Source organism: Pseudonaja textilis, chromosome 3 (genome assembly GCF_049901715.1).
Source record: "Pseudonaja textilis isolate UNSWEBS1 chromosome 3, rPseTex1.2, whole genome shotgun sequence".
Taxonomy (NCBI): domain Eukaryota; kingdom Metazoa; phylum Chordata; class Lepidosauria; order Squamata; family Elapidae; genus Pseudonaja; species Pseudonaja textilis.
Window position 1 is genome coordinate 92484707 of NC_141992.1, and position 576716 is coordinate 93061422.

Below are 576716 nucleotides of genomic sequence, written 5' to 3' on the forward strand. Positions count from 1 at the left end.
GATATAGATGTATAGATATATATAAAGGAGTTCTTCAAAATGAAGCACTCGTAGTGAAAAACTGGATAACAAAAATGTCTGGAGTTGCTTAAAGCCATTTCTTCACAAGTCACTTGTAACATCTTCTGGAGTCAACAAACCATCACTGTGGCAAAATAGGAGTAATAGATTTAGGTTTTATATAATTCCAGTAAGGCTGCAGGCAAAAGTCTGAAGATGCTGAAGTTATTAGTGCAGAAATAAATGTCTTCCTAGTAAGGATTTAAAAGAAATCCATCACAGGTTTATGATAGTGAATTTGTGATAGATAGATAGATAGATAGATAGATAGATAGATAGATAGATAGATAGATAGATAGATAGATATAGAGAGATAGAGATAGAGATAGAGATAGATAGATATAGATGATATAGAGATAGATAGATATAGATATAGATATATAGATATAGATATAGATGTTTGTATTTGTTTTCTTAAGTTTTTGTGGGTATTTATATGTATGGTATTCAGCTTTGTTCGGGTATTTTCCCACGTCATTATAGTTGTGCTTTTAAAGTTGTAGCAACGTTGTATAAAGTTGTAGAAACCTAGCTTCTTAATAAATGATAGCCGTCTGTTTACTCAGAGCCAAGCTGCACTAAAAGCCTCCAGTACAGGAACACAATATCTGGGTGCCTGGTTGGGGTGTGTTTGAGCTGGAGGTGTCAGGGGGAGTCTGTTTGTGCCTAAGTGTTTGCCTGGCTTGTGGTATGGATATTTTTTTGTTTGAGAGTGCAGGTTTTGAGATAATTGACAGTCTGGTGGAGTCATTTCTTCTATTCATGCTTTCAGGTCTTTTTTCAATCTCTATGGCTTCTCTGATAATTCTGTGGCTGGCGTTTTTTATAGTGGCTAGGGTTTTGGTGCCATTGAAGTTCATGCTATGACCTGCGGCTTTCATGTGTTGGACTAGTGAGGAAGTGTGTTCCAGCTTTTTTACTGCATTTTTGTGTTCATCCAGGCGGGTACTTATTCTTCTATTGGTCTGTCCAATGTATGTGGCAGGGCATGATGCACAGAGGACTTTGTATATGCCTTGGTTTTCCAGGTCAATTTTATCTTTGGGGTTTCTAAGGATAGCTGCTATTTTTCTGTCTGTTTTGAAGGCAGTCTTGATGTGATGCCTGTGTAGTATCTTACTGATTTTGTCTGTAGTACCTCTTATGTAGGGCAGGACAGCTGTTCCATAGGTCTGTTCATCTTCTAGGTCTCCATTATGTCTCAGTGTGTTTTTGTGGATCAAGTCAGTGATTTTGCTTTAGTGGAAGCTGTTGGCTGTCAGTACTTTAGGGTGCATAGTTCAGTCTTTATGTGTGTCTTGTCTGCCAGATGTTTGATTCTGGGGATTAGTGTTTTGGCCATGGAGTTTATCTGTGCTGGGTAGTGGTGGGATTGGGCATTGAGGTAGCGGTTGGTGTGTGTTTTCTTCTGGTATATGGTGTGTCCTAGTGTGCCATCTGTTTTTTTGTAGATTAGTACATCTAGGAATGGTAGCTGTTTGTTTGTTTCCGTTTCTATGGTGAATTTGATTTTGGGGTGTGTGCTGTTTAGGTGTGTTAGGAAATTGTTTAGGTTTTTTTTTCCATTGGGCCAAATAACAAATGGGTCATCGATGTATCTTAACCATAGTTTGGGTTTGTGGGTGGCATTGGCTAGGGCTTTGGATTCGAATTCTTCCATGAACAGGTTTGCAATGATGGGTGACAGTGGTGATCCCATAGGGGCTCCTTCAATTTGCTTTATCTTTGTCCTTTGTATATGAAATATGTGATGGTTAAGCAGTGTTCTGTTAGTTCCATGAGGTGTTTGGGTGGGTGGTATTTATTTTTGATGATTTCAGGAGTTTCTTTTATCAGGACTTGAGTGAATAGTGAAACCACGTCTAAAATTACAAACAGATCTTCTTGTGCCATGTGTAGATTTTTGATCATTTCCAAGAGGTGCTATGAGTTTTGTACATGTGAAGCTGCTGCTTCAGCATGGGACTATAGTTGCTTTGCTAGGTATTTGGCTAGGTTTTGTAATGGTGCTCCTCTGGAGCTGACGATGGGTCTGAACGGTGTGCCTTCTTTGTGTATTTTTGGGAGGCTGTATAGTTTGGGGCATCTGGAAGATTCTACTCTTGGGATGATCATCTGTTGGATCTCTTTGCTCATGTGGCTGGTTTTAATTTTCTTCTTGGTTATATGAATTTAAAACAGAAACGGCTGTGAAAGTCTGACTCACAGACGAACACTATACAGAAGCCTGATGATGGCAGATGAGATTCTGCTGAAACGTCGCTACAACTCTAAAAGCACAACTACTATGACGTGGGAAAATACTCGAGCAAAGCGGAATGCCATACATGTAAGTACCCACGAAAACTTAAGAAAACATATATGTATGTATGTATATCTATATATATATCTATATATATATATATATCTATATCTATCTATCTATCTATCTATCTATCTATCTATCTATCTATCTATCTCTGTATCTGTATCTGTATCTGTATCTGTATCTGTATCTATATCTAATCTATCTATCTATCTATCTATCTATATATATATATATATATATATATATATAGAGAGAGAGAGAGAGAGAGAGAGAGAGAGAGAGAGAGAGTAACTTCATAAAAAGCTTTCATCCGAGAACATTACAGTTAACAAAAGAACTACATTGACTTTTTTTTTGGCTAAAAAGTAAGGCCATGTTTTGTTTTGTTTTTAAATATGTTGGGAAGATTTAAAAGAGAAAGAAAAGACACACCAGAGTAAGTGCACATATGACTTTAAACATATTATGGGAAGCTGTTAACAGTAAATGGATATTTCTTTTTTACTCCAGACCTCTTTTTAAAAAGAATGATAGTAACAACAGGTTACTGTTAGGTGTAATACTATCTTATTACTCAGACCATAAACTAGTATTTGATACTTATCTCAACATCTGTACTTACAAATATTTCACTTTATATTCTCAATTTTTAGGTCTAGACAAAAGAAGTGTCTTTATTCATGTATCTTTGCTTGTATATCATTTATTCCTCTGTACTCTGGGTGATTTTTATATCTCACTGTAAACATCCCCTCCTCCAACTTTCCATGTATAAATTTTAAAAAAAGCAAAATAAAAAAGAATAAAAATTATTAACATACATAAATACATGGATATATACATACATACTGTGTATATATTATCTGTGTTCGTTAAATTTATTTGTTGTAGAATTACTTTAGGCACCTTACAATAATAAAAAGGAAGGAAAATGAAAGGAGTGTAAAACAGAAATAAAACAATAGAACAATAAAATAAACAATGACAAAGGAGCACTATGAGAATAATACATCAAAAGATGGATGATTGTGTATGTGAAGCTCACTTTCAATCTGGGCTGAGATAAAATGACTAGGTTTTCATGGCTAAGGTAGGAATAGAATTCACGGTCTTCCACTTTCTAGCCTGTTGTCTTAACTCCGAGATTAAACTGACTCTTGTATGACATAATAAGGCAGTGAACATTTCATAAGGTCATTACTATCTCTGTCAGGGAAAAAAACTCCTACTCTTCAAATTCAAAGCAATATTAATACAATTACTATCCACAATAATAATGAACAATATTGCACATTATAAACTATCTAATAAATAGAAATAATTAAAATAAAGAATATAAGGACTGATCAAACTCTTTAAGTCTATAGAATTCTCAGCAGATTAATGACAATGGAGACAAAATAAACACAATTTGGACTTAATTTAGTATCTGATATTTAGTAGCAGCAGCAGCAGTAATTATGATTTCACCAGCGTATATAGATATATATAGTAACATTGTACAAAATCAATAAAAATAGCAATTAATATAAATTTTAAAAAGAAAAAGAAAAAAGAATGGGAAAAGACAAAATTATGAATGTACTTTTATTAGAGAATATTTGCTATATGGCAAGTGGGGCAAAATGTGGTTATATTAATATAAAATGTGGATAACAATAATTATAGGAGGTATAAATTGTACAATACATCTTCTATCTTTTCCAAGGAAGTACATATCATCCAGGCATCATCAGGCCTGGAAGTTTCTTTATGAAGGCTCAAATTAATATATTACTCAAACAAAACATTTTCATGTACTTCTTTCCTGCCTAAAAACAATGTTCTATTCATCATTATCTCAAAAATATCCTTGGAAATATTTGGCAGCACCTGTTCAAATTTCAAAAGGATTTCAGAAGCTTCCATGGGATGGGAGGGTAGATAAGTTACTGCCTTTTCCCATAATTCTTCTCATAATCTACCCCCACAAAAATGTAGAAAATATGCTAAACAGAAAAAATAATGCAATAATGCAATCATAATATTTTATTATTATGTTTTATTATATTTTTTATTTTGCCAATAAGCTTAATATGCCTAATTATCACTTTCACTATTAAGCTAGTTATTATAAAGAATATATTATGACTTCTATTTTTTTAAGCTTAGAATGTACCAATTCCTGAAAAATACAAATAAAAATTGCCTTCTATTGTCAATCCTATATTCTCCTACCTTTCTCTGCATTGCTGCATATTACGAAATAATTTAATATTTGATACTAAATAGTCCTTTTTAGCAGGCACATAGAACTATCAAAACAAGCTCAGATCAAGTTGCCTATTGATATGATGTAATAAAGTATAATAACTCTGCAACTGTTGATAAAATCTATCCACAGAGATAATGTCAGCCTTCAAGATTTTCTCCCTTTGCTTTGCATCTTTCGGCTGTCATAAGTAATGGGGGGGATTTGGTTATGGGAAGTGAACTGGAGGTGTTACAAAACAGAACTGTATAAGCTGCGTGGGGGTAGATTCTTGCTTAGCCTTCTATGCTATGCTATGCGTAGCTGCAACTCTTTTTCAAAATATGTCAAGGTCAACGGACAGAGGCCTCATCACCATCTGGAGATGCCCACATGATGATATACACAACTTTTAATTGGATGAGCCAATTAAACTATTGGGGGTGGGAACGTTGCCATTAGTTTGTATATGTGATTTACGCGCCCATTTTCTCAGATTCAGAATTCTTTTGTTGCTACCACTTGATTTCCAGTAAAAGATACCCTTTCTCTGATTAATGGAGTCTAAGTATTTCTTTCTTGGATTTTGAATGGAGCCCCAGCTGACAGATAGGTTTCCATATATACCAGAAATTCTATTATAATGCTATTTTTTTTCTTTGACAGGAGAATATGCACTTTAACTGATCTAGCACTAGCCAATTTGTCTCCCTCATGTATTAATAATATATTGTGTTATTAAAAATGACAGTAATATTTTCTGCTGAAGTTATATTTCTTGTATAGTTTCTCAAAAGTTTTGTGTTAAAATGTAAGGCTCATTTATGGCAATGACTGTGCTGGAAAAGAATATGGATATATAGCCAAGAATCTTTATCTACAATAGAGCTCCAAGTTCATTCTGAAATATAACTCAGGGACTTTATATAATCCTAAACTGCCCTACTCTTATGTCATTTCCATTTGCTATGGAAATGATGCTACTATTTGATGCTACTAATCAGGCAAAGAAATATTTTCTCAAGGACATTTTAGAATGGAGAATACACAACACAGTGATTACAAGACATTGTGGCTAAAATGAAATATGCCACTTTTGTGGGGGGGGTACAGCTTAAATTAGGCTAGAAATAAAGATTCTCAAATTTAAGTCCACTTTCAGTTATGGAATCTCATTGGATATTTGAGCAATAGTTACTATTGTCAATCTAACCAATAGCCTTGTGGAGAAAATTTGGAGGAGGGAATGATATGAACCCCACCTGAATCTCTTGAATAAAAGTTGAAGCTTATACACATGCATACATATACAACATGTACCAAAAGTCAAGAACCCAAGACACAGCCAGGGCCCATAGAGGATTTATTATATAAATCACATTAAATGTTCTGATTGGTTGCTAGTTTCTTCTAAACACTTCCTTATTTGTTTGACATATAATCTTTGAACATTCCTAAGTACAGTAATATTTTCATGTGAATATATACACCCCAAAATAGAAAGAGATTGTGATTTGATACAGGGCCTGACTTTAATATACACTGTGTGTGAAATTAGAAAATGAATAGATTAGTTTTATTACATTTGTTCTAGTTGCCCTACCCCAAAACACTATCAGCAGCTTACAATATTCAATATACAATTTAATTTAAAAATAAGTATGTAGCAGGACAACCAGGAGCGAGATTCAAACTTTTAACAACCGGTTCTGTGTGCATGGCTTAGATGGTGGGCGTGGCTTGGTGGTCCTGTGACTGGGTGGACATGGATTGGTGGCTATGTTATTGGCTGAGTGTGGCCAACTCAATATCACTCACATCAAGGCACTCATCTCCTCCCCTGGCCTCTCATGACTATGGGGATGCTGCAACAGTCGTAAGTGTGAAAAATGGTCATAAGTCACTTTTTCAGTGCCATTGTAACTTTGAATGGTCACTCCACATAAGCAAAGTATCAGCAAAGGAGTGGGGTGGGGACTCCACAGGAAGTCTAGTCCTGTCGAGAATGTAATAAGGGTTAACGGAGAGGCAGTTTCTGTAAGCAACACCAGAATGTTTCCTTCCTGCCTTCCTTACAGGATTAGGCCAGTAATTTCTTCTAACAACCAGTTCTCCAAACTGCTTAGAATGTTAACAACTGGTTCTAGTGAATAGGTGCGAACTGGTAGAATCCCACCCCTGAAGACAACCCAGACAAAAACAGCTATAATCTCTCTTTCCTTCCCTCCCTCCCTCCCTCCCTCTCTCTCTCTCCTTCTCCATGCAGAGACAGAAAGAGAAGGACAGAGAGAGTGCCTGAAGCATCATAAGGAAAACCAAAAATATTGTGGTATTTCTGATGAAATTCTTAAATATGCATTGACTGCCACAAATTACTGTTACTAGAAGATTTTGCCTTATGCAAAACATCAAGAGAATTAAAGAATTCTTTACCAGAAGGATACCTCAACTATTTATTATTAAATCTGCCTTTCAAGTAATCTTATTTATTTTTATTTATTTTATTTATTTATTTGTCAAAAGCTTACAATACAACAGAAACAAGAATAAACATAAGTTTAAATCAGGGTTTGCCAATCTTTTAGAACTCAGGGACCACCAAACTCATAATTTTATATCCCAGGGACCACTAACCAGTTCTGTGGGTGTGTCCTAATTTGTGGGTGTGGCTTGGTGGGCATGGCTTGTATGTAAATATTTTAAATATTTATATAAATATTGAATTTTTTATTTTAAAAAGAGCAACTTTTACTTAAAATCAGGCAAAGCATGCAGGCAGATTGAGTTGCTCACAGAATGATTCAGTGATCTATCTATCTGCCATTGGCTAGCTCAATCTGTCATATAAAATTTGCTAACAAGCAAACTCGCAAAATTAACTCATAACACACCATGTATGTAAATATGGAACTTTTTATTTAAAAAAAGAGCAACTTTTACCCAAAATCAGGCAAAGCAGGCAGGCAGACTGAGTTGCTCACAGAATCATTCAGTGATCTATCTATCTGCCATCGGCTACCTGAGTCTGTCACATAAAATTTGCTAACAAGCAAACTCACAAAATTAACTCATAACACACCATGTATGTAAATATGAAACTTTTTATTTTAAAAAAGAGCAACTTTTACCCAAAATCAGGCACAGCAGGCAGGCAGATTGAGTTGCTCACAGAATCATTCAGTGATCTATCTATCTGCCATCGGCTACCTGAGTCTGTCACATAAAATTTGCTTGCTGTGAGTCTGCACTGAATAATAGAACCTTCAGTCCTAAGGGAGGTTCGGCTGTGCTTAAAAGCAGAGCTGAAGATCTAAAGACTATAGCTAGAAAGCAATAAATCCAACCATTTCCTGATTTCTAGCTAATCTAAATCTCCTGGCACAGCAGAACAGCTGATGGTCAGAAAAAGGAAAAATAGCAATTTAGAGGCAAGTTTGCCAGGTAAGGAGTGGGTGGGAGGGTTCCCGCAGGCCATGTCGGTGGCGCAGCCTTGTGTTTCTGCGCCACCTGGATTAATTGCTTTGAGGGGGTGCTCTGGGGGTGAGATTCCTCTGCGGCCCACCAGTTGGCAACTGCTGGTTTAAATACAAGAAATAGGAACTAATAATTGGGGACAATAGGGCAGGGACAATAGGCACAATTGTGGGCCTATGCATGCCCCTTACGGACCTCTTAGGAGTGGGGTGAGGTCAATAGAGGTTAGTTTGAGGGTAAAGGAGTGGGGATTTGAGCAGGTGACAACAGAATTAGATAGTGAATTCCAGACATTAACCACACTGTTGCTGAAATTGTACTTCCTGAAATTGAGTTTGGAGTAGTTTACATTTAGTTTATATCTGTTGTGTGCTCTTGTGTTGTTGTGGTTAAAGCTGAAATATTCATTAACTGGTAAGAACTTAACACAGACAGGTCTCTTAAACTCCAAAAACCCAAATGAAAACAAATGAAAAATTAAAACAATACAATGAAACATTGGGAAAGATGAATTTACTTTAACATAATAACTAAAAGGTTCTTCATGCTTTCCCTGGACTCTACCACCCAGTGGGGGAATTCAACCACTGGTTTTGAGGGTGCACTTTGTGCACACATAGAGAGTTTGATACTGACCTTCTCCTGCAATCCTGCACTCCCCTTGTGTCTTCAACAGCTGATATGCAATCTGCAATCTACTGTGCCATGTGAAGCAGCTGAGCTTTAAAACCAGGAAATAAAGGTCAGTATAGAGCCAGGGTGGGTAGGACGGCCCAATAGCTGATCATCAGAGTGAACAGGTTTACTCATAGATGATCCTCAGAGCTACCAGTTCATCTGAACCAGTAGAATACCACCACTGGTACCACCCCAAGTAAGGGACACCTCATACTTTGGGAAATGATTAAAGTGGCAGGATTGTTCTCTTTAAACAAAGACTGACAGATGTTTTAAAAAAAGCCAACCCTGACTTCCTGAACTGATAGTCATCAACTTGCAACCAATCATTTAAAGTTATAACAGCAAAAAAGTGATTTATGATTGGTCATTGCACTTACCGCTGTCACAGCATCCTCATGGTCACGTGATCAAAATTTGGGCCCTTGATAGCCAGCATGTGTTTATGATAATTGCAGAATCCCAGGGTTATGTGATTGCCATTTGTGAACTTTCAAGCAGTGATAGGATTCAAATTTTGCTACTACCAGTTCTGTGGGCGTGGCTTGGTGGGCGTGGCAGGGGAAGGATACTGTAAAATCTCCAGTCAGAGTGGTATTTGCTGGTTGTCCGAACTACCCAAAATTTCCGCTACCGGTTCTCTAGAACTGGTCAGAACCTCTTGAATACCACCCCTGCTTTCAAGCCAGATTCCAACAAGCAATATCAATGAGCAAAGCTAGATTCTCTTAACAACTGTATGGTTCACATAAAAACTCCAATTATTTCCTTAACAACCATGGCAAAAAAGCTCATGAAACTGGGCATGACTTGCTGAACATCCCCCTTGCTTAGCAACTGAAATTCTGCTACCAATTGTGATTGTAAATTGGGGACTGCTTGCACATCGAGCTTTTTTATAAAATCCACCAACTATCTTAGCATTCTCCCTCTTACCCTTGGTGTGTTAGAGAGATAGGAACCTTGCAGCCTATAAAATTACTGGCAAATACAACAGAAAAAAATTGATAAAATGATAAAATATCACCTTATGATCTGCACCAAGAGCCATATGATTAAAGAAGTGTTTCTCAACCTTGATAATTTTAAGCTAGATGGGCTTCAGCTCCCAGAATTCCCCAGCCAGCATGCTGAAGTCCACCTGTCTTAAGGTTGCCAACGTTGAAAAATATTGGATTAAAGAAATCAGTCCCTTGCCAGCCCATACCATGTTGAGAAATATAACAATGTGACAAGTGATCAATCAAATTACTTCTTTAAAAGGCGGAGGAGGAATGGATTTCTTGTTATAACAATCACAGATACACAAAAAAATAAATGAAAGCACCAAGCTGTACAAAATACACAAAAGCCATTTAAAAGGAATCTTCTATAGAAAACTACAGTATAAAGGACCATAAGGTTTTAGATTGAAACAAGATGGGATAGATCTGCTGCTAGTACTTGTAGTCCTTGACATACAATGAGTAATTTTACAACCATTCACATTTATGACAGCCTCAGAACAAGTACTTAATGGCTCATAAAGAACCACCAGAAATCATTTGATCATTATTGTAGTCTCTACTAGTTTCTCCAAAAGGTCACTGGGGAAGCTGGCAAGGAGGTTTTCAAGTGGAGGGAACGGAGGATTTGAAATCTGTTGACCCAATGTGCTGAAGGATTTCTCCTCCTCTCCATGGAGGGGTAATCCTTCTACGGTCTGGAAGAACAGACTTCAAAATTGGTAAAGAAGGCTGGCTTTGTTAGCTTTTGGGGAGGGGAAATCCCTCAGCCTTTCAGAATGATGGCATTCACACAGGTGTTTTCCAGATTTGTGAACTGGAAAGAAAATCTCTTGCCATGATGGAGGAATGGATCTCAAATCTGGAGAAAACATTAGTGAGCACCATTAAATGGCATTGTTCTGATGGACATTTCCTTCTTCAAATTGCACCATTAGGAGCAGGAGCCTCCTAAATGGCCATGAAAATGGGGCCCATTTGCAGGATGGAGCAGGCAGCATTGGTAGGCAACAGCTGAACAACACAAAGGAAAATGGATCTGGACATAATGGGGCAGGGAAAGAGCCTGGGACTCTTGGGTATGGTGGGAGGCAGTGGTGGTATGCTACTGGTTTGGACCAGTTCAGCCGGTAGTAAAAAAAAAAGCTGAAGATCAGCTGAGAGGAAGAAAAAAAAATCCTCTGACAATCAGCTGAGAGGAAAAAGAAGAGAAAAGTGCAGGATCGGCCCTCCCACCTGTCCCTGTGCTTTTCTCTTCTTTATCCTCTCAACTGATTGGTGCTGCTGGTCTCAGCTGGTAGGGGGGAAGCTGTGTTAGGCAAAGCACACCCACCAAGCCACGCCCACCAAGCCACATCCACCAAACCGGTGGGTAAAACATTTTGAATCCCGTCACTGGTGGGAGGCATGGGCTTTCTCTCCATCCCACCATGCTAGAAGGTCAGACTCTCTTCCTGATGCTCCACTTAACAACATTCACAGTCATTTATTGACTATATCTAGGTGACCTGGAATTGCAGTCATTGAGAGTAGTAATCATGTGGCATCTCACTTAAGGACAGCTTTACTCAAGGTTGGACTTTCTGGGCCTAATTGTAAGTGGAGCATTACCTATGGTATATAGGGGACTTTGCTGTTCTAAGAGTCCAAGCTGTTTCAAAAGGATGAAAACCCAATTGCATAGAGTAAATAAATATCAGACAATAGAAGCTCCTAACTCGCTCTCACACAAAAGGAATAACCATAGCACAATGTTAAGTAGACATGTATCTGTGTCTAACTAGGTAAAAAAAAAATATTGAATTGGAAGTTTTCTTCTTATACGGTTTTACCTAGCCTTGCTTTTTGTTTTTCTGGAAATTGTCTTCATCTCTCTCTCTCTTTTAAGAAAAAGACAAGCTGTGACAGAAAGCAGAGAGTAGAATGCTATCTGCCATTCAGACACATGAATTCCAAACATGCACATGTTCCTGTACTCTAATAAGAGCAAGCTGGGAAACTAGCCCAGAAAAAGTATTGAGCTAAGAAGATAAGCAATTACATTTACAGAAAACTCTCAGGGAGAGGGAAAGGAAAAGAGAGCTGATGAGCTGTCACGGAGAGGAGAATTGTTCAAGTTTAGAGAAAGAAAGGAAGAAAACCAAGGTAGATTTAGGCCGCTGTTGCTACTAAAACTATGTAGATTCCAGTGATGCAAATCCAGAATGACATAAGAGAAGCCTCTGGAAAAACAAAGAAGCTAAATGGCAAGAGATTTTAGTGAAGAAGAGACAGACTTTGCACAGAGAGATTAAGTGGCAAAGTTTCAGCATAATATTATGGTACTAGCCAGAAAGATTGTCCACCAAGTATAATTAATGTTCCTGTTTAATCCTCAGAAGGGAGAAGGAATTAAAACTAGGCTTGCATATCCATGTATTCAAATAGGCAGTCTGATTTTATGTCAAACTTTTATTTTGTAAGGGTGCTATTGGTTAGGCATGCCTGACCAAATTGGCAATAAATCGAGTTCATGTTTCTTTCTGCATACTTACAGGAGATTGGGTGAAAATATTCTAAGAGATGCTTAAACAGCAATAGCAGGAAGGAAACTTAGTAAGCATTAACTGGAAAAAAGGAAATAAAACAGAGAAAGTTGAAACACAGGAGTTAATTTGAAAGGAGTGTGTGTGTGTGTGTGTGTGTGTGTGTGTGTGTGAGAGAGAGAGAGAGAGAGAGAGAGAGAGATCTGGGGATCAATTAGAAATAGTTAAGACGAAAGTAACTGAAAATTGTAAAGAAGGAAGTTGGAAGATCTTCCTTAGATATCGACCCTTCTTTTAAAGAAATCTCCTGCCAAATTAAAATTCCCACTTTGGAAGAGAGAAACAATTCTGAGTCATCCAAACTTTGAGAGAGCAACAATGCCCTGCAAATGACCCTAGAGAAAATTAGGAATACATTTGATTCCTATCCTCAATGGAAATAGTTTTACACTAGTCTTGTACTCTTGAGAGCATATGCATCAAGACAAATTCCTTGGGTATATAATCACACTTGGCCAATAAAGAATTAATTAATTCATTCATTCATTCATTCATTCATTCATTCATTCATTCACTAGAGATCTGAGGGAATATGACACAAGTCTCTTGAAATTGGGCACAAGAATTAACTTCTGTGGCCTAGTGAGGAATGCAAAACTAAGCTAATAAATGAGGCTCATTTCTCATGGTACAGCAAATAGGACCTAGACTTGGGACCTGGGATCATTTAATTCCAAATGTATCAAGGAAATTGGTTAAGACAAAAGAGATAATAGTAGCATGCAAGGAAGAAGAGCAAGTATATCATTGTCTTTTAGCAACACAGGAGATGCTTGGATAATTTTCCAGTGTTTGGATAAGCATCCTCCCTCTGGGGAATATGTACTGGAGAGGGTACAACATGCAGCTTATTTTCAGGTGCCAGATTCTATATTTTCCCACCTTCAGTTTATATTGTTGATTGTTGCTAGCATGGTCAGGTAAACTGATGCATGATGAGAGTGATCTCATGTTGGCTGGTTAATCTATTTCTACTGTCACTAGCAACAAAACAGCCACAAATCTTCAGTGATGTATTCAGAATAATACACTAGATAGGTTGCAAGTTATCCACTGCTAAAAATTTTCATGCAGCTGCAAAAAATAAAAATAAAAAAGGTACAAAGAAATCAGGGAAGAGTCAATCACCCTGACTATTGAATTGACTTGGGAATCTCACCAGGATCCAAGAAATACGTGTAGCCTTGCTGTGATTGTAAACATTATGTAGTTATAGCTGACATAGAAGTCAAGCTAAATTTGTCAAAAGGAAGGAAAAGAACATTCAGCAAACTAGAAGATGAAGAATTAAAAATGAATTGAAACTAGCAATATGAAGGAGATTTGAGGGATAAAATTGGGGGAGCAAATATGTCACAGGAGGCTCAAATAAATGAGAGAAATGTAAGGAAAGTAATAAAGGTTGCTACAAATAGCCTGCACTATTTCTCCTTTTCAAGGAGAAAATAGAAAAATCTCTACTTTTTTTTAATTAAGAGTGAGCAGAAGGTTTACAATAAAACAATATGTTCCAGCCCCTCAATTCTAAACAAATAGATATATAATAACAGTTGAACAGGAAAGTGAAGACGTAAGTTATGCAAAGAAGTTTTTAAATGCTCAAATTATGTTCTTTTGAATAATCTCTTTCTCAACCCCCACAAATTTCCTGTCCAAGAACTGATCCTTTCACATTCTTTTAAATAACCAAACTGATTCTATTTTAATTATAGTTCTAATTTTAGAATGAAAAGTAATTCTGCATTCAAATGACCAGATCGTTGTACTTGAACATAAACTTTTTAATACTTTAATTAAACAGTTTGATTTAATTCTGACTTCAAAAATGGAAGAGGGTAGCTTATAAAAGTAAAGGTTTCCTTGCCAGTCATGTCCAACTTTATGGCACAATATTCTTCTCCATTTCTTGGCTGAAGGAGCCAGAGTGGTCCAAAGACAATTTCCCTAATCATGGTCAGCATGAGTATATGCTGAAAGTACACAGAACACTGTTACTTTTCCACCAAAGTGGTTCCTGTTAATCTATTTACATTTGCCTGTTTTTGAGCTGCTGGATGGGTAGGAGCTGGGGCAAGTAATAGGAGCTCATCCTATTGCATGGAGCTCAATACTCAAACCCAAACTGTCAGCTCTCCAGCTGACAAGCCCAGCATCTTTAACTGCTGAGCCATATCTAAGCATTAATTTAGCATTTGTAAACCAAAACATAAATCAAAATATAGTTATCATTTGAAAATTCTCTAAATTTTACAATGCAATTTTAAAATATTAAAATTTAAAATATTAAAGTCTGTAACATATGACTATGCTTATGAAAATAATACATACACACACACACGCACACACACACACACACACACACAAATACATTAAATATATTCTAATGGTTAGTAGAAATTGCAAGCAAAACTGATACATTCTGGTAATAATCCACCAACATATTTATAAATATTAGTTTTAAGTTTAAAAATTACGTCCAGCTTGTTCATAAAAGGTTATAAGTTGCAAATAAATAAATAAATAAATAAATAAATAGCTTCTGTAACAAATATACATATGAGAAAGTACATATGAGAATGTATAACATTAACTTCCCCTGGTGAGCCCTCCTCAGCAATAACAGTGTGGCCTTCTTACATTCTATACACTAAAAAGATGAATCTTGGATATATTTTTCCAAGGTTCATCTAGCCTGCAGAAACTTCTATCAAAAAAGGATCCTTCCAGAATAGAAAAATATTCTGTAGGCTATCACAAATGATTCCTCTAGAAAGGTAAGAATAACCTTAGGACAAGTTAGGGAAGCTGACATAGGACTTCAATTCTAAACTGAGGCAGATTGTTAGTAGAAACCACAGGGATCTTCATAGGGTATGAAATGCTGGCTAGAGAGAAATATTTGCTCATGACTCTACCACAAGTAATTTGATTCATCAATTTGATTAGTTCCCTAGGCCTCTGTAAAAGAAGATAGTTATAGAAAAAACAAATATAAGGTACATATGTTCATCACTGTAAATTCTGAGGCTAACTATTAGAGAAGAACATATTTACATTTCCTTTTATAAGAACTTCCATAAAAACATATATATTTTCATAACAAATCAACAAATAAGTGAAGGTGAAGATATGGTATTATACTAAGAAACCATTCTTTAGATCAAAAAAGATAGGACAAAATGTCATTAACTTGTATTGTTATGGTACCTTATGCTGGCAAAGAGTTGGGAAGAAAGCCAACAGAAGACATAATTACCTTTTCATCCACCACAGATGATGCAGTCACTGGCAATGGGCCACTTTCATCTTTCTCTGTCTGTATCCCACTGTCATTGTAGAAGAAAATAATATATTCCAATATGATTGAATATGATATTCAAACCAGCCTGCCTTCCATTGAGGACCTGTATATTGCAGAAGGAAGATTAAGAAAATACCACACCTATAACACTGCATACAGTTTTGGTCACCACACTATAAAAAAGATGTTGAGATTTTAGAAAAAGTGCAGAGAAGAGCAACCAGGATGAGTAAGGGATCGGAGAATAAAACATATGAAGACCTGTTATAGGAACTGGGCATGGCTAGTCTACTGAAGAAAAAGACCAGGGGAGACATGGTAGCAGTCTTCCAATATTTGAGGGGCTGACACAGAGAGGAAGGGGTCAAGCTATTTTCCAAGGCACCCGAAGGCCACACGAGGAATAAGGGATGGAAACTGATTAAGGAGAGATTCAACCTGGAAATAAGGAGACATTTTCTGACAGTGAGAACAATCAACCAGTGGAACAGCTTGCCTTTGGAAGTTGTGGGAGCTTCATCACTGGAGGCTTTCAAGAAGGACTGGACTGCCATTTGTCAGAAATTGTATAGGGTCTCCTGCTTGGGCAGAGGGTTGGACCAGATGATCTACAAGATCCCTTCCAACTTTGTTAATCTGTAATATGTAACTTACAGATTCCTCAATGCAGGACATAACTTGTTTCAGCTCCTCCCTTCAGGATGCATTGCATGTCAAAGCAACCAGGTACAGATACAGTTTTTCCCTCATGTCATCACTCTGCTGAACACCTAATTCCCACAGTACTTCATATATATATATAATTTACCCATGTAGTATTGTTGCATTGTTATTATCATTCTCATCTTTTTTACTACCTTCTCTTATTGGTATTATGGTGGTTAATCTTTGGTGAGATTCACAGCCTTTGGAGCTGGTTGGTAGCTCAACAGCTCAACTCCTCACCAAAGACTTAGGAACTGTTAAGGTAGCATCAGAGGATATAATCTGTTCCAAGTAGGCTGTTTTTTTTTTGTAGAATCAGGGTATCCAGGTCTGATTAATTCAGAATTTCCAAATAGAGAGGTAGCCCTTTAGGTATTGCTCCAAGGGCTCCAATTACAATTGGGATAACACATGATTTCTTTTTCCAAAGTTGCTCAACTTCAATTTGTAAGTCCCAGTATTTTGTGATTTTTTCTTGCTGCTTGTCTTCAATTCATGCATCACCATTTGGTTCATGCAATGTCAATGAACCAACCCTTTTTCTTTTCAACTATTGTTATGTCAGGTGTGTTGTGGACAAAGTGCCTGTCAGTCTGAATTCTGAAGTCCCACAAGATCTTGACTTTTTCATTCTCCAGAACCTTCTCAACCTGATGTTCCCAGTAGTTACTATACTCAAATCCAAACTTTTGGCACAGATTCCAGTGAATGATTTTAGCAACTTGGTTATGGAGTTCTAGATAGTCAGTTTGTGAAATTTTGCTGCACCCACTAATTAAATGGTCAACTGTTTCATCTTTCTCATTACAGAGGCGGCATTTGCTGTTGGTGGTGACATACTGAATCTTTGCCTTCATGCAATTTGTGGCTAAGGCTTGTTCTTGAGCAGCCAAAATAAAGCCTTCGGTTTCTTTTTTCAGTATTCCCGATTCTGGCCAGTCCCAAGTAAGCTTTTAGTCAGCTTTGCCTTCAATACTTTTCAGATATTGGCCATGCGGAGCTTTGCTTTTCCAATTTTCAGTTTGCTTCTCAATTACTTCATTTTTGTATTCAGCTTTTGACTTGGTTGTCTTCAAAAGACCTTCTTTATGTACTTCCTTAATCATTGGCTCTTCACTTTTCTGGAAGTAGTCATTCAAGCTGTGTCTTTCTTCTTCTACAGTCTGCTTTACTTATAGGAGACCTCGACCACCCTCTGCTCTTGGTAAATATTGGTATCATCATTATCATCATCATTATCATTATCATCACCATCATCACCATCATCATCATTCTGTTGCTCCTGAGATAAATTTCTTGTGTGTCTAATCACATTTGGCCAAATAAATCTATTCTATTCTATTCTATTCTATTCTATTCTATTCTATTCTATTCTATTCTATTCTATTCTATTCTATTCTATTCTATTCTACCCTACCCTACCCTACCCTACCCTACCCTACCCTACCCTACTCTATCCTGTCCTATTTTATTCTATTCTTACATTATTTATTCATTCAGAACAGGATACTGAAAAAGTACTGGGATGGATGGATGGATGGCTCCAGCAGTATATTACGATTTACTCTATATCCTTATACGCTATAAGATTTTATTATATAACTAAATTCAGTTCTGTGCAATCTGCGTATGTGTTTTTATGCATACATTGGTGGTTAGTATACTTAATCTCTCACACATTATGTGTGCATTATGTATTGAGAAGAAAAACTCATGACCTTGACAAATGTCTGAAAAAGAAAAGTGTATTTAAAGGATTTCTTTTTATGAGTTTATGTGAAATGATCTAAAAATATAGATGTTTTCTTTTGGAGCTTGCCTTTGGCAATCATAGACTGCAAAAGGTTTTCAAAACATTTTATCATCAGTCCTTTATGAGAAACTTCTAGGGTTGGAGGGGGGCACACACCAAGTAGCAAGTGAAAATAAAATGCTCTGAGGCTTATTAGTATAATGTCAATATTTTAAGAACCTATTTTTATAATGTAAATGAGTTTTTTAAAAAGGCAAATCTTATATAACTAGGTGCTTTGAAATTCTTGGAAAGGATTGTATAATTCATATTTGTACCACTTGAATCACATGTGGGAACAGCCTGGTTGTTTCCTAGGAGAAAGGAAGCAAAGAATCGTTTTTTTTTAAAGTCCCATTTTTCCATGCTGTGGGTTAGATCACAAAGAATACGTAAAATGTAAATGAATATATAAATATTGTATATTAGATAGTATGCATATTATCCTCTGGAAGACTGGGGTCTGACCATGTTGGAAATAGTTTAAGAATTAACTCACAATCAAATGTGTTGGGTGAATTTCTTAATACAAAAAAATTGGGGGCTCCAGATCATAGTCTAGCAGCTTCTTCAGTACATCAGGAGACTGGTAGTATTTTTTGCACAGTATACTTCCTTGGTTGTAAATTAATCTATTTTCTGAATTTATATGATACATATGATTACTAAACATATGTAACTAACACAAATTCAGCTGCCCTAACATTCTAAGCCACAGAAAAACTAACAAGGTTAAAACTAAGCAAGCTTAGCATTTTGTGTTACAGCTGCCTCTAGGTTTTTTTAGGGTCCTAGTTAATGGTTAAACTTTTCTACAGAGGGTGGGGGAAAAGGCTGATTTAAAAAAGCATGGATAAGAAGAAAACATAAAACATAAATTTAAGGAAAAATGTCCAGATGTTTATACAAATATCTTAGAAAAGAAACCATAAAGACATTTCAATGTATTTATTTTATTGCCTCTCCTACAGTTTTAAATATCTACAGTTATATGCTTTATCTACAATTTTCCAAGGGGCACAATAGCTTAGCGATTAAAGATGTGGACCTTGTCAGCTGGAGAGTTGACAGCCTGGGTTTGAGACCCTGCACTGCACAATAGGGTGAGCTCCCATTCCTGCCCCAGCTGCTGCCACCTAGCAGTTTGAAAGCATGCAAATGTGAGTAGATTAATAGGTGGCACTCCAGTGGAGAGGTAACAGCATTATATACACCTTAGGCACATAGCCATGCTGGCCACATGACCATAGAAAATGTCTTCAGACAATGCTGGTTTGTCAGCCAAGAAACAGACATAAGCACTGCACCTTAGAATCAAGCATGACTGGACAGGGAAACCTTAAGCTTTTTACAATTTTCTACATTTCTAAAGAAAAATCTTTAATCCAGTGGAATATATGTTTTAGGTTTACACTGTTTTGCATTTAAAAACAAACCAACCAAAACCTTAACCTCTAACAACATTATGTGAACCAATATCATATATTGTTATTTTTTATTCTTCTTTCAATCATGTCTGATCATTAAAAGACACAACATAACTGACATAATTTAATCAAGTCCAAGCACTGTTTTTAATGCAGTTCCTCAAAGTTTCTTGTTTTGTTATGTTTCCAATATTTATTTATTTATTTTATTTTATTTTTAATTAATTAATTGATTTGATTTGATTTGACTTGATTTGTCAATCGCTTATAAGATAATAGGTATAAGTATATACATAGTTATGAATAGCTATGAAATGGGTACATATAAGAAAAATAAAAGAAACAATAGGACAGGGACGGTAGGCACGTTGGTGCACTTATGCAGCCCCCTTCATATCAGATACAATGATATTTGATATATCAAATATCCAATACAGTGTTTCCCCCCTTTCCATAAACACGTATTTATTCTTTAATTTCAAAGCCCTAATATTCAAAATCCAATATTCCAACGTTTCCTGAGTCCTCATCTGTTTAAAATGCTATAGAGCCAAATCCTTATCCTTTTTTTTGTTTTTGCTTTTAATTTCTTAAAGGTTATAAAGATATGTCTCTGTTTTCTATTTTTCTCATTATGATATTTTCATTTTGAAGGTGTCTAACTTCTTTGATGCCATTTCTGAAACTGGTTAGCAAGTAAAGTGTGAACTTAGTGTCATTTAAAAATGTTCCATTTGTAACTGGAGCAATTATGGCAAATTCCTTGTTACCCATTTTCTCACCTTTTCTGGACACCACTGTCTTGCAATCTCCTCATGAAAAGTAACTATAAAGAGAACAATTTAGGCAATCTCATATCCTTTTTTTGTCCAGAAAAGGTTGAAGGAGCTGATCTACTTGTATTCATGGTTGTAAACATAAGCTCTGCTTTTTGTACTCATCTTCAATTCACCAAATTTCCAGGAAATCCTCCCTTGTGCTGCTCCAAAAAGAAGTCCATTAAGCTCATATAGATGGATGTGAAATCAAGTCCACAAACATCTGGTCCATAGTAATTAAATGCAAATAGAACAGAATGTAAAATTGCCATAAAAATCATTTGGGAACTCCAGCTAAGCCAAAAACTTCTTATTCTTTCTTCAGCGCCTGTTTATGAGTTCTTTAAGCTAAAATAACAACTTTCACAATAAAACTTAAATGCCCAAACACAAGCTGAAAAGCAATTAAGAAACAGAGGGAAAAACTTCCCCTGTAATTGCAGGAGTTTTTGGCAATAGTCTTTACATTCATAGAATCATAGAACCATCTTCAAAGCACCATTCCCCAATCATAAAGTTTACAATATTCCATTGCTGATTGCAGCTAGACCATTATAGTTACATATTATTAGAAATTAAGGTAATGTGATATGTAAACTATGCACAAAAGTAAAGACAAAAGGAAAACTGAATACGTGTGAATGGTTCTTTCATATACCATCATTGGAATCTATGAAGAATTTTAGCTCATTTGAAACCAAGCTGCAAACAGATAAGATGACCAAGGAATATAGGAGAAGAAAAGATGCTTTAGGATACAAAAAATAATGTATTAATATGGAATTGAAATAACTTGTGAAGCTGCAATTATCCTTATTTTATTTTCATTATTATGTTATATTTGTTGTTATGGCAATAATGTTAATGCAATTTTAACTACATTAATAAGAGTAAAATTTTGGTGTTTTAATGGATTGCTTTGGACTATGCTTTATGTAATAAATAAATGAAATAGATATTATTTTTTAATGTCAGAAAAATTGGTAATGTTCCCAACCTAAAGATGAAAAATGCTAATTCAGTTTTTACCCAATAAACATCAATATTTATCCATGTACTTGCAACAATGGGACCATTTCAAAGTACAACTTTAAGTCTACATTCTATCAGTGAAAGTCATTCTGCATTGAATTAATCATCAAGTTGACAATATTTCTATCATGCTCTTGTGCTGGATTTCTTTGCATTCTCATAGCTCAGATGTCATGAAGCTGCACTGCAGCAATTGAAACCATTGATTGTCTCACTCATTGATGTCAATTCTGACTTGCAGTCAAGAGGTCAGGATTTATTTTTCTTGCATACAAAGTGTGCTACAGTTACTTATTCAGTTACTAAGGAGATAAACTTTAAATTTAAAAGATAGGTCCAGAAATCATAAGTACACTGTCATGGCTTTCAAGAATTCAGAGTAGTGTATATCTTTATTCCATTTTGACAGTATTCTCAGTATTTTCAGAATAATTATGAAGGTAAGGTTGATAAAAATTGAGCAGGTCAAATTCTCACAATGAACTTATAACATATTTGGATGGAACATTTTGAATTATTTCATCCTGATATTTCCACTTGATCAATAATTACCCATCAAACCATAAATGGGTGTTGATAAACAGATATATAGCAGCCAATTTTATTAAAATTCCATTTTTATGTGGCAAAATTCCAGATGTATCCATGGTTCCATGGCTACTTCTAGTTGAAAAGCTTGTAATGCTAACAGAACAGAGGTGGTATTCAACAGGTTCTGAACAGTTCTGGAGATCCAGTAGTGGAAATTTTGAGTACTTCAGAGAACTGACAAATACCACCTCAGACGGGAATTGCCCAATCTATTTTCTGCTTTCCGAGTTCCCAGTGATGAGCTGGGTTTTCTTTTGTTGCCCTGCATAGGTGAATGGAGCTGGAAAGCAGGCTGAGGCGGGGAGAGTGGGATTTTGCACTATCCTTCTCCTGGAGTGGGGTGGGAATGGAGATTTTACAGTATCCTTCCCCTGCCATGCCTACCAAGCCACACCCAGAGAACCGGTAGTAAAAAAAAAAATTGAATCCCACCTCTGTAACAGAAGTAGAACCAACCATCACAAAGCATGCATTTAGATGAAGAACATGATGTTCCTGAAAGTAGGTGTTAAAAACACATGCATTGGAAATGAAATTTCACTGTCCCTTTGAAGCAATTGTTCTTGCTTATTTTGCTATTTCCAATGACCTTAATAGCCTTAGTAATAAGCAGAGAAGGTAAAAATAGAAATGTTGAAATACTGTCCTATGCAATATAATATATGAATCCCTGTATTTAATTAAGCAGAGCATGATTGTTGAGACCAATTTTTCAATGACACCTTTAAACAGGATGCAGGATTCTCTCAACTCTTGCATTTTATAAGTCAATGTTGTCTGATTATTGATTGTTAACATCAGTAATGGAAAATAAGAGTGATGTGCATTAGTAATTAGGAAAGATATTGTTTTTCATGCAACATGGGTGAGAAGTACATGACAAGGTCATATAGAAAATGTAAAGTAGCTATGGAGATAACATCCAATCGTCTATCAATAAACATACTTTGTTATAACAAATCTAAGGCATTAGATGTCAGATGCAAGGACTAAAGAAAAATAATAATATGTGGAAAAAACTTTCATTCTCTTCTCCATTTCAGGATGTAGTAACATTTTATAGTTTACTCAATGGTCAAAAAAAACCCCCCAATATGTCAATAGATGCTTTACCATAATAAAAAAGAAATAAATGGAAAAGAGTATTGAATTTAAAGTATTTACAGCTTTTCATGAATAGGAATATAAGAGCTGTACAAGATAAATTTTGGGATTTATTTAAACTGGCATTTTCTTATCACAAGAGCAAAAGAGATGCCTCGAAAAAGACAATAAACATGACATGAGAATGATGTCATTTTCTTGCTCATCTCCCTAACATTCTGTCTCTGATACTGAGAATAACATGTAGCCATCAATCCTAGTAGTTAATTTATGTCAACAATGCTATGAGCCTGAAATTCTCATTATTTGATTTCTAACAATTCCAATTTCAATGCTTTATGTACCATGTTGAGTATCCTGTTTTCTTTGTCCTGAATTTCTCATTATTTCTAATTGAATTTCAATTTTTAATTGGACAAATCCAATTAAAACCTTCTTTCATGCGGATCATGTCAAGAGGAAAAGAGATGTACTTTTTCTTGCTACATGAGACACTATTAAAAATCTTCACAACTGTGATGGTTAAACATGTTTAAATGTATGTTATTAATTAAACAGAACATATCTAACATTCTTGGTTATGATCTGACCCATGGATAGTCCATGAAGAGGAGAATAAAATGGAGAAATTCAAACTATGATGTCATCATATCACATATTTAGTAGAAGAAAAATAGCTTCCTAAACATTACAGCAAAATTCATTTCTGAGATAAACTGAATCCATTTGCTTTCACATATTTGTTTTCCATGTATCTTGGTTAGCTGTGAATTTTGAGGGCTACCCTCTTCCATTTGTCACTGTTCCAGGTAATGCACCCATAGAAAGCAGAACTCTGAGGCAAAAAAAGATTCCTTAAAGAACAATTTATTGGATACATCATATTGGCACAACTGGTGAAAGCTGACTCTAAAGTTCCCGCGGCTTTCACCTTTCCCCCAGGTCACTGGTCATGCTGTTCTTTCAAGGTGCTGGCTGATTGCTTGGCTACTGGCTGGTTGCTGGCTACTTCACTCCTCCTCTGGCCCTCCTCCTGTGAGAATGTCCTTGATTCCTACAAGAAAATTTTATTGTTTTGGATGCAAAACCGCATCTAGCTATTTCCCCCCTCACTCTGTTGTGTGGCAACCCTGAAGCCTCCAAAATGGCCTCAGCCAGGTTCATTTCAGAGTTGACAACATGTTTCCAATGAGATGTGAATCAGCTACTACTGCAAACAATGAAATTAAATATTGCTTCTTCCTTCTTTTAGCTGCAAAAATATAGGCCACATTTAATTTATATTTCACTCACCCTTGCAGTATCTGTGAGCAGGAAGATGGAAAATGGGGGTGTGTGTGTGTGTCTGACTGACATCAGCAGCAGGGATGGGATTCAAATTTTTTAACAACCGGTTCTGTGGGTGTGGCTTAGTTGGTGGGCATGGTTTGGTGGTCATGTTACTGGCCAACTCAATATCACTCACATCCAGGCACGCATCTCTTCACCTGGCCTCTCATGACTGTGGGGATGCTGCAACAGTCGTATGTGTGAAAAATGGTCATAAGTCACTTTTTTCAGTGCCATTGTAACTTTGAATGGTCACTTCACACAAGCAAAGTACCAGCAAAGGAGGGGAAAAAAACTCCAGAGAAGATCCCGAGACAGGAAGTCTAATCCTGCCAAGAATGTAATAAGGGTTAACCGAGAGGCAGTTTTTGTAAGCAACACCAGAATGTTTCCTTCCTGCCTTCCTTACAGGATTAGGCCAATAATTTTTCTAACAACCAGTTCTCTGAACTGCTTAGAATGTTAACAACTGTTTCTAGCGAATAGGTGCGAACTGGTAGAAACCCACCCCCGATCAGCAGTATGAAATGCAACTACTTCTATTTTTCTAGATGCCTCACATACCTCAACTGTGTGGAATGTGTAGCCCAATAGTTTTGTCATTCTGACAAACATGACAAATTCCTGGGAACATGCACAGGCACACACACACACACATACACACACCCCTTTATAATTCATTCTCTCTGAAGTCAATTACATTGATTAGATATGTAGATATGTATGCTCTTTTTGATCTTTTTGTAAGTATCTTGTTGAGGAAATATGGTTGACCAGGATTACTTGGGGCTATTCAGATGGACTCCTTGAACTCATGTTATATAAACCAGATTATTTGCAGTGTTTTTATGGGCTCTTATAGGCAGATACACAACCCACATTCTATTTGCAAGAAAAATGTTAAAATATCCTGGCATGTAACTAGAATGTTATACTAGCAGAACTGGTATAAAGCCAGATATTCTTGACAGTGGTTTTACAGATTCATGTACTGTATTTCTTTCCTAAACATTTTAATTATAATGAAAAGCTGTGATACATAGCATTTTCTAAATAAAGAAAAATGAAAATGCAGCAAGGCCACAAATGAGTTTAGTGCCACCATTGGAGCATAGTTGGGAAGTACAAATCAGTTAAATTTGCTTTGAGTCTCTGTTCCAATTTTTAAATTTATATTTGTTCTCATCTGTAATGTCCCCTAATATATGTAGAATGTAGGCAATTTTCTCTGATGTGTGATGTTGCTTTTAATACAGCTTCTTCTTTTTAAAAGTGCCTCATGGAGCTAGGTTGGTGATAGGATTTGGTAGAGTAGTAATACTCCAACACCACCCTCTTCTTTACTGGCAGAAATACTAAGTAAGGGGGAAAAGGAGAACGCGCCAGGCTTTTTCCCAGCACCACTTTCCTAATTTGATGCTAATAAGAGAGGGGGCCAGTATGAGGCATGCAATACATTTAGGATATTACTTGGAACTTCATCCAGCACGTGGATAGAAGAGACGGTGGCAACTTTGTGAATGATGAAATTGTCCAGCAAATCCTCAGAGGGAAGTTCAAGATGTGAAGAAAGACTATGAGAAGTGGCCTCTTAGTGATGATTGCTGCTGTGGGAAATCTGTGAGGGAGCAGGAAGTTTATATGTTTAAATATGTACTACACTTTTGTAGAAAGCTAGCATGGAGTAGTAGCAGTAGTAGCCAGACTAGAAACTGGGAGACTGGGAGTTGTAGCCCCACCTTAAGCATGAAAGTTGTCTGGGTGACCTTGGGCTCATTACCCCCTCTCAGTCCTAGGAAGAACGTAAGGGCAAACCAGTTCCAAAATATTGCCAAGAAACCTGGAGGAACTACTTCAACAATCACCAGGAATCAAGACTGACTGGAAGGCATAGGGAAAAATGTGCTTTTTTTCCATTGCATCATTAGGGAGACATTTTGTTGATGTGAGTGAAGATGGATGCCAACTGTAAGGAGACATATCTGCCGGACACCTAAATATTCATAATAATATGTTCAAGACTGTGGTGTTGTCTAAATTTATTATTTTACCCATGTAATACTGTTCATGTACTCGTATGCTGTTTCTTAGTGATAAGTAAATTCCATAAAACTTTCACAGCTGGAGCTGGGGCATTGTATGCCCTAGGAAAATAACACTTTAGAGGTGGCGGCTGCTGCTACTGGAAGATTTGGCAGCAGTCTTGAATATAATAAATGCTATAGGAGATTATAGGGAGTTTGCTAGGAAGGTTCTGTGAGGAATCTCAAATCTCTTAAATTCAGGACCAGATTGTTTTTGAGCTTTGTATATATTTCAGAGCAATGAACAATGGGTAATAACACTTCTTTTCTTAAGTTTTTGTGCTGAGCTGTCTATAGGGGCATATAATGAAATGTGTGCTATGATGTGAATTTCCATTCAACCAGTGAGCATCATTTCAACCCATAAATAAAAGGGTGGTACTTGCACTGTGATATCATGAGGCATATTTTGTCATTTTGAAATCAAATTGTTTTAGAACAAATGCCTACATGCCTGTTTTATTCTCCCTGAAAATCCATAGTAGACCAAATTATAAAACTTGATTTTGCCCAGTTTTCCATTCTTCCATCCTGCTTGGGCATCAATGTGTTTGGTTGTTTAAATGTCTGCATGATCATTTGTAGATAGGATAATCTTTTATTCCAGTTTATGTCGGTAGCAGATGTTTCATTTTTCTTCATCTATTGCTTTTAATTTTGAGTCTTTGCTTATTATTTTAGAGAAGTTTCCTTCTACTATTAGTTTGTTGTTGATTAGTCAGGGGCAACTGGATGAGAGAGATTATGTACAATGATGAAAGCAGTACTGCATCATGATGCAAACTGCATCCCTTTTGGTATGACATTTCATGTTCATACAAAAGGGAAATAGCTTGTGTTACAATGGTATGACAATTCTGTTTAACAAATCTGTATCCAATTAGTAGAGAGGACAACAGGTAAAGAAAAAAAAAACAGCAATAAACTGGTATAGGGATAGTTACACTGTAAAATGCATTATGTCCATTTTTCATTAGTTTAATATATATATATATTGCTGTGTGAGGTTATATTTTACTTGTGTTGCACATATAAAGACACTGTGTACCCTATGTAGTTTATAAAATGCTGACTGGTCACTTCTCCATCCTAGAACATCCTGGCATGCACACTAATTTATTACCATGCTTTTCTGTCCATTTAGAGATAATGGATAAGGGCCTATATTGCTTTTGTAATTTTGCAAAAGCATCAGATCTTGTGGACACCTTTGAATTAACCCACTAATTCAATGAAGTTATGTCTCCTGTTTGTCTGTCAAATTCATCTCCAAGAGATAGGCTGTTAATGGCAAAATCTGGAGGACATTCCATTCCATTACCAACAGTATGGATTTTACAAACATTGGTTAAAATCCATTGGTTTGCTTCTATCACTAAAAGCAAGCATTAGTCAGTGCTCCAACATGCAGGAAAGAACCCTTTTAGATTGATATTACACACAAACATGCATGATGTATACTTGAGATTCTGATTTTAAAGTATCATTATCAACTCAAGGTTGGTTCTGGATAAGCATGTATAAAAATGCAAGGGGTCATGTGTGTCCAAGAATTGTAGAAATATAGTAGACCCTCTGGTCACAACCATAATTCATCCCATAACTTTGGTCGCAACCTAATTTGGTCATGACTCAAACCTAATTTTGGAAATTTGGCGCTTACTCCAAAAAATGGCACAGAAGGGGAAATCAGCTGCAAAAAAAAAAAAAAAAATCTTGAAATTTTTGGTTGGAACCTGATATAGTCATGGTCAGAAGTTTGTGACCAGAGGTTCTACTGTATCTAAAGTTTTTTTTTTTTTTTTTTAAGGAAAAAATATTAGGAATTAAACTTATCATATACAATTAAGCATTTCCAAACACCCTTATGAGTGCATCTCTGCCCTTTTTGCCTACAATGAGGGACTTTTTTTCTTTTTCTTTTCCTAATAAAAATAAAACTGCAAACAATTCAAGCCCTTCTGATTACTGTTTGGCAGGAACCAAGCTAAATTCTGCAGTTTTTTCCTACCTTATGAAAAAAAAATGCCATTGAGAGGAGACACTCTTATCTCTCTCTGTGTGTGTGTATGTGTGTGTGTGTGTGTGAGGGAGGGAAAGAGGGGGAGAGGGAAGGAGGGAGAGAGGGAGATGGAGAGGGAGAGAGAAAGAGAGAGAGAACACACAAAAAAGAACCCATCATCCAGAGAAGGTTGCAAACATGTAGCTGTTCTTGAGCTTCATAGTTCTTTAGGTGTCTAAATATAAATAAATATAAACATACCATTTTAGAACAGTATGAAGTATGAAGTATGAATAGTATGAAGACTGATACAGATTATTTTGAGCTTGCGGGTGAACAGAAAAAATAATCCCCATTGGGTTAGCAGATGCATACCAGACATTACATGGCATTCCAGTGATCTTTGGCAAAAAAAAAAAAAAAGAGCTATACAAGTTTTCCTTGTATTTTATCTCTAAAAATCAATGCATGGGCATGTACTGCATTTCAGTTCTTGATTAGCTGTTGTTTTTTGCTGCTTCTACTCTTGATTTAATTTGATTACTCCACTTCTAGTCATTTTAGGACTAGTTTGTTCATGAGAAGAAATCCAACTTAATAACATTAAACAGAAAGGCTATTGGTTTTTCAATTAAAAAAATAAACTATTATTGTTAAAGATATGTGAGAATTTAATAGATTTTACGATTTGGAGATGTACAATGTAGAAATCCTGCTAGCCAACTTATCCAGTTGATTCTCAGGCTTTCTGCAAACAACTTAAGCTGACATCCTCTTGTTCTTACCATAACCAAAGGTGTGGAAGGGAGATAAATTGTAAACATAAAGAATAAGTTTAAGTAATAAGTCAGCTTAAGTTGCTGTGTCACTACATGGTCAAGATCAAGGAGACATTGTGAAGCCGACCAGCCAAAATTTTAACATAGTATCATTGGAAGAGTCCTCTTTTATTTTTAACCAGCAGCTGGAGATAAAAATGTTATTGTTTTAATACTGAGGGAAGTCATCCCTCCTAGAAAAATGAAATATTTTGAGAAATATTTAAAAAAGCAAAATATTACATTTTCCTAAAGGGGAAACATGCTCCTCACCTTTCTTAATAGCCCTGGTGGGACTGGGCCAGCCCATCTACAAGACAAAAGACCGCCAGCTCCAGAGTGATGGGATTAAAACATGACCCTCTAGGACATAACAGGATTATCTAGCAGTAGGGCTCACTGCATTGCAAAAATCACCTGGGGACATTGCATCGCCCTCCAGGCTTCAACCAAACTTCCCAGACAACCTACAGGCAGCTATGACCCCTGCAACAGCCTATAGAATGCATGTTCTTGCACAAGAAAAGGAAGCTCAAGCACAAGGCCCCAGAGAAGGTATAAATAACTCTCATTCCCAACGCCATGTGGTCAACTGCACCAGGACCATGTGTTTAATGGTCCTGTTCACTGTTAAACCTCTTTCCAATCACTCTCCATGTTTCCAGTGTCTTTCTCCCTGCCTGGAATTGAACCAGATGGATATTTCTTCCAACAATACTTTCCTCTGTACAAGTGTGAGTTTGTTTGTTTGTTTTTTAATCCCTCCCAAGTTGCTTTTTATCCCCAGCTTTACTATATTCTTAACTTACATGATAGGTGAATTGAGTGTTGAACTCACATCAATTTTGGGGAAAAAAGACAGTTTTAAAACAAGTCAGTGGCAGGACTGAAACAATTAGCAAAAGCAATGTGGGAATCTCTGTGGATTTTCTTTTTAATTGCTTATTTTTAAATTTTGATTTTTTTTTTCCTGATGTAGTTTATAGTGCCCTGCCAAAGTATATTGTTCTCTCCCCGAGGATATCATTGTCTAACATTTCCTAAATAGATGTTCTTTCTGCCCTAGCCACTTAACATTATAAAAAAGCAGAATTCATCAAAATGGTTTAGCCCTAAACCTGTCAATCAATTAAAATTATATCCATTGATATAGGAGGATCCATTTATATATTTGGAAGGCTGCCCACTGGTAAATAATAAAAAGTCTGCCTTTGAATCAGATGAGACCTGAAGCAGAACACAATAGAAAAAGAAAAGAAGGCCAAGAGTTTATTAAGTCTATCTCCTAATCTCTCTATCAGATTCATAAAAAAAAGTATTTTCTAGAATAATAGGCCAAAATAGCATGGCAAAACAGCCAGAAGCAATAGTGTTTGGAGACATAGTTATCACAGCCCACATAATAAAGGCATTTTATAAGTCAGTTTTTAAAGATGTTAAATGAGATCTGTGGAGGAAGGTCAAAACTGAAGGTCAGAGTATGGCCAGCAAATATTCAACTTCAGGATCAACTTAATATTTAGTTTTTTTGGAAGTTTATGATTAATGACCATCCATGGAATTGCTTTTCAAAGTTTTTCTGCTCAGCCATTCCTTCTACACGTATATTTTTCCCTGCAGCATTATCATTTTTTGGAGATTTCCTATTTACTATGAGACAGGAATAAGGGCCTACCAACTTTGTATCATTGGTAAGAGTAGGAGAGTGGAAGGATCCAAGAAAGAACAAGCCAGATGATGTGATAGCAGAAATATACTGTATTTTCTATTCCATTCTAATAATCAAATATAATTCTGGGCTTTTTAGTTACAGCTGAGAAACATAAAATCCAGGACTTCTGTCTATGGGATTCTAAATTAAAGTAAATCAAATTCACTGTGACCCAATTACATGTGACTATTGAATCCACTGTCAGACAGGCAGACTAATTGTAGAACGGGGAGTTGTAGATTGAAGTAGCCATCTGTTGACTTTGCTAGGGTTGCATCACCTTTGTGTCTGATGAGACATTATAAATACCAGGCAGAAGTTCACCTCTAGCTATCAATACATTTTCTTACTAGAAAAAGTTGCAATTATTAAGCTATTCTGTAATTTTTGGGAGGCCACATTTATATATCTATGTATCTTTCTCTGTACTCACACTTTCTACATTGTTGTTTCTAGGGAGTTACTTGCAATATAGTTTCACTTCTAATGTTGTGTTATATAGGACACGAACAATAAAATGTGTGACCTGTTGAGACATCTTTTCAGATATATTTCTTGATTACAGAGAAACAGAATAACCATGGGTGGGAGCGGAAGTAACTTCTGACTTCCTGTTGCTTTACTATTGAGTTCCCTTGTGAAAAGCTGGCAGTGAGCATTGGGAATCTTCCTTCCTTCCTCCCTCCTTTCCTCTCTTCCTGCCTCCCTCCTTCCCCGCTCCCCTCCCCTTCTCTTTTTTCTTTTCTTGTCAGGCCTAAGCCCAAAGATGACAAAGTGAGATCCAATTTAGTCCAGTACTAATTTCTAGACAAAATAAACTAAAGTTATAACCTTCTAACCTTACATGTATACTCTTGGCTATAGTAGGTTGTTGCTAAACTGCAACTTTTCTTCCCTCCACCATCTAGTCCAGAACTGTGCGCACTTCCCTTGGTTCTGTTTTAAAATGTGCTTCCTCATCCCTGGGAAGCCATAGAGGTTACTGCTGACATTCTCCATTTTCCTTCTTTGGCTACACATTCCATCACATTCTTCTTATTCCCCCTTCTTTGCTTTCTCCCTTCCCTCTCCCCTCTTTCCTTTCTTACCTATATAAACAAGAAATTTCTTCCCTTCTCTTCCCTTCAAGTAGGTAACAACTTGATATGTGAAGGAGCAGGGATTGTGCAAGTGACTGGAAACTGTCACAGAATGTTAAAACATTAAAAATGAAGAACATGTGACTGCAGCAGCAGCAGCTGGGCAGCGGGGAGGCAAATTTCTCAATTTTCATTGCCTCAAGAATAATGGACCCTAGGATTCTGTAAGTTAGCCTATTTGAGCTATTATTGTTGGGGAAGTTTTGTTTTACGATACACCATTTTGTCCAGTTAAACGTTGTAGACAGAAGAATTTTAGCAATATATAGACTTCCAAAATTGTCATAAATTATTCAGTCAGAATTTGGGGGGGGACAGCCTTTCCAATTTTTAACAGGTCCCTAGTAGGAAATGGCAATATTAGCAAAGGGTACATCTTATTTTTCAATGGGAGTTTCCCTGTGTAAGGTATTTATACATTCAAAATAATATTCACTTATTACCATCTTAATATTTGAAGTCTCCATGTTTGTTTATTTTTATAGGATGTACCTATATTATAGACCTGAAAGGTGAATTACTTAAACATCAGTATATGAATCTATCTTGAATTAACATGGCAGTTTTACATTTAAAATAATTTCCCATAATTTTTTGATTGTAGTGAATTCCCACATATTCTGATGAAATAGATTTCATGAAACTCAATGATAGCTTATCCTCCGATTGCCACAAATAGACATGACAATAAATATAAATGAAATGCATTTTATAAGGAAGACTGCCTCAACCTTTTCCCTACAATATTCTCGAGAATAATACTGCATCACGATCAATTTGTTGTCGAAATTAGAACCTAAGATCTGATGGCTCTTGAAAACTATTCTTTTTTACTTTCCAAAGTTAAAAAAGTAAGAATGCTAGTGAAGAAGGACCAGAAAAGGAATATATTTTATATAAGTTAGCTAGCTCCTGAGCATATTATAACTCTCTGATCTATAGGTCATAGGGACAGAGGGCAACTCTGTCTGTGTTACGCTAAAGAATTAGGAAATCTATTTAGAGGAAGTAACAATGTATTTAAAGTTGAAGAACAAGGAAGCTGCAATCAAGGGAAGGTCATGGAAGCATTTTTCGTAAGTGTAAGATAATGGCAAAAGATAAAATATACTTACAAATATCCTGTCTTCTTTACCACATCCTCTTTCTTATGTTTTGTTCCCAGGACAAAATATGTTTTAGGTATTTTGTAAGCATAAAATCTATATTTGGTAAATAGGTTATAGGTGAATGCCCAGGCTTGGGCTGAAATCATCATAAAGTATAAAAGAACTAACCCCAGCATGTAATGGGGGTTCAGAATTTGTCATGTTAATGCTCTGAACGCTTTGCGCAAATAAACCTGAATTCTTCCACCTCTCGTGGTCTCTTGTTCTGTGTTGAAAACGAGATTGCTGCAACATTTTCTGGCGACTCCGCCGGGACTGGAGGGGCCCTGAGGCCCTCTGGGTGGTCCATCCCGACAGTCAGTGGATCGGTGAGTTGGAGGGAATATCCCAGGCGCCATCGGACCCTTTGAATCCGAGGGACTTCCCCAGACGGCTGACTGCTGCTGTCGGCGATTGACAAACCCACGAACCACTGGTGAGAGGTGAGAAGAACAGGACTGGGGCTGGCCAGCAGTGAAAGAGGAATAAAAAAGGAGAAGATGCCTGCAGGCAAGTATTGGATGGGAAATATAATCCCTCCCTGTAAGCAGGGACGGAGGAGAGGACTGATCACCCTCTCTTAACAGATAAAGTGGGTGGACTTGTCAAGTCTGATTGGAAAAGAGAGAGAGCCTATTGCAGTTCCCATTGGTGACTGTGAGTCTCCAGCACCGTGGGTCAGTAGAAAGCGAGTGGCGTCCGCAGTTCCCATCGGAGACCGTGAATATCCGGCTCCCTGGGTCGGGCGTGTGTGAGTGGGTGTCTATGTGAAAAATCCCTGCTGTGTTTGAAGAAAGTGGGACCCCTTACCCTCTTCTTCAACTCCCTCTCTCTCTCTTGTCTGTTTATGTGGGAGGATTATGGGTGGTAGACAAAGTAAAGAGGTAACCCCTCTGGAGATTATGATGAGACATTTTAGGGAGGCTTACCAATCTCAGGATTATGGGCATAAATGGGATAGACAGAAATTGCGAAAATTTTGTGAAAGTGAATGGCCCAACCTGGGGATTGGGTGGCCCCCGGTGGGTACACTTGACATTCCTACTACTGTGCAGGTACATCGTAGGGTCTTCCACCCAATGTTAGGCTACCCAGATCAGGGTCCATATATAGATGTGTGGCTGGATTTATTGAATCATCCACCCCCCTTGGCTACGACGACTTAAAATGCAGCGGTGTAAAGCCTTGCTATCACGACATGTTACTCTTAAAAAAATACAGAGATCTGTACAAGTGCTGCCTAGTTGTCCCGAGGAAGTTCCAAACCCCCCCCCTTATGTACCACCGGGAGGTTTTGAAGAAGGGTCAGAGGGGGAGGAATCGGGAGGGGTGGCAGACTTTATGGCACGATTAGATCTATCTCCATATCTAAAAAAGTCCCCTAAGGTCAGAGGCAATGGATCGATCAGTCCAGGTGGATAGATCACAGCTTTCAACATCCACCCCAAAGGAAAGGTCCGTGGACCCTACCCCATCCACTTCAGCGCCGGGAACATCTGCTATGACCGAACCGGTCGCAGCTAGAACTCGGGCAAAAACAGAACAGGCTTCCCTGACAGCCCCCCTGAGACAAGTGGATCAGTTGGCAATTAATCCAATTAATGGAGGTAGCTCGAAAAGTCTTTGCAAATAGGGATAAAGAGGAGGATAGGAAAAAAGATCAGAAGATGCAACGCAAGGCTGAATTAATGGCAGCAGCCATGATGTAGGCACCACGAGGACGGTCAAATCCACGTGGTGCGGGGTCCGGCTCACAGAGGGGCCGGGGCAATAGTCGGGAGAAAGGGGGAAGATGGGAACTCGGCCATAACCAATGTGCTTTATGTAAGAAATATGGGCATTGGAAAGGTGAGTGTCCCGAACGTGAACTACCCAGAAATAGGGAAGGACCCCCACGAAGCCTCAGTTTCATGGTGGAAGATGGTCAGAGAAGGCTGACCCAGAGGGGTAGAGGACAGACAGAAACCAGACGGGGGTTGGGCGGACCCCCTCTGGTGGGCTTGGCTCAAGCAGAGGAATGGGACTGAGGCCGACCGGGTTCAGTAAGCCTCCCTGAACCTATGGTCAGATTGAATGTGGGAGGCAAGCCAGTTACATTCTTAGTGGATACCGGAGCTACCTGATCAGTTTTAACCCAACCCTTAGCGCAGGCATCCCGTGAAACTATTAATATTCAGGGAGCAACAGGGACAACTTTACAACGTCCCTTTCTGGAGCCCCTTGAATGCACCTTAAAAGGGCAGGCTATAACACACCAGTTCGTTTACATGCCTGACTGCCCTGTCCCATTATTAGGAAGGGACCTGCTCTGTAAAATGAGGGCACAATTATCCTTTAATGAGGATGGTTCCATGAACCTGGGGTACGGAAAAGTAACCTTGTCGGTACCTTTGGAAGAATCCTGGAGGCTTATGGTAGCAAGGGAATTTGGGTGCGCTGATAAGGAAGTCTGGAGGCAGTTTAAGGTTCCCTATTTGTGGGCGGAAGATAACCCCCCTGGTTTTGCAGCACACCATCCACCCATTCTAATTGAGGAAGTGCCTCTGAAAGTTCCTGTGAGAATTCGACAAAGGGCATACCCTCGCCACATTATGCAAGCTATCCAGGATATTATTGACTTATATTTAGAACATCATATCCTGGTACCTACTGAATCGCCCTGGAATACCCCCATATTGCCAATTCCAAAAGGGGATGGTCGGTTTCGCCCTGTTCAGGATTTGAGGCCTGTAAATCTAGCTACTATAACTATCCATCCGGTAGTTCCCAATCCCTATGTCATATTGGGACTTATCCCTCGGGAGGCTCAGTGGTTTTCTGTTATAGACTTGAAAGACGCCTTCTTCACCATCCCCATACACAAGAAAAGTCAGCATTTATTTGCCTTTGAGTGGGAAAACCCTAATACTGGTAGGAAGCAGCAATATACCTGGACCAGGCTGCCTCAAGGATTTAAGAATTCACCTACACTTTTCGGTGCAGCTCTGGCCAGGGATCTGGAGGCTTTACATATACCAGCCCCAGATGTGGTCTTACAATATGTGGATGATTTATTAGTAACAGGATATGCAGAGGACGCGTGTTGGCAAAATACAGCTGATTTACTCTCACTACTGCAAGATTTAGGCTATAACGGCTATAAAATGGGGACATGGCACGGCCGGTAGCATATCTCTCCAAGCAACTAGATAATGTAGCCAAGGGGTGGCCAGCCTGCCTTAAAGCAGTGGCTGGCACAGCAATCTTGACTCAGGAAGCAAATAAGCTAACCTTTGGTCAACAATCGCATATATACACACCACATTATTACCTGAGCCTGAAACAAGCAGTAGAACACAATTGGGTCCAGACTATTGAAGAAACTTATGCTAGTCATCCTGACATGAAGGATGTTCCCCTTCCTTCCCCAGATTATACTCTGTTTACTGATGGCACCAGCTACTTACAAGAGGGAGTGAGAAAAGCGGGATATGCGGTGGTCACGCTGGATGAGGTCTGGGAAGCAAAGCCACTCCCTCCCGGAACTAGTGCCCAATTAGCTGAACTACATGCCCTCACCCGGGCTCTAGAGCTGGCACAGGGGCTGGCAGTGAATATATACACGGATTCCAAATATGCTTTCCTAACAGTCCAGGTCCATGGGGCTCTGTATAAAGAGAGGGGACTAATAACTGCAGCGGGAAAAGAAATAAAATACGGCCCCCAGATATTGCGTTTATTGGACAGTGTGTGGGCTCCAAGCAAAGTAGCAGGCATGCACTGCCGGGGCCACCAGAAGGTGGTGACAGATATACAGAGGGGGAATGAGAGAGCTGACAAATTTGCGTGTGAAGCAGCCCTACTAGACTTTGCCCCCTTGAAAAGCACCTTGCCATGTGGGTGCCCGATGCTCATCCCCAACCCCATTACTCAGAGGAGGATAGGGACCGCTAAAGGCACTCAAGGCGCACCAAGAAGGTCAGTGGTGGGTCTTACCAGATAAGAGGGTGTATATTCCCGCTCATTTGGCCTGGGATGTTGTACGTCAGCTACATAAGCAATTGCACCTAGGTAAGACTGCCCTCACAAAGGCGCTTAGGAGGGAGGTGTATATAGATAGAGTTAACAGCATAGCAGCCAATGTATGTGCCCGTTGTGAAATATGTGCAGCCAATAACCCCAGGCAAGGCCCGCAGCCACCAATGGGCCACCAACCCCGAGGCTGTTACCCCTTCGACTCTTTGATGGTTGCCTTTACCGACATGCCTCGTTGTGGCCCTTACAATGCACTGCTGGTTATTGTCTGCACATACACGGGCTGGCCAGAATGTGTACCTACCCGCACAAAGAAGGCCACTGAGGTCGCTCGAGCATTACTTCATATTGTAATACCAAGGTATGGGTTACCCTCCCGGATCTCTTCGGACAATGGTCCGGAGTTTATTCACAAGGCAACACAGCAGCTAGCAAAAGTTCTAGGTATTACATGGAAATTACATTGTAGTTTCCACCCCCTTTGGGGGTCGGGTGGAAAGAATCAATCGAACAATTAAGGACAAGCTGGCAAAGATATGCCAGGAGACACATCTCAAATGAACTGATGCCTTGACCCTAGCTCTGGTGGCGATACGTTGTGCACCACGCAGGTCTCCCCTTTTGAATTATTGTATGGCAGGGTTCCTAACTTGGTTAGGTTTGATATGCATGACACCACAAATGTATCTGATGTTATTAGGTTAAGACAACTCAAGGCCCTAAATGAAATTATCCATAAATTACAGGAATATGTGTTAACGTGTAAACCTCAGGTTTTGGTAACCTCCCCCCACAACATACGTCCAGGGCAGGAGGTTTGGGTTAAGGATTGGAAACGGGAAACATTGTCTCCCAAATGGAAGGGCCCCTATATTGTGGTTATGTGTTCTCCCCTTGCTGTTAAGGTAGCAGAGATTAAATCGTGGATTCATTGGTCTCGGGTTAAATTAGCTGCGCCTGCCTGCTGGAAAGTCGAATCTCAGCCTGACCTTCCACTCAGGTTGACCTTTAAAAAGGTGAAGAGGACTCTCTCCCCTAGTGGTGACACTCCGGAAGCTGTCCCTCTACCTACGGGAGATGAAGAGGAATTGCCCTCCCCTAGTGGTGACACTCCGGAAGCTGTCCCTCCACCTACGGGAGGCGAAGACCACCAAATCCCCACTACTTCTAGTTCGGAGGGTCTTCCCTGGCGGCTCAGGTCTCGCGCCAGGTTTCCCTAATAAGTTGGGAAAAGGGAGAGGGAGGAAACAGTAGGATATGGAGCCTAGTCAAAGGCTAAGGGAAACTGCTTGCATCTGAAGGGGTCTTATGCCATCTGTCTGGGTTGTAACCATGTTACTGGTGTTAAGTGTGGTGATTAATTCATTGTATCTTTATTCAACACTGATAAAAGGAAGACCAACCCAGGATGATCCTTTACCCCTAGAGATAGAGCAGTTGGAGGAATGGTATTCCCCTGACCCTTTTTATGATGACCCTCCCCCAGTTATAGACCCCAGGAAAACGGAACAATGCGTTGATTGCTTCCTGGTTCGTAATACTGGGAGACAATTTACATATACCAACACTAGGCCTCCAGGTTGCCATATCACAAGTCTCCCACAATGTGAATACCAAGGGACGAAATATTGGCAATGTGTACAAAATGAAACATTAAGATGTTACTTTCTCCGTTCCCCATGGGTCCCTGTCCGCCGCAATCGGGTACCCCGTACCCTGAACTCCCTTCATAGAGACCAGAAGTGTAACATCCATGTGGAATGTAAGGATGGAAAGGGGGGTCTTAACTACAGGGTAGGAAAGCCCACAATGTGCACAGACTTCACCCTGCCACGATGTAAACATACCACATGGTCTCCTCCGACCTCTTGTAATGGCACTAAGCGTACAGGGGTAATGAGGGTTGAGATATTTGTCAATCGTTATCAGGGGAAGCAGGGCCTGGTTTGTTATGTAAATGACAAAGCAGTGCCTACCCCATTTTGGAAGAATCCTAAGGAATATCAAGCCCAGCCATCATTGTATTTGTAGGAATCCTGGTTGGGGCTTGTGTCATCTTGCCATGTGTGATACCTCTTTTGATACGTACTATTTCAAGTTCTGTCTCGTTGTTAATTGAAAAAAAAAAAAAACAACTACCGAAAAGGTAATGGCTCTCTTTGGTACGGGAACCTGTGGGTGTCTATGAGAACTCCTTCCCCTATGTCCTCCTTCCGGGAATATGAAACTACACATTAATCTTTCGATTTAGGTGAAGTTTCAAAGGGAGAATGAAGAAGGACCAGAAAAGGAATATATTTTATATAAGTTAGCTAGCTCCTGAGCATATTATAACTCTCTGATCTATAGGTCATAGGGACAGAGGGCAACTCTGTCTGTGTTACGCTAAAGAATTAGGAAATCTATTTAGAGGAAGTAACAATGTATTTAAAGTTGAAGAACAAGGAAGCTGCAATCAAGGGAAGGTCATGGAAGCATTTTTCGTAAGTGTAAGATAATGGCAAAAGATAAAATATACTTACAAATATCCTGTCTTCTTTACCACATCCTCTTTCTTATGTTTTGTTCCCAGGACAAAATATGTTTTAGGTATTTTGTAAGCATAAAATCTATATTTGGTAAATAGGTTATAGGTGAACGCCCAGGCTTGGGCTGAAATCATCATAAAGTATAAAAGAACTAACCCCAGCATGTAATGGGGGTTCAGAATTTGTCATGTTAATGCTCTGAACGCTTTGCGCAAATAAACCTGAATTCTTCCACCTCTCGTGGTCTCTTGTTCTGTGTTGAAAACGAGATTGCTGCAACACTAGAAGAGTGGAGGAAATGCTGTCATCATCACTGTTATTGTGATCATGGCCTATTATAAAGGTTAAAAGAAGAAAATGAACAGTAAGGTACAATTTATCTTTTTTTTTTCATTCTATTTTAGGGCAGAATTTGCTTTTAAGCTTTCATCGTGTTTAAAGTTTTTTTTTTTAAAAAAAAAAACTCTTTAGAGAAATTATTGTTCAATTCAGCTTACTCAGTTTTATACGACTGAAAAAAGAACAAAGAAAGACATATACATATAGACAGCATTTTCTAAATATCATTTCAATTTTTGTTTAACCTTTTAAGATTCTTGGAGGTGTGTCCCTGATGCACAGGGATATTGTTATGAAATCTGAGGACTTGTAGATGGTGGGATTGACTGAATGAGTCTATAACTACCCTCAGCATAACATGGATACAATCTCAATGTAATTCAATTCTCTTAATGCATTTACAGATCAAGAGCACTCACCTTGCAAGCTCTTTCAGGAAGTCCTGCCCAAACCAACATGACCTAAATAACAGCAATCTCTTCAGAATACCCACATGTGTAGATGTTAATGGCATTATATCTTTCACATTGTTATTGTTCTTGCTTGTGTGGCAGCCCATTCATTCAAGTTGCCTGTGCAAAAGCTTTTGTTTCCCACCTGTGATGTATACATGTATGCACTTTCGATGCTGATGTCATCCAAGTGGCATTGGTGGAACTTATTTCAAGTAATTTTTATTTTTGAATCCGCAAACAAAATTTTGATAGCCCTGTGAAAACTCAGATTTACTGAAGACAAGTTGATCAGGAGAGAAGTAAGGTCAGAGAATGTATTCATTTCTTCATTTTTAATTAAACTTACCCAATGTCACCAAATGCATTGAAGTTTCTTCTCAAGTTCATTTACCACAATAATGTATACATGAATCTAATTTGCTTTCTAACCAAATTTCTAAAAATAAGTTCATTCCATCTTGTTCCCATAGGTAGTCAATGGCCATCTCTTGATTTGTGTGAAAGACAGATTTGAAGAAATGGTGATCCAAGCAATACTGGAGGATTTCAACCAGTAATGAAATAGTTGGTCTTCATAAACACAAACCTCGAATCAATTGTGGATGAATTGACTGAGAAAGATGCCCAGTTGAGCTTGACTTTGCTTTTGAAAGTGTTAGTACCCTTTTGTGAAATAAAAGTTTGTCCAAGAGGTAACAAAACATTATAATTATCCAAGAGGGATAATTGCTTTAATATTCCAGGGCAGCATTATGTTTGAGGTGATGATACAGTAATTATCATTTGAAGCACACATTAAGGAATGGCAAAATTCAGCATGGCTTCTTTGTTCAAAGGGCTGATGTGAGCAGTGAAAACACTCCCCAATCTATTGTAAAGAGCAGAGGCTTTGGTAAACTTCTCTAGCAAAATCCATCGTTTCCGTATGCCATATCCCTGCTTTGCTTCTACTTAGAATTTTTTTTATATTAAGGAAGCAAATGCCCCATTCTTCCTTGACTATTATCATCATTACATTCATTAAGAATAAGATCTTTCATACTGTTGCTGTATATTTATAACCTCTAGTGATGCTTTTGAAGTGAGATTTGCCATCTCTGGAATTCTAACACCAACAAAAGGCCCATGAAATCATCCACATTTTGTTTAAATACCAAATAAAAGTGGGCAGACAATCTTTTATGATAAGACTTTTATTTTTTTTAAAGAATATTATTTTTCAAGGGCAACATTTCCTGAAGACCAGTGCAATCTTGAGGAAGGATTTGGCCATCATTATTCTTATTCTCCGCTTTGTTCCTTTTTAAATTCCACATTGTAGGTGAAAGAGATGATTTTTTGGGGAAGTACCATGTTTCTCCAACAATACGGCCTCCACCAATAGGAAGGCCCAGCATGATTTCTAGGCATGAGGTGAAATTAAGCCCCACCCCCAAAATTTAGGCCTATTTAAACCATGCGTTTCCCCGCCATTTCTCACATCGTTCGTTAGAACTACACGAAGTGAAGAGAAATGGGGGAAGGGTCGGGTGGGTGGGGAGATAACTTGCCTTTAGGAGTGCCCTGCAGGTAGCCTAGGCTAGAATACCCCGATCTACCGATAGAGCATTAGCTGGTAGAAGTTCCCTGAAGGCAGAGTCCCCAGCTGCTTCAGGGTGTGGCGTGGCATGACTGCCCGTGTCCTCTTGCCTTTAGGCAGTCTCTTTCGGGAGTGGGAAGCTCCCAAGTGCAGTCACCAGCCACTTCATTCGGCTGGTAGAAGAGGCCTGGAGGCGAGCGCACACACACACTCCCCTTGCTGCGAGGCCACTTCTATCGGCCGATCAAAGTGGCTGGTGACTGCACTTGGGGAGCTTCTATCACCCGAGACTGCCTAAAGGTGAGGGGACACGGGCAGCCACACCTCACCCTGAAGCAGCTGGGGACTCTGCCTTCGGGGAGCTTTCGTGGCCGATAGAAGTGGCCTCGCAACGAGGGGAGTGTGTGTGTGCATTCGCCCCAAGACCGCTTCTACTGGCCGATCGAAGTGGTTGGTGACTGCACTTGGGGAGCTTCCATCACCCAAAAGACACTGCCTAATGGCAAGGGACACAGGCAGCCACACCTCACCCCGAAGCAGCTGGGGACTCTGCCTTAGAGGAGCTTTCGTCGGCCGATAGAAGCGGCCTCGCAACGAGGGGAGTGTGTGTGTGTGCGCTCACCCTGAGGCTACTTCTACTTGTTGATCAAAGTGGCTGGTAACTGTACTTGGGGAGCTTCCATCGCCTGAAAGAGACTGCCTAAAGGCCCTCGCCTTTAGGGCAGCCACGCCACATCATGAAGCGTCTAGGGACTCTGCCTTCAGGGAGCTTTCGTTGGCTGATAGAAGTGGCCTCGCAGTGAGGTATGTGCGTATAGGCCGCTCTAGGTATGGGAGGAAATTAAGTCACCCCCTAAAAGATGGCCTAGCTGTTTTTTCAGGGGTCAAAAAAAAAAAAAAAAATAAGGCCCGGCCTTATTTTGTGAGGAACACGGTAGAATTTGCTTGCCTGGAAGACTCTTGAAATCAGGATGATACATCTATCATATCAGGTTGAAAGTGGCCTATGATACTAAATTGGAGTAGAGACATTGAGTATAGATTGGCAGTGTAACAAACTATTGGATAATAGGTGGTCCAGAATTATTGCTATAAAATTAGTACTTCTTAACTTTTATAATATAATTGTCACATGATGCACGCTTAGGAATGTATCATTAAAGCAAGATAGCTTTCATGGAAGTATTTCAGCAACTCAGGGATAGAATATATTCTAAAAAACAATAACTCAATTCCCAGTTCGATCTCTAGTCTCTTCAATGAAAAGATTCCTAAGAAATGTTGAGATCTCCCAACATTGCCTCTGGTCAAAACAGATTAACCTGAAACTGAAATAAAGCCCATGCTCTACAGCAATCTCCTCCCACCCCGCTATATATATATATATATATATATATATATATATATATATATATATATATATATATAGAGAGAGAGAGAGAGAGAGAGAGAGAGAGAGAGAGAGAGAGAGAGAGAGATAGATAGATCTTTGGTTGTTCGGGTTTTCTCCTCGCGTAAGATTCGAAGTATCTAGGCAACGCTGATGAAGTCTCATTCATCATCTTCAGGCTTCTGTCTTCGGCTCTTGCTTCTCAGAAGCCTGAAGATGATGAATGAGACTTCATCGAAACATTGCCTAGATATTCGAATCTTACGCGGGAGAAAACCTGACAACAAAGATCACATACAAATACCTGAGAACCTCAGAAAATATATATATATATATATATATATATATATATATATATATATATATATATAATTTGTTTTCTGAGGTTCTCGCAGGTTTTGTATGTGATCTTTGGTTGTTCAGGTTTTCTCCGCGTAAGATTCAAGTATCTAGGCAATGTTTTCGATGAAGTCTCATTCATCATCTTCAGGCTCTGAGAAGAAAGAGCCAAGACACAAGCCTGAAGATGATGAATGAGACTTCATCAAACGCTGCCTAGATACTCGAATCTTACGCGGAGAAAACCTGAACAACAAAGATCACATATAATATCGCAGAACCTCAGAAATATATATATATATATATATATATATATATATATATATATATATATATATAATTTGTTTTCTGAGGTTCTCGCAGGTATTTGTATGTGATCTTTGGTTGTTCAGGTTTTCTCCGCGTAAGATTCGAAGTATCTAGGCAATGTTTTGATGAAGTCTCATTCATCATCTTCAGGCTTCTGAGAAGCAAGAGCCAAGACACAAGCCTGAAGATGATGAATGAGACTTCATCAAAACGTTGTCTAGATACTTCGAATCTTATGTGGGAGAAAACCTGAACAACCAAAGATCGATCTATCTATCTATCTATCTATCTATCTATCTATCTATCTATCTATCTATCTATCATCTATCATCTATCTATCTATCTATATTATTAAATTTTAAGTTGGGCTTTGAAATTTTGGAATCTACAAAGAAATGTCTTTTTACTTTATCTTGGTTTAAAAATATTTTGCTGATCATCAATAAATATATGGAGAGACTTTCCTGACTTGTACTTTAGTAGCAGCAGTTAGTTTGTGGACTACTCAAAAATAATTTTACTTTTACAAGCATGTATGTCAATTTGTGGCAAGAAAAGACATAAATGGGGCAAACTCACTTAACTAATGTTCCACTTAGCAATAAAAATGTTGGGCTCAATTGTGGTCATAACTCGAGGACTACCTGTATTAAGATGACCCTGAGGGCACAGATAAACCTCCAAGTGGCCTCCATGACTTCCAAAAAAAGTGCTAATGACCAAATGAGTGCAAAGAATATCAATCCTTCCATCCTCCCCCAGTCAGAACTGAAGAAGCTTTTTGTATGAGAAGCTAAACATCTTCAAGAAAAAACAAAGTCCAATTGCCTTTTGAAAAAGCACCTTTGGGAGAATAGCTACCCTAATGTACAAGTCTGAGAAACTTTAGTATCTATAGCCTCCTGAAGCTACTGGCAAAATTTCAGGAAGCATAAGTGCTACAGTTAACATCAGTAGCTGAAATTATGTTGAGATATAAGCTCTAAGCAACACACATTAACTGCCTAATTAGGAGCCTATTATGCTTCATATATTACTCCAACGTGTTCACAACCCTTGTTTTTGTATGCCATTGTCCTCAATGGACCTGACAAATGATGAATGCTTGAATAACAACTTACAGTAATTGTGCACTTGACAATGGTATATGTCAAGCAGCTTGTTCCATGGATTATGCTATATTAGTGGAGTTTCATTTGTAGCTTGTGTCTCTTTGTTTATTCGTGTTCTAGTAGCAAAGCTATCTTAAAACTCCACAGTAGATTTCTGGTATTGCTATTTTTGGAAGGAGGAAGGAAGGAAGGAAGGAAGGAAGGAAGGAAGGATTCAAAGACAAAATTACTTCCATCCTGAATGATTAAGAACAGTCTCAAGTTGTGTAGAAGTAATTAACTGCTTTCTCTTTTCTGTTTATTATTCTTACATATTAATTTCCACTATCCTCTAAACATAAAAAACACCTAAAACAAAAATCCACTACAAAAAGATTAAGTCATAAATGTGGTTCATTTGCTTGAGTTTAAGTAAGATGCCTGGTTCCCAACAGGCTGTGGACTGGTAGAGGTCCACAAACCAGGATTGGGGACCCCTGCTTTGGTGAATTAGAAAAAAATAATTTATTTAGTGGTAATACAATGTAATAAATCTGCAAGCATGTCTGAGAAGCCAAAACATTGGTCATATTTTCCCTCTCATCATTTTGCAGCCCAGTCCGAGTAGCCCTAATTTCACAAATCTCTTGCTGGATTCTTTGAAAACCTGATTAATATCATGATTAATATAGTAGCAATAGCACTTAGACTTATATACCATTCCACAGCCCTTTACAGCCCTCTCTAAACAATTTACAGTGTCAGCATATTGCTCCCCAGCAATCTGGGTCGTCATGTTATCCACCTCGAAAGGATGGAAGACTGAGTCAATCTTAAACAGTTGAGATTAAAACTGCCAAAATGCTGGTAGCCAGCAGTCAGCAGAAGTAGCCTGCAGCACTACATTCTGTGCCACCATGGTTAATGTTGGTGATGACAACTTACCAACAAGTACTGAAGAACAGGTATGAATTAGGTATGGAGTAGGAGCTGGATGGTCAGTGTCCTTATCTTGGTGAAGCCTGGTAACTTAGTACGTGTGATAAAAGTTAAACTATGGGAAGGCAACATTTAACAACCAGGGCTGCATTTAACATTTTTAGGAAAACTGAGGACCTTATCAGCAGAGCAATGGTGCACAGAGTGTAAGTATTTTTCTCCCCTCATTTTGAGATGATTCAATGTGGTGAGATCAAGTTCCACCCGTTTTCAGGGAAAGCTACAGAGGTACAAAGACAGGGCTTGGGATCACATAATTTAACTGTTAAAATAGTCATTTAAAAAGATAAAAGGTCATTTAAAACATAGCACTGCTTTAAAAAAAAAAGCACTAAGGTCGACCTTGAAAAGAAGGCATCAGAAGAATAATCCCAGTGCTTACATTCCACTCTTTGACAGCAAAGATTAATGCTCGAATTTTCCCAAATATTTTCTTTAAAAAAACCTGATCAGCAAAACCTTCATCTTTAGGGTGGTCAAAATGCTGTCATATAGTAAAATGCCTAGGTTATATAGTACTTTACCTCCTGCAGTGAAAATATTCTTTTCAGCTGCATATGCCAATTTAATAAATGTGAGCAATAAATCCTAAAAGAAACAAAAGCAAATGCAGAGATGCTTTTAAAACCACAGAGATATGCAACTTATAAATAAATAAATAATAAATAAATAAATACAGTCCCAAGATAAGAACCAGCAATTAATATGGAATCTTTCAAAAATTAAATATTGCATAGCTTATGACATAAACTCTGGGAATGCAAAACTAAAACATTATCCTCCCCATCTCTCAAATAGAAGTAAATAACAGATGCAGGATTCAACCATTTTATTCCTCTTATTGTAAGATATTGGTCAGTTTAAGATTCATGTAGGACTTTTTGTGTGGTTCTGCTCTTCTCAAGGGTCCCTAAAAGAGAAGCACATTTTTGCTGATTAAACATGAGGTAGATGGGATTTTTTTCAATGAAGAATGATAGCACAACATTATGCTGAGGAAGAACTCATTAAAGCGTGATGTAGTCAGTCACTCTGAATAGGTGAAAAGTATTTGTTGGCACAAAATGTTAACAATCTGTGTGAGTCCTCTGTAAGGCTGTGAAGGTTAAAAGTACCTGCATGGTTACAATGAACATTAACTACAAGATTTTTTATGGATTTGGAAATCTGGAAAAAAAAACTTGAGTCACATTGAATCTCATAATTTGGACTAACAGCTGAATCCAAAATATTTGTAAACCTGTGATATTGACTGTAGCTGACAAACCCAAGTGGTTGTTGATTTTCTAACAACTTCCAGCATTTCAGGAGGGCTGAATGTTTTTGTTGGGGTGAATGGTGAAAAGGTGTTGAGGAGGGATAAAAATCCTCAAAGTTGAATGCTGAAATCTATATACACATTTTATCTATGGGAATGATAAAGAATCCAATTAAAACTCTAAAAGAGAGGAACTCTTGGTTTGCAAAGGATTCTGCCCCCTTTCAAAACAGAGTCAGTCAGTCCGTATGTCTGTCTGTGTCTGTCTGTCTATCTCTATCTCTCTCTCTCTCTCTCTCTGAAATATTCATACATGTCAACTATTATTTTTCTTTGTTATAGAATCCCTAGTAATCTAACCCTTTATTGTAAATATAGCTGCATTGTATGCCTTCAGCATTTGGGATATCATTATTCATTATTCTCAAAACCTTAAAAGTAGTCCTGAACTTATGACCACAATTTGGACCAGGACTGCCATCATTATAAATCAGTGCAGTCATAAGTGAGATGTCACATGACCACACCAACTTGTAACTGCAATCCCAGCATTTCCCATTGTGCTTGTTAACTCACCCTAATCTAAGCCATTCTGGACTTGGTCTATTCGAGCTTCCTGCTTCAGTAAGGCAAGGGATTGCCTTCACCTCCCTACCTCTCCCTCCATCTACATTATTTTGATTGTCCTGCACTCTGCTTTGCAGCCTCAGAATGATGGCTCTGGGATTGCTTGGTAAGCCCCGGGAAGCCTCACCCACCCAAGCCTGCTTAGAAAGCACCAGAAAGCACTTTATTGCTTAGCTGCCTTCTCTTCCCAGCCACCATGTGACTCCCAAGCAGGCCAATCTGCAAACATTCGTTGTTCCCATCCCTCTTAGCAAGCATTTGTACCCATCCATCCCAGCAAGCATTCATTCATTCACCTTCCTTCTCCCCTAGTTTCTCCACACCAACTTTTTGCATATGCTTTTCAGACCCAACGTCTCTGACAAACATTTCTTATAGGTTTCCTGAGCCTTCAGAAAACTTTCCTGTGTTTGTAAAGCTGAAGGTATTCCTGACTACTTCTACCACATTCTTACTTGGAGGAGTCTTAAGAGTTAAAAGAATCAGGAATTGTGACTGGTCCCAAACCATCAGTGAGCCTGTATAGGATAGCATCCCAATTTTGCATCAGCCAATTTGGCATGATCCTTTGATGACATTAGAAAGGGCACATGAGCACCATTGGAATCTTGTTAAATCTTCCCTTGAACAGTACTCTCTCCTAATCCTGCATTCGCTTACATTCCTATGTAACAGAGCATTCTTGAGTATAAGATTTATGTTTCTCTGAGTTTAGTTTTATTCAAATATTATATATGGCAGAATGAAGATGAGTTTTTAAAGTGGATACTTTCTTGTTCTCATCCAGATAACTTTTTTATTATTCCTCACTTGGATTCAACTGCTAAGTAGCTTGGTTTTTCTGCAGTGAGCTAATAGGTTTATTGAGCTAAAATAATTTAAATAATGTGTGGAAAATTATGGGTGATCCAAACCACCCATAATAATGAATTCCCTCCCCATTGATTTGGATACATTTTTAACTGTTAGCTTCAAGAAAGTGTTTTCATGCAATGTGAAATCCATCATTAAGAACAACGTTACATTATTTAAAAAGCTATTCCTGCTGGTCATCATTTCATCAATTATTTAACATTAATTTATCAATTAGCAGTTTGCAAAGAGATCACTTTGAGAGTTTATTATATACAGGGAAAAATTAAGTGCAAAGGTAAATAGAAGGAAAGCTGAAGTATCTAAAAAAAGAACACACAAACGTATCTATACAGATAGCCAAGGCATGCAAAAACCATAACAAATTGCCAAGATAAACATTCCTAGACTTTATATTACCCTATTTAAGTTTCGACTTTCCCATCTTAACTGTTTAATTTTTGTTTTTTGCAAAAATTATTTCCTTTTTGTTGGTAGGTATGGATGTTATATGTTTAGGAAGCCTATGGTCCAAAGCGAAGCTAACAGCTTGTGCAAACCTAAAGCAGAACACTCATAATACTCAAATCAGAAATTGCTTCCCATAGGCATACAATTAAAATTGATGTTGACTATGAATTTAACTCTAGTTCACCCTACTTTTTAAAATTTTTGTTATTAGATTAATTATAACACTGGCTAATGAACAATTGGAGTAAAAATATAACTTTGGAAAATTGAAGAATTCTTTTCCTTTTCACTCCTTTACTGAGTTCATGTTATAATGCCACAGTATTCTATAACTCCCACCTATCCATCCCATCTATATTGAACAATGACATAAAATAACTTAGGATAAACAGTGCGGAATACACTTATAGTTGCCTTTTTTGTAAACAGCTGCTTATTTGCATACTACTTACAGTGACCTTGAAGAAGAAACTAATATCTGAGAAAACAACCATTTAATGTTCTCTTATTTAATAATTTGCCTAACATCTTACTTTAATTCCATTTCTCTTCATTTTCATTAAAAAGAAAGAAAAGTCTTCAAAATTACAAATATTCTGAACAATAATAAAAATAACAATTGACCATAAAAATCCAAACACTTCATTTAAGTCCACAAAAATAGATGCACAACATCATTTTTGTGTCAGTAAATACAATCTCATTTTTTTCTATTCAAATCAATTCTTTTTTTCAGTTACATTTTTCATTACATCATTGAAATTTATATTTCAGGAAAGTTTTTTCTGTAAAAATATCTGTGCATAAAAGTGTAACCTAGGATCTGCAATTTTATGTATTTTTTTGGTTGCTTCAATTGTGATTCATTAGAGGCATTACCAATTCAGTTCCCCTATTTTGGGATTGCTAAAATCAATTAAAATATGTGAATTTAAATACAAGGCTACAAATGTTGCTTTCTCTATAGTACAGAATCCTGGAATACTTCCAACTTCTTCAGAATCATCAAGAATTACTCAAATGATTATCCTAGTTAGCAAGAAAAGACAGCTATTTCCTTTTGAAATGACAGAAGTAAGAACCACATTTATGCTTACTATTGGAAATATAAAACAAGGCAGACACTGGAATTAGGTCACTAGAATTATTTGGAATACCCAATCACTGAGCCTCAAATCTCATCCTTACTTGGATCTGAACCTTGCTTGCATCATGACTATACTTTTTATGTCACCTGTTTGCTCCACTACTTTAGCACTTGACCTATGCCAAGGTGTCTTCAGAAGAATTAATGGGTATATTTTTGAACTTAACCAGTTCTACTTTTCTTTTTATCTCTTCCTGGAAAACTGAAAAAAAGAATGGGACATGTTTATATATGTTTTATAAAAGGTTTTGTCCTAGAACCTTGTCCCTTTCAAAAATTAATTGTAATTCAGATCCCCAAGTGGAAGTTGATTTTTTGCATAATGAAACAATCATGACATACTTTTCAATAAAGAAGTATCTATGTATTTCTCAGTGTGTTTCAAAGTAAGAAATACACTGAGTTATTTAGAAATACATTGAGTTCATTGGTTCTTTCTCTCTAAATTGGACAATGTACGATTAGAGCCTGAATTTAATCTAGCAAAGATATTTGATGTTTTACATGCTGATTAATTTCCCAAGGGTTTTTTTTTCTAAAAGCAAGTTTAAAAAATTTGATTTTTTTTTCCAAAATCCATGTTGAATGATAAAATACCAATATATTTCCCTAATGGTTCATACATCAGAGGTGATACATGTACAAAAAAGGCAGTTTACACTATGATTGTACAAAATTTCTTTAGTCATTTGGCACCCATCTCCAGCTCCTGATAATGTCTATAGCTGTGGGGGGTGGGGAGGGAGGGAGAGGGAGAATAAAACTTGTAATAACATATAATTTCAGAAACAAGATTTGAAGGATGAGATTAGTTTATAAATATGTGTTTGTATGTGTGTGTGTGTGTGTGTGTGTGTGTGTGTGTGTGTGTGTGTGTGTGTGTATAAAAATTCAGCTTTGTTTGGGTATTTTCCATTTTGGCAGTATAGATATTAATACATGATAGACACATAATGAGATATTGGTTTTTTTGCTATATTTATCTAGTGGCATTTGATATTTGACATATAGATCTCTACTGGTAGAAAGAATAATGAAATTGTATTCAGTATGGGTGATCCTTGTTTAAGAATCATTTGTGCAGCTCTGTTTGAATTTACAATGAGGTTAAACAGGTAACACTTATGACTGATCCTTTTACTTATATTGGTCACAGCATCTTTGTAGTCACATTACCCCCATTTGTGACCTTCTTTTCTGGCTTCCTACAAACAAAGTCATTGGGGAACCCGGCCAGAAGTTTGCAAATGGCAATCACATGATATCACACTTTACCATGTGCCACTTAGCTACAGAAATTTTGGTTCCAATTACCATTATTGAGGGTTGCTAACATCAAAAAAGCAAGGTCAGGATACAAAAACATTTTGATATAACTGAACATTGGGCATTTTCCAACAAAATGAAGTTCAGTAATGAAAAATGTAAGGTTCTACACCAAGGAAGAAAACATGTACCGGTATAAGTTAGGTGTATCTCAGTCAGTAGTACTACTTGTAAAAGGGATTTAAGTATCATGGTAGATCCCAGATTAAGCATGTGATAGCAGTGTTAAAGGAGCAGATGCAAACTTAGACTGCATCAACAGAGATGTAATATTAACATCATGGGAAGTGATAACTACTAGTCAGACTGCACCTGGAACACTCTGCCCAGTTTTGCTCACCACAATACAAGAAGGATAAGAAATTGGAAAAAGTGTAGATAAGAGGAACAGGGATGATGAGGAACTTGGGGGATGAAATATACAAAGAACAGTTTAAAGAGCCAGTATAGAAAATAACAAAGATAACTTTGACAGAAATATGCAGGAACAATTACCTAAACAAGGGGGATGAAACATTCTTTAAGTATGAAACAGTGAGAAGAAGCAGTTTAGGCAGACATCTCCCTAATTCTCTGGATTATAAGAGGAGGAATTGCATACTTGCAAGATTGTTATCAGAGACAGTCTCAATAAAAAATAGTTTGAACCTTCTGTGTAGCTGATTTCCTGCTCTGGTCTACTGGGTATGTTTACTCTAAAGAAGAAAGGGTTAAGGCTAATGAAAGCGATCTTCCAATACTCAAACAGGTGGCACATTAAAAAAAAATGTGGGTACATCAAGAACAAATGGTTGGAAGAGAAATCCATACTTGAAGGAAGGAGGAATTTCCTGTCTTCGTTAGTTACTAACTGGTGGATCTGTCTGCTTCTTGGGGTAGCGTTCCATTATTGGAGGTTTTCAATAATGGTGGGCGGCTATTTCTTGGCATGGTCTGCACTAGCTGGACCACAAGACCTCCACCCCCCCCATTCCAGCCCTATGATACCTCTTATATTACCAGAATAATGGCTGCAAGGCTTTAATATTTTATTGATCATTCGTTTTTTAAAGCCACGGTTCCAATTCATGCGGGCATTGCACAGAACTTGCAGACTTCTGAGTAGCTCTCAAGGGCTCACACTGTTGTGAAGGAATATTGTGTGCTGAAAAGTGGAAAGCTCTTGTCTTGGAAGCTAAATCAGAAGCAGGCTCTATATGCAAATCCCCTGGTGATTTCTAAGAAGCAGGCAGACTTGGATGAAAAGAATAAGAATCTGCAGAGTCATTTCTTCCTTTCTTCTTGAGCTGAAAATTATACATTCTCAGACTGCAGCAAGCAGAAAGCCAAGTGAATAGGCAAGAGAGATGGATTAGGGTACAAGGCAAAATTGAAATAGTGTGAAGTGTGCAATGGGCCCCTGCAGGAGGTGTGGAAATAAACTCCCCTGCTGGGGGAGCGAGCGGAGGAACACAAATCAATGAAGAAAGATAACTGAAGAGATAAAATAAAATAGGTCCATGATTAAGGCCTCTCTATACTACCAAGGCTCTTTCTCAATACTGTTAACTCCATGCTGCAATTTCTCCCATAACAGTCCTTTAAGAATCTGGACATATCCCAACTTAAAAAAAAAAAAAAAGCAAAGCAAAGCATACATAAAACTGGGCAGGCGTGGGGAGATCGCAGCGTCTAAAGCTTTGTGATGCCCATCTAATTGAAATAAGATCTGTATCTTCTTAGCGTCTGAAGCCAAATATATATAAGACCATCCTGTCTTCTGTACCCTCAATCGCTCTATAAGAAAGGCCCCCGCAATTATACTTCTACATCCTGGGGGGCGGGGGGGGGGGAATAAGCGGGAGCTTCATTTCCGACACAACCTTAATACAAGCGGGAGAAAGGGGGAATCGAAGCCAAGGCAGCCCGCTTCGTTCTTTGACACGAGACAAGGCGGGGCGGCAGAGACGGGCGCCGTGATACGGGGAGCGAGAAGGGCCGGCTGCTTGCTGCCCGTCCGCCTTCTCAGATCTTCACCACCTTCCCCACGCTTACAGCTAGATGCCTTTATAATCAAGTGGGACGCGCGTTCAGACGGCCAGGCGCGCACACGCGGTTAGTAAGCCGGGGAGGGGGTGTGGGGGCGCGCGGAATCGTACCGGAGAAGCGGGCGAGAAAAGGTCCGAGGAGATTCGCTTCGTAAAGATGCGCGTTGGTGGGAATAGCGCGTTCTTCGAAGCCGAGACGTCACGCGAGCACTGGGACACAACCGGGAGAGGGAGAGAGAGCGAGGGGAGACAGATGAGGCCCACCAACTCTCTGTGGTTCCCGCCGATTCAGGAGCCGCCTTTCCTTTCCTTTCCGCTCCGCTTGCCTTCAAGCTTTGCTGAACCGGAGGCTCCCCGCCGGCGACGGGAGCAGCCTCTCCCTCTCTCCTCCGCTCTCCCGGCAGCAAATTCCTTCACAACGCCTCTGTCTTTGTAAACTTCCTAGTAAAATAAAACCAGTCAGAAAAAGTGAGGCTCAATTTGTGTCTCTCGTGTGTGTGTGTGTGTGTGTGTGTGAGAGAGAGAGAGAGAGAGAGAGAGAGTGACACACTCTCTCTCCCCCCCCTCTCTCTCTCTCTGTGTGGGTGTGTGTGTTTGTGGGTGTGTGGGTGTGTTTGTGTGTGTCATGTCTAAGAGGAACAAGGTTCCGTTCAGTCCCCGGAGACCCGAATTTCAAACGCACGCTGCGATCCTTGAGGCTCATTCAGCTGCGCGCAAAGCAAACGGGGTGCGGTTTGGAAAGCATGTAGCCTTTCTTTTGCAACCTGTAAAGGAGGCTGGCTGGGGAAATGAAAGGAGTTGTGCAAAGGCATGTGTGTGAGAGGTTTACTCTCTGTCTACGCATCCCCCCCCCTCCGTTTCTCCCGAATCTTATTGGATCCTCCCCCGTTCCCAGCTTCCTTAAGCACCTCCGCCTCTATATCTATCAGGATGAGTCCAGCCTCCTCGCCTAGTTCTCTCCGTGTGTCATCTTATCTCCGGGACCAAAGCCCGCCCCACCGGCTCTTTTGGGTGTTAAGTTTTCTTTCTTTCTCTCTTTTCCCCTGCCCGTTTTTTTTTTTCAGGAGTGTCCAAGCTTTCCACTTCGCCAGTTTCCTCAAGTGAATCTTTAGATCGTCCACCTGCTTTGCCTTAAGAGGGATAGTCCAAGCAAACCTGCGAGATCGGGTTCCCTGCCTTTTTTGTTCGTTTGTTTGTTTGTTTGCGGCGCCTTGATCCCCTTGCTGTTGTTGTTATTAGCATTCCTACTACTATTGTTATTACTCGTACGATTTTTTCCCCCGCTTTTGGGAGGCTCGCGAGCTCTTCTCTCTCGGTCGCTGTAGCGCGCGCGCGCGCTCGAGCGCGCACACGGGCAAAGACACATATGTAAAGCGCGCTTTGTCAAAGCCGGGGCTCTCGGCCGTCGAGGAATCGCTGGAGGGTGGCGGCTACCGTCCCGCCGGGAGGCCTAGCGTGTTAGCCTAAGGCTTGCAGACCTCACCCTTCGGAAAGCTCCTACAAAAGCTTTGGAACTATCATGGGATATTCGCTGGCTTCGTGGAACCTTTTTATTCCGGGACACCTCGCCTCGTGAAATTCCGCCCGGTGAGTACCTACCTATCTAGTCCTGACATAGCGGCTTCCAGTTCTTTTGGGTGTTAGGACACCTTTTCCCATCCCAACCTGAGTCCCTGAGCACGTTAGACTACCGTTCCCATAATCCCCAGTCAAATTTGGAGACCAGTGAAGAAGTCGAGCACCGAGCAAACGTTTGACGCTTGCTCGCCCGTCTGGTCAGTACTTCCCACTCCCCCTTTCAGAGAAAGTGTGTGTGTGTGGGGGTGTCTAGCAAAAAAATCCCTATTCGGGGGGTACTTAGGGGAATATTTGCAAACCCCGATTTAACCCCCCTAGTAGAATACCTGTGTTTGCACTGAAGAACATTTCCATCCCTTAACCTTTCCCCCGCCCGTCCAAATTCAATTGGCAGCCTTTGGTTTAAAATGTGAGCGCGCGGGGGTGCCGTGAGGAGAGAATTAACTTTGTTCCGTAACTTAGATTACTCAAAGCTTCGAGCCTCTTTCTTCCACACACGGACACGGGTTATAAACCACCGCACGGGAGTTTTAAGCTCGGGCTGTTGAATGCTTCTTGATATCCGAGGAGCTCTCGCAATATGCTTTTCGGTTCGGCGCGCTGGTGGAGCTCCTGTTGGGCGGCGGACGAAATTTCAGGGCTGAAAGGCCTGGCAAAGGGGTTTTTTGGGGGGGTGATGTCACAAAGGTGTGGTACCTCTGTCTTTGCGGGGACGTCGCCCTAAGTCAGTCCTTTGATATGAAATGGGCAGAAGATGTTCTGTCTGGTGGAGACTTTCTGGGAGACCCTTAAAGTCCTTGAAGGAAACCTAAAGAGGGAGCAGAGAAGGGACCAGTCCTCTTTTTGGTTGTCCCAAAGCTTTACAGGGGTTAGAACAGCCTTCCCACCCCAACCTGGTCCTCTGCATACCTTAGTTTACCATTCCCATAATCCCCAGTCAGGTTTTGAGACCAAACAATGCTGGATATGAGTATTTGTTCCTAAGAGAGTCTTGAAAGTGTCTGGAGAAGACAGCAGAGAGTTTATAGAAGTATAAACATTTCAGGGGTGTGCAGGTGTGTATATACAGACACATGTAGAGTTGTAGAGTTGTAGTTGCCAACCAAAAGATCTTTTTAAGACCAGTAACAGATTTGGAAAACCCCTAGAGATACTTTCTGACAAAGAGCTGCTTAAATGGTCAGTCTTCTTCCCAATGCATGGCTCTTCTGGGTACACATTTTGCTCTAGGTGACCTCCTGAAAGTTGGCACATGGTAAGCTGGTGGCCTGAAGGGACATTTCATTTCTGCCAGTAGACCATCCCCGGGGTCTTAGTAAATCTCCAACCTTCTTCCAGATCATAACTAACCTAATGGTAAAGCTGTTGCTAAAAAGTATTGATGCCAAGCAAAGCATCCTCAAGAGCATTTGGAAACACCAGAGAGTTAAGAGTTACTGTGAGTTCTAGACATGAAGGGGGAATTGCCGGGGTCATTGCCAATGGCAGGTGACATGAGTTCCCTTTTCTGGGGTCTTGCCCTTAAATCTCAAATTCATGATTATACAGCAAGGGGCAGAGCCTGGTGAGAATGAGTGTCTCCTTTCATCTTATGGGTTTGTGACCCATTATGGTAAGGAGGGACAGATAGATTTTCTTTCCTGGCACATGCATGCCCTCTCTGGCTTTTCAAAACCCGATTTACTTGATAGAAAGCCCTTTTGCTCCTTGTGGAGTGCCCACCTCACCATACTCATGATCATTCTGAGGTAGATTCCTTTGCAGATGAAATGCAATGCTCAGCCCAGCATACTCTTCTAAAATATGTGTGTGTGATTAGGATTAAAAGCCTACATCTGATCACCAGATAGGTGGGTCCTGCTTGACCATTGCTAGAAGCAATGCTGAATCTGAAGGAGCTTTGCCTTGACTTAACTAAGACGTCCTTGTTTCATTCATCCCCAATGGGTTGAGCTGGGATTTACCCCACCGCCATCACTGAATTTTGCAAAGCCCCTTTTCAGTTGGATATTACCCTCATCTAGCATTCAAGGGTGGGGCATGTTTGATTTTTCTAATGCCCCCACTAGTATTTTTGAGAAACCAACCTGGTAGGAATTGTTCTGGATTAACTAAACCCGGTGTAAAACCGTCTACCTTCCTTCTCCTATGCTGCAACTAGCTGGAAGCTGGGGGAAGGCAAGTCACCTTGCTCCGCAGCGTCCCCATCAACCAAGCGCCTCTCTTCGTCTCCTTGTCATCCCTGTTAGCGTTGGCCTTCTCTCTCCACCCCCTCAAACAGAACTTGTGTAATTAACCAAATCCCAGTCGGAGCTAGTCAATTACACTTCCGAGGAGGCGGCTTGCAGCTACCGCAAGCAGCTGCAGCCCCCCCTCCCCCCCCTCTTTTTCAACTCTTCTGGATCCGGGAGAAAGAGAAACTTTGAGGACGAGCAGATGCACGCCAGAGGAATGACGGAAGGCGGGCGAGCCAGCTAGGTAAGCGAGTCTGCACGATCTGGGCGTCTTGTGAAAACTACGAGAAAGGAGAGCGCCGATCTTAGGCTTGGCGGTGGGCAAGGTGGGCTCTGATCGACGGACAGAACCGGAGGGATAGCGAGCGAGAAACGAACGGGCGAAAGGGATGGTGGGGGGTGGGCGGCAGGCGTCGCACTGGCATGTTCGGGCGGAAGGAGGAAGCCCTACAGCGCTTAATCGGCTGACCGAGTGGCGTTAGAAAAAAAATTCTTCTGCGCCTCGCTTGCGAAGAAATTAATGCGATTTAATGGTGCATTAGTAGGCATTTGCAGGCAGCGGGCGACCAAGCGCCTGGCAAGTAAGCAATAGACTCCTCCGGCAAAAATAATAATAAAAAAAACTCGATCAGCGTTAAAGTCTTATTCTTAGCTTGATATTATTCACTGGGAGTTTGTTGCGGGGAAGTTGGGGGTGGGGGTGGGGAGAACAGGACTGATGGGATACATGCCAATCGGAAAAAAAGGTGGCTGGGTGAAAAAGACCAGGGTGGAATAAAATTTCCAAAGATTATTCAGCAGTTTGTTAGTTTCGATTTGGATGGTTAAGTATGAAAGAGAGCAAAGGAGCATGAAATGAAATCAACCCCTCCAGCAAGTCAGTTCAGCACAGTGCCTTTAAAAGTTTGTATCTTATCTCACCAAGATATTCATTATTACCTGGTGTGTCTGAATGTTCTATGTCTTCATGGTGTGGTGTTTTTTTTTTCTCCCTCTTAGAAAGGAGTAACAGAAAGACAGGCAGAGATAGTAGCTGCAATGGCCCATTCCAATTTATGTACTGTAGGTTTCTTGCTTCTGTAAATCCAGGCTCATTTAAATATACAACTAAGAAGATTTTTCTTGATCACAGGGTAAGGAACTAGTAGAGATTTTTCTGAGGTTTTAAGGAGAAGGACTGGCAGCCTGGCCAACAAGTAAAAAGGAAATAAGTGAGGCTTAGATGGGTTAGTGGAGGGAGATTTATGAATGCTTGGTTCTTATCAGTAACAAATGGTTCCTGAGAATTGTTCAGTCAAAAGTGCTGCACATGGCACTACTTAGCATTACAGATACATACATCCACACACATATTTAATCCCCATTCAGTTCATAACATCTCTTGCAGGATGAGGTGACCCTTCTATCCAAAATTCTGGTGAACTGTTGGCAGTCAGTCTCAAAACTGATGAAGTAATGGGCCAACAGAGGCAATTATTTATGATTTTCCTGAAGTTTTTATTTGCAACATATGATGGCATGGGAATGACCAATATGTAGAGAAGAAAAATAAAAGATCTGGGTTTTGGATTAATGAAAGGCAGGGTAGAAAATTCAGCACATTTTCTTTAATTTGTTTTAGGGGCAATATTTTTGTCTTTCTAAGTCCTGATCACGCCTTCATATGATTAAGCCATTTCACTACATTTGTGCTTGATTGACACATGGACATACAGTTCCCTAAAAAGCTAAATGTGTGAACTCAACCCCATTGTAAACATGGATAAAATATTAGTTGAATATCCCATTTTGATATGTCTTTCGTAGTCTGTTCATATGATAAATAGGTGGGGATAAACCAACTTTAGATGTGGAGAAGTGCTCTTCGGTTTTACTTCAGTGTTCGGCCTAGAGTCAATCCCTCTCTGTCAGTCTCTAAGTAAATAGCCATCTCTTTACAGGGCTGCTGTGAGAGCAAAACCTAAATAAATTTGAAATGTCACTGCACAGTAAAGGATCGTAAGAGGAGACAAGAAATGAGCTTCCAAGATTGGTAGGATGATAAGATAGGTAGATAAATTCTCTGGCTCTTTGTATCCCTCCCTCCCTCCCTTTCTTCCTTCCTTCTTTCCTTCCTTCCTTGTATTTCTTCTATCTAGAAGAACAGGACTTTTCAGAGAGGAACATCTTGCTTTTGCAGCCAGATGGTAGCAGACTCCAAATCTCAGATGATTTGAATCCTCTATTGGTTTCATCACCAAGCTGTAGACCAGGATTGGGTACTTGTTCTTTGCTGGGATAATGATCATGATTTCTCTTTCTCCTTCTTCTTGAGAATCAGTCACCCAGAAGATTTTCATCTTATCCTGAAACGAGAAACAGTTTATTTGGCATGTAAGCTTGTGTGCCTAAATTGCTACTCTGTGGGTAGCAGTATTGGTCTAATTAATCCATATTACTTAATCAGATAGTTCCTGAACTGTCTGTAGGGTAGGTATAATCTCTATGATCACAAATAGAGCAGGGAGGAAATTGAACTCCAGATGGATAAAACAAGGAATAATTGAAAAATAAGGGGTGAAATGTCTCAAGGTGAGTTGATGCGACTTGGCACTAGTTACAAATTGATAGGCACTAAGCAGGTAATGAGCCACAGTCCTCGGCTGTGACTTTCTATTGCTTTCTTCTGCCTTTTCTGTGAAAATGTCATTAAGTATTAAAGTGCATCCTTTGGTGAATGACTCTATCACACAGCTGTCACAAGCCCTTTCTTACTCAGTTGATTGCACCATGAAATAATATTCTCTTTATCACAAGGAAGTTGGGAAAGGACTCTTTTTAACTGACAAGATTTAAGCATAAAACCATTATTGCTCTTTATTTTTCTACATAGGAAGGAGAGTCAGTGAACCTTTTGGAAATGTGGGAGTGTGTAAAAGGAATAAAAAATAAGGTTAATGACTCTGGCTAATCAGTTAAGAAACTGCAATATCCTGAGTGAAGAATATAAACCCTAGTGAAGCTACAGGGAATTAGCACATATGAGTTCATCTTATTGTTAGATATTCCACACCATGCATGTTCCACACCATGCATAGAGCAAGTAGGGAAAATGAACCAAATGCTCAGAGAATCTTGAATCTCATTTTCTTGAATCTCATTTTTACTACCATGCTGACATATGCTTAGTAAAACAATACTTCTTGCCTTGGGTGTTCACTGATGAAATGCAGAAAAATAATCTAAACTAGAAAATTTACAAACACAGAGATGAACTCATTTTGTCTCGGCATAAGGCAGAATTTATACAACAAAAGCATATCTATCCATATGTCTGTCAGTGAAACACTATTACTTCTCCCTATTTTGCCTTGAGCTTTGATATAAGTAATACTTCAAATGAATCTTGGTTGTACTGACTTTCCACCACTATCTAATCCAAGGTAGACATCCTGATTGATGGCACTGTAAGATCTGATTCCATTTGAATCAGCCTTCTCTTGGGTTAGAGCTGATTAGAGTAGAAAGGATCTAGTTACATGACTTTAAAGGAAAATGTTTGTTAGGTGAGAAAAAATGTTTTCAGTTCTAAATTGGCATCAAGAACAACATTCTTAGGGTGTCACTTATTCTATCATAGCAACGTTCTTTTGTTTTAGTTGAAATAAGGGGACATAGACACTGATTTTTCTGGGGAGGTATATCAGTAGTTTTTACTCAAGACCATTTGCCAAGTAGCTGAAATTTTTTTATAACCATATATGGCTTTGCCTGTCCAGGCTGAACATCAAGGGATGTTCTGCTTCAAGATAAATCAGAGAGTCCTGGACTTGAGAACTGCTCTTCTTGGTAATAGCCCAAGAAGTCTAGAACATACTTTTTACCTGCATGTTCAATCATCATTCCATCTTTATATTCAGGAAAGTCCTTAACAATGGTTTTGTTTCATGAGGTCTTTGGATCCTAGGATGATTACAAGGTCATTTTTATTATTGCAATTACTATTCTAATTATAATTGCAATTTTCAAAACATATTTTTTCCCTGCTTTAATTGCAGGGATGTCTGGTATTGCTTTATTGAGGTTCATCGGTCAGAGCTGGCCACATTGGGACAGTCTGTAGTTGTTCTTAAATAAAAAGGCACAGATTAATGTGTATTGGGACCCACAAGAATACAGTGTATGGGATAAGTACTATGCAATGAGGTGGGAAAATGAAACTAAAAAGTTCTATGTACCAATAGAACTTTACTGTATCTATTTCTCTGCAGTGAATGGTCCAGTTATAATTTTAGATACAGTGACTACTTTTTATAGTTAAATATATAAGGAGTAGTGGATGGAATCATGTATTATGGTAAGTGAGGGATCAGCAACTCAAAATCCACATGTCAGCCTAACTCTAGAACAACCCTGTTTGGGATACACATTTGATTTCAAAACTTTCTGTTTCCAGCTGTACCATCTCTTACTCTGGTGGAGTGGAAAACAGATTCATCAAAACTTTACCAAAAGACACAAGACCAAAAACAACCCTGCATCTCTGACACACAAGTCCACACTCTCTTCATGTCAAAACTAGTCATAATTTAAAAATATAATGCAGGCCTTGGCTTAAAAAAAGTTCCTTGCTTCTTTTCTAAGACATGACATAATTTGTTTATTTGTTTGCTTGAATTATTTACATGGCTGCCCATCTCACAACAGTGATTTGAGTGGCATGCTAGTGTTAAAGCCTCAGCCAAAAGAAGCACACAAAGATTAAAACAATGCTACCACAATGACCTATGGTGCCCAAAATAAACAATGCATCACAATCATAAATCAGACCCGAACCACCTGGCTCAAATGCTTGGAGAAACAGCCAGATCTTCCATGTTTTACAAAAGAATAACAGGGCCAGCCAGATCTCCAGTGGGATACTGTTCCATGGGGCAAGCACTGCCCCAAAGTTGACATATCTCATGGATCCAAGATAACACTGCTTGATAGAGAGGATTCAGATCATGCCTTCTACATCTGGCAGGATGAGCATAAATAAAGGGAGAAGTTGACACATGGACAGCTTTATAGATGATAACTAGCCCATTGAAATGCACCCAGTGGGAGACAGTGAAACTCATGGAGCTGTGGTATATGGGTGTAATGAGAATTGCCAAATGCCTTCTGTGTTGCTGCATTCTGGACCAGCTGTAGCTTCCAAATACTATTGAAGAGCAGCTGCATGTACAGTGCATTACAGGAATCCAAGTGGGAGGTGATTGAAATATGAGTCACCAGGAGCATTTTTTATTTGGGCATTGGTCAGAACCCTGACACCTCCATGTTGAACAATGGGTACAATTGGTATACAAGGCAAATGTGCAGAGGTGGTTGGCATTTGTTCCCTGAGCAGGAACCATGAGTCTAGCAGAACCATAACCCACCCACCCCTGCCATTCCAGGGAAATGTAACCCCAGCCAAAGTTATTTTTCCAGATACAGGACTTTAAAACTCACAGCTACTCAGTCTTGCCAGAATCAACAGGAGCTGCTGATTGCCAACCACCTCTGACAGGTGACAGAGGACACTTATATCAATCAGGGTAAAGGGTAAATTTGGCTGCATATTTCAATTTATTCATCTCTTTGCCTTCCTAATCTTTTCTGCCACATAGTCTTGGATAAGAAGAGAAAATCTTTTTAGAAAGTACTTTAGAGCAGGGGTCTTCAAACTTGACAGCTTTAAGACTTCTGGACTTCAACTTCCAGAATTCCTCCTCATGTCATGTTAGCTCGGGAATTCTTGGAGTTGAAGTCCACAAGTCTTAAACTTGCCAAGTTTGAAGACCCTTACTTTAGAGGCTTCAACCTAATCCAAAATTTCAGATTTTCTGAGGGGAACCAGCCTCATCATCTGAATAGCTTGAAAATACCAAACAAGCAATCATTGGTAATTACAGAGATCTTGAAGAAACAAAATACAGTAGAAACAAGCAAAGACTCCTATGTGCAAGAGGACTTGCCCTCTATATAAGCAGGTTGTATCTTGAAAATGTCAACAGACAAGTTGCCTGTGTATCAACATGACAAATGGCTGGATAAAAACTTGGCCAGTCTGGTCTTTACAAAAACATGTCTCTTTTTTTCTCCCCCTCCCAAATAAATGATAGACAGGTTTAGCTATACCACAAGAACTGAATTATTTCTTTGCTTGTTTTCATATTATTCTGGCATGCCCTGGAATAATCCAAAACACTTTTCAATTAAAATAGCAGGGAGGAAAGTAACAACAAATTAAAATGTAAATAATAATAAAAAAATTAATTATTATCCAGCAAAAGATATTGTGTGTGTGTGTGTGTGTGTGTGTGTGTGTGTGTTCATATTCTTTTATGATGGAGAGAATAATATGCAAATTCAGCCAGGAAGATCCAGGGAACAAGAATGGTTATGAAAGCAGAGTGTCTTCCAAAGGGTCTGTCTTACAGAATTTAACATTTAGAAATAGCAATCACATTTAGACTTGCATATTGCTTCATAATGCTTCAGAGCCCTCTCTCAGTGATTTACAGAGTCAGCATATTTCCCCCAACAATCTGGGTCCTCATTTTATTGACCTCAGAAGGCTGAAATGTTGAGTCAACTTACAGCCGGTCAGGATCGAACTCCTGGCAGTGAGCAAAGTCAGCCTCCAATATAACTCTTAGTAATTTAAAAAAAAAATACTAACAAGAACTAACAATTTTAATTACTGCATGTTACATCTCTAGGCATGTAACAGTGCATGGCCAAATCCTTGATAATGTCTTGTCTAGAATTTGGTCCTTCAAATTTGGCCCTTATCAGAAGTCGGTTAGAAGTAAGAATTTTCTTCTGGTAGAGTGAAATACATTTCCAATTTTGATTTAGAAAGGCACCTCTAATTTTAATTCAGGTAGAAATTTTTATGTTAACAAGAACCGTGGTGGCAACAGTGATTAGAATGCAATATTGCAGGCAAACTCTGTCCATAGCCTGGAGTTTGATCCTGATGGGGTTCAAGGTTGACTTGGGTTTCCATCCTTCTGAGATCAGTAAAATGAGGACTTAGATTGTTGGGGGCAAAATGCAATAATTCTGACATTGTAAACAACCCAGCAACTACTGAAAGCACGATGAGGTGGTATATAAGTCTAAGTGCTATTGCTATTGCTGGTTTTATGTAGAAGTCTAGAAAACATTGCCTTGTATACTTGTATACTTCATCTCAACCATTTAGGCTATTAATTCAGTTACTAGTCTGGGAATACAGGTAAGGGTTTTTTGTTTTTTTTACTTATGACCATTTGTTTAACTATTTGTTCAAAGTTACAGTGGCCTTGCAAAATGTTCTTTCAAAGTTATGATGGTTGCACTAACTCCACTGTCACACAATTGCAGTTCAGATGTTGGCAAAATGGCTTGAATTTATGATCAGTGCAATATCCTGCTGTTGCAGAATTGTGATGTGTGCCCAGTGGTGGGATTCAAATAATTTTACAACTAGTTCACCCAGGGTCAGGTTGGCTGTTGTGAGAGGTATGGCCCATCCCCATCCTCCAGCTCTGCTGCACATGTGGGACAAGCCTCTCGTGATGGCCAATCTGACCCTGGGTGAACCAGTTGTGGAATTACACCCCACACCACTATCAAAGTGGATCCTGAGTGCTGCACTGCAATGGAGAAATGGGCAACAGAGCTTCTGGAGAGAGGGAGGAGGAGCAGGGAGAGGGAAAACAGTCTTCTCCTTCCCTTGCACTGGCCACTCCGTTTCTCCATTGCAGTGCAGCACAGCTCCCAGGATGCACTTTGATAGTGTGTGTGTGGGGGTGGGTGGGTGGGTATGAGTGGGTGGGTGTAATTTCACTTGAACCAGGGTGAACTGGCTGAATCCCACTGTTATGTGTGCCCTTTCCAATTAATTTTCAAAAAGCAATTCATATAAGACAGTGTGATTCAGTTATCATTGCATTGGGCCCAACTGCTATAAAGATTTTTTCTAAAATCGGGTCTGGTCATTTGATAACTCACTGAATGACTATATCATTGCATTGGTTCCAACTGGAGTCATAATTGGAAGACCACCTATATATAGTATGATGTTTATATGCATACGCATTGTTTCCAACTTTACAGTTGATTTTAACCTGTATTTTGCACAGTTTTTAAAAATCTTTTTATTTTTTAAAAAATCTTTCCTCGAGTGAGAAACATACATTTCTCACAAAACTGAAACAGTATCTTACATTGTGGGAAATTTATTAACTTTTTGAGGAGTATTTTGGCCTCATGTTTTGAGTCGGTGGCTCATATTGTTCCATTACTGTACTTATTCAGTTTAATCTCACCAAAGCAACATTTTCAACCCATTTAGGCACAACTGAAAAAGAGCTGTAAAATCAAACAATAGTTGAGCTTTATTTGATAGGAAAATAATTATTAAAAGGAAAGCATGACATTAGTTAAATCCAGATTTCCTTAATAATTCTTCTATCTCGCATTAGAATTAGCACTTAGAACATTCTTACAGTGCCTAATAGAACAGGGGGTGATTTGTGATAATTCTAAGAGTCTGTACTTCTATGCCTTGTAGTTATATCGTTGAGTTACTCATTATTCATCAGTCACTGTTGTCCAGGATGTGAAGTCACAGAGGTTTAATGCTTATTTTTTCCTCAAATCATTAAATAAATCTGATTTATAGGCTAATCATCCAAAGTCAATTATTTCATTAGAACTAAAGCACAGATGGAAGCATTTTCTAATACATAAAATGCATCTCAGAATATTTTTTATTAAAAAAAATGCTTATAACTCCAGATTATTGCTTGGAAACTTTTCATTTCAAATTGTTATTTTAGTGTCTCAAGGATATCTGAAGGTCAGTCTGTTCGAGCGCAGCGATGTGCAAATTTTAAGAGGGTAGTATTGTAAGCACTATAAGCACTATTTGAAAAAAAAAGTGAAGATGCAGGATAAAGAAATGACAAACTTAAATTGGATTTCAATAAAATCCAATTGAAAGTGCATTATAAAGAGTTAATCACTCATTATTATTTACTATTATTTTTAAATGACATTTACATTATTATTATTATGAACGTTTATTCATTAAACATGAAGCTCAGTCATCAGGACATTTAAAAATATATCACAAATATCATTCATTGCTCTGATGGTTGATATGGGTTGCTGCCAGCATCCTAGGTATCAACCAAGTATCTTCTTAAAATGTATGTTGTTCTGAGTAGTGCAATCTTTTGAAGCTCTGCTGGTGCTTCAGCAAGAAGCTGCAACTTCTTGATGTATTTTGCAAAATTCTTGGACATGGTACCAAGTGCCCCGATGACAATGGGTATCACTGTTACATGTTTCATTAATAATCACATAGTTTTGATGGACAGGTCATGATATTTCATGATTTTTCCAGTTCTTTTTCTTTGACTCTGGCATCTCCTGGTACAACAATGTTGTTGTTGTTGTTGTTGTTGTTGTTGTATTATTTTCTTATTCACATTTAAAATGACAATCTGGTAGAAATATTGGAACAGCACCAAAGGCTTTGGAAATCATATATAAGGGACTTCTAAAATATCTGTATATGTTAGAATATTTAGATAATCTGGATACAAACATGGACAGAAGGTGGCTTGATTCAAATTGATATTGCCTATGAGATATTAGAAGAAATAAATATGTGCTTGCTTAAAATAGTAGTCTGATGACAATGGAAAAAAGATTCTGCTTCCTGAATACTTCTGGGTATATCTTATAGATATTTGGCTGTTAATCGTGAAAATGACCTGTATTTTAATCTCTCGTGTACCATTTTATACAAATCTTGTTTTTATACAATAGCAGATGTGTATACCCTTCAGTACCTGTTGACCATGCTGCATACACAAAAGAAACATATGAAAACATGTAACTGTTGTTGAAGCACATCCAGTACACCAAGCACAATTGGAATATCTTTGGAGATCTAAAAGTAGAGGCTCTGCTGCTTTAATGCACCTCGGATATACTAAGTACTGTTGTTACCTAGGCGAATGGAACAGCCATGGAAGAGACTCACATTATACTAAAAAGAAATGGCCACTCTGAAAGGATTTGGTTGCAGTACAGAAAAACAGGGCACGTGCGCTTGTTAACCTGATGAATTTATTTTTGTCTCCACTTCATATAAAACTCAAACTGATGAAACATTTTGTGAAAGCAGTGAACAAGGAAGGTGAATGGTTTTGTTATTTGAGACAGATGTTTCCAAGAATAATTGATTAAGGAAGGCATTTTTATTGGTCCACAGATCAGATATGTCATCAATGGCAAGGAGTTGCCAGATCTGCTAGTGGTGCCAGAGAAAATCACCTGGAAAGCAATCATTGAAAATTTTCTTGACAACTACAGAGACCCAAATTACATCCTGCTGTTGTATACTATTCTTAAAGCATACATAACATTTCACTGAAGATTCATTTTTTACATTCACATTTGGACTTTCCTGAAAATCTAGGTGCAATCAATGATGGACATGGTGAAAGATTTCAGCAGGACATTTCCACAATGGAAAAATGGTATCAGGGCAACTGGAATTCACCAATGCTGGTTGACTCTTGTTGGACACTGCAACAACAAGCATTGGACACTGAGTGTGAACAAAAATCAACAGAAAAAACATTTTCAGCCCTGTTACACTCACACAGCACGTCAGAAATACGAGATTAAATACATTATATTGGTTAAAAAGTTATTTTCATATTTCACAAGATTCCTATGTGATACAATTATTCTGAAATTAAAGTTGTGTTTGGTTTGAAGGGATCTATGATAATCATTAAACATTTTTCAGGAAGCAGAATTTTTTAAAACAAAATTGTTCAGTGGCATCCAAAGTTGTCTTCTTAATACTCTTTGTAATACTAAATATGAGATAGAATATTGTCCTGCTCAAAGAAATGGAGCAGGAATGTTCTCAAGAATTTTCCCAATGATGTCACACCATAATTTATTTATTTATTTATTTATTTATTTATTTATTTATTTGCTTATTTGCTTATTTACTTATTTATTTATTTAACAAATGTTATATATCTGCCTAACTCACACAAAAGTGACTCCAGGCAACAATTTTAAAAATCTACCATATAAGAAACATATAAGCACATAAAATACCTCCCCCCATGACAACACAGTGAAGTTAGCCACTTGATTGGCTCCATTCCTGTATGTGATCCCCAGGTCGACTGACAAAAACATGTTTTTAGGGCACTTGGAAAAACAACAGGGTAGAGGGGAGGAATGATGTTGCATAACGAAGGGACCATCCGAGATGTTATATTGTAATATGTAGATGGGTGACATCCAACTGTTACATACTAAAGATTATATCCTTAATTCTTACTATTGACCATATTTGAGGGGGTCAGTGAAAAGATTAAAGTATCTGATGTCTAGCATTTTTCTAAGACATGAAAATCTGAAAATGGCCAAGAACAAATTGCCAGGACTTTGAGGAGGATCCATTTGTGATAAAAATCAATAATTTTTTTTGAAAATTTGATGGGGCAATAACCTAGTTGATGAAACAGGAATACATTTTCAAATGTAGGATGGAAGGAATGGTGTCACCACTGCTCTTCAAATACTTATTTTGAAGATTCTCCTTAGGTGAGCTGTCAAGGGAAGCCTCAAAATTGTACTTTTTATCCTTTCCTTCTATTTCTTCAAGTTTAGTTTGTATTAGATTTTACTATTATAATCAACATTCCAGAATCTCAAATGCAGTGTATTTCCCAATTTCTGGGTTAAAGTCTCAGCAAAACATTTGTTTTCTTTACTGCCAGTCCCACCTGCTTCTGTTACTTCTGCTCCAAATCACTGCTGAACGGTGCCAATTTCTAAGTGTGCTGTTTATTACAGGTGATTTTCTTTCTCTGTCTTTCTGTCTCTGTCTCTCTTTCTCTCCCCTCCCTTCTCATTTCCCTCTGTCTTTGCTTCTCACACCTCTTTCAGCCTATCATCAGCCAAGACACTCCAGAAGAAATAGAGCAAGTCTGATGGGGCTTCTCATGGCTCATTTTTCTGCTGTCACTCTCCATTTCAGCATCTTCTTAATTTAAAATTATATGAAATAACAAAACCGGGGCAGAATTATCCCTACCAAGGAGGGAGACACATAGTTTTGTATAACTAAGTAGTCCTCTACAGCAGTGGTCTCCAACTTTTTGGGCACCAGGGACAGGTTCCGTGGAGAAAGGCCATGAACCAGAGGGCATATGGTTTTGCATGCTGCCTGCATCCCGCAGATGGGGCTTTGCTTATGTGCATAGCCCAGCTGCTGGCATACTGTGGACTGGTGCTAGACTGGTACCCTTCCACGGACCAGGAATTGGGGACCCCTATTCTAGAGGGAGACAACAAAACTAACCTGCTGATGGGAAACCATTCTTAGATTTAGGGAGAAAGGGAAGGATACAATTGAAACTTACAATTACAGGGAAAGGGGCCAATAAGCAAAATATTAGTACAGTTTCTCTCATTATTTTCTGTGGTGAGAAATTCTGGACAGTTACAATCTGTAAAATCTATTTCTGAATATTGTTAAAGTAGATCAGCATGAACATTATTCCATTTCCCCACCTCCCAAATGAAATATGGAGAATATTTTTCTTTTCTCCTTTGCTTTCTTGTCCAAAAAGAGGCTTGGAGTGGTGGTTGGAAAAAGTTAATGGGTGTAAATTTGCAGTCAAGCACTTCTTCAGTGAGCCAGATTGAGGAAGGCTGTGTTATGGAGATACATAATAATATGTTCCTTTGTATCAGATCAGATTATCTATCTACTTAAGTCCTTGTGGATTGCAGTCTCTTCAGTGCACATTTTAAATATGATTTTACCTAGCTCATAATTTGGAATTCATGCTTAAACCACACCATAGTTGCATTTTTTTAAAAATGCATTTCCCTCTATCTCTGTTATGTAGTTTTCCGGGAATAAAAAACATTCAGAAAAGCGTTTGTTTGAAGAAGAAAAAAAGCATACCCATGACAATGTACAAAAATATTTTTAGGCAAATCGCTGGGGAATATGCATAAAAAATTGTTGTATTTTATCTTATGATACCAGAACTGAAACTGTAACCTTTAAGATGAAAAGCATCTGCTTTATTTGCTGAAACATGGCCCTTTCTTAATGGCCATGTAGTTAATATATAAATATTTTAGGAAAAAGATTAGAATACCCAAGATAGCTCAAAATTTACAGATGCCTTTTGCAACCACGCTATTAGTCTCCAGTACTCTTATGGGATAGAAAGTGGTTATAAAAGAATAACAGAGTTAAAAGGAACCTTGGAGGTCTTTTAGTCCAACCCATTGCTCAGGTAGGAGACCCTGGCCTATACCATTTAGAATAGAATAGAATAGAATAGAATAGAATAGAATAGAGTAACAGAGTTGGAAGGGACCTTGGAGGTCTTCTAGTCCAACCCTGTGCCTAGGCAGGAAACCCTACACGACTTCAGACAAATGGTTATCCAACATCTTTTTAAAAACTTCCAGTTTTGGAGCATTCTGATTAATTGTTCTAACTGTCAGGAAATTTCTCCTTAGTTTCTTAGTTTAATTAGACAAATGGTTGTCTAATTAAATTCAGTATGGTGCTATTCCTCCTTATATTCCAAACTTTGTCAAATTCATCCATTTTTTTAAAAATCTGCATATTATAAAAGGGTGACTTATCTTTGAAAGAGCAGTGCTTTCCTATAAATAAACTAATGTTGGCAATTAAAATAAATGATTTATTATTTTAGATTGCTGTAAGATCATTTGCATTTTTAAGTTAAAGATCAGCATTGTTGGATGTACTATAAATATATTTAGAAATATTCTGGCTATTAAGACACCAAAAGTAAATGCTGTGTTCAAATATATTATGACATCCTTACAAGAAATGAATCTAGCTGACATGTATTAACATAGATTATGCCAGTTAATCTCTTTCAACCCTAGGAAGGCAATGGCAAACTACTCTTGAAATCACAGCAACATCTACTTATTTTTTTAAAAAGGAATAAGGACTGTAGATCACCTGATTAACATTATTTAATTATCTTGAGCTGCCTGATCAAATCTGTATTATGTGAGCTATATACACATTCATTAAAATAATGTGAATTTTACTAGAATCCATCTGAATTAGTGAGCCAATTTGTTAGAGTGTTTAAAGCACAAGACTAGAAGCCAGGATATTGTGCATTCTAATCCCGTCTTAAGAAAAACCACCTAGTAATCTTGGGCCAGTCACTCTCTATCAGCCCTTGGAAGCAAGCAAGAGCAAACTATTTCTGAGAAACCTTGTTAGGAAAACTGCAGGGATAATCCAGGCAGTTTCCAGCGGACAAACGCTGACTTGATGGCACACACACACACACACACAAAACAAAACACACAACACACACACACACAAGCCACAGCTCTGTACTACCAGTGGCCAATCCAATGTTTCTGAGCACAATGATCAGTAATATCAGCTAGAAGTTCAAATATGAGGAAGATTAGATGCTATTTATATGCTCCTTATCTAGACATAATTCATTTGTCAGCTGGTGGATTTTTAAAATAGCTATTACTACTAAGCAAAATAAGTAAGAGTAATACTCTTGCAAAAATGCATCCCTGGATGTATTAATCATGTCCAATATTAGATTTTGGACAGCCGGTCTTTGACTAGAAATGGTATGTGCTTTGTCAGAGAAAAATCTTGAGAGATGGAGAGGCAATTGATCAGACAGCTTCCCCCATACATTATTGGTCTGAAAGAATAATGATGTGATGAAAAAACTACATAAGTCTGACCCAGATGCAAATCACTTGGTTGGTCATGAACCAAGGGAGTTAGGTAATTGTGTGGAAAGAGGTCTCAGAAGGGAGAATACAGATATTCTAGGAGAAAAGGGGAAGGAGAGACAACCTATCTGCCTGATTAATGTGAAATTAAGCATGAAATAACTATGACAGAACAGAAAGAGCCAAATTATGCAGGAAGTAACTCAAATTTAATGGAACTGGTAGGAGTCATATAAAACAGTCTTGGAAATAGGACTTGGCTTTGTATCTCAAATTTGCAGTGTCTTTCCTCTATAAGTTTGTAGAGCATTAAAAGAAATAGTAAAATGCCCTTTATAAATAGGGGAAGCAGTTGAGCAAAGATGCTCAGCAGGTATTAGCCACTGGTTGATTGAATAAATACTAGCTGTATATTTTATCATCATTTCTCTTCCCATGAAGTGAGTAGAAGACATGTCAGACAGTTGGGTGCATTTTTAATAAGCAAAGGTAGACATAGGGAATATTCCTTGTTCTATGCTTGCACATCAACAGCATTAACTGCTCTTCTAACTTCAGAATATCACTGGAACAGGAATTTGTTTCTTTGGTAGTAGATATATATTATCTACACAGACACACACAGGCACAGAGACACATGCATCCGCACTCTCACCACATTATTTTCCTACATGCCAAAAGTTTTTTTTTTAAATTCCATCATGAAAACATGTTTTGACCTGTAGAATCTCTGGTTTATCTCAGTTGATGTCTTTCATAATATACTTTTGGTTTTCCCCTATTGTAATCAGATATGTGTAGGAGAATGGTTGAAACTTAAACATCTTCCTAATGCATATTCTGTAGAAATACTAAAAAGGATGATACCTGTATGTGTCTCCCTGAGGTATGATTGTTACACCTAGCTACTCAGCAACATTGAGATTTAATTAAGATAGTTTACCCTTTCCTTTTAAATCTTTAAAAATTAAGCTCTCTTCAGAAATGAGTCTTTTTTTTATGAAACTCCTGGAATTCAATCAAAGTAAGCTGACTGTCCTTTTCCAGAGGCAGAATAAATACATATTTTCTACTTTTTTAAAAAAAAAAATCCAAACTGTATACACATTTAAATCCATTTTGTAGATACATACATCTTCACAAAGAGGATATTCTGCAATTTGTGAATCACAAAATCAGCCTCTCACAACAAGGTGGCTTAGATAAACAATTCCAATATTGATTAGCTCTCTTTCCACCACCTGAGAAATTCCAGGGTTTGAAGCTACATAGGAAAATTTAAAAAAAACACTTTGAAGGAGAAAATAAATAAATAAAACCATTTTCATAACGTTATTAAGAAAAGTATGTAGTTCACAGAAGTCAAGTTTGACTTAAGAGGATCCTTTATTTTTTTCTATTGATGTAATTTCTAGAAATTTTTCCTTTTCCTTCTTTAAAAATAATGTAGAAAAAGTATTTTTATTGGTTACCAACATTATTCAAGCCGGTGTCTTTAATCACTCGTACATTACAGCTGCATAATTTACAAATGTCTTTTTCTGCTTTGAGTCAAAGTGTTGGTAGAGAAACAAAAAAAATGTTATTAATGTGGAAATGTAAATCTTCTGAATCTCCCATGCTTATTTATTTGGAAGTCAAACTCATTCTAATCAACTGGACTCCTTCCAGCATAATTGGCGCATAGGATTACAGTCTGTGAATAAACATTACTTAGAATTTTAACTTGGAGATCTGTGCTTTTTGAATGCATCCCAATAAATATCTATGTCTAGAATTTTTAAATGTGATAGGTCTCTATTGAATACCATGAATGGCCAAGAAACACAGGGATTATCGAGCAAATCAACCCAGACTCAAGGTTTCTCCTCATTCAAGGCACAACTACCGAAGCTCCATTATCCTAATTTGAAGAACCGGCTTTCTGGAGAAGGCTCTAATGCTGGGAAAAGTGGAAGAAGAAGAGGATGACCAGCAGTAAGGTGGATAAACTCAATTAATTGTAGCGGTGGTGTACTGTTTTTTTTTTTTTAAATAAAGTTTTATTGGGGTTTTCACACACACAAAATACAAGTAAAACATCTTTTTTTGAAAATAGCATAGTCCTGGGTTGAACTTCTTTATACAGACACAAAACTCAATTTCATGCTCCTTTTTGTATTCAATTCCATATCTTATACTATTTTACATATTCTATATAGTTTTTCCCTTCTTTTAATTTTCTCAATTTTATTTTGATTATCTCATCCCAATTCAAATCATTATATTCATACTTTTGTCTGTTCTGTTTCAATTTCATATTATCCTTTCTCATTCAACAAATTTTCTCCTGTAGTTACTAGTTGGAGTATGACACCTTTATATGTTTTAATTATATCCATTCAATTCTTATTTAAACTTCAATATATACCTTAAGGTTATGACCTTCAATATAATACATAATACATAACTTCCAATCGAATTCTGCTTGGTAGATTCTTATAATACACACTATATTCTTTTAAAAAAAGGATTATAAATATATGTAATTATAAACCCTTATTCCATTCCAATTCAGTTCTAACATTAATAATCATTAAAGTCTTAACTTCTTTAACATTTCTTTTCAATTAAATATCATACTTCCTTAAAGACACATATAATCTCCATAATTAATTTTTCCCTTATTTCTCTTCACATGTTTTGTAAATCATTAAATATTCATTTTGTTACATTTATTTATTGACAAGCATTTACAAACCTAGTTACAATAACTATTTTATCAAACATTTTAATCATACATTGTTCCATATTTGCTGAAATTATTTTTATTTCTAATATAACAATACTATCTTATGTACCTTTGCAGAATCCTCTTTTCCATTAGATTTTCACCCATTATCTCTAAATAGGCCCTGTTTCTCTGTATTTTGTTTCTGTCCTTTATAACTTCTTTTCCTTTCTTTCTTCTCTCTCTTGTTCTCCCTCCCCCTTTTACCCCCTTGTCTCTCTAGTTCTAATTCTCTCTTCTGCATTTCCCTCTTCTGTTGCTTTCTGATTTTATACTTATTTTTCACTCTATTCTTTTTTGAGGGGGTTGTTTTTCCCAATTTAAACTTTCCATTCTCTTTCCCCCCTTTCCCTTTTTTCCCCACCTAAGATTACTTGTTCATTAAAGATGGCTTCTTCTTTGTCCCAATTTTCTTGTTCTGCAGGCATTTCTTGTTGTTTCTCATAGTTCCAAATCTCCATTTCTAAGAACTGAAATACGAAGCCAAAAGAACCTCTCCCTTCTTGTGCATTTTCTTTGTACTTTTTAAGTTCCATTTTCAGTTCTTCTAAAAGTGGAGCCATTTTAAACAGTTTTAAACAACCACCCGATTGATTTTAGTCATTCAAATGCAATAACGAAGAGTCCAGAGATCACCAAGTAATCAAAGTAGTCCCAAGCTGTTTCTTCTTATTTCATTTTTCACTTTCTCTTCCTGGAGTTTTATGATTTTGTTGTGATGTTTCAGTTAAGATGTATCTTTTGGAAGTCTTGTTGAGATTTTGCTGTAAGTTCTTTTTAATTCCAGGCAGTCTCCTCCCTTCCAGATCCTGCCCTTTTATTCTTTTTCTCTCCTTTCCTGTTTTCAAAAGCTTTTAATTATCCAGAAATCTTTATTATCCCTTTGCCTTTTTATTTTCAGCATTAAATGCCTATTAATGTCAAAGTGGTTTTTTTTCCAATTTCTTGCTTAAGTCTCTTAGCTGTCAGTATAGGAAGAGGAGGAAAAAAAACCAAATCCTTTCCCTTTTCTCTCTCCTTTGCAGCTTAGAAATCTTCTTAGGGAACTTATTCTTATTGTTTTTTTTTTTAATAGTTTCAATTCCAGGGTACCTTATTTATTGCTTTTGCTGTTTGACCCGGTCAACCAAAACTTTCTCTTCTTATCTTCCTTCTGCATATTCTTTTCCGGTCGAGTTCTTCTTTATGATGGCCATTTCTGACCACCGCTACAACCGCCTTCAGGAAAGGGAGTAATGGCCAGCTGGGGAGGAGAGATGCAGCTCTCCTCAACCCTGCAGGCAGTCTCCCCCTTCTTTACCACCTCTACGGGGTGGCTTAGCCCTAAAACCAGAGATGCGGTTTCAGTCTGTTGCTGAAGAAGCTCAAACTGGAAGCTGTGGTGGTATACTGTTGAAGGACCTGGAGGACCAGGCTAGGGACACTGTGATGGAGAAAATCTGTGTGGTTGCTAAGAGTTGACACTGACTTGATGATAACCACTCACTCAACCAAGACACATATAAATTACAGGAAGCTGCCAATCATGATATTTATATTTTTCTGCAAGAGGAAAAGAAAGGCAATAGTCTGGCTGAAAGTTATCACTGTGTTCTTCTAGAAATTTCAACAGCTGTATTGTTCAAACTAATCTTATTGCACTAGATAAGTATGTAGAGCTGATTTGCCTTTCATTGTGATGCAAAAGAAGGCCTTTTGTGCCATTATTTTTTATTACTTTGGGGAACAATGCTCATACTTCAGTTAACTGTCTGTTATGTAAAGCTCAGAAGATCCTTCCTTCTGGATTGACCTTAACAGGCAGGTTTTTGAGTATTTTGTTTGTTTTGAAGGAATGCTGTATTTTGTGAAGAGGAGTAAAAAAAACAACCATAAACATTGTTAACTCCATATAAAAACAAATAAAAGCTGAACTACCCTAAAGCCTATTGTTGTCATGAACAAATCTTTATTATAAGGCTTTCATGACTTATCCTTCCTTTTGCTGAATCTCAGAAGGATTCTACCAGTCCTTTTTTTAACTAACATTTTTTTATTAGAAGGCATAAGATGCAGCTCACTGGATACTATTAAAGAAAACAAACATGTCTTTAGGGTACCAGAATAAGTGGGTCATACCAGAGTTATTTTTTCCTAGTTGTCATGCCCTTAACTTTTTCAATATACAACTGTAGTTTTTTACATACATGGAATAGTTCCTTGGTACTTCTCTTGGCAAGATTTTGGAAGTAGTTTGCCATTGCCTGCTTTCTAGGAAAGAGAGAGAGAGTGACATGCCTAAACTGAGACTATAACTCCCGGTCTCCCAGTTTGTAGATGCCTGGAGATATAAAACTGGTGATGCAAAAGAGTACACTTGTTTTTTTTTCTTCTTCTAAAGGCAGTGGTAAACTTTTCCAAAACAGACACTTTTAGATATGTTGTAGAACAACCTGGATAGCAGAAATGCTTTTATGGGATTTTCAGTTTTGATTCAAATTTGTGTTTATTAATTCTTCTGTTCTGCTCTGTCCCATTTGTCCTGGGTTGAATCCAGAAGAGCATTGCTAATACATGATGGACACATAGCACATTAGAGAAAGAGCATGTGAAAGCAACTCTGATCTTGTTTTTTGAAGTTGTTAAGACAAGTAATGGTGCTGTTGGTGTAGATGTGGACATTGCCTTTGTTGGTGGGTCTGATTCCCACGTTACCATTATTGTTCTGTTGTTTCTTTTGCTTGTGAGAAATTGCTTGTCTGTAATACTTTAACCCCACATCTACACCTAAACAGCAAAGATAACTTGAATAATTATTTGCATTACTGAAATTACTGAAATTATGAATTATATAATTCAAGCAGGTAACAAGCATATGGAACTTTACACTAGATCAATACTTCTATAAAATTATATTTTAAATTATATTTTTATAACATCATTTTATGTAGCGTACATAACATATATCTGTAATTATTTTCATTGCATTACTATTTTTATTTTAGTTTCTAATATTATATATTAGATGGTGCAAATGTCTATCAGATTTTAGCCACAATGTTTTTTGAGGGACAAGAAAAAAAAGTTTTAAGACTATCCTTCATATTTCCATAGTACTTAAATTTCTTTGCACTAACTGTAGAGATGTAAACTTAAATAAGGGAGACTCATTAGTCATCATTATAATTTAATGGCCTGGAACATTTTTGAGTCAGTAAGTACACAGAAGAATAAACTTTGCTATTATTGTTCTCTTGTAATTTAGAAAGCGGCATGATCTTTTCAAAAAAGTTAATTTAAAAAGTTCAATGTTTCATGTTTAAAGCAACTATCCAGCGGTGGTATTCAGCAGGTTCTGACCAGTTCTGGAGAACTGCTAGCAGAAATTTTGAGTAGTTCGGGGAATCAGCAAATACTACCTCTGACTGGAGATTTTACAGTATCCGTCCCCTGCCACGCCCTTCAAGCCACACCCACAGAACCAGTAGTAACAAATTTTGAATCCCATCCATTAAACTTCACATTTTAATTTGATATAGAGATAGAGATGATAATATATAGATGATAATATAGATGATAGATGTAGGTATATATGTATGTACATCCACACTCACACACCGGGGGGGGGGGGCGTGGGGGGAAATTGAACACTTTTTGTCCTATCTATCTCTATTCATATATGCAGCATCTATATAATTACAATTAAGCTGAAAGACTCCAACAACAATAATAACCACAGAAAAACCACTTTAAAAGGCTTGAATAAACTAAAGTATTTCATGCCTTTTATGAACTGTAACAAAAAGGGAAATGCCGATACTAGCACAGAAAAGAAGATCTAAATAATCCAAACTGTTTAATAATTTCTTCCAGGACCTTGAACTCATCCTGGAAAGCAGTGATAAGCAGTTTGTTTTGACAGAAGAATAATCTGGGGACTTCACATCTATGCTGAAGCATTCTGAGCTAGTTACTGAGTCAGAGTCATCTTCAAGGAATGCCAAGAGGACATTGCAATCATTCAGCCTTAGTTGCCACTACATCTGCTGCTGATGCAAGTTTTATCTTCAGGAGACAATGTCTTGTGCCTCAAATTATGAGGTTTCCAGCATTAGTGCTATGTCCAAGAAGAACCCCCAAGTTCCAGGCCTTATATTTAAGAAAAAATATAACAATTCAAACAATTCTCCTAAATCCTGAAATTTCTTGCCCAGATTCAGATTTAGTTTCTTCCACAGCATTCTGTTTTTTAAAGCCAGAGACAGGCAGTGACTTGTAGCCCTTTGTTTATAGAAAAGGATGAGTATACCTGGATATCAACAGCACCTGTGCAAGGGGGTATTCAGCAGGTTCTGACCAGTTCTGGAGAACCGGTAGCAGAATTTTTGAGTAGTTCAGAGAACCTGAAAATATCACCTCTGACCAGCCACGCCCCATCTATTCTCTGCCTCCTGAGTCCCAGCTGATTGTCTGGGTCTTTTGTTGCCCTGCACAGGAAAACAGAACTGGAAAGCAGGTTAGTGGGTTGGAGAGGGAATGGGGATTTTGCAGTAACCTTCCCATACCATGCCCACCAAGTCACACCCACCAAGCCATGCCATGCCCACCAAATGATGCCCACAGAACTGGTAGTAAAAAAAATTGAATCCCACCACTGCACATATGGATAGTTCTTCCAAGAGATGTCATGTATATGTTAAATAACAATGGAGATTAAAAATGGATCATCCCCAAAACAATTCCAAGAAAGCAAACAGAGTTCCCACAATGCTACTTTCTCAGAGACATTGTAAACCTTAGAATCCAATTGCCAGATCCCTCCAGAACTTTAAAATAATACAGTAGCCAATGGTGTAGAGGCAATTGAGGCATTCTGGTTATTAATGAAATTGCTCTTCCTTTCTTTCTCTTCCAGTTTAGATAATTCAATAAGGTAACGAGATCTACTTCTTTCAAACCTATTGAGCAAAATATTGAATAACTAAACAATTTTCTCTGAAAGTTACTGAATTTGCTATTGGAAGGTTTTCTCTATTTGGCTAAGCATGGAATATTGGCTGGTGACCTATAATTGATATCAGATAGGTGAGCTCAAATAGGTCAGAAACCAGAGATGGTTTCTTAAGCCAGGGCCACAGATGTCCTTAACATCAAGAATGAAGAATAGAATAGAATAGAATAGAATAGAATAGAATAGAATAGAATAGAATAGCAGAGTTGAAAGGGACCTTGGGGGTCTTCTAGTCCAGCAGTCGCCAACCGGTGGACTGTGGCCCACTGGTGGGCCATGGAAAATTTTTGGTGGGCCTCAGAAGAAATGGCCCCCAAAAGCAATTATACTGGGCCGCTCAGTTCTTGCGCCTCCCGGCTCTCTGATGGACCTCAGAGTCAGGCCCCTGAGATGCACATGCCAACCAGATCCTACACCTGGCGGCAGCAGCACCAGCAGTCCCCTCCCCCAGCACCCACTGTCAGCTCTTCCCCATTAGTTCTCTAGCTTTGAATTGCTCCCAGCTCTCTCTCTTCCCTCCCCCCGTGCAGGCAGGAAAGGAAGATGGAGCCATGCACAGCTGTCCCCTTTTCCAGCCCTTACGGCCTCTCCCCACATCGAAGCCTTGGAAACACAGGCAAAGCCACCGCAGTGGTAGTGTCCTGAGTTGCCTTAGCATGCTTGGTTAGTTAGGAATCACCCTACCCAGAGAAGGAAGTGGTGCTGGAGGAGGAGGAGGAGGCAGTAGTGAAGAAGCAAGCAACTCAGGCTGCTACCACTGTGGTGGCTTTGCCTGTGTTTCTGAGGCTTCGATGTTGGCAGCAAGGGCTAGAAAAGGGGAGAGCGGTGCACGGCTCCATCTCCTTTTCCTTTCATGCCTGCACATGGGCGGGAAGGAGAAAAGAGAGAAAGCCGGGAGCAATTTAAAGCTAGAAAACTAATGGGGAGAGCTGACAGCAGGTGCTGGGGGAGGGAACTGTTGTTGCCGCTGCCACTGTGTGTGGGAGCGTGCATCTCAGAACCTGAGCTGGGAGGCATGGGAACTATAAGTGGGAGTGTTTGATGATTTTGAAGAACTCCTGGAACATGGTAGATTGACGTTTTGTAGGTCTCAGTGAAAGAGTAAGTTTTGTTTCATCTCCTTTCCTCCCTTGGTAATGCAAGAGATACTTTCTCTCTCCCCCCACTCCCAAATAATCACTGGCTGTGGCCGGGTTTGGCAGTGAAGTGCTAAAGTGAGCGAAGTGCCCCCAAGGACACCTTTCCTTGCCTGTCTCCAGGTGAGGCTGGGAGAGCCCCCCCCCCCCCAGCTTTTCCTCAGCTGCAGATCTGAGCCTCTCAATCCTCCACCCGGGATCTGAAAGGAGCTCCCACTTTCTCCCCCTCCCCTCCCCCAATTAATCACCAAGAGTGGCAGTCCTCTGCAGGCAGATGCCTGCCGAGAAGCCCCTGTAGTGGCAGCCAAGGGGTGCTGCCCCCCATGGAGAGCAAAGCCCCCTTTCTGCCTCTGCTTCTCTCAGCGGCAGTTGCCATGAGGCCCCTCAGCTCAGACACACACACACACACACACACACACACACACACACACACACACACACCCTGCCCTCTCTTCTATCTCTTTGGAAGGTGTCAGGTGGGGAGAGGCTTCCAGCCCAGAACATTTCATTTTGTTATCATTAAGCATTTACATTTTTGTTATAATTAAATAAGTAAGTGTGTGTGTGTGTGTGTGTGTGTGTGTGTGTGTATGTAAGTATGTGTGTATATATGTGTATGTATATATATATATATATATATATATATGTGTGTGTGTGTGTGTGTGTGTGTGTGTGTGTGTGTGTGTGTATGTGTGTGTACGTATGTATGTATATATATGTATATACATACTGGATAGATAGATAGATAGATAGATAGATAGATAGATAGATAGATAGATAGATAGATACCCTGTTTCTCCAACAATACAGCCTCCCCCAATAGGAAGTCCCAGCATGTTTTATAGGCATGGAATGAAATTAAGCCCCTACCCCCCAAATTAAGGCCTATATTAAAACATGCGAAATGGGGGGAAATAGGGGGGGGGGGCTTGCCATTAGGAAGTACTTTTGTTGCACACCCGGATATGGTGCTGCCTGCGTTGACCCTGATACAAAGTGCCCCACCAACGCCGAGGGCAACATCCAAACCATTGCTGCCCAGCCGCCCAAAGATGCAAGGGGGGGAAATTAAGTCACCCCAAAAAAGATGGCCTAGCCATTTTGGGGGGGCTCAAAAAGAATAAGAACCGGCCTTATTATATGAGAAACATGGTAGATAGATAGATATAATTTATATTTTACATAAAAATTATATTAAATATATTAGCTTTTTTAAAAAAATGTATTAGTGGTCCTCAGGATTTAAAAGTATGAGTTTGGTGGTCTCTGAGATCCAAAAGGTTGGCGACCCCTGTTCTAGTCCAACCCCCTGCTCAGACAGGAAACCCTATTTCAGATAAATAGTTGTCCAATCTCTTCTTTAAATTTTCCATGTTGGAGAATTTACAACTTCTGGAGGCAAGTTTTTCCACTGGTTATTTTTTCTATCAAGAAATTTCTCCTCAATTCTAGGTTGCTTCTCTCCTTGATTAGTTAGTGGTCCCTGAGGTCCAAAAGGTTGGCGACCCCTGATATAGAGAGTGAAGAACAGAGATGATATTCAGCAGGTTCTGACCAGTTCTGGAGAATGTTAGCGGATTTTTTTTTAAAGAGTTTTTTTTTAAAGACAAACATACACATACAAAACATAAAAAACATAAAACCATCTTCAATTTTATATACATACAATGTGTCAGTTGGTTGCAAATCTTTTGTGCTATTCTTTTGTAGTCATTTACTCACAGTTTATATAAATTTTCACATTGTCAAACTAAGATATGCTTATATATTTATCAGTTATTAATCATCCACGACTAAACTATTTATTCCATCATTTTATATGAGATATTCCAAATTTTATCTTAAAATTTATGTTATACTTTCAACCAATGGTTATATATGTCTATATTATGTCTTAGATCAATCTATTAAATTTCTATCACAAAATTATCTAGTTTATTACATTACCATGTCTTTTTGTCCAACCATTGATAAAACAAATCCCATATCATGTAAAATTGTTTATCTTCTTTTTCTCTAATTTCAAATGTCAATTTACCCATTTCAGCACAGTCCATAATTTTCTTAATAACTTCCTCCTTAGCAAATACAATCCTAGCCACTGTTAATACATTTACAATCAAATATTTCAACTCTTTGTTGTATATTTCTGGTATAATTCCCAATAAAAAGATCCCTGGCTTAAAGTCTATATGTTGTTTTATTATTTTTTCCAACCATGTGTGGATTTTAGTCCAATATTTCTTTGCGTCTGAGAATGTCCACCACATATGGTAATATGAACCAGGTATCTGATGACATTTCCAACATTTATCCGATTTATTCTTAAACATTCTCGCAAGTCTTGTCAGAGGTAGATGCCACCTGTAAAACATCTTGTACAAATTTTCTTTATATGCAGTTGACATTGTCATTTTATAATTTTGAGACCACATTTTTTGCCATTTTTCTAAATCAATCCCATATCCAAAAAATTTTCCCCAAGCAATCATCATTTATTTAACTTGTTCCTCCTCCAATTTAAATTCTAATAAGTGTCCATAAGGTTTTTTAATTACCTTTTCATCAGTACCCATCAAAATCTTACCTAAATCAGTCAACTTATAATAAATACCTTCTGCTTTTACATCTTTGTCAAATCTAGATTGTATTTGCAAATATGAAAACCAGTTCAGTTTTACACCTTGTTCTTCCAACGCTTGCATAGATTTAAGTTCACCCTTTTCATTCAATATCTCACCATATCTAACAGTTTGTTCCTTTTTATATATTATTGGATAAGAAAAAGCTTCAATAGTAGATATCCATAATGACATTTTTAAGTAATATTGTCTTTTTATCTTCTCCCAGTTCAAAAACAATGCCTCTCTTAAGTAATGTCTTTTAAAATACCCCTGTGTTTTTGTTCCCTTATACCAAAGAAAGGCATGCCATCCCAACAGCAAGTCATGCCCTTCTAAGTTCAATAGTCTATTGTTCCTTAATGTTATCCATTCCTTTGCCCACATCAAATTTGTCACCTGGTACTACAACTTACAATTAGGCAAGGCAAACCCTCCTCTTATTCTTGCATTTTGTAACAGTTTTAATTTTATTCTTGCTTTTTTGCCCTGCCAAATATATTTCAACACAATTCTATTTAAGTCTTCAAAAAACTCTCCGTAGTCGGATTGGAATTGTCTGGAATAAATATAGAATTCTAGGCAATACATTCATCTTAATTGTAGATATTCTCCTAATCAATGAAAATTGTAAGTTTCCCCATTTTGTCAAATCTGTCGCAATCTGCTGCTTGAGTTTAAGATAATTATTTTGCTTCAGTGTGCTACATATTGGTGTGATATATATCCCCAATTACTTAACCTTGTTTGTGACCCGTATTTCTAAAACTTCATCCAACTCTTTCTTTCATCTTACTAACATATTCTTTGTTAATATCTTTGCTTTATCTTTGTTTATTTTCAAACCTGCTACTTTTCCATATTCTTCTATTTTTTTCTATTAATTTAGGTGCTGTTTCCAATGGGTCTTCTAATATAAATACCAGGTCATCTGCAAAAGCATGCAATTTATACTGTTCCTTTTTAATTTTCATTCCTTTTATTTCTTTGTCTTCTCTAATATTTCTATTCAACACTTCCAATGTTAACACAAACAGCAGGGGCGACAGTGGACAACCTTGCCTTGTCCTTTTTCTTATATCTATAGATTCTGTTAGTTCTCCATTTACCATAACCTTTGCAGTTTGTTCATAGTATATTGTTTCAATGGCTTGAATGAATTTTTTACCAAAGCCCATTTGTTCCAATTGCAATAACATAAATCGCCAACTCTCATTGTCAAAGTCTTTTTGTGCGTCTAAAAACATCAAAGCCATTTGCTTCTCAGGATGTGCCTTATAGTATTCCAGAGTATCCAAAATAATTCTCACATTGTCTTTGATTTGTCTCTCTGGCAGGAATCCATTTTGGTCAATATGGATAAAATTATTTAAATATCTTTTTAGTATTTCTGCCAAAATTGAAGCAAAAATTTTATAGTCTGAATTCAATAGGGATATAGGTCTGTAGTTTTAACTTGCTGCAGGTCTGCATCCTCCTTCGGTATAAGTGTAATATATGCCTCGGTCCATGTTTTGGGTATTCTTTTCTTTAACATTACTTCATTCATAACTTCTAATAGGTGAAGATTCAATATTTCCTGGAAAGTTTTATAAAAATCTGCTGGTAAAACCTGATGCTTTCCCAACATTCTGTTTTTTTAAGGCTTCTGTTAATTCCATCATTGTTATATTCCCTTCTAGCATTGTTTCAGTATCTTTAGGTATCTGAGGTAAATTCACTTTCTGTAAATATTGTTTAACGTTTTCTTCTTGAATATTCTCTTGAAAGTACAATTTTCCATAGTAATCTTGTAATCTTTTCCTCATTTTCATAGCAAACATGTCCTTCATTTATTAGTTAGCTAATCCTTCTTGACTCTCTCTCCTTTCTCAATTTATAAGCTAGCCATCTGCCTGGTTTATTTGCATCTTCAAAGAAATTCTGTTTAGCATTTTTAATTTTTTGTGCTAGTTCCTCTTTTTCCATTACTCCCAATTTATGTTTAATTATATCCATTTTGTTTTTAATTTTTTTTTTTTGCAGGGACTTCTGTAAATCTTTTTCCAATTTTTTATAATCATCCTCCAATATTTTAAAAGTCTTTTTCTGTTTTATATTTCTTTTCTTTGTATAGTCTATTATCAAGACTCTTGAGTAGGCCTTCATCGTGTGCCAGAGGTTCGATAGAGATGTATCCTCTTTTCTATTTTCTTTAAAAAAGAAAGCAAGTTCTTTCTCTATTTTCTGTTTGAAGTCTTTTTCTTTTAATGTCGTATTACTTAAGGTCCATCTAGATCTCCTCTTATATCCTTTCCAAGTAACTGTCACTGGATTATGGTATGCGCAGGTGCTTATTTCTATTTCAGTCTCTCATATGTTTGCCAATAATTCTGCTGACATCCATATCATGTCTATTCTGGACCATGACACATGTCTGTTTGAATAAAAAGTGTATTGCTTACTCTCCACATTTCTCTCTCTCCGAGTATCTTTTAAGTGGAATTCTTCTGTTATTCGAAAGAAAGATTTTGGTAGTATCTTTCTGACTTTCTTTGTTGATTTCTGCGTTTTGTAATCCAACCGATCATTAACTATTCCATTAAGATCTCCCATCATACAAATATTAACATAGTCCAGTTCAATTATTTTCATATGTAATTTCCTGTAAAAGTCTTCTTGATTATCATTCGGAGCATAAATTGCAATTAAAAGTGTTGTAACATTATTGTCCATTATTTCCACCATCAAAATCCTTCCATTGTCTTCTGTGTAAATTAATTCTGCCAAAATTGTATCTTTAATATATAAAACCACACCTCTTTTTTTATTGTGTCAGCGATGTAAATAATTTCCCTAATTTTCCTTGTTTTAGTATATATTCTTGTTGCTTTGTAATATGTACCTCTTGTAAACAGATTATTTCAAATTTTAATTTATTTAATTTGTGAGATACTTTCCTTCTTTTAGTAGCCAAAATGAGTCCATTTATGTTAATCATAATCAATTTTCTTTCATCCATGTTAAGCTTTGTGAGGGGGTTTTATTGCTCTAGTGGGTCTTAATTCTCTGTTGTTCTCTGGGTGCACTACCTACTGCACCTTCTTCTTTCTCTTTTTCAATTACTGCTATACACTCCTCTTGGAATTCAATTAATGACTCTTCGTTTCTAGCTTCTTTATCCTTTCCTCTGAAATATTCTAACTAGAATAGCTCAGCTTTTTCAACTGTGTCAATTCTGTGTCTTTGCTCCTGCCAGGTGAACAAGAGGCCTTCTGGCATCAACCACCTGTAATTTACTCCTCTTTGGTCAAAAATAAGTATTCTCTTCTCATCTTTCTTACTCTTCTTGGTACCTGTTTCAACACCACAATTTCTTTATCTTTTTTTAAAATAAAGTTTTATTGAATTTTAACAAAGCAAATAAAACATCTTATTTGAGTACAGCATTGTTCCGGGTTATCACATTTCCATACAGACATATTTTCATATGCATATTCATCTTATATATTCAACTTCATATCTTATTACTCTTTTTCCAACTTCTCACTATTTCTCCCTTTACTTCTCTTAATTTTCTTTTATGGTTATCTCATTTTCTTCTTATTCAATTGTATTTCTTTTACCTAAATTTCTATATCTTTTTATTCATTGTACTTATACTTTCATCTGTCTTGTTTACAATTTCATATGTTCTCTTCCAACATTCTTAAGAAGCAAAATTTCCCCTATGATTACCAATCGAAATGCAACACCTTTAAATCTTACTGTTATTATCTTTCTTTTTTTTCAATTTATAAGATAGCCATCTTCCTGGCTTGTTGGCATGTTCAAAATAGATTTGTCTAGTTAAGTTCAAATTCATAGTCATTTTCTCTTGATCAATTAAATTCAGTTTATGTTTGATTATACTTATCTGATTTTGCAGTTTGGATTCTTTTGGGTTATTTTGTAGAAGGGTTTCTAGCTCCTTAATTCTCTGTTGTAATTTGTTTTGTTGGGAGTATTTTTCCTTGTTTCTCTTAGCATTATAAGAGATTGTTGTGCCTCTTATAACCGCCTTCATCGTATCCCAAACGTTTTGTTTCGTGGTTTCTCCGTTATCATTTTCTTTAATAAAAAAAATCAATTCCTCCTTTAATTTATTAATATATTCTTTCTCTCTTATTAATTGAGTATTTAAGGTCCATCTTTTCTTTGGTTTTGCCCTGCCCTTCCATATTACCTGTATTGGATTATGATCTGCCCATTCATTAGGCAAAATTTCCACTTCTTTTGTCTCATTTGCTATCTCTCCACTCATCCATGCCATATCAATCCGTGTCCATGTTTTGTGGGGATTTGAATAAAATGTAAATTGTCTTTTTCAGGATGTAATCTTCTCCATATATCTGTCAGATTTAGCTCTTTCATCATTTCCCTACAAATCTTGGGAGCTCTCTCTTCCCCTTTTATTCTTCCCGGCATTACTGTGATCCTTTTGGAAATCAGCAATGGAGTTGAAGTCCCCTACCATACAAATATTTCTTTTTTGCAATTCAACCAATTTTCCATATAGGTGTTTAAAAACTCTTTTTGGTCTCCATTTGGGGCATATATTACTACTAAAAGAATTGGAATATCATTAATCCAGATCTGCAAACCCAGAGTCCTTCCTTCTAAGTCCGACCATATTAGCTCAGATTTCAAATCCTCTTTCACATATACTGCGATTCCCTTCTTTTTCTCCTCATCTGCTGGTGTGGTAAATAATTTTCCTAATTTCGGGCATTCTAAATATTTTTCATCCTTCTTCTTTATATGGGTTTCTTGCAGGCACGTTATATCTGCATTATGTTTAATTAATTTAGATAATATCCTTTTTCTCTTAATTGTTGAATTTAAACCATTTATGTTTATTGATAGTAATTTTTTTTCTTCTCCCATCTATTTAGTTTTGTTTTGCTCTTTGTCGTGTAACAATTCCTCTCTCTCTTGCGCTTGTATTGATGTAGTTCCTTCTGTCTTTTGTTGTGAATAGGTATTTTCTTGGTTTCCTACCGTTCCAGTTCTATTTTTATGTCCACTGTATTCTTCTTGAAACTTTGTGTCCAATTTCTCCCTACTATTTTGCTCCTGTGGGCCCACCATCCGTTCGTAAAAATCCTGGGCTTTTTCCATAGTATCTATTTTGATTTTCCTCTCTTTCCACGACACTAACATTCCTTCTGGAATAAGCCATTTAAATGTGATTCTTTCTTTATTTAAATATGCTGCCAGGAATTTATAGTCACGCCTTTGTTCCCTTATTCTCCTCGGTATCTGTTTAAGAATCACAATTTCTTTCTCTTTGTAGGTTATAGTTTTATCTCTTGAGGTTCTGTATATCATGTCTCGAACACATCTTCTAGTGAATCGTATATGTACTTCCCTAGAACAATTGTGGCGTCTTGCATAATTTGTATTGAAAAAAAAGAAAGAGAAGAGACTGATATACCAGTTAATAGATAGCAAAGGAGATACATACCAGGAAATAGAACAGAAAAAAGAAATCATTCATAAATACTTTGAAGATTTATACAAAAGAGAGGATGTCAGTGAAGATAGAATAAGGAATTATCTAGATGAAGTAAAGGATAAGGCAATTGGGGAAGAAATGGCTGAACTATTAAATAAAGACATTACTGAATCGGAATTGAAATCAGCAATAGAGAGCCAGAAAAATAATAAAACCCCGGGCCCAGATGGGATCCCAGGGGAGCTGTACAAGGCAATAGCAGATCAAATCGGATCACTTATGGTGGAAGTTTTTAATGACGTTTTACTAGCAGCTAGGATGCCGGACTCATGGAGGGCACTGATCTCGCTGATCCCGAAGGAGGATACAGATCCCAGATATATAAACAATTACAGGCCGATTTCACTCTTAAATACTGATTATAAAATATTCACTTCTATTATAGCAAACAGATTAAAAGATTGCTAAACTTGTATATACATGAAGATCAAAATGGATTCCTTCCAACTAGGCAAATAAAGAATAATCTAAGAATAGTATTAGATGTACTAGAATTTTATGAAGCCCACCCAGAGAGACAAGTAGCACTCATGTTTCTAGATGCAGAAAAAGCTTTCGATAATTTGAATTGGCAATTTTTAATTCAAAAAAATTTATAATTTGAATCTGGGTACCAAATTTGAAAATATTATAACAACTATATATGACACACAACAAGCTAATATAATAGTGAATGGGAATGCACCCGCCCAATAAAGATAGAAAAGGAGTGAGACAGGGTTGCCCATCTCTCCCCTGCTCTTCATATTAGCATTAGAGACATTATTAACACGAATTAGGCGGAATTCAGATATAAAGGGATTAACAGTTAAGAAAGAGGAATATAAATTGCAAGCGTTATGGACGATATGATTTTCTTCCTTGAAGAACCAAAAGACAGGGGACCAAAATTGATGAGTGAATTAGAGAAATTTGGAGCAGTAGCGGGACTTAAAATAAACAAAAAAAAAACCAAATTAATGACCAAAAACCTAACAGAAAAACAGAAAATAGAACTAGAAGAAATAATGCAGATACAAGTGACAAAGAAAGTGAAATATTTAGGAATTTGGCTAACCCCACACTGTAAGACACTTAAAGAAAACAATTATGATAAGCTGATACATCAGGTAAAGAAAGATTTAGAATCGTGGGGAAACTTCAAATTTCACTACTAGGCGAATTGCTACTATCAAAATGAACATTCTCCCTAAATTTTTGTATTTATTCCAAACGATCCCAATTAAATTACATAAAAAGTTTTTGAAGAACTCAATAGAACAACTCTGAAATTTATTTGGCAAGGAAAAACCCAGAATAAATGTAAAAGCAATGCAGGATATGAAGAGCAGGGGAGGGTTAGCATTTCCAAACTGGGAGTTATACCATATGGCCACCTCATTAGTTTGGTTGAAGGATTGGGTGAGTTTAACCAATAAAAGAATACTATTTCTAGAAGGCCATGATTTACAAAGGGGTGGCACGCCTTTCTATGGGACGTAGGGAAAACCAGTCAAAAATATTTCCATAGACATTTAATTAGAGACGCACTATTAACAATTTGGAGGAAAATAAGGAAAAACATTATACAAAAGTACCAGTATGGATTTCAACAATGGAGGCAATGATTCACCCAAACAATTTGGAGCTTACTAAAATGATTAAATACAAAGACTTATTAGACCCACAAGGAAATTTGAAACCGAGGCTGGATCTTCAAGAGCAAGGACATAAAATTGATCAATGGGTTTATCTTCAGATTCAAAGCAGATATAAACAAGACAAAAAGAATTCGGAATTAATAACAAACTACAACAGTTAGATAAAATTTTATTAGGATCAAATAAAAAAAACATAACAAAATTTTATAACTACTTATTAGAAACAGAACTAGAAGAAGAAATCGTAAAAGGAAATATGATTGCTTGGAGTAAGAATGTAGGGCGCAGCATCACATTAGCGGAATGGGAGAAAGTTTGGGGCAGAAACAATAAGATTACCAAATCGGCAGCATACAAGGAAAATCTTTATAAAATGTTCTATAGATGGCATCTCCCCCTTCGAGGTTAGCGAAGATGCACCCCAACATGAGTCCGCATTGCTGGAAGTGTAGGAAAAAGAAGGAACCTTTTTCCATATGTGGTGGTCCTGTGCAGAAACCCAAAAGTATTGGAAGAAAATCAAAACTTGGTTGGAAGAAATCACCAAAGAGCAGATCGAATACAAACCAGAGTCCTTCCTACTAGGGATTTTTGATAAGCAAATTTCCAAAAAAACTAAATACATAACAATACACATTTTAACAGCGGCCAGATTAGCCTTCGCTCAACATTGGAAACAACACCAAATTCCATCAGAAGAAATGATTATTGAAAAAATCTCAAGATGCGCAGAAATGGATAAATTGACTTTGGCGCTAAAAAACAAAGACACTTCACTATACTATGACAGCTGGAATTGTTGGTATAATTGGATTGACCAAAGATAAATAATATATTATAAGGCATAAAAGGAAAGTACCAATACATAACAACGAGGTAGCGATATAAGTTAAAAACAGGTGTGGTTTATGACACAAGTTAAGGTGATGAAAACAAAGAAGATCTTGCAAACTGTTAAATAAGAATAATTTTAATCCTGTAACCTCTTTCTTTCTTTTCTTAAAATTCTTTCCCTCTCTTCCTCTTCTCTTTTCTTTCTTTTCTTTCTTTCTTTCTTTTGCTTATTTGTGTATGTATTGTGACTGGTTTTAATTGTAAAAATTAATAAACTATATTTAAAAAAAAAAAAAAATCTTACTGTTATTATCATACGAAATCTCATTAAATATTGAATTTGTGCATTCTAAAATTATAACATTCAAATTTCTAATATCTATTTTATATCATGTAGATCTTACCATTCAGACTCTGCTTCGTACTTCCCCTTGAAAATGTAAAAATAAAAATTCTAAAAACATAGCAAAAACAATATATATATATATTGAACATTATATATATATATATATATATATTGAACATTATATATATATATATATATTGAACATTATATATATATATATATATATATATATATATATATATATATATATATATATATATATATAAACATTAGTAAACAAAATAGTTATTCAAATTCATTCTAGTGCTGGCATGAACCTTGTAAATCTTCCATGTTTCTTTTCAATATCTATCAATCTTTGAGAACAATTGAAATGGTTCCCTCCCTTCTTCATTATTACTTAACTGTTAATAAGCATATTTTATAAATTATTTACTATTAATAAGCAAAATAATTATTCAAATTCATCCTAATAACTGGTATAAATTTCCTTATAAATCTTTCACATTTCTTTTCAATATTTTATCAATGTTTAGAAACAATTGCAATGTTTCCCTCTCTTTTTATTATTGCATTAATTATAAATAAACATACCATTACATAACAATACAGTTTTATCTCATAGATTATTTACTTATTTCATATCTAGTTCATTACAGTATTCTATTGTCACAACATTATGTTTTGTATCTTTGCCGAATCCTCACTTTTAACTTAATTTAACCATTGTCTCTGTGTTTTCTAGCTGAGCAAATACCTTTAATCCTAGTATGTTTCCCCTTTTTCTTTATTTCCTGTTTTAGTCCCTCATAAGTTCTTTCCCTTTCTATCTTTCCCCCCTTTTTCTCATCCCTTTTTTTTATACCCTTCTCTCTCTCATTTTCCCTTCTGTAGTTTTCTTTTCTGCTTCTCCTTGCTGTTATACTTCTTTTTCAGACTATTTTCCTTTTTGGCTGTTTCCTTTGATCTCAAACTTTTAACTCCTTTCCCCCTTATTACCACACTTTGCATTATTTGATCATTGAAAATGGCTTCTTCTTTGTCCTGCCCTTCTTCTTGCTCTTGAAGCTTTTCCTTTTGCTTTTCATAGTTCAGGATCTCCATTTCAAAAAATTCAAATATGAAGCCAAAGGATCTTCCTCCCCTTTCTGCATCTTCTTTCTGTTTTTTAAGACTCATCTTCAGTTCCTCCAGGAGTGATGCCATTTTAAACACTTTTGAACAACCACCCAATTGACTTTAAGTAAAAACAGAAAAAGAAAGAAAAAACCAATGCCAATCTTTTTTTAAATCACCAAATGATCCCAGACTGTTCCTTCTTGTTTCTTTCCTTTACTTTTCCTTTCCGTGAGTTACTGTATCTTTTATTAAGATTTCAGTTACAATGTATCCTCGGGAGTCTTTTCAACGTTTCACTGTAAATCATCTTTATTTTTCCAGGTGGCACTCCATTTTTCCATTATTCCAAGTCCCACCCTTTTGCCTCCACCCTTCTCCTTTTTAGGGCTTTAAAATGACCAAGAAAAAATCTCTATTCTCCTTTTGACACTTAGATTTCAGCTTAAAGTTTCCTATTAGTGTCAAAATAGATTAATATAAATTTCTTTCCATACCATTTGTAATTGTCAATATAAAGGTAAAAAAGGGGGGGTTTAACCTCCTTTTCTCTCTCCTTTGCCGGTTAAATATCTTCTTTCAGAAGTATCCCTCTGGGTACTTATAGATTCAGGGTACCTTGCTTAGATGTTCTCTGTTGTGTAGCCCGGTCTGTCCTGCTTTCCTCTTTGTCTTCCTCCTACACAATCTTATCCAGTTGGGTTCTTCTTTGAGGGGGCCATTTCTGACCACTGCTGCAACCGCCTTCGGGGAAGGGAGTTTAGACCAGCCAAGGAGGAGAGATGTGGCTCCCCTCCACTCAGCTAGCAATATCCCCCCTCTTCACCACCTCTACAGGGTGGCTTCAACCCTGAATCCAAAAGATTGGGGTGGTCCAGTGGTGAGCACAGATCGAAACTGCGAACGATCGTGGATTTTGGTCTGCTGCTGAAGAGACCCAAACTGGAAGTCCATAATTTCTTTATCTTTGTACTTGAAAGTTTTCCCTCTTGCCACCTGCAGTATCTGTGTCTTGGTAATCTTTTTAGTGAATCTGATATGAACTTCTCTTGGTAGTCTATTTCTCATTGCATATCTTGTATAGACATGGAACACATCATCCATCCCATCCATTATCTTCTCTTTAGTTATCTCTAATGCTCTAATTTCAGCAAGATTTTCTCCTTTTCCTTCTTCTACATTTTGAAATCTTAAGTAAAATTCTGATCTGTCAATTTCCCATCCTAATGGTTTGCATCTGCCCTTTTTGACATCACTCAATCGAGTATCAATATCTCCAATTTTTTTGTCCCTTTCTTTATCTTCTTCTTCAATTTTTTAAAATCTATCCTCATATTTCATCATCATCTGTTGAATATTTTTTACTTTCTCATCTGTCTTTTCAGTTCTTTGCTCAATATTTTCCATTCTCTTTTCAATCTTCTGAATTCCTTGCATAATCATCTGTAATGTCACTTCATTCTCTTCCTCCTGTTGTAAAATTGTCTGTATTGACTGTTGTCCTCCAGATGGTGAAGAGGCTATTGGTATTGAGGAAGCTGGTGCTGTTATCTTTCTGCTCATCTTGTAGTGCTTAGCAGTAGAGAGGGAGAAAGAAAAACGAGAAAAGAAAAGAAAAAAGGAGTACAGGCAGGCAATTACCACTCCAAAAAAGAAAAAGGGAAAAAGAAAAATCTTCAAGCCCTTACAGATACAGATAATCAGAGTTGGAAGGGACCTTGTAGGTCATCTAGTCCAACCCCCCACCCAAGCAGGAGACCCTACACCATTTCTGACAAATGACAGTCCAATCTCTTCTTGAAAGTCTCATCTGATGGCACTCCCACAACTTCCGAGGGCAAGCTGTTCCATTGGTTGATTGTTCTCACTGTCAGAAAATTTCTCCTTGTTTCCAGGTTAAATCTCTCCTTGTTCAGTTTCCATCCGTTATTCCTTGTCTGGCCTCCAGGAGCTTTAGAAAATAGTTTGACCCCTTCCTCCCTGTGGCAGCCCCTCAAATATCGGAAGACCGCTATCATGTCTCCCCTGGTCCTTTTCTTTACTAGACTAGCCAAGCACAGTTCCTGCAACCATTCATTGTATGTTTTAGCCTCCAGTCCCCTAATCACCCTGGTTGCTCTTCTCTGTACTTTTTCTAGAGTCTCAACATCTTTTTTATAATGTGGTGACCGAAACTGGATGCAGTACTCTAGGTGTGGTCTTACTAAGGCTTTATAGAGTGGTATTAGTACTTCCCTTGATCTTGATTGTATCCTTCTGTTAATGCAATTTAGGATTGCATTAGCTTTTTTGGATGCTGCTGCACACTGCTGGCTCATATTTAGCTGGTTGTCCACTAAGACTCCAAGATCCCTCTCACAGTTACTGCTATTGAGCCTGGTTTCACCCAGTCTATATGTGTACTTTTGGTTTTTCTTGCCTAAGTGTAGGACTTTACTTTTCTCTGTATTGAATTTCATTTTATTAGATATGGCCCAGTGTTCTAGTCTGTCAAGATCCATCTGGATCTTGAGCCTATTTTCTTGGGTGTTAGCTATTCCTACCAGCTTAGTATCATCTGCAAATTTGGTAAGTTCCCCTTCTATTCCCTCATCTAAGTCATTAATGAAGATATTGAAGAGTATTGGGCCTAAGATGGAACCTTGTGGCACCCCACTGCTTACTTCCCTCCATGCAGACTTAGACCCATTAAGGACTACTTGTTGAATACAGTTTGCCAGCCAGTTGCGAGTCCATCTAGTGGTGATGCTATCTATTCCACTTTTTTCTAGCTTACTAAGAAGTAGGCCCTTATGTGCCTTAATCCAATTGTTTCTCTTAATAAAAGAAAGAAAAGGAAGAAAGTAAAAAAAGGTTTAAAAAAAGAAGTAAAAGATTTACGTTCTGGTTTCTGGAATAGAAGGCTAAAATCCAAATAAAAAGGGAGTAAAAAGGGAGATGAGAAATAACCTCAGGTTAAGCCAGCCACTGCCACTGAGTATCCAAGGCTCTTTAATAAATCAACTCAATGTTTCTAGCTCCAGTATTTTCAAGGTCACTTCAATCTTCTTTCTTTCAACTTCTGCTCAAAGCTCTAATTATTTAGTTTCACAGATGGGCACCCTTATAAACAATCTGCCATGCCTATCCCACTGTCTTTTCCAGTGCAGAGTTCAGAGTCCTTGAGTATAGCACAAGTACATAAACAAACTGAGGAAAGAAAGAAACAATATGTCCAAGCCTCTAGATGGCAGCGCTACTTTTTTTCCCTTCACTTTCACTCCCCCCTCAAGTATCTAATACCAAAAGCAAAGAAAGAAAATGGAATCCTTCCTTTTTTTGAAACAAAAAATAAAAATAAAACCAAAAGAAGAGTCCTAATCAAAACAGACTTTTAAAAAATTGTTAAAAAAATAAAAATAAAAACAAAAATGGAAAATTTAAAAGAAACCAGTCCAGTTTAAAATTCAGTAACTTTACCAAATTCAAACTTCCAATAAAAAGGGAAAAGGAAAAAACTTTCACTTTAACTAGCTTAATTCCATTTTCACTTTAACTAGCTTAATTTTGCCGCTTGACACACTTTCCTTCAATCTCTTCCGTTCCAGAGCTGTCCCAGCTTCAGCAGCTTGAATGGCTGCCTCTCTGCCACCGGCAAAGGGGCTTTTCCTGGATAAACCAGGGTCTTTGTGGTGTCCCTGGGATCGACAGGATGTGCCCTAGTCAATCACCGTCTCTACGGGACGGTTTAGGTCCTTCAGGATCGTCCAGCAGTGAAGATATTAATGGTGATCTTGGAGAATCAAGATCGCGCGTCATACCACCACGATGCCAGATTGGAGACTGGAGATTTTGCAGTATCCTTTTCCTGCCATGCCTACCAAGTCACACCCACAGAACCGGTAGTAAAAACAATTTGAATCCCACCACTGGTGAAGAACGTTTTGAATAAATGAATTTCATTATACATATCATCATCCTCAGTACTTCTATTCTTGACTAGACAAAATAGAATCCTACAAAGAATACTGAATAACCATAATTTTTTCAGTAAAAAACATATTGCTAAATATATATATATATATATATATATATATATATATATATATATATATGTTTTCTGAGGTTCTCATGGGTATTTATATGTAGATCTTTGGTTGTTCGGGTTTTCTCCCGCGTAAGATTTGAAGTATCTAGGCAACGTTTCGATGAAGTCTCATTCATCATCTTCAGGCTTCTGTCTCCAGCTCTGTGCTTCTCAGAGTAATGGAGATTGCAGCTGCTTCCTCCTTTTAACTGCCAGTGGGGTGGAACTTGATTGGGTGGGGGCTTGGCTGTGTTCTGATTGGGTGGGGGTGTGTTCTCATTGGTAGGGGTTTGGCTGTGTTCTGATTGGTTGGGGGTTAGCAGTGTTCTGATTGGTTGGAGGCGTGTTCTGTTCAGGAGGGGCTTGGTTGTGCTCAGGTTAGTTTTAGTTGCTGGGGGATTTGAGCTGGAGAGTTGTGATCTTGCTGTTTGGCTTCTAGTTCGTGGTCCTGCTGCATCTTCATAGTGGGTGTTGGTTTGCTTCATGTATGGCTCAGAGGGGTTTGAAGTGGGTAGTGATGCAGCTGCAGTGCAGCTTCTGGTCCATGGTCGTTTCTCATTTTCTGAATGGGTGGGAGTCCGTTTTCTACATGGAAGTGTGGTGGTGGCATCTTGTGTGGCTCTCATGGGTGTGGGTCCAGTGTCCTTCTTCATGTTAGGTACTCGTCTGTTCATGAGGGCGGGTTTCCAAATGGCTGGAAGGCGGGAGGTGTCATCTCGTTTGTTCATGCTGTGTGGGCGTTTTTTCTATCTCTATGGCTTCTCTGATTATTCTGCTGTTGAAGTGTTCGGTTTTGGCGATAGTTCTGGTATTTTAAAATCAATTTCATGTCCTGTGGCTTTGAGGTGTTGGACCAGGGAAGAGGTCGTTTCTTCTTTTTGATTGAGTTCTTATGTTCTTCAATGCGTGCGCTTATTCTTCTGTTAGTTTGTCCAATGTATGTGTTAGGGCAGGCTGTGCAGGGGATTTCGTATACTCCTTGGTTTTCTAATTCGATTTTGTCTTTGGGGTTTCTTAGGATGGTGGATATTTTTTTTGTTTGTGCAGAATGCTGTTTTGATGTTGTGTTTTTGGAGGATCTTGCTAATTTTGTCTGTAGTGCCTTTTATATATGGGAGAGAGGGCTTTTCCGTTTTCTTGTTCTCTGTCTTGGATTTTGGTTGGGGCTTCTTTTTGGATTAGGTGGGTAATCTTCTTTCTTTGGAATCCATTGGCTGTGAGTACGTTGGTGAGAGTGTGTAGTTCGGTTTTTTGGCGTTGTTCATCGGCTAAGCATTTTGTTCTGGAGATGAGTGTCTTGGCTACTGGAATTGATCTGTGCTGGGTGGTGGTGTGAGAGTGCATGTAGATAGCGGTTAGTATGTGTTTTCTTCTGGTAGATGGTGTGTCCTAGGGAGCCATCGGATCTTTTGTATACCAAGACATCTAGGAAGGAAGTTGATTGTTGGCTTCTGTTTCCATGGTGAATTGTATTTTGGGGTGTAGACTGTGTGAGCCTGGTTTCACCCAGTCTATATGTGTACTTTTGGTTTTTCTTGCCTGAAATGTAGCGGGACTTTACTTTTCTCTGTATGGTGAATTTCATTTTGTTAGATATGGCTGAGTGTTCTAGTCTGTCCAAGATCCATCTGGATCTTGAGCCTACTGTTACACCTAACCAGGTGTTAGCTATTCCTACCAAGCTTAGTATCATCTGGAATTTGGTAAGTTCCCTTCTGATTCCCTCATCACAAATTATTAATGAAGATATTGAAGTATTACAGACTACAGATGGAACCTTGGCGGCACCCCACTGCTTACTTCCCTCCATGCCAGACTTAGACCCGTTAAGGACTACTTGTTTGAATACAGTTTGCCAACCAGTTGCGAGTCCATCTAGTGGTGATGCTATTCTATTCCACTTTTTTCTAGCTTACTAAGAAGTAGGCCCTTATGTGCCTTAATCCAATTGTTTCTCTTAATAAAAGAAAGAAAAGGAAGAAAGTAAAAAAGGTTTAAAAAGAAGTAAAAGATTTACGTTCTGGTTTCTGGAATAGAGAAGGCTAAAATCCAAATAAAAAAGGGAGTAAAAAGGGAGATGAGAAATAACCTCAGGTTAAGCCAGCCACTGCCACTGAGTATCCAAGGCTCTTTAATAAATCAACTCAATGTTTCTAGCTCCAGTATTTTCAAGTCACTTCAATCTTCTTTCTTTCAACTTCTGCTCCAAAGCTCTAATTATTTAGTTTCACAGATGGGCACCCTTATAAACAATCTGCCATGCCTATCACTGTCTTTTCCAGTGCAGAGTTCAGAGTCCTTGAGTATAGCACAAGTACATAAACAAACTGAGGAAAGAAAGAAACAATATGTCCAAGCCTCTAGATGGCAGCGCTACTTTTTTCCCTTCACTTTCACTCTCCCTCAAGTATCTAATACCAAAAGCAAAGAAAGAAAATGGAATCCTTCCTTTTTTGAAACAAAAATAAAAATAAAACCAAAAAGAAGAGTCCTAATCAAAACAGACTTTTAAAAATTGTTAAAAAAATAAAAATAAAAACAAAAATGGAAAATTTAAAAAGAAACCAGTCCAGTTTAAAATTCAGTAACTTTACCAAATTCAAACTTCCAATAAAAGGGAAAAGGAAAAAACTTTCACTTTAACTAGCTTAATTCCATTTTCACTTTAACTTAGCTTAATTTGCCGCTTGACACACTTTCCTTCAATCTCTTCCGTTCCAGAGCTGTCCCAGCTTCAGCAGCTTGAATGGCTGCCTCTCTGCCACCGGCAAAGGGGCTTTTCCTGGATAAACCAGGGTCTTTGTGGTGTCCCTGGGATCGACAGGATGTGCCCTGATGCTATATATATGCCAGATTGGAGACTGGAGATTTTGCAGTATCCTTTTCCTGCCATGCCTAACAAGTCACACCACAGAACACGGTAGTAAAAACAATTTGAATATATATATATATATATATATATATATATATATATATATATATATAATATATATAGATATATATATGAAGAAGAGATGATTCCACCAGACTGTCAGTTATTTGGAAGCCTGCACTCACACACACACAAATAAATCCAGCCAGGCAAACATCTGGGCCCAAACAGACCCCCCCTAATACCTCCAGCTCAAACACACCCCAACCAGGCACCCAGATGAAACCTAGCTTCCTAACAAATGATAGCCATCCATTTACTCAGAGCCAAGCTGCACTAAAAGCCTCCAATACAGGAAACACAATGTTGCCAGCCAATCAAGACAAAAAAAGCTACAAAACAGACAGAAGATATTAGAAACACCAATCAAGCAGAACACAGCAAACTCCAAATCCAATAAACACAGACCAAGACTCCCAACCAATCAGGATGAAGAAAAAACCATTCTGGCACAGCAGTAGGCTAGCCCCAAATTTAAAACTGAAATGGCTGTGAAAGTCTGACTCACAGACAAACACAATACAGAAGCCTGATGATGGCAGATGAGATTCCCGAACAAAACTGAATACCATACATGTAAGTACTCACAACAACTTAAGAGTGTGTTTGTGTGAATATATATATATATATATATATATATATATATATATATATATATATATATATATATATATATATATATAAAATGAATGAACACTATACATGAACACTATACAGAAGCCTGATGATGGCAGATGAGATTCTGCTGAAACGTTGCTACAACTTTAAAAGCACAACAACAATGACATGGGAAAATACCCGAACAAAGCTGAATGCCATACATGTAAGTACCCACGAAAACTTAAGAATGAATATATATATATATATATATATATATATATTCCTTCAATAATTCAAGATTCAAGATTCTGTTCGTCATTCTATAAAGGAAAAATTTTCCTTGAATTACAGAACAGCCAGTACATATTTGGGTGTACAAAAACAGATTGGATGAATGAAAAAAAAGATATTGTTTCCAATGGTGAAACAATATCCTGCATCTGAACAGAAATGTCAACATGCGACAAAAACACCTTAGCATGGAACAGATGGAGGGCTACAGGTATAAATCACATCTTCTTTTATTACACACTTTTAGTAGTGTGTTGCTGCTTTCACACTGTTAGGTGAAATCTGTATTTGATAAGCCCAGGAAAGAGAAGTAGAAGATGCATTTAAACTGTCACATTCGCTCAAAAACATAGTGTGCCAGTCAGCCACTTACCCTGGCATGAAGTCTTTGGAAGAACACAGTCTTAGACTTTACAAAGGTGATGGTTCAGAGCAGTAAGCCATAAATGAGATTACAAAATGGGTTAAAGGAAATACTCCATAAATGAGATTACAAGATGCTTCAACTCTCCCTTGGATAGAAACATAGCTTAAGCAACAGCATACCACATATTACATTCAGATAGGTTAAGTGAATGAAGAGCAGAAGATACCCAAGACAACTGAGCTAAAGATTCAGCAAACAGAAATGGAGCCAGGACAAAGCATTGTGAGAACACTCTAGAATTGGTGAAATTCAATCCAGTACCTGTCACTCCTACAAGATTGACCAGCTCAAGAAACATGTACCATGTAGGTTGAAAACTCTTATTTAGAAATGCTTTATTAACAGAATCTTGAAATCAGAATGGGCTTCCTTTCATCCCTTTTTATCTTCTTCATAATTAGGGCATGCATCAGACATTTTTGCAAATTACTCTCTTCATAAGTCCTTATGAATTTATATTTTCATTGATTTGGTGGAGGATCTTCTTTTTCTCCATATAGATCACCCTCTATATTCTCTACAGTGCCTACCTTGCACAGTATTAACATACTGGACTAGGAGCAGGGAAACCTGGATTCTAGTTCTGTGTTAGGTACAAAAGACAGATTGGTGATATTGGGTCAGTGATTCCTTCTCAGCCCATGTCAATATCAGACTGAGACATAAGCTGGCTGAAAAACAAAACTTCTTGCCACATCATGAGTTGATAGTTGCAAGAACTGGATGGGCTTGATTAAAACCAAGAAGATTCTGCAATCAGCAGAACAGATGCTAAGAAGATCAACCTCTAATACTATATGTTGAATATAAAGCAACGGGTAAGAAACTGGGCTGGGTGAGGTCCTGTTTTTGCCAGCCTAGCAGTTTGAAAGTATACAAATGTAAGTAAATAAATAGGTAGCTTTGAATAGGAAGATAATGGCTTTCTATTTTCTCAGCATATAGTCATGCTGGCCACATTACCATGAACATATATTCAGACAATACTGACTCCCTTGACTAAGAAACAGAGTTGGATTTTTATTAGATGATGACATATAGTATCTTTTAACTAGCAGTAACCTTTCTTGAACTACCTCTTCATATATCCAAGCCACTTTAAAATATTTTGTGATTACCATTAATCTCTCTATGCAAACATTCATTTGGCACCTCCATTAATTCTTGATCCTGTCTCTTTTTCTATGCGCACCTCTTAAGGATTTATTCCCACTGCATTCAATTTACTTTTATGTTTCTGGTGACATTTTATTTTTCCACATTGTGTTTAATCTCTTTTCATTTTCACACACCATTTTCACTTCTTTTAACAAACATCTTTTCTTCACAGTGTATATCATTACTTTTCTACCAGTATCTGCACATCTTAAGATTTCTTTATTGATTTTGCTATTTTCACAAATTCTCTCAATACTTCATAAGGATATGAGTAATATCCTTTTAGATATTCATTCCTTTGCTATGTATGCCAAAGAATAGAATTAAATTTAAATCCGTATTGTTGAAGCAAATAAACTTTTTTCTAAGCAGAAATTGAGAGAATCACCATTCTCATTTACTCTTGGGTATTTGAATCAGTTTTTGTGTAATCTCTCTTTGCATTCCATATCTTCTTGTGTCATCTGAGAGAATCACCATTCTGATTTATTCTTGGATAGATCTTGAACAGCCTAATCAGCCTTTTTGTACTCTCATTTTGCATTTCTGCATATCTATGTCACTTAACAAAATGATAGTTCCCTTAGGATTATCATTATCATACCAGGAATGTGGCATGCAACTATCATCAAGCTAAGAATCCCTTTTATATGGACCCACAATTGCCTATATGATACCAATTATTCATCTTGGCATATATTTTAGATTTTCTTATTTCATTATTTTGTAATGAAAATCTGTAATCTTCCCACACATATTTATCAATTCATCTCCAACACATCTGCTACCATTATTTTGCTCTCTTGTGGTTTCACAAATACCCATTTATTTGTATTTTGTGTATTTCATTTGTTAATTCATGCTATTTGCTTCTTTTGTCTTAATCTTCCATATGTTATGTTCACTGCCAGATGATGTCTTGGTATTTGTCCTCAGTGCTCATCATGACTTTGGACAGCTCAGGCTTTCACCCAATGTTTTCCAGTAAAAGAACATGTAGATTAAGAATTCGATCCAGCTGCTAAAGGGAGCCTTAATTATGCTTATGCACTTCTAGCATTCCCTAATAACAGCAAACCCAATATTGGCCAGTTCTAAACTATCATATCATTAATATCGGTTGCTACTCAGTGTTATCTAGAACTAGACACCATTATTTCCCATTCCAACAAGGCAAATCATTTTAAATGCAATTTAAAAAAACACAGAAAACAAACAATTCTCAAGTGGATTTGATTCCCAATCTCAAATCCCACAACTCAATCTTTAAAATGTGCAACTAAAAGCAGCTAAGCAGGGTAAATACTTTACATTCACAGTGTTTGTACAATTCTATAATCTTCTCACCATAGGATGAGAATCTTTGGGTATCCCATTATGCATATACTTCTAAAAAGTTGCTGAGGTTTTACAATTCTTTTTTCCTTCTAGAAAAAGAAAACAAGTGAGTAGTCTCAGAATCAGTTTGACCCAAATGAATGCAATTTATATTAGGATGGGGGCATAGTGGAGAATAGAAGAAAAAAGATGGAGAGAATGCATAAATTGAATGTAGAATAACATAAGTATTTTAAAGTTCTAAGTTACTTAAAATAACTTTATTTTTTTTCTCCAACTTTGCCTACATTGTGCATTATCATATTTTGAAATACTTGAAAAGTATTAAGGAATGGTTTCAGCAACTGAGTAATTCATCAATTTTAAAGTACTGTATTTTTTTACTAATGATAAAATGATGAAAAATGCTGTCTTTGGAAGAGAGTTCATGATGTTTTATAATAATTGAATGTTGCTTTTTTAATTTAAAATAGTTTAATTGAATTTATGGATTGTTCTGTTTTCTTTTTTTGGTTTGTTAATTATTTATCTTTACACACACAAACACACACACACACACAATGTGTAGATTGGTTTTTTGTATTTTGTATAGTGAGTTTATTTTTGCATTTTCCCATATTTTTAAATACTTGTAATAAACTAAAGTTATTTTTTGAAAAAAAAAACTTCATGCATCAATTGATTTAGAGAACATATAAGCAGCCATCCTCTTTTGTATATTACTACACAAATTACTGAAAGAAAAATATATCTGATAAATTGGCATCAAACCTGAACCAAACTTGAATCAAAGTTGTTATGCAAATATCAAACAATACTTGAAAGTAAAATTATAGTATAATCTTTTTTGAGCTGAACTTAAAATGAAAAAAGGGAAACTGAAGTCGTTTGAAAAGAACAATAAAGAAGGGGAAAAATAAAAACTCTTCACTGAGAAAGAATGACATGAAAACTATTGGAAAAGATGAGGAAATGGGAGAATTGTTATTTGACTAGAAGTCAGATGACAGATATAAAGGTTTCTGAGAGAACAAATGAGAAAAGAGAGGCTCATATTTATAGCACAATTCAAGGTCTATGCTATAGAAGGACTCTAGTAGTAATAACTGTGGCAACAAAAAATTAAGAAGTGGAAGCTATTGTAATATTGCTCTGTGGTAATGAAGACAATATCCACTTAACAATTTTCATTATATCTGTTTGTATTCTGTGTAGGACAATTCTACAAATTACATAGCAGAATGCTCAGCTTTGTTATCAGGTCAACAAACAGACATAAGATTCCCAGCTGAACTTATACAACATTATATGTTCTTGACATAGACCTATGTGCCATATTTATACTTTGACATGCATAATTGTACAGTTATGGGCAGGAATAAGCAATATTTTTGGAAAAAAAATATTATATGTGTGAGACACTACATAATTGGGATTTGTATTCTTATTACTTTGTGAATAGCCAAGCTAGTGTCCTCCAGATGTTTTGGACAATTCTTTATAGGTTATGAGGTCCAATGGTAACTGAAGGCCAAAACATCTCAGGAGGATCAAATTATGTATCCTTAATATAGCAGTAGCAGCAGCACTTAGACTTATATACCACTTCACAATGCTTTACAGCCCTCTCTAAGTAGTTTACAGAGTCAACATATTGCTCCCAAGAATCTGGGTCCTCATTTTACTGACCTCAGAAGGATGGAAGGCTGAGGCAACCTTGAATCTGGTGAGATTCAAACTGCCAAATTGCAGGCAGCCGGCAGCTGGCAGTCAGCAGTCGGCATTCTAACCACTGCACCACCAAGGCTCTTATATAATTGTAACCTCTGCTAACACAGTTCTTGATTTGTGGCAGTGAAACTCAATATTGAAGGTGAAATATTATCCATTTATATTTATACTGAAATAATATTCAGTAAGGATTTTTTTAATGCTGCCCTTTGAAAATCTTTAAGTTAATTAATGTTCCATATCTCAGTAAGAGCTAAAAGCTAAAGCAGTGGGCTGAACTGGAAAAAAAGGATGACAACTAAATGGCAACAGAAATAGAAACTTTGCTGCCACACAGTACTAGTTCTAGGAGTCTTCAAGATTATTAGTATTCTAAGCAATAAATACTACTAATCTTCTAGATTACCTCAATGGGCAACCCAGATTTGCATAATCACCTTTATTATTACAAATTACTAGCTAATAGTAAGAGTAAATATCCATTCATTCAATTGGATTTTTACCTCTTCTAAAAATTGAACAAACTTACTCCAGAAAATCTGCTAGTCCCTTCTGAGAAGCTCCAATTTGGTGGAGTGTAGGAAGTTAAAGGAAGGAAAGGGAATCCATTCACTGATGAAGGGTTTTCCCAGTGCTATCAACATAATATTTTGGAGTGGGGTGGGAGGGAGGAGTGGGCACTGAAAATCTGATCTGAATATTGTACCCATGCTGGGATAGAATTGTTGAAAATCTGATATCAGTACTGAATCTGGATGGAATATTTGGGATCTGTACTCTCCACTATTTGAAATGGGACTTTATGCTCTATGAATGTCTGCTGGAGACAGAGAGAGAAGGAGTAAAGTAAATTGCTCTTTCCATCTGGCACTTCATTTCTGCCCATCTCTGCTTGCATACAAATGGAAATGTGCACACACAATTTCACAGGTTCAAGACATTTACTTGCACTGTTATGCACATGGTTCCTTATGCCTATACAAGCATAATGCACTGATGCAGATGCAGTCACAGGTCCAAGACAGAAGAAAGGTTCTCCCCCTTGACATGCCACCCTGTTTCTAGCTATTTGACAACTGTTTAGGAAGGGTGCTTGCCAGGTATGATAAGAGTGAGCTGATCTGTTTTCCTTTGTGTTTTGTGTAGGTGTGAAGAGACAGCTAAGAGAATGAAGACTCTAAGTCCCCAGTGGAAGCATGATATGGCGATGCAGTGTTGGTGCTGAATTGTTCTCTCTGATGGCTCTATGGGAGTGGATAGCCCTGAGTCTTCATTGCTGGGTTTTAGCGGTTGCTGCTGGTTCAGATCAGCATGCCACAAGCCCCTTCGACTGGCTTCTCTCTGATAAGGGACCTTTCCATCGCTCCCCAGAATATACAGATTTTGTGGACAGAAGCCAACAGGGATTTAGCACAAGATACAAGATTTACAGGTATGAAGCATTTGGGATCACAAGAGCAGTGTGAAGCTTTGGGGAAGCTTTATCTAAATAGGAAAAGGGAAAAATATGAATATAAGAAGCCAAGTTTCTATTCAGAACTGGGGCTTCTTGAGAACTAGAGGGATGGTTGATCAAGTGGTTGAGTGAAGACATTGTTGAAATTGATCAAAAATGTTGACTGACTTTCATGTATTGCTGAAAAAAGTTAATTTTAATTCCTAATCTACTTTTGATTTATATTTCTTATTTCTTTGCATGCACTTTTTTTTCAGAAAATACAGGATGCTAGAGAAAAATCATACTTCAAAAGTAGAGGACATGCCCACACTTGTTCCCTGATGTTTCTGAGATAGCTACATTCCTGTTGGTATCAGTGGAGGCTTTCCCTGGATTGCAAATAGTTTTTTTTTTTTAAAAAAAAATATTTTTAAACATTAAAAATAGTTTCTTTAGAGAAACATCCTCTGATTGGAACATCAAGGTGGGGATGTAAACTTCCCTACCCCCTTTCCACAATATTTTTTCTAAATAATAATTAGAAATAAAAAGCAATAAAATATTGATGCATTTATTTCAGAAATACTATAGCTAGTTTCTTTGCTTTCAGAATGACCACAGCTTGTTGAGAACCTTCAGAATTGTCTGTCAGAACAAACTAGCTTTTCTCAGTGTGATTTCTTTGAAACATGTAAGATTACTACTCCTATCATCTTCTATCATCTTCACCCAAAACACATGGAGTATGATGCATCGATTATCCTATGATATTCAAATCTATTGTATAGCAATTTCTTAATAGCATGAAGAAAATGTTTCAGCATTTAAATATCTTCCTGTTTAACTTCACTAATTGAGGCAATAATAATAAAGAGTTTCTAATTTAAACAGGTCAGTCCCAGGTTTGAAGGTTTGTACCATATAGCTTAATTGGTTGACTGCAAATTGGCTTCTTGTTTTAGAATGCATTATGGGTAAAGATCACTTGTTATATACTAGTTTTTTACACATCACCTGTTAAAGCATGGATTTGGGGGGTGTAAAAGAATAAGGAAATTTTAGGCATAACAATACCGACTCATAAAATGTGAACATTATTAATGCCATTCCTCCAGGTTGGGAGGATGAGAGTTTGCACATTGAAATGTTAGTATATATTAGAAATAAGTGTTGTGGATTTCCTACTTGTTTCTGAAATGTTGTTTATATTGAAAAGAGGAAAGTAAGAAAACAGCACCAATGGGATAAAATAGACAATATAGTTAACAAGTTTTAATTATGGATGAAAACCAGTACTGTAACTCTTTAGAATCTTTTTTTAAAAAAAACAGATTGATTATGAAAGAAACTGATTGATTGATATTTCTTGGCTTATTTGTGGTCTTGAAGTCATTTGAACAGGTGGTCATTCATTTGCTGTGAATTGTTTTGTTGTTGAATGTTTCCAGCATTTTGTTCTTAAGAACTGGGAGAAAACTCGGTGCGCCTGTACTATTTATGTTTGCATGCAAATCATAGCTGCTTTTTAAATATACACTTGGGAAGAGGATTGTTGATTATTTTATGTTCTAAAGATTTATATTCCTTTGCTTTTGCTTTTATTAATGCACCAGAGGGCACTGTGTTGCAGGTCAATTCTGTTTTAGATTCTTTTGTGATAGGCAGAAATATTAAGTAGTCTACACTGAACATGGTTCTAAAATATACATTGGGACATAAGGGGAACAATCAGTATATTGTATTTTATTTTATATTTTATTTATGGTATTTCAAAATCAAGTTGTCAATGATATTAGAGAGGAAAGAGAACCATCAGAACAACATATATACAGATTAATTGAGCATATTGGTTTTTCTTTTATAATGGTCAACAAAAGGCAACAAAATATAATACATGAGTACTGATTTTATCACTTCTGCTTTCAGTACATAACAGGTATTGGTGTAGTGACATGGGTATGTAAATACAAAAAATATCCTTCATGTACAATGTGCCTTTTCAAGTCTCACTTTACTATAACCTCTTGTAATGTACTCAGCAGAATAAGTAGGGATTGACCTTTTAAGTTAAATGAAATGTTTGCCACAAAGAATGGCTTCCATAAATCTAAAATTAATTAACTGCTTCTGTTTTTTGTAAATTTTGCTGAAGCACCATTCGTAGGATTAAATGTAAGAAAATAGCAAAGTCATCATGTCTATCATGTTTGATGTGGCTATCAAAAATGACCAAGAATTTCATTCAGTTTGCATTTTGATATTAACTTATTAAAAATGTTCTTCCCAAGTTCTTAAATGCAAGTAATTGTGTGGAATTCTCCAAATAAAAGTAACAAAGAGGAAAAATATATGTAATTGTTGCTTTCTAAAAAAACGTTGTATCTGAAACAAAATGGTATTAGATTATTAAATTGGTGTAATTAGATTAGACTGATAAGTAATCCTACTTATTAGGGAAAAAAAGGCACTTTTCATTTTTTTAAAAAGGTGAAACTTGTAGCAGATTTATTAGCCCACCCAGGTTCAAAATCAGGGTTATGATGTACATGAATTAAGGCATATGGAGTAGGAGTTAATGAGTAGTTGTCACGAAGAGCCTGTGCTTGCTCCATTTTAATATAAGCAGCCCCAGTGTAGCTCATTTAGTGGTGCAAATATTCTTCTCTGTGAGCAGTCTTGCAGAACACTTTTACTCGCATTGAAACCGGATGAGTTACTTCAGTAGTTCCATACCCTCATCTTCAGAGAGCAATTGCTATTGTGACTCCTGGTTTCTGTTTTGCTTCCCCTCCTCTGTCTGCTCAGACAATAGTCTATCTAATGGTGCTGGAGTTGGCTGCTCATTGTTTTTCAGTACTGCTGAAGATGATTCTTGAACTGACTGCTCATCATCAGTCCCCTCCTCTAACTCTGAATCTTAGCCCACCATGATAATAAGTTTCTATGAAACGTACACATGTCTCAGAAAAGGAAGAAAACAAATGGCATATAAATGATATATAAGCTGCAAATATCACAAATGAGATGGTTTTGAAAAAACAAAAACTCTTGGATGGTATAGGAAAATCAGGAAATGAAAAAAATGTACATAATTGCATTGTATTATATTTAAGAAAATATCATTTTTAAACTAAAACTATTTTGTATTTGTTACAACATAGAAGTTGTATCTGGAATGGATGGTGCCTATAAATGGGGAGGTGATGTAATGGACTACACTGAAGCAGTAGTTTCCCAGGAAGAAGGAGCATGTTCCATGGTGGGGAGGGAGTTGAAACAAGAGGCAACACAATCAGAGCTTCTTTGAAGACAGAAAATTAGGATAGCCACTCCCTAGAATCTCTGTGGCTATATACTTTAGGGTGATAGTGGTATTGGTTTATTCAGGCAACATTCTGTCATTTTGTTGGGCATGTGTTCTTTTATTTCTCATGGCATTATAAGAGATTGTTGTTCCTCTTATAATTGCCTTCATTGTGTCCCATATGTTTTGTTTCGTGGTTACTTCGTTATTGTTTTCTTTTAGAAAATAATTTAATTCCTCTTTCAGCTTATTGATATACCCATCATCATTTATTAACTGAGTATTTAATGTCCATCTTTTCTTTGTTTTTCTCCTATCTCTCCAAATTAATTGTATTGGGTTGTGGTCGGCCCATTCATTTGGTAAGATTTTAATTTCTTTTATCTCATTAGCCAATTCCGGGTCCATCCAAGCCATGTCTATTCTGGTCCAAATTTTGTGCGGATTGGAATAGTATGTAAACTGTTTCTCTTCTGGATTTAGTTTTCTCCATAGGTCTATTAAGTTTAGTTCCTTCATCATATGCTTACAGAACATAGAAAATTCTCTTTTCCCTTTCTTGTTCTTATTCACATTACTATGGTCTTTTTGAAGGTCAGCAATGGAGTTAAAGTCACCTATCAAGCAGATATTCCTATTTTCGAAGCCTATTATTTTTTGGTGGAGGTCTTTAAAAAATTTCCCTTGTTCTTCATTTGGCGCATAGAATGCTACCAATAAAAATGTGAGTTCTAGTCCCATCTCATCTGCAGGAAGAAGGCAATGGCAAATCACTTTGAAACATTCTGTCAATCGGTTGTGTCAATTGGTTGTGAGCAAATAAATACCTGAACTTTGGCTGGATTGTTCAATGCCATTCATGGACTGAGTCTGAAAATATAAGCTTTAAGAGATATGGTAGTGCAGTGGCTAGAGTGCAGTACTACAGGCTACTTCTGCTGACTGACTGCAATTTGGCAGATCGAATCTCACCAGGTTGACTCAGCCTTCTATCCTTCTGAGGTGGGTAAAATGAAGACCCAGATTGTAGGGGTAATATGGTGACTCTGTAAACTGCTTAGAGAAGGCTGTAAAAGCACTGTGAAGTGGTGTATAAGACTACATGCTATTGCTATTTACGTGATTTAAATAAACCGAAGTTTTTAAAGACATACCAACATAAAATGTATTATAGTTATTCAAGTGGATCTATTTGACATATGTGCTACCAGAGTCATATTAAACACCTAAAAAATGCTTGTAGCTATTTCACCAATCTCAGTTGAGCAGATGTATTCCTATCACAGCTAGTAATATAATCCACAACAGGTTTGGGAGTTGTAGTGCATAGAAGAGAAAGAAACTCAGTGAAGCATGATTAAATCATTTATGATATTTTTGTCCTCCTAGTGTCATGAAATCCTTAATATTTTTATTAGATTCAGTGCAGATGTTGCACAGTAATGAGAAGGGTTTTTTTTTAAAAGCTAGGTGAATTTTTCAAAACATATAGAAGAAAAAATCCTCTATAAACAACAACCCCCTCCAAAAAAATAAACACAGAAAAAAAGATATATAGTGTTCCAGTGTATTGTAGATTGGAATGGTTTAAAAAAGAATCATAAGCATAATTAAAGCATAAACTTTAAAATGATTTGCAAGACTATTATGCAAATTAAATTAGGCTACATTTAGTACAAGTTCTAGGTTACATTAAGGTCAGGTGGAAAGTATTGACATTTTAATTGATTCCAATAAAACTTACTGCATTCTAATTCTTTTAGTATTGTTTTCCAATGAACTATGATACCTCTCTGAAAGCTTTACAATGTTTGATAAAATTAAGACTGTCTTCCTTAATAACAGCAAGCCTGTGATGCTATCTAATGCATAATAAATTACACAGCACAGTAAAGATTTTAAAAATGTATATTTAGTATGGGAACCTGAGGAGACCCTTGGTTCATCAACAAATACTTGGTATTAATATAGAGTGATTCTTTTATTTTGAGGATAAAACAAACACCAATCCATTGTAGAGGAACTGCCCAACTAAAAAATTAAGCTGTAATTGTGACACGATGCTTCTAAAATGAACAACCAGTTTAAAACCACAGTAACAAGAATCTGTCACTCTGATAACTGTTCAGACTATAATAGTGACTAAAATGAAGCCTCGGGACCATAAAGCAAAGGTAAAGTGCTTACACAAGATTACACAAGAAAAGAGGAATGCACGATGACAAGGTAAAGCCTCCAGGATATGAACAGCATAATAAAGCCATTCATGCAAACATTCATATACACAGTAAGGCCATGCAGATCTTTAAAGGGTAGCAGAAAATAATGTATTTTTTTTTAAGTTGCAGTAAGGTATTTTCTGCCTTAGTTAATCAGATCTTCTTTCTAGGCTCTTTGATGGACAAGCTGGAAATTGATATGCTGTCTTTTCCCCATCCTTTTTATCTCTATTTTAATACTCTGGTTTCTCTTCAGATCATATGAATCTATATTAAAAGCAATTTTAAAGGAAATAATACAGAGGAAATAATACAAACATCAATTTAATAAATACTTTGAAACAATCTGACTCAAATTCCTCAGGGCTAATGTCCTTTAATGGCTAGTTCATAAATTATACTATATAACTAGTGAGGAGAAAGAAAGTATACAACTCCCGTTGGCATATCTTGGCCGAAATCATACTAATCTCATATATTAAAATTAGAAACCTGAAAACTTCCCTAGGAACAGGACAGCCAAATTACTACCAAATATTATGATATTTGTCAAAAATAAACATGCCTGTCTGTGTCTCTATCTATCTATCTATCTATCTATCTATCTATCTATCTATCTATCTATCTATCGCTATCTATCTATCATCATCTGTAGACTCTTTCTTTCTATTTCTCATAATTTTTATAGGTTCCCATTTCATGACAAGTGACTCTAGTGGTGTACAACAGTCAGTAAAAAAGAAAACATATATAAAAATAGACATTTAAAATGTATAAATGGAACTGATAAAAATTAAAAATATATACAGATTCCAAGGACTGAAAGAGAGCACATCCAGCTCAATGCAGAAACATCTGGACAAGTTTCTAGTTCCCTGGGACCTCCAGGTCTGATGGTATATGTCTTCTAGAGCATTAAAAGAAATGGAGCTCTAACCTCACTTCAAATGAGAAGAATGTTCCATAAGGTGGGTATCACAACAGAGAAGGCACACTGTGAGCATCTAAATATAGCTCTGTGAAGATGGTATCCATATATATCCTTTCTGACAGATCTAATGGACTAGGGTGATAAAATTGGGGAGTTGTTATCTCTCAGATAAGCCATCCCATGATATGAAGGGCTTTAAAGGTTAAGACCAGCATTTTGAATTAGACTTGGGAGCAATCTGATAACCAATGCAGCTCATGGAGCAGAAATGTAATATGAACTGTCCTAGAAGCACACATAACTGCTTGTGTTGTTGCATTTTGTACCAGCTGAAGTGCCTGGATATTCTTCAAAGCAGCCCTACGTACAGTGCATTACAATAGTCCAATCTGAAAGTGACTAAGGCATTAGTGACTGTGAACAGAACTTCCCAATCCAGAAACAGGCACAATTGGTGTACAACCCAAAGCTGTGCAAACTGCCACTTACTCCTTGAGCAGGAGTTGTGTTTCCAGGAGGAGATGCACATAGCGTCTGTCTAGAACAGTGCAATTCCATTCATCACTATCTTAGACCCAGTATGCTCTCAAACCCAGAGCTACTCAGTCTTCCTAAGGTTCATTTGAAACCTATGAATTCCCATCCAGAATCTCATAGCCTCCAGATGCTGAGGTGAGATGTTAACAACATTGCCTAATTTACCAGAGACTGAGATGTTATACTGATGATACCTCACCTCATGGTGATGGATAAGCTCACTCAATAGCCTTATTTAGATATTAAAAAGGAGCACTGAACCCTGTTGTACCTTGAATAGTATGATACAAGGGCAGACTTTCCCTCCTCAATCATCACCACCTAAAATCAACTTTAATGAAAGGAGATGAATCAGCACTGTGAGGCCTACCTCTAACTCTCTAACTAATCCAGAAGATACCACATTTGATGGTATTGAGAGCACTACTGCCATCCTGCCCGGACCAGTAGTCATAAACAAAGCATAATCAGAAATGTTTCTTTCCCATACCCAGGTCTGAATCCTATTGAAAAGGATCCAGAAAATATCTCAAATTCAGATTATTCCTTAAATTCTGTTGACATTCCATGAGTTTATAAAGACATTAAAAAAAAGGAATAACAATGAAATTGAGAAGAACAGAAGAAAATAATGATTTCTAACACTGAAGTTGGATATGGGAGCACATGAAACGCAACAGAAGGGAGAAGAAATAAAATCACTTCATGAGCTTGATGGAGACTCACAGGAACCTAAACTTTGTGGAGATTCAGGTTTAGTACACATTAGTGTTGTTAATGTTCATGAGCCTGTGCTGAGAAACCACTAACCTCTGTAGCTGACTGCATTGTATTTTGTTTATGGGGCCACTGTGAGAATGAAGATTGTAAATATGTTGTAAAGAAAATTGTTTAGCTTTCACTAGAACATCTTTGGTGACAGAATAAAAGGCTAAAACAATCTACTCTGCTTTGTTTTCTTTTTAATTAATTTTTCACCAATCTGTAAATTGCTTTTGGCTACTGTCAAGAAGGATGGCTTTCTGATATAAATTTCAACTTTAGTAATAAGTCAAGTTCATTTTTTCCCTCCTCTTTTGCTATATAATACCTCAAGCCTAAATGTTGTCATTCCTTATGGAGCACTAGATATGGGTAGCTTATACTAAGGATTGGGAGTTATAGTCAGCATTTCATATTAATTATGTTTTAATCTTAAATCAGACTGAGGCAAAATAGCTTGCCACTGGAATACACATGCTTATGCACATGTATTTTTTAAAAAGTATTTTTGTATCAAGAATAATTTTAAGATTTTAAAAGTGCATAATGTGATTTCCCCCTAGATGGAGGGACATGTGATCCTCTGTTGTATCTACATTTATTTAAAATAATTACAATTTTGCCTATTCTCAACAGACAGACTGAAGAGAGGCAAAATGTCTGACGATTTTAGATGTGAAACTTCACCCTTGTTTAGTTTCCTTTAATTTGCTTTTAAATACTCTGTTCTATCATTTAAGATTCTAGAGGAGTTAATAAGGGCAGACACTTTCGGCAGAGGAAACAGTTATTCAGAACATTTATTTTGTTGGTTCCACAGAGGAGTTCTTTTTTTCTCTTTTTTCAGACTCAGAAGGGTCAGTTTTGGCTTAAATGTAACTGAGGCTGTAAGATCTTTATTGCAGTTATGTGTCGCGTTGAGCGACCGGTCTGTTGTTTCGGCTTTCTGGTTGATTGCTGAATTCCTCTCAGAGAATAACCCTTGCAAGGGTGAGTTAGTCCTCGCAAGGACGAAGTTTAAAGTAACCCTCACAAGGGTGAGAAAATAGCCCTCGCAAGGGCGAGATAGAGTGGGACCCTCGCAAGGGTGAGGCTAGGCAAGACTCTCACAAGAGTGATTGCCAAGCAAGCACAAGAAATAAAACACACAAAACACAAGAGATCTTAAAATGAGGCAACACTTTGAGCCTGGGGGAGATGGGATTCCCTGGCTGCCCTGGAACAGATGGAAAAATGTCCCGGCTTCTCTGCTTCTTCTGCTCCTTTTTCTCTTCCCCCAGGCTTTTTGCTGTCCTCTTTTATTGTGCTAATTCAAGGGAGGAGGTGAGAGAGGAAATTTACAGGAAGGTAAAGAGATACAATGTTAATCTTTTTAGACCAGTCTACGTGACATGAGCCACATACTCTGTAGCTGCTATTTTGTAACAACTATAGATAAGCAAATCTTCTTTGAATTGTCTGAGGTTAATCTTTTATTAACTCCCTTCCTGTCAGTGCTTTCCTGCTGTATACGTGCTCTTAGCAAGATTTCTTTTTGTGGAAAAATACAAGACAGAACCAAGATAAAATAGTCACAATTCCTCCTTTTCTTTATTTTTTGTGCTCATGACTCTAGGTAGAGTTCTTTCTCTTCCAGAGTAGTCTCACAAGGTGGCAACAAGCCCTTCGGTTTGTTGATGCCTTGCTGAACCAGCTCATACGAGGAGAAGTCCTCATCCCCCGAGTCGTGGCTGGACCGAGTTAAGAAATTTTCTTTGGGAGAAAAGAAGTTATTAATGTCTATTTCCTCCTCTGACTCTTGGTCAGAGTACCATTCCAACAGCGGTTTTTTACCAGATCTTTTGATTCAATGCTGGATGTAAGAAAGCTAACTGTTTTTTGAGTATTGTTAATTTCATTGTCAAGTGTTTTCAAACGATCCTTCAATAATTTTAGTAAACGTCCTATTACACATGGACCAATAGTACATGCAAGAAGCAATAACACAAGAGGACCTATTAAGGCTGATAAGAGTGTTGTTAACCAGGGAGAAAAATTAAACATGCTTTGATACCATGACTGTCCTTGAGATATCATAATTAGACATAGATATAGAAAGACGAATTGTAAAAATATTCCCTTCATCTCCTAGACCATCCCACTGACGTCCTCCCCAAGTAAACCCAACCATCCATTGTTTTTTTGTAAGTGTCTTTCCTTTTGCAGTAAATGTGATTCTGAGTGGATTTAGTCTCTGTCCACAACAAGGCCTTGAAGAGCAGGGAAGATGTTCTTGAGCACGGGTAATATGAATATAGTCATTTTTGGTAGGCGCTTCCCACCAGATATGACCTGTGGATACACAACTCCATTTTTTACAATATCTGTCAACTACCCCACCGCAGGCAGCACGAGAAGCACCAGTACTGTGAGCAGGACAAAAATATAGTCTAAAGTTGTGAATAGGTGCTGGAGAACAGGAGCCTTGCTTGTCCCATATATCAGCTTGTAGTTCTTTATCTGCAAATTTTTCTACTCCTGTCCCCATTTCAGCAAAATCCATGAAAAGCTGAGGAAACCATGGCCATCTAGTATAATTAGTGGTGGTGTTTAAAATATTTCCTTGAAAATCAAGGATAGTCCAGGTATAATTTTGAGGTTGATGTTCATTTGTAGAAGGTTGTAAGCTTCGAGGAATGCGATGATAGCCAAATCTTGGAACAGCACGAGATGCAGACCGCTTAGAGATGGAGTTGTCAGCGATGAAGACAGGATGCCCAAGATGGCGAGCTCGAATGGGAGCTGTAGTCTTACGATGAGTGTCATCAGGGATGAGGTGGCGTCTTCGCATGACAGGTGTTTTGTAGTGAACAGGAACCCAGGAAGATGAATGATGCAATATGCATTTGGTGACATCACAGGGTGGAAAGCAGCAACGAAGATGCCATTGCAGTTTGTCTCCAGGAAAAGTTGTCTCAGAATTAGCTTGAGATGGCAATGTAGGAAAAGCAGAGGATAGTGGAGGAGATGCCACTGAAGGAGTGGAAAGTAATAGAACAGTGTGATTAAAGTATGTGTGATTGTGAGAAAATCCTAAGCAAGAATAAGATCCTATAGTAGATAGAGTAACATGTATAGTTAAAAATATTAAACAAGGAGAATAGTAATAGTGAACAGTAATGTCAGAAGTAGGCGAAAGAAAGCTACCATTGTGTTGGAAAACATAATTACATGCAGAAAGGTGATTATCTTTAAAAATAAAGGTAACAGTGTCAGCAAGAAAAGTAAAAATAGCATCAGGAGATGCCCTGAATTGAGAAAAGACAGGAAATATTGATATCAGAAGAAAATTAGAGTTAGAGTTAGGTTTGCCATGGTAAGGTCTGACACAGCGAGCAGGAACCCAAAGCACTCGATCAGGAAGTTGGACAGCAGCGTAACCTTTTCCCCAAGTGATGAGCTGTGCAGGACCTTTCCACGTAGGATCTGGAAGCTGTCTGAAATAGACAAGAGGACGGGAAGAGGGAACTACTGGCTTGGTGAAGTGGCGAGAAGCCGCTGTGGAAGAAGGAGAGCCAGTAAGATTAAGAAAGTTAAGAGAATAGAGAGTAATGTTCAAGATGTTTTGTAACGCTGGGAGTTTCGGGGGGCCTAAGCCTTTTTTCCCTATTTGCCGATCAAGGGCATTTTTCAGAGTTTGGTTTGCCCTTTCCACAATAGCCTGACCTTGGCTATTGAAAGGTATGCCAAATTTATGTGTGATGGCCCACTTATGGCAAAACTCAGCAAAGGGAGAACTGACATAAGCAGGACCATTATCTGTTTTGAGAATTTTTGGACATCCCAACGTTACGAATGACCGAATACAGTGATTAATAACATTTTTAGTAGCCTCTCCTCTTTTGTAATGTTGCCATAATAAACCCTGAATATGTATCAACTGATACATGAATGTATTTCCAGGGAGCAAAGGGAGGATAATGAGTTACATCCATTTGCCATGTATCACAGGCTTGAGTACCCCTAGGATTAACACCTTCAGGGATACCTTTGGCCTGCAAGCTACATGTTGGACATTGTTGAATTATTGCTATGGCTTCTTGATACGTAATCCCAAATTGCTGTACCAAGGCCTTCTTATTTTGATGGAAATAGTCATGACTCTCCCCAGCTGAAAGCTGTTGTGGAAGAGGAGAGGAGGCCATAATTTTACAAGCCTCATCTGCCATATGATTGCCTTCTGCCAGAAATCCAGGCAATTGCTGATGACTTCTGATATGAGCTACAAATAAAGGTTTCCCTCGCTTTTTCAGCAGTGTCTGAAGCTGTAAAAAAAGTGTCATGAGAGAAGGAGGGGTAACAGGAGAAATATATGCATCGAAAATATGAGCAACCATCTGAGTAACATACATGCTATCAGATATTACATTTAAAGATTCCTGTGGAAAAAGAGACAAGGCCAAAGAAAAAGCAGCTAACTCAGCTTGTTGTGCTGAGTTCTGTGGGGCAGTTAAGCGTTTGTTCTATTGAGCATTTTCACACCATGCACATGCTCCAATATTTTTTGAACCATCAGTAAAGACAGTTAAGCCTTCCTTCAATGGCTGTTGGACAAAAGGTGATTGTAAAACAAAAGGAACTGTCTTCAACACCTGCAGTCGTGAATCAGATGGAAGGTGGCATGACACTTGGCCACACCAATCTTCCAATGCATCCTGCAGTGTTGTGGAAGTCTGAAAAAGAGGTTCCCATTGACTAATCTTAAAACGAATATACAATGTAAAAATATCCATTCCCATCAGGGCTTTGGTTCTCTTGCGCCCTTTTTGTATAAGAAAAGCCATTTGTGCTGCTTTAGTAAAAATAGAGGTTTTTGGAGTATGTGGTAGGTGTAACCATTCCAAGAAATGAAGATTTTTTGCATTAGACACTTGAACAATTATTGCAGTCAGTAATTGATGAGTGGAAATAATAGCAAGAGAAGGTGGTGTGTCTGCAAGTGCACGGTTTACCCATTGAGTTGCTAGGGCTGTGTTTACTTGCTTTAAAGCTTCTAGATGCTGAGTTGAAAGATAGACCTTATCTGCAGGATTTTTTAATCCTACTAGTGCTTGAAAAAGCGGTGATAGCATCTGTGTGGTTAGAGCAAGATATGGTCTAGCCCAGTTAATAACTCCCAAGTACTGTTGTAATTGAACCAATGTGGTTGGCTGTGGAAGTGTGAGTGAAGGAATATGTGGAGATGCTGAGGAAGCTAAAACCTTGTGACCTAAATATTGCATTGGGTAGTGAGACTGGATTTTTTCAGGTGCTATATGTAACCCTGCTTTTGCTAATGTGGTCAAGAGGATCGGAAAAGTTTTTTGTACCGTCCCCTTTGGCCCATCAGCCGCAATTAAGATATCATCCATGTAATGATATACAAGAAAATTAGGAAATTGAGATCTATAAGGATGCAGAGCCTCATTGACAAAATATTGACACATAGTTGGTGAATTAAGCATACCTTGTGGAAGAACTTTCCATTGATACCTAGATGTGGGTTTAGAGTTATTGAGTTCTGGCACTGTAAATGCAAAGATGATTCTATCCTTTTGTGCCAGAGGTATAGAAAAGAAACAGTCCTTTAAATCTATTATTATGAGATCAAATCCAGCTGGGATCAAATTAGGATTAGGCAGACCATTGAGTGTAACAGAAAGAGTTGGTTTTGAAGCTTGAACAGGTTGCTGCAATGCAAACAAAGAAAGAGGTTCAAAAAGAGGCAAAATTATAAGTGTAGCAACTACTGTCCCCTTTTTTAAAGAAAAGCAATGATCTCCTATTGCAGCCAATGCAAGATTATTAAGAGCAGAAGAGTCATATAAGTAAGGAGCTGCAACCACACCCTCTATTGTAAGAGAAGAATTGGGAATAAGCAAGACAGGTGTGGAAGGAGGAAGAGGTTTGAAAAGTGTTGCAGTTAAAGGAAGAGTAAAAAACAGCACCAGGATCATCATACACAAGATCCTCTAACAATACCACAGGAAACGTTGTGGCAGTTAGTTCAGCCTTTGTGGCGGGGCTAGCTGAAGACCCCTCAATTAGTATTCAGATTGCCACACAACATATTGTGCTGGAGTCATAAGCATAGAAAAAAGCATTTTCCAATCATACAATAACATAACTGTATTAGCTGTAACCAAAGAATCAAGTATTCCCCTAGTAAAAGGAGAATGCAATCCATAAGTTGTAACTGCATCTTTTATATTTTTCAAAACTTTAAACTCAATGTTACTATGAACATTGCCTCCTCCCCCCGGGATGATAGTCATAGGATAAGCAGAAGGTTCTTCTGTTTCTAAAGATAGGGGTGATGACAAAAGATTAGTTATGATTCCTCCCATAGGATTCATAATAGGAGAATCAGAAAGAGAAGGAAGAGCAGGAGGAGGAGGGGAAGAAATATCTGAATAAGGAGGTGGTAGGGAAGACTTTGATTCCAAATGAGCTGCAAGAGGCTTAGAAGTTTTTGAATTAGAAGAGTGGGAGTCAGAAGAAACAGGAGAAAAGGAATTTTCAGGAAGACTAGTAGGAGGATATATAGTTGTTATAGCAGCCATTATTGCTCTCCAAGAAATAAGAATATCCATGGGAGCCCTGGGAACTTTATGTAAATATTTTCCTAATTTTTCCCAGTGAGAATGGCTAAGAGTTCCAGCAGATGGATAGGCTGGACAGTGTGCCTCAATATAAATTATAAATTTATTTAAAGATTTTTTAGAAATAGGGTACACAGTGGTACCATTGGTTTTTTGAAAGGAATTAGCTTTCTTCACTAGATTATAAAGTTCGTCCCTATGCCCTGACGAAACTTGAGAAATTGAGGAGCCCATACTTACTTTTTTTGTCGACGTAGCCTATACCAGGCGAAGAAGAATGAGGTGAAGAAGATGCACTTCTAGACAAAAGTCACACCTTGGAACCAGAAAGGCGAAGGGATCCCAGACGATTAGAGATCCCGGACGAGCCCCCAGCTGTCGCGTTGAGCGACCGGTCTGTTGTTTCGGCTTTCTGGTTGATTGCTGAATTCCTCTCAGAGAATAACCCTCGCAAGGGTGAGTTAGTCCTCGCAAGGACGAAGTTTAAAGTAACCCTCGCAAGGGTGAGAAAATAGCCCTCGCAAGGGCGAGATAGAGTGGGACCCTCGCAAGGGTGAGGCTAGGCAAGACTCTCACAAGAGTGATTGCCAAGCAAGCACAAGAAATAAAACACACAAAACACAAGAGATCTTAAAATGAGGCAACACTTTGAGCCTGGGGGAGATGGGATTCCCTGGCTGCCCTGGAACAGATGGAAAAATGTCCCGGCTTCTCTGCTTCTTCTGCTCCTTTTTCTCTTCCCCCAGGCTTTTTGCTGTCCTCTTTTATTGTGCTAATTCAAGGGAGGAGGTGAGAGAGGAAATTTACAGGAAGGTAAAGAGATACAATGTTAATCTTTTTAGACCAGTCTACGTGACATGAGCCACATACTCTGTAGCTGCTATTTTGTAACAACTATAGATAAGCAAATCTTCTTTGAATTGTCTGAGGTTAATCTTTTATTAACTCCCTTCCTGTCAGTGCTTTCCTGCTGTATACGTGCTCTTAGCAAGATTTCTTTTTGTGGAAAAATACAAGACAGAACCAAGATAAAATAGTCACAGTTATGCTACCTGTCATTTTACAAATAACAGTGCTACAATTCTGCAGAATAGTCTTGGTTTTGTGTAGAAGCTTTGTGTAGAACAGGTTTTATGTAGAAGCTTTGTGTAGAACAGACATTGTTCCTACACATTTGTTGGAAATAAACTTTTTAATGTTTATTTTTTATTTATTTTGATTGGTCAATCGCTTACAAGATAATAGGTATAAATATATACATAGTTATGAATACATGAAATGGGTACACATAAGAAAAATAAAAGAAACAATAGGACAGGGACGGTAGGCACGTTGGTACACTTATGCAGGCCCCCTACAGACCTCTCGGGAAAGGGGTGAGGTCAATAGTAGACAATCTAAGGTTAAAGCTTTTGGGGTTTGGGAAAGAAACCACAGAGTGTGGTAGAGTATTCCAGACATTGACCACTCTGTTGCTGAAGTCGTATTTTCCTCAGTCAAGTTTAGTGCAGTTAACCTTGAGTTTGTATCTATTGTGTGCTCTTGTGTTGTTATGGTTGAAGCTGAAGTATTCATTGACAGGTGTAAGTCATTGCAATGTATGATTTTATATACCATACTTAGATTAGACCGAAGACAGCATAATTCAAGGTTTTCTGGGTCTAGAATTTTGAGTCTGGTGGCATAAGGTATTCTACAATGAGTAGAGGAGTGGAGAATTCTTCTTGTGAAATATTTCTGGACTTTCTCAACTGTGCTAATATCAGATACATAATGTGGGTTCCAGACTGATGAGCTGTATTCGAGTATTGGTCTAGCAAATGTTTTGTATGCTCTAGTTAGTAGTGTGATATTACCAAAGAAAAAGCTACGCAGGATTAGGTTAACAACTGTTAATGCCTTTTTGGCTATGTAGTTACAGTGGGCTCTAGCACTTAGATCATTACAGATGAGTATTCCAAGGTCCTTTATAGAGTTTGGATCATCAACAAGGTCTTGACTATTCAGCTTGTATTTTATTTTCTGTTTTGTTTTTTTTTGCCAATATGTAGGACACAGCATTTATTTGTTGAGATTTGAAGTTGCCATTTGTTTGACCATTCTGATACATAGTCAAGATCTTTTTGAAGGGTAGCAGTATTGTCTGTAGTATTGAACACCTTTAAATCATCAGCGAAGAGAATGCAGTTGCTCTTAATATGATCACAGAGGTCATTTATGTAGAGTATGAAGAGAGTTGGTCCTAGAACACTGACTTGGGGGATACCACTATTGACAGGTACAGAATTTGATAGGACACTCCCAATTTTGACCATTTGTTGTCTGTTTGACAGAAATGCTTCTATCCATTTATGCAGGTGTCCAGAGATACCATAAGATTTTAGTTTTAGGAGTAGTTTGTCATGTACCACTGAATCTAAGGCTTTACAGAAGTCTATGTAAGTTGCGTCTATTACTTTGCCCTGATCGAGTTGTGTAGTCCATATGATTTTGCAGTGTAAGAGTTGCAGATTACAGGATAGTTTTTTTTCTGAAACCAAATTGTTTATTAAAGAGTAGGTTGTTTGTCTCTAAGTGGGGGATAGGGATTGGTTAATAATTGATTCCATTACTTTACAGGTGATGCAGCATAAAGAGATTGGTCTGTAATTTTCAACTAGGCTGGGGTCTCCCTTTTGAAGATGGGGATAACCATGGCTTGTAACCATAGGTTAGGCAGGGAGCTGGTCCTGAAAGATTTTTCAAAGGTTATGCTTAGAGGTTCTGCTATGGCAGTGGATAGCTTTTTTAAGAAGTAGGCACATATTCTGTCCGGTCCAATAGATAGAGATGGTTTTAGATTGTGTAGTGCTTTTTCAACCTCATTCAAATCAATGAGGGGTTTACTTCTGAGTAAACAACCTGTTGCCTTCAACCAATCCCCCTCCTCCAAAAGTCTAGCCTGCAGACCAAAAATATATCTACAAGTATTGTCTGCTGGTCTATATTACCTATGGAAAACAACTTTAATATTCATGGTTCTTTCTCTTTTTCCACAGCTTTCTTAAGATCATGGGAAGAAGGCAAAATATGTGATTAGGCTCTGAGCCTCAGAATGCACATGTATATACAGTTCCCAACTTATTTATTTAGTGCAGCTTTCATAAGTGAACATTCAGGGAATAGCAACAGCACTAAGACTTATATACTGCTTCACAGTGCTTTACAGCCCTCTCTAAGTGGTTTACAGGAATGCTGGAAAAGGGATTTATTATAAGTTGAGCAGAAAGTTATTATCAATAGCTGTTTACTTTTGTGATTTACATCTTTTCAAATGAATACTTTTTCACATTATCCAATATTATAAAGCTGTTACGTACACATGATTGCAAAATGTAAAATTTTTATTTGAAAGGGATAGCTAGTTTTCTCAGGACAATAAGATGCAACCTGTATTACTGCAGATCTCAGTTCAATTCACAGTCTTAGCAGAAGCTTTAAGATGTTTGTACTGCAGTAACTATCAAGTCTGCACACTGTCCAGCTGTCCAGAGGGGCTCTAATTATCCTTTCTTAGTACTCCCTGAACATGCCTCCTCACATTATCTGAGCATTCCTTGTAGCAGAAAAGCACAAGAACAGCTATGAAAATAATAAATGTTGGGTTTAGTCACCAATACACTACAGAGAAGAGTGCACATTTCTGTAACAGGCTCCTATTACAAGTAGTCCAAGTTCATTTGTTTACAACTGTTTGAACTTACAACAGTGATTTACAACTGGTCTTTATTCATAAAATCATTGCAGTCCTCTCATGGTCATAATTATCAAAATTTAGATGCTTGATAATGCCATGTATTTGATGGGTGCAACAACCCATGCTCATGTGATGGTCACATGGTGATGCAGTGGTTAGAATGCAGTATGACTCTGCCCACTGCCAGGAGTTCGATCCTGACCAGCTGACTCAGCTTTCCATTGTTCCAAGATTGGTATAATGAGGACCCAGATTGTTGAGGGTAATATGCTGACTCTGTAAATTGCTTAAAGAGTGCTGTAAAGCAGTATGAAGTGGTATATGAGGTCTAAGTCAGTAGTGGGATTCAAATTGTTTTACCACTGGCTTGGTGGGCGTGGCTTGGTGGGTATGCTTTATCTAATGCTGGCACATAGCTTTCCCAATACCAGCTGAGACCTGCAGCACCAATCAGCTGAGAGGATAAAGAAGAGAAAAGCACAGGGGCAGGTGGGAGGACTGATCCTGCGCTTTTCTCTTCTTTTTCCTCTCAGCTGATTGTCATTTTTTTCCTCCTCTCAGCTGATCATCAGCTTTTTTTACTACTGGTTCGACTGAACCAGTCCGAACTGATAGCATACCACCACTGGTCTAAGTGATATTGCTATCACCATTTGTGATCTTTACAGCCAGCTTCTGAAAAGCAAAGTCAATCTGGGAGACCAGATTTGCTTAGTGAGCATGTGATTCACTTAACAACTGCAGTGATTCATTTAATAACTGTGACAAAAAGCTCATAAAATTGGGCAAGACTCACTTAACTTGCATAGCAATGGAAATTCTGGTCCCAATTGGGCTCACAAATTGGACTTTTGAAACTAGTCTACTGAACCCATTCCATGGGTAGGAAGGTGAACCTCGGCACCAACAGATGGATTCAAAGATATTTCATATGACTGTGATATAAATTCTTGTTTGTTTGTTTTTTCCTAATGGCAACAGAGAGAATAAAGAAGAATAAAAAATGGTATTGAAGATTCATTAAAAGTTGAGAGGCGTAGGGAAAACAAGCAATAGAGCACACAAAGAATATAATGAAGCATCCCATCAAACTCAAATTAGGAAATAGACAGGGAACAGGACTGTGATAGAGGGATGGAGTTGTGTGAAAGGCTCATGATAAAAAGCTCATTATCACAAGGGCCCTCACTCCTGATTTAGGGAACAGCTGCTAAATGGAGAAAGAATGAAATGGCTTCAGCTGCCTTTCAGAGAGCTCTTATCCAGTAAGAACAGGACCAATTCTGCTTCCTTCTTTCAAATTGTACATGTTTATACCCTTTCTGCATCATGAAAAGTTCAGCCACTGAATGAATGCTTTAGCATTTCCTTTATCCTTTTGGTTTTTGTCATTTCCATTTGATATAATTGATTTTAAGGCAGTGGGCAATGCCTCAGAATACAAACTTTTGTTATCTTCTTTGGCTTTGATTGATTTCTTCTGGAGGTACTGATATTGTATGCTGTTCATGGATGGTTAGTATCTAGCTTCTAATGCATTAGTAACGCTATTAACAAACCAGCCAAATTCCTTCCAGGGAAATCTCTTGTAAAGCAAACATACACTCTCTCTCCTGGGTTATACAAAAATATACAGAAATAAAAATGTTGAGCCTCCCATTCACAACACACAGCAGTTAGTAAAAATCAACAGAAACTCTGTCAACCTTATAATACCATCTATAAATATTTTATAATGATTTTATATATCTTTCAAAGTTGTGGATATCAGCAGATTAAAAAAAAGCAAAAGATCTATATCTTTTGGATTCTGAATAAAGATTACCAAATAAATTCCTTATAAATAAATGAAACTAGTATGTTTTTTTAAAAAACTCTTTGTGTGTAATATCATAACATTACATTTGATTTTTTATTTTACTTTCAGGAATGGATGCCTGAGCATCCTTGGAAAAACAGCATCAATCCACAAAAGGAAGTTTTGAGTAGACTTGTGGGAATTCAGAGGCTTTAGAATGCAAGTAGTCTCTGACTTACAACCACAATTGAGCCCAAAATTTCTGTTACTAAGTGAGATATTTGTTAAGTGAGTTTTGCCATATGTTATGACCTTTCTTGCCACAATGGTGAAGTGAATCACTGCAGTTTTTAAATTAGTAACAAGGTTGTTAAGTGAATCTTGCTTGTCAGAAGGTTACAAAAGTTTATCACAAAACCCAAGGACATTATACTTGTCATAAATATGAGTCATCTGAATTTTCATCAGGTGGCCATGGGCATGTTTCAGTGGTTGTAAGTGTGAAAAATGGTCGTAATTTTTTTCAGTGCTGTTGTAACTTCGAATGGTCACACACACCCCAAAAAAATCCTGCTGTAAGTTGAAAACTACCTGTATGAAATAATTTTAGAAGAAAATTGCTCTTCACAGGAAATATTTGTATATGTTGTGGCCTGTCAGCTGCCAGTAGAGATAGCTGTAGAGTCAGATGAGGAAAAGGGAAAGGGAGAGCCTGGGCCAGCTTCAAAGCCTTTGGAAGGCTCTGATAAGGAAACAGTTTCAGAGACAGAGGCAGGCCAGGGCTTTGTATCCTCCTCCAGTCTTCGGGGCCTGAGCTGAGTGAGGGGGAGGAACAGATGAGGCCCATCCCAGATATGTGTATGTGCAGATAGGAAAAGAGAGGAGAGCAAAGGAAAGCAGTAATCCGACTCTCAGTATACAGCAAGCAATTCGGATTTCTTGGATAAACCCAGATTTGTTGGGACTAATTATATTTGATTTTTTGTTTATTCCTGTGAATAACAGACTGTTACTGTTATAAAAAGAGGTTATTTTACTCATGTTTTACTTATCTCTATTTGCAAAGGCTGGGTCAGAACAGTATATGTATGTATGCATGTATGTATGATACATGTTTGGAATATCCCAATGCAATTTCATATGATGCACTGGCAATACTCCTAGAATTAAACATAACTGCCTCAGTCTGAAAGGGTTGATTGGCTAAACACACATCAAGTCTGGGGTACTGACAATGCATGCAACATTATTAAGGGTGTAGAAGTAGAATAGCATCTAGAATTATACTGTTTCTTTTATGTAACACTCAACCACACCGGGGCATAGCTATATCAATTGCTCAGTTTATGAGTCCAGTATTGAAGCAAGGGTTGTCAAAGAATATTTCACCTCTCATTGCATAGACAGTAATTATGCAACAATTGTTACCTAAGGTCACAGCAATCCCATCTCCAGCACTTTTCTCTTTAGAGAGATATCCAAGTAGAGAAGGTGCAGTTTGAGCAGGCTGCATGTAGAAGAAAATCTGACTCCAGGCTAAACTTCAACTTGAGTAAATCAGTACACCAGCTAATAGATATAAGTATAAACATGAGACAAAGAAAAATTGATTTGGCTTCCTCTGCTGCCTTAAGTAATAGCTAAGTTAGAGAAAAAAATCATTATAGCATGGAAATAATAGAATCTTGAACCAAGGTAAGTCAACTTATCTTAACTGAAGAATCAGTTTCAATATTTTAACCTAGTCTCAAGACCTTATACTGCAACCCAAATGATACAATATTCCTCATCCCAGTCAGTTAACTCAACTTAGGTTTCTGGCATTGATTTATGTTGTTGTTGTTGTTGTTGATGATGATGATGATGATGTTTAGGAAAAGGATTTTTTAACTTTTCCCTGCATGATGATATCTTAAAATATGTTATTAAGTTTGGAGTCTGTAGGGATAGATATGCAGAGCCTATGTTCATTCCCAGAAGTGTCTGGTCCTCTCACAGATAGCCACTCTGCTATAGATAAGACTGAAAACCAAAACAATGATGTGATAGTGAGATGGAGGATCCAGGGAAGCTCTATCATTCTGAGATCTCTCTAGGACTTTTGTCTTTATAGTGGAGGTCAAAAGGGATCATTAGTGTTTGGTTGGGCATCACATTTTTACTAAAAGTAAGGCTGCGTCTGCACAGATTAAGTATTCTAAATTTAATTGTGAGAATTAATTCAGTTTTGAAGTTTGTCAAGCATGCTTTACTTTTTTCCTTCCAAAGTATATTGTAGGAAAAAAATTCAGGATAAAGCACAGGATACAAATAATTCAGATAAATATATGATTTCATAAATATATTTATTTCATGAATAAATATATGATTTCAGCAATTGTTAAAGGCGGCACTACAACAGAATGTTAAAGCCAACAAATCTAGCTATGGATTATTCTTTTGTTTAGAAATATACACATATACTGGCTTTTTTGGTAAACGAGGATAAAATTAAGCTTATTTTACAGTTCAATCCCTTTTTTTAGTTTGGCATAAATAAAAGTGGCAGAAAGGTCTTTTGCCAGCATTCCCTACCCTTGACAGGCTTATCAGGGAGCATAATAGATCAGTTCACAAAGAAAACATAACCTTTTAGTGAGAAGTTTCATTTGTGTGATCTTATTTTCCGGGTTCTCAAATAAAGATATACCCCACAGATGAATGGATTTATCTGAAGCTGCTTTTAATTTCACAATGCTAGGCCTGTAGCTAGTTTAAATTCATGTTTTCCTTTGGTATGTAGATGTAGCAGAAATGGCCTTAAACCTGATAATAAAAAAGTCCATTTCAAAGGATATGATTATGAGGTTGCATCCCTTAAAGTCAAGCAGCAGTCACAACACACCGACAGTAACTCAGGCTTGGGGGGGGGGAATCCCTTTCCCTATTTTCTTTGAATTAAAGAATGCCCCAAGCAAATGTTTTCCCTTATGTTTATTGTGTGAAGAATAAAAAGAAGATTGTATATACTCTGGGATTCAGTTTGTTATACTTGTCAAAGCAAGAGACTAGACACTAGGAGACTGAATTCTAGCTGTATCTATCTGCCAGCTGTATCACCCTGGGCAGTCACCTTCTCTCTGCCCTAGGAAGGATGCAGTGACAAGATACTTTGAAATCTTGCCAAGAAAATTTCAAGGACTTGTCCAGGACATCACCAGGAGTCAATGTTGCAGGAACAATCTAGGAGTCAACACTGAATCGAAAGCACAAACAAACAAACAAACATGACAGATGAATATTGGGGCAATAGATTCATAATTTAAGATTGGACCTGTTTTTCATCTTTCATTCACAGATTGTCCCAATGTGGGTCTTTTATGGAAAACAATATAAAGATACTTATTTTATTTCTCATCTTATATGCTATTTCGGGCTAAGCAGCGGCTTACATATTAGGGTTTTTAAATGGCAAAATAATAATAGTAATAAAACAAGAACCAAAAATACAATAATTCATAGAGCACGTTGGGATATGGAGAAATGAATCAATCACAGTCATAAAATCAAATATACTAATAGGGAATGGATTGATTGCCTCACTGAAAGAACCTTTTATTTATTTATTTTTACAGTTTTTTTAAAAAGTATCACATAATTATATTGGGGTGAAACAGACCTTGGGGGGGACAATGTTTCATAGAACAGGAACAGCTATAGAGAAGGAGTATTGCTTAGGTACTACAAAATGTCTGCTTTACAGCTGGGTTCTGGAACAAGTCCTAATTCCTGAAGCAACCAAGGTCTTGAATTGTATTGGAAAACCCGCTGCTCTGTAAGCCACTGCATTTCACAAAATACAGATGTTAATGTGGGCAAAGGTGCAGCTTCTCAGTATTGCCCAGGAATATCCCCCTGTAACACTCATTGGAGTAGTCCGAATCAGAGGTGACTAAGGCACAAATGACTGGAAAGAGACTTCTAGTCTAGAAAAGTTTGTATTAGCACAGATGATACATTTTTGCAAAGATCTTCTTTGTTTGTGGTTGTTGCTTACTCACTAATCAAGAGACAAGAGTTTAAGAGGAACACTTAGTTATACAGTATACAAGTTCCACCTGAAGAAGGCTACTCCACTAAAAACTGAAGAAGATAAATCCTGGAACTGGAAAGTCTTTGATACTAAAGCTAAATAGTGTTGTTGTTTCTAAAGGGGGCAGGATTTTTTTGGTGCATCAGAGCCTGTTTCTAGTTATTTGAGAATTATTCCTGATTAAAATACTGATTTTTCTTTCTTCTTTCCTTTTTTGTTAATTTGTTGCCTTTTCGATTGTAATAATCTGATATTCTTGAATTCAACTTTAGTTTTTTTTTATATCAACCTAGTTGGTAGGTTGTTATAAAAACTTTCTCACTTTTAATTTTGTTGAGCTCAAAGCTAAGGTGTACTCTGGAGCAAACACTTGATTTTTTTTCTTTTAATTTTGTTCCACTGGACCACAGTCCATAGAATTTTGAACATTTTTTTTTTGGGGGGGGGAGGGTTCAAGTTGGAAACAAAACCCATTTTTTCTGTACAGTCTTTACACTTTTCATGTCCAGTTATACAAATATATGCTAAATCACAGACAAGACTTGCTTGTTGAAAAAGACCTATAGTTATTATATGTGTAGGAGGGGGGTATTCTTTCCCAGGAGTATGAACAATATTACAGAATTGCAGATGGAAAAAAATAAACAAGTGGCTGCACTCAATCTACTCTCTAATTCATTTTGTTTTTTTACAGTGCTCATAGCAGGCATAAATTTATATGTGAAAACCTAGCATCAGATTTTCCTTTATAATCTGAGACTTGTTCTTGAAGCCTGGCACATTGAGATTAGAGCTGTGAACCTAACCTTATCATATTGTAATTAATCATTCTGAGCAGGTAGGCATGTGGTAGTGCCAAGGAAAGCCGATGAGAATGTCCAAATGTAATTAAGAGATACAGTTTAGTACTGACCTCAGTATTCTAACCAAACAATAAGCAATTGGCAAGTACAACAGATTTGTTTCTGCTGACAGTCATAGGGTGTACAAGCAAATTTTCATAAGGATTATGCACACCTGGATGAAGAGTTAAATGCTGGCAAGCTATACTGGCTTTTCTTTTTTGTCTTGTGGGCTTCTGCAACATGCTCTGAAGGCTCAGATGGGAAACATCCGTATTCATGCTGAATGAATCATTTAAACCACAAGTACCTCTAGTTGTCTGCCTCTGTGTGCATCCATCTTGTTCTTTGATTTCAGTTCAGTCTGCTGGAAAAGAAAAGACAATAGTCCCTGCAAGGAAAGAATATAATTTGTGAGAATACTATTTAAAATGTACAACTTGCATGCCTATTTCATGTATGGAGTCTGAATATCACACTTAGCACTAGCACATAGACTTATATACTGCTTTATAGTGCTTTACAACCATCTCTAGATGATTTACAGAATCAGCATATTGCTCCCAACAATCTGGGTCCTAGTTTTACCAACATTGGAAGAATGGAAGGCTAAGTTAACCTTGACCTGGTAAGAATCAAACTGCAGGCAGTTGGCAGAATTAGCCTGCAATAATGGAATTTAATCATTGCACAACCACCATAATCCATAATTTTCTGATTCTAGGGGAAAGAAACCTTGCTGCTCTGGACAAATCTATTGCATTGTTTTGAATTGAATTCTTCATTGGCCAAGTGTGATTGGACACACAAGGAATTTGTCTTGGTGCAAATGCTTTCAGTGTACATAAAAGAAAAGATACATTCATCTAGAGTCAAGAATCATCAGGTACAACACTTAATAATAGTCATAGAGTGAGCTTAATTCAGTGCATATAGTCCCAGGTTGGGACTCACAAAACTCCATTCAACAAAATGAGATTTACCCAATTGTGGATGCTACAACTAACAATTACTGCCACTCTTTGGGGCTGTGAAGAATTTTCAGCATTAGACATGGTGTTTCAAGTGGAAGGAGAGGGATATCTCCAAAATGGGTGGAGACGAGAGAAGAAATAAGCATTTCTGATGCATTCATTAGAATTGAAGAATAACACTGATGGAGCCATAATAGAATGTTTCTTATTACTGTTGTTCTTGTTCAATTGCTAAGTCTTGACTGGATCTTCATGACCCAATGGAGCATAACACCCCAGGCTCCCTTGTCCTCCATGTCTCCCAGAGTCCATCAAAACATATGTTCACCGCATCAGTGACACTATCTAACTATCTCATCTTCTGCAGTCCCCATCTCCTTTTGCCTTCTCAATATAAGGATTTTTTCAAATGAGTTCTCTCTTCTCATTTGGTGGCCAAAGTATTTGAGCTTCAGCTTCAGTATCTGTCCTTCCAAAGAACGGTCATAGTAGAATACGTACATTTTTCCACTTTCAATTGAGATAGCAGTGGAGCTCCTTTTGATGGTTGACAGCTCCTAGTTAGGACCTCCAGGCTATCTTCTGAGAATGTTTAACAGTGTTCTTTCCTGAACCTAGACCCTCCCCAGAGGGCTAACTGCCAGAATTTTCAGGAGTGGCCATGCTAGCTGAGAAATCACAGTTAAAGTACATTTGAATTATGTTCTAATTAGAAAGGATATTTTGGGACAGTGTAAAAATGCAAAACATGAATACCAGGAATAGAAACTGGCATGAAGGAGAGAAAAAACCCTGCTACTTAATTGTAATCTCTACTCCACATAATCTTTTTGAGATGTTTTGCTTTGACTATTCTGAAATAACTACTGTCCTTTAGTTTTGCTGCTTGGTTTATAGGAGAAGCATTTTATATTAGTCTTAAATTATGTTGTCTAGACCTATTTGACTTACACAATATAAGATAGAGAATATGCTTTGAATGGTGAACATATTATGTACTTGTGCATATGTCCAACATAATTCAACACATTATGTGTTTTACTTTTATTACTATGGGGAAAAAATGTTTCTGTTTTTCAGTGGGCTTTTTCTTAGCCCTAGAATTATAAATAGTTTTCTGTTCAAAGCTTGAATACTAGAAATTATAAAAAACCATGAAGGATTATTTTAAGGGTCTATTAAACTAAGCACTTCCAGAGCTAGCATATATACTTGATCTAAACCTATATAATCAATTCCAACAGAATTAACTGTATAAGCTTTTTCTGGAGCTCACATTTAATTATTTTGCTCACTCCTAAGTGGTACTGTTCTACTTTTGCCTTGAATATAAAAACATAAAATATGTGTTTTAAAAAATCTCAAGCTTTGTTAGGATTCAGAATGCCTGCATTAATTACACCAAACCCAAAGGTGTCTTGTGACACACTTATTATGGAAATATAACTTTTAGGGTCAAAGTCAAACAATCATACATTGATATCAAACCACGGTTGTTATGCTTTACAAACACTGAGACTGCCATGAATGATGCTGTACCACCAAGCACTTTAGTGACAGTAAATGAGGAGGAGGAAGAGGATGAGAAGGAGGAGGAAGAGTGGGAATAGGAGGAGGAGTGGATTGACATGAAATTATTTCTTGGTTGTGGATAAGAGCAAGAGTGGGCAACGTTTCTTTTTCTGTGTAGGTCTGTAGCTCCTTGGGGATAATTTTAGGAGAAAGATACTGATAGGTATGAGGACATCAGTTTGGTTAGATCCAGAAACCCAAATATTTTTTTGTGTACTAGAAGTCTTTTCTTTCAGTAATCTTTCTTTTACTCTTTCTGATATTCCCTTTATCTGACTGTTTTCCTCATCCTTTTGGGGAAAGATGCCTCAGCATCCCAAGAAGCAAGTTATAAGGATATACAATGCATACTGTATTCATCACTTTCTGTAGCCTTTAAAATTAAGCTACCACTCACAACATTGAAGCGGTGATGAATCCCATCCCCTACAGTCAGCAATGACTAGTGTAGTAAAATTTGCAGATACCCTTTTCCCCCTTTCTCCTTTCCTTTCTCCTTTCCTTTCTCCTTTCCCTTCCCTTCCCTTCCCTCCCTTCCCTTCCCTTCCCTTCCCTGCCCTGCTGTGCCCTGCCCTGTAAAATTAAGCCAGGGATGGCAATCTGCTTTCCGCCAGATATATTGGTGTCCAATACTCATCACATCAGCCAACATGGCCAGTAGTAAGGGCTATCCCTGCCTGCCAACTCCTGCATTGAGCCATGGTAACACACTTTTTACTGGTGGTAGATTGTAAGCAGAATCCATGTGTTTGTATGGTAAGAAAGGCTAAAAAACAAACCAACAAACTCCATCATTCATGTGATAGCTCTTGCTCTTGAAAAAGTATCAGCAATATATCTTCAAGGGATGGAATTATCAAAGGGAAACAGAACATGAAGATATATCCTTAATCTTCTCACCCAAGTAAGTGGGAAGACAGGAGGAAATATGCAACCTAGGCAATAGGCCTTCCTCCTGTCTCCTAGGATCATTACTACACACTACCACAAAGCAGGATATTGGATGAAATCCAGCTGAGCAAGTATAAGCTAGAATCTTTCCTTTCAATGCTTCCTTTGGCTTTTTTACTTGCAGGAAGATTATGCATTTTTTTTTAAGTGTGAGAAAAACTACTCTTGACTTCTCCCTAAAATAACATAATCTAATATATTTTCTTATTCTCAGTGCTTCTCTGCAGTTATATTGTACTAGTCCTGAAACTTACCATTTGTCCAATATTTTTTTGTATTCAAAGAAGATTTCACCTCACGTAACCACTTTAACCTTTCTTATGTTTGTCACTTAAAAAGCACTGCAGCTTGACTTCGAAACTCTACCTCAATGAAATTTCTTAGCATCTTATCTACCTCCGATGGGAAGAGAAGATAATGAAAATAATTGTTAAGTAAATTGTGCACTCTGAAAATATCGAAGATGTCCTGAGATATGCCAATGAATTTAGAAAAAAAAAGATTATTATTTTTTGCTATTGCTATTTAAGTTAGAATATAGCTAGCAAACTAAGAGAAAAATAGAACATGCACAATAAATTCAATTTTGTTGGGTGAAAACAATAAAAAAAATATGAAGCTTTGGTATGTGGTGGATGAGCTGGAATGCTGATTTAGCAAAAAAAGAAAAAAAATCAACAAACCTCAAACTGAGGAGCTGCTTAGCATATTTGCAGTGTAAGCTAATAATGTTTTTTTCTTTACTGCTTTAAAGTGTCTTTCACATCAGTTTCTATCAAGAGCATTTTATCTGTCCACGGATTGCTTGCTACAAACATCAGATGTTATAAAATGAGCCCTGACAATTTAAAATAGTTTACAGAGAATGAAAGATTGTAAAAGTTGGTAATTGGTAATCTTTGTAACAACTTTATAAAGTTATCAAGAATGATTATCCTTTTTTTGGAGATAGGGTAGGAAAGTGGCACAAAATAACTTTCTGATGGTCTTCTTTTAGGATAGTGCTTTAGGGTCAAGTAAGATACTGATACTGATACTACTACTGCTACTGCTACTAATAGTAGTAGTAATAGTAGTAGTAGTAATACAATCTTCTCTCTCTGTACGTGTCTGTGGCTGCAGTGTTATGTATAATAAAACAGCTTTTGAAAGCTGTGAATTTATTTCATATTGACTCCAAATACTTATAATCTAAATTTTAGAATGCAATTCAGTTTAGTTCAATTCAGTTCATTCAGTTCCTTTCTTATAGATAATAAAGTAATTGAATGTATCACATAAAACATCAAGGACAATTAGATTAAATACAATAAAAATAAGATACAGAGAGAAAAGAGGAAATAAGAGGAAATGGGTAAGCATTATATCATGTTCTAATGCTTTGTATGGTACTGTACACTGTAAAATATTGCCCCAAATCAGCCATTCATTAATTTGCCATTAATAACATAAACATTCTACAGATTACAGAAGCAAGTTTTGCAATAATTGTGTTGTCTTAGGGATCTTATTTCCCAGAAGGAATTTTAGCAATTCATCAGCCATTCCAGTCCCAGGAATGGCTAATGAGAGGTGTTTATTTATCTATATGGAAATAATATGACCTAATGATTCTGATATTCCAAGTTATCATGGAAAAGTCCTTATTGTATAGGAGATTTTCTGAAGCTCGCCCTTCAATAAAACTGATGGCAAGGTTTCAAAATGCAACAGTGCCCTGTGGAAGGTATCAGCAAAGTTGAAAATTTTACCATGGGACAATTTTATACCAGTTGATATTACACTGTATCAATTTTGCAGTTCCTTGCCAACATCTTTTATTTAAAAATAGCCATGGCTCACTCTGGTCCCAGTGACAGCAGTTTCCTTGTTGTTGTTTTTCCTCCAGTTGATGCTTCCAAGTTGATTGACATTTGTCAAAAAAATAAGAGAAGTCAAATTGTACTGAAAATTAATCTTTAGCTAGTGTTTTAATATATTTAGCAATGCTATTGTTTCAACCTTCAACAGCCCAGCCTCCAGTCATGGAGGTGGGTGAAAAATTCTTTTTTTTTTTTGTACCTGAAATATCATCCATAAGAAATTACTTTACTGCCTTTCCAATGGTTTCAAATCCTATCAAGGCATTTACAAGTAACATAAACACTCATTTATACATTTAATATAATATTTTAAAAGCAAAAACTATACCCTCTCATTTTTGAGAGACTACCTGAAAGGTAATGGCAATGATTTTGTGTCTGTTAAGGAAATAGAGCAGTTCAATAGGTGTAGATTATGAGTAGTCTTCACTGTTCTATCTTATAGAAATATTCTTATAGGCCCATTGATAACATACAAATTATTTCAAGCAGGAGTACATATTTTCTCATTTTTCCAATCCAAAATCTCCCATTATCATGTTATATTAATAGTATATGTGAATAACTTTAATGTTTCAATGAAAATATAGGTAGAAATTCCTTATATATTTTTTGCTGAAAAAATAAAGAGAAAATGATCTTGTGATTTATGAGTTTGACAATTAGAAAGGGAAAAAAAGGAAAAAGTGAGACAACTTTAGAGACAGAGATTAAAAGAGAAACACAATTATAACTACTGTTGAGAAGATCATCAGCCACTTCTTTATAAGCTTTTCCTTTCTCCTTCCCTTTTCCCCTTTCCACTTCTCCCTCCCTTCCTTCCCTTTTTTTCCTATTTTTTTCTGTACTTTCTGTCCATGTACTATTTTTCTTTATTTGTTTTCAATATTTGAATGCTTTTTATTACACACACACACACACACACACACACACACACACACACACACATATGTGTTTGTTTTCTTAAGTTTTCGTGGGTACTTACATGTATGGTATTCAGCTTTGTTCAGGTATTTTCCCATGTCATTGTAGTTGTGCTTTTAAAGTTGTAGCAATGTTTCGGCAGAATCTCATCTGCCATCATCAGGCTTCTGTATTGGGCTGTATCAGGCTTCATGTAATTGAAATATAGTGACCCCCCTGTTAGGCATGTAAGTCATCTAACACTTGGGTTGGAAATATACACTGCTCAAAAAAATAAAGGGAACACAAAAAAAAGATCTGAATGAATGAAATATTCTTATTAAATACTTTGTTCATTACATAGTTGAATGGAGTTACACTCAAAATTAAAGTGGAAAAAAATACACTACAGGCTGATCCAACTTTTATGTAATGTCCTTAAAACAAGTCAAAATGAGGCTCAATAGTGGCTTGTATGACCTCCCTACAATGCCTAGACATGCTCCTGATGAGGTGGCAGATGGTCTCCTGAGGGATCTCCTCCCACACCTGGACTAAAGCATCCCCCAACTCCTGGACAGTCTGTGGTGCAATGAGGCGTTGGTGGATGGAGTGAGACATGATGTCCTAGATGTGCTCAATTGGATTCAGGTCTGGGGAAAGGGCGGGCCAGTCAATAGCATCAATGCCTTCGTCTTGCAGTTACTGCTGACACACTCCATCTACAAGAAGGCTAGCATTGTCTTGCAATAGGAGGAACCAAGGGCCAACCGCACCAGCATATGGTCTCACAAGGGATCTGAGGATCTCATTTTGGTATCTAATGGCAGTCTGGCTACCTCTGGTGAGCACATGGAGGGCTGTGCAGCCCCCTAAAGAAATGCCACCCCACACCATTACTGACCAAACCAGTCATGCTGGAGGATGTTGCAGGCAGCAGAACGTTCTCCACGGCATCTCCAGACCCTGTCACGTCTATCACATATGCTCAATGTGAACCTGCTTTCATCTGTGAAGAGCACAGGGCACCAGTGGTGAATTTGCCAATCTTGGTATTCTTTGGCAAATGCCAAACGTCCTGCACAGTGTTGGGCTGTAAGCACAACCCCCACCTGTGGATGTCAGGCCCTCATACCACTCTCATGGAGTCTGTTTCTGACTGTTTGAGCCTCCACATGCACATTTGTAGCCCGTTGGAGGTCATTTTGCAGGGCTCTGGCAGTGCTCCTCCTGTCCCTCCTTGCAGAAAGGCAGAGGTAGTGGTCCTGATGCTGGGTTGTTGCCCTCCTATGGCCTCCTCTATGTCTCCTGATGTATTGGCCTGTCTCCTGGTAGCGCCTCCATTCTCTGGACACTATGCTGACGGATACAGCAAACCTTCTTGCCACAGCTCGCATTGATGTGCCATCCTGGATGAGCTGCACTACCTGAGCCACTTGTGTGGGTTGTAGACTCCGTCTCATGCTACCACTAGAGTGAAAGCACCACCAGCATTCAAAAGTGACCAAACCATCAGCCAAAAAGCATAGGAACTATGAAGGGTCTGTGGTCACCACCTGCAGACCACTCCTTTATTGGGGATGTCTTGCTAACTGCCTATGCTTTCCACCTGTTGTCTATTCAATTTGCACAACAGCATGTGAAATTGATTGTTAATCAGTGTTGCTACCTAAGTGGACAATTTGATTTCACAGAAGTGTGATTGACTTGGAGTTACATTGTGTTGTTTAAGTGTTCCCTTTATTTTTTTTTGAGCAGTATATAAACCAGGATAGACATTTTAATACTGTCTCTTTAAGGGAATGATAAAATTGTAATTGGGTGTGGTTCCTCAAACAGCCATAAGACGGAGTCGGAAACCTGGGTTGTTTAGTCCTGTTGTTGAGTGTTGCTAGTTGGTTGATGTTCACTGTTTTTGGTTCCTGCATTTCCCTATTGACTGTTGCTGATTGTCATTATTCTTGGTTTGATGTAAGTCTGTTACTAAACTGTATATGATCCTGGACTTTGTTATTTGGATTATCCCTGGACTGAAAACTGACTGCTTTAACCGTGTATGACTTGGAGTACTTTTTGGACTTTGCTTCACCATTTACTGGAAGTAAAAACCTACATTTTGCTATACAGTGTATCTGTGTGCTGGTTGTGTGTTATTCCTCACCACTCTCACTACGTCTCCCTGTGTGCACTCATTCTCCTAACAGGGAATTACCTCAACAGCCTCCTTTTTCTTTCTTCACCGTCCAATCCTTACAGTAACTTCACTGAATTGTAAAGGCTGCTAGAATTGTATTTGACTTGACCAAAAATGAAGGAAATTTCTATTAAAATGCACATCAGCATTTGTTGGAATGACGAACATCTTTTAATCCCAGAAGAAGAATCTCCACACAAAAGAAGATCATTGGTGCAGAAAGTAATGTTAACTTGTCCCATAACATCTGAGTAGTGTATTTATGTGTGCTGTAGAAATAATTCTATTCTAATATAGCTTGTTGGGCCAAATACCTGTTTATTTCTTTATAATGTAAATTCATGTTGATCTAACACTCACCCGACATGGTATATTGTCCACAGAAGATATATAGAACAAGATTTCTTATCTGATATCGCTCCCTAAATACTAGATAAACTTTTGTAGTTTGTATCAAAACCAGGCCCTTGGTGTCTTGTTTGAGGCAGATGCGTGACAGAGGGAGAGTGTGAGCTCTGAAATTGAGGTCTTGACCACTAGTCCCCAAGAGATACTCTGACATTGTTTGTAATTCCTGTGGTGTACTACTCTACCTTCCCTTCTGCTGTTTTCCAGTGAAGCTATTAGATTTTCCTCCTTGTCTTCTCACTAAATAAAACACAATTGTTTCCTTTTCCCCCCTAGTTGGAAATCTTGTAGTGAGTGAAACCTGTCACTTCAATAGGTCTTGCGGCTGAGTTATTGATTCTGTTGAGACTCAGTCAGCATATATACAGGACTATAGAATCCTGGAGATTTGTTTTTACCAATGCTGTGGCATATCATTTCACACTGTTACTCAAAGGATCAAGCGATTATCACCAACTGTACTTCTTTAAAGCTTAAAACTTCTTTAAAGTTCTCAGTATGTCAATGAGGCATGCAGAATACCAATAAGACTATATATTAAATAATCTCCAAATATCTAATTTGGAATTAATAAGGTAACACTATAAACTGTCAGGGATTTGCATCCTTCCCAGAAATACAATTACAAATACAAATACAATAAAATTTCAATAGTTTATATTAAAATATACAATTTTCTAAACAATACAAAACCAGAATTTTGAGGGCAATGCAGATAATCCTCCACTTATGACCATAATAGTGTGAAAATTTTGGTTATGAATCAGTTCTGTTTAGTTTATCATTATATCACTTGACTCAATTTTATAACTTTGTCAGCATTGTTCCAACTTCATTGCACTAATGGAACTGGACTACAAAAGGGACTGTCTCTTTCCAGTTACACCAGCCTATCCTATTAGATATTGCAGAGAAGGCAGCTGGAAATACCATTGGTGATGGGTCCCAGGTGAGGTGCCTTCTCTCCTGTGGCAACCACCTTATGGAACATTGTTCCCCAGGAAATTAGATTGGCTCCATGCCAGTTTGGTCTAGTAGTTAAGGCACCAGGCTAGAAAGCAGGAATCTCTAGTCATGACTTAACCATGAAGGCTAGCTGTCTAACCTTGGGCCAGTCACTCTCTCTAAGCCAAATTTCACCTCACAAGGTGGTAGTTGTGGGGAAAATAGGAGGAGGAAGATGTTTTGGTTACGTTCACCATTTTGGATTGTGTGCAAAAATAAAAGGTGGAATACAACCTGCTGCCAGGTTCTGGGTTACCAGGGCAGTGGAGATTTGTCCCAATGATTCCATTGTTGAGGGGACCATTTTTATCCTTTCTTCACTCACGTTTAGTATTTTGTTTTGATGTTAGTTATTATTGTGGCTTTTAGATTTTACCTGTTTTTATTAGCTGTTTTATTTATTGTTGTGTGCCATCCAGAAGAGAGAGGTGGGTGGTTATATAAATTTGATTAATAAATGAATAAACTTTGAATGGTTGCTAAACAAGGCAGTCATTAAGTGAGGAATTACCTGTAGTCTTGACAGACAGTAAATGCATAACTTAATGTAAAGCATACATACATTTTTCACACATGTATATCAAGAAGTGCCTTACAATGATAAAGGTATGGATCAGTGGTGGGATTCATTTTTTTTTTACTACTGGTTCTGTGGGCATGGCTTGGTGATCATGGCAGGGGAAGGATACTGCAAAATCTCCATTCCCTCCCCACCCTACTAACCTGCTTTCCAGCTCTGTTCTCTTGTGCAGGGCAATAAAAGAAGACCCAGTTGATCAGCTGGGACACAGGAGGCAGAGAATTGAGGAGGGTGGGGCCAGTCAGAAGTGGTATTTGCCGCTACTGGTTCTCCATAACTGTTCAGAACCTGCTGAATACCCCCTCTGGTATGGACCAAATACACTTTGCCTAATCACTCAAATACAGGTGGAGCTTTGCCAGTGAATAAAATGATTGGTATATTGTAATGTATTCTGATCTCTTTTCCTGGAAAGCAATTTAGTAGCTCCTCACTTAAGAATATGTTTGAGGGGGAAGTTTTATTGACTCCATTTCGATTTTGGCCATTCACTTCAGATAAAATAGCAGATCACCACTATTTGTATCTAGGAAGTATTGATTAAGAGATAATTCCACACTAACACAATTTTAAGGTCATGTAAAGGTTTATGCAATTTGACTGGCAAAGAGGGTTGTTAAGGATTTAGTTCTTTTCCTGACTTACTAAATAATACAGGAAAGTTGGGATAATGGTGAATTAAAAGATTTGGACCATATTTATCTATTTTATTTTTATCCTTAATTCTCATTGATATAGTAATATAATATTATGCACATATCATTTTCATAAAAGAGGCATTCCTAATGTTAAACTAAGATGTCATTTTAATATTGCACCAAACTTTCAATGTGATAACAGTTGGTTATAAATATTGCATTTTCCACAGTGTTTTTGTCAATATTTCCTTCCATTGTTATGCACAGAGTCATGAGGATTAATATTTCTTCCAATATGGAATATTTATTCCAGTAGAAGTGAGCGGTGTGTCAGGAGAAATCTCTTAATCCGCTTCATATCAAGATAACTTTGAGAAGTACGTCCTTGTTTACAGCTCATTTTTTCATAGGGAACTATGTTTAAAATGGAAAATATGCTGAAAAATCTAGGAATATCACCCACTGTTGTGAATAAAGCACAAATAAAAAGATCATTAAATCATAAATGCACAATTTAAGGAAAAGATATGGCTGCATTGAGCATGTGATTTGGGCAAAGAGAAAGTAATGTTGTAAAAGCAGAAGGTGAACCCCTGTAGTATTAAAACCTCTTTCTCTTTTTGTGTTACTACTGTTCCTGGTTTCCCTTTCCTACCATTCCCTATTATGTCTCATTTAGCACTAAAGCCATTAATTGATTAATTTTATTTATTTTCTATAAGAAGCTGAGGAGGGTTATGTGCGCTGTAGAAAGCTACAAAATGGGCAGTACAGTAAGTAATGTGTCTATATTTGGAGCCTTTCTTCATTATACAAAATACATGGGTCAAACTATCCTCTTCAGGTAGATGGTAAACTTACAAAGAAAATACAGAAATGCTATCTAAGCTTTGGGCCAGTCTCATTAGAAATTGCTCTCATAAACTCCGGGATTGCACAAAGTAAGAGTCAGGGTTATATAATCCAAGAACAGGTGATACATTCCTCCATGCTGCTGTGGTTTAAGAAGATTGCAAATTAAAATGTAGCTTTTGTGTAGGCCTGAACTGTTATTATGTTCTGAATTTTATTGACAAATAAGGTTGATAAATAAGGTTAATTTTGAAGTCCTTCAAAAGATATCCTTTAATGAGGAAGGAAGGAAGGAATGAAGGGGAAGGAAGGAGGGAGGGAGGGTGGGATGGAAGGAAGGAAGGAACGAGGGAAGGAAGGAAGGAAGGAAGGATAGGACAGGAAAACATAAAAGATTTGAGTAGACTGTTTCATTTATGCCCTGGCAATAACTTTTGTTATATTGGAAAACGATGCATTCATAATACATAGCTTTTAAAGTTGCTGCTTACTGCAAATACCACAAGAAGGGAATGCATTAGGCTAGGTTAGGGTAATCATATATTTTATTATTTGTTTAATGTCTCTAAATGTTAGAAATGGTCGAAGGGGGAAGAATTATTATGAATTATTGTGAAAAGGTAACAATGCTATAGAATTGTATGCAGAAAATGTAACTTGAGAAAATAAGCTGTTTAAAAGCAGTCTTTGTCTTTACAATCACTGTTTATTGGATGAATTTACAACTCTCTCCCTTGATGGGCATAAGCAAAAGTATGTGTGACACCATCCTTAAACTGGCTATATTTGTCTCTCATAGTATCCATGGGGCAGATTCAGATTATTGTTAGTAGCTCCAAAAAAACAAATCTAGTGCCTCCAGTCTAGTCACTGAGGGGTGAGGAGGACAGAAAGATACATGCATATAGAATAGTACTAAGGGTAGTAGTATATAATGAACTTATTATCTCCGTAGATGAGACAATACTGCTATCTGTATCTTTCCTCAACAGGTAGAAACTGCAATTTCCTACTGCTCAATTTGCTTTAGATTTCTTATTACCAAAGGAAATCAGGCCACCCTTTTTAAAAAATAGGTAATACTGTAGAGGTTCCCAAGATGTTTCATTTGTAAAAGACCACCCAGTTACCCAAAGCTGAGTAGTGTTTCCAAACAGAACAGCAGAGGTTCTTCTTTCTCTCTACTAGAGGTTGCTTGACATTCTGCAAACAGGAGAGGCACGAATAATTTCTTTGGAAGGCTTGCTTGAATGTTTAAGGGACAGCAGGAAATGGTGCAACCGTAACTGTTCTATTTGAATAGCCTGATTCAGAGACTATTGAATGGCAGCCAGCCATTCATGAATTTGGTAGAAAAGAACTATAAGGGTATGGAAGCTCTAGAAGATGAAGAACAAAACTCACGAAGGGGACTTTCTTCTTACAGCTCTTGGCTGCCATCCACAAGTAATACACATGTAAATTTAAGCCTCCCTCTATGCAAAAATGATCATCTGACTGAGTCAATAAAATTATCCCATGCAATTACATTTCAATGGGGTCTTCATATCTTGCTCCAGTCAGGACACAATTCACAGCATATAATAATTGCCCATGGAAATAAGTGTTTCTAATTTCTTGTTTTTAATTTCTTGCATCTCTTTGTCCTTTCTACCCCTTCATTTCCTATGTGTGCAAAACAGCTTTTGTATCTGGAGAAGGGAAAAAAAGGGGAAAGAAAAAAGAAGCTGCCATTGGGTAATTGGCAGGGATTTGCCACATAAATAGAAATAAATAAAATGATAAACAAGGACATTTGAAGTGTTGTCTGAGCATTTCATCTTCATGTGTTTCCACTTACCCACAAAGTACTGCTTTCAGTCTAGGGTTGATTGTCTAGATATCAGATCATAATTATTTTTTGTTGCTAGTTTCTTTTATAAAACCCTGGCAAATGTTCAAGCAAACCAACAAAGAAACAAAACCCAAGCAGAGATAAACAGCATCCTTCATCATAAATGCCTTTATTAGAAAACAGGTTCTACTGAAATTGAAGTTGGAGAGCCAAGTATCAATCAGTAATTGTATTTTGATTGTTCTTTTTTAAAAATAAGATAAAACAAGTACCAACGTGACCAAACATTAATAAGATAATTAAAATGTACAAAAATCAATAGTCACATCATTTAGCAGTTAACAATCCTTCTTTTGAGATGTCCTTTCCACTTGTAGAGAAGCAATGGGGAGATGTCTATATAAATGTATGTGTTCTTTTCACCTTCCCATAGATTATTCTTATGGGGAACATTCTGGTCTGCTATAGAAAAACAAAATGTAAAACAGTAAGGAATCAGAAGGATCCATTTTGGAGCATGAGATCTCATTCACTGACAGCAGCAAATGGTGAATAGTGAACAGAACTTTTAACACTGTTATGAAAAAAAACCTGACTGTGGTTTAAAAAAAAATACAGCACAGATAAGTGAGTACCTATCACCTCAAAATCAAATCCCACAACAACCACAACCTCAACTACAATCACAACTACAACAAAAAATAACCACCAAACCATAACCACAAACAATTACTATCCCATCAAATAATTCCACAAATAATATCCCCTTGCTCATCAAAGGCATCATGGAACGTGAACAGAAACGTCCAAATGACATCTTATCTGGTCTCGAAGACACCAATGAATCAGACGACATCACCAAAGTTCATGATATCATAAGCAACTCAAATACAACAAACATCTGTCCTGAAGATATCTTTGAAATAACCAGAGATGGTCCTGAGTTCAAATACAATGACGGCTCTGTGGCCCCAAGATTTTGTAGAGTTGTATGCAAAAACGAGTCCAGCAAACACATATTCATTCATACAATAAATGCCATTGCAAAAACTAATCCCTACCATAAAAAACTTCGCTCAAGACCAGACTTATCCATACTGCAAAGAATCCGCTCCCGTGAACTGTGTGAAGAACTCAAAAACCATCTAGACAATGGAGAAAAGGACCTATACATTGACTACAGAGCTGATTGCATCAAAAGAAAGTCACACAACCCACAACTCCGCATCCAACTCCACCCCATCCAATCCAATATCATTCATAACTAGGCCCGCACGTCCCTAACTACCTCTATTCCAACTACAACTGACCTTAAATGCAAGCTTAAATGCAAGAAGCCTTGTAAATAAAATACCTGAATTTCTCCTCTTACTAAATATGGCTAAATTCAACATTATATTTGTCTGTGAAACATGGCTCAATGCATCTCTCCCTGACTCCATTACCACAGTAATAGACTATCATGTTTACCGATCAGATCATGAAATTCGTAGAGGAGGTGGTGTTGCTATCTTCTATAAAAAGTTCCTACATCTAAAAAACATCCAAGTTACCCAGGAGCTTGCTATTCTTGAGACTATTGTCTGTGAACTGTCCTTAAATATCACATTTTGGTTCTTACTATGTTACAGAGACTCTGATTATGACATCAAATATGCAAACAAGCTAAATACACCACTAACATGGGCAGCATCCTGGCCACACACTTTTATCTTTCTTGGTGACTTCAATCTACCTCATATTAACTGGACCCTTAATGAATGTACAACTGAACCCACACATGCAATCTTCTACAATGCAGTAACAAATCTGGGACTAGAACAACTAGAAACCAACAACACTAGACTTAACAACTGCCTCAACCTCATCTTCTGCAATAGTTTGAATTCAATTTATGGAATACAAATTAAAGAACTCTTTTCCAACAGTGACCACAACATGATTGACTTTTGTCTCAAAATACGTCTACACAAAATTCATCACAACGACGGAATCCCCAATTATAACTTCAAAAAAGGCAACTATGATCTTATAAACAACAATCACTCATCCCTTGATTGTCAATTTCTACTCACTGGATGCAACACTGTAGAAGACCATTACAACTTATTTTTACTTGAAGTCAAAAGAGTCATCAAACTATATGTACCAATAACAACTCCGAAAACCAGAAAAAACAAATTACCCATAACAATAAGGAAGCATCAATCAAAAAAGAAATCATTTTGGCGGAAAAACAAATCTGGTCACGTTGCCAACTTCAAAAGCCGATACAAAAATTTATGCCACCAAATAAAGACTGAATGCACCAATTATCACATTAAACAAGAAGAAAACCTTCTATGCACCAATTCCACCTGCGCTTTCTACAATTTTGTAAACAACAAACTAAAAGACACAAGGTCCATCCCACCCCTGAAAGGACCTAATGGTAAGGACTGCAGTGGTGACACTATTAAAGCCAACTTCTTTAACATATTCTTTGGCTCAGTATTTGTAAACAGCAATGGATCATGCCCAGTATTTCCACACACAACTACAATGATCTAATTCATATCCATTTTACAGAAGACAATGTTGAAAAAGCACTACACAATCTAAAACCATCTCTATCTATTGGACCGGATGGAACATGTGCCTGCTTCTTAAAAAAGCTATCCACTGCCATAGCCGAACCTCTAAGCATAATCTTTGAAAAATCTTTCAGGACCAGCTCCTTGCCAAAACGATGGTCACTAGCCACAGTCATCCCCATCTTCAAAAAGGGAGACCCCAGCCTAGTTGAAAATTACAGACCAATCTCTTTATGATGTGTCACCTGTAAAATCATGGAATCAATTATTAACCAAACCATTATCCTCCACTTAGAGACAAACAACCTACTCTCTAATAAACAATTTGGTTTCAGGAAAAAACTATCCTGTAATCTGCAACTCTTACACTGCAAAAACATATGGATTACACAACTCGATCAGGGCAAAGTAATAGATACAATTTACATAGACTTCTGTAAAGCCTTTGATTCAGTGGTACACAACAAACTACTCCTAAAACTAAAATCTTATGGTATCTCTGGACACCTGCATAACTGGATGGAAGCATTCCTGTCAAACAGACAACAAACTGTCAAAATTGGGAGTGTCCTTTCAAATTCTGTACCTGTCAACAGTGGTGTCCCCCAAGGCAGTGTTCTAGGACCAACTCTTTTCATACTCTACATAAATGACCTCTGTCATCATATCAAGAGCAACTGCATTCTCTTCACTGATGATGTAAAGCTATTCAACACCACAGACAATACTACTACCCTTCAAAAAGACCTTGACCATGTATCAGAATGGCCAAACAAATGGCAACTTCAAATCTCAACAAATAAATGCTCTGTCCTACAAAACTTAGAAAATAAAATACAAGCTGAATAGTCAAGATCTTGTTGATGATCCAAGCTCTGTCAAGGACCTTGGAATACTCATCTCTAATGATCTAAGTGCTAGAACCCACTGTAACTACATAGCCAAAAAGGCATTAACAGTTGTTAACCTAATCCTGCGTAGCTTTTTCTTTGGTAATATCACACTACTAACTGGAGCATACAAAACATTTGCTAGACCAATACTCGAATACAGCTCATCAGTCTGGAACCCACATTATGTATCTGATATAACACAGTGGAGAAAGTCCAAAAATATTTCACAAGAAGAGTTCTCCACTCCTCTACTCATTGCAGAATTCCTCATGCCACCAGACTTGAAATTCTAGACCTAGAAAACCTAGAACTATGCCGCCTTCGGTCCGATCTAAGTATAGTATATAAAATCATACATTGCAATGTCCTACCTGTCAATGAATACTTCAGCTTCAACCATAACAACACAAGAGCAAACAATAGATACAAACTCAAGGTTAATCACACCAAAATTGATTGTAGGAAATACAACTTCAGTAACAGAGTGGTCAATGTCTGGAATACTCTACCTGAGTCTGTTGTTTCTTCCCCAAACCCCAAAAACTTTAACCTTAGACTGTCTACTATTGTCCTCACCCCTTTCCTAAGAGGTCTGAAGGGGGCGTGCATAAGTGCACCAAACGTGCCTACTGTCCCTGTCCTATTGTTTCTTTTCTTTTTTTTTCTTATATGTATCCATGTATTCATAACTATGTTTTTACTTATACCTATTATCTTGTAAGCAATTGACAAAAATAAATAAATAAATAAAAATAAAACTATATCTGGGATCTTCCAATTGTTTTGGACTGAGGCATTTATATTACTTCAGCACCAATTGCCAAACATGATCATCACAGAAAATTCCTTAATCTTTCTTGCCTTGGCTTTACCTGACTTCCTCCTAAGTGGATTGAAGGAGCCATAAGGGGAACTTTTCTTTAGTTTCATAAAGACAAAATGCAGATTCAAGAATTAACAATCCATCAAACTTTAAGTCCCTGGGACGTGATAACTGGGAACATTTTAAGACAGAACATGAAGTCATATATCCATTTTAAAAAGAATGCATTTGTTAAAACAAGTGTTCTTATGCTAATTTTTTGTTTACTCTCCCAAATTGTGTGTTTATAATGGGAGATGACTTTTTGATGGTGGGAATGCTGTAGAGATAGTATTTCAAGTCAGTATTTGATGAAATATATCATGGCATTCTGATTAGCAAGCTGAGCAGCATGACATTTAAATAATATACTGTATATCTGGCTTCATGATTGTAGTAAAAGAGGAATCATCAATGATTCCTCATCAGTCTGGAAGGAGATATTAAAGAGATGCCAATAGGCTCAGTTCTAAGCCCCATATCCTTCAATATTGTATCAACAGTTTGGATATAATGCTTGTAAAATTAGCAGATGTCACAAAATTGGAAAGGCTAACTAATAGCCTAGAGAATAAAAACAACATCCAAAATCATCTTGATTGCTTAGAAACATGGGCTAAGAATAACAGAGTGAAATTTAACAGAGATAATTGTAAAATCCTTTTTCATTTAACAGTTTTGTCATCGGACATGGGAAAATAAGCTTGAGAAATGAGGATGCAAGGAGAATATGATAGTGCTCTTTAAGTATCTGAAAGGATGCCACAAAGAAGAAGGTCAAGATTTGTTCCCTTTTATTTCAGAAAGCAGGACATGAATAATAGATCTAAGTTACAGGAAGACAGATGTTAACTAAATGTTTGAAAAACAAAACAAAACAGAATGATAAGTTTGCCTGAAGAATCAGTTATCCCGAGAAATGATAAATGAGTATACTGTTTACTGGAGACTTCAGTTGGATCCTAGACAAGCATCTATTGTAAATGGTGTAATTTCCTCTCCGTGGTTTAGCATGCAATGAGACAAGAACTGCTTTTACATGTAACATGGGATTTTTGATATTTTTTGGAGCAACCATTATAGTTATAATAAACTAACAAATATATATTTAAATAGTTTCAAGTTTATTAAGCCTTCCAACTCTGTGATTGTACAATATGGGGATTTTCACAAAATGGTGTCCTTGGAAAATATGGAAAAGACAAACCAAGCTCCATAGGGAACCCAGAAGCTAAAAACAACAGTTACATTTAACCCTGCGATTTTGCTCTGCAACATCTTGCAATCTTCCCATTCATTTAAAAGAATGAAAGTCAAGGGGAAAAAAAATGAAAGGCAAAGTAGCTTGACAGGTTGGTTGGCAAGTTATAGCCCAAGAACACACTGAGAATTCAGAGTTTACATAGTCTTGCAGGCAGTGGTGCAGTTAAGTAACACAAGGTTCTCTGTTTAATAGTTTTACCCTAACCCTCTTTGGAGAGCAATACACATTATTAATTTCCTTCAAAAAGCATCCATATTCTTCCTGTTCTTCTTACTGATGGTAGCCCTGGAGAGCTTGGATGGTACTCTTACTTCTCAGAAAACTTTCACAGAAGTTGTGAAAATGCAAAGGGATGTATTTTATTGTGCAGATGCTCTGATTAAAGCCCATTTTAATAGAGTAAAAGATGGAGGTTATCATCAAAATTAATCTTAGTGCTTGTAGCTTTGGAATTTGGAGAGTTGAAGTTGGTAGATCTTAAAGTTCCTAAGATTGAGAAATACTGTCTTAATGTAACACCTGTGTTATAGCTGCTTCTATTTGGTATCTTGTCCTACAATTTCTGCCTTGCGATAGTTCTCTAGCTGAATGGGAGAAAGGGCCATGGGTTGCTTATCAACTAGAAATAAGTTGATGTGAAATAAGTTGATGTGGCTCCCTCAAACACTAAAGTCCACATTTTTATACTATTTTCATGTTAAATATGAAAGCCACCAGAAGCAATACTTTTAAATAGAAGATACAGATAAAAATGTGAAATAACCCCATCAATTTTAACTCAGGACACATTTCTGTGATCATTTGTTTAGTTTATTCTTCATAACTTGTAGTGACTAGGGATAAGCGATATCTGAATTCAGTGATATATATCAAAACTGATTATTTTTTTTTGCTATCTGCAATAGCCAAGTTTTTATATTCTTAGGTATAGTTAAGCATAAGATTGATAGTTGTTTAAGGATTTGTGCTACCTTATTAATAGTTACTGAAAATAAGCCTCATGACTTAAGAATGCTATTAAACAATTGTATAGGTTTTTGGCACTCTCAGCTAATCTCACAGAAGACAGATCCAGCATTTGCAGTGAAGTGTCAGGACACAATGATAAAGCAATACAGCCTCTCTTATAACGCTTAGAAAACAAGGGAAAAATGATAACCCAATCACAATTTGTGTTGCTGTTCTAGGTGTAGAGGAATCTTAAAGTTCCACGCAGAAAGTTCTGCTTTTGCAAGGACTCATTGTTGACCAATCAAAAGTTTGAATTCTTTGTTCAAGCATCCAATCCATTTCCTTCTTCTGTACTACAAGTTTAACATTTCATTTATGATAATAGTGGAGAAGTAGGAGCAATGTAGGAGACTCCGCTTCCTAAAGGAGTATCTAATACAGCCAAGAAAGGATCTGGAACAGTACAACACACAACAAAGTATACTATCCATGTCAAATTGTTGCTAAAGTTGGTGGATAGTTTTCTTCTTTTAAAAGTTGCTGAGCTCTTTAAAATTAACTATTCTTCTGAATTGAACTGATTCTATGTACAACTTGATAGGTCAAAAAGCAGGCAGTATTCACTTCAGTTAGTTTCTCACACTTGCATTAACTGTTGCCTTTTGCTTGCAAGCAACAAATATTAGTACAATTTCAGACTTCAGAATGAGTCTTTCCCGTATTGACATAAAATAGAAAAAATCAGAGTGGTGCAAGTCTAGCAGTCTTTCTGGAAGGCAAAGTAGGAATTTCCTTTAAAAATAATGGAAGCTTTCTTAAAGGCTGGAGCTTAAATAACAGGTAGCTAAGGTAGTGTACTTTGCCCAAAAGATAGTGCATTTTTCCAGTCACTTCCTCTTCATCTAAAATGCTGGTGCTTGACTACTAATAGTAGCCATATTTCACATGGCAGGTAGTTCCACTTCAGTGGAGGGTGAAGTGATTTATATTTGCAGCTTGTACATAAATTAAACTTTGGAAAAGCGCTTTGTGAGTCTGTAAATGTAAAGAGGGTAGAAAGCTGTATAAATGTGCCATATTATATATTATTAATCAAAGCTTAGCTGTTTACTTACTTAGCATAGACTTTTTATTCATGCAAAGTCAAGCATCTAAGTCTATTAAGCAGAGTCTTTGTTGAGCTAAAGTATCTCTCTGTGGTTCTAAAGGATTTTCCATCCTCCTTGTAGATCACCTTGGTAGAATAAGAATGACATTCACTGCTTTGCAAAATGTGTCCTCCAGCATTGCTGTTTGCAAATTGTGGTGGGTGAGGCTTTTGAAAATGTCAGATTGAATGTTTGCTTGAAATGGCAGAACACTGTTTTCTGTAAATGAAGTTCTACTTATTACTTCATTATTTTAAGCTATTATAAATATATTGCTTATTAACAATTATATATTTTCTTTTGTTTGTCAGTGCTTTTAGAAATAGCCTTTTGTTTTAAGGAAGTTTTCCATTTTATTGCTTAGATGCCCAGTCGTGTGTATGAGTGAAAACAATGTACATGATGTTTCAGCCTTATATGAAAATCCTAAGATTATTAATTCATTAAAAACTAGGGAAGCAAATGCTCAGGAACTTTGAATGAACAAGGCCTTAAACTCAAACTCTGACATCTCAAGTAAAAACAAAAATAAAAAAGGAAGAAAAAGAGAAAAGAAAATAATAGATAAACAGAGATTTAGTAAATGTATCCTTGAGGAACAGGAATTGTTTTGTTGTAGCCATGGTGAATCATGGTCTGTTAGAAAAGAAAAGACACGGCTCTGTGAGCTAATGAATCACCACTTCGTATAAACCACTGTTTTAAGCTGTTTGTATTTTATTGCTTGCTCTGTAATTTTGTTCAATACTTGAGAACTTGTAGGGGAAAAAAAAGAAACTATTTTATTTTAACACAGAAACATTTCAGTGTTTAAGTAGCTGTTTATGAGACAATTTAACATATGAAAAATATTACTGGATTTATATGCACATGTGCTCTAAGTAATAGCCATAAGAAGTTCTAATCAGGATTGAGATCATGGCAAATATGAACAGAGTTAACCATTTATCTTCAGATGTGCTTCTGAAAAAAGTTATTTTTTGAAGATCAAATTATTACTATCATCTGCTATAGGTATGGTAGATATTTCTATATTGCTGCACTAATTAGTGCTTATATGTCAAAGCCTATATGTAAAGTAGAATGGAATTATGTACAAAATTTACACTGGCTTTTTCAATGTAGTTTTAAAGCAATAAACTATAAATAGCTTTTTTAAGTGGAAAATGATATTTAAATATTTATTTGAGGAATAAGAAACAGTAAGTCAAAGTAACTAAAGCTGTGATATAAGGAGAAAAAAAGGAAACATAACTAAAATCAATTTATCCAGCCTCATTCACTGTTTATCTCATTATTATTCTATTTTTGCAAATTCTCCTTCTGGCACATACACCCCCCCCCCTTTATGTGGTGCCCTTTATACTTTAAATTTCTCAGCTTTTTCTTTTTCAGGATCTCATCTATTCAAGATCCCCCCCTTCTTTCCTTGCTCCATTCACTTTTCTTTCATATATTGTATCTATCTTGCACTTCCGTTCTCATTTATTGTTTGTTGTAGAAGAATGTAATTCTGGCTTTGAGAAGGGAGTGAGGGGGAGGAAGGCAAAGAGGTTGCTCAATCCTGAGAAAGTAGAAATCATGAGAATATTCTCACCTTGATGTCTATGGAGATTCTCAGTCATCCAGGTCATAAGATCATCACCTTAATTTTCTTGTCCTTGGGGTAGGAAAGACTTTCAAGGTGTTTCTAATATACCCTACAGCAGTGAAATAGCAATTCTTTAAAAACACATGGGCACACATCAAATGGGCTTTTGCTAATAGTAAAATATGTGTATTTGAAGTTTTGTTATCCAAAGCTTAATTACCTGTGGATCTTGTTAGCCCTTCAAGGTAAATTTGATTAGGAAACTAAAATTATACTGCTTTTATATAGGGTTACAATAACATAATTTTTCAAGTCTGAATGTGCTTCTTCCCTCCATTTTTCTGCAAGAGAGCTAGAGAGAATCATGTCTGATACATTTTCTCAAATTACATTTCTGCTTTGGGCTCAAAATTCTTTTATCCATTGCTGTCATCTTGTTGTCATCTTCCTGTTCCTCAAGGTTATTCTTATAGCCAATTCTTATAGCCATTAGAGACTTTCAGTTGAAACACAATCCTGCAAATAATAAGGGCTATCTGTACATCCAGCATATTATTTATTATCATATGATTCCACCATTTCTAACTTTCCCATCAAATCAATAAAACTTTTTTTTTGTATTTTTAACTGAAAATAACACTTTAGCTGAAAAGGACTGTAATTTATGAATGTTTATGCCATAACAAAGCCATTAAGCCTTAAGGTTCAAAAGCACTTTCTGTATTTCTATTTATTTATTTGAAAAAGCCAAGATCACCAAACTAAAACTAAAACTAAAACTAAAACTAAAACTAAAACTAAAACTAAAACTAAACTAATAAAATAAAATAAAATAAAATAAAATAAAATAAAAGGCAGTGTATGAAGCAGTGAATGGATATAGCGGAAGCCAGAAAGTTCCGGAGAGTATCAGGGAATTATATTGGTGAATATTACATTTATTCTTATTTCCTTTTTTCCTCCTTACCTTATTTCTTTGACTGGTTGTTTCTCACTCCTTGCTGCATGTTACATAATTAGCATGATAGTTATGTGTATGTATGTGCATTTGTATGTGTGGAGGAAAGGAGGGAAAGAGAGAGACAGACAGATACACATGTAGGTTGTGCCAGAAATGCTACTGGTAATAGGTTGAAGAAGATTTAATGTTGTTCCTGACAATTTCTTCATTTGCTTTCTTTCTGCTTGACTTTTATTAGCGTAGAGGCAGAACCCTGGCCTCCTTAACTGACAAGGGATAAAAAAGATGATGGTTGTATTCAAGCAAGCATAAAGCATAATACTAAAAACCCAGTGTTGCCCCAGATGCTGCTCAACTCTTCAATCCCTATAATTTCAGAAACTACTATGTGTTGTTCATTCCCTACAATTGGCTGGATGGACCTCAATTTATGCACAGAGCAGTAGGAAATGCAGTTGGACTATTGAGTATTAGCTACTCTTGGAACTGAGTCACTTATCCTGGAAATAAAGAGAAGTCAGTGTAGTTTGATCATAAAACAAATTTGCTAATTTTATAATTTTCAAGTTATCAATTCAGGCAGATATCTTGGCCTGAAGAAGGGTAATAAATTAATACAGGACCAAAATAAAATGAACCTTTATGTAATGATGACATGAATTGAGAAGTATCATTTGCATAGAAAGAAAAAAAAATCTATGAAAATATTTCTGTAAAGCAAATAGCAATGTTGTGTAAATGGGCCAGTTACTAAAATTGATTGAGAGTCTTGCTTAGCAGTTTGTTGACATTTGTAAGTATCTTGGTTTACAACAGCAACTTCTGCTTGACAAAATGATGATTGAATCATTGCCTATGTTATGGACATATGTGAAACAATATCATAAATATAACTTTCATTTAAAGTAGTTTGAGCTGGAATCAGAATACCTATAGTAAATTTGATTTAACAAGTTCCATTTATTGAAATGGATATCCTCCAAAAATGATGAACTTCAGACCAGATTATTTTTTTCCAGGGGTGGGTTTCTACCAGTTCTGTCCCCCTCTAGAGCCGGTAGCTCTGAAGAGCAGCAGACATAGAACCGGTTCTATGTCTGCTGATGTTTTTGCCCACACACCCACTTGGGCTTTCACCTGATCTTTATTTCCTGATTTTTTTCAACTTCAGCTGTGAACAAGGCACAACTGCAGTTACAAAAAAAAGAAAAGAGGGCTGCTTTCAAAGGCTGCTTCTCAGCAGGCAGTGTGTTAATGACCTGCTAAGGGCAGGGAAGCTCAGCTCGTAAATCCCGAACCGGTAGTTAACCCTTTCATATCCCACCCCTGATATAAACCCAGATTGTGCTTGAAAAGTCTTTTATGGCTCTCAGTACAAGAAGGATTTTATAAAAAACAGCAGGCAAAGAGAGATGTTTAAGATACAGAAAGGTGTTACAACAAGAGCACGGAAAATATAAGATGAAGTCAAAGGATCAATTGATTACAAAGGGATTTATTTTTTAATGGTTTTCATACTCACAGTTAAGATAAAGGTTTAAGGTAGATAACAAGACATTTGAGAAAGAATTTAAAACTGAACTATGAACACATGATGAGCCTGTCCCTGTGACAGGAAGTGGTAGCAGGTTTAGTGTTGATTAGAAAAAAATGTAGAAATTTTCACCTACAGTATGTGTTTGAATATGCCATATACATAGTTTGCCTTCTCCCTAGAAAAGTATCTGAAAAATCCTCCAGTGTAGTGTAATTGCTTTTTATAAAATCAAGTGTGAACCAAACCATAGTCCTTTATTGTCAGATTCCATTTTTTTCATATTTCTTTATGGCACAGCAAAAATGTGACAAAATATAAAGAGCATTGAATTAAGGTTTGTCCTTGAGGACATTCTTATCAGGAAAAGAATGCTCACTTGCTTACAACACAGATAAAAGAGATTGTTGGATTCTGGCATGTGTGCTCATTTTTTTAGTGGGAGGAGAATTAGTGGTTTAAAAAATGGTCTGAGGGACTCATTACCAGCCTGAAAAGAGTGTTATTGAAATTAATGGTGTTTTAATTGGACTTTGCTTCATCAGCCCATTTTTAACCACAACAAAAGAAATTATATTCTGTGTGAAGAGGGCTCATTAAGGACTCTGGAAAAGTGGTACTAAATTAGCACAAGTTTTTTTAACTGAAGAACACTGGCAAAATGTCTTGAGAAATCCAGAGGTCTTGAAAAGTAGAAATTGAGGTTATTTAATAAAGAGGATAGACTTCTGGACTATATTAACTTCTGCTACTATTCTGCTGCTACTATGTCTTTGTGTTATGCTTTTGAGTCCTTAGCCTACATCTAATTGTGAACATTTTTTGATGATATCCTTCACTCAAACAAGTTTTTTTTTAATCATCTGCATAAAATAGTCATCCGCTTGAATTCAAATGTGTTTCTGAAAGCATTCTGAGATCACATATATGTGAACTTGCAAAAAACTAACTATATGGCTTGGGACTGGTTCAAAAAAAATATTAAGAGGTTTGGCTTATACTCAGCTGATATATGATTCTTGATTGTGATATTTTAAGTATTCCTTCCTTCCTTCCTTCCTTCCTTCCTTCCTTCCTTCCTTCCTTCCTTCCTTCCTTCCTTCCTTCCTTCCTCTTTATAGAGAAAAAAACTTTTTATGTAACAATATCTAAAAATCCAGACATACACAAAATTGAGATTCTATGAACTTTTCAGTGAACATCCAAATTCTGGAAGTCATTCAAAGCTAAGACAGCTAACTCTATTATCACATAGTCCACCAAATGTTTAGACTGAATTTGACATTTTGCCCATCTAGTAACATTTGGGCACTGCCCTCAGAAGTTAGAAGTGTAACACTCATGAGTCTGTTTGGGCCTCATGCAATTGTTGAGGGGAATAATGGAGTTTCCTATTTCTTTATTCCTTTCTTTATTTATTCCTATTTCTTTCATATTTCTTTATGTGCTCTCTAGAGGAGTCACAGGTAGGAATGCATGAGACATCCTTAATAGTTTCCATACCTGCTAAATTTGAGCACATAAAGAAAACTCTCCTCTTGTATAGTAATCAGTATATTAGCTCTTTGCTCCATGTCAGAGTCATTCATGGAATCTACACTGCTCAAAAAAATAAAGGGAACACAAAAATAAGACATCCTAGATCTGAATGAATGAAATATTCTTATTAAATACTTTGTTCATTACATAGTTGAATGTCCTAACAACAAAATCACACAAAAATTATCAATAGAAATCAAATTTAACAATCCATGGAGGTCTGGATTTGGAGTTACGCTCAAAATTAAAGTAGAAAAAAACACTATAGGCTGATCCAGCTTTGATGTAATGTCCTTAAAACAAGTCAAAATGAGCTCAGTAGTGTGTGTGGCCACACACGTGCCTGTATGACCTCCCTACAATGCCTGGGCATGCTCCTGATGAGGTAGCAGATGGTCTCCTGAGGGATCTCTCCCACAGACTCCTGGACAGTCTGTGGTGCAACGTGACGTTGGTGGATGGAGTGAGACATGATGTCCCAGATGTGCTCAATTAGATTCAGATCTGGGGAATGGGCGGGGCAGTCCATAGCATCAATGCCTTCATCTTGCAGGTACTGCTGACACACTCCAGCCACATGAGGGCTAGCATTGTCTTGCATTAGGAGGAATCCAGGGCCAACCGCACCAGCATATGGTCTCACAGGGCATCTGAGGATCTGATCTCGGTACCTAATGGCAGTCAGGCCACCTCTGGTGAGCACATGGAGAGCTGTGTGGCCCCCTAAAGAAATCCCAATCCACACCATTACTGACCCACTGCCAAACCAGTCATGCTGGAGGATGTTGCAGGCAGCAGAACGTTCTCCACAGTGTCTCAAGACCCTGTCACGTCTGTCACATGTGCTCAGTGTGAACCTGCTTTCATCTGTGAAGAGCACAGGGTTCCAGTGGTGAATTTGCCAATCTTGGTGTTCTCTGGCAAATGCCAACATCCTGCACAGTGTTGGGCTGTAAGCACAACCCCCACCTGTGGACATCAGGCCCTCATACCATCCTCATGGAGTCTGTTTCTGACCATTTGAGCAGCCACATGCACATTTGTGGCCCGCTGGAGGTCATTTTGCAGGGCTCTAGCAGTGCTCCTCCTGTCCCTCCTTGCAGAAAGACAGAGGTAGCGGTCCTGATGCTGGGTTGTTGCCCTCCTACGGCCTCCTCCACGTCTCCTGATGTACTGGCCTGTCTCCTGGTAGTGCCTCCATGCTCTGGACACTATGCTGACAGACACAGCAAACCTTCTTGCCACAGTTCACATTGATGTGCCATCCTGGATGAGCTGCACTACCTGAGCCACTTGCGTGAGTTGTAGACTCTGTTTTATGCTACCATTAGAGTGAAAACACCACCAGCATTCAAAACTTGACCCAACCATCAGCCAAAAAGTATAGGAACTGAGAAGTGGTCTGTGGTCACCACCTGCAGAACCACTCCTTTATTGGGGATGTCTTGCTTTCTACCTGTTGTCTATTCCATTTGTACAATAGCATGTGAAATTGATTGCCGATCAGTGTTGCTACCTAAGTGGACAGTTTGATTTCACAGAAGTGTGATTGACTTGGAGTTACATTGTGTTGTTTAAGTGTTCCCTTTATTTGTTTGAGCCGTGTATTTTCCTTCTGGATGTGTCCAATATATTGTTCACTTATGTAGAGGATTAAAGCATGGATCTGAATAAACCCAATAGGATTCTTATTAATTGGCACTTCTGCATGCATTCTGAGCCTTCTGTTTTCCATTAATGAAATTATGACTTCTACATCAGAGGGCTGATAAGACAACATTTTTATAAGGTTCATCATCACCATTTGTGTTTGCTACATTTTTCTTCATGTGTCAATAGTGGCCTTCAGCACTTCTGCATTGTTCGGTCTCATGTCTCTCATCTTTCTCTTGGCAATGCCACATAGATTCTCTATGGGGTTCAGGTCAAGCAAGTTTGCTGGCCAGTCTAGCACAGTAATCCCATGGTCATTGAACCAGGTTTTGGTGCTTTTGGCAGTGTGGGCAGGTGCCAAGTCCTGCTGGAAAATGAAGTCAGCATCCCCATAAAGCTCGTCTGCGGAAGGAAGCATGAAGTGCTTCAAAATCTCCTGGTAGACGGCTGCATTGACCCTGGATTTAATGAAGCACAGTGGACCAACACCAGCAGATGACATGACTCCCCAAATCAACACAGACTGTGGACACTTCACACTGGACTTCAAACATCTTGCAGTGTGTGCCTTTCCATTCTTCCCCAAGACTCTGGGTCCTTGGTTTCCAAATGAGATGCAAAAGTTGCTCTCATCAGAAAAGAGGACTTTGGACCAGTGAGCAACAGTTCTGTTTTTCTTTAGCCCAGGTAAGATGCTTCTGACATTTGTTGTTCAGGAGCAGCTTGACAAGAGGAATACTACATTTGAAGCCCATGTCCAGGATCCGTCTGTGTGTGGTGACTCTTGATGCACTGACTCCAGCTTCAGTCCACTCCTTGTGAAAGTCCCCAATACTTTTGAATGGCCTTTTCCTGACAATCCTCTCCAGGCTGCGGTCATCCCTGCTGCTTGTGCACCTTTTTCTTCCACACTTTTCCCTTCCACATAACTTTCTATTAATGTGCTTTGATACAGCACTTTGGGAACATCCAACTTCTTTTGCATTTACCTTTTGAGGCTTTCCCTCCTCATGGAGGGTGTCAATGATGGTTTTCTGCACAACTGTCAGGTCAGCAGTCTTTCCCATGATTGTGATTCCTACTGAACCTGACTGAGAGACCATTTAAAGACTCAGGAACCCTTTGCAGGTGTTATTAGAGCTAACTCTAGCTGATTAGAGTTTTGAGCCTAGAATATTGAACCTTTTCACAATATTCTAATTTTCTGAGATTGTGGATTTGGGGTTTTCATGAGCTGTAAGCCACAATCATCTCAATTATGACACATCACGGCTTGAACTACCTTGTTTTGCATGTAATAAGTCTATCTCATATATTAGTTTCACCTTTTAAGTTGCATTACTGAAATAAATGAACTTTTGCACGATAATCCAATTTTTCGAGTTTCACCTGTATAAAGTTGAGGGAAAGGGCACTCTGAAATCTACTGTCAGAGAACCAGTCTGGTCTAGTAATTAAAGCATCAGGCTAGAAACTAGGAAACTGAGAGTTCTAGTCCCACCTTAGCCATGAAAGCCAGCTGGGTGACTTTGAGCCAGTCAGTCACTGTTAGTCCAACTTGCTTCATAGGGCTGTTGTGGAAGAGCAAGGAGTAGTAGATACGTTTGCTTCCTTGAGTTGTTTATAAAAATAATAAAGGGATATAAAAGTAAATTAAAATAAAATTTAAAATAAATTTAAAAAGCTAAGGTGGGGTATTTCATGAGGTTTTACTGGCTTGGGGAAGGAATGAAACTACAAGGCACTATGAAAAAAATAAAATAAGTGGAATAGTTCCTTGCAGATACCTTTTTTTTTTAAAAAAAATAGTCTCTTGTGAATTTTCCAAAAAACTAAGGAGAAAAAGAAAGAAAAAAAGAAAATATTTCATTAGGCAAGGCTGTCAATCTTGTGGCCCATGGGCCAGATGCATCATGTGCTGACCACACCCATGCCTGGTTTAACAAAGGCGAAAAAAGTCATGATATATCACGTGTTGATGCAGTGACAACACAAGTGTAACAATCCTGCCATAATGGACTGGGAAAAATTCCCACAAGAGGTCCTTTCAAATCTGTTCTTTTTCCTTAGTCACTAAGGCACAGTGGAAAGGGTGGGAGGTTGCCATCAAAGTTCTCTCATGGTCAAGGAACAAGGATGATGATTACTTGTTAATTTAAATTTATTGGCTACCCAACTTCAGTGGACTCTGGTGATAAGGATGATGATAGTGTTGATGATGACCATGATGATTTTAATGAACAGCTTTTGCAGACTGAAGATATTTCAAAACTCTTGATCTAGATGACCGAGGGCCATTGGAAGTCTGGATAAACTCACTGGATTAACATTATGGCTTCCTATATAAGTAAGAAAGTCATAATAAGGGAGTTTGACTCTGTCCTCCTAGCTCTAGTTGCCAGCTGGCCTGGAGAAAGAAAAGGAAACACATTCTTGACCCAAAAATGATAGATTGTACACCTTTGAGACATATACGTCTTTTATGAAATGGGAAATCCTCTTGCCCTTAATAATAAAGTGAACATCATTATTCTTCATATTCTGTCACAGTGATGAAACTGAAAGAAATCCCCAGTGGACAGCTGAAATTACCTGTCAATGAAAAGCAGAACCCTAGAGCCAGAGAATGTTAAAAAATGCTGAAGGAGCCCAAAATTAGGATATAAAATGGAGAAATTGCTGATATCAATGTAGCAGTTCCTAATGAACAAGCTTCGAAGGGGAAAAAAAGAATAAAACCCAATTACATTAAAAATACATTTGATAGGAGCCTGTATCATAAAGACACACAAAAAAAGCAAATTTTAATAAATAATAAATATGATGAAAGCAAACATTTTCATTAAAAAAACTATCTACACATACACTGCTAGTAGAGGAAGAAACAATATCATATAAAGCATCTCATCTGACAACAAAACAAAGAAGGAAACAGCTGAATGGCTGTTTATACAATTATATCAAACTAGCTAAATACCCATGCTTCACTACAAAACTATGTGGTTGAGTTTAGTTTTGGGGAAGAAAATAAGGGGGAAAATTATGCATCTGCCTACCACCATCCATCAGTATTCATCTGGCTATCATCCTGTCACTGTGTGAGAGAGTTGTTCAGTTTAGAAACTGAAACTGTATTTGCTATGTGAGCAAGAAGGAGACAACAAGGAGAGCCTGGATGTGGCTTAGGTAAACTGTTCTGTCTAAAGATGCTTGGTGCTGTGAAACTGAAACTGAAACTCCTCTGCTTGTGTTTTGCATTTGGAACAGATTTCTTTTCAGGTGGGGAGTGGGAGTAGCATCAGAGCATGTTAATAATAATATATGAAATAGTAATGCTTTGGTGGTCATTTTGAAAAATGCTTTCTTAGTGAGCACCTAGAAGCGAAAAGGAACATATATGCCAAATTTCAAGTTTGTAGGCTTTACGGTTCTGGAGATTTTGTGATGATGTGTGAGTGGTGTATATATATATATATCTTCAGACTGGTGCTTTCAGCTTCGTGCTTGTGTGAACAAAGCGTGATCGGAGCGGCCATCCCCTACATATACTGGTGAGGAGATTGGCTGTGTTGTCATTTCTTGATTGGTTGATGGAGTTGATGTTTGCAGATTGGCTGGCTTTTTCATAAGAACATGTGTGGCTGAGGTATTGGCTGTGTGTCTATCAGCCTCCTATGTTGTAATGACCTGGGAAATGGGCTGTGTGATGACCTTCTGAGTTCTATTGTTGTGACATCCTGGGTCTAGTGCTGTAATCTCCTGGTTCGTTGGCTGTGCTGCAACATCCTGAGGTTTTGTGGTGTGACCTCTGAGTTCTATGATGTGATATCCTGAGTGGGTGGCTGTGATGTGATGTTCTGGGTTTTGGTTTGGCTCCGAGATTGAGGCCTAGATATGTGTTCATGGTGTGTGTCCATTTGCTTGGTTTGGGGGTCAGGTTGTGTGGCAGCTGGTGATGCCGCCATTGTCTGGTTTCTGGATGGTGGTTGTCTTTTGTCTATGGGGTGGGTTTGAGTTTGGGTTTGGGTTTGAATCTGGGGAGGGAACACCACTCAGACCCATAGTCAGTCCCATAGGCTCACCTCTACAGAATCTTGCCAAATTTCTCACCAAACAACTTCAGCCCTACACAGGATCCATCACCTCACATGTACAAAACTCTTTCCACTTCATAGAAACAATAAAGAAACAAAACCTACAACCCGGTGACCTACTCGTGAGCTTCAATGTCATATCCCTCTTCACGCAAGTACCTATTAAAGAAGCCTTGACAGCCATCCAAAACAAATACAACCCCCCTAAGCACATCCTAGGTCTGACCAACCACTGCCTAACCAATACATACTTTATCTACAATGGACAAAGATACAAACAGATAGAAGGAGCACCTATGGGATCACCCCTCTCACTCGTCATCACTAACCTATACATGGAACACTTTGAAACCAATGCTCTAGACAAATCTGAACACAAACACAAACTCTGGCTCAGACACTTTCGTAATTTGGCTACACAGGAAAGAAAAACTGGACAACTTCGTCACACACCTCAACAGCCTACACCCCAAAATACAATTCACCATGGAAACAGAAGCCAACAACCAACTTCCCTTCCCATATGTCCTAATTTACAAAAAACCCAATGGCTCCCTAGGACACACCATCCACCAGAAGAAAACACACACCAACCTCTGCTTAAATGCACAATCCCATCACCACCCTGAACAGATCAACTCTGTAGCCAAGATCCTCATCTCCAGAACCAAACATCTAGCTGACAAAGACCACCTGAGAACAGAATTACACACCTCACTAACATATTAATTTCCAACGGATTCCAAAGAAGCACAATTACCAACCTAATTCTAAGGGAGACACCCCCCAGAAACTGAGACATGGAACAGGACAATGGTATTGCCCTCCTCCCCTACATCAAAGGCACCACAGATAAAATCAGCAAAATTCTCCACAAACACAATGTCAGGACAGCCTTCAGTACTGACGAAAAAATAGCCAACTTCCTAAGAAACCCCAAAGACAAGATCCAGCTAGAAAACCAATGAGTTTATGAAATACCATGCAACAATTGCCCAGCCACATCCATTGGACAAACCAACACAAGAATAAATGCACACATTGCAGAACACAAGAATGCAGTCAGAAAAGAAGAAAATACTTCCTCCCTTTTCCAGCACCTTACAGCCACAGGACATGAAATTAATTTTAAGGGAACTAAATTAATCTCTAATACTGAACACTTCAACAAGAGAATAATCAGGGAAGCCATCGAAATAGAGAAACACTCTATAACTTGAATAAATGGGATGGTGTCTCCCGCCTACCAGACATCTAGAAACTAGCCCTTATCAACAAACGAGTCCCAGCCACAAAAACCAACAACAGACCCAAAACAACACATGACACCACCACCATTCTCCCTCACCAGACTCAAACCCAAACCCATCCCATAGACAAAAGACAACCACCATCTAGAAACCAGACCATGTCTGCATCACCAGCTGCCACACACCCCGACCCCCAAACCAAGCAAACGGACACACGCCATGAACACATATCTAGGCCTCAAACTCAGAGCCAAACCAAACCTGGAACGTCACATCACAGCCACCCGCTCAGGAAATCACATCACGGAACTCAGGATGTTGCAGCACAGCCAATGACCCAGGAGATTACAGCACAAGACCCAGGATGTCACAACAGTAAAACTCAGAAGGTCATCACACAGCCCATTATGCAGGTCGTTACAACACAGGAGGCTGATAGACACATAGCCAATATCTCAGCCACACATGTTCTTATGAAAAAGCCAGCCAATCTGCAAACATCAACTCCATCAAGCAATCAAGAAATGACAACACAGCCAACCTCCCCACCAGTATATATAGGGGACGGCAGCTCCAATCACTCTTTGCTCACACAAGCACAACGCTGAAAGCACCAGCTTGAAGATGGCGAGTGGGACCTCATTGAAACATTGCCAAGATACTCTCAATTTTACATGGGAAAAGACCCAAACCTGCATACCTGTACCCGTGAAAATCTATATATATATGAGACACAGTTGGAACTTTCATTTGGATCATAAAGTTGTTCCAATCATAAACCAAGGCACCACATGACCAGACTCAATTTTATTACCATTTTTACAGTGGTTGCAATTGGTAAGCAAATCACATGACTATTAATTGAATCACATGGTAGTAAGTGTGAACATATTTTCTGCAATGGGCGTTTCTCCTGGAAAACAGCAACATATTTTTTAAAAATGTAGTCACGTAACCACAGGATGCTGCAACATGTTATAAATGCTAGTTATTTGCCAAATGTCTAAAACTGGCAACATGGTAATGAAGTGACTGTGAGAATGTTGTAATTTCAACAGTAGGATGTAGGTAATTGTTTTTGAGTCTGTTGTGACTTTGAACATTGTTAAATAACTGGTCATAAGCTGAAGACTTACCTATAGGTATACCAACTTCCCTAGATTTTAGAAATGTGTATTTGTCCCTCTCTACCCACCATATAACATCTCCTGTATATGACTTATTGAGCATGTACATCTATTTGTCATTTTAAGTTATGTTGAATTCATTGATAACTCTTTCACCACTGGCATTTGGGCACATCCCAAGGTTGTTTGGATTGGATTCCTGCAGATACTCACACAAGGTTTCTTGTCACTATTCTGTAATGCTTGGGGACAAGTTGCTTAGTTATGTTGCCAGAAACTTTTTTCTTTCACTGATTTCTCAAGAAGGAAGGGAATGACCATCCCTTTCCTTCATTCAGTAGACTGTATGTTAAAAGCTGCATTGGTTCATTATGAACTTAAAGCTTTGTTGTACAGAACAACGTCAGACATTGGGGGAAAGGAGAGAAAAAGAACAAATACCTTCTTTATGGACTTTATCACACATTATGGGAATCTGAGCACTAGATGCTTTTTTCAGGTGCAGAATTATTCCTGTTTGTATATACAACAAAACAACCTTATTAGCAGTGACCTCAATCCACAAAAGAAAACACTCTATATTGCAAGCCAAGTCCTACCACTCTAACTTGTTGTCCACATAAATTACCTAAAATCTTTGATTAAGATTTCCCCTTTTCCTTGCTTTTAGCTAGTCGGGATGGGGGGTACAATTCTTAAAACAAACAAAGTCCACATTGTCCCCCCCACCTTTATGAAAACCTACTTGAGAGAAACACTAACTTTCTTTTTGGATTTTTGATATTTGATTGGGGTGGGGGGGTATAGTGTTTGCTTGTTATCTGGATGAACAAGTCAGCTATCTTTCCTTTAATCTTTTCAGTGCTTGAACTTCCTGAAATTTAATTTTTCCATATTCACTACATCTATTCTGTTCCTATTCAAATCCAACATATGCCTATTGAGAAAAAATGGGACCTATGTTTTGTTGTTTTTTTCACAAAAATGATCTGAATACAGCAATAGGTTTTAAGTCTTGTTGTGTGTGAGAGGCATGGTTCCTATATTATTGTTTTCTGTCATGGAGTAGCAAATGGCACATGATTGTATTTTCAAGTGTACAGATGCTACAAAGCATCTCATTCCCTCTCCCCATTCCTGTGTAAGAGCAAGCTCCCTTCATTATTTCTCAAACCATTTGAATAATTTCTTTAGTAGCTATAGGATACTCCAATTAGGAAAAAAAAGATAATGGAGGAAATATAAGTAAATTGGCAATAGAGCTGACTAGGTTTCCACATAACAAGAGGTGCCAGAGAAAGCTGATGTATTTAACTTGTGGATGCTGAAACAGCAACCATTAGAAAACTTGGCTTGTTTTCTTTAGCTGACTTATGCTTCTTAATCACCTTTAAGCTGTCATAGCAGATGCTTCCTCCATCAGTTGCAGCTTTGTTGCAAATAGACAAAAAATGAAGTTTGTAAGTCTTGACATTCAAATATCCAGCACTACTGTATCCATTATCTACAGATCAGGTATCTTATTAAATATTTAGCATTGCTTGTTAAGTCTGTTTTTTTAGTACAACTCATCGTATCTCTGGATTTAATGTTACAGCCTAGATCCATCTACATGGAGGCATAGATACAGTAGCACCAATTATTTCAAACTATTGCAAGCAATGAGCTATTCTAAAAAGAAATAATTGGGCGGGCACAGTGAAATCCTGGACCTGCTACTCACCATGAATACCTAATTAGTGTTATTACAAAACTTGGGCACATTTAAAAATGAATAGAAGCACCATTGCGTGTGAGCTGGTGTCCGTATCAGCACTAGATGGTATCTGTGATTCCTTGGTCAGCTAGAGTTATACACAGATGGTTCAGCAATATTATGGCATATGGAACTAAGTAATATTCAGCAAAATATAGGCAAAATACAGTTGTGCTAATTTTGTATATGTGTTTGGCAAAAAAATACAGAACATAAAAATCAGGACAGGACCATTATGTATTATTTTGTAATGGATCTGTCCCTGGACTCTTTCCTGATGCGAGTTCGGGGTTGGAAGGTCAGTTTTAGTTGGCAGAGGAAAGCAGGGAGTTTAGTGTTGGTCAGGATCAGGGATTAGAAAGTGCCAGCCTGGTGGAGCAGCTTCAGCTGGGTCAATTGGACTAGCAAACTAAGGGAGTCAAGCCACAGGTGACAAATTGGCCAGGAGACTCAAAGCTAGGACTGGGAGCAGCTGCTGCTCATTAGCAATGGGCAGGAGATGGAGTCCAACCACTTCCTGGTCCAAGCACAAGCAGAGAGGAAACAGGCACAATGTCGGTCGCCTTGACTACTTGTGAGGAGGCAACCTCGTCTCCTAAGAAGGTTTGCCTACTTAATCCCTCTCTATGGATTGGAGTGTTGTTGGAGCAATGTGCCCGGTTCTGTCCTTTATGTGCTCTTGCTGTGTATCCTGACCCATTGGATTCATGGACAGCTTTCTTGGACTTCGTGTGTGCCCATTACATTTGATCACCCAATGCCACGAAGAGCTTGGATTCTGGACCAGGGTGCTTTCTGAGGACCTGTTTGCGGAATATGAATAAACACCTGTAGACTCTTGCTGTACTTGGGTGAGGACTAGGGTAGCACATATTTTTGCATTTGTTTTACACTTTATCCATATAGACTCTGGATAATTTGACATTCTTTTAAATAAGCATTTAAATGATCCATGACCCACTGGTTATCTTTTCAAAGACATTTCTTTACCTAAACAGAGAAATAGAATAACCAAGGGCAAAAAAGTAGAGCAAGCTGCTCCATCCTCCAGGAACTGGTAGTGGGAACTGATAGTGAGAGCTAGAGAAGGACCAGTCTACTGAACCTCCGTCACCTCAGATATTTATTTTTTAAAAACCCTTGTTTTACATATTATTCTTCCTATTCCAAAACCAAGTTTTCCTTGGAAGGAATATCTGCATAGGAAAAAAAAAATGTTTTGGATGTGCTTTATCTCTGCTGCATACAGCATCTCTCTACTATGTACCCATGGATATGTAGCTACTGTACAGCAATATGTAGAGAGGTAGCAATTTGCAGGAAACAATCAATATATTGCTTTCAGAATTTTATTTATGGTGCAGAACTGGGATATATCAGGCGACACCTTGCCAAGTTTGAATCTCTCTGGTCTGGTCATGTGGAAAGAGTCTGCTAAGAGTCCATTCTTCCTAAAGTTCATAAGCATAAGCCAGGTAATAGCCCCATTTATAAAGCACTCTCCCTGTGGAAGTTTGGATGACCCCTACTCTATAATTATGCTAAAAATAAGAAAACCCACTCTGTTCAAATAGATATTTGACTTTTAAACTAATTGCTAATTGAAAAGTATTGTTGATGCATTTTTCTGTTGTTCATTTGTGTTACCCATCGTCCCCGCTCCATCTTTCACTCTCATTTTCTTTGTATTTTGTAGTATGCCTACTCAACTTTGGAGTAGGATGGCAAATCAATCAATCAATCATACTGTAGCCTGGATTTTAAGAAAACACTATTTTCTCACATATTTACAGGTTAGTTTATGTAGATGTAAATAAATGTAAATATGCATCAGAGAGCACATTAATAGTCAATTTTAAAATTCAGGATAGCCAGATGTTCCTATTTGTATTTACCATACCTATCCAGGTAGATAATTTTGGGGGAAGAAAAAGCTATGTGGCACTAATCCGTTCTGATCTGGTTTCTCAAATTGGTCAACTCACATAGAAATTGCAGTGATTGATGGAATTAAATTGCACAGTAGTTGATTAATTTGAAAGATATGTCCATTCCCCTGAGCATGGATAAATGCCTAGAAATATCATTTAACTGTTATTCTTTATATGTAGCTTACCTGAGTATTAGAAAAAGAAATATAACAGATTGCCAGCCAGGTGATGATTATTTTTACACAGAAAAATTGTATGAGTTGCACTGACAGGGATGCTGAAAATATTTTTGAATGAACTTAATGTGGAAATTGCTGTATATATTCACCATCATAGAAAAACTTGGCTAAACATACCAAGCTTGGTATGTGGAACACTATATAAATTACTGAGCACTCTAATATGATGAACTAAGTATTAATTAAGTCTAGCTTAAGGCACTTTTCATTGTGTTATGAGTTTTGAGCATTGTTGCACACAACCAGAAAAGATTGTATTTCTAGTAGGATTGGTATTTGAAAGCACCATCGACATGCAGAATTCTCCAGTGAGTCCAGGGTTTTGTGCAATAGTAGTGAAATGAGGGTAATATAAATATTTGTGTAGTAGAGGCATTGAAGAAGAACATTCTGTGTGGTTTCTGTGTATCCAGAGTTACTTTGCCTCTTTAGGTAAGGAATCTTCCTGTGTTGGCCTTCAACAGCTGACTGGCAGATATGACATCATGCCCCTCAGCTTGCTAGAGTAAAAGCTCACGGCCAGCAGGTCAGATGTGTTACATGCTGGCCATACCCATGCCCGGTTTAGCAAAGGGATAAAAAGTCCCAATATGTCACGTGATGCCACCATGACGCCGTGAGTTTGACATCTCTGTTTTAGGCACTTTGAGTTTGGTTAAGTATACCATAGGGGAGGGAGTTTGCTTACTGGATGCTCTAGCAATGAAGGTTGGGATCCTCGTTAAATCCAATTGGTGCTCTGTGGTTGCTACAAACTGTTTAAAGATTGCTTTGGCCTGATCATATCCCACATTGACTGAAACACTGGACAGGAAGCCAGGGATGTGATTTTGCTGGTGCCCTGTGGATTGAAAAACATTACTTATAGTTAAGCTTCATTTAGAGTTGCCTGCAACTGTGCATACACATTGTTTCATCCCAATGCTGCAAAAGGGTTGATGAGTAACCATAAGTTGCAGATGATCAGAGATGGGCTGATGCACATACCTCCCAAATCCCAACTGCATGTTATATAGAGGTGCACATCTACTATACTGACTGGTTGATCCAACTACTTGTTCTGTGTTTTGCCATTTGAGCCCCCTAATCAGAATGAATATTTGCAGATACAGTATATAAGTGCAACAGCTAGCAACTGCCTCTGAATGACAGACACATATGTTCCCTGATGTGCAGTGATGGAAAAGTCTAACCTAGGCTTTAATGGGGAAGGCAAAGTGGAGAAAAATGGATAGTTCAAACAAATAGTTGGATATGGTCATCTTCAATTTCATGAAACCTGTCTCTAATTGAAGGGTGGTATTAGAAATACATTTTGGGACTTACGGGACTGATCTTAGAAATCTGGATTGTAGAAATTCTAATGGTGCAAAATTGAAGATTGGCTCAGCTAGGCACTATCAAGATGTTTTGCTGTTGATTTGGCTTGAAATAATTTGAGTGCTATGGGTATATGGCTACCTCTTCTTTTAAGGAATTTAAGGATGGCAGATGAGCTCCTCTGTGCATTTTCAGCAAGATAATCAAATGGAGGATATTTGAAACAGGAGATCCAGACAGGGGGTAGATACCAATACCTGAAATCTGTATTTTGTTGCATGCGTATTCTTGGAGTATTTCAGTCTTTGCAAATTCCCAATCTAAATAGACTTGATTAGCACGTTCTGCATCAGTTTGTAGATCAGAATACCTAAGCCTTCATGCTTCCTAAGCATATTTACATTTGTAATTAAATATTACATTTTCTGCAATTAAAAAAGCAGTCACAGCTCAATGCAGAAATGAGATGGAACACATGGCAGAACATGTGCAAGAGTGATTTTCCCATCCATACTTAAGATGATTTTGAATATTTTACTTTGGAATTGCATAGTATGTTTAGACAATTATAGTATGGTGTATATAGATATGTGTGTACTATACAACGTTGATTGGGGTGCCTAACCAAATTCCCAAGAGCCATATGAACCTTTAATCTTTTTCTTTATAGACCACGCAGTCATGAAGACTGCTTACATAGCGTTTTTCCATTTTGAGGTGACACAGTGCTAGCCTTAAAATAAGTGTAATATAATTTAAAAGAAGACTCTAATTCAAGGGTGTCAAACTCACATCATCACAGCAGCATCACGAGACATATGAAGACTTTTTCCTCCTTCGCTAAACTGGCATGGGTATGTCCAGTGACTGATGCATGCGGCCCGTGGGCCGGGAGTTTGACAGTCCTGCTCTAATTCAACTGCTCCCTCTCCAAATTTCAAGATATTGTCTCTCTGGAAATTCTGGCACTAGCTGTTTGCATCATTATCCTGCATCATCCAGCAACTCCAAAAATGTAATGCAGTCTACTTCATCAAAATTTAAACTTAAATTGGAACTATCAGTGGAATTTTTTAGGGGGAAAATGTCCTATGTATCTTAATTCTTTATGGATAACTAGAACATCCACTAACACATACAGTAATGGAAAAGTACCATATATTTTATCATTTCCATTGTTTTGTCATATTTATTTATTGTTTTAGCAAATTAGAACTCCAGTTCTTAGACAGATGAAATAGATCAGAAATAGACAGACCCATGTGAATGCATACAAATAAGGCTGTAATGATTCCTGAAAGGAAAAAAAAAGAGTGAAGAAAAAGTGAAGCAGTTTTGTAAGAAGGGTGTCAATTAGGTATATGGGTAGAAATTAGTTGGAATCAATAATGACAATCAGTTGTTCCTTGTGTTGAGGCTATAATGTTTCCTTAGCATGGCCAGGCTGCAATACTGCAGTGATTAGAAGCCTCAGTTGGCAGACATCCTTATTTTATTTTAGATTCTTGAATTGATGACCCTGAACTTCCTCTTTCTAAATCTTTTTTTCTCTTGCCAAGAATATGTGTTCATCCTGCTTCTATTTTCATATCGTTTTGCTTTTCAGCCTTATTTGTCTCTCAGAAAGAGAGCCTGATTCAATGTTATCTTGTTATTTAGAGCCTACCTCGCTATTTCTATCTGTGACAGATGTATGAGCTCATCTCCCAAAATTTTCTCCAAGCATTCTCCTTCTCAACCTGTTTTCATAAGCCATTATCTATTTTGCACCTTTTGTTTAATTGCTTTACTTCTGTTTTTTATCTTCACATCCTTTCATTTTTCCTTAATCCTCAGCATGATCAGCAAAATTACTGTTGTCCTTGAACTTTTAGTATTACCAAAAAAGGAAAATGCTTCTTCTTCTTTCACAGAAGTTGATTTTCAATTCTAACACTTTTGTTGGCCTGTTGGAATCTTCCTTCCTTCCTTCCTTCCTTCCTTCCTTCCTTCCTTCCTTCCTTCCTCCCTCCCTCCCTCCCTTCCTTCCCTCCCTCCCTCCCTCCTTCCTTCCTTCCTTCCTTCCTTCCTTCCTTCCTTCCTTCCTTCCTTAGCTCAAACAACAAGCACCAAACAATGATAAGGACAATTTCAAAATAAGTATAAGAGCCGTGGTGGCACAGTAGTTTGAATGCAGTACTGCAGGCTACTTCTGTTGACTACTGTCTGCCTACAATTTGGCAGTTCAAATCTCACCAGGCTCAAGATTGACTCAGCCTTCTATCATTCCAAGGTCACGAAAATGAGGACCCAGATTGTTGGGGGCAATATGCTGATTCTGTAAAATCACATAGAGTGAGTGGTAAAACATTGTGAAGAAGTACATAAGTTTAAATGCTATTGCTATCTGAGAATCAAAATTTTATGGTGCTGTGACCTATTCTACATCTGTAAATGAAATATATTATCTATTCCAGAGGTGTATAAAAACTGAAATGTATTAGCACTTGCTAGCCTCCACAATGAATTAGAATTTGGCAAAGTCAAAAAAAAAGCAAACTCAAATTGCTTATTTTGTGGAATTCAGTAGATTTTTTTAGGGGAAAATATATCCCATGTATTCTAATTGTTTAGGGATAACTAGAATACACACTAACACATACAGTCATGGAAAAATATAAGTGCATCTCACTGGAATTCTGAATAAATTATTGCAAAGTCAAATTTCCATAAGTTATTTTTTTTCAGTTTTCCAAACAGTTTTCCCTGTTTTCCCTGTTTTAACTTTGTTCCTTATTCCTGAAAATGCAATTTTCTCTTTGTTCTTTCCAGTTCTGTCTCAAAACAAAAGAGAGCAAAATGAACAAAACCCATACTGCTTGAAGAGATATGATATATATTTTTCATATGAGACAATCTTCCCAATTTCCTTCCTTATGTTTGTTATTATTGTACTATTATTACAGTATGATAATATTTTTATAACTAGGGCAACAGGAAAAAAGCAAATTTTCAGCACTTTTTAAATGTACTTTTAATAAGGTTTTATAAGAGAAATCCAAACATTTATTGAAAACTGTTTTAATCACATTCCCAAAGATTATAAGGCAAAATAAGATACTCTATTATCTCTACTGAGATTAAGTGACCTATTTTAAAATTTTGAAAATCCTTCAGAACAAACTTTTTAAACTTTGGACACTCAGCATGCCAAAGTAAACTAAAGTCAAACAGCAAATAAGGATAACTACTAAAGTTGAATGTAGCATGAGAGTTAGGGGAAAAATCTCTCTGTGGTGTCCCATTCCCTTGATTACCTAGGCAATGCTTATTTTGCTTAATGATTAATCTAAAGATAGTTAATATGTTTATTGGAAACAACTCTCTTAAAACTGAAATGAGTAAGAGCTGCTGCTATCCTTAGAATAGGACCAAATGTGGAATGGGAGAGAAACCAACAAAAACAACATTCACATTTAGAACATTTCATAATAGAGTTGGAAAGGACCTTGGAAATCTTTTAGTCTAATTCCCCCTGCTCAAGAAGGAGACCTTATACCCAGTGGTGGGATTCAATTTTTTTTGCTACCGGTTCTGTGGGCATGGCTTATTTGGTGGACGTGGCTTGGTGGTCATGTGATTGGATGGGTGTGGCCAACTCAACATCACTCATGTCAAGGGGCGTTTTGCCCAGTCCCTCCCCTCCCAGCCACTCCTTGTTACCCCCACCCTCAATGTATCTAGTTCTGTAAAAAATTTCACCTTTTTTTACTTTATTATCTGCATCCACATACTATAGATGTACTTTTATGGACCACTAAAAGGAGGAAATGGCTCATATGCTTTGCCCAAGGGTGTGATAGGCAGGTCACAAAACAGGGTTTTGAGGGGTTGCCACAAAGAAGGAGGGGGCAATGTATTTTCCAAAGCAGCAGAAAGCAAAACAAGAAGCAATGGATCGAAACTGAACAAAGAAGAAGCAACCTAAAACTAAGGAGAAGTTTCCTGACAGTGAGAACAATTAACCAGTGGAACTGCTTGTCTCCAGAAGTTCTGGATTCTCCAACACTGGAGGTTTTCAAGAAGAGATTGGACAGCTATTTATCTTGGCAACTTTAAGACTTGTAGACTTCAACTCCCCAAATTCTGGGAGGAATTCTGGGAGTTGAAGTCCAGAAGTCTTAAAGTTGCTAAGGTTGGAGACCCCTGGTATAGCGTCCCCTCCAAAGATTATTCTGACACCTTTGCCTGGCCCTCCATTCAGACTTGGCATCCTCAGTTTTCCTGCCTGAGCAGAGGGTTGGACTAGAAGACCTCCAAAGTCCCTTTCAACTCTTATTCCATTATTCCTAAGTTAAATAGCTAAGACCCTCATTGGGACCCTCTCTCTTTTGCTCCCTCTGGTCTAATGGGTTAATAAGATTTTTAGAAACCTGCAGTTGAAAGTTCTTTATGTCTCCTTACCCTGAAGACCCAATTTCATTTGGAATTTAATACCAAACTGATTGCCCTTTTAGCATTTTCCTTGACACTTCTCCAAAATGCACCCCCAAGAAACTACATCTCCCCACCCCACCCCACCCACACACACCAGAGGTTGGATTGGATATCTCTCCCTCCCTCTCTGCTTTAGGCTTAGAAAGTTTGCCAGTGCTTCTCTTCATTTGGCAATGCTTAAGGAGAATTAGAATCTCTGCTACAGGTGAGGCTGTCAGAAAGACTTTTTGGCAGGCACGCAATGCCTTCTCCTCAGCCTCTCAGCACTAATGAGAGATGTGGCTCTCCTGGCCAGGGTAAGCAAAGTCTCTCATTTTGTACAAACCATCTGTTGCCAGCAGATACACACTTATGGGTGGTGTGGGCGGGTCTATTCAGGGCACAGAAGTTCTGCTGCTTAGCCCGGCAGTCTGGCTCGAGCCACAGGGTTTTTTTTTCAAAAAAATTATTTTCCCTACGGGAAGCTACCAAAATGGGAAACGTGCCTCTGTCTGCATAACTAAAGGGAGAATCTCCACCCCGCAAAAGCCAATGGCTTGAAAACAGCTCCTTTGCTCCCCCCACCAATTCCACCACTGCCTTCCTCACTGGGGAGTGGGGGAGGGATTGCAAATGCAGCATGCCATTCGGGTGGGAAATGCCTGGAACACAATAAAGCCCACCCACTCAACTCCTGCTGGAAGGCTGGTTAATGGAGAGAGAAGGAGAGGCGGAGAAGGGGAGCCGATCTGAGCCCTCCAAAAGAAAGGGGTGAAAGTACAATTTGCTGTGGATACCCACTCTCACCCCTTTGCCTGGATTCCCTCCTGCGGTCTCTTCAGTGCTCCCCCTCCCCAGTCTATCTTGATTGCAGGTAGAGCCACATTGCCTTTTGCAAGCCTGCTGTCAGCGAACCTGGGTGCCGGTGAGGGCTGGCTTTTTGCATAGCTTTGTCCAGCTATTGGGGGTGGGGTGGGGAGAGAATGGCTTCCTCCCCAGGCCCCGGTCCATTTCCCTCCCGACTGGGGAGGGAGAGAGTGTGAGCAAGCCAAGGCCTTTCCCTCCAGCCTTTGCCCAAAGCCCCTTGCCACACCAGGAGGTTGAAATTTGAATTTCTTCACCGCCTCTGACCCGCGTGTACCTTGGCAATGGGAGTTTTTCTCCACCCCCTTTTCCAGCTACTAGATCAGGGGATGAACCTAACTTTGCTGACCATTGCATTGCAAATAGGAATCTAAAAGCTGAGAAAGAAAGGGAAGTTCCTGCACAGTAAGGCCGTCGCTACTGCCCGCTGGCTCTGGGGGCCTCATGTAAGCGGCTGCAGCAGCACTTTGCACAAACGCTCCCCAGACCTCTTTTTTCTTTCTTTCTCTTTTCTCTTTCTTTTCTTTCTTATCCTTCTCCCTTCCTCTCTCATTCCATCTTTTTCTCTCTTTCCCTCTCTCTCTCTCTCTTTCTCCCTCCCCCCCCCTCTCTCTCAAAGCCACGGCTAGCCAAGCGCTCTTTGCTACTTTCATTTCTTCTTTTTGGAATCCAGACTGGCTGAACAAGGATCGCCAGCCACACTGGAAGCATCCTTTCAGGTGACCCTTCTCCTCCTCCTTCTCCTTGGGTGTGTACGCCATCCTCCCAGCTCCACCACAGTTGTGGGTTGTGAGAGGAGGGGGAGGGGGGTCACCCAAAGAGATGCTTCCAGCATGGCTGGTTATCCTTGTTCAGTCAGTCTGGATTCCAAAAAGAAGAAATGAAAGTAGCAAAGAGCACCAAGGAAAGCCCAGCCGCGACTTTGAGGGAGACACACACACACACACACACACACACACACACACACACACACACAGGGTGGGGGAGAGAAGGGAAGATAGGGACCTGGCTACTTTGCTATCCCCTGCTGTCACCCTTACCTTCTCAGGCAAGCAAGGGAGGGGAGGGTGAGGGGCAGGAGGACCAGCCACTTCAGGCAAGGTGAAGACGTGTCGACCAAGCACGGGAGAGTAGAAGCCTGGGAACGGCAGCTCCTGGCTCAGCCGGCCCAAGGGGCTGCTGCAGGCATATCGGGACAAAGGCGGCGAGAAGCCCTGGGACATCCGCCCACCCACCTGCTGGCTGGCTGGGCCGGGCTGGAAGAGACGCATCAGCCAGGAGAAGGAAGAAAACATGCTCCGGGAGGGCGGGCAGGCAGGCGGATGTCCCTAGGCTATTGCACATGCATACTGCATATGTAGCAGCTGCACATGCAGTGTGCATGTGCAGCAGCCCTGGGACATCCGTCCGAGCTGCGCCATGGCCACCACATGGTAGGGAAAGCTAGGAGAGTGACTGGGACAAGCAGGCAACCTGGCGACCAGGTGACCCGGTTCAGGGGCATGGCCACCCAGGGGTCACCACCAGTTCTGCAACCCACGCCAAATCACTGCTACCAGTTCTCCCGAATAGCTGCGAACTGGTTGAATACTTATGTTTATACCATTTCAGACAAATAGTTGTCCAGTTTCTTTTTGAAAGCCTCCAGTGATGGAGAACCCACAACTTCTGAAGGCAAACTATTCTATTAGTTGATTGCTCTAGGCGTTAGTAATTTTTTCCTCAATTCTATTTGTCTGTTTGTTTGTTTGTTTGTTTAATTTATATTGCTGCCTATTGCTGTAACTGTTGTTTTTAAATTTTATCCTTTAATCATTTTTGTTGCTGTTCTCTGCACTCTTTCCAGAATCTCAGCATATTTTTTTATATTGTGGTGACCAGATCTGGATGCAATATTCCAAGTGGGTTTTACTAAGGCTTTGTAAAACAGTATTAGAACTTCACGTGATCTTGATTCTATCCCTCTGTTAATAGCAATAGCACTTAGACTAGGTATTATTTAAATGCTTTAAGCTATTACATGCATATACCTGAGGTCATATAAAACCTAGGAGATGGATTGACTTATTTATTTCTAGCAGGACAATAACATCAGGGTAACATTCCTTCTCCGCAGGGGCTACTCCATAATATATAGAAATGCATACACACAGGTTCCTCATTATCCCTTTGTGGATGAATGGCCCCTGATCATTTTCAACCAAGCGAATATGGTTTTTGTCTACTTTTAGACATGCATCAGAAAGTTGCCCTCATCTGAATGAATGGCATCTTTTGCCTTAATTCTGTAGGGACCTTATCAGAATGCCATGGAAAGAATGCATAAAAGCTTAAGGTTGCTTCTTCTCCTTCTCCTTTCCTTCACCTTCTGTCTATTCTATAAGGATGGATATATTAAAATTGAAATAAAGCACAAACAAAATATTTCTAAGGTTTTGTACAGGAAAAACTGACTGCTGCAAGAAGTACAAATAATGCCTTTTGAACACACGCACACACACACACACACATATATATATATACATTTTTTTAAAAAAATACTTTTATTGAAGCATAAAGTGTAAAGACAAACACTTCTCTCTTTTTCTGCATTTTATTTCATAATATTTGGTGCTTATTTAGTTTTTGCAAAAGAGAAGAATGGTGAAGTCCCGACCTCAGTAATAGACCTTTTTTTTTTCTACCTCCTACTGTAACTTCAATGAAGTGTTGCTCCTATATCTTCAAGAATTCACTTTGCATTAAGTGGGATTAGAAATGTTTTGAAAAAGATTAAATATACTGAAAATCAGGCACTGTGGCTTGGGGCATTTTTCTTTAGTGTTTTCATCAGAATGACTATTTATCATGGTAGTATTAGGATGGAAAGTACAAATATTTATGCAAATTATGCAAAATTATATATATTTTTAAAAAATCACATACCCTATAGGCATGTGTATGATAATTATTCTTGTGTATGATAATCACTCTTATTTTCAAAATATTATTCATTCATATATTTTACATTTATACACATATATGGTTTATTTCTCAAGTGTAGGCTATACAAAGCCTATTTTGAAATACAAATAAGAGCCACGATGGTGCAGTGGTTAGAATGCAGTATTGTAGACTAATTCTGCTGATTGCCAGCAATTCAGCAATTAGAATCTCATCAGCTCAAAGTTGACTCAGCCTCCCATCCTCCCTAGGTCGGTAAAATGAGGACCCAGATTGTTGGGGGCAATATCCTGATCCTATAGACCACTTAGAGTGGACAGTAAAGAACTGTCAAGTGGTATATATGTCTAAGGGCTAAGTCTAAGTGCTATTGCTATAAATTGTCTATATATGTGTCTGTGCGTGTGTTTGTTGCTGCCTGAGAGTGAACGTTGACACTTGAACTAAGCCAGGACAATCCCTGCAATTTTCTTAGTATGATATCAGAAGTTGCCTCCTTCTTAGGGCTGATAAAAAAAAAATGACTGGCTCAAGGTCATCCAGCTGGCTTAATGCCTAAGGTAGAACTAGAATTCACAATCTCCTAATTTCTGGTTTGAAATCTTAAACACTATACCAAATTGGCTCTCCATATGTGAAAATGACACATATAATATGTATATTATGTTTAAAACAGGCACATATGAATGAATATATACAGTATATATGTATGTATGTATGTATATGAATGAAAACTAGCCAGTTCGGTATAGTACTTATGGACCTAGGCTAGAAACTAATAAACTGTGAGTTCTAGTCCCATCTCATCTGTTGGAAGAAGGCAATGGCAAATCACTTTGAAAAACCCTATCAAAAAAACTGCAAGAATTAACCAAGGCAGTCACTAGAAATCAACACACAGGAACAAGGTTGGTTCACATATTGGATTGGTAAATCACTTTAAAAATGCCTTTTCTCTATCCTTGTCTGAAAAACAGTTTTTACTATTACCCACCAAGTATTGTGTTATAACCACCCAATAACCCTTTATTTTAGAAGCATATTGGAAAGGTGAAGAAGGATGGTATGCACAGGAGAGAAGTGCAGAAAATATAGCTTTATATTTGGGATTCAGTACATGATCATAAAGTGGGCAATAACTGGCCAACGTGTTTGGCTTTGAGATCATCTCTTGAAATGACTCACTTGACGAGCTGCATGTAAACAGCCTATGTATATTTATGAAATTATCAGCCCTTCTGCAAGTGGCATAAGGAACTTTGCTTGAAAGCGAACTTTGCATTTCTATTTGCTGGGAATACTTCTGCCCTGAATAGTTGGTCATTTGTATGTTTTGACAGATATTTGCAAAAGGAAAAAAACATATATGGTAATTTGGAAGAAGAGATGACAGCAAATACTTGAAAGCTGCCATATGCAGGGAATGCTGACTATATCTGAACAAACTTTGATGCCAAGTGGGTCTGGAAGGTGGGGGCTGGAGAAGAAAGAAATCCCTAGGGAAAATGTTACACACAAATGCACCACCAACCACAGAGAGAACTAAATAAAATATTTACTGATCACAACGTTATTATGGTGCTAGAAATAGATATGAAAATATGTTTGCAGAGTCTGCAGTTGCAGTAAACTATATTATGAGCTTTGAGACCGATTCTAAATAAAATGCTTTTGCTTAGTACAAACTACCGATTAAAATAACATATGAAAGTGGTCTGTATCTGAATGTCACTTTTGATGTACACACTGGTCCAGTTTCTTGAGGATAATGTGATATATATCAGTGGCTGCTTCTTCACTATGATTGTTATGATTCACACTGATGTTCTAGAGCTCACTCCATTATGCATTATGCAGTATAAAAGGACATGTTTATCATCAGTCACCTCTGTTCTCTAGGGATCATCACAATGATAGCATTTTATTCCTCTTCATCAAACATTTGCTGAATTTCTCATTGGGAGTTTATGGCAGCAAAGCCTCTATTATAGCAGAAATATAGCAATACATTTTCTTATTTTGATTGCTTCACATTTGCCTGGAGAAGGCCATGTAAATATCTTCATGCATCTTCACCTAATGAAAGTTGAGCCAATGGCAGGTGGGGAGGGGGGATTTTAAAGCTATTCACACTCCTTTTTTTCAAAAAAAAAAAAAAGTTTTTTACTTGTGGAAGTCTTGATTTGTCTTCCTGTATTAACAAGTTAATTTTGTTGCAAAATTTTGATAACAATTTTTTAAAAAATTCAACAACTCTTTGCAAACCTGACTGTTGTTACATCCTCTAATCCCCACTCCTTTAACTTCAAACTAACCACTATTGACCTCACCCCATTCCTAAGAGGTCTGTAAGAGGCGTGCTACCGTCCCTGTCCCCATTTATTCATACCTATTTCCTGTATTCTTACTCATGTTTATACTTATATCTATTATCTTGTAAGCGATTGACAAATCAAATAAATAAATAAAATAAAAAAATAAAGTAGTTGACTTAGAACATTTCAACTCATACATGAGTACCTTCTCTTCCCATCAAAGTTTTAAAAGTTGCTGAGCCCAACTTTCAGGGGTAAAGAAAAGGAATAAATTAACCTTGGATTTATTGACATTTCTTTTGCCTCACCTAAGGATTCAGTTGCTTCACTGATTCTTATATATTTGCCTCCCTTTTTCACCAAAATGACTTGACCAGAGATAACAAATTGTCCATCCAGAAATTCTAGCTGATCAGATTGGTTTTGAAAGAGTGGATATGGATCAGGTGAATCTGTGATTCACTGATGCATATGGTAAAGTTCTTCAAAGAGATTAGAGTGATCCTTGTAAGCACCATGTTTTGTTGTGGATTTCCTTTGGGTTCAATATTGCTATAATCTGTCAGCTGATTATTTCGATGGAATTTCCAGAAGCATCTCAATATTGCTGTTGCTTCTGTCCTTACTAAACTCAGTATAGTTGGTTGTTCTTTCCAGCATTATTAGGAGAATTCTCTAATACATTTTATGTTGAAGAGCCTTTCAGCTGTGTGATGAATCCTTGGTTTTATCATGCAATGCAGTGATGTCTTGAAGCATCCCCAGAATGCTTTCTCTTGTTCATTCATTTTGGACTCTTTGTGACTTGATGGACAACATTTCAGTAATTGCTTTAGTTTTTATAGGTTTGCATTTCTCCTTATAAGCTCTCATTATGCAACTCTTTCTTAACCTCTGAATACTAGTGTTACTAGCTGAAAGAAAATTTGCCAATACATTATGTAGTTACTATGGCAGGTCTGTATGGTATCAGGACAGGTCCAGTACAAACTAAAATATGGAATTAATTCCCAATAAATATGCGGAATATCTGCAGAAAATCATGATTCATATTCTTCATTAATCTCCCATTTATAGTGCACTCCTCCAATGGTGAGAGGGGAGGTCAAATTTTTCTTTCCTTTCAAAAGTCTTTCACTCCTATACCAAAGAGATCTGCATAAATGTATAATGAGATCTCATCATTTTATCTATATTGTGGCTCCTCTCTGGGGTCTTTATTCTTTTTGCCATTTGAAGGCAATTAATTATTCAGTGTTAAAACAGAGGATACTCCAGGTTGTGTACAGAAACTTCTGCTCTACAAAAGGCCTCAGGCTTCCCAGGGTAACAAGAAACTACTCAGTATGGAAGATGGAATCAGAGGATGACAAATGATACTATTACCAACATATTTGCAATGGTATTATGATGTACAGATGCATGCAATCCATTTTGTTTTTGTGGTACTATCTGGATTTTTTCACTATTCCCTCAAGCCAAACATTATCATTGGGACCAGACCACTTGCCCTTCATTGTGAGATAAGCATGTTCTTCTTTGCCAAATAATTACTGAATGCATTCCCAGATCCACAGCTAGGTTTGGTTTGTATTCCAGGTAGTTCATTTTACTTTATTTGTAGCTAAGAATGGCAGTCATTTTAGCTTGTGCGATATTTATATATAACATTTATTTTATTTATTTATTTTAGTTCCAAATTATTTCTCTGATATCTATTTTTTTCTGATACAATATTAAAGACTGCACTAAATATGATTTAATGGACACTGACTTTCCTATTTCCATGCTGTTTGAACACTGGTGATATTTATGACTTAAGATGGGAGAGAACTTCTATCAGTTTAGTGTTGTTGTTTTTTTCCCCATGTGGTTCTGCCAGCTCATGTGTCATAGCCAGCTCTGACTTGGGAACTTCTGGCTCCAAGCAACTTGCTCTGGGAGTGTCAGCTGGACTGTAGCTAATAATGTTGGGGGCTTTCAAGCATCTGAGACTGATCCAACCAACAATCATCAGGAACATCTGTATCCTCAGCCAAAAGATGAAGAAAGGAAGCTGAGATGTTCTGGCCAGTCTATCAGCACACAAAGTAATGTAGCAAACAGAATGGAGGTTTCTTCTCCTCACCTGGAAAAGGTGATCCTAGTCTTAATTGGCTTCACTGACATAAGCTGTACTTAATAGCTATCAGTGGCCAAGCTTCCCTTATTGGAAATAATGAACCCACCTGCCTGTCACTGTCTGTATTTGCTCAATTCCAAGTAAAGACTTTTTAAAACACACGTTCATGATTGGCCTAGGGCTGGACAATGCAGCCTGTTCAGTTTTTATTGAGTGTATGTGTCAAGACTGACTCACTTTCTTTATTTCCTGCATTAACTTATAGCTTGCAGTTTTTCAAACAGAAACAGGAGGGGGATTGGTAAATTCCTAGGTGGGGGGAGGCTAAGGAATACAGGACAGCTTTTTGACACCGAAGAGGAGATAACCACCAAGCCAACTTCTTGGATCTATCATTTGGCACAGAATGTTTTCCCCAAATAAAAGTACTGAGTATAATTGGTGGACAATGGACTGTACGTGGCCCAGGGGTGAAAAGAGGTTTTTATCTATGTGGATTTTCACAAGAAAACCTTAGAACTGACTTTTCTTCTGCTGCACCTAAATGTATATTTCAATAAAATTTTACTCTCAGTAGTTTCTATATGCCAGGAGTTTCTTTTTTAGATATGCCAGATGGGATGGTTGATAGCATGGCAATAATTGCAAGTTACCTTCATATATAAAAGGTTGCCATTTATCCCCACCTCTTTGTAGACTATCATGAGCTTACAAAGAAATTCATGATATATTTTGTTAGTAAATTTACTCTAATAAGTCACATTTTTTTCCTCAGTTTATCCAATTTTTTGTAGTTCAATCAACTTAGGGATTTTTTTTTTTTTGATTCAAGAATGCCTTTTTCCCATTGGGCATCTAATTTTAAACCCTTTCTTTGCCCAGTTTGAGCTTTCCTGATTCTTTGTCTCCTCAGACACCACGACTGTAACTTTTTGCAAGGTTGTGCTTGAAGACATGCCGGACTTGGTTTCTTTCCACCATCTACCTTGTCTTCCTGGTATCCTCCCATTAGACATCTTCATCTCCCATTAGACATCACGAATTCTCTAGTTTGGTGAACTGACTTTGCAGATCTACTATAGGCCAGTTTGGGTCAAGCTACATACTTGCATATCAGTCAACTGTCCTCCATTTTTAAGGTTGTCCTTGATTTCAGTTCCTTCAGCTCTGTTCAGGTAGCACAATTCCTTAACAACAATTCTATTATGGTGGCACCAAAACAAATGTATGCGGGAAAAGTCACTTCCTTTTTTCCGCTGAGCTTTGAAAGTAGAATATCTTTTGATAGATTTGTCTTGTAGCTGTCTGTGTAAAATACCACATCAATGTTCTAGTGAATTTAATTCCACATCTTCCATAGTATTTATGGGAGATTCATCATTTGATCCTTCTTTATAGTTTTCATCCCCGGGAAACTCTTTCAACAAATGTAATTGCAATGCATACCATATATAGTTCAGTGCAATTAGATAGTTTTGTGGTAATGAAAATCTTAGTTTAACATCCCTGTGAAAAACCTTCAATTCAATTCAGGCCCCACTGGTCCTCCATATCTGTTAACATGGAACACATCATGTTGACATCATCTTTCTCTCAGATTAACCATACTTAACATCTCAGTGTCTTAAAGTTGTCGTGTGGTCCGACACTTGAATGCTCTTCAAGATTCACATTCACTCACATGGAGTTTCATTTTTGCCAAGATATTGTACTGTCTACATTTCTAGCCGCTAGAATCAGAATAATAATAGAAATAGACTTATATACAGCTCCATAGTGCTTTACATCCCCCTCTAAGCAATTTACAAAGTCAGCATATTGCCCTCAACAATCTGGGTCCTCATTTTATCAACTTCAGAAGGTTGGAAGGCTAAGTCAACCTTGAGCCAGTCAGGATTGAACTTCTGACAGTTGGCAGAGTTAGCATGTAATAGTGCATTATTACCACTGTGCCACCATGGCTTTTAATAAATATTCAGAACCATGCAACAATACAGTAGCTATAGGAATAGTTTCTGTAAAGGGAATTTCTACTGTCTTTTACTATGTGACTTGGTTGTAGCCATTTATTTTAATAATGCTGACTTACTTGCTATTCAGTCCTAGAAAGACCCAGCATTTGACCTGGTAACATTCCAGTACTTTTCACCACATTGTAAGGTTTCCTATTGTTCACCTGCATTTTAAAAACTCTATGCTGTTTGATTTGTAGAATCATATAGTATGAGCTCAAATGCCATAATCACTATCCATGGTGGTTGGCAAATTAATAAAAATGCTGCTGAAGATATCAAATGTTGTAAGATGTTCACAGGTAGTTTCCATTTAAAGAATGTTGGTGGAAATCTCTTCAAATTCCCACCTGATCTTGTGTTGCTATGTCTGCATGTCTGCCATCTAGTTTCAAAGGTTACTAGTCAGTACATCTGTAGATGAGTAAAGGCCATACATCCTATCTTTCACATATTTTTTTGGGATGTGCCAATTTAATAAGTGCAGAAGGAGATAAATAGGGCCCTGAAAATGTTTTGATGTGGGAGATTTTCAAGAAAAGGACAATGTATCAGTTTAGGATATTTCAAAAATATACTGGACTATATTAAAGTAACCTTTTCTATTGATAACTGTTAGTAAGTAAGTATTTACTTACAGTTGCAGAAAAATAAGTAAGAAGTTACTTGTTTTTCTGCAACAAAGCTTTGATGGAGTTCATGAAAGTTCCTTACCAGTGCAGCTGTCCCAGATTTTGAAGATTTTTGCATACTTCAGACAGAAAATCTTACAGTTCCAGCAAGATTATTTTTGTAGTCGTCTGAAGAAAGCTCTGCCTGAAATCATCTTCTCTCCAGTACTGTGCTTTGTTGTAAAAGCAGAGAAATAGTAGTGATTAATTAAGGCTGCTTATTTTTAACTCAAACTAATCTGCAGAAACTTGGCATGAAAAAATGACATCCCAGACAACTTTAACAGAAGTTAAAATAAGCAAAAAAAAAAAAAATCTGTTATATGGTTATATTGCAGAGTTTTTCAATTTGCAGCTCCCTGAAATGATAACAGGGATTTATGTGACCTTCCTCAAATAAATCTAATGAATTTCATTGCAGTTAGGAATGGGCAAAAAATATTTATTTTTTTAATAATTAGCTAATATAAACTTTTAAGATACATTTGTCAGAATCAAGAATCATAAGGTACAACACTTAATGATAGTCATATGGTACAATAAGCAATCAAATCATACTAGGAAACAGTCAATATAAATCACAAGGATACCAGCAAAAAAGTTACAGTCATACAGTCACAAGTGGGAGAGGATGGGTGATAAGAAGTTATGAGAAGTTTAATAGTAATAGTAATGCAGACTTAGTAAATAGTTGGACAGTGTTGACGGAATTATTTGTTTAGCAGAGTGATGGCATTTGGAAATAAAAACTGTCCTTGAGTCTAGTTGTTCTGGTGTGCAGCACTCTATAGCGTCATTTTGAGGGTAAGAGTTGGAACAGTTTATGTCCAGGATGTGAGGGGTCTGTAAATATTTTCACAGCCCTCTTTTTGACCAGTGAAGTACACAGGTCCTTGATTGAAGGCAGGTTGGTGCAGCAGCGAATCCACATCTAACAGCCTGGGCATATGCCAAAGCCTCACGTAGGCAAAGGAGTTTTGATATATGCCAAGCCTCACGTAAGCAAAGGAGTTTTCGATACCTGCAAGACCTCACGTAGGCTGAAAGCAGGTATCAGGAACAAAAGGATGCTGCCCACCTTGGGCTACTGGCTGGACTGCAGGCGCGGATTGGTTACTTTGTATCCCTTAAGCACTGTGATTGGGTGCTACAGTGTATCCACTGAGACCCCCCACTCTTTTAACATGTAAAGTAGACTGAACTCTCTCTTTTGTGACGTTTAACAATGTGTGTTCAATAAAAGAGCTTCCCTGAGCGCGTGCTCGGGGCTGCTCATCCAAGACTGAACCGGCTTGGTCTCTTTCTTGATGCATTGGACTCAATGAGAAGCCCTCCAAATGCTGAGCAAAGCCGCAGGTTGGTAGTAATTGTTTTTTTCTGCATGTTAATAAATGTTAATAAAATTAAAGGCATAATTTTAACAAGAAAGGGTTTGCAAAGTTCTTTAAATTTCTGAGTTTCATTTTGAAGACAACAAGTACTCTTGTTCTTTAAGTCAGGAAAAAAAGAAGAAAAAGAATATTTCCCTGACTTAAATCAATATCTTTAAATTCCTTTTGAAAATGCACCTTGCAGAACACTGGTAGGTTGTAAGTTGCTTTTGGTGTTCTCTCTTTTAACACAAATACACTCAAACAATAATCATAGTCCCCACTTTCTTTCCCATTGTCACAAGGAAGATGCACTTTGCAATCTTCTGTATAAGCCAATTTCAATGGAAATAAATTAGCAAGGAGGGAAGAGGAAACATTCTATATGGTTGTTGTCTCTTCTCTGTATAATCTTGATTTTTTTTTCTTATTTAAGGATAGAAAAGTCTTCCATTCTCAATTCCTTTCTCATTTTTACCTTAAATAAAATTAATCTCAATTTCATATCAGTTGTACATTTTATACTCTTAAAAGTTTGCTCAGTAAATTCTATTTGTTTGTTCTAATATACAAATGTTTGTATAACACTTGTTGAACATACTTTGCAAACCAATTTTTCCCAACCTTTTTAAAAATTATATTATCACTAGCATATGTACTTTTTTTTTAAGCCACAGCAATTTGGGCTGGTTTCAGAAGTTACATTGGATCAGACTTGGATGACAGACAACCAGGAAATCTCAGTTCTGTAGACTGAATTGTGAAGTTGGGGAAGAATGCATCTTAGAAGAAGGCAGTGTCAAACTACCTTTGTACTGTTGTTAAGAAACAACATGTACACATCCATACCTTACCTTGAGAAAGATCTTACCTTTTTTATCCTTAATATGTTCACATGTTTTAATTTAAGAACTGGATCCTTCTGTTCAGAGAGTATACACTGGAACAAGTAATTATATTCTGATTAACATTTTGGCTCAGTGTTTTGAAAGTCAGAAAGCATCCTTAAATCTTAAGCTGTGTTCCTCTTGCATCTAACTCCCTATCAGTATGCTGTTCAACATTGAGAACAAGAATGTAATGCAGTATCAGCAATGCAATTATGAATCCTACCAGCTGAGAAATGAAAGTGTGATTTGTTTATTGTGTTTCTTTACCTAAATAACAAAAGGAAGAGAGATCTACCTTGCAGAATCTTGAATGTCATCATAATTAAGAACAATTTTAATAATGCTGACTTACTTGCTATTCAGTCCTGGAAAGACCCAGCAATTTTAAATTAACAATTTTAAACTTGATATTGCATATCTGTGAATAAGTGGCAGAGTTCTTCATTATAACAAACTAGAGTCTAACATATCAGTGTACCCTATAACTATTCTTAGATTAGAAAACTATTCTTTGTCACCCTGCAAAATGTCTTCTAGGGAAATAAATATAAATGATCCTATGTAATGAATAGCAGTGAATAGAAAAGTAATTTTTTTTTTACTTGTAAAATGATATTCCTCCTCCTCCTTTTTGTAGTACATGGTGCCTATGTTCCCCTTATTGTTATCTTATGGACCATAAATGTGCAATCAGACTCTAGACTCACATCAGCAATTATTATTTGGCAGAAATGTGAGAAGACATTGTACAAACAGAGCCTTTTCAGAATTATTTATGTGGATATTGGAGAACTGCCTTAAGTTTTAAGCAAAATGTCTTTGCTGACATTTTCTAAATTACTTGTGTATAGGGATGCCATTTTTCTGAGGCTTGCACACAGATTTTGTGATGTGTGTTTAGAAATACCTTTAAGAATCTGATAATTTTCCATATATATATATATATATATATATTTGTTTTCTTAAGTTTTGGCGGGTACTTACATGTATGGCATTCAGCTTTGTTCGGGTATTTTCCCATGTCATTATAGTTGTGCTTTTAAGGCTGTAGCAACATTTCAGCAGAATCTCATCTGCCACCATCAGGCTTCTGTATTGTGTTTGTCTGTGAGTCAGACTTTCACAGCTGTTTCTGTTTTAAATTTGGGGCTAGCCTACTGCTGTGCCAGCATGTTTTTTTCTTCGCCCTAATTGGTTGGGAGTCTTGGTCTGTGTTTATTGGTCTTGGAGTTTGCTGTGTTCTGCTTGATTAGTGTTTCTAATATTTTCTGTCTGTTTTGTCACTTTTTTGTCTTGATTGGCTGTCAACATTGTGTTTCCTGTATTGGAGGCTTTTGGTGCAGGTTGGCTCTGAGTAAATGGACAGCTATCCTTTATTAGGAAGCTAGGTTTCATCTGTGTGCCTGGTTGGGTTGTGTTTGAGCTGGAGGTATCAGGGGGAGTCTGTTTATGCTCAGGTGTTTGCCTGGCTTGTGGTGTGGAGATTTTTTGTTTGTGAGTGCAGGCTTCCAAATAATTGACAGTCTGGTGGAATCATCTCTTCTATTCATGCTTTCAGGTCCTTTTTCAATCTCTATGGCTTCTCTGATAATTCTGTAGCTGGCGTTTTCTATAGGGGCTAGGGTTTTGGTGCCATTGAAGTCGATGCTATGACCTGTGGCTTTCATGTGTTGGACTAGTGAGGAAGTGTGTTCCAGCTTTTTTACTGTATTTTTGTGTTCATCCAGGTGGGTACTTATTCTTCTATTGGTCTGTCCAATGTATCATTCCTTCATGATGGATGATGCCAAATCTTTCCATCTTGCAACAATGATTATATATTGGAATAAACTTCCATGGATGTTTCTATATCAATCTGAACTTGGACTTTTGTGATGAATAGCTTCTAAATTGCCCTATACTGTCTGTCCTAATTACACTATTGCTTGCTTCTGTTCATATGGGAGAGAAGTTTCTCTTTTTACTGATTTCATTTCTAATTGCAAAATAGCACTATTTTCTTATGAAAAGAAAATAATGATGCAGGCAATTAAAGTTCTCACTACCATGAAGGAACAAAAGCTGGCACCAGGGAAATTGAGAATGTCTATATAACCACAGGGAAATATGCTATTGATCACTGATTTCCAGGCTCAATCAATAGGAAACTATAAAAAAGCTTGAGTTGCAAACTGAAACTTCTTGCAAATATTGGAATGCTGAATGAAGTATATTTGAAGGTAAATAACTTTAATAGTAGAGCTCTATGTTGAAGAACCTGACCATCTTGAAGCTTCAATTCATCCAGAATGGAGTGGCATGAGTAACTGTTGGCATGTGAATCAGCTGGTGGGGTCCAGGAGAAGAGTGTTTTCTGTCATGGCTCCTGCCCTTTACAACATCTTGTCCCCTGAGGTGAGATTGCTCCCACTCTCCTGACCTGAAGATTTGATTCTGCCAACCATCTGAGGGCCTCAATGGTGAAAGTATCGCATTGGAGATGATAGATGGATTAAGAGGAGATCCCAGCTACCTGTTGCAAATCTTGCTCACTCTGTCCCCATATTTTAATTATAATTTTTATTGTTATCGGATTTTTTTACTGTTTCATTGCTTTTAATATTGTAATCTGACCAGAGTTTCATCAAGGTGAAATAGACAGCAATCAAATCTATTGAATAAATAAAATTATGGACATTGTTCATTTTGCCCATGTAACACCTCTATAATCTACCCTGGCTTCCAATACATCTCTACATGCTCAGACAGTAGAGTAGAGATGACATTCTGGGATTCTTTAGAAATATCCCTAATTTGACATCCTTCTTAATTTATAGGACTTTTACTTTAGCATGATCCTATAAACTACTATGACTTGTTGTTTTGCCTCAAATTTAGAACTAAAAGTGATGTGTGGGCGTCTTCCTTTCCCTTCAGAGAGTTTGCTGATATTCCTTTATTCATGCTTTGCTATGACAGAACCCTTTAAGTTAACTCCAAATATCACACTGACCATCATTATGCTTCTACTTAAAAGTCCCAAACCACTTTCAATGCGCCCTGGAAATCCTGTTTTGATTGAGTAGTGGCTTTAAATCACTGTTAAGGAATCAACTTCAGACTGGAAGCTTTTGGTGTGATCACTTGGAGGTGACATTTCTTCACTTTCTACATTTTACTCTTCTTGGCCAACCAAAATCATTGTCACTGCTAATTTTCTGAAGCTCCTTTTTTTCCTGCAAAATCCATAGCTCTCAGAATCTGGTCCTCACTGCTCTATTAGGTACACTTAGTGGCTCTGGAATTTTTTAAAGGAATTTTAAAAAATCCAACCTTTTTCTATATATAATTTTAATCCTGGGATCAAACCAGTGGAAAAGGCAGGGCCTTGTTATTATTGTTATTATTTAGTGACTGCTTCTGACAGGACTGAGACAAAAAAAAAATGGTGTGGGTGTAACAGCAGAAGCAGGATAGGCAAATGGAAAGAATGTGAGAAACTTTAGATCCATTTTTTTCTCTTACCAATTTCAGAATCTATTATCACTGGGGTATAAAAGATACTTTATATATTTGCATGTACATATATATGACTGTATAATATGTATAGTGTCAGCCTTCAAGATTTTCTTCCTTTGCTTTGCATCTTTCAGCTGTCATAAGTAATGGGGGGAGGAGGGGGAAAATTATGGGAAGTGGGCTGGAGGTGTTGCAAACTAGTACTGTATAAACTGAGGAGGGGGAAGAGTACATTCTTGCTTAGGTTTCTATTTCATGCTTAGCTTTCTTTTCTATGCGCAGCTGCAAACCTTTATCAAACTATGCCAAGGTCAAGGGACAGAAGCCTCATCACCACCTGAAGATGTCCACATGATGTTATTAACAACTTTTAATTGAAAGAACCATTTGAACTATTGGGGGTGGGAACATTGCCATCATTTTGTATATGTGATTTACGTGCCCATTTCCTCAGATTCAGAATTCTTTTGTTGCTACCACTTGACTTCCAGTAAAAGATATCTTTTCTCTAATTAAAAGAGTCTAAGTATTTCTTTCTTGGATTTTGAATGGAGCACCAGCTGACATATAGGTACATAGGTATACTACCAAGTACATTATTTTGGGGAAAAAATCGCTCCCCAAGTCTTTCTTTTTTTTTTTTTAATCTTCAACATAGTTAATTTTCAATTCTATTTCTTTACAGAAAGGAAAAGAAAATGAAAGGTAGAAAATTAGCTTCTCAGTGTCTACAAGAAACAACTTTTCTTTCATTCCATCATCTTGACATTGTAATGCAAGCACTTTCTGCTGTTAAAATTTCATCAGAATGATAAATTATTATGGCCAAATGCTCTCATTGGGTAAATCTAGGGAGATTAGACTATGGTGTCAAAGAAAAACAAAGCAATGTCAGCACCTGCCTACTGGGATTTCGGGCACTCTAAAAATAATAATGCAGGTGCATTGCAAATGAATGTAGGGCAAGCAACAGCAATGGTATGTTCTGGAGGTGGTTGGGGGGGAAGAGTTATTTTTAATTTAATTTTTAAGAAACATACTACACAGTACTTTTTTTTAAGAAAAGCAAATAAGGTTGAAAACAGCCACAGTCATATTATTAGCTAAGTGTTGTTAGCTAAAGTATTAATGACAGTGCACACCATATGTTCTGTTATCACAATATATTGCAAACCTATATTATGCCTAATGAATTTTCATTTTAATAACTGAAATGGTATTCCAGCCTGGAGAGTGTGAACATTTCTTGTTCAAATGAAGAAGGTGTGTATAAGAGAAACAATATGCTATGTACATGTGAATTTGCTGGTCTAACAGGAAAAAAAATCATTTGTAGCGTGGGATATATACGTTATCTTATTTTTTGACTCAGCCTTCCATCCTTCTGAAGTTAGTAAAATGAGGAGCCAAATTGTTGGGGGCAATATGCTGACTCTGTAAACCGTCCAGAGAGTGCTGTAAAGCACTGTGAAGCTGTATATAAGTCTAAGTGCTATTGCTATTTATCACATTTATATAGCCATCCATCTCTCTATAAAGTCATCCTAGGCAGCTTAAAATAAAGACAATCATAAAAGGGATGAATGGGATGTATATACATAATTTTATATACAATAGGTATATAAGGGATGAATACATGTATCCTGGGACACATATATTCACCTTCATTCATGACAATCATAAAATCCAAATGTTAAAAACAACAACTAAAAGAAATCAACAACAAGAAGACACAAAGAAACTAAGACTATGTTCCAATTCAGCATAATTTTAACCTAGACTGTGATGTTTAGAATGGTGCTGAAATAGGGGTTTCTCATTTGCCCCGTCTCTGTTTCAAAACTCTGCTATAGAACTCATTGTATTTCTCTGCTGAAGGAGCAGGATAGTGTGTTGTGTGCTAAAATGGGATGTGGATGGAGCAATTGTTTAAATGGATAAATCCTACAAGATTGTGCAGGATACAGACAAAGATTAATATGCAGTATACTCAACGTTGTAAGCAGGATCTCTATTCTTCCAATTTTGCCACCTTTATACAGTATGTGTGAAAATTGGTTAGCATATTAAATTGAGTCAATTGAATGGTTAAGAATGGTTGGAACACTCTAGTAAAATGGTGCTGGAAATATATTACATGGAACTCTGCAGCAGAGGATTGAACAGTGATTTCTTACAATGAAAAGATTGTGAAACCTGAACTGTGTGCCTGTAGAGATTCTCAGTCATCCAGGTCATGGTTGTCCCATGGTTGTCCCATTAGATATTAGGTTGTTCCTAATAGATATTTGGAAAGGTTTCACTTCCCCAAATAAGATTCTGAATTCTGAAATAAGAAGGATGAGCTATTCTCTGAATCAGCATTTAGTGGCTGGCCAATTTCTGGATGAGCATTCAGTTACAGAATAGGTCAGTGTTGACTTCCTGTTTGTCAGATTCCTTTTGGAATAAGGCAATCTTCTGATAGTTATTTACCAGTTTTAATGGAAAACTCTCTAAGTTTATGGATATCCTGGATATCTGTGATATCTAAGAGAACACTTAGTTCCAATCATTTTTGCTCACCTGGTACATTCTGACAGTGGGTGCATTCCAGGCCCCCTGTGTTAAATGTTGCTATCTTGCAGGTCAGAGTAAGTATGCCTTCTTGGTACAGCTCCCACCCTTTGGAACCACATCCATACATGACATGTGGAAACTACTTTATCTCCCAGGGTTCTGTAAAGCTCTTAAAACTTGGCTTTGGTCCCAGAGGCCTGGCATCAATAATACATTTAAATAACAATAAAGACAATATATTTATGTGAACTGCTGTCTGTGTCCTTGGATTGCACTGGCCTCTTCATGCTGACAGATTGGTTTCCAATCTTTCCTAGAATATTACTGGCTAGAAAAACAAAGTCCTTGAATGCCTTTTTTATGATATATATTTCTGCATTCGATTTTTGGACAGCTCTATCATATATAATAATTAGTCAGTTTCTATTAACATATCAAGTATAAAGCAATTTGTGCTCATATATCAAGACCAAAGTTACACTGTCTTTCATCTTTAGAACTTTTAGTATCTTTAGAACTCATTACTAACTAAAGAAGAGCATTGGTGGCCCAGTGGTTAGAATGTAGAATTGAACTCCTATTAGTGGGAATTCTGACTTTGAATTCTTACTAACAGGAGTTCAATTCTGAGGGGCTCAAGGTTGACTCCATTCTTCCGAGGTTGATAAAATGAGGACCCAGATTGTTGAAGGCAATATTCAAACTCTGTAAGCTAATTAGAGAGAGGACTGTAAAACACTATGGAACAGTATATAAGTCTAAGTACTATTGATAGTGCTAACTGATAGAGTTAACTAAGCTATTGCTTCAGTTAACTTAATATCTTATCCTGTTGCACTTAAAAATCTCAAGAGTAAAAATCTAATTTTGATTGCTCTCCGCTTCCATTTTATTTATTCTTTTTTTACACAATCTATCAATGTTCCAAGTAACAACCTCTAAAGTAAAGGACTATGAGATTATCATCTTCTCAAAGATCCATTTTATTAAAGATGTCATATTGACACATCTGAGGAAACCCGAATTTGAGATTTCTGGGTTTTCCCTAGCCCAAAGAGAATCCAAAATCCAACCCCTGCACCCAATAGTCCATCACATGGTCCAATCATTACCTTGTTCCAACTGGAGACTAGCCCCAGGCATTCCCCTCCAGGTGCAGAGTAACATGTCCTTTACTTTCTGAGAAAGGAATGTTGTTGTGGCTAATCTTCCACCGCTCCTTGAAATCCCCTCTCCCAAATTCCCAGGCACTGAATGTGGCAGCCCAGAAGCCTCAAAGAAATATGGCTTCCAAGCTGACAGGCTCCCCACCCCCAGGTGAGAATCATGTCCTGGAATGAGAAACAATCAGGGGGTTAGTTCAATCAGCCAGCAATTGACTACACTTCTCCCCCTGCAGGAGGACCATTTGGCTTGTCTGGGAATTTATCATGGAATTGTTTTATTAGGGTGTCCACTTTGACATCCCAGCTCTTAACCCAAGTAGCTTCTGACATAGAGCACCCCTTTCAATGAACCAGATACTGCAATCTGCCTCTATGCAATTTAGAATTTAGAATTTTTTTCACTTTATAATGGGTTTCACCTTGTATCACAATTGGTTTGGGAGATGTTGCTGGCTGTGGCCTCAGTCTTGAACTGACAACCAGTTTTAACAAACTATTATGGAAGACTGGATGTATTTTCCCAAGTATTTGAGGGAGACTTAATGGTATAGTCACAGGATTAATCACTTTCACTATTGGAAAAGGTCCTAAAAAATTAAGTCCTAATTTTTTACTAGGTAATTTTTTTTTTAGTCTAATGTATTTGGTTGATAGTTAAACTCGATCTCCCACCCTAAAAGGAGATTGGAGTGATCAATGTTTATCAGCTTGCTTTTTATACGTTTCCACTGCACCTGCTAGCACTGCTAGCATTCCTTTCTTTAATGACTCCATCCATTCAATTAATGACATGGAGGTGGGTTACTCCCTTGGCAGTTCTGGCATGGGAACAAATTCCATGTCACTGGTGATCTGAAAAGGGGTTAAACCATGGCCACACCCATGCCCAGTTTAGCAAAGGGGGAAAAAATCATGATATATCACGTGATGCTGCTGTGACAATGCAAGTTTGAAACCCCTGGCCTGAGGTAAAACTGGAACTCACAGTATCCTGCTTTCTCACCTAATACTGTAACCATGATATCAAACTGGTGCTACCTAGAGAGGATTATTTTGAGACATTAATAAAGGAACCATTAGTATTGAAAGAAAAGAGATAGTTTTGACATTTAGACTACAGGATGGGATTTTGTTTACATCGGTGGGAACTGAAGTGTTTGTGCTTAAAGTAACAATTTCTTTTTAAAAAGACAAAGCTGAACAACTACAGATCGTAGCTGTTACACTTTATCAGGTCCTATTGAATTGGTAAAATGACCTAAGATTTTATTTTCCTGAAGAAAGAACTTTGGAAGTGGAGATGAAGAACATTGTGTGAAAATAGAAAATTGTCCGTTTGAGTTAAAGAGACTATGATAGCATGGGCAAAGAACTTTGGGTATAGTATCGAATTAGAGTACTGTGAAAAATGTGTGTGTGGGGTGGGGAATTACAAATTAAAAATGTCAGCAGCGTATAAAGAAAATATATATAAAATGTTTTACCGTTGGCATCTACCCCCTGCTAGACTGGCAAAGATGTTCCCAACCAGAAGCCCAGAATGTTGGAAATGTAAAAACAATCAAGGTACCTTTTTTCACATATGTTGGACATGCCCGGAAGTCAGGAGGTATTGGATTAAAATTAAAAAAAAAATGATTAGAGGAAATAACAAGCCAACAAATTGAATTTAGACCTGACCTTTTCTTGCTAGGGATAATAAGAGGAGATTACAGCAAAAAAGATACATATATTATTTTGCATATAAATACTGTGGTCAGAATTGTATACGCACAAACCTAGAAACATGATACTATACCCTCCAAAGGGATAGTGATAAAATGGATCTTAGACTGTGTGGAGATGGACAGGCTCACACTGCAATTAAAAGATAGAGGTGAATCAAAATACTATCTGGTCTGGGACACTTGGTACAGTTGGTTAGAACAGTAAAGATTAGTAATGTAATTATTATGTATATATGAGTATCTGCGATGCCATAACATTGTAAAGAGTGTATATATGTTTTAAACTGTTGAAAAAAAATGTTCAGTAAAAATATTAAAAAAGAAAATAGAAAATTGCTCTAGTTTAAAATCTATACTTACCTTTAAAACATACATTTTGTTCATATTAAGTAAGTTGGTTGGGAAATGGATTCTTTTGCAGTAATAAAGGCAAGCCTGCATGGTAAGTGCTGGCAGCTATATCCTGTGCTTGTTACCTAGATTATATCCAGTTGAATTTGCTTGCATTATCTTCTTTAATACCAGACTGTCATAACTAATGGATCCAACCCAAAGTTGCATTCTCCATAGAGTTACAGCTAATGAGCAGAGTTTGTTGAGAAGAACTTCAAAAGTTTTCTGCTGTGAATATTGACAATGAGAAAAGATGTGATATACTTGTTTTATGTGTAACCTAAACAGAGTCCATATTTAAATCTAAGACAAATTAGCAAAGGAGGGAGAAAAAAGAAGAAAAACAGGAAAGGAGAAAAATCATCTCTCCTTTTCTAATTCCTTTATATGCAAAACCTTACTAACTTTACAAGGTAAAGCAATATACTGTATTAAAACTACAATGAAATGAACATTTCCATTTTTGTTTTCTGAAGGCTGATATAAGTGAGAATTATTTCTAGAATCTTGGAAAGAAAGAAGGAAATGCCAACATTTCAGTGGCCAAGCAATTCATCATCTTTTAATTCCTATTTGACCTGTTCAGCTATCTGGAAATATAGATTCATATATGCTGACAATAGGCTTGTAAATTATACACACAAGCCTGTTTTATTTTCCACTGCGGTTTTCCTTGGACTCATGATAAATAGAATGCCACATTCCTACAAGCTTTACTAAATTACCAAGAAGCCCAGAAACTGTAATTAATTTAATCTATTTACCTAGCTTTCCTATTTTTTGCCTCTTCTTTATGCTCTCTCCATTTCCTTTGTATCCTTATATTAGGTTACTCTGTCATAAAAATGCCTGATATTTTTTTTTTCTGCTTGGGTGAGTGGGGAACCCTGTGCTGGTAAATAAGAAATGCTATTTCTGCTGCATGTGTTTGTAACCATGCCATGATATACATCAGTTGCCTCTTGTGATTTAAGTAGGAATTATTTGTGGGGACCCATGTGCTGCACTGGCTCTGCTTATAACATGATTTGTATTATTGTCCAGTTTTTGTTACTGGGTGGGAGTTGAGAGTTGGAGATCAGTTATTATTAAATAAGTGACATCATTGGAAATCACTAATGTGTGAGTATCTCCAGATCTTTCTCCTTTTATCAAAACGATTAAAACATTATTGTGCCATTGTGCTGCATACCCTGCCCTAAAAGACCAATAACTATATTGGGGCTATAGCCACAAATCTATCTCAATTCCTTACAGTGAATTCAAGTTCAGCATATTAAAGTTCAGGTATTATTATTAGCAAGTTGCTAAAGTGGATCCACATCCATTCATAAAAAATGGTCAGCAAGGGATCTGAACAGTATATATTTGTTGTCCCTGGAAGATTACAGAGTTTTCAAACAGATGAAGGGCCACCAAAACTAGAGAGTCATTGTGATAAGGTATTAGTGGTAATGAAGGTATTATATAAAAACCCAAATCCACATTCAGATTTTGAATCAATAAGTCATACTTAGTCCAATGGATCTCATAGGATTGTCAGATGGAAGAATGGAAAGAGGGACATTATGTATGCAACCTTGAGCTTTTGATTGAAAAATTAATAGAATAATCAATTATCAATAGGTGACTCTTCACAGCTGGATATTGTGAGTCTTAATGTTTCTAGTTGTTTTAAGGAAGACCTTACTCTTGCCAGGGTAAAACCATAAAACCTTTGAAAGAAGTTTTAAAAGCTTTCAGTCAGAAAGTAGAAGTTATTAAGTATATTTTATGGAATTCTTGAACAATGTCATACATCTCTCCCTCCCTCCCCTTTCTCACTTTTATATAGATTAAACATTTGAAGTAAACTTGAAATTCATGCTTGGTCAAAAGATTTGAAGATTTCTGAGGGTACAGTTCCCTCATTCTACCCCCAATCTTGATGTAATTCATGACATTTCTAACAGGTGGAAGGTTAACTTCTCTATAACAAGCCATTTATTATACATAAAAGTTTTAATATCCTTGACAGCTCCCAAATCCCTATTTTGGTGACAATGCAGTAATTTATCCTCTAATGCTTGCAAAAGTGTTTGATACAGTATCTCATTTAAAAAAAAATCATATTTGCTTGACCTTCAAATGGGTCATTAGCTAAAAATGTTTTTAAAAAGGTAATGGCTATTGGGTGTATTTCCCTCTCAAAATGAAAATAAAATGAAAAGCACTTTCATCTTTGTTTTCCCCACTCTGAGGATGAAAGATGTAACCTGAGCACTATCTGAAAACTAGAAAGCAATTAGGATATTTCAGCTGACTCTCTCAATTTTTTGTCTCCCAGCAGCCAGCTTTTGACTCAGTTGTTTATAAATACTGGCTGCCTTTTAGGCCTTTGGTCTATTTTATTGATTACAGGAACATTTAAAAACGATTAACAGTCTGATGCGGAAAATTAGTAGTATTCATTCAATCCACAGATTAAATCTGAAAGTATGCACTTACAAAGTTCCACTTTTCTCTTTATCTATTACAATTCTGATAATGCAACTACAGTATGCTAAATGTCATTGGGAAGGGTGCCAGTCTGAATAGTCCCAGAAAGAAGCAATAGAATTAAATGATGGCTTAAAAGAATGGCCTATTCTTTAGATGTCACTCCATGAATAATATCCAGGGGGTTTATTATAAATCAGTTGGCAGAAGAATTAATGGAAACCAGTAGACGTAGAAAATAGGCAGGTCATTCAGAATTTCAGGAAGAGTCATGATGTCTATTCAGCATGACTTAGGGAAAGAGAAGGTAGTAGAGGGGAAACATATTAATAGATGTAAGCAAGCAAAAACAGACAGTATTTCTGCTGCAGCGGTACAAATGGAATGTTGTAAGATTGGTCAAGAAATTGGTAAAGGTTAAGTTTTTGTTATCACATTGAGTTCAAGTTTACATGACAAAATAGATATTCCTAGGCAGAGTGTTGATGGTAATAATTTTTTGTTTGTTTATTTGGGGGAAATTGCAAGGAACTGAAGTATAATTTTTGTTTTTATACTTTTTCCACATCATCCTTGTTTATATTGTTTTCCATATTCCATTGTTGTTGATCAAAAGCAAGAAGTCCCACCTTCAATCCCTGGCTTGTGGGGTTCTATAAGAGTATAACATTCTTTCCAGTGTTGTTTAACATCTCCATGAAGCTTCTAGGGGAGGTTATCTGCCATCATGAGGTACAGTATTTTCAATATGCTGACGATATTCAGTTATATATCTCTGCCCCAGATAAACTAAGTGATGTGTCTTGGTTTCAGGAGGATGTGGAGGTTTAGATATGGAACCACAAGCATCAGCTCAGTCATAATATGTCAGGTTTCTCAGGTAATCAAGACAGGAAATGACTAAAACCATTTTATCGTAAAGTGACATTAACAGAATCTTGAAAGTCTGAAAGTACAAACTTCCCATACTACTTTAAGTGTTTGGTCCATTAGGCTCAGTCCATCCTTAATTTCTTTCTCTGATGAATGAGCTATTGGAAGCTTCTTTTCTTTTCTTTTCTTTTCTTTTCTTTTCTTTTCTTTTCTTTTTTTTCTTTTCTTTGTTTCTTAGGCAGCATCTCTTCCTCTTTCCCCAAGACCATTTACAGATGGTAAATGCATAGTAGGAGTGAGTGGCTTTGGATTTTGAGATCTTCTTCTTTTGGAGATTTACCACTTTCATGCTAAATGTGGTTGCATTATACCCAAATAGACTCAATCTGCAATTTAGAGATCTTTCTGGTGTCATTACTTCTGGTTGAAGAACAGGTGACAGTTACTGCTTTGAAGACCTTTGTGTGACTTTGCATTATGAGCCAATTGCAGTGTATTGGGAGGCTTTACTCTCAGACACTCACACTTTGATCATATATAGTCCCACATGAGTTCTGCAACATTCAGTACATGCTCTTGTAGAGTGTCTGGAATCTGCAGGTGTTGTAAAATGTGATGGTGCAAACAGCTAAGTGTGTTCCTCATACAGCACACACTAAACTTGTGCTTCATGAGTTGCAATGGTGGCCAATTTCTTCCAGATTCAATATAAGGTGCTGGTAATGATCTCTAATGCCATACCTGGCATGGGACTGAGTGATGGGAGTGGACTGCATTTTCCCAATTATCTATCACACAGTATCATTTAATGGTTTCCAGGAACAGAGCTTTTCTGTGAAATTTCTAAAGACTTGATTTTGCCATCATGCTTGGGGATTTGGCTGTGGTATGGAATCGAAATGATGGCTATAGTACTCATGATATATGGTTGAAAATATGAATGATAAAAGCTGCTAAGTATGTTTTATTGCTTTATTTTGATTTTAATGTGGTTTTATTGTTACTTGCATTTCGTTTCTTGTCTTTTGTTGTGGATTAAATTTGGTGAGCCACCCAGACTCACTTATGGGATGTAAATATATTACAGCTTATACATTTCAACTCTTATACTAATTAGATCTTCTTAGGTTTTCAACAACATTTAAAATTGCATAGCTGCTGCTAGTTAGTTGGGACAAAAAACTGGTACAAGAAAAGCAGGAAGGACTAGTACTCCTACCCATAAAACTAGATTCTGTCAACCTAGTACTTTATATTGTTCTTAAATGAAAGGAAATGGAAATGTTCAAGATATTTGAAATCGACAGTATAAATATACTTAAGAGAAACAAAATTGTGCTGTTTAAGTGCTTTATCAGTGTGACTCCAAAGCTGTTTCTCTGCAGTGCACTGCCATTGTGCTGAAAAACAGGTATGTATATTATCATACTGTTCACCTTTCTTAGATATTTTCTCAAGATGAGTATTGAAGTGGCCTGTATTCAGAGAGAAGGTAGTGGATCTAGTCTTCCATGTGGGCATTTATGTCTGCCCCAGCCTTACCTCATAATGATAGATAATATGTTAAATGTGAATTGCCTTTTCTGCAAGAATGTACACTATATTTTTTTTCCTACTGTCCCCCCCACCCCCAACACCCGTCATCTAGATTGGGATGAAATGGTGTGTCAGGTCAAAGTAATTAAGTGAGCTTCCATGACTGGCAGTTGATCTCATTCCTGGTTCAACCAACAATAATTGATTCTTCATGAGAAATTAAGAAATTATCATCATCATTATTAAAATTAGGATCTGCATCAGCATCAGAGTTACCAACCAAGACATCAACAAACTTTATGATTTCCCTAAAACATCTGGTCAAACTATTTACTTCTCTTGGGATTCTAATATTTCTTTTTCGTTCCATCAGTTTTTCATATCATTTGTTACAGGGAATGCCTGCTAATCCATATGTTGTTAATAATGCTGATTTCAGAATTATAGCTGGAATCAAGAGATGGGACTTAATAAGTGGAGCTGGAAGAAAGACAAGAGATAGTAATGTTCATGATAGTTTCCCTACACTTCCTAAAAATCTATTTTTAAAAAAATAGAAAGCTGAATATTTTTTTTCTTTACTTTTTTTCTTTGAGAAACTTTTTTCTGATATTTTTTGTTATCCAGATAAGAGACCTTTTGTTCTTGGAGTAACCAGACTTGATCCACCCCAATGGTTTATTGTAGTTTGGGTAAATGGGTACATGTTGTAGAAAAGAATTTACAAATGTTCTTTCTTCTTTAGCAGATCTTAATTTAGGCCTGTGTCTGGCCCTCATAATTAGAATAAAATAGAATAGAGTAGAGTAGAGTAGAGTAGAGTAGAGTAGAGTAGAGTAGAGTAGAGTAGAGGGATAGAATAGAATAGAATAGAATAGAATAGAATAGAATAGAATAGAATAGAATAGAATAGAATAGAATTCTTTATTGGCCAACTGGTATTGGACACAAGGAATTTGTCTTGGTGCAAATTCTCTCAATATACATAAAAGAAAAGATACATTTGTCAAGAGTCCAGAATCATAAGATACAACACTTCACAATAGTCATAGAGTACAATAAGCAATCAAATCATATTAGGAAACAGTCAATATAAATCATAAGGATATAAGCAACAAAGTTACAGTCATACAGTCACAAGTGGGAGAGGATGGGTGATAAGAAGTGATGAGATTAATAGTAATAGCATTGCATACTTTGTAAATAATTGGACAGTGTTGAGGGAATTATTTGTTTAGCAAAGTGATGGCGTTTGGGAAAAAAATTGCCCTTGTGTCTAGTTGTTCTGGTGTGCGGTGCTCAATAGCGTTGTTTTGAGGGAAGGAGTTGAAACAGTTTATGTCCGGGATGTGAGGGGTCTGTAAATATTTTCACAGCCCTCTTTTTGACTCGTGCAGTATGCAGGTCCTCGATGGAAGGCAGGTTGGTAGTAATTGTTTTTTCTGCAGTCCTAATTATCCTCTGAAGTCTGTGTTTGTCCTGTTGGGTTGCAGAACAAAACCAGACAGTTATAGAGGCGCAGATGATAGACTCAATAATTCCTCTGTAAAAATGTATCGGCTGCTCCTTGGGCAGTTTGAGCTTTCTGAGTTGGCACAGAAATTAAATTAGATTAAATTAAGTTCCTGAAATGAGTTGAACTGAGAAAGACATCCATACCCTGATGTTTTTATCTCAAGTCCTATGAATCTGAGTAACAAGTTTCAGAAATTATTAATCCCCTACCACTATTAAATAAGTACAAACAAAAAGACAAATACTTATTCTGGGCATGTATTAATTTTTCACCCAGCCACTACATGTTTGCCCTACATTCCCCATCTATTCAAAAAACAACTCCAGGGAATGCATCTGATGCAAAATAAGCAATAGGGACTAAAAACTAAAGAAGCTCTCCAAAAACTGATTTAAAAGAAAGAAAGAAATGTACTTAGTTCATAAAAGCACAGCTGTTATATTTATAATGTAACAAAGAGGCCAAAGGGGATGCTTCTTAAATTCTTCCCATCTGACTTCATCTGCAGATTGTGGTGCTAGTAATGCCGTTGTTATATTCTTCTGAATTATACCATTGTTCTGTTATGGGGTTCTTGACTCCCCTCAAGTGACAGATGAAGTGTAGCTTGCTGTAGCATTAATTTCCTTCTTTCAGTTCTTACCTGCTCACAGGTACATTCAATACATGCCCCAATGCTGATGTACATTGATAAAACAGTAAAGAGGAAAATTTTCAGAAACATACTTGCTTCCTGATAAAGTTAATGGAGTTGGCAAATATGGTGAAATTGGCTGTTTTGATTAAAGAAGATATTTTTTAAAAAAACCTTGGAAATTACTTTTGAACTTTTTGCTTCAAACTGAAAGAAATGACCTTGCATGCAGGGAAATCAATGCATTTGATTCTCCCCCTTAAAATCTGGGAAGGATTCATTCTATCCTGGATTGGGTCTTGCCATTCATCCACATCTAAATCGCTGTAATTTTTGCTTTCTTGATCTTGTTGTAGAGTTTAACTAGGTTACAAAATAAAAGGGTGAGAAAGCTCCTTAAATGATAAAGCATTGCTGGCAAGTTGGCAAGGTTAATTCTCGCTGATGCCAGCAAGTCCCTGCTGAGAAAATGCCAACTTCCAAGAAAAAAAAGGGAAGTAAAAGGAAAGAAAAGAAAGGAAAGGAGGGAAGGGAGGGGGGGAGAGGGATGGAGGAGAGAGAGAGAGAGAAGAAGGAAATAAATAAATAAATAAATATTTAAGTGTCTTCCTCACCTTGAAATAATTTCCAAACAATTCCGAAATGGCTGCTTGCAATTTATCTTCAGTGAATGCTTTTGGAATGGTAAACTTTAATACATTTATGACACCTCCAATTTATCAGTCTCTTTCTTTTGGTGACTCAAAATTAAGCCTTGCTTTTTTTTCTCCTATCACATTGGTAAATAAAACAGCATGACTCCAGCATATTGATTGAAATACAGTTTTCTCACTTTTCATTTTATTGTAATCCTCTTCTTTATTTCCTCTTATTTTAAAAAAAAAACTGACACCACATTCTGGGTAGTTGGAAGAGATCTGAAGGCACTTTATTCACATCTCTAGAATTCCAAATGTATCACTGAGCTGATGAATTGCTAAGGTGCCTGTGGGCATCCTTAACAAAAGTGAAAATGATGCCTCTCTCCAAGATTACTGAGCAGATGCCCTGGGAATCTTGGCATTGAAGGTTATTGACTACTGAGCCTCTACACTTAGGATAGCTCTTGTTCTTTATTCATTTTGGGCTTTGTTCTACTCTACTGTAGCCTATATCAGCATTTCAAACATTTGATTAGGGTGCCTTTTAGAAAAGTTTCACTAAAAATAAATAATACTCTACTGAAATCATCCATATTTTCTTCCCCTGTGAAAAAAGCCTTCTATTTTATTGCTCATCCTCATGATGCTTTTGAAATACATAGATTTCCTTTTGTTCAGCAAAATGTGACAGAAAATGTTTCTTTCCCTTGTGTCTCTCACTCCTGTAACTATTTAGACTCTTAACCCTTCCTGATTTTAAAAAAAGCACTGTGGAAAAAAACTCTTTTGTGAATTTTTTTTATCTTTTCAGGATTTATTGGAAAGGTAGAAAGTTAGGATTAAGATGTGTTCTTTTATTTTTCCAATGAAAGGGGGGAACCCTCCAAAAATATCATTAGTACACTATGTGTTAATTACATGTTAGCAAGTCAGGTTAATGTTAATTAAATATGTGCAAAAATACTACACTCTGTCATTTTCTGATAGTAGATCTAATGATGTTTCCACTGGTGATAGATGAACTTTCGGGGGGTGGGGGAGAGGGAGAGAGGGAAAGAATGTTCACCACTATAGAAGTTTTGTATATAATGTGGATTGTTTGTATGTGTTTACTTCTCTTCTGTTGTGTTCTCATCATACACTAAATAAATAATAACCACTATACTGGTTATTGGATTGTATAGCCAGCCAATGTCAATACAGTCCCAATTTGTGGTATGTTCACAATTTTTAAAGCTCTGCCATATTACATATATACATTTATTTCTTTATTTGAAAAATGTGCATTCAAAATGGAACACGCAGGATCAGGGAAAAAATTACCTTCTGTGTATTTTTTTTAATGCTGTCCCTTTTTATCTTTTTTCCTTCTCATAATGTCCTGTTTAAGGGGTTTATTGGCAGTGGTGACCCCAGAAACCCCTCTGCTATCAAGATATGATGATATTTCCACTGGTGTCAATAGAAATCAACCCTGCTTCGATAAAATCACTAGTTGCTTCACTTTGGGCTGATGGTCCTTAGAACTGTTCTATATATCTCTTCTATATCAGTACATTAGTCAAGAAAAAGTGCATAGAGCAAAGTTAAAATACATAGAATATATCAAAGTTAAATTCTCTCTCTCCCTCCCTCCCTCCTTCCCCCCTCTGTGTGTGTGTGTGTAGACACACATTACAAATACATATACACACAGAGAGACATAAGTTGTGTGTGTGAATAGCTTATATTCATGTGTACTTACATATATGAATTTGTCAATTTTTAAAAGCTACATCTTTAGATCCCTAAAAATGCAGTAAAATTAATTTATGCAAATAACATGAATATAAGTTATTGCCAGTTACTGTTGCTTATTTAATGTTTTATCTGCATTTGCAAACACAAACACGTTTTTAAAAATTGACATCTCTCTAAATCCTCAAAATATTTTTGTTCCTTTTTTTTAGCAAAGATATTTTTTCAATGCGACCCTCTGTAAGAAAGAGAACAGCACTATGATCCTTATATTCTATCTTGTTCCAAAGAATTTATTTTAACAGCTATCAGTGACAGCTATACTAGAGAGTCAGTGGCATTACCATAAAAACAATAATATTTCTGTCCAAGAAATCTAACATGACTTTGTTGTTTTTGTAGCTCTTCTAACATGGCGCCCAAATCCCCTTTAAGTTATTTTGAACATCTTTGGCAAGTTTTAGTTCATACTGTGTACAAGTTTCCCTGTCATTTTCCCTGCCACATTTCATATTCATGATAAGCTTTGACTATTTTTCCATTGCCTATATTTCTTTCTTTGCATTTCTACCTCTTCCTTCCTTTTATATTTGAGCTTACCAAAATGCTTTAAAAAAATGGATCAACATAAAACTACCACTGACTTTTTTTAACTGGGAAAACTGACTCTTTGGTGAATCTGTTGTTTAGGGGACTTTAAACCACACAAGGGGGGTGGGGAGCTAAGGCAATCCATAAAGCTAATTCCAGCCCAGTGAAAATAAGAAATATCTCTTCTTGGTACCTTTCCTTCAATCCCTTCAACAACAGATGAAGCTTCTTGGATGAGAAACAAAATGTCATCTTCTTCCTCGAGGAAAAAAACAGTCCAGTTGCCTTTTGAAAAAGCACTTTTGAGACTAAAGATGGAGATTGGTTTATGGTCACCTTTGCTTAATACGGTAATTGGGATTGGAATTTCTGTGATTAAGTGATCAGTGTTAAGGTGTGGTGATCACATGATCACATTGCTTACTAACATCTTAAAATCTTAAAAATATCTTAATATCTTAAAAAAGCTATCCACTGCCATAGCCGAACCTCTAAGCATAATCTTTGAAAAATCTTTCAGGACCAGCTCCTTGCCAAAACTATGGTCACTAGCCACAGTCATCCCCATCTTCAAAAAGGGAGACCCCAGCCTAGTTGAAAATTACAGACCAATCTCTTTATGCTGCGTCACCTGTAAAGTCATGGAATCAATTATTAACCAATCCATTATCCTCCACTTAGAGACAAACAACCTACTCTTTAATAAACAATTTGGTTTCAGAAAAAAACTATCCTGTAATCTGCAACTCTTACATTGCAAAAACATATGGACTACACAACTTGATCGGGGCAAAGTAATAGATGCAATTTACATAGACTTCTGTAAAGCCTTTGATTCAGTGGTACACGACAAACTACTCCTAAAACTAAAATCTTATGGTATCTCTGGACACCTGCATAACTGGATAGAAGCATTCCTGTCAAACAGACAACAAATGGTCAAAATTGGGAGCGTCCTATCAAATTCTGTACCTGTCAACAGTGGTGTCCCCCAAGGCAGTGTTTTAGAACCAACTCTCTTCATACTCTACATAAATGACCTCTGTGATCATATTAAGAGCAACTGCATTCTTTTCACTGATGATGTAAAGCAATTCAACACCACCGACAATGCTGCTACCCTTCAAAAAGACCTCGACTATGTATCAGAATGGTCAAACAAATGGCAACTTCAAATCTCAACAAATAAATGCTCTGTCTTACATATTGGCAAAAAAATCAGAACATAAAATACAAGCTGAATAGTCAAGACCTTGTTGATGATCCAAACTCTGTCAAGGACCTTGGTGTACTCATCTCTAATGATCTAAGTGCTAGAGCCCACTGTAACTACATAGCCAAAAAGACATTAAGAGTTGTTAATCTAATCCTGCATAGCTTTTTCTCCGGTAATATCACACTACTAACTAGAGCATACAAAACATTTGCTAGACCAATACTTGAATACAGCTCATCAGTATGGAACCTGCATTACATATTTGATATTAATACAGTTGAGAAATATTTCACAAGAAGAGTTCTCTACTCATTGCAGAATACCTTATGCAACCAGACTTGAAATTCTAGACAACCTAGAACTACGACGCCTTCAGTCCGATCTAAGTATAGTACATAAAATTATATATTGCAATGTCCTACCTGTCAATGAATACCTCATCTTCAACCATAACAATACAAGAGCACACAATAGATACAAACTCAAGGTAAACTGCACCAAACTTGATTGCAGGAAATATGACTTCAGCAACAGAGTGGTCAATGTCTGGAATACTCTACCTGAATCTGTGGTTTCTTCCCCAAACCCTAAAAACTTTAACCTTAAACTGTCTACTATTGAACTCACCCCTTCCCTAAGAGGTCTGTAGGGGGCGTGCATAAGTGCACCAACGTGACTACCATCCCTGTCCTTTTGTTTTCTTTTGTTTCCTTTTGTTTCCTTTTGTTTCTTTTTTCTTATATGTATCCATTTCATGTATTCATAACCATGTTTATACTTATACCTGTTGTCTTATAATCACTTGACAAAATAAAATAAACAAATAAATAACAGCAATTCCACTAGTCTTGTTGGTGTTATTAACTGAGGATCATAAGTTGTTAACTGAGGATCTCGCAAGACATCACTTACAACTTCCTCCTGGCTTCCTACAAACAAAGTCAGTGGGAAGTCTTGCAGGAAGTTGCAAGTCTCATTTGGCATGAAGGCAGATCAGAGAGCAAGTGAGTATGAGGAATGAGACCAGGTAAGGAGTGATTCTACACATGGACTAAATTGGAGTTGCTGTGGCATCTCGAAAGTATGTGCAGGCTGGGGAGGAGTTGCTACATGGCCACCTGAATGTGGCTGATGGAGGGAGGGGTGTTCAGATGTGTGACCACTCACTACAGAGTATGCAATCTTTGGAATCTCATACTCTGTAGCTGAACTCCTTGAGAGAAAAAGTGATAGAATCAAATTGCAGTCTCCCATGCCAGCTTCCCCACTGACTTTTCTTGTTGAAAGCTGTCGTGGAAGGTAGCAAATAGTGATTACATAATCATGTGGTGCTGCAATTGTTATAAATGTAAACCAGTTGCCAAACTCCCAGATTGCAATCAAATGACCACAACAGCCAGAATTTTGAAGATCGGTCAGAATAGATTGGATTGGAATGGAATGGAATATTTTATTGGCCAAGTGAGATTAGTAATAAAAAGAATTTTTCTTTTGTACCTAAACTCCCAGTGTTTAAAACAACAAAGTAATACTAATCATAATAATAAAGGACAATAATCATAATAATGATACCAATGGAGAAGTAAGTAGAACAGATGAGAAGGATAAAATAATATAGCCATACTACATGAATAATATCCTTAGCATAATACAGAGCTATGGAAATTAAATATTCAGCAGAGTGATGGCATGAGGGAAAAAAAAACTGTCTCTGTTTTTTAGTTGTAATGCTCTATAGTGGCATCCCTAAGGGAGGAGGATGTTAGGGATTTGTAGATATTTTCTCAGCCCTTTTTCTCACCCACGCAATACAAAGGTCCTCAGTGGAAGACAGGTTGGTAGCAATTGTGTTTTCTGCAGTCCTAACTATCAATTGAAGCCGCTACCTCTCCTGTTTGGTTGCTGTGCCAAACCAGATAGTTATAAAAGTACAGATGACAGCCTCATAAGTCCTGATATATGCAACTGTATTCATATTGCGACTTCAAGCAGTCACTGAACAAGTGATTGTTAACCAAGCACTACCTTTAGTGCTATGTGGTATAGGAACTAAGTGGTGTAGGGACTAAGGTGGGCATTTCTGCTGTGACCAACTGGTCCATGAGGGTGGGGGGAGAAAATTAGTCTTGTGTTAGATTTGCCCAGCTCTTCCTCCTGGCCTATTCCTAATATTTCTTATGTGTTCCACAAAGGTATCCTTGGGTGCTATTCTCACCAAAAGGTGGAGAGTGCTCATAATGTATAAACAGTGATATGTGGATTCTGCCCATAAATTTTGATTAAACAGTGGTTAGGCCATATGTCACAGCAGAAGGAAAAGAGCAAATATCCTCTTGTATTCAAGTATGATATTAACATATTTGTTCTTTAAAAAAAACAGTTTTGGATGGATTCTGAGCACACCATAATTTTGAGGTTTGCCAAATATCCCCTGGGAGAAAAGAACAGATGTTTTGCTGTACTTTGCTCCTTAATGGAGAAGAACAATTGTTTTTATTCTGTTCTAGTTTTTAAGTACTTAAAAATTAACTACTAGAACATATGACAGCAATAATGGGATTTTTAAAAATGGTTGGGCCAAATTTCATAAAAATTGAATAAAAAATAAAACACCTGCCCTATAAAGAGCTTTTGGTTTTCATTTCTAAACAGATGCACTTTCAGCTAAACTCTATGATTTGTATGTGGTCTATTTCCAAGAAAGTGTCAGGCTACTGAAACCTTCATTGAGCTGTTTCGCAGCCAGCTCTTTAGAAGATGCTACACATTCTCCAATGTGGCAATAGTACTAGTTAGAATTAAGCTTCATCTGACCCACCTCTTAATAAAACAGGGAAGGAAATAAAAAAGAACAGCTGCAGGATTCGGGTTTGGCTAGTCTGAAGAAAATAAAAAATAGGGGTGACATGATGGCAGTATTCTAGTACTTGAGGGGCTGCCACAAAGAAGAAGGGGTCAAATTATTTTCCAAAGTATCAGAGGGCAGGACAAAAAACAATGACTGGAAACTAATCAAAGAGAGACACAACCTGGAATTAAGGAGAAACTTCCTAATAGTAAGGACAATTAACCAGTGGAACAGCTTGCCTTCAGAAATCATGGGTGCTACGTCACTGGATGATTTTAAGAAAAATCTAGACAATCACTTGTTCTATCTCACCTGTAGCCACAAGGCAGAGTCCAAGCAGAGCAGTCGAAACTCTGAAATGAACTCCTGCAAGGGGCGCTTCCCCTGGTGAAGTTCCTTTAATCATCTGGCAGTGGTCTGAGCTTTTATGGGGTCCTCATACATCGAGCGTAGATGGTGCCAAAAGCCCTGATAGTCTGTTAGTAAAGGACTATTTTGCACCAATAAAGGAGTGGCCCACCTAGCAGCCGAACCCGACAAAAGACTGATAACAAACCCCACCCGAACCCGGTCATCAGGGAAATCTTCTGGCCGTAAAGACATAAACAGTTGACACTGCCCCATAAACGCTGGGAACATTTCAGGCTGTCCAGAGAATTTATCTGGCACAGCTACAGGGCATTTCCTACGGGGAGGGGCAGGAGGAGCAGCAGCAGGAGCTTGCAGCAACGTACGTTGGTTAACCAGTTGGGTGACTTGTTGCTGCAAAACCTGGTTATCATGCAGAAGTTGATTAATCTGCTGTTGCTGCTGTTGGTTATCCATCTTGGTCAGAAGATGGTGTAAAGGTTCGGGTCAAAAATGTTCCGTCTCACCTGTAGCCACAAAGTGAGAGTCCAAATTTCCAAAGGAAAATACACAAACAGACAGGACCAGGAACAACAGAGTTAAATTCCTTTGACTGGAGGAATCCTTGACAGTCTTCCAGAAGCTGCCTGCCAAGTCCGATAACAAACACGACTGTAAATCAAGAAGCGAATGCCGCAGGGAGAGAGTTTGTCCAAGATGCTATCACAAATAAAGAAGTTGACCTGAACAGGGAGTCAGAGCTGACACACCTCCTTATATTCCCTGAGGGGCATGTCAGTCTCTTTTCTTTTTACGTTGTATGTCACATTTCTGCCTGCGTCTTTGCCTTGCATCAGACCAGCATTTCTCAGCTTGATCTTCAGCCAATGACTCCGGCACGCTCTCCTGATTATCTGCCGACACCTGAGGCACAATCAGGGGGGAAGATTCTGGGGAGGGAGATGACTCCGAAACTTCCAGCAAAGCAGGCTCAAATCTTAGAGCCAAGTCCTCCTCTTCCTCCTGACTCCCATCTATGTCACTCAACAAAGCAGGCTCAAACTTTAATGCCAGATCTTCCTCATCACGCAAGCCTATGTCTTCTGACAGAGCAGGTTCAAACCTCCAAGTCACAACAATCACTTATCTGAAATAGTATAGGTTCTCCTGCTTGAGCAGGAGCTGGACTAGAAGACCTCCAAGGTCTTTTCCAGCTCATTCATTCTGTTCAGATATTTTCTTCCTCTCCAGAGCCCTGCTTTGGTTGTACCTGTTATGCAATTGAATTATAGAGTTTGTTATTGCCTCCTTAGAAGTTAATTATTTTTCTTCCTTGAAATGCTATTTGTTCATTCTTCTGTAAGAAACTGTTGTTTTTCTCTCCCTTCCCTGTCCCACATTGCTTACTTAAGAGACAAGACTCACAAATAGCTCTTGGAGCTACATCTTATTTGTATCAGCTACTTTGAGTTTTTGTCTTCTCATGTTTATTTTTCCTAGTATGATTTTAGGGACAAGATTCTTAATAATGTCTATGAAATAATGTCTATGAAATCAGCAGCTACAAATAAAAATATTCTTTCTCCATTTTAGATCCCATCTTCAGCTATTGTATGGGGTTATAATAAGTCTTCCTTCCCTTCTCTATCTGCCGTGGTAAGAAAAATGCTCATATCAGCATTTAGCAATCTTAGAAAGGCTCTGGAACCTTCAAAAATAGGTTTCCTATGATACTGGTGCTGCAGATTACTTTCCCCTTAACATAAATGATGAAGAAACAGTGTTCATCTTGGACTGAGGAGACACAGATTCACTTCTCCATTCAGGCATTAACTTCATTGGATACTTGGACTTCAGTAAAGTGTTTGACAAGAGAAACCACAATCAACTTTTTGATAAGATAGAAAAATCTTGGGATAAACAGCATTACCATCAAAAGGTTTTACAACTGGATGATTTACATGCAAAGTGATTGAAATTCATTTTTTAAAAATCTGTCTAGAATTGTCTGGAATTCTCTGGAATTAACATTCTACTCCAACTTTTAATTTCAGTTACTACCTAGAAGCCTAACATAACACCTGTATTCCATGCAGGTCCATTAGGGCAGCTAAACATCTGCACAAATCCTTTGCTGATGAAGGGTGAAAGGATCATCATTTCTATGATCATGTCAAATTCTATTCATGTCATAGCTTAGATATTGGCCATTGATTGAATGTAACACTATGGGTCTTATTATGAGTCACAATTGTTTTATATCTGCATATGTATTTTAATACATTATTTAAAGCAACGTGCCCATTTCCCAATTCATCCATATTACTGAAAACTTTTCTAAACATAAAGCATATCTATGAGGTTTTAAAAAACAGAAATGGACTACAAAATTTGAAATTATTTTCCATGATTCTTTCCTATATTAGTTGTTCACTCTTTGTCTTTCAGGAAAAATAAAGAAGTGTTAAAGATTGCCATCATTTGATCAATTCCATTTTTACTACAAGATAAATATTGAAAATATCTATTCCAAGGTCACAGTTGATCAGAAATTTAAATTCAGGTTGCCACTACCAAACATCTGACTAAAGATATATTTCTTTGTGTTTTTCCTGATCATTCCTAGTTTGCTGGTTTCTTTGATTATTATTGGAATCTTCACTGATTTCTTCATTTGCAGTTTTAGTAGTAATAGTTGTGGATTTATTTGGAGCAACTGTAGAACTTCCTAGAAAAGCAAACTCTACATTTTCTTGGATCTTTTTACACACACTAATCAATTCTCATATCTCTTGATTTTGTATGCTACATTTAGAGAGAGTCAGAAGTGGAGGAAAACATTTGTTTTTCGGGAATGTGGGTTTGAGAAAGGATTGCATTTTCTGCCATTGTATAATGATTTTATCTTTGCATTTTTTTTTTTCAAATTACTTCTACTTCATTCAAGTCACGGATTTTATTGCAGAGGCTTTGAAGTATTAGATGTTCTTTCTAAATAAAGAACATATTTAAGACATTGTAATTTTATTTTATTTAACATGTCACTCAAGGCACAATATTTAAAGAACACTTCAAAAATTAAAATCTCAAAGGTAGACTTTTATATATGCAATGTTCCCTTGAATGTTCCAGTATTTCAAGTTGAGTAGATAAAAACCAATTATATTAAATGTTTTACAAATTAACTGGGACTTTATTGTATCAACTTGTTTGATTTTAACAGGAAGCCATATTTTCATTTAATAATATCCTGATTAATCTTTAATCTGAATATAAGCATATTAATTTACAAGTAACAATTAAAATGGATCATTGCTTTACATTAGGAAGATTTTTACATGTATATAAAATGTAAAACCAAATTGATTATTATTAAAATGTGAAATATGAACATTTACATCCTACTTATAAAATATATTTTTGGTTCTTACCTCTTGAAATCTACCCGGTAACTCTTAGAATATATTTTGACTATCAGAGATTTATAGGCTTGTTTTAGTAAATGCAAGGTTGGGCTAAAATATAGTTAAAGAAAGAAATATTTATTTACTAAATTAATTAATTAAAAACATTAATGGTGATATAATATTATTTCAGTCACCTAATCCCATATTGCCATTAAAAAAGCAACACTCATAGATTGTCACATCTGCAAGTTTTGGTATATATTTGCTATCAAGATTTTCCTTTCTTTTTAAGACAGCAGATAACATTTGCACTCATCTTTACTATTGAAATTGAAAATATTCCAATGCCTCCACACACATATTTCTAGTAAATTTTGTAATTGTTCTTTGAGACAGGCCACTATTATTCTTACAAAACCAATTAGCCTAACATCAATGCCTGGGAAGATACTGGAAAAGATAATTAAAAAAAACATCTGCCAACATCTAGAAACAAGTAAAGTAATAACTAGCAGTCTGCATGGGTTTGTTAAAAACGGATCATGCCAAACCAATCTTATTTCATTCTTCAATGTAGTGACTAAATTAGTAGATCAGCAAAATACTGTGAACATAATGTATTTAGATTTCAGCAAGGCATTTGACAAAGTAGACCACAACCTACTTCTTAGTAAGCTAGAAAAAGGTGGAATAGGTAACATCACCACTAGATGGACTTGCAACTGGCTGACAAACCGTACTCAACAAATAGTCCTTAATAGGTCTAAGTCTACATGGAAGGAAGGAAGCAGTGGGGTGCCACAAGGTCCTGTCTTAGGCCCAGTACTCTTCAATATCTTCGTTAACGACTTAGATGAGCGAATAGAAGGGGAACTTACCAAATTTGCAGATGATACTAAGCTGGCAGGAACAGCTAACACCCAAGAATATCAGCTCAAGATCCAGATGGATCTTGACAGACTAGAACACTAGCGTATCTAACAAAATGAAATTCAATGTAGAGAAAAGTAAAATCCTACACTTAGGCAAGAAAAACCAAAAGTACACATATAGACTGGGTGAAACCAGGCTCAATAGCAGTAACTGTGAGAGGTATCTTGGAGTCCTAGTGGACAACCAGCTAAATATGAGTCAGCAGTGTGCAGCAGCAGCCAAAAAAACTGATGCAATCCTAAGTTGTATTAACAGAGGGATACAATCAAGATCAAGGGAAGTACTAATACCACTCTATAAATCCTTAGTAAGAAAACACCTAGAGTACTGCATCCAGTTTTGGTCACCATATTATAAAAAAGATGTTGAGACTAGAAAAAGTGCAGAGAAGAGCAACCAGGATGATTAGGGGAATGGAGGCTAAAACATACAACAAATGGTTACAGGAACTGGGCTTGGCTTGTCTAGTAAAGAGAAGGACCAGGGGAGACCCAATAGCTGTCTTCCAATATTTGAGGGGCTGCCACAGAAAGGAAGGGGTCAAGCTACTTTTTAAAGTGCCTGTAGGCCAGACAAGGAATAATGGATGGAAACTGAACAAAGAGAGATTTATCCTGGAAATAAGGAGAAACTTTCTGACAGTGAGAACAATCAACCAATGGAACAGCTTGCCCTCAGAAGTTGTGGGAGCACCATCACTTGAGACCTTCAAGAAGAGACTAGACTGCCATTTGTCAGAAATGGTGTAAGGTCTCCCGCTTGGGCAGGAGGTTGGACTAGATGACCTCTAAGGTCCCTACTAACTCTGATTATCTGTTATCTGTTATAAAACATTTTTAAATTATAAATGATCAAGCATAAATTAATGGAATGGAATAGCAAGAGCACTTAGACTTATATACAGCTTCATAGTGCTTTACATCACTCTCTAAGCAGTTTACAGAGTCAGCATATTGCCCCCAACAATCTGGGTCCTCATTTTACTGACCTTGGAAGGGTGAAAGGCTGAGGCAACCTTGAGCTGTTGAGATTCGAACTGCCATACTGCTGGCAGTCAGCAGAAGTAGCCTGTAGTACTGCATTCTAACCACCGTGCCACCGCAGCTATTTAACAGTAATGGATGCCAAAATCCTATTGATAAATTCTTAGCAGTATGTCCAGTAGACAGAATTTCAATAAATGTGTAATTGTTATATTTATCAATTCTACCTACTTACCAACCATAGAGATTCACAGTAGCCTTAGTTTTCCCTTTTCATTGTATCCCAGCACAATGCAACTGTGAAATATTACAGTAACCCTCTCTTTCTATTTACTAAGATGCTTTTATACTTTTAACTGTTATGTAACAGAAAAAATAGCAATATTAAAAGTATTTAATTCTAGGCTCCTGCAATGAAGAAAAAAATAGTTGCTCTATTATTCAATATGCATGTTCTTCTCATTCACAGTCAATGGTCAATGATACCATAGTCCATGGTAGATATCAGGAGCTTTGTTGACATGCCACATGCTGTGCCATCTGCCATGGTACTAGTCTTTAGTTCCTTCTGCATCCAGATTTATTTCCAGATACTGATGTAAATAATCTGGACACAGCTACTGAAATCCAAAATGGTGCAGGTATTGTGGAGTTGGAATTTAGCTTAACTTAAAAGCTAACTTCATCTAGAAATTTGGAAAGTACTTTTCACAATGGGAGGGGGGATTCTCCATGGAGGTTCTTCTGGGCTCACAGCTGCTGTTTAAAGATCAGGTGACAGTTGTGACCAGGATGGCCTTTGCACAGATTTGACTTGTGCCCCAATTGTACCCTTTGCTAAAATGAGCACTCGCTCAGATGGTCAGTCAAGGCCTCACTATTTTTGCAATGTGCTCTACGTGTACTTTACTGGGGTTGCCTGAAAGACCACCTAGAAGCTACATATAGTTAAAAAATGAATCCAATATCACATGTCAGCAATGCTCTGGAAGATACAATGGCGCATTTTGTATTTTGCTTCCAGATGCAATTGAAGATATTAGATGATACACTTTCTCTATTGTGGTATCTGACCCCTGCAACCGTATATCCCTTGATAATTTGTATGGCTCCCGCAAGGGTTCCCTAAGTCCCAGACCTCTAGTTAGGTGGCTTGTTGAGTTCCTGATGGGATTTCTTCCAGTATGGTGTATGGTCTTGTCCAGGTTCACATGTTAGCTTCAGTTTTCTCTTTCTTTAACTATGTAAGCTGCCCGGAGTCTTTTGGGAATTGGGCAGCCTTCTAAATTTAAATAAACAAATAAAAAGCAATATGCTAATACCCATTATATTGATTGGATAGAAAGGAGAAGGGGAGAAAATGGAAGATACAACACCTTTTTGAAAAGCAAATAATCTGAACCAATTGAAATAGAGCCTTTCCTATCTATTCTAAATGTGGAAATGGTAAAAAAATGAAATATAGAAAATTGTACCACTATTCCATAAAACAATGGTGTAATCAGGGGTGGGATTCAAAATGTTTAATAACCGGTTATGTAGGCGTGGCTTAGGTGGTGGGCATGGGTTGGTGGTCATGTGACTAGGTGAACATGGCTTGGTGGTCATGTTATTGGCTGGGTGTGGCCAACTCAATATCACTCACATCAAGGCACGCATCTCCTTGCCTGGCCTCTCATGACTGTGGGGATGCTGCAATAGTCGTAAGTGTGAAAAATGGTCATAAGTCACTTTTTTTAGTGCCATTGTAACTTTAAATGGTCCGTCCACACAAGCAAAGTACAGCAAAGAAGGGAAAAAAAACTCCAGAGATGTTTCTGAGGCAGGAAGTCTAATCCTGCCAAGAATGTAATAAGGGTTAACAGAGAGGCAGTTTCTGTAAGCAACACCAGAATGTTTCCTTCCTGCTTTCCTTACAAGATTAGGCCAGTAATTTCTTCTAACAACCGGTTCTCTGAACTGCTTAGAATGTTCACAACCGGTTCTAGCAAATAGGTGCGAACTGGTAGAATCCCACCCCTGGGTGTAGTCCTATCATGAAACTACTTCCATCAGTATGATGCTAAAAATTCCATCATCCTGCTTCTTAAAGAAGTCAGTTAAAAATCACAAAGAATCTTACAAAGAGAGCAGGAATTTCTATATACTCCCTTATAATCCCTACTGTTGAGTTGAGAAAAGTGATTAATGAAACCCTGTACTTATTTCAAATCAGTTAGACAGGTAAATCCATGAAGATGGAAAACTTCATTTAAAATGTTGACCTGGGGCAGGAGCTCTTAGAGTATAAAGCCATCTAGGATAATTTGAGATTAGCTTTGTAGTCTCCTCCAAAATAGAAAAATGAAGCTGTGCAAATAATCAGTCACATCAAGTCAGATATATTTCTATGTAATATAAACCTATGTAATATTCATTGGAAAATGTGATGCATAATGGGCTTGTATGAAGCAATTTACTCATAATTTTATTGTTAGAATCACATTTATTTACTATTAGAATCTTATTTAGAGAAATAATGAATGTGTCCCAAGTCACATGAAAATTCATCTGAATATAGTTACTGGATTTTTGTGGATTTTCCTTCGTAGTATTTTAAAACCTTGAAAGGGTCATAAGAAAACACTCTAACACCTAGATGAAGATATTTCTCAGTTTTCAGAAGATAAAGAAAAACATTTTATGAATATAAAACGTATCACTCATTCTATATCCAAATATCTGACTTAATGATAATTATTTTTGGTGGAATACTAGAATTGCAAAGTGGTGCTTTGGGGTCACTTTAATATTCAATAGTTCTTTTTAAGGACAGATTGGTGAACTAATTAAGGATAATCAAGGGATCACTCAAAGGGAAATAGTTGTTATGCTTAGCTTTCCACAGGAAAGTATGGGTCTCATTATTGATGGTTTTTACTATCAGAAGATTTGTGAAAAATGGGCTTTTTTTGCACACTCACAGTGCAGATGACATTTTCAAGAGTCAAAATTTGCCAACAATTGCTATTACACTATGAAAATAATGGTGAGCAATTTCTTCCCAGCATCATGACAGGTGACAAAACTTGATCTCATCATCCTTAATGAGAAATGAATGATTCATCCAATAAATATTATTATAAACCCTTTATTTGTGGGGGGGGGGATCAAAACACAGACTTCAGCAGGAAAACATTATGTTTGGGATGCAGATGCAAAGCCTCATATTTAAAAAAAAAAAAACACATGAAACCACTGTCAACTTAGAGTGCCATATTGCAGCACCTTTGAACAATGGTTGAATAGAGCTGGGAAACAGGAAGAAACATGATAATGTTAAGCCTCGCATATCAAAAGCCATCAAGAAGCAATTTGAATTTCACTGCTTTATCCAAACCAACACAGAATCCAGATTTGGCACCATGTGATGTCTAGATTTTTACCAAAAATTGAAGGAACACTTTCATAGACATCTTTTATGAATCACACAAAGAGATGGAAAAGTCTGGTTGAAAAGGCAAAATGTGGAGTATTTTTGTGAAGCCTTTAGAAGTCTGTCCATCATTGGCAGAAGTATGTAATGAGTGGTAATACTTATGGGGAGAATATATATTGAGGACCTCGTCAAGAATTCTTTTCCAGTTTCTCTTATAAAAATATGCTTTTTAAAAACTAAAGATTTGGAGGTAAGACAATGCTTTTCATTCGGCCCTTACAACCACATCTGAGCTCAAAATTTCTGTTTGTAAGCAAGAAAACTGTTTTGTCTCAATTTTTGACCTTTCTTGATATAATTGTTAAGTGAATCAGTGCAGTTAAGTTAAAAGCATGAATTTTTAATGAGTCTGGCTTCCCCCTTTACTTTGTTTGTCAGAAGGTCACAAAAGGTGATTAAATGTCTCCAGGACATTCCAATGATCATAAATACATGCCAGTTGCCAAGCATCTGAATTTTGATCACATGACCTTGGGGATGCTGCAACGGTTGTTAGTGTGAAAAATGGTCATAAGACACTTTTTTCAGTAACTTCGAATGGTCAACAAACGAATGGTTTTAAAACGAGGATTACATGCAGTTTGGAACTGGATTTAAGTTCAGTTCCAACATATTGTTGTTTTCTACCAGATATTAATCAGGGTCTCTTGTAATATTACCAAGCTTTGTTTTATAGCTCTCAAGATTTGTAAGAGTTTAACTTGATTGAACCTGTTTCAAATTTAGTAGAAATAATAAACTCTCCTATAACTTGAATGCTTCAAAACTCATCAAACTTGGTTCCAGATGCATTTTGAACATGAAAATGTTGTCCCAATATTCAGCCTTTGTTTAGTATTAAGTGTGCTACTAAAGGAAGAGGGTGGCTGGGGGGAAATCAGCCATTCTAGGAAGGTCACTGCGAAAGGAGGGGACAGAAGGCAGATAGGAAGTTGGCCATGCTGTGAAGGTCACTGACATAGAAAAAGAGGCAGACAGAAACAAAGGGGTACATGGGAAGTTACTTGGTTTGTTTGCTGCTTGTCCTTTTAAGTACCCATCACGCCTTCCAGAATGAATTAACATAAATATCAAGGTAGCACTATATTGGTAATGTATGTATTCAAAGTAATTTTCCTGAAGAGAAAGTTTCAACAGTGGTAGCTGTGCTCAATTTAACTCTTTTATTCCTTTGTTTCATTTATTTCATGTTTTAATCATTTTTAATTTATTCTGAGATAGACATTAGGCTAGTCATTGACCAAACTAAGGCTCTTGGCTTGACTTCAACATTTTGGAACTAATTCTAAATTCAAGGATAATATAGTGATAGGAAATTCAGAGCGGGGCAGGGGGATCCTGCTGATGTAATGGATATATGATTTTGGACATGGTCAAAGAAAACCTGGTCTCTGTCTTAAAGTGTCTAGAGAATACTATAAATGCCATAACTGCACTGAAGCATGACTTTAATAGAAATACAGTAGAAGCTATTTTGACTGCTTCATGGAAGATAGAGATCCCTTCTACTATATTAGAAACATAATGGTAGCAAATTATTTTTGCTTGCACAGTGAGAAAAGCAGATATGGTAATGATAAAATTACAGTTGCATCATGAACTTGCAATTGTTAAAACAGGAAGTATGTCTGCACATATAGTGAGCACATTTTCCTAATTTTGGAGGTCTAGGGATTTTATAATTCCAAACTTCCTAGCCTAAAACTGATAGCTTCCTTTTTCCTCTCTACCTCTGTAAAAAGGAAAGCAGAACACAAGCTCCTTGCTAGAGAAAAAAGTGTGCAGTTGGATAAAAAGGTAGACTGATAGATGACCCAGTTTTTTTCTGATATGCCCTCCCCAAACAACCAATGATTATAGATCTAATTTTAGATAGACAATTTACATCTTTTTTGGGGGATCTACAATAATGTGTGCAGTTCTCAACTGACATAAACTGAATTACAGTTAATTTGCAGCAGAACATGTGTCTGTAATTCTCATATCAGTCCTATTCCCCTTTCAATTACTCAGCTCATCCTGAGGATAGGGAATGTTCTATTTCTGTAGATATGCTGTTTTGAATTAGTGAAGTTATTAATAATGTCCTATTCTGTCTCTGATTCAGAATCAACTAATCCCTTGCAATTAATGTTTCTGTGGGATCCAACTTTAATGTTTATCTAAATGTCTTTCTTCTTATTAAAAAAGTACTTTCCTTTTTATAGAGCTAGAGTGATTAGAGAAAAAAGTAGGATTCTGGCTATATAAAAAAAGAAAATCACAGTAAGCTATATGAGAATTAATTTTCATATTATTGCTACAAACAGGCTTTGTTGAGAAATATCAAGATTGGCAAAGAAAATAATAGACTATCTGGTTTGTAAATCTCTAGAGGATGAGGGCCTTTTTCAATCTCTAAACAATAATGGCATCAAGAACTCTAGGAAAAACACATACAGAGATGTTGATTTATCTTCTCTAAGCAGTAATGGCACCAAAATCATTATAGAAAGTGATAGACTTCTATAAAACCTTTTTCAGATGATTCAATGAGCCACTCTAGTGATCAAAGTTTGCTTCTTCTCTATGCCTATATTAGCATGAGCACTTGGTGGATGTAAGGTGAATGGTGTACTGTTAAGTTTGAGCAATGAGAGGCTGAACCAGAGCATGAGTGCAACAATACTTTATTTTACAATAAAGGGCTGACCGTGCTTGCCACGCCTGGAACTGGCTCGCAGCAATCAGCAACTGGTTGGACCCCGCAGCCTGCTTTTATAGCTGGCTGCTGGAGAGAACCAACCAATGGGAATGGGGGAATAACGCCCACACGAAGTGAGTGGACCTGAGTGAGAACTCCTAGAGTCCTCAGGACATAACATGTACCTTAACTAATATCTTTAGGGCAGAATCACCTGCTCACACTGTTGCTAAGACAAAACAAATAATAGCAATGAAACTGAGTAAAATTAGGCTGCCATGTTTTGTGATATCTCACAGACTGGAGCAAATTGTGCTAAACCTGCTGCCTGGATACTTACAAATTGAATACCTTCACATATATGAATTTGTGTGCATTAAAATGTTTGGATGTTTTTGCAATGGTCTGAAATTTTGTCTATCCTCTGGGAGAAAGCAGGTGTCTTTTGGCAGGAACATCAGTATTGAAAGAATTCTCTGAGTTGAAAGGCATAAAAAAGTAGAATCATTCCAGAGACTGAAGGATAAATATTAAGGTGTTTCACCCCTGCAAGTGAGCTACACAACACAAGGTCAATATTAATATCAGCTTAGATTAGATATGAACAATCACCAAATAACCACCTAACTGGCTAAATTAGATCATCTTCTTTGAAAAATGATACAATTCAATTTTCTTGTTTGCCAGAAATGTACACAGTTTTATGTAATAATTAAAGAATGTTCCACCTTAGCAAGCAAGATAGATAGATAGATAGATAGATAGATAGATAGATAGATAGATAGATAGATAGATAGATAGATAGATATAGTTAGAGATATATAGATACATGTGGATATTTGGTTCTAATAGTGTTACAAGTGTACATGACTTTTCTCTGTACACCAGATATCCCCAATCCCCTGTCTATGGATTGCTACCAGACCACAGCCCATTGGCAACCAGACCACACAAGTGATGGGCAAGTAGAGGAAGCTCCATTTGCGCAAATGGTTTGTGCTTGTGCAAAACCATCACCCCCTCTGCCACTGGATCCAGAAAAGGTTGTCGACTGTTGCTGTACACCATAGGATATCCTGCTATCCAGCTTGTAAAAACAAATAAACAAACAATGCCCAGTATTTCAACACTTGGTTACATGGATACGTAATGTCATTCGGGGTAACTTTGGCAATAAAAAACAAAATCACATTTAAAAAAAAGCCAAACCCACCTTTTTGAACTTAATCTCTTACTTCTGTGAGTTCAAATCAAAGGAAAGAGTGTTTCAGACTCTGCCTTCTCTCTCCCTTTTTGGGATGCAAGGGGAATGGAAATCCCAAAGCAGATCTGATCTGCTGGCATACTGTAGTTTATCTTTCCAAAATTAGTTAATCCCAACATTGATGGTCTCAAGAAGGTAATAAAAACAGTTCTTTTTCATCATATATTTTGGGTATAAATGACATTGTGGGGCTGCTGCTATTTGCGTTATTTGCATATTTGCTATTTTTTGTATGGTTTTGAGATTTTAGAACAACCTAATCTTATTTCAACAGATTTTGGTTATTGTCATGATAGTTTTGTTAAATGGACTACTTGGTAGAATGCTTAGATAGAGTGGCGTACAAATCTTACACCACGACAAGAGCAATCTATTTAACAGCCAGACACTTTGTCCTGAGCTCCCTGGAATAATCTGACTTAGAAAATAAGAGGTGGATGTTGTAAGTGTCACAGAAGCAGTTCCAACATAAAATCTATGTCTTATAAACCAAGGATTTAGAATTCAGGAAGTGCGTGTTTAGACTTTACATCTGCCATCTTTTGTGCTTCTATTCATCCAAGCTAGTGCTTTTGACCAGAGTTAGAGAGAACCTTTTTAGCAAATGTCAAGACTAAATAATATGCAGTGTTAGTTTACTGAAGTGCTGTCGCCATCACTCGTTTTGCAGAGCCATTCTGCCATGAGTTCCTGGCAATTGCTTTCGAGTCTGTTGTTGTCAGTGCTATGGCTAGACAACTGAGAAGGGGCATGTTAGCATCAGCAAAATAGAAGCAGGCATGCTGGCACTTTTGCTCCATGAAGCAAAATATTCATGTTCATTCACTCACTTCCTTTTTACTGCTGCTATCATTTATGTCAGAACAAGGGGGGTATTTGTCACTGTTTGCCTCCTGTCAGAATTGCACATCATTTTTGAGTTACAAGGAACATTTAAATTACAGAAAAGGATGAAACCAATAGTGATTGAATCAGGAATGCCTTACAAAACAGCAGATGCACAGCAGGGGAAAATGTCTTCTGCTATTGGTGATAGCAGGTGGCTATTTCCCTTTTTCCGTCTAGGAAACTATATATGTATATCTACACACACATGCACACCTTCAAGTGGTATACATAAATACATACATACATACATGTGTGTGTGACAGAGAATGTATGTATGTATGTATGTTGTCTTGGTGACAAATCTGTTAACTTCTTTTTTTTTTTCATTTGTATATTTTAATTTATACTACATGATTCATTCTGGTAAAATGAGGTGATAAAGTGTAAGGCTGGAGAACTCAAAGTACCAAATTCTAACCCCAGAAACAAAATGTCCAGAGGAAAAATTCTTCTGCTACACTTATGTGAACTTTCTCCAGTTTTGTGGTGGTGACCGTGGTAGGGAAATAGTTCACGAACTTCAGGTTTGATCCATAGATTTCTAAGAAGACCCCTCCTTGGATTCTACTACTTGTTTTTGAAAGCCAAGCCTTTCTTCTAGCTATAAAAAGTGGAAAGCTAGGATAATTTGACTCTGGTCATGATCAAGAACAACTCTTTATTTGTGGCAGTTGATGCTGTCTGAGATAAGGGATATGTATTAGGAATTCCTGCTTGTTCACAAGACAACTACATTCAGAGCAATTGTTGACTGGGCAAAGAGCAGAATCTGTGAACCATTAACACACTGGAAGTATAGCTTCATGCAACACAGTTCATTCTTCCCTCTGTCTCATAGATAATGAAAAGCCAGCAAACACAGATGTGAGATGCTTGGTAAGATTAGCTCTGAAAAACAGTCTCAGTTAAAATACTGTGTGTTCTATAGGTTATGAAGAGGCTACTCAATTATAGATCTTCCAAATGGAGAGGAAGAGACAGCCCTGATGGATGAGAAGAGTCTATGCAGTCCAGTTCCTACAACAAACGTTTGGCTAGAGAGGTTAATCCTGCTGCATGCATTAAACAGTAGTCAGAAATTGCTAAGTGTTAGAACATATGCTTACAGTATTGGCAGGTTTGTGGAAATATAATGTCTCCTTCATTTAATAGCAAGTATTATTAGAATGCTGTGCTTCACTAAATAGGGATCATTACTTTTTTTTTTCATTCCTTATCCAGAATACCTTCCACCTTACAAAATACTTCTCATGAAATATCTATTGCTCTATGTTACGGTTGTTGATTGCCTCCAAAACTCATTTTATTCTGAAGCCATTATCAAATGCAATTAATTCTCTTGAAGCCCTCCACCTTCCCCCAAATCAATAGCAAACTTCATGGCATTGTAATTAAATTAACCAATCACTTCTCTGGGAATGGACCATATATTCCGTTGACTGTGTTGGTTGCTTTTTGCATGAAGAGCTCTTTTGTAAGGGAAAAAAATCCATTGGATTAATAAAATTAAACTTGTGTTCTTTATTTTACCTGGTTGTTTATTTCAGAATAAATTCCATTTGTAGCTTGAATGTAAATTTGTCCAAGTAAATTGTCAGCCAATTAAAGAATCTCTAGCTCACTAATGTTCAGTTTAATTGGAATTTTATTTCATTATTTTAAAAATATCTAGGCCACTTACTTTTATTAGTGGCTGTAGGACACTGAGAATCTCCATATGCAATGAAACATATCTAAACTTAAGAAGAAACCTCCAAAACCTTCTTAAATATCTAGGCGGGGATGGATGGAGGATGGGTGGATAGCCCTCCTACATTACAAAAAATGAAGACACCTAGCTTCAATTTCAAATTCTACTCTAATCAGTGCCACATTTTTAAAAAAGAACAGAATTAGGTAGTATATTAAGTATATCTGTGGCAGTGAGTATAAAAGGTGACTCACTGAACCTCTAAGAATGTTGGCTGGTGTAGGCAGTCCTATAAGCAATCTAGCCAAGCTATATAAAACCTTATACTCATTAAACTGAACAAGAAAGAAACTGCTAATCAGGATGGCTGCTTCAGCATATTCATGATGTAATATTCTTTGGATATTATATAATTTTTCCCTATGTGTTATAGACCACTGGTTGTAACCAGTGGGGTATGGCCCACTGGTGGTCCATGAGAAAATTTTGGTGGTCCACAGAGAAATGTCCCCCAAAAGCACCCCACCCAAGCAATTAATCCAGGCTGCACAGGAACACAAGGCTGCGCCACCAACATGGACTGCCCACTCCCTGGCCCCCACCCTTCAGCGAAGCACAAACCTGCAAAAAGCAGCACAGCCCTTGCCAGCCAGGATGAGGTAATGGTGCTGTTGCAGCAAGAGTGGCTTGGTGGCACACGTGGGCAGTGATGGAGATGGCCAGAATGTGCAGGAGCACTATACTTCTTGCATTTGCGCAGCACTCCCGCAACTTTCAGCTTGCCTCTCCTAGCCTGGGCTCTTCCTCGATGGCTGTGGGCTGTAGGGATGACCCAGGGCAGGAAAAGTACTTGCTGCTGGTGGTGGGAGGGGTGGAGTGAGCAAGTCTGCACTCACCATCCAGTTCAGAGGTCCAGAATGGGGCATTAGCATAAGTTTTCTTGTTCCTGTCAGCGCTCTGCTCTGCTGCCGCCCCATGGCCCCAGTCATCACTGTCCAGGGAAGGCACAGGAAAAGTGAGCAGAAACATAGCTCTCGCTGGGATGAAAGAGCAGAGATAAGGAAGACACAGGCAAGAGAAGACTCAAGCTGCTGCCTTTGAAAAGTGCCACTTTCTGTTAACTGTGCCTTCCCTGATCTCCACTCTTTCGCCCCAGTGAGAGCTATATTTCTGCTTGTTTTCTTTTCCTGTGCCTTCCCTGGGCAGCAACAGCTGGGGTTGTTGGGTGGCAGAAGAGATGTCAGGGCTTCTCTCCCTCCTCAGCAAGCCAGGCTTGGAAGAACGCAAAGAATTGTGGGTGAGCACCTGAGAAATACTTGTTGGAAATGCCAACACACATTTCCAGTGCACTCTCCTCTGTCCCAAAATAGGATTGAGTTGGGAGAAGGGGGAAGGGTAGGAGGGAAGGAGAAGCCCGGCTGGCTTTCCTTTGGCATGAGGCAGTGGGGAAGACCAAATGCCCAGACCAAAACAGCACCAAGAAAGATGGGCTCCTAATAACCAGCCTTTGTGTGCAGGTGAGAGCTCAAGCTTTTCTGGGCCCGACACTCCCCCTTCGGTCTCTACACAGGGAAGGACTCTTTTCTGCTTGGAAGTGGCAGGAGAAACCTGGAGCTTAGCCCCTGGGAGTCCTCTTGTGTGGAGACGGAAGGAGGGGGGGTGTTATCTTGTTATTAGGAGCCTTTCTTTCTCAGCACTTCCAGTCTGGCCCACCTTCCCTCCCCCAACTCCAGGCAGCCACACCTGGGAAAGGAGAGAGAGGTTTCCTCTGACTTGGGGGAGATATAAAATGACAGGAGACCAGATTGGGGGGGGGACTCTGCTTTTCTTCCATTTGAGGGGGAGCTGGTTCCTCCCTGTCCATATTTTCCCAGCCTCCAAGGACCATGTGGATTCTTTTGAATCCCAGCAGTATTAAATCCTCCCTCTTTTCCCCCAAAGGATAAGAGAGGCCCCTCCTTTCCCTTTGTTCTCCCCCACAGTTATGATTAAGCATTTACAATTTTGTTATAATTAAATAAGCATTTATATTAAATTTATATTTAATATAAAATAATTTTTATATTAATTATATTATCTTTTTTTTAAAAAAAAATATATTAGTGGTCCTTAGAATTTAAAAGTATGATTTTGGTAGTCCCTGAGGTCCAAAAGGTTGGCAACTGTTCTAGACCAATTGTGGTTTCTTCATCATTTCCCAGACTGATCTATAAACTAGGCATAAATATAATTTAACCATCAGATTACCATACATGCAGATACTGTTGCCAAATACTCTTCTACTACCACATTTTTATTAGCTGATAAAAACCACTCCTTGCCACTGATGTAATATCAGCATTAATGTTAAGTATAAGAGGATTTGAGAACACTGTAAATCTGTGAATCATAAACTTAAGAAGAAATATAAATTACCCAATTCAGGCATACATTTCAACTCCCAGAATTAGCGATCATTATATACAGTTCTGAGTCTGTTTCTGTTCATTCCTATAGCCCAGAAACAAGTTGTGGCTAAAAGATATCCAGTTCTGAATTTGTACAGTTGCATATCATCACCATATGGATGGCAATTAGCTTTGAACTCTCACACCAGCCTTCACAGAAAATTCATCAGATATTAAAATAATAAGAGAGAAAAGGTAAAATCTCATGTGACCTTCTAGGGCAATTTCCAAAGATCCAAGTAGAATTCTCATAAAGACAATTACTTATATTGCCCAAGGTGATAAAAGTGAAACTATTACAAAATAGTACATTCCATATCCAGCTCCTTCAAGTACTTCAGCATTAGTAATCAGTGATACTAAAAACATTTTTGACATAGCCAGCAGAAAAGATCAGACTTATCCATTGTTAATCCATCAGGGAGACCAAGGCTCTCTGTTCCAAAAGAATTTAGACAATCGGTTTCTTTTTTAGAACCATGGAACTGCAGTACTATTAATTATTGGAATAACACTGAATATGGGACACAGAGCAATAATTGTAAAATCAGCTAGATCCAATTGGTGGGTGCTTAATCATTGCTGTCTTGTCTAAAGTGGCACAACTCTGCATATTATAGAAAGACATTAATGATTTTAGCAGGACAGAATCTTTGGAAAGCCTTTTAAGCAAATTGGGAAGGGAATCCAAGAGACAAGTGAAAATGAATCTATCTCTCAAGAAAATGATTCTACCTCTCAAGAAACAAACATCTTACTCTATACAGATGTCATTACATGTAGCACTCTGTAGAGATCACCCTTCACAACACCTCCATTTGCATTCCAACAACTCCATTTCTTTTTTGTGGTCATCCATTGTTTACAAAGAAAATTCCTATCTGTATCTTTACTCAGGAGGAGAAAAGTGGAAAGCCAACTCTCTTCTTAATCTTTTGGGCCCTTCGTAAATATTAGACTGATAGGATATGTACTAGTAAATCACATTACTGCTAACCAACAAAAATAATCAAAATCCAAAACGTAGCCATACCTATCTTAATATTCAACAATCACCTGGTGATACTTCAGCAGAAGTTGCTATGTACTCATTCATTCAGAGACTTTTTGAAAGAGCCTGGGGTTTGGCCTTATCTCTAGGATATCCTGTTCTAGAATGAGACAAGTGATTTCAGAAAAGATATCAGTTATTCATTACGTAGATTAAAATTAAGGTGCTAATGGGAAATTGAATGTGAGAAAGGGAAAAGAAAAATACCAAGACACCTGTAGGTTTTTGATTGAAAAGAACCAATTCAGAACAATCCATAATGTTCTTTTAAACATTATTTTTCATAACTACTTTTATAAATGTTTTAACAGCGGCTAGAACTGTATTTGCTAAGAACTGGAAAAATGAAAAAAATACCTATGCAGGAGGAAATTATTAAGAAAATCATGGACTGTGCTGAAATGAGTAAATTGACATTTGAAATCAGATAACAAAAAGATAAACATTTTTATATGATATGGGATTTATTTTATCAATGGTTAGATAAAAAGACATGGTAAAGAAATAGATTAGGAAGCTTTACAATAAAAAGTTAATAGAACTTTTTAGACCACGAGTTTGACTGTCCAAATTTAGCCCAACAGGTTCAGATTTGATTAACAGTTCTGTAACAACCTCTTGGGATATTTTTTTTTCCCTTTTTTCTTGTAGTCTTCTACAGAATGTCAGAGAGGAAGTTCAATATTTTTTCTTTTTCTTTTTTAAATTACTGTTCAGGGCTTCCTAAAGACAACCAGTTTCATCATTAGATGTGCCTCGTCACACAAGCTCTTTGTACTTATCCTTTATGGTTGGGGAAATATCCATTAAAAAAAACCAATCAACCCTAAGATGGAGATACTCAAAGAGTTTAACTTGTTTTCTTTCCCAATAAATACTACTTCTATTCTCCCTTGCACAGCCTTAATTGAATTTCCTGTGTCTCTACTGCTCCATCACTATTATTTTACATTTAAAGTAACTTCTTTCACTTCAGAATTAAAGAAGGTTCTCGGATGAGAAACGGAACATCTTCAAAGAAAAACCAGAAAGTCCATTTACCTCTTGAAAAAGCACTTTTGGAACAACCATGAGCTGGATGACTTAGAATCTCCATAGATTCTTTCACTCTAGCCTGGCCAGGATCCTTCATGGGTGCCTTATTGATTACATTGAAATACAGATGATGATGATGATGATGGTGATGATGATGGCGGTGGTGGTGGTGAAGATGGTGATGATGACCACCACTGATGATTATGAAAATATACATAGATGCACCTTTGGAGGAAAAGGAGGAAAAGTTCTTCCTTTTTTTAAAAAAAAACAATTTTATTATTTTTTTAACAAACAAACAGACAAAACATAAAAACATCAGCTCTCATCCGTACTTATGTACAAACAGTGTGTCGGTTGGTTCATCAGTTTTGTGCATTCATTTCATAGTCATAATTACAATTACCTTACATAATAACTCTTATTATCAATCCAAACTTATATATCCTCATATCATTATAAAAAAAAGATTTGACTATACTTTTATTCAATCATGCCTTATGAGATAACTATGATTAAAGTAATTTATTCTATAACAAATCATATAATCATACCAATTCTATCCTAAAAAAAAAGAAAAAAGAAAAAACATTTTATAAATATAATATCAAATACCAGAAGAAAAAAGAAAAGTGAAATCAATAATATTCCTTATTGTCTAACATTCTAAATATTCTATTTTTGTATTTCATCATCCAGCCATTGATAGAAAAGGTCCCAAATTATATAAAATTGTTTATCTTCTTGCTCTCTAATTTCAAATGTCAATCTACTCATCTCAGCACATTCCAATATTTTCTTGGTAACTTCTTCCTGCAATGGAATTTTCTCATTTTTCCAATTTTTTGCAAATACAATCCTAGCCGCAGTTAATACATTTACAATCAAATATTTCAAATCTTTACTATAAACATCTGGTAAGATTCCCAATAAGAAAAGCTCCTGTTTCAAGTCTATATGCTTCTTTGTCATTTTTTCCAACCACATGCGGATTTTAGTCCAATATTTTCTAGCATCCTCACAAGTCCACCACATATGGTAGTATGAACCAGGTTTCTGATGGCATTTCCAACATTTTTCCGATTTGTTCTTGAACATTCTTGCTATCCTTGTCGGGGGGAAATGCCACCTGTAAAACATCTTATACAAGTTTTCTTTATAGGCTGTAGACATTGTCATTTTATAGTTTTGCAACCATAATTTCTGCCATTTCTCTAAGTCAATCCCATATCCAAAATTCCTCCCCCAAGCAATCATAGTTTCTTTAACTTGTTCTTCCTCTAGCTTAGTTTCCAATAAGTGATTGATTAGATAAGATTTTGATGGGTACTGATGAAAAGGTGATTAAAAAATTATATGAAAAGTTCTTCCTTTTGTATATTTGTTATAAGCCTACTGAGAACCATCTAGTCTTGGCATGTATCAAAGTGATTTTTCAGACAATATCTGCCCTAAATCTCTCAGAATTGCTGTTGATTAATATTGATACTTGTTAGCATTAATATCACTTTACAGACATAATGAGGCTATTCCTAATGAGGCTTAGCACTGCTAATTGCCTAAGTGTCTTAATCTTCCCACAATAGAATCATCTGTCCATTTCTGGACAGAAATTGCATTGCTTTATGTTTGCATTATCTACAGGAATAAAAAAGAGACAATGAAGTTATTCACAGTGCTATTTATTGCTATTCATATGCCATACACCCATACACATATAGTATAGTGTATGGTTGACATGACATTTATTTTTCTATCAACTGGAGTATTTGAAGCATAGTGAAATATTTTACATTTATTAGTCAGTCTGTTACCAAACCAGCAGTTAGAACACATCCAAGAAAAGTTGGCAAGAAACTCCCAAGATTTGCAAAAGTGGAGAAATAACAGTAACATCATTTTAAGAGGGAGAGGTAGGCTTCTAATGCAGTGGAAGTAACAGAGACCCTGCGAAAAATAAATATAGTGGAAGATCTAAAACTTGGAAGAAAAACAGTTCATAAATCTTTTTTTTTTTCCAATCCTACTTGAGGATCATGAGTTCTTTTATGTAACATGCCATTTCATTATAACATGCAGTGTTAGCATGCCATCTCCTAATCCCTTCCCCTTCCCCCTTCCCCTACCCCAGAACCTCCAAAGCTAAGAGGCAGGAATTCTTGCTATTGATAACCATTTTAACTCTGTTTTTTTCTAGAGCAGAAACAGAGCTGGTTGGATTCAAGTGATATAGAAACGTTAATTATAAATAAATAATAAAATTTATTCAGTTTTTTAAAAGTTCCATGAAATCCTCATGGTTTGTGGGGACTCAAGAGGACACTGAGTCTTCGATAGTGTAGCATGAGTTGAATTTTTATTATTACAGTTGCTTCTAGGTTTCATCTCTGCATTTTACAGAATGGCAGAGGTAGAAGACCTGGCTCATATCCTATTTGATTATTGCCTGTATAACAGGGTGAGAGAGAGATACCTTGGTTTATATGACTCATTGGTAACCCATATAAAACACTTCCTGTGGCCAGAATTTGAAAACATTTAATATGGCACAGTACTTGAGCAAAATGGTTCAGTTGAGATAGCATGTGTAGGACTGATTGGGGTAGATTGTAGGAGTGATACTGAAATATAATTTTAATTTATCCATATATTAAATTATTGTATTTTATTCCTTTCAGTTTAAATTGTATTTTATTCCAGCTTCATTTTAAATTGTTTTTATAGGGTTTTGTGTTTGGATAATTTGTGTTTGGAAGTCTGCACTTTGATATGGCCTATGGGCTAATCAATAAACGAAACTCTAACAATTACTTCTATGCCATATCAAAGAAGTAAACCTAAGTAGTTAACAAAGAACTATGCCTCTTTAAACAACAGGCTCTTGATGATGTTTTTGAATATTAAAGGCAAGGATGATCAGTTCTGAAGATAGCTGTTCCATTCTGGTCCACTCTTGTCTGGAACTGAAATATAACCAGGCAAATGTAACATGATCCAGATAAAGCATCCCAGTTAATGAACTGTCTATGCCAGCTGTAACAATTTTCAATAATTAAGTGAACTCTTGTACAATTCTTCTTTTCCTTCCTTGTCCTCCACAATAATATATTTGTCTAGGGCTTATGTGTATACTGAGTTCTCCATAACAACAGGAAAATATTTCAAACAGATTTAAAATAAATGATATAAGGATATTTAATAGCACAGCTGTAGCATTATGTCACTGTGAGAAGATTTTCACTCCATCACACTTTCAGAGCTATATATTTAAAGAACTGTGCATTGTTTACAATGTTCTGAAAAATGGTTAACAGGAGAAGTGCAGATTTTTTCTTCATTTAAAAACCGAATATTTCTTTGTTTAAGGTAATCTGAAATCTTGTCTGTATTATGCATTTTTATTTCAGACTTACATCTATTAATTTCAGTACAGGAATCCATTTTATCAGTTAACCGTGTTCAATATTTGTATGTCCAGTTTGGTCCTGATTCTTTCTTTGTTTATTGACAAAAGTAGGCTTCAATAAAAGCAAGCAGAAATACCTAACTAAATTTCCATAGCAAATATGTAGTCCCTAATGTTGGGAACTTCCAAAGGTTTCCATCACATATATACTCGTTCTAGTCTCACTCATTTTTTTTAAAGTTGCATGGCACTCAAATCATAGATATTTATCTTGGTCTCTAAGAATGTACATCCTGTTATATAGCTTATCTCATTGTATGAATTAATTCTCATGTAGCTGCGCTGAAGTGCATTGTAGCTGCGTTGAAAGCTATATACATGAAAAAGGATTTAATGGGTTCAGATCTCGCCCTCTGGTACCTAACAGCATGAAGATTCCTGTTGGGTTATTGCAAGAAAATCTCACCAGGACTTTATTTTGTTTTCTCTATTTTTCTCTGTGTACTGATAATTGGTACACTATAAGAGTAGCACAACAGTTCACTTAATAACCTTTCAAAGTTACAATGGCACTGAAAAAGTGACTTATGACTGTTTTTTACACTTATGACCATTGCAGCATCCCCATGGCCACATGATTGACATTTGGATGTTTGACAACTGACTCCCATTTATGATGGTTGCACTATCCCGGATCATGTGGTCAGCTTTTGCAACCTTCTGAAAGCAAACCAGATTCACTTAACAATTGTGCTACCAATTTAACAAGTGCAGTGATTCACTTAACATTGTAGCAAGAAAAGTCATAAAATGGGGCAAAACTCATTTAACAAATTTCTCACTCAGCAACATAAATATTGTGCTTAACTGTGGTCATAAGTTGAGGACTACCTATATATGATATACTCTACCAGTGACTGATTGCCTTCTTCTATAATAAATTGTTTCATTCCCATTTGAATTGAGAATCATCATAATGACTATTAGGAAGAAATCCTGTAACTTAAATATGCTTCATGTAAAGTTATTGTTTGCTCTATAAGTCCTGAATCTGTTTACATTTAGTTTCGATAGTAGTAGTGTTTATATCTATGTATCAGTTCCTGTGCCTGGGTAGATTTACTACATGTTTAAAAACTGAGTCTGTCTTCAAAATTGGTCTGTGATTAGGAGTGTATGTGATTGGAGGAAGAAGAATGTGTTAAAATAATATTTTAACTGGTCCTTTAACTGGATGGATTTTTTTCCTTTCAACCTTTCAAATAGACCAGACAGGAAACACAAGATGAACCAATTCTTCTTTATTGTAAAGCTACATTAACACAATCTTGCACATCTGAAAGTACAAATCTCTCACCATCTCTTTTTACTGCAGCTGCAAACTTACCCCATTAATCTGATTGTTCCCTAGGCAGCATCTCTTCCCCTTGTCTCCCAAGGTCATTTTCACATACCATTACAACTTTTTAAATATTTAAATATTGCATCATTAACAATTTGTATTAGCAACCTAATGAACTGGTATCTTGAATTTTTAGCAGATAATATAATCAACAAGCTAATGCTGGGAGATGGGAGCAGCAGGCAAGTAGGCTCTCTGCTTAACTAAGATTAACTAAGATTATTCTAATTATTACCTGCTTTTAAGGCTATTTTTCTATCATATCTTATTCTTCAATTTTTATTTTTATTTTTAAACCTTTTACATTTTTGAAATTTTTGCAGTGTGATCACTAATCTACTTCTAGTTATATTTCAGCTACGGTTTAGCTGTATTTTAAAAAAAAAGCCCGAGCTAGGCCTCAGCTATAGGAGGGCCTTGGTGCTGCTTCTTTGTTGTTGTTCTACAGATCTTACTCCTTTAGCTGGAAGTCTAGCAATGCCTAGCTTTGATGTGATTTCTCTTATCTGATTTATTCTATTTTTATCCACTATTTTTATTATTTTATCATTTTTATTTACTCATGTTCCCTGCTCTGTTGGGAGGGCAGGATCCTTGGCATGCTTCTGAGGAGCTCTGCCATTGTTTGCATTAGGACTCATTTCTTCTCGACTCCCGATTCCTTTTCCTCTGGATTTAGGACTTGTTTAAGTGACTAGATTCTGTGCTATATTATACAGCTCCTCCTCTGTGCTACTTAATATAATGAAGACAAGGAAAAGGAGCAGATCTCTCACTGACCTGGTTCCTCAACCTTCTCTGAAGCAATGCAAGATTGAGGACTTTGTTTTAGCTCAGCCTCTCGGTTTGAAAGCTCCTGCTCCCTTTTGTCTGGCTTCTGACTGTTTTCATGATCTTCCAACGGTTGAGGGCGTGACCCCCGAGTTGAGAACAAAGGCTTATCTAAAACTATGGCCCCAACCAATCTTAAATGATCTCACCCTTACAGAACTTTTGGCTCAGCAATGTTTCTTGGTTGCAGAAACTACAGCGAGCATTCAGCTCCAGCTTGATAAAATATTAAGTACTTTAAACTACTTACTTTCCTGGACTACCAGTGTGTGCCCTGGGTTGACAGCTCAGCAACTTGATGTCACCAGACAATCTATGACAGGAAGGCCTAAGGGTGGTCTAGCTTGCTTGGTCTCTACTTCTTTGAAAGTGGAGACAGTGGAGCTGCCCCACTGTGGCTCTTTAGCTATGGCGCTCCTAATTAAGAGAGGAAACAGCAAACAGTTAGTGTACAATGTTTATCTTCCCCCGATGATGAGGCAAGCTGATACTAAGACTCAATGGGGTGTGCTGGAGAATTACATTACTTATATGGAAATTAAATTCCCAGCTCTGTACATCTTTATGGGGGTGACTTTAATGCCTGATTGGGAGTTCAAGTTCCCCCATCGATTGAGGCACTCTACTTCCAAGAAACCCTCCAGGCCATAGGACACCTGATTTCAGCCAGACATTCTAAGGATGAATTAACAAATTTTTCTGGCACTCAGTTAGCCCTTTTAGCAGCCCAACACAATAAGATCATTCTTAATCGGAGTACCCTAGGTGATCTAGCTGTTGAGTTTACTTTTAGTTCCTCATGTGGGGGTAGTGTTATTGATTTTGTGCTGGTATCCCAGCTTCTTAGAAAGGCAGTTCATGCTTTTTATGTGGACTGCCTTACGGAGAGCGACCACTACCCCCTGGTTACAGTCATTGGGCTTTCTTCAAATATACATCTCTCTAGGGATCCCCAGATATTAGATCCCTATGTGGCCTCATATACAAGGAGGATCAAATGGTCTTCTAATACTGAAATAAAGTTTCATTCCTTTTTATCATCTCCGGAGTGTCTCAGGTTATACAATCAGGCCCTAACAAGTAGTGGCCCAGGGACAATCTCAGCCTTTGAATCACTAATTAATAGTGTTCAAAGGGAGCTAGGAGCTGTCCATAGGCCGAGCAGTCCATATCATTCAAGAAGTAATTCTTGGTTTGACAAAGAGTGTTCGATGCTCAAGAACCAGATTAATCGGGTTTACCTGCTCTATCGTAATCGAGGGGATAAATGCCCACCAGAGGACTACTATCACTTGAAGTGGGAGTATAAAGGACTAATTGCTAAGAAAAAGAAAGCTAAAGAGAGAGAGAAGTGGGATCTACTTCTGCTCTCCATCCAGCAGAAGAACACTTGATTATTTTGGCAAATTGTAGCCAGCTCCTTGCCAGGTCATCAAGAACTCCCTCTCTGCTGTATTTCCCACAGAGATTGGGAAAACCATTTCTTGGCAATTTTCCAGGCATCAACAAGTTCGACCATGTTTGAGCCACAGCTGCCTCCTGCAGTTCCTGACTGGCAACCCGTGACTCATGCTGAGATTACCGAGCTTATCTCAGAACTCAATTCAGGCAAAGCCCCTGGCCCTGATGCTATACCCCCTGATCTGCTAAAATCCAATCCCAAGTGGTGGATTCCTGTCTTAGCAAGACTCTTCACACATATCAATACCTCTGGCAGGATCCCTACCTCCTGGAGCTTAGCAATTATTGTTCCAGTTTTTAAATGAGGAAATAGGAACAATCCAGCCGACTATCGCCCCATAAGCCTGCTCTCCATCATTGGAAAATTGTATGCTAAATATCTCCAACATAGACTCCTCACTTGGATTGAGGAGTCCAATATTATTGGTGCTGAACAGATTGGGTTTAAATTGGGCTGTGCCACACTGGATCACTGCTTTGTCTTAGCACACCTGGCCAATAAATATACTACCATACCAGGTGGCAAACTTTTTACTGCTTTTATCGACCTAAAGTCAGCATTTGACTCAGTCCCTAGTGGACTGTTGTGGTCAAAACTGTTCCAAAGTTCTATCGATACACATTTTCTGTTCCTAATTAGATCCTTGTACAACCAGACCTCTTGTCAGATAAGGTGTGGTTTGCAGGGAGAACTTTCAAATCCTATCCCAATTAAGAACGAAGTAAGGCAGGGTTGTGTTCTGGGTCCTCTTTTGTTTAATTTATTCTTATTTGACTTGGCCTTTCACATTGGACGTATTGAGTCCCATGCCCCAAAGCTGTCAACTATGAAGATCCTGTTTCTCCTTTATGCTGATGATTCAGTCCTCCTTTCATTGTCAAGGCCAGGTCTGAAAAGATTACTTTCTGCATTTTGCTCTTACTGTGCTGAGAACCACTTGTCCATTTTGACAAATCCAAAGTATTGGTGTTCTCTAGAGCCTGGAAATTGTATAAATGGGCTATCAATGGTAATGCTGTTAAGCAGGTTTTCCATTTTAAGTATTTAGGTATTCAATTTCAGAAAAACCAGTGCTTGGACTAGACAGGTGCTGAATTCGGCCTCCTGTAGTCACTAGCAGATTTTAAGATTTTTTTATACTCAAGGAGGCCAGTTTATTCCCCCTGCTCTGCGTATTTACAAAGCCAAAACTTTGGCTCAAACTCTTTATGGAATTCCCATATGGATACGGGGCTTCAAGTATTGTATTGAAAGAACCCAGGCTGTCTTTCTTAGAAAACTGGGTCTTCCTCCTTGTGTTGGTTTTGCTCCGATGTACCTGGAACTGGGCACTCGATCAATCGAATGTATGGCATGGATTAACACCTTTAAATTGTGGTTTTGGGTGCTCTTTATGGCAGTTCCTGGTAGCTACCTCTCCCTGGCATTTGCTGACTCTCATATTTTTTGTTGGTAGAGGGAGCTGATGAAGAAATTACACCTGCTAGGTTTTACAGGGGATTCCCTGGGAGATTATGGCCTTAAGGACACCCAAATTAGGTAGTCCAATGACTTGTGGACATTGACTTGCAATATCTACGAGCCAGAGCCAACAACACCTGCTCCCCTCTGATCTTCAGCCAATTTAATAATTACGGACTGAGAATGGCTTCCTATTTGTATGCTCAAACCATTCCCAAGTATAGAAAAGCTTTCTCCCTAGCTTGCTTTAATGTCTTGCCCTCAGTATTACTGGATGGGTGATTTAAGAGGCTCCCGATTAACGAGCGGCTATGTCCCTGTGACAGAGCTGAGGTTGAAACTGTGGACCATGCCCTATGTATAACGCAGGCATATCTAAGTTACTGTCTCTCCTTGAAACAGACCCCTCCAGACCCAATGTTAGTACAGTAATTTGTTCTTATATTGTCTAGGGGATGGCTCCTTATACATCACTTCTCAGGTTTCCAAAATTGTTTTAAGAGCTGTAACCATCAGAGGAGAACGCTGTAATTCCCCTTAGTCAAGTTTTTGGTGACCAATTGTTCATCATTAATTTTCTCATGTTCTTCTTTTGTTGTAGTTGTGTTTTGGTCTGTGACCACAAATAAAGTATTATTATTGTAACTGGTATCTTGATATTTTCAGTGGACTTAGTTTTTCATGATCTTTGGTGTTCCTGAATGTGAGCTACAGCTATTATGATCTATGAGCTGACATGATACAATAAGCACATTAATGAATGGATTCTGCAAATAGAAAAAAGGTCCAAATCTTAAAAGTGGAGTCACCTTTATGAATGCCAGTTTATATGATCTCATAGTGAGATAATGTGCTAAATGTCAGTTTGTCTTGAAATATTCATGGTTATTGCTTTGCAAAAAAAGTTAATTTTTTCCCTTTTGCTTCCATTTTGTTGTCCTATTAACAACAAAATATATCACTATCAAATAGTCACAATCAAAGCAGTCCTAATGTTTATGGAGTTCTAGGAGACTATTTAGAATCAGATTAAACATATTGGCTGTGTTTGAATAACATGGCTACCTTAATTTGATAGTACTTAATAGAAAACATTTGCCCCTGTGAGCCCATTCCAGAAAATCAGGAAGAACATGGAGCAATCAGCTATAGCAAAAGCAACCAGGAGAACTTCAATTTCTACTTTTTAAAAAAGGTGTATATATTTTAAAAAGATCAGTAGAAACCCAAAGTTGGTTGGAGACACTGCAAGACAAGAATTTGGATAGACTTGCTCCCACTCCTATCTCACCCACCATACAGTGGTAGTGAAAGATCAGCAAGAGTAAGTCTCTAGAGCAGGGGTGTCAAACTCATCTCATCATGGCAGCCTCAGGTGATGTATTGAGACTTCCCCTCCTTAGCTAAACCAGGCATGGCCGAGGCCAGCACATGACGCATCCAGCCCTCGGGATGCAAGTTTGACAGTCCTGCTTTAAAGAAATCCTGCTTTTCTGGGATAGCATTAGCACTAAGTAGCATTCTGTGTTAATCGCCAAAATAAAATGTTAACTCTCTGTTGTCTCTTTGTTCAGTGTTTGCATGACTGGAGAGATTAGTTTAACCACAAATCACCAAGATTGTTTGGGATTAAAACTAACATCTAACATCAGTGCTAAGTTGTTTATAATGTTTTTGTAACATGTTGACACTCTTAACCAGGTTGAGTGGATGATGTGACCAAAAATATGTGTAAACTCCTAAAGGCTAACTTTGTTCTGAGATGTTTAAATTCATCCATGCATACTAAAAACATATGCAGCTTTTCTTTCCCATAAAATTCCAGTATTGGTGCTAAGATAGGAAATCATGGTTTGAATTTAGAATACACTTTTTCAGTATAGAAAATAATTGCACACTCTCCTTAGTCACTGGACTGTTCTTTTAAAAATAAAGCAAGACCTGTATATTTCCATAGACATTCCTCATTATGACACTTTGTTCCTACTTTAGAGCACATAGGCTAAATGATGAATAACTGAAACACCCTTTTTGCCTTTTTCTAAACAAAAGGTTATAAAGATGCATTTGTTTCCAGAAAATTGTAAAACGTTGGGATGAACCCATGTATTTTTCCCATTTAACTAATTTCTTAATATATTCCATTAATTTGATCTTTGATTGGGAACTGAATATTGAGAATATTAAGATCTATCATAATATATATGAATATATTTATTAGAAGAAGATGAAATAATTTCTATTTCTGATTATTTTTTATCAATTTGTTTTAATTTCACTAATACATAATTGTTCAAATTTTGGTATGCCCTTTTATAAAATGGACTGAACAAATGAAATTGTCATCTATCTGCATTAGACACCTCCAGTACATTAAGCATTTAGAGTATTGGGAAGATCATGCAGTAAATATTCTATCAAATATATGCAGCCTATCAGAAAAATTTTTAAGAATTAAATTCCAAAATTTGGTGCCTGAGTGAAACACCATTCATTTTCTCTCATATCTGATTTCATTTTTATTTTGTGTTTTTTTATCCTGTTTAGGAGTAATGGATGAACTTAGTTTAGCAGTTTTGAGAAGTTGTAAATAAGTCAAATCAAGAAAATTTTTACTCTTTCTTATAGCAATATCAATAGCACTTAGACTTATATACCACTTCATAGTACTTTACAGCCTTCTGTAAACAGTTTACAGAGTCAGCATATTGCTCTCAACAATCTGGGTCACCATTTTATCAACCTTGGAAGGATGGAAAACTGAGTCAACCTTGAGCCATTCAGAATCGAACTCCTGGAGTAAGCAGTGAGTTAGCCTGCAGTACTGCATTCTAACCTCTGCACCACCAGCTCTTATCATAAAAATAAATCAGTACAGCAACTAGTAGTCACTTCAGAGTAGAAACTCTGAAGTAGCCACAGGTTCCCCAAATTTCATTCTCTCAGAAGTCATGGGTCCCAGATTTTGGACACATTATTTAAGTTAGGGAATATGTTTTTAAAGCATGAGTGAATAAACTGTTTACAATAAACATTAAGAGAATTATACCGAGTAACACAAAGCTGATGAGTAAAGCTGTAATTGTGAATGTAGGACACATTGTTTCTTGGTAGTGTTAAGGATACATAAAAAAACAGGTAGATGTGATGGTGGTGGAAGGAGTCAAGAATGAGTGTAAAACAACTGCAGAAAGAGAAAGTTTGAGTTGGAAGTCTTAGAATATAAATGAAGATGCTAATGGAAAGTGAATGTAAAACTGGGGAAAGGATTTCCAAAAAAAATGAAAAATGATAATGCAGAAAAACACAGAGTTATGGTAAAGACAAGTAGTGTAATGAGGTAAAAGAGGCTAGAACCAAGGAGAAAAAATACGTGTCAAGAATAAGAAAGAATGTTGATTGCAAAGAATGCAGTCAAAAACATCAGGCAAGAGTTAAGATTTAAAAAATGAGAGCAATAGTGATTAATTTTAAAAAAAAATGCTTTTGGAAGTAAGTAAAGGAAATTAAACAAGGAGGCTCCAGTAGAGTCAGTGAAATTAAACAATAAAATGATGAAATAATTCTGAATGAAACCATAGAGAAACATGGAAAGGAATAGTCTAGAGATTTAAATGGGAATATTATTGATAGGTCAAAGAATGGAATTAAAATGAATGTTATCAGTGTTACAATTCAAGAAGAAATGATGAAAAGCAAGCATTAACTGCTGTGAATATATTGGAAAAGGGTGAGAGTGCTGGTATAGGTAGACTAACTATGGAGAAATATTAAATTCTAACTATAGTTTGCTTATAAAGTGGCTATACAATTTATTTAACATGTTTGATAACTGGAATAATGGTATTATCATTCCCTTGTACAAAGGCAAAAAAAAAGGGGGGGGAGTGAAAAATGAGTTGTGGGGGGCATGGAGATATTGTGCTAAAAATGCCTGGGCAAATGTTTGGCTAAATTCTAATGAAAGGGAAGAAGTGGCAAAAATGAGCAAAATTTGGGAAATGCAGTCTGGCTTTAAGCTGGGTGGGTGGTACATTGTCCAATTTTTACTAATCAGCAAGTCATCCAGAAATGGGTTAATGATGGAAGGAATTGTAAGTTTCCTGTATTGTAAGGTTTTTTTTATTATTATTTGGAAAAAGGATGGAATAAAAATGAATAGGCTTGAAGTCTGGAATGTTCTATATCAGAAGTATCAAATTCAATTTCATTGAGGGCTGCATCAGGGTGGTGTTTGACCTTGAGGGGCAGGATGGGTCTGGCCAGCTTGATGTCAATCATGCCTGTGGTGACCCAAGCACTCTGCCATTGAAAACCAGGTCCCGAGTTCACTTTTCGGCTGCAACAGCCTCCTGCACCCATTGCCAGCAAAAATGGAGCTTGTTAGAGGTACCGCAGGCTGGTTCTATTTCCAGGGTGGCCCTGTAGGCTAGATCTAAGTACCACTTGCCCAAGTTTAACACCCCTGTTCTACATAAATAAGACAGCCAGTTTGGTATAGTGGTTAAGGCAACAGGCTAGAACATTAGGGACCATGAGTTCTAGTCCTGCCTTAGGCACCAACTCACCTTTGGGCTTTGGGTTTGGGATGATGACTTTCCCTAATCACAAGGCTCAAGGCAATGGTACATCACTTCTGAAAATCATGTCAAGAAAATTGAGGGGTTTTATTCAGGTATTTTTCAGAAGTCAAACTGACTGGAAGGAACACATATTGCTCAAATATGGAGGTGAAGGTTGGTTGCTGAATGCAGTAAGAATTCTGTGTGAGGGAAAGCAAGCACATATGAGAAGAAACTGCCTAGCAAATAGTTGAACATTAAATCCAGACTAAGAGAAGGAACTGTGATGTCCTTTTGATTGTCCAAACTAATATTAGAGATGGCATTAAAGGACTGTTGGTTGAGAATGTGATTTTTTGTTAATTAAAAATGAATAAATTTATTAGATAAGTTATATGATACAATGAAAAGAATTGATTTGAAAATTAATGTGTTAAAGACTAAGGCAGTTTGTTTGATAAGAGAAATGAAAAAAATAAATAAAAATAAGGGGAGGCTACATGGAGTTTGGATTTTTTGATAAAATGTTCATTTAAGATGGGTAAACAGATGAAGACATTTTAAGTCATACAAATGCTAAAAGAAAGTTCATGTATAATGTACAATCTATTGCAAAGAATGAATGTGCATCAAATGAAATGAAAATTACTGTTTATGTTTGTACTTGCTTTGTACACAGAAATAAAAATCAGGGGACTATAAAATTAAACTGAATGAGTCATTTGAGGAATGTGTGGTAAAAGGGCTAAGATCAAGAATGAATTTGGACTGAACAAATGTGGATTAAATACAAAAATGAGTGGACAATTACAAAAAAGTATGTTGGAGTGCCTTGGTCATACAAACAGAATAAACAAGAATTATATATGATATGAGTGAGAATCATTATCTTTCCTTTGTGATATCTCCATACTTCCTCAGGCCGCATGTTCTTCTGTATTTCCTCTTCTCTTACTATGTAGTTATAGTGTATACTCCTAATCAGGGATAGAGGTATCTGTTTCTAATCATAATGATGGCAGAATGTTAAAATGTGCAATATAAGATTGTGCCCCTTTGTGTTTGTAAACTCTGCCCCTTTGTATGTGTACTATAACATCAATTACAACTATGTAAGGGATAGAATTTGCATCACAAAATTATAGAATATATTTTGTCCCTCGCCATTGCTCCTCTCTATAGTCAGCGGTCATCACATTATATTGGAATGAGGCCAACACTATTCTGTAGCTAATTACATATAGTTACCCTTCAGTGTTATGGAAAGAAAGTTAAAGCAATTGCAATTCAATGGATTTCACATTGCTCTGCAAAGAAGCAAAAACTAGGGAATTTAATGAGTAACAAAGTTTCACTCCACTTTTAATCACATGGAAGAAATTTGACATGAAAGGAAAAATTGACATGAAAAGCTTTGTTTTGCAAACATAGCACAAATAAAAGGTATTCTAATCAATCATTTGAACAGAATGCAAGTAATTTAGTCTGGGAAACTAAATCAGCTTGTTAATGATAGTTGCACTATATGACATAAAAGAAACCAACTGCATTATTTATTTATTTTTTTTTAAAAGCCTGTGCTTTTCTCTCATAAGAAATCTGTCTCCCTCCAATTTGTTTGTTGCTTGTTGTAAGAGGCTAATGAAGGAGTAGATACAGTTGTGCTCATAAGTTTACATAACCTGGCAGAATTTATGATTTCTTGGCCATATTTCAGAGAATATGAATGATAACACAAAAACCTTTCTTTCACCCATGGTTAGTGGTTGGCTGAAGCCATTTATTATCAATCAACTGTGTTTACTCTTTTTAAATCACAATGACAACAGAAACTACCCAAATGACCCTGATCAAAAGTTTACATACCCCAGTTCTTAATACAGTGTATTGCCCCCCTTTAACATCAATGACAGCTTGAAGTCTTTTGTGGTATGGGTGGATGAGACTCTTTATTTTCTCAGACGGTAAAGCTGCTCATTCTTCCTGGCAAAAAAACCCCAGTTCCTGTAAATTCTTGGGCTGTCTTACACATTTAAGATCTCCCCAGAGTGGTTCAATGATATTGAGGTCAGAAGATTGAGATGGCCACTCCAGAACCTTCATTTTATTCTGCTGTAGCCAATGACAAGTTGACTTGGCCTTGTGTTTAGGACCATTGTCATGTTGGAATGTCCAAGTACATCCCATGTGCAACTTCCAGGCTGATGAATGCAAATTTTCCTCCAGTATCTTTTGATAATATACTGCATTCATCTTGCCATCCATTCCAACCAAATTTCCTGTGCCATTGTAGCTCACACATCCCCAAAACATCAGTGATTCACCTAGGTCTTGTTGACTCCTCCCCAAATGTAGCATTTATGGTTGTGGTCAAAAAGCTCAGTTTAGCTTTCATCACTCCAGAAGGTTTGAGGTTTGTCTCTGTGCTGTTTGGTGTATTGTAAGTGGGATACTTTGTGGCATTTGCATAGTAATGGCTTTCTTCTGGCAACTTGACAATGCAGTCCATCTTTCTTCCAGTGCTTCCTTATTGTGCATCTTCAAGCAGCCACACCAAATGTTTTCAGAGAGTCCTGTATTTCACCTGAAGTTATTTGTGGGTTTTTCTTTGCATCCCAAACAATTTTCCTGACAGTTGTGGCTGAAATTTTAGTTGGTCTACCAGACCGTGGTTTGATTTTAACAGAACCCCTCATTTTCCACTTCTTGATTAGTGTTTGAACACTGCTGATTGGCATTCTCAGTTCCTTGGATATCTTTTTGTATCCCTTTCCTGTTTTATACAGTTCAACTACCTTTTCCTGCAGATCCTTTGACAGTTCTTTTGCTTTCCCCATGATTCAGAAGCCAGAAACATCAGTGCACCACTGGATGAAAGATGTAAGGATCTGTCAGGAGTCCAGGAACTTATTAACCTTTTATACACACACACTAATTACAAGCAAACAGATCACAGGTGAGGATGGTTACCTTTAATAGCCATTCAAACCCCTTTGTGCCAACCTGGGTGCATGTTATCAGGCCAAAATCACCAGGGTATGTAAACTTTTGATCAGGGACATTTGGGTAGTTTCGGTTGTCATTATGATTTTAAAAAAGTAAACACAGTTGGTTGATAATAAATGGCTTCAGCCAACCAAATGAAAGAAAAGTTTTTGTGTTATCATTCATATTCTGTGAAATATGGCCAAGAAATCATAAATTCTACCAGGGTATGTAGACTTATGATCACAACTGTAGTTTAGTATCTCCCCCTGCTGAGTAATATGAATTCTAATTCTTACTATGTCCTGTGATTGAGCAATCCAAAATGATATCAATTTCTTTTTCTTGAAATCCAAACTAACTTGAAGGGTTTGAATTGCTCATCCCTGATTTAGTGCTTGACAGAGTTATCATAGGTGAGCTTTCTCAGTATGCCGTGCAGAAGGAGAAAAATTGAACTGTGCATTTTTAAAATGATATTTCTTTTCTTCTAGGGAATTTGGCCGTTGGAAGGTAAACAACTTAGCTGTTGAGAGAAAGAATTTCCTTGGCTCCCCATTGCCTCTTGCCCCTGAATTTTTCCGAAATGTAAGGCTACTAGGACGTAGGCCAACTCTTCAACAGATCACAGAAAACCTTATCAAGAAGTATGGGACCCACTTTCTGCTGTCAGCTACCTTGGGAGGTAAGATCATTTTCATTAAAATAGGTACTCCTTCAGCTCAGGTACTAAAGTCTATAACCATAAAGATGCTCTTCATTATTTTCAGCCTCATTATCCAGTGTTATTCAATCTGCAGTTAGTAACTATAGCCCAGGCCTTTTTATCTGCAGTAAAGCATTTTGTACAGCCATGGTTTCAGTATGTGCTTTTAATTGATTATTATCTGTGACTCTGGAATATATCTTCCCAATTCCCATTAGGTTATTCTCTCACCGTAGGAGTTATCTGCAATTTTAGGCTGAAAATCTCTGAAAATAAAGAGAGTGGGACAACACATTCATTTTTTTTTTCAGAAAAGACATCAAAACTCTGATGGGACTATCTTTTTTAAAAAAAAAAAGTCAAGATGATGGTGATGATTGATGATGAAGATTGATTATATGATGCTTAATTGGGGAACATAAATTGTTCATAGGATTAGAAATTGCAAATCAGAGCAACTTCAAGAGATACATTATGTTCACAAAACTTCAGTTACATGCACACTTATACGGGAGTAAAACGGTATCAATTTTATTTTTTTTTTATTTTTTGTAGTTAAAAGTATTCTACAATGAATATCTTAGAAGGGAGAGGGAGGGAGGGAAGGAGAAGAAAAGTCAATGTGACTTGAGATGGTCCTTTATTGTCATTGCATAGCAGGTCACAAAGAGAGCATTTCTTTCTCTGCTGAAAGCCAAATATATGCTTGTTTCCACACTGATTATTTTGATGTATTCTAATCTGTTTTCTGTTCCTGGGTTTGGCATCAAGTGATTGATGGTTGTTGTGTCAAGAGGAGGGTGAAGCAATATTACCCAATAACTTCCTTGGAGGTTGTTTTTTCTTTTCTTTTTTTACTGTTTGTGGGATCCAAAGTTTGCTTTAGAGATGCTGTGTTCCATTTTTTCCCCATTTCCATTTTTTCCATTTCAGAAGGTTACACTGGAAAGGTTATCATAATGTTCTGATGAGCTGCAGAAACTATTTCTCTTTTTGATTTATATGACATTGCTGAGTGAGGTCACTTAAGGATATGATAAATGATTTGTCACTTTGCTTCTCACATTCAGCATCACTATACGTTCTTGTGAAGTTCAGTGGAATCATAGAAATATTGCACCAGCACCTGAAATAATTACAGTTTGGATGAGAGCTAGAAAAATGAACTCACTCCAGACAAAGCAGAGGTATTCTTGGAGAGCTAACATAGATCTGAAACTTCTCATGGACATGATTTATTTTTCAAATCTACAAACTAGATTTGCAGCTCAGGAACTGAGAACACCATCTATTTTGGTGGATAGGATACCATTTATTTTTCAGTAATCAAGGATTGATAAACCTTTGAGAAAATTTGGTGGAATTATGCAGCAAGAAAGATCATTGGCGCTCAAATTGTTCATGCATGCAGCTGCATGAACAAAGTGACAATGGAAACAAAAAGAATGTTATACTTTCATGAGGATAATTTAAAGATAATTATTGAGATTGAATAGCCTTTTGCTGGCCATCTTGGCAAACAACTTTGTAAAAAAAAAAACATGCTCATCTTTGATTTATTTTCTGCAGGCAACATCTCAGATATATGTGGAGAAAACGACAGTCCCTTCTTCCTGTTTTGGAAGAAAGATGAATTTCACTATAGTATTAATTTTATAGAAGTCCTTTCTAGTTGTAGCTTCCTTTTGTCATTTAAGATTATAACATTATAAGCTTCATCCGGTTTTGTTTTTTTTGGTAGAAAAGTACCAAATGGATGAAAAATGAAAGCATGCCTCCTATAGTGTGTGTGCCCATTGTGCCATGATTGACAGTTCAATTGTAAAATTTATAAAATTTATAAAATACTAATAAAAACATGGTATGTTTTTACAGTTTCAGGCTATGAATAAGTTGTGCCCAAAATTTCCCATTTTGAAGTGCAATACAACCAGTCTCTGGCTGAAATGCTACGCCCATGAAAGTTTGTTGCCCCTACAATTTTACTAAAAGTGTTTTGGAGGAATCTATCACCAACTCTTCTGCATAATTCAAAATCGTACTTGAGTAAATCTTTTATTTCCTCATGAAACATGGAAATGCACCTTTTACATTTCTGGAGGAAATGTTTTAATGCAAGAAACATACTGATGAAATGGTCTATCCTATGTTCTCTTCTTCCCATTCTTGCCCTCCTCTTGTCCTTGATATCTGTCAACGGCCTTTTTTTGTTTATTGTTCTATCTTGGACTTTCCCACCAAAACAAAGTTATTCCAAAGCAAGGAGTAATTTGAGGACTACCTTAAAGAATGACTGAATCTCTGAGAGTGAACAAAGTTGTGATGGGTTGGAGACCTCCTGTTATCAGGTTACAAGAAATGGATTTAAAAAGAGGAATTACTTTTATTTTTTTATTAAAAATTAAGTTTTATGTAAAAGGAAAAAAGCTTTCAAGATTATTACACCCTAACAATTGCCCAAGAATTGTTCATATGACCTTGGGCCTGCAATGAAAAGGTTTCCATGTTATAAAATGAAACATTTCAATAAATTGTTTTCTACCAGCTCCTCAGGATGTTTAAACTTCTGTTAAGATTACACAATCCTCTCAGAAGGTCAACTTGTCATGTGAATATTGAAAGAAAAATTCAATATTCACCTAACTCAATTTCAGTGCTCTTTTACCCTGTGAGTGATGTATGCTAAGTCTTTAGTATTTGCAGACACTTAACATTTAATAAATATTAATCAGAATGTGTATTTCTTAATGGAAGCTTTGTCAAAAAAAAGAGAATTGGGAAGCTGGTATCTTATAGACATCAAATGTGAAAGGAAACATTATATTCAATTGTGCATGACAATTGAAGACTTATCAAAAAGATTTAACAATACAAAATGCATATGCGGCAAAGAAGTCTAAAACGTATAGAAAATAAAAACCATTACATAATTTCTATACTGTCCCAGTCTCTCAACTATGAACTATGAGATAGTTGAATTCTTAGAAATGCATGTTTATATATGCCTTACATATATTCTATAATCTTTTGCCTATTGGCTTGATCCTAACTCCCATATAATTCAGTGGATCTTCTGAACTGAATTTTGGAATAAAATGACTAAATTGGTATCATTAAGTATGCATTTTTTAATTTGACATGCTTTGAAATTTACTATAGCTACGTTTACTATTACAATATGAAATTATTCAAAATTAAGTTGGGAAATGACTATGCTGACTCTGAGGAAGGGTTCGAATGCATCATCAGTCTTGAATCTCTTGCACCCACACAAAAGCTAAGTCCAATCCACCTTGAATCCCATTGTTGACATTTGGTTTCTAGGGATAGCAATATTTGATATCCAATATGCAATTATATATAGCAGTTCTCTGGAATTTAGAACATTTGAAAGTCAAAGTTAAAATTGTGAAAAAAAAATATCATAATTGGAATCCACATCAATAAGAGATGAGACACCTAAGTGGGAGTTAATTACATTAAAGAGCCATGTCTTTTGTATGAATCAGGTGTTATTTTGAATCATTTCTTTGTGGGTTTATTATAGATCAGACAGATCTGTCTCAAATGAAGACACTGTATCCCTTGTCCTCTGCTTTTTAAAGATTTGAGTTAAGAAATTGGTTTCCCCAAATAAATGTTTCTCTTTCCTCCAATTGTTACTTTATTCTCAATGCCTTGTCAGTAAAAAAGGAGAATGCCAATGTTGCATTTTGTGATTTTTAGCAGAGCTGCCAAACATTTGTATTCACAGGCAAGAAAGCTAGCTTGGCAAATGGGTGCACAATAGTTTATTTGCCTCTGCCACTTCTGTCTCCCTTGGAAGGGACCTCTAAAATGTTCCCATGATCTCTGTATACATGGGCACCGAAGAAGGTTGCCCATGGAAACTTAAGACAAGTTTTTGTTGAGTTTTGTTTTAAAAGCTGTTCCGAGGAAATGCAGCCATTCTTAAGCCATTATTTTCTTATTTGACTATGGTGATTTTTCATGACTAATTTTTTTGTTAAATGTTGTTTCAACTGAAATGCAAAAAATTTAGTACACAAGCTAATAAACTTTTCTACTGAGAGTAAAACAAAATGGTATGCCTTTCAGTTATATATCATATTTGACAAACATTCCACCTGTCCTAGGAATATTTTAATTTTCAATCAAAACATGTGGTACTATACTAATATTCTGTCTTTCTATCCATCTCTCCTATTTATATGTCCAATTCATTGCATGTTATCATGTTCATGAATGCCATGTCCAGTTTATAATTATAAATAACAATTTATAAAACTGAGAAGGTAGTCTTCTAAAGTTATATCGTAACAATACCTCCCATTTTATTCATTTATTCTCTTTTTATTATTTATTTATTTGGTTAGTAATTAGTTTATTTATAAAATTTATTGGCCATCCATCTTACCATATGACAACTCTGGGTGTTTTACAATCAAAAATTATTCATGTTTGTTTTATGTTTTGTAAATTATATTTAAGTAAGAAAAGTTTGAGTTTGTTTTCATATACAGTATAATATATACCTTTCCACCCTGCCAGTTACCCATTTCTAATAAATGCTACAAATAAACTTCTCCAAAATATTCTTTCTTTTTTATACATACTAGGGTTTTGCAAAGATACACTTTTTGTAAACAGTATTCCTAAATAATTACTGCTGTATATGAAATTTTGACTCAAAGAAAAAAACATCATAACTGCAGCTCTGGATTGGAGAGTCTGCCCTGGCAAATTATGCCAATTTGAGTGCATAATTAATCTGTGAGTCCCCCATCCTCCTTTAATGTACAGTTTACCCAAATAAATTCTAATACCGATTAAAGGTTCTTATCCGCAGTTCTGTTGCTTGATATAAGATTAAAGATGTCAGATATACAAAAGAATTACAAATCATAGTTCATGGTATTTCCTAATGGACTTGATTATCTCAGTAAAATTCTCTCAGTTGAATATTTGCAATGAGATACAATAACAAAATACAAGTGCAATATAGTAAATGTTGAAATAGAGGGATAAATGTTTTTGTGTTGTGCAGAACAGTATCTGAAAGATTTTAAAATCTGCAAGACAGATCTGTGTTGTTGATGCATGTGCAAAAGAAGCAGGACATGTCCTGCCAACTTGCAGATTTTGACTTTCCAAAACACACTTTTATTAGGTCATAAGGTCATAAGGTTTATTAGGTCATAAATGTGACCAATATATATTGCCTAGCTGCTCCTCAAAAATGGATAATTACTTTCTGTGCAATTTATGTTCCTTGCATCACTAATAATTTTATAGCATGAGAAGACAGGGTTCAAAAATATGTCTACATAAAGCAAAAGTAAAACAAAAAACAGAAAATTCCAAATGTTTCCATCATCAGAATATCTATTATTATGCACAATATAAATATAGGCTCCCAAATCATATTTATGAATATTTAGCTAAAGCTGTCTACTTATTTTACTAATGCCTTCAATACAGGGCCTTATAATGTGAATCCCTATTAAACTAATTCATATAGCCATTCCTAAGATATTTATGAATTTAATTCAATATTTATTCATGAATAAGATATTTATGAATTTAATTCAATATTTATTCATGAATAAGATATTTATGAATTTAATTCAATATTGCAACCTGCCATTTTCTAATTCTTCTTCAGCTCTTTCTGCAATGATGTAGCATGACAATGCATTTCTGTTAATTCTTTGACACAAATCCACAGGATGAATTTCAGTTGAAAAAATAAATGTTATATTGTGATGGATGGATGGATGGATGGATGGATGGATGGATGGATGGATGGATAGATAGATAGATAGATAGATAGATAGATAGATAGATAGATAGATAGATAGATTAGATATAGACAGTCTGAGAGGTATATAAATATGTATGTGTATATGTGTATGTTCTGTATATATGTCTGAAATCATTGAATATGGGCAAAGGCAAGTTGCTTGGGAAGAAGTATCATGAGTCTTGCTTCTGAATAAATATATATAGGTTCATTATTTCAGTTCCTATCCTGATCAAGAAAATCATGGGGGAAAAGCATAACAAAACTGTAGTTCTAGTTTCTCTCTGCTCACATCATAGCTTTATTATATAACGTTTCAATTTGTTATGTTTTTTCTTCTCTCAATATAGGAATTAGCCAGTCATGCAGGCTCAGGTATGGGGCTGACAGATAGGATAACATCAAAGCAATGTTCAATGTTATTTATACATTGAAAAGACATCTGTCTTAAATCTTCAACATCTCTCCAGAGTTGTGAAAGCAAATACTGTCTCCAGAATTCACAATGTTTTAGTTCCACTAGGTAGACCAGACCAGGAAATCAATCCCATAGGAAGATTAGCACTATGCTTTATTGAGATATAATAATAGAATTTTGCATAATTTGTCATGGTCACTTTCCTTACTCAATGCAAATTGTGAACATAAATGTTATAACTGTGTAGAATTAATCCTAACTGAAGGGTAGCTCGAACAATCCAAAGGTAATGAGATTGTTGGTCTTCCATATGGATGGCAATCTTTCTAGTTATGAATTTGTGTATACTAAAAATACTGTTTTAAGAAATATTGAATAAATACAAACAATTAAGGCTGTAGAGTAATTTTTCCAGTCCTTTTGCTGTTCTGTTAATTTTTCCTTCCCTCCTTCCTTCCTCCCCTCCCCCATGAATAACTCTCTAAATCACAAATATACATTTTACATTCAAAACTTAATTTGCAGTAATTATTTCACAGTTTAACATTAGCTTTTACATTAATATCTGTGTTGATTTTAATGTGAAATTCTTAAAGATCTATTATTCAAGTTGTACTTTGTTTCTTTCATACACAGCATCAGAGGTGGCATTCAGCAGGTTCTGACCAGTTCTAGAGATTTGGTAGCGGAAATTTTGAGTAGTTCAGAGAACTGGCAAATACCACCTCTGACTGGAGATTTTACAGTATCCTTCCAGGGGTGGGATGCTACCGGTTCTGCCCGGCTTTGTAGAACCGGTAGCTCTGAAGAGCATCAGATACAGAACCGTTTCTGCATCTGCTGCTGCTGGGCCCACTTGCCCTCCCTCTTTATTTCCTGCTTTTTCAACCTTTTTGCTTTGCATGGCACAGCTGAGGCTGAAAAATCAATAAAAAAGGTTTTTTTTTCAAATGCTGCGCACCCACTTGCAGCACTTATCAGCTGTCAGGAGGCATAGCTTTCATTGTATTACATGCATGCACAGCGTAAGTACTGAACCGGTAGGAACACCGGTTGAATCCCTTGTATCCTTTCCCTGCCACACCCACTGAGCGATGCCCACAGAACCAGTAGTAAAAAAAATTGAATCCCACCATTGCACAGCATAGATGAAGAATATGAAATAAAGCTATACATATTTAAAGCTAGTTAGAGATAAGCAATAGCTTATGTTAGCTTGTTATTGATCCTATTAGGCTTTAGATAAGAGTAATTCCCAACGTTATTTCTAGAATCTTACTAAGTAAATATATTATGATCAGAATCTACAATCAATGAATATGAATAGTTCAACATGTTCACTTCATATCTGCATTAGATTGTGGCGCAAAGCAAACAGCAACACCCAAGAAAATGATCCTAACATATATGAAACATGCTTTGGCTGTGCATTGTTTTCGCATATACTCATTTTTATATACTCATTCTATAATAGAAAACAACTGATGTATTACTTTAATTAACATAGATATTTTGTGTATACCTTTAGTATACCTTCACTTTTAATTGATGAACAGCAATGTCAAAGTATGGAAAGTAGTAAACATTATAGGAAAAAAATGTGAATTTGGAAGCATAATTGTCTTTTGGTTTGTTTAAAATGTAGACCAAGCAAAATTGTCCTCTAACTACCTAGATATTTTTCATGCCAGAGTTCCTACTTCTAGTAATTTCCTTGCAGATGAGGTGCATAGGATTAATGCTAGTTATGTCATAAAAAATGAAAAAAAGACAAAATAAGTGCTATAAACTTCTTTGACTTTTTTTGTGCTATTTCTTGCATAGGAGAAGAGTCTCTCACAATTTTTGTGGACAAGCGGAAGCTGAGTAAACGAACAGAAACAAGTGATCCCAGCATTAACAGTACCATGGTGACTCTGGAAACACTACACCAGCTGGCGGCCTCTTACTTTATTGACAGGGACAGCACCCTGAGAAGACTTCACCATATTCAGATTGCTTCCACTGCCATAAAGGTACAAAAACATTCTGCAACGCTTCAGTGCAAAACTGCAGTTTATATATCTCTATGTCTATCTGTCTACATAGAGGATGCTAGATCCATGTCATTTGTATGTGTGTGTGAGTGTGTGTATGAAACCTTTCTAACAGACAGAATAGACTTAGACTTAATATTTAGAATAACCTTATTGTCATTTTGCATGTACACTAATCGGCATACATTAAAATAAAATTTTGTTGCATACAGCTCTCAAAGGGTCACCACTTCCAATATACACTACATAAACATGACAAAATAGATAAATAAATAAATGCAAAATTATGCATATATTACATGACACAGGGAAACAACATAGTCTCGTTTGGATGTATACGTGTACATGGCAAGAAAAATAAATCTTGTGAGTTTACCAGACAGATGGCATAGAGAACAAAGCCCTTACAGAATCTGATAGTCCTGCTAGAAATACTTTGAAACCTCCTCCTAGAGGGGAACAACAGAAACAGACCATAAAGTGGGTGTGTGGGGTCTCAAACAATGCTTTGAGCTCTAATCACATAACACAAGCAGTAGCCTAAATAACAGGAAGTGATCTTCCTATAATCTTCTCAGCTGTACTTACCACTCTCTGTATGGACTTTCTATCTGAGACACTGCTACCACAAAACCTAACAGTGATGCAGTTTGTTAAAATGCTCTCAATTGTGCCCCTGTAAAAAGTGGCCTGGACAGAAGGAAAAAGGATGGCCATATAATAAACTGAAAAGGCCTTAACACAATGTGATACAGCCATGAAGACACTATGACTGCCTGAATATGTATATCCATCCCAATTTCAGCTATAGTTCATAAGCACAGTTGCAGCCAAATTGAGCAAGAATGATTGATACTGTGTATTCACTTTTCTTTTACTTGTCATATTTGGCTCTATTTCAAGTTTCAATTCTTTTGCAGAATGATGTTGCCAAAGCTCATCATTAAATGCATTTTATTGATTCATGTTTTATTGACATTCAAGGCAAAATTGATTTGTTTCCAAATTTCTCTTTTGGTTCAAAATAGTGTGTAGACCTGCCATATTTATGCTTCATATCCGATATATAATACAAAACAATCTCCAATTATCTTCATCAACAAACATTCAACAATATATTCAATTAATTTGCATTAGAGTCTTTGTAGGCCTGGATTTAGACCAAGTTAACTGCACATAGTTTATGCTGGAATCAATTGAATTGTTATATGATATCTTGCTCAAGTTCTGCCTTTTCCGACACACTGTTTCCCTCCGATACATCTCCCCCCCCACTTTTTTTAAAGGAATAACAATGTATTTTTAAATGTTCCCATGCATTTATATTTTTGTATCATATAAAAAGCTGTAGAAATTATGACAATATTAAAGCAACAGCTGCAAATAAATTAATGTTATTAACCATCTTTCTCTCAGAATCCCTATGCAATGTAATGGCAATTCTTCTTTATAGCATACCATAATGCATATTAGACTCAGAGACGACATCTTGTTCTGAATTAGCAAGTGGAGTCAAATTTCCCTTTTCTAGAGTCAAAACTGCAGTAGCTCTTAGGGTTGATGGACACTCAATACAGGTAGTCCTTGACTTACAACAGTTCAATTTAGTGACCATTCGAAGTTACAACATCTCTGAAAAATGTGACTTAGGACTGTTTTTCATAGTTACAACCTTTGCAGCAACCCCACGATCATATGATCAAAATTTAGATGCTTGGCAACTGGTTCATATTTATGACCTTTGCTGTGTCCCAAGATCATGTGATCACCTTTTGTGACCTTCTGAAAGCAAAGTCAGCAGGGAAGCCAGATTCACTTAACAACCGGGTTACTAACTTCACAACTGCAGTGATTCATTTAAAAAGTGTGGCAAGAAAAGTTGTAAAATGGGGCAAAACTCCCTTAACAAACTTAACATAAATTTTGACTCAATTGTGGTCGTAAGTTGAAAGCTACCTGCAGTTCTATGAAAATAACTGAATGGTATTTTTAACAATATAAAGACCTATAATAAAACAGCAATACTTCTTACTCCTTGGAAACAAAATTGTGCATTTATAGCCTACAAGAAGAAGCCAGATATAAATGCAGTTACCTCTGTGTTTCCAAGAGTCATGGGATATTAGCTATCTTACTGCATTCCTAACATTGAACAGACTTTTCATTACATACTTATGTCATATGGAAACAAGTGAAGAAATCTTAGACAACTGAATTTCATCTTCATTCAACCTACATTTCATAAAATGTTGGGATCCCCCTGAGATTATGGAAAACTGAATGAGAATATCATAATATTGCCAGCCATGATACTTTTAAACAACATTTGTTGATTGCTATTTACTTATCCCTGTAATTCACAGATGCTCAGAAGTTTTCAAAGTCTCTGCATGAGATAGCAATAGCACTTAGACTTATATTGGTTTACATAGTCAGGATATTTTCCCCAACAATCTGGGTCCTCATTTTACCAACCTCAGAAGGATGGAAGACTGGCTCAATCTTGAACCAGTGAGACTCAAACTGCCAAAGTGCAGGGCAACCACCAGTCAGCAGAAGTAACCTGCAGTACTGCATTCTAATTTTTGTGCCACCACAACTCTTCACCATATTCACCATAGGTAATGACAAGGATCAGTAAATATGGTCTGAGTGATGCCCAAAATGTTCACTTCAGAATCTCTAGCAATATGTGCAAACTGCAAGGCAAAATCATATCAATAGAGGAATAATTCCTCAACAATTTGAGAACCTTCCACTCATATCTAATTTCAGAAAACGGTCTTCTCTTCATATTCTAACTAGGAATTCTTATACTTGCTATACATAATAATTTTTAACAAAAAGTGAATGCTTTCTATAAAATACAAACTCAAGGGAAAAAGAAAAAGAAGATTCACAAAGGGAAAGAAATAACCACAGTTAAATCATAAATGCAACTATTCAAAAGCCTGTTATACCACAAGAGTTCCCATAGCTATTATGTTTGCAAAAAAATAAAGTCTGGAATAATTTATCATCATTTTAGTACTTCAGTTTTATATAAAAAATACTTTCTCCTTTTAGTCATCCCATCCTAATGAGATCATGGGAGGATGCAATACCAAATAAGGACAAAATTACCTTAATATAATACTAATGGAGAAATTAATCCAGAATTCACACTGAGAAATGCTGTGACATGCAATTTTAATTTGCTGAAATGTTACTCCTAAGCAGGACAGAATCATCAAGGATTCACAGAGACTGGATCTTTGATCCAGTAATAAGGCCAAGACCTCATTTACTGCAACACTATACTATTAAAAAATGCTCATCTCATGCTTGCACAGTCGTTTCTTCAAAATGACCCATTTTGCACAGTTAGTAGAAGTTTAGCTGTGATAGTTACTTCAGTGGTATTTCTAATTGGAGAGCTCCAATGTTTACACTTTGAGGCAATACCCTTTGAACATTTACAGCTGGAAGAGATCTTGCTATCTTCTTGGCATATGTTTTCTGTGCAACATATGAGATACTTACCCTTGTTGTGAGAAAACTGTCTTGGTTATTGTTGCCCTAGATAAGCGCGTTTCTGACAAAACATCTCTTTGTTTTGAGAGCATTATCTGTTGCTGCATTTTACTTGTGAACTTCTTTGTAATCAGTCTCTGAAACAATCAGGAACCATCATCTTGTTGACAACAGTGTTATAACTTCAGGTTTTGTTGACTTTCTTTATCCAGTAGTGCTCATTATCTTGTCCATTGATTCGCCTTGCTCTTGTGATATAATATACTGTTTTCTGTCATCTTACTTTGTTTTAGGCATTTCAAATCTATTCAGTTATTGAAATAGTTCACATCCATCAATAATTTATCGTGGTTATATATACCTGCATACAGCCATGTTTGGGACATTGTACAACGTGGACAAGTTTTTGTCAGGACTCTCACATTTTTCCAAGTGGCTGCTTCAAAAACCTTTGATTTTATTTATTTATTTATGAAGTTAGGTCATTTTTCACTGAGCTGATTGTCTTTCTTATTTCTTTTTGCTTTTTGCTTTTTCCTTAATTATTTTTTCTCTTGATCCTTTTTCAAAATTGCATAAATATATTATCAGAAGACCTCACCTGCTATTACAGCATCCAGCTTTTGAATCTACAGTTAGACCTAGGCTGACTAGTTTGGTGACCATCCAGAGTTACAATGGCACTAAAAAGTGACTTATGGCCATTTTCCACATGACCATTGCAGCATCCCAATGGTCACATGATTTACATTCAGATATTTGACAACTGGTTCATATATATGACAGTTGCAATGTCCTGGGGTCATGTGATCCCCTTTTGTGATCTTCTGACAAGTCAGTGGGGAAGCCAGGTTCAACTGTGTTACTAATTTAACAACTGCAGTGATTCACTTAACAAATACAGCAGCAAAAGTTGTAAAATGGGGCAAAACTCACTCAACACATTTCTTATTCAGCAACATAAATTCTTGGCTCAATTGCGGTTGTAAGTTGAGGACTACCTGTATTGCCATTATAAGCCCATTTCACAATTTCAGCATCTTAGGAGTAAAATGCCCTCTTGGCATGTGGGCATAAACTGTCTTTTTTTTTTCCTAATAAAGATCTTTCATTTGAATTTCATTCCGGCATGGCCTGTTTCCCCAAAGTCCACTAAGTCCCTATCTGCTGAAGCCACTTGGCCTCAGATTGTGTGCACTACCACTTATCCCACTTTTTCTCTAGCTCACCTTGTTGTTGATCTCTCTGGATATTATTATTATGTCTCTGATATTTCCTTGATCTAGTTGACTTCTTCAGTTTTACCACTTCATAGAACCCAACTAGTTTGAATGGTGTCACTTCCTACATTAGACTAATATTTAGATGGCTTGGCTTTCTTAGGCAATAGAGACTTTGATATACCAGCTAGACCATAATACTTCTACTTTTCAGTTTAAAGTAATGTGTTTCCTGTCTTGCTGAAGATAGCGAAAGACTTCAGGGCAACTTCAACACCACTAACTTCTCGCCATGTTGAGAATCTTTACAGAAGAAAGGAAAAATGATGCTTTATGAAGTTTTAAAGTAATTCAAACATCCCCCAACCCAAATCTATTACACAAGAGACATCAACACCCAACTCTCATTATTAACAGCATTCTGTACTTGGGAACAAGGACGGTAGAAATATTTCACTCAAGTTTGATTTAAAGAAAGAGTTTGCTTTTCATACCAGCTCCAAGAATTCTTATACTTGTTGTCAAGGACAAACTCCTTGTCTGGAAGTACACGTCCTTCAGCCTTGTGAGAGCATACTTAGCAGAATGGTGAGCTAGAAACCCAATACAAATTACTGAAGCAGCATAATTATTTTTAAAAGAAACGATTTAAAAGCTTATTATTATTATTTCCTACAAGGACAGTAGGAAATCAGACAGTCTGGGATATGTTACACTCCCTATACTCCAACCCTTTGTATTAGAGACTATTAAGCATCAATAGTGAAATAACTTTTTTTTTTTGCTTTCTTTCTATGACTGGAGGAAATGCCTGTTTCCCAAAAGTCAAGAAGCAATAGTCCAAGACTTTGAAGCAGTAGCAGCCCATTTTGCTTAGCAGGAATGAAGCACATCTCTTTATTCAAGTGATTTAGCTACAAAAGTTATTGTCCTATTGTCATGCCTACCTTTGAAGCTAAAATTGAGGATTTATTTTTTGAGAATGGGTTAAGGAGCAATATGCATTCTGGACAGAACTTAAAAGCTTTGTCTAGCAGTACAAAAATGCGGACTGGAGAAACTATTTTGGACTTTGAACCCTCCTATCACTATCCACATTAACAATGAAATCTACCAGTCTGACCAAAGGATTACTTTATGGATATAGTAAAAGAACCTTGACATTTTCTCTGTTTCACAGGTATAATGTATGTTTTCCAACTATTATTTCCCCAAGATCATCTCTGTGAGTTTCTCCAACACTTGGCCACAGTCTTCAGAAGAATTACATCTTATTTTCTAAGTATTTTATCATTTATCATAAGTACTTGGGAAACTCTGAAAAGTATCATCATAGAAGCCCAGACCAGCACAATACCACTGAGAAAGAAAAACAAGAAATCCAAGAAGAAACCAGCATGGCTGCACAAAGATCTGCCTGGCAAATTGAAAGAAAAAGTACAAAAAATGGAAAGAGGGACATACAACTAAGACTAAAATCAGAAGATAGCCAGAATCTGCAAAGATGAAGGCAAGAAAGCAAAGGCTCAGAACAAACAAAAACTTGCAACAAAAGTCAAAGATAATAAAAAAAAGTTTCTTCTAACATATAAATAACAAGAAAAAAATCAAGGAAACAGTTGATCCACTAAAGAGAGAAGATGGCAAGGAAGTAAGAGGCAACAGAGAGAAAGCAGAACTGCTTAACTCATTCTTTGCATCTGTCTTCATGCAAAAAGAAACTATAGCTCAACCCACCAAAAACATAACTGTAAAAGACAGACCAGAAATAAAAGTTAAAATAAGCAAAAAAAAAAAAAAAGTAAAAGAACACCTGTCTGATTTTGATGAACACAAATCACCAGGGTCTGATGGATTACATCCCAGAGTTTTAAAGGAGCTGGCAGAGGTCATCTCAGAACCACTGCACCATATCTTTCAAATATCCTGGAGCATCAGAGAACTACCAGAGGACTGGAAAAGAGCGGATGTGGTTCCTATCTTCAAAAAAGGAAAAAATAAAACAGACCCAGGAAACTACAGACCAATCAGCCTAACATCAATACCCAGGAAGATACTGGAAAGGATAATAAAAAACAGATCTGCCAACATCTAGAAACAAATAAAGTAATAACTCGCAGTCAGCACAGGTTTGTTAAAAACAGATCATGCCAAACCAATCTTATTTCATTCTTCAACATAGTGACTAAATTAGTAGACCAGTGAAATACTGTGGACATAATGTACTTAGATTTCAGCAAGGCATTTGACAAAATAGACCACAACCTACTTCTTGGTAAGCTAGAAAAAAGTGGAATAGATAGCAGCACCACTAGATGGACTCGCGACTGGCTGACAAACCATACTCAGTGAGTAGTCCTTAATGGGTCTAAGTCTACATGGAGGGAAGTGGGGTGCCACAAGGTTCTATCTTAGGCCCAGTACTCTTCAATATCTTCATTAATGACTTTGATGAGGGAGAACTTACCAAATTTGCAGATGATACTAAGTTGGCAGGAATAGCTAACACCCAAGAAGATAGGCTCAAGATCCAGATGGATCTTGACAGACTAGAACACTGGGCATATCTAACAAAATGAAATTCAATGTAGAGAAAAGTAAAGACCTACACTTAGGCAAAAAAAAATAAAAGTACACATATAGACTGGGTGAAACCAGGCTCAATAGCAGTAACTGTGAGAGGGATCTTGGAGTCTTAATGGACAACCAGCTAAATATGAGACAACAATGTGCAGCAGCATCCAAAAAGCTAATGCAATCCTAAATTGCATTAATAGAGGGATACAATCAAGCTCAAGTGAGGTAGTAATACCACTTTATAAAGTCTCAGTAAAACCACACCTAGAGTACTGCATCCACTTGTGGTCACCACATTACAAAAAAGATGTTGAGACTCTAGAAAAAGTACAGAGAAGAGCAACAAGGATGATTAGGGAACTGGAGACTAAAACATATGAAGAACGGTTACAGGAACTGGGCATGACTTATCTAGTGAAAAGAAGGATCAGGGGATACATGATAGTAGTGTTCCAATATTTGAGGGGCTGCCACAGAGAGGAAGGGGTCAAGCTATTTTCTCAAGCTCCTGTAGGCCAGACAGGGAATAATGGATGGAAACTGAACAAGGAGAGATCTAACCTGGAAATAAGGAGAAACTTTCTGACAGTGAGAACAATCAACCAATGGAACAGCTTGCCCTCGGAACTTGTGGGAGCATCATCACTTGAGACTTTCAAGAAGAGATTGGACTGCCATTTGTCAGAAATGATATAGGGTCTGCTGCTTGGGCGAGAGTTTGGACTGGATGACCTACAAGGTCCTTTCCAACTCTGATTATCTGTTATCTGTACTTTTCTAGGTACTTCTAAGGATAGTGGCCTCTGAATTAGATTAAACCATTTGTCTGCATGTTTTCTGAAATAATCTTGCTTTAATATGAAAATCATTACTTTCAACCTTCTTCTCTTGCAGAAGAGAATATGCATCATATCCATAGACTTGCATGCTTTTACATATACATAGCTGACATATGAATGGTCATATGTTCATTTCACATTTTTTAACATGATTGCTGTAGGCATAGGACTTTCTTGTTTGGGGTGAGGACAAACAGACTATATTCTTGCTAACCTTCCTAGCTATCACTGCATGATTCACCTTGCACCTGCCTACAGGTGCCATGAAACCATGAAACCAACAATTAAATCAGTGAGTATAAGGCAAAGCTGATAAGGCAAAGCTGAAGTTCCAGGCTTGCCTTGATTCACTGATTGGAATGTTTTTGAAGATACCTCTGCAGACCTAGACGAGCTCACAAATACCATAACATCATATCTCAGCTTCTGCAAAGACTTATGTGTACCAACAAGGAACCTGCGAATATACAGTAACAATAAACCTTGGTTCACAGCTAAACTTAAGCAGCTACATCATTCTAAAGAGGAAGTCTACAGAAAAGGTGACAGAATGCTATACAATCAGGCCAGAAACATATTAACAAGAGAGATCAGAGCAGCAAAAAGAAGCTACTCTGAAAAGTTAAGGAATTAGTTCTCAACAAATGAACCAGCAAACATGTAGAAAACTCTTTAAAACTTCACTGGCTACAGCAAACCTTCCCAGGCAGAAGGAAATCAACAACTAGCAGATGACCTGAATGTGTTTTACTGCAGGTTTGAAAGGAAACTATAGCCACCTATTTCCCCAGCTCAAACACACCAACAACAGCCAAGCCTCCTACAACTGATCCCAACCCACTGGGTTCACAACCTCTGGTGATCATAGAAAAAGAAGTGCAAGATCTATTTCACAGACAAAAATCAGGAAAAGCACCTGGGCCAGACAAGATAACTCCTTTTTGCTTAAAAGTCTGTGCTGACCAATTGGCCCCCATCTTCAATAAATCACTAGACATGTGCTGTGTGCTCTAGCTATAGAGCACTGCACACCAGAACAACTAGACACAAGGACAGTTTTTTTCCCCGAATGCCATCACTCTGCTAAACAAATAATTCCCTCAACACTGTCCAACTATTTACATAGTCTGCATTACTATTACTATTAATCTTCTCATCACTCCTTATCACCCATCTGCTCCCACTTATGACTGTATGACACTAACTTTGTCGTTTGTATCCTTACAATTTATACTGACTGTTTCCTAGTATGATTTGATTGCTTATTGTACCCTATGACTATCATTAAGTGTTGTACCTTATGATTCTTGACTCTTTATGAATGTAACTTTTCTTTTATGTACACTGAGAGCATTTGCACCAAGACAAATTCCATGTGTCCAGTCATACTTGGCCAATAAAGAATTCTATTCTATTCTGTTTTGTTCTGTTCTATGTCAGAATAGCTGCCAACAAAAGAAAATTGGGACAATCCCATTGAGACAAATTTCAGTCTGTCTATATCACAAGACCACAGGCTTATTTCTTTGCAGCAAAGATAAGATAGATCCCCAGCTTTTTGAAAAACCTTTCTTTCTAGAAATGAACTCTTATTTTAAATGCTTCTATCCATTGCTCTTGCTGTCTCTTTTTCTGTTGGCAAAGACACATAGGGATTTGATCAACTGTTTTTCACCCCTTCTTCTATTCTCAGCTGTCTCTGTTCCTCCTGTTGTTCTACCCCACCTATCAAGTATATTTCTGTCTTCTTAACAAAAATTTTCTTCCTAAATCCTTCTTTCTCCTATTTGGGGAATTTGATCCTGTCTGTAAAATAATGCTTTTGTTTCAAGTTTCAAAAACTGAACAACTTTCAATGATGTGCAGCCCTTCTGAATTTCATAGCTTTCCTGTACAGATACTCAAAAGAAGGACTTAGCTAAGTAACTGTCTTCCAACCATGAAGGATGACTCCCCAGCTTCTTTGGCAGATAAAAAAAAAAACATTTCTTTAAAGCTAAAAAAAATGTGTAAAAGTATCTTTCTTAATACAGTCAAAAATACATAATAAACCAGCTATTTATACTGGCAGTCTTCCATAGCAATTTTTCACATTAAAAATATAAATAACAAAAAGAATGATTGAAATAGGCATAATGAAATTTTATAGTGCTACTGGAGATATTATTATCTAAAGATTAATCTTTAATTTGTTTATGATTAACAGGAATGGAAGAAAATCTTGCTTGTGTTGAATTTTAATGTAAACATGTTTGGTACTAGTTCATGAAACAATATATGACCTGAAGCACAATTATCTTTCCATATTCATTTTTTTTCTGAGTTTTGCAATGCAGTTTTCCAGAAAATAAATGTATACTAAAACATGCATATTAGATAAAATTGCATGAAATAAATGCAAAATTTAGAGATAAGTGCACACAAAAACTGTCTGTGGTAGATAATAATATTGAAAAATATATTAGCTTTAGGAAATACATTGCTTTAGGAAAAAAATATTATGTCTCAAGAAAAGTGTTTACAAAATTTATGTATTAGTGTATAAAATGTATGTGCACTATAAGTGTACAAAAATGCATATTTAGAACTTCATTCATTGAAATGATTAATGCCTGTGTCAACTCACATATTAATGGTTTGCTACCACAATTCATTAATAAACCACAGTTTGTATTATAGACAATGCAGAGTGGGCTTAAAGTAGTTGTAATCCAGGAGACAATTCTAAGGGCTGTAAAATACTTCATAGGGTGCATTTAGTTTACAGCCCATGACCTACTCTTCCACTTTATATCCTCTGGGGACAAAATTCTGTCCTGTGATACCACATCATATAACTGCCAGAGACTAAGGCACACTACTGCAGGATTATTCTCTGATAATAGGTATAATATGACAACATTGTCTATCTCAAAGCTTAAACAGCCATTCCAGGAGGATATCAAAGTTGACAAAAGTGAGAGGTCAAGGAGAGGCACATATTTCTTCTTCTGCTAAGGTCATTTTAGGAAAAGCCCGGCTGGTGCAGAGGTTAGAATGGAGTTTTTCAGGCAAACTCTGCTCATAGCCTGGAGTTTGATCTTGACAGGACTCAAGGTTGGCTCAGCCTTCTGACATAAGACAAATGAGGACCTAGATTGTTGGGGGCAATTTGCATACTCAGAGAGTGATGTAAAGTACTATGGGGCAATATATAAGTTTAAATGCTATTGTTATTTTTTTTCCTATCATAAACCCCACCTGAACCCAGAGGAAATAAGTTTAGATAATAGCTTTTTTGCCACAAAAAGAATGGCTTTTAGCCGGATAATAGTTTTTATAAACCTAGTACTGTTTTTCCCAAGAGCCGCAGTGGCGCAGTGCTTAGATTGCAGTATTGTAGGCTACTTTTGCTGACTGCCAGCTGCCAATAGTATGGCAGTCCAATTCTCACTGTCTCAAAGTTGATTCAGCCTTCCATCCTTCCAAAGTCAGTAAAATGAGGAACCAGATTGTTGAAGGCAATATGCTGACTCTGTAAACTGTTTGAGAAGGCTGTAAAGCATTGTGAAGCAGTTTATAAGTCAGGCATGGACAGCAGATTACAACTTCCATCTGAGGTATGTTGTCTGAACATATTTGGCAGGATTAATATTCTATTTTTTTCCTGTTGCATTTTTGAAGACATTATAAAAAATAATGATAATTTTGTAAGGCAATAGGCTAGAAATCAAGAAACTATCAATCTGAGGCCAGCTGTTCTCTCTTAGCCATAGAAAGGAAACTTTGTATATCTTGCCAAGGAAACTAATCCAGTAGTTATGACTGACTTGAATGGACAGACATGGACTTCATTTATAACAATAAGTAGTGATTCTACCATTGCAAAAAACAAATGAACTAAAAAATAAATAAACAGTTATAAAACTTTTGTGTTTGCGCTTGCCATCTCTTACCACTCTAGATCTTATACTGTATGTTAGTCCACTTAGAGAAATTTATTCATGCTATAATTCTACAACTGAAATATGAGATTGGAAGTTATATTGAACTTATTATAAGAAATAAAGCATATTAATACAAATCTCATAATTTATATCTTCAGTCACCATGAAATTGGAAGCCCTGAAGCTCTGCAAAAGAAGTTAAATTCGTTACTTATAAGTGTGTGGCTTTGTCATTTTAAAAGAATTCCCAATTCTTTATTGAGTATTATATTATTAAAGAACATTATATGTTGTTTAGCAGAGGCACTGAGAGATAGATTGCAAAGGCTGTTGTGGGATTACTAGGGAGTGACTGAATTATATTTTTTAAACAGATTGTGAATTATTGATTAATATTTTTGTAACTTCAAGTTGTTTTATTCTTCTTTCTCTCCATTCCTGTTTCTTGCTGAGTAGAATTTCCTTTTCTATCTTCTTTACATCTCCTTTCAACAAAACTCATTTATATTAATGGTATCTCAATCATTAACAATAAGGGAATTGAGTCTTTATTTGGAAATATTTAAAAAATGACATTTTTGCAGGTTTCAAATATTTATCAATAAAAAGTGTATGTTGTTATCAGAATACAGTTTCCCAAATGGCTGATTTGTAGGGTGTGTTTTAGCCAAAGTCCATATCCCAATATAGAAAAGGATAACTTTGAATAAGTTTTCATGAATTTAACATGAAGTGAAAAAGAAATGCTATTCAGGTAGATCTACACATACCTGATTCCCATTCTGGATCTTCATAAAATTCTCTCTGTGGGGCATTTTCTGAGTAAAACAGCCAAAACCACCCCACTTTCTGTATTTTTAAAAAAATCATTTTGTTTAGAAACCATCAGAAACATGAACATTCCAAAACAATTCAATCACTTTCATTTTTCCTGTCTAACTTTTTTTAACTCTTTAGTGATTGCAAAGCCTTTCTGCATTTTATCCATTTTTTTTCTCTAGACCTGCATTTGTTTTCAAAAACATTCAAAGTACACAAATCTTCATACCATATGACTAAAGCCTAACATTTATGTGTGTTCCTAACATATATGCATTCTTCTCCTCAGTTCCTAATTTAGTCCTACTCTTATTTATCACTTGACATCTAAGGAAAGGTCTTAACAAAGTTAGTTGGCATTTTACTATCCATTCTCAGAATGAAGAGCTAATTAGCTTGCAGCAGATGAACTTTTGATTTCTCTTCCATTTATTTTTAACTCCATTTAGGATTAGCAGCATGCAGGCTGGAGAATTCTGAAAGTCCACACATCTTAAAGTTGCAATGATTGAGAAGCAGTGCCTCATAATCCTATTCCTCTTCAACATTCTTCTTTTCCAGGTTTTGTCCTCTAGGAATCTTCCAGTTTTATCAAACATTCTACCTGTTGCAAACTCTCAGTACAGGCCATATTTACCAACTAGATTTACTTTAGATAGAATAAAGTCTACCTTAATTACCAGCAAAAGTGTCAAAATCATTTTAGCCTTTACTTACTAATCAGAACCTCCATTATTCAGCTTCTCTCCAGAATCCTGTCTGATATGATTAGGTCATTCTGGGTATTTTTGAAAATTTGTCTCTTTGTACTATTCTCTATCTGCCCATCCTCCTCCAATGAGAATATACAATAAGTCTCAGTGTCATTCCTTGCCAGTAAAAGAAAGCATAAATTGTTTTGTTTGTGAATCTGTACAGAGCCTCCCTGCCTTTGTTTAGAGCCGGAGAAAGGCTATGATTGAAAGGAGATTCATCATGCTGTGTTGTTTCAAAGCTCTGCAATGCTGCTAAATACAAGTATTCTCATACAGTCAGTGAACATGATAGCAAATCTGATTTTTGAAAAAAAAAATCAGCTTATGGAAACAAGCCAACTTGCTGAAAAGTGAGGGTTCCATAACCTCTCAAACATTTACAGCAAGAAACAAAAAGAAATTGAAGTCAGTTTGAACAAACGTAATGACTTAAGCAGTAGAAAGGTGCTGATCTATTAAGAGAAAACCACAATTTTGCTATTACATATATGTATAGAAGAAAATCTCCCCATAAGTCTTAACATTATGTAACTTTAAATTGAAAAGTCCTGCACCAGTTTTAACAAAAAGAATTGGAAATTCCATCCTATTATAACAGGAGGAAAAATGCACCACTTTTGTTTTCTAAATTAAAGTACATTCTTTTCTAAACACTGCTTCAGATTTGTGCATTAAATCAGATTAGACTACTTCTGAGGCAACTTGGACTAGATTTTGGGAATTCCAGGCCAGTTTTCAAATACCACTGATAAATCTACTTCATAATACCTAGTCAATCCTTAAAAGGATTGAGAATCAACATGGCAGGTGCAATAGTCTTCTACATAAATGGAGAAAGCTCTCCTCTTTGGAATATAGATGTGGTGCTCCAAAACAGACAGTATGAGATATTGTGGAACAGTGTCCTCTGAGCACATATCTATATCTATATCTATCTGTCTGTCTGTCTGTCTGTCTTCCTATCTATCTATCTATCTATCTATCTATCTATCTATCTATCTATCTATCTATCTATCTATCTATCTATCTATCTATAGATATATAGACTATAAACTTATAATCTTTGCACATTTGTAGCAAAGTTTAACTGAGATTCATTCCTTCTCCAAAGACTTGGTGGGCTTGGTATTGCTTACTGCTTTTCATTATCCCCATTAAAGTGGCAAACAATTTGTTTTGCTTTCCTAAATTCTCCTCCGAGTGATGATTGCTTTCTTATTTCTCGGTATTGCTATCTGTCAAAAGTAGACTGGTTTGCTTTTCTGCTTTGTGTTGTGAGAAAAAAAAAAGTTGGGTATCTTTTCCCATCCTGAGCCATGGATTTTCAACAAAATGAGTTCATTGATTTAATAGATGTGGGAGTTAGTTATCCTATTGTATAGAATTGTTACACAATCTGTAAATGATGTATGAATGTGATTCAGTTGTCATTGATCTATGCAGTAACTTTTGTTCTCTGTAAAATGCCTCTTGCAATCTAAATAGCTAGGAATGTAAAGGACTTTATTTTAAAACCAAGGTGTTAAAGTGGAAGAATGTTGTTTATCTTTAAACAACAAGAGCTTTGTAGAAATGAAATAGTGCTTATAGAATTTGAGATCTTATGTAACATTTTTGATATAATCTGGTATCTGTTCTGTGTGAATAAAAGAGAGAAAGAGAGAATTCAAATCATTGATTTAGTCCTCATTCTAAATAATAACTGATTATTTGCTTATATGTGATTTTTAAAATTATTTTTTCACCTTATTCTCAAATGCTCTCTGCCTTTTTTTTTCTTTCTTTTTTTTGTAAATTTTATTTGAGTTTTCACAAAAAAAAACAAACAACCAAATAAAACATCTTTTTTTGAAAGTAGCATAATCCCGGGTTACATTTCTTTGTACAGACACAAATTCAATTTCATGCTCATTTTTTGTGTTCTATTCCAAATCTTATTACTGTTTTACATCTTCTACATAGCTTTTGCCCTCTTTTAATTTTCTCAATTTTATTGTAATTATCTCATCCCAGTTCAAATCACTATATATTTATACTTTTTGTCTGTCCTGTTTCAATTTCATATTATCTTCTCTCATTAAACAAAGTTTATCCTGTAGTTGCTGATTGGAGTATGACACCTTTATATCTTTTAATGTTATCCATTTAACTCTTATTTAAGCTTCAATATATACCTTAGAGTTATAACATTCAATATAATACATAACTTCCATTCAGATTCTGCTTGGAACATTCTTAAAATACATACTATATTAATCCCCATCCCCACCCCGCTTCACTTATATTTTATAAAACATTAACTAATTAAAATGTTCCCGTCCCTTCCTAATTCAATTTTCTCATTTATTTTATTTCATTTATTTTATTAACAAACATTTCACTAGATTACAGTAACTATTTTATCCCTCATTTTAATCATACATTGTTTCCAATTTTCTAAAATTATTTCTATTACTAATATAACAATACAATTCTTATGTACCTTTACAGAATCCCTTTTTCAGTTAAATTTTTACCCATTATCTCTAAATAGGCCCTGTTTCTCTATATCTTGTTTCTGTCCTTTTCTGTCTTTTCCTTTTCTTCTTCCCTCTCTTTTTCTCTCTCCCCTTTTTACCCCCTTGTCTCTCTACCTCTATGACTCTCTTCTATATTCCCCTCTTCTGTTGCTTTCCAATATTATACTTATTTTTTTCCTTTGATAGCTGTATTTTATGCCTTTTGCGGAATGAAGCATTGAGGCACATTACAGCCAAGTCTTATTCTATAACTAAGTTACAAAAATGTGCATTCTATTCATCCATCTTCCAAAGCAAAGTATATGATAGTATACACTGTCCTCAGCACAATCTACTAAATCAAAGATTAAACTGTATCAGTGTGGGTTTAGAGTGATAGATAAATACTACCTCCTCTGGAATTACCTTATTTGGCTTGTTGTGAAAAATCCTCTGCAACAAAACTGTTACAGGTCTCTTAATTTGACCTATACAGCTAACAGTGTGTATCTATTCATTTCACTAATGTTCATGAAATTGCTCACACCCCGCCTTGAGATACAAAAAGGAAGCATTTCACTATTTTGAACTTTATGAATTGTTTTTCAAATATGGAACTCTTTCCACATTGACCTGGCAAATGAAGGGCTTCTTTGCATTCATTAGAGAATCACAGGTTTTCAGAGCAATATTCTAAGGCATGCACCAGGGTTACACATAACCCTGACCTGTTGCAAATTCCTCTGTGTATAATTCTCTCATTATTTTTCTTTATCAAGCTTTGCATTAGGACACACATGCAGGTCACCTTCGTTGTGATTTATTTAACCCAACTGAGGCTTGCTAGTAAATCAGAAGCTAAGAGAAAGGGAGGAATTTGTTGGTGGATATAGTCATACATTTTTCAGGAGAGATTCAGAATGTTGCTGAATAGTGAAATGCTCAAGGAAATATACAGAGTGTCTTTGTTAATTTACAAAAAATAGGATGTAATTAATAAAACAATTATTCCATATTGCTTGAGTACTATATGTATATGAACATACTTGATCTATGCAATGTTGGTAATGCTTATGTGTTGCAGAAGACAATTGTGATCCATAGAATATGATTGTGTGCATAAATTAGGAGTCTCCCAAGAGAGATTTGTACAGCTTTTGTGTTGAGGTAATTCCCCGTTAGGAGAATGAGTGCATACATGTATTTGAGAGGAGTGTTTGAATAATACACACAGAGCACACAGATACACTGTACAGTAAATGTAGGTTTTTACTTCCAGACAGTTTAAGCAAAGTTCAAGATAAGCAGTCCAAAAGTCATTCATGGGTAAATCAGTCAGTTTTTCAATCCAGGGATAATCCAAATATTAAAGTCCAGTGTGAAAAAACATTTCAGTATCAGACTTACATTAAATCCAGAGATAGCAGTCAATTAGGAAAAATGGAGGAATGGCAATATTTCCAACAGAAGGAAACAGAGATATTCACTCAGACACACCCTCTTCTGAGACTAAGACTAAACAACCTAGATTTCTGGCTCCATCTTATGGCTGTTTGAGAAACCACACCTAATTGCATGCTCTTGCATTCCCTTAAAGATATAGTCTGAAAATGTTTATCCTGGTTTATATATTTCTAACCCAAATACCTGTTAGGTGACTTATATTCCTAACATTCCCCCCTTTTGGGTAGGATAATATATACAAACTTACATTCTAAGTCCATAATCTTCACAGCACGCCTTATGCTTTATAGAGCCTTGGGCCTTTGTAAAATGATCTGCTATATTGTTTTCTGACATACAGTATTCTAGCTTAATCATCTTACTTTGCACACATTGTCTCACATTTAAATATCTTAAATCTGTGTGTTTAGTTCTTATTTTAACAGTAATATTTAAAGCCATCTATATTGCTGATTGATTATCTTCGTAAACCACAATAGGATCTTTTACATCAATCCCCATATCAATCAATAATTGTTTATACAAAACTAAATCTGTACAAAATAAAGACAAACATGATAATTCAGCCTCCATCGTTGACAAACTTAGATGTTTCTGTCTAATAGATCTCCATCCAATCAATACTTTTCCCAATAATACAGCAGTGCCCGATGTAGATTTTCATGTATTTATGTCTGTAGCAAAACTTGCATCAGCATATGCAGTCAAATTCAGCTCATCTTTTGGCTACAAATACAATGCATAGTGCATTGTTTGTTTTAGATATCTTAACATATTTAGCAGCTTGCCAGTGCCTTTCAGTTGACTCAGTGTTAAATCTCGCTAATTGATTAACACTGTATGCGATATCTGGCCTTGACCAATTACTGAGATAAGACAAACTACCAATCAAGGATTGATAAATGTTCTTATCAAAAACAGGACTTTGAACATCACTATGGCTAAACTCCTGGCTCATTGGTGTTCTAGCCAGTTTACAAAGTTCCATTTTAAAACTTTTTAGTAATTGGTTAATTTTATCAGCTTGTGAGATCTTGTATCCTCCCCTAGTTCTATCTATCTTTTAACTAAGATATTGTTTGATTTCTCCTAATTGTTTTATCTTAAATTTCTTTTCCAATAGTGAAATTATCTCAGTAGTTTCTTGTTCAGTTTTGGTGATTAATACTATGTCATCAGTAAATAATAACAATAATGACGCTATACCATTACTTTCCTTTTTAAACAAACATGGATCAGCCATGCCAGCTACAAAACCTATTTTAGTTAATTCTTTAACTATACATTGGTTCCACTTTCTTTAAATATATAGTGTGTTGCAACAGTGCATGCAGATAAGCTGTCTCTACATTCAAATGATTTACAATATATTTCTCCTTAGCTGCCCACACTGGCAATGCTGCCCTTAATGTAGTAGCCTTCAGACTAGGTGCAAACACTTCATCATAGAAGTCTGATTAAACCCTTGTGATACTAACCTGGCTTTATGGGTAACAGTCCCATCAACACCTGTCTTCAGTTTATAAATCCATTTACATCCTATGGCATGTTTACCTGGTGGTAACTTAACATTTTTGTATACCTCCAGTCTTTTTAAAGATTCTAGTTCCTTATCCATTGCTTTCTGCCAAGCAGCCTGATCCTTAGCAGGATACAGTTTTAGTTCTCTATAGTTACTTGGAACTCTGTTCACTTGGCATACAACACTAGCCTGATATCTATCAGGTGGTTGTGTTACTCGGGTTGAACGTCTTGGTAATACAGGGCTTACTGGTGGACTTTCCTGTGCCACCTGCTCCTGTTCTTCTACCCCCTCCTATGCCTGTTCTCCTACTTCCTCCTGTTCTTCCTCTTTAATGGCTATTTGTTGTTTACTGATATCATCTTTAGGGACTATTTGGGTGTCAATAATAATATCATTGCTGGATTCCTGTTCCAGTTTATCCCACCCAACGTGCTCTAGAAATTTTGCACTAGCACTACAATAAACATGAGCTGTGCCTTGATCCCCAAATCTAAATGATCTATGGTTGGCCTCATAACCCACAAAAAATAACTTCTTAGCTCTATGTTGCCCTTTCAGTCTTACTTGTGAGGGAATATACACCCATGCTGGAGCTCCAAATGTGTGTAGGTAACTTAACTTTGGCTTTCTGCCATTCCAACGAATGAATGGCAATTTTCCAGTTATTGTATTAACTACATTGTTCAAAACATGGTTACCACATATTATGGCTTCACCCCACAGTGTTTCAGGTAAACCTGAATCAGATAACATAGTGCGAGCCATGGCTTGTAATGTTTGCCCTCTTTGTTCTACAAATGAGTTATGTTGTGGTCTGTAAGGTGCAGAACGTTTATGCTCAACACCAGCCAATTTTAGCATAGTTTGGAATCTTTTGTTAACAAATTCAGTCCCATTATCAGTTACTAAAGTAATTACTTTACTTTTCATTTTTCTCTCAGCAAACTTTAGCCAGTTAAAGAAATGTTGGAATGTTTCTATTTTGTTTTTCATAAGATAGCAGAAACAATATCATGAGTAATGGTCCATAATACTCAAAATATAACAGGCACCTCCTAAACTTGGTTTCTTAGGACCAATTATGTCAGCAAAAACAACCTCTAAAGGTTCTTTGGTCTTAAACCCATTTAGTCTGTTTGCTGGAGTAACCTTACTTTTTTCTTGACTACAAGCATTACAGTGTAAATACTTGCTACAGAGTTTCAATTTTACTCCCTCTGACAATTCAACAGTTTGTTTGAGCATTTTGAAATTAATGTGCCCTAGACATCTATGTAGTAAATGTATACATTCATCATGTGGCTTAACATTGTTATAAACTGAGTTAGCCATCTTCAACTGGTCATCATGTATCACATATAAATCATTTTCTAATGTAGCAGTAACACTTTTACCCTCTTTCTCTATTATACAGTTATCTCCCCTAAAGGTTACTACATAACAAATATTAACTAAAGTCCTTACTGATAGCAAATTAAATTTCAGTTTAGGTACATATAACATAGTTAAATGTTCATTTATACAAGAACAATATGCAGTACCTTGACCTGATGCATTCATCTTCCATCCATTTGCCAATGATACATGTTGTTTACTCGTGGACAACTTTACAAACCTGTTTCTATCTTTAGTAATGCATTGTGATGCTCCACTATCAACAACCCACAAATCATGGTTTACAGTTGAATTACTAGACATAGCTACACTAACATTCTTCTTGGCTTTCTGGTGTTTGCCAGTATTCTGTTGTTTTCCCTTCTTACAGAATCTAGCTATATGTCCCCTAGCCCCACAAGAAAAAACATTTCCTAACAGTATAGGCAGTTGAAGATAAATCCTCTTCTTGTGGTTGTTTCTTCCTCAGTTGGTCTCTATCCAGCCGTCTTCTTGCTTCTTCTAACAACCTTCCAGTTATGTCAGTTAATGTCAGTTTATCTCTGGGCAGGATTTCCAGTGAAGATACATAATCATCATAACTTTCATCCAATGAGGAAAGAATGATGTAAACTTCATGCAGCTCTGAAAACATCAGTTCTTTTTCATGTAGCTCTTGAAAAGTTCTTTTCATGAAGTTTAAATGAGCTAACATATCTCCACCTTTCAGAAGATGTGCTCTAAACAGTTTACGTGTAAGATGTATATGTACACCTACACTGTCATGAACATAAATCCTCTTCAAATTCTCCCAACACCTAGAAGCAGACTCTTCTCCACGAATATGGATTAGCTGCTGGTCACTCAGTGTTAGTCCAATTATACAAAGAGCTCGTTTGTTGTTCTGGATAAAGTCAGCAAGCTTCTTGGCATCATCCTCATTTTCTGGATCCCAAGCATTTACATCTGGTGGATCTTGAACTATATTCCATAGACCTTCTCTACGCAGAAGTAGACTGTATTTCATAGACCAGGAAACATAGTTTGTTCCATCCAACCGGCTTATCAGTGATTGACATGTTGAAGTAACTTGTGCCATCTTTACCAGGATAGTAAACCACAATTAAACAGTAAACAGCTGTCTGTATACAGTACTGTGCATTCACACTAACTCTCAGTTATCTGAGCCTGGTATGGCCTGGGCCCATAACCAGTGTTGAGGTAATTCCCCATTAGGAGAATGAGTGCATACAGGGAGACGTATTTGAGAGGAGTGTTTGAATAATACACACAGAGCACACAGATACACTGTACAGTAAATGTAGGTTTTTACTTCCAGACAGTTTAAGCAAAGTTCAAGATAAGCAGTCCAAAAGTCATTCATGGGTAAATCAGTCAGTTTTTCAATCCAGGGATAATCCAAATATCAAAGTCCAGTGTGAAAAAACATTTCAGTATCAGACTTACATTAAATCCAGAGATAGCAGTCAATTAGGAAAAATGGAGGAATGGCAATATTTCCAACAGAAGGAAACAGAGATATTCACTCAGACACACCCTCTTCTCAGACTAAGACTAAACAACCTAGGTTTCTGGTTCCATCTTATGGCTGTTTGAGAAACCACACCCAATTGCATGCTCTTGCATTCCCTTAAAGATATAGTACTAAAATGTTTATCCTGGTTTATATATTTCTAACCCAAATACCTGTTAGGTGACTTATATTCCTAACATTTTGTTTTTATTCTTTGTCAGTAGAGCATGTTCGGAATGGGACAACTCATAGCAACTGACCTAGGTCTGGGTATCAGCTACCATAGGAATGTCATGGAACAGGTCACAGGAAAGCAATTCATTGAATAAACAAAGTCCAAAACGGCAGCTATGAAAGATAACAACTGCAATATAATGAATTACATAACAGTCAATGAAAGGTGATAATAGAAAGGAGCATGTAATACATATAGTAGTTCTTATCTTTTGTAGCTTTTGTTTTTGACTTCGTTTGATTCCAATTTCTGGTAGCTGATCTCCAAATCTAGTCTGAGGGGCTTCCTTGTTTTACTCTATCATATCTACATGATTCCTTGAGCTCAAATTCATTCATCTATTCCTCCCAATATTTTTATTTCTTGTAATAACTATTAGTTTTCATTTTATTTACATAGATTGAGTTCTTTCCATGGGCATTAAGAGTTGACAATTATAGCTATGATTCAGAATAAGCATTGCTTTTTTGTTCTAAACTCACTTGGAACTCATTCAATTTCTACCCATGTCAACCTACTACCACCTATATCAGGAAACAGTTGAGTCATTCAGACGAATTTTAGTATTCCTACAGCATATTTCTTCTTGAAGTGAGCATAAAGAAGTAGCTGAAGCTTATTTAAATCTCTGTATGTCTAGTAGAATTCATAATCCACTGGTATTGCTATTGTCTTCTTCACAAGGAATGATAAGTATTCCCTGAAATATAATAAAATATTATTTGATTTCTTTTTTTCTATGGTTAAATAATCTACCGGATTACTTCTATTCTGTAAAGCCTAGATTTTTGTGTTACTAAATACATTCTTGGGCACTTTTTTTTTTTGGTCAATAAATATTACAGATATGACCTCTCACACTTACTTACCAGTGTAGTTACATGCGTAGCATGTGATGTTGCATCTGATTGTGGTTATCTTTTTGCAGTGAAGAATCCAAGTTCTCGCTTTTATACAAGGACAAATCACCTTACCATAATATAGAAGTCCTTTAGATAGCAGATTGCCTTTCATGAATTTTAAGTCCTTCTGACTCATTTTTCTATGCCTTTCTGTGAATATCTTATAATGATTCAGTTTTCAAGTACTTATCTATTATATGGCAAATAAATAATTGACATTTGTTATTTGTCAAATAGAGTAGAGCTAAAAATTATATTCACTGGATATATAAATTATATTCACTCATTCAAATTCTGTGTATACTTGATAGAGTTTGCATTAGAGGAAAATTAAAAGCTTGGAGAAAGAGACATACATATGATAAATAGAGAAATGAATTAGATAGATAGATGATACACAGAAAGATCAATAGAGATATGCACTGACCTATAAATACATTTTATATGTACAGGCACATTAATTAATTCTGTTAGGGATACACCCTAGCAGAATCTGCACGGCAGTCAGGCAGGCAGGCAAAATATGTGAGATAAACGTTTTTGTAGCTTACACTCAGTAAAACAGATACACAGTGCTAGTTAAATAGTTTATTCCAGTAAGAGTTATAGCATAGTCAAACAGTCCATATATCATTCACTAGTTCAGTCCATCCAGGGATTGTTCAGTTGCAAATTCCAGTGTCGAAAAAGAGAGGTCAGTAAACTTACAAATATCAGTCCAGGAATATATCTGCTTGCAGTAGAGATATGAAGAAGTCAAAACTCCTCTCTTCCTTCAGCAACTCAGCAGTAGGGAAAACATGCAGTTAACAAACCATCAATCCATCAAACCAGTCAATCCTCAGCAATCGTCAGGTTCTCTTGCTCCCTCTTATGGCGGTTCAACACCGCACCCAAAATTACATGCTTTGCAGTTTAAAGTGACACACACTTAAACTTACTATCATAGTTTATATATATTATTTTACCCAAACTACGTTAGATAACCTATGTTATTCCTAACAAATTCATTCCTGGGAAATAAGAATAAAAAGATATGCAGCTGTTTCATTTGTTGTTATGAGCCACATATTTTGGAGGAGACCTGTTCTCTCATATTTAAGAAGCAGAATTGAAATTAAGAAGAGGTATGCAATTATATTTTTGAGATGAGCAGGCAAAAAGATCCAACCTTTATGGTTGTAAAACCATATTTTGGGAAAATGCCATATTTAGCTAACTGTGCATGCAATAATTGCTTTCTTATTCTTGCAACATAAGCATATATAAAAGTTATTTCAGAATATTCTATACTACATTTAAAATAAAAACAGTAATTCAATTTATCTCTTTCACTTGACTGTATATCCGCATAGTTCTTCGAATAGAAACACATATCTGCACAAATATGTCGAATTATTAATCGTGAAAGGTCTGGTAATATAAGAATCGCTTTTCATAAAAACAGATGGAACTGGGGAAAATTCACATCCCTCATATTTTAGCATATTGGCACTCAGTTAAGATTTAAGAAAATATATATATATATATATATATATATATATATATATATATATATATATATATATATATATATATATATTATTCAAAGAAAGAGATTAACAAAGAATAAGATGGCTTGGGCATCTTATTGTGTAGCATAGAAAATGAATAATAGACCAGCACCTTACATAGATGGGGGTGGTATTTTCAGTGTAAGAAAAATCACAAGAAAAATTAATACATAAAAGGTCACAGATAGAAGGACAAATTTAAGGGTAAAGGTTGAGTGGTTTCTGAAATGAAAGCCATCAGACAGTCCCTCTTGGCTTAGCAGTGGAGAAGGAGCAAAATAATAGGTTATTAAATTATTACCAGCTGCAATGTAGCAATCCAAATGTGAGTTCACTTTGAGATGGTTAATCGGATCATGTACAAAGGATCACAGTTCTGGAAAAATAGGCAGGACAGCATAAAATGGTATCACTGAAAGAGGAGCAGTACTAACGCATCCAGAAAAAGAGCATGAATAGCAAGAGATATGAGTAAATATGGACCGCATGTTTATTTTATTCATTCCTTTAAATAAAATGGTAGCATTATTAGAACAGGGAGAACTTTGATTATGATTCCACAGCCTGGTTTTAGATTTAATTAGACAGAGGAAGTGCACTCAAAGAGATGTAAGGGAATAGGAATTGAAACTGTAATGAGTCCAGTTTTTGCTTTTCAGTGCCATTGTAACTTTGAATGGTTATTAAACAAACGTATGTATGTATGTATGTAGAGAATTACACACACACATGCACACACACATATACACACACACATATTTTGTATATTTTTAATGAATGGTCATTAAACAAATTATTGTAAGTCAAGGATTGCCTAGAAAAAGAGAGAACTTTTATACTTTTGCAAAGTCCCTAACATTTCAAAGACTGGAACTGAAAAGCACACTAGTAGATTGCTAGAATCTAGGTGGAAAATAAACAAGAGACATATTTTTATATTCTTTACTGTACTCTGTCATAAACGTGGTTCAGAGCCATATTTCTCTTCTCTGATTCCAAGTCATTCCTCGTCCTCCTCCTCCTCTCCTCCATGGAATGTCCAGATGAAGGACAAGCATAAACATGCAAAAAACATAGCATTTAATGATTATCCTAGTTATCATTCTTTGGTTATGTCAGAAGTTACAAGATATAATGAAAACAAATGGAAAATGTAAATATGGTCCCATACATCCACATTATAAAGCAAAATTATCCATTCACATTGCATTAAAAACAAATGATCTTGTATGAAAATGTGTGAGGGATATTTCTGTGACCCTCCTTGTGGGATCAAACTAAAGTTTCAATTAATCCAATGCAATCAAAAGATAATTCCAAAAGTGATGATTGCCATCATTCCCAGAATTATTTGACTAGCTACTCTGTTAAATACTAAGTGATGTTTTATATGAATATTTGGCTTTAATCAGCAAAGCAAATTCAATGGCTGGGTCAAGACTGTTATATGTGATTTGTTTCTTCAAATCATATTAAAACATTTTAATTGTGTTTGCATGAGTGATATCACTTCTTTTCTATGACAGCTAAGCATCAAGGCATTGTTCACTGGTATATTAATTATTCATTTATTTATTTAAGATATGCAAGAAGAACCATGAGATTTTGGCTGAATTTGAACATATGATTAACTAGATTTAGTGCAAAATTAATGAGATTCACCTCATGCCTTTCTGTATCTCTTTTCTACTGTTGACTCCTCCTCAATCAACAAATTGTTATCTGTGTTAATCTAAAAAAGAAAAAGAAAGATATGTTTAGTCTTCAATTTGACTCATTTCAGCTTGTGATGCCTTATCTTGGCTTGGGGAAATAATACATCAGCATTAAAATTAATCACAATTCCCATGTAGGGCATTATTGACAAATTGCAGCTAGTTGCAAATAAAAGCAAATGTTTTCAGTCTCCTTTGTAGCAAGGTTGAAGACAAAAAAGAGTAGCTATGTGTACAAAATGTTAAAATATATTTTAGCACTGCCTTTTGATTGCTCAGTTTGCCCATCATAATGGTAGTACCATGTTGGAAAAAATTGAATGAGTATAATGTTCAAACTTGGACCTCTACACACCAGAAATGTTATTTTTCCTCATACATATAGAAGCAAAATACCTTCGCTTTAATGAAAAAAAAAAAGCTAATAATGAATTGCTGATTTTTCTAATGTAGTAATTTTCAACCTTTTTTATATAAAAACCTAGGGATGTTCCAGCAACTAGCTTAAATGTTGTTCATTTTTGGTTTTGATGAGAAACAACTCTCTTAAACATATTAAGAATAATCAAATTGAAATGACTTTGTTCCCAAATGCCATTTTTCTCCTTGATATGATCAGAGGAAGAATGGCACACTACTTTAGAGAACTCTTTAGTTTATATGAGCTGTTGACCATGTAATTATAATTAAAATTATATGAGCTGTTGATCCTCTTTAGCCTTACCACTGTTTGTTTGAAATATATGTTAATGAAAGTAATTGCCTATAGCTGCCCATATTTAATAAAGAGACATAAAATATATGCTATAGAATATTCATCATGTTTCTTTGAAAGTTGCAGGTGTCCTTATATTTTTCAGCTGGCAATTTAATATAGCTCCTTAAAGACAGGCTATTTCAACACTATATTTTTTCCACTTTTCCCCCAATCTATTTGTCTAAATCTACTTGTCTAAGAGTAGTTAGACTCTTTTCATGTAGAGACTTCCAAAACAATCAAAGAAGAAGAAAGGCTGGATGGAGAAAAAATTACTTTCTTTGACATGCTTGATGCCACCTGTGTATAATTAAATTGTTCTGCTTGTTAGACTAATATTTCATATTGAGAAAAATCTGTCAGTCTGCTATATACTACCCTCCTGATTAATAACAAGTATTAAAGATAAATGTAGAGGATACATTCAAAACAGAATTACACACACACACACACACACACACACACACACACACACACACAAACACGGACAAAACAATTCATAGTGCTTAACTAGCTCAATGTAAGCTTTTAATTATCTTATGTATTAAAAATTATATGTTCTTTGTGATTTTACCATCATATCCTGTATAATTTTAAAATATTTTAAAATAAGTATGTTGTGTGCTTGGGGGGGGGGTCATATGTGATAAGGATCAATTACATCATTGTTCAAAATTTATAAACACATCTTAACCTTTAGTACAATGGACTATACATCAGCAGCCCCTACCTTTTGAGTACCAAGGACTAGTTCCCCTGAGGGAGTTTTTTCCACAGACTGGAAGAGGCATGGTTTTGTGTGCTGCCTGCATCCCACAGATGGGGCTTTGCTGGTTTACATGGCCCAGTTGCTGGCATACTGTGGCCCAGTGTCAGTTCATGTTCTGGGAGTTGGGGACTCTGTTGAACATGTTCTTAGTCGAAATAAATTTTATTATGGGTAAAGTACAGAATTTCCTAAAAGTGCAGGGATGGGGAGAAGACAGATTTTTGCAAGTAGATTCACTTTTCAGTATAAATAGGAATTGTTTAAAAAATTCTTTATCTAACCAGTTGGAGAAAAGTTGGTCAAATACAAAATTATCAAATTCAGACTTCCCAAATCAATTGGAGGCAGAAAGTGAGTTTTGGGTCTCATCAAAGTGATTGAGGCAAATTATTCATAATCTTTATCTCACTGATTTTAGCATGAAATGAAATAAAGTCCATAACACATACTTAAAGCCTTCCAGTATGATTAATACCAAATTTTAAAAACATTGAGTTTTAAAAATATACAGAAAAGAAATTAGACCCGTTTTTCTCCCAGTCAATGATTGTTTTTAAAAAATTAAAATCAAACTGCAGTATTTTTAGTTTTCAGTGTCTTCTGGCATGGTACATCTTTAAGAACAGTAATAGTAACTGATGAGTCAGTAACCTATGAATCACATTAAAAAAGTAGTCATAGAACCGTACTTCTAGTTTGAATCCAGTTTATTATTATATCCAGAGGTTTGACCCTCTCTTCCTTCCATTCCTTTCCTCAAAGCTAATTTATTGATCTGTAAATCAACAATATAATTTTAAGCAGAAAGTTGTCAAGGTTTTTCTGATAGCTAACTTTTTCATCTATGCACAAATGACTGAATAAATGTCCATTTATTTTTAATTCTCAGGAATATCCCATGACATATTAACCATCCATTTTCCATAGAGCTGCTGCGAGTGTCCAGGTTGGGAGGTGCTCCAGTCTCGGCTCTCACAGGCTGAGCTTGAAATTGAGGAACGCCTCTCACCATCACGTGGTCCTCTGGGCGCTCCCCAGTTTTTAGCTCAGCCTCGTGGTAGTCAGGCTGTTTTCTCTTCACCTCTGGTCGTTCAGCATTCTTTTCACTTAAATTGGACCCTTTATTAGCAGCGCAAGGATTTAGAGGTTTGAACTCCTTGGGAGTCTTCTCTTATAGGGGGGATTAATCATTTCCGATTTTTCTAAGGGTGGAATCTAACGCTTCGAGCGTTGCCCCCCCCCTCCCTCGTCTGCCGCTAAGCCGCTCCATGCAGGCCGCTTCGTTTCTCCATTTTCCTGCCTGTTTTCTTTATTCGCCGTTTCCCCCCCGCGAACGCCTTTAGCCCAGGGAAAGTCGCTTCCCTGCCTCTCCCAATGGTTTGCAGCCTGCTGGCCTTCTATTTTCGTCCTGGGAGACTACCGCCGCTGGGTTTTGCCTCCAATTTTTTCGCGGCCTCCATTTTGGCCGCCGCATGACGCCCGCCATCTTGGGTGCGTCCAGGAGTCGCCGCCATCTTGTTTGTGGCCGCATGGCTGTCCGCCATTGCTAGAGGCCTAGCTGTAGGCTGCGTTATCTCTGATTCACTGGGCAGATCCTCGGACTGCCCATATCTCAGTTTGTACCTTTTAAGAACTCTGTCGAGGTCATCCTCACGAGATAAGGGTCCGTTGGCTCCGCAGCTCTGTGCCCCTGGCTCCTTCCACCCCCACTCCCTCAACCTCCACCCATCCTCCTCTCCCCTCCTCCCCTGCTCCTTCCTCTTCCTCACAGCCTAGACAGGCCACTGAGGCCACCTTTACTCCCACTGCTGCAGGCCTGCGCACGGAGGAGCTTCATCCACCCCCTATGGTGGATATCCCTGAGAACCTGAAACAATGGATGGAGCTGGCAATCTGGCAAGGGATAATGCAAGAGCTCCAGCAGCTGGCCGGACCGGCCCCACGGCCTGTGGCCCCTGAGGCTCAAGCACCATCTGTTCGATCGCTCTCCGGATCAGCGGTCTCGCACGGTCAGGTAGCATCCCACAGGGATTTGCCCTTGCCTTTGGGGATGGAGGAGATGGAGACCCAGGAGCCCGGGGGACCTGCCCTCTTTGGGGACGAGGAGGACCTCGATTTGGGGTCTATCATGGGCAGCGAGCTCTTCTCGGCAACAGACCCACTGGAGGGGGACATGTCTGAGGATGAGGGCCTCACTCCGGACCAGCCCGCATTTGTGGGGCTGTTTAAACCGCACCTGTTTAGGTCTCTTCTATTCAAGGCCAAGAATACCTCTGGCCTGACCCCCCCCCCCCACTCTGCCCAAGCCAGCGGCCTTGGGGGAACCTCTCGACTCCATCTTTTCCCAGCCCGTGGTGGAAACTGATGTGATCCCTGTTCCACCTATCTTCTCTGACCTGGTCTCCAGGCAGCTAGCCTCCTCGGGGCCCCCTCCCCCCCTAACGCTCAGGACAAGCGGTTTTTCAACCTTGACCCGCAGTTCTCCCTCTTGCTCGATCCCCCTTCTGTGGACGAGCCTATTGTAGGTCTAGCTTCCCGCTCAACTCCTAGCGATGCCCTCGAGGCACTCAAGCCCGAGGACAAATGAGCTGAGCTGGCCCTGAGCCGCGCTCACCTCTCTGACGCTTGGGCAGTCAGAGCTTCCACTGCCGCATCCTTTTTCATTAGGTCCTCTATCAAGTGGCTTCAACAGCTCAAACAGCATGTTCCCGCAACCAACCTCAGAGCGCAGCAGGACATCGCTAAGCTCACGGCCGCGGCCGAGTTTTCGGCGGACGCCACCTTCCAGGCTGCAAAATTTTCTACCAGGGCCATTTCGTCCCAGGTTACCGCTCGCTGCCTGCTCTGGCTCCGCCACTGGCAAGCGGACGTCAAAAACAAGGCTAAGCTAGCCTCAGCCCCCATTGCTGGGGGGAAACTTTTTGGACCGGCTCTCGATCCATTCCTGGCCGAGACCCGTAACAAACGCAAGTACCCCCCCTCTCTTTCTCGGAGGACTGACCCCAGAGGCGCCTCTCCCTCTTTTCGCCAAGGTTCTTCTCGTTTCTCCTCCTTCCCCCCCAGGTACTACCAATCCTCTTCCTACAGACCTCTCGAACGGTCGGACTCCGACAGGTCCGGAAGAGGTACCTCATCCAAGCAGCCCTCTCGGGGATCCGGAAGCAGGCCGTTCCATCGTTCCCGATAATGCACCTTGCCTCTTCTTCATGTTTCGCTTCCCTTAGTCTTTCCTCCGTTCCCAGGGTGTTAACCGAGGCCTGGGCGGCCTTGCCGCCCACTTGTGACCCTTCCCTGCTCGGCTTCACGGTTGCCTGTACGACATCCTCAACCTCTCCTATTTCAGGGCCCTCGCCCAGCCAGTCACTACTCTGACACTTAACACCCTGCAAAACCATGAGCTCATGCTCAGTGGACGAAAGTCACCTTTTTTCCCTCCATTTGAACTCTTCCCTTGGGGGCAGTGATCTCACGGCCCGGGAACCGGTTTTCTCTGTCTTCGGACAGGTGGCTCACTATCCACCACTCTTACAGGTCAGGTGGACAAAAACAATTTTCCTTTTCAGACTTGCTTTCACTGTTGGGGAAGCTTATTTCATATATCTGCATTATCCCTTGGGCCTTTTTCTTTTTCCATACCAGGTCTCTACAATGATTTCTGCCGTCGTACCAACGCTCAGAATGGAACAACTCGCGACTTCGGGTCAGAGTTCCCGTCAGAGTCCTCACGTCCCTACCTTGATGGACCCGGCCAGCCATCAACCAGGGTCTCTACCTCAGGGTACCCGACAGGCTATCCGTCATCACGGACGCAAGGCTACCCGGCTGGGGCGCTCTTGCCCTCCTCATCTTGCCCCAGGGCAAATGGTTGGCAACAGATCTACCCTGCTCCATAGATTAGCTGGAGACCCTCGCTATGCACCTGGTCTTTCGCAGCTTTCTACCCCAGGTATGCGGATCTCTAGTTCTGGTCTTCACAAACAACACCACCACAAGATACATATCTCCAGACAAGAGGGCACTCAGTCAGCAAGGCTCATGAGGAAAGCCGAATGCCTTTGCCGTTGGGCGGAACTGACTCTGGCCTCCATCAGGGTAGGACACATATCGGGATCATTGCACACCTAAGCAGCTTGGTTCTGCGGGGTCACTCTGGCCCAAGCAGAAGGGCCCCTCCACCCCTCCCTTCTTAAGGAGGCAGTCTCAATCTTCGAGATCCCCACGGTGGGTCCCTGCGCACCCTCTCTTAACGCCCAACCACCGAGATTCTTCCCCAGATACCCCTCCAAGGGGCGGGGAATCCAATGCCTTCTGTTGCCCTTGGACCCCAGGGGCTCCCTTATGCCTCTCTCCCCCTCTCTATCATCCTCAGGGCCAGTCGCCCTTGGTTCGCGATCTCCCGCAATCTTTTGGTGGTTCCTCCTTGGAGAACCCCCCCAAACAGGAGCCCCCTGTCCCGGGACTCTCCACTACACCCGAACTCCCCCTTGGCCCCAACCAGCCGTCTGGGGGTCAAGCAGAACCTCTAAAAAGCGCAGACCGTTCCAGCCAGGTTATAGACACCCGTATATACAACGCTACGTGGGTCGCCTTCCATGCCTGGGCCCTCAAGTTCCAAATTAACCCTTTTTCTCTCCATCGCTCAGATCCTGGAATCCTTCAGGAGGGCCTTAACAAGGGACTGCCTACCAGTGCCCTAAGGCGTCAGACCACTGCCCTCGCAGCGGTCGCCTCTTCGGACTTTGGGGGTCCCATTTCCCATCACCCCCTTATCTGGGCTTTCCTCAAGGGAGCTTCCAATCTCCGCCTCCCGATCACACACCGTTTTCCGACCTGGGACCTCAACAAGGTCCTAGTCGCCCTTACCAAGCCCCCCTTCGAACCCACTAGGGAGGCTCCCTTACAGTTCCTCTAGAACGTTTTTCTTGTGGCCATCACATCCGCTCATTGGATCTCGGAGATGGCAGCCCTTTTCCTTTAGGCAGGACCTTTGTGTTTTTTCACTCTGATAGAGTCGTCCTCCGCCCCAAACCCACCTTCCTCCCTAAAACAAATCCAGCTTTTCACAGAGCTCAGGAGCTCATACTTCCTAACCTCTGGCCCAATTCCTCTCGAGAGAGGGAGAGACAGTGGCATTCCCTTGATGTGTGGTGCGCCTTGAGAGTGTATTTCAAACACACCCAGCATTTTTTCGCTAGTCAGAGGCCTTACTTGTGTCTTTCTAACCTGTTTTTCTCGGTCACAAGGTGACGCCCACAACCATGGGCCACCGGATTAGGGCCTCCATCGCCAAGGCCCACTCCACTAGAAGTGCAGCTACTTCGGCCACAAGGGCCACATAAGCCTCTATAATTGAGATCTGTAGGGCTGCCACCTGGGCATCCCCATCTCCCTTCATCAAGCATTATAAGATTGATGTATTGCATCCGCCGAGTCTTCTTTTGACAGGCGGGTCCTTCAGCGGGTCCTCGAGGTTCCAGGGGAGGTTCCACCCCAGACGGGAGCCCGCCCGCAGGACTCACCAAGCTTTGGTATGTCCCAACCTGGACACTCGCAGCAGCTCTATGGAAAAGGGGCGTTGGTTCTTACCTGATATGCTTCTTTTCGTAGAGCTGCGTAGAGTGTCCAGCCCCACCCATTAGTCCATCTGGTGGGGAACCTCGCTGTTTTACCAAGCAAATTAATACCCTTTAGTTAGGATGAGAACAGGGCCTTCCTTCTCGTCTTCGCAAAACTGGGGAGCGCCCAGAGGACCACGTGATGGTGAGAGGCGTTCCTCAATTTCAAGCTCAGCCTGTGAGAGCCGAGACTGGAGCACCTCCCAACCTGGACACTCTATGCAGCTCTACGAAAAGAAGCGTATCAGGTAAGAACCAACGCCCCTTTTCCATGTTAATAGTTCCACAAAAATTGAGAAGGGTTGTTTCTTCTCCCAGGTTTGTAAATATTGACTTCCCAAGGTTCTGCTAATTTCTAATCTGTAGAAAATAGAGTGCTACCAGAAATATTCTGCTAGTGATGAAATGCTATAATAAAACAAAAAAAGTTTACGTAGTAAAATGTAATGTTCTCTGTGTTGGTTACAATGACCACTACTTCTTCAAGTTCCAGGTGTTTTGGGAAGGAAACTTGGCCTTTTTAATATAATATAGCAAATGGTTTTCTATTCCTTTACTCACTAGGTAACAGAAACCCGGACTGGTCCCCTTGGCTGCAGTAACTATGACAACCTAGATTCTGTCAGTTCTGTTTTGGTACAGAGTCCAGAAAATAAGATTCAGTTGCAAGGTACGTGGGTAGAATTTTGTTAACTTCTTACAGGAAGATGTTTATAGGACAACTTACAGTATACCTGAAGAGTACATGTGAAGAATCATTTCAAATGTTCCATTTCCCTAAGATTTTAGCAGGTATATACTGTAGAAATCAAGATTCTGTTCAAATATGGGGGAAAAAAATCAGGTTCAAAAAATTTGTTGTGGCCATGTTCTTTACTTTAATATATAATTTTGATACTATCTGCTAGTACTCCAATTCATATATAAAATTATTCTAAACATTCAGGGTGTTGGATGTGAACAGCAAGGTGGCTTAGTGGTAAAGACGCTTGCCTTCCACTCAGAAGGTTGAGAGTTCAATCCTAGGCGGCAGCAGATTTTTCTCTTGCCTAAGGCACAAAGAAAAATAATATCTGCTACAAATTCCATGTGGGGTCTAATTCTAACCCTTCCTGGGCATCTCCATTCAATCAGGGTGACTCTATCCCAAATTAAGAGATTACAGGATCATAATGGAGTTCCAACACATTGAGCTAGACTATTTCTTTGTTATATATGGCAATATATTTAAAATTGTTAAAATTTCTTGAAAAGCAAGGTGTTGCTGAATCTGACTAAACATTCTAACTATGCATCACAAAGAAAAATACCACTGGCCATTGAATGGTTTTCATAGCTATATTCAAGGACAATGCTAGTGTTGCTAATTCAGCAATATGTAGTCCTGCAATGGAAGTCACTGCTAGAAATTTCATCAAGCTAATACAGTATATAATTAGAAGAAAAAAATTATCCAGCACATTACAATAAAAATTGGGCTGGGGAATCATTGTTTGTCTCTCATTTTTAATACATTTTTGCTTGTCCGGTGCTTAGGGAACCAATGATGATATTAAAAATCCAGAGACTTTGTGTTAATCTTATTAACATTCTTTGAGTTTCCTTTGGGGGTTTTATAGAAATTTGGCAGTAGAATTGTCTCCAACTTCAAGGCAAATACAGGAAAGTGTTTCAAGGGAAATTAAAGGTTTCCAATAAGAGTAGAGAAAAACAATATTCCTCAGATTGTCAGTGAATTCCACCTAGATATATATTTGAGAAGAGAAAATGGGGATGATTACAATTCTAATAAATGAGAATAGCATTAACAATGTATCTTAGAAAAAGATTAATCGATACAATGATATACATCAACATGGTTAAGAAAATCTATTAAGACTATTCATGGTCAGAACAGAGATGGTTTTTTGTTGTTATTTTTATTTAGTCTGTACAAAAGATGTCAGAAGGTCACTCCCAGTTACTACTATTTGAGGCCTGTTTAATATTTTTCATAAAACATGGAATAATGTTATGCTTTCTCCAGAATGCAGCAATATGCATAGGCCTCTAATAGAGAGTGTGGGCTGCTAGTTGAACTTTTAGTGGGTTCCAAACATGGTTTATCTGAAATTTATTTTCCAGCTCTTGGGATAGACAGTGGGAATTATCTTTTGTTGGAATTGATGGATAAAGCACAAAATTTTCCCTTTTCTTCTCATGTAATAGGACAGCCAATCTTGAATATCCCACTCTATACCTTGTATTATAGGGTATACCACATTACATTATGATTGATGATCCTGTCATTTTCTTTGGGACTCATATCTCCATATGTTTATTGAAGTTACTTGCTGTTCAGATGCTGTTTTCATTATGTGTGACATATTTATCAGTAAAATGCTTAGAAAATGATAACATCAATCATTGATTTGTTTTGTTATATATCATTGGACTGTAATTATAATGTCAAAATGGTCACATATACAAGAGTTTTTTTAAAAAAATTCATATCATAGTCATCATTACCTTGATGAACAAAAACTTTAACATATGGCAAAGTTTTTTTTCATATTTTTTTTTTCCTGCAATACCTTTAAATAGACATATGCAGAGAAAGAGAGAGAGAGAGAAAGAGAGAGAGAGAGAGAGAGAGAGAGAGAGAGAGAGAGATGTAACATAAAACACAAGGAAAATGTTTTCAGTTTCATTATCTTGTATTTCTAAAATATTTTATTGTACTGTGTAATATTGCATATTTATTACATATCTTTCAGCAAGGCATCTTAATCCAAAATCCATGCATTAATTTGTATGGTCTTTGCTCAAGATAAACTTCCAAACATTTGCAAAATATGCCAACAAAAGAAGAATGTAATAAGCATGTAAACATGGTTGGTTTTTCATGTGACCCCTCAATCCACTGAAAATAAGTAGACCGGCTTGTTCCAGTCTAAAATAAGTTTAAACACTTCACTATGACCAATTCTTATGTAATTTACATTGGATTTGGTCAAATAGTGTCCAACCACTCCTTCTTGTTCTTTGGCCTGGAAACTGAGAGGTATAGGTGAGAAAAACCATATACAATTATTTTTATCCCCTCAGCTACATTGCATTATTTTAATTAGAAATAATGGTTTTGAAGGAGTTAAAAGAATTAGAATATGATCCTGTTTGGGGGCCAAAATATATTGATATATTAGCTCTCCAAAGACCAACAAAACTACATTCAGAAAACAAATAATGGATACTGTATTCAGAACCTATTAAGTGTGACAAGATTCTTAAATATCAATTTTTCAAATCAGCAAAGTGCTTCTAGCTTTTTGTTATTCTGGCAGTCATGACTGCTATCTCTTTGGATGGGGTAGTCTTCAATAAAGTGTAGTACCCATGTCCAAGTGGATGGATTCATTGACCAAGTTATCATTCAACAATTGAACTTCCTTTGCCTGATTTCCATGTAATACTTGCACAGAGTAGGTAGGGATGGAAAATTCTTTATGATAAAACCAAAACTGTGTGAATAACCTCAATATTCAGAGAAATATAAAAATAGGACAGAAATCCTAAGGCCATGTTTGCCAGACTTTCTTTTTCAATTGAAATATGTAGAGAAGACAAAATATGTGATGCAATCCATAAGCAATGTTTTTATATGATAACCCTGAATTTAGGATAATGTCAAAGTGTATTATTATGCCGAGGGCTATTCTGGCTCTATTTTGAAATTGTCTGGGGTAAGCTACATTTCTTAATCCCTATGAATTTATTAAATTTTTTGTACCCCTCCTTTATTTCTTGGTAAGTAACTCAAGGTGGTGAGATACCTGATGCTCCTTCCTCATCCAATTTTCTGCACAACAAACTAATCAAGTGGATGGATTGAAGGGGAGTGACTGGCCCAATGTCATCCAGTTGGCTTTTGTGTATGTGTATGTTGCCTTGAGTTATTTATAAAAATGATAAAGGTGGGATATAAATAATTAAATCCCTGGCACAGGCTATAAACCTGGCAATTAGTCTGATGCCTTCTCATAATGTTCCAAAATGTTTATTAACTGCATTGATCAATTTCCTGCGAGCACCTACATGGCAAAGCCCAAGGGCGGGTGTGGGGGCATTTCTCATAGCCAAAGCAATATCAAAAATATATTTCCTTTTTTTAAAGTCTTCATGAAAGAGAAGTTTTGTAGTGAGTCTTTTATAAAATTGCATAGATAAGTGAAACATATATGGCTACAACACTTCACCAAAAATGATTTGATCATTCTTTTCCTCAGTTTAATCTTGGGATTAAGGATGCTCCTTTACACAGGCATCAAATCATTTTTGTGGGAAGAGATTCCTTGGGTTACTCCCATGCCACTGAGAAGTAGGTTGTATAGGTGTATAGGTTTTGATATTTATTAATTATTATTGTTCTATAAACTCCCCATCATCATAGTATTATTGTGAGGAAACATCTTCCTTGCTGTGGATCAGAAATGATTTTCAACAAACTTGATCAAAAGATACATTTGAAATAACAAGAGGAATATGAATAAAAGAGCATCATTCCTGAACAAAATGATTGTGCAGATTTTTTTAAAAAAGTACTTTTATCAATAATACAAACATGGGTGGAATTCCCACTTCAAGTACAATGATTTGAGGTGATCCTTGCATTATTGTTAGTAATCTGTAAAATAAAGCTATTCAAGGAGGTTTTGTCTTGGTATATAGGTTTAATGTTGTTTAAAAGAATCCCTAAAGTGTTTAAAAGTAGAGAATAAAAACATTATGATGTTTTTCTTCCTAGTAAAGCCATTTTTCATCAGATTCACTAAAAACCAGTTGCCAGGTTCCCCTCTAGGAATCAATTGCAAAAATGTTTCTCTTCCCCAGTAGGCTTTGACTTTGCCACAAGTCAAAAAAATGATATACACTAGTTCTTTTGCCTTTAAAACTGTGACCTAACATCTTCTATGGACATATTGATTGTAGATAGAATTAAATCTAAAGAATTGGTTAAGCTCTGAGGAAACTATCTCATTTATTAAGATAAATTGTTTCTTCTTCTCCTTCTCTTCCTCCTCCATTAAGGTCTTCAGTTTATCCTGCCCGAATATTTGCAAGAGAGGTTTGTGCAGGCAGCTCTGAGCTACATTGCATGTAATTCAGAGGGAGAATTTATCTGCAAGGACAACGATTGTTGGTGTCAGTGTGGGTCCAAATTCCCAGAATGCAACTGTCCATATATGGATATTCAAGCTATGGAAGAGAGCCTGCTACGCATCAGTGAGACATGGAATACTTACAATAGTGATTTCGAAGATTCAGGTGTGATGTTTTCACATAGTATATCATTTTCCTCATTGTCCTGTGATTCTATAATGACGTCATCATTACTCTGTGACCAGAATTGATGTATTGAATGTATATCATTACTGGTTAAGAATAAGGATGCAACAAATCCCAGTTGAGTGTGTGTGTAAGAACTTCATTTATTTGGTTCCATTTTTGAGGAGATTCTTGGCTGACCAAATCTGCCTTGATTTGATGTGTGGGTTGTCATACTATTTTGCTAGGAATTTCCATGGATTCTACTATAATGGAGAGGGGTGCTCAGCAAAGTCCATTAGCTTCACTCATTCTGTAATTAAAATGTTTATAAGAGGTGGAAATAAGTAAATAATTTTGAAAGTGGTCGGGAGAACATGACTAAGCCAAGGCTCAGGGGAATAGTGAAATCCAAGGCTCAGAGGAATAGTGAAAGAATTACACAAAGTCTATAGAAGTATTACACTACTCCTTAAATTTCTATGGGAGCAGATTTAGGAGATTCCACTGCAATGCATCGCAACACAAACCCTAAACAAACTTCCACAAGTGTCTATTTTTCAGAGCATGAATCATAACAAAAAAAAAAAAAAAATCCCAAGTGTGAATTAAATGGACCTTCTGCTACCTTGAGCAAAGTTGCATTCTTGGGTAAAAGCAATGCTAGTAAATTGAGGAATGACCAGTGAAAGAAGCAATGACTGTGCAGTAGAAATAAAGACAGTTAGCAGAAAGTTTTGAGAAGCTCTCTATAAAAGTTCTGTGCATTAGGGAATGTGTATGTGTTTATGCGTACGTGTGTTCATATTCCTAACTGATATAAAAATAATCTACTGAACAAGTAATTTACTGATTAATATGTCCATAATTCCTGCAATAATGATGGGTTTTGTATCAAATGGTCAGTTAGAAGTTTGTTGGAAACTCCAATCCATGCCATTTCCAATTTATGACCTTCATCGCATATTTTTACCAAAATGCCACTTTTGTGTTGATGACCCTTTTACTTATAAAAAGAAAATTGTCTCCATTAGAATCCTATCAGAATGTAGTAAAGATAGAACACCTTGCAGAAATGCAGTCTGATGTCAGCAAAGATCCACATGAGGATTTAACTGCCTTCAGTCATCATTTATGACTGATTCACCCACACCAGTTATCTCCTGAAGAAGGTCTCTAACCTGCTATTGCCATTTTGCCCTTTTCAGACTAGTATCTTGAGGGGAGCAAACCTTTAAATATCATGAAAGCTTAATTGTATTCAAATATTGTGACCTTTATGATTATGAGATATATTTTAAAACCAAGCTTAACATAGCCTTTCATCAAGAATTCAAAGGGAAGTTGGCAAAACAAGAGAGATTTTGCTAGGTCAATTACACTAAGGAGATCTGCATTTTGTGATTTGTTGTATATGAGGGTTTCTAAAAAAATGTGTAAGAAAAGTTCTAAAATATTTAGAATAGGAAGATTAAGTGTTCTTCAGGAGATATCTCTTGCATACATGAGAGGAATTTAAATCAGCCTTTTTCATACCAACCAGATGAAAGAGATTACAATTCCATCATCCCCAATCAATAACCCAATGACCACCTTATTTGGAAATATGAGAATTGTAATTTAACATAGGTGAATGATTCCTAATTTGGTAAATGTGATCTACGTATCTGTTTTGGAGACGTAGATTCTGAAATTATGTGAAATTTTATGTTCTCTATTTTTCTTAGATGTGATATGTGACAGCTACATCAGATTTCTGATATATGAAATTAAAATACAGCTTAAAATAATTGGTAAAGATCAGGGCCACTGTGGAAAACTATGTATGATGCTGGAACTCTATTGATTTTCCATGTGATTTACTTTGCTTTAATTTAGTATCAGTTCCTAGAGATGGATGGATGGATGGATGGATGGATGGATCTCTCTGTAAGGAAAATTTAAGTCATGATTATGATTTGAGCAATAACACAAAAGGTCATCACTTGGAAGGTGTAGTTTTCAAAAATAGCACTCATATGGGTGTTACCGCACCACAAGATATTCCTCACATATTCCACCAGACTGCTTAGATTGCATAATTTTGCTTGAATTGGTGCTGTTATTATACTTTGAAAGTGGTTTGAGAGAGTGACAGATAATAAGCATGAACCACATGTTCATTTGAGCATAAGATTGAAAACGTAATAAAGCCTTGGTTTCTTGAATTGTGCTCTAAGGAAAAAAAATAAAATTCCCTTCCTCCTCTCCCTCCTTCCTTCCTTCCTTCCTCCCTCCCTCCCTCCCTCCCTTCCTTCCTTCCTCCCTTGATGTCACACATGGGCAGAGCAAAATCATAGACAAATATTTTAAAAGAAAAAAGAGGAGGGGCAACAATTACATTTTTTCTTCCCTTTTGTTTTCCTTGTCATCTAATCCATTACCAAGGGAAAAAATATATTGACTGCCCTTCCCAGAGGTTTGAACTGCTTGCTTGCTGAAGGTTTTTGAAGTTAAACTAAAAGGTAAAAATATATAGCTAAGATTTGTAATATTAACTACAGGTAGAAAGAAATTTCAAATGCATCTGAAATGTGATGCATTTGAACTTCTAAAGGGAAGAGAGGAAAAAAGGAATAGTTTGCACATTGGAACATAAACTATTTCTTCAAACATTGATCACTCATACCCATATGCATAATAAAAATGGAAATCAACAACCAACTCTGAAAAAGCCAGATAATAAATTTCAAATTAGTTTGGCCTTCTTTCTCCTATTCTCACCAGGAACTCATTTTCTAGTATAATTAAATCCCTGTCTTCCCTATTCCTTTGAAAAATGCAAATTATTCTTTCCCACTTCAGTGAACTGAAATCAGAGCTCTTTTAGAATGTTTGCACAGACTCATCTGCTTGCTTCTTTTTGTTATCTTCTATGTACAGCCATATCTTGTAGCATTCAAATTTAGTAACTTCCCTTGCAAAATTACAGCTGTTTGATCAAAAATCCACACCGATGCTGCTCACCCTAAATTAGCATGCTTCATTAGCATCTCAAGGATTCTGGATGAATTAAAGCTCTCAATTTGCTAGAAAAGAATTAATAATAAAAAAGAACAATAGAGTCTGGGGTGGAAATAAGCCATTTCATCCAAATGCTACTTGATAAAAACACTGTGAGGTATTAGAAAACTGTCACATTTAATATTCTTTCTCTGTACATCTAAGTTTTATAGATTTTATAGTAGGCATATTAGAGTGCTTTTTTTTTTCAGTGGCACTGCTTAGGTAGACAAACAGCAGCCCCTATGCAAGACAGAAATGTCAGTAAATTTGAGGAAGCCATGAGCTTTTTAAAAAAAAAAAAAGTTATCCTTGGAGATCTCTCTGCAAAATAAAATAAAAACAATCTTCTTAGAATGAAACATCACAGTGGGAATGGAATGCTAAAGGCAATGGAAGTTAGCAAGGGGTAATAGCATCGAGTGATTGGAATTCTCAATAAGAAATCCCCACTTTCGCTTTGTTACAATGCTCACATTTTAAATACACTTCTTCGTTTTCATTTCTGAAGAGAAGTTGCAGCACATTTTTTGAGATAGGATTAACTGTAGGTTGCTATCATGGGCATCCTGTAGACAGCGCAGAAGTGGTATTCAGCGGGTTCTGACCAGTTCTGGAGAACCGGTAGCGGAAATTTTGAGTAGTTCGAAGAACCAGCAAATACCACTTCTGACTGGAGATTCTACAGTATCCTTCCCCTGCCAAGCCCACCAAGCCACGCCCACAGAACCAGTAGTAAAAAAAAATGAATCCCACCACTGAGACAGTGGCCAAGGCTCCGAACTGGTCCTATGCCTCCTTAATACTGAATTGTTCTACTAGTATCCTATAATACTCTTCAGTGAGAGATCCTAAGGCAGAGGTCTCCAAACTTGGCAACTTTAAGACTTGTGGACTTCAACTCCAGCATAGTGGCTGGGAGTTGAAGTCCACAAGTCTTAAAGTTGCCGAATTTGGGGACCCCTTTCCTAAGGTATGAAATGTGGCAACAGGCAAAAAACAACAAAACACACACTAATCTCTTACATTTATTTAGTTGGGTCTAAGAAATACATTATATCAATATCTGTAGCAGAAATGTTACAGCATCAGGAAAGGTACTACATTTTTGAAGGATTCAACAAGCAACTCTGGAAAAGTTATAGGGATGCTTCTATTTGAAAAAGATATGCTAATCAACTTAAACAGCAGGACACTTCTCTCTATGTGGAGAATTTCTTCTTTTTTAACTGCTAAATGAAGAAAACATAGTATCTTCATTTTCATAGTATTTCCATTTTTACCATTTTTCTTTAAAGTCATGTATATGTTAATATATTTCATTATTTTTGCCCGGGATGTAGTGGTATAGTTAGCAGTTTGAAAGCACACCAAATTTAAGTAGATAAATAGGTACCACCATTTTGGTGGTGGGAAATGCTAGCTGCATTCTGCATGGGCAGCAGGAGCCAGCACTGAATCTGCCTAGACACAATCTGCAGAAGACCAGCAGAGAAAAGCCTCAAATGATCTAAATTTCTCGAAAGCATTGCTGGCCACCTAGTGTGGTGGAAGTTCATTCTCTGGTAGAACACCAGGACAAGAAAAGGACTAATGATTGTCAGCTGCCAGAATTTCTATTTTGTATAAACATTGTCTATGTAGATTCTCAGACACTGAGGTCACAGTTGTCCCAAAGGTACTTTTTCAAGAGGCAATTGGGCTTTCTTATTTTTCTTAGAAGAAGCTCCACACCCACTTGTACTACTCAGAAGATGCTGAGGACACAGACAAACCTTCAAGTGGCCTCAACAACTCTAAAAGCATGCAAATTACTGTCTGCAAAGAATATAAATCTTTCCATGCCCCACCATTCAGTCAGACCTGAAGAAGCTTCTTGGATGAGAAGCAATAGCACTTATATATCATTTCATAGTGCTTTTATCTGCAAATGTGACTTTCTTTCAGATTAATATAAGTTCTTCTAAGTTCTTCTAAAACTTAGTACCAAACATAATACTGCTTTAAATCCCATACTTAATTCTGTGAATCTGCATTAATGTATCCAGCTGAGAATCTGTATTTTATGGCCATATCCTCCCTCCCTTCCTCCCTTTCTTTCTTTCTTTCTTTCTTTCTTTCTTTCTTTCTTTCTTTCTTTCTTTCTTTCTTTCTTTCTTTCTTTCTTTCTTTCTTTCTTTCTTTCCTTCCTTCCTTCCTTCCTTCCTTCCTTCCTTCCTTCCTTCCTTCTTTTTCTTCCTTCTTTCTTTCTCTTTCTCTCTCTCTCCTTCCTTCCTTCCTTCCCATTTCCACTTCTTAATATATACTGAATTATTAACACTCTCTTGCTGAAAACCACTTGACTAAGTTGATGAAATTTAAGGCAATAAAGAAAATCCAAAGGAAGGTCTTCTAGGAAAGACAGTTTGCTACAACCATTGATGGAATGTTATATCAAAGGATTTAGATATAGAACAGTTTTTACATTCCTCTAACTTTTTATAGCTCGTTTGGATTTTATCAGGCTTTTTTCATTAAAGCCTTCAGATTCCTCAGTGCACAAGGATAATTTTGATATTTCCAGTCATTTTAGAATAAGGTTCTAACATTGGTGGTTTAATAGAAATGGTTTTAAGGGAATCTTATAAAAAGTTCAGTAGCCACATGGTTTTATTTTTGTTCTGGTGTCTTTTTGCTAACCATAGGATGCATGAAGGTTTGAGGACTTCAGAAATAGCTGACATTCCCTGGTTTGGAGAGTTAAATCAACTTATTTTGGTTTGGCAGCAGTTTATTTAAAACCAGAGTGCTCTCCCCTCTCCCTCTTTCCCTCCCCCATTTTGTTCTCTATTGGTAGGACCGCTTACTTTATTTCTTGTCCCCTGCATTTTGGGCAGCCCTTACTTTCCTCTCTAAGCTTCAATTTCCTATACTTTCTACCCACCTGAACATATTACACAGACATATTATCTCCCCATTCCCTCTATTCTTGTCTGTGTTCTTGTCAACTTGCAAGCACCAGTTATAGTTATTGGAGAAGTCATCTGACTACAAAATGCTGACATGCTATTGTTGCATTTTTAAAGTTGTCAGGAACTTTTAAAATAAGGAACTATAGCTTGCTTCCCATCATAACTACTGCTGAAATATCTTCCTTCTTTTCAACCTCCCTTCCTTCCCATATGACCAGACAGAATATACACTGAAAAAAGCATGGGTGTGGAATGAGTTGCACTTTATTTCAATTTTACATGGAATGAGAAGACATCGGTTGCTTCATGAATTGCAATAGATAAGGATCTATACACTGTTTGATTGCCTATTTTCACATTTTCATAACAGCTAGTGTAAATCAACTGGAGGATAAACACTGAAAGGGAATCCCCTGGATGTTTTTAGCATTTTGAGATGAGCCAAAGTGATGACAATCACAAACCAGCCTCCCTCTGCTTCATGAGGGTTTCAGGAATGGAAATAATATAGTATGGAGAGTCCTATAATCATTTCTTGAACCTTCAGAAGATTCTCTTTGCCTCTTTATTGTTAGATATAATAGCTGTGAAAAAAATTGAATGGAAAAAGAAGGTTCCAGGCATCTATAACAATTTACATAGGTACAGAAAATAATTCTCTGTTAAAACACTGTTGAGTGTGTCTTGGATTGATCTTCCTCAAGGAACACCATATGAAAACCAATCTTTAGATTTTCTTGATTGACAAATATTATTTTCATTTCTTTTGATCTAGTCAGTAAACCAAAGGGGAATTTAAAATTAACAATGGGTATTACTCTCCTAATTATTTATCTAAAAATCAAATGTAAATTCTTAACTCAGAGTCACCTCAAAGTGAGACAGGCAGCAAATAAATCAGGTAGTTTGATAGATAGATGATAGGTAGAAAGATAGATGATAGGGAGAGAGAGAGAGACAGAGAGAGAGAGAGAGAGAGACAGAGAGAGAGAGAGAGAGAGAGAGAATATATATAATTGCTCCAGAAGTTGTAAAAACAAACCCAATGCAATAACACAGATTTTAAAAACAACAACAATAACTTAGGGACCAACAAACCTAAGACATTAATAATATACGCTCCACTATTCTGATTCCTGTGGAAAAATTAAGTCTTCAAAACCTGTTTAAAAGACAGCAGGCTATAAAAACCTAATAGAGACAATACTTCAGGGGTGGATGCTTCAACAGAAAGCACAGCTTCAAATGATAATGTTTTAGAATATGGGGGTTAAAATATTCACTTTGTTGGAATTTAAACAGTCAGATGTACTAGAGACATGTGCCATGCCATGAAAAACTAGGCTTGTAACTAGCATCTTGAATTGCACCTGAAACTGAAATTGTACCTGAAATTGTACTGGATATATTGAGGCACAACAACTATTTTTTAAGATGCTGCATTCAGTTGTAGTTTTCTAGCAGTCTTCAAGGACAATCACATATAGAGCACAGTGCAGTAATCCTCATGTAAGGTAACTAAAGCATTGATATTTATGACAAGTAATTTCTAGTACACCACAAGAAGAATTGGGTTATCAGATGAATCTGGATAAAGGATCAGTAGCCAAATGCCATCTGATCTTTGAGCGGTATCTTTCAGTTCAAGAGAATTCCTAAGCTGTGTACTAGTTCTGTTTGGGGAAGTGAAATGTCATTCAGAACTAAAAATGGAAATCCGTGGTACTGAAAGCCTTGACAGCCATTTCAGGTTTAATGCTGCTCTTCTACATCCAGACCACAACAGCCTCCAGGCACTTGTTTAAGATCTTGGCAACATCAACTGTAAACTGGGGTAAAGATATTCAATTGTTTATGGAATATCTTACACTAAGCTTCATGAATATAAAAGGTGAGAGTGTAAAGTCCTGTGTTGTCCCACAGGCCAGAAGTCTCAGTTCAACTTTTCTGTCTACAATGAATTGGCCATGGAGAAAGGAAGAGAACTACTGAAACAGTATGCCTCCCACTCCTAAGCAGCATAGCCAATCCAGAACAAATCATGATCAATGATATTGAAGTTTGCTGGATGATCAAGAGCAACTAACACAGCTGTACAGTCTTCATTCTGGCTCCTCTACTGATCATCCTCAAACCTGTTCAGTGCCAACCTGGATTATGTTCTTGGTTGAAACTCAACTAGAAAGAGTGCAGATAATCCACTTCATCCAGGATACTCTAAAGTTGAAATCTGACCAGTTTCTCAATAACTTTCCTAAAACAGAAATGTTGGCAACTGCTCCAAAACATTTGGAGTCCAAAAATGACTTCCCTTTTTGGGAAGGAGTGCATCAAGTCCTACTTCAAGGCAGATGGAACTATTTCTTCATTCAAGGATGCATTCATGATTACATGGATCCAACTTCACATACTTTCCCAGGAAGACACAATGAACTAGGAAAGGCCTAAATCTAAGGTACAAATGGCAATGTAATCGATTCAAAAGATCCTGTCAACTTTCTTTTGTGACAGGGTCAAGCACCTTCCAAAGAACAGGGAAAAATGATACTTCAGCAATTTGCATGGACTTGTTCAGTCTGAACAACTTTCATCTCTCAAGTATCTAGAACATTCCATGCAGTAGCCCTGATAATATTTCTCCAACCAACAGACAGTGGGTCATCTTGAATGAGGGCTGTAGCAGCTATCTATGGATATAATAGAATTTTTTTGTCATATTTTGTCACTCTTTAATCACATTATAATTCTTAACTGCAGGTTCTTAAATAAATTTGTTCAAATTCAGTCTTTCTCCAGTCAGGCATTGTAGCCATGTCTTCTGTCATTTAATATTCCAGAATTCCTGTGGAAAACCTCTAAAATCAACAATCAGGGAAAGAGTACATATGAGCCATCTGATCCAACATCTGTTCAATAAAGACAGTATAAGAATGGTCCTGGAGATTCCACCATCAAAATAGTACGAAATCCAGTGTCTCCAGCAAGGATGTTATGTACACTTTTTGGACACTGGAGTTCAAAACTGCAGCAACTTATCCCTAGAGTCTAAACATCAATAGAGTCTGACATTCATCAGTGCCTCTGGACACTGTAGGACTTCCCAAATTACAGCTACACTTCCTGGTTTACAGCGATTGTCTTTCTCAATAGCACTTGTCCAAGAAAACAGAAAACCTTCCAGATCTTAGTTATGCATGCCAGATTAGAATAGTTATGTCTTAACAAATATGTTCACGAATGACAGCAGTTTCATTATAGATCCACCTGGCATTCAGCATCACCAGTTGGGAACCAGGCTAATCATGTATCCATAAAATTGGCACCAGACTTGAGCACAAGGAACAGGAAAGTAGAAAACATTTCTGCTCCTGTTCTTGTTCAATAATTTTAATGGTTTGTTTATTATGTTCCATAACATTCTGAGCAGAACAGATCATTTGATTCACTAAGGAGCAACTTCTTATTCCTATGCACAGCAAGTTTTCATAGTGGTCTAATTTAAAAAATTCCTCTTGACAGAATCTAGGGAAGATTAAGTTCTCAAGACACCTTTTAATCACTAAGAGGAATGATTCATGCCATTTCTTCCTGGATCAAAGGAGGGAAGAACAAATACACCATCAGAAATCATAATCTTCTCATTTTTCCCCTATTTTCTTAGGGGATTGTTAATTTGCCTTCCAGTAATTATTTCTCCTAAGTGTTGACAAGAAATGTAAACAATTAAAAATATCACAAAACCATCACTTTTTGGATGATTATTCCAATCCCCCTGACATCCCATGGAGGTGTTTCTATTTTATGGAAGTGAACAGGTGTGAAATATGTAATTCCTCCATCAGGCTAATATTTAAGCATCTTCAATGTGAAGGCAAAACCTATCCATGTTCTATAATCTAATCACCTCATTTTCAGTACTAAAAACATTAGATGCCACCTGCTAGCACCACACCTGGCAAACCTGCTTCTGAAAGTCACACAAATTGTGGAATGTTATGCTTCATTATTGCAATGACACTATAATAAAGTAGAGATTAAAAAATGGTTGGATTTAATAGGGTCCTGCTCATTCTATTCTTTATTGCATATTTTCATTGTGAAATAAAATCTGATGAACAGTTACCTGATGGAATCAATGATGGGGAAAAAGGGTTCTCTGAATTACACCAGTTTATAAAAGATATAAAGGATTGTGAATTGAAAGGATAAGCTTATCACATTCGACAAGCATAAGAGGAATGGCTATAAATGATGTTCTTTTTCCTCACAAAACCATGTTCTTTTTAGAAAAAATCATGCCATGTATTTTGCAGAAAAGTAATAGTGTTTCATGTTCAAGCTACAGTACATATAGGTTAAAGTGGGATATTAGGGCTAAACTGGAACAGGAGTCCCTGTGGATTTTATTCTCCTAGTCATTGCCAACTATAGGGGGATGGTACTTTCAAGACCATTGAATCAGCACTGTCTGAAGATATTTCCATGGTCATGTGGCCAGCATGATAACACAGAGTGCTGTAATCTTCCCACCGAAGTGATACCTATTTATCTATTCACATTTGCATGCTTTCAAACTGCTAGGCTGGCAGGAGCTGGGCCAAGGACACAAGCTCACCCCAGTGCGTGAGGCTCAGGTCTGGAACCTGGGTTGCTGATTCTCCCAGCCGACAAACAGAGAGTCTTAACAAGCCCAGAGTCTGAGCCATCATGCAACCCCGAAACTGAAACAAGAATGTGTGGAATTGTCTTCAATTTTTATCACAATGAAGATCATCATATTTCCACATACATTTTAGAAGAGATCTTTTGTTGAGGTTGTTTTGCTGTTCAGATCCCTGTTGTGACATTGGTAGCTGTATAAATCAAATTAAATAAGTAAATGTGTTTGTTTACCATGTAGTCATAATCCAGTTTCTCCCTTTAAGTCTGCTTCTTCCTGTCAATAGTGATTACTTAAGATTTGGTATTTAACCACACCCCTTTAGGTTTATTTAACATAAAGTCACTTCTGTTTTCCCCTTGGTACACAACTTAATGAATTCAAGCCAACTTTTCATGGTATAGTACAACATTAGTAATAAAAAAGATGCATTCTGAAAATTGTAATAATTCTATGTAATAAATAGAATTATGTGTATATAATCAGCATACCAAATCTGGTACACATTCTTCTACAAATATCAGATAATCAGGTACTAAAATTAAATGGAATTTATAAAATTAAAAATTAATGTGCAGTTTTATTTATATACAGCATTCTCTCTCTCTCTCTCTCTCTCTCTCTCTCACACACACACACACACACACACACACACACACACACAAACATGACCATCTCAGCAGATACCTTTTCATTGTTTCAAATGTATCTCTCTCACATGTCTCATATATATATATATATATATATATATATATATATATATATATATATATATATATATGCTAAATTTGAACCCATTTAGTCTAATCCTCTTAGAAAAAAAGCTGTTTTTGTTGCAGTTAAAGTTTCAGTAGCTCTGGGTTTAGGAATTTAAATTCCCAGTAAGACTAGTGCTTGATTTCTGTAACCATTATTTCTCCTACTGCAATTACAGACATTGTTAAAAAAAAAGGAAGGAATAAATCCTGCTTCAGTCAGGGAAGAGCAGTCCTGCAAGCTTTTGATAGGAAGGCCAAAATGCTATCCCCAAATCATATCCTTGGGCCTGCCAGCTATGGATTAGTCCCAATGCTTTTGCCATTACCACAACAAGAATATTCATAAAGATTTGACTTGGCTGCCTTACTTGGGTTACATTTGCCTTGAGAGATTTCTAGTCAAAGCCTGGAAAATAGGAAATACAGGAACAGATAGATAGTTTCAGCTTTGAGAAGAAAAGATTTTTAGGCAGTAAGAAAAGACTATTTACTGCCAGGTATTGTTAGGAATATCTTCTAGTTGAGATTTGTGCTGAAAAATATATATCTTATATGCATGTTTTATTGAGAAAAAAATAAAAAAGCAGCAATTCTTGATGATGTTTCCCTGGATTTTGAACAAAGCTAAGCCTGGATATCTTTTAGTTTTAGCTCCATTTAGTCATTCCATTCCATTCCATTTATCTAGATCTATCTATCTATCTATCTATCTATCTATCTATCTATCTATCTATCTATCTATCTATCTATCTATCTATCTATCTATCTCTATTTCTGACATTATTATTATTATTAATATTATTAACAACAAAAAACAACAGTGTACACAGCAAATGAGATAACTATGCTGGGTTTCATATCACAAATCACTAGTTGAACACTTCCCAAGCGTTTAGGACTATGTGATGTATCGGCGGATTATGCGAGCAGATCCCAGTAAGGTGGCCTTCTGCAGCTGATTTTGTCACCACCAATTGTTTCTAAGTGCTTGCCTAGATCTTTAGGCACAGCACCCAGTTTGCCGAGTCCCACTGGAACCACCTGCACTGGTTTATGCCAGAGCAGTTTGATTTTCAAGTCCTGATATCTGGTGATTTTTTCAAGTTGTTTCTCATTGATTCTGCTGTCACCAGGTATGGCAATGTTGAAAATCCACACTTTTTTCTTCTCCACAATTGTGATATCTAGGATATTGTGTTTCAAAACTTTGTCAGTCTGTATTCGGAAGTCCCACAGCAGTTATGCATGTTCATTTTTGACACTTTCTCAGGCTTATGATCCCACCAGTTCTTTGCTACAGGCAGATGGTAGTTGCGACATGAGTTCCAATGGACTATTTGAACAACTGTGTTGTGATATTGTTTGTTTAGTTGTTGTTGTTGTTATTATTATTATTATTATTAGTAGTAGTAGTAGTAGTAGTAGTAGTAGTAGTATCTCAAGGTGGTAAACATATGTAATACTTCTCCCTCCTTTTCTCCTTACAATAACCCTGTGAAGAGAATTGGGCTAAGGGAATAACTAGGCCAAGTTGACTTTTATTGGTTAGGCAGAACTAGAACTCATGGTCTCTCAGTTTCTAGCTTTGTGCCTTAACCACCAGATTAAGTTGGTTCTCCTTATTAATCCCAAATACTTAGGGAAATATAAAATGAGGGAAAAGTCACATTGATGTTGAGGAAAAAGTCACATTGATGCAGCTTACACCAGGAACGAAGGAAGGAAGGAAGGAAGGAAGGAAGGAAGGAAGGAAGGAAGGAAGGAAGGAAGGAAGGAAGGAAGGAAGGAAGGAAGGGATGATGAATACATACACATGTACACACAGAGTAGTTCTTAAAATTTTGTGGACCTCTGGAAGGGAATTATTACTTTTTCAGTAAAAAGCATAAAGGGTCATTGAAGGTAGTATGTAACATGTATGACTAGATATACCCATGATTTGCTTTGAATAGATAGATAGATAGATAGATAGATAGATAGATAGATAGATAGATAGATAGATATAGATATAGATATAGATATAGATATAGATATAGATATAGATATATAGATATATTTTCTTAAGTTTTTGCGAGTACTTACATGTATGGCATTCAGCTTTGTTCGGGTATTTTCCCACGTCATTGTAGTTGTGCTTTTAAAGTTGTAGCAACGTTTCAGCAGAATCTCATCTGCCATCATCAGGCTTCTGTATAGTGTTCATCTGTATAGTGTTCATATATATATATATATTCTGTCCCACCTGTATCCACAGGTGAGAATCTCAAGTTACAGAGTTCAAATACTTTATGCAAACAAAACCAGAGACAGAAGATTCAATTGCTCTGTTATCACAGTCCTTTGGCAATCCTCCTAGAATCTGTCTGGCAATTCTGTTAGTTCGTAAATCACAACGCTGTAGTCAGACGCACTTCTTTCCAAGGCAAAATCCACTTTGTTTCCAGCAAAGATTACGAACTCGTGCGCTCCTTTATATCTTCTGAGAGAGGGCGTGTCAGTCTCATTAATTAATCCTTTGCTGGACGTCTCTTTTCTAATTGAGATTGACGTCTCAATCTTCTCCTAGTTCTGGCATCCAGCCAGCATCTGGCAGTTTCATCACCGCTTGAAGCCTCTGACACACTTTCCTGATTAACAGTTAACACCTGAGGTGCAATTTTGGTTGCCACAATATTAAAAAAAAAGGTGGTTTAGATTTTAGAAAGAGTGCACAGAAGAGCAACAAAGATGATTAGGGAACTGGGGGAAAAAACATGAGGAACGGTTGCAGGATTTGGGCATGTCTAGCTTAATGGGAAAAAAAAAGATTTGGGGTGATATGATAGCAGTGTTGCAATATCTAAGGGATTGCCACAAAGAAGAGGGGGGTCAACCTATTATCCAAAACACCTGAAGGCAGAACAAGATGCAATTAATAGAAACTAATCAAGGAAAGAACCAACCTAGAACTAAGGAGAAATTTTCTGACAGTGAGAAGAATTAATCAGTGGAACATCTTGCCTCCAGAAGTTGTGGGTGCTCTAACATTAGAGGTTTTTAAGGGGAGATTGGACAACCAATCAAATGGTTATAGGGCTTTCTTCTTGAGCAGGGTTAGACTAGAAGACCTCCAAAGTCTCTTCCAACTTTTTTATTCTGTTAGAACCGTTTACTATTATTTTGGCTTTTTGTTCTTGAAAAATGTGTTAACGTGGTAAAAAATATTTTGTGAAAAAGAGATGAGATGAAACTTTTTTTCCCCAAAACTGCAAGTGTAGAGGTCCATTTTAAAATTTCAGTCTTTTTCTGCATCAAGAAAGATCAGCCACTTTATTGTTGTTTTTATATATCTTATTGATTATATTCAATATATGTCAATTTTTTCTCTTATATCTCTTTGATATGAATGTAGTTTGATCATAATATATTATTCAAATTAAGAAACAATTATTCCCTGTGCAAGTATTGCCGTGAGAAACTGATCTATAGTCAGTGGAGAAATGGGACTATATGACTCTTTCCCCTCTTTATATAGTAAATCAAATAGACAAAGGCTTCTTTCCATGACAAGGAGAATTCTTTGAATACTGGAATCTCATTCAGTAGTCAAAGTAAAAGTTTAACCAGAATTTCTTGAAGTCTTATAGTATATTGCAGAATTGCCACCTGATTTTGCAACTATACTCAATTTTCAGTGCCTCTTTAGTATTGTCTTCAGTCATAGGCTGATGTAATAATTAATCTTTGTGTCTGTAAATTTTGTAAATAATATATTATTCAGATATGCTTCAGACTTTTCTAAATCAAATGCCTGTTTATTATATAATTAACAATTTGTTGCATCATCTCATTTATTGTAAAAATATGCTTGGTTCCATCTCAAATAGAATAGTGCTGTAGTCCTACTCCTTAATTAGTTGATGAGTCAACAATTTGCCTAACTTACTGCTTTTTAAAAGTATTTCTGTTTAATAAAATTTTGTTTCTTGTAAATTTTAGATCCAATAAATCTAGTTGCTTCCCTGTTTCTTTAATATTGAATATTTTGTTCTAAATACAAAGTTTTATTAAATGTATGTCTTTAGTCATACTATTTTGGACTACTTAACTACTATTTCTTTGATCTATCTCAATGAGTGCAAAAGAATTGGCTAGGTTTCACTTACATTAAAAATAGGAAAGATCAAGTAATGTCTGTGAATATCATCCTTAACACCCCCTTTCATATGTCTATAGATTTATCTAACACTTAAAAAAGTTTATCTTCCCAAGCTGAGACTCATTTTTGTATAGCGGTTCAGGCTAGAAACCAGAAGACTCTGAGTTCTAGTCCTGTCTTAGGCACAAAACCAGCAAGGACTTGTTCATGCAATCACCAGGAATCAAGATTGATTTGAAGGCACTGCCCCTCCCACCCCCAAAAAATCCTCCTCCACCACAAATAGATCTAGTCAAGATTCCTCATCACATGATAATGTCCATTGAAACAAACATTTTGCAACCTTTAACCTTAACACACAAAATATACGGACAACCCACTCACTTTCCTACCTGTATCTATGCAGACAGATTGTACGAATATGGTTTAAGAGAGATTTCAGAAACAACTTATGGCATGAGTGACTATGATGTGTATGTGGGCTTACATATTCTAATATATCTCTGCATACTGGCTAAATTAGTAACATCCAGGAAAAATGCTGAATCTGCACTAATAGTCTAGGTGGCAATAATGGTTTTTTTTTTTTTAAAGCATGCCCTTTATAAATTAAGTTATATTTTCCCCTTCAGCCTTGCACTTAAAATATGTTGTTTATGCATCATTCTCTTCTAACAGCATGCTGGAAGTGATTGCAGAGAAAATCCAAGCCAAAATTACTGAAAAACAGTAGGGATGTAGGTGGTATTTGCAGAAACTGAAGGACTTGAAGAGCTACATAAGAAACATTTGCTTAATGGATCACTGAAAAAAAGGAAAGGAAAACAGAGAAAGGGGAAAATATTATGTAACTTATGACAGGTCATTAATAACTGGCTGGAGTCCTGAATGGGGACATATCAGCTACAGTTTACTGCACTTCACTGTATAAAGTTTAACATTCAGTGCACTTTGATGCCCTGAGAGACAGTGTGGGGAGAAAACTAAACATTATAATGGATTTTTTTTTTCTTTTTTTCTCTGTCTGTGTTTATTCATCAGTTATTCATATACATTGTGTGTAATCAGCAAGAGGCTACAACAATAAGGCAGAAAAATGTCACTGGAGCATTCTAAGTGTTGTCAGAACTGACAAATAAAGGCCATTTAACATGCTGCCTAGGCAGTCTTAAAAATGCTTATTTTTTTGCTGGGGCAATGTAAAATATATTCTACAGAGAGCTGAATTTACTATCAATTGTTAAAGACAAGACAACCTTTCCCATTTTACCTGCATTAAGTAAATTCTTCTAACTAGAAAATATCTGCTTCCAATATTTCTAGTCCAAATGGGAATTATATTGCTTAAATTATGGTTTGTGTCTAGTGCAGCTCAAGTCTTGCTACATTGTGCACTTGAGCGATGGGCCAGTTGTTTTTCATTTTTAGTGGCATCTCATAGAAATGATTGTTAACAATTGCTTCCTCCTGCTCACTGTTCTCAAAAAATTCAGCACTGCACAGAGACTTTGCTCCCTATAGTGAATCATTTTGGCATCTCTGCTGCATACAATCTTCTGCTGTTCAAATAATTTAAACACAGATTTTTCTAAAGAGGATTGTAGACTTAAGAGTTCAGAAAGAAGCACGGAGCAAATATCCTACAATGACTCTGTTTGCGCATAACAAAAAACCTCATGGTTTGTTAGAGTGCAACTATATGCACTGCAAGTCTCATTCACTTCTGCTTTACTTATATTGAGAGGGAGAGGAAGTATAAAAGCTCTTGTTCTCAGTCTGTAAATAATTTCCACTTTATCTGTCAAAACCCAGATGAGTATTTATATGAGTATGGCAGTTAATTGAAAAATTGGAAACACTACTTTAAATTGTCAGTGTTACAGTCAGTGTTGAAATTGTTAGATGGATTCATTAAAGGAGAAACTTCATGAAACCCTCTTTCATTTGAAGAAACATTTCCATCTCTGCTTTAATTGAAAAGTAAAAACACCAGCAAAAAACTTCCTGTCTTGCTCAAAAGTTATAACATTATTCAAATACGCTTTGTGCATTTTGTTTGAATACAGTAAATTTAACAGTCCTTGAATTGTAAGAATTCATGTTGTATGAACCTAATATCACTGATAACACCACCCACTTCTTCACTGCTGTGATGCATTAGAATGAAGTCTTGGGAATGTTTTACTCCAAAGAAAAGCTTTCTGATTTTACTATCTATGAGTTACCAAATGTAAATATACATGGGATTATATATTTAATTAAAACTAACTGGAGAGATTCTGGCAATGAGCTAATTTTCAGTATATCAGATGTGCAACAGTAAAAAGTTGACTTTGGTACATCTGTTAGATTCATGCCACATTAAAACTTTATATAGCCAAAAATTAACAATATCATATTTCTTGATGCATCTTCTGCCGTCCATGACAGTGACAAATGAAAGGGATAAAAATGTGTATAAATTGGAGTTGTTGGGGGACTTTTTGGCTGTGCAAGTGATCTTGGAAATGTAATTTTTTTAAAAAATACTACATTTTGCCATTTTGCAGATGAATTCAAGTTCTTTATGAAAAGGCTGCCTATGAACTATTTCCTCAACACATCTGCCATTATGCATTTGTGGACAATGGATTCAAATTTTCAGCATCGCTATGTACAACTGGAATCCAGTATGAAACAACTATTTCTTAAGGCACAGAAAATTGTTCATAAGCTCTTTAGCCTCAGTAAGAGGTGTCATAAACAGCCACTCATCAGCTTGCCAAGGCAAAGGTAAGTCAACAAGAGTGGGGGCATACAATCAATCTCTCCTACTGGAGTATATTGTGGAGTGTGTGTGTACGTACATACATATATACTAATAAAATAGGAATAAAATAAGAATGAAAGTCTAAAATTCATATGAAAGACTAAAATGCATATGAATAAACAAGAGATTTACAGATGTCATAGAGGTTACAATCTCCAAGATATCAGTAATTGATTGTGAATAACTGAATATATTATATGGTTTGAAAAGCATGGGAACTGCTATTAATCTATAGACAAAGCATGAATATTAGGAACTGTAGACAGCAGGGTAAGTATTTGCCACAGAATAAAATTATGAACTACAGTAAATACTATTCATGTCAGTAAGTGTCTGATCTAATATAGAAATACTTTAACATTAAAATGAAGGCCTTATTCATAGAGAAATGGCCACTTTAGGTGTGGTGTTAAGTTATAATCTAAAAATGGTTTCAAATTTGAATCAAATTTTATGTTAGTAAAGCTATTTTGAATGCTATAGTGTAGCATTCAACAAAATTACCCATTCTTTTATAGAGGTTACTGAAGGCCCTTTCCAATAAGTAGTATATGTATCCTACACCAATTAACATATACAAAGCTACTAATTTAGTGTGTTTTAGGGAATGAATGGCTTAGTAAATTTTAATAAAAATATTACAGGTTGAAATGAGAACTGAACTAGTAAGATTTGTTTTGTTTTGATATGAATCGTTTCCCCAGACTGTTGAACTTTGCTACCTGCTCTTTACATTTCAGACAATTGTTCAAGAATGAGTTGTGTATTTTACCAATCAGGCCTGGAATAACATTGCCAAATCTCCACACTCTTCCAAATCTGTCAAATCTGAATTTAATCCTTGGTGTTTTCTTGGGTTACTTGTAGTTCATTACTTGTCAATGCCAATCACTTACAAATTTATTTTGAATATGTACTGGAATCATTTGGAAAACAAAGTAAAGTCTGAGTAAAATATTCATTTTTACAGCTGCAATTCTTCCAACCCACAACAAATTTTAGCAATAATTATTGCTAAATAAATCTTTATGATTTTTTTTTGACAGGTGGATTTCTAACTATTTCACTCTTTTTTGTTCTTTTTGTTAAGCCCTGTTACAAGATTTGGTTTGCTTTCTCTGTTAAATTCCATGTCAACATGTTTATGTGAAGCAAACCTATATTGCTATATACAGTATTCCATATATTCCGTTCATACTACCCAGTCTTAGTTGGGTAACTGAGTACAGGAACAGCATGTATTTTAAATTTGTAATTCTGATTTGTTAATTTAACCCCTGAGATATTATTTCCTTGACATTTCCTTTTAGCATGAATGGCTCTAATGCCAATAGAAATAGGAGATTGGCCACCCCTTGTCTTTCCTCCTTCAGTATAATACACTGGTGTTATAGAGTTCTGTTTACTATCTACTTGGCTTTTTTGTTATCTACAAACACTCTCTATCCATGTGGGAAATAAATGGGCAACAACTCATCCTTTTCGAAACTTCAAGAAAAAAACTCCATTCTCAGAGGCTTTTTCTGCATCAAGAAAGATCATAATCACTTATTATTATTATTATTATTATTATTATTATTATTATTATTATTATTATTATTATTATTATTATTATTATTAATCTTATTGATGACATCCAGTGTGTGTCTAATGTTGTCTCTCATGTAAGTCTTCTGAATGTATCATTTCATTTAAAAAAATCATTTATTCCCTTTGCGAGTACAGCATAATAATTACATTTGTGAAGTCTGAATAAAACAAAATCATATGGCCTTCCTGGCTAAATTAATATGGACCAGATAACAAGATGAAGTATGACCTATAGGGCTGTTATTTTAGGGCACTCCTTCAGTTTTGGGGAATCTATTTCCTACTTAGTTTTTCCCAATAGATTTTATTCAGCAGATTAAGAGTTCTGTTCCTGTTCCTTTTCTTAAACATGGAATTATTCTGAAATTATTTCCAATCCATTTCCTGACAGTTGCCATAGGACATGTCTATATTTCTTCTGAGTAATGAAATAACAAAATTGAGTATTTATGTGTTTCTACTATTCTCTAATGTGATTGTGTGTGTGTGTGTGTGTGTGTGTGAGAGAGAGAGAGAGAGAGAGAGACAAAAGGACAAAATGGGACTACACATCACTCTATTCCCAAGTCCTAGGGGCAGGGGCAATAGGTCTTCAGTAGTTTCCTAAATTATATTTATTTATTTTCAGTATCTGTTTTGTTTATTAATCATAAAAACAAAACAGATACTAATAAATAAATAAATAAATAAATAAAAATTATTTTACTATTATTGTTATATGTTAATACTTCTGTTTCTGTCAACATGTAACAGTAATAGTACTGTAACAAAAATTCATTTATGTATTTATTTATGTTTTTAGTATATCTTGTTTTTATGATTAATAAAAACAAAACAGATACTAAATAAATAAATACATGAAGAAATAAAAAGCAACTTACCAAAAATTAGGCAGGCAAGTTGGCTGGTCAGCTACACTGGGGTCCTCAGTCAGGATTAGTCTTTGGAGCTTGCTGTGGTGAGGACAGCTGGATGGCCCAAGAGTCAGCACTCGACTAGGACTAGTGGCAGCAGTGGCAGGAGGAGGTAGGTGACTGGCAGGGCTTACTGCTTGCCTCTTCACTCACCGATTGATGGTGGAAGGCCAGGTAGTAACAACGGTGCAGTGGGCTATGGGAGAAGATGGTAGCCAAGCAAAGATGGTAGCCAGCCAAAGATGGCAGCTGGGTGAGGCAGGTAGCAAGGACAGCTGGGTGGCCTGGGAGTTGGCACTTGACCGTGGCTAGCAGCAGTGGTGGCAGGAGGAGTTAGGTGGCCAGCGGGGCTTGCTTGCCTCCTTACTCACCAATCGGTGGTGGAAGGCTAGGCAGCAATGGTGCGGTGGGCCATGGCGGGGAGGATGGCATCCAGTGAGCCAGGCAGCTTTGGTGAGGGTGGCTTGGCAGTCTGGGAGTCATCGGGATTCAACCGGAGCTGATGGTAGTGACAAGTAGGTGACTGGGGCTTGCTTGGGGCTCACTTACTAATCCGCGTCTTCAGCAATGGCGGCCAGGTGAGGGAGGCAGGCCGGGTAGGTGAAGCTGGGCAGGCGAGAGTGGCTGGCAGTGGCAGTGACTGGGACTTGCAGAGCCCTCACTCACCCAGATCAGGCAGGATGGCGGAAGGCAGGCAGCAATAGTTGGCTGGCTGACACTGCTGCTGCTGCTGCTGCTGCTACTGCTGCTGCAAGCCAGCGATGGCAGTGGGTGGGAAAAGGTGGAAAGTGATGTAGTATAAGGAGTGACTGGGCAGATCAGGGCGGGCAGGGGAAGAATGTTGTCAGTAATTGTCATCCATGTGTGTGATGTCGCACAAGCGTGATAAAGACTGACTGAGCAGGGAATGGAGGAGTGGGCAGAGATGGGTGGGGCCAGCCAGGGGCTTGTTTTACTAGTTATCCAAACTACCGGGAATCATAACAATCAGTTCTACTGTACCAGTGCAAATCGGTAGAATCCCACTCCTGCTTATATCTCTTGTGTTAAGGGGGAAGGGTGGATCAGCACTGTTAGAAAAAGAAGAGGAAACTGCAGCACCAAGATCTCTTGGAAATCAATGTCTCTCCTCCTCAACCTGCACAATCTAGTGTGTATAAATTTCATGAACCAATAATTGAACTAATTGCCATTATGGCCATGCTATACCCAAGTTAAACTGCCCAGGAAGGGGAGAGCTTTCATTTTTTTACTTATGAGTGATAAGGGAGGTAATGCTATGATTTAAAAGTGGAATTAGAGCTTTTCAAAATGATAAAATGAATTCAAATAAATGATAAAGCAAAAAAGACGCACTCCTATGGAAAGTTTTCATATTGATTCAACATTTAATCTGAATTTAAGAGGAAGTTAAAGAATTTAAGAAGACTCTTTAGTGTCTAATCCGAAACATATCTGCTTTCCTGAGATCAGACTGTGACTGTCCCTCTAGCTTCAAAATACAAGACAGCATTTGGGAACAAGGTGAAATATGCTTTAGGTTCTCCTTCATGTCTTTTCAGGTTACAATATATCCTAGATGGATTTTCTAATGATGCTGGTTCCCCAAAGGGAAAACAAAACAAAACACAATGATAGCGTTTAAGTTCTGGTGGGTGACTTTAAATATGTGTTATGATAAAGTGAAAGATCTATTTCAAAAGTACTTTATACTTGATAGAAGTCCATAAATCACTGATGCTACATTTCTCTTAAATTATCCTTAGTGCTGATTTCCCAGATTCAGTTAGCCACTTTCCAAGAAAGAAGAAGAGAGGAAAGGAAAAGCAGTCAATACCCCAGACTGCTCTCTTTATAATCATGGTTCATCTATTATGATTCCATCCAGTGTCCACTGAACCTGTTCACGGTAATGGTAAAAAGAATATTCCTTGAAACTATGTCAAGCTAAAATGTAATTCAGCTTACCACAGTGATTCTGCAGAGGGATTGAAAGCTACATTATGGGAACCATACATTCAAATCAAAAGCATATTTATTTTTCTTATACAAAATAGCAAACTTATGAAAGACTAATATAAATTTGAAAACTTTATATGAGAAGATGTCCTCCCTAACTGATGCCCTGGTTTCAAAGTAAATATCAACCTGAAGCTATCATTGCAAATTTCCATATTCTCTAGCAGTGATAATAGACAAGTATATTCCCAAGTGTGCTCCAGAGATCTTTGAGATGCCAGATCAGCTTAAGACTTGTTGAATGTGAACTATGTGCCTTAGACTAAACATTGTCCCTTGTTTAAATTGTAATACTTTTTTATAACTTTTCATCATTCCTTCCTCAAACTCTAGACAATATAATTGTCAAATCTCATTAAACACAAAATACTTTTAGCTAGCTTGAGATCATTGTACAAGGCAGTTAGCTGAAAGCATCAACAAAAAGACATATTTGAAAAATATGAACAACCATTTAGACAGTTGATGTTTCCATTTAGATCCGGTCACAAATAATCTTTTTTAAAAAGTGTGTTTCCTGCAATATTTTACAAACTGAATTTACAATTCCTGCATAAACTGAAGTAGTAGATTAAAGTTCTGAATTTTGCTCACTGAGGTACAAATGTCTACAAATTATAATGAGGATGAAATTCTCATGAATCTTTACATTTTATTCATATGAGAATAATAAGTATTTTTAATATTAAGCTTTTTCAGCTATGGCAATTCATTTTTTCCTAAAATAATTTCCCCAAATTACTGTTGTTATTGTTGTTGTTATTTTGGAACCATGAGCAGGTAAAAAAGAAAAATTAAAATTGCTTTAAGTAGTAAAATGAATGAACTTAATTTGTAAAACTAAGGAACTGATGAAGACTTTTTCATTCTCACATTTGTTAAGAAGCTTGATATATTGATGTTGTTGTAATCCTGAGTTGACCAAAAGTAGGAAAATTATATGGAGATAAAAATGAAAGTGGTAATCATAAGCAATTCTACTTATTCAGAAAAGCATATAACATAAAGTAAATGATTGTTTACATTTGGATATTTTTTCCAGATATAATTCTAAAATAAAGTTGAACCTTTTCTGTTTTAGCTCCTGAATGTGCCGGATAGGGTAAAACCTGTGTAAATCACAATTATCTGAAATGGAAAGATTATTCCTTCTTGTCTGTCTTGTTGCTATTCCTTTATTAGCTATATTTACTAAAAGTGATGGGGAAAACAACAGGAAATTGTTTCAGAGGGGGGTTGTTTGCATGTTTTTGCAGGAACATGACAAAGCCATTCTTAGTTGTCCAACTCAGTGTATTGGCCCCATTATTAGTTTAAGTTTCCGTTTATTCTACATCACATAGCATATATACCTCTCTGGTATCACCAGGGGTGGGATTCTACAGGTTCGCACCTATTCTGTAGAACCGGTTGTTATGTTAATATTCTAAGCAGTTCAGAGAACCAGTTGTTAGAAGAAATTACTGGCCTAATCCTGTAAGGAAGGCAGGAAGGAAACATTCTGGTGTTGCTTACAGAAACTCCCTTTCCGTTAACTCTTATTACATTCTTGGCAAGACTATACTTCCTGTCTCTGGAACTTCTCTGGAGTTTTTTTCCTCCTTTGTTGGTACTTTGCTTGTGTGGAATGACCATTCAAAGTTATAATGGCACTGAAAAAAGTGACTTATGACCGTTTTTCACACTTATGATTGTTGCAGCATCCCCACAGTCATGAGAGTCCAGGCAAGGAGATGCATGCCTTGATGTGAGTGATGTTGAGTTGGCCACACCCAGCCAGTCACATGACCACTAAGCCATGACCACCAACTAAGCCATGCCCACAGAACCAGTTGTTAAAAAATTGAATCCCACCCCTGGTTGTGACAAATGTGGCCAGGAATTTAAGGACAAAAGCACAGATCTTCATTTTACATATACTTTATTTGGACCTTACTGGATGGATAAGGAACTTTATTTAGGAGTTTCCAAATAAGTATAGCCTTATTTTATACTGATACCAGATATAGAAGATCAGTGGTGGGATTCAATTTTTTTTTAATACCGGTTCTGTGGGTGTGGCTTGGTGGGTGTGGCAGGGGAAGGATACCGTAAAATCTTCAGTCAGAGGTGGTATTTGCCAGTTCTCCAAACTACTCAAAATTTCTGCTACTGGTTCTCCAGAACTGGTCAGAACCTGCTGAATAGCACCTCTGTAGAAGATCCATATTCTATGGCTACTATTTATTACCTCAGAACCTTCTTCAAATACTGTTTAAGAGCTGGAAAATATTTGGGGATATTAAAATGTTTTGAGATACATTCTTGTTTTTTGGCCTTTTAGGGGTTGATATTTTGGTGGGGTATCTGATTACTTTGTGCATACAATTTACAGATGGTGATGATGGGGACAGGAAAAGGAACAAAACATGTTCCTGTGTCTCTCAGGTATCCTTCTTCCTGTACTCCAGAATTTAACTTTCATTCTTATTGAAATTAGCTTAGCCTTCTCTAATCCATTTTGTTCAAATAAATTAGATTTATGTTGTAATAATTATGCAGCTTTATGCAGGATGGAGACAATGGACACTCAAGTATAACACATTGATGGAAGTAGCTTGATGAATGCAGTCTGGGCTGAAAGCAAAATCTTTTGGTGACTCAAGGAAGCATTCATCCAGTACAGGGACTTTTCTTTTGTGAATCCAGAATTGTGCCTGAAATTCCAGTCTCAATGTGTCATTCCAAAATTCATCCTGAAAATGGCAGTTGCCCATCAGGGGAGGTAGAGAAAGAATATAAACGTGTATACATTCTTGGGAAGAGATGGAATGTCACCAATCCACATCACTGTCCTTACATCATTTATCTTTGTGCTTAAATAACTACTCTACATTTCTACTGTACATTTACTAGAAAATGCCAGTGAGAGGCTTTGTTCAAATCCACAAAGAAATTGCCATCCAGAATAGGAAAAAAATGGGTTTTTAATTATAACAAAAGATTTCAGAAATAGGTTAAGGCAGAGCTGTCAAACTTGTGGCCAGCTTGCTGAATGTGTCCTGTGCTGACCACACCTGGCTTAGCAAAAATGTCGGGAAAATGTCCTGATAAATCACATGATGATTCTGAGCAGCTGATTGGTTCTCTTGTCATCCCTCAGATTTGACCCTTTGAAAGGAAGGTAAAGAAAATTCAGAATTAATCATAATTTTCTTCTTACCTAAAGCCACAATATTTAGACTGATATTATGTCTTGTATTACAGAAAAGTATTTCATGGGCTGCCAGGGAAAATGTGCTCTACATGATGGCTTACATAAAATTTCATAAAAAGAAGATGAATGGATATATAAAGTGATCCATTGACAATAGAATAAGCAGACACATTTCATAATTTACTCAGTGTGAAATATATTTTCATTTAAATGTTTCTAAATAAATAATAATTTAGTTTAGATATGTGCATTCTCTTTTGTCTCTCAAATGCCTCCTCCCCCAGCAGTTATATGAATTGCAATGTTAGAAGAAAGTTTTGCTGTTGTTATTGTTGTTTCTGTACAAAGTTTGGAGGAAGAACAACAGCAACAAAAATACTCCAATATTTTTATAGCATAATCCTTTTTAAACCAGGAAGAACTGCTCAGAATTTAAACAATAAACATTTTGGCTTTCATTTTAGTTTTCTGTTTATTTAAGTAATATAAACTATACATTTACATATAAGAATCTTAAAATGTGAACATCTGTTATCCTTATATAAATTTGGAATGGTTGTGCATGCATATATTTTAAAATAAAATGTACTCTAAATTTTTCCTAATTTTAGCATTTTCACAAAAATTAAACACAAGGTAGGAAAAACCATGACAAATGAAAACAAATTTCTGCTGAGATTTATAAATTGTTGGCTGAAAGGTTAGCCTTACATTTTAAGAAGGTGCCTGAATTACCAAATATAATGATTCCAAAAATTGTATCCCAAATGATACAATCTGTCTTAACTCAGGCAGCAAAAAATTCTTTCTTGGATATTTTTTAAAATTATTGTGTAGGGTTTTTTGAAAAAAGCAATTATGCAAATGAGTAGGCCCTTTAAACTTAATAATTCTTACTATCTAGATTGTGAGAGTATTCCCTGGCTGAGCTGCATAATACAAAATAGATTTGTAGTTTATTTCTGGAATATGCAACTGGTACATGGAAGTGCATGACGTTTTTTTCCCCAAATAGTTCTTACTTTTCCTCAGTAACACAGATCGTTTGAGGTTTTACAGGTAGCCCTCATTTTATGGCTACAATCGGAATTCTTTTGGGGGAGAGGTGATTTTAACATTTTATTAGTTTATAGAATAAAATACAAAAATACAAAAGCAAATAGTAAAACACAGGGAGGGGAAGGACTGAAAACTGAGGAAGAGAGGAGGATAAGGAGGGGAGGTATTGACTCCTGACTTCCTCTATTGCAGTAGAATAAAGTATTAACATCGAACCTCAACTTTTTACTTTTCCATAACGGTATAAACTAGCCATTTTATAATGTCATGCCCCTGGTGGAGACTGACTCTGAGGAAGAGGAGCCAACAGGGAGTGGGAGTGTGGCTCCAGAAGTGGTGGAGGAGGCTGGGGAAGGGCAGAGGAGGATCCAGGCCCATCTCTTATCCATCCTAGGTCATACAGGGAGGAGACGATCAGGGAAAAGCGAGGTCTACTCAGGAGGAGATTACCATATCCTCCTTGTGGCTTGCAGCTGGGAGCTATGTAAATAAGTTTGTAACTGCGTAGACAGAATTGCTGGAGTTAAAGTTTAGTGTTTACTTTGAAAGAGGTTTATCCTTGCTGACGTTCTTTCCATGCACTCTCCTTGGTTATCTTCCTGGAATGTATGGTTAATTATCTTGTCTTGCTTCAGAACTCTCGTCAATGCAGTTTGTTGCGGTTTTCTTTTTGCCTCATTATTTGCTTTTGTGACTTTAAACTGTGCCTAATAAAACAGTGAAGTTAAGTTGAAGGCATTACCAGACTTTAATATATGTTTTGGGTTATTTGGAGAGATTACAGGTCATCACATATAATGACAAATCAATCTAATCAGTACAACCATATATATATATAATTTAATGTAATTTTTCTTTGATCAAAATGGTCCGATTAGCCATCACCACCAACTGGAATCAGAATTTCTCTTGCTAAACAAGATAGGTGTTAAGTGTGCCATGTTGCAACCTATTTTGCTAAATTAAGCAAATTACTGCAATCATATCGTTAAGTGAATCATACAGTTGTTAAGCAAATCTTGCTTCCCTCATGACATTTCCTAAGAGGTTGCAAATGGTGAGCCTGGAATACTACAACCATTGTAAATACATGCTGATTTCCAGGAGCCTGAATTTTGATCGTGTGACCATTGGGATGCTACAACATTCATAAGTGCCAGAGCCAGTCATAAGTCACTTATGTCAATGCAGTTGTGACTCGTAATAGTTGCTAACATATGGCTGTAAGTTGAGGACTGGGGTAATAATCTCCTTTTTGACTTCTTGTCATAGTTGGAATTTTTATTATATTTTGAATTTCAAATTAAAATGGCGAAAAAAACAATCAACACTAACTTCACTGATTAAAAATTCTTGCAGCATTTCCTAGCAGTCACACATTGCATAATGTTCACTTTTCATTTTTCAAATGGTTTATCAAAGATGTTGATTTTTTAATATGAAAAAAAAGGACAAGTCTGAGAACACTCACTGTGACATGGCAGTATATTATGTCTTCCTTTAAAAAAAAACCCTATCACTCAACAGTAATTACCATCACTGCAATACAATATGTCATTTTAGGCAAATTCTATGAAGATAAAATGGTGGCTGTGAAGCAGTTATTATTGTTTGTAAGTTTTATAAACTAAATTTTTAGTGTTACAGCTACAAATATTACTCTTATCTCTGAAAATCCATGAAACTGGACTCTGTAATGTGAACAATGGTACAAATTTGGAGGGGGGTTTAGGTCACTGTAATTTATTTTACATAATTACCAGCAAATATAATACAGAAAAGTACAAAAGCCATTTTCCTTTAATAGACAGCAAAGTAATAAGAAATATGTGCGCATGCAGAAGTAAATATCACATTTAATCTATATTTATCCCAAGTATTTTGTGATTAATTCTGTTAAAATAAGAACTATGTTTGCTAAGCTCATTAAATGCAGCTACTACATCATTAATAATTTGTGCTCAGGGATGTGTGTTTTCAAAAAGACACTATTTTCATATATCTACAGGATGGAGATATATATGTTATTTCCCCTTGGAATGAATTGCAAATGTACCTTCTATAAGAAAATACATTTGTGAAGTCATTTTGTTTATTTCATCCGATCTATAACACTCTGTCCAAGAATGGATATTAACAGGAAGGGTTTTTTTTTATCTGTTTACCAACCCAGACATAATAACAAAAGAAGAAAATTTAAGAATCTATAGTTTAGACATTTTTTTAAAAAAAGCCAGTCACAATTAGCAACACTGTCATGGTTTGTTTTAACTTAGAATAGTTAGTTCTAAGTAAAGAACAGTAAAATGAACATTATGGGTGATGAAGTAAAGAAAAGAACAAAAAAGATGACTTGCCTAAGACTATCAGTAAGAGACTCAGAATATTTTCTTCGTTCTAGTTTGTATGAAAGATGATATTACCATGTTATCCAGACTAATATGCATCTTATGCCATGAGAATGTCATAGAGCCAGTTTGGTCTAGTGATTGGGCATCAGGCTAGAAAACTATGTTCTTAGCCATGAAACCAACTGAGTGATTTTGGGCTAGTCACACTCTTAGCCCAATTCACTTCAGAGTTGCTGTCATAGGGAAAACATGGGAAAGTATTAGATATATTCACTGCTTTGAGTTGTGTATGGAAATAATGAAGACTAATCTACCCCTGGATAGATGATAGATAGGTAGATAGATAGATAGATAGATAGATAGATAGATAGATAGATAGATAGATAGATAGATAGATAGATAGATAGATGATGGTAGGTGGTGAAATTCTCTGGTGATTTTCAGTAGGGGACAAATAAAATTAACTTGCAAAAATGAAAGCAAAACCAAGAATTTCCTGGTTCTTTAACAGAAAAATGCCCCTTCCCAACTTGTTTTTTGGCTATCAGGAATAAGAGGAATAAGAGTCTTCCAAGGATTGCTTGCTTAAGAGTTTCAAACTTTGTTGTTATTTTTAGGTTCAGTGCTATCTGAAGGTCAAAATGCAAGTAAAAATATATATTTTAAGCCAGCTGCAATTTCTTTTAAACAGAAGAATTTATTAAGAATTGATAGTTCAGGCTAAATAAGATTGCACTTTGCATGGTATGCTAAGGTAATAAAATGCAATCCTACCGACTGATACCATTTGCACATCTAAATGTAAGAGAATTAAAAGGCACCTTAGTATTTATAATACCTAAATATGTAGCGTTTTTAAATCGTTTACTATGCTTGATAAACTTATTCTGCCTATATTCTGATGATTAGCAGAATGAGTTTGGTCATTACTGAATTCAATGTGCCATCTCTGGAAAATAATTTGCGTAAACTCATCACTATGCAGTTGAAATAGCTTGCAATAAGGGACGTCAATTGGTGCCAAGTCTAGGCAGCACAATTTGTGGATGAGTAAAATAAAAGCCAATAAAATTTATTTTGAAATGAGACAATGTAAACATAATAATGGAATACTGGAGCAAATTGTATTTTCCTCGGCACCATCTTGGCAAATAACTGCAAATCCAATTATTCAAAACAAGTGAATAAAATTCCAAAGAAGTGAATAAAAAAGGATAATGTTTTATAAATAAAGTTTATAGACAAGCCGTGTTCAATTCAGCAAATGCCAATATTTGGATTTTAAAAAGCGCTCAAAGCAAAATGCTTTGGAGATTCATAGGCTCTCTGCTCAAGGAAAAGCTTTTAGTAATATCTTTGATTTTAGGCGATAATAGATTACTCATTTTTGTCCTTCCTAGATGAAGCAAAAAAGAATGAAAACAATTTCTTTGTTTTCCCCGTATGACTTCCCTGAATTTTATAGTTTGCAACTTTATACTGTAGACAGGCATTTAAGGTTGCAGAACTTAAATACTTGCTTACAAGTAGCTGTCCTTTGGAAACATTTGAACTTAGTTTTGAATGTACAGTAAATGCAATATTTTAAGAATAACTGCTCAGAGCAAATTCTTCAAAGTAGGAAATAGACTCATTATCATAGTATGCCCTTTCTGTTCATGTGTCGGTGTATTCATATACTGGCTTCTCTGTGTTATGTGGGTCAGTGTTATTTAAAATTTGAGCATGTAAGGAAGAATGCTGATAAGCTTGTTCATTTAATAATATAGTCATCCATCATATAAAAATGGAAAAATCAGAAACAATTGCAAAATATTACATAACTTGAATTAAAGTGATGAAAAGGATTTTATCATCCCTTTTCAGTCAGGATATTGACTGAATATTTGTGATGAAATGGATTTTATCATCCCTTTTCAGTCAGAATTCGGACTGGGCCACAGTACCCAGGCAATATTGGTCACACTTGTGTATTATCTATGGAAGGATGGTGGGGAGTGTCCATCTTGGCTCTTTTGGATCCATCAATGGCTTTTGACATCATTTACCATGGTATCTTGTTGGACAGGCTCCTGGAATTGGGAGTGGGAGACAATGTTCTGCAATAGTTAAACTCCTTTCTCCATGGCTAAGTTCCAGTCAATGCTTAATTGGGGAGGAGAAATCCACCCTAGGCCTCTATTATGTGGGATGGATTAGGACTCAGTTCTCTCTGCCCTCCTATTTAACATCTATTGAAGCCACTGGGAGAGGTCACCTGCCAGCATAAGGTTTAGTATCAGTATGCTGTTGATTCCTAATGATGCATCTCTACCCCATGTAGGGCAAGTGATGATATTCAGGAACTGGCTCAGTGCCCAGAAGCTATAATGATCTGGATGCGTAGAAATGAGTTGCAACACAACTCTAACAAGGATGGATTGTTAATTAATTAATTAATGAAATTTTTAATATTAAATTCATTAAAACATTAATTTAAGTGGATGGGTTGATTATTATCACTGCCTGTTTTAAAAGGACATCTGCAGCTTGGATCAAAGGCAGACCATAACTTTGCAGCTTTCACTGCCACTATGTGCAAAATATTAAGCCTCATAGTCAAAATAAAATGTGATCTCATGTATCATTTCCTATCTACAAACTGGCACAGTAATGAACAAAGAAAGTTCAGATGTTCAGTACATTGAATCACACTTTATAAAGTTGGCTTTGTTTTGTTTTAAAACTGGCTTTCATCATACAGGAGCATGTGGGAGCTCACCATGGATTTTTAGGTTTAAATGCAAACAAGCATCCCCAATTATAAATCAGAGAGTTTAATTTCACAGAGCAGGTACACACCAGGAAGCCAGTTCCTACCCAAAGGAATGTTGATAAGATAAAAGAATTACAGAAAAAGTAAAGGTCAGTTCCACTGTGGTTACTCTTTTTAACAAAAGGACTTACCATGTAAAACAATCAAACATGGGAAGGCAAGGGATGAAGAATAAGAATCTCAAGGCTATATTTTTAATTAAGCTAAAAATCAAAGACATTTAAGAGAGCTCACTTTCAGGCCAGAGGCAACATAAATTAAATCAATGCACAGATAATTTCTTGATCTAATCTGACACTTTCAAGATTTACATATCTACATTTTTAGACAGATATATTGAACATCTGCTCTGATGCACACCCCTTTATATATGAATGCATTTTTTTGTTTGTTGATTAGTTATATTGGGACAAACTATTTTCATAGCATTGTGTTCACTCGGAGAAGCAGCTGGCATGGCACTTTATCAAGAGTTCTGTAATTTTAAAGACAGAAGATGGAAGTTGTTGTTGATTCTACTTGCTCAAATTTCAAATCATGTTAATAAGAAATGCCACTAAAATAGGAAGAACATATCTATAAATTCAAATATCCAGCAACTTACTAGACGGCCCTCTTTGCAGCCATCTGCTGATACTTCAGAATTTTGCAGTTCAGGTATAGCAAGTCTTCAAATTAATTTTGATTTCTGGTTATTTTGCACTCATATCTATCCAATTCTGTTGTCAACAACACCAAAATAGTGTGAGATTTTCAGAGTTTTTCCCATCTAGGCATGGTATTATAAGTAGATCTCCCATCCAAGTATTAACCATGTTTTACTCCACTTAGGTTTTGAGCGCAGGAAAGGCAAACAGTTGCTGCTCCCTTTGAAATTAGATACAGCAGACTTATTAATCCATAGTACATGAGACTGTTTCCCTTTGTTCCATAAAAAATTAAATATATACCTAAATAATCTCTTGCAGACTCATACACCATTGCATTTCTAATTTGGCAGCCCATTCATTATGTTAGCATAATTAAACATTTTCAAGTAAATTGTAAAATGAATTTCATTAAAAAAAAACATTTAAACATTGCACAAAGACAGAACACTTATCTATGTGCAAGATTGTGAAGCTTCATTTACTCATAATCCATTAGTGATTTTTCCAATTTCATTAAATGCTTTCCAAGGTCAAATAACTATAGCTATTTGTTAGCTAGCTCATAACAGTTGAGGAGAGGCATGTTTCAGATTTTTAAAGCTGATTCTGAGCTGTAGCCAAAGCAAAGTGTGAACCACCTTGAATTAAACTGATAGCATCTTCCCAAACAAGTACAGTATTTCAACCTCATCTTGTCTTCACTCTGTACAATTAGAAACAGCAACATTGAATTGAAATTGGATTGGTTGATGTAGGTGTGACCATTTAATCTATGAAGTATCTAAGTCATTGAGGTTATAGTTGTCCCAAAGGTACATTTTCATTTCTTGTTCTTCTTTGAAGATGTTTTACTTGTCATCCAAGAAATTTCTTCAGCTCTGACTGGATGCTGGGGAATGGAAGACAGCTGCAAAAGGGTGCGGAGCCTTCTTGGAACTGTTGAAAGGACTATGTTGTAGACAGGAGATGATGTTGTATCCTCTCCCTCTGTGGAGGGAGGGCTGTTCAATTTTGACATAGATGATGTTTTTTGATTCCTCTCTCAAACCAGCAGTCCTCTCTGTCCCAAAGGTGGACCATTGAGAGGAGAAAAGGATGAAAATCAGAAATAAATGCCAGTCTCCAACAAAAAATATTCATCCAAAGTCATGGGACCATGGGACACTGCCAATGGCCATGCATTCAGGCTGGTTGTTGAGCACCCCAAATGAGTTCACATGACTGCAAGGGGGCAGCCATTGGAACTTTGAATCTGTGTTCTAAGTACTTTTTTATTTTGGGGGGCTCTGCTGTATCTTCAAATGCTTACTAAGGACTAGAGATTTTGAAATATTAAATTCTGCTTTTGGGGGAGGGGGGTCTTCAAATAGCTATTGTTGCTACATAATTGAGCAATTAGGTGGACATAGGATTAGAACCAAACTGGGCCACTTTAGAAACAAAATATGATACCAATACATTTCAGCAAAAACTTATTTGTGTGTGGGAAGAATGTGTGTGTACAGTGAGCCAATAACAAAAAAGAAAAAGTCTAATTGGGGCTGAAGAATTTAATGTTGCTTATTTGTTTATCCTCCTTATAGTTTTTATAAATAACTCAAGCAGCAAGCATACCTAAGACTCCTTCTTCCTCCTGTTTTCCTCAAAACAATAACCCTTTGAGATGAGTTGGGCTGTAAGAGAGTGAATGGCCCAAGGTCACCCAGCTGGGATAGTTAAGGCAGGACCTGAATCTAACCTGGTGCCTTAACCACTAGAACAAACTGCCTTTCTGGTTTTCATAGTGTATGGAAGAGATTGAAAACTATATGAAACATCGATGTTAGGGACAACTGATTAGACTTCCTTAAAACTTGCTCTTTATAATATGCTGGAAGTGAATCCATAGCTTACTTAAATCTTGAAAAGGGTCACTTCTGTTATGTTTGATAAGATATTTTGTTACATATGCTACCAGCATTGTTTTAAACAAAGTCCTTTTCCCCCATCTGGCCCCAAATTAAGTAAGATTATTTAGTATTAAAATAACTGCTTCTGTATCTCAACATAATGCAAGACAAATAACATAACCTTTATTAATGGTGAAGGTTATTTTGGTATCCAAGCCTTTCTTTTCCTTAAAAAAATGAACATAAAACTGATGAATTTCTAAATTTAAGATGAAAGTGTGCCATCTGTTTGAGCTTAGATTACTTTCAAGAGCACATTGTCTTTAAAAAGTACCCTCACAGTTCAGACATCTACTAAAGCAATGGTTAAATTCTAGTGAATGATAGCAACAAATATTTGGTGGAGACACTGAATGTACACACGTCTACCCATTGAAAACAACTGAAATTATGTCTCTCAAAAGTCTCAAAACATCATAAAACAAAGAAGATTCCAAAGTTGCTATTTTTAAAGAAGAAGTAACTAAAGATAAATGTGTTATCTTTATATGAAAACACTAATTTCAGCAAAATTCATTTGTCTTTCTTGTTAAACTAAAATAATTAACTTATTTTGCTTTATGTAACATTGTTTCAGATCTTTGTACTCAGATTTTATTTAAATGACATTGAAAAATTGGGAAACATTTTCATACATATAAAAGTTTCATATATTTTTTGTATCTAACCTTTTTAAGGCACTCTTCCCTTTGCAACTTCTAGCCCCTGGTGTATATGCAATCTCACTGGTATTTCCCCCCATAACATTTTTCTATATTTATTTTTATTCTACATTTATTCTTTTTACAAATAACTTAAGGTAGCAAATATTTGAAACACATCTTTCTCCTCCTATTTTCCCCACAATAATTCCATGAAGTGGTTGATCTATAAAAAATAAAGTAGCATTATATGCATTCTCTGAATGGAAAACTCTGAAGTAAAATGTGGAGAAAAATAAAAACTAAAGAATAGTAATATAATTGCAGATCACATATTAGATTAATACTTATATACATGGGAATGTCAATTCAAAACTTCCAAACTTCCATTCATTCCTTTATACTGAGAGTAGTAATTATCAGTCATAAAACATTGCTGCTAGAACTAAGCAATTGAAGTATGAGAACACATATATTCCCCGGATATTGTGGGGGACATAACTTGGTCCTTTAATAGTAAGCCAGAGAAGTTTTAACAAAAACTATTTAGATCATTTCAGTCAGCCACATGATTTAGTTTTTCAGTCTCTACATCACTGCACCAAAATGTGTTGCAGCTACATAGTAGGTGTTTTAGATATGATGGCTATTTGTAAGCGGTTAGACAGACTAGCCAATATCTCTGTGAAAGATTAAATGGGCACACACATCTGACATCTGAAATGTCAGTATTGAAAAACTGGCAAGAGAAAATTTCAGTTCCCCTTGAGGAAAAAAATTACAAAAATCAATTTTCTTATGAGACAGCCAAACTAGAATTTGTCAGAAGATTAAACAGTTTTCACATTTGAGAACAAGCTCTCTTAGCACATTTCAACTGTTAACCATCAGTGAAAGAATGTTTGTGTTATATGTAATGATTGCTATACTATCACTCCATTTTTCTCTTCTTTCACAATTTCTAATTTCTGTTGATCCTGTCACTATAAAAGGTCTGTATATATGTGCGTATTCTTTGCTAAGAATATATTTCATGCATCTGAATAAAAATGCATGAAGAGTGATAAGACTGGATGGCTGTGGCTAAAGGATCCCTGAATCCCTGATTTGTATTGTTAACCAATGAAATAACACTTCCCTGGCATATCTGGGTGGGTCTCCTTCACTCACAGCTCCTACTTCAGCAGCAGGTAGCAGCGATAGCTAAGAAGGTCTTTGCTTAAATATATATTGTGAATGCTGTGTCTGTTTCTTCACTAGGAAGCATTCCTGGTGGTGGTGGTTGTTGTTGTTGTTGTGGCTGTGGTTGTTGTTGTTGTTATTATTATTATTATTATTATTATTATTATTATTATTATTATTATTATTATTATTATTATTATTATTATTATATTTGTATGGCTCTTGGTGGTTCACAGCTGCCAAAGAAAAAAAACATTAAAACAATAAAATTATGCAGTCACCTTCTGACTGGACTACTGCAATGCCTTCTACTGTACATGGGGCTCCCCTTGAAATGCATTTGAAAATTTCAGAGCTAGCAGAATGCAGCAGTACAGGCAGCATAGTACATTCATATAGCATCATTGTGAGTTGCACTGGGTTCCAGGATGCTTCTGGATATAACTGAATGTGCTGAATGTGCTGGCTGTCACCTTTAAAGCCCTGCACAAGGCCAGCAAATTGTGGGGCTGCTTGTTCCTGATGGCTTCTGTGTATCCCACCAGATCTGGCAGAATGGACATGCTAGGAATTGCTTTGGTGAGGCACTACCCCGGTCAATCCTTGGAAATGTTTTTTCTGTAATAGCACCTATCCTATGAAACAACCCCACTGCAATATTTGGACAGTTCTAACATTGGGGGCCTTTTAGAAGGCTTTGAAGACTTAACTTTATCCTAGGCATTCGAATCAGGCTGTTTCTGAGGCTCTTGTATATTTGTAGGGCATGGGTGTCCCCTGAGTTTTTAATAAGGAGCTCTGGGTATTTTTATAATTGCTGATATTGTCTATAGTTTATTATCATATACAGTTTTGTTGCTGATTGGTGGTCTTATACATTTTAATACATTTATACATCAGGGGAAATGAACTATAATCCACAAAAGTATACATAATAGTATCTTTGCAATCATTAAGTAAATCATCAAGACTTAGGTGTGACATCATGTAACCACAACTTGTGATTTGGGCCAGTTTCCCCAATAACCTTGCTTGTTGAAAGCCAGCTATGAATGGCAATCAAATTACTATAGAATGCTGTAATATTTGTAAATGCAGGCCAAGTGCCCAAATCACAATCATGATCATGTGCTTGTGGGATCCTATGACAGCCACAGTATCAAGAATCAGTCACAAGTCTCTTTATTCAATGCCATCATAATTTTGCATGCTTGCTGAATACATGGTACGTTACCAAGGACTACCTGAATTCTTCTTTGCCTTTCAGGGATAAGTTCAACTTATTTGAATTCCCAGCTTTCATTGGCTGGCAACCATCTAAGTAAGAAGAGGATATAGTCAAACTGGAAAAAAAATTTTTTTTTCTTTAGACCAGCAGCCCCCAAACTTTTGGGCACCAGGGGCAGGTTCCATGGGGAGCATTTTTTTTCCATGGAACACAGGGATGTAGTTGCACATGTTTGCACAGATGGGACTTTGTATACTTTCATGGCTCAATTCCTGGTGGGCCATGGACCAGTGTCGTTCCATGTACCCAGGGTTGGGGACCCCTGCTTTAGACTTCATGATTGCATCTCATGCTTCTTGTCTTTCTTGCTTTTTGAGCTTCTTATTCTCTTATCTAGTTTGGATAATCCCCAAAATGTATTTTTAAAGCATGTGTGATCTATTGTCCATTGTCTCACAAATCTGCTTTGAATGCAGATTTTAACCTTCAACTGAACTTTATTTCCTTAACTGAGGGAAGGAACTGGTTAAGAAAACCTTACCTGAAGTATAAAATTGTTCATAACTAAATATAAAATGCCAGGCAAATTACACCACCAAAGTCATATTTCATAATTTCTGCATGGAATTGAAAAAAAGCTGCTGTGTGTTTGTTCATTATATCTGAACTTTGTGCTAGGGCAACCTTTGACAAGACTGTGGCAAAGTTGCATGCTATTATTCAGGACCCAGCCATGTAATTCTATAATCCCTATATAGTATTCCATGTTGACATCTGCATGCTCAGCCTTCTTAAAGGGTCACTTTATACTTTAGGCTGCTTTGAGCTGTTTAATATCATATATATCCAGTGGTAAACAACTCTGAATTTAAGACTAGCTCTACCCAAAAGGAAGAATACTGAGAAAGCAATAAATTTACAGATCCAGACAAATCCAGTGTAGTCTCCAGCATGCCCTCATTTCCAACCTACAGCTGCCAGTTTCATCTGAAATCTCACAGTCCTAGATATATTTTCCCTGCTCAATTGATGTGTGACTGTGTTATTCCTGAGTGTGCATACATGCCTGTCTGTGTATCCTGCACACTTGGAGGGGGGAGCACAACTAGGAGAATAAAATTAACATTTATTGGATTAGTATTTACTAAGTACTTGCTGAGAAATGTGGTTTTCCACTTCTATAGATAATTGATTCTCATCTGCATGCCCCAACCATTATCTCTTTCCTACACAAAGAACATTGGGAAACACACAGCACATACATGAACATTTTTCTCCCTTCTTCTAGCACGATCATCCAACAATGAGAAAAAGGAAAGAAAGTAGAAATGTAAGGAAGGAAAGAAATAACTACACTGAAACAGAAAGGAAAGGGGATATGCAATTGAACAGACTGGAGAGGAAGGGAGATGGAAGGGAAGAGGCAAGGAAAGAAAGGGAGATGATCTATTTAGATTTTAGGGAGATGATCTGTTTAGGTTTAGCAAGCAGATCCTCCCCCAACAACAGCTGATTCTCAAAAGCATTCATTCATTTCAGCTGTAAAGGCTACAGAAACTTAATACTGACTTCTGAACATGCTGTAATTTCTGATATTCCTTTAATAGCATCTCTACATATAAGTATTAGAATAGTCAAAACAGGAGGAAACCAGAACAGTACAGGTTGTCCTTGACTTATAATAGTCCATTTCATGACCATTCGAAGTTATAACACCACTGAAAAAAGTGACATGCCCATTTTTCACATTTACAACCGTTGCAGGAACCCATGGTCACGTGCTCAGAATTTGGACACTTGACAACTGACTCATATTTATGGTGGTTGCAATGTCCTAGGGTCATGTGATTCCCCCTTTATGCCTTTCTGACAAGCAAAGTCAGTGGGTAAGTCATATTCACTTAACAACTGTATTACTAACTTAACAACTGCAGTGATTCACTTAACAGTTCTGGCAAGAAAGGTCATAAAATGGAGCCAAACTCACTTAACAACTGTCTTGCTTAGCAGCAGAACTTTGGGAATCTATTGTGGTCATAACTCAAGGACTACCTGTAGCTGGATCAGGCCTTACTAGGCTGGGTTGTGGCTGGTAAATTATTCACCACTAGAAAAAAGAATTCCTTGCCACTGCATTGACTTAACCTCTGAAGGAGAGCACAGGATCAAAGAGATTCCAAGGACTAAATTTTATATTTAAGAGAGGAAAAACTGCTTAATACAATTAAAATCCCATCCATTCATGTATGCAATATTTCTCAACCAACAAAGCCAATTTTTTGTGTAATTTCAGGATCACCTATTACTCCTGATCCACTTCACTTTTCCACTAGTTTTCTCTTTGGTTTCTGTAGTGTAGTTCATTCTTATATAAGAATAAGATGACTTTCAGGTAATCATTTGGAAAAATAACTTGGCTTCCTACTTTTTACATCTTGATCAAAGCTGGGCAACTTTATTTTAGCTAGGGTTGTACTTCAACTTTGAATAGCATACCAGAAATTGATATTCCTAAATGTAGGCAGGCTGGTACAAAAACAAAGTTTAGATTTATTTTAGGTATAAATTAATTACAGCTAAATATATTTATAGCAGTTGTCCTTGTATACTTTATGATTTCCCATATGTTCGCACACCCATTTATTTTTCATGGTATCCAGATTTCAAGTCATGTCTTTTGGGATTTGTGAATTACTGCATTCAACATAGGAAAAGTGGGGAATTGTGTCTTTAATCTGTAATTTTAATCTGTAGTTTTCAACTTTATAAATTAGCTCGAAATATTCAAATTAAAGGCTGCCTAAAATGTTTATTAAGTAGGCAACAGTAGATTAATTAAAATATTTTGTGGTGCTGATGGTGGTGGCTACTGACACAATAAGGGATTGAGTTGTTGACCTTTTTTTATGGACATGTTGAGAATTTTTATTTGGTTGGGAGAGAAGCACCTTATAAATGAATAGAGAGAGTTTTATTGAACTGAAGAGAAAAAAATCATTTCTAGATCCCTTTTTAAAAAAATAAAAATTAGAAAGTACATAATTGCTACCATTACTCATAGCAGGATTAAGTTTGCATATAAAAACAGATTCTTCCCCTGCAGAAGGAAAGGGCTTTTTTTCTTTTAAATCTTTGGTGAATGGAGATTAGTGTCCTGAAGGGAAGGACTAACATATAATAAAGAATCTCTCTACAAGTGCACCTGTGAATCTTGGCAAGGGGGGGAAATGATTTCATAGCCCTGAATAGCTTAGTTATCTTGGGTATAGAGGCCTACAGTTATTTTAGATAAATGCAGCCATATTATTTGAAAAAAGCTGATGACACTGCACTTCAGATAAATCTTCACAGTTCTGTTAAGCACCTCAAGCGAGAGGGGAGAAATGTTTTTCTTTCCTCACATGAAATCAAGATTTTATTCCAAATTCTGATTAAAAATAACCAAATTGTCTCTTGAGACAGGGTGCGGCTTTGGGTTTGTGAGGGGTTCATTGATTCCCCCTCTTTCCTTTGAACAATTCCAAATGTTTTCAAAATTCTCCTTAGTTTTATAGGATGCAAAATTATTTTGCAAAAATAACAAATAAAAAGCTTTGTATAGTATGGAACTGTTAGACATTGCTTAAGATCTTGGGTACAGTGTTCCTAGCTAAATGCCATGCTGGAATTGCGCAGCCTGAATTATGATATATTATAGGATACGCATTAGTTACATAAATCTTTTATAGCATAATTTATTCTGTCCTTGTAATAGTGGCCAGAAGTAAAAACAGTTGACCTTCAGCTATTAATGCATTTCAAGTATAGGAGATTGATTAATTATCTAGGCTTTTTTTCTATTTGGAGATTATAAGTAGAGTAATTTCAATGGGTTAGGTGGAATTTGATATTTCTTCTGAATTCATAACTAATTGAATTCCATAACTAATTCAAAGCCAGGATCACTAATCACATTCTTGTCCATTGTGGGTCAAAATAAAATATGTAGATTTATTCTGTAGATCTTGTCATGATCATATATATGTGAGACTTTTCAGGTTTCTGAATCTATGCATTGAGCATGATTGTTTGCAAGAAAATTATGCACGTACAAAGAAGGCACTTCTGGATCAGTGGCGGGATTCAAAAAAAATTACTACTGTGGGAGTGGCATGGTAGGTGTGGCAGGGGGATGATACTGTAAAATCCTCATTCCCTCCCCACGCCAGGGGGAAGGTTACTGTAAAATCCCATTCCCTCCCCACCCCACTAACCTGCTTCCCAGCTCCATTCTCCTGTGCAGGGCAACAAAAGAAGACCCAACCAATCAGCTGGGACTCAGGAGGCAGAGAATAGATGGTGGTGGGGCCAGTCAGAGGTGGTATTTGCTGGTTCTCCAAACTAGTCAAAATTTCCACTACCGGTTCTCCAGAACTGGTCAGAACCTGCTGAATACCACCTCTGTTCTGAATATGAAAGATATGCTCAATATTCCCTAGTCTTCTTTTCTGGGTAATAGGTAGTATAATATGATACCGTGCCTTTCATTGCAATTGTTTTATTTATTTGCATTGTCTTGGGAATACCCAAAACATTATCTCATATCACAGGCCAGAGTTAGATGACCTTGTGCGAAAGCACTGAATGGGTATTCATGGATGTTTCAGAAACAAAGTTATCAGACTAACAATAGCCTGGGTTTTGCAAAAGTATGTTTGACTGAGTTTAAATGACTTATGAAACTTATAGACTAGAGGCAGGAGCAGAATTAAAGTTTTTTTTTTTAAAAAATTCCACCTTCCAGTATAACTGCAGTATAACTCATCTAAAAATGCAGATGAGGCAGTAGTCCAATAAAGAAGAATCATAAGGAAGGATAGATAGAAGCCTGGAAGAAAAGATTTGAAACAGAACTGAAGCAATTTCTTGACTTCAGACTTTTATTAAAATTGTGAAATTGTAACTCCAGTGCCTGCTGCTGTAAAATCTGGCATGTAGCACTTCTGGGCTTAAATAACTTATTTTAGTACATCCAGCCATGGAGTAAGAAGAATCAGCTTCTTTAAAATGCATTGTGTAATCAGTCCTAGTTTTACAACTTTAAAGTTCTGAAAATGTTATATTAGAGTTGGAATTTGTCTTTCCATTTTCTACCCAGTAGAGAAAGATTATATGTCAGAAAAAGCACATGACTCATCAAAGCAAGAGAATATATGTTGCCATCAGCACTTATTATCTACCAACAAAACTTCTCAGTGTGCCAGAAATCCCAACAACTGAACATAGTAATTGCTGGGCATGCAAGGGAAGAGATTATAGCTTGCAGGAAAACATCATAGACAACAATTGACAGAAAAGAACCCAAATGAAATATTTTGCAAAACTTTAAATGTTCATTATATATAAATGCAAGACAACCATTCTTCATTAGAGAGATTGTAAACAGGAAACCAAAAAGAGTTTGATGAATTGAATTTCTGATTGGCAACTTAATGGCTATGAGATTTGTGCTTAAAGCCATAACCTTTTCGCAGGGATTCATTGCTATTCAGTAAAATTCACTCAGCCCAGGAGAAAATCCTCAACGTTGCAAGAAGAGTATTGAAGCCCTGGGATTACAGCTTTAGATAGTGGTACTTTAATAATCTTCTGTAATTGCCCACTTCCTGTCCACATCACTGCTTCCCAATCTTATAAAACCAACAGGGATGTCTTTATCATACAAATAAATAATGAAATGCCTAAAATATATATATTCAAATTTCTGAACCCATTGGAAATCCATCCATTTATATCTAAGATTTGCACATGAAAAAATATTAAATATTGATACATTCTGGATGGTTCTGCTTGTTTCAATGTTACTTAGGAGTATGAATCTACTGGTAAGTTTATTTTAACTAATGATTTTGCTGATGTTGTTTTGACCAAACCAGCCTCCTGGTCATTCTTTCTGAGATGTCCCCAGCATTCTATACCAGTGCTTTTTTAAAAAAAATCTTCAAGTTAGTCTTGCTGCTTGATGACTGCCAGGATTAATCCGTGCAGTTTTCTTGGTACGATTTTAGAAGTGGTTTGCCATTGGCTTCTTCTTCCAAAGACTGAAAGTGATTGGCTCAAAGGTATTCAGCTGGCTTTGTGCCCAAGGCAGGATTAGCACTCACAGCTTTCTAGTTTCTAGATGGCTACTTTAAGCACTAGATTGGCTCTGCTGCTTTTTCCACTTTTTTGTTTTTTTAAGATATTGCCAGTCAGGTCTGTACTGTCTTTCCAAACCCCTTCCCAATAATCATTAATGCTTAGGTTCATCCACTATTTCCAGAAATAATGTGATTTGTTTGGTTGTCATTTCATGCCTTGTGTGAATTCAGCCATGACAGTTTATAAACTGTAAAAATCATAGCTTATAACCCAGACTTTGCTTTGTTCAATAAACCATGGTTAAGAAATAGTCGGCAACCAGCCAAGAAATAAAACTCCAGCTACCAGCATGTGTGCACCTGCATTTATCATCTTTCATATTAGTTTCTTTGTATTGTCACCACTGCTGCTTCTTAGCTGCCTTTATTTGAATGGGCAAGTTTGTGCCAGAAAATATGATAAGAAAGTAGCAGCAAGCAGTCTTAAAATTCCACAGAGTGTTATCAGTTCTGTTAAGGACCTGTTATCTAAGGATTGCAGTAGAACAAATAATGCATCATCCACATAATTTTTCTTCAACCCCCCCCCCCAAAAAAAATTTATTGAAGCTCACACAAATGCTAGCAGTAATTTCATACCATCAAACATATAAAACATATGTCTACAACAGACTGAAAAAAAAATTATCTCTATATTTTCTCTCGTCAGAACATATTTTTAATGGACTATTTTTTTTTCCAAAACAGCAAACGTTGATTTCTCAAATTCATTTCCCTTTTATTAATTATAGCTTTTAAGAAAGTGCTATGAAAAGCAGATAAATCCTATTAAGACTTTCAGGAGCTTCTTATCATTTTCAAATAAAAAGGAATTTAAAAAGTACTGCTTTTTTAAAAAGATTACATATTCCCATCGATAAAATGTACAGGGTAAAGATAATAATAACTTGATAATAGTGCTTAGGTAGACTAGTACAATCTTATTCCTGATAATAGTGCATCCTTCTATGCAATTCTTTTTAAAGTGCTACCATTTTTTAAACTACATAAAAAGTACTATATAATACTACATAAGAAGACAGCAAATATCAATATCATTTTGCACTGTTTTGGAGATGAAAACTGGTTGTTTGCTTAGTGGCATCGTAGATATTCCTGGCTATTGTAATCTAGTACAAAACTTTCTCAGCTATTCACAGATCCTTTCTCTTTTTTTATACCTAAGACCAAACATTTGTTGTTGTTGTTAGCCGCAAAGTCATTTCCAACCCATCATCACCCCATGGACAATGTTCCTCCAGGCCTTCCTGTCCTCTACCATCCCCCAGAGACCATTTAAGCTCACGGCGACTGCTTCAGTGATTCCATCCAGCCACCTCAATCTCTGTTGTACCCTTCTTCTTTGCCCCCAGTTGTTCCCAGATTAGGCTCTTCTCCAGTAAATCCTTCCTTCTCATTAGGTGGCCAAAGTATTTGAGTTTCATCTTCATATTCTGGCCTTCTAAAGAGCAGTCAGGGTTGTTTAAGTTTGATATAGTTATTCTCTTTCAATGTAGTACATCTTGACGTCAAATATATCCCCAAATATTTGACCTTATTCGTAACTTGAATTTTCGATAAATCTGCCAGTTCATCTCTTTGTTTTAATAACATATTCTTTGTCAAGATCTTTGTTTTATCTTTGTTTATTTTCAAACCGGCCATCTCACCATAAATCTCTATCTTTTCCAGTAGCTTTAAAGCTGTTCCTAGAGGATCTTCCAAAATAAAAACCAAATCATCCCAAAGGCTTGTAATTTAAATTCCTCCTTCTTAATTTTCATTCCTTTTATATTTGGATCCTCTCTAATGTTTCTATTCAGCACTTCCAAAGTCAATACAAATAACAAAGGTGATAATGGGCAACCTTGTCTTGTGCCTTTTCTTATATTAATAGAATCTGTAAAATCTCCCTCTATCATCACTCTCGCCGTTTGTTTGTCATATATGGCTTCTATTGCTTGAATAAATTTTCTAGCAAAGCCCATCTGTTCCAATAACAAAAACATGAATCTCCAATTCACATTATCAAATGCTTTTGGGGCATCTAAAAATACCAAAGCCATTTGTTTTTCAGGGTGTGCCTCGTAATATTCCAAAGTGTCCAGAATTACCCTCATATTATCCCTAATTTGTCTCCTTGGCAGGAATCCATTCTGGTCAGGATGAATAAAGTTATTTAGATATCTTTTGAGCCTTTCTGCCAAGATGGAAGCAAAGATTTTGTAATCTGCATTCAGTAAAGAAATAGGTCTGTAGTTCTTAATTTGTGATGGATCAGTCCCTTCTTTTGGAATAAGTGTGATATAAGCTTCTGACCATGTTTTAGGTATTTTCTTATTTAACATGGCTTCATTCATAACTTCTAACAATGGAATGCTCAACGATTCTTGTAATGTTTTATAAAATTCTGCCGGGAGCCCATCTGGGCCTGGTGCTTTTCCATTATTCTGCCTATTAAGTGCTTCCGTTAGTTCCATCATTGTTATGGTACTTTCTAACATTTTTCAGTCTCTTCAGGTATCTTGGGTAGGTTAGCATTTTGTAGATAAAGCTTAATTCTTTCCTCATCAAAATCCTCCTGTTTATATAATTGTCCATAAAAGTCTTGGATAATTATCTTTTTCTCCTTGTTACCATAACAAATTTGACCTTTATCATCTATTAACTGTACTATTCTCCTAGATTCTTTCTCCTTTCTCAATTTGTATGCTAGCCACCTACCTGGTTTATTTGCATCTTCAAAATAGTTCTGTTTGGCACTTCTAATTTTTGTGCCAACTCCTCTTTCTCCGCCTGACCCATCTTATGTTTAATTATATCCATTTTGAATTTAATATCTTTTTTCTGTGGCATATTCTGCAATTCTTTTTCCAGTTTTTATAATCATCTTCTAAAGCTTTAATAGTTTGCCTCTTCCTAATATTTTTTTCTTTGTATAGTCCATTATTAATCCTCTCGCATATGCCTTCATTGTATCCCAAACATTCTGCATTGAAGTATCTTCTTTTTATTTTTAATGAAAAAAAGGCCAATTCTTTGTCCATCCATTGTGTAAAGTCTTTTTCCTTTAAGATAGCGTTATTTAATGTCCATCTAGATCTTCTTCTTTGTCCTTTCCATTTAATTGTCATAGGGTTATGGTCTGCCCATATACCCGTTTCTATATTATTTCTTGAATGTTAGATATTAGTTCTGATGAGGTCCAAATCATATCTATTCTGGACCATGATAAATGTCTATTTGAATAAAAAGTATATTGCTGCGTTTTACCATTTCTTTCTCTCCATATATCTTTTAAATTTAATTCATCTACCATTTTAAAAAAGGATTTAGGGAGAGTCTTTCTATTTGTTTTAATGCTGTCGCTGTATAGTCCAATTTATTATCTACAATTCCATTAAGATCTCCCATCATAATTATATTGACATGGTCCAGTCCAATTAATTTCATATGTAACTTTTTATAAAATTCTTCTTGTTTATCGTTCGGAGCATAGATTGCAACAAGTAATATTTTTATATTGTTATCCACTATTTCAACCATTAATACTCTTCCATCTTCATCAGTATAAACCAATTTTGCTACAATAGTTTCTTTAATATACAGGACCACTCCTCTTTTCTTACAGTTAGTCAAGGAAGTAAAATTTTCCCCAGTTTTGGTCTTACCAATAATCGTTGATGTTGTTTTTAATATGTACTTCTTGTAGGCAAATTATCTCAAATTTTAACTTCTCTAATTTATGAAAGATTTTTCTTCTTTTAATAGCTGAATTCAATCCATTTATATTCATAGAAATCAATTTTTTTTCCTCCATGGTTATGTTTTATATTTAGGTCTAACAGTTCTTGTGGATCTTACTTCACATTGTTCTTTGGTCTCCATTTGTCCACCTACCGCACCTTCTTCCTTCCCGATCTCATCTGGTCTTCTTGAGGCTCAATTGCAAAGGTTTCTTTTTCTTTCTCTATTTCTCTTCTTCCAAAAATTTGTTGTGGAATATTTCTGCTTTCTCAATTGAGTCGATTCTGTGTCTCTGTTCTTGCCATATAAACATTAATCCTTCTGGGATCAACCATCTATAATTCACGTCTTTTTCCAATAATTTTTTGGTCAAAAATCGATATTCTCTTCTCATCTCTCTCACTCTTCTGGGGACTTGTTTTAAAACCATAATCTCTTTACCTTTATATTTCAGCCCCTTATCTCTTGCGACTTGTAATATTTGTGTTTTAATAGTCTTCTTAGTAAATCTGACATGAATCTCCTTGGTAGCTTATTCCTCATTGCATATCTTGTAAAAACACGATATATCTCATCTACTCCGTCCATCATCTTTTCCTCTGTTATCTCCAAGGCTCCAGCCAGAAATTTCTGTCATTACAGCCACCAAATCCTGTCCTTTTTCTTCCTCAATATTTTGAAATCTGAGATAAAATTCTGACCTATCCATCTCCCACTTCAACATCCCATTTATATCTTGTTGCACCGTTGTTAATTTGCTAACAATATTTCCAATTGTCTCATCTCTTTGTTTATCTTTCTCCTCGATTTTTTGGAGTCTCTCCTCCTGTTTTGCCATCATCTGTTGAAAGTTTTCAATTTTTTCATCAGTCTTTGCAATTCTTTGTTCAATACTCTCTGTTCTTTGGTCAATGCTTATTTTGAGTTCTTGTATTCCTTGTATAATCGTTGCTAGATCCATTTGTACTTTATCTTGCTTCGCCATTATTGATAGTCGTCCTCCAGTTGATGGAGAAGCAGGAGCAGAAGTTGAACTGCCAGAAGGTAAAGTTTTCTTACTCATTTGAATAACTCAAGATCTTTAAGCTCCTTTAATCCAATCAGTAGGGTAGCCAATTATAATCCAATTGGGAAGAAGAAAAACATTTTAAAAAAAGCCAATAAAAATAAAGAGTCCAGGGTTAAAAGAGAGGGAGAAAAAGAAGATTAAAAAGAAAAAAAAGAAGGAGATTCTTCAGGTTCTTCTAGACCTTAATCCTATTGTAAGATGACCAATTATGATTCAAAAATAAAAATTAAGAATAGTAAAAAAAAAAAAAAGAGAGAGTAAGACCCAATAATATTAAAAAAACAATGATCAAAAAAAAAAAAGGAAAAAGAAAGAATTCTTCAGGTTCTTCACACCCTAGTCCAATTGTAGAATCTCAAAAAATAAAAAAATAACCATAAAAATAAATAAAAAATGAAAATGAAAAATAGAAAAGGCAAAAATCCCAATAAACAAAAGGAAAAAGAAAAGCTATTCTGAGGCTTTCCTTAAAAAAAAAAAAGTAAGTTTAAAAATTAAAAATAAAGTCAAAAAAAAAAGAAAAAGAAAATAGAATATACAAATATTACAAAATACTATGGGATTGAGGAGGAGGGATGAAACAGCTAAAGAAAGATAAGAAAAGAACACACTGCATCTTATTTAGTTATCCAAGGCTCTTATTATGGCTTCTCCACAAATTCCAAAGCCAAACTTCAAGCACTCAATAATAGAAGTTTCAAAGAACACCTGTTAAAACATTCTCCGGTGTTCTTCCCTCTATCTAATCAAGTTCCAGTGTCCTTGAGAAAGAATTCCTTCACAGCTTTTTCAACTTTCAATAAAGTATTTTCAGGCCTCTAGTTGGCAGTGTTACAAAGTTTCTTTAGTCCACTCCCCTTCTTTCCCCAAAAAGCCTAGGAAAAAGGGGAAATATACATGTATATATATATATTTAAAAGAAAAAAATTACTAAAGGGAGCCTCTATTCTCAAAAGGGAGAAAAAGAAAGAAAAATTAGATAAATATAAAGGAGAAACCAGTCTAGTTACAGTTACTAGATCACAATAGAAGTTCAATGAAAACAAAAGTAAAAGTAAAAGCCAAGCCTCAGTTTGACATTCTCTCTAAGAAATCGCCGCTAAATCAGTTCCATCAGTTTTTGTCCTAAGTCTTACAGGATTCTTCTCATTTTAGAGTGTCCTTGAATTCCCCCCCAAAAAAAAAATTCTCACCAGCCGATGCACGTTCTCTCTCTTCCGGAGCTGCCACAGCTTCAGCAGCCAAGGGGGCTGCCTCTCCGCCGATGGTAAAAGGGCTTCTTCTGGATCAGCCAGGGACTTTGCGATGTCCCTGGGATCAGCAGTCAGGGTTGATCTCCTCTAGGACTGACCGGTTTTAAGATCAAACATTAATTATTGGCTATCCATCCAACCAAAAATAATTTTAAGCTGATTCCATAGCCAGTGTCTCTTCGCTATTTCCACTTCCCTATATTTCTCTGAAATACCTTGGATTCTTCATCTTGGATCTAATCAATGGGCTTGCAAACAATTCCATACATTTTTCCAACTTTATAAAGATGTATGGAAAAATAAATAAATTTCACTTAATGTTTTCTCAGGAAGGCATAATCATCTATCATTGCTACCATTTATCTCTTTATCTATCTGATTAGTTTTACTTCTACAAATAAGGCAAATCAATAGTTTTCGGTAGCTAGTGTCCGGATGTTTGCAACCAGATTTTATAGACCTGTTAGTACATTTAAAGTCATGTTTCATTTTCTTTTCCTCCCCATGTATCAATTTTCAGCATGGTGCAAAGGACTAACGAACACTGTATATCTCTCCTTGTCAATTATTTCATATACCCAGAAATAAAACCCATGGAAAAGGATTGAAGGCTGTTTTTTTATCCGATTAGGAGGACAACCACTTTAGTCTATGGTATCAACAATTTGGAAAGAGCCTGATAGTCTTCATTTCTGTCTGCCCTATGACTCAATGCATCTGTACAGAAATAACATTTGACTGACATATCGGATAAAGAGAAGAAATTGTATTGTGAAATCATATTGATAGAAAATAGCAACTGTTGAGAAGAAAAAAAATGTATACAAGCTTCATGACAGCTTCATATTAACAAAGTTCTGTACCAATTTTTTAAATAATTAAGGCCAACCTGAAGACAAGATCCAGTAAGCTAAAATCCCTATATCCAGAGAGAGAGAGGGGCAGAACCATCTCAAAATCCAGTATAGAGGCAAGGATAGTGGAGTAGTTTCCATGTTCATAGAAAAGTCCATATGGCATATGGCATCCACAGCCCACCTAAGGCATTCTGTACCTGCTATGTATTAATCTATGCCATTTTAGAGAACACTTTAAGGAAGTAGCATTTGCATGGAAAAAATCCAAATAGAGAAAAATTGATAGCAAATGTCAAGTTTCCCAGAAAGAAAAGTGATGAACTTTCAGAGAGATACACAAATTTTATGTGACTTTGTTTAATCAATAAGCAACCAAAGAGGGCAAATCTGTTATTAAGAAGATAAGAAAATACTACAAGAGTTTCACTGACAGCTGTTCCTTATCTGGCTGATATGGTACTTAGGTTTGATGAGCTTAATTAAAAATAATGAAAACTACCTTTTTAAAGGTTAAGGTGTCTTTTTCCCATTTTCTTTTTTTTTTAATCTACTGAAATATTGGGGAGCGCAAGACACAAACACTCCACCAGACTTCATCTAACAGCACCAGTCTCGCACAATATAATGTCCTGAAGGTCACAGGCTAATTAAGGCAGATGTTTTGCCATGGCTTTGAACAGTCCAAGGTCTTTAGATATAAAGTTAGCACTTTCCAATAAATATTTTTTCCCAATAGATTTGTTAATGTTTGGTTTCCCTCTACGAATTGCCCATTTAAAATTTGAAAGTTGCAATCCTCTAAGCCATGGGTGTCAAACTTGTGGCGTCACATTGCCATCACATGACATTTTGTGACATTTTTCCTATTCATGGAGCCAGGGTGTGTGTGGCCTGCATATGATGCATCTGGTCCGCAGGCTGCCAGTTTGACACTCCTGCTCTAACCTTATGTGATAATAAGTCCCACTAACTCATTGGGAACTAATTTTAAATAAAAGTATTTATAGGTTTATTATATATAAACCTATAAACAGTGGTGGGATTTAATTTTTTTTTACTACCGGTTCTGTGGGCATGGTTTGGTGGGCATGGTGTGGCTTGATGGGCATGGCTTAGTGGATGTGGCAGGGGAAGGATACTGCAAAATCTACATTCTCTCCCCACCCGACTAACCTGCTCTCCAGCTCTGTTCTCTTGTGTAGGGCAACAAAAGAAAACCCAGCTGATCAGCTGAGACTCAGAAGGCAGAGAATAGATGGGGGTGGGGTGAGTCCGAAGTGGTATTTGCTGGTTATCTGAACTACTCAAAATTTCCACTACTGGTTTTCCAGAACTGGTCAGAACCTGCTAAATAGCACCTCTGCCTGTTGTGACTCCGATTCCCGAGCCTGTGCTGCTAGAGGAAGAGGACTTGGAAGATGAGGAGGAGGAACTGGGAATGCCTTCCTCCCTGATAATGCCTCAGGTTTCATCAGACAACCGAGAGGAACAGCCTGAGATTAATCAGGAGGAAGGCATATCGGAGCAGCCCTTGACAGGGAGTCAAGAGGAAGAATGTACACAGCATCATAGGGAGAAACATGAGCAGCAACGTAGGAGGTGTAGGAGGGTCAGAGAGTGAGCTGAGTCATTGAGCCACATCCCACAGGGGATAAAAGTGGGTGTGTTGTTGGCTGGAACTTTGTACGGGATAAAGTTTGATCTTACTTCAGGTTTTCTTTGGGAATGATTTTTGTGGTCTGCCTTGTAATTTTCTGTAGGTAGCTTTTTACTTGTTATCAGTTCGGACTTGGCAGGCAGAGCGTGTTGGAATGCCAAGGACATTATCAGTTCCAAAGAATTAACTCTGTGAAGTCCGAGCCAGCCTGCCTGCCTGTGTTTGTGTGAGTTTGTACTCTGTCATCTTTTGGGAAAGAAGAAAGGTGAGACAGAACATCTACCTATAAATGTACACTGTGTGTGTGTGTGTGTGTGTGTGTGTGTGTGTGTGTGTGTATGTGTGTATAATTTCACATTAACTAGTCAAACATCTGGTGCCCTCCAGATGTAAGGACTTTGAGCCAATTCTTCTGGAGCAGAGGTATACAAATCTGAAGAATGCCCAGACACAAGGACAGCAGTTTATTGACCTACCTAATTAATTAAACCAAATAAGCTGTTACACTAGTTGTTTTAGAACACAACAGATTTAAATATATTGGGACCTAAATTAATTCCTCCATATTTCATAAATATTTAACCACCTCTATATTGTGTGTGGAATATTTATCTGAGATTTCCTGTTGCTTCCAATGTCAGTAACTGAGGCAAAGTCCTACAACTGTTACATTAAAAAAATGGAACTCTCTAGATCAGTGACATCCAACCTTTCTGAGTTGGCAAACAGGAGGAAGCAGTGGCAATGGCAGCAATGGGGTGGTTTTACGTACATACACACATACCACTTTCACAAATGAAATTTTGCACACACATGCATGCTCACCCACCACTTCCACAGCCCAGTTCCTAATGAGCTATGGCCTAGCTCTGGGCCACAGTCTGGAGGTTGGGAACCCATGCTCTAAACACTTGATCTTTTTGAGTTTCACCTCCTGTAAACACACTGGGTGAGGGTCATAAAAAAGGGTAAAAGTGGATATGGCCACATGTCCCTTAAAAGGAAAAGAAAGTTTAATATCCAGAAGGTGAAAAGGGAAATGACAGCAGGTTTGAAAAGCAAATCATTTATTTGCATTGCCAGACTAGCAATTGGATTGAGGAAAAAAATCACTGGGTCCCATATCATATGCACATTGCAGGTGCAGATTTTTGAGAAGGTCTGCTTTGAAGAAAAATAGTGTTTATCTAATGCAAAAAAAACTGGGAAGCATTTTTTTTTCAATGGGAGAAAATTGCACAAACTCATGTTTTCTGTACTTATTTTATCAAAATTCAAATCCATGCAGTATTTCCAGGAAGTCCCGTCCAGCATATTGTTAAAAAGTGGTCAATAAGAAAAGGTCTCATTCAGCACCTACAACATAATTGTTTTCTGAGGTGATCCAAGGATGATTGAAAACTGATTATGGGGTTACTCCAAATCATGTATTGCATTCCAAATGGTAGAGCAATTTTTGGCATCAAAATATCATCCTAGTTGAAGAAAAATCTAATCAATATTAGTTTTGGTACAAATTGATTTCATTTAAAATTATATATAAACCATAGAGTAAGAGTTCATTCTGTTTTCCACCCTTCATTCTTTTTGAGAAATTATTTTCCTTCCCCAATTAGCCATATATTCACATTATATGCTTTAACACAAACCGATTTTCAATTTTCAAGAGTTAACATTGAAGCAAAGGAATGCAAACAATGCAAAGACTTGCCTGATAAGCTTTAGAACTAGTATGCAGGAGATTCATCCAACCTCAATCCAAGTTTTAAAGAACCAAGCTGAGGTTGTCAGCCATTCCGAAATTCATGGGTGTGGGTTCATGGATAGAATCCACATCCAGGAGTAGCACACGAACCTGAAGTCATATGGTCAGGCATTGTTTCTAGCAAGGAGAATATTCTCAGAGCTGTTTCGTATATAAGACTGAAGCCAGCTGTCACTAATTAGAAGTTTTACTTCTATGCTTGGCAAGGAGCCTAATAGACTTTCATTGTTCTGCTCTCCATTCATCTTGTACGGGGACTGGGAAGTCTTTGTGTCATCCTCATCTGATTTTTCCAGCTGCTCAGGTGGCACCTCTGTTTGATCAGTCTTATGTGATTCCTGGCTTTGTCCTTCATGAGGCTGACATTTCACAGTCTGTGAAACAGCTTCTTCAGTATCAGACTCAAAATCAAGAGTTCTGAACCTGGGCCATGACAGATATGACTAATTAACAGTTAGAGTATATACTGGTAATGTGTATATAATCTGATATCATGATTAGAATATTAAAGGAAGAAATTGCTCAGGTAGAAAAACATGGAAAGAACACACAACCTTACAGATCATTCAGTTTTATAATAGTTATGAAAATATTATTAATAGTTCTTAATAATAGTTAATAATAGTTATTAATAGTTATTAAAAGCTGGTAGCTGTAAGGAGATTACATCTAATATCAAACCTACATATTCTATTGATGTCACTAGAAATCACACTGTGGTTCTTCAACTTTTCAAAAAAAAACAAACCTGTAGTTTTCTGTCCACACGAAGTTGTTTATCCCTGCTTTAATCCTTATATGATCCCAGCCACTAGATATTCTGATTTTGGGGGGAAATTTGAACTGATCTAAATAGGTAATTCTATATTATTTTAAATTCTGAAACAAAGAATTATAGTAATAGCATTGTTATACCACTTTATAATACTTCACAGTGTTCTTTAAGTGGTTTACAGAGTCAGCATATTGCCTCCAATAATCTGGGTCCTCATTTTACTGACCTAGGAAGGATGGAAGGCTGAGTCAACCTTGAGCAGGTGAAGATTGAATTGTTGGCAGTCATCAGAATTAGCCTGCAATACTGCATTCTCACCACTGTGCCACCATGGGTCTTGGCCACCACATTCTGAATGTTCTATCTTAATGTTCAACTGAAATTAGCTTTTGGGATATTCACGCCGATTCCAATGTCATCCAAAGATATACTCAGAATTGTCTGTTTTGCTTTTTATCCCTTATTATAACTAAGACATAAATGAAGCAGGCAGCTCATCTTCAACTCCATTATGCTATCATTTCAAATCACAGGAACCCAACAGTTCATGGTTTATTTCTTGCTTCATCCTCTTTTGTGCAATGAATCAATTCTTGCTTCTGTGACACCTTGTGTTGTGGTTAGTCGGCAGCAGGTGCAGACGGTGGAGGAGAGTGATGACTCAGATGAGGGGCCAGGACCATTAGGGAGTGGACTGCTGCCTTCAGAGATTGTGGGGGCTGGCAGCAGTGATGAGGAGGTTCCTGAGGAGCCTGTGCTAAGTGCGTGTGCACGCAGGATTACTCATAGGAAAGAGTAGCTACATCATGGGAAACTCAGGAATAAGGCTGCAAGGTAATGGCCCCTCCTTCAAGAAGATAAAAGCCAGCTTTGAAAGGAACATACTTTGCAGAAGGCAAAGACGTTTTGAAACTCCAACCTTGTGGACATTTCAGTATCCTGAGTTTGCTTTTGAAGATTTTTGTGTTGCAAATTATTTCTTGTCTGTTATCTTTTGGCAAGTCTTGCACAGTTTGGCAAGTCTTGTGCTTATCACAGCTAATTATTTTGCAAAAGCATTACAAGGTTTCTGTTCCTTTTGGATTGTGTTTGATTTGTTGGAAAAGGGCGTGGGTCAGAATACCTTAGGTTAAATAAATTGCAATGAATAATGAACTTTTCTGGTACAGGTCACTTAGCTGCTTGAGATGGAGTCCAAACCCATTATACCAGGGCCAACCCCTAGAAAATCTGACAACAGTCAGAGCCATTTCTATCCATTGCCTGTTTCAGTCCTTCATACTATTTATCTGAAATTGGTAGAATGGCATAGCTGGGACAAAATCTACAACTTCTGTTTACAGAGCTATACTTCTTAGGAATCAACAGCATTAAGTCTCTCAAATCAAAGTCTCTCAAAGCCACAAAAAAGAGGAATCAAATTGTTCTACAAAGCACCAGAGGGCAGGACTAGAAACAATGGATGGAAACTAACCAAAGAGAGAAGCAACGTGGAATTAAGGAGAAACTTCCTAACAGTGAGGACCAGTTAACCAGTGGAATAGCTTGCCTTCAGAAATCATGGGTGCTCCATCACTGGAGGTTTTTAAGAAGAGACTGGACAGCCACTTATCTGAAATAGTATAGGTTCTCCTGCTTAAGCAAGGGGCTGGACTAGAAGACCTCCAAGCTTCCAGCTCTATTCTATATTCTAAATGCATTAGCAAAATATGTGGTGAAGCTTGTAGTACTTTATAAAGAATATATTCAGAGATAGTTTCATGATATATTACTTAATACAGTCTATCAGTGCAATATTAAGTAGCAGTATCTCTTGAAGCAAGTTTGATTCCTGATATGGACATATTCATATTTGCTTCTTGGCAATAATGCAAATTATGTGCAGTTGCCATTTTTAAGGACTTTTTTTAAACATCCCAATCTCCAATTTACAGCCCTAGGGTTTCCTATAGCTTTCGATCTAAGCCCAACCGAGCCTCGCCCACTCTAGTGGCACTTTTTTTAAAAGATTAGCCAATTTCACTAAATGCTACTGTTTGGTTCAATAATTCATTACATTCAGACAAAATTGAACTAAAATACAATGATATTGAATCGTAGCTTGACCCAAACTACATCCATAGATAAGCCCAGGAAATAATATGTAAAGTTTGTAGTAAAAGTGGCATTTAAACAAAATTTAGCATAAACTTTGCAGAGATTAAAAAACACATATGCATTCTTGCACTTTATACTTTTTATATACAAGGTGGTCTTGACAGCATCACTTTCAGAAATTAAAGCCTCAGTTCTAAACATGAGGCTATAATGAAAATCTGTTTGAATTAATCACATTTGGATAAACATCACAGTATTTGGAATAAAGGTCATTACCAGCCAAAATAATTTTGTCAACTGTTTAATTAAGACTAGTGGGTATATCTTAATATTATTACAGGGCTGTAAGAATGTCTCTGTGTGTATTTATTTTGTTCTGATGCTTTGAAGTATAAATCATTGTGATTTGGTTGCAATATAGCCAACCAACATCAAACTCAACAATTTTGAAGAGCTCTTTGTGAAATATAAGAACTTACTCCAGGGGCTTCCTAAAAGCTAACATTTATTTGAATTTGAATCCCATTATTTCACCAGAAAGACTCCAGAATAGATTACAGATCAGTAATGATAGTCTCTGTCCTCTGGTTTGAAGTCTGAAATTGAACAGTATAAAACAAAGAAAAGCAAAGGTGAGGGAGAAGGGAGGAAAGGAAAGAGTGAAATCAGAAAACAAAGGCATATTTCTATATGGTACAAGTTGTACCTTCCAACTCATTTTTGTTGGGGATCCAAGGTGATCTCCCTGACTGTGAAATAACTCTAATGTGGCCAGATGTTCTTGTCTTACAACATGGAGTCATTATGATCTTCATAAAAGACTATTCTAGGGTGATATATGCTTGAAATCATATAGTCTCATGAGTAGCATGTATTAAAATGATTGAATTACAATTTGTCACAGATCACTAGAGTCCTTCACTCACTTGTCTAATATTCTTTTAACTCAGGAGTCTGCAAAAATATGATGTACCGTATACAATATCTGCAGCCTGAACAAATTAGAGAGCTTTTTTTTTCCCATTCAATTTTTATGTATTGCCAGCACTGAAATGCCATTTCAGTCAATGCTTCTCAGTGGTTATTCCACTGAGTTAACAGCCTAGTTCATTCAATAAAATGTGATAATGCAAATATATGAACTAAACATTGTTTAAAGTTTCAATATTTTTAGAATAGAATATAATTCTTCTATTCTTTTTAGAATAGAAAAGAATAGAATAGAATAGAATAGAATAGAATAGAATAGAATAGAATAGAATAGAATAGAATAGAATCATAAGGTACAACACTTAATAATAGTCATAGGATATTAAAAATGTATATTATATACATTTTTAATACACACACACACACACACACACACACACACCAGAGCCAGTTTAGTGTAGGAGTTAAGGCAACAGCCTAGAAAGTGGGAGACTATGAATCTCAGTATTTTCTGATGCATTGGGTGATCTTGGACCAGTCACTCTCTTAGCTCTAGGAAGGAGGCAATGACCAATCATTTCAAAACAAAACAAAAAACAACCTGGAATTTTTAGTCCAGGCAGTTGTCAGGAATCAAAAATGATTTGAAGATATGAAAAAACTTAGAATCATAAACATGACAACAACAACAAAAGGTAATGAACATATACCCCTTCGAATCTCAAACTTTAGCATTGTAACTGTTGCAACAGAAATCAATTTTGCACATTTAGAAGCTAATATCTTGAAGCTTATGATTTGGGACAGTGGTGGGATTCAAAAATTTTTACTACTGGTTCTGTGGGCATGACTTGGTGGGCATGGCATTGCTTGGTGGGCATGGCTTGGTGGGCATGGCAGGGGAAGGATAGTGAAAAATCCCCATTCCCTCCCCACTCCATCCCACTAACCTGCTTTCCAGCTCCATTCTGTGCAGGGCAACAAAAGAAGACCCAGCCAATCAGCTGGGACTCGGGAGGCAGAGAATAGATGGGGGTGGGACCCGTCAGAGGTGGTATTTGCTGATTCTCCAAACTACCCAAAATTTCCGCTACCAGTTCTCCAGAACTGATCAGAACCTTCTGAATGTCACCTCTGATTTGGGACCAGGGTTTGCAATGTCATTCCTGATAGTATACTACCAGTTGGTACTGTAGCAGGTAATTGTCTAATATTGGTATTTGCTTATTTGTTATTCTTTACCAATAGCACTTAGATTTATATGCCACTCCATAGTGCTTTACAGCATACTCTGAACAACTTACAAAATCAGCATATTGCCCCCTGACAATTTGAGTCCTCATTTTACCCACCTCAGAATGATGGAAGGCTGAGTCAACCTCAAGTCCTATCAAGATTGAATTCCTGACTGTGGGCAGAGTTTGCCTGAGTAATACATTCTAATCACTGCAACACCAGGGCTCCACCATTCTTTGGTGGAAAAGCAAAAGTTTTACTTATTAAGAGGCAAGATGCAGGGAAAAACTGCGATTCATTTGGGATTACTTTTTTCATTCCATACAAAAACATCCCCTCCTCCCCCATGCAATTTTATGTAACAGGCGGATGTCTTTATCAGGACAAAGAAAAAAATTGAGGTATATGCCAACTAAGATGTCCTCAAGGCCTAAAGTACAACATAGTAAGGAAACAGCTGGAAAAATGCTTCCAGATAGAATTTTAGGGCACTTCAATCAATACTGAGCAGGTAGAATTGTAATCCAAGGACTTTAACTGTTGAATACCAAATTCATTAAATGTTGTCATGATTTTATTGCCAACCAGATTAAGCTATATAAGCTATATGCTTTCTTGGAACCTGAAATATAATTTTATTGGAAAAGAGGTAGGAAGGTAATCAAGATCCACTTGCTATATAAATGATGGAGACCAGGCAAAGAGTAGACCTGATTAGTTGCTCAGATTTACTGCCCAGACTTAGGTTAGAATTCTCCCAGTACCCTCACTTGTATTGTATTGCTTTTCTTCATTGCAGAGCTTTAAATTCTGGTAAATAAAGTTTTTAAGCTACCTGATATTTGGTCTCCTACGTTTTTACATCTGTTGAACAACAAATTAGATACGGAATCCATCAGTATTCAATAATGTTGCATAGCTACAGCTGCCACATTCTTTTCAATAATGTATATATTCCTAACATTGAATCAAGCATTTTGGAAAGCACATACATAATGTGCTTCTTGATTTTGTTCTTAAAACATCTTTTCCATATAAATCTTGCCTCCACCCTCAGTCTACAACATTGAAAACTCCATTGTCCTCTCAATCTACTTTTTAAAGAGAGATGAATGAAATGGCAGTTATATAAAGGGATATCATTATTATCTATTCATCACATTCTAAAAATATACAATATTCCAATAGCACAATATTCTGCTATATTTTATCCAGAAAAATTTGCCATTTTTTCCCCAGTAATAGTAGTTACTGATAAGAATAAGAGGAGAAAAGTGCCGTTTTGAAGTGTCTCTGCTTCTAAAGCCAATGTTATAATGTGCAATACTCATTAAACCTTGAGGGAGTCCAGTTGCTCAATCCAAATTGAAATAAAAGTTGTTGGTAATGCTTCAGGGACTTTGGATTGCCTTGAGACAGACATGCATTTGAAATTGTGTAGGTTCAACACAGATTCAGCTTTAAAACTAATTTATAATTGGAAAGAAATGGTGGTGTGAGGTAGGAAAGTTGTAGAATATGATTTTGAAATTTTCAGAAATCCAGGAGAGATCTATTTTTAACTAATATATATTTAGCGATGTTTCTTATAAAATGGACAGAAGAGATCATGCAGTGTTATTGGCAAGGAAGAACAACATTTTGTAACATGAATCAATATATTACGTATATTATCTTGAGTACCATAACAAGGGGTGTTTTGTTGGTAACAATATGAAAATCAAGGGTGGGATGCTACCGGTTTGGCCCGGTTCTACAGAACCTGTAGCTGCGAAGAGCAGCTGACCGAACTTATTCTGTGTTTGGCGCACCCACCTGCCCGGCTCTAGGCTGTCCTTTACTCCCTGCTTTTCCCTCCTCAGCTGCTTTGCATGGCACAGCTGAGGTTGAAACAGCAGGAAACGGGGATTTTCAAATGCTATCCACCAGAGCGCAGTGCTTGTCAGCTGTCTAGGCAGCACAGCTAATTTCTTGCAAACGCTGCACACATGATTGTCCCCAGTTCGGAGAACTGGCAAATTGCTCCACTGGCTGGCCCCTCCCCTCCCCGCCCTTACCTGGCATGTGAGCCATCCAACTTGCCTGGTTTGGTAAACTGCTATTTTTCCTTTATTTCCCCCGACCATTATCTGTTCGGTTCTGCCAAGAGATTTAGATTAGCTAGGAAGCAGGAAATTCCTTGGATTTCTTGCTTTCTAGCTGATCTAGAAACAGAGCCGAACCTTTCTTAGAACTGAAGCTTGTCAGTGCAGACTCAGGTAGCCAATTGCAGCTAATCTCTAAATTAATCTGATTCTGTGAGTAATTCAATCTGCCTGCCTGCTTTGCCTGCTTTGGGGTAAAAGTTGCTCTTTTTTAATAAAAAAAAATCAATATTTACATACATGATGTGTTGTGAGTTAATTTTGTGAGTTTGCTTGCTAACAAATTTTATGAGTTTGCTTGCAAGCAAATTTTATGTGACAGACTCAGATAGCCGATTGCAGAAAGATAGATCTCTAATCTGTGATTCTGTGAGCAACTCAATCTGCCTGCCTGCTTTGCCTGCTTTGGGGTAAAAGTTGCTCTTTTTTAATAAAAAAATTAATATTTACATAAAAAATTATAATATTTACATACAAAGCCATGCCCACCCAATCCCATGACCACCAAGCCTCACCCACAATTTAGATGACACCCACAGAACCGGTAGTTAAGAAATGTGAATCCCACCCCTGATGATTATGGTTCTCTATTTCCTTCAGTGATCTTTTTTTTTTTTTAATGGAATTTTCTGGTGATCATTCATCAAAGAGATAATTGTGTGTAATCTTTTTCAAAGCAGCCTTGAAACATTGAGACAACTGTATCCTATATAAAGTTCTGCTTATGCACTGAGGACCTTCCTGATTGTTCCCATGTACATATACATAAACAGAGCAGAGGAACTGAAAGCAACATGATTGTGTGCATATGCACATGCAAGAATCTTATGAAAGCTGTCAAAGCAGCTGAATCAATCCTTCAAGAAGCTTCCCTTTCAATGCTTCAAGGAAACATTATTCTCCTATTATAGAGGATTAGTGTTTATTTTTGTTGTTGTGGGGTTATAACTTGAGTGATAATATTTTGTTTTAGACACTCCAGGAAACTGATGGTTGAAGTAAGATTGTAAGCAATAACTTTTTAGATTGCACCTCATTCTCTTAATCATTGCACTTTAGAAAGTGTTTTTCATTTAATCTGAATTAATTATGTCAGATTTTTTTTTCAATATATCAGGAAGTTTTCACCTTCAAAGTGATTAAAAATAGCTTAATTGTATCATTTTGATCTACCTCTCACTGTGTATTCATTAATTTCACATTTGCTTTACAGATCATCTCTCTATTGGCTAAATCGCATCCAGTCCTTCCTTTACTGCAATGAAAATGGCCTGCTGGGCAGCTTTTCTGAAGAGACTCATTCATGTACGTGCCCGAATGACCAGCTTGCCTGCCTTGGCTCCCTACCATGTAGTGTGGGAGCTGGTTCTGCCTGCCTGACATGTGCACCTGATAATCGTACCCGCTGTGGGACCTGTAACACTGGATACATGCTGAGCCAAGGGCTTTGCAAGCCTGAAGTGGCAGATTCCACAGAACATTACATTGGGTTTGAGACTGACCTCCAGGATTTGGAGATGAAGTATTTATTGCAGAAAACGGACCGCCGGATTGAGGTCCATGCAATCTTCATCAGCAATGACATGCGTCTCAATAGCTGGTTTGACCCGTCCTGGCGCAAACGGATGCTGCTTACCCTAAAGAGCAACAAGTATAAATCTAGCCTGGTCCATATGATATTGGGAATGTCTCTTCAAATTTGTCTCACTAAGAACAGCACCTTGGAGCCTGTCCTGGCTGTTTACATCAACCCTTTTGGAGGCAGCCACTCTGAGAGTTGGTTTATGCCTGTCAATGAAAACAATTTCCCAGACTGGGAGCGGACTAAACTGGACTTACCACTTCAGTGTTATAACTGGACGCTGACTCTAGGCAACAAGTGGAAGACGTTTTTTGAAACGGTCCACATCTACTTGAGGAGTCGTATAAAGTCAAATGGCCCCAATGGCAATGATAGCATCTATTATGAACCCCTGGAGTTTATTGATCCCTCCCGAAACCTGGGATATATGAAAATCAACAGCATCCAAGTGTTTGGCTACAGCATGCACTTTGACCCGGAAGCAATCCGAGATTTGATTTTGCAACTGGACTACCCCTATACTCAGGGATCCCAGGACAGTGCACTCTTACAGTTACTAGAGATCCGGGACCGTGTAAATAACCTTTCTCCTCCTGGTCAGCGTCGTCTAGATCTTTTCTCATGCCTACTGCGTCACAGACTCAAGCTTTCTACCAGTGAAGTGATGAGGATTCAATCGGCTTTGCAGACCTTCAATACCAAATTGCCAAACACAATGGATTATGACACAACCAAATTATGTAGTTAACCATAAGTGTGAAGCACAACAGAAAAACAAACAAATCATGGAGGCGTTTTTATAGTGCTTTTGTGGAACAGTTTATGTCTGGAAGAGTAAATTTAAATTGTCTTTTCAATATCTGTCTTATATCAGTCAATAACGTTGGATGGCAATTTACACCCATGAACAAATGCTGACAAATGAATATATTATATCTGCAATTTTTTTTGGCTTTGTTTTATGAATGAAAATAAATACTGACACCTGTCTAGAAGACATTCTACTTTTTACAATAAATTTCATTTGTAATTTTATATGTTCCGTGGCAATGCTTTTGTGCATTACATCCTCTAGAGGGAACATAAAAGGATACCAATAAAATTTTGTAGCTGAACAGTTATTAAAAAGAAATGCTGTGGGATTTGTTTTTTTTCCCTTTTCGAAAGTGAATAACATCTTTGATACTGTAATGTGTGACCAGAAAGTTGGGTAGAGGAGACAAAGGAATACCAGTCAAAACAAAACTTAAAAGCAACTTAATATAAAATTCTTCTGTAACTCTTGAGTCATAAATCTGAGTGTTCCTGTCAAAGCAAAATGTCATTTCTTATTCATGACTTACTTGTACCTTAACCTGCTAACATGGAAGGACCTTGCTTTTTCAGGATGTTGTACTGTGTCATACAAGCAGTATATCTCTAGTGGCCACATATTCTGTTTTAGAAAAGCTAAAGCTCTGCAAACTCTCTAGTATGGTTTAAAAGAAAAGAAAATACAGGAAATGTGTCCAGTCCCAGGGGTGTCAGATATGAACATCAAGCCAATATGTAAGAGGCATTTGTATCAAGAGCTATACACAAATGCCTTATCTCCTGCTAATGTGAAAATGAGCTGACCATCTTATATCCATTCATAATATTGTCTCCTCTGTCTGTCTGTCTGTCTGTCTGTCTCTATGTATCCTATCTATCTATCTATCTATCTATCTATCTATCTATCTATCTATCTATCTATCATCTATCTTTCTATTTATCTATCTATAGCACATATATAGATGTATAGATGATACATAGATGACATATATAATTTTTTTTTCACTTTAAAACTCCCACCAAACACTAAAGAATGCTTTTCTCATAGATTTCACCCACATACTGTGTTGCTGTTTGTTCCCATCTTTTTGGGGATCTTATATATGGATCTTTAACTAGAAGAAACCCTTTCTTCCTGTTAAAAAAGCCATTCAGGCAATTTGGAATTAAACATTTCATATTCTAGATTCAAACTCTACTTGAAAATATGACTCAAGCCTGGTAAATATCAGTAGGTATGTCCAATACAATCACATTATTGGGTCAGAGCCTCCCCTGGTTTCCATTGCCCTTCTTTTTAGAATGATTGCAATTTAATCTAAGATGACTGCTGTATGTGAGTAGAGCAATCTTAAATCTCTTGTTCAAATATAGTTTGTGTGCATTCAAGAAATTGCATGTAGGTCTCCCAGTTGAATGTAGGATGGTCAGTGGCACAGCCAAAGGAAAGTAAACATTTAGAGACACCTTATTTGTGTGACCTTTGGCACTCTTCTTAAGCACACTTTCACATTCATTCTAGTGTTTTGCTGCAAATTATATAAAATTGAAGAAAAGAAAGGGTGGGAGGGAGGAAATAGACTAGATTTTTACTTTCTCCCTTCCATTGCTATGTTCATGTCTAAAGCAGGCTCTTTAAGTGGTTGTTTGCTTTGTGTGAGGTACCAAACTTTGTTAGTTCCCCCTGAACTGAAGATTACCTACTCTGTAAAGCAGTCATGTTTTTATCTTACGCCATACTTAATACAAAGTGAAGACTTCAGCCAAAGACCTAGAGGACAATATAAAACTAAGTTCAAAGCACGTGAGCATAGTCACGTTCAATCATCTCTACATTTGAACTTGAATTGCCACAAAGGTGATTTAATATGCAGAAATGTCTATAATTGCACATGGCTGCAACAATATATCTTTTAAAGTGCACTGTTAAAGGTTGTTGCATACACACAAGCCTAGACTAAAATGTTTATTCCGAAGTCTATCACAGCAAGTTTTAGACAAGTTTGTACCTTGGAAAAGTTTGATCTCATTGATTGATTTCACTGATTTCATTGATTTGGAGTTTGCCAAATGTTCCAGGGCTGTGGATAAAATGGGAAAGTTGATAAACATCCTGAAGGAAAGTAACAGCAAACTGTTATTATATTGTGACAAGAAAACAAAATGAACAATGCAGTTATTAAGAATGGAACATGAAACAAAGAAAGTTTTGGATTTATTATTTGAGGATTGGAATAACACTAGCAGATGGTAGAAAGCATGCTATGAGCCCCATCAGTCCGGGTGTTCAGGCTAGTGGGTTCCAGAAGAAGAATCTTCTCTGCTATTGCACCTGCCCTCTGGAATATGTCTCCCTGATCTTTTTTGCTGGGTTGATTTTATAGCATTGTACATATATTATTATAAATTATACAGTTTTATCTTTTAATATTGTAAACCACCCAGGGTTACCATGTGGCAAAATGGGCAGACAATTTAATAAATACATATATACAGTACATACATACATACTTGCATAAATAGTTATGCCACTTCGGCTATCTGGCTGGATAAGGGCCACATTAGGCTCCGTGTGACATGTTCAAGGTTTCATACCAAGTGTGGATGGGCTTTCAACCCAAAGATGCCTGATGAGAGTAGTTTTAAGAACTACTTAAAACTGTACTTTAGTATCTGCAGAACATAAGCTTGCCATTTAGCCTCATAAATTTCCCAATTTTTTAAAAAAACAGATACAATCAAAGCCCTTATCTATCACATAGCTTGATATATAACTATGATACCTATTAAAAAGGTTGAGTCTAGACTCACTGACCTGTGCTGGGAATGCCTCTAACTAGAAGCATTTATCTTCTTTAAGATTATCAGCCTAAAAGTGGGCTCGAGGCAAAATCTGGTTCAATATAGACTACACTTATTAAGGAAGATTCTACAATATTAACTTTATTTACATAGGCAGGTATATATTTGTTTTAAAATATGATATTGATAGAATAATGATTATTGTTCTATGTAGTTGCAACATAAGTTTAACATATATTGGTATTACATAACATCATGTAAATAATGCATGGGCATTGTCATGATCTTATCAGATCATTTTCAATTTTCCCCAACATTGTCAGATTTTTTTTGGGGGGTAGGGGGGTGGAACATAAATATTGTTAAGAAGAAGAATCGTGTTGTGACAACTTAATTATGTGTGACAGCTTCCCTTGAAAAGTCCTTGAAAAATGTCTCAAACCCACTCTTTGTTTTTGTTTTTTTGAAGTATTTTGCCGAAAAAGGGACTGACAAATTGATGTTTAATTTAATTTTAAGCAGAAATTAAAGACAATGTACTAATTCCTTGATTCCCCATTGATTTTGTTCTCTGGGGCAATGTTTTGTATTTTATAAAAAACAACAATGCTAGTTGTATAATGAGCTTTTCCTCTGCCCGCCCCCACCAAAAACCAATATATACTTTGTAGAAATTAGATACTGGATTGGGTCCCAATTTGGACACATAATTATTTTCTGGCAGAAAGTTTTACATTTTATTAATTAGTAATGTGACCAATACACTGAACAATAAACTAGCATAGATAGTAGTTATTCATAATACATGGTTGTGTTTATTCTTTTAAAATTTAAAATATTAATGTTCTACTTTTTTTTTCTAAAAGTTCTTCAGGCAACTTGGATCCTCATGTAATTATTTTCTTTCCCATTCATTTCAAAAAGCTTTGGCTCCATGAGAGTTTCTTCCTTTTTCATTTTTAATGAAAATCAACATTCCTTGGGCAAAACTGTAGGACTTTGAAATTTTTTACCTATGAATTAAGTCATCTGAGATTTTTGGTTTTACAAGGAAGGCTCCAACATGCATTTTACAACTATATTTCTTCCCGTATTCTTGGCTGTTTCTTGGTAAAATGCAATATAATATCATAATGCAAACCCAATCTCTTTGTACTTATACCTTAGAGTGGAAGCTAACACATATGAGTTGGGGTTTGCATTGTTATGTTCTTCTCACTTTTAATTATTTAAATAAATGGTCCATTATTGTTTATGCCAGGAGTTGCGTAAGTAATCAATGAGGAATCACTTTTGAGCAGAATGAAGACATATACCATGCCCCAAACCAAATTTGGCTAGAGAGTAAATATTTATTGCAACCATTTTCATGATAAAACCATTACCTCTGTTCTCTTGTGAATTTCAGAATAATTTTGCACATTCTTTCTCATTTCTTTTTAAAATTTTCCCCATCTTTATAAAACACATCATTTAAAAGGAAGTGTATTGTTCAATACTGACATTGCTTGGAATAGAAACTATTTTTTTCCTAGCTTAGATTTTCTATCGAGCTTGGGAAAAATGGAGAGTTTCATACTTCAGTGGGTTTTACTTGCAGTAAAAAATGCTTTCTGAGTCTAGTCACTAAGAAAGATTCCACACTAGAAAGTTGATTGTACAGCATGATAGTAGAGAAAAGTACCGCATTTTGAAATATGCAAAATATGCTAAGTGTTTGATAGCTTCTGCTTTTTAGGATCAACTGTCAGCATTAAAGAAATAAGCAATTAAATATATACAGTAGACTAGACTTCAGAAAAGATGCCATGATATGTCTATACCTACAAAAATCAGAGCCATGCAAACCATTATATTCCTTGTGATACTCTGTGGCAATGAAAGTTGAACTTTAAAGAAACAGAATAGAAAGACTATTGATGCTTTTGAACTTTAGTGTTGGAGAAAACTTTTGAAAATACCATGGACAGCCAAGAAAATAGATAAATGGGTCACTGAACAAATCTACCCAGAGTACTCCTTCAGGACACAAATGTCCAGGTTCATTTTTTCCTATTTCAGACACTTCATTGTATGTGAAAACCTAGCTCTATAGTGAAAGATTTAACGCTAGGAAAGTTGAAGGAAAGTGAAGAAGATCAACCAGTAGCAAAATGGAAGAACTTAGTTACAGCAACGATTGTACACTGATAGAAAATCTGAAGGACCATGTTAGGACAGATGATTAGGGAGAAATTTTATCTATGTGGTCACTAAAAGTTGACACATAGATCAATCAGTATTTTCAAAAGTGCAAGGTATCATTCATTGCTACAGTAATAAGAGAGTAGTTGTGCATGTGTAAATCTGTCCTAATCATAGTTAGAAGGAGTGCAATGCATAAAAGAACCAGTCTCAATTTGAAATGCAAGGTTGCTCCCCATATCTACACTTTCATATTGGCTCTGAGAGAAAGAAGAAGGGAACTTTGTTGATTCTTTGGTTATATGATCCAGTGGGCAGAAGTACAAATTAGTAACATATTAACTGAGTTTCCTGTCATGTCATATTTTATATTTATATGGTAGTGATGTAAGTAGTTAAGAAAACATTTTAAAATATTCTCCAGCTTCCAGTGCCAGTGTAATGAAAACAGCAGGTTTTTTTTCCTAAATTACTCTAACAAGATTTTTCTAGGGTACACTTATCTTTGCAAGACAGGGAGAATATTCAAATTAACCTCAGAGGAACATTAAAAGCTTAACAGGACCTCTGTTGCTTCCAGTGAGATGGGCTTTTTCCTTTTTAAGTAGAGCAAACATCCTTTTTCCATGCATTTTTCTAAGTACTTCATTAAGTTTAAAAATGTTTCATTAAGTTTTATTAAATTCATTAAACTGAAAGACTAAGAAGTTCCACTCTACAGTCAGCAAGAGCCACTTCACTGAACATGCTTATTGCCCTTGTTAATTCACAGGATGTTGCATGATACTTTGGGGAGAGTTGCTTCTGTTTGCTTTGGTTAATATAGTCCAAGGAAGAAGCAGGAAGTCTCAGAATAAAATAATAATAGCCAGTTCCCATACTGACCCATAAAAATATAAATGTTAATTGTAGAGAGCTATGAAGTCCTTAGGACTGTATAAATATTATAAGAATAAATGTGGAATCTGGTTAATAAATAAAGGGACCAGAAGAACTAAAACATGTTTACAATGATTATATTCTGCATGGGTCATATTTCTGCAACATAAGCTTCACCAAAAGTATTCACCTTTCATATTTGCCATAAACTTCCATCAATCTTATGTGGCGACTAACGATTGGTTACCAACATATCTGGAAAGGCACAATGTCTATATGTCTGCCTGCTTGCCTGCCTGTCTGACAGACCTACCAACTTACCTACATGGAATATATGTTAAAATGAAAAATCAGATGCAGATAGATCTACTTTAGTAGGCAGTAAATATAATGCTATTGTATTCACCGAGCAATGCTACGTAGCTTTACCTACAAGTGTAAGTCCAATGACAAAATGAAAACATAAGCATACCAAATCCACTGAGATTAAAGAAATGTGAAAATGATTTCCATTTTAAAATAATATCAGTGGAAACGCCTAGTGATAGATGTACATAGAGTATTAATGTGTGAGGGTGAGTTTAGTTTTTAAATTTTCCCGTCTTCCGGTTAACCATGTTTCTATTGGTTTAAAAAAGGATATTCTATCTTGTTGATGCCCATCTTCAAAGCATAATCATAAACCAGACACAGGCTTACCAATTTATTAAAAGCTATTCTACTGTTATGCCATCTCTCTTATATCTTGCTGATATAACCATTTCTTTTTTGCTGTAATTAATTTGAGTATAGAAAACATATATGTAAGTAACAACCTGCATACTGATTTTTCTCAATCTAGGTAAAGAAGCACGATGAATTTTATCTTTTAATGTATAAACAAAAGCCTTTAGTGAAATCTTTTTTTCATTTTTTAATTCCTTACGTTCTGTAAATTAGACAAACAAGCTGTATTGATCAAAATGTACACTGGCTTTTAAAAGTAGCTCTTAATCCATCACTAACAGTATCCATAAATGACATGTTCCAAATTAAACAGTGTTCTTAAATACCATGTTAAAAACACCCATAGGACCATTAGGTGGATGGGCATGACAATGAGATAGGCTTATGGGCTTGTCATTGGATTTTCCAATTAAACCAGCAATTAAATTGCTAATATAAGAAGTTGGGGGTAGCCTGAGTGTTCTGTATTGATCTTTCATTCAAGGTGTCATCAATATTTATGATTTATTCCATCAAGTACTGCCAAATATATTTCCCTTTCCCAAATAAATTATATTAGCCAATAAGGGATATAAATCTCATTTTAAAATCCCTGTTCAGAAATGCTTATGAGAGTATTAGTCACACAGATTAACTCAGCCAGCCTTTTGAGTCATAGGCTACTTCCATGCTTATTTATTTTGCATAGGCCTGTAGAATAGAATTCTTTATTGGCCAAGTGTGGTTGGACACACAAGGAATTTGTTTTGGTGCAAATACTCTCAGTATACATAAAAGAAAAGTTACACTCATCAAAAATCATAAGGTACAACACTTAATGATGTTATAGGGTACAATAAGCAATCAAATCATACTAAGAAATAGTCAGTATAAATTGTAAGGATACAAGCAACAAAGTTACAGTCACAAGTGGGAAGGGATGGGTGATAAGAAGTGATAAGAAGATTAACAGTAATAATAGTGCAGACTTTGTAATAGTTGAACAGTGTTGAGGGAATTATTTGTTTAGCAGAGTGATGGCTTTCGGGAAAAGAATATCCTTGTGTCTAGTTGTTCTGGTGTGCAAAGCTCTATAGTGTTGCTTTGAGGGAAGGAGTTGAAGGAGTTTGTGGCTCCCCAAAACCATCCATAGTGTAATGATATGTGGGAATGACCTTTGGAGGTAGGCAGGAGAACCACAGACTACACATGCCAGCTGAACCTGGAGAAGGAATGGTGGTGTGACTTCCTGGTTTCTTGGATTATGAAGGCAATGCAGGGAGAGATGTATTTTTATATTTGCAAGAGTCTGTAACTAGAAAAGTTTAGATCTAGTATTTCAGGATGTGATTCTTGTCTGAACTACCTCACAAGGCTGACTTCAATTTTGCAAGTCTGAAGGTACGTCTCTTGTTTAGACCAGATGCGGTGGACTTCTCCATTATTTTCAGGAGTATCCAAACAGACTCTCGCTCCATGGCATTTGAAATCCATTAAATAATGCTCCCTCATAACAAGGAGGGAGCATTCTTGTTGGGTATATGGATACACCAACCAGGTTTGGGTTGAATAAATATGTAAACCTAGGATTAAGTGTTTTGTAGCTTTAAGCACAAGAAACTGCAATGTCATTGTGGGTGCGGTTGCAGGCAGTAATAAAGGTAGGAAGGGAAACGTAATAGACCCTGCTTCTGGATGCACCTGGTTCTGTTCCTGGTCTGCTGCCTGCTGTGTTGGAACGTCTGTCTGCTTATTTTGGAGGCTACTGTGCCAGATACCATTTCAACTGAACACAAAGACTGTTTGCTTGGTGAGCTGAGGATTCAGCGTTGTCTTTGAGAGAAAGGTATCAGGAGGAGAAGATTTACAAGCAGATAAGGACATTGTATTTACTGTTAATGGACTTGATAACTGGATGGATATACTGGATAATGATATATGGACTGAATGACACTTCTTAATCTCTGTGTGTATTAAATAACTATTTTAAAACCACAAACAGTGTTTTTGTCTCCAGTGTGTGTATACTCTTGGGCCCACTCTCTCTCTCATTTGCCTGCCTGGCTGGACTGCTGCTGCATACTCTGCTTGGGGGTTTATCCCCAATCACTAACAATTCTAATAGAAGAAAAAAAGAGAGATTGGAAATATGTTAGTTCTTTAAAATCCATACCGCTTTTTCACAACCCTCTTGATTCTGATCTCAGCTCTTTCTTCTCAGGACTTGTTCCTTCTATTTCTATACTTCTTTTTTTCCTCACAAGCAAGTACACTTAATTCTTTTGGCTGTTGCCAGTGTTTTGTTTTTTCATTCTTAGCTAGTTTTTGGCTGACTGATAATACAAGCTGCTGATCTTATTTTTGATAACTCACCTCTTTAGGGTAAAGTGTACTATTTTTATTCTCAGAATTTGTATCTGTAATTGCGTGCAAAATCCCTTAAATAATATATTTTGTACTCAGGACAATTTGTCTCATGATGGCAGACATTTAAACCAAATATTATATCATACTCATATGACATTGCCTCTTAGAAATGGTTGGTAAGGAGGAAATCTGCACTCAATATCAAGAACAAATGTGTAGATACTGAATAAAACTGAGATCACCCAGGACCTAAAGTTACTGTGTCTCTTGAAATAATCAGATGCATATTTTATAGATGTAGTTTAGCTTCTGCCTTTAGCATTGAACTAACAGGTTGATTTTGCCATTGTACTGTGGGTAAAAAAAATGACAGTCAGACTGCAATGTATCAAAGCATATTTTGGAATGAAGTATTCAGTTACCAATATGGAAGGGAAGGGAATCACATCTGATCCATCCATGTATCCCAGAGGAGTCCCACTACAGATTCAAACTTTTAAATTATTCTGTCAGAATCGACAATCTTCTATAGATACTCCTCAACTTATAGCAGTTTGTTTAGTGACTGCACTATAACAGCACTGAAAAATGTAACTTTTGACAGTTTTTCACACTTCAGATTGGTTACCATCCCCTTGGTCATGTGGTCAAAATTCAGATGTGTGGCAACAGATTCATATTTATGGCAATTGCACTGCCTCAAGGTCAAAGGATCACCTCTGGTGACTTCCTGACAAGCAAAGTCAATGGGAGAGTCAGATTTACTCAACAACAATGTTACTAACTGAATAACTGCAGTGATTTACTTAGCAACTGTGGCAAGAAAGAACGTAAATGGAGCAACACTCATACAACAATTATCTCACTTAGCAGTGGAACTTCGGGGCTCAGTTGTGGTCATAAAATCGAGGACTACCTGTAAAACAATAAGTTTTGTTGGTCTTAGACCATATGTTGTAATAAACTAAACTAAACATCAGGACATGTAAAACTCTTGTTGAAAGAAACTTAATGCCATTTAAGCTATAAAAGAGAAAGCTTATGCAATAGTAGTGAATATCTGTAGCTCGGGCATAGGATGAGGTTGAAGGTTTGTTCTCAGAGCTTGGGGGTTGGTTTCTGAACATTTCATTACAGGCCATGTAACATCTTCAGCAGAGTTTAGGGGATGTGTTCTTCTGTTTATATGGACTTCAGGTGTGGGTGTGTTAAAGATAAGTGAAAGCTTACCTTATAGCAGGCTTTTTAACTGACTCCAATCTGTTTTGATATGTATTCATGATGTGAAAATGTGGCATTGAAATAATCAAATGTCAGTAATTAAATGTAATTAAATGGTAGCTTCTCAATAAATATGGGAATATTTAATAGAAACAACTTCTGTGATGCAGGCATGATATCGGGTCTTTAACTTTTTGGGAGGGAAGGTATAGTCTCTATAAAAGAATACCTCCTGGGGTCCAGGTTGGTCCAACACTGGATTCATTTTTGGCATCAGGAGAATCTCTAGCTATTAACCCACATATTGTAGTTATCAGTCTTATATAACCTTCTTTAGCAATTTGTCAATATTGCTCAGTATTCTGCTGTTGATTCTTGATGTAACATACAGCCATAAATGACATCTTTAGAAAGACCCTTACCTATAGATTTTTATAGGGCAAACTCAAAAAAGGCAGAACATCCCTCAGATAGCCAGACCCTAAATGAATTTGTATTCTTTTTCAAAAACTACAATATCTCTTTCAATGTGCTCTTTTTCTCTGCCAAAATTATTTCTCATTGTTTCAGGGGTTTTTTTTTTCACTCTTTGAATGCTCAGTGACTAAATCAGAACTTGAGGGTATGCTTGAAAGAATCCACATTCATTACTGCTCATCAGTATTAATCATGGTGACAGCTCCTCTTAATGGCAGTGTTTATTTTTCACTCCACCTTTTCAGCTTAGCTGTCACTAGGGCCATTTTTATGATTCCCCAGAGGGCAATTCTTTCTCTGTGATTGACTCTTGGGAGAGCAACTCTGATACTTCTCCCTTTCCTTTGAGGATCCTGAGCCAAGCCTCTTACCTTTTTGCATGTGAAGAGCAGCAAACAACAGGAGTGATTTACATCTGAAAATTTGCAGCTCTGTTGATAACGAGATAGATTTGAGGTGTAAACACTGGTTTAAACACAAATGAGGTTGAAATCTCTGTTGCAGCAGAGAACCTGTCATTCTTTCAAGAGCCAAGTGTTATCTTAAAAACTTCAGCACTCACTGGTTACACTATTTCATTAATAGGCTCCAGAGTTTGTTCTTCGCCTTCATCTTGGAAATTTGGCTTGGTTCAATTGTAAACAAAATCAAAGTTTCATAATCTGAACAGATAAATTACACATTCTACAAATGAATGCATATAGACCAGACTCCTTGTATTGATCTGATAATCACCATCGGAAGAAGGATAAGCCTCAGGTTCTAGGTTGATTAGCAATAACATGTGATTTGCTCTTATTTTATATGATCCAGAGCAGAAATAGACAACCTTTTACAGCTAGCATGCTTTTTTGAAATTTTGACAGTGTGGATTGAACAATCTCATAAATGTGCCATCGTGCTTGGTTTTCTCTGTTTCCCCACCATTATGGTAAGTTTGCCCTTGTTCTTGACATGTGGGCAGTATTAAATTTATTTGCATTCACTACTGGAGATTTTAGCACATTCTTTAAGTCTTGCTGGCTTTAGCAGTAAAAGTGGGTGTTTCTGTTTCCTTTCCTACATATGTTGCATGAGACAAATATCAAGTGCCATTCATTGTCTGGTTATGGAGCATTTGTAGAATTCATGATGCCATTCCTAATGAGTTCTTAAACAAAAACAGATGTAAACCTATTTTTACAATACTGCAATAAAATAAGAAGTATTCAGCTCTTTCCTTGCCATTAGAATTCTAAGGCTATTTCTTAGCAATGCAATTGTGAACTTGAGTTAGATAGGTGTGAAAATCTCCTAGTTTTTAGGAGAGCATGACATGTCACATTTCAGATAACTTAACTCCTGTATTAAGAGGTGTGAACAGTGGGAAGAAAAAAAACATTTTCTTGTAATCTATTTGTAACTGGTATAACTGGTGAAAACCAAACTGAAGCTTTGTAACCACAAATTTTTTGTAGAATAGTAGATTTAGCTGGACCATCATATCTGGGATGCAACAATTAGATGACCAAAGAGATAACAATAAACTCTTTCCCCCCATTTAATGGTTATACAAATCTTTGCAGCCCAAATTTGTTAACTCTAAATTTAACCTCTACCTAAATTTTAATTTGCTGGTTAGACCCAATGTTGTTTTTGCCATGATTGGGCAAAGCAATAATCATTCTTCCCAAGATGTTGGCTTCCACTTAACTCTCACATTGTGTAAAACAAAATGTTCTCAAAAGGGAAAAGAGGAGGAAGAGGTCTGTTTATAAAATTCAAGTAGGAGGATCAGATAATACGACTCACATTCTACTCTCTATGGTGTATTTGCAGTGTCCTTGGGTATATTAACAGTCAAGTTCTATTACTCACTTATAGATCTAAAAGGTGATTGGTTTTATGTGGAATTCTGTAAGTGTAATTATTGCATTCCCTGGTTTCCTGTTTCCCCTTTCTCAATATATTCCTTTTATATTTGGAGGCTTGGCTTCATTGATTTAATAAGGGTTTTTTTTTTCATTAAAACCTTCCCCATATCCAAGACTGCTGGGTTACATAACTACCTCATATATTTCAGGTTGGGCACAAGATTTATTAAGTACTAAACTTATAGGCTTTAGGAAGAAAAGTCCAAAAGTCCTTCCTTCTTCTTTTGTTAGAGCTGAGCTGAAGAGAGAGGTCCATTATCAAACCACTAATAATTTCCCAGCCAGGTGTACTAAGGTATGTTAAGAGGCTCTGTATAAATATTATGGTGGCAGTAATTGTGTCTTATTTGGAAACCTTTGATCAAAGAGATCTGTAGAGAGGTTGTAATTGTTTTTCCCACCCAATTTATAATAGTAGACATGGTAGATAACAAGGAGAAATCCAATTAAAATGCTTCAAGTTTGTAAACCTAGCTTGGATGACTATATTTTCATTTAGAATCCTAATTAAGAAGAGAAGCTGGCAATGAATAGATGTGAGAGGCAGCTTCCACCAGCATCTGTCCCTTGGAATAGAATAGAAGATTGATTTTAAGTAAGTAAAGACTTTTGGCAGTACTACAGCATGATGATGAGACAGCGATTCTTTTCGTTACACAGGTTGGGCTCACGGGAGAAAACTGGGGCCTTAGTAGAATTCTACAAAAAGTGAAGGACTTATTATCAATCACTCTAAGATGAAAATTATTATTTTCTCAGAAAGATCCATTTGCCACAAACATGAATAGAAAATTGAAAACAAAATTGAACAAGGTCCAGCTTTCAAATATCTTAGTGCAATTTTTCAAGCTTCCAGAACATGGTAGGAACAAATTAGAGCCATTTCTGTCAAAGTCAACAATAGGAATCTGTTTTCTTTAATTTTTCATTTCCAGAGACGGTAGATTCATACCTAACAACCTCAATTTTTAAAGCTAAAACTACATTTCAAATGCTGTACATAGGTATGTTTTTATGATGACTTGAATTGGCCTTGAAAGTCCAACCTCTCTCAAGGAGGAAACCCTCTACTATTTTGGACAAATGGTTGTCCAATATCTTCTTAAAAACATCCAGCATTGGAGCATCCATGACTTCCATTGGAGCATCCATGACTTCTGGAGGCAAGTCATTCCACTGATTAATTATTCTAACTGTCAGGAAATTTCTCCTTTGTTCTAGCTTGCTTCTCTCCTTGATGGGTTTCCATCTATTGCTTTTTGTCCTGCCTTCCATGTGGAAACTCACATTATTCCCCTAGGAATGCACTATATACACTCTATCTTCCTTTAAGATCTCACACGTGAGAGTTTCAAATGTTTCAATATATCATGCCTCCATGTATAGGATTTTGGACGACTCCCATCCTTGAACAGTGGGAAATTCTCAGATGCCCCCACTCCCGGAGAAGGTAGATTGAAGAAAAACATAAATTTGGGGAACTCCATTGGCAGCCCAGAGTCTTAAGGAGTTAAGCTAAGGATGTTGCTTTGCAGCAGGGAGGCTGGTACAACAACAATCCCAATTGATTCTTAGATCCCATCATAATGAACAGGGTGATCTTTGGTGTGGTGGCCCTAAAAGACATAAGTGATCCCTGGATCACAATCAGACATATCTACTCCTGCTCCTATAGCTGATGCTGTATCTGAAAGCCAATTAGTCATATTTCCAAAAGGACCATCCCCATTTCTGAATCTAAATGATCTCTGTGATACATACCATGTTGGCCCTCTCATCAACAATTAAATCATGAACAAGGAAGGACTTACTACTGAACAACCTGGGATATAGAAACAGCAGCCAAAGGTCAGGACTTCTGAAGGTCTGTTGACTGGGTAGAAGAACTGAGACCAATGAGTATGAATGTAAATTGGTATGAAGCATTGGTCCTGTATTTCTTTTGAATGACCTTCTCCCTATCTCTTATCATATCTTCCCATGTCTGCCCCATCTCCCCAAAGGCAGCACTATCCCAAATCTACACTCTCAATTTTCAAGACCAAAGACCTATTTCCCAAACCCATCCATCTCAGGGAGAAGAAACCAGGACCCTGAGGCATTTCAGCTTCATTGGTTTACATTACCATCAGTATACACAGTGACCTCTTCTCTCGCTCCCTACACACTCAAAGACTCACGTCCAAAGAAGCCCTATAAGGCAGTGGTTGCCAACCAGTGGGCTGGGAACCACTGGTGGTCTGTGAGAAAATTTTGGTGGTCCGCAGAGAAATGGCACCCCCAAAGCACCCCCCAAAGCAATTAATCCAGGCTGCATGGATAAACAAGGCTTGTGTTGCTTGCATTGGGAACAACACAAGGTAGTGAGGGGAGGGGGGAAAGGGTGGAGGGGGGAACTTGCCCCACTTGCCCCATGTACCTCGCCTGGCCACCAGGCTGCTTCTTTCTGCTTCTTTCTTTTTCTGCATTTGGCTGCATGCAAGGAAAGCAGCAAAAGCCTTTCTTTCTCTTCCCCATTGTTCACCAGAAATGAGTTTTTGAGATCCTGCAAAGCATCCTACTCCAAGAGGCTGTGCCGGCAAAGACTCATTTCTGGTGGAGTTTGGGGGAGAGAAAGAAAGACCTCTGCTGCTTCTGCTGCTTTCCTTGCATGAAGCCAAAAGTCTCTCTCTCTCCCTCCAACCCCCTGAGAATGGAGCTGGAAACAGTAACCTGCGATCCCAAATAAAGAATGATCAATCGGTAGGAAAACAGGGTGGGGCATTTTCCTGAAGACTTTTTGGGGGGCTTTTTCCCAGGGTCTCTGGTCCATGGGATTTAAAATTATGAGTTTGGTGGTCCCTGAGGTCCAAAAAGTTGGCAACCCTAGTCTAGAGTAGAACATTTCTTCATCAATTTTATTTTATATTTTGAATAGTTATTTATGCCTCTAGCAATATATTTTTTCACAATGTGATATTTATTCTTTTATTCTCCTGATTTTTTTCTCCCTGAAATAGCTCTATTGTTGAGATAAAATCTTGCTAAGGTGTAGGGTTCTGTTTTGTAAAAGGTGCTTTTTTTTAATGTGAGATGCTATTGCTATAAACACATGTCTTCTATGATTTTAGTTGCCTGTCTTGTAAACCTTTTGGATTTTTTTTGTCAAACTATCTAGTCTATGACATGGATTGGAAGCTAGAAAAAAATAATGAAGGAATTGAAAATATTTATACATATTTGATCAGTGTAGCCTTAGGATAAGTGTCTGCACATGCATAAAAGAAAGGAGAAGAAATTTGATATGAAGCTTTGAAATGAAAACTTAAAATATAGATTGCTGTAGGTTCTACAGAATTGGGTGCTCCTTACCATGAAACAAATATAATTTCAAACTAAAGACAAAAGCTTCCTTCTCTTGCTTATTCATAGCATTATTATTCTTGAGCCAGGATGTACATTTGGACATTTTGAGTGTATTTCATAGCACTCAAGGATTGTCATGAGGGATTGTGCATATTCATAAAATTGCAATAATCGAAGGTGTGCTTTCTGTGTGATTGTAAAAAACATTAAAAAGTTAAAATTGAAATGCAATCCACTCATGAAGGCTAATGCAGCTCTAAAAATAGTAAACCTACTTTTCTGCCTTATACAAAAGTTTGAAAATAGTGGTCAACTTTAATGAATAGCAAAGAAATGCTACACTGCAAAATACAGTTTCTGAATCATCTTTGAAGTAGGCATAGAAGTAGCATAGCAGTAAGATACTACTTCATAGTACTTTACAGCCCTCTCTAAGCAGTTTAGAGAGTCAGTATATTATCCCCAATAATCGGGGTCCTCATTTTACTGACCTCAGAAAGATGGAAGGCTAAGTCAACATTAAGCTGGTCAGGATGAATTCTTGGAGTGGGTAGAGTTAGCCTGCAATACTGCATTCTAATCACTGAGTTACCATGGCTCTTGACCCATTTAATTATCCTTTGGTCTCAAGCAATCCCAGGAAGTGGACACAGGAGATAAATTTGGTAGAAGGTGCAAATGGGAACCCCAAGTTGCCCTGATCACCTGGTTAAAACAATATATTTGTTTTAATGGCTACAGTTCCAGATATGTTCATTCATGGAGAAGTCAGACAATCCTTGTTAACAAATCTTAATGAGCATACCTAAACTTGGTCTTTATAAATGTAACCAGTACAGGAAGAAGATTTTTGGTCAGATCTAAATTCCCAATAGATGATTGAAAAGAAAAGAAAAATGTGGACATTTAACTGTTGATCCTGGGAAATGATGCATTTTTATCCTTAAAAAAAATCACCTTCACCCAACTCAATGTATTGATTCTGGATCTCCTAGATCTCCCAGGTGAGGAATTCCAGAAGTTCCAACCTCAGAACATTTGGAGGTAACAAGTTTGGAAAAGAAAGTCTACATGAAAAACACTTTACTATGACCAAAGTAAATAACAAGAATTCAGAATGTGTTCATGTTCATTCTTACTTTTATTATTTATAGTAAATTATTGTATGGCATATAAATCTAAATAAATAATTTTACAAGTGCATAGCTCTTCATATTTTCATATTTCATATTTTTCATATTTTCACCAATGAAATGCTGGGCATGGCAATCACAGCTTTTAGAGTCTTGTTACATTTCTCTAGATAGTGAGATGAGATAGTAGGTGTTCTTTTTTCTTGCATAAATCATTCTTTGGTTTATTATCCGTAACTTCAAGAAGGAAAGTATCCAAAGTGCGAACATCAGAGATTCCATCTTTTTGTATGATAAATTGATTTAATCTTGCCTGAGGAAAGTTTACAGCTTGTAAATTTGATTATCAAATCCCCTAAAGTTAAAGGTTTTAATGAACCACTGCAAAGATATATTTAGATATTATCTTCTTTGAGGGTCTTCCTAATGACCCTATACCTATGCCTATCCACAAAATGAGAATAACTTTCAAAGTAAAAAATTGTCAAACTACATTTGCTGATGGAAAGGAATTTGAGAGGAAAAGAACTCACAATTAAATTCTAACAAGGCAACTGGTAAACTACCAAATGGCAGCAACAAGGGATTGAAGATATGAATAAGCCAACTGAAATGGAAGGGAAAGATCTTAAGGTCAGATTCTGGGAATCAGATTAAGGATAAGTGAGGGAAATGGATGAAACAATAAGATATCAGGATGATACATGAGCCATAATTAGTTATACTGAATGTCTCCAAATTTAGAGTTCAGAGCAGACATGCAAAAAAAACCCCAACCTTGTAGAAGATCATTTATTTATTTGATTTGATTTGATTTGTCAATCGCTTACAAGATAATAGTTATAAGTATAAACATGAGTAAGAACACAGGAAATAAGTACAAATAAATGGGGACAATAGGACAGGGATTGGAGTCACGATGGTGCACTTATGCACACCCCTTACAGACCTCTTAGGAATGGGGTGAGGTCAATAGTGGATAGTTTGAGGTTAAAGGATTGTGGGTTTGAGGATGTAACAACAGAGTCAGGTAGTGTATTCCAGGCATTGACCACTCTGTTGCTGAAATCATACTTTCTGCAATCAAGTTTGGAGCGGTTCACATTGAGTTTGTATCTGTTGTGTGCTCTTGTATTGTTGCAATTGAAGCTGAAGTAGTCATTGACTGATAGGACATGGAGCAGATAATTTTGTGTACTATGCTTAAGTCCAACCATAGGTGGTATAATTCAAGATTGTCCAAGCCAAAAATTTCATACTTCCCTACCTCAAAATTCTATGGATGGAAAGTGCAAAATAAAAGAGAGTTATCAGCTATTAAAATCTCTTTTCTTCCTTCCTTTCATCCTGTTTACATTTAAGGAAATGGAAAAAAAATAGAAACTTCATTTCAAACTCATGCCTTTCAAAAAAGTACATAGAAAAATACAACAGAAAGCCCATATTTAGTTCAGGTTGCTGAAGTTTTTCTTTTTATTATTAAATCAAATTTTATTCAAAATGAATCAATGCAACTCAGCATGCAAATTTGGCTGAATCAATCCAAATTTCTCTTTGAAGTATCGGCATGTTTGGGAATAGACATCCCAGCAACAGCCGCCTTCTACTAGCTGATCAAAGAAATCTTTTACCCAGGGGCTTGTTTTAAATCAAGTCAAGTGCAAAGGTTAATACCATGTAAATAAATGTGACATCTGTATTTCATGTCAAATTAATTACTGAAGTTTATTTGTCAAGCTAAGTTAACATTGCTAAAGTAGGATACGGTGTTATCATCAGCATTGTTTAAAAAGGGAATTTCATTGAGAAGATTGGCAAAATATATTGGTGATAATGATGATAATGCTATAAAGGTTGGCTTGTATTTTAGGGGAGCCAATCTTAGAATTCATAATTGGAAACTATGTCAAACTAGATTATGAAATATCTAGTTTGCAAGATTGTTAAGCAAGTGCATAGTGGCATTTCCCCCCACACCCTACGCTTCGTTGTTAGCAAGAATCCATTCAATCATATCATGAATATCCCAATGCATGTTTTTCCTAAGAATGATGGTGTCACCTTCTAGTACTAGGGTAGATGGTGATGGTTAGTGGAGAACAAAAGCGGCCTGCTGGATAAGACCAAAGACCCATCTCTGTGTTACACAATAGCACCTACTGATGCATTAAAAGAGCTAATAAACATGGACAAGAAAGGTATAAACCTCTTACTGTATAGTTTCCTAGCAACTGGTACTCAAACTCTGCCACCAATAATTTCAGAAGTAGTAAATAGCCATTAAGCTTGATTCTCCCTGTTTGAAACTATCTGAACCAGTGGACATCGCTGCCTCTGAGAATAGCAAGTTCCACTATTTAATTATATTCTGAAAAGCATAAAAGGCGTAACTCTCTTGCTGTTGTCCCATTACAGGGCTGTGTGATGAACTCTCTCCTCTGCTGTAGTACCAGGGCCAATAGCCAGGTCAGATACTCAGTTTGCCTCATAATTCATTTTAAACCAAGCTAAGATGTTAGCGTTCAATATTTTAACATATGGGCCAAATGAAGAGCTGCAAAAACCGAATTTACTGATAGAATATCAGGGTGACTTCTGATAGATATATTTCATAGAGAGGGTTCCAATTTGTTTTCAATAACTATTTGCTCTATCAGATTTAGATTTGTAAGTATCATCTACACTAATAATCCTGTCTTCCTTCTTTAATTCTGAGCATCCCTGGAATGGATATCGTGGCTTTAACAAGAGACATTTTTGGTAGTTTTAATTTAGCTGTAGGAAGAGAAGCATTTGACATAAATATGAGGTAACAAATACCAGAAATAAACTGAATTTAACAAACTGGATCAATCTAAAATGTCTATGCCTACTACCTTTCATCTAAAGATAGCCATTTGGGAGTTCCAAAGACAGTAATTAATTATCCCCCCATCTTTTTCCATATTTTGAAATGAAGGTGCTATAATGAGAAACACACCTAAAAGTATGTTACCCAAGTATGCTACCTGTTGGAACTGGTCATAATGTTTTTAATGGAACAACCATTTCATATTAACGGCTTCCTCCTAGTTTATACAGACCAAACAAGTTACTGCTACTGATTTTTAAAGTACCTGTTCCATTTTAACTTGGGTAGTGGTACCCTACTATATATTTATTTACTTATTTATTTATGAAATTTATATTCCCATCACACTAATAGTAACAGTGACCCATTTTATTGGTAGCATGGAAGTGTGAACAGTGACCCATTTTATTGGTAGCATTGAAGTGGAATTCTGACAGTGCCTTCAGCTACAGAATCTCCTTTCCTTAGACCTATACACTGTTAATCCAGGGAAGTACAAAGGGTAAATTGCCTACCGTTTAGTTTGGCCCACTGAATAACTTATTCTGGGGGTTTATAATTTGAAATCCAGAGCCAGATTGAACTCCAAAAGCAATGATCTATCTATCTATCATCTATCTATCATCATCTACAGTATCTATCTCTATCATCTCTACCCCCTATTTATTAAAGCACTTAGTTGGATAATTCAAAATCTATAAATCTATAACTTTTCCCCACTTTCTCTGTTGACCATTTTAATCTTTTTCTTCCACAATTTTTCCATTACATATTGAAACAAAAGTTCAACACTCATTTTAAAAGTTACACCAAGCTCTGTGTGGAGAGGAAAAGCCAGATTTGAAAAATGGGTTGGATCACAGGTCATTTGCAGAAGAGGCATTAAGAATCCTTTGGGGTGAAATTGTTTCCCTAGCATTAACTTCATAACTCTTTGACCTCTTTTTTGCATGATACATTTAAAGGGCATCCATATTTACAATGTGTTCTAATTTTTACCACAGTTATTTTGCAGTCTACACTATTTAAAATAATAGGTAATGGAAAGGAAGCTTGTTCTCTCAAACTGATTCATTAATTATTAGTCCTTCTTTAGAGAAACCTGGATTAAGTGCTGAATGTTATTTTAAAATGCTTCCCTGTGATACTAATTATTCTTTAAAGCAGGGTTCCTTAACCTCCAGCTGTGGACTGGCACCAGTCCGCAGCATGCCAGAAACTTGGCCATGCAAACAAGCAAAGCCCCACCTGTGGGATGCAGGCAGCACATGAAACTACGCCCCTTTGGGTCATGGAAGAACCTCTCTCTCCCTCATGCCCAAAAGGTTGGGGGGCGTTGCTTTAAAGGACAGAAAGCATAAAGTATATTTGTTTATTTGATGTCTCTTGGAGCCTTCACTTGTATACTGAAGTGGTGCAAGCTAGCATAGGTTTATCACATTAGTGAGAACAAGACATTTGTTGGTCAAGGGTGAGTAAATTTGTTGACTAAATTCTCTTTGGGCACATTCTGAGCTTACGACAGAATGTTTACTAATGATCATTCTCTCTGCACTTTCTTTCTCTCTAGCATTCTCATTATTTTAATCTTCCTGTCTATGTTCCACAGATACAAAGCAATTGGTATTACCCCAATGCACTTTGTCACTTGTCCTAGCCATTGATTTTTTTAGAAATTTGGTCATAACTTTGATTTCTACATAACATGGGTGATAATCTAATGCTATTGTAATTATTGGTGAATTTTTGAATGACTTGAGAAATAGAAATATCCTGAAAAGCATCATTATTGCTTTCCAGATGATAATAAAAACTAAGTCAAACCAGTGGCATAGAATTGATCTGGTGTATCTTTAAAGTTAATCAAAACCCTTGGCAAGGGATCATTATAGAAAGGTACTGATTTTTCAAATCTTTAAGAGATTAAGAAGGCAGTTCTTTGGTCTTGGAAGATTCAAACATTAAAATACCAAGCAAAAGTGAGTCAAGGAAAATTATTCAGTAATTTTGGAGAACAGAAGCAGCCTTCATGAATGTGACGAAATAACCCTTCTGATCTGCATCCACAAGAGAGGAACAACAGAAGACTAACTGGATGGGAGCCAATTGGAACAGCCATTGAAAACAGTCAGTCAGGGAAGGACATTTCAGCCAAAGAAGAAATAGCAAGTCCTCTAAAGATCATCCTAGGCTGATCATCCAAAGATGGAAATACTACAAAGACATGTTTCTCAAAAAGTGAGAGTCCAGAGATATGCTTCAAGCCTTTTTTTTTTTAATGTAACAGTCTGGAATAAATCTCCCTTTGATGTATTTTTTATCATTTCTATGATTTGTTTATATATTGGGTTATTCTGAGAAGGACTGAAAGGATTTGATCTCTCCTGTTGGCAGGAAAATCAATTAATAAATTATAGCCCACTTAATTGTAAGTCATATGTTTCCTATCCAGCTTCCAACAGAATTAGTCCCTTTGCTTCAATTACTCATAAGTTGTATGCACACACCCAATAAATTACTCTTTTGAAATATAATAACTGACCAAGAAAATTTTAGCTAATTAGACAATGTATCCCTGTATATGACATGTGTTAATTTTAATATGATTTTCAGAATGAATCATGACTTGTCAAAACACCGAATGTGCTATTTTCTTAAATGTGTGTGGAGTGCAATCTATATATTTGTCTACATTACATCTTACTTAACTCAGAGGGGTTTCCTTCTAAATTTCAAGAACAGGATTCAACTACATGCGGGGAAGATTGTGAAGATAAGGAAAGGAAATAGTCCAGTGAAGGAAAAATTGGCAGGGGTGGGATTCAAATTTTTTAACAACTGATTCTGTGGGTGTGGTCAGGTGGGCATGGCTAGGTGGGCATGGCTGGGCGGGCATGGCCATGTGACGAGGTAGGTGTTGTTGTTTCTTCTTCTTCTTCTTCTTCTTCTTCTTCTTCTTCTTCTTCTTCTTCTTCTTCTTCTTCTTCTTCTTCTTCTTCTTCTTCTTCTTCTTCTTCTTCTTCTTCTTCTTCTTCTTCTTCTTCTTCTTCTTCTTCTTCTTCTTCTAACTTCCCCCCCATTTTTTTTGCCTCCTGAACCCCAGGGAAGCCTCCTGGAGGGGTGTTTTTGCTCCCAGGAAGCTTCCCTGGGGCCCAGGAAGGCAAAAAAATCGAGTTGTTTGCCCCCTTTTGTCTCCTGGGCCCCGGGGAAGCCTCCTAAATGAAGCAGTAAGACAGCGAGGGGGGTCCCGGAACAGTGGATCATCAGAACAGCTGATCATTGGGAGGGGGAAAAAGAACCACCTTAAGGAGTGACTGGATGGGGGACAATGTAGTCAATGATGTTGTGCATGCGGGCAATGTCGTGCATGCATGATAATGACTGACTGGGTGGGGAGGGGAGAGGTGGGCAGAGAGGGGGCATGGCCAATCAGGTGCACGATTTGCTGATTTTTTGAACTGTGCAGAATCATAACAACAGGTTCTATAGAACCTGTCTGAACTGGTAGAATCCCACCCTTGAAAATTGGGGACAGTAACATAGGTTCGAATTAATAACACAAAATATGCAATGAATCAACTATGATTTTCTGATTTTTTTTGACAGAGAGAACAATCCCAAGAGATGCCGAATTCATTAGAGTTCCTCCCTAACCTCTCTATACTATTCAGCTGTGACTTCTTCAAAATTGAAAGTTCAGTTATGCCTTGTTTTTCCCTAACAGGTTTGAGAAACCTGTTAGATTGCCCTGAAAGTGATATGATAAGGTTTATCCAAGAACATTTTGGGTAGATTGAAGGGTCAGCCAACACTTTTAAAGGATTCATAAAGCTATCATCACATACAGGATTCAGAATTAAGGGGGAAAAAAAACCAGAACAAAAATGATGCACATAAAGCACCTGATTTTGCAGACAAGTGGGCCAAATCGTACAAAATCCTATGTTTATTGTTTGAAATAATAAAAAAGACATATGGATAAAAAGTGCTCAGGTAGCTTTTTGTTTTTGTTTTTTGAAAAAATTAGATTAGTTTTAAATTTGAATATGATGTTTGTGGCATTAACCTACCACATTATCAACTTGATGGTAGGGCTTTTAATTGAACATCTATATCCATGTAGAAGGATTTCTTTAAATCATCATTATTCATTTTGGCTCATTTAAAAAGACAGTGTGTGACTCTGAAAATCTGGCAAATCAATTGATTAGTAATGGCTATTTAAATGTTTTTGAGAGGTTATGTTTTGAATATAATTGACACAATTGGTTGACAGTAGCATATATAAGTGAAACATATTGCTAAAACAACATTGTCTGAATGATTTAGCAGCATCATAGGCATCTCAAATACTTGGACATTTAAGAGATGCTATGTTTGAAGTAATAGAAGCAATCCAGTTTGAAGCCAGGGGAATTTTTAAAAAAAATCAATGGAGGCTAGTTACAAGGAAAGAAGGTCTCTGTTTATTTGGTTTCCAGAAACTTCAGTGACAACACCATGTTTCTGGGATGGTTGACAAAATGGTTGAATGAATGGATAGATCTTTATAGGGTTTGTGATTGAAGTGTTCCAAGGGGTTATGCAATGTAGTGAGCCTTGTGTCTTGCTATTCTAAGGGTGATGGGTAAATCGTATTATGTCCTAAAGGTCCTGTCCTGTCCTTAGCATTTGGGTGGGGGAATGTAGATTTTAGCAGTCTTTGTTTTTCTACTTTTTAAAAATCCTATCAGTTCCAACCTGGGGGAGCTGTGGCTGAAGGTGTTTTGTTTATGAATAGATTGGCTCAGTCTTTCTGAATGCATACAAAATCTCCATTCCAAAAGACCAGTTATTCTGCTTTGAGGCTATTTTCCTATGGCAGGAAGACTGGAGCCACTTTCTGCCTTTAAGAACATGTTTGTCCATTTTTTCCTTTGGAAAATACAATATTCTGCCTCTTTTCTTTTTTAAAGAAAAACCTTTATTAAACATTTAAAAACATCAAATACAAAATAAAATACAACTCATTAAGACAAAAAAACACTATAAATGTTACAAACCATTTTGATGGTGGCTTACATACCAGTTATAGCTCCCATGCGTATTTCATATTCCTGGTTGTTCTCATACATTATCTTTCTTGTATTATTCATTCTTTATTTATTTACTCACTCCTGTCATTTATCCATTTGTACCAGTTTTCCCAAACTGTGTAGTACTTTGAGTCTTCCTTTTTCTTTAATTTTAGAGTAAGTTTGTCCATTTCAGCACAATCATAGATTTTTTTGGATTATTGAACCCTCTGTTGACATGAAGTCTCCTTTCTAGCATTGTGCAAGCACTAGTCTCATGGCAGTGACTATGTGCAAAATTAAATATTTCATCTCTTTTGTGTAGTTTCCTTTTATTATCCCCAATAGGAAAATGTCTGCTTTGAATTCTGTTTGGAAGGTTGCAATTTCTTCTATCCATGTTCATATTTCTATCCAATATTTCTTGATTTTCAGGCAAAGCCACCAGACATGGAAAAAGACTGCTTACACTGTGACTGCTTACATTTCCAGCAGACCAGGTTTAAGTTGGGATACATTTTGGCTAATCTTGAAGGGGCCAGATACCATTGGTAACACTGCCTCTTTTAATATTCCCAAAAATGGTTCATTCTTGGGGAGGGGGGGATTCCTACACACACACATGATCTTGGAATTAGGAATTGGCCTATTCAGAGTTGGAAGATTAATGGTCCAAGTTTTTAGAAATGTGAAATATACTTCTTACAAGATGAAATTAATGGATTTTTCAAGGAAGGTTGAAAATAGAGGATAAATACCATAATATTTGTTGTGTTGGTACTGTAAGAAATTTGAATGCTGTTTGACTGACATGATCTGGTCCAGTGCTGTTATTGGAAGAAACATCCTCTGGGTTCAGTTCCAAGTGGGGAAGAAAAAACACTGTAAACATGGTAACTGCTTTAATGGTGGACAGATCCACATGGCTTGGAGCTCCAAAGTGAAAAGGACGATCACATGCTTCAAGATGTTGGGTGAAGGAAAATAAGGGGCAAGATGCTGAGAGACTCTTAGTCTTATATCCTCTGTTGGGCCCCACCTTATTATTTCCTGTTCCTATATAAGAAATCTATCCCTTTGGTTGTCAGACTCCCAGGGGCGGGGCTCCTAGCAAACTTTGTAGGCTTTGTCTGGACCACATGGCTTCACCTGAGTACTAGCTGATGCAATCTTCCCAAGCTATGTGGTGAGATGGGTAGAGGGCTTTGTTATGTAGAATAGGCCTTAATGGCCCACCCATTTACAAAGATGGGGGATGAACTTCTGCCTCTCTGACTTTCTACTTCCCTTTTAGGGGAAATATTCTGCCTTTTTTTGTATTTCCTAAATTATTTCATTTTTCTAGGAGACGGGTGGGTGCTAACTTCCCACACTGATTTAACTTTATTTTGATTTCAAGTCATTACATAATATTTTATTACAAAGTTGGCCAAAAATATTGTAGACATATAGTACAGAATCGTACCCCCAAAGAATGTCACTTGAGGATTGATGAAGAACTCTGGATCTATTATGCCTTTAGTTTAGTTAAGAGACTCATCCTACACAAGTGGAAATAAAACACTCTAGAAGTCAACGAACAGATTCAAGAAATGTGTTTTTTATTTATTTCTGAAATGCCTTTAGCTTGTAAAAATGAGATTTCCCCTGTTTTAGTTCTGTTTCTTTAATGTGCCTGACAAAAATCTTAACAGTGCTTTCATTTGTGCCAGAAGAAAATTACTTTTCTGTGCTGATTGTAACATAGAATGGAAAGGATTTAACGATAGAACAAAATAAAATAAAAAATAAAAAAATGGGAGGAAGGCAGGAAAGCTGTACAAACTCAGATGAGATCATAATTGAGAGAAAATATTTTTCAGGATGAACTAGTGGGCCTTCAGGAGGAAATTGGATGGTTCATAAAGCAAATGGCAAGTAAGAAACTTCTAGGGATGTGTGGAATCTTCATAATTTTCTTTGTTAACAAATGTAGGGTTGACTCTAGGCATAGGGGAAAAAATGAATATATATTTAAGAGGGCACTTGCAGGAAAAATTACACAATCCCCCAAAACAGGGGAAATATGAAAAAGAAACTCAAAATAACCCCACTTTGATTTTATTTAGTATAAGAAGTGACAGAGAGAAACTTGGACAAGCTTTCAAGAGTTTGCTATTTTACCTTACCTTATATTTTATAAATAGCATTCCTGATATCTCTGCTCTGCCTATTTCTTAATCTAGCTGACCTTGAATGGTGACATCGAAAGCTTTTATATTATTATGTTTTAATCAGAATGGCATCAAATCTTGCTTATAGGCCTTGAGGATGCCTACAGACCCCTGAGGCATTCCACTGACTTCAGGACAACCTGTGGAAACATTGTTTGACCATCAACAAATGTCGATATACAAATAATGATCTGCACAACATCATGTTACTGTTAACACAGCAATTCGAATAAGGTTTACCTCAGCTGGGAGAAGTCCCACAAGTTGGTTCCCAATTAGTATTATTCCGTTCTCCTGGAAGTCAACTGGAGAAAGAGTGGGAACTCAACATCAATTCCTGATCTTCACAACTTATCATGGATTGTTTATGGCAGTACAGCCAGTGGAATTTCTTACAGATCAAACCAAAGATCACACAGTTAAGAATGGAAATGGGAAGTCTGTCCCTTCAGACTAGAATGATTCTGGTAATGTAACCTTACAATGAAATAGAATTAGTTCACCTAGTTCTATTTCCTAACCAATCAGAATAGAACTGGTAGTGACCTTGGATATCTTCTAGTCCAGCCCTCTGCTCAGCAGGAGGCCCTGTACCATTTCAGACAAGTGACTGTCCTGTCTATTTTACATGAGAGGATTGACAACATCCTGCAGTCATGTAACTGTAACTTGTGACCTTCTTTACTAATTTCCACAGAGTGAGTGGGGAAGCTGCCACAAAGTCACAAAGTGTAGTGGTGTGAATCCTAGCTTAATGACCCATGGTGATTCTCTTAATGATGATAACTGGGAAGTGCCAGAACTACCAGCACTGAGCAGCACAGTAATGTCATGCTTTACAACCATATGATTTTATGACCCCAATTGTTAAGAGAGGACTATCTGTAATAGGCAAGGCACACCAGGGAATTTGCTGTGACTGTTTCAGTATTTCATGTGAATTGAGAAGTGACTGAAGGAGTTGAAGCATAAAGGAAATAATAGGAAAGGAGATTTTACCACCTTTTATCACTTCTGTCTCCACTATTTGGAGAACCCAAATAGTACCATTAAAGCAAGCTTTGCCTGCAGTAGAGGAACAGAAAAAATGATGATAGCTTATACTTTAACTGTTAGTCCAAAATACATAACCATGGTTTGATATCCAAAAGTTATTTTTTTCTGAATCAGCTGTAAAGTGCCACAGCTGTGGACCACCTCATGAATAAATGCCAAAATCACTGTTAAGACTTGATATGGGGAAACTTCACAGGGTCTCCTTCCAAGAAGTCAGCAGAGGGATCCTTAGACAATTGAGAATAACTCAAGCAGCTCATAACAGGTAAATGCATTTATCCCTGTTGTACTTTGTATTCCCTCAGGCATTGAAACTCTGGTGGAAGAGCCAATTTAAAAGATGAAAATTTATTAAATTGGTATGCTTTAGGAGGCTGCAGTGATGATAATGATGATTATGATGATTATGATTATGATAATGATGAATGTAGATGAGATTACAATACATTAGTCTGAATTCTCACATAGTTATCAGAGAAGCCTTTGTTAGTTGAAACAATCAAGCAATTGCTTCAAGTTGGTTCTATTTTGCAACATTCTCAAGGTTGACTCAGCCTTCCATCTTTCTGAGGTCAGTAAAATGAGGACCCAGATTTGTGGGGGCAATATGCTGACTCTGTAAACCATTTGGAAAGGGCTGTAAAGACTATAAAATGTATAAGTGCTATTGCTATTGCTATATTACTCCTCTGCAACTGAAAATAAATGATCATCCAGAATTTTGACCATGTATATCACATCTTCCTTACATATCCCCGTAGTTTTGGCTGCAAATTAGCTGCAAACTCAATTTCCAAGTAGAAGAAAGAGATGATTCCATTTCAAAAAGTGTCAACAGTACTGTTTGCTGGTGTTCCATATTTTCCTTCTCTCTTGCAATGCTGCCTGAATCTCCTTTCTTATTGATAAATATGCTGATTTTGCTGATTATTGGAAGGAAGACATGTGCTGACAAAATTGAGGCCCAAAATCTAAGGCCCATTCCATGTAACATGGGATTTAGGCAGGAAATGTAAATAATTTATCTATGAATTAAACTGTCATTGTCTAGATTTCTTTTGTCAGCATTACCAAAGTTTTCAGAATTAACTGCTTTCACAAATATATTATTATGATTTTACTCATCTACAAAAAATTGGGAATTCTTTGCTATTTTTCAGTAGATAGTCAGGGGGATATCTCATTTAAAATAATAAGCTATGTATAGGATATAAGCTTATCCAAACTGCCAATTACCTTGTTCTTAATATTATGAACTAATTCTTCAAATTTAATTATAGGGAAAACCGTGGCCAGATTTTACAATTAGATTCATTTGTGTTATTTGCCTGCGATTCACCCTGTAGTTAATTAAATGTAATAATTTTAAATTAATTAAAATATCATTTCCATTATTTGAAAAAGAAGACAAAAGCAGCATAAAAATACAATTCCCTGCACTCAAGATTACAATCTTAAAAACACATAGGTTATGGTCTATATTGACACTAGAAACTTTATTCAAAAAAAGTATATCATGAATGACATTTATGGTATGAATAAATGTGCAAATACAATAAAAAAATTACTATTCTACAGGAATGTTTTTGCTCTATTTCTTCATAGTTCTTCTTCATGCCTTCATAGCTCAATGACAGACTATGTATTCATTGAATTTGAACCTTCTCACTTTTGCGTAAAGTTGGCTATGACCTCCAATGGCATGGATTCTGGCATAAACTCTTGTGGACCACTCTTATTGCCTGAAGAATTCTCAGAAAAAATTTGGTCTTGCATTTTTATTTTTATGTCTTGGTTTTTGCATTCTGCTATGGGAGAAAAAACAGGGAAAAATAAAACTTGCACAATATTATCAACTTTGATATATTTACCATCTAATCTTATACGTGCAGCATAGGATTTGGAAGGTTGTGAATCTCTTTAGAACATATTGGTGTCAGTATTATTTTGCACTGGTGGGCATTAAATCAAGCTACAAAGTTTTGATCATCCAGATAATTTAAGGAGGAAAAGATTCATCAGAAGTATTTATTGTTATGAATTTAAGATTTCATTTTGTATTTTGTCACAAATACTACTAACAAGGTTATTTTTTAAAAAACAACTAGCCAACAAATTTTGTATTAGCTATGTCCATTCTTTTTTAAAAATGTACTTTTTAGCTGTGAAAAGGTACATACAGATGGGTAAGGCAGGAAAACTTATATAGAAACCTGAAACAGTCCATATGCTCCTGCTTTCAGATGTGCCAAGACATACAACTAAAATGCTTCAGAATAACTATGACTAATGGGTTTATTGGAATTATATCCAATCAAGAATGAGGTAGAAGATGAGTAGACAATAAAGAGATGAGAGAGTTGTTCTAAAAAACAATCTGTTTCTCCCCCATCCAAATTAGTGTGTGCATTTACAGTATGTATACAAGGTGGATTATTTTATTTTTTTAAAGGAGGGTGGGGGGAATCAATTTCTTTAAATGCACTGGGAGAAAAGTAGACTTAATATTTCATTTGCACCAGAATGGAATAAGAATGAGTCATGAAATTGTTTTAAAGGTATATGTTAATAAAATTAAATTTTATTAATTTAATTTAATTAGTTGTATATATTTAATTTAGCTTAGTCTAATGAAATATATGCTGGAGATAGAGTTGGCCTGGACCCCTCTTATCCTACGAAAGTTTTATGCCCCATGGGAGCCATTCCTCAGATTTGAAATTTGCACATAAATTTCAAAAGCCAGTCTGCCCCAATGCCATTCAAAATTTCAAAAGCCAGTCTGCCCCAGTGCCAAACAGCAACTCTGTCTTTTCATTAGTAGTCATGCAACAAGTTTAAAAAGTAAATATATTTCTTTAATATTTTTCCTCACGGATTTTTCCAATATTCCATTCATTTCTCATACTTATTTAGCATATTTACCTGTATGCCATATCTATCTATCTATCTATTTCTCTATCTATCTATCTATCTATCTATCTATCTATCTATCTATCTATCTATCTATCTAATATGTGTACATATGTATAAGTGTATGTGTGTATGTATGTATGTATGTATGTATGTATGTATGTATGTAAAGCATTACATGTTCAGCAGTGGTGGTAAGCTACCGTTTCAGCCCAATTGTGCTGAGCTGGTAGCAGTGATCGGCAGTGGAGACTGAAACAGTTCTCTCTGCCAATTTGCTCTTGGGCTCCCATACTCACCTTTATCTTCTGCTTCTGAAGCGCAGCTGCTTTGCGTGGCACAGTAGAGTGCTGCACAGCAGCTGCTGAAGCAACTGGGAGTGTGCAGGCTTGTAGGAGGTGAGTTGGAAAGCTTCTGCACCTACACAAATGCCTCTGCACCCGCACAAAGTGCGTGTTTGGCACACACGGGCACACAAAGTGTTGCATGCATGCAAAGCACGCCCACCAAAGCACGCCCACTTAACCAGTGGTAAAAGTTTTTGAATCCCACCACTGATACTCAGGATGTAAAATTTTAAATAATTGGTCTTGACTTTGAAAATCTGGTCACATTTGTTTAAAGTTAAAAAAAAAACTCAGCCACATAAGGATGATCTATTGAATGATTCTACCATATGTTTACATTTCATAACATCGCCAAGGTTGGGTCGGAAAGAGGATTGCCCTTTTGCTTGCCTTGGTAATAAACATGCCAGATGGAAGACACAGCAATGTGTTCTACCATATCTATCACATTTTGCTCTTTTTAATTTGTCAAAAAAGGATCTGAATTTGAAGTTCCAATTTTAACGTTTCCCCCTAAATTGGAAGTGGTTTGTTTTTTTTAAAGAAATAGTCATCCCAAAGTATAGACTGGTTTAGATACAGATACAGCTAATCAGAATTGGAAGGGACCTTGTAGGTCATCTAGTCCAACCCCCCACCCAAGCGGGAGATCCTACACCATTTCTGACAAATGGCAGTCCAATCTCTTCTTGAAAGTCTCAACTCCCACAACTTCCGAGAGCAAGCTGTTCCATTGGTTGATTGTTCTCACTGTCAGAAAGTTTCTCCTTATTTCCAGGTTAGATCTCTCCTTGTTCAGTTTTCATCCATTATTCCTTGTCTGGCCTACAGGAGCTCTAGAAAATAGCTTGAGCCCCTCCTCCCTGTGGCAGCCCCTCAGATATTGGAAGACTGCTATCATGTCTCCCCTGGTCCTTCTCTTTACTAGACTAGCCAAGCCCAGTTCCTGCAACAGTTCGTTGTATGTTTTAGCCTCCAGTCCCCTAATCATCCTGGTTGCTCTTCTCTGTCCTTTTTCTAGAGTCTCAACATCTTTTTTATAATGTGGTAACCACAACTGGATGCAGTACTCTAGGTGTGATCTTACTAAGGCTTTATGGAGTGGTATTAGTACTTCCCTTGATCTTGACTGTATCCCTCTATTAATGCAACTTAGGATTGCATTAGCTTTTTTGGAGCCAGCTGCACACTGCTGGCTCATATTTAGCTGGTCGTCCACTAGGACTCCAAGATTCCTCTCACAGTTACTGCTATTGAGCCTGGTTTCACCCAGTCTATATGTGTACTTTTGGTTTTTCTTGCCTAAGTGTAGGACTTTACTTTTCTCTATATTGAATTTCATTTTATTAGATATGGCCCAGTGTTCTAGTCTGTCAAGATCCATCTGGATCTTGAGCCTATCGTCTTGGGTATTAGCTATTCCTGCCAGCTTAGTATCATCTGCAAATTTGGTAAGTTCCCCTTCTATTCCCTCATCTAAGTCATTAATGAAGATATTGAAGAGTACTGGGCCTAAGACGGAACCTTGTGGCACCCCACTGCTTACTTCCCTCCATGTAGACTTAGGCCCATTAAAGGACTACTTATTGAGTATGGTTTGCCAGCCAGTTGCGAATCCATCTAGTGGTGGTGCTATCTATTCCACTTTTTTTCTAGCTTATTGAGAAGTAGGTTGTGGTCTACTTTATTGAATGCCTTGCTGAAATCTAAATATATTATGTCCACAGTATTTTGCTGGTCTACTAATTTAATCACTGTGTTGAAGAATGAAATAAGATTGGTTTGGCATGATCTGTTTTTAACAAACCCTTGCTAACTGCTAGTTATTACTTTACTTGTTTCTAGATGTTGGCAGATCTGTTTTTTTTTATTATCTTTTCCAGTAACTTCCCGGGTATTGATGTTAGGCTGATTGGTCTATAGTTTCCTGGGTCTGTTTTTTTTCCTTGTTTGAAGATGGGAACCACATCAGGTTTCTCCTATGCATATAGAATGTTTGAACTTTAAATCCATATTCGAACTATTACTAATTATTGTTTAATTGTTTGCCATTATTCTTACATATTAAAAACTCCCTTTTTATAATTTGGGATAGAGTCAGGGTGACTGGACAGAGTGAGTGTTTACTGGCTAGATGTCCTTTCTGATACCATGCAGTATTCACACCAGATATTTTTCTTTTGTGTCCCAGGAAAGAAGCATCTGCCACTACCTAGGACTGAACTCTCAACCTTCCGAGTGGGAGCTGAGTGTCTTTACCACTAAGCCATCCTGCCACTCATATCTTCTTACATATTATGCTAAGCAAATATCTATAACTGATATCTGCTGATGTTAGTGTCCGGGGTGGGGGGCGACGACAGACAGACCCAATTCAACTGATTTTTTTGAGGATTTATGGGTGACTGCTCAAATTCAATTGCATTACTTTCCCTCTTTCATAATTTCAAAAATGTTCATAAGATGTATGTGTGTATGTGCACATGTGATTCTCTTAAACTTCATTTTTATACCAGTTTCCTAATATGCCTATTGTCCAAATATATATTCCTAAAGCAGAACATTTCTGAATAGACTTTTATTCATTCTTTTTTTATTTGCAAACTTCAGCACAACATTTGGAAAAACATTTTCAGATTTGGAATATATATTTATGCCAAAAGTTTCAGAGCCACTACAAATAAACTCCTATGGAATGTTCATTAGATTTATATATTAAATATTTTACTGATAAAGAGAGTGAATAACAAAAGGCAACATACAGTAAGTGATGTAGTAATGTGATGGAACCAAGAATGGTTTGTTGGCAGGGGTGGGATTCAAATTTTTAACAACTGGTTATGTGGGCATGGCTTAGGTTGTGGGCATGGCTTGGTGGTCATGTGACTGGGTGGCCGTGGCTTGGTGGCCATGTTATTGGCTGGATGTGGCCAATTCAATATCACTCATATCGAGGCACGCATCTCCTCGCCTGGCCTCTCATGACCTGTGGGGATGCTGCAATAGCTGTAAGTGTGAAAAATGGTCATAAGTCACTTTTTTCAGTGCCATTGTAACTTTGAATGGTCACTCCACACAAGCAAAGTACCTGCAAAGGAGGGGGAAAAAAACTCCAGAGACGTTCCTGAGACAGGAAGTCTAGTCATGCCAAGAATGTAATAAGGGTTAACGGAAAGGCAGTTTCTGTAAGCAACACCAGAATGTTTCCTTCCTGCCTTCCTTACAGGATTAGGCCAGTAATTTCTTCTAACAACCGGTTCTCCGAACTACTTAGAATGTTAACAACTGGCTCTAGCGAATAGGTGAGAACTGGTAGAATCCCACCCCTGTTTGTAGGAAAAGAAATGTATGGAGAAGTATAATGAATGATATCAATGTAACCTAGATTTGGTTAGATTCTCTTTTATTCTCTTTTATCTTTTTATTTTGTTCACCAAAGCTACTTTCTCTCAAAGGGAATTGTGTGGCAGATTTGTATCTATCTAGGTAGTAAGGCAGAAAAAGAAGTTAGAAACTACGTTTCAGGAATTTTGTTTCTAAATATAGACAGATTTTTGTGAGAAGCTTTTGGATTTAATGATAAAGTTTTATAGACTCCAGAAAAAGCTTAAAATGTTCCTCCTTGAAATGAAACTCATAAATTGATTGACATATTTCCCTTCTCTTTAAAAAGTGAGGTTCAAAAATAATTTAGTTCTAGACCACATTAAATAATCAAAATTAGATCTATTATAGTATATTCTTATATTCTGTGTTTTTTTTCAATTTTAAATGTGATTTCTTGTCCTCAAGGTTGAAGACACATTAATTTAAAAACATCATTAAAAATGCAGCTGACAAGCATTTTCTCAAATCTCATTGTTTTGTGGTATCCAATTAAGGATATATAATTTAACACAGTACAATTGCTCCTGTTCACATATGCTTTAAACAAATTAGGTTCTAATTACTAGCAATTGTGACATCTTTCTCAGACATAATATATAGTAGTCCAACTCATTTAACAGATATATTTCAGTTTTTGCCTTTAAACTAGGGAGGTTACATGTTTTATAGGAACTATATTTTCAATTCAATGATTAGGGAACTTCAACTCAATAACTTTTTTTAAAAAAATCTATATTATAGCATATCTCAATAAAGTATAGTTCTAGTTTTGTAGGGCTGATTTTCGGGTATGGTCTATCTGATGAGGCTGACATAAATCAAGCACAAGTTTATTCCAAAGGACATTCTGCTAAATTCAATTAATCTTTTCCCAAATGGGGGCATAGCCCATGTGCATCACTGAACTCATTTTCATAGCAAATTTGCAATATGCTGGATAAAAAGTCCAGTTCTAACTATTGCCTAATCATTTATGAGCTGGTAGGAAATTTCTTTGAGCACAGAGCAAATAGGTTATATTTTATTTATTGTTTGTTTGTTAATACCTCACTTTTATTATTGTTATATATAACTCAAGGTGGCAAACATATCCATCACACCTTCCTCCTCTTAGTTTCCCCACAACAACTACCCTCTGGTGTGAGTTGGGCTGGCTTTATACCCAGCTGGCTTTATAAGTAGTGTAACCAAAAGAAACTAATGATGATTATCCATAAATGCCCAACACTTGAAAAATCATTTATTCCAAACCCCTTCAAATATTTTTCAAATCAAGTCTGCCTCAGGTTATCTGAAATTCTGGTGAATCCATGCAAACAGTGATGAACCTACTCCTTAGTCTCAAGAATTCAATTCAATTCCCAATACTTCAGTTCCCAATCCTTCTCCTCCCAGAAGCAGTTATACCATGAAACATTCTTCTTTGGTTACCTTTGAATATTTGACAGCTCCTGAAAGAGGCTGTAAAAACAGGGATTGGTAACTTTTTCCTTTTTGAATCTGGATTTTAGTTTTCAGTGTTGTGATTATGATGTTATACTTGGAAACTATATTCTACCAGATCAATATTTATGCCTCTAAGTTCTCATTATAAAGAATTGTGAAAGAAAAAGGGAAAGTATAGTTTTGTGGTTATTTAGACTGGTAATGAAACATCTGCAGGAAAACATCCAAGGTAAAGTTAAAGAACCCCAAAACTCAATCTTATGCTCTATCTATTCTCTACTCTTAAAATATCCTTCAACTTATTTTCATTATATTGTTTAGATTCTGCACTTCAAATTACCAAATGTACACAGTGGAGGGATGAAGAGATAATTGATCACACCAGCGCTGATGAACTAGAATCATTTAAATGTGTCTCTGTGTGGGGGGGAGTTATTTTGCTTTCTTTCATTAATTGTGCCAAATTTTCAGAAATTGCCTAGACAAGTCCCTGAAGCTTTTTTGCCAAGATTTTTCAGAAGTAGTTTGTCATTCCTTATTTCTAGGGCTGAGAGAGTGTGATTGGCCCAAGGACACCAAGCTGGCTTTGTGCCTTAGGCAGGACTGGAACTTATATTCACCTGGTTTCCAGCTTTATGCTTTAACCACTGCACCAAACTGGCTCATCTATATGTATGTGCCTATGGGTTATTTTAAGATGGAAATTAATGAGACCTAGAATCATCTTGTTGTAGCACATTATATCTTTGATATCTCAGTCTGGAGAAGATTCAAATTCTTCCAAATAGTGCAGGCAATTATCACAAAAGGACAATAAGAAGAAGCTCTGTTCTAACCCTTATCCAAGAAAGCTATAAATTTTTATAGGCCTATTTCTTAGGAATCTTAAGTTACTTTTCTAGTAAACTAAGTCTGTTATAATTTCACCATAGGAACATTTTGTAAGAATATCCATTTGCTTTTAAAATTCTATATGTACCTGCCCCAGATATCCATGAATCAATTTGGTTCATTTCTTCTCATAGCAACCATCAAATTAAAAACTAAAAAATATCCTAATACAACTTCATGGGCTCTCCTGATAACTGACAGCTAGATAGATGAATCAAACAAGGTTACCTAGCAATATGAATTGTTTGGTTTAGTTTTGATTAAAACCAATATAGTCACTGCTACAAGTAATGCTATAAATAGTAATCTTGTGACACCTTGCGCAAAGAAGCCATGTCTTTATAGATGGCAAGCTATGATTTATGAATCCATATACTCTAAAGAGTAATTTACAAATATGGGTAGGGTTGGAGGCGGGGGAGAGCCAGTACCAAATACTCACCTAATGAATCAGTGAAATTATAGAAACTTCAGACTGGGAGAACATAGAAATGAATCCCATTTAAAGGTTTCTGGAGGCTTCATTATACAGAAAGATGAACCACTGTTTGGCTTTGAAGATCATAAGGAAATACATTCTTCCATTATATTATTAATGGGCCAGTTTCCTTAGGCTCAACTCCTAATTAAAATGTTTGGAGCAAAGAGCTTTTTCCAAGAATTGTTATGGCGTGTCAGAATCTTGGAATGCTATAGGACAGTTTGAAGAAAAACAATGCTAGCCAATTTCTCTGCCACCTCTGTTTGAAAAGGGAGAAAGTGTCTGGGAAAAAGATTTTTAAGGTTTCACAAGCATTACTCCAAAACAATAAAAATTCCACCTGGATGGCATTACTACTTTATCTATCAAGGAACTTGATTGCTCAATTGGGCTGTTCATTTTTCTCAGTGCTGAATTGTGGTGCTGTGATTGATCAAAGATTTACTCAAGAGGGAGAGAAGGAAGCATACGTAAATTCTTTGGGATTTCCTTAAACTGATCTGAAATCCTTTTGAGTTCTGTCAATATTCAAATAGTATATAATTTGGTCTCTTTTTAAGATGGCTTTTTTTTTCCAGTGGTCTGTGAAATACGTGACCAAAGTGGGAGTCTCATTCCTTTGAAGCAACTGATGTTCATCAAGAGAATAAATGAATAAATCACTCTCAGAGTTTATTTTCAAGTATTTTGCTTGTATGGTGGACATTTTGCTTCAACTTTAACTCATAGCTGGTAGACAATTAGTGTTCAGGCAATTATTTCTCTCTGACTCATTATGCTACTAATCAAGCTTTAGTTTTTCTCTGTGGAAATGTTTGCTTTGCTGGGTGCCAGTCTTTCATTCTTTCAGTTATCATTGACAGTCATATGCACTAATGGACTTAAGTGATATCAGAACTGTATACCAATAGATGGTGAATTGACAGAGTTAAAGTAGTGGTTTAGTTGTTTCATTGCTTTTGGGATTATTTGTATTAGCAAAATGATTCCAGCTATAGTAAGCACAGAGAAAGTTTCTGGACCATTCAGCAGACTTTGGGACTCTACAACCCATCTCTGAATGCCAAAAGCATTCTCCTTTCCTGTATTCATATCTCAGTTGAGACCACATCTTGCCATAGTGGATCCATCCCTTTACTCATGATGCTTTTCAACTAGAACATTTTAGCCTGTTCTTGCATGACATCCATTGATTTCTATGGAAACAGAAAGAGAAAAAAGTTCTTTGTATATTTGGATTAAGACTTAATGACCAGCAGCTAGTCCATATTCATGGAGAAGAATCTGCTGTTAAGTGTTGGGAGAATTTGAAGAGGATTTATGTTCATGACATTGTAGGTGCACACATACATCTTACACGTAAACTGTTTAGAGCACGTCTTCTGAAAGGTGAAGATATGTTAGCTCATTTGAACTTTATGAAAAGAGTTTTTCAAGAGCTACATGAAAAGGAACTATTTTTTTCAGAGCTGCATCAGATTTACATCATTATTTCCTCATTGGATGAAAGTTATGATGATTACATATCTTCACTGGAAGTCCTGACCAGAAATGAACTGACATTGACTGACATAACTGGACGATTGTTTGAAGAGCCAAGAAGAAGGCTGGAAAGAGACCAACTAAGAGATAAACAACCACAAGAAGAGGATTTGTTTTCAACTGCCTGTACTGTTATGAAATGTTTTTCTTGTGGGGCTAGGGGACATATAGCTAGATTCTGTAAAAAGGGAAAACGATAGAATACTGGTAATCACCAGAAGGCTTAGAAGAATGTTAATTTAGCTATGTTTAACAATCCAACTGTAAATCATGATTTGTGGGTAGTTGATAGTGGAGCATCCCAGTGCATTACTAGAAATAGAGAGAAGTTTGTAAAGATGTCCACGAGTAAGCAACATGTACCATTGGCAAATGGATGGAAGATTAAAGCATCTGGTGAAGGTACTGCATATTGTTCATGTGTAAATGAGCATTTATCTATGTTATATGTACCTAAACTGAAATTTAGTTTGTTATCAGTAAGGGCTTTAGTTAATATTGGTTATGTAGTAACCTTTAGGGGAGATAACTGTATAATAAAGAAAGAAGGTAAAAATGTTACTGCTAATTTAGAGAATGATTTATATGTTATACATGATGACCATTTGCAGATGGCTAACTCAGTTTATAACAAAGTTAAGCCACATGACAAATGTATACATTTGCTGCATAGATGTCTGGGGCACATTAATTTCAAAATGCTGAAACAAACTTAAATTGTTAGAGGGAATGCCTTTAGCCAAGAGAAAAGCAAGGTTACTCCAGCAAACAGACTTAATGGGTTTAAGACCAAAGAACCTTTAGAGGTTGTGTTTGCTGACATAATTGGTCCTAAGAAACCCAGATTGGGAGGTGCCTGCTATGTTTTGAGTATAATGGATCATTACTCACAGTACGGTTTCTGTTATTTAATGAAAAACAAAACAGAAACATTCCAACGTTTCTTTAATTGGCTAAGGTTTGCAGAAAGAAACATGAAACATAAGGTAATTACTTTAGTAACAGATAATGGGACTGAGTTTATTAACAATAGATTCCAAACAATATTAAAATTGGCTGGTATTGAGTGTAAACATTCTGCACCTTATAAGCCACAACATAACTCGTTTATAGAATGAATGTGTGTGTGTGTGTGTGTGTGTGTGTGTATGAGATGTATGTGTGTATACGTATATGGATGTATGGATGTATGGATGTATGGATGGATGGATGTATATGGATGTATGGATGTGTGTGTGTGTGTGTGTGTGTGTATGGTGTGTGTGTGTGTGTGTGTGTGTGTGTGTGTGTGTGTATATATTTTTTTTGTGTTAATACATTTAATATATTTTTTATGTTTAAACATAAAAAAATATATTAAATGTATTAGCTTTTTAAAAATTCGTATTAGTGGTCCTTGGGATTTAAAGGTATGAGTTTGGTGGCGCCTGAGATCCAAAAGGTTGGGGACCCCTGATATAGAATACTGTATATCTGCTATAGTCAGATTTAACTTCCAGTAGTATCCCAGCAAATGCTTTTTCTTAGTCTTGATGATTGTATCATTAGTTGAAGCCCCTAGAAATGCAAAGAGCAAATAGTGTCATCAAAAGTTGGGAATCCAAAATTTGTATAACTTTCCTTCCAATTCTTATCTTGTACATGCTTTTTTTCTTTTAAAAAGCCATTTGGGTAAGTGCTAATTGCAAGAACATCATTGTGTTGAAAAGTAATCCAGTTTGAGATGAAGAGTGAAATGATTACAATCCACACCTGGCCCAGCACCTAATTTTATTTTCACATTCATACATGGCAGATAATTTTTGATGATGGTATTTAAAAAGTATTGAGCATGAAATTCCAAGTTTGCTCAAATAAATTACTGCTATGAAAATGTTGGATACAAATACAGGTTGATTGCTACTATCTCCAGTCCCGTCCCTGCCAATCATATCACTATTTAAAAGCTTAATTTTTTTTCACTGGATGTTTCTGCACAACATATTTAACTGGGAGATTTAATAGAAGCATCTGCAGACAAAGCATCAAAAAATCAATGGGGCAGCATCAAAAAATCAATGGGACTATGTCAATGAAGCTCCATTTTTTATCCATCACTATGTATAAAAAAGAGGTGGGTTACTGGTAGCATCACAGCCACTGTCCTGATTTATTTCTTTGACCTGTCTCTTTCCACAGATGCCTCTGTCTTGTCCCAAAGATGCTTTTTCAAAAGGCAGATGGACTTTGTTTTTCCTTGAAGATGTTTCACTTCTTATCCAAGAAACTTCTTCATGAACTTAAGAAGCTTTTTGGATGTGAAGGAAAATGTCTTCAAGAAAAACAAAGTCCAGTTGCCTCTTTAAAAAAGCAACTTTGGCCTGGATGACTGAGAATCTCAATAAACATGCCTCTGGCTTGCAGTAAATTTAGAACCTATAATTTAATACCACACACACACACACACACACACACACACACACACACACACCAACAACAACAACCCTTGGAAATGGCTCAGCACAGTTAGCACACTGTGTATGGATATACATAGTTGGAGAAACCAAATGGGGAAAAGTTATGTTAAAATGTAGCTTACACTGAATGACAGAGAAAACCAGTGGGGAAACCAATTATTGTAAAAGTCAATGTTAGTTCATTAGGCACAACATTTAAAGCTGATTGCTAACTGCCCACCGTAGCAACCATTTTAGTTCGATTTCACTGGAACAAGAGAGAAAAGTACCTGGAATGGTTGATTGGGAATAACATTATTGGCCGTCCCTGCCATGCCTATCTCAGCTCTCTTTCTTGTTATCATTCTAAAGAACAAGGCAAGACTATTAACAATTAAACTAATCAGCCTGCATTATCTCACCCTGGGCTCATTGCTTCTTGAAAGGTAGCTCTGAAGTTTCCAAAGTAGAAATCAATTACATAGAGACAATTTTTTATGTTTAAGGAATGCCTTATGCTACATCCCAGTAATACGTAAGTCAGATCAGTACTACTGACTATATACTGCATTAGATTGCTAGAACTAAAAGACCTCCAACAATTTTACATTGCAAATCTATATGTGTCTGGGTAGAAGTAAATTTCCTTAAGTTGACAGGGTCTTAATATCATATCATTCTGTATAACCTTGGTGAATTATTGCTTGTAACAATATTTTAATCAGGATACACATTCTTCAAAGATTTAGTTTCAAATTTTACATAGATGTAAGCGCCACTTGCTTCACTGTGTTTCTCTGGGATAAGCCTATAGAGCAGTGTATCTTTAGTCAACTATTTAGTGAACCTGGTATTGCATTGGAAAACATAATTAGATCAAAAGACATAATAATAAGAATTGTTTTTCTTTCCAAGTACTATCATGTTGCCTCACAGCAGTTTTTCCCTTTCAGCTGAGACACCAAAAACCTAATGAAATAATATTAAAAAAGTGGGGGGCGGGAGTTGCGGATGTGATCCATTGCTTTCATTTATAATAGAGTTGGGGGAAAAACTTGCTACAAGGATATTTTTTAAATAGAACAAGATAATCAGAGCTGCCATAATGAAAATCAGGTTCTAGGGAGGGAGAGGTAGTTTTGCTTCATCATTGCTGTATTTTGACTTTTATCTGTAATGCAAACTTTCCAAAAGTATTATATGCAATTATGCATGTGTATATTACAGACATGCACACTGTTTAGCTAATAATGGCAGCTCTGACATAAAACAGCAGTTACAGCCAGAAACTTTGAATATTGTAGGCATCAGAATAAAAGACAGATAATAAGCAACATATTTTTCTCACCTTAGTTAGGGGACTACTATGAGGAAAAAGAGACAGAGAAAAAAATATTATGTATAAAAAAGCAAAGAGAAAAGAAGTTTCTTTCTCACTGAGCCTATAAATCAAAGAACTAGAGAAATGCAAAAGGCCAGATCATCAAATCCAAATTAAAATATGTTCAGCTTATATTTTACTCAATCTCTGCTTGGAGATATCCAGTAGGGGCGAGTCCATCATTATCTCCATCATTTTGGAATGGATACAGGAATGCAATGCCATTTTAGTGGTGACAAATGTATGTTTGTGCTCTTCACCCAATGCCAAAGAAAATAAAGAGCATCACCAACTCATTGATGAAGTTTCTCCTTTTGCCAAAGTGCTATGGGGGCAATTAAAATTATATAGATGGGTTTGCTCTCAAGGTCTTGCCCCAGTACCTGAATAATGTGTGTAGATGTCTCTGTGTGTCATGCTGAATGGGAAGGAAGAAATTCAGGTTCAACCAAGCAAAACCGGGTGACTGATGAAATGGAAGCAAGTGGCAGCTATATCCTAGAAAATCTTCACAGATTTATCTTTTTAACCAGTTGTGCCTATTCCTGGATTAGTATGTGCTTCCTATAGTCACTCATACTTTGGTCATCTTGCATGTGACTTTTGCAGTGTGTTGAACATGGGACTCTCCTTGAAGACAATTTGGAAGCTTCAGCCAGTTAAGCATGTGGTAGTAGAGCCAGTGGTGGGTGCACCATGGTATTTTCTTGTAACATATCTGCAATGTGACCTTCTATATATTGGTTTCCATGGCTTCCATGTTCAATTCAAGGTACTGTTTATTATCTATTATCTAAATCTATTATTATCATGGGCCTTACCATCTGATGGACCATTCATCTTCTACAGTTTCTTCCTGACCTATACAATTGAACAGAGTTGGCATACTTCAAGTACCAGTGATTAAACTGTGTCAACTGATGGGCCCAATAAATGGTTTTTTTCTACCATAGCACTTAACCTCTGGAGCAGCATCTCCCAGAGATTCTTAGAGTACCTAAAAACCTGGCTGTACCCCACAGGCCTTGGGCTGGGGTATAAGGCAGATTTGTTATAGGGATGTTTTGTGTTTACATTGTGTGTGGTATGGCTTTCTCTGAATTTATTGTTTTTCCTGTCTGTTATATTATTTCAAACTGTTTTTAATATTGTACACTGTTCAGAGTTGTAATGAAGGTAGACAACCTTATAAACTCGATAAACAAAGAATGAATGCATGAAACTTGGGCTGTTAAGGTCTACATCTAAGGAATGGCAATATGGAAAGATCATTTAAAAGCTTGCAACATCATATTGAGGAAAAAATAACTGGCTACAAAAGGGTGTGTGTTAATTATTAACCTGCACTAGACAGGGGGGCAACTCATCCAACATTGGCCTCCTAGAGTTTATGAGCTCATAAAGTCCTAATGGTTTCATTTATAATTCCAGCTATACATGGATACTGAAATAGTCTCACAATTAAGATCTTCATTCCAGCCATTAAACAATGCTGAAATTGATTAATTGCATTTGCATCTTTCCCACATCAGCAAGGTTCTTACAGAAACATGAAGGATAAACTCTTGAGAAAGCTGAAGCTGAACATTTTCTCTTCATCCATTCCCTATTTCATAATTCTTTCAATTTTTTCTAATGACATATACACATACGATTTCCAAAGAAAACCTTTCCCTTAGCTATATTTATCTCTGCATTTATAATGCCAACTCAGAGAATAGGAGTTGCATCTAGTATTCTAAGGTATACTTCCACTATCCATGAAGGTTGGTATAGGTATAGGGTTTCCTGTTCAATTATTTTAGTCCAATTACCAATGATAAATCTGAGTTCTATATTACTTTACTAAGTCCCTTTTAAAGCCATTTAAATCATTAATTAGAATTCATTTTGTTTTTTTAAAGAATTAGTGGTAACATAGAATAAAAGAGTAGAGAGGGAACTTGGAGGTATTCTAGTCTGCTCAATAACAGGAAACCCTATACCAATACCATCCTGGAAAAATTGCTGTTCAATCTCTTCTTAAAAATCTCCACTGATGGAATACTCACAACTTCAAGAGGCAAGCTTTTTCCACAGATTAATTGTTTTCACCTACAATATTTTTTCTTTAATTCTAATTTGATTCTTTTTTTAGTGATCTTCCACCCATTACTTCTTGTCCTGCCTTGGGTGCTTTTGAAAATACTCAACCCCTTCTTCTCTGGGATAGCCCCTCAAGTACTAGAAGAATGCTAACATATCACCTTTAGTCTTTACCTTCATTAGACTAGGTATACCTAGTACCTAGTTCCTCATTCATAAATCATATGGTTTAGCCTCCAAACTAAATCTGAGTGTTTAGCCTCCAGACTAAACATGAATGTGCTTGTGTGTGAGGTTGAGAGGGAAGAAATGGGGAGAAAAGATATATTTCTCAACATTTCCAAAGCTTTTCTAACTTGGGCTAGCCTAGGTAGATGTAGCGGACTCTTCTTGGAAGATGTAGACAGCTGTTCTGTTAACTGTTCTGTAAGTGCTGAGGGAATGACTTCAAAAGACAGTAGGAGAACCACTACCAAGGTAGCAATCAGATATGTAGGGCTTGAGTTCAGGTCAAGAAAATAGCTTGAAAAAATTTCTCAGACCAACCCTTCCAGAGTTTACCTGAAGATATGCTTATGCATGTGTGGGGTGAGAAGCAAATTCAGATTTTCAAGGTTCTTATTACAACAAAAGTAAGACGGACTTAAATAATGACAGTAAGCAGTTGGAGAGAAAACCAAATAAACATTTCTTTTCTCTTCAGCTTCAAATGGGTTGCAGTGGAAAAGAAACATTTATAGAAGGCTGGATTTGGAACTAGACAGAGGACTAAACCTCTGTCTCTATAGAGAATCAACTTTCTATACAACGAAATGTTCAGTCGGGGATCTACCCCTGCTGTCTGCTTCACTTGATGATATACCAGTGTGGGCTCTTACTGTAGCTCACCAGCTATTAAACTTCTATTACAAATTATCTAATCTATTACATTACCATGTCTTTTTGTCCAACCATTGATAAAACAAATCCCATATCATATAAAATTGTTTATCTTCTTGTTCTCTAATTTCAAATGTCAAACCAATGTTACTATTAAAATCCTACTTTTCTTAATCAGACACTTTTAGGATTTCAATGGAGTGACTTGGGAGATCATAATGCTCTGATATTTATTTTTCCTCTTAGTTTTAATTGTGATGTCAAACTTGTGTTCATTAATTCTACCAACATTGGAATGAGACCCTGAAACAAAAACAGAAATGGGTCAGACTTTGTGTTAAAGGACAGCACAAAACTTTGTGCATCAGGATGAACATATGATGAAGTAAGCTGCAGCTCATGAATGGTTATGCCTTTTAACAAAATTAATTAATCAGAAAAAGTGCTACCAGACTTCTGTTTTATAACAGCAAAACCCAGCTCCCTTCATACCGTGGTGAACATTGAATCACTTGGTGTTCTATTCTTCCAATTACATACACATAGCTAGCTTCTGATAATGAAGTCAAAATACTTATTTATAAATCTTTGTCTAAAGTAACCCAAAGCACATTGTAAATAAAGTTTTTTGCACACAGGTAATCCTTATGACTGTAATGGAGCCTGAAATTTCCATTGTTATTCATGACAGTCATCAGCCAAGGCACTTATGTAACCTGATTTTATGACATTATTATTGTTGTTGTTGTTGTTGTTGTTGGAAGCAATGAATTACTAGGTGGGAATTTTGCTAGAAGCTGGTTGAAAAAGATGGAAACCAGTAAAAAAATATTATAAATAACAATATTTTGTAGGTGACCAAACACTGAAACTAGACATAAAGATGGACCAGTTGCCAAGTGCCCAAAACATGAACGTGTGACTGCAGGGATATGTGCAGCTAGTGGAACATCAGAAATGGGAACTTGTTGTAAGGAGCTTTGAGAGGGGGTTGTAACTTTGACTGGTCACTAAGCAACTGGTTCTTAAAACAAGTAGAAAGGACATAGAAGAATGTACTTTAGCAAACAAATCGAATGGAACAAATACCAAGTTTTTGGAACATCCAATTCAGTGGTAGGATTCAATTTTTAAAATACTGGTTCTGTGGGTGTGGCTTGGTGGGCGTGGTAGGGGAAGGATACTTGTAAAACCTCCAGTCAGAGGGGGTATTTGATGGTTCTCCAAACTACTCAAAATTTCCACTACCACTTCTCCAGAACTGGTCAGAACCTGCTGAATGCCACCTCTGATCCAATTCCAGATAATCTCACAGTAGCTCTCAGGCAGAGTCATATGTTAGAAAGGTTAACTTTGTTTGCCACAAAAACCCATGCAGACAAAGCTCAGTGTTTTACACTGTCTTAACCATAAGCTTGACTGGTTAAATTACGCTTTTGATGCTCATTTGATTTCTTTCCAAATTGTATATTTTTCCTTCTTTCATCTGTTCTTAAATCACAATGGATAGCCTTTTGTGGGACCTTGAATAACTTAGGTTTTGGATCAGCTAATTCAGTGTACGCCTGCCTCTCCTCTGGCACATCCTTTTCAGCCAACTCTATTGGCCCAGGCTTGAGCTGAGAAAGGATGAACTCTCCAAGTTCTGAATTGAAGATCCAAATTGATCATTGGCACTGGATGACCTTTAAATATATGGCTTAATCTGAGCTGAATTCTCCATCCCCTCCCTACCCCAAGGCTGTAATCTTTCTCCCTGAATTGGGTTTAGAGAACAGGCTGTAACACTCCAGTAATAGCATTCCAGCTACACAGCTATATATTTATTTGGGAAAGTAATCTGATGGTTCACCATGCTTAATCACTATGCCTCAATTTTTAACCCTTGTATAGTACTGCCATTGGATTTTATTACATTTTAATATAAATTCTTGCATACTGCAGCACAATTCCAAGAAGGAATAAACACTTTCTCTCTCTCCATTTCTCTCAAAGTTATCTTTTTTAAAGTTGAAGCTAGTTGGTAGCACAGTTATTTTATTCTGATTTTTTTGCCAGTTTCTAATCAGTCTAAACTTGTGTGAAGTCATCTAAATTCTCCATGGGATTAATCTTTATTGTGTTCACAGCTTTAAACTCTGTTATTTTTATATGATCAGCAGGTCTAATTTTTCACATACTTGTGTTTTTTTTTTTTACCGAATGCACTTCAAGAACACTTTCCCACTATAAGGTAACTTCATCTTCATTTATGAAGAAGCTGTGCAAAAAGAAATAAGAAATAAAACTAAAAGTGATCTCCTGGTGTTCCAGCAGAGCGTATAGCATTTTGCAAGGCTTTCAGCTTCTGATGTACTATTCTTTAAGCTGAAGTGTTACTAAAATTAGTTTCTGTGGTCAGGAAACTTGGACAGAAAATTTGATTTCTTTTTATATGTGAAGTACTATGCCAGCTGGGTTTTGTATAATACAGTGGAACATTTTTTGTACTCTTAAAAATCAGAAGAAACATTCATAATACATCTTTATTTTATGAATTTAAATGATTCATACCATGCCATATTCTACCATTCAACAAATTCATCAAAAGATGAATTTGGTGAAGACAATTTTTTAGGTTTCAATGTTACTGATAAATATGAAAGAGCTAATAAACAAACTAAAAAATAAACAAAGATATATGGATGAGACTTTTGAGCCATCGGGACTTTCAGAAGATTTTGATTTGCTATATATGTAGGAGAATAGATATATATTTTTCAGATGAGTAAATGTGGTTTACATTATTTTTTAAAATCATTGCTATGAGAAATTCTGTGAAATACAAAAAATAAAAGAAAAAAAGAACACATATGGCCACCCATCTTTGTATACTTTGCTAAAATCTTGAGATAATGGCATTATTTGATTGTCATATAAAAATAAAGGTATAGATACCAATATATTTTTTTTTGAGTAGGTAGATATTTTTCTGCTGAGTTTTCAAATGGAAAACACTCTGACATAGCAGTCAGTTATTTAATAACTGTTGGGGAGAAGTTTCAGATGTTGATCATAATGAAGAGATGTTCCTCCAGATTATTGGCCTTATTATTTAGATCAATAAAAGCACATCTGCTTGGTCCCTGAAAACAGATTGCAAATCAATGGAACATTTTTACAGAAATAAAGTATCCTCAATATACCAGGCTCTATGGTGAACCAAGTGATATTTTACAGTGAAGTTCATCTGAATGCACCAATTATCACATTAAACAAGAAGAAAACCTTCTACGCACCAATTCTACCCATGCTTTCTACAATTTTGTAAACAAAAAACCAAAAGACTCAAGGTCCATCCCACTCCTGAAAGGACCTAATGGTAAAGACTGCAACGATGACACTGTTAAAGCCAACATCTTTAACACATTCTTTGGCTCAGTATTTGTAAACTGCAATGGATCATACCCAGTATTTCCTAGCCAAACCACAGACAACTACAATGATCTAATACATATCCATTTTACAGAAGACAATGTTGAAAAAGCACAACACAATCGGGAAACCATCTCTATCAATTGGACCGGATGGAATATGTGCCTACTTCTTAAAAAAACTATCCACTGCCATAGCTGAACCTCTAAGCATAATCTTTGAAAAATCTTTCAGGACCAGCTCCTTGCCAAAACTATGGTCACAAGCCACGGTCATGCCCATCTTCAGAAAGGGAGACCCCAGCCTAGTTAAAAATGACAGACCAATCTCTTTATGCTGCATCACCTGTAAAGTCATGGAATCAATTATTAACCAATCCATCATCCTCCACTTAGACACAAACAACCTACTCTCTAATAAATAATTTGATTTCAGGAAAAAAAAATTCATGTAATCTGCACCCCTTACACTGCAAAAACATATGGGCTACACAAGTCGATCAGGGCAAAGCAATAGACACAATCTACATAGATTTCTATAAAGCCTTAGATTCAGTGGTACATGGCAAACTACTCCTAAAACTAAAATCTTACGGTATCCTCTGGACACCTGCATAACTGGATAGAAGCATTCCTGTCAAACAGACAACAAATGGTCAAAATTGGGAGCATCCTATCAAACTCTGTACCTGTCAACAGTGGTTTCCCCCAAGGCAGTGTTTTAGGACCAACTCTTTTCATACTCTACATAAATGACATCTGTGATCATATCAAGAGCAACTGTGTTCTCTTCACTATTCAACACCATAGACAATACTGCTACCCTTCAAAAAGACCTTGACTATGTATCAGAATGGTCAAACAAATGGCAACTTCAAATCTCAACAAATAAATGCTCTGTCCTACATATTGGCAAAAAAATAATAATCAGAAAATAAAATACAGGCTGAATAGTCAAGACCTTGTTGATGACACAAACTCTGTCAAGGATCTTGGAGTACTCATCTCTAATGATCTAAGTGCCAGAGCCCAGTATAACTACATAGTCAAAAAGGCATTGTTAACCTAATCTTACATAGCTTTTTCTCTGGTAATATCACACTACTAACTAGAGCGTACAAACATTTCCTAGACCAATACTTTAATAAAGCTCATCAGTCTGGAAACCATGTTACGTATCTGATATTAGCACAGTTGAGAAAGTCCAGAAATATTTCATAAGAAGAGTTCTCCACTCCTCTACTTGTTGTAGAATACCTTATGCCACCAGACTTGAAATTCTAGACCTAGAAAACCTTGAATTATGCTGTCTTCGGTCTGATCTAAGTATGGTATATAAAATCAAAATTGCAATGACTTACCTGTCAATGAATACTTCAGCTTCAACCATAACAACACAAGAGCACACAATAGATACAAACTCATGGTTAACCGTACCAAACTTGATTGCAGGAAATATGACTTCAGCAACAGAGTGGTCAATGTCTGGAATACTCTAACTGACTCTGTGGTTTCTTCCCCCAAACCCCCAAAACTTTAATCTTAGACTGTCTACTATTGATCTCACCCCTTTCCTAAGAGGTCTGTAGGGTGTGTGCATAAGCGCACCAATGTGCCTACTGTCCCTGTCCTATTGTTTCTTTTATTTTTTATTTTTCTTATATGTATCCATGTATTCATAACTATGTTTTTATTTATACCTATTATCTTGTAAGCAATTGAGAAAATAAATAAATAAATAAATAAAAATAAAAAATAAATAAAATAAATAAATCATTGAAAATTTTCTTCCATCTTAGTCTCGGCACAGTCGTTAGAATGCAGTACTGCAGACTATTTCTGCTGACTGTCAGCTGCCAGCAGTATGAATGCTCGAGTCTTACTGGCTCAAGATTGACTCAGCCTTCCATCTTTCCAAGGTTGGTAAAATTAGGACCCAGATTTTGGGGGCAATATGTTGATTCTGTAGACCATTTAGAGAGGGCTGTAAAGCACTGTGAAGCAGTATATTAGTCTAAGTCTGATTGCTATTGCTATATTCTTCTATGACCACATCACCTTGTTAAGCAGACATCTGACTGGTAAGTGTCTTATTTATAAAATAATTTTTAAAATCATGTCATATAAGTGTATCGTGTCAATAAAGATCTAATTGATTATTTGTGGTCCTTGGTTTCATCTATCAAATGTGTGTGTGTGTGTTTTTCTCTGCATGTTTACCTTTCTGGGTCTCTAGGAGTGGTGCAATGGAGTGGATACTGGGCCATAGAATCTGCCAAACTTTCCAGGTAAACTAGATAGAAAATGCAACTAGATGAGACAATTCTATTATATTGTAAGGATAAATTAACAGAATCTTGGAAGTCTGAAGGTACAATCTTCTCACTTACTACTTTTAACCAGAAGATTGATCACTTAGGACAAATCCTTCCTAGTTTTCTATCTCAGACCACTAAGTGATTATGGACTTGTCTCTCTCTTCTCTGGTTATTTTCTAGGCAGAATCTCTTTCTCTCATTCCCCAAGGTTATCCACACATTCCATTTCATTAACACAGTTTAATGCATATTTTTTTATTACTAGGAAACCCATTGAGGAAAGGAATGAGTTTCTCCTGAACATTCACCGAGAAGAATAATTCCAGCTGAATTGAATTAATGGATCACTACTTTCCATTGTTTCACTGCTGCAGTTCATTCTCTATGTTTGATATTAAATAAAGTAAAATAATTTAATTCTTTGGCAAGAGTCTGAAAAAGCAATTTTGCTTTGGTTTTCAAATAATTTAATAGGACTTTGGCTTTGATTTAAAGTAAGTGAATTGCACTTTAGTGCACTGCCATTTAAGTACAATAAATTTTTATCTGTATCAAAATCTGGTTACATAAGGCATGTATTATTATAGCTAAATATACTGATAGTTCTTTTAGTTTTGTCTTGGTCTTGTCCAAGCCGAACTAGCCCCTTTGTCTTTTTCTTTAATTTTCATGCTCTTGCCAGATCTTGTTATTTGTTCTGTATGTTTTTTAAAATGTACTTGCCATGTAATTCTTTCCCTTGTCATGTCTCTTTCATACGGTCTTTCTTGTAGGCTAGTTTGGTCTTTCCACAACTTAGTAAACCAACATGATATACAAGCTTCAGTGTCCTTCATATATTATTCTAATGCTGTTTATTTCTCCTTCAACTGTCTGTTGTACTTATAAGTATTCATGCCTACATTGTTATTATTAATTTTTTGTTAAAGAACACTGATTAGTACATGTGCTTTACATTTTCTACTCAGATTCCAAAGTGGCAACTATTTTTTTGTTAGATAAGCATGTGGGTCACATCTGGTGATGAAATCAATAAATGTTTCATACTAGTTCTGCTGATCCTGGCTGGAATGGAGTTAGTTTATTGTTTTCTTTTATGTATGGCAGAATTTTAAGAAATTGAAATGGAGGAAGTTGATAATGTAACTAAGTTTGATACTAAACTAATAATAGTTTCTCTGTGGTTCTTTTGACAAGTGAATGTTCTTCACCCATTCCAGCTTAATAAATTATGAACTGATGTTTTGAAGGAGAGAATTGATGAGGAATGTCAGTTAACAATGAATGATTTCTCCAGGAAAACTTCTAAAGAAAAGGTGATAGCCTTGAATGGCATCATCCATGTGTAAATAAAAGATGGATGTGAAAAAAAATGTCAGCTCATTTTTAACTTTTCAGAAGCTTTTTTATAAATAAAAACCAGTAACAAGAGCAACAATGAGGTGTGCTTTCTAGAGCATAGCCAGTGACATGATTTAGGATGGCTTCTCTTTTAAACTGTCATGGACAAGACACTGAAAAAAAACCTCTGCCATAAAAATATGAATAAAATATAAAAATATGCATGAATTTCTGCATTTCAGTTATAAAGCTTATGACTATTTTTAAAATATGAGCAAAGAAATATTGACAAAAGAAATATTTGCAGATGTCACACACTTTCATTAGATACACATATTTGAGATGCATTTAAAGTATTCTGCTGAGTGGATATCTATATAGAAATAATTAGGAAAGGGAATATCACTAGGAATTTGTAATATACTTCATCCTGAACTACTTTTATTCATTAAGCCAACAATGATCTCTAAGATAAGTATTATGCTATGCTAGATTAAAAATAGAGTTTTGTGTGTGTGTGTGTGTGTGTGTGTACATCCATACCTAATGAGTGGGCAAGTGTCCAAGGTCATATGTTGTCAGTTTGCTATGTTTACTTATAAAATACTTAAAGTCATTTATGTGAGATGGGTGGCTTTATGTAAATACATAACACTTCACCCCATATTTATAAGTCTGTCATCTTTCCATATGAATCAGCAAAAGTCTGGTAATGGTTATAGAGATATAATAACATATGTTTTATAAATTTGATCTATTACCCCCAAAATTGAATACTTCCTTTTATATTTATATCTCAATTTCTACTTAAACATATTCTGTTTCTTCTGGATATTTTCCTCTTCAAATAAATCAATGTCAAAGTTCAGGAAAAAGAAACATTAAACATCACCAGATGTAGCAACCCATTATTTTGATAAAAAATAATGCTTTAAAAAACGTAATTCAATTTCATTTGTAAATCCATTATCTCCATCTCCTTATTGAATGCTATAACTTTTAAATCCACCCTACTTTTAGTATTATTCAATAGTGATTACTCCTCTTCAATAACATCTTTTGATTCCACTATAGAGTTAAAAACTGGAAGATTTCATGCACATGAGGTCTAGTTGTTAGGTTAGTTAATCAACAACCATATAACTCTAATATGCCAATAATTTCCAATTCCATGAGTTTTGAAAATAATGAGCTATTTGTGCATGCATATTCATTTTTGAAAAGGCAGAAGGTGTTGGGTGAATAATAATTTTAGTTGACTAACATTTGTGATTAACACAATGTGTTATCAGTGTCATCAGCACCATACTGAAGTATAAAATTCACGTAAAAATTATATAGTGGCATATATCCTGGTACAACAAAAAAAATGAACCTCTTGATTCTGTTTTTCCCCTGTTCTACAGGGGAGAGCCTTGTTAAGCTTTTCTTGTTAATTTCCATCTAGCAAACAGTTCTATTAATTCTAAATATTTTTAAAGCACAAAAATCTTCTAAAAGAGTTTTCAGTTTCAAGAAAACATATATAAATAGATCAAACCCAAAGCATCAATGATTACATATAATCCCCTTCTCAAAAACCACTGGAAAGTTTACACTTCCAGGAAGCTGATAACAACAATCTTTCTTAGAAAATTATTATTTAGTGGTGGACCCTATGGTTGCTTGAAAAAAAGGAATAGCAGCACTGTCTACTCTTCAACTGAAAATATATCTGAAAACATTTCTTTCCTTAGAGAAGTAGATTAAATTTAGCATATTGTACAAATTACAATAAAAACTTTGGTGGTTTAATAAATTAACAAATTTAAAACATATTGGAAAAACATTAAAATGTGATTTTAAATTAATTGTACTAATGAGATTGGGATTAGGTTAAAAGTGCAACCTGTAGAAGATCATCTACAAATTAAGCCAGAGAATTTGATGGTCTTACTCACATATATGTTTGTATAGAATTTATTGCCAGGTAGGTGAACTTAGTTCCCATTGAATCATTGAATTAAAATCATGACCAATTTGTCTTAGTGGTTTGCTTATTTATTCATATTTATTTATCAAATTTACATTATTGTTCCATTGATTGGAGTGTTAATTGCATTTTTTTTTGAACATACTGTTAATGGAAACATTTTCACAATTTTTATTTTGTATAATGTGTAAGTTATATTTAAGTGACCTGAGCCTCTTTGTTGATTTGAAGGATAATTCTCATTAGCTAATTACTCTGAATAATATATATTTGTTTAATAAACAGATTATCAATATGACAAACCAAATAAATCAAATGTGGTCTTTCTATATGCCAATGGGAGAGATAAGTATTATTTTAAAAAATAGCAACAACAAAACCTAACCCTTTTCATCAACATTTAATATGTTTCTATTCAACTTCTATCAGTAGATCAGAAAATTTTTTACTTTGTTTTTATTTTCTGTAAGTGTTCTCTTGCAAAAAAGCTATGCTTATAGAATTAACTGCAACAATAACAACTCCTGATAATATATTTCTTTCCCATCTTCTTTTAATAATATTCTTCGTAATGTTGTGAAGATTATCTTTTCATTCCATTTTTTTTATTTTAATTAAAAATGTTTAAGGTTTGCAGGGTGGCCAATATATTACATAAAGATATATTCTACACATGAATGCAAAATATGTAAATGTGCATTTAAATGAATAGTTCAATAATGCCTTAATCATCAATACATTTACACAGATTTTTGTGTAAATGTCTTTCACCTTGGAAAGTTAAGTAAAAGGACATGAGGATGTTTATATGTACATGTCTATTCATATGTATATATAGCCAGCTGTTGAAAGACATTTATGGGATGAGATTAAAAAGACATATTAGAAATGTACCCGATTTTCAGGATGCATTCTAAATGTGCAGTTGTTTAGTACATAGAAATTATAGGAAAAAATGAGGGAAAATGAGATGATTTATTAAAGATATTCTGTTAAACAAACTTGCCATTTAAAATTTGACTAAGGTATGATATTAAGATTTAATAATGAGCTACCTGTTCATTAGAACATAAAGAAAACTGTGGTTCTTTTTTAAAAAAAAGTGTTTTAAGGAAATTTGCGGCATTTCTTAATAGTGAAAATAGTTTTGACATTGTGGATAATGCAGGTAGTTCTTGACTTATGACCAAACGGAGTCCAAAATTTCCATTGCTAAACAAAACAATTCAGTGAGTTTTGCTCCATTTTATGACCTTTCTTACCACAGTTATTAAGTGAATCACTGCAGTTGTTAAATTAGTAACCTGGTTGCTAAGTGAATATGGATTCTCCATTGACTTTGCCTCTCAGAAGGTTGCAGAAAGTGATCAGATGACCCTGGGAGTTGGCAACTTTCATATTTAAGAGTCAGCTGCCAAGAGTCTAAATTTTGATCACATACAGTAACCATGACAATGCTGCAATTATCCTAAATATGAAAAATGATCATGTCACTTTTTTCAGTGCTGCTGTATCTTCAGATAAATAAATAAATCTCAAATGATTCAGTCAATAACTAGCAAATTTTTTTAAAAATCCATCAAAATAAAAACAAATGGATGAGAGAAAATATAGTTTAATAAAGATAAACTAAACATAAAATGTGACATAGACTGGTATAATGCTGCATTAATTGCCTTGCAAATGTAAATCTAAAATATTACAAACTGTAAGACCATGATAGCAAACCTATGGCACATGTGCCACAGGTGGCACACAGAGCCATTTAGGCGGGCATGCGGGCCCCAGCCAAACTTACCTGCATTGTGCATGCATGTGCCTTCCGGCTGATTTTTGTTTGAGGCCTTTTTTGCCCTCCTGGAGTTTCGAGGGAAGCCTCTGCAGCCTTTGGAGGCCAAAAAATGGGCCTTTCAGAAATACCAGAAGTGCCAAAACTGGAAGTGTCGAAACCAGAAGTGTCAAAACAGGCCCATTTTTTGGCCTCCAAAGGCTGCAGAGGCTTCCCTCGAAACCCCAGGAGGGCAAAAAAGGCCTCAAACAGGCTGAAAATCAGCTGGGAGGTGCACACATGTGCAGTGCAGGTAAGGGGGTAGGGGTTGCATGCGCATGTGCAGGGGGTTGGGGTGCATTGCACTGTGGGTGCTGGCATGCATTCACATGCACTACTGCACACATGTACACTTTCAGCACACCACAACAAAAAGGTTTGCTGTTGTAGGGCGGCGGAATAACCTGAGGCAAACACGGAGCGAACAACAGCTTTTACTTTATTGTAACAATAAAGGGTTGCTGCAGCTGCTGCGCTAACAAGGCAGCCAGCTGGTGGACAACAGCTGATGCCATTTGACAGCTCCTTTTTATAGCCGGCTGTCAAACAGCATCAGCTAATAGGAACATGTTTCCCGCTGGAAACACGGACCGGAGTGAAGACTTCAGCTCAGTCTTTTTTGAACGCCACATTTGCCATCACTGCTGTAAAATATATATCTTCTAAAAAACAAGTTAGGTAGTATGTATTAAATCTAAAGTGATAAATAAAACATAAGTAATGCCTTATTTTTATTGAGGGCAACATAAAATTGGCTACTACACAGGTAATAAATGGTTTCAAATCTTCTAGAAGGTAATTCACACAGAAATTGTCTAGTTTTCCTGGAAATTTACATATGTGGGCCAGAATCTAGAAATCTGGTAACTCTTCAGCCTTTACAATAAAGTAAATGTGAAATGATTTCAGTCTCCTTGGTACTCTTGTGGTTTTCAAGTATCAGCAATTCTGATGGCAAGACTTTTAGCTATCCCAATTGGGCCTTCATCAAATCTAGAAAACAACCCAGCAGGAGTTCCTCCATAACAGACAAAGAAGAGAACAGCAAGCAAAGCAACACTGTCATTCTATACATTACAGGTATATCTGAAAAGCTCAGAAGGATTTCTGCCAACACAAAATACATGCACATTTTAAACCCAAGAATACACTAAAGCAGAAGCTTGTCCAAGGATAAAGCACCCAGACACAAACTGAGCAATGTGATAAATGCAATGCAATGATACATGTGCAGATACTTACATTGGTGAAACAAAACAACCACTTCACAAGCACATGGCACAACATAGGAGAGCAAGCCCATCAGGACTAATTTCAGCAGTCTATCTGCCTTTGGAAGACAAAGGTCACTCTTTTGAAGCCAGCAAAGTCACATTCTACATTGGTTTGAAAGAAGGATAAGAGGCCATTTAGGTTAACACTGAGCAGGCCTCTCTCAACAGAGGGGGAGGGATAAGACATCACCTATCTCCTTTTAGCAGTTCCAAGAAGATTCCACCTCCATTTGAACTCTGATACAGGTGACTCTGAGGGGCACAGTTACACCCCCAAATGGCCTCAAGAGTCCCCAGGAAGGATGCTAAGAATCTGAGGACTGCAAACAAATATGATCCTTCCAACACTCCCCTCTATCCTGTTAGAACTAATCCTTTAATCATCCCCACTATCCTGCCAGAATCAATGAAGCTTCTTGGATTCTTCTTCTTCTTCTTCTTCCTCAAAGGGAAAAAAAACCCCACAGTCCAGTTGCCTTTAAAAAAAGCATCTTTGAGACACCAGAATTTGTTGTTGGGTTGTTGGCAGAAAGTTGTGAGAGCTCCTTGCTTAATGACCTGCAATCCTTGCTTAATGATGGCACATGGACTACAGGGACCACTGTTGCTAAGCAACACAGTCTTGTGATGTCATGCTTTATGACTACAACCCTTCAGATCCCAATTATCATTGTTAACCAAGGATTATCTGTATATTCTTAAAGCCAGAAAGTACAATATACATCATGTATAAATGTGTTTATTTGTGTATACCATATACACATTGCACCTAAAATATATAGTTATATTTTATTTATGTATTAGACAAACTTATATGACCACTCAACTCACACAGGTGATGCCGGGTGGCTTATTACATTAAATATTACAACATTAAAACAAAAAATCCCCACCCCAGTCCCCAATCCCAAATAAAAGTAAGTATTTACACATCTGTTGCTATATAGCAGAAAGAGTCTTATGTTCTTCCAACCAGTGTTGTAAAACTAAAAAAGCTTGAAGGGAACAATTAGATTTGTTTAGTCATTCTGTGCCATAGTAAACATTGCAATTTCTATTTCTCTTTTCCTTTATTTAGTAGAAATATATAGGATTTGCCTCATTTTTTTAAAAAAAAAGAGTGTGTAAGCTTGTCACACAATTATCTCTATTTATTTGCACTCACTTCTTCAGTTTAGGCCTAATGCCTTTGGAATGACTCTCATCCACTTTTGCAATGTCAATGGCAATTCTGTTAAGTGAATTAGCTTTATTAAATAGGCTCAAAGTCAAAGCAAAGTTTCTCAGTTAAATAAGTCACTTACAACATTAAAATAATGTGATAAGTTTCCAACTCCTGCAGCTAAAAGAAATAAATGTTTCCAGGGTACAGCCCTGAATGTGGGATGTGGAGAAAGATACAACATTGCACATAGACATTGGATGATTTTATTTACTTATTTTTGTCCTGTCTTTATTATTTTTTATAAATAATCTAAGGCAGCATACACAGCTAATACTACTTCCTCCTATTTTCTCTACAACAGCAACCCTGTGAAGTGAGTTAGTTTGAGATACAGTGATATGGCCCAAAGTCACTAGCCGTCTTTCATATATGAGGCAGGACTAGAGTTCACAGTCTAATTACATGTTGGGTTGGGGAAAGGTAGGAGACACAATTCTGGAATTCTTTGAATCAAGAAATGTGCTCCATTATTTAGGATTTAGTTATGTGTGCATGAGATAGATAAATAGATAGACATTTAACATACTCAAGTATAAAGCTGGAGGGAGAAAGGCCAGACACGATTCATACTATTGAAAACCACGCAGTATTGCAACTATTCATTTCTGGAAGTTTGTATTTGTTTTCTTTTGCCTTCCTTGTTCCCTGGATCCTTCTCATCATTTGTTTACATTACCAATCCAATGGGTGTGTGTGTGTGTGTGTGCGTGTGCGTGTGCGTGTGTGTGTGTTATGGATTTGGTTTTAACTCAGTTCCTTCACAGACAGAAATATATATTGACAGTCAATACACAAACAAAAATGAGACATGATGCTTAGTTTTTCCTACTAATCAATTTAGGCTGACCAACTGTAAATGAAATTCACCTTAGAGATTTTCCCTTTCTGCTCTTGAATATATAAAAATCTGCCAAAAGTCAGGCCAAATAAACAACAAATCTCTTATTAACACTAATTGCACTAATAAAGTCCTCTGTTTATAACATTCATTGAATCCCCTATCAATTTATCCTAATGGATCTTTCTTATATCAATGAATGAATAAATAAGTATTATGAATAATTGTTCATCTATTTAAAAATTTAGGATAAATTAAGGCATAAGTCATAAGGCATAAATTGAATAAGTCCCTGAAGTTTTCTTGGCAAGGTTTTTCAGAAGTGTTATTGCATAAGAGAAGTGTTATTACTATTGCATTCTTCCTAGGATCAAGAGAAGAAAATTAGCTCCAGGTCACCCAGCTGGCTTCATGCCTAAGCTGGGACTAGAACTCCCCGTTTCCCAATTTCTATTCTGGTGCCTTAACTGTTACACCAGACTGGCTCTCTGTTATACTATAAAACAATTTTATATATATTATTTATATATATAAATAATATAAATAAAAAATATATATAAATAAAATTATTTATATAATTTTATACTATAAAACAATTATTTTAAGAAAAAGAGGCAACTATTAGGAAACAAATCCTTTTGGTTTCATGCTTTTATCTTTTTTTTTTAACGAATATTGATCCTGATTTTCTGAAATAAATAACTGCATATTTATTTTCTTATCTCTTGTCCTTAAATGAGAATACCTGTTATTCTTTTAGAGATGAAAAAAATGAGAAATGAGACCACTGTACCCTCTTTCTAATCCTAAATTTCTAAAACAGTCTGAAACTCTATTCATAAACTTGTGTGCATTAGTTTGTAGGCAGCTTGTGCATTTCATCAGAGGAAAGCATATGGACACATATGAACAACTGAGAAAGGGAAGGAAAAATGTTGATCATATCCTTACTTCTCAAATAAAACCTAAATAGACATGGGAATAAAATATAACAATATGGGAGCTGATGTAAAAATCTATCTTCCAGAAGCTCATTTAAAAGAAAAGTGTCAGGATGTTTTATAATAAAAGGAGTAAGAACTATACATTTATTGCAGTGAAAAAGGTTCCACTGGAAAGTTACTAAAAGGGAAATATATTCTTTGGTAACGTTTGTTACATTAGGTGAAATGGTGGTTTGTCATCTGTTTCATTATCTTGGTTCAGGACCCACTGAAATTGGAAGCTGGGTAAAGATGCCAAGGATAGTTTCCACTGAAGAAGCAGGATACACAGAGAGAGAGATATATACACACTTGCCCAAATATCTGGGATCTTGTTTAAAGCAATCTGGTCCAAATGATAATTGAAAATTAATCATTGTGTCAAAAATCAACATGTAAAATTACATTGCCCAGCTACAGAGATTTACCATCCAGAAGATACTCAAGTCCCAAAGACATAGCTTAATGACAGAATGCAGGGACATTTCATTGTGGCAGCAAAATGTGTAATGAGAACAGAAAAGATTGCAATATATTTTGACTGCAATAACAAAATTTGTTCAATAGCAAAAATAAGAGATGACACTAACAACTGATTCTCATTATGCAATTCAAAATGCAATTCTCAGGGCATTTAGATTTCATAGACTGGGTTTGCTGTTCTTCAGCATAAATTGTTAATTTATCTGTATTGAATATGACCATTGAAATTATACACGTATAATCCATATGATGCATTATTTGGAAAACAGAATTATTGCTGGCATTGTATAAGCAAGATGAAGTTCACAGGTTATGGACATTATGATTCTGACTGGTAATATTACTCTTCATGCCAGCAATATTACTGTACAAATAACAAGCATGGAAAAAAACTGTATCTCAGGCTACTGGATCTAGTCATTCATTTTCCTGTAGATTTTGGCTTTACTACAAGCACTTGGTCATATAGAGCTTACTTACACATTGGAAACATGTTTCACCTTGTCCCACAGCTGCTTTCTTTCGAAAGGCAAATGAACTTTCTTGTTTTGCTTGAAGATGTTTTGCTTTTCACCCAAGAAGCTTCTTCAATTCTGACTGAATGATGGAGAATGGAAAGATTTATATTCCTTGCAGTGATCTGGTCATTAGCACTCTTTCTGAGAGTCATTGAGGCATAGATAGCTTGCTTTTCTATCTTTTTGTTTTGTTTTGTTATGCATTAGGGAGTGCTTAGTTGGAGAAGGGTTATACTGCATCAATATCACTGTAAACCACCCCCATTTTTCAAATATTAGCTATGTCCTCTCAAGCTTTAAATTGCAAAGCTGCTGGGACTTTAAAAACTAGAGAAGCTTTCTTACAATGATTCAGATTTTTGGATTTCTTAACTTGTATTGATTTCTTGTCTTGTTGCAATGTGCTTTCAATTTTAAATGTACCCCATCCATTTCCCATCCTTGGCAAATGGAGCAATATAAAAAATAGCAAATAAATAAACATATGTTTGAAATTAGGAGTCTTCTCCAGCAGTTGGAAATGCTGTGGATTTAATCTGGTACCTTTAGTGTTCCAACCAAGAAGCTCGAGGTCTGTCCCTACAAGTTGGAGACCAGCTAAGTAAAGATAAAGGTTCCCCTCCTTCCTGGCTCTGAGGTCCCTATGTTTCTACTTGCATTTTTACATGCTTTCAAACTGCTAGGTTGGCAGAAGCTGGGACAAGTAACAGGAGCTCATTCCATTACATGGTGCTAGGGATCGCAAGGTCAGCATCTTAGCCACTGAGCCACCATGCCCCTTTCTGAGACCAGCTACTGAAGCCTTATTCCCTTTGCTGAGATCTAGATATTTGACAACTCCTGACAACTGTATTGTTGTAAATTGTGTTTAAAGGCCTCCGTTTTCATACTTAACTACATTTGCCTTTAATGCAAAGAGTGCTTATGAAAATGCTCTGAACCACTTTGCATTGTTATAATAACAGAAATAAAACAAAGGATGATGACAAAAGGAAGCCAGTTCTGTAACAGCCTTCAAAATACAAAGGCCATACAGGGTAGTTCAGAGTTTGGTAAGGATTCCTAGAAACAGAAGGAACATTTTTATTTTAAAATATTAATGGGAAGTTTAGTACTCTTCTTGTAGTTTAAACATATTTATTCTTTTCTCTTCCCTAATAGGATATGTCATTTAAAAAATAATAATATTGACACTGAATTTCATTCTCTAAAGGCTATTGATCATGTAATTAAGCTGAAAATGCTTCTAACATAAAGCTTAATAATGAATTTCAAGACATTTTAAATTCATTTCATCACTGGTTCTTTGCCAGCTGGTGATATAGTTATATAAGCCCATTACTATTTTTTTCATTTGGAAATGAGATTATTTCAATAATAGGCTTTCAACAGGAATCCCTGTTAACCATGAATTAAAGTGGCAGCTTGGTGACATTTGCACAAAACACAACTATGTTTAGTTATACTTAGAATGAAGAGCAATAAATTCCCACCAATCCCCAGGTGAGATTGATTGAAATTCAAAAAGACTTAAAATAGATCTATTCTTTGGTGATTGATATAGTAATTAATAACATTAAAAGTTATTAATTTTAGAAGGTCACCTTTACCTCTGGAGATCTGAGTCTATTATTATTGCCATCCATTGTACCTTTAAATATATTACAAAAGAAAACAAATCAGAATTCAATTATTTGGCTTTCAGTTGCTCCCTTTCTCTCCATTGCAAGATAACTGGTGTTCTGTCAGCAAGTCAAGAACTTTTTATTGCATCAATGCTGAAACAGAACTTTCAAACATCAGTTTGAAAATGTGAATATACTGTTATCATTTTCTTTTACATGTCTGTGTGTAGTCACTCACGTACAACATAGCCAGAGGTGGGCTGCTGCCAGTTTGCACTGGTTTGGGCATACCGGTTAGGATTCTGCACACTTCGGCAAACCAGCAAATCCCACCACTGGCCCACCCACCCTATCTCACCTTGGTTGGCTAGAATCACAGTGGCTAGAGTCACGCCCGCACCCAGCTACTGTCTGGCTCCTTTGCTCGATCACCCAGACCACATGGCCCAGCTGATCTCCATGCCTCACCCGCTCTGCTCATCGCAGCTGCCCACAAAGGTAAGGTGCCTGGCTGAAATGTCACCACAGGGTGGATATGGTGAGGATCAGCTGCTTTTCAGACTGGCTCTTGCCATCCTTATGACCTCATGCTGCTCGCTTACTCTTCACCTTGGGTTGAGAAACACACCAATCCCTGGCTCTGGTCTTCCCCAGGGCTTCCACCTGCATGCTGCCCACTTGTCTTTTGCCTCAGGTCAGAAAACATGCCAGACTCCTGCTCTTGTCTTCCCCAGGACCTACACTCTCATGCTGCCCACCCTGCCCATAGCAGGGCCCAAAAGGTGGCCAAGCCTTGCCGTGTCCCTCCCCACTGAGAAGCCTGCAGCCACCATCTCTTTGCCAGCATGAAAAGTCTGTAGCTGCTGGTCTTTGCTAGTGCAAGAAGCTTGCAGCCACCCGTCTTTGCCAGTGTGAGAAACCTGCAGCCACTGGTCTTTGCTGGTGCAAGAAGCCACCAGCTGCTGCTCCTGGCTTTGTTCTGGCCAGCAAAATGGCAACTGCTACAGACCCTTCATGGTGGCAAAAAGCAGCAGCTGCTGAAAAAAAAAAAAAACAGTAGTTGCGAGCTTCCCGCACCAGCAAAGACTGGCAGCTGCAGGCTTCTCATGCTGAAAAAGAGTGGTAGCTTCAGGCTTCTTGTTAGATCTGGGAGGATGGTTCAAGAATGGAGGCAAGACTCAGATAGCAACAACAGCTCTTTATTAGTGACTTCAGATCTGAGCAACTAATCCCAGCTGCAGCAGCCCCTTATATAGGGCTGGCTGTGGCTAGGCAGCCAATGAAGGCGATTTAAGTTTGCCGCTCTTGGCAGGGCCAATCGCGGCAACCCGTTTACTAGCCAATCACATCAGTCTATGGCGACCAATCACGATCGGCTATCAGCGGGCCAATAAGGTTTGCAGGCTTTCAAGCCTGCTAGTCCGGAACACCTCTCCCCTCTCGGTTCCGTTTAAGGGGTAGAGTAATATAGTCTCTCAGGTAGGCAGGTCTTTGCACCTGTCTACTTGACTTACGCAATTCCAATTGTCCATGTTCAAATTCAGGTTCAGATGGACTGCTTGCTGGATCAAACAGGAACCGGTGTCATGGTTAGGGCTCTCCTCTGATGCCCCCGGGGTGATAGAGTCCTCAGCTTTGTTGTTACTGCTATTTCTCCCCTGGCTCGCTGAACCTGCTTGGCTGCTGCTTCTCGGTGAAGTGTTCGTCTGCCCAGGTTCAACTACAGCTGGTGAGTATTGCAAGCTATGGTATGGTGATCTTGGTGTTAATTCAGAATAAACAGGTGTTGATTCTATTTCTGGGCTCACGGCTTCTCCTCCCCCCCCCCCGGTGTCAAAGTTAGGGTCAGTGGTGGACGTTGTGGTCAGTCTGGAGTGTAGCTGGTCAATATGGCATTTCCATGCTCTGCCATCAGTGGTGAGTAGACGGTAGGAGCGGGGACCTGTGACTTGAGTTACTTGGGCAGGAATCCAGAGGGGATCCCCAGAAAAATTGTTTGCAAATACAAGGTCTCCTACCTTAAAGGTACGGTGCTTGCTGGGGCTTTTCCGGGGTGTAGGCAGGGTGCAAATGGTCTAGAGGCGATCTAAGTTTCCTGGCCATCAGGAGTTCAGCTGGGCTCTTGTTGGTCGTGCTGTTTGGTGTGATGTGTTGCAGGAGCAGCATTCTAGTGACTTTGTCATGGATGTTACCTTGTTCCATTTTCTGCAGGGTTTTCTTTGTAAACTGAACCATTCGTTCAGCCCTACCATTCGCCGCAGGATGAGCCGGCGATGTGAGTGCGTGTCGGGTGCCCCGTTCTGCTAAATACTGTTCAAAGGCTAAGGCAGTAAATTGGGGACCATTGTCAGAGACCAGGACATCTGGTAACCCATGTGTGGCGAAGAGTCTGTTCAGTTTTTTGATGACTGCCTCAGTAGTGGTTGCTTTCATTTTATTGACCTCAAGCCAGTTAGAATACGCATCTACGGTTATTAAGAAAGGGTGGCCTCTTGTAGGTCCCGCAAAGTCAATATGAATGCGAGACCAGGGACCCCTGGGTGTTTCCCATTCTGCTGGTGGAGCTTTTGGTGGGGCTGAGTGGTTTTCCTGGCATCTGTTACAAGAGGCGACCCAGGTTTCGATTTGTTTGTCCATACCTGGACACCAGGCATAACTTCTTGCCAGCGCTTTCATAAGCACGATGCCCGGGTGTCCATCGTGTAGCATTTGCAAGACCCTTTTTTGTAACTTAGTTGGTACAACAACTCGGTCTCCCCACAAAATGCACCCTCTTTGTGAAAAAAGTTCTATTTGTCTGTTTTTAAATGGCTTAAATATTTCCTTAGGGTCGTAATCTGGCCATCCCCTCTCCACCCAGCCAAGAACTCGTGCCAAACAAGGGTCTCTTTTGGTTTCAAAGGCAATGTCTTGGGCCGTTAGTGGAGGTGAGGGCATTGTCTCTATTTGCAGTACCGGGAGTGTGGGAGCTGGGTCTTCCTGTGGCTCAAATAGTGGTGAGCGGCTCAAGGCATCTGCGTGAGGAATAGATTTCCCCGGGCGATACTTTAATTGATAGTCGTAGGCAGTGAGAAATTCCGACCATCGTGTCATTCTGGGGGAGAGAATGTGTGGAGTAGGTTTGTCGCCCGCCAGAATGCCAAGTAGTGGCTTATGATCCGTTATAATAGAAAACGGTCTCCCATAAACATATTCATGAAATCGTTTTATTGCAGAGACAATAGCAAGGGCTTCCTTATCTAATTGGCTATAGTTTCTTTCTGTTTTTGATAGAGTTCTTGAAAAAAATGCAATTGGTGCCTCTGAGCCGTTTGGTAGGACATGGCTCAGGATGGCCCCCACCCCAAATGGTGAGGCATCACAAGTGACAGTCAAAGGTAGTGTCTTGTTATACTGAATTAGTACTGCATTAGAGGTAAGGAGGTCTTTTACTTGCTGGAAGGCGTGTTCCTCCCGACATCCCCAAGTCCAGGATGCCCTTTTATCAAGTAGTCTATGAAGGGGCTCAGCAACAGTCACCTTCTGGGGTAGGAAGATGTTATAAAAGTTAATAAGTCCCAAGAAGGCTTGGAGGTCAGTTTTGTTTTTGGGTCTTGGGGCATTTTTGATAGCTGCCAATTTCTTTTCTGTGGGGTGGATTCCTTGCTTGTCAAGGAGGTATCCAAGAAACTCCACCCTTTCTGTGCAAAGCTGGCACTTTTCCTCCTTAACCTTGAGGCCAGCATCTTTGAACCTCTGTAGGACTGTTCTGAGGCATTTCTCTAATTGGATTTTTGTGGGTGCTGCTATTAATACATCATGAAAATAGGGCACGACCCCTTTTATACCTTGTAATAGTCTCTCCATCAGGCTTTAAAAGATGCCTGGGGCTACGCTTACACCAAACTGGAGCCTGTTGCATTTGAATGCACCATGATGTGTGACTATAGTTTGGGCTTCTGCAGTCTCGGGATCAACTGGCAGCTGTTGATATGCTTGGGCCAGATCTAATTTTGCGAATATTTTGCCACCCCCAAGTGAATGCAGGAGATGTTGAACAACTGGTACTGGGTAGGCGCTCTGCTGTAGCGCATGATTGAGGGTGGCCTTGTAGTCACCGCAGATTCTTATGGACCTGTCAGGCTTTATGGGGGTGACAATTGGTGTCTCCCATTGGGCGTGGTCAATAGGTTCTAACACGCCTTGTGCAATTAATTTGTCCAGTTGCTCGTCAATTTTGGATTTGAGAGCAAAGGGAACTCGGCATGGCTTTAGGCGAATGGGTGCAATGTCGGGGCGAAGATTAAATGAAATAGGGGACCCCTTGTACTTGCCTAGGCTTTCGTTGAACACTTCTTGGAAGTCATGGACAAGGGCCGCCTCCCAGTCATCGTTTTCAGTATGATGGATGCCAGCCATTCCGATTCCTAATGGCGTGAACCACTGAAGGCCCAATAGACTTGGCCGGTCTCTGTCTACGATGGTGAGTGGTAGAATTGCATCATGTCCCTTGAAAGAGACCTGGACATGGCAGGTACCTGCGACTGGAATCCAGTTTCCTTGATAGTCTTTCAGTATGAGTCTCTGACTGCTGAGGACTTGGCATCAGATATTGGGAATTAGCTGCTTGAGTGTTCTCCAGGATATCATGGATAGTGATGACCCAGAGTCAACTTCCATGTTGCACGGTTTGTTTTCATTGGTGACCTTTACTCGGATTTTTTTAGTATCAAGTGATGAAGCGTGGACGATGGTGATGGTTTGATGAGCCTCCTCTCGTCTGGGTGTGTTGTTAAACCTTTGGGATCTGCTGTACTGGTTCCACTGGTTGCTAGGGCGGTCCCTCTGTGTGGTGGAGTTGCCATCATACCTCTTTGGACTGCTCCCTCTCCGTCTGGGGCTGGAATTTCTCTTGTTTCTGCATACCTTCGTGATGTGCCCTTGTTTCTCGTAAAAACAACACATGGCATCTAAGAATCTGCATTCGGATCGGGAATGGTTTCCCCCGCATCCGGCGCATTGGTAGTTGGGTTTACAACTCCGCTGGTCCTGTTGCTCACGTTCCGACCGGAGCCTGTGGACTTCTTCTTCCTCGCTGTCTGAGGATGACTTGACATCTTCATGATGGGTGGTCAATGTGTACTTGTCTGAAGGTTTCCCAGCATCATTGGTGGGGTGGCGGTTGGTTCCGCTGGTTTGATGCATTCGTGCTGCAGATTTACGAGTGGCTTCAGCTGCAGTGGCATCTGCTATGGCATCTGCAAGCGAGATGTCTCCCTTGGCCATGATCTTGCTCTGGGCGTTTGGGTCTCTGAGGCCGATGTGGTCTCTCATGGCTTCTTCAAGGTTGGCAAAGCCACATAAACCGCCCAGGTTCCTCAGGTCTGCCACAAAATCCCCAACGCTCTCACATTCATGCGGGTCCCTCTGGTAGAACTCGTGTCTGCGAATGAGGGTTGGCACGGCTGGGGCGTAATGGTTGTGCAGGATGGGAGCAAGGGTATCCCAATCCATGGTTTTAACCTCAGCTGGCTTCGCTAAGGCTTTAGCCATCTTAAAAACAGCTGGTCCACAATGGGTTAGAAAAACGGCTCGTTTCTTGCTAGGCGTGGCATCTTTGAGGTTGTTGGACTCCAGGAACATTTGAAATCTGTCCATATATGAGTCCCAGTCTTCACTAGCTGGATCAAATGGTGCGGGTGGTATAGTGCTGCTGGCCATTGTCGCTGTCATTGCGCTCTGTCAGCCACGTGCTCCTTCAGCTAGCTCAAATCAATAGACTTCGTTGCCTCCGCATCCCATCCTCGTCGCCAGTGTTAGATCTGGGAGGATGGTTCAAGAACGGAGGCAAGACTCAGATAGCAACAACAGCTCTTTATTAGTGACTTCAGATCTGAGCAACTAATCCCAGCCGCAGCAGCCCCTTATATAGGGCTGGCTGCGGCTAGGCAGCCAATGAAGGCGATTTGAGTTTGCCACTCTTGGAAGGGCCAATCGCAGCAGCCCATTTACTGGCCAATCGCATCAGTCTATGGTGACCAATCACGATCGGCTATCAGCGAGCCAATCAGGTTTGCAGGCTTCGAGCCTGCTAGTCCGGAACACCTCTCGTGCTGAAAAAGACCAGTGGTGGCTGCAGGTCAGGGTTTCAGGACAGGGTCACGTGCCCAGTTGCACCAACAAAGGCCAGAAGTAGCCACCTGCCATTTTCTGCTGCAGAAACCTTTTTAAAATCCCTGACTGTTGGTCAGCAAGACCCAGCAAGAGATGAGGCATCAGAGAATCACCATTGCTGTTGCACAAAACTAAGTCTAAGGCTCTGGCCACCGCCACTTTGGCCCACCTGTGCTGCCACATCTTGCCATGAGTCACATCAAGTTGGCTATGCCCACTCAGTCACATGACCCACCTCAGCTGCTCCAACCTGGTCTTTAGGATGAACTGGTTGTTAAATTAGTTGGAGCTCACCACTGAACATAGCTTACATATAATCTACACCTAGTATTTCTAAATGTGGCCAGATGTAGGAGATGACCAGGCTGAGCCTGAGGAAGGGGTCAAACACATCATAAGTCATGAGTCCCTGTGTGCCCAAAATAGATTTAAGTCCAGCCCACCTTGAATGCCTTCTTATTTCCTCTCATTTGCTTGATCTTAGTAGCTCAGATTTTTATAGAGAGTTTAAGATTGCATTAAATATTTATATTCATTTGAGCTGCCTGGATCTCCTGATTTCCCTGGCACTTGACATCAGTTTTTTGGGGGGGACACTATGGATATTGCAAATTAACAAAAATCAATTGAATGAATTTATTCCAACTTGGTCTTCAGAGTTTTCTCCACCATCCAACTTATTTCTTTGTAACCTGGGCAACAAAGAATTTTATTAGGAAATATTCCCAGCTACCTGGGATGAGTGGGGAGAGGGTATGTTAGAGCCAGATCCAGTATGTTTATTTTTTCTAAAATACTAAATGGTCTCTGCATGATCAAGGGGAAAGATGATGCTGGAAGCTGGTATTTTCACTTCTAGGTAGCAATGTGCAATGTGCAGAACCCAAAGGGTTAAAACATTACTAAATTATATTCTGCGTTTTCCAACTGCTTGGACTATTGCAAAGAAGGAGATCATATATTCCCGAAAGGACATTTATGCATGTTATTTAAAACTAGCTTAATTATATTTGTTGAACAAGTGACTTAAATTAGCTTTAATGGAGAGGCAAGTTTGAAAAAAATATGCTTTAAGTTTGAATTTGCTGTTTAAAGATTAGTAATTATGTGTATAAATGTAAAATTTAAGATTTTCAAATGATACTATAGAAAACAAATTTGGAAACTTTTGTTTTGGGAATTTTCCACAACTGGTTTTCCCCTCTGTGTGTTTCTTTTAAAGCATATTATTTTAAATTATATTCTCGTTTCTTTTGTTAAGTTAGCATAGGTTTTTTTTTATTATGCATGCAGTTTATTCCAGTTTATACTTTATTTGTAGACTTACTAATAAATATCAGTCATGTATTATATTTTTAAAGGAAAGTCAGTTATAATATTTTCAATATTCTTTCTCTTTTAAAAAGGCATCAAAGTGGGGCCATAAGCTTAGGAGAAGAGTTTGACCAGAATACAAAAAGAATCTACTTCAACGTCAACTTCAGTTGTAGTCTTAAGGTCTCTCAACTTGATTAGTGACTCAGTGAACAGGAAGAATCCTTTGTTCCAGTACTTGAAGTTTCTCAGATCAATATTTTTTGGTTATTTGTCAAGAATTAACCAAATAATCTTGTAAACAAATCTTAATAACTGGAGCCTTGAAAAACCAATTAAAATGAGTCTAATGTTGATAATTGACCTATAGTGTATATAAATATGCTCTTTGTTTATAATATTTTTATAGCACATCTTATTGCAATAGATCTTCAAAGTGGTTTGAAATATAGACAGTCAAAACATTAGCTTGTTTTTGGTCTCAACATAAAAATGGAATTTGCAGCACACTTCATTGAACATGATAGATATTTCTCCTCTTTGAGTAGATACAACAAATAGATTATATTCTGTTACAATGAATTATTCAAGAAAATCTTTATTTTGCTTTCTTGCACACATATATTCATACTTGTATGAGAGTAATGATGAATCAATGCATATGAATGTATATTATCAAATTAGAAATTGATCTATTGGGAAGTTTCAATAGTGACATAATATCTGAACTGTTGATTAAAATTATTTTGGGCATGGTTTCTCTAAAACACTATTATCTCTATATTTCTGCAACCATGTCTATTTTTAACTAATTTAATATCTCCATATATCAGCTGACAATTTCAAATTAGTTTAATAGTCGACTGGAACAAATAAAGCATTTGGCTATTATAGCCAATGTTGAGAAATGAAATAGCTAATGTAATTTACTCTTAGAACAAATAAAAATTCAACTCCTGGGCAATATGTTCTCTCTCTCTCTCTCTCTGTGTGTGTGTGTGTGTGTGTGTGTGTGTGTGCGTGTGTGTATTGTTTTAGATAATTTGTTTTTTTTTAATCTGTTTTACTCTTTTAGACTGTGGCTTCTGTTGTTTCATTAGGATTGAAATATGTACATGCTTACTTGCAATTAGCTGCCATTTTATATTGACTGAGAATCTTTCTGCCCCTCCCCTCCCCCCCTCTCATCTAATTTTCATATCATGTTCAATTGTCGTAACCTTGTTTTCCTTTTAGGATTGCAGGTTCAATGTGTATCTTCAGTTTAATGAGAAACAGATATTACTAATAATATTGGCAGATTAATATGCGACCCACATAAACAAAAAACTCAAATAAACTTTTATTGGGAAAGTGTGAACATGTGGAGTGGGAAGACTGAAAATCCATTTTTGGTTTTCAGCATTTCTCAAGAACATTGATACAATCGAACAATGAACATCCCAAACCTTTGAGAATTCACTTTGGGCAAAATTCAATGACAATGTAACAATTTGAAATGTAATTTATCTTACTAAATTACTTTGCCTTTCCTAGATATTTTTCAGATGGTTGCTCCCCAAAGAAGTTTTTATTTTGCACTGAGCTTTATTTAAGATAACATAACTGAAAGCCTGCTTAGTTTCATGTAGTTAGAGCTGCTTTGCTCACTTACATGCAAAACCCCTTTCATGTTTTGAGTGCCATTTTTATTGCTATGGTGTTTTCACTTGTGTGAGAGACTCCCAAGGATTTCATTTTCAAAAATGCATTCCACTGAGATTTCTTCTTTCAGTGTCAGAAATCAAATAAGGTTATAGAAGGTGCTATTTCAGCAAGACCCAGAGCATTTTGATATATGCCTTATAGTGCCAAGGCTGGAATACTATAATTTCTGTCTTTCATTCCTTTTCAGATGCTTGTTTTCTAAGTCTGGTCAGTATCAAATTTACCACATGGACTGCTTACTGAAACTCAGCTATATCAGCAGATTATTAAACATATTACCTTGGCTTCTTGTCAAATTGAATCTTATATTTGCCCTTGCTCAGGTGTTTAGCTAGTTTAATATTGTGGCACCAATGAAACTATGAATTACTATTGCATTTAGAGTCTCATATTTTAAACCTGATTATAATGCTGTGGATAAACCCTTTGCTGATGAAAGGTTTGCTGGATGAAATAAGAGCATTTCTCCATTTTAAGCTTATTTGGAAATGCATATTTCATTTTTGATGATGCTTTTGACCCTCCTGAACACTAGAGTTATGTTTCCAGAGCAGGCCTACCATTACAAAAAAATGAATATATTTGAACCAGATTTTTGCAAGCTCTTCAGAAAATATCATGTTGGAGATGCAGTTAATTGGCAGATTGTAGATCATTCCTAGGGGGAAAAAAGCATAATCTGTAAGGAAAATGTAATGGAGATTTAATAATTGTCACAGAATAATTTATCTTTCTCCTGTCTCCCTACAAAACTCCTACCTTATTATCATATTCAAGCACTGGAATTGTTTACAGGTCTTATCTGCAAAAAATAAAGAGATGGATACCATTTAGCTGATATAGCAAACAATCCTTGAAGATATCTACCTACCCTCACAATATCACATTAGAGTCCTTCTCACCTTTTTCCTTGTTCAGTCCTAGCACCTAGAGACCCCATCTTCTTTTGATGCTCATTGAAGCAGCCATTCCAATCACACAAGCTATAATTCAAGTTATCTGTTTTCTGTTCATCTGATTGCTAGTCCAGAATGCAGCTATACATATTATGCATGTCCTTTGCTTTATCTGTACAACACTGCTACAGTTCTCCAAGATGAACTTCAAGGAGCAATTCCTGGTGTGATTCAGGGCATAGAGGTAGGTTACTTGCAGGACAACTTATCTCTATTTTTTTTCTTCTTATCCCAGAATTTTGGTAGGGAGCATATGCTTCAGTGGTGGGATTCAATTTCTTTTACTACTGGTTCTGTGGGCATGGCTTGGTGAATGTGTAAAATCTCCTGTCAGAGGTGGAATTTGCCAGTTCTCTGAACTACTCAAAATTTCCACTACTGGTTCTCAAGAACTGGTCAGAACCTGCTGAATACTACCTTTGGTATGCTTCCTTCAAGCAATGTCTTCTAATACAGGAATACAGGAGCTGAGTGTTCTTTTTCATGGCACCTACTGTGGGGAACAGAATATTCTCCAATAATTGGAAATCCCTGATCTTTCTGGCCTTTTGTAAAACATTAAGGACTTGGCTCTTACCACAGGCTTTGGTGGGAGGAGTGGGATGACCCGTAGTCTCTCAAAATAACCCAAAACGTAAAATTATAGTCAAATTATTTTCTAATAGCGATACTAGGATATATAAGTTTGGATTGATAATATGAATTATTATGTAATGTAACTGTAATTGAGACTACGAAATGAATGCACAAAACTGATGAACCAACCAACACACTGTTTGTATATATGTATGGAAGAGAGCTGATGTTTTTATGTTTTGTTTGTTTTGTTTGTTTTTAAAAAATCAATAAAATTGTTTTCAAAAAATAAATAAATAACCCAAAACACAAAACATATATTAAAGTCTGGTAAGGCTTTCAACTTAACTTCACAGTTTATTTGGCACAATCACAAAAGTAACTAATGAGGCAAACAGAAAATCAAAACAAACCGCATTGATGAGAGTTCCGAAGCAAGCCAAGATAACTAATCATAAACTCCAGGAAAATAACCGAGAAAAGTCCATGGGAAGAATGCCAACAAAGATAAACCTCTTTCAAGTTGAACACTAAATTGACTCCTGAAAATTCTAACTGTGCAGTTGCAAACTTATATACATAGCTCCCATCTGCAAGCCATGAGGAGGATCATGGTAATCTCCTCTTGAGTAGACCTTGCTTTTCCCTGATCCTCTCCTCCCTGTGTGACCTAGGATGGATAGGGGATGGGCCTGGATCCCCTTCTGACTGCTCAGCCAGCCTCTGCTCTTCCCGAGCCTCTTCCACCACCTCTGGAGCCACACTCCCACTCCCTGTTAGCTGTTCCTCCTCTTCCTCAGAGTCAGTCTCCACCAGGGGCATGACAGGGAGTGTGTTGATTATTTTTCAATAGTTATTAGGGTTATTTTATTCATGGCATCTATTCTTATTTGTGTCATGCCCTTGTTGGAATCTGATTCTGAAGGGGTGGTCGAGCAGTTGACAGGGAGTGGGAGTGTGGCTTCGCTGGCTGTGGAAGAAACTGGGGAAGGTCACAGTCTGGCTGGGCAGAGGAAGACCCAGGGCCACCCTGTCTTCATCCTAGGGTATATAGGGAGGAATGGAGAAGGGAGCAACATGAGTTACGTGGGTTATGGGGAAGAAAAGGGCTCTGATTCCCTTCATTAGCTGCAACTGGGAAAACAAGATTTTAAAAGGGTATTTGTGCACAGCACCTTGCTGGAAGCAAAGCGTGAATTATCTTTGTTTGTCAAGTCTTTTCTGGGTTCTGGCATCTTCCCAACTGTGTGTGTTCATTATCTTTGAAGTCTGCAATTCCTTATCCTGCCCTGTCTCATTAATTGCTGCAGCATGGTTTGGTTTTTATTTATAATTTATATGTACTTCAGTTTGGACTGAATTTCTTCCCTTTAAAAACTGTTCTTGGGAGAGTATTTTCTCCAGCCGAAGATAACTGGACTTTTATTAAAGGGGCTTTACTTACTTTTGTGTCTTTGTGCCACACCCTGGGTCATCACAATTTGTTTGTTGTTGGGATGATATTATTAATCTATATAATAATTATAAATACTGTAACTCAGAAAATTCTGGAATATAAAATGAAAAAATAAAAACAAAACAAAAATCTACATTCTTTATTTTTTATTTTTAGACAAACAAAATTTTATTTTTAGACAAACATACACAAACACAACATAAAAACATCAAGCCATCTTCCACTTACATACATACACTGTGTCGGTTGGTTACAATTTGTTTTGTGCATCCTCTCCATAGTCCTCACTTACAATTACTTGTATATATTCTCATATTATCAATCAAATATTCCTAAATACATTATTATCACTGTTAATCAATCATTTGACTATACTATTATTCATTCATGTTATGCAAGATATTCCATATTTTTAAATTGGTTTATCTTATAACAATTTATATTATCATCATAAGTCCATCCCATAATTATAATATGATAATACATCATTATATATTCTATATATTCTATTCTCCTTATATTTTAAAGTTGTACTTATTTCACTACCATGAAATGGTTTTTTCTAACCATTGATAAAATAAATCCCAAATCTTATAAAATTGTTTTTCTTCTTGTTCTCTAATTTCAAATGTCAATTTACTCATTTCAGCACATTCCATTATTTTCTTAATAACTTTCTCCCGCTTTGGTATTTTCTCATTTTTCCAATTTTTGGCAAATACAATCCTAGCCACTGTTAATACATTTACAATCAAATATTTCAATTCTCTACTGTATATTTCAGGTAAAATTCCAAATAAAAATATCTCTGGTTTCAAGTCTATGTGGTTTTTTGTCATTTTTTCCAACCATGTGTGGATTTTAGTCCAATATCTTTTAGCGTCTGTGCACATCCACCACATATGATAATATGAGCCAGGTACTGATGACATTTCAACATTTTTCAGATTTGTTCTTGAACATTCTTGCTATTCTGGTTGGGGGTAAGTGCCACCTCTAAAACATCTTATACAAATTTTCTTTATATGCTTTTGACATTGTCATTTTATAATTTTGAGACTACAATTTTTGCCATTTCTCTAAGTCAATCCCATATCCAAAATCCCCCTCCCCAAGCAATCATTGTTTCTTTAATTTGTTCTTCTTCTAGCTTAATTTCTAATAAATATCCATACAGGTTTTTTATCACCTTTTCATCAGTACCTGTCAAAATCTTATCTAAGTCAGTCAGTTTATCATAAAATCCTTCTGTTTTGGAATCTTTATCATATCCAGAGTGTATTTGCGCATTTGAAAACCAATTCATCTTTATACCTTGTTCTTCTAGTTTTTGCATAGATTTAAGTTCACCCTTTTCATTCAATATTTTACCTAGAATCTTATATCTGTTTCAAACAATTCCAATTAGGCTAGGGAAAGACTATTTTGAAGATTTAAATAAAATAGTGCTGAAGTATATATGGCAGGGAAAGAAAGCGAGAATAAAATTAAAACTGTTGCAAGAAGCTAGAATAAGAGGATGATTTGGTCTGCCTAATTGGGAGTTATACTAACAAGCTACAAACCTGATGTGGGTTAAGGAATGGATAACATTAAGAAATACTAGACTGTTGACATTAGAAGGACATGATTTGTTGTTGGGGTGGCATGCCTTCCTATGGTACAAAGGAACTAAAACACAGGGGTATTTTAGAAGACATTATATATGGGAGGCTTTGTTACTAAACTGGGAGAAGACTAAAAAGCAATGTTATTTGAAAATTCCAGTCTGGTTATCGACTGTTGAAGCATTTTCTTATTCTATAACATATAAAAAGGACAAACAGTTAGATTTGGTGAAAAAAAATCTACATTCTTGACCAAACAGGAAAAGTAGAATCTTGCAGAATCCAAATCATATAGAAATCTAACTTTCTAAAAGTATGTTGCTGCTGCACAATTAACATGCTACTATTTTGTAGACTGAAAGCTAGTCATGTCTAGGTTGAGATGCTTCGGCAACATTTTACAAAGCATTCAGCCCATAGACCATGCTCCCATTTCTTCTCATTCACCTGCTACTGTGCCTTTCCAGGTAATCTGTTATATCTGGGAGGACGGTTCAAGAACGGAGGCAAGAGTCAGATAGTAACTAAAGCTCTTTATTTGTGACTTCAGATCTGAGCAACTAAACCCAGCCGCAGCAGCCCCTTTTATAGGGCTGGCTGCGGCTAGGCAGCCAATGAAGGCGATTTGAGTTTGCCGCTCTTGGCAGGGCCAATCGTGGCAACCCGTTTATGGCCAATCGCATCAGTCTATGGCGACCAATCATGATCGGCTTTCAGCGGGCCAATCAGATTTGCAGGCTACGAGCCTGCTAGTCCGGAACACCCCTCCCCTCTCGGTTCCGTTTAAGGGGTGGAGTAATATAGTCTTGCAGGTAAGCAGGTCTTCGCACCTGTCTTCCTGACTTACGCAGTTCTGCTTGACCCTGTTCAAACCCGGGTTCAGATGGACTTCTTGCTGGATCAAACAGGAACGGTGAACCGGTGTCATGGTCAGGGCTCTCCTCTGGTGCCTCCGGAGTGATGAAGTCCTCAGCCTCGCTGTTACTGTTCTGGCTCCCGGGGCTCGCTGAACCTGCCTGGATGCTGCTTCCTGGCGAAGCGTTCGACTGTCCAGTCTCGGTTGCAGCTGGTGAGTGTTGCCAACCATGGTGTGGTGATCTCGGTGATAGCTCGGAATAGACAGGTGTTGGTTCTAATTCTGAGTTCACTGCTTCCCCTCCCCCCCTAGTGTCAAAATTAGGGTCAGGGTTGGAAGATGTAGTTAGTCTGGAGCGCAGTTGGTCAATATGGCATTTCCATGGTCTGCCATCAGTGGTGAGTAGATGGTAGGAGCGGGGGCCCGTAACTTGAGTTACCTGGGCAGGAATCCAAAGGGGATCCCCAGAAAATTTTTTTGCGAAAACAAGATCTCCTACCTTGAAAACACGGTGCTTGCTGCTGGAACCCAGGGGCTTTTCCAGGGTGTAGGCAGGGTGCAAACGATCTAGAGGTGATCTGAGTTTCCTGGCCATCAGGAGTTCAGCTGGGCACTTGTTGGTCATGCTGTTTGGTGTGATCTGTTGTAGGAGCAGCATTCTAGTGACTTTGTCGTGGATGTTACCTTGTTCCATTTTCTGCAGGGTTTTCTTTGTAAACTGAACCATTCGTTCAGCCCTACCATTAGCTGCAGGATGAGCCGGCGATGTGAGTGCATGTCGGATGCCCCGTTCTGCTAAATAATGTTCAAAGGCTAAGGCAGTAAATTGGGGACCATTGTCAGAGACCAGGACATCTGGTAACCCGTGTGTGGCAAAGAGTCTGTTCAGTTTTTTAATGACTGCCTCAATAGTGGTTGCTTTCATTTTATTGACTTCAAGCCAGTTTGAGTAGGCATCAACTGTTATTAAGAAGGTGTGGCCTCTCGTAGGTCCTGCAAAGTCAATATGAATGTGAGACCAAGGACCCCTGGGTGTTTCCCATTCTGTTGGTGGGGCTTTAGGTGGCACTGAGTGGTTCTCCTGGCATTTGTTACAAGAGGCGACCCAGGTTTCGATTTGTTTATCTATACCTGGCTACCAGGCATAACTTCTTGCCAGTGCTTTCATACGTACGATGCCCGGGTATCCATCGTGTAGCATTTGCAAGACCCTTTTTTGTAATTTAGTTGGTACAACAACTCGGTCTCCCCACAAAACGCACCCTTTTTGTGAAAAAAGTTCTGTTTGTCTCTTTTTAAATGGCTTAAACATTTCCTTAGTGTCGTAATCTGGCCATCCCCTCTCCACCCAGCCAAGAACTCGTGCCAAACAAGGGTCTTTTTTGGTTTCAAAGGCGATGTCTTGAGCCGTTAGTGGAGGCGATGGCATTGTCTCTATTTGCAGTACCGGGAGTGTGGGAGCTGGGTCTTCCTGTGGCTCGGGTAGAGGTGAGCGGCTCAAGGCATCTGTGTGGGGAATAGATTTCCCGGGGTGGTATTTTAATTGATAGTCGTAGGCGGCGAGAAATTCTGACGATCGCGTCATTCTGGGGGAGAGAATGTGTGGAGTAGGTTTGTCGCCTGCCAGGATCCCAAGTAGTGGCTTATGATCCATTATAATAGAAAACGGTCTCCCATAAACATATTCATGAAATAGTTTTATTGCAGAGACAATAGCAAGGGCTTCCTTATCTAATTGGCTATAGTTTCTTTCTGTTTTTGATAGAGTTCGTGAGAAAAATGCAGTTGGTGCTTCTGAGCCGTTTGGTAGGACGTGGCTCAGGATGGCCCCTACCCCAAATGGTGAGGCATAACATGTGACAGTCAAAGGTAGTGTCTCGTTATACTGAATTAGTACTGCATTAGAGGTAAGGAGGTCTTTTACTTGCTGGAAGGCATGTTCCTCCCGATGTCCCCAATTCCAGGATGCCCTTTTATCGAGTAGTCTATGAAGGGGCTCAGCAACAGTCGCCTTCTGGGGTAGGAAGATGTTATAAAAGTTAATAAGTCCCAGGAAAGCTTGGAGGTCGGTTTTGTTTTTAGGTCTTGGGGCGTTTTTGATAGCTGCCAAAAAATTTTTTGTGGGGTGGATTCCTTGCTTGTCAAGGAGGTATCCAAGAAACTCCACCCTTTCTGTGCAAAGCTGGCACTTTTCCTTCTTAACCTTGAGGCCAGCATTTTTGAACCTCTGTAGGACCGTTCTGAGATGTTTTTCTAATTGGTTTTTTGTGGGTGCTGCTATTAATACATCATCAAAATAGGGCACGACCCCTTTTATCCCTTGTAATAGTCTCTCCATCAGGCTTTGAAAGATGCCTGGGGCTACGCTTACACCAAACTGGAGCCTGTTGCATTTGAATGCACCACGATGTGTGACTATAGTTTGGGCTTCTGCAGTCTCGGGATCAACTGGTAGCTGTTGATACGCTTGGGCCAGGTCTAATTTTGTGAATATTTTGCCACCCCCAAGTGAATGCAGGAGATGTTGAACAACTGGCACTGGGTAGGTGCTCTGCTGTAGCGCGTGGTTGAGGGTGGCCTTGTAGTCACCGCAGATTCTTATGGACCCATCAGGTTTTATGGGGGTGACGATTGGTGTCTCCCATCGGGCATGGTCAATAGGTTCTAACACGCCTTGCGTGATTAATCTGTCCAGTTGCTCTTCAATTTTGGCTTTAAGAGCAAAGGGAACTCGGCGTGGCTTTAGACGAATGGGTGCTATGTCGGGGCGAAGATTAAATGAAATAGGGGACCCCTTGTACTTGCCTAGGCTTTCGTTGAACACTTCTCGGAAGTCGTGGACGAGGGCCGCCTCCCAGTCATCGTCTTCAGTATGATGGATGCCAGCCATTCCGATTCCTAATGGCATGAACCACTGAAGACCCAATAGACTTGGCCGGGCTCGGTCTACAACGGTGAGTGGTAGAATTGCCTTATGTCCCTTGAACGAGACCTGCACATGGCGGGTACCTGCGACTGGAATCCGGTTGCCTTGATAGTCTTTTAGTATGAGTCTCTGACTGCTGAGGTCTTGGCGTCGGATGTTGGGGATTAGCTGCTTGAGTGTTCTCCAGGATACCATGGATAGAGATGACCCAGAGTCGACTTCCATGTTGCACAGTTTGTTTTCAATCGTGACCTCTACTCGGATCTTTTTAGCGTCAAGTGATGAAGCGTGGCCGATGGTGATGGTTTGATGAGCCTCCACTCATCTGGTGGAGTCGTTAAACCTTTGGGGTCTGCTGTACTGGTTCCACTGGTTGCTAGGGCGGTCCCTCTGCGTGGTGGCGTTGCCATTGTTTCTCTTTGGGCTGCTCCCTCTCTGCCTGGGGCTGGAATTTCTTTTATTTCTGCATACCTTCGTGATGTGTCCCCGTTTCTCGCAAAAACGGCATATGGCATCTAAGAATCTGCATTCGGATCGGGGGTGGTTTCCCCCACACCCGGCACATTGGTAGTTGGACTTGTGACCCCACTGGTCCCGTTGCTCACGTTCTGACCGGAGCCTGTGGACTTCTTCTTCCTCGCTGTCTGAGGATAACTCGACGTCTTCGTGACGGGTGGTTGATGTGTACTTGTCTGAAGGTTTCCCATCATTGTTGGTGGGTTGGCGGTTGATCCCGCTGGTTCGACGCATTCATGCTGCCTATTTACGAGTGGCTTCGGCTGCTGTGGTGTCTGCTATGGCATCTGCAAGCAAGATGTCCCCCTTGGCCATGATCTTGCTCTGGACGGTGGGGTCTCTGAGGCCAAGGATGATGCGATCTCTCATGGCTTCTTCGAGGTTGGCGAAGCCACACAAACCACCCAGGTTCCTCAGGTCTGCCACAAAATCCCCAACGCTCTCACCTTCACGTTGGTCCCTCTGGTAGAACTCATGCCTGCGAATGAGAGTTGGCACGGCTGGGGCGTAATGGTTGCGCAGGATGGGAGCAAGGGTGTCCCAATCCATGGTTTTAACTTCAGCTGGCTTGGCTAAGGCTTTAGCCATCTTAAAAACGGCTGGTCCACAATGGGTTAGAAAAACGGCTCGTTTCTTGCTGGGCGTGGCATCTTTGAGATTGTTGGACTCCAGGAACATTTGAAATCTGTCCATGTATGAGTCCCAATCTTCGCTAGCTGGATCGAATGGTGCGGGTGGTATAGCGCTACTGGCCATGTTGCTGTCGTTGTGCTCTGTCAGCCACGTGCTCCTTCGGCTAGCTCAAATCAATAGACTTTGTTGCCTCCGCATCCCATCCTCGTCACCAGTGCTATATCTGGAAGGACGGTTCAAGAACGGAGGCAAGACTCAGATAGTAACTAAAGCTCTTTATTTGTGACTTCAGTTCTGAGTAACTAAACCTAGCTGCAGCAGCCCCTTTTATAGGGCTGGCTGTGGCTAGGCAGCCAATGAAGGCGATTTGAGTTTGCCGCTCTTGGCAGGGCCAATCGCAGCAGCCTGTTTACTGGCCAATCGCATCAGTCTATGGCGACCAATCACGATTGGCTTTCAGCGGGCCAATCAGATTTGCAGGCTACAAGCTTGCTAGTCCGGAACATAATCAATGGCCAATCACTTTCCTTCCTGTGGGTTGATTTTACTAACAATAACAGCAGCAACAACAGCAATGGTTGTAATAATATCCTGCTGGATGTCAGACTGTCGATTCTTATGTTGCTATCAAGAAAGCAAGAATGTCACAGACTTCAGGAAGGTGTTTCTAATAATAGCTATGGTAAGTACAGAAACTTGAAAACTGTAAAGTTCCCATTACAGTTACAATTAATGAAGGTAATTTTTTAAAAAAGATGAGGCTCAGATGAGGAAAATGTAGGGAAAAAGAGAATTTCAGAATGCCTCATCCCTACTTTTCTACAATCTCTCATGCAAAGCAGGGATTTGCACATAAGGAAAGCTTTAGAACCATTATATTTGTTAAGGAAGACCAGCTGTAATTGAATTTGTTATAGATGAAAAGGATGGAAAATGTTATCAGGGATTTTCCTGCCTCTGTCAAGTAGCCAAACAAAAGTCTTGGTTTAGCCTAGGGAAAAAAATAATAAAGTGAAGCAGCCAAACTGGACAACACTCTTTGAATCCCACAAAGCACACAGACATTTGTCTGTCAGTGGGACAGGAAATTGTCTCCAGATGTTGTAGTTGCAATAGACAAGTGGGTGAATACAGGAGTGGGGTTCTACTGGTTCTCACCTTTTCGCTAGAACTGGTTGTTAACTTTCTAAGCAGTTGGGAGAACCAGTTGTTGAAAGAAATCTCCTTTTGTTTTTTCCACCCTTCTTACATTCTTGGCAGTATGCCTAGACTTACTGTCTCTGAAGGAGGTTTTTTTTCTTTGTTGGTACTTTCTTAAAGGGGAAGGGTTGTTTTAAGCTTTTTACACTGCTGTTGGGGGGAAATACTCCCCTGTTGGAGTTAGCACTTTGAAGAAATAATTGAATAACGAAGCAGAGCTGCCAGAAAGAAGCTTTTAATAACAAGGAAGCAAGATGAGTGACATTCAGCAAGGCTTCTTGGCTAGCCAGAAAGATTGACATTCAAACATGAGTTTACATACCCCTTTTGAGTTTTGCTCTAAAACAGGTGGCCATTCAAAGTTACAATGGCACTGAAAAAAGTGACTTATGACCATTTTTCACACTTACAACCATTGCAGCATCCCCAGAGGCCAGGCGAGGAGAAGCGCCCCTTGCCATGAGTAACGCTGAGTTGGCCACACGCACCCAGTCACATGACCAGCAAGCCATGCCCACAACTTAACCACACTGACAGACCAATTGTTAAAAACTTTGAATCCCACCCCTGGGTGAATACGGGCCGTCATCATCCATTTCTACCCTCCCGAACTATTGATTGGCTTATACTAGCAGCAGGGCAACCTGATAATGCAAATACCTGCAAATATTTTAATTGTTCTGTGATCGATGCAAATGAAATTATTGATACAGTTTTACCCCTGACTCCTTTTTGATTAGGCAAGGTCCTTCTTCTCCTCCCTGCACATCTGCTTGTACATTCCAGTCAAAGCCACAGAATAAGAGAGAGTGAGAAAAGAGCTACTTTTTGTTCCTCCCATTTTTTCTTCTTTTTGTGGGGGAGGGGAGGGCAGCTGGTAATGGGAACAAAGTGGATAGCAGTAGATTTTGGAAGACACTAGGGTTGGACTGCAAACTTCTAGCTTCAGGACTGATGCTTTGGGACAGTGATGGCTGAATAATTCTAGAAGAAACTCTGAGTCACTAGTAGGGTTTGTTTCTTAATTGCCAATTCTAAGTGGGAACATTACAGGTTTGTTTTCACATCTAAACAGGAGGCTGGGATTTTTTCCACCCTAGATCAAGGCAGCAAAACAATTTTCAACCCAATGGCTACAATGCAGCCTTTGAATGATAAACTGGAGCTGCAGTGCTGAAAGCGAGCAAAGCCAAGTCGAAGAAACAAATCATCCTATTATTTTATATGTAGCGCAACCAAACAGATCACACAGATTAGTTAAGTGGTAAGAAGGCCAAGCTGTAGACTTCTCTGGATGTCAGAGAGTCATTGGAACTTTGCCATACTGTAATACAATGTTATTCCAAGAGAATTGTAGGGAGTATGGTATCTCCTCTGCCCTGTAAGTATTGGATAATTTACATTAATTAATAGATTGTTGGGAAGTAGCTCAAGATAGATTGGATTCTGTTGTATTGATATCAGTTTGCATGGCTAATAAATTGTTTCCTATGTGATAGATTACAAGATAATTATAATATTGTGTTCAAAATGTTAGGAAGAAATAAAGAAATAAAGCAAAGTAAAATGTGGAAAGAGATGCTCCCTATGCATCCCTCTCAAACAGCAGTTAGCGGGGTGGGTGGGGGTGGAGATCAATCCAGATAGGAATATATTCTGTGTGTGTGTGTGTGTATGTATGTGTGTGTGTTTACATAGAATGCAATATCACATCAGTTTGTTGGATGATAGAAATAAATTGAAAAGAAAAGTATTTGTTATGTAGAAGCTGGAATTCTTAGTTTTTCTTATGCATTTGGTGCAAAGGACAGTATCAAGATGGAAGGATATTGAAATGCTTTGTGGATTAAAAAAAAAGTTACAGTATAAAATTGCTGTTATTTTCTTCGGAGATCCATACATTTGAGGCTATATAAAATTGCCATTACAAGGGCAAATAAAATTTGCCCTTTATAAACTTTATCTTGATCTTTATTCCAGATTGTTTTTCAGCTTTGCACATTTTATCTTTGCACTTTGATAAACTTCTCCAAGGTTGTACATGAGAAAGTCTGCATTGCATCCATCGTCAGATTTCAGTGATAATCTCAAATAGATGTCGTATTCTGTCTTTTCTGGCAATTTAGTATTTTTGATTCGTTGAAGGAATGGAAAATCAGATACAGGTAGTCCTCGACTTATGACCACAACGGAGCCCATATTTTTTGTTGCTAAGCAAGACAGTCGTTAACTGAGTTTTGTCCCCTTTAACAACCTTTCTTGCCACAGTTGTTAAGTGAACCACTGCAGTTGTTAAGTTAGTAAGGTGGTTCTTAAGTGAATCTGGATTGATTTTGCTAGTCAGAAATTCACAAAAGTTGATCACTTGACGTCAGGGACACAGCAGTCATCATAAATACGAGTCAGTAGCCAAGGGTCTGAATTTTGATTACACGAGCGTGGGGATGCTGCAATGGTTGTGAGTATGAAAAATGGCCGTAAGTCACTTTTTCCAGTGCCATTGTAACTTTGAAAAGTCACTAAATGGGCTGTTGTAAATTTAGGACTATGGTGCTAATACAAATATATCCGTACCTCACTTTAGCTATTTTACTGAAAACAGAAACAAATTGGATTAAAGGTTGTAGCTATATAGAGGGGGAATATCTATAATATTTTTTTCTTTTACCTGCTTATTGTCCATATTTTTTTCATCTATTTTCAGTACTCAAAAGATGATTTTCATTTTCATTTATCATTTCCTTTTATACTAGTTCATTTTTGTTTTTGTTTTTACACTGCTTGTAAGGGTGAACTTTAAAAATATATTGCTTTTAAATTCAGGGTTATATTTTTCAGTGGAGAAACACTTTCTGATACTGTCAATCCATCTATTTGGCATTTCTATGAGGTACCTTCTCCTGCTCACTTTCCTTTAATAAAGAGGGGGAGCAGAATTATTTCAAATTAGGTATTGAAAGAAGAAATACCAAAAGCAATTTCATACACAGTTTCCTCATCATGCTATTTTAAAAAAGTAGCCACTGGAAAGAAAGGCACATGGTTTTCAATTATTTTTATTATTCGTTTTTAAATTATTGCAAAATAACTGAAAATGCACTTGAATGAGTGTGTTAGTCTTTGTTTTTTATTGAATAGATCTTCCAAGAAGGGAAATAACATATAATTAATGTAAGAGAAACCTGAAGGATGTGTTGTTGCTTTAAGATTTATATATATGATGAATGAGGACCCACTGAAGAATTTATGACACTTGTAATATGAGCCAGCAGTGTGCTGCAGCTGCCAGAAAAATCCAATCCCATTCTAGGCTGCATTAATAAAGAAGCAGAATCAAGATCACATATACTACTTTATAATGTCATGATAAGACCACATTTGAAATACTGCATCCAGTCTTTATCGCCGGTCACCACAATATAAAAAAGAATGTTGAGACAGAGGTGTGATTCAACCGATGTAACTACTGGTTTATTTGTATTTATTTTTTTATTTATTTTGATTTGTCAATCACTTACAAGATAATAGGTATAAGTATATACATAGTTATGAATACATGAAATGGGTACATATAAGAAAAATAAAAGAAACAATAGGACAGGGATAGGCATGTTGGTATGCTTATGCATGCCCCCTACAGACCTCTTAGGAAAGGGGTGAGGTCAATAGTAGATAATCTAAGGTTAAAGTTTTTGGGGTTTGGGGAAGAAACCACAGAGTCAGGTACAGTATTCCAGAGATTGACCACTCTGTTGCTGAAGTTGTATTTTCTGAAATCAAGTTTGGTGCAGTTAACTTTGAGTTTGTATCTATTGTGTGCTCTTGTGTTGTTATGGTTGAAGCTAAAGTATTTATTGACAGGTAGGACATTGCAATGTATGATTTTATATACTATACTTAGATCGAACCGAAGGTGGCGTAGTTCTAGGTTTTCTAGGTCCAGAATTTCGAGTCTGGTGGCAAAAGGTATTCTGCAACAAGTAGCGGAGTGGAGAACTCTTCTTGTGAAATATTTCTGGACTTTCTCAATTGTGCTAATATCAGATACATAACGTGTGTTCCAGACTGATGAACTGTATTCGAGTATTGGTCTAGCAAATGTTTTGTATGCTCTAGTTAGTAGTGTGATATTACCAGAGAAAAAGTTACGTAGGATTAGGTAAACAACTCTTAATGCCTTTTTGGCTATGTAGTTACACTGGGCTCTAGCACTCAGATCATTAGAAATGAGTATTCCAAGGTCCTTGACAGAGCTTGGATCATCAACAAGGTCTTGACTATTCAGCTTGTATTTTATTTTCTGATTTTTTTTTTTTTTTGTCAATATGTAAGACAGAGCATTTATTTGTTGAGATTTGAAGTTGCCATTTGTTTGACCATTCTGATACATAGTCAAGGTCTTTTTGAAAGGTCGCAGTATTGTCTGTGGTATTGAACAGCTTTACATCATCAGCAAAAAGAACACAATTGCTCTTAATATGATCACAGAGGTCATTTATGTAGAGTATGAAGAGAGTTGGTCCTAGGACACTGCCTTGGGGGACATCACTATTGACAGGTACAGAATTTGATAGGACACTCCCAATTTTGACCATTTGTTGTCTGTTTGACAGGAATGCTTCTATCCAGTTATGCAGGTGTTCAGAGATACCATAAGATTTTAGTTTAGGAGTAGTTTGTCATGTACCACTGAATCAAAGGCTTTACAGAAGTCTATGTAGATGGCGTCTATTGTTTTGCCTGATCGAGTTGTGTAGTCCATATGTTTTTGCAGTGTAAGAGTTGCAGATTACAGGATAGTTTTTTTCTGAAACCAAATTGTTTATTAGAGAGTAGGCTGTTTGTCTCTAAGTGGAAGATAATGGATTGGTTAATAATTGATTCCATGACTTTACAGGTGATGCAGCATAAGAGATTGGTCTGTAATTTTCAACTAGGCTGGGCTCTCCCTTTTTGAAGATGGGGATGACCGTGGCTTGTGACCATAGGTTAGGCAAGGAGCTGGTCCTGAAAGATTTTTCAAAGATTATGCTCAGAGGTTCAGCTATGACAGTGGATAGCTTTTTTAAGAAGTAGGCACATATTCCGTTGGTTGGTGAGCATGTGCTTTGCACAGATGCTCTACATTTTAAAAAGCTCATTTTCAACTTAATTACTTATTTTCTACTGCAGCCCCATTGACTGAAACAACTGAGGCGCAGCAAACCACTCTGCCATGTGAATCAGCTGTGCTACAAAAAACAGGAAATAAAGCACAAGAAAGATCAGGTGCAGGTGGGCAGGCCAAACACTCACAGGAACTACCAGTTCGCCCAAATGGTCCAAACTGGTAGAATCCCACCCCTATGTTGAGACTCTAGAAAGAGTGAAGAGAAGAAAAACAAAAAAGATTAATGGATTGGAGCTTAAAACATATAAAGAACGTTTCTGGAATTGGGTATGTCTAGTTTAATGAAAAGAAGGACAAGGGTGAGATAATAACAGTGTTCCAAAATCTAAGGAGCTGCCACACAGGAGAGAGGGTCAACCTATTCTCCAAAGCACCTGAAGGTAGGACAAGAAGCAATAGAGGTTGTAATAGAAGACCTTCAAGTTCCCTTCCAACTTTACTATTCTCTTATACAGTTATTGTACCTTCCAAAATTAACAGAGGTAAGTATGAATTCAAATAGTAACAGTCTGAAAACTGATGAGTATCTATTTAAGATTATGGGAGCTGAACGGCATTGACACTGGTTAAGTGATTATTTTAGAACTTCGGGAAGTTATCAGGGCTGTCAACTGAGATAGATCAATGGATTCAAGAGGGATTTAACTGTACCACAAGTTATTCCAGATTTTCCTCCCATTTTATTTAATTTAAAGCATAGTAGGAAGGAGTTGCAGGTTTTCAGCTTCCTGCTGGGTGAATGATTTATACTGTCCTAATCTCTTTACATTTCACAGCCCAGAAACCTATTGTAAAAGTACAGGAAATAAGTCTCTCCCTCCCTCCCTCCTTCCTTCCCTCCCCCCTCTCTCCCTCCCTCCCTCCCCCTCTCCCTCTCTCTTTCTCCCTCTTCCCCCCTCTCTCTCTGTATGTATTTTAGCTTAAAGTCATTTTAAGAATATGTATTTCAGCAAGTTATATTAACTTAGCACATACATGTCTTAGCACATACATTTATGCATCACTATGTTATTAAACACTACATCTACTCCAATCTAGAGTTAAGAAAAGGACCTATAAAACTTAGTAGCAATTTCTTATCTTTCTCAATCAGACAATCTTGGTAGTTGGCTGTCATCCAGATAGTGACACTTTTGACAGTAAATCATTGTTTTTTTTTAGTTCTGTCTTCTAACACACTCCCACTATGCCATCTGTGCTAGTCATAATTTGTCTCACAATGTTTCCTATTTGGTAAGCATTCTGCTGGGTCACACCCTTAAAGGCGTCGTAGATTTTTGGCTACACACAAATTAATGTGCCTTCAGTTGTACAAACACTGTTCAATTCATTTTGGGATCACTAGTGACCCAATATCTGGAATAATATCCCTGTTTAATAACCATTGAAGAAATGATTGAAGTCCATGTTGTCATTTTACTGGTAACCATTACCTCCACTTCCAGCTTCTCCCTCAAAATTCCCAGATGTATTAAAAATTCCCTTTCTGCCAGCTCCACATTGTCAGTTTCACCTAAGAGTACAGTAGCATTTTGTTTTTATATTTTAAAATGTTTAATTTAAAAAAAGACCAAGCAATGCACATTAATTTGTTTAGCTATATTCCAAAATAAAAAATAAAAAACCCAGCAAGGGGCTTTAGGATTCTGGATACTGTATATCTAGCTACAATTCTCAGAAGATCAATCATGAAGTATGCTCAAAGAAATAGTTCAGCAGTATTTCCAGGATGATAGATTGCTCGACTAGGACATTGTTTCTCAAATTGTGTTCATAAGACATTGTTAGTTCACAGACGTCTATAAGGTTTCTCTGCATGCAATCTTCCAAAATTCTTCAGACAGACCCTGCTTGCATCTCATCCTGCAGGCATCCATTCTTCATCACCAGTTATGTGACCCATTGCTTGCCATCTTACTTCCCACTTCCCTGCATCCATTCCCAAGTATCTGTTAAAATGGGCTGCTTGTCACCTCAACGCCCAGTCAGATGGATTTGTGAAAGTTGTTCAGTGGTAAATTTTCAATCTGAACATGTAGGAGTGTAGTATTTAGATGATCCCTGGTTCTAGAAATAGGAAAGAATTTACAAGATTCACTTTCACAATAAAAAGTTATGGGACATACTTTTTTAGAAACAGTGCCTTCCAGTTCCTATCCAATATTAGTGATCATGAAATGACCGTGATTTTGTATGCATGATACTACTGTGATTTGAAAGTATTAATTTCAGCAAAATTGTAGACATGAACTACAAGGTTGGTAACAGGAAGAATTCTGGTCACCACAAATTCGTTGTAGCGTTCTGGGTCTTCAAGATATGATACAGGAAGCTCCTCATTTGAGGAATTACAGGACATGAACCTAATAAGACTCATTTTCTCCAGAGGTGGTATTCAGCAGGTTCTGACCAGTTCTGGAGAACCGGTAGCAGAAATTTTGAGTAGTTTGGAGAATCAGCAAATACCACATCTGACTGAAGATTTTACAGTATCCTTCCCCTACCATGCCCACCGCCCACATAACCAGTAATAAAAACATTTGAATCCCCTCACTGATTTTCTCCTCTCTTCACAGAACTTCCTTCTACAGTGTTCCAAATAATGGTTTTCTTTTCTTTCTCCATGGCAGCTGCTGTACCAGCATGTAACTATGGTCAAAACCTTCTTTCTACAGCCATTCAATGGATGTCTTTCTGCTGGTTTCTCCATGCCAACTGCTATATCAGCGTTCTGCTGTGGTGAAAGGTATTGGGGAAAGCAAACTGATTGCAAAAATATTGCACACTATAATTTCTCTCTTACGAGTTATAAGAGCGTTTTAAATGGAACAGAGCAATGAATTTTTTACAGGTGTGTTTCCTTCATACCAATCACTTCCCCCTCACCTTTTTTCAAATGAGTAGATCCACTTGCACACCATAGGTACTCAGAACAAGGTTGAATATTAATTAATTAACTACCATTTTGCTTGATTGGGAATAAGAAGGTTTTGTTTCTGCAGGATCTGCAATAGATTAGGATAAGGCAGGGACATGGATCAGATTAAAACCATTCCTACTACTCAGTTAGAAGTGAGTATTGATTGGCTTCTGAAGTTTCCTGCATATTGTCAGCATTTTGAGGATGATGGAAATGAAGTGATTACAGATCTGCTTCAAAGTGCTTAGCAAGGAATTAGGAGTGGAAAGTGCATGGTATGGAATTGTCCGATATTGTGAAACAGAGGCATGGAACCATTTTCAGCTGGCTTGGATGTATTCTCAGAATAAAGTAGATAGACCACTTGCCCAAAATTTTGGAAAGCACTGCTCTAAAACTAATTAAAAGTAGAACAATAGTCAATCTAACCGAGTACAATAGTAGAGATGGAAAAATACAAAGTAAGTAACTTCATCAAGACTTTGGGATCATATGTTTGCCATGGGCAAACTACAGCTGTCAATTTATACAGATAGTAGTATAAAAGGTGAAGGTCCATTGTCAGGTTTGTCAACATATTTAATATACAGAAAGATTCTGAAATTTGAGATGGATACTTTATTGGCTTTCATGACTATAGGATAAGGTGTTGGTAAATATCAAAGTATAGATAACATTTAAGCTTGCCCATTCCATTCATAATCCAAAGTTTTGTGGGAGTGAACCCATGAGTATCTTGAACAGGATCACTCCCTCCTTTTGCCCACACATTCACTAATTGAATGTGAGGCTTGTTAAGTGTACATGAGGGATTTCAGAGTGGGGAAGGCCATGGGAGGACTACTGATGGAACATGCAACATGCCTAAGACCACCCAAGGCTTCTCCTACCTACTGAACTAACTCAACCTGTCACACTGGGTCACTTATCTTGTGAAGATCTAGCAAGCAGTCTCTTTTCAGCTGCATGCGCCCTTCTGAAGTTCTGTACGGGCCTTTGCAGGCCTTGCCTGGCAGGTTGCTGAAGCTCCATTTCAGCCTGTAATGTAGCAGGCAAGGCCTCTGGAGGCCCCAGTGGAGCAGAGGGGTGGATCCACTCATCGGAAGCTCCATTTTGTCTGGCAACATTCAGAATAAATGTTACAGAGCTTCTGTGGTTGTTCATAAAGACAAGCAACTGCCGTGGTGCTGCAAGATTCATAGTTTCAGGACTTGTTCACGAACACTAGAGGGTACTTATTGTGTAACTTTGAACATTCACAAAGGGAGCACTCATAACCTGGGGATTACCTGTAATTGTTGACTCTTGGTTATGACTCAGGCAACATTGACCAGGACTAATATGATGAACAGTATCTAAAAAGCAAGCATAGATCACAGAAGTACTACTTAGGAATGGATGAATGTAAAGCTTAGGAGTAGTCTCAGACCAAAAATAAGTCATCTTGGTTAGTTTCTAATATACTGAATATCCAATTATAGATTTAGGTTTGTCCTGTGTGTCATTCTAGGGTAACTAATAATAATACACGAGTTCAGGAAAGGCACACAATCCATAAGTATAATTTGAGAAGCAAATTAAGGAACCCATTTTTCCCTCAAATTTCTTTGACAAAAAAAAACTTTTATAACAGGTAGTTTTCAACTTACAACCATTTGTTTAATGATCATTCAAAGTTATGATGTCACTGAAAAAAGTTGTTTAATTGGTCCTCATACCTATGACTGTCACAACATCTCCATGGTCACATGATCAAAATTTGGATGCTTGGCAACTAACACATATTTGTAGCACCTCAGAATCATATGTTCATCATTTGTGACTTTCTCAAGGAGCTTCTGATAAAGTCAATGAGGGAAGCCTAATTTGGACCTAACTCTTTTCTTTTTCCATGAAGCCTTCAGTAGATTTTCCGATTTTTGCTTTGGGTCACAGCAGCTAGGCCTATTTTCCTGGATGCAGTATGCATTTTGGAAGCCATATCTCAGAATTCACATTGCCCACACTTGTTCCCTGATGCCTCTGACTTTGTATGCTTTGCAGTCTTAACCTAGCAAAAGTCTGCTGCTTCTCCTTGTGTGGGGGATTTGGTCCTTCTGCTGAAGATATATGTTTTTCTTTCATTGTGTCCATGCAAACTAAAAAAAAAACCCTGACATCAGACTCCACTAACATATACAACATACATGAATATTAATGAGGCATCATGCATATTTAATACCCCCCCCTTCTAGTTGGGCTTACCCAATCACAAAGAGTCTAGTATACATAGTCCCACAAGTAGGTGGGGCTTTGCTGGGTACAACTGGGCCTGCCTGTCTCATTTGTTCCTGGAGCAGCAGCCTGTGTGGATGGGTCTGCCCCTGCTCTGGACCCCACCTTGGAAATGTCTCAAAGTTTTCTGGAGGCATGGTGGGCTCTGTTGAGCTGGAGGCACCAGATTTCTTCATCTAAAGTTAAGTCCCCCACTATTCTGATCAGGTTTGAGACTAAATTTGGAGTTCTTTGTGATTGTTCTTTTTCTCGCTTAGTTGTTAGGGCCAGTTATGTTTTATGGTGGCAGTTTTTGGTTTCTGTTTATGTCTGAGTTACCTGGCCCCTTACTTGGTCTATGTGCTGGTTCCATATCTTTTCCCCTTCAGTTTTTACTTTATATGACTTGGGGCTGGTGATTTCTATTACTTTAGCTGGTGTCCAGATAGCCCCTGCCATGTAATTATGTGCATATACCTGGTCCCCTGTTTTAAAGGTCCTACATTTTTCTGTGGAATCTGCCAGAGTGTCATTCCTATAGTTGGGGTGGACTCTGTCAAGGGGTGATATTAATGTCCTGCCCATCAATAGTTCTGCTGGGCTTCTGTGGGTTGCTGCTCTGGGTGTGATGTGTTGGATTAGCAGCATTGTATCTATTTTTTCTTGCCAGTCCCCAGGGCCCATTTTCTTGAGGATTTCTTTAGTGGTTCTTATCATCCTCTCTGCTTGCCCATTTGTGGCCAGGTGTTCTGGCACTGAACCAGGCATAGCAGACCCCTAAACTTGCTAGGAAACCCTCAAATCGTTGTGCTGTGAACTGTGGCCCGTTATCGGACACTAGCACATTGGATAACCCATGGGTAGTGAATAGCTTTCTCAGAGCCCTTATGGTGGCCTCAGTTGTGGATTTCATTAGCACTATCTCCAACCACTTTGAGTAGGCATCTACCACTACTAGGAAAGTCTATCCTTGGCATTCCCCCCCCCAAAAAAATCTATGTATACCCAGGCCCATGGGCTGTGGGCATCTCCCACTTAAGAGGGGGTTCTGAGGGTAGGGCTGGTCAGGACTCCTGGCAGGGTGGGCATGTGGTGACCCATGTTTCTATTTACTTATCTAGTCCCAGCCACCATACATAACTCTTGGCCAAGACCTTCATGTGTATGATGTCCAGGTGGCCCTTTTGCAGTAGTCTCAATACCTTTGGCCTTAGTTGTTGGTGTATGATCACTCTCTCCTTCCATAGAAGGCAACCCTTTGCCCCCAATAAATTCCATTTGTCTATTTTTAAATGGAACAAAGTCATCTTCCCCCCATTGATTCCAGCCATCCCCTCCACAACTAATTCAAAACTCACAGCAAGGTCCTATCTTTTGCCGTCAGTCTCACAATCTCGGCTGATGTTAGTAGTAGGCTGGGCTCGAGATTCTCGACTAGCAACACAGAAATAGAAAGTACCAGGTGACCAATGTGGTCTGGCAGGAGGCATTGGCTGAGGGCGTCTGCATGTGTTATTGTCTTTCCTGGCTTGTGGATTAGTTTAGTTATATGCCACTAGAAAAATGGTCCATCTTAGCATTCTCAGGGAGAGGATGTTTAGTGTAGGCTTGTCCCCTGTGAGAATATCCATTAGCGGTTTGTAATTGGTTATTAGTTCAAGTGATCTCCCATATAGGTACTCGTGAAAGCGTTTTACTTTGGTTACGGCAGCTAGAGCCTCCGTATAGATCTGGCTGTAATTCCTTTCTAGTTTTGAGACTGTCTTTGAATAGTAAGTGATTGGGGCTTCTCTCCCATTGGCTTAAGTTTGTGGCTTAAGACTGTGCTGATGCCATATGGGGATGCCTTTCAGGTCAATGATAATGGAAGTGTCTCACTATATTGGATGAGCACGCTTTCAGATGTCAGGATGTATTTTATTCTGTTAAAAGTGGATTCTTCGCAGGGCCCCCATTTCCAGATAATTTTTTTGTTGAGTAGTCTGTGGAGTGGCTCTGCTATTGTTGCTTTCTGTGGCAGAAATATATTGTAAAAAATTAATAGACCCAGAAAGACTTGCAGTTCTGTTTTGTTTTGTGGCATTTGGGCTTCTTTTATTGCTCTAAGCTTGCCGCTTGTGGGCCAAATGCCTGGCCTGTCTATCAGGAATCCTAGGAACTCCACTTGGAGCACAGCAATGTAGCATTTGCTCCTTTTTAATTTAAGCCCTGCTTCCTGGAATCGCTCCAATACAGCTCTCAATCTCTGCATTAGTTGGGTCCGATTGTCAGTGGAAATAATCACGTCATCAAAGTATGGGATGACCACTGGAAGGTTGTGTAGTAATCTTTTCATTATACTTTGGAATAGCCCTGGGGCTATGCTGACCCCAAGTTGGAGCCTGTTGCACTTAAATGCACCCTTGTGGGTCACAATAGTCTGTGCTTCTGCTGTTGCCTTGCCAACTGGCAACTGCTGATAAGCTTGGGCCAAATCCAATTTAGCAAAGATTTTCCCATGGCCCAGGGAATGTAAAAGGTGCTGAACTACCAGCACAGGATATGCACTCTGCTGCAATGGGTGGTTCAGAGTGCTCTTGTAGTCTGCACAGATTCTGACCAACCCCTCTGGCTTAACTGGGGTCACTATTGGTGTCTCCCACTTTGCTTGGTCAACTGGCTCAAGGACCACTTGAGCAACCAGCTTGTCTAGCTGCTCTTCTACCTTGGGCCACAAAGCAAATGGGATGCTTCGAGACTTCAGTCAGACAGGGGCTATGTTGGGTTCTAGGTTAAAAGTTATTGGGGTCCCTGTATACTTCGCAGAATTCCTTTTACAAGGTGTCCAGGTCGTCTCCCCTGGTTGGCTTCACTGTCATGGTGGCATGGATGTTGGTGAGGCTGATCTGCAGGGGCTGGAACTATTCCCTTCCAAAAAGGCTTGGCAGATCCCAGTCCACTATGGTCAATTGTAGAAGTCCTTGAAAATTTCTGTATTCTATGCTGCAGGTTTTCCTCCCTAGCACTGGAATCATGCATCCCTGATAATCCTTTAGGATGATCTTTTGCTGTTTCTGTTGCTTGTAGTAATGCTGGGGTTGATCTTCTTTAGAGTGGCCCAGGAAATCATGGAGGTGTTAGATCTAGAATCCACCTCCATCTTGCATAGGTTTCCATTGATTCTTACATTTGTCAAGATTTTATTAGTCTTGTAGGCACTTGTGTGCCTTACCTGGGTTTGTGGATACCCCACAATAGTGTAGTGGGTTTCTTCCCTGGCACCATCTCTCTTTTTGAATTTTGTGCCTGGGTTTTTTTGGCCACTCTTTGGTTGATTATATTTCCTGGTGGATGAATAGGCCTTTCTAGCTTGTCTGCTCATTGGTTGGCTGGCTCTACATACCTCTGCAATGTGGCCCTTCTAATTGCATTATCTGCAGACCATTTCCTTGAAGTGGAAATGTAGATCGGGGGTGATTTACCCCACATCCTCCACACAGCTTGGATCCTTGGCATCCTCTTGGTTTGCTGGGTCTCATGCTGTGTAGGTCTTCCTCTTCACTGCTCTCCAACTCTAAGGTCTCTCTGTATGTCCAGTGCTCAGCTTGTGTTGCATGCACTTTTCTGCTTCCTTTTATCTGGGCGGCTGAGCTGTCTGAAGTCCCTGTGGCGTGAACTTCTTCGAGGGCATCTTTAAAAGAAACTTCTTCTTGGTCTAATAGTCACTTTTGGAGCATCAATTAGCCTGAGGACTAACCAGCATCATTGAATTTGCAATTCTTGGATAATCTCCTTAGAGCTTTCCCCTTCTCGTTGGCTCATCATATAAAAGTCATGTCGGTTGGCGAGGTAAGAATGGGACAGATCAAAATGCCCTTTGAGGGTTCATTGCAGCTCGTCCCAGGAGACATTCTCAAGTTCATCTGCAATGAGGGCTTCAGCCACTTCATATAGTTCAGAGTTGCAGTAGGTTATGAAGAGGGCTCTCTTCTTCACATCAGATGATGTTTGGAATCCATTTACCTCTAAATATAATTTAAATCGGCCCATGTAGGATGACCATTTCTCCTTTGCCGGATCAAAAGATATGGACATTGGGTGATGGGCCATCCTGGTAGCTGGTTGTATTGAATGTAGTCTTTCTCCAAGCAATGGTCAGCTAAAATGGCCACGAGGTTGCCCTTCGTTCTCTCCTCAGTATCCCACCTTCATCACCAGTGTAAAATCTCCAGTGAGTGAAGAGGCAGGACAGTAGGTTGCAGGAAAACTCTTTATTTTAAATCCGGAAAGAAAAGTGGCAAGCCGCAACAGGCACAGGCTTTTATAGCCGGCGCTGTCACTGACAGTGCTTTATTTGTCCCACCAGTGGCTGGACCAATGAGTGGAGTCTGACATCAGACTCCACTCATGAATACAATGTACAACAATATTAATGAGGCATCATGCATATTTAACTCCCTACATTTCCCTAGTTATCCCCCCCCAAAAAAAAAATCTCTGAAAATGGAAATAGATTTCTAATTGTATATTTGTCCTGTACAAGTAAAGTATGGTTTAAGGGTATATAAGGCTGCTTCAAATTTTCTTGTATAAGTAACTTATTCCACTTTTCTAAAAAATTGATTTTTCAGGGATTTAGGTAAGTAGATGAGATGGATTATCTAGTCTGGTGGAACTGACAGTCATATTTGGCTCTCTGCATTGCCATTATTGCTGGCAAGCTTCTTGTTACTATTAATCTACATTTGGCAGAATCCTCTGTGATTTGTTCCCAGCAGGTGCGCTGGAGGAAAAAAAAAAGATCACAAATATGGTGAAATCTATAGAGCATTTTTTTTTCTTTGTTGAAGAGACCAAGTATAGAGTTCTTTGGTGGTGGCTTTAAGAAAATAGAAGTTTGTTCATTGCTGGCAGAAGTTTGTAATGAATGGTGATGATTATATGGATTATATGGAAAAGTAAATTCTGGTAACAAAAATGCTGTTTTCTAGAATTTTCTTGTTTTAGTTATTTATTAAAATATCCCTATTTGAACTAAAACTATGGAGGTGGAAATATTTTTCATTAAGTCCTCATACAACAATATTAGATGTAGATAGTAAACATGGTACTTCCACATGTATCATTACATTTCAAACTTGTTTTTTTGTTGTCTATATACTACTAATAAAAGTTTATCACATTGCATTTGTAATATATTTTATATAGCTGTTGTATGTAGGAATAGTATTTCATTAAACATCATCTTTTGTCCTTTGTAGATAATAAAATAGGATTGCTTCATTTATTGATACTCTTGGCAAAGATACACACTGAAGGAAGAAATGGTTTCATGATCTGTGATGACATAGTGGTTAGAATGCAGTATTTCAGACTAATTTACTGCTCACTGCCAGGAGTTTGCAAAGGTTGATTCAGTCTTTCTTCTTCCAAGGACAGTAAAATGAGGACCCAGATTGTTGAGGGCAATATGCTGATTCTGTAAACCACTTAGAGAGGGCTGTAAAGCACTATGCAGTGGTCTACAAGTCTAAGTGCTATAGCTATTGCTATCCTTTTTAAATTTGATTTTCCAATATTTTCAAGCATAACTGCCTTTTCAATGTGAGATCAGAAATTAATTCCTGATCCATTTTGCTGTCAGACATGAAAAATATTAATAATTTCAAATATGCTAGAAACTGGGAGACTCTATAGTTATTAAGGCATCATGCTAGAAACTGGGAGTCTGTGACTTCTAGTGCCATCCTTCAGCAGAAAGCCAGCTGTGCAACTCTGGGCCACTCATTTACTCAACCCTTGGGAAGAGGCAAGAGTAAACCACTACCAAAATCTTGCCAAGAAAACTGCAGAGACTTCTCCAGGCAGTTAATAGGAGTCAATACTGATTTGAACAGGCACATTCATATCGCCCAAAACCTTGCAGATAAGTTTTGCCCTTCACAACACAGCAAGAAGTCACTGGTTTTTGAGAAAGACTTTTTTTCCCCCTTCTCTTAGAGCAGTAAAAAAGGACTCTGGAATGACAAGTTTACCATCTCTGCTTTAAAGCAGGGGTGTCAAACTCGTGGCCCGCGGACCAGATGCATCACGCGCTGGCCACGCCCACACTGTTTAGCAAAGGGAAAAAGCCAGAATATGTCACATGACAATCCCATGACAACATGAGTTTGACATCCCTGCTCTCCTGCTTTAAAGCGAATAGTGTAAAGAATAGTGTAAAGAATGATATGCTGTTTGAGAACTACTTTTGTGTGCTTGGTAATTTCCATATAAAGCCTTGCAAATTCAGTTACTCCTATCTCTTAGAGACAGTGTGAACTCTCACAGGATATATAGCTAGGTAATCTTCTTGTCAGCTTCTAATTTGTCTAGTAGACAAATTGTTAGGGAAATAAAGATATTTGTTTTACCCTGTAATTAGCAGCATTTGTACCTGGGAAACATCGCTTATCAATTACTTCATATTTAGTTTTGTCCTATCCCTAAGTATTTTGTCCAAATTACCATACATTAAAAAGAAGCAAGACTGAATAACATTTGACATATTACCACAAATTCTTTCAGTTTATAGTGCAGTGAATTTATCACCAAATTTGTTTTTAGAGTTAACAGAGAAGTAAGTTTACTACATTAAAATTGATAAATCACCTGTTCAAGGCTTCTATTAAAAAAAAACCTTGCTTGCATTTAATGATACTAATCTGCAGTTATTTAAATAGTAGAACAACACAGAAATTAGATGCTCTGATAAAAAGAAACAATTTTAAAACAATTCAGAAACAATCTGAAAATGACTATTATATCATGCCACTTTAGAAATCACACATTTTATGCAAGTTTGTAGTATCCTGATTCTTTAAATGCCTTATATTTTTTCTGCACTTTTACTAGTTTTATTACTGTGTCTCTTGCAATAAGGAAAAGGGAATTATTTAGAGCAAGCTGTTTTAAAAACAATATTTTCTCAATTTCTTCTGTAGTCATATATGTGTGTGCATATCTGCAGCAATTTACACATTTATACATGAACATTCGGCAACTACAGTTTGTGTTTGGAGTTACATAAAAATGTCTTTCTTCATTGGGTGGTTGACTTTTATATGAGCAACTGTTTGCATTCAGCTTCCTTATTTTCTGGTTAAGACTTTTTAAACTAGTTAAGCTGGGTCTGGTGTAGAGATTTGAAGTGGGAAAAAATCAGGTCTGCCTTATATGCTTATTCTGAATAGAAGTTTTGGATCTTTGGTGACAGTGCTGCAATTAATGGGCTCAATATCTGGTAGTTGAAATGGATGGCAAGGTAATTAAAATGGATTCCCCAGTCTGGTCTCCAAGCCATTTGGTAGAACCAGGTTTTCAGACCTTTTTGAAAGGCCAAGAGGGTGGGAACAGATCTCATTGCAAGGGCATGATATTCCAAAGGGTGGGAGCCATGGCAGAAAAGGTTTTTCTCCTGGGCTCCACCAGCTAAAATTCCTTAGCCAAATGGGTCTACAGCATGCCCTTTCTGCCAGAAAAAGTGGGATAGGCCAATCCCATTGGGTTGAGATGGTTGCTCAGCTAGCCTGGACTCATGCCATAAAACACTTTAAAAGTGATAACCAACACCTTGAATTGAACCCAACAACCAGTACAATTTGTTTAACAGTGGTGTTATATGGGACTCCTGGAACTGTCCACACTACTGCATTCTCTGCCAGATGTAGCTTCCAAATATTATTCAAGGGTAGTCCCCATGAATGTGTGATGACTAGGGCATGAATAACTAAGAAAAAAATGTAGAAGATACTTTTATGAAACAATGTTACGATGATATCAAAATTACTTGAGATTAGGAATATAAGGAAGAGTTTTAGTGTACACTTCAACAAAGAAATCAATTGAAAATGGCAATAAAATTGACAATAGCTATATAGCTCCAGATAGAATTATTTTTACAAGGGACTTTTTTTCACTTAGTACTAGAAGATAATACGAGGTAGGCAACTCAAGGATTATTCACTACTTTTTTGCAATGTAAATTCATCAGAATCATTCAGGGGTCAAAACAATCCTGGCTTAATAACCAGAAACAACTTTTAGTTTATCCTTCCCATCCTCACTTCCTTTTCTCTTCTTGTAATTCAGCTTTTCTGCTTCAGGTTGAATGGTGGGTTTTTTGTTTTGTTTTTTAGAAAAAAAAGCTTGGCATTTGTTTCAGCCTAAACAAAGCAAAAGTGTAGTCAGCAATACCAGCTAGTTTCCTGGTGAAAAACAGTTCTTTACAATAATTTAAAACTGCTATAGAAAGGTGTGTTGTGTGTGCATATAACATGGTGCAAAGATTTGTCATCCTCTCCATGACTCCATCCATCATCTTTAACATCTGCACCACTGGACTATTGCTTGAAACAGCAGGCTCCTTCCTTCCTACTGTTTCTCAAGCTTTGAAGAATAGAGAGCAGATAAAGAAACAAAAAAGAAATCCAAATTTGTTCAGTTAGCAGAAATATACATAGACATACTTTTCTGGTCTACGGCCTTGTTTTATTTTGCACACAGAGCTTTGTCAATTCCCTCAGCAACAAACTTCCCTGCATAAAAATCAAGTCAGTCTTCTTTAGTTTACTCAAACCTCTTCCAGAGGTTCACCATCTTTTTTGCCTTTCCGAATTCTGCACTAAAATGGGGGAAGAAAAAACATTATACAGGTGGCATTCACTTAATGACCACTCAGTGACTATTCAAAGTAATGACAGTGCTGGATGAATGGTACTTACATATGGTCCATCTGGCCGCTGAAGTAACCCCACATTTATCATGATTAAAACTTGAGGACTTGGCAGCCAATCCTCATATATGATTGTAGCATATGTTTTGATTTCCCCCACTCAACCATCTCACTCTGCTCTGCTGCCTTGCTACTTTGCAGTGCACAACTCCAATTGTCCCCAGCTGACTTTTGACATCTTATTCCTCCAATTGCTGCTGATATGTAGCTGGACTGAACATTGACCAGGAGGCTTCTGGCCACAAGCAACTGTGGCAAGGGCAGTGGATTTCAGGGTATGGGGAGCAGGGCAGAATGCAGGCAGCCAGCACAGAGATTGGGGGGAGGGAAATAGGCAGATGTGGAGGGAAGTGAATCAGATATAAGTATAATGGGGCAGGGTTAGGATTAGAGTGAGGACGTGGCTTAACAACTGCACCAGGACTACCAAAACTGCTACTGCTAAGTGGTGTTTCTGATGCTTCACCTAGCAATAGATATTTCAGTCTCAATTAGGGTCATTAAGCAAGGGTTACTTGCAATGCTTTATATAGGCAACTGCTAAATTACTTTTAAAGGACCTCCCTGTGCATGAAATAGGTGCTTGTTAGTTAAGTATATTGTGAAATAGGTGGTGGGGATAACGGAGGCAATGCAGAGCAACATTCAGCCAAAACTTTATTTAAAAATAAAGGGTTGTCGTGGCTGCCGCGAGCTAACAGGGCAGCCAGCTGACAGGCAAGAGCTGATGCCATTTGACAGCTCCCTTTTATAGTCAGCTGTCAAATGGCATCAGCCAATAGGAGCAGTCCGTGTTCCCTCTAGAAACGTGGACCTGAGTGGGAACAGGCTCAGCAAAGTCTTCAGAACACAATACTCCTTTTTCCCAGAATGGAGCATGTATAGTCCTTTAAGTATGTCGGGCACCTGCACAGATGGCCAGATCTTCTCAGTTCTGCTTGGGCTGCTGAAGAATGAGGATCCACTGCTAGGAGTGGAGTCTCTGGTGATGGCAGCACAGGAACCTCAACCTCCGGCAACTCAGAGTGTGGTGTGGTCAACTGCCAGGGTAGGTCATTGTCATCTACAAGTCTGTGGGGGCTTACTTTGGGCAATGTTGGGCTCGTCGCAACAAAATTGTCTGGAGGGCCACCTGTGGGAGTACTCCAATGCCCTCTTAGTTGGTCAATATGGCAGCCCCAAATGCGGCCATCCTGTAACTGGACCCTATAAGATTTAGGGCCAGTTACTGCCATAATTTGACTAGGTAGCCATAAGGGATGGCCTGCCTAGTTCCTGGCATAGACCTGGTCGTGCTCTGTGAAATTTTTGGCCTGGCTATTGCAACCCAAAGGCATGGCAGGGGAATAATTTGGATGGAGTCTATCCAGGGTGGTCCTCAAATGGCAGCACATTAGAAGTTCTGCTGGGGAGCAATTGGTAGCACCACTGGGAGTGGTGTGCTGGATTAATAGGTATTTTGAAAGTCTAGACTGCTAATCAGCAGGCTGAAGCATTCCCAGGGCCTCTTTTGTAGTTCTGACAGTTTTTTCAGCCAAATCAATATGGAGCCTGGACCAAGGAGACCCCGAGCTTTCCCATTTTCCAGGGGTGACTGCAGGAGGGACAAGCCTGGTGACCTGGCATGGTTGGCAAGTATTCACCCAGGTAGTGATCTGGGCATCCATGCCAGGCCACCATACGTAACTGCGTGCTAACGCTTTTGTCAGCCTTCAAGATTTTCTCCCTTTGCTTTGCATCTTTCGGCTGTCATAAATAACAGGGGGAGGAGGGGGGAATGGTTATAGGAAGTGAGCTGGAGGTGTTACAAACCAGAACTGTATAAACTGGGGGGGGGGTACATGCTTGCTTAGGTTTCTATCCTATGCTATGCGCAGCTGCAACCCTTTATCAAACTATGTCAAGGTCAACGGACAGAAGCCTCATCACCACCTGGAGATGCCCACATGATGATGTACAAAACTTTGGATGAGCCAATTGAACTATTGGGGGTGGGAATGTTGCCATTACTTTGTATATGTGATTTACGCACCCATTTTCTCAGATTTAGAATTCTTTTGTTGCTACCACTTGATTTCCAGTAAAAGATATCTTTTCTCTGATTAAAGGAGTCTAAGTATTTCTATCTTGGATTTTGAATAGAGCACCAGCTGACAGCTTTCATCCTGACAATCCCAGGATGTCTCTCATGCAGTACTTTAAAAATAGGAGTCTGCAATGTGAAGGTATGACTACTCTGCTTCCCCATAGCAGGCAACCTTGTAGGGATGACAATTCTTGCTGGCAATTTTTAAAAGGCAAGAAGTCAGGTGAAAAAGACCCTTTAGGCCACCCCCTTCCTGCCCATTCAAGGACTTGGGATATTACCTTGTCCTTGGCAGAGTGGGCAGCAATGTCAAAAGATGTGATGGGCAGGTTGAGTCTTTGATCAGGAACACAGCATTGGTTGATGCTGGGTCTTCTACTGGAGTAGGCAGGGGCAACAACAGCTGAGAGCATCAGCGTGGCTGAGGTGCTTTCCTGCTCGATGTGATAATGTGTAGGAGTATGCTGCTAGAAACAAAGTCCACCTGGTCATCCTTGGGGACAAAATCTGAGGTGTTTGCCTGTTGCCTGATAAGAGTCCCAAGAGAGGCTGGTCAGTGATAAGTTTGAAATGGTGACCATAAAGGAACTCATGAAACTTGATCACTGATGCGACTGCGGCTAAAGCCTCCTTGTCAATTTGGCTATAGTTACATTCAGTTTGAGAAAATGTCCTTGAGAAAAAGGCAAGGTGCCTCGTAGTCATTGGACAGTCTGTGGCTTACTACAGCACCAATGCCAAAAAGTGAAGTGTCTGACACCAGGACTAAAGGGAGGTCCTTGTTAAACTGGACCAAGATAGAATTTGAAGTAAGTAATGATTTGACAGCCTTGAAAACAAAGGCTTCTTTCGGGCCCCAGTGCTAAGTGGCATGTTTGTCTAAGAATCTATGAAGTGGCTAAGTGACAGAAGCCTTGTGGGGCAAGAAGGAGGTGTAAAAATTAAGCAGTCCCAGAAAAGAATGAAGTTCAGTCTTGTTTGATAGGGTAAGGGCATCATGGATTGCACGTACCTTCGATTCTATTGAGTGGATGTCAGAAGTGTCAATTTGTAACCCAGGAATTCTACTTGTGGTGTAACGATGGTGCACTTTTCCTTTTTTAATTTGAGGCCTGCTTTTCTGAAACAATTGAGAACCCTTCAAACTCTTTGTATTAATTGGGGCTTGTCTGAGGCAGAAATTAATATGTCATCGAAATAAAGTATTATGCCAGGTAACCCTTGTAATAACCTCTCCATTAATGACTGAAAAATTCCTGGGGCCACACTGACCCCAAATTGGAGATCCTTGCATCTGCTTATATGCTTTGGACATATCTAATTTTGCAAAAATAATCCCTGGTTCGAATGAATGCAGAAGATGTTGGATTACTGGGACTGGGTATGCACTGATATGTAAATATTTATTGAGCACTTATAATCAGCACAAATTCTTAAGCTGCCATCTTTCTTGATAGGCATAACTATAGGTGTTTCCCATTTTGAATAGTCCACAGGTTCTAAAATCCCCTGGGTAATTAACTTATCTAGTTCCTTGTCCAGCTTTGGTCAGATAGCAAAAGGCACTCTGTGAGGCTTCATGCAAATTGGAACTGCAAGAGGGTCTAAATTGAATGAAATTGGGGATCCCACACAACACCCAAGGCCTTTGCTGAATACATCAGCATAGTCATTAAATAAGGCATCCACCTCCGGTTGCTGATAGAGTGAATCCTATATGAAGGCTAAGGGCAGGGAACCAGGCCAGCCCCAGCAGACTTGGAAGGGCCCCATCTACTACAACTAAAGACAAGCAACCCTTAACATTTTGAAAATGAATGGAAAACTTGCCTTTTCCAATGACTGGAATAGGTCTGCCCTGGTAATCACAGAGTTAGATGGCAATCTTGAAGCCTCTTCTTTGCCATGTGAGGGAGGATTCGCTTCAAGGTGCTCCATGAGATGATGGAGAGTGCTCCATCTTGCAAGGTTTACCTTCTAAAGAAATAATGACACTTATTTTGTTAGAATTTTTGTTTAGTGACTTAGCTTGGTAGCATGTGAAGCAGTCTTCTACTTGCTTCTGGAAATGTTGTGTTCGCTGAGGAAATTGTTGTTGAGGCTGGTTGAAAATTTTCCCAGCCTGACAAATTCTGGCCAAGTGACCTTTTGGGGGGCATTTTAAGCAAATGGCGTTCCTGAACTTGTAGAATGCCCTGAGGTGATTTCCCCCACAGCTCAGGCAGATGGGCCGAGGCCATGGGGGCTGATTGGTGGCAGACCAGTTTTTTCTCTAAGTGGCTTTTGGCTGTCTGAGGCAATTGACGTCACCAGCTTCTTCAGAGCTTTCCTCAGGGAAGGCTTCATTGAAGTGAACAGCTGAGCTACTGTGGCTGACAGGATTTCCTTGAATCTCTCTCACTGAGAGTGTTGACAGTTCAGCAGCTTGAGATTCTTCCATAGCCATCTTAAGGGTGAGGTCACCTTTAGTGAGAAGATGTCTCTGTAGTCTTAGGTCCCTCACCCCACAGACTAATTGGTCTAATAGCATACCATCAAGGTGGTCCCTAAACCCACAATGTTAAGGTGGCTGTTTTCAGCACTGCCATATATATGCTAATAATCTCTCCCTCAGCCTGGGTCCATCTTATAAAAGTGTGATGCCTGGCGATTCAACAGGGTTTAGGGGAATAGTGGTTACAAAGGATTTCCTGAAATTCCTCCCAGGCACAGTATTTACTGACTGAGGAGCCAGTAATGCAGTAGCAGTATCAAACACCGTAGCTCCACAATTTTTTAAAAAAGTAAGCCATTTTTCTGTGGGCAGCTAGGTCAGTGGCATCCAGAAAGCAGTCAAAGTGGTTTATATAGGATTCCCATGTCTCCAATGTCGGTCTGAAAGGTGGGAATGCAGGGTTTAAAGTCATCTCTTCTTCAGATCACACTGGTGCTGCTGAGAGAAATTTTCCTTCACGCTCGCAAACAGTGACAATCAGCTCAAATAGTGAATTTCAGCTCAATAGTGTCTTTCAGCCCAAGTTGTGAGTTTCAGCTCAGTGACTGTGTTCAGGTGCCTCTTTAGATAAATCCCACCTTTGTCGCCAATGTGAAATGGGTGGTGGGAACAACGGAGGCAACGGAGGGTTGCTGCAGCTGCTGTGAGCTAACAGGGCAGCCGGCTGATAGGCAACAGCTGTCCCTTTTATAGTCGGCTGTCAAATGGCATCAGCCAATAGGAGTAGTCCCCGTTCCTGCTGGAAACGCAGACCTGAGTGGGAATAGGCTCAGCAAAGTCTTCAGAACGCAATATATGTCCCAATCTTTTATTTTAATTTTAAAATTTATTAAAGAAAGTATCTGAATAATTTATAACTTTTATAATTCTATAAAAACAGAAAAAAATGGAAATAAAGTATTTTTATTACCTAATTCCAATGTTTCATAAATAATTTCTTTGAATCTTTGAACTATCTGACATTTACTGGGTCAAACAAATTTCATGTATAGGAATGAACCTTCTCAAGTTATTTTGATATGCTATAAAAAAGCTAAAATGGATTTAGATAGATTCCCTTGAAGTAGTTACTAATCTGAGGTTCTCTATTTCCCTCAGCTTCCTCTCATATGTACTTCTCCAGCTGTTATTGCAATCCAATTCACAAATCCCTCCACTACAATTTCACTGAATAAAGTTTTGCTTCAAACAATTTACATCTTATAGCTATATCTTCAGTGTTCAGTTTACATACATTTTGGATAGTATAATTTATTTTAAAAAATCATTTTTGTATTCCTTTTTACAAAACATATCTAAGTCACCAGATGAAAACTATTTCAGAGGAAAAAAATCATTAAGAAACAAAACAAAGCCATTCATGCAAACTGCATAAAATTGTTTTATGTCATTTCAACAATCTTGTGAGGTAGATTAGTCTGAGAGGTACTGACTTTAAGTCACCCAGAAATTTTTAAGTAAAGCACTGCTATTCATAAAAATGTCAATACTCTACCATGCTGCCTTTTGTATAGGAAATAGAATGGATTTTCCTAAAATAATGAATTTAACTACACCACCAGGAGCTTGACCTGAAAGTCACACTAAAAAAAAATGTTTGGGCCTCTGGACAATACGAGACATCTCTAGAGGCAAAGATAAACATGCCTGTGTAATTTTTGATTAAGGATGCAATATTGCAGTATAGGAGTTGAATGTTGGACTAGACCAAGTTCTAATCTAAACTTAGCCATGAAAACTTATGGATGACATTGAAGCACTCAGAGTTGTTATGGAGCAAAATAAAAGAAGAAAGGTGAGGCATGCTGTCTTGAACTCCCAAGTGAAATAAAAGGCTGAATATAAATCAAGTAAATGAGTTTTCATTTGCAGAGCTAATCACATCCATTTTTACCCATATTTGCAAAAAGAAAATTGGCCGGTTTGCTAACAAATGGTGGCATAAAAAATGGTGGTATGTTTATGTATGCAAACCCTTGGAAAAGTAAACAGGATAATGTGCCCCCCCTTTTCTCCTAATTTAACTGTTTCAGAACATTGCAAGCTTTTATGCAATAGAAGAAGGCTTAGATGGAAGTGTATGTTTCAATTATGTGAATCAACAATTAGATTTGATCAATGGATCTAACATTTCAGTTTTCTGTATGCTGGAGGATATTTTGTTCAAATTGTATTGGCTTTTTGAAGTGAATAAACTTGATTCATCAATTTAAATGTGAATTAACGATTAATGTTGATTTAATTTGAATTAACAATTTAAATAAAGCCAACGTTTGAATAATGTGGATCTGATTTTTCAGGCAAGATCGGGTCCATAAATCAGAGTAAACCTGATGTGGACTGATGCAATATGAAAATCTCTTCTGTTTAGCTTAAAAATGTTCAGATGTTCTCATAATTCACAAAATCTTTTAGAATTTTGTAAAAGCTAACCCCACATAAAACTCCTAATTAAGATACAGGAATGGAAGGAAAGTTTCTGCAACACTGCTCTCAAATGGGAATTACATTATTTTGCATGATTCAACCCTACATTTTACCTGTTTGATCTCAAACCATTAATTCTTGAGACCATTGTCAAACCCATAATTTATGTTAAGAAAATGGCAATCGTATTTTGAAATTGTATTTTCCATGTGCTTTGTAGATTCCTCTGCCATTTCTGTCTGGATCAGGGGATAATGTAGTACTTGTGCCATTTGTAGGAATTTCAAAGAAAATTGCAGGAGTTTTAACAAAATAAGTTAGTATAAATTTATTTATTTATTTGTTTGTTTATTTAATTTATATTGCTGCCTATTCACTCATGTGACTCGAAGTGGCTTACAGAATGTAAAACCATATTTAAAACAAAAAACCCAATAAAAACTAAGAAAAATCAAATAAATTAATAAAGTACAATAGAACAAAATCGGGGGAATTACCCCAACTCCCACCCCCACCCCGCCCTGGCAACAGCAGATCACACTAGCCATTTGATGGGCTCTGGGAGAATGATGTTCCAGAGAGAGGGAGCTATCATGGAGAAGGCCCTTCTTCTGGATCTCACCAGATATATCTCCCTCAGGGATGGGACCCGTAGATTAGCTATGGGTTATGTTTAGATTTATTCCTTCATAGGTGTAGTATTCATGCATGTTGGAACAATAGCAGTTGTTCTACAGTTTTAACAATTCAGAGAACATTTTAACATTTGTGAGGTTACCAGATTACATGAATTCTGGAAGTTGCAATCTCAGTGATTCTCAAGGTCATCAGAGTGCTAATGCCTACACTGTCAGATCTAAACAGCTGCTATACTACAAACAACTTCTTCCAATGTAATGTAGTTTTCTTGGCAAACATATGGATGCTTTTCTAATTTCAGGATATTTTTCTTTAACTACCCTGTCATATCCATAGCCCCAGGATTTCCTGATGGTTTTATTATTCCTGATGGATTATTAATCATGTCCAAGACTCTTAGTTGACTATCCACAATAATTTATTATGGCTTCAGACTTTCCAAACAAAATGTTTGCCTGGAAGTACAGGATTGTTTTAAACTATTATCTGTAAAACGTAACTGTAATTACTGATAGTAATCTGAAGTATTCTATCATCTTGTAGGTACTCCAAACTGGAAGCCAGCTTTCATAGCACAGTAGTTAGTAAATTGCTGCATGAGAAGCATTTTCATGAGGGAGCCATCTGGATTTCCCATAACCATCATTTAACAGTCATGTATTTTCATGCCAAAACATCCCAGAAGACACATTCCTTTTTTCACTTTTATATGGGACTAAGTCAGGGGTGGGATTCAGAATTTTTAACAACTGGTTCTGTGGGCGTGGCTTAGGCGGTGGGTGTGGCTTGGTGGTCATGTGACTGGGTGGACATGGCTTGGTGGTCATGTTATTGGCTGGTGTGGCCAACTCAATATCACTCACATCGAGGCATGCATCTCCTCGCCTGGCCTCTCATGACTGTGGGGATGTTGCAACAGTCGTAAGTGTGAAAAATGGTCATAAGTCACTGTTTTCAGTGCCATTGTAACTTTGAATGGTCACACCACACAAGCAAAGTACCAGCAAAGGAGGGGGAAAAAAAGCTCCAGAGACATTCCTGAGACAGGAAGTCCAGTCCTGCAAGAATGTAATAAGGGTTAACGGAGAGGCAGTTTCCATAAGCAACACCAGAATGTTTCCTTCTTCCCTTCCTTACAGGATTAAGCCAGTAATTTCTTCTAACAACCGGTTCTCTGAACTGCTTAGAATGTTAACAACCGTTTCTAGTGAATAGCTGTGAACTGGTAGAATCCCACCCCTGGACTAAGTCCTCAGTGAATTCAACAGGATTTATTATTGACATTCAAATGAAAACAGATTGTTCTTTGATCTGATGATAATGAAATTAATCAAAACATGCCTACACCTTAAATCTTTTGAGATTTCAGTTTACAGCAATTCTTCCTGCTTTTCTGTTAACTGGGAGCATATAAGCATATAAAAGTATACTGATGGGAACAGGAGTTTTCAATAGGAGGAAATGAAAGTCGAACTTCAGTAATAGGTTGTCCTTTCAACAGAGAATACCTTAACCTTTCCTACATATGCTTAGAAGCAGAAGATGATAATGATTTCATATGTGAAATTGCAAATTATATTGATGTTTTCCTGAACTGGATGCCAGCAGAGCCAGATGCCACCCTGTTGAAAAAAAAAAGATTAATCTTAATTATATTTTGCTTCTATGAATTATTTCCACAAAAGCTGTCAGTATTGGATTTTTCTCCAGAATCACACCCTGTGAATTCTGATGGCAATTCTCATTATAATATGTACAAATCTCTAGATTTCTAAGTATTGGTGAGAGAAATGATATGTACTACAAATAAATACAAATAATTACTAATATGTATTTTGATATGTTTTTATAAGATTCAATGGAGAGGCAAAAGATGAAAGTGAAATGTGGTCTCTGGATAGTCTGTTTCCTGCTATATATTTTGCAAGATCACTATAATTTCAAACATCCTTTAAACTTGTATATCTAAATCTAAATCTCGGCGTATTAGAATTAACAAGACCCAAATCCTCTTTTTAAAGAGATGGGAGTATGGCAAAGCAGGCAGTTTTCATGGACTTTACACATAGAGGAGAAATCTATCTGAAGTATGGCTCAGCATTTGAAATGATTGGTTAAAACAATAATTTACATGAAAACAATACAACAAATAAGTTAAAGTATGATTTCAATAATTATTGTCTTGTTCTGGATTACCCTACATACTGATTTCACTACAGGTCAGAATAGTGGAGTTAAAAAATATGATGAGAAGAAAACCAGGCTATTATCTCAAAAGTATATTCTGCTCTCAGGTCTCTGATGAGGACCTTTAGTTTAACAAAAAAAATTTTTTACATTGTGCGTATCTTGAAATAAAGCCTTATTTTATTCATATCCATTCTATGCCTCAGTATAGATTTAATTTTAGATCTCAAAGATATGAGGGACATTTCAAAAAATTTACTCTTAGCTTTGGAAACAAATTAGCAGATTGAATATTTTGGAAACTCTTCAGCTTTCTGATAAAGTATAAGAGGATTCCACTAGCAAATTTCTGGGCAAAATTAAGGTCACAGCAATAAGAGATGGGGGATATTATTCAGGTTTCTGTCCACTGAAGGTGTGTTCTTGGCAAAACAAAATGGGACTGATTTTTCATAATTCACATTTCACACACAGGATTTACACACTATGAGGCTATTTACAATAATGCAGTGATAAAACAGAATTAGAATGATTATAATTAGACATTGAAAAGGGTTAGGCTGCTCATTCAAATGTGGAAAATACCTTTCTACCTTAAATGTAGTAGTAGAAATCAAGCAAAATAATAGGACAGATGGTAGGATCCTACAGAGCAAAAAGGAAACTCTACAAAACCATTAAAATGGTATATTCTACTGAAACTTCAAGTATAAATTGAAGGAGAACTTAGTCTGTATACCAGAGTCACCTTCCCAGCCTGTCTTTGGCCATTAACTTTAGAATCCCGATGTCACAAACCTGATGTTATTACTGAAAATGTCTTTCTGAAACTCCATATTTTCTGCCTTCACAAAAGGAAAACATGTGGGAAATAGAGCCTCTGCAGCTGATTGCACAGAGTGGGAGTAAGGCTACTAATATGCTTGGATAATATGCACCACAGATGGCTGGGTGGGTGAAGATAAAGATGAAAGCTATGGGTTAGGAGGGCCTTTATTGCACAAAGAACAGTTAAGGGCAAATCAAGGACTATAAACAAGCTATGTATCAGTAGGTTTCATTTATGCAATCAGTGCCCACTCCTTGGAAACAGGAAAATGACTAAGTCTTGATGGTTGCTAACCCTATTGTATGTCCTGAGGTAAATTCATTGTGCCAGATGGTTGCAGTATCATAAGCGAGCAGATATGGAAAAATAAACTTTCCCTTGTAAAGGAAAGTTTTTTCTTGTTTCAACTATACAGGAAGCTTTATTGCCAGCTGATCTGACAACTGAATCCCAGATAGATGGTCACCAGTATCTCTCTTATGCCAAAACCAAATGAAAAGGACAGTGATACAATATCAATACAATGGCCAGGATATTATTAAATGAGATAGGATGGATGCTATTACTGACTGGTGAAAGATATTCTCCTTGGATCATTATACCTAAACTATATATATGCTTCTTTTAGAAATTTAGAAGGAAAAGTTGGAATCAACCATTTTAGGATGCATTCTGTAAGCTGATGTAACTTTGGCTGCATTACCTAATAAATCATGCAAGATAACATACTGTAAATAATTTTTTTTTCAAAGCAATTGTCTTTGCATTAATGATATTAAAATACTGCTGATATTTACAAAGCACCTGCAATCTCTTAAGCATTTATAAACATTTTAAAATTACATTTAAAATTTTATCTGAAAGCTCACAGTATATTACAAATGATACTAAATTTTAAAAATGTGGTAAGCCAGGATTGAAACAGCAACTTCTTCTTTGGCCAAGATGATTGATCTCGGTCAAGTTGTTCTTCTTTACCATGAAGTTTTTTCTGAAAATCGTAGGCTATAAGCTGCTCACTGGCCTATCATCTCCTGGCCTTTGTCAGAAAATAAAATGAGTTTTTCATCATTTGCATTCCTACGGTCCACAAAGCCCTAAAGAGCAACCATCTCACCCAACCTATCATATAAAATTGTGGATAAATTATTAAATAAGTGACCAATATATATGCCATCTAGAGGGGAAAAATAGAATGCAACTCTAATAAAGATGAGTATAAAATTAGTTTATGACATGTGATTAACATGTAATCAACAGTTCTTTAACTCAGTCATTCTCAAGCTGTAAGTTATGCTTTCCTGTTTATGTATATGTCTCTTTTTTTCTTTCTTTCTTGGTCTGTATTTACACATAGTTAACATGTAATGAATGGCTGAATTCACACACCGCAATAAGCCATTAAGAAACAAAGTGATTTTATGATTTAATATGAAGTGTGACACCAGCCTTTTGGGATGGAACGGTTTTCCCAACATGGGAGGGTCATGTAGTAGCAGAAGACACCTTTCTTTCTAGAAACAGCTTCTATAGTAAAGATACAAATTGTTGCAGGCAGAGAACATAGTGAATATGTTGCATCTTCAGGCACAGAAACCAAAGTCATCTTTTGTTCTCCTGGGGTCTTTCAAGTTTTAGGAGGGTGTTGATGTCATTTATTGGGCAAATAAAAGATTTTAGATATTCTTCTTTGTGGAATATGGGAAGATTCTGATGCTCCCTTGAAAATGAGATGGTTGCTAGATTGGAAGTCAAAAGGCAAAGTCAGTTTAGGCATGATTCCTTAGACTCACATATTGGCACATAAAATGTCCATATGACAGGGGAATTATCATCAGAAATCAAAATACCCAAGACAATCTCTGTAGAAGAAACTAAAATATCCCTCAGATTCTGAGTTATATTTTTGTCAACAGAATGCAAAATTTGCTCTGGAATCCAGAAACAGGGCCCTGAATGCAGTGGCCTTCCTACATCTATATTAAGAGTTCTGCCTCTAACTAGGGAAATTGTCATTCAGCTGTCACAGATAACAGTTCTTACATTCTTGTCTGTGAGATGCTGATGTTGATTATTAAGGCTATTATTTTGGAAAGTTTATTGCAGTGTGTTAAAAATAAGTACTAAGGCAGCAAGGTGATGTGTTTGTAGTTTAAAAGCAAGTACAAGAGGTTGCTTGGCAACCAATAAATAGCTAGATTCAGTGCCGAAAGGAGTCTGGAGAAATGAAGTAAAAAGCTTGAGGTGCTTTCAAATAGGCAAAGGAGGATTTGGTTCTTGACAGTTTTAAGTATAAAAAAGCAGCAAAAAATAAAGTAAAATAGTACAGCCATGACATTTACCCTTAATACAGAATATTCAGATTGCCGTCCTCTGGGAATGGATGGACAAAAGCCAGTTGACCATTGATTTTAATGCACTCAAGGATGTGAGATCTAATTTCTTTTTGAAACAGAACTTTAATTAATCTATGTTATATGATTCCCAGCACTTAGGAACACTATCACACAGATAGCTTTTTAGATAAAAGCACATTGCTGTATATGGCAAACAACAAAAATGAAATACGTAAGCCGTGATCATTAGCAAGCCATGATAGACTGCTCTACTTCTCTACAGAGGTACAAACTATATTGCTTATCCATATCTATGTTGTATTCACTACCCCAGGTCATATTCTAATAATATTTTAAAAAGGAAGACAACATAGAAGACCATTGTGGAGGTAAAAGTAGTTTCTGACTAATGTTTTAGAATGGACTAGAAAATGGAAATTGAGAATGCCAGGAAGTAGTTAATTTGGCAGAATTAAACACAAAGCACAAATGGAACTCAATAAAACAAGGGAAATGAACAACAACAAGATTAACTTTTGGGTTTGGTGGGTTTTCTTCAGTTCTTCTTTAACTACAAGCGTAAAGATTTATTAAAAATAACATACAGCAGAAGGATCATTAATGTTGGCTTTAGAAAAAATTAATGGAGTAAGGGTTGAGCTGGACTTGATTTAAGCTTTAATGTTAATTGAAATAATCTTTCTATGAGAAAATGTCTAAGTTTATATTGGAAACATGAATGACTTTGAAGGTTGAATATTAGAGAGTGCTGGAAGGAAATAAATGGATCAATGGTACTTTAAGAGATATCTGCGATGAATGTGTAATAGAATAGAATAGAATAGAATAGAATAGAATAGAATAGAATAGAATGAGCTGGAATGGACCCTGGCGAAGTGACTGTCCAGACTCTTCTTAAAAACTAGTGATGGAGTGCCCATGATTTCTGGACACAGGCTGTTCCACTGGTTAATTGTCCTCACTGTGAGGAAGTTTCTCCTTAATTCCATGTTGCTTCTCTCTTGGATTAGTTTCCAACCATTGTTTCATTGAAGTTTTAAAGTTATTTACTATTATCAAAATATGTTACTAGAAAGGAACAAGCGCCATTGAATAGAACAGAAATTTGAAAGTGGATTAAAAAATGATAGCCTATAAGAAAGAGATGGAAATAATGGATTTACAAATCAAATGAGATAATAATGTAATAATTTTGAAAGACTTATAAATATTAAACCAGAGCAGTAATGTAAATATTTTCTCCATACACAGTTTAGAAAAGGGTCTTGTTGCACCTGCTATAGTTTTTCTGAGAAAAGACAATGAGAATATGAACACCTATATGGATAACTTCTTTCTACTGAATTTTTTTAAAAAAGAACTTTAGATAAAGATGCCAAGGCTTTTGAGAGAAAAGACAAAGAGTATATAATAATGCAGATATCAGATCTTTGAGAGATCTAAAGATTGTTGGAAGAAAGAATATCAAATTTGTTTATTTTATCAAAGTTAAAATGAATGAGTAATAAAAAAATAAAAATAAATGAATGAGTAATGCCTAATGGTCTGTTCTTGGGGACGCATGCCAATGTTTTAAAGATTTTGTTTACTAGAAAAGAGGAAATGGGGAAGGATATGTTTAAAGAAAAATAAAAGGAAGAATTCGAGCTGGGTTTAGTAAGTATAGCTTATAATAGTTTATCTGTCTTTCTGTCTATCTGTGTCTATCTATCTATCTATCTATCTATCTATCTATCTATCTATCTATCTATCTATCTATCTATCTATCATCTATCTATCTATCATCTAAAAATTATGAAAAAAATTACAATATTGGGGATATATTGTGCTAATCTGTTGTTTGATGTGATGATGCATTATTATAATAGATTTATATCCCACTTTTCCTTCAGAAGTTCAGCTATGTAGCATTATCTAATACTTCCTCACAACAAAAATCTTATGATGTAAAATAGTTTGATTAGAGCTAGTTTGGTTAATAGTTAACAGTTAACCACTGTCTTGAAGGATCACAGCACAAACACACACACACACACACACACACACACAAAGTGATCTGAGGGAGAGTGACTGATCCAAACTATTGATTTTTCCTGGCCAAGGGTTGAGTTGGACTTGTCTCTCTTACACTCCTAGTCCACTTAAACCACTACAACATACTGACTATAATACAGACATTTGGAGAGCAGGTTTAATGTTGATGGTTAATCCTAGTCACAATGATTGCATGTCTTAGCTTCATGTTTTAACCAGACTATTGAGCAGAACATGGTTAAAATAAATCAGTGGCTTAACACATTATAGAAGTCTATTCAATATTTTGTTTACATCCACATCAAGAAACAAACAAACAAACCCATCCCTCCCACACAACCTTTCATCCCCAATTAGTTTGAATGTAGTTTAAAAAGAGACATTTCTGACTGAACTTCAGATATTTCTGATCTGAAGTCCCCCCCAGCATTCTGGAATTTAATTTAATTTTTATTCATTTTATTCCCATCTTTTCCTACCAAAAAGATCTACTACTGTCAATTGCAGAGACAATATTAGCCCAATTTGATTTATGTAAGCTTTCATAGATTGGCCTTTAGTCTTTTTACATTTGTAATATTTCAACCTTATTACACTTGCTGTGGGTTTAAAATAATAATGAACATTTAATAACATTCTTTAAGTATGAGTTTTACTTTTCACCTTAATATAATTATTTTATTTCCTGCCAATATTAACACCCATGTCCCTTGACTCATTCCTAAGGTAGGTGGATGGCAGACAGCTTATGTGGGAGGCAACGAAGTAGTCATTGCTGCTATCTTATTTCTTGGCAATACTTTAGTGTATTTGCTCTAGATCATCAGTTATATCTTTGTGATATTTTTTCTACTCCTGATAGTCCTGTGGGATGCTGGGCAATAATGTGCTGATTTAAGAGGGGAAAGGATAGTACAGGTTTTCCATATATTACTGATTAAACTGAAGAAATGGTGAATTCATATTTTGTCAGCGAGAGCAAGCAAGCAAGGTAACAAACTGCTTATATTTTACCATAGCAACTATTACTAATCATATCGATCTTAGATCTTTCCCTTTTTTTTCTCTGGGTAAGCACTTAAGAATGATTCAGAGCTTGATGTACTGATTTTTTGTTGTCACCACTTTATGGGACAAGTAAAGGAGAGAAGGAAACAATGAGGTTCTAAATCACAGGTTTATCAAATATATTCTTATCATAAAACATCAAACATTATACACATTCTGCATAACCAAGGTACATGTTTGGCCAGGTGAAAACTTTTCTTGGAAAATGTGCAAATTGATATCTAGTCCCAAGTGACTTAATCCAACTGTTTTGCTACGGATGTGAAAAAACATGAATGATGTTGCTTTAAGGTTGAGAATTCTTGCTTATTACTGGTGAACTAGTTTAACCGCAGGGAGGAAGATGAAAATAACATAGACTTAGTAGGTTTTGACCTACAATACAGGTTTTTAAAGGATCTAATAGATCCTTTAAAAAGATTTTCAAACAGCATATAGCTCTCACATAGCAGCATCTTTGACCAAAAAAATAGTGAAAAGGGATCTTAAATTTGCTATGATGCTATAATATATCACTTTAGATAAAAAACAGATTTATGGTTGATGTACTCATATCTTCTATGTGTTGTTTGAATTTTAACAGATGTTCCCTTCATTCCCCCCCCCCCAGGTGTTGAAACAGAAGCATATTTCTATAAAGTTACCTATATCTGTTTGTCCTCTGGGTGTCTGTCCTTTAGATAAGTTTTTTTTTAACATAATCAAGATAATAGCTACTCCAGTGAGACTCCATTGATCAATTCTACTTGGTCACACTACTTCTCTTCACCCTTATCAGCCAGGACAGGCAAAAGTTGAGTAGAAATGAAGTTGATTTCCTTTCTTTAAACATCCTGATAACTTCCACTGGTTGTACCAAATGAAACACATTCAATATAATTGGACAAGCAGGTGCTAATGGTACATGGATTGGTATTTCTCTGGGCTAGAACAGAAATGAATGTCTGAAAAATGACACTCACATTGACTGTAGCCTACTGAGCAGTTTCTCCCATACCTTATGAACCAAAGTATAAAAGGCCTGTAACACCTGTTCCATTATACAGCTCTGAATAGACACTACAGTGGTGGGGAAAAAAAGAAATGTTGATGCCATCACCACCACAACCTATACTTCAATATTGATTTTAAGCCATGTTCAATCATACTGATCATGACTTTTCAGTTAACTGTGATGTCTGTCTTTTCATTGCTACTAGCCCTTTAAACCAATAGAAAGCTAATATATCCACAGGGAGCATTTATACCTGCATAGAACATTATCCATTTCCCATTCTAAAGATTGATCAAGGCTTCAATAGGAATGCTGCTCTGTGTTAAAAGAATTCACTTTTCTTTTTTAAAAAAATCAGAACCAATGGACACCTAGGGCATATCCTTTTAATGTGATCTCTGCCCATGTGAAACATGGTAAAAGCCTATTTAAGACAAAGTAGCTACTTTCAATTTTTCTACCTCTGTTCCATTCAGCAAGAGAAAGAAAATGATCCAATCTGAATATAATTAAATGTACAGGAAGGGGTTGGTTTTAAGAAGGAGTGGAAAATATTAATTCCTGAGCAACTTTAGACCATCATTCTTATTAAAAACAAGAGTTTCTTTTTCTCTTCCTAACATTTTTTCCTGAAATGCTAGGTCTTCTTTTTTCTGAACAACTGCGTCTTGAATGGCCAATTTATATCTCAATCCTAATGTTGTGGGCTCAGAAAAAGTGACTGGCCCAAAGTCACCCTGATTAAATCTCCTGGTTTCTAGCCTGCTGCCTTTACCACTAGACAGAACTAGGTCTCCCCTACTAAAAACAACAGCTTAATCAGTACTCAGTTTTGCCCTTAGTATATTCACTTAGAAGTTTCTATTTAAGAAATATATGGATTCATTTTTTTCTTCTGGGGTATAAGTATTTCTTCTTCCCTGGTTTTGACTTTGCAATATTACAAATAAAATCTTTTGCAAACTTTTAAGAATTGAATTATTACCATGTTTCTCCAACAATACGACCTCCACCAATAGGAAGGCCCAGCATGATTTCTAAGCATGAGGTGAAATTAAGCCCCGCCCCCCCCAAATTTAGGCCTATTTAATCCATGTGTTTCCCCACCATTTCTCACATCGTTTATTAAAACTACATGAGATGAAGAGAAATGGGGGGAGAAATGGGAGAAAACTTGCCTTTAGGACCGCCCTGCAAATAGCCTAGGCTAGAATACTCCAATCTACTACCGATAGAACATCGACCGATAGAAGCTCCCTGAAGGCACAGTCACCAGCCACTTCTATCAGCTGGTAGAAGCAGCTTGGGGCGAGCGCTCACGTGCACTTCCCTTGCCATGAAGCCATTTCTATCGGCTGATGGAAGCTCCCCAAAGGCAGAGTAACCAGCCGCTTCGGGGCAAGGAGTGGCTGCCCATGGAGTGCTCCTGACAGGAGCACCCCATGCACACTCGCCTCGCCACGAATCCATTTCTATTGGCTGATGGAAGCTCCCCAAAGACAGAGTCACCAGCCGCTTCTATTGGCCAGTAGAAGTGGCTTCATGGTGAGGGGAGTGTGCATGGGGCACTCACCCTGAGGCTGCTTCTACTAGCTGATAGAAGCAGCTGGTGACTCTGCCTTTGGGGAGCTTCCATCAGCTGATAGAAACGGCTTCGTGGTGAGGGGACTGTGCATGGGCACTCGCCCCAAAGCCGCTTCTACCAGCTGATAGATTTCCCCCCCCCACACACACACACACCTAGAGTGGTCCATGCACACTCAACTCTCAACAACACCGCTTCTACCGGCCGATAGAAGCGGCTGGTGACTCTGCCTTCGGGGAGCTTCCATTGGCCAATAGAAGCAGCCTTGTGGAGAGGTGAGTGTGCATGGGGTGCTCTAGGTTGGGGTGCATGTGGAGGAGGAAATTAAGTCACCCCTGAAAAGATGCCCTAGCCGTTTTTTCGGGGCTTAAAAAAAAAAAAAGACCGGCCTTATTTTATGAGAAACACGGCAGCAAAATATATATTTTAAAGGAAAGGTAGTTCTTTGAAAAGAACTCTGAAAAGATACTTTAACCTTGTTAATTTTGTCCAAAATTATCCTATTTAGACAAATGTCATAGCCTTCACCACTTTTTATAGAAGCAAAAATAGCCATTATTATATAAATAGCACATTTAAATGTTTTGAGAAGAGTTATTTTGACTATCACAGTCTAATTACCAACTGTTGCATAGTTGAATCCCTTATTCAGATAGAATGCATCACCAGAAGCTTTGAAGATGCTGAATTTTTCCGTGTTACACATTCATCATAATACAATTTCAATATCACTGAAATTCTATACTTGTCAGAGAAGTCTGTGTACAAACATGCAAATACTTTTCCAATAAGGCTTGGATTTCAAAAGTATTGAACAGAGAAGACCAAAACCTCAGACTCAGTCTCAACTCTACTTCTACATATCATATATACACATTAACTTGGAGATCAATAAATATATCTATTGTATTTGCATCAGTACACAGAGATTGCTCTTCTGATATTGGTAACATTGAGGATTCAAATTCCATGTTTTTTTTTAAATGAATCAGGATTGACCCAAAGGACAATGACAGGAAGAGTCTGGATGAAGATGATCACTACAAATGCCTGGATATCCTTCAAGCTGACAACATCAGACACACTGAAGTAAAAAAGATCAGAAGTGAATATACTATGAGAGTGAAGAAGTCTAAACTCAATGGAAAAAGTACCATGAAGGCAATTAATACCAGGCAATTCCAGTCATTAAATACAAAGCTGGAATAGTGGACTGGACTCAAGCAGAACTAAAACCTCTGAATTGGAAGACCAGAAAAATAATAATGAATCATGTCCTTCATCACTAAAGTGATATTTACACCTACCAAACAAAATAGGGAATGTTGAATGTTGCAAATACACCAGATATTTGAAGAAGAAAAAAGGGCACCGGCAGAATATCTGAAGGACAGTGAAAGATATACACTGAAGACTTACTGGAGAGACCAAACTGGTCCACAAAAGACAAAACAAAGTAGTGGAAAAATGAAGAAGCTAAAGTGCTTCGCAACTTTAGGATTCAAAGAGTCACCTGCCATATAACACCATAAAGTTAATAATTGTTGATTTAAAAAGAAAAAAAAATGGGATGGTGGATGTGCAGTATGTGGGGAAGAGAACAGAAAAGAGAAGAGACCTGCAACTAATAGTAAAAGGATTATGGCAAAAGAAAACAAAGAAAGTATCAACAGCAATAGGTGCTTTGGGTACAATCCCAAAATATCTGGAGTATTACCTGAACACTGATCAATCTATCTATCTATCTATCTATCTATCTATCTATCTATCTATCTATCTATCTATCTATCTATCTATCTATCTATCGATCTATCTATTTATTTATTTGGTTTGTCAATTGCTTACAAGATAATAGGTATAAGTAAAAACATAGTTATGAATACATGGATATATAAGAAAAATAAAAAAAATAAAAGAAACAATAGGACAGAGACAGTCGGCATGTTGGTGCGCTTATGCACACCCCTTACACACCCCCTACCTCTTAGGAAAAGGGTGAGGTCACTAGTAGACAGTTTAAGGTTTTGGGGTTGGGGGAAGAAACCACAGAGTCAGGTAGCGTATTCCAGACATTGACCACTCTGTTGCTGAAGTCGTATTTCCTACAATCAAGTTTGGTACGGTTAATCTTGAGTTTGTATCTATTGTTTGCTCTTGTATTGTTATGGTTGAAGCTGAATTATTCATTGACAGGTAGGACTGCAATGTATGATTTTATATATTATACTTAGATCGGACCGAAGGTGGTGTAGTTCTAGGTTTCTAGGTCTAGAATTTCAAGTCTGGTGGCATAAGGTATTCTGCAATGAGTTGAGGAGTGGAGAACTCTTCTTGTGAAATATTTCTGGACTTTCTCAACTGTGTTAATATTAGATACATAATGTATGTTCCAGACTGATGAGCTGTATTCGAGTATTGGTCTAGCAAATGTTTTGTATGCTCAAGTTATTAGTGTAATATTATCAGAGAAAAAGCTGCATAAGATTAGCTTAACAACCCTTTACTCCTTTTTGGCTATGTAGTTACAGTGGGCTCTAGCACTTAGATCATTAGAGATGAGTACTCCAATATCCTTGACAGAGTTTGGATCATCAACAAGGTCTTGACTATTCAGCCTGTATTTTATTTTCTGATTTTTTTTTTTGCAAATATGTAAGACAGAGCATTTATTTGTTGAGATTTGAAGTTGCCATTTGTTCCACCATTCTGATACATAGTCAAGGTCTTTTTGAAGGGTAGCAGTATTGTCTGCTGTGTTAAATAGCTTTACATCATCAGTGAAGAGAACGCAGTTGCTCTTAATATGATCACAGAGGTCATTTATGTAGAGTATGAAAAGAGTTGGTCTTTACAGAAGTCTATGTAGATTGCATCTATTGTTTTGCCCTGATCACATTGTGTAATCCATATGTTTTTACAATATAAGAGTTGCCGATTACAGGATAGTTTTTTTCTGAAACCAAATTGTTTATTAGAGAGTAGGTTGTTTGTCTCTAAGAGGATGATGATGAATTGGTTAATAATTGATTCCATGACTTTACAGGTGATGCAGCATAAAGAGATTGGTCTGTAATTTTCAACTAGGCTGGGGTCTCCCTTTTTGAAGATGGGGATGACCGTGGCTTGTGACCATAGTTTTGGCAAGGAGCTGGTCCTGAAAGATTTTTCAAAGACTATGCTTAGAGGTTCAGCTATGGCAGTGGGTAGCTTGTTTAAGAAGTAGGTACATATTCCATCCGGTCCAATAGATAGAGATGGTTTTAGATTGTATAGTGCCTTTTCAACATTGCCTTCTATAACATCAATACTTATTAGATCATTGCAGTTATCTGTGGTTTGACTAGGAAATACTGGGCATGATCCATTGCTGTTTACAAATACTGAGCCAAAGAATGTATTAAAGAGGTTGACCTAAGTAGTGTCATTGCAGTTTTACTTGAAACAGCTTGCATCCTATGGCTGTACCTTTAACACCATCAAACCATAACACCTTCCTATGGCAGGTCCTTAGCAAAGACTCAGTAAATAGATGAAAATTCCAATCTAATATAAATATTTGACTGATTGTGCAACCAGCCATGATAATGTTTAAAACCTTGATTTAGACACTTTTGCCCTCAGCAGTTTTTTTCTCAAATCTAAAATCTTGCTCCCTGGACCTCTAGGTCTTTCTCCTCCCCATTTTATAGACAGGGGAAATCCTGCCAGGCAAACTTGCATGAGAAGAATTTTTTTTATTCCTTTTTTTCATCTCTTTCTTTACTCCCAAGATCGTATATTCCTTTAAACAATTTTCTTTCCACTATTTCTTTCTTATGCTTAGCCTTGTCTGTGTTTTTTCTGAACTTCCTGTTTTCTTTGCCTCTTCCATGCCAAGAGTGCTTTGCTAAGTTGCTCCTGTGCTTCTCTCCTTCTTGCTGAATGACCATATAAGTCACCTCTTTTCCACTCTCTCCCCTTTTTGTTTCAATTTAACTTGTGCCTAGATTTCACTCCTTGAAAAAAAAGTCTATCCACTAATGGAGAAGTTTCTTGAGATTTTTCTTTTGATTTGTTCTGACCTCTAGCTAAATATGGGATTTATTAATTGTTAATTTTCTATCTTCTTTGTGGCTGTAGCATCTTGTTTCTTATCCTATAGTCTGTTTATTCTGCTACCTCCACCCTCTGGAGAATCTTCGGTTTCTACAATAGCAACTTCTCAACTTCTGGTTAAGTCAAACTTTAACTCTCTTTTTCCCTCCCAAGCTCTAATAGCAATATGAATCTAAACATGTATTTTCTGGCACAGAAACCATCTCTCTCTAAGCCCTTCAATGTAGAATAAATATTTAAAGTGATATTTTCTACCTGTTATAAGAAAGATTAGAAAACATGTTCACAATCACCCTTTGAATGAAAGGGCTATATAAATAATAACCATATTCATAATAGTTTTTATTTTATGCTGCCTTTGACATCCCATTTCCAATCCACCATAACTCAAACGAAAGAAAGCATCGCTCAAAGCAATTTAATTAAAAGTGGCCCCACTACTTTGCTGCAGTTACTCTGACACTTTTCATTTTTCAAACATAGTTGTTTAGATCTTTCTTTGGAGACTTTTTTATTCAACTGCAGAAATAATTCCACTGATATTTATATTTCTTTATTCAGATTCTCCAAAATATATTTTTTAAATATTAAGAGGTGCACATATTTCCAGTCTGTTTTGTTAAATTATAGAAACTATTAATTTTAGATCTTTTTTGTTCAATTTATATTGTTCTCTCTCTCTCTCTCTCTCTCTCTCTCCACACACACACACACACACACACACACACACACACACACAGATTTATAGCCATAACCATTATCAGATTCATAAAGACCATGCCTGTAAATAGCATTTTCCACAGTGATGGGATAGGCAAAAATTATATCACTTAATGGTACTTTGTGCTTGTTGGCAAACAAATGCAAAATTACTTACTGTAAAGTCACTGACACACACACACCCCTTCAGAAAACAGCTTTCTGGACCAAAATCAAGAATGGAGAGAGAAATCTAAATGTGGAAGGAAAAAATGGAATCCTGAAACCTAACTCATTATGCTGATGGCACCCAATTGTACGTTTCTATCCCTAGCCTATTAAGTGATTCCATGACCATCCCATCTTGATACCCGAAGGCTTTGAGTGGCTAGTTGTGCAAAACAGTATTCAGCTAAGCTGGCAGAATTGAGTGGCTTTGGTTTTGGGGTGGATCAAGGCAGTTATGTGCATTCCTAGAACAGCATACGTTCTAGGAACACTTCTGGCTCCATGAGCTACACTAGTCTCTAGTTTGCTTCTGAATCCAATTCAAGTTGTTGTTTTCAACCTTTGAAGCCCTTCGTGGTATAGGATTGACCTTTTCTGAGGAGCTACTTTCCCCATTTACATCAGTTTACCCCATCAGATCTTGTAGAGAAGGCATGTTGCAGGTACCATCAGTCAGGGATCTACTTTTAATGGGCCCCAGAGGTGCCTTCTCTGTTGTGGTGCCAAACCTATGGAACATCCTTCCACCTGAATTGGCCCCAATCCATTTGACATTCTTTAAAGCCTTTAAGGCCCTTAAAACGGTATGTGACCAGGCCTGGAGTTCTGCCTAAATGACTCCATGGTTGAGGAGAATTTTTTTAATTCTCCCTCTATTTTAAATGTATTTTATTTTTAAAGGATATTTGTTACAATGAGTTATTTATTCTTGCAGTTGCTGTTTTTACATTTATTTATTTATGTATTATTGTGTACCACCAAGAGACATCTTCACTGAGATAGGTGGCTATAATAAATTTGCTTAACCAATAAGTCAATCATTCAATGTCAGAAACTATCTTTTTCTAGAGTAAACATGTTGTTGCACAGCCCTGAATGAGTCCTATTTAACTGCTATTTTCAAACTTTAACTGCAAAGAACAGGTGAATTTCAGAACATAAAAACTGTGTAGCTCAAGCAAATAAATGACCGAAATGACTGTAATTTGTCTGCATTTTAAAATACATAAATCAGGTAAGTTATTTAGCTTGGAAAACTACCTCACAATATTTGAAGGTTTTAACTTTGCTAGTAGTCTATCCATTGCAATGTCAGATATATAGAAAGTAAGATCTTGGTCTTGATGAAGTTTATGTAGAGTTCTTTGTGTGTTTACACCCATAACTGCTGACTTTGCCTAATTAAAAAGAAGATGCACTGTGGACAAATGATTACATCTCTAAGGACTTTTTAAGAAATCTGTGCATGGTTTTCATGGCTCAGCATTCTGCAGGGCCACAATAAAATCTGGCATTCCCTACTGATATCTTTAATCATTTAATTAACGAGGCATTTCTTCATATTCATTAGAGTCTTGTGGAGGCTTTGAATCCATCTTCACTAATGCCATCAAATCAAATGCAGGTGTTCATGTGATAAACATGGATAACTAACTCTGATCTGCTGGTACCAAATGTATCTTGACAACCTCTCACCCTATTCCACTTCATTCTTATTTGTTTGATAGCTTAAAAGTGGAAGAAAAATGTAATGGTTCCATATTCAGCCTAGATATTACTGAGGCTTAAACTAAATTGCTTTAGGTTTCCAGCTACTTTAGACAGACACCAATGAAATAATATAAATGAAGATGAAGGGTCCAGGTGCTTCTGTGCCTTTTTTTACAGTAACCAACAGAATCAAATTAGTAGCAGCAGCAATTTTGATCATATTTTTATCTCCATTGTTACTCTGTAAACTGTTGTATAAGTCTCCTTCTCCATTTCTAATTCTGAGATCTGATGTTGGATCGGGTTTTCATTAACTTTAGTCCCATGCTGGGACCTCAACTTAAAAGTGATAAAAAAAAACTAAGAGCCAATTGTTCTAGCTGTTCTAGTTGTTCTAAAGCACTGCCCTAGAAAATGTGAGTCCTGTCTTTTGAAAGCCAGCTGAGTGATTTTGGTTCAGCCACCCTTCCTCAGTCCAACTCAGCTTATAGGTTTGTTGTTGTGGGGAAAAGAGAAGGAGAAGGTTGTTTGATATGTTCATTGCCTTGAGTCGTTGCTGCCGCCATGACGCCTGCAGTGACTCTCTGTGCGGGCAGGCCGGGAAAGCAGCGGGGATCGGCCAAGGAAGCAGCGGGGATCAGCTGGGGGGGACACACATGGGAACCGAGGGCCCATCGCAGAAGCAAAGCAAGCTTGGGAGGGGGGACTCTTTTGGGTCTCCCTCCCCCTCCCGAAGAGTTCTCAGTGCCCCCTCATGTCTTAGGCCCCACTCATGCTCCTATTTGACCCCCCTTTGGAGGTGGGGGAGGGGAGGCCTGCTGAACACATAGGGGGAGGGAAGTACGGGGGAGGCGGCCAGGCGAGGGCTCTTCCACGGGTGTAAGGAGGGGGGCCTTCGGAGCAGGGCTGCTCAGTCCCTTTAAGGGGGGGACCCCCAGCTCCCTGAACCTCCCTCCCTCTCTCCCTTTTCCTCCCTTCCCTAATATTTTCTTTCTTCCACTTTCTGATCCATCCATCACCTGTCAATCTCAACTATCTATTACCCACCCTCTTATCCACTATGGATCTATATCTCCTCTATCACCTGTCAATCTAATGTATCCATCCATCTATCTATAGGTATCAATAGCACTTAGACTCTATGCCATTTTACAGTCCTTTAGAGCCCTAAGATCTGTCTATAAATCCATCCACAATCTGTCTGTTGTCTCTCATCTATCTACTCTACCTCTACATCTATCTCTACATCTATTTATCTCTCTCTCATCTAATCTACCCTCCATCCATCCATCTAATCTACCAATCTATCTGTCTGTCTCAATCTCGTGTCATCTATCTATCTATCTATCTATCTATCTATCTATCTATCTATCTATCTATCTATCTATCACTCTGTTGAATTGTACTGTCTAATGCAATATCAATGCAATATCAGGGTTTTTTCATTCAACTGTTTAGAATGTAAAGGATGTGTTTATTTTCATAGTCATAATGTACACTGAAAATGGTATTTAATTTCATTGTATGAGGTGCAGTGGAAATAAACTCAACTATATCTCACTTTATCTCACTCTACCATCTACCATCTATCTAATCTACCATCTATATCTATCATGTATCCATCCACCCACCCTCTCTATATCTATCTATCTATCTATCTATCTATCTATCTATCTATCTATCTATCTATCTATCTATCTATCATCTACTATCATCTAATCTATTTATCTATCTAATGAGAGAATCAACCTGGGATTAATGAGAAATTTCCTTTCAGAACCATCAGTGGAACGACTTCTCTCCAGAAGTTGTGGGTGCTCCATCACTGGAGGCCTTCAAGAAGAGTCTGAACAGCCATTTGTCAGGAATAGTCTAGAGGGTCTCCTGCTTGAGCAGGGGGTTGGACTAGAAGACCTCCAAGGTTCCTTCCAGATTTATTCTGATTGCTTGCTTGCTTGCTTGCTTGCTTGCTTGAGTTACTTATAAAAAAATAAAGGTGGGAGATGGGTAAGCAGGTAAGTAGACAGATAGATAGATGATTGATAGATAGATGATAGACAGATGATAGATAGATAGATAGATAGATAGATAGATAGATAGATAGATAGATAGATAGATGATAGATAGATAGAGTAAAATATAACATTTGCACAATTACACACTAGTATACCCATTTTGCTTATTGTAAGATTTTTGGACAATGGTAGACTATTGATGAGATTTATCAAATATGAAAGCTTCTAATGAAGGTTGCTATTTGGCTTGGATAATAAAGACAATCATATCTACTTGGCCTTTGTACTGCTGTGCTCCAGGATTTACTACAACGGCTGCAAATGCTACTGGCTCAATCAGTATCTGACAATATTCTATCATTGCAATATACTTGATGTTTTAAAATGTCTTATAAGCAGATTCTAGAAAGTAATGTATATATGTGATGTTAATTGTTATTTGGGAATCACTCTCCATTTTTCATCTATAAACTGTTCTTTGAGTTCACACATACAATGATAATTATAGCAGCAGCAGTTACTACATTTCCATTTGATGGTGGAGAGGCAGAAAGATTACATAGAATGTACCTTGCACCTAATGATTCCTGTCTCAGGACAGGTAATGCAGTCATCCATGATGCATTTATTATTCATTGCTTCCTTTGCTCCTTTTTTTTAGCATAAGTTGGATTTTATATTGCTACTAAATATTGTGGTTAGGGTTAGGTTTAGGAGTGGTTTATCTCTATTCTGTGCTCAGCTCTAAAGTGAAAGAGAAACTAACTAGCTTGCTTGCTTGCCTGCTGAACTAAAGTGAAACTGATGTCTGTTTCTGAACTTCTGAGTTGCTGTTCTGCTCTGTACTTGTAACATGTCTACTTCTGTTTGAGTTTGCTCCAAGTTGGACAAATCTACAACTGGTATTGTAAAATTTACTTAATATATTTAGAAAGACATTAAATGAAGCATCAGCCATCTGTATTTACCTTTCTGGCATTGACTACAGAGCTGATTGCATCAAAAGAAAGTCACACAATCCACAACTCCTCATCCAACCCCACCCCATCCAATCCAACATCATCAAAACTAGGCATGCATGCCCCTAACTACCTCTATTCCAACTACAACTGGCCTTAAATGCAAGCTACTCAATGCAAGAAGCCTTGTAAATAAAATACCTGAATTTCTCCTCTAACTATACATGGCTAAATTCGACATTATATTTGTCTGTGAAACATGGCTCAACGCATCTCTCCCTGACTCCATTACCACAGGAAGAGACTATCATGTTTACCGATAAGTTTGTGAAATCTGTAGAGGAGGTGGTGTTGCTATCTTCTATAAAAAGTCCCTACATCTAAAAAACATCCAAGTTACCCAGGAGCTTCTATTCCTGAGACCATCGTCTGTGAACTGTCCTTAAATATCACATTTCAGTTCTTACTATGTTACAGAGCCCCCGATTATGACATCGAACATGCAAAGAAGCTAAATATACTACTAACATGGACAGCATCCTGCCCACATGCTTTTATTTTTCTTGGTGACTTCAATCTACCTCATATTAACAAGACCCTTAACAAATGTACAACTGAACCCACACATGCAACCTTCTACAATACAATAATAAATCTGGGACTAGAACAACTAGTAACCAACAACACTAGACTTAACAACTGCCTCGATCTCATCTTCTACAATAGTTTGAATTCAATTTATGGAATACAAATTAAAGAACCCTTTTCCAACAGTGACCACAACATGACAGACTTTTGCCTCAACATATGTCTATACAAAAATCATCACAACAACAGAATCCAGAATTATAACTTCAAAAAAGGCAACTATGATCTTATAAACAACAATCTCTCATTCCTTGATTGTAGAAGACCATTACAACATATTTTTACTTGAAGTCAAAAGAGTCATCAAACTATATGTACCATTAACTCCCAAAACCAGAAAAAACAAATTACCCATAACAATAAGGAAGCTCCAATCCAAAAAGAAATCACTTCGGCGGAAAAACAAATCTGGTCACGTTGCCAACTTGAAAAGCTGATACAAAAATTTATGCCACCAGATAAAAACTGAATGCACCAATTATCACATTAAACAAGAAGAAAACCTTCTACGCACCAATTCCACCCGCGCTTTCTATAATTTTGTAAACAACAAACTAAAAGAGCTGAAAGGAGTGGTAAAGACTGCAATGATGACACTATTAAAGCCAACCTTTTTAACGCATTCTTTGGCTCAGTATTTGTAAACAGCAATGGATCAGGCCCAGTATTTCCTAGTCGAACCACAGACAACTACGATGATCTAATACATATCAATTTTACAGAAGACAATGTTGAAAAAGCACTACACACTCTAAAACCATTTCTATCTATTGGACCGGATGGAATATGTATCTACTTCTTAAACAAGCTACCCACTGCCATAGCCGAACCTCTAAGCATAATCTTTGAAAAATCTTTTAGGACCAGCTTTTTGCCATAACTATGGTCACAAGTCACGGTCATCCCCATCTTCAAAAAGGGAGACCCCAGCCTAGTTGAAAATTACAGATCAATCTCCTTATACTGCGTCACCTATAAAGTCATGGAATCAATTATTAACCAATCCATCATCTTTCATTTAGAAACAAACAACCTACTCTCTAATAAACAATTTGGTTTTAGGAAAAAACTATCATGTAATCTGCAACTCTTACACTGCAAAAACATATGGACTACACAACTTGATCAAGGCAAAAGAATAGATGCAATCTACATAGACTTCTGTAAAGCCTTTGATTCAGTGGTACATGACAAACTACTCCTAAAATTAAAATCTTATGGTATCTCTGGACACCTGCATAACTGGATAGAAGCATTTCTGTCAAACAGACAACAAATGGTCAAAATTGGGAGCATCCTATCAAATTCTGTACCTGTCAACAGTGGTGTCCCCCAAGGCAGTGTTCTAGGACCAACTCTTTTCATACTCTACATAAATGTTCTCTGTGATCATATCAAGAGCAACTACGTTCTCTTCACTGATGATGTAAAACTATTCAACACCTCAGACAATACTGCTACCTTTCAAAAAGACCTCAACTATGTATCAGAATGGTCAAACAAATGGCAACTTCAAATCTCAACAAATAAATGCTCTGTCTTACATATTGGCAAAAAAAATATATCAGAAAATAAAATACAGGCTGAATAGTGAAGACCTTGTTGATGATCCAAACTCTGTCAAGGATCTTGGAGTACTCATCTCTAATTATCTAAGTGCTAGAGCCCACTGTAACTACATAGCCAAAAAGGAGTAAAGAGTTGTTAAACTAATCTTACGCAGCTTTTTTTCTGGTAATATTACACTAATAACTAGAGCACACAAAACATTTGCTAGACCAATACTCGAATACAGCTCATCAGTCTGGAACATACATTATCTGATATTACATACAGTAATACATACAATACATACAGTATTACATACAGTATCTGATATTAACACAGTTGAGAAAGTCCAGAAATATTTCACAAGAAGTGTTCTCCACTCCTCTACTCGTTGCAGAATATCTTATGCCACCAGACTCGAAATTCTGGACCTAGAAAACCTAGAACTATGCTGTCTTTGGTCCGATCTAAGTATAGTATATAAAATCATACATTGCAATGTCCTACCTGTCAATGAATACTTCAGCTTCAACCATAACAACACAAGAGAAAACAATAGATACAAACTCAAGGTTAATCGCACCAAAGTTGATTTCAGGAAATACGACTTCAGCAACAGAGTGGTCAATGTCTGGAATAGTCTACCTAACTCTGTGGTTTCTTCCTCAAACCCCAAAAACTTTAACCTTAGACTGTCTACTATTGACCTCACCCCTTTCCTAAGAGGTCTGTAGGGGGCGTGCATAAGTGCACCAACATGCCTACTGTCCCTGTCCTATTGTTTCTTTTACATATTTTTTATTTTTCTTATATGTATCCATGTATTCATAACTATGTTTTTACTTATACCTATTATCTTGTAAGCAATTGACAAATAAAATAAAAAATAAAATAAAATATTTACGCTGCAAAACTCTGAACAGATATAATCATGAGAGCCTTCCTTTATTTCAAAGATGGTTCATTTCAAATTACCTTCTGACAATCTTATTACTTGGTAAATAGACCTAAACAGTGTTTTCCATCCTGGTCAACTTTGTGATGTATAGATTTCAGCCTCCAACATTATGCATCCAATATGGCTGTTGCTAAGAATTATGAGAGTTGAACTCTAGACATCTCAAACTTATCTTGGTTGGGAAATGCTGATCTAAATGGAACAACAGGCTGGGAAATTAAGTAGTTTTAATATGTAATACTCCAATAACTTAATACATTTTACAAAAGCTAGAGAATTGCACTAAAGTCAAGCAGCCTTTACAAGCAACTTGAATACAGAAATCAAATAGTGGTTTTATCTTAACTGGAAGAATTAACTGTTCTTCGTAAGTTAGTGGCAGAGGGAGTATTTTGATGAGCTTTAATAGTCAGGAGACTCAGCTATTAACCAGCAATTAAACATGGTGTTAGATACAAATATTCACAGTATTACTAAACTATAGAAATTTAATAATACCCTTGATGAGTGCAAATATGAAATTTTCAAAAAAGGTTACTCATTTCTGATTTATTTTTGTGTTGAATTTATATTTTACTGACAAAGAAATAAATTTTGAGACTCTTTTCTTCTACATTTTAGGACTATTTTAACCCCTTATGCAATCATTGTTTAAGGTGTTATTGTTTTTCCCCTAACAGCTATGTATTCCCCAAAAGCTTTTTTGTTAGATAAGTAGCAAATCTGTTTCTTCTTCACAACCAAAATGTACCTTCTATTTTATTTGGATTTTCTTGGTAGAGGGAGGAAATTAATCCACAAAGCCTTTCTGAATGGAAGCACACATGGCACTGGACTTTAAGTAAATGAAAGTGCTTAATAGCTGAGGAAAGTTCATATGGGTTCTTGGTGAAATTAGTTCTTCAACTCAGGATTAACCTCTACTTTAAGGTAGATTTCCTTTTATGGGGAAGATATTTTTTTAATCTCTGAGCAAGCTAGCTTTTAGCTAAACTTTGGGGGTGATGTGAGGCTAGGTAGGAAAGAACACTAAACTTATTCCAATTCACTGAGACTAAGTTAGAGTTTGTTCTGTCTGAATCAATATGAATTACCCATTATATGTCCTGCATTTTTCTGTAACAACATATACACTTAAACAAAATCAAGGTAGACTTATTTTGAGGTTCTTTCTGACAATGCCCTCTTTTACCAATAATAATTAAGTGGAAAGTCCCCTCTTAGTAGTCTAATTAATTTCTTTTCCAATTCCAAAAGTCAGATCTATATTTGTTGCTAGCACTTCACATTGTCACAATTCTGATATATTGGTTCTACTTTCTAAGCATAGTTCAAAGTTTGTTATTACTGACAAAGAAAGCTCTCAGAGATGTTGAACTAAGACATTGAAGGGATCATTTCTTCTCTATCCTCCTGCCTATCCCTTAATACCATTCCCTTGTTCTATCATTTTCAGAGTCAGGATTGGCTAAAATATGAAACAAAAACTTTGCTAATTTGGTCCAGATTGCACATCTTTCTCTGAAGAATAATTAGGTTCTTCTCTGATGACCTTCAGGTAATCTGCTCCATGTTTAGCCCATATAATACATACCAACCACCCAGGTATATTTCTATGACTTTTTGGAGCCTACCACATATTAATGTATGTTTGCTTTGTGCTCCCCGCCCCCTCTAAATTAATTCCCTTTTCCCATGTTTTAAAACTCTCCAGAACTTGCAAACCACATAAAAGATTAAAATGTTGAGCTCATTGCTTCCAGGGATTGTAACTCTTAAAAAAAGACAAAAGGTACTTTTTGCCTTTAACGTTAGTTTAAATAGCCAAATATATATTTAAAATCATTAATGAGGATAGTTTACACCTTTTCACATTATATTCATGTGCTTACATTTAATAAATGATATCAATCCAAATAGGACTTTCACTGAACATCCCACTGTGTAATTTTTTTCACTCATTTCATGCATTATTATGTTCTTTATTTTACAATGTGCCAAAGGAAGTTTGAAGTTTAATGACCATCATTTTGTACATTTCAGCATATTCACAATGATGAAGATCATTTATCATGTTTGAATATTTTGATTTGTATGCTTCAGCTTTTTTCAAAAGAACAAACAAAAAATGTACTTGAAGATGAAATCTTTTTTGCAGTCACTAAACCACTATAAGATCTTCATTTTATTGTTTGATTAGTTTGAAATTACCAAAAATTCAAAAAAAGATCAAGAATTATGAGAAAGCAATTTTAAACATTTAGACTTAGATCACCCCCACTTTTCAAAGATTGATAAATTGATTTGAGGAATAGAGATTCAATGAAATTAGGGACTAGGAAATAGAATGCAAAATACTTTACAATTCAAAATGATATGTTTCATCATGTGTTCCACAGAGTGCAACATATGCCTTTACTTGAATAATTAAATTGATAGGTTATTAATTTAGATCTAAAGCAGTGGCATTCCCTGCAAGTTACACATATATACAAACACACAATTTTAAAGGTCAGTAACTTGAGCATCAAGACCATCCTTGAAACAAAGGATGCACTTTCACTCAGGAATGTGTTATTTTCAAGAAAAAGTGTTTCCTATTGTATCTAGTCATCATATCTCTAATTTCCCATTGTTATCTATCCCCTCTTTGTGCTGGAGACTGCCCTAGCCAACTTTTGAAATGTTTGCTAAATAGTAATATACATACATATCAGAACCTATTGGAAGTAGTACAGTGTAGTGATGAAGGTGTGGGATCAGGGCTTAAAAGATCTAGGATGAAGTCCATTCTCTCTTATGAAAAATGGATGGCTTTGTGCTTAATCTCCTTCACAGGATTGTTGTTGGTGTAGTAGTTAAGGTGTTCGCCTAAAAATCAGGAGGCTGTCATTTCTTGTAGCACCTTAAGCATGAAAAACTGACTGGATAACTTTAAGCCACTCATACTCAGCCTAACTCACCTCACAGGATTGCTGTTGTGAGGAAAATAGTTGGAGGAAGGAGTATTAGGTATGTTAACCTGCTTGAATTCTATTGTATTATTGTATAAAGACAAAATATAAATAGCAATAGCACTTAGACTTATATATTGCTTCACAATGCTTTACAGCCCTCTTTAAGCGGTTTATAGAGTTACCATATTGCCCCCAACAATCTGGCTCCTCATTTTATTGACCTCGGAAGGATGGATGGCTGAGTCAACCTTGAACTGGTGAGATTTGAACTGCCAAATTGCAGGCAACCGGCAGTCAGCAGAAGTAGCTTGCAGTACTACATTCTAACCACTGCACCTCTGCAACTCTGAAATCTAACTGAAGAACTGAACTGAGAAGCTTCTTGGATGAGAAGCAAAAGATCTTCAAACAAAAACAAAAAAAGTCTGGTTGACTTTTAAAAAAGCAACTTCAGGACAGCCATGACTGGATGATTGAGAATCTATATAGATAGATATAATTCTAATAAATAATACTTTTAAATGACTGATACCCAAACAATGAGGCAGAAAATATTTTAGCTGCATCCACACAAAAGTGTTTCCCAAAATATATAAGTGATGGAGCTGAATTGCTGAACTGTAGCTTGATTGTATCTGGTATTAGGATAAAAGTATTCCTTCTTTATAGTTCTCATTCTCTGAGAGGAAAAGAGAAATGTTAAGCCACCCCCCCCCCCCTTGTAATTCAATTATATTTAGTTTAATCATTGTAGATACTTCAGGTGAGAAGGAGCTTATCCAGAATGTATGAACACACACTTTTATTTTTTACCGTCAGTTCTTAAAACTTTATGTTACCTTTTCTTTTGGCTTCTAATGGCTGTACAGCTTATCTGGTGATGACCCTGGAAAACATGGGTCTGACTTGTGAGAGTTTCTTTATTGTGGGCTCCAAAATAAAAAGAAGACGTTCATTAAGCTGTACAGTGACAAAAAGGCTGCTATAGTTGTTGCTGTTAATTTTACTGATCAGCAGTAGTGATTCCATGACCATTTTAAACTGTTTTCTGCAAAAATATGTGGTTGCTATTCAGTTTCTATGGATTCCACTTTGTAATGAACTGGGACCCCAAACACCAATTCTGTTGTGTTCTTGAACATGTCAGGTTATTAAACAGTGTGGAAAAAAAAATAGAGAAGTTTGCTGGTTAGAGTTAAGTGCCAGATAGGCACAATGCAGTTGCACAAAACACAGTAGAAAAGGTGGTTTAGTGCATATTTCTCTAATTCACATGTTTATTTGATTGATACTCTGCATCTGAATATGAAGTGCTTGGCATCAACCTCATAACCTTGTGTTTTTTTGTTCCTAGTATAAAATATATACGGTATATCTTGTATTTGGGTGTGGGACATGGATCTTTCACTTTGAAAACATTGCTTAACTTGTCCTTTGTGTGACTGGCCAGGCTCTGCAGACCTTTTACAATTAAACTCTTTAAAAACTGAGTATTGGGTTTGTGGCCTTGAGTGAGTGGAAGCCCTGACTAGGGTCAACCTCACCGTAAAAACAGCTGATAAGGGAAAGGGAACTTGGTTGTCACAAGTTTTCTTTCCAATGACACACTAACATGTTTCCGGAAATAACAAACTGAAACTGTACTTAATAATAACTAATCAATGAAATTTATTAAATGGTAATAATATCATTGATTAAGTGATATTTAAGATTAATGGTATATAAATAAAACAATCATCTGTTATAATCTGTAGTTTCCAGGCTAACACAGAAAAGATATTAGTAGCAGTGGTGCATTTCAAAAACGTTTGCCACTGGTTCACTGGGCATGGCTTGATGGGTGCGCTTTGCAAGTGGGCCCAACAGCAGATCATCTTAGAGAACTGATTGATCTCCACTGCTTTTTGGTGCTACTGGTATGCCAGAACCTGGCCAAACCGGTAGAATACCACCACTGATTAGTAGTTAGCAGTCCTCATGGAATTTAAAACTTTCAGCTCAATAAGAGAAAAACAGAATGAGTTCAATGAAAACCAGTGGTAGCCAAATATTTCAAGAAGCAACCCACTGTAGTGGAACACACAGAGCTCAGCAATACAGAGAAATCAGTGGGAACCCCCCCCCCCGCTAAAAATAAAGATACTATGTTAAAGCTTCTACTCATCACAAACGTGACATGATAATGCAAAGAGGGCAAGAAGTTAAGATGTGAGACATTCACAGATTCAACACAAGCATGCTGTAAGTTTCAGCTTAGTTTGGAAACAAAAAATTGTGCGAAAGAAGTTTATATTTGGGGAAGAAACAGGAAAAGTATAAAAAGAAAGCAAGAGAGCTATTTTCCCTTCCAGAATTGTGACCTAGTTGTGAAACTAGCTTTTCTAGGATCAGAATAAGAAAGAAAAAGAGAAGCAGGATTTTGCGGGGGACGGGTTGATATCCTGAATGGGGATGCATCTTTACCATTTTAAATTTAATGAATGAAATGGCATCAAAGCCAATTCTTCCTTAGGATGGAGGAAATCATAAGAAAGTGTTTTGAACAGTGGAAGAAAGAAGCATTTCCTCTCCTACATCCCTCCTCTTTCTACTATTTGGACTGCAGAGATGGGGAGAAGATTTTTTAGTATAATAAAAAGTGAGGCTGATACTGTCGATTGTTATTTTCACAAAAGGAGATGATTTTGCTTGAATAGACTTGCTTTTGCCTGGCTCTACCATTGTGAGAGGGACATGGAGGCAATGAAGGCAGCAAGAGTTCTCAGAAGTAAACCCCACCATCTGGGGGGTCATGCAACACTTATACTTCTGATATTTCCAAACAGATTAGAACAATTTTATTTCATTGTGCCTTTTGTCCAAACTGGACAGAGGCATCAATATGAGTTTAATAGGAATTGTATTGTGTTTGCTAGGGTTTGTTATCCTTGCATTGTTTTGTTCTATCGTTTGTCATCCAGAATCTGTCAAATATGTACAATTAAGGGCTTCACTGATTTGATAGAATTTAACAACAATAGAAGGACATGACACATGATGTATGTGTATATGAATGCTTGCAGAAATGTAAGTCCATGTCTTTGGGGGCCACAATTTCTTTCATTTATTCAGGCATTTATATGCTGTCTACTTCCAAGGCTCTAGTCTAACAATAGGAAGCTTCTCTTATGCTTTTGCCAAACTGGCACAGATTCTTTCCTTCCAATTTGAGAACTACCTGAAAACTCCCCCACAGACACCACACAATAACATCCTGTATCCATCCATAATTATGGCTAAATATTACTGAACTAGATTGGTATTGTATTGTATTGATATTAATGCTATCTTGGGTCCTGTTCTATTTTAAGTAACTTTTGCTGTAGAACAAGAAAATGGACATTATAGGGACAGATATATAGAGAAAAGTATATCCTTAATGCACAAAACAATTACTAATAAAGAAATATGTAATGTAAACTAAAGGGTACATTTCAAAAGATGTGAAGATATCTATAACAGAATTGAATTTGAACAGTTTGGTTAATAGTTTTTTCTCTGATCATATTTTTATTTCTAGCATTTCCCACAAGTGACCCTTAAAGTGTCTAAAGAAGATGCCAGATATTCTTAATGCAAATATTCTTTTGCCAAATCTGTTTTACAGTACAATGCAATGCAATGCAGTAAACACATCATGAAAATGGAGAGACTGGCGAATATATGAATCATGTTAGGACAAATCTGTTTGGACAGTTTAATGTTGAATCTGTTTAATATTAGTTTATTCATAGTTTGGCAAAAGTTTAATACCGAGCCAAACAGGGGTGCAATTTAGGGAGAGAAACACCTCAGGAAACCCCTTGCTATAAAATGACTTTTGTGATTTGATGAAATCTTCCCTCATTTAGGACACAAAATATTGTCATTCCAGCAAGATGCAGTTTGGTCTAGTGGCTAGAAACCAGGAGACTGGTTTCCTACCTTAGGCATGAAAGACAATGGAGTGACTCTCTCAGCCTACTACATCAAACTCAGGTGACAAGCCAGTCTGTCAATTCCTGTCTCAACCAATGGATCAACACTTGATAGAAAAACAAAAAGAGTACTGTATATTCCTTGTGTTGCATATTTTCAGTTGCAGGAAAACACCAAGAAAAACAATCTTGTGGTGCCAGTGAAGCAAGAATCACTTTCTTATTTTTGGAGGGACATCCAACATGGATGGCAACAATATTCCTTCAATGTTGAGACTGTTAAGACTGTTGAGTAGCATCCCAGTCATCAAAAAAGGCAGCTATTTGAAGGGCAGAAATTTCATTACCCAAACACAGTTCTCCAAGTGTACATACAATCCATCAAGTGTAGGTACAATATGTTACACCCCTAGTAAGCTCACAAAACAACAGTAGAAACTGAGAACATCAATAACAAAATCTCCCAGCAACCCAAATGCAACAGTCCTCAAACAACACATTCAACTTTACTGAGCTCCAGCCTCATTCTATTCCAATTTAAGAATTCATCTATATGTGAGGAAGGACTTTCTTTGGATTTGTTCATATTAATTTAGTCCACAGAAATAATAATGCAATTGTTATTTTTTAGATGCATATCCCAATTTTTATATAGGAGCTTAAGGCATCTATATTATTAATAGCAGCATCTAGGAGTATTATTAATATTAGGTACTAAAATAGGAAGAGGACAAGTAAACTGAAAATAACAGTGAAAAATAAGTCTCAGGGATATTAATGGTGATAATTATAAGGAAGTACCATTTTTGTGATTACCAATTACAGGTAATCCTTGACTTATGCTTGTTACTGAGCCCAGAATATGGTCATACATTGTCCTAGTTATTAAGCAAGTTAGCAAGTGACCATATTCAATTTTAGAAACTTTTTTTGCAGTAATCTAATAATTTAGCAAACACTGCAACTGCTTAGCAAATACTGCAGTTATTAAGTGAATGTGGCAGTCATTAAGTGAATACCTTGGTCATTAAATCAACTCACTTTAGCCAATGGATGTTTTCTGCCAGAAACTAGAAGTAAATGCCAGTTTTGTCGCAAAACTTCATAAATCATGGGCATAGGATCACGGGGTGCTGCAAACTACTGTAAATGTGTGCTGGTTTCCAGGCAACCAAAAATTGATCACATTATCGGAGGGGGGGAGGGGGGGCAGGCTTTGGAACTTGGAAACCAAATTCATAAAGAGCTCTGGGGAGGTCTCTTGCTGTCTGGAACAATCACTAAGTGATCTGCTATAAATTGTGGTTTATCTTTACTTAATACTGTTTTCCTGTTCTGGGTCATCCTCACTCTTCATCACAGATGTGTGTGGGAGAAATCATTAATTCCTTATTGTCTTGATAGAGTTGGCTTATCAAAAGAAATAAAATTCACAGTAAATCCCACTGTCTTTTGATGATTAAAGACTGCAAGAACCCATTTCCAGAACCCATTTCTTTCCAACAAAAGCTAGCAGCTTCCAAGTCCTGCCCAATTCTGTTAATCCTGATGCAAAACATAATCTAGCAATTAATATTAACTGCTGTGTCTGCAATTCATACTTCTTTAAGAATTTTAGAGTTTAATTTACAGTGGACTGATTGTACTTGTAGAATAATTCCAACTCTAATGGAAGAGGTGTTGAGCTAATGAAATGGAATCACACTTACTGCTTCCTTTCCCATTCTTAATGCATTTGCCAGACATTTCCCTGCCAGCTATCTATACAGCAAATGAGAAAAGAATCCTTACGCACGGGCAACATGTAGAGACAGATAATAGGCGTCAAGACCCTTAGAGCAGCTCACAACGAAGAAAGAAATATCACACATTCAGAGCAGGTAGATTTCTTACAAGGAAATTTAGTTTTAGGTTATAGAACCTTAGAAACTTGATGTGTGTAATTTGACTATCATTTATCAGTAAGTATCTTAAGGCAGTGGCTAAGTGGGACAGTGGCTAAGATGCTGAGCTTATGAATCAGAAAAGTCAGCAGTTCGGCAGTTCAAATCCCTAGCACCATGTAATGAAGTGAGCTTCCTTTACTTGTCCCAGCTTCTGCCAACCTAGCAGTTCGAAAGCATGTAAAATGCAAGTAGAAAAATAGGGACCACTTTGGTGGGAAGATAATAGCATTCCATGTGTCTTCGGTGTTTAGTCATGCTGGTCACATGACCACAGAGATGTCTTTGGACAGCACTGGCTCTTCAGCTTTGTAATGGAGATGAGCACCGCTTCGTAGAGCCAGAAACAACTAGCACATAATGTGCGAGGGGAACCTTTACCTTTACCTTACTATCTTAAGGCAGGGCACCCTTGTTGCTTTTGATCTTTCTGAGTCTTGTGTTAATGAAAATGATGCTAATTACTTATTTGATATCACAATTTTTCTCCCCCCTTCTGACTATGCAGAAAGACATGTCATCCATATTCTCAAAGGTGCTATGACCCCGTGGCATATTGGTAATCAACATTTATTTACTGACTTTCTTACCTAAGAGATGTTCGTAACATTTAATCCCAGATCTATAGGAATTACAAACATTAAAAAACAGCAATCGAACCAATCATTTAAATCCCACATTTTATTGACATGCTAGTTATGAATAATTCTGCAACCCGTTCCATGTCCTTTTAACATGCAAGAGGTCATGCAATGACATTTATTATTTGGAAGGGACATTTATTTATTACTTGGAGGGGATAGTGTTAAAACAGGATGGTGCTGATAGAGAATTTATAACACAATTTATAACTGTGCATAGGTATTATTGTTAATTTAGATCTAGTTCTTATTGAGATATTTAAACACAAAATTGTCATGAAAGAAGATAAAAGCAGAAGATAAAAGGGATCCAACAATGTTTTTAGAAGGCACCACTGAAAGGTTAAATGAGGGCAATTATTATCTACAGGGAGATAGCACAAAATAGCAATCGTCACTAGAAAATAGAGAGAGTTCAACTTTATAGCATTTTCTCAGATTTTATTTTCATCTTTTATTTATTTATTACATTTGTTTGCTTCCCATTTCACCATGAGGTGGCTCTTTTTTAAAGTAGCAAATATATCACTTTTCCTGTCCTGTGAATGTGATTTCTAATATTTACTTTTATGTTGACCATTTGTTTGCTAGTTTGGAAAAAAAAAACTCTTTAACTCTTTTAGTAAGGCAAGGAAAATAAAAATAAACAAACAGGCCACATGAGTGCTCACAAGAGGAATCCCTCTTTGAAATCTTTTCTTTTTCTTTTTTACTTTGAGACTAAAAGCCTCATGGAATTTTCAAAGGTCAGTGGTTCAAGATTCTATCCAAGAACTTGCCCTTGCTTTCAAGTGAGCTTGTTCTCACTTTGATGAAGGTACAAAAGCTCTGGAGTCTTCTGCCACCGTAAAGAAGCTTTGAAGTTAGTCTGAAGTTAGTCTATGAAAAGAAAGTGACTTATTTTTCACTCCTTTTCCTCTTTTCTTTTAGCAAAACGTGCAATAGAACTCATTTTGAACTGAGAAGGGAAAGGAAATAAAGCTTTGAAAGACTTTTTAGCATGTCTTATCTCAGTTCAAGTTCTTGTCTAACGATGAAAAACTAATTTTCAGAACAGTTCTTATAAAAATAAAAATTGAAAATCTTCATGAAAGAAAGAATATGGATGCTAAGCTGAAAGGAAAAAAAACTCATTGTAACTATTATGTGACTTCCTACAAACTAGGACCCTTGTTTGGCTAAATCATGACCAGATTGCTGTTTTTCAATTAGCGTGTTCCATTTGTTTTCATAACTAATTGTATTGGATCACACACATATGATATAATACTAAAGTTGGAGTCAAGAAGAACAAATATTTTATAGCATAAATGAGTAACCTGAAGCCCGGATATTAGCCCCCAAAGTGGCCCTTTAAGATGTGACAAGCCCTGTTATGTTCTCATTAGCCAGTTGACCAACATTGGTGTGTGTGTGTGTGTGTGTGTGTGTGTGTGTGTGTTTGTAAGTGGGTTTATATGCATGAGCATTTATCAATTATTGACTCATCGTGAAGATTTTATTTTAAATGCCAAAGTGGGCCATTAGTTTGCCTAAGACAGCTTTGTAAAGACAAAGGTTTGTAAAACAATTTAGAGGTTATTATCTGGGTGAAAACTACTCTTTAAATACGAGCTATAGGGAAAAAAAGATTTTTCTCTGACCCGATATCATGATATTCTCTCTAGTTTTAAAAAAAACAGCTTAGTGTTCTAGTCAGTTCTTTGTTAATTCTTTCAGGATGTGACAGCAAGTCTTCATGTCTTTGATTATTTTGCTGCAGGCAGAAATGTGTAGAGTGGAATTGACTGAAAAATCAATTGTAGCAATAATGATATACACTTTGACAGCACACACACACACATCTTTTAGGTTGAAGGCAAATATAGCCTATATGTTAGCTTTTATATAGAGAGTTCCATATTTATGTTTTCAGCTTTGTTCGGGTATTTTCCCACTTCATTATAGTTGTGCTTTTAAAGTTGTAGCAACATTTCGGCAGACTCTCATCTGCCATCATCAGGCTTCTGTATAGTTTCATATTTATATATACACTTTAAAGTGTTACACATTTTTTAGAACTAAGTCATGGAATCCAGTAGACTAGCTTTAAGTTGATTGGTTATCAAGTGCTGAGCCATGTAGCACTTACTATTAACTCAGGAACATTTGAATAAATAATATCTAATAGTATCTTAAATAATATCTTAAAACAGTCCTACAGTATCTATAGGGAAATACTGTATCTTCAGAATGCATGTCTATCTGCAATGAAATATTGTAAATGAGTTGTGTACCTGTTCAGTTCATTTGATAAACCTATTAAGTTTCCAATTCCAATTTTAGGGTTTGTATGCTGATTCTCTCTGGTAGTCCTTTCATTAAAAATTCCCCCCTAAACAAAGTCCTTTCACTGCTCTAGTGAAACTTGTAGATCCTGCGAATATCTTTTAATTATGGTTAACAAGGACTAAGGTTTGCTGTGATACCTGTCTTGGGTGGTTGTTGCAGACATCAATAGGCATCCAATACCCCACCCCCAAAGTTTACCAGAATAATATTTGAAATAAATTGCTGAATATTCTATTATTTTAGATTATGTAATTCACATGGATCATACATACTTTAACATTTTCTTATAAATTCCATGCACAATCATAGATGTGCTCAGTTCCTAGCCAGAAGAGACTTTCATCTATTCACATTTTCTGACTTAGTATATTTTATAGACCTGAGATTTATTTATTTATTTATTTGTTTGTTTGTTTGTTTGTTTGTTTTGTCAATTGCTTACAATATAATAGGTATAAGTAAAAACATAGTTATGAATACATGGATACATATAAGAAAAATAAAAAAAATAAAAGAAACAATAGGACAGGGATGGTAGGCACTTTGGTGCGCTTATGCACACCCCCTACAGACCTCTTAGGAAAGGGGTGAGGGAAATAGTAGACAGTCTAAGATTAAAGTTAACCTGAGATAGATAGATGGATGGATGGATGGACCAACAGACAGACAGATGGATGGATGGGTAGAAAGATACATAGATGATAAAGAGATAATAGATGATAGATAGATAGATAGATAGATAGATAGATAGATAGATAGATAGATAGATAGATAGATAGATGACAGACAGAAAGACAAACAAACAGATAGTCAGACAGACGTATATTATCATTTGCCTCCACTCATCCCTCCTGCAGATACTTGTAATCAGAACCCATTATGGTTTTCAAAATGAGTGGTAAACTCTGAGTGGATCCACCCCATTTTCTACTCAGTCCTCAGCCAGGAAGGACTTACTACTGCCTTTCCTGCCTTTAGTTTTAAAAAGGCAGCCTCTTTTGCGAAATTTTCTCTACTTTTAAAAATAAACAATTTAAAAAAAAGCCTTGTTCGTCTAATCAATGCAGCTCCGAATCTCCTACAGCTGCCCCTGATCCCCAGGGAGCAGCCAAAGGCTGGGGAATCTCCATAGGGGTACCACAGTGAAGCAGGAAGCCTTGTGGCCATAGGTAGCCATTTTGGAAATTCCTTGTGGCTGGTGGTGGCCATTTTGAAAATCTTCCAGGCCTGAAGAAGCCATTTGAAGAGGCTAAGCCTACTCCTCCACTACTCCAGCGCCTGGCCAGCATCAGGCCTCTTGTCATTGCTGGGCCTGAAGACACCAAAGGGTAGGCGCTCTTTATTATTTCATCCTGGTGGCAGAGATTTTTCCCTATCTCTGAAGTAGACTATGACCCTTAGGTTTGGGGCTGGGCCTGGTCTATATTTAATCGCCCTATTAGGCCCCAATGAGTATGAGTCCCAGTAGGAGGTGTTAAAACTTCCTATTGAAGTTACATAGGGCTGGAGAAGAGTGGTGCTTGGAGGTTGGAGATAAGGAAGAAGATTTCCCCTGGTCATTTTTAATAGAAAAAGCCCTTTATGTGTTCTCCTCCTTGCACAGGACTATTAGTCCAGAAAGCCCTCTGCATTCAAGATGGCAGATGCAGAAGTAGATGGTAGATGTTTCCTCCTCTCCATTTGAGCTGAACATATTTCTAGTTGAATAATGTGCAGGCTGACTGGCTCAGCAGAGCTACTATTGACCATTCGGAATGGAGGTTCCACCTTCCTATTCTCCATCAAATTACACAGAGATTTGGGCTCTTGGCAGGGGATTTGTTTGCCGCCCCTCAAAATACTCAGTTGCCTAGATTTTTTTCTAGATTTTCTTCCCTGGGGGTGGAGGGGACTGATGCTCTCTGTAGCAGGTGGCCTCAAGGCCTTCTTTATGCCTTTCCTCCACTACCTTTGCTGGCGGCAGTGTTTCAAAAGATTTTGGCTGGAGTTCCGATTTGTCAGGCTTCGGCGGTAGCAGGAATTCACGTTTGTGCGCGATCCCTGCTGCACTCGCTGCTGGAGTGCCTCCGATCCAATTGGATCTGGAGGCTATAGTTATCCTGTAGGGATAACTGAAGACAGGGGAGATCTGTACAGGAGTCTGGGGACATCACAATCTCCTTCCTCAGCCAGCTAAACTTCCTTTTCCAAAGGCGGTGGAGTGGTGGTCAGCAATGGCCGCCACAAAGAACCTCTCAGCCGGACAAGTTTTGTGCAGGAGGAAGTGGAGAAAGTGAAAGTCTTTGGCTGAACCGGGACAATAAGTAACATCTGAACACCCTGGAAATTTAGCTCTTTAAAGGATACATTGTTCCCAAGAAGATTGTAAAAAGCTGCGGATGAAAGTGAAAAGGGGAAGTTTTTTTCTGCTTCACTCTCCTTCCCTACGGAGATAGCAATGGAAATCGGAAACACCCTCTTTGGCAACAGAAGGTAACTAATTTTGAAAATTAAAGCCAAGGGGACATTAAAGATTTCTGAACATTGATATTTTAAAATCTTTTTTTTTTTTTTTTTGCTATAAGTGGGAAGGGAGAGGCAAATGATTTATATTAAAATTCTGCTGGAGAAGACTGCTTGGAGTTTATAAGATCAGAGATTAAACTATAATAAGACTTCTAAGAAATCATTTTGGAATTGTGTAATTGAACTTTACCCCAGGAAGCGAAAGTATTAAAAGAAGAAAGTGCTAAATGAAACAGTTTGGGTTGATTTGGATTGCTTGATGACTTTGGAACTTTTGCAAACTATTTTTTGAAAGTCAAAGCACTTGGATTGTTTAAAAAAATAAAAATAAAACAATGGCATTATCTGTGGAAGAATTGAAAATGGAATTTAAAAAGCTAAAAGAAAAGGAACAAGAAGGCAAGGGCTCTTTTGGATCTGTTTTCCACTTCTTAGAAATGGCGATTTCTACCTATCAGGAAATACAGCAATCAGAAACCTGGGATGAAGAAGGAGAAGCCATATTTAATGGACAAACTATTTTAGTTGATGAAGAAAAGGGAAAAGGCGGAAAGAAAATGGAGAATTCAAGATATAAAAAAACAACCAAGAAAGGGAAAAATAAGGTGAAAAATTGAAAAAGAATGGACAAAAGAGACAAGTATAATGATTTAAATTGAGATGAAGTAAATAAAATAGAATTAAGAGAGCGAAAAGAGGGGAGAAGACATATAGAAAGTATAGAATGTTAAATAAGATTGAAATAGTATATAAGGTGAGCATGAATTTGATTTACGTCTGTACAAAAAAATGTAACCTGGGGTTAAGCCGCTTTCTAAAAAGAAGTTTTATGTTTTCATGTCACGTGTTTTGTTTGTTTATATTTGCTTATTGAGAATTAAGATTGTTGGATGAGAACATATGAAATTGTAAATAAGATAGATGAAAGTATAAGTTTAATGAATAAAATTGAATAGAAGTAAAGGGAAAAATAGTGAGAAATTGGAAAAAGAGTAATAAGATATGAAGTTGAATATATAAGATGCATATTAAATTGTGTTTGTATGGAAATTGGATAATTTGGAACTATGCTGTACTTAAATAAGATGTTTATTTGCTTTCTTAAAAGATGTTCTATGTTCTTACGTTTTATGTTTTGTTGGTTTGTCTATTGTTTTTGAAAATTAATAAAATTTGTTCTAAAAAAAAAGATTTTGGCTGAAAGAGCTGAAATTATTTTAGTTGCCACTTATTGGCCTAGATGCCCTTGGTTTGCTGACTTAATGGGGCTTTCCATAGTTCAGCTTTGGTGGATCCCTAAAGAAGATATCTCTCTCCTCCAGAGGTCCTTGATCCATCCAGAATCCCAGTGGCTTCATCTGGCAACTTGGTGATTGAGTGGAGCGTGTTAAAACGTGCCCATCTCTCTAATAAGGTAATCAAAACTATTCAGGCCTTCAGGAGACCTTCCACCATCCGCATCTATGATGCTACCTGGCAAGCCTTTTCCCGCTGGTGTTCCAAGCCACACTTCCAACCGTTAGAGGACTCTGTGGCAAATGTTTTGGAGTTTTTGCAAGCTGGTCTGGATAGGGGCCTTTCTCCCAATAGCCTTCAGCATCAGGTGGCGGCCATTTCTTTGGTGCTGATGTGTGGAAAACCAGAGCCTTTGGCACATCATCCTATGGTCCATAGGTTCCTCAAGGGGGCCACCAATCTGCATCCACCTGTCGTTCACAGGTATCCTACCTGGGAACTGTCCAAGATATTGTGGTCCTTGACCAAGGCCCCGTTTGAATCTTTAAGATTGGTTAGTCTATATCTTCTTACTCTGAAGGTAGCCTTCCTGGTGGCTATCACTTCAGCCAGATGAGTATCGGAATTGATAGCTCTCTCAGTTCACTCTGACCTTTGTATTTTCCATTAAGTGGTTTTGAGATTAGATCCAGCTTTTAGTCCCAAGGTCAACACCTTGTTCCACAGATCTCAGGAACTAATCCTTCCAGATTTCTGTCCATGAGCAGCACATGACTTGGCAAAGGCTTGGCATACCCTAGATGTGCATAGGGCTCTGAAAATCTATCTCAAAAGAACTAAAGAATTCTGCAAAATGTAATCCCTGTTTTCTTCTTTCCAACTTGCCACATTGGGGGGTAAAGTGAGTGCATCCACAATCTGCAAGTGGATCAAATCTTGCATCTCTAGAGCATCCTCGAGCCATTCCCTCCTGATACCCAGAGGTATTATGGCTCATTTCATGCACAGCATAGCCACAACTGCGGCTTGAGCCATGCAGGCATCAATTGAAGAAGTCTGCAAGGCAGCCACATGGACATCCCCATTTCCTTTCATTCGCCACTACCGCCTGGACACCTTTGCTTCAGCAGATGCTGCGTTTGGCAGAAGGGTTCTGCAGAGAGTTGTTATGGAGCAGGACCAGTCTTGAACCCTCCCGAGGACAATCCAGCTTTGGTATGTCCCACTCTTGACCTGTCACAGCCTTACAAGGGGGAATGGGCATTGTCTTACGTGAATGCCATTTCTCCTTGTTAGGCAAGACAGGTCTGTCCCACCCTAATGGAATTGGTCCTTGCTATGGGCCTATGGAAGGGGGGAACCAATAACGGTCTCTATGTGTTTTTTTCCAGAGGCAATCCTGTCTCTGTCTGATTACTTCACCGAAAGTGGAGAGGATCCACCCAGAGTGGATGGAGCTAGGCTAATAAGCCTTTTAGACAGACTCAGTCCAAAGCAACTAGGAAGAGTAACACCCACTCCTGACCTGTCTTGCCTAACAAGGAGAAATGGCATTCAGGTAAGACAATGCTCATTTTTTCCACGTACAGTATTTCTGTAGTAGTTTAAATTAATGATACACTGTTAAGGGCAATAACATGTCTCTAACTGATAAAAAGCAAAGGCATGATGATAATGAGATGTTGCTTCCACGTTCATCCAGGTATTTACTACTTCAAATACCCCCCTCTCCTTTTTATTATTTGGTCTGGTTGATTGTTGTTTCTGAATACAGCAGAAGGATAGATTACTTGAAGACTTCCAAAAATTCCCTTAACTTTTACAGTATATTTTTGATGAGCATGGTGGTTGGTTGTGATGTAAACAAAAATTATCTAGAAGCTGTCAAGTGTCTATTCTTGAAGTAAAGTATTAGCCTTGTATTATTTTGTACTCACACAATCCTTCCCAGATATCATATAATAAATTCTCCTATTTATTTGTCTAGTGGAAACATTTCTGGGAAGCTCGCTAGTGGGGTTGATTATTACATTTCCATAGCTTTTCTGTGGAAAAACATAAAATTGTTTTATTGCATAACAGGAAATTGTTCTTGTGTGGATGCCACTTTCTAAAGATCCGACATCACTAGTATATGAATTATATGTTTTGATTTAAAATACTGATCTAGTTTAGAAAATGTCTTACTGATTTATACTATCTCATTCATTGCCTTGCATTAAAAAATCAACACACTAAGTCTTCAGCAAGCATAATCATCTTTTGGAAACCCCAAAAAACCCAGTGTCTAAAATAATCCTTTTGTTGTATAGAAAGAGATATACAAACTCTGGGGGAAATAATTGTTTTCATTTGGTACTGCCTGTATAATTTCTGAGGGAACAACAGTGGCTACCATCTCAAGAATTTGTTGGTAAGTATCCTGGAGAGCCAAACTTCATCGGCTATTCTATATCCCAGGGATGGAAAAGTTGTGGGGTACAGTATATATAACTTTTCTTGGACTTTTCTTGGACATTAGCCAAGTTCTTCTCGTATCTTTCAACTATGGGTTATCTTGACCCAAAACAAACATGAGAAACCTTCTTGATGGTTTTCCCATGGCATTATAGGATACCTAGCAAATACTTAGCAAACCAAAGATTTTTGCTTGTAACCTTGTGCATTTAATCAATGGCATTTTATCCATCCCAGTCATTCCCTTGTATTAGCAGGCTGAGTGTTCCAACTCTTCCATATACAGATACCATCTTATCTGTATTCATACATGGAGGACAAGATGTGCCCTGAGGGCTTTTACCCATGTTTTGTTTGGAGGCAAAATTTGTTTTAGATACTGAGAAAATTAAATCTCTAGCTTCTGGTTAAAAATTCATAACATTCATTATTGTCAAATTATGCCAAAACCACTGAGTAGATATATAAGACTCAATTATATAGCAGGGGAGCAAACTCAAGGCCCAGGGGCTAGATGTGGCCCACAGGGTGCTTAGATCTGACCCACAGGGCTGCCATGGAAACAGTGAAGGACTGGCCCACTGTGCCTCTGCCAGAGAAAACAGACCTTGCGAGGGCCGCAAGCTCTGTTTTTGTTGGCAGAGGGCTGCAGGACGCCATCATTTGGCACTCTCCCTAGTTTTGCCTTCCTCCATTGGAGACAATGGATCCCCCCAGCTCTGCCCGCACCACCACAGGTGCCCCGACAGTGATGTCAAGCTGGCCACACCCACCTGGTTCAAATACAACTCTGGTGCACCCCTCAATGAAACTGAGCTTGACACCCCTGATTTAGAGAGACAATTTTTCATCTATTCTGAGGGTTTTTTTTTTCTTTTTCGTTCAAAAGAGACCCATTTTTTAAGGTCTTCATAGCCAACCTTGTCTTTCAACTATTTTACAATATCCAAGTTTATACCTCTAAAAACCTTTAGACTCTTGAAACTGTTTTTGCAGTTCCTAGAGGTATATAAAATGCTTCATTTAGCTTAAAGACAGGTTTAGTCTCTTTGGAGGCTCTTTGGTATCATATTGTGAATTTTTAGTTATTCTCCCCACCCAAAAGTTTGTCCCTTTATTCTTGGAGATTGTTTTAAGTTATCTTGGATTTTTCTTTTTAAAAAGTAATTAGTAAGTTTCATTCCTTAAGACATTTGTGGGAGAGGCTTTGCCCAGTAGTTTAATTATAGTAGAAGTACTCCTTAACGGCATATTTGGGACATTGATTTTCAAATGAATTCAAAACTGATTCCCAGCATTGAAGCCTAGGGAGGAGGAGTATTCAAATGACTGTGTCTTAGCTGTCTATCGTTCAACTGTCACTGTCCTAAAAAAATCACTGGATCTTTTATTTTGGCCTAGTTGGATGCATTGTTTTCTGCTGTCTTGGGAGCATTACACATGTATTCCTCTCCTCCAATGTATCATATGTTTGTGAAAATAGGCATGTGTTCTTTTACTGCTTTCTCTAGATCAATCCTGGACAACCTTTATTTATCCTATTCTAAACAACTTTTCTAGTAAAGAGTGTGGCTTATATTTCTGCCTTTCTTTGTTTGACTTTTGTTCAGAATGAACTTTCTGGGTTGTCCATTCAGTGTTGTAAATGTGCTTTTCTCCATTCCTCAGGTTTGGAAATCTTTTTTTTTTTTTAAATCTGAGGCTAATATATCTCCATTCTCATTTGATTTCTTCTATTTGACTATCTTAAATCTTGTAGACCCTACTTATTCTTGTGGCACTATCATGTTACTTTCTTCATTTCATTGAGACACACTCAAATACAAAATGCAGTGCTAAGTTGAAGTAAGTATATACGGTATTTCTGGAGAAAATCAAAGCAGAGTTAGCGCTGCTTTTTAGTTTAAAAAGTGTTAAATATGCTAAAAATTATTATAATGTTAGTTATAGTGCAAATTATAAACCAACTCCATTTAAAAAAATCACAAATCAGTTTCTAAAAGCCTTAATTAAGTAAACTAGCTGCGATTCCTTGAAACTGTCACAAAAAAGCCACCCTGAAATTATTTAAGAAAATTTTGCTCAGAATTCCTATATTTCTTTTAAAAAATAATATTGTCATCAGATTTAAAGAAGGATTAGTCTAGAACTGACCAGAAAGGTATGCATTAAATGGGAATCATGTCATGTCCTTAAAATGTTAAAAACAGTCCTACTAGAAATGTTCCATTGAATCAATTGGTTGTGTTCCATCTTTCTGAATGAAATGTGAAACTGCTTGAGAATTTGAAGTTATTTGCAGGTTGAAAATATTTTGCATCTCCCAAGTGTCTAAGACTGCTGGCAAGTAGCTTTCAATCATAATTATCAAAAAAGGCAACTTTTCTTTTATATGTATAATGTATGCTAGGACCACAATTGGCATAATGAAATGAAATACATGGCACTGAACAGGTAGAGTGACCATTTTATTGAAGATGAATGTAAAATGATCCAAAATAATTTAGTTTGCATTTATAGGTTCAGCAATGAGCCATGAGTTAATAAGCCAGTGCCCTAGATGGAGCACTATTCTACATCATTTTCCAATACTATTATTGCTCCAGAGTATTCCTAAAGGAATGGAGCAACTGATTGTTTATCAAATTGCTTAGAATGATAATGAGGTGATCTGCTTCCCAATTCTTTATCCTATAATTTAGAAGAGCAGATCTGCAGAACCGATCATGTTGCAAATACAGTCAAGTCCTCAGCTCTTGTTAATGAATTGGCCATAATTTGTTACACTGAAATATACAGTAGTGCCTAAAAGTTTGTCATCTATCCATCTGCTTATCTACAGTAAGTGTTTATCTGAGGTTCCAGCCAGCGGCTTTTCTGTTTAGTTGCATGAAACAATATTGGTAATATAAAACAAATCTGGGCAGTAGTCAATAGTCAAGGGAGAATAGATTTTGGTTTTTGTTCATATAATTGTCAGACCAATACATTGAGTCAGGTTTATAGAAAGTAAACATAAGGAGCAATTTTCTCTGGTTATGAAAATGAACATGCAATTGCAGGTAGTCCTCAACCTACGACCACAATTGACCCCAAAAATTATGTTGCTAAGTGAGACATTTGTTCAGTGAATTTTGCCCCATTTTACAATCTTTCTTGTCACAGTTGTTAAGTGAATGATTGCAGTTGTTAACTTAGTAGTAGGGTTGTTAAGTGAATCTGGCTTCCCCATTGATTTTGCTTGTCAGAAGGTCACAAAAGGACACTATAACCATTTGTGATGACCCAGGGAGCAGCACACACGTAATAAATTCCCAAACATAAATAAATTTCCTTTAATGCCTCCAACTTGACCTCACTGTTCAATTATTTACAGTTGGAGATTAAACTCTTTTCAAAATAGTCTCCAAGAGAAAGAATTATAGTACAAACTCAAAGAACAGATAATGGAGAAATTAAAAAAAAAAAACCACACTGAAGGAATTTCCACGACAGACCAGGATAATTAATTACAAACTTCAATAAGATAAAAAGGCACAGTCCATTGGAAGAACACCAATCAAGATAAATCTCAGCCAGAAATAAAACACACTTTGCTTCTAGCAACACTGTGTTTTAAATGCCTCTCTTTTATACTATTCACCTCAGCTGCAGCCAATGAGGGGGATCATGGCTGCTTCCTCTCTCGTAAGCCATGTTGTTCCCTTCTCTGTTCCTCCCTGCGTGCCCTAGGATGAAGAGGTGATGGGCCTGGGTCTTCCTCTGACTGCCCAGCCAGCCTCTGCCCTTCCCCAGCCTCCTCCACAACTCTGGAGTCACACTTCCACTCCCTGTTGGCTTCCTCTCCCTCAGGGTCAGTCTCCAACAGGAGCATGACACCATCATAAATGTGAGATAGTTGCCAACAGTCTGAATTTTGATTACGTGACCATGGGGATGCTGCAATGGTTGCAAGTGTGAAAAATGGTCATGTCACTTTTTTCAGTGATATAGCTTTGAACAGTCACTAAATGAATGGTTGTAAGTCAAGGACTACCTGTACAAGCATTAAGTGATTTGCAAACAGGCAACCATATAGTCATTACTAATAATGATAATTAGGGATTCTAACAAGCACTTCCTTATATTTGGGGAATTATCTATTTTACTGTTGCATTCTTCTAAACATCTTGAAAAAGTTGGACAAATAGCTACCAGCGATCGTTGCATAAACTTTTGTGGAGTAGCAATTGGCAAAACTGACCATTTATCTAGACAAGCTCTGTAGGCTTGCTCTAAAACAATTAAGCCATATTTCAGTATTTATCTCTACCATTCTGTTTTAGTTGTTAGGAATCTGTTCTTCTTTGGGCCAATTTATTTCATCGTTCTCTGTAGTCATCCTTTTGACTGTAATAACCTCTATGTTTCTGATATAGAGTTATGATGTTGGTATTTACATATGAAGATGTCCAGATAAATAAACATAACCCAAGAGATCCCAGCATGACAAGGACTAATAAAAACATATGATTATTAGTAGAAATCATTCTAATATAGTAGGTGACATTTATGAAGGGAGAGAGATAAGAAGAAATATTCTATCAACTCTCCAGTGACTGTACTACTTTGATCTTTCCTTAGTCATCTACTGTACCTGGTGGCCATTCCATCAACTAGTGTGCCTATTTTCATGCCATCCAACTGTGATAAGAACTAGAATTTGAACAACTTTCTTATTTTCCTCTACCCCTCCCATGTAGGTCACACTCTAAACTGTAATTTTGATGCAGAAATCTGACCATTCCTACTGATATTGTTATGCTATTTTCTGAGCATTTTTTTTGATAAGGAGTGGGAATAAACCAAGTATATAATACTAAATATTATACTAATATAATCAGCAAGAACTCTAGAGCTCAGTTGAAATTTAACAATCCCCTCTCATGTGGCAGAATGTAGACCTAATCTTGGGATGGGGTAAGGGAGCAGTGGTCTATAAAGGAAAGAGAACAAGATTACTCAGTCTTGGGAAAGTGTGGAAACAAAACTTAAAATGCCTTGATTTTATTTGGTGTAAGAAGCAGAAGAGAGAAATCCTGATGGGTTTTCAAGATTCTGTTATTCCACTCCACAAGTATAAATAACAGTTTGAAATCCCTGCTGCTTTTCTTTTTAACCTTGCCTGCTCAAAGGACTGAGATATCATTTCTAAAATGTCTGTAAATTGCTCATAAACTATTAGAGAATTTCAGCTCCTCTATGTCTTGAGAATATTCAACCAAATTCTACCAATCTGTTTTTTAATTCTTTTTTTTTTCAAACATAGCAGGAATTTTCAAAATACTTATTCTGATCAATCAATACAAACCTTCAGAGACTTTTCTTCAACTCGTTACTGAAATTAGACTTCAGTCCACCCAACTTTCTCTATGCATTTATCAGGAGATGCTCTCATGTGCTTTGTCTGGTTTACTTTTTCTAATTAAACTATTTTACTGTTCGATTAACTTCCCATCAGAGAAATTTCACTGCACTGGAGAAGACAACCTACCATGACAGTTGCAGGAGGCCTATTCATGTTACTCATCAGAAAGAAACTTATTCTTCTTCACAATGTACAATTATAGCTGGAAGTTATAATGCCCATTAGAAAATAAATGGTGTCTGCTGCTCATTATGCTATGCATAAAATGAATTGCATATTGCCAACACAATAGTCCATATGTCTATAGTATTGCCATTATTATAACAAGCATACAAAGCCTAATTTATGATTCTCTTGTCACAAAGCATCTAATCTTCCTTAAAAATCTATTGACTTCAAAATATGATATAATTAGCTGTTTCTCTGGAGGACATTAAGTAAGGCACAGATATATAATTTTGGATGAATTTCTCTGTCAGCACTCTTCTTCTAGGATACAAATGACAGCCTTAAAAAGATATTCAAATGCTATGACATGTTTATTCTGAGATAATCGGAATTGTGTGGACAATTATTTTCCCTGTGACACACTATGGAAGCAAATGTTAGATTTTATAGAAGTAGAATGGAATGAATATTGATGTTTTTCAACTTTGGTGTTGGACAAAGCTTCTGAAAATGCCACAAATAGGAAAGAATAAATAGGTAATAAGAATAAATCAATCCAGAAATCTCATTCAAGGCACAAATGACAAAGCTCAGATTGTCATATTTCAGACATATATTTTCAAATTTCCACGTCCCTTGAGATGGAAAAAGGAAAGATTTAAAGAAGAGATGTAAAGAAAAGATGATACTGGCAACCAGTATATTGTTGGAAGGTCTAAATAGCCAGGTTGGGGACACATCATTCCAAAGAAGGTCACTAAAAATTGACAATTGACTTGATGGCATACCATTATTATGATATATGCCTTCATTCATTTTTATTTAAATTTGAAATTCAAAATGTGTATATGAGGCTTTGAGTCTAAGAAAAATTGGAGAGGACATAGAGAAAAAAGATTCTGCAAGTCTAAAGACCTGACCTTGAATATATTCAAGGTTGAATTGCAAGACAAACTCAACTTAAATCAACTTCTTTGTTTTATTTTACTTTGTTCTGTTGAGTTTTGCTTCCTTTGGCTTTTTTAAGTGAGAAAAATGTTTGTTGGGGTCAGTAGTATATTAGAGGTAGCTTATATCAGATCCTGAGACCTGATCATTGAATTTTCTGGAATTTTGCATGCTGATTGAAACAGAACTGAGCCTTAGGTTTACCACTGCAAGCAAGAGGAAAACCTCCTACATACAAAATCCACCCGTGCCTTCTACAATTTTATTAACACTATACGTAAAGAATCAAGACCCATCCCACCCCTAAAAGGACCAAATGAGAAAGACTGCAATGATGAAGCTGTTAAGGCCAATCTCTTCAACACATTCCTCAGTTCAGTCTTTGTAAATAGCAATGGTTCATGCCCCACATTTTCTAGTCATAGCACAACTAACTGTAATGACCTACTACATATTGACTTTACAGAAGATAACATAGAAGATAACATATCTATTGGCCCTGATGGATTATGTGCATACTTCTTAAAAAAGATTCCGTCTGCCATAGCGGAACCCCTAAGCATTATATATGAGATATCATTCAGAAACAGCTCCTTATCAAACCTATGGTCCTTAGCTACGGTCATCCCTATCTTCAAAAATGGTGACCCCAGCCTTGTTGAAAACTACAGACCAAACTCACTGTGTTGTGTCATGTGCAACATCATGGAATCAATCATTAACCAATTCATCAGTCTCAACTTAGAGTCAAACAACCTACTCTCGAAAAAACAATTTGGTTTTAGGAAAAAATTGTCCTGCAACCTACAACTGCTACATTGCAAAAACATATGGACTACTCTACTTGACTAGGGTACAGCTATTGACGCAATTTACATAGACTTCTGCAAAGCCTTTGATTCAGTGGTACACAACAAACTACTGTTAAAACTAAACTCTTACGGCATTTCTGGATCCCTCCATAAGTGGATTACTGCATTCCTGTTAATCAGGCAACAAAAAGTAAAAATTGGAGCACTATATCAAACCCTGCTCCAGTTAACAGCGGTGTTCCCCAAGACAGAGTTCTAAGACCCACCCTCTTTATACTCTATATAAATGACCCTTTGCGATCACCTTATAAGCAACTGTGTCCTCTTTGCGGATGATGTAAAACTATTCAACACCACTGACAATGTTACTGTCCTTCAAAGCGACCTTGATTATGTGTCTGAATGGTCAAACATCTGGCAACTCCAAATCTCGACCAACAAATGCTCTGTCCTACACATTGGTAAAAAAATCAGTACACCAAATACAAACTAGGCAGATATGATCTTGTTGATGATCCTCACTCTGTCAAGGATCTTGGAGTTCTCATATCAAATGACTTAAGCACTAGAGCTCACTGTAACAGCATTGCCAAAAAGGCATTAAGAGTTGTAAATCTAATCTTACGAAGCTTCTCCTCAGGAAATATCGAATTGCTAACTAGAACATATAAAACTTTTGCCAGACCAATACTCGAATACAGCTCATCAGTCTGGAATCTGCACTGCATATCAGACATTAATACAATTGAGCAAGTCCAGAAATATTTCACAAGAAGAGTACTTACACTCCTCTGCTTGCAACAGAATACTCTATATCACCAGGCTTGAGATTTTGGGCTTGGACAACCTTGAACTACACCGCCTATGGTTAGACTTAAGCATAGAACACAAAAATATCTGCTACAATGTCCTACCAGTCAAAGACTACTTCCGCTTCAACCACAACAATACAAGAGCACACAACAGATACAAACTCAATGTAAACTGCTTCAAACTTGATTGCAGAAAGTACGACTTCAGCAACAGAGTGGTCAATGCCTGGAATGCACTACCTGCCTCTTTTGTTACATACTCCACTCGTTTAACCTCATTTAACTATCTACTATTGACCTCACCCCATTCCTAAGAGTTCTGTAAGGGGCGTGCATAAGTGCACCATCGTGCCTACCATCCCTGTCCTATTGTCCCCATTTATTCGGACCTATTTCCTGTATTCTTACTCATGTTTATACTTATATCTATTATCTTGTAAGCGATAGACAAATCAAATAAATAAATAAAATAAATGCAGTGCTTGTCAGCTGTTTGATAGCTCTCAGTGCAGCAGTGGCAATGGAGCCAGCAGATCTAGTTGTTATACATTTATCAGCATACCACTGCCTAGAATTTACCAGAGATATGTATTAAGGCTGCAAAGCTGGTTCATTAACTTGTATTATTTCAAAGGAATCTTTTTTTTTAAAGAAATTTTGCCTCTTTTAGGCAGGGGAGCATAGAAGAAAACATGTCTCTTCACTGTCTGGAAAATAATGAGTTGCTATATTTTCTTTTCAAGTGGAAGAAAGAGAGTGAGTTGCTACCTCAGCAATAGGGAAGTCTTTGCACTTCTTCATCAACCAATGCTGTGCTGGCAATTATTTTCATAATGCAACATTCAACAACAGCCTTTTAAGAAATAAATCTAGAGGGACTGTGGCGGTAAGAAAAAACTTTTGAGGGCTGTCAGGACAATCTGAATGGGAAAAATATTTTGGCTTAGCATTAGCATTAATTAAAGGTGGTTGAGAGGTTATACTGTCTGCCTTTATGTGTAAACTGATTCACTGCTCTTTGCATTAAGAATGCAAGTTGATTCTTTGGGTTAAGTACAGTAATATGGCCCTTGACTCATCCAGACCCTCAAATAAGACAATAATATGCATATAATAATTATGTGTTATAATATTAAATAAATACAAATATGTACCCTAGAATATATGTTTCATACATATGAGTTCTTGTGAAAAAATATGAAGAATGACAACATTATTTATTTCAAATGGTGATTAAACATATGTAAAACTGACATGGAATGGATATATTTGAGTATGGCCAGATTATATTAACAATGCTTAGGTGTTGTTTTATAGAATAGGAAGGTATCTCACACAATTAATGCACCAGCTCAGAGGTTTTCTTTATTTTTTTTCCTGGAATGACTATTGCTGCTGGCTCTAAGATTTGAGATTCATCAGTTCTAATAGGCAAATCTGTATATTACTGTTTTTCCCCATTCTTTCTCTCCCCTCCTTCTTCAGTTGCATAATTTCCTTTTTAAAAAATCTGCACGATAATTGACCTTATTTTTGGATGATTCCCACCCCCCCCATGTGCACATTATTTGCATTTTGCAATCAGATTTCCAATTTTGAAAAGTACAGCTAACCACTCTAATCACTTTGCATAAATTTTCAAGAAATATGAACTGGGAGAGTTCCCATTCAGTTTCACACTGGATTAATATATATGCCCTCTGTAGCTATAAAACATAGAATATTCCGTGGGTTTTCCTAATATGAAAGAGATGAAATAATAACTAAAAATTCTGTTAGGTTAGATTTTTATTAAGCAATTGCACGAAATAAGAATGTAACATATCAAAGCAATAGATTCTGTACAAATCTTTACTAACCTTTGGGTTCAGACTATGGACCACACATGGTATATCTGGTGTTAAGTGGGTCCATATTGCAACATTTACCTGCAGGAGCAGGTAAAACATTTTTATTTAAGCAAAAGCCCCTCAGCCGCGGCTGGTGCCAGCTTTTGTAGCCATTGCTGTCCAAAGCTTCAGCACGGATGGGACTTTATTTCTCCCACCAGTGGCTGGGTGGAGTCTGGTAGCTGACTCCACTTCTTGGCCATATATGGTAATACTTAACACCTGGCCTAATCTTATTGATAGTAACTGTGACCAGCTTTCTCCATTCATACTTCAGCTAGACTTAAGTGCTTGTGAATCCTATCCAGTTTCTTTAATTAGTACCTAATGGATGAGAGTAAACTAAAGTAGTTTGTTTTCTCTTACATTTTTTTCTTAATTTCTAATAAGCATTCCCACCTGGAATGTTCAGTTGTAATCAGAAATTTTGGAACATGTCTATAACAAGGTGACTTGGAGTCATTTCTTACTTTCCTCTTGAGTTTCAGGCAAGTTTCTGAAGCATCGCTGAGCTATAATGACAAAAGGACCATTTTGCATATTAAAAGTCAACATCAGAATCAGTGGTGGGATTCAAATTTTTTTTACTACCGGTTCTGTGGGGGTGGATTATTTGATGGGTGCGGCTTGGTGGTCATGTGACTGGGTGGGCGTGGCTTGGTGGTCATGTGACTGGGTGGGCATGTGATTGGGTGGGCATGGCCAATTTGACATCACTCACATCAAGGGGTGCCTTGCTTGGCCTCTCCTTGCCTCTCAGATACAATTTCCCTCTCTATTTATTTACTACTACTGAACATCCAAAATACACTATTTAATCCTATGTATATATGCCATATGTGTACATACATATTACATAGTATAGTGTGCATATAGACACACAAAATGATACATTATATATACTGTGTATATGTTCAATATCCCATCAGCAAAATGTCTTATCACACAGCAGTATCAATGTGTCTCCTTTGCAGCATCAGCTTGGTGTTTATCCTTGGATTTTACATTATGTTGCATTTTATGATGTTGCATTTTTGGTAAGGACAAAAGTAACAGTACAAAAGCTCCTTAAAACCTCTGCTATCAGGGGGCTTTTTGATGAATAGTGTATGGATTCTTCATTAATATGATGGAGTTTGTTTAATTAAAGCTGGGCCACTGTGGCCTTTTGTCAGAAAAGAGCATAGTACAGAAGGTGATGGTCTAATCGGTTATTGCTTTAAAGCACCTAGGAGTTTAAGTTTCCAATAATCAGATCTACTTTTAACCAAAGAACCTTGTCAAAGTATAATTACTTGAATCTAAAATTGTATTAAGCATAAGAAGAAAGGGGAATTAATGACATTTCTGTTCAGCAACACAGCTACAGTTCACTACTTCTCTGTTGATATCTAATTATTTCCTCCTGCTGAAATAGGGCAGATTAAACTCTATCCTATTTGCATACTGAGCCAGTAACATGCACTGTACTTGTTTGCCATAATGTTTAGAAAAGTTAGTTTCTAGGGGATAGATGTCTATCAATGAATGTGGTGTGTATCACGTCTTTGCCAGGCCACGGGATATAGTTGATCAATAAGACTGATGCAATTATGACATAACTGAGAATCAAGAGACATTTTCCCTGAATCAGTATGGGTCATTCTGTGGGTGGAACTGTTTGCACTGGGAATCAATAAAGACTCCCTATTTGAAACACAGAGCAGATAAGAGACCAAAGAAAACCCTGAATATCTTCCTAAAAATCAGAGATATTGTTGCTTCAAACTAAGCTATGTGAGACACTGTTCATCTCCATAAAAAGCAGGATGAATACAAGAAAAGGGCTGAATACTCCTGCAAAGAAATTAGAAAAAAAGAACTTAAAGGCAGAATGGAAAAATAACAGTAACAATAACATCCATTGAAAGCTTATGAGGTAACACTTAACTGCACTCACTTTCTATGAAAATTAGATTCTGTATACCATGGGCAAACAATCTATATCTAAGATGTTGCCTTTAATCCCATATTGATAATCTTCTGAGGCATGGGAGAAGAGTGGAAAGAAGACATTCAGATTATATTGCTATATGTCATGTGCCAGTCGGAAGGAATTTTTGAACCAGTACAACGAATACATCTCACCAATTAATATATATGGTGTACATTTTCAATTTTACCAGCTATTTTTAAAACTGCTAAAACAAGGACATTGTCAAGCCCTGGAATATATTTCTGATAGACTATAGTGTTCAACTTGATAGCTAGAGCAGAACCCATGATAAACACTCAACTGGTATTTGCAAAGAAGAAAATTCACTGCATAAATCTTCTGAAGAGAGAGTAAAATACAGATGTGCTTATTAAAAAGCAGAGACAAATAAGATAGAAATAAACAAAGGTATGATAACTCATAGTGGTAATATGGGATAAAAAGGACAATCTGCACCCTTTGGATAATAACCCTTGATTTAATGGAAAGGCTGTTCATTAAGGCAAAAGTCCATTAAATAGTGGATGAACTGAGAGCAAAAAGCAGTGAAAGATAACTGCTGCAACCACAAGTGCAATAGATCAGTGCACTGAAAATAAGGTGCAACCAAGAGATCATATGAAGATGTGGATATGATCTGGACTAGTCCAAAAATCAGAGCAGCTTCCACAGATGCCAAAGAGAGTGACAATAAAAGCAATAGGTTAACTGATTGGTGACAATCATCAATTGATTTTGTACATTAAATCCAAAATCTGCTATATCAAAGTCCATTAAATTAACAGTTTCTGTACTTTCAATAATCAATCAACTAAGATATTTGGACTTTGAACATCTTCATGTATAAAGTGATTTTCTTAGAATTATGGAGAAAGCAGTGAGTTGCCTCTCCCCCCCCACACCCATTTCAGCTGACAAAACTCAAAAAACTCCTTCTAATTTGGTCAAGCTTAAAAATCATTCAAGGTGAATGCTTACTAATTGGTCAAAAATGTCTTATTTTGTTATTCCAAATGGGAACCAAACCATATGACTTGTCAAACCCTTGGTAGATCTCTAACATACTTTTTGAGGTACATGTTACAATTCATATTGTCTGGAGAATAATGACAATTACAGTTTGTGAATATTTTTTCCAAGTCTTCAAGGAATTACAGTATTTAAAGGCTATCCTATGTGTGCATATTCATTATTAGATGATTGCATTATTAGATGTTGACCATGGGTATGTGAATGTCCTGTCAATTAAATAGCTTCAACAGAATGTTGTTATCTCTCCGAGCCCAGAAAATATTCATGCTAGATAAGCCATAAAACAGTAGACATGAATTCCTTAGATAGTTGTGAAACCAATGTAGTAGTCCTTTCAATATTATCAGAGTGTTATCTTGTCATAAATATTAAACTGAGGCAAGAAACTTGGAGAAGATTCCCAAATCCAACTATGAATTCTGTGGCCAACTGAGACCTTTAAATATGAATGTTTGGCTTCAGAAAAGATTAAATACCCTCAAATATGCTAATTAATGTATTTGCACATATTTTGAGCATAGCTTATTTTCTACAAAGGCTTCCTTACATGCCTTTAGGAAGGTGTCCAAATTTTTCATGAAAGAAAAGATGTCAGCTATCACAGAAATATAGAAAAGGTCAAATAATGTTTGGCTTGCTTTGACAATTCCCATTTCTCTTATGACAATAATTTTATTCTGTTAATCTACTGCATGGCATATTTGATGTTTGACCCTTGAAAATAACTTTAGATCTGTGCTACAGCTCACTTTAAAATGTTGAAATTGGATGAAGGAGTGAAATTAAGGAGACTTGTTTTTGGTGAATATGAAATAATGATGGTAAGAGCATCTGTTTGTGTATACCCAACAAGATGGTTAAATATAATAAAATCAAATATATTTTCTTGAAGCACAATCAACAAATTACTCATAAGTATCTTGTAAATAATATAATTGTTATAATTTTTAAAAATGCTCCAAAAGAATTTTTAAGAAATAACAAATAATTAGCCTTTTTATTTCATTATATGAGAATTCCCCCTAACACTTTTTGTCAAAACACATACTCCTCAACTTACAATGAATCATTTATTTACAATGACACTGAAAAAAGAGACTTATGACTATTTTTCACATGGACATTGCATCATCCCACTGGTGATATGATCAAAATTCAGATGGTTGGCAGCTGGCAGGTATTTAGATAGTTTCAGTGTTCTGGGGCCATGTGATTACCTTTTGTGACCTTCTAATGAAGAAATAGGGGATGTGGTGGCTCAGTGGCTAAGACACTGAGCTTGTTGATCAGAAAGATTGTCAGTTCAGCAGTTTGAATCCCTAGCATCACGTAACAGAGTGAGTTCCTGTTACTTGTCCCAGCTTCTGCCAACCTAGCAGTTTGAAAGCATGTAAAAATGCAAGTAGAAAAATAGGGATCACTTTGGTGGGAAAGTAACAACATTCCATGTGCCTTTGGTGTTTAGTCATGCCAGTCACATGACCATGAAGACATCTTCGGACAGTGCTGGCTCTTCGGCTTTGTAACAGAGATGAGCATCGTCCCCTAGAGCTGGAAACGATTAGCATGTATATGCAAAGGGAACCTTTACTTTACCTTTAATGAAAAAAGTCAATGGTCAAGCCAGATTCACTTAACAACCGGTTACTAACTTGACAACTGAGTGGGCTTTGCTGTAGATGTAGGCTGATAACTGTATGTATTCTGCATCAGAATTTGAACCTATTCAGTCATTTATGGAGATTCTCGGTCATCCAGGTCATGGTTTTCCCAAAGGTGCTTTTTCAAGAATGCAAATGTACAGCTGTCTGCATAAACCCTTCCATTCCCACCATCCAGTCAGAGCTGAAGAAGTTTCTTGGATGAGAGTGAAATGTCTTCAAAGAAAAACCAGAAAGTCCAGTTTCCTCTTTGGGACAACCTGTTCAGTCTAACATCTGAGCTAAATCAGTCCAATGCAGGGTATATTACACAGATATCACCAATTTGAAATTCAATTTACTGTAGCCATGTAGTAAGCATAGCTCACTGATGTTAGAATTTCTGTTAGCTTGCAGTATATGACACTTTTTGTCAGCTTCTCTATTTCAAAATGATGAGTGCTCTCCTTCTCTTCTTTCTATATCCACAATCTTTCAAATCGTTATCTTGTTCCTCTTCCATTCTTTTCCACTGCAGCTTGGCTTTGATTGTCAAAAATGTATTTCCAATTTCTTCAGCTCAAGTGGGTCAATTTAGCCTATCAGGGGAATTAGGTTGCTGTTTTTCCAGCTACAGGCATGCCAATCAGAATCTGGCATATTCTCAGAGATGTCATTTGTTGGAATAGTCATAGTTGTCCTCAATAGGATACAGAGAAATTTGATCTCACTGAACCCAGATAAAAATTGCAGATCTCTTTAGCTGACTGGTATTTGGGAGAAATAAAAGTGGGAGAAAGAGGGGGAAATAATAAGCTACCAAGCTGGGGTCAATTGCCCACCAGTGTCCCAGTCATGAAACATCAATGTCTTTTTTTAAAAAATGATACATTGACTCTAGACTGCTCTAAATGTCCAATTATCCTACCATTGCCATCCAATAAACAACATGATTCTAAATTCCATAGGGTATCAAAATCAGTTGTCCTTATTTTCAAATTATTTAAGAAATAACATAAATGCTACCATATAGGACTCTCTTTTTATGTGCCAGTGGCAGCAAGCATAAGCTTTACTCCATTCCATTCTGTTACCTTCCCCCAAGGATTCGAAACGTTTTTCCCTTGTCATAATTCTGTCCCTGAATTCAGTCTTCACAAAACTTCAGATTTTCCCTCCTGCCTCACTTCAGAATGGTCTGCATTTGCACTTGTAACTCTTTATTTTAAAAACAATTCATTACCTTTCCAGTTTCCGAAAAACCAATTTGTGCTAAATCAGAAATATGTGTATTGTACTCTTATATGAAATAATGCCTATTAAATATGTGCACACTGTGCACACAGCACAGGCAGCTCTAATTCACCTCAAAACAATTTTATCTATGTCAGACATTTCCTACCAGTAGTTCAATTATTATTTGATCGGACCAAATACAGTGGCTCCTGAAGCATTCTAAAATGTTTTTTCCAAAGGAGAAAGCAATGAGCTTAGCAACAATAAAAAGGGTATTAGAAAACTTATTTTAATTTTGTGTGTGTGTGTGTGTATGTATATGTATATGTATATGTATATGTATATGTATTGTCCATTGAGGGCAGCACACAATAAGGAGGCTGTGAGTTCAATCCTAGGTAGTGGCGCAATGGATGCAATGAGTAAACTACAAACTACAGGTAGGCATCAGGAAGGGCATCCAGCCAGGAGATTCTCAAGCTCCATTCAGTCACCCTGACTCCAACCTGATGCAAGGGATTACATGATTGTTCAAAGAAAAAAAATGTAATTAGTCCAGTGCCTGAATAAAATGCTCTATCACAGCCACAGGGCATCAACTTTCTAGTTAGGTAGATCAGATATGTGCAAGTTTTGTGGATGCAAGAAAATGTCTTTCAGATCTTAGAAATGGTGGAATGTTCCCCAAACATGCAAAGCTTTGATTTGCTAATCCATGTTACTTGTCATGTCATTTTCGGAACCGTAACTATCCTTGGCAGAATGAGTGCTAAAAGGATTTATTTCAGAACAGCATAGTTTGGGAAGAACCCCATTGTGTTCAGCCAGTTCCATCTTCAAATATGGTTCAAATAGGATCATATTGCCAGTTCCACACTGTTCAAATTCTAATTGAATCGGTTTTGATTCATTGTGAAGTTTGACATATTATGAAGTATCTTAAAAAATGGATATACTTGGTGGTGGTGTTTTAACCAGGTTTTCCCACCACTATCCCAGTACTATAATTTATGGAGAAAAATATGAACTTTTTTAAAGATAGTACACTTCTTTCTGAAAAATAAAATTGTTTCAAACTGTTCTCTACTATTATGTACATATAGTCTTGTTTATCAAACTTCCTGAGCATTTTTTTCCTTTTGAAATTCCATCAGTTGTGAATTTCAGGCCTATGGAAAAATAAAATAGTAAAGTAAAATAAAACATCCACTTTACTTTACAAATTATATTCAGGAAGTGCAAATTTAGCATTATGTTTTCATCAGAAGCCCCATTCTAAATTTGGTTCTTACCAATCAGTCCTTATACAAGTTACCCCGATTTCAGTGGAATAAAATGGTCTAGTCACTAGTGAGTAATGTATACCAACAACATTATTTCCAGCAAGAAAAAATGTCTTGAGTTAGCCCTAGATATATGGCAGGGTAAGAGGAAGATCCTGTGATGGAGCAGATAAAGCTATATGCCTAAAGAAACATTTATGAGATGAATTTTTGTCATCCAATTCACTTATATATGTTATTTTTCCCATTAAAAGTATCCTACACCCCTCCCCAAGCCTGAGACAATAAGATAATGTAAGTGGAGACTAACCAGCTTGACAAATACCAGTTGGATTTACTGTTCAGAAGTAAGATACTCTCTCTACTCAAAAATAAAATGTTCATCTTTGATCAAATTATATTATGATGGTTCACTCTATCTGTCTGTCTATCTATCTATCTATCTATCTATCTATCTATCTATCTATCTATCTATCTATCTATCACCTATCTATCATCTATCTATGCATTCATTTATTTCTGTTGTTCCTCCTTTTAATATTCATTTTTCAGCCTTACCAATGGACATTCTGGTAAGTGAGTAATATGATAAAGGAAGGCAAGGCAAAACAGATCAGGCTTGATAAGACTGCAAAGGAAGCAAGCTTTAAATAATTTATGGTAAGAGCAGCAGCCATCATGGATGGAACAGGATAGAACTGTGTGTGCACAAAAGAGATAAGGTGGTGGGTAGTTGTAACATTGCAATAGAAGCCCCACTCCTGTAAACACAGCATCCACCCACACTGAATAGGACCTTTATAAGGTTGGTGCTATGGTCATTTTGCCTCTTTTGACCATATAATGTGAATTATCTGTCTCTGAGCACCTTAATGAATGACAGAAACAGATGAAAAAAGCAGCCTAGTGAGTAATATAAACTAGCAACATTATTTTCCACAAAGGATTCATTATGTGATTATGTCTACTAATATAACCATTTTTATCACATTCTATATCATATCTCCTTCTATGATTTGCGCGGGTAAATGAAATTGTGGACTATATTGTCGGAAAGGTATATCAAGATCACTCAAAAGTAACAATACACATGAAAGACAAAATGTCAGATGTCCTAGTGGAGCAAGTATCAAGTGCCATAAAATCAATGAAAAATGGCAAAGCTTCAAGAAATGACTGTTATGGTTGAAATGCTGAAAACTGGTAGACACAGTTTACACAAGATACCAGCAAAGATACTATACTCTAGATGTCTCAGAAAAGAAAAAAATACCTGATGCATGGAAAAATTCTGAAGTGATTCTTATACACAAGAAATGGACCCAACATGATGTAAAGAACTATCACCCAATAAGCCTTCATTCAGTCATCTACAAGATTTTCATCAAGATGATAGCAAAAAGAATATTGACAACATTAAATGGTGCACAGTAGGCAGGGTTCATAAGTACCACCACACAATGGATCATATCCAGGTTGTTCAGCAAGGCACAATGAGTACATCATGCCTCTGTTGCATGGCTTTAATTGACTACAAAAAGATGTTTCTCAGTATTACAGCAAGCAATAATGAAGGCATTGCTGTAGATACTGCTTACATAAACTTATTACCATCAATATATGAAAAAACAATGGCAACAATTTGCCTTAATGATCATAAAGTGAAAGTCAACATAGAATGAGGTGTACAACAAAATGATACAATATTATCTACCCTTTTCTCATCCTACCTTGATGAAGTATTTCACAAACTAGACTGGGGAAAAAATGGAATAAAAATTAATGGCACCTATTTAAATCACTTAAGCCCTGGTGCTGCAGTGGTTAGAGTGTGGTATTGCAGGCTACTTCTGCTGACTGCTGGCTGCCTGAAATTTGGCAGGTCAAATCTCACCAGGCTCAAGATTGACTCAGCCTTCCATCCTTCCAAGGTGAGTAAAATGAGGACCCAAATTGCTGGGGGCAATAATATGCTGACTCTGTAAACTGCTTAGAGAAGGCTGAAAGCACTGTGATGTGGTATATAAGGCTGTGCTACTGCTACTGCTACTGCTATTAAGATTTGCAGATGATGTTGTTCTTTTCTCACAAAACCCAGAAGAGCTACAAAGACACAAAGCAGGAAAACCATTCGGCTTAAAAACAAACCTGAAAAAGAGCCAGTTTATGCTTAATACATTCAAGCAAAGAAAGAAAAAAATATATCTGGAGAAGAACTAGACATAATAGACCACTACATATACCTTGGCCAATGGATCTCAAAGGAAGCTGATACAATAAAGGAAATTCAACAGCATGTTAAATGTAGTTGATAGGCATTTGGCAAGCTAAGCATAATTTTCAAGAACAACCTTCTCCTATGCCTGAAGAGAAAAGTTTTTGATCAGTGTGTGCTAACTGTTCTAACATATGCCAGTTAAACACGGAAACTAACCTCACAATTGATGCAAAAGCTGTGACTTGTGCCAAGAGCCATGGAAAGATACATGCTAGAAAACTTTCACACGGATTAGAGAACAAACAAAAGTATACTATATCCTGAAGAGAATTGAAATGTAAATGGAATGGTCACATAGCAAGAAAAACTGATGGCAAATGGACTAAGGCAATCATAAAATAGATCCCACTTGATATAAAGTGTCCACAAAACAAACCTAAAGCAAGATGGATCGACAACATCAGCAAGTATTGTGGGTCCAATTGGCGAAAGAAAACTCAGGACCATATAGGTTGGAAACATTTGGAAGAGGCCTTCATCTGCAATGGATAGACAATGGCTAAAATGATGATGATGATGATGATGATGATGATGATGATGATGATGATGATGATCATCTATATAATTTAATTATACTGTATAACTCCTATGTTAGGAAAATATTGGTTGATTTTACTAAGCCCTAATTTATTTTGTAAACTATTTTGGGGGCTATTTATACTTCTGACTTCATCTGGAGGAAATGTTACTACCCTTCCATAATTCACAACCCTTATCCCATCTTGGTTATACATATGTATTTTGGGACATAAAAATCAGGAAGTCCTGCAACTAATCTTTCCAATAGTATCTAGTATCTCTTGTATCACTAGTATGTGATTCAAACACACAAATAAATTTAATTCATAAATTGATTTAGATTGACCTAGACATTCCTAACCTAAAAATGTTTCCCTAAAGGGGTTCTTCCCATGTATCTGGAGCAAAGTAGATTTATTTTTTTTACAATAGCCAAATTTGAAAATATATTGATAAATAAATATATCTAAAATTCTGATTCTCGTATACATTGGATTGTGTGCCTGTTTGTAAGTCACTCTTTTAGTAAAAAAAGAAATTCTGCAAGAACTGTCCTTCTGGAGTGGTAATTTATGGTACATCCTATATACTGATTTAGATGTGCACCTTTATCACCTGCTTACAAAATTAGATGCCAGATGGCAAGCTTAAATATGCTATCAAACACTGAGCACCACATAATTTTCTGATCATTGCTAAGAGTACACAGTTCAATAAAATCATCTTCTATATTAACTAATCAGGGAATAACAAAATTGTGTTATATATATGGATCTTTGGTTGTTCGGGTTTTCTCCCACGTAAGATTCGAAGTATCTAGGCAACGTTTCGATGAAGTCTCACTCATCATCTTCAGGCTTCTGTCTCCGGCTCTGTGCTTCTCAGAGTAATGTGAGATTGCAGCTGCTTCCTCCTTTTAACTGCCAGTGGGGTGGGACTTGATTGGGTGGGGGCTTGGCTGTGTTCTGATTGGGTGGGGTGTGTTCTCATTGGTAGGGGTTTGGCTGTGTTCTGATTGGTTGGGGGTTAGCCGTGTTCTGATTGGTTGGAGGCATGTTCTGTTCAGGTGGGGGCTTGGTTGTGCTCAGGTTAGTCTTAGTTGCTGGGGGATTTGAGCTGGTGAGTTGTGATCTTGCTGTTTGGCTTCTAGTACGTGGTCCTGCTGCATCTTCATAGTGGGTGTCGGTTTGCTTCATGTATGGCTCAGAGGGGTTTGAAGTGAGTAGTGATGCAGCTGCAGTGCAGCTTCTGGTCCATGGTCGTGTCTCATTTTCTGAATGGGTGGGAGTCTGTTTTTTATATGGAAGTGTGGTGGTGGCATCTTGTGTGGCTCTCATGGGTGTGGGTCTGGTGTCCTTCTTCATGTTAGGTACTCGTCTGTTCATGAGGGCGGGTTTCCAAATGGCTGGAAGGCGGGAGGTGTCATCTCGTTTGTTCATGCTGTGTGGGCGTTTTTCTATCTCTATGGCTTCTCTGATTATTCTGCTGTTGAAGTGTTCGGTTTTGGCGATAGTTCTGGTATTTTTAAAATCAATTTCATGTCCTGTGGCTTTGAGGTGTTGGACCAGGAAGAGGTCGTTTCTTCTTTTTTTGATTGAGTTCTTATGTTCTTCAATGCGTGCACTTATTCTTCTGTTAGTTTGTCCAATGTATGTGGTAGGGCAGGCAGTGCAGGGGATTTCGTATACTCCTTGGTTTTCTAATTCGATTTTGTCTTTGGGGTTTCTTAGGATGGTGGATATTTTTCTGTTTGTGCAGAATGCTGTTTTGATGTTGTGTTTTTGGAGGATCTTGCTAATTTTGTCTGTAGTGCCTTTTATATATGGGAGGAGGGCTTTGCCGTTTTCTTGTTCTCTGTCTTGGATTTTGGTTGGGGTTTCTTTTTGGATTAGGTGGGTAATCTTCTTTCTTTGGAATCCATTGGCTGTAAGTACGTTGGTGAGAGTGTGTAGTTCGGTTTTTTGGTGTTGTTCATCGGCTAAGCATTTTGTTCTGGAGATGAGTGTCTTGGCTACGGAATTGATCTGTGCTGGGTGGTGGTGTGAGAGTGCATGTAGATAGCGGTTAGTATGTGTTTTCTTCTGGTAGATGGTGTGTCCTAGGGAGCCATTGGATCATTACTCTGAGAATCACAGAGCCGGAGACAGAAGCCTGAAGATGATGAGTGAGACTTCATCGAAACGTTGCCTAGATACTTCGAATCTTACGTGGGAGAAAACCCGAACAACCAAAGATCCACATACAAATACGCATGAGAACCTCAGAAAATATATATATATATATATATATATATATATATATATATATATATATATATATATATATATATTCTTAAGTTTTCTCGGGTATCTATATGTAAGTTATTCAGCTTTGTTCGGGTATTTTCCCACGTCATTATAGTTGTGCTTTTAAGGCTGTAGCAATGTTTCAGCAGAATCTCATCTGCCATCATCAGGCTTGTGTATTGTGTTCGTCTATGAATATAAATGTGAATTGAATCTGGGCTCTGCTTTGATAAAACACCATACAGTCTTAAATTATTTAGAGAAATCCATAGAGAGTGTCTTTGGTGGTATAGTGTGGGTTTATTTAATCTCATCTGACTGAGGAACATAACACTTAAGTGGGAGAATAACAAGACCCCCAGAGCTGGTTCCAGCAAATTTGCTGTACATCTTTGCATTAAATAATAATTACTTCTATAGATTTCACTAAAAATAAGTATTGACCATTTTTATGGAATAAATCTTACAAAAAAAAAGTAATTTGTGTTAAGAATGTTTCCAGGCATCATCTTCTCCCAATACCAAATACACATCTGCTTTAATTGTGTTAACATATTCTTTTCCCATTAGAAAACCTTTAAATTGCATCTCTTAGATTATGCTGCAAGGTTTAAACTGTGTTTACTGTTTCTTGGCTTTCTTTTAAAATGAAATTATCTCTTGTTAAGTTCTTTAGAAATATTTTAAGGTTAAATGTCCCTAATATTAGAGCTCTGAGTGTAAGAACAATTTATTAATGTCTGTGTTTGATGCAGCATGTTCTTCCAGATATAACTAGAGACACCGTTAAGAAGATTGGAGTACCCAAACAGTATAAGCAGATAGACTAATTCTTAACATCTTAATTATTGCCACCCTAACAAAAAATTTCAAGGGCACCAAGATTTTGAAGTAGGATATCAGAAGGGGATTCTCACTATTACTTTTTAAGGTAGGCCAAGGAGCTGGTAATAAGAGAATGGTAATCTAAGTAAGACAAATGATGATAGAATTGTTTGTTATGTAGGTTAAGTGGGTTAAAGTAGGTTAAGTGGGTTAAAGACTTTTTAATGATGTTAGGATTTGAGAGAACAGATGTATTGAGGAACAGGCTGTAGTGGAGAGGATGATGATGGAAATAACAGTTTGGATGAGAACACACTTCTAGCAGAGTTTGCCACTAAAATCTGTGCAAGCCACTAACAGTGATAGGTTCCAATAACTGCTTATGGAATGGGAGATATGACATAGGAACTGGAAGTCACTGTCTCACCAAATGATCATAAGCCTGAAATGTGGTCGAAAATAAGCATGCAAAACTACTGTGGGACTTCTGAGTACAGACTGACAAAGTTTTGGAACACAATACTCTGGATATCACGATTGTGGAGAAGAAAAAAAGTGTGGATTGTTGACATTGCCATACCTGGTGACAGCAGAATCGACAAGAAACAACTTGAAAAAAATCACCAGATATCAGGACTTGAGAATCAATTTGCAGAGACTCTGACATAAACCGGTGCAGGTGGTTCCAGTGGTACACGGCACACTGAGTGCTGTGCCTCAAGATCTAGGCAAGCACTTAAAAACAATTGGCACTGACAAAATCACCATTGGTCAGCTGCAGAAGACCACCTTACTGCAATCTGCTCGCATAATCCACCAATACATCACACAGTCCTAAACACTTAGGAAGTGTTGGACTAGTGATTTGTGATACGAAACCCAGCATAGTTATCTTACTTGCTGTGTATATTGCCATTTTTGTGAATAACAACAACAACAGTAACAATAACAATAATAATAATAATAATAATAATAATAATAATTTGGAACACAACATGCCAGATATCACAGTTGCCGAAAACCAAAGCATACAATGTATTGATATCACTGTACCAGGAGACACCAGAGCCAAAGAGAAAGAACTGGAAAAAATCACAAAATATCATAATCTGGTAATCAAAACTACATGGTTATGAACCCATTGTCATTGGGGCACTTCATACCATGTCTAAGAATTTTACGAAATACAGGAAGAAATTTCAGCTTCCTGCAGTTCCAGCAGAACTGCAAAAAAACTGCTACTCAAAACATCGTACATTTTAAGAAGGTGGGTTGACATCTAGGGTGCTAGCAGCAACCCGTATCAACCATAAGTGCCAGTCAATGATATTTGTGATACATTTTTAAATGTTCAGTTGACTGAGTTTCATGTTTAATGAATACAAGAGATAATAATACAATATAGTTTTTTGGGAGTTTCTGGACAAAACAAAGCCCAGACTCCAAATCACATTATTCAATATTATCATGCACAACTGGGCTGAAAGTTATCTACAAAACAGTGGTTGACTTTACATTGTTCTGAGTAATAAAATAATATTTGATCTGTTAATATAAGAAGTGAAGGCACTTAGGAAACAATTTTGCTTCTGAACCCTTGAATTTTTTAATTGTTTCACCCATTTTTTTTCATTTAATTTTATTGTTTCATAGACAAAGAAGCATAAGACATAATGTTGAAGAGCTATTTTTGTTTCTGACCGGAAGGACAGAAATGCTGCACTAGAGCAGTGGTTCCCAAACTTTTTCAGTCCACCGCACCCTTGGTGCTACAAACTCATCCTTGGTGCCCCAACCAAATTTCTGTGGGTGTGGCCTAATTTGAGGGTGTGGCTCACTGATCATGTGACTGGGTGGGTGTGGCTTGCTGGTCACGTGACTGGCTAGACATGGGTTGGTGGTCATGTGACCAGGTAGGTGTGGTTTGGTGGTCACATGACTGAGTGGTTGTGCCCAGGTGACTGGCAAACCAAATACAAGTGGTCCTCACTTAATGGCTAATTGCTTAGCAAGTGTTCTAATTTATGACTAGCCTCCCCAGAGTACTTGACCTGTTTTTTGGAGTTTTGACAGCCATGGGCACACACACACTCAACACACACACACACACACACACACACACATTCCCTTTTAACTCTGCTGGAGCAGGTCATTGGACTAGAATCGGCAAAGCATCTCTGATTAGATTCTAGTAGTGAATAGAATCTAATCAGAGATGCTTTGCTGATTCTTGTTGATTTGTTTTATTTGTATTTCTTTATTGTTGCTGAATTGTATTGACATGTGTGTCCCTTCTTGTGCACAGCCCAGACACTTTTGTGATTCTTTGCAGCAAAAGTTACTGACCTCTGGCTTTACTCTACTTTTCAAATGCTCCACCATTGCCGCGTTCTAGGTGTTGGCCCCACAGGTCCACCCCATTGAGCCCGCTGCACTGGAGGGACCTGCCCAAGAAATTCCGAGTGGAGCAGTGCACCAAGTCAATTGGGTAAGCCTGAGAGAGGGAAAGAGAGGGAGAGAGAAGAAAGAGAGATAAAAGAAAGAAAGAGAGAAAGAGAGAAGAAAAAAAGAAAGAGAAAAGGGACAGAAAAAAAATGGGACAAAGAAAGATGGGGGGGAATGGAAGGAAGGGACAGAGAGAAAAAAAATAAAGAAGGAGGAAGAGAAGGAGGACAAAGATAATATCTATTCTACTCCAATCACCTGCTCCAGCAGTGTTAGAAGGGTGTGTGTGTGTGTGTGTGTGTGTGTGTGTGTGTGTGTGTGTGTGTGTTTTCCTTCTAATTTACCAGTACATTTTGGTTTTGTCTTCTTCAAAATTGGCACTGTAATACCTTAGGGAAAAGTAATTTTTTAGGGCAGAGGTCTGGTCCAATGGATCCAGTTTAAAGCCTCAACAAAATGTGAGAGCTTCCTAATAGTCTTGACCATGTTTCGTCCACAAAGCCTTTAATTAGAAGCCAAAGATGTTTTAATGTTCTGGCAAAGATGTTTCAATGTGGAAAAGGCCCTCTAAACTAGGCCTCATTTCAGTCTGAATGCATTAGGTCTCTCTCTCTCTTTCTTTCTCTCGTTCCCTCTCTCTCTATCCCTTCCTTAACCTATCTACCTATTTTCTGCCCAGGCAGGCCTGGGCTAATCCTGAATCACCCCATTTCCCCTTTAAGAGGCCCTGGCCCTTAATCTCCCCATTTCCTCACCCACTGCTGCCTCTTTCGTCGTCCCATGGCCATGACTTTTCCTTCCTCCTGCAGTTAGCTGCCAGGGAAGGCAATCCAGGGCTGGGCCATTGTTCTCACTGGGCTCCCCGCCAGCCCATGTCCTCCTTGTCCTGAATGCCTGCAGTGGCCACGGTTTTTTTTTTTTTTTTCGGTGTAGCTGGACTGCATAAATTAAGCATGACTCACTTTATCATCTTGTTTACCAACAGAATTCTGGGAGCAATTGTGGCCATAAATTGAGGACTATCTGTGATATTATTTGCTGTAGCAAATAGGAAAGGGTATTTACACTGGTTCAATTGCTGAACCTCATTGATAGAAAACCACTGCGGAATGAAATCAATTTTATTTATTTTTTCTATATTTATAGCACGCTTTAATTGTATATTACTGAAAGCTGAGTTCTCTTTCCTTTCTTCCCCACAACAACCTTGTTAGGTAGGTTGGCCTAAGAGAGAGTGACCCAGGCAGCTTTAATCTCCAATTGAGCAATTCATGGTTTCCCAGTTTCTAAGTCAAAATTAAGTATAAAACCCACAGAATTTCAGAGAGCTGTTAGCAGAGACAAGCAGTATTAGAACAATATCTGTAAAGACACTGAAGAAACAGACATGCAGGAGGTCACAGCTATAAATTGGGTAGAAAAGAATGCTAATGGACAGATAGTAACCAGTTCAAAGGAGATCAAACAAAGATGGAAGGAGTACGCGAAAATACTATACTGTACAGTACAAATGTCACCATCTTTAGAAGATATTCCTTATATACCCCTTTCTTTCTATGATTGATAATAATTTATGAACTTTGAATGCTGTCCAGCTCTCAATGCCACTCTACCATGCATCTTGAAATCTAGCCCGGTGTAAACTGGAGATGCTGAACGTGTGGTTAATGACTTAAAATTTGGTGTAATTTTATGATGCAAACCTAACCATCAGAATGGTTAATAGGTTACCTAACCTAAATAATTAGGTTAACTCAGCTAACCATGATTTAGCATGAAAGCCAGAGGTTTTCCTTTGCTTTTCAACACCTGGCCGCCTTTTTGCTGGAAATCTTGGCATAACAAGGATGCTCGCATATGTCTTGCCTTCCTCGCACCCCACCATTGTCCCCTGAGAGAACCCCCTTCACCCACCTGCAGGGGAGGCTTCATCTCCAGCTGCTGCCAGGGGGCTCTGGGTGGTGCCTAGGAAGAAGTCCAGCTTTCCATCTCTTTCGTTCCATGGCTCTGAGCATCACTTGTTGAGTTATCTGGGTAACTCGGAGGCAGCAGCAGACTGGACCAGCAGAACTGCTCTGCTGCGGGTCCATCCTGCCAGCCGCCGGGAGAGTTTCCTTGCAGCCGGCTTGACCCGGCCCAAGTGGAGACCTGTTGCAGCTCGGTGCAGGCAGTGCTTCTGGGATGGAAGGGTGAATCCCGCCTGCAGCGCTGAGCTGATCCCCTGTGCCTGCAAAAAACCTCTAGCGCCATGTGTTTTTTTCGGTGCAGCTGGACTCCAGCCACACCAAAAAAACACATGGCGTCTGGATGCTTTTTGGAACAAAAATTACTGACCTCCGACTTTGCTTACTCTGCTTCTCCAATGTGCCGCTGTGGCCGTCAGCAATTGTTGCCCATGCACACGATGTCACATATGTGCAATAAGGACTGACTGGCCAGGGAACAGAGGAGCAGGCAGAGAGGAGCAGGGCCAGGCAGGGCCTCATTTTACCAGTTCTCCAACTACTGGAAAGAGTAATGAACCGGTAGAATCCCACCCTTGAATTGCGCCCTGCGAGGGGCCCACCTCCAGTGCCCACCTGGCACCTCTTAGTGCCCCCTGTTGCTGCCCTTGCCTCTTAGCACCCCCCTAAGGTATCCCACCACCCCCCAGGGGACAGTACCATCCACTTTGAGAACCACTGCACTAGAGGGTTTACAAACTTGGCTTCAAGATAGTCTGATGACATCACTAAAACAATTACAATAAAAACTATAAATATTTTCCTTAAAGGAACCCTAGTGACATTGGCTAAGTTACATTGTATTTTGTATTTTGTGTTAAGTTTGTATACCTAGGGTATATCCTGGGTTTGGTGAGAAGCATTCAGTAAGAAAAAGTTTTCCAATTTCTATGAGTACATACAACAGTAGTATGATTAGCAGGATGGTCACATCAGCTATAGAGTGAAAAATAATTTTGGGTGGCTGGGCTGCAAATTTGATTGAATACTATATGTCAGTAAAAAGATTCAGAAAGAATTCTAACTCTTTGGTGTCATCCAGTGATTATCTGGCTATTTGTAGCTTAAATATGGATATCTTAACATGAATATTTGATTAGAGTTTACCTGCTAGCCATGAAGGAAGCAATAACAATAGAAATGGCATCAGCCTGTTTTGAGAAGGCTGGATATTTCTTTCATTCATTAAGTTTGAGGTGGGAGATGTGGATAAAAGAAAAGAAAATTCTGTTCTCTATTCCAAAGTGATAAGTAAAGCAACCTATTACTTGGCAGTCATGCATTAATTTGGTTTGAGGTGGAAATAATTTCACACAGAGCATAAAAACACAATAAGAAAGACAATATATATGAAATGATTAAAAACGTGTTCATTATGAAAAAGCCTTTTCAAACATTAACACAACGGATAGTATTAAGAATTGAAATATGAACTGTTGAAAATGATATTTCTATCCTTCTGACATTAGAACTGCTATACTGGGTCCAAGCCCTGTTTTGAATGTGTTTCACAAATGGTTTCTGAATTGGGGAGAATTGCAGAAAGTTTGATAGTTTGAAAGGAATATGATATTCAGAGCCAAGAAAGTGCTAGATATAATTCACACTTGATTATTCATGTAAATTAATAGCTCTTTTAGATCACATTGTATATAGTGGGTGTAGAATAGCTGGAACGTAAACTCACAAAAGTCTCAGTGACATGTCAAAATAAACTTTTAGACCAACCAAGAATTAAAGATCCATATCAAATTGGCAAGCTGTTCTACTCCAGAATGAGAAGGTTTAATGTTTGAATCTTGGCCAGTACTTTAATAGAATGACCTGGTCTTGGGGATGATAAACATGCCCACAGTGTTCTCATGTGTGTAATAGGTTGTGATTTCATGTGTGTAATTAGTTAAAAGTTGGGTCAGTGAGGGAAGGAAGAGCAAATGAATACAAATTAGACTGGGAAGCATTTACAAAGACAGTTATTTCTGGTTTACATTGTTTACCAAATTATGTTTTATAGAAAGTAGATTAACAATTTGAGAAACAAAAGAAAATCCAAAGCAGATTACAATGAATAAGAATTGGAATACAGCATGTTTTTTCAAATCCTCCTAACAATTTAATATGTGCTAATATTAGAACTATTCAGCATATCCTGCCATTTCAATTTGTTTAATGCCAATATAACTGAATCTGCTCCTCTTACCATATTTCTGCACCATTTTCCAAGCTTGACACAGTTTGTTATTTTGATTGTTCTAGTTGCTGCTTGATGCCATTTACTTCTTCTCTCTTTTTAGGTATTCATTCAGTTTCAGTTAGTCAAAATTACTTTGAATCCTTTGTCTAATTAGAAAGCTAAAGGTCAAGATGTGCACTTCAGATAACACAAAGTATGCAGAGGTGGTATTCAACATGTTCTGACCAGTTCTGGAGAACCGGGAGCGGAAATTTTGAGTAGGTCAGAGAACCGGCAAATACTACCTGTGACTGGTCCCGCCTCCATCTATTCTCTGCCTCCCAAGTCCCAGATGATTGACTGGGTCTTCTTTTGTTGCCTTGCACAGGAGAACAGAGCTGGAAAGCAGGTTAGTGGGGTGGGGAGGGAATGGGATTTTGAAGTAACCTTCCCCCAGAAATGAGGAGGGAATGGAGATTTTGCAGTATCCTTCCCCCAGGAGTAGGGTGGGAATGCCATGCCTATCAAGCCATGCCCACCAAGCCAAGCCCCGCCCACCAAGCCCCACCCATAGAACTGGTAATAAATTTTTGAATCCCACCACTGAAAGAAAGTATGTGTTACTATAACCAAGTTTTATTTTAGTAAAGTTGATGTAAACAGGATAACACACTGTTACTGGAAATCTCAGTAAATCTGGGAAATCTGATGTTTTTTCAAACTGCTCCAGACATCTTCATCAGGCAGACCAATGAGCTTAGTAAAAATTCACATTGGTTTTAATTAATCTTTTTAATAAACTGTATCTCTTTCTCTCCCTCCCTCCCTCCCTCCCCCCCACTCTCTCACAGTGAATAGTGATATAGGGAAAGAAAAGATAAACATAGCCTTCCAGGTTGTGTGTGTGTGTGTTTCAATAATATGAATTTTTATGTATAAAGTCTTTTTGTTTGATTTATATCCTGCATTTATTACTTTATAAAATAGTGAACACACATAATATTCCTTCCTCCTCCTATTTTCCTCACAATAACTGTGAGGTGGTTTGGGTTGAGAGAGAATGATTGGTTCAAAGTCACTGGCTGTCATATTTTAAATTCTTGATCAATGGAATATTTTCCAGGGATATAAATATTCTAAAAGAGAACTTTGGAACAGTTATCTGAAGTAATGAGAAAGATACTCAGACAAATAGCAAGGAGACAAAATTGGCAGCTCTTAATAGGATACTGGCCCCTTCCTTCATGTCTTACAATTGCCTTTCATTATTTTTCCATACATATTTATCTTTGATGTTCATCACTAGATTTATATGCCGTGCTATAGGGATTGTATTTGAAGCTCATCTTGTAAAATTCTTTTTTTCCTTTTTTTTTTTTTGAAATTAGAAAACTGATTTCACTGCACTTGCATGCATATATTCTACTGTATTTACTTATTGTCATAAAACTAAGCCTATTGATTTGTTAGACTTCTACTGTGAAGCTGTATTTTATCCCTAATCTCAAGATTCATTTAGCTGCCTTTAAGGTATCTATTAGTCTTGTGAACTTTCCAAATTATGATGCCCAAATTTGTGTTATTCTGTATGATAAATATTGGATCTGCATTACTCTGCAACACTTTCTGCTCTTACTCCTAGGCAGAATACACATGTTCATGATTAAGGGGCATATTAGAAAACAGCCAACATTTTTTTAGTTCATCCCAGATCATTGCTCTAATGCACAATAGTTTATCGCAATTGGTCATGACAAGTTAACTGTTTTTATATGCTATGATAAATGAAGAATAATAATTTAGACTTTTGTGAATGGACCAACATATACATAGTGTATCTTTAATAATTACAGCATCATTATTTTATTAAATCCATCAGTGTTTTCACGTGTAATGCATCTGAGAACTAAGAGAAAATGGATAATTTCAATTAATAGTTTTCCCTCTCTCATCTATTTTTATTTATTTTGATTTGTCAATTGCTTGCAAGATAATAGGTATAAGTATATACACAGTTATGAATACATGAAATGGGTACATATAAGAAAAATAAAATAAACAATAGGACAGGGATGGTAGGCACGTTGGTGCGCTTATGCACGTCCCCTTACATACATCATCTAACATGCATCAAGGTATAAATACTATATTTTTAGCACATATATCCAGAAAGGATCAAATAATCAATTTCAGGAAAAGATAAATTAAAAAAATAGATTATTCTTTTTTATTATATCTCACATTAATTGAACCGCTATAATATCTCATCTCCCTTGAGGCCATATGTTACAGATCTTGTTGTAAAGACTTCTTACTCTATATGGAGAGTTACATATCAATTTTCTATGTGTGAGTTGTGTGACTATATAAATATAGTTAATTAATAAATAAAATGTATACATATAGTTGCAATCATCTGAGGATAGAACATTTAGAGATCCAAAAATCTACCATTTTGGAGCATACAAAGATTTGTAAGCAGTGATGAGTTAAATTAGGCAGAGTATTTGCTACCTGCCGAAGGCTTAGAGATTAAAATTTAGAGATACTCAAGAGCTGATTGATTGTTAAGAGCTTTACACTTTTTTTTTTAAGTGGGAAGGGCTATTCCTGCTTATATTTGTCCTGACAGTCTGCTGTAGCAGCATCGGGAATCCTTGGCTGACATTGTGATGCTGGAATGTTTCAAGCCAAAAATAAGTTTTTTCTTAAATTGAATTTTACTCCTAGAGACTATATGGACACTGTCTTGGCACCAAAATGAAAGTGACGCTTCCTATTTTCAGGATATCTTTAGCTACCCAGTGTAGCCTACAGCTGTGGGAAACTTTGATGGCCTCCCATCCAAGTTTTAATGAGATCTAATCCAGTTTAGCATTCTCAAGTTCAGCCAACGTTGGCTAGATGCTGGCACCCACTGGGATTAAAATGGATATGCTTTAATTATATTTGCTTCTTATATGAATCTGAATATGCTTGGTACATGTTTTAGAAGAGATGCTTCACCTGAGTATAACCCTCTGCCATCTATTAAAGCAGTCAAATCCTAACCCTAACCCTAACCCAAACAAGTGCTGCTGCTCTAAAAGTTGCATTAACTTAAATGAGTGAATTCTTAAGGCATCAATGTATTTTTTTCTTGAAACTTAAACAGAGGCCTGAAGACAATTGATCACTTTAATGAATATCGGAGCAGAATTGTGCTAATGTGAGACTCCAAGCACTTTCTTCCAAATAATTTCTAAAATATGCACAGTTCCACTAAATAAAGCTGCATTATAATAACAAAGAAAGAAAATGAATATCAAAATATTCAGGAAAAGGAATGTAGCAATTGTGTGCAAACACTTTAAAGGGCAAATGTCACATGCAACCTAAAAAGAAGAAGCAGCGGCTACTTCATTACTCTATCAACTGCCAGTTTAGCTTTCTCACAAAGCTTAATTCTCAGGGGGAAAAATTAGGGAAATCTAGCTTGAGCAACTTTTACCTCACTGACTTAGTTCTACTTGCTGATTAGGAAGATTATCACAACTCCATCTGTTTCCTTCCCAAAGATGTTTTGCAGAACAGAAGAATCTTCTCATATAGAAATGTCAGTGATCTGCAGTAGTTAGTCTTCTGCTGGAATGTCCAGGCAGATTTACAGATTAACAGAGTTAGAAGGGATCTTGTAGGTCGTCTAACCACCGCCCAAGCAGGAGTCCTGTCCTACGCCATTTCTGACAAGATGGCAGTCTAGTCTCTTCTTGAAATAAGTAAAAATTGTTGAAGCTCCCACAACTTCCGAGGGCAAGTTGTTCCATTGGTTGATTGTTCTCGCTGTCAGAAAATTTTTACTTATTTCTCGGTTGAATCTCTCCTTGATCAGTTTTCATCCATTATTCCTTGTCTGGCCTTCAAGTGCCTTGGAACAATGAAGTCAATCCTAGAGGAAGTCTAGCAAAGGCACATTGGGGTGAGCATGTATGGGGTCTGATACACTTTCAAGAACGCTAATAGGTAGTCCTTGACTTACAACAGTTCATTTAGTGACCATTCAAGCTACAACAGAACTGAAAAAAAAGACTTATGACTGTTTTTCACACTTATGACCATTGCAGCATCTCCATGGTCATGTGATCAAAATTCAGACCCTTGGCAACTGACTCATATTTGTGACAGTTGCAGTGCCTAGAGTCATGTGATCACTTTTTGTGATCTTCTGACAAGCAAAGTTAATGCCAAAGCTAGATTAACTTAGCAACCATGTTACTAACAATTATTAGTAACAGCAGTGATTCACTTAACAACTCTGATAAGAAAGGTCATAAAATGGGGCAAAACTCAACAAATGTCTCTCTTAGCAACATAAATTTTGGGCTCAATTGTGGTCGTAAGTCAAGGATTACCTGTAATGTCTGTATTGCCACTATTCAGAAATGACCACATTTCCCAAATGTAGCCAAATCGTTCTCCAGTTTTCACAGATTGACCACGTAAGCATCTTAAATCCACCTATTTAATCTGTCTCAGCATGTTGAGATGGAAAGGCCTGGATTGTAATGAACAATTCATTCTAAAACTCAGTGTCTTTTCTAGCATCAGAATAGGGATGGTTGAACAAGCAAGAGTCTTTGAAGCTTATGTATCAAAATGCATGTAGCCAACTTTGCAAATCAGAGTGCTTAAGAAAATGACAAACTAATAAAGAGTCTAAAGCAAGGGTCTTCAAACTTGGCAAGTTTAAGACTTGTGGACTTCATCTCCCAGAATTCCTGAGCTAACATGACCAGAGAAGGAATTCTGGGAGTTGAAGTCCACAAGTCTTAAAGCTATCAAGTTTGAAGAACCCTAGTCTAAATGAAAGAAGAATCTATCTCTTTAATTGTTGTTCTGGAATTGCAATTTAAGTCCTTTGCCAGGTGGCTGGAATTAGTAATGTCTACAACTCTTTAAAATAATAATACAGTTTATCAGTTCTGAATGACTGTGGTATTAATGTTGATATTGTAAACAGAGAGACATTGGGATTTCCAGTTAATTATATTGGAATAAAAGTGGTTGACAATGTACATTAAAGGGAAAAAAAATAATCAATTATATTCCAAAATTACTTTGAAATTCATACCAGTTAAGTGTACTTCCTTCCCTCAGTAGGTGTCAGGTGTGTGTGTGTGTGTGTGTGTGTATTTATATTCACTTTTTAAAAATGGAAATTGTGATGAAGAAACTGGAAGAGTATTTGATGGGTAAATTTAAGGTAACCTCAATGTGGGTTAAGGAAAAATGGAAGAAGGGGTAACACACTAGTAAACATTAAAGGTAGTATTTGTTTAATGAACGTTTGAAGTTACAACGGTACTAAAAAAAGTGACTTATGACCATTTTTCATACTTACAATCATGATTACATTATCAAAATTCAGACTCTTGGCAACTAGTTCATATTTATGATGGTTGTAATTACCTGGGGTCATGTGATCATTTTTTGTGACCTTCTGACAAGCAAAGTCAATGGGAAAGCCAGATTCACTTAACAACCATGTTACCAACCTAACAACAGCAGTGATTCACTTAGCAACTAAGTTGCAAAGTGGGACAAAATTCACTTAACAAATGTTTTACTTAGCAACAGAAATTTTGGCTCAATTGTGGTTGTAAGTCATGGACTACCTGTATTTTCTGCTCTATTCATTCAATGAAACTGAGCAAAGAAAAAAAAGAAAGTAAAAAAATGTATATGCTTCTTATACTATGTGAAGATTTATAGAACAGTTTCAGTAAAGGATTGCCAAATTTCAAAGTCCATATTTCATCGATGTCTGCAGTTACTCATTCACAGGTTGCAATTAACATCAGGTTTTCAATCCATTGAGTAACTATAGCCATTTTGTTTATCTTTCAGGATTGAAAGACTAGTCACTTAACAATAGAAAGGATGTAAAGAATTTGTTTCCTTTCTCCAAGTGTCTATTTCTATTCAACAAATACATTATTCCAAATAATATTGATGTCAGCACATATGAAATAATGTCTCAGGCTCAAATTAACATATGAAATTACTTCTTTTCAGAATATAATAACTTTATGATGCACCCAAACCATCTGTTTTAATGAAACATTGTTATCACTGCATATCCAACAATCTTGGTGTTTATTTACTGCTTTTTTACACAAATGCTACAAGGTCAAAATGTTATTTTCTCTTCATTTATTTTGTGATATTTTTGATATGGACTGTTGCCCATTATTTAGACAAACTGAGGTTCTCCCAATCCTTGTTCCATTATGTCCTTAAAATAATTTCATTTATCCATTACAATAACTATAAAGACTAGTACTAGTAATCTTTGGTCCTGTAAGTTTTGCTGATCATTTCTAATAATTCTGAAAATTATTATGTCTGAAATTAAAAAAAATCAATAAATGTGTTAGTTGTAAATACTGCCAGTGGGTGGCAACACACAAACGGCATATATTCTTTCACATATAAAATGATTCTTTTTTTAAAAAAAAAAGTCAATAACTGACCTAAAGTAAAAAATCTAACGTCCCTTCAAATCAGTGTCCATTCTCTCCTAACTTTATAAATTCACATTTTAGTTGATCTCTGATTCCAATTTTTCTTCTTCCACATATGAAGTAGAAGTAAAATTGTATTTATTGTTTTATTATTTTCTTTAAATGAGGAGCATGGTGACTAGCATGGTTAGGACCCTGGGCTGACAAGCAGCAAGCCCACATTTGAGACCCAAATGCTGCTGTTGGATGGGATGAGCTTCTGTCATTTGCTCCAGCTCCTGCTGGGAACATAAAAGGATCTCCCAACGGGGCATCCTTTCAACCTGGAAGTATTTTGGTGCATCCGACACTAGTATAATTTTTTAAAAATCTGTCTGTCGCTCTCTCTGTGTTACATATACATATACAAATGTGTGTATGTGTGTGTGAGTAATGTTTATTTGTTGAATTATTTTTCAACCTTTTTGATGTGTGCAGCCCAATCCCTTACTCTTTCAGGTGTACAGAACAATTGAAATACTAGAGTTAGAGCTCCACTCAATATTTTCATTTGGATACAAGAAAAGGTAGATTCCTCTATATCTTTCCGAATTTAAAATCAACCTGAATTCTATGCTGTGCTGAATGAGAGCACATTTTAATGCTGAAGAATAGGAGAAATGTATGTCACTTCTTTTTTAATTGAAATAAAAATAAAGGGTTATGGGCTCAGATTCAAATGCATACTCTTGTGAATTAAACACTACTTTAATATTAAGACATAGCATCATTTGAAATGTAAAGCATCTTTTGAAAACACAAAGGTTACCCAACCCTCTTCAAACCAAATCCTGTAGATGTGAAAGAAGGCTGATTTAATTGATCCAAGAATTACAGTCTGACAAGTTGCATTAAGGAGAATGAACTGAATGTTGCTAACTAAACAAAAACATGATATCTAAATTTTTAAACAAATACAAAAGGACATTGAGTAAAAAAAATGCCTAAATCAGAAATATAATTTTGAATCCATCAGTCACTAATTTCAAACAACTTCCTTGCACATTTTTTCCACTAAGATGGTTCACAAAAGCAAACCCACTATTAGTTTGTTTTCTTTTGTTTTAACATCTTTTTTTACACGTGGTAAAATTCCCAATCTATTTACCGGAGGCAAAGCTTTATGGAAGATATTGAATGAAGAGCAGTGTAAACTTAGCTTCCGTTCTGCCTCAAGTGATTTGAAGTCAATAGGGCAAAGAAAATAGGCCTAAGATTCAGCAACCTATTTTTATGGAGATCAAAGAAGCAAACATTCCAACAACACTGAGAAATTATAATTAAAAACTCTACTCTTTGGGATATGAATAAAACAGTAAAAATCAAAGGTCACCTAAAATTCAGATAAAAGTTTGAGGGCTGCACCAATCTTTTCATATGATAAAGATAATTGAAACAGAGTTATTTTTATTATTTTTATTTATTTTTATTTCTTAATTGTATGCTATATTTTCATGTTAGGTTGGGTTAGCAAAGTAGAAGAAAATATTGAGGGGGAAAAAGAATAGAAGAAAACACAGTGCAATGGTTTAGAATGGGTAGGCATCCAAGGGTAAATGGGTGCAAGGGAAAGAGAAAAATGTGGTGACTGAATTGCCACAATGCTGTATTTTTGCTTGTGTGTCTTAGGTATGTCACCATAATTGATTATATGCCACCAAATCATTTTAGTCTCCTAGATTATTCTCAATGATGATGATGAAGTATCTCTAACCTGTTCTTTACTGTAACTAAGTCCTTCTACCTTGCTGTTGGTTATCCTCTTCTACTCTTTACTTTCACCTTTAACAGTAGAGCCTTTTTTAGAGAGTTTAGTCTTTAGGTAATGTGTCTGAAGTGTGATACCATTTAACAGAAAAATAATAATCACTCAGTGAGGCATTACTTTGAAGTGGGTGTGGGTATGTATGCTCTGAGGAAAATAAAAGCTGTTCCAAAGGTTCAGCCATCCTGGAAAAGTCTCATCAGTGAACTCAAATGAAGAGTGCCTCTCTTATGATCAATATGGTAAAATCTATCCCGGATTAGTTGTCACAATAGTCACACTGGGTATTGGAGTTACTAAATATCAAGAGACAAATGGGCTACAAGACTCAGGACTGTTAGCTGAGCAGCCTAGGACAATTGCCACAGAGCTACCAGAAGAGAAGCTGTTTACCTTTTGCAAATATATCACAACTGAAAATAAAGAATTAATGAAGTATTATTACAAATCAAATCTAACAAGAATATTTGAAAAGAATGCACCAGTTCTGGAAAGAAAGTACAGAATCAACAAGAACAGAACAGAAGTTAGCAGATCAATGATTCATACTATGAAACAAAGTATTCACAGAAGTAGAATTAGATTATTTTCAAAAGTCTACCCCAGGCAAAGAAATCCAAATCTTATCAAAGTAGCTCAAATTTTAGAAGCAAATAAGGGGGAGTCATCAGTATAATAGCCACATGGCTACTGATTAATTTTCTATTCCCAAAGCAGGAACCTTCTATTCTGCATTATCTTCAGAAAAAAACAAAAAAATTCTTCTAAATAAAAAAGAGGAATTGAATTGAAAAATAATTGAGTATCCAGAGCAGTACAAAACAACAGAACGAGGCTGCCTGCATTGAATGTTGTTACAAAAAAACAGCAAGCATAAGTGTTAAAAGATACCAATATTGCAATATTAAATATAAGCATTAGCTCACTTCAGGGATATACAAAAGCACAGTACAAACTAAAGCACAGTACAGCTGCAGTCATAACTAAAGTTCTGGATGCAAAATCAACAAACAAATCCAAAGAGCACGTCACCAAAATGAAAGAATGGGTTGGAAAATAAGATTAGCATGATAAGATCAGATGCAAGTGAGCTAGAACAGATGAAAGAAATCGTTTAAAAACAATCTCTAATTTCAGTCAAATTTGAAATGTTTCTACCAATCCAACAACAAAGGGATTGCAATGAATTAGCCAAAACCTGACAAAGAAGAAACAGTGCAGTTCTGAGGACAGCTATGCAATAACCAAAGGAAATACAATAAGAATGCATCTTGGATTAAAAAAAAAGTATATAACAATAAGAAAGAAGCTGAAATGAAACAATTTGAAATAACAGCAGAAATGGTGGAGAAAATAGCAAGGGATATCAAGAATTGCCTAGCATTAGATGAAGATGATTTTCATGTTTTTTGATTGAAGCTTCTGATTGGTCTACATCCACTCATTATCAAGCAGTTTACAGTACACTGCAAAGAAGTGAAATTGAAGATTGGTTAACAACTGGTAAAACCAACACCCAGGAGGCTTCCCTGAGGCCCAGTCAGGGATGGCATTTGGGGGTTTGGGGGAGGGGGAGAAGTGGCCTGAGAGAAGAGCCGAACCTTCCTTAGGACTGAACTTTCTATTTTTCAGTGCAGACTCAGGCAGCAAATTGCAGAAAGGTAGATTCTGAGTGAATCTGTGATTCTGTGGGCAACTTAATCTGCCAGCCTTTGCCTGATTTGGGGTAAAAGTTGCTCTTTTTTATAAAAAAATATTCAATATTTACATAAATATTTACAATATTTACATACAAGCCATGCCCAGTCAGCAAGCCACACCCAGCCAGTCATGTGACAACCAAGCCACACCCACAAATTAGGCTATACCCACAAAACTGGTTGTTAAGAAATTTGAATCCCACCCCTGGATTAAGGCCTTGTAATGAGTAAAATACTTTTGCGAGATCTGTGAAAATGATAAATAAAATGCTTTAAAATATATATTGCTCTTGATGGATTTTTCTACATTAATATATAAATAGAATAAAATACCTAAACAGTGATTCTCCAGTTTAATACCTAAAATATGTAATGCAACTATTTTTATATGGTTGTTGTATTTAATCAGTTACATATTATTTATAACTATGGGAATTAAAAGGCGCAATCATTCCAGCTCAATAAATATTTAAGAAACTGTATGAAAGAAAAGAATAAATTCATATTGCATTAATAAAGGCCAACTGAGCTTCCCAAGGTGGTACAAAGCATTTAATTTGGTGAAATATATTGAAGAAATTGGGAAGAGCACAAAACTTTTGAAATTAAATATATATAATACTTCAAATGACTCTGATGTTAGTCAAATATATATGGCTATTTTTTTTTAAAAAAAGCAATCCTTAATTTTTCTCTCTACTATCATGCTTTGAATCTGAGAAGCAAATATAAGAAGAAAGGTTTGTAATGTGATACTGAAATGTGTCTTTGTATATAAATGGAATGACTTCATTCAATTTATTCTTAAATAGAGCATTATCTGTCACTGATGGTCAACACTTCACCACAATTGAACATATTTCCTGATTTGCTTTGTGCTCTGCTAGCTTCAGGTTTTTCCCAAACATATTGATGTTTTTTTGGTAGTTGAAATTTTGCTTTATAATCTGTATAATTTGCAGGTCCCCACCCCCACGTGCTCCTGGATTAAGAACTTTTTGACAAACAGACCACAGTCTGTTAGACTTGCCCCCCCATTTCTTCCACTATTATACTCAGTACTGGTTCCCCCCAGGGTCGTGTCTTGAGCCCCCTGCTATATGCCTTATACACCTTTGACTGCTCACCAAGCCATGCAACAAACACCATCATAAATGTTGAAGTAAAATGCCAAACTGCTTTATTACGTAAGAAAACATTGATATTGCCATCCTTTATGTTAAGCATACAAGTTCCATGATGCATCACTGCACATTCCCCTCCCAACAGGTATAAAAAGTACTTACTTTTGGTTTTGAAATGCTCTCTTGCCTTCCCCCTGGAAGGATGATGTACCTAAGAGAGAACATAGACATAATGTAAGTTTACATTTCTACAATAAAATAATTATTCTGACCATAAACATTTTTTAAAGTTATTTTTTGCTAGATCCATTAAAGGTTATTAACAAATTGGTAGCAGAGGATGGTTGCCAAATTAACTTGAACAAGACATGTCAGGATTAAAAAAAATCATCAGAAAAATCCAGAATTAATACAGGAGCCTTCACCAGACAAATAGCAGCTCAATTGACACCAATAGGAGCAATAATAGGAACTGCTTTGGATGAAGACCCACAACTAGATGCCCCTACACCATTCATGCCACCCAGGAATGAAACCCAGGAGAAAGACAAAATAACTGACAAAAATGAAGATTTAAAATCAACCCTACTCAGAATCATCAAAATATCAACAAGCAGCAAAGACCTGATCGCAGAATTAAGAGCACTCTTTCAAAATACAGACAAACCTCGAACTGAAGAAAAGCAAACAAAGAAAGAAAATAAAACTGCGAGCGCTGAACCGGTAAGTTCTTTACAATCTTGTTTAAATTTACTGGAAGCGGGAAAATATGCTGAGACGCCATTTTCAGGCCTACACAGCTCAAAGCCCAGCTAATAAAAATGGCCGACCAACGACCAATCACTGCAGGAGTTTTGAAATGGAAGGCGGGGAAAAAGGAAAAAGATAACCCTGAAAAGAATGATGAAGGGAGAAACAGGCAGATTGATCGCGAGTCTAATGAAATAGTTTGTGAAGATGGCTGGTCAGTTCTTCACTCGACAAGACCAACAACACCAGATAACAGAGAACCCAAGACTAACACTCAAAATAAAAGTGTCAACAAGAACTCTCCCTCAGAACAGGAAATCTCAAGAATGATTGAAACACTCACAGCAGCATTCGGGGCTGCATTCACACCCCCAACTCCAAGACAATCACAGACAACAACACTGAACTCCTGGCAGCCGCGTCATCTCCACATGACCCAGCAACCACAGGCAGTCTCCCAGCACCTTCAATCAACATTCCAAAAGCTCCAGAAGCAGCTGCAGCGATCACAGAAGTCACGTTCCCCCTCAATGTATCTCCAGCAGTTATCTCCAATCTCCAAGCAACTCAGAAAGATTTCACAGCTCCATCTTCATTCCCAATGGCCTCACTGGCTTCTGCAGCAGTCTTAGTGTCTCCAGGGTACTTATTAGCACCACCAATAGCTCAAACCTCCCAAGGGGGATTCCCAACGCTAGGAAACCCCCTCCTGAATCCAGCACAGCTTCAGGATGCTGTGGCTCCCCAGTCAGGAATTAAGAACGAAATCACAGCTTTTTTTAACCCTTCACTTTCTGCAACAGCTCTTCAGGGAACATCCTCCACAGGAAACCAACATAAAATGAACATGGGACAAAATCAGAACATCATGCATGTACAGTCAGCTCCAGTCACCTTGCAAAAAAGAAGGGACAGTAAGTTTTTTGAACTTAACAGCGTGCTTACCAATGTCCTTCTGCCAATATGCACACATTCCAGAACATCAACAACAACAAATTTTGAACACCAGTCCAACACAACATCTTACCTAATGGTTTCCCCAAGCTATGTGCAACAAGTAATAATCTAATGGACTGGGCACAGCAATTTCAGATTGCATTAATGAAGGAGAACGCCCTTTTTCTCATACTAAATCCACCCCAAAAACCATGATCTATAGAGGTGGATTGTATTCACCATCAGGCATTTTGCTTAATGCTGAGTTCCCTCGAACCAGCCATATACCACATCATACCCAATGACTCCACCATCTCTGAGATTTGGGAGAAGATATGTAACCTGTTTTATAGCAAAAATAGAAGTAGCACTAGCAGAATATCTAGAGAGTTTCATTCTGCTAGATTGAGACCAGGAGTAAGCATGAGTGAACATCTGCTCAACTTAAATGCCATGAGATCTGATCTCTTACAAAGTGGTGAGACAATCACAGAGGGAAGTTTTATTAGTATTATAATTAATTCCCTCGACTCTAGCTGGGACTAGTTTCTTAATCAACTGGATAATCTAAATTATGACAACATTTCACTCGAAACATTATCAGGAAGGCTGGTGGCTGAGGATAATCTCAGAAAGGATTGAGCTTTGCTTCATAAGGAACACAGGGTTGTAAAAAGAGTTAACTTTGTGGAACAGTTAAATGCATTTCTAGGGTGTTATACATGTGGTTCAAGAGATCACTTTAATAAGAATTGTCCTAAGGCCTTTAAAGGCAGAGAACCAATTAAGCATCCCCTGCCATACTATACAAGTTATCAGAGGAAAAGGTCCAACTCTGGACAAAGATATCAAGGTAGACACCCCAGTAGCCAAAGACACGATGTAAACCCGAGACATAGAAAATCACCAAGCCCAAGAAGGAGCAGGAGATCCAGTTGGGAGAACAATAGAACTGACACTGATTCTGTGAATGGGATCAGAGACGTAGAACTGAATCTTGGTGTAAACATAAGGGAACAGTGTTGGTTAATTGACTCTGGGGCAACAGAATATCCATCTTGCAATAGAGAGATGTTCACCTCTTTAGATGAGGTGTCGTTTAACATTAAAGTTGCCAACCAAAAATTCATGTAGGTGATTGGGAAGGGGGCACATCCCAGGTCTTGGGAGAATCAAGGAAGTTCTGTTTATACCTGAAATACCATATAATGTCCTATCTGTAATTAAACTAAGCAAAGGTACCAAAATCGAGGTGTTATTTAAGGACGGCACCATCCTTACCAATGATGGCAAGGAGGTAGGGGACATTATAGTGACCAGTGGGTTATCTTATTTTATACCAACAATAAATACCACTGCACAAATCATAGCCAATTTATCAAATGATAGTGTTAAGAATGGGAAGGAAGAGAGGGAAAAAGATGATAATGCCGACAGTGACACAAGTGATGGGGAAATAGAAGGGGAAAGTGATAATGATATTAATGATGTAAGTGTTGAAAATGTTGTAATCAAAATGAATGACTCAAAGCATATTTCAATCGGTAAACCTTTACATAATAATTGTGCCCATATGTTGCATAGAAAGTTGGGGCAAATTGGTTTTCCCGTTGTTAAAAAGATGTTGAATTGTTCTGAGGGACTCAAAATAAACAGTTGTGAAAATTATTTAGAGTGTTCCATTTGTAAGAGTTTAAAGTGAAAAGAAAAACCCCAACCAAAAAATAAAATAAAAAAGGAATACCACGCACATTTTTTAGTTGGTACACATGGATCTAGTAGGCCCCTTAAAGCCCTCTATTGGCCACAAATATATTTTCTCACAATTGTTGACGACCATAGTAGATACAGTTTCGTATATACCCTCAAATACAAGGGGGAAACATTCACCAAGTTTAAAGAATTCTATAAGAGGGTAGAAATCCAACATAACATTAAAATCAAACAGATCATGACAGACCGCGGTTCTGAATTTCTTTCCAAAGAATTCACTGACTGGATTAATAAACATGGTTTAATACATTTTACAACTTCGCCATTTTCTGCTTTCCAAAATGGTGTGGCAGAACATAGGAATGGCGTATTACAGACTATGGTTAGATGCATATTAGAAGATACTGGATTAAACTTTTCATATTGGGAAGAGGCCATCTTATATTCAAACTATACCCTTAATAGAATATGGTCAAGTGTGATACAGAAAACCCCATACAAAATAATGTATAATCAGAAGCCCACACTAGCACATCTCCATGTTTTGGGGGTAACTGCTGACGTACACATATCTAAGCAACTCAGACAAAAAGGAGATAAAGTATCAAAAAAACTCAGATTTGTTGGTTATGAACCAAAAACCAAAGCTTACAGATTCATGGATAGTAATCACAAGATAATCATATTGAGATCAGCAAATTTCCATGAAAACACAAACTGGAGTAAGATCCATTCAAATGAAATAATAATTGGCAAAGACACATTCAAAACTCATCAGAAACAAACACAACATCACACACACACTACAAAAACAAAACCCAACAGAAATAGCATTAAGGTTAGGGAGTGGAAGGAAGGTCACCACATACTCAAAACCAAAGGTATAGATGAGTACAGTTCAGATGACTCATCGAAAAAAAATATCCCAGCAGAAAACATACCCAGGAGATCACTAAGATCTAATAAGGGCAAAATTCCAAATACCTTAAGGGACTATGTGTTGTCTATTGATACCACCATAACTACACCCAAAAATTATAATGACATACACGCACTCCCACCAAATGAACAGCTAAAATGGAAAGAGGCCATGCAGAGGGAGATAGAAAGTATTAAAAAACTAGAAGTTTATACCCCCTCAAAGGTTCCAGAGAACAAAAAAATTATCGGTACCAGGTGGGTATACAAAATAAACCCCTTAGAGGATAACAAAAATCTATACAAAGCAAGACTGGTGGCACAAGGTTTCTCACAAAAGTTTCCAGACGATTACATAGACACTTATTCACCTGTAGTGAGAGCAGAGAGTGTTAAGGCAGCCTTAGTCATTGCCTCAATTCTAAATGAACACATGTATCAATTAGATGTACAAACAGCATACCTACACGCACCATTAGATAAGGAATTATATGTCAGTGTACCACCAGGAATTGACTCTAAAGAAGGAAAAACCTGGCTACTCAATAAAAGTCTCTATGGTCTGCGACAATCGGGTAAGAGATGGTACGCTTGTTTTTCAAAAACTTTAAGACTAATAGGTTTCACCGCCACATCAGCTGACAAATGTGTATTTATTAAAAGGGAACAAGGTATATGTGAAAAAGTACTTGTCTGTGTCGATATATTATACATATGTAAAAGTAAATTTAAATATGATCAATTTGCCAAAAAACTTCAAAAACATTTTTCATTGAAATCTTTGGGGAAAATCGATAAATATTTAGGAGTTCAGATTACTGAATCACATAGTGGTTTCATACTATCACAAAAGGAAAAGATATTAGAATTACTGGAGAAATGCAATATGTCTGATGCCAAACCATCATATACCCCCATGCAGACTGATTTCTTAAAGAACATGTTTAATGATGATGAGGTATTTAAGAACAATACAGTTTATCGATCTACAATTGGTTTGTTACTTTATATAGCCAATTGGACTAGACTGGACATAGCACTATCAGTCAACTTACTCTCAAGACACATAAATAACCCAAAAATGTACCACTGGAATGTGATCAAAAGATTATTGAGATATTTGAAACACACCGCTGATGCAGTTTTGTCGCTTAATCCAAATGCATCGAGCACACCTAGACTTTCATGTTACACAGATGCCAATTGGGCTGGAGATGTCAAAACATGAAAAAGTATTTCAGAGTATGTTATTTTTCTGAATGATAGTCCTATCCACTAGTATATCAGAAAACAAAAACTTGTATCAACTTCAACTACAGAAGCCGAATTTGTTTGTTTATCAAATGCCGCAAATAACTTAATTTGGTTCGACGATTTATTGATGGACATTTGGAAGGAATCTTCATACCCCATAATCATTCAGGAGGATAATAAAGTAGCAATAGATATATCCAAGGCCGATGCTCTAGGCCACAGATCAAGGCACATCAACATAAAGTACAAGCACGTGAAACGGCTGTCAGAAATTGGATTCATAAAAGCTGTACAACTGCAGATATTTTGACCAAACCTCTTCCCTCAAAACAACATTCATACCTGACAAGAAACTGTGTATAATTATATGAATGGTGTATGATAATATCTATGTTAATGTTCCCTCAATGATAAATCATTTTGACCTTAGAAGGGGAATTGTTCAGGTAAAATGTCAAACTGCTTTATTATATAAGAAAACTTTGATATTGCCGTCCCTCATGTTAAGCATACAAGTTCCATGATGCATCACTGCACATTCCCCTCCCACCAGGTATTAAAAAGTACTTACTTTTGGTTTTGAAACGCTCTCTCGTCTTCCCCCTGGAAGAATGATGTACCTAAGAGAGAACATAGACATAATGTAAGTTTACATTTCTACAATAAAAGAATTACTCTGACCATAACCATTTTTTAAAGTTAATTTTGGCTAGATCCATTAAAGGTTATTAACAATAAAGTTTGTGGACAACACAACCGTGATTGGTCTCATCTCTGGAGAGGATGAGATGGCATATAGGGCAGAAGTAGAGAACCTGTCTGTATGGTGTTCACAGAACAATCCATCACTGAATGTCCATAAAACCAAAGAACTGATTATGGACTTCAGGAAACATGGACAGGACCACGCCCCACTCATCATCAATGGAGAATGAGTGGAAACTGTCCCTACCATCAGATTCCTTGGCATCCATATTTCAGCTGATATCTCCTGGTCCCCTAACACCAAGGCTATAGTGAAGAAGGCTCAGCAGCAGCTGCACTTTCTGCAGGTTCTCAGGAAAAACAATCTGGATAAGAAGCTGTTGCTGGCTTTCTATAAAGCCTCTGTGGAGAGCACTCTGACATACTGTCTGGGTGTGTGGTATGCAGGCTCCTCAGCTGAGGACAGGAAAACTGTACAGAGGGTGATAAACACAGTTGGTTCATTGGTTCCAACCAAGATCATTGGTTGCCCTCTGCCCTCCCTGGAAGACTTAGCCAGGTCCCATTGCCAAAGCAGAATCAAGGCGATTATAGAAGACCCCTCACACCCTGGCAATTATCTTTTTGACCTGCTGCTGTCTGGATGGCATTTTAGGTCAATAAAATCCCACACCACTAGACTAACAAATAGTTTCTTTTCCTGGGCCATCCGAACTGCAAATAAACACGAAGTCACTCCCTTTTTAAGATGTGAAAAGATGTGAAATCACAATACCTCATTCAGATGTATAATAACATATTAGAATACAATCTATCTCTTGTGTATTACACTCGGCAAATCGTCACAGTCAGTGTTGGATGTATATTTTGTGTATATTCGTAGATATTGTACTCTCTAATTGCAAATGGAGACACGGGTACTCTATTTTTCTTATCTTCATCTTTAAGTGCTCTGGTTTTATTGTATTGCGAACAGTTGCTGGGGTGCATCCACAGTTTTGTTATACAATGGCAATAAAGTTCTTATCTTCTTATCTTATCTTTATTAAAATTCACATGATATGAAGTGATTAAGAACTAATCTCATAGACCTATCAAAATGGACTCTTCATAACATAGACCTCTTTCATTCTCTTTATCTCTCTCCAAAACCTCATAGGAACAGGATCTGTGTATAGTTTTGTTATTAATTCCGTTACTTATTTCTGTCATTTTGGAGACAACAATTCTGATCGTAAGGTGTAGCATCTTTATGGAGTAAAGAAGTCCCTATCAGTTCAACAGTTTCGAAATCTAAAACAATGGCAAAGGATCAAATGTCAGAATTATTGAAATCCAATTGCCAGGATTTTGTTTTATCCTCTAGATCAGTGTTTCAATTCTGGCAACTCAATTTCCAAAAATTGAATGCAGACTAGTCAATCTGGGGAATTGAAGTTCAGCCACCTTAAAACTGCCAAGTCTGAGACATACTGTTCTAAAATAAATGGAGAACAAATCATTTTTGACTGAAAGTAATAGTACCTTTAAAAAGAATATATTCCAGATGTTTCAGGAAAGATACGATATACTCATAAGATGCTAAGGTACCTTGTCAAGTTGATCATGCACATCTTAATCTTATACTTCAGGGCTTCTTGATAACACACTTCTTAATCTTATTCTTCAGAGAACATGATCTTCAATATTGCTGAAATAGATGTCACTCTAAATTCAGAGCAGAGGCCATTTCTGGTTGGTAGAAATCAGAATTTGGAATTCATATTATATTTTCCAAGACTATAGTTCCTCAAAGTTTTGACAATGGTTAGGGATATGCTTGGAATATGTAGCCTAGTACTATAGATTACAATGATCTTGGAGTATAGTGCAAAGAGCTGTGGTGGCACAGTGGTTAGAATGCAGTACTTCAGGCTACTTCTGCTGACTGCCAGTTGCCTGCAATTTGGCATATTGAATCTCAGAATAACAGAGTTGGAAGGGAGCTTGGAGATTTTCTAGTCCAACCCTCTGCTTAGGCAAGAAACCCTACATCACTTCAGAAAAAATATTATCCAATCTCTTCTTAAAAACTTCCAGTGTTGGATCATTTACAACTTCTGGAGGCAAGTTGTTTCACTGATTAATTGTTCTGTCAGGAAATTGCTCCTTAGTTCTAAGTTGCTTCTCTCTTTGATTAGTTTCCACCCATTGCTTCTTGTCCTTCCTGCAGGTGCTTTGGAGAACAGCTTGACTCCCTCTTCGTTGTGGCAGCCACTGAGATATTGGAACACTGCTATCATGTTTCCCCTAGTCCTTCTTTTCATTAGACTAGACATACCCAGTTCCTGCAACCGTTCTTCATATATTTTAGTCTCCAGTCCCCTAATCACTTCTGTTGCTCTTCTCTGCACTCTTTCCAGAATTTCAACATCTTCTTTACATCATAGTGACCAAAACTGGATACAGTATTCTAAGTGTGGCCTAACCAAGGCATTATAAAGTGGTATTAACACTTCATGTGATCCCTCTGTTTATGCAGCCTAGAACTGTATTGGCTTTTTTGGCAGCTGCAACACATTGCTGGCTCATATTTAACTCACTAAGGCTCCAAGATCCCTCTCATATTTACTACTATTGAGCAAGGTACCACATATACTGTACCTGTGAATTTTGTTTTTCTTGTAGAACCTTACTTTTTTCACCACTGAATTTCATTTTGATAGATAGCGGCCAATGTTCAAATCTGTAAAGATCCTTCTGTATCTTAAACCTATCTTCTGGAGTGTTAGCTATTCCTGCTAGCTTGGTGTCATCTGCAAGTTTGATGAGTTCCCCATCTACCCACTCATCCAAATCATTGATGAAGATGTTGAAGAGAACTGAGCCTAAAACAGAGCCTTGGGGTATCCACTGCATACTTCCCTCCATATAGATATAGTTCCATTGAGGACTACACATTGAGTGTGGTTAGTCAGCTAGTTATGAATCCATCTGGAGGTGAGGCTGTCTAACCCACACTTTTCTATTTTATCAAGTAGTAGGTTATGGTCTACTTTGTCAAATGCCTTACTGAAGTTCAAGTAAATTATATCAACAACATCCCTGTGATCCACTAATTTTATCACTCTGTCAAAGAATGCAATAAGATTAATCTGGCATGATCTGTTTTTGATAAACCCATTTTGGCTTTTGGTTATTACTTTCTTTGCTTCTAGGTGTTCACTGATTCATGGCTTGTTTATCTTTTCCAGAATCTTTCCTTCTTTTCCAGGCCTCTGGCAGTTTCCCGGTGCTTCAGGATCTTTGAAAGATATAAGGCTCAAGGTTGACTCAGCCTTCCATCCTTCTGAGGCGGGTAAAATGAGGGTCCAGAATGGTGGGGGTAATATGCTGACTCTGTAAACGTCTTAGAGACGGCTGTAAAAGTACTATGAAGTGGTCTAAGTGCTATTGCTATTGGATAAATTTTCACATAGTGAATATCCATAAAGACTCCAAGAAAGTAATATTCTTCTGTTTGTCAGAACAGTACAATTATTTGGAACTTCAGTATAATTTGTAAATGAGGATGTTCAAATGTATGTATCAAATTAGCCCATTCATTTTTATAACAACTTCATTTCTTATGAGAAATAACTAAAAATGAATGATTCAAAAACCTCAGCAAACTTCTTGAAACAGATCCAGCTGCCTATTGCTTTCCATGGGCTTTAGAGACACACAATAAAAAAAGATATTCAACATCATCTGGTAATGCACAGTTCATTATTTTCCAATTTGTTCAATGTAGAGTTTTGGCATTTTTATGCTGCTGTTTGTTAACTCTATAATTTGTAATTTAGGAACTGAAGTGGCTAGCAGGGACATGGCTGTAAAACTGAAGTTGTAGCAGGATTTCAAACAAACATAAAAAGGAAATTTTAAAAAAGAACATTAATGTACACAGTTTGATGTTTAGATTACAGATGGTGAAACTAAAATATTCAATGTTTTATTGTTTTTGTTTATTAATATGAATAATGATGCTGCTTACAAATTTATCATCATTCATCCATACTTACAAGCAATGGTGGGATTCAGCTGGTTTGCATTGATTCAGGAGAATTAGTTGTTAAACACCACCACCCCTGCCCATCATCAAAGTCGATCCTGGGCACTGTGCTGTGCTGCAATGGAGAAACATGTGACGGAATGGCCAGCACAAGGGAAGGAGAAGGCTTCTCTCTTTCTTTCCCCTGCTCCTCCTCCTCCCCTCATGCAGGCCACTCGGTTTCCCATTTCTCCATTGCAGTGCAGCACCACTTTGATAACCAGGGGAGGGGTAATATAACAACTGGTCCACCCAGGGTTAGGTTGATTATTTTTATTTTATTTATTTTGATTTTATTTATTTTGATTTGTCAATCGCTTACAAGATAATAGGTATAAGTATATACATAGTTATGAATACATGAAATGGGTACATATAAGAAAAAATAAAAGAAACAATAGGACAGGGACGGTAGGCACATTGGTGCGCTTATGCACGCCCACTAAGGACCTCTTAGGAAAGTGGTGAGGTCAATAGTAGACAGTCTAAGGTTAAAGTTTTTGGGGTTTGGGGAAGAAACCACAGAATCAGGTACAGCATTCCAGACATTGACCACTCTTGCTGAAGTCGTATTTCCTGCAATCAAGTTTGGTATGGTTAACCTTGAGTTTGTATCTATTGTGTGCTCTTGTGTTGTTATGGTTGAAGCTGAAGTATTCATTGACAGGTGTAAGTCATTGCAATGTATGATTTTATATACCATACTTAGATCAGACCGAAGACAATGTAATTCAAGGTTTTCTAGGTCTAGAATTTCAAGTCCGGTGGCATAAGGTATTCTACAATGAGTAGAGGAGTGGAGAACTCTTCTTGTGAAATATTTCTGGACTTTCTCAACTGTGCTAATATCAGATACGTAATGTGGGTTCCAGACTGATGAGCTGTATTTGAGTATTGGTCTAGCAAATGTTTTGTATGCTCTAGTTAGTAGTGTGATATTACCAGAGAAGAAGCTACATAGGATTAGGTTAACAACTCTTAATGCCTTTTTGGCTATGTAGTTACACTGGGCTCTAGCACTTAGATCATTAGAGATGAGTATTCCAAGGTCCTTTACAGAGCTTAGATCATCAACAAGATCTTGACTATTCAGCTTGTATTTTATTTTCTGATTTTCTGTGCCAATATGTAAGACAGAGCATTTATTTGTTGAGATTTGAATTTGCCATTTGTTTGACCATTCTGATACATAGTCAAGGTCTTTTTGAAGGGTAGCAGTATTGTTTGTGGTATTGAACAGCTTTACATCATCAGCAAAAAGAACACAATTGCTCTTAATATGATCACAGAGGTCATTTATGTAGAGTATGAAGAGAGTTGGTCCTAGAACACCGGCTTGGGGGACACCAATATTGACAGGTACAGAATTTGATAGGACACTCCCAATTTTGACCATTTGTTGTCTGTTTGACAGGAATGCTTCTATCCAGTTATGCAGTTGTCCAGAGATACCATAAGATTTTAATTTTAGGAATAGTTTGTCGTGTACCACTGAATCAAAGGCTTTACAGAAGTCTATGTAGATTGCGTCTATTGCTTTGCCCTGATGGAGTTGTGTAGTCCATATGTTTTTGCAGTGTAAGAGTTGCAGATTGCAGGATAGTTTTTTCCTGAAACCAAATTGTTTATTGGAGAGTAGGTTGTTTGTCTCTAAGTGGAGGATAATGGATTGATTTTGAGAGGCTTGTCCCTCATGTGCAGCAGAGCTAGAGGATGGGGATGGGCCACACTTCCCATGACAGCCAACCTGATCCTCAGTGAACTGGTTTTTAAATTATTTAAATCCCACCACTGCTTACAAGGTATTTTGTCACTATAAACTGCTGGTGTGATTTAATTTTCTTCTCACTACAGGATAACCCTGTATTTAATCTAAGTAGAGAAGATGCATTACAGTGAGCTTTTCTTCACTTCTAATCTGACTTCATTCTAACATGACTAGGCAATTTTTGTGTTTGTTGCAGTGTTCTCATGACATTGCCTTCATTTATCCCCAGTCAATGAATGAAATAGAATTTAGCACCCTTATAAATATATCATTTCCCCCCCTTATTCCAACACTGTCCAAGGCCAACCTCAAAGTAAATAGGGTTGACTTTATCACCCTTATTCCGGAGGAAAATCAGATGACCAGTAATGACTGAAATAAGGTCAATAGTGGCTGGATAAAGGTCAAACAAGAGAGCTCTTTTCTTCTCAGGATAGTTTTTTGACAATTCAAAGATAAGTGAACAATATTGGAATTCAACAGCAAATTGCACTGCACCCAAGCTGACACTTGCAATATTACAAGAGCCACTTTGGAAATTATGGCTCATGCCATTGATACAAACTACTCCCTCAGCAGGAGAGAACAGCAAACACCATTATTTACCTTGCATTTCAGTATTTTTCTTCTACAGAGACCAATCAAAAATCTATATGGTAATTACATTTTCTTGTTTGCATTTATCCAGCCACTTTTATTCAGAATCAATAGGAAAATGTATAACCAAGTTATCAAGCTTGAAACCATTAAGAATTTGATGCTGCATGAAGTTAAATTTTCTATTAAAATAATCTAACCTAGTGATCACCAACTTTTTTGAAAGCACAGGAATCTCACAGTTTAACTGCATGCTGTGTGAAGTATATCCTTTATCTGTTCTGAATCTGGCATACTCAGCTTGATTAGATAACCAGATGTTCTAGGAATTATGAAGCTTTACCTTTATCTATCAGTGACTTTACCCAATATTGTGACACTTTCCTAACATTTTTCTAAGGTAAAAAAAATCCAAATGATTTTATTTATAAGCCAATTGTTCATTGGAAATGCTTATTTTCACCTTTAAGTTAGCCCAATCACTATTCAAAGTGATTGCACTACAGATGTAGTATTCTTGGAGTTTAATTTCCAACATTTTGTCTAATGAAGTCCAATGTTAAATTTCCCTTCTTCACAATAGTGCACTCCTGTGAATCCTACTTTTCATCCAGGTTTGCCACAAACCCCAAAGTTCTTTAATGCTGACAACTCTGATTCCACCTGCATAGACAGAGTTAAATCATCTTTTCCCATAATGAATTGCAGATTAGATAGGTAATCTGAAATGCATATGCTATTTTAATATGCATTCCTTCAAGATCTTTTTTTGAGGTGCTCATTGATTTCTTTTCTATTTATTACCCCCAAATAATTTGAGGATAGACTTCATCACCTTGCTTTTCAATCATAGTTCCAGGTCATTTACAAAGATATTAAAGAATAGCAGATATATCCTTGGAGATATCCACTATTCAGGTTTCTCCATTAATCAATTGCTCATTGATTTCAGCTTTCCTTTCCTTAACAAGTTATCCATCCTTAAAAGGACATAACTTTTCTTATCCCATGAATTATAAATGTATCTATGATAAACATAACAAACACACTTTTTATTAATTGCTATTGATAGAACTTCTATATATGTATCATTTACTATTCATTACCTTTTATGTGTTAGTTCTACTTTCCTGTTATGTTTATAGTTTATGTCCTGAGATTATACTACAAGTAACTTTGAGGAAAAAGGGGAATAGATGCTGGCTAAGAAACAATCAGACATGAGAGGCAGAAGTCCATCATTGCTTGAAAGTCAGAAAAAGAAACTCACAAACTTCTGTTAATCTGGCTTTGCAATAAAATAGAATGAATTAATCATGTCACATCTCCTGTCTGGTTTACCTGAGTGGGTTGACATCAGTCTTGCAAGCCTCAAGGCACAAAGTTTCCTTTCCACTTTAACTGTTTGATCCATGATGTAAGTTTCTTTCTCTGACCATTGGATGACAAGTACTCCCACCTTTCTTGCTGGCTGTTTCTTAGCCAGCATTTCTTCCCCCTTTCCCCCAAGATTATTGATATGTTCCATTAACAGGGGCAGAATAACAGTAATGTAAGGAAGGATCTAAAGAATTATCGATAACAAATGGGGAAAAAATGAAGGACTTCTAAGTTCCACCAAACATAATTTGGAGCTTTTAGAAAGATTCTGAGGTCTGCAACTCTAGCATTGGATATCTCTCTATATAAAAACAGATGTGTGTGTGTGTGTGTGTGTGTGTGTGTGTGTGTGTGTTTGTGTATGTTTCAGCATAACTCTGGAACATCTCGAGCAATTTCAACCAAACTTGGTACACCGATGACTTGGAAACAAATACTGTGGGGGTAAGACACCCCAACACATAATTATATAATTACATAATTATAAATTATGGTGCATAAGTGTACCAACGTGCCTCAATAGGTCCCTGTCCTATTGTTTCTTTTTATTTTTCTTATATGTATCCATTTCATGTATTCATAACTATGTTTATACTAATACCTATTATCTTGTAAGTGATTGACAAATCAAATAAATAATTAAATAAAACACCACCTGGAGTGTGTGTGTGTGCCTTAAAATGGCTTCTATTGTACAGCACAATGGACTTGCCATGGTAATGGCTTCACAGTACTCCATAAGGGGGCTCCCTCTCAGCCCTCCAAGGAAACGTCAGGCGATTGGCCAAGTGTAATCAAACGCTACAAAAATGAAACACCAGCATAGACAAGAAACTCCCGAGGAGAGGAATAGAAGAGAATAGAAGACTTGTGATCCTGCGCAAGAGAAAGTACAACCACGTGAGTCCCAACTACAGGAGTTTCCTGTCTAATACAGGATTGGTATAAATACCTGGACTATCAGCTAGTTAAAAATAAACAGAAACAAATAAATCATTGTATTTCCTTTGGAGGGGGGGGTGATAAACATGAGCCGCAAATTTTCCTTGACATAAGATTTTAATATTAGTTCCAATTTGGCAAGCTTAGCTATCAAACTGTGCAGCCATTCTGTTCAAGAAGAACACTCAAGAGATCCTTTCATTATTACCCTCAGAGAATTTATTGGTAACCTGGAATGATTCAAGCAGGTATCTTTGCAGGTTCTATTCAAACTAATTGAATTTGATGGCTTAACATTAATTTTAAATCACATTGGTTTAAATGGGCATGTTTAATTCTGTATACAAATCACAGAACTATTGGAATCCACCTTCAGTTGGAACTGACATTAGAGTCTCAGTTGGATATAGAATGTCTGCTTGATTAAATGTTAATGTCCCCCCTCTGCACTCTTTAGATTCCTGATAAGTCTCAGCATTTAATCAAGATAGTTCCTCTTTAAAGTTTTAAGTTCTGAATAGTGTTTTTCCTTGTGTGTGTAACTAAGCAATCCAGTAGTACACCTTACTCAGAAATGTTCAAAAATTTCTGCATTTTTCTGCATGATCACCACCAGGATCCTTAATTTTTTAAGAAGGAACTGATTATATCTGCATTCAATATGATATATCACACCACAATATTCATTTTTACCATGTCCACTCACCACTTTTGTGGTGTCTTTGTGGTCTTTTGTTCATAAATATATCATTTTTCCCTTTTTCAGGATCTCACCAACTTCATCAGTCACAAGTTTCTCAATGTTCCCTTTATCCATTTACTCTTTATTTATTTATTTGTTTAAGATTCAATACGTATTCATTCTCTCTACATGACAAAATCCCTTAAATGTACTATTTTTTTGTGTACATGCACATTGGTAGTCAAAATGCAGTCATTTAATACTGTTCATTCTTGATCCTTCCTTTTTTATGTGTGTGGTTGTTGTTGTTTTATTACACAGATTCCTTCCCACTGCATCCCCACAAAGCCAGTGCATTAACATGTTTATGCTTCTTTTTTTCTGACACACCCAACTAATTTAACAATTTATATTTAACAAAGTGGAGAGAAAAGCTTATATACAAGCATTTTGTTTTCTTCTTCCAACACACAAACATCTTATCTTCTTCCAACAATCTTTCCCCTCCCAGAGCACATATTATACACAATCTTTCTGTTGACATTTGTACATTTTTTAAACTTTCCTATTTCCTCAATACCAGACAATCAGTAAACCAAGGTATAGATTCATCTACTTGCTTTATCTATCATTATATATAAAACTAATAATCATTCACTGCATTTTCTCTGTTAAATACGACTATCTTGGTATCTGATAAAATAATTTTCAGAATCCTACTCATAATGGCATCATATAATCTGTATAACATTTTGCTGCAAATCATTCAAGTCCTCGTCATGTCATATATCATCATGTCAAGTCATCATGTCAATACTTGGCCACAAAAATACAATACACTCTCATCTCTAAGCAACACATCTATAACTGTACCTTAAGAATGCCTTGTTTTTATTTTGTGTTCATGATAATAAATTGCAAAGAGGAAATCACACATCCTTGTCTTATTCCTGCTTTATTCCTGCTCACTGTTGACACATTCACTAAACATTTTTATTGATTATTTCTATCATATGTTGATGATATGTTTAAATTGAACTTAGTATAAAATATTCAAGAATTCAAGCCTATTTAGTATATATTCTCTAAATCAACAATGGTGCAATAAATAAATAAAAAAAAAGTTCATATGCCACTTGACTCCCAGTGAGACTCATGCATTTTCAAACTGGGTTATGTCTTGTGTGAAATCAAATGTGTATTCTTATGATCAACAGAGGAAAATAGTCTCTTTCTAGAAATGTTGGAAGTCTAAATGTATGCCCATGCTTCATTATGTAGAGAAGCTATTGGAACCCTGCAAAAAGTCATCCAGATGCAATTTCTGCTCAAACTAAACACAAAATCTGGGGTATCTGTTAAATCTGTTAGCTATAATGAGCTATTCTGCAAAACAAAATATGTACAAGAATTATACTTAAGATCAGTGAGGGAGGAGCTCATATAGATTCTGAAAAATGATAAAGTGAAGAGATAATGTATGTGTTTTGGGGTGGGAAGAGAGCAGAACACAACAAATGAGAGCTGGTATAATGGTTCATATGCTGGCCGAAGGTTAGGAAATTTGGCCACAATTCTTCCTGAGCCATGGAAGCCACAGGGTGTCTTTGAGTCAAACACTTTCTCTCACCCCAAAGCAGGTTCTCCAATAATCTGGCTGAAGACAAACCCCTTTTCACATCACAAATTGATGAATTTGCTGTGCATGCTAGGTAAGCAAAGTGAAACCAACAAAGCAAGGAAAATATGACTTTTGCAGGTTTATTTTTTTATTTTTTGTAAATTTTATTTGGATTTTCACAAAGAGAAAAAAAATACAAATAAAACATATTTTTTGAAAGTAGCGTAATCCCGGGTTACATTTCACCGTACAGACACAAATTCAGGTTCATGCTCATTTTTATATTCTATTTCATATCTTATTACTCTTTTACATTTTCTGCATAGCTTCTCCCCTCTTTTAATTGTCTCAATTTTATTTTAATTATCTCATCTCAATTCAAATCATTGTATTTATATTTTTTGTCTGTACTGTTTCAATTATCTATTATCTTTTCTCATTAAACAAAATTTCTCGTGTAGTTACTGATTGGAGTATGACGCCTTTATATCTTTTAAGTTTATCCATTTAACTCTTATTTAGGCTTTAATACATACCCTAAAGTTATAACATTCAATATAATACATAACTTCTATTCAGATTCTGCTTGGTACATTCTTAAAATACACACTATATTCTTAAAAAAAGAAAAAACTATAAATGTATGTAATTAAAACAACACATTCCATTCAAATTCAATTCTATCATTAATATTAATATTCAATAAAGTCTTAACTTCTTTAACATTACTTTTCAATTAAATATCATACTTCTATGGGAACAATTATAAGTTTTTGATTATTAATTCCCCCTCCCTTCACTTATATTTTATAAAATATTAACAAATTAAAATGTTCCCGTTCCTTCCTAATTCAATTATCTCAGTTATTTTATGTCACTTATTTTATTAACAAACATTTCACTAAATTACACTAACTATTTTATCCCTCATTTTAATCATACATTTTTTCCAATTTTCTAAAGTTATTTCTATTACTAATATAACAGTACAATCTTATGTACCTTTACAGAATCCCTTTTTCAGTTAGATTTTCCTCCGTTATCTCTAAATAGGTCCTGTTTCTTTATATCTTGCTCCGGTCCTTTGTAATTTCTTTTCCTTTCCTTCCTCCCTCTCTTCTTCTCTCTCCCCTTTTTACCCCCTTGTCTCTCTACCTCTATTTCTCTCTTCCGTATTCCCCTTTTCTGTTGCTTTCCAGTATTATACTTATTTTTTGAATTATTTTTCTTTTCTTTTGGTTGTTTTTTTAAGTCTTAAATTCTCCATTCTCTTTTCCCCCTTTCCTTTTTCTTCCCCACATAGAATTACTTGTTCATTAAAGATGGCTTCTTCTTTGTCCCAGTCTTCTTGTTTTGCAGTCTTTTCTTGTTGTTTCTCATAGTTCCAAATCTCCATTTCTAAGAATTAAAAGATGAATTGATGTATCTTCTTTTTTGTTTTCTCTAAAGAAAAAAGCCAATTCTTTCTCCATCCACTGTGTGAAGTCTTTTTCCTTATTATTTAAGATCCATCTAGATCTTCTTTTTTGTCCTTTCCATTTAATTGTCACTGGATTGTGATCTGCCCAAGTACTTGTTTCAATATTTATTTCTTGAATATTAGTTATTAATTCTGTTGACATCCATATTATATCTATTCTGGACCATGATAAGTGTCTATTTGAATAGATGGTTTATTGCTTAGTTTTAGCATTTCTTTTTCTCCATGTATTTTTTAAGTTTATTTCATCTACCATTTTAAAAAAAGATTTTTTTATTTTTTATTTTTTATTTTATTTTATTTGTCAATTGTTTACAAGATAATAAGTATAAGTGTATACATAGTTATGAATACATGAAATGGGTACATATAAGAAAAATAAAAGAAAAATAAAAGAAACAATAGGACAGGGATGGTAGGCACATTGGTCCGCTTATGCACGCCCCCTACAGACCTCTTAGGAAAGGGGTGAGGTCAATAGTTAGGGAGAGTCTTTCTGTTTTGCTTTATTATTGTCTGTGCTGTATAGTCCAATTTATTGTCTACAATTCCATTAAAATCTCCCATCATAACTATATTAACATAGTCCAGTTCAATTATTTTCATATGTAATTTTTTGTAGAATTCTTCTTGTTTGTCATTCGGAGCATAGATTGCAATCAGGAGTGTTTTCGTATGATTGTCCATTATTTCCACCATTAGTATTCTTTCATCATCATTGGTATAAATCAATTTTGCTGGGGTGGTCTCTTTAATATATAAAACCACTCCTCTTTTCTTACATTGTGTCAAGGAAGTAAATATTTTCCCTAATTTTGGCTGTATCAACAATTGTTCATATTGTTTTTTAATATGTACTTCTTGTAGACAAATTATATCTAATTTTAATTCCTCTAATTTATGAAAGGTTTTCCTTCTTTTAACGGCTGAGTAAAGTCCATTTATATTAATTGTAATCAATTTTTTTCTCTTCCATGGTTATATTTTGTAGTTACGTTTAGCAGCTCTCGTAGATCTTGATTCACGTTGTTCTTTGGCTTCTACCTTTCCACCTACTACACCGTCTTCTTTTTCAGTCGCCATTTGGCAGTCCTCTTGGAATTCAGTTAGTGAGATCTCTTTTTCTGCCTCTTCCTCTTTCCCTCCAAAAAATTCTGTATAAAATAATTCCGCTTTCTCAGTTGAGTCAATTCTATGTCTCTGTTCTTGCCATGTGAACATTAAACCTTCTGGAATCAGCCATCTATAATTCACCTCTTTTTAAAGTAGCATTTTAGTCAGGAATCGGTATTCTCTTCTCATCTCTCTCACTCTTCTGGGTATTTGTTTCAAGACCACAATCTCCTTGTCTTTATATTTCAATGTTTTCTCTTTTGCCACTTGCAATATTTGTGTTTTAATGGCTTTCTTTGTAAATCTAATGTGAACTTCTCTTGGTAAGCTGTTTCTCATTGCATATCTTGTGAAAACTCAATAAACCTCATCTATTCTATCCATCATCTTCTCTTGAGTTATTTCCAAAGCTTCAGCCAGTATTTCTATCATTATCTCAGCTAAGTTTTGTCCTTTTTCTTCCTCTATGTTTTGGAATCTAAGATAGAATTCTGATCTATCCATCTCCCATCTCAACATACCACTTTTATATTGTTCAACCACCATTAATCTATTATCAATATCTCCAATCTTCTTGTCTCTTTGTTTATCTTCTTCAATTTTTTGGAATCTCTCATCATATTTCAACTTTTTCATCGGTTTTCCCTGTTCTTTGTTCAATGTTCTCTGTTCTTTGTTCAATGTTCTCTGTTCTTTGTTCAACGTTCTCTATTCTCTTTTCAATATTCTCTGATCTTGCTTGAATATTTTGAATTCCTTGCATAATCATCTGCAGAGTCACTTTTTCTTCTTCTTTTTCTTGCTTTAACATTGTCTGTATTAAACGTTGTCCTCCAAGTGGTGGAGAGGAAGAAGTAGAAGTTGAAGAACCAGGAGTTGTAAATTTCCTACTCATTTTAAGCAATTCAAAATCTTCAGGTTCTTCTAAACCTTAATCCAATTGTGAAGTAACCAATTATAGTTCAAAATAAAAATAGTAAAAAGAAGCCCAATAATAATGATAAAGTAAAAAAGAAAAAAAAGGGAGGACAAAATTTATTCAGGTTCTTGTATACCTTAATCCAATCAGTAGTTAGATGAAGAAAAAGGCTTGAAAAAAAAAAGGAAAAATTCTTTAGGTTCTTCAACACCTTAATCCAATTGAAAGGTCTCAAATAGAAAAGTGCATAAGAATAAACCAGAAAGGTAGATGAAAAAACAAAAATACCAGGAAAGGGAAAAAAAGGCTATTCCGTTAAAAAAAACAACGTTAATACTAAAGCTTTCCCTTTAAAATAAAAAGCAAACGTAGAGATTGGACTTCCAAAGAAAACAAAGAAAAACAAAGACAAGCTCCAACAAAGCCAAAAACTCAAATAGTTATTACAAGAAAAAAAACATAAAATGAAATACAATAAAGCGGGTGAGGAGGGATAGCAGAACTTAGAAAATAAAAAGAGCACATAGCTCTCTTCTCCAAAAACTTATCACTCCCCCCCCCCAGGTTTCAACACCAGACTCCAGCTGTTGATAGAAACC

The 576716-nt window shown here is 37.1% G+C and overlaps 1 protein-coding gene across 2 annotated transcripts; it reads left to right on the forward strand.

Annotated features, from left to right (window-relative positions):
• The first annotated feature begins 55460 nt into the window (after window positions 1-55460).
• BRINP3 (BMP/retinoic acid inducible neural specific 3) lies at window positions 55461-362549 on the forward strand. Of its 2 annotated transcripts, none has more exons than XM_087930393.1 (8): window positions 55461-55678; window positions 107405-107690; window positions 250842-251032; window positions 259099-259289; window positions 293465-293570; window positions 297968-298204; window positions 316303-316525; window positions 361058-362549. In XM_087930393.1, exons 2-8 carry the CDS (start codon window positions 107455-107457, stop codon window positions 362172-362174), a joined length of 2301 nt encoding a protein of 766 aa, XP_087786519.1. In that variant the 5' UTR covers window positions 55461-55678; window positions 107405-107454; the 3' UTR covers window positions 362175-362549. The 2 variants fall into 2 exon arrangements, with proteins under 2 accessions (XP_087786519.1, XP_026559025.2); XM_026703240.2 differs by lacking the exon at window positions 55461-55678 and adding an exon at window positions 57906-58147.
• The last annotated feature ends 214167 nt before the right edge of the window (window positions 362550-576716 follow it).

Bases quoted from the DNA above. Each gene is read 5' to 3' on its own strand.
- BRINP3 (XM_087930393.1), top strand. From the start codon at position 107,455: ATGATATGGCGATGCAGTGTTGGTGCTGAATTGTTCTCTCTGATGGCT. The intron at 107,691-250,841 runs GTATGAAGCATT...CTTTTCTTCTAG, and splicing joins ACAAGATACAAGATTTACAG to GGAATTTGGCCGTTGGAAGG. The intron at 259,290-293,464 runs GTACAAAAACAT...TTTACTCACTAG, and splicing joins TTGCTTCCACTGCCATAAAG to GTAACAGAAACCCGGACTGG.